At 41.7% G+C, this 576,716-nt stretch overlaps 1 protein-coding gene across 4 annotated transcripts; it reads left to right on the top strand.

Annotated features, from left to right (window-relative positions):
- Positions 1-126,886: 126,886 nt before the first annotated feature.
- Positions 126,887-487,166, top strand: LOC119650737 (nucleolysin TIAR-like). 4 transcript variants are annotated; one of them, XM_038053800.1, is made up of 10 exons: positions 126,887-127,749; positions 178,234-180,084; positions 346,241-346,331; positions 438,138-438,225; positions 445,130-445,205; positions 459,597-459,699; positions 470,519-470,711; positions 471,138-471,509; positions 471,887-472,043; positions 485,504-487,166. In XM_038053800.1, the coding sequence occupies exons 2-10, from the start codon at positions 179,983-179,985 to the stop codon at positions 485,546-485,548; spliced, it is 1,227 nt and encodes a 408-aa protein (XP_037909728.1). In that variant the 5' UTR covers positions 126,887-127,749; positions 178,234-179,982; the 3' UTR covers positions 485,549-487,166. The 4 variants fall into 4 exon arrangements, with proteins under 4 accessions (XP_037909728.1, XP_037909729.1, XP_037909727.1 ...); XM_038053801.1 differs by lacking the exons at positions 126,887-127,749; positions 178,234-180,084 and adding an exon at positions 281,158-281,190; XM_038053799.1 differs by lacking the exons at positions 126,887-127,749; positions 178,234-180,084; positions 346,241-346,331 and adding an exon at positions 375,304-376,525 and having other exon boundaries at positions 472,579-487,166.
- Positions 487,167-576,716: the final 89,550 nt, after the last annotated feature.

The following is a 576,716-nucleotide window of genomic DNA, read 5'->3' as shown; positions in this document are numbered from 1 at the left end:
GCAGTTAAATATTATATTGGCTAACGATGCTCAGGTTGATACTTATTGGAAAACAGGGTCCGGTTTGTTGTGGATCTGACTTTTTTTGTTGATCGATGCCAGGAGGGGAAGCAGCGAGCTTGCAAGGAAGCTACCTATACAGCGAATCAAGAGGACAGCTTTAAGCAACTCTTCGCAGAGGCGGATATAGACCCACAGAGTTGTAATGAGGACATTCAAAGGTCAGGCAGCTTCACAAATTACAAGTTCCAATCTCCTACTGAAAATTGTTCAGGGTTTGTTTCCTCAGGAGCGACCACAAGCTATTGCAGTCTGCAGACTCTTTGATATGTGGTTGTAATATCGCTAGTAACGGCGAAAGAAGTATTGGGGATTTGCGATCAGCTGGGAGGCAGCTAAGCATCCGGCATTGGATATCGGGCGGTATACCAATAAAGCGAGTATTGTTGCGTAAATCTGGTAAGCCTCCTGGTGAATCATGTTCCTACAGGCCCATGGAGACTATCCTGGAGCAAATAACCTATAACAGCTTGCTGATCGATAATTCGGTTTCCGTACTAGCAAGGCCAGTGAGTTACGTCGATGGCATAGTGGTGATTGTTGTTGCAAAATTACTCGCGGACGTGGAATTGTATTTATCCGAAGCAATCACTGCTGTAAAGAAGTGGCTGAAAGATGTAGGTCTTACAGTCGAGGAGGTTGAAACTGAGGCGGTGCTTATGACGAAACGACGTAGGGACACCACTGCTCGAATCAGAATAGGGAACCATATCACCAATTCAGAACGAGCAATCAAATCTCTTGGAGTGATGATAGATGTGAGGCTGAATTTCAAGCAGCATCTTCAACATGTTTGCACTCGGACATCCACTGTTAGCATGGACCTGGCAAGAATGATGCCAAACGTTGAGAGCCCGCGATATACCCGTAGGCTGCTTATAGCTGGAGTGGTGAGCTCTATACTGCTCTATACGCCATTTAGGGCAGCTGCATTGCATAGCACATGTGTACAGGACGGTGGAAATGGGTGGAAAAGGGTCAAGGGACACTCAAATTTATACCCAGCATCAAGGTGTGAACACAGAGAGCACATGGTTGGATAAACAATGATCTTACGCAGTTTATCACGGGACATGTTATGGAGCATGTTTTCTCCATGGTCCTAGATTTGCAGAAGAAAAGGAAGAGTCTAGTTCCCTCAATCGTTTCTCTTCATTTCTTAGTGTCATAGCATTGAAACCGGTTCCGATTCCACAGAAGGGTTCTGGCCCGTGTAAAGACGTCCCTGCTCCCTTCTTGGCTAGTTTGTCCGCTGCCTCGTTGCTTCCCAGCCCAGCATGGCCTGGAACCAAGAGTATTCAGACCTTGTTGGACGAGCCGAGTGTATTTTGTCCCTCAGGGCATTCCCATACCAATTTAGAGTTCACCTGGTTGTACCTAAGTGACTGGATCTCTGCTTAGCTATCGGTGAGAATGGCAATGTTCTGCCCCTATAGTTCCTTTGGAGATTAAAGGAAGCAAGGAATATGCTAGTGGAAGGAAGGAAGCAAGGAATATGCTAGTGTACCTGCCCATTGGCTCGAAGTACATTTGCCTTGGACCAATGACATCACCACCCACCCCTCTGCTGTGAGGGATCTGTCAGTGTACCAGTAATCAGTTGCAGATTCAAGCCGTATATCGCACCCACGCTCTCCCACTTGTCTTGCTCCTCGTGTTTCAAACTTCTTATCGAAATGAAACCTCGTTCTTATGTTTTCCCTTGGATCAGTAATTCGGAATACCGCCTAGAAAGAATATCAATCTTCCTTCGATTTAGGCAGCTCTCCGCCTCACTGAGACTCCCGGCCATCCTGAATATTGGCCTCCTTGCCTGCAACAGTATGAACAGATGGAGAGGGGTTAATCCCAGAAGGACCTGCAAGGATAGCTTTGGGCATGTCCCATGCCCCTCTGATACACGTGCAAGCCAGTCTTTGGATCGTGTGTAATTCCCTGGCTTGTGTGCTGAGTTCGGTTCTTTCCAGATTACCGCTCCATAGGTAATTATTGGCCATACTATTGCAGTATATATCCAAAGTAGTGTCTTCGGACTTCAACCCCTTTTTTTCCTGCTATGGACCTACAATTCATCAGAACCCTCGTGGCTTTCCGGCAAGTTTTTGTGACATGTGTCGTCCAGTGTAATTTTTGGTCTATCGTAATACCAAGATATTTGACCTCTGTTTCCCGTTTCACCTCCATATCGTGTAACTTTATGGCTCTCAGATGATCAACCTTACGCCTCCTAGTGAATGGTATTATAGTGGTTTTGGCTGGATTGATCCGTAGTCCCACCTTCCTGCACCAGGCACTAGTAACCCTTAGTCCTTCTATCATATAGGGTATCTTCATATTTGCCCCTACAGATTAAAACAATGTCGTTCGCGTAACCCTGGACTTGTATTCCCGTATTTGTTAGCACGTCCTGGAGTTCGTCCGCTACCATACTCCACATAAGCGGCAATAGTACCCCGCCCAGTGGACAACTTTGAGTAGTGTTCATGACAATATAATCTGTACCTGTCGGTACTTCTATTTGTCTGCTTTCTAGCATTTTCCCCATCCAGAATGTTTCCCACTCCCTTGCGTCTCAGGGCATCTTGCATCTCTGTGTGCGATGTCCACAAACGCACATATTGCTATTATACTTATTTTGTTTCTATGGCATCCCGTAATACATCTGTCAGCTGATACAGAGCAGTTTCAGTTGACCGTCCTGCCCGGTAAGCGTGTTGACAGTGGTGTAGCGGATTACGTTTTAGAACGTTAGTTCTAACATAGTTGTCTATGGCCTTCTCCACCGTTTCGAATACGAACGATGTTAGCCAAATTGCTCTGAAACATTTAGGATGAAAAGGATCCTTTTTACCCGCTTTCGGAACAAAGACAACTTTTCCCCGTCTCCATGCCCTTGGTATGTATTCTAGTGCTATGCTCCCCCTTACCATCCTCAGAAGAGATTCTAAGATGATTCCTAGGCCTCTCTGGATTAGTGCTGGGAAAATTCCATCTACTCCGGGTGATTTCAGTGGTTTAAAAGTTCCCACTGCCCACCTTAGCCTAGCTTCTGAGCATACCTCTTTTGCTAGTTTCCAGTTCTCCTTTCTTCTCCTTTTATTCATTGTTGGAGTGTCAGCCAGAATGTTGTCACCTGCTACCGTGGGATAGGAGTTCTGAGAAGCAGTTGTACCCTGTCCTCCTCATTCTCGGTAAATGTCCCATCTCCCTTCTTCAAACAGACAGAGGATATTGCCCCGTCTTTGATTACAGCCTTCTACAGCCAGGTTGCTTTTGTGATCCGTTCTATTCCTCCACAGAATTCCCTGAAGCGATTCCGTTTTGCTTCCCTGATGATTTTTTTTGTTGATGATGCTGGGAGCCCTGAGTCCGCATCCACTTGATAACGGACCAGACCACTTGGGAAGCAAGTTACTTCCTCTCTTGTGGTCGACGGACTCCTCCATAATTTACTTTATTTTTTATGTATTTGTTAGATCGATCTTAACATTTTTATAAAAATAGAATGGCGCGTGAAGGTTTAAGACTAGTCACTCACGCTAACTTAACCTAATATGATTACTTAAAAACTATTTTCTACAATTAGCACATTACATTTCCAGTGCTTATCTTTTATGTATTTTGACCAGGCAAGGAGTGTTAAAGAGAGAGAGAATTCGGGATTTAAGGGTGAAATTCACTATTTGACAGGGTCAAAAGAACATCGCCATTGGAGCTATGTTGATGCAGTCTTCTAGTGTTAGGATTTGCATGGATGGTTTTCTCTAAGTAATCTGACATTTGCTGGCCGATATACTTCGACGTTCCGGCCGCACTTTTCGGTTTTCCAATTTAAAGACAGTTTAGTGCAGTGTCTTAATATCCCGCGTTCGATCATCATATGATCCACGTTGGGATTACGTAGCATATGATTGGTCGTATCAGAGTTTTATATAGGGTCAGTTCAGTTATGGTGACCTAACGAAATGAAAATTGAAGTTTAGGAATTCATTGAGTTGGATTCCTAAGTACTTGATGGATTCTGATCTGCTCATTTTAGTATTCCCGACTTTGAGCTTTAATCGTCTGACATTCTTGTGGATGGATCTAGAACCAGAGTATCTACATTTTTTCTGAAAGATGCCTCCTTTATTTTTGTTCCCCACTTCTTGTAGTATTTTCAGAGAACTAGGATGTATTTCTCTATTGCTTTAGCTGCCTTTTGGGCTGAAAAATAAACTAATGTGTCATCGGCAAATTGAATCTGGTCAGTGCCGATTTCAGGGGACAAAACATCAATCCCAAAAATGTAATACAGGGTTGGCCAAAGACGGATCCTGGCGGCACTCCAGATTTTAGCGGCACAAGATCGGAAATTTCATTTCCGATGCTGACATAGCAATGTCTAAGCTGATAGCAATTGTAATGATCTGGATGGGGAACTGATTTTCAATTAACTTATCAATGAGTTCGTTTACTCACATGGCGTTGAAGGCCTTTTCTAGATCAAGAGAGCAGGCTACCGTGGGTTATTGACATTTAGTCAGGTACTCACGGTATCGTGGAGGTAGCTTAGAGCGTGCTGGGTAGAGCGTTTGAATCGGAATCCAAGCTGATCGAAGAATTGTGTTATCGAGATCGCAATGCTGGGCGAACTCGATTGTCCATGCTTTCTCAAATAGTTTGCCCAAGATAGATAGTAAGGGAATGGGCCTATAATGATCTGGTTCTCTGCTCTCGTTTTGATTATTTTCCAGGTGGATGGAAAATAACCTTTATTTATGCAGTTGTGGTAGACTGCAAGTAGGGACTTGATTGCAATCGTGGGAGTGTTTCTTAGGACGAAGTTTGGAATTTCGTCAGCCCGGCTGATTTTTTACCATTTAGGCTTTTCAGCAGGGAGGTGAGTTGTGGTAAACGTAGAAAATTTCGATAATCAGTGAGTTTGATTGACGGATTCGTCGAGAGAAAACTGGTGAGCTCGTAGCAATTTCTCAAGATGAATTGTTTGACTGGCATTGAACAGCCACAGTGAATGTGAACGTATCAGGTGTAGCATTATATTGTGTGGACATGAGTTTTACAGGAGCCGGCTTAAATAAGCTTCGTGTTTCTATATATAGCCGTATTAATGGCGTCTACCGCCAAAATGTTTCCTTCGTCGATTTCATTACCCAACAAGTTAAGTGTAGTTGCAAGTTTATTCAAGTTCAGCCTTCGTGCTAAATCTCACTTGAATTTATCCCAGTTCGTCTGGGCAAAAGATCTGACAATTGTCATTATTCGCTTTTGCAGTGTAGAGACTGAGAACCATCCGAGTTCCATTACATAGTGTTTTCACTAGTGATTTCCACTATATATCGGCTAAATTTGTTTCCCGGTGAAGCTCTCGAAAAACTAAGCACTGTGTCCTTAATGAAGAACTGGTACTTGTTGTGGCGTTCAGTCGTAGCTGTTTAAGAAGGGTGAAAATCTTTCCATGGTCTTCGACGGACTCCGCGAATATGAATGCCCTACCTACCATCGTGTTTTTAAGGGTCACTTTCAATCTCTTTTCTTCAATACTTCTCTTAGATACCATTCCAGATATAAGACAGTATATTGTTAATGACACTTTCAACATCTTTCAGGGAAGTTCGTAGGTGGCTCAGGTTGGTGTTCATTACACATGTTGGAAGTTCAAGTAGCATCTGTCTAGCCCAATTTCCTGCCGTAATGCTTGGTGGGACTTTTCACAATAAATAGCCACCGGACTCAGAAGCAGACAGCCCGGCCAGGAATCTTTGAATATCAGATATCTGGTCCTCCATAAAAGCCGATTTAAGCTGTTATATGGTTTCACTGAGTCTGATTCTTGCATGGGGAAACATGTGAAGGTTTTATTCCCTTCGTGATCGCCTTTTATCCCGAAAAAGCTTTCAAATTATCGCCGAATAGACTTCTTTGCATTCAGCTCTCTTCAAAGTATTTGGTGCTGCTGTGGAGGTGACTTGCAGTAAAATTCTGTTAAGCACTGTTGTTTTGATAGCACGTTGTAGGTTATACCAGGTGTCTTCTACAAGCTTCCTCATGAAATTCTGAAGAATAAGACCTAATCGATCTTCCAATTTTGCCTTTTACTCTTATGCTATCGAATAATTCTTATATTTCCAGCCTCAAATTTTGAAAATGGGTTGGTTTTTATGGGCGGGTCTTTGAAACTCGGTGCCTGCAAACTTTTTTTCGTATGTAGTGTAACAGTTTGCTCGACTTTCACGTCCAGAATGCTCGATGACCATCTTCTGGTGATGAGAATGTGGTCTATCTGGTTGAAGGCAGTGCCATCTGGGGGCGTCTATGTCCTTTTGTAAATTAGCTTGTGCGCGAAGCATGTCAACTTAATAATTAAAAAATTAATTAAATAATAATTAGATTTCAGTGAGGTATTGACGTTGTCATTTGATATATCATGGAAACTGTGCACTACAGTCGTTCTCCGATGCGTTTCCCCGTTCCCTACATTAGTGTTCCTTCCCGCACAATATTTTAACGTTATTCGGAGGCAATGAATTCAATAGTCTTTCCAGACTATCATAAAATTATTCTTTGACTTCATCATCTTTCTCTTCAGTTGGGGCGTGTATGTTAAAAAGTCAGATATAACAAAAACTTTTCTTTGATGCAAAACGCACACAATCAATCATCAATCAAGTCGATAACATTTGCTTTAAAGTTCCCATACATGATAAAAGTGAGCCAAACTCACGTTTCCCTGATAGCTTCCTGCATTTTAAGGTTCTGTTGAAAACCACCTTATTAAAATCCTGCCGTCTGTGTATCTCTCTGTCTGTTTGTCACACCCATTTCCGCAGAAGGGGTGCAAAATCTTTTTTCATCCAATATAGCCATGTGAAAGGTCTCGTTTCGCACTTTCCAAATCAAATATTGGCGGTAACATTGGTTGCAAACGGGGGAGTGCGGGGGTCCGGAAAGGGCCAATTATTTTAAGGACCGGTTCTCATAAACTACTCAACCCCAATTTCTGTATAAATCATGGTGGCCGGCGGCTATGGTATCTAGGCCTCCCTTCAAATAAAGTTGAAGCCCTCTTAAGGTCAAAGATCCTTCAAATACTAGGATGATCTTTAATGTAAGGCATCATACTAGGTAGTTTGGTGGAAATCCATCATGCATCATTATTAACAAGGTTACAGAAAGCCAAAATTCCCCTTGCATGTCAAATTACTACTCCTCACGAGATAAACTGGCGATGCTACCACATCGTATTGAACATCGGGTATATTCAACATATATACCATACCCTACCAGCTATATATAACTAGAACCATCGTGTAGCCAAATATTCTTGCATAAAAAACCAACAAAACCGTTCATACCTAAAGCGTCCAGCTTCCGGTTTTCCGACTTGTTGAAGATTGTGTCGATTATCCCACAACTATCCCAATTCGTTTCCTGGGCTGATAAAGCCCTGACCGTGTATTTGCTGGCCTTTGGGTTAAACGTTTAAGAGCAGCAGGTTCCAAGAGCATAGCCACTCAGTCGTTTGTACGGCCGATCCCGTGGTATCAATCCTGCCCGAGGCTATTCATTCTGTACCAGCACATGCTATTCGGTTTCTTGGTGGATGATAGGATATAAACCCATCGCTCCGAGCCCCCAACCTGACGAGGCCAACTGCGTTAGACCAACTGGACAAAGAAGTTATCTCAACTAAGCTGGGCGTCCACCATTACTTTTTCTCATTTTCGCTGATCACAGGTTCTTATTTAGGGTAGTATTAAATACGTTGCCACAAACCCTTATCCTTTACCAAAAACGAGCACACAATTTACATCACAGGGCAGAGTTATGCCTGTCACCGGGTCGTAGTTTATGGCGAATCCACACGGTCAATTCTCCAATTACTGTTAGTGATTTAACTCTGCTTCAAGTTGTCAAGCGTGGAAAATTTATTTGCATACACTACACATTATTGACAAACTCCTGCAAAATTTACTTTCCACATAATACAATATCAGTATTATGCTGAAGTGAATGCTCCACTCTATAAATGGAACCGCGATGTAACGAAATATTCTGACATAAGGAATATAACATTTTAGCTACTCATGTCCGCTGGCATTATCTGTCTTTGGTGAATAGAACTACGTAATAGCTTCTTGAAGCGGAACAAAATAATCTGGTCTTAATATTTCGCATTGGAGAAATTCGTTTAGACAATTTAGGAGCCGATGTAACGGCAATGCTTACGAAACTCGGCTAGAAATCTCTAATCCATTCAATTAGCAACGAAGGACTATTGATTTCATTGGAACGAAGCTCACTGAAAAAATTCCAGCTTCTCCTGAAGGACTTGCATATTTAATTGGTAAATGGGCGCATCGCCTCGTCCATGCAATCCATGCAATCCAACAAACAATTTGCTTCCCTGACGAACCTATTTGCCTTCGATATGAAACCTCTCCCCAATGATTTGTAAATTCAGCATTGTGTTTATGCTCAATCTACAACACATCCTTACATATTACCGTGTGTATCACAAGATTACAGATTTACATGCGATAAGTAAACATCTACTCAAAGCTGTTTGAACTGTGAATCAAAATCCCAGTGCAGAAAGGATAAGCTGTCGGTACGTAATATGAAAGGGGTAGAAATACTAGAGTGTAATGGAATGGGAGTTAGGGTTGTATCTCTATCTGTTCGGCAGAATGTTAAGGGAGACAGAGTGAATCCTTCGCTTTGCCTCCGCTTTGGGGTTCAATCGATTGGAAAAATATTGAACGAGGAAAATTCTATACAATATAACGGCGATGCATTGGCGATGATATCCTTTAAAGCTGTTTCGACATTTTATGTACTGAACTTTTTTTTATTAATTTTGACACCTATGATAAATTAACTTTTATATTTTCCAGAGTGGTGGAAAGTTTAACGGTGGGAAACTTTTCCGGTGAGTTGTTGGTTGGTTTGATATATGTTGATGCATGCATCCCTCCGTATATACTTTTATATGTTGGAAATGTGGTTTATGGTTTGCAGTAATTAAATTTATTTGACCGTGATATTTGATAATTGGGTTCAGTGTCAAAATGCGAATGTGGCGGCTAAAAACAGAGTTTATTAAATTATTACTCTTTGCTGAAGAGGAAAATACAAGAATATGTTATGTATGTTATCATTCGTTTAGGAGTGATTACCATTTGGGGTGATTAAGAAGCACTTTGATTTTATTTTTTTCATCCTTAAAGCTTGGGGAATGTTTCTATCAAATTATAACTTTCTACACTTTTTCGTTTAGAGAGTATTAGTTAAAAACGAAAACGATTTCCCAAAGTACATGGACCTTAGTAGTATTTTTTACAATAGAACTGATTGGTCCACACATTTCTCTCCACCTTTATATGCTTCCATCAGAATCAATTACAAGATACATACACTTTCTGAGTATACAAAAAGTTTATTACCAAATAAATGTATCCATCATATTGAACAAGTTAAAAAGACTCAGAGCTACCGTTAACAAAAACAACTCAAAATTTATCGAAAATGTCCAGTATTTGAATGTTAATTTTCAATAAAGCAACTTAAGGGCGTGCAGCTGTTTTTCGGTTGGCCTGGTAATTTCTCCAGATCTTCAATTCCTCGATGTCTCCAAAGTGGATTTCAATGTCAGTTTGTTCAAAAACATTTAGCCTAAATGTTTCCTGAAACCATTTTGAAAGAAAGTTTTATTCAGCTGGAAATTGGATACTCACCCCTATCCAAACGTGTCACTTTCGAGTATAATTTTCTCTACATCTTCGTGTCGAATTTCATTGATTCTTATTTGTGCCTGTTGATTTGGGGCAACCTACTTAGCAACAGCGCTGAGATTACGGAAAGAGGCAAATAAAATTAACTAGGAGATACCTCACTATACTAAATATGTATAAATATGATTGCCATTTACCGTTTGGTGGGGTATAGGGCGTCAGCCGCAGCTACGCGCCATCGTTCGTGGTTACCTGAACTACCCCTCAGCTCCCCACGCGACTTCCAAATACGCTCCTTTACTGTTCTGCGCCATGTGCCCTTGGGTCGGCCCACTCGTCGGCCAGGGAGAATGGATTCCAACACATGGCATAGCCAGCAATACAATTGTCGCCTCTTCTTCATGTGTATCCGCTGCCGTATTCCGATCACACTACGTTCGAATGGCAGGCCTGCGCGCCGACCAAATTCTCCATTTGTGATAGTATCTGAACAGCGTACTCCGATGATGATCAGGAAGACTTTCTGAGCAACAGTGAAGTTCACCCTCTATGTGCTATGCCCATATACCAACACAGAAAGAATACTAGCACAGAACAGTCCCAACTTGATTTTGGTGTTGAGGTAACTGCATTTCCAGATTTTAGACAAAGCAGCGAAAACGTTGTTAATGCACCGGGAAACATTCACTTTGGTCTTGTAAAATTTAGGTAAATCGAGGGATTGCTAAGTCCGCCATCCACTTAATGGCTGACCGGGCCAGTTGGAAACCAACATGCTTTCTCAGTTGTGGTTCACGGAATCATCATCCTTGGGCGAGCACACAACTTGCAATATATAGGAGAGCAAACACTAACTTGTCGCCGCTTCAGTCACATTGCTCCCAGGACAGAGGTGAAGCAGCGTCTGATGAGTTGCCTCTTCCCTGGACAAAACCGCAAGTCATATATTTTGCAACTTGGGTGCTTGGTCAAGGTTGAGGGTTCCGTGGACCACAACCGAGAAGGCATATTGCTTTTCAACTGGTCTCTTCTGCTTGGAGCTTGCCGCGTGTTACGGTGACTAGTCATTTCATCCCTATGAGGAAGAATCTCACCGGATACGGTTAAAAACCGTGGTAGAATGTTTTTCCTATCTCATCAGAATAAGAAGCCGACCATTAACATCTTTCACAGGAACATCCAAAAAAATTGCGCAATAGTAAATAGTCCCTTCGGAGGACCCTCGCAGGGTTATTGCGGAGCGTGTACACTTTTCTGAAACCCCTTCATTGCCCGTTTTCGATAGCCACAGGTTATAGCTGTCGGGTTAGTCCGTATCCGAGGCGCTATTGGGGTTAAAGTTTCAAAATTTGCTGGTTGTTAGCCCAGAAATTTTCTACCTTTATAGTCGCCTCTTATGACAACCAGGAAAGAGTTTAAGTGTATTTTTAAGCCCCAATGAAGGATAATCAGATTCAGCGACGCATTTAATAATGTTTTCATTATATTACCAAAATCTGAAGTGTCTCGAAACCAAACTGCCAGGCTTTTGATTATCTGCATTATCTGCAATGCATATTTGAAATTTGGATAAACTCTACAGTGTTCAGTCGAGTGCTCTTCAATGGTTAGACTATCCTCTGTTGCGATCGTGATTTTCAAGTGTCAGGTAAACTGAGGGACTGTGGTGTTTTAATTGCAGTAGATGTACAGTTGTTGCGTGGAAAGGCAATAAATTCATCCGGCTGCGCCAAAATTGTTATGTACTGCAACCAAATACCTTGAGACCTATTTCCCAAAGCGCAGTAGTTCAATTTATGGTTTGCTAGCTTCTCTAGCTTATATTTTTGTACGGGTAGTGTCCAGTCTCATATGAAGAACTCAATCTAGAAGATAATTCTTTATTAATTTTTTCTATTGTCGAGACGTACAAACTGCCTTCATCCAGATCGAGCAGACGGCGCGAGATCTTGGGCTGCACATTAATGAAGGCAAGACAAAATATATGGTGGCAACGTCAGCAAAGAATACGAATCAACCAACAACATCAAACCGCACTGGTCAAACACAACCACGAAGAAAAATAAGGATAGGAGAATACAACTTTGAGACCGTTGACAATTTCTCCCATCTAGGGTCGAAAATCACAACCGATAACAGCTACGATGATGAAATCCGCGCACGGTTGTTGTCAGCCAACAGAGCCTATTTCAGCTTACAAAGACTGTTCCGCTCGAAACGTCTCACCATAGGGTCAAAGCTCTTACTGTACAAGACTATGATCTTGCCAGTCCTCATGTATTCCTCGGAAACTTAGGTTCTTAGCAAGAAAAATTGCGAACTCTTGGCCGCGTCCGAGAGAAGAATCCTCCGAAGAATTTTTGGCCCCTACATGAGGATGGACGATTCCGTAGCCTACACAATGACGAAATCTATGAGCGATACCATGACCGTCCGGTTGGGGATAAAATCCGGCTCAATAGGTTACGGTGGGCGGGTCACTTAGTTCGTATGGATGAAGATGATCCCACCCGGAAAGTCTATAAGGGCAATATCTATGGTAGAAAAAGAAGACGAGGCAGACCCTGCCTAAGATGGAGCGATGGCGTAGGTCAGGACGCCAGACAGCTTTTAGCGATATCGAATTGGTGGACCTCGGCGCAAAACCGGGATGTCTGGAGTTCCTTATTAAGGCAGGCCTAGACCGGATACCGGTTGTTGCGTCGTTGATTATGATGATGATTGTCGTACGGAAGGTCGCGGTTCAAATCTCACTGGTGGCAGTGGGACTTGTATCGTGATTTGACGTCGGATATCAGTCGACTCAGCTGTGAATGAGTATTTGAGCCAAATCAGGGTAATAATCTCGGGCGAGCACAATGCTGACCACATTGCCTCCTACAGTGTACTGTAGTGTACCGTTATGGTCTTGAATGAAGTGCTCTAACACGCTTCAAGGCCCTGAACCAATATGGATTGTTGCCCCAACGATTATTTTTATTATTATAGAGCACAACCAAAGCCCGTGTTTATATGTACATATATATTTACAATCAGCAGTATTGGGCCAGAATCTAACTATCAAATGTCTTAGTACTTCTGGCTGATACGCTCAAGAAGTTCATCGGACGAAAGCTCAGGGCCAACTGGAGTCCTAACATAGATTCTTAGGATCAAGATTGGCTTGATGCCAACTGATGACCTACCTACTTAGTGCAGAAACTAAGCCAGGCACTTTTCCTATCCTGTACTCGAGTTTTATTTAATTTTGTGTTTACTAGAATCGGGAAAAATGTGTAAATGTCAACTGAGTACGAAAAGTTCAGACATCTGTCTTATGTAGCAATAAAAAATGCAATTAATCAGTATGCATGAAGTACATAAAAATGTGTACCATAAAAAAAAAGGATGACTGGAAGTACATGGTCAGGACTGGTGGGCGTGCGAATACCTGGAACGAAGCAGCATGGGAGATTTGTATGCTCTCTACGCTAGCTCGCTTCGGGACAGTACTTTTCTGTTGCTACGTACCAAAAGTGTCTGAAGCTTTTGACCCATATTCTGTAAGGAAGGAGTATGCAGATAATTTTAGGTTCCACTTACGAAAAACCTAGAGCTTGCATCATTCGTAAATAAATTAAAATACACATATACGTTTTTTCACAGTTCCTGACCGGCAACATTATGTCTGTCCAAATTCCATTCAATTTATTTACTCTCTAGGGGACGACACCTGGCACCAGCCATTAAACTACTTCAGTACTGCGAGAGAAAGACGCTTCCATATTTCCTCGGTTGCGATGTCAACACACAGAAACAGTTGTTGGAAAACAGCGCGGCCAGTTGATAAGGTGAGTGCCTTCCTGCATTTATCCTTACCAATAGGTGTGAAGTAAATAATGTCCAAAACAAGTCAATATTGATCATCACCAATAAGATCTAGGAAAAACCCTCTACAGAACAGAAAAAAAAATTGAGGACGACCCTGAAATAGTGAGATTGAGCTTCTGATATAACAACAGCATGGATCATCTGGAGGTGGGCAGTAATTCGGAAAAAAAAACTTGAGAAAGTGGTGAAAGACTTCAATAGAGTCGAAATTGGCGCATATGAATGCCCCAGTTAAGAAAGACACTTCATCAAGGGTCGTACATGGTGCGAGAGGACTGAACTAGGCATCAATCCAGCTAATTTCACCACATTACCATTCACTTGGAAGTAAAAAACTTACATATTTAGGAGGTCTATATCAGGGAAGAAATAGAGATGCTTTCCCAAAATATTGCGACCCCCCCCCCCCTCCAACAAAGAGAGCAAGGCTTAAAAGAGCTATTGAATATCAAGTACGCTGATAAATCCCTCAAAGCAGAGGGAGCGACCGAGGAGGTCATTAGTCCAAGGAAAACATGCTCCGAACCAATGAGCAAGCATACCCGCATATTTCAACTTAAAATATGCATCATGGATATGGATGCCTCCTTTAACCTCCAAAACAATTATGGGCGGGGCAGAATGTTGCATTTTTGACCGGCAGATAGATGACTGTAAAGTCCCTGCCTCATCTTTTTTGTGTATCGCTTCTTATTCTCCACCAACATTGGTTCATAGTTCCGCAGTTGCTTTCTGCGGTTTCACCTGTGTTGTGTTCATTGGTTTATAAATCTTTGGGCAATTTGCCCTTTAGACTCTTTAGAGGATTCAACATTCCCCTCCCCTCTATTCCCATTTTAGTTTATCATTTTTTGGGTTTTGATTAGCCATCATTTGTATTTGCGTGGTTTGAGTGACATTCGTTCGACATTTTTTTCGTCCTTGACATTGTTATACAGAACCCTATTCATTTTGACTATATTTACGCTTGTTGGTCGTTGTATTTGTCTTTTATGGATTCAAACAGCTCTATTATTTTTCCTCTGAGCAAGACGCAATACGATTCGTTTGTATTCAGACACTGCTCTGCTGCTTGCTTTTGATTTCCAGGGACATCCCTCAATTCCATCTTTCGCGATTTTGGTATTGGGCGAGCTTCTACTAAACGAATTCAGCGTGTAACATCTCCCCCTTAGGCATCTTTACAACACTGTGAACTAATGAATGCTCAACCTGTGGGGCATCCTTCCGTATCTCAGCAGTGGGTGTCCTTTAGAGTGATGTACTCGTATGAAAGGCTACCTCTTCATACAACTTATAGTATTAGATGCAATGGTCACCAAGTAATCTGCAACCGAAACGAAGTCGATCGTCGTCGATCGTAATCACCTCCAAATGCATACAAGTGCCGTCTGTCTATCACATCCAATTTTCTCAAAAATAGTTATCCTTAACGACACGAAGTTTAATAAAACGGTTACAGCTGGGAACCCCCATGCAATTAGCACTTTTCACAGCACGTCTAAGTTTTGACATTAATCTCAAAAGAAGGGGAAGTTTAGGAACTAGATAATGATAATTTATTTCGCGACCCATCCTTAGAAATTACTCAATGGAAAAATCGGAAAAAAATCACCTGCTCAGCACTGCACTAACTTATTAATCTAACAAGCCAAAAACTAGAAGCTCAGTGTTTGAATATTAAATTCAGACAAAAACATAAATTGGCCCCACTACAACTTTAGTGGTCGGATTTTCACAAAATTTTCCAGTACAATACTCCATCCCGAATGGCCCCAATATCTCGAATCAGCTTCATCTGCTTCACGGCAGAATTTGGATAATACATTCGAAATTTGAACATGGTAGTCCGTATTCAGCGCTGAATATGTGGAAGAAGAAATTGGGATCAATGCGGTACAGATTACAGGTCATCGGTCAGCCAAAGATTTTTTTGGCTGCTTGTTGCCTATGTCGATAATGAGTTGCTCCTTGCAACGCCTTAAATTAACTCGCCTGTCCTTCTGCTCCTCAGAGAGAATGTTGTTGGTCTCGAGGTTGAAATTGATCCTAATGGACGTTATGAATTTGTTGTTGGGGTTGGTAGCAAGTAATCGGTTTTGTGTGTGCGGGGTCCTGGGCCTTGTCGTGGCTGGGGACAAACTTCTAATCCCTGCCAGCCAGTTTGGTGTTAAGTTTTGAAGGGGAGCTCCCCACACATGCGAAAGGGGGCTGTATTTTTTTACACAGGATATGGTCATGTGGGGTATAATATCAAGAGCTCGAATAGTACTATTCGAAATTGGTCTTATTTCTGATATTGGGTAAGACATAGGGGAGATGGGACTCAAAATGTGTGGCCCAAAAAGTGAAACAGGCCTCGTTCTCTGAACCTACCACACTTAATCATCACAATGATGCATCTATGCAAAATTTAGGCCCCAAAATACATACGGTTCCGATATCTGCACAAATAAAGTGAATAATAGAAGAAGTACAAAATTTTATATCAGCATAGGCCATAATATAGGACATGATCCTGCAAAGTTGGAAGGCAATCCAACTATCATTAACAAAGTTATAAAAGTTTCGCATTTTAGGTAAATTTATTCCACCCTAAAATGTGTATGACGTCATCATCATATAAAGCGAACTTATATGAACGGTGGGGTCCATGGGGACACTTTAGTCTACTTTTTTGGCATTTTAGTTATTTGCATATCAATGTCAATTATTTTCTCTATGTAATAAAGCTTGCGGATAGTAACCAATATGTTAGACATGTGTGTATCTGATTACCAGCGGTTCTTAATTTACGTATGTGCTTCAGTGCACGGAAAAAAGTGGAAATGCGTGAAGATGCGTTAGATCAATTTATAAATGCGGAAATCAACAATGTTTCTTCATTTGGGATGAACACAGTATTTATGCCGTTGATAAGTATATACTATAATATGTAATATGATCGAATGTTTTGGATTCTTAGCAATGTACGAATGAAAAATCATGCGTAGATAATTTCTCACATAAGATGAACACAAAACCTTTATCCGCCCAGCTTCCTGTATCCCGACTTGATTAATTTTCTCACCGACACGAAATGAAATAGTTTTTTTTTTCTTTTTGAATATTTCTCAATCAAGTAAATTTCCGTACAATAGCAGCATAGAGTAAATCCAGATTCCACTTCAATACTCTTTTTCTTCCGTTACAGATATTGTCAGGATACTCTCTTGAGATTCGTTGAGTGTCCTGAAAATTCCGCTGGTGCCTCGCATACGTTCTATTCGAAGCAGATCTGGAGTAACTTTCGCCGTACCGTAGCAACCGACTGTATACGACAAAAAGTTTCTGCTGCCGAAAATTTTAACAGTGGTTGTCTCACTGGGTGTGGCGTAATTCCGGTAAACCCTCTGTATTTTATTCTTCACCCGTCTGTTGACATTGCCAGACCTGATTTGAGTCAAACTAGCAATGTCCTGCTGCAAAAAGTAACGTCGACGTTGTAGACGAATTTCCAATATGGATGACTTCAGTCACTCGAACTAATAATGTGAAAGCAAATCTTCTGACCATGTAATCTGAAAGCCGTAACTGCACCACAATATACAAGTTGCCGGAGCGACATAACGACAGTCGAGATGCAATTTGATCATTGATTTGAGATAGAATCTTCGGAGTTTCTGAAGATACACAGAGACTGGGAATACCTGGTCTATGGATATACTTCCAAGAATTCGATTCCATTCGATTCGATCTTAGATTCGATGAGGTCGTTGGAGCGGAGACTTTGTCCGGCTGAAGAAGAATGTTTCGGCAAGTACAGAACCGTTGGCCAGAGTGCGGCGTGACTAGCCGGGATTCTGTCGCTGCAAGTAATGAAGCAGCCCGGTCTGGTCTACCCGCAGCATATTCATGTGAGCATATTCCAGGAAATGCTCGACGAATCTTTGGTACAACAGGAAGGGGTAATATGTTGTACTTATCCTATCTCATAGTAGGAGGATGATAAAGAAGTTCATTCCCTCAGCCCACTTTATCTTGCTAAAGTGGTCGACACAGAATGTGCCGAAACAGCATTAGTAAGGGAAGCCACGCTCCTGGTCGTCGTTTCTACTAAACGTCGAACCGCACCACGATTAGCGGTTTCGAAAATGTGCTATCCATTACGGGGGCTCGGACCTTGACAGGTTTGCAATTGCGAAACTACAAAATTCCTGCACTACCCACATCTACCCCCTAAGACGCTGCCTACAGCTACTCAGAAACAAGCTACCCCTACCTCTCCGTTCATAACTGGGTTTGGTATAGACTACTGCGAACTTTATTATTAATATTAATTAAATGAAATTTAGAATTCTTAATTTAATTTTTAATAAGTTTTAACACTGGGAAAGCAAAGGCTAAGATGAAGAAAATACACGCCAATATAGATAAGTACGTACTGTATTAAATTTTTACTCAACATTAGAAGTGTCCTTCGTGTTCCTTACCAATTGCACTCAAATAACATTCTATTCCTACAAAAGAATAAAATTTTCCTCGCAAGAAGGAACAGATGATACCAATTTTTATATTCTAGAAATTAAATTTTTCATTGGATCCCCATAGCAATACGAGACAAGCAGGAAATGTATCTACAAGTGATAATCGTATTCTTCATGTAAACATTAAGTTGATATGCTCATGCAAAAGAAAACTCATTTTTATATTGTCTACGTCGCGAAAATTTCATCCTTTTTGGCGTTCTTTTTCAAATGTCGTCTCGTTATACGCGAAAGGACTTTTGTTATATTAGTCAACATCTGAGGCAAGTTGCCGTCTGCGTATACGAGTACTTTCGTCTTGTATGATAAATGCGACAGAAATTGGCACATGACGATGTTTTTCCATGAACTGTGAAAAGCACTCTCATCTGTATGTTTGCTGAAATAAAAATAAAGGAATTCGCAACTTCTTGGCTGCTCAAGTTGATGATATGTATCACACGCGTACGAGTATGAATGAAATTTTCCCGATTCTTGAATGAAACATGATGTGTACAATGGAATTCTGTGAGCAGTGAGATGTTGTGAAGAAAGGATTATTTACTGATGAATATATTTAAATAATGCAAACTTTAATTTCTTCCATATTTCAACTCGCGAGTCTGTGACATTGAAGTTCCCTTGTTCGAACTTTATAGACGTCAATCAGATGTACGTACATTTTCGTTTCGAAGTCCATTCTTTTATCTACCCGTCCTATCTAATCGTCGCCAATGACGAGAGCGCACATACTGAGAGTAAATGCCGAGTACGGTATGATGAAAGGAAAATTAGGCAGCTTTTCTATATTGTCGGCAGGAAAGGATCTCGTAATTAGTTTTTGGCTTTGCAAGAGTAGGTTGCTCATTGATTTTTCATAAAAAATGTTGAAGAATAAATTCTGAGCACTGCTAAGGCCTGCGTGTTCCCCGTCCAAGTTTGGCCTTTTCCTTCTTCTTCTTTCCGATCTCACTTTATCCATTGTTTCTGCTATTCAACCCTTTCACTAGAAATATCCTTCGGTAGTCCTGTCAAATATGAGAAAATATTTGAAACAGTTGTTCTATTAGTATATGACAAATTCACCGAATTCACCTGATTAAGAAACGGTTTCTCCGCATTTTGTATCAACTTAATAGAATGATCCTCCTCTACTGTCCTGAAGTTTTTAAATCCTGCCTATGTTGCCATTTACCCTTTAACGGGGCATAGAATGTCAGCTTCGGCTATGAACTAACGTCTTCGCTTCGCTAAAACGCAGGTTCACTGAAAACCATACACCCTCAGCGATTTTTTGGAACCGTGTGATCCTGGGGCAGCCCACTCGTTGGCCAAATTGGGATAGTGAATTCTACCAAAATATACGTGCATGACATTGTTCTATATTGGGACAGCAGAAGAAAAAGTTACAAACGTCATAAGGCAAACACGCGAAAAATGCAAGAGACTCCTTCTCAACGTAATGCAGATGAGAACGCTGGAGAACAGAGTAGTGACGGTGTTAATGGATCCTTTGTTGCCTAGCAAGCGGGTAGGAAGTCTTGAAACAGAGAGTGCTCAGATTCTCTGCTCCAGAAAAACTTACTAAGGTAGCTTAGTCTGAGGTCTGAGAAGGCCGGGCAGCTGCATATGAAATGCAGGGCCGTTTCCCTTTTCCTCATATTGGCTACATATAGCCGAGGCCGTCACCTTAATTTTTTTTCCATGTAGTAGTTTAAAGAACAGTGTCCCTGCAGGGGTTCCATAACCCGTCAGTAGAGGGAACAATAAAAACGCGCTCTAAAAGCCAGAGTTATTTCACAAAAATTTACAGTTCCCTGCAAGAATTCAAATTTCTTCATTCAGCTAAGTGAGTTTTGTAGCTGCACCTTTAAGGGCCGATTTGATGCCAAAAGCTGGCTTTCGTCCTACCGTTCTGAATCTTTGACAAGCCAATATTCGATTGCTCTGGCACGTACATCAGGTACGCCGACCATGTTTCAGCAGCAACTTCACACCAACTAGCTTGATATGTTATTTAGTGTTAGTAATGCTGTCCGACTGTCGGAACAGATTCTAATGCTATTTTTCCGACTGTTCTATAATCAAATTTTTCGGGAACACCCCTACCCCCAGGCCGTCTTCTATGACGTCGGTAGACTTAATTAAATCTATAATCCAGAAAGGCCCGTGGCCATTTGCCGACCATTCTTCTCTTCTTGACAGAGTATGTTTCCTGAAAGACAAATCTGAAAACGATATAAGCAGGCATCAGAACTAAATGTTTGGCAATCGATTTCCAGATAGATGCATGATCATCTCGCCTTTCCACGCGTTAATGCTATCAAGTCTATCCACCATGTTAGCTGCTTTATATTTCATCTTCAAGCGAATGGTGGCTTGATTTAGAATAGCTTCCAGTGCCACGGTCGGCGTAGTATTTGTGCTCCAATAATGTTTAACCAATCAGGCCTTCGAATTGACGCCGGTGACTTCATGATGTAAGCAAAATTCTGTCTCGGTCACCCAGGCGATGCATGCATACATATGGATTTTATCGGAAATACAATATATCCAATGAATCAGTAATTATGAAAATCTCCAGGTCCCAATTATCACAATTATCTTAGCGTTCACCGCAAGTCCCTGACAAAGGCACCAACTGCGGATTGCCTGCAGAGTTGCACTGAATCGGTTGCATACCCATATCCACACAGTTGTCGAAAACTTTAACCGCTGTGTTGTGTCCTTGAGGGCTCTTACTGAAGTGTTAATTACCATGAACCAAAAGAGAGGGGAGAGAACCCCTCCCTGTGAGCTGAACCCTGGAACCAAGTGATTAACACTCGAGTCGATTCCATGCTCTCCTGGCCCACAAATGAAACCGAGCCATAAGGCGTATCTTTTTGAGGCATCGCATTCTCAATTTTTCCTAAGAGCTGATTTAGCACAATCTCTTTGAATGTACTTTTCTGATGAGTAAGTTACCTGCAGTGAAATAGTCACCATGGGGTGTATGTTATAAAACTATCTACTACCTTAGAAAGGAAGTTAGACTGATATATCTGAAGAATTTTGGGTTCCTCTGGGTTAGCTTTTCCAATTTAAGAATAAATATCACCATCACATCACGCCACCTAATTGGAATTTAATCGCTTACCAAGGATGCACGATATATACTCCGAATATGTAGACCTAAGAGTACCGATCACGACGAGCAGGCTCCGCTTTTGTAAACGGGGCAAAGGAAAAACGAGAAGAAGATATAGACCTCGGGCATCCATTTCTTCTATTACTAGAACAGGAAACTTGAACCTATCGAATGAGTTAAATGCTGATTCTACTCGCTCAGGTGATATTATTCTGGGTGTCGGAGTCCAGTCTCCCGGTTGAGAATTGTATGTACCTGCCAGCGCTAGTGTAAGAATTTGGATGCCTTGGAAATGGCACCTTCCGATAACCAAAATAGTTTAAAGGCCCTTTGAACCCACAATTCAGTCGTTTTTGCCAACCGGTTCTTTCTCCTTCTTTGCTACATAACAGCATCAAGATAGAAGCGCTGAGGTGACTCTAGATGCCAAAGTTTTCCAGAAACTCACCGCAATTACTCTCTTCCTCTAGAATCCAGAGAATGCTATTTTTGAGCAATGGCAGCTCAAAGACCTCCTTTGGGGTTAGTTGCACATTACATCTTTGAGGTAGGTGTTTCCCCAGCAAAGTTTAATCCTAACATTTCATAAACCTACCAACTCGAAACCAAGCTCAATACCTTCCAATGACGCAGACGTTGCAGTTAAGAGGCGGCTCCTTTTTTGTTCACACCGCCCAATTTCATAACTAGGTGAATTGGTTTCGCCATACAAAACCTATCCATTGACTTCGATAGCCTTGGATGCAAATGAAGACTATGCCACACGAACCCCATATGCTGTCGTTTGGACTAAGGAGTTTTGAACGTCACAGGATCGCTGCCTTTACCCTTATCAGCAAATGCCCAAGACGATACTTTCCCCTCAATTTCAGCTCAAACCGGAGATGGTTTTCACGGAAGCCGTTTGCCCGGAGGTATTGTTTTGCCAACACACAGTGTACCCGAAAGCTGGTTTTTGCCCGAAGACAGATACTTGCCTCTGCAGGCGGATCCAACTGGTACCCGGGGCCAAGAAGGAGCCTACTTTGGTTCGTTCGTTAAGGAGTGAGTTCCAATTGGATTGATCAACAATTGAATGAGTGAGAAGCTTGAATCTAGACTCAGTAAATTACGAGTCTAGACTCAGATGAATTTTAACTGACCGACACCACCCAAGTATTCTGATTGACCACATTCGGATTAGCAGTTTTAGGAACTGTCTTTTTGTAACAAAAGAGGACGTCACATTGGTTCGCTTGTGTGTAACGACCCTCCAATTCTACAGCTATATATGATTTAGTTGCCGCTGGATTGTACGGAAGATACCCTGATTCATTCCCCCCGAAAATATTGTTAAACGGCCGCCAAAAGTCGAACGATGAAATCCTGGCACCGTTGTTTGCAGCCAACAGAGCCTATTTCTGCTTACAGAAACTATTCCGCATTGGTTACGGTGGGCGCTTCACTTGATCCGTATTGGTGAGGACGATGTGCCATATTTATGGTTAAAAAAACCTGGCGGACCCTGGGGGTGAAGTTCTGACCCCTATAGATGAAATAGCTGGTCTCCGGGCATCTGAATTCGGACTGCCCTTCAGACAGCAATGAAGTCACCTCCGCGTGAACGTAAAGTGAAGTAAAGCAGCTAGGCTCGATGCTTTCCTCGCAGAACTATCCATAGCTGTCCCTACTGTGTTTGTAAATCGGTTAGTTCCACATATATGGAAGTCCTGTCAATGTAGAAGGGGATGATTGTTACTATTCCGAAGAATGAGACCTGTTTCCATCCATGACCGTTAGCACTTTGAAATGTCATGTTCGCCTGCGAGATAATACTACATTAATTTGTAGCGAAGTAGCAAGGAAAAAATCTAGAACCGGGGAAAAACGTTACGTGCCTTTATTGAGGGTTGAAAGCTAATCTTCGAAAAGAAAGTAACCGAAATTTACAACAGAATTTTCATAGCAGTTTAGCTTCTCCCCCATTCTATCAAACACAAGATATACGTTATGAGAAGAACGTCAACTGCAGATTTCCAAACCCTTTATTGTTTTTCTTTAAACAGAAAAACCGAATGCCACGAACAAAAGGCTGTTAATTCACCTAAAACTACTGTTACTCCAAGGAAACTTTCCATTATTATGTACATATAATGTCATTTTGATAGTTTATCGAAATAAATTCTTACGGAACGTTCACGTTCCGTGTTCTCAAAGAATAAGTTGCATTTCAAAATTGAATTATATTTTTCAGAAACACTCGCCTTTCCTATAGTCTAGGGTCGTCTTAATTTACACCAGTGTAAGTTTTACAACTTCCTTCTAATTGATTTACTGGCAGTACACCTCATCACCCTCTTGTATCAGACGACCCAATGGTGAACGTGTCGATTGTTTGTCTTTTACTTCTGTTCAAACTACTCTTCTGGATGAGAAAGACAACTAAGTTCAATAGCAGCCAAGCCGATTCAGGATGTATCCGTGTTGTATCAATTTAAAGAGTAATAAGAAAACGACTAAGGGTATAAATAAAGGAAGAGGGAGCAATTCGTAAGTGGATAAAAAGTGTGCACATTCACAAACGGATATAAGAGAAGAATGCCGTAGCCAAAGGAACGACGACGTCTCCAATAGATAAAACATCGATTAAACTTCGATAAAGATAAAGGATCTGACGACTTAACTTCCTGGAAAATGTCCTCACTTGTTAAGTAAACGATTCGAAGATAAGAAATGAAAGGGACGGAAAAGTGTGTGGGGTACAGGAAAGTACAGTCAGAGCGAATTCTTTGCCAACGTGATTTCTAGCTCCGAAGCCAAGTTGTTTTAGTTATGATAATATGATAAGGGATGTTCAGGAATAAACCAACTACACTCGAACGAGCGAGTTTATCAATGGCATCATTTTCACTTAAATGATTATTCTTATTATTCTAGAAAAACTACGTTGAAAATGTTGCTCCTTTTTGTGTTCCCTTAATTCAAAATATTCCCATGATCCCTCTCGGTACTTTAAAAATCCACCGGAGACTGTAACTGTGTTATAACTGTGATTCGACTGGAACGGAGAGAAGGTTGTACAATATATATCTGGGGTCGATATTGGGTTATAAACTTCCTCTTTTTAAGACGCCTCTTTATTGAAAGCGTTACGCCTTGCATTATCCTGTTGAAGGTAGGACAATTCTCCATTTTTTTCTTTTGAATTTTTCACTCCTTTCCTTACTTTAACGACAGCGACTTATTCCACCAGGCTCATTTGTTCCCGAGATGTCTCGTTCAGTTCTTCTTTTATAGTGAATCTTTTTTTTATTCTGTATTTCTTTCTTGCACTTTTTCTTCCTTTTTTACGAATGACTTTAAGGAAACGAGTTTAATTTTATAGACGACAAGTTGTACAAACATACTAGAGTAGATACTTCAGAAATTGAATGGGGATCGGGAAGGATAGAAACAAGAGGCAGGACGACAATGAACGAATGTAACGAAAAAATAAGAATGGAAAAATCCATTATGGTACTTTACAGCAAATGGATATTGCAGACATGAAATTTATATGCTTTGAATACAAAGTGTTATTTTATGGAAACCAGAAAAAGTGGAGTCTAAAAATATTGTCATCTTTTTGACTGTGGTTCTGCTTGAAAGACAGCAGTAAGGGGTATCTAATCGATGCTTTTACCACATAAAGAAATTTTAGCACAGAACTGACCTTCTTAAACCAAAGGAGTCCTAGTGTGCAGCATAGTCAAAGGAACACGACACAGAACTATATTTGCTTTTACTAATTGGAGATAATTTTCATCTAGACTGGAAGTTTTGAGAAAAGTCAAGTCAAAGTCAAAAAGATTAATCACAAGCAAAGCTTGTGAATTAACATTAATTTGTCGAGCCTTTTTCAATCTGGCGTACTCTTGTCTTGTATAGAAAGAGTATTGATGAGGTCAACCTGCTTATATTTACGCCGGTATGCCACCGTAGGGGGCATAAGGTAACGCATATTAACTTTTCCCAGGAATTACCTAAGTTTTCTTGTCCTTCCACTGCATAGTCAGCGTCTACCACATTTTCTCCAGATCCGTAGTTACTCGATGTTCCCAGCTCATATACAACTGATCCGTACAACGAGTTCTTCTTTCGGACAATATGTAGGACGCAACCTTATTCGGGACCCTGAGAAGGTGACACTCTAATGCCTTTTTCTCCAGTTCCCAGTGCATCCTTTGTATCGTGGTATTGTGTTTGCCGCACTCTAATTTCCCCCAACATTGACTCCCCTCCACAAAATTATGTGGTCCAATAGCGTCATCGAGGGTGTCGTTCAACCTACTTCAATCATCCACGGAGCTTGGACAATGAGATACTTAATGCTTCGAATTCCCGGGTGTTCGTAATAGTCGTGGAACTCCAAAGGCATTTTCACGACCACTGGGCTCTGGAAGGAAGTCACATTTGCTCGGTGAACTCTTATATTCATCAGCAGACAGGCAATTAAATCACCATAGGTTCGTCTAGAAGTTGCGGCGAAATTTCCAAACGCTTGGCACAACACCAGTCAAGGGTTACGGGGAAAAATGGATATTCATTTTCAAAGACCTTGCTAGTTCTAAAAAAGTATTTTTGTGACACGATGTCATGGGAAATGCATTCCAAATGCCTTATTACAGGCATTCAAAGTTATAAGCAGAGGAGAGAAGTCGTCCAGTGCGAAGGCAACCACCCGCAATGTTAATTGGTCGGTTGAAACATGTTAGCAGAATAATGAACTACACAATTGACCATAGTTCAACCTGGAGTCAACCCTGCACCAGCTCAATCGGATGGTCCGAGCCCAAAACCACTGGAAATGCAAAACCAGCCTGCAGGTTAAACAACAACAATCTCAAAAGCCAAAATCAGGGAGAATAGTATCGCACGTCTCTTCGCCCGATGCCAAACTGGATTCAACTAATCTTAGCTTTTTCATCTTGACTTTACCACTGGCATCCCATATCTGACTGGTGGACATACATAAAATTATTTTTTCAGATACTCCATTCAAAATTCATTGAATCAATCAGTATTTCGACCAAAAAACCAAACTAATTGATTACAGAGTTGGTCGAATTTCTGGTTGCCAATAGGAAATCTAATATGTACCTCCATTTGCCTCCCATTTCACCTCCAAATGAAAGGGTGATTGTTGCGTGGTATGACGCTTTCAAGTTAATTTGGAGTCGGAATCATGATCATCAACGGTGCAACAGTCGGCATCCGGTCTAGGCCTGCCTAGTTTCCGACAAATACTTGAGGTCTTGTAGATTCACAGCTTTGGCTCGATGGTGAGACGCTTGGTGAGAAACAGTTTTGAAAGCTCTGCTAGCAGCCAACAACCGTGTGCGGATTTCATCGTCACAGTTGTTATCGGTTATGATTTTCGACCCTTGATAGGAGAAATTATCAACGGTTTTAAAGTTGTAGTCTCCTATTTTTATTATTCTCAAATGACCAGTGTCATTTAGTGTTGCTTCATTGGTTTTTTATACTGACTTTGCCATATATTTCTTCTTACCATCAATGGCCAACCCAAGATCTAGCGCCTCCTGCTCGATCTGGATGAAGTCAAGTTTGTACATCTTTAATGTTGATATGGTCAGCATAAGCCGGAATTTGGGTGGACTTGAAGGCGATGGTGTCGCAGGCCTTTTCATCAGCATCACAGATCATTTTTCTTAGGGCATCCCCTCGTCTTAAGCCATTGTTGACATTGTATGTTCTTGGAAGTGATCCCACTGCTTTTATCCGGCTTCGCATATTGGTCAGGGTAAGCCTAGTCAGGCTTATCAATTTCGTCGAGATACCGAATTCTCTCATGGCCCTGTTAAGTTTTACCCTAGCTATGTTATCATAGGCGGTCTTAAAGTCGATGAAAAGATGGTGGAACTGATGTCCATATTCCGACAGTTTTTCCATTGCTTGACACAGAGAAAAAAGCTGATTTGTTGCTGATTTGCCAGGAGTGAAGTCTCTTCGGCATGGGCTGGTGATGTTTTCAGCATAAGGGGCTATCTCAGCAATATCTTATATATGGTACTCAGCAACGTGATACCTCTACAATTGCTACACCGATTCCCCCTTTCTATGTATGGGATAGATAATGCCTCGTTACCAATCGCCAGGCATTGATTCACCTTGAGCATCAGTTGATTTACCGCTCAGTCTAATTGGTCGCCTCAATACCTAATCAATTCGGCTGTAATTCTATTGGCTCCTGGTGAATTTTAGTTTTTAAGCCGATAAATTGAATGGCCTGTTTCTTCCATATTTGACGGTAGCAGCATTTGTCCGTCATCTTCAGTTGGCGGCACCTCTAAGTCGTCGATATTTTGGTTCTTGAGGACTTCATCAAAATAATTGTCAATCTGTTGTTACCGTATCAATGATAAGATTCTTCAGGTCGTTGTGAAGATCATTTGTTGATGCTTCATCTCCTGAACCTCTGTTAGCAGTGGTTATTGCGGTATTAATTTCTCTCTTATAGATGCATCATATTTGGACAGGGTGCTGGGCAGCATTCGGTCTGTACGTTCCATGAGAAAATATACAAATCGTTAGTCCGTTTTCGTTGCCGAGTCCGTAGTTGTACGAGGCTTTGTAACCTCCGCAGGCTTGTCAGCTCTACCCAGCTCCCGAAGTGGAAGAAGAATCCCGTTTTCAGGGACAGGACGCTCGCCTTGATACTTGTTGGTCTGTAGTTTCTCGTTAAGAAAGAACTCCCAGCGATCACTACATCGAGGTGGAGATTGGGCTTGGTGGTAGAACTGCTGGTGTTTCGCCGATTTTTTACAGTGGGTATCAATCCACGTTTCGTCCCGGGACCTATACTGTGCTTTGACTGCCAAGCCGAAGTTCGAATGCACTGCGAAATACTTGACTATCTGTGCGTCTGCCTTCTTATGAGCTGTACTTGTGTTTGCTCCAGATGTAGTTCGGTCTTCACAGCGTTCCCCATAAGTGCATTATCAAGAGATCAACTGAAAATTATTTGTAGAACTATGTTCACGAGGTCACACAATGTGTCCGCAAACCCGCTTGTAATTACCAAGGCTAATCGTTGTGCACAAATGCTTAGGCAAACACCTTTGTAACCTCCAAGAGAGATTACAAGAAAGAGTGAACTACGTTCACATCCTATTTTGTATTCGGCCCAATAAAAATTTGAATCGTTCCACTTTAGCATGTGAAGGATGTACCTGATTATTAGCGAATCGATTTCATGCTGCTTAACCAGATCACAAATTCTCATATACGAAACATATTTGAACCTCGATGTTCATGAATGCGCCCAATGCGTATTACTTTCTGATGGTTCAAAATTTTTCCCCTAAGTTCATAAGGTCCCGTTTGCTTGCAGGTTTCACCTGATTTACTTGTCTTTCCAGTAGGCTGGTCAGCATTTTCGGTCCAGGTAGGTGTGTTTGAGAATACATCGATTGAAATGGCTTCGGCGTGAAAAGCGCAGAATGAGTATCAGCAAGCTGTCAATTGGGTTGCCAATGGCCGTATCAGCTTGCATGAAACGTTTTTCTTCCTTCTGATCTTTGGATTTCGATCCGAGAATCGAGCGCATTCCTATTTTATTCCAAAGACAGTGAAGTAAGAATGAACTCTCTTAGCTAACCCAAATCAATTCTAAAACCTAATGAATATTAGACGTTTTCAATCAAAAGTCTGCTTAATCAAAAAAGCAAATAATTACAATTTCAAGATTGCTACGAACAGCCGAGTTCACACGGGGTTTTGGCCTGCTGAGTCTACTGAGAAGACCTAAAAGGGGCACTGGTGGTCTTGGCCGGTCGTAGGTCAGTGGGAGAATCCGTCGAGTACTCCCCGCAACATCGAGCACGTATGCAGAATGGTGTACTTCACCTTCTTCTCCACGTATTTCCGTTCAATGTTGCTATTATGGGGGATAGCAACATCAATAATATACGCGGAGCGACCCGTCTTGTCAACTAACAGTACGTCAGGCTTGTTGTGTGCGGTATGGCGATCAGTCAGAACTTGCCGGTCCCAATTCATGCTGTAAGCAGAACTATCAAGTACTGCTTGCGGGTCATATCGGTAAACCGGACATGTTCCCGTGATCATCCCATGCTTATATGCAAGGTTTTGATGGATAACCTTACATACAGCATTATGCCTGGTGATGTATTGCACCGGTGCCATAACAGTACAGCCAGAAATGAGATGGCCCAATGTCTCTAACGCCGAACCACACATTCTGCACTGGTCGTTCTCCACCTGTTCTTTCATGATGAGCATTTTATAAGCTCGGGTGGCGACCACGCCATCCTGAATGGCACACATAAACCCCTCCGTCTCAGCAAAGAGCTCCCCAGCACACAGCCATCTGTTCTTGTATCTGCGGGGTCCTACACCGTGTCCTTCTTAGGGATAAGGTAGGTAATCCCCGCAGTGAAGAAAGGTGGAAATTCCTCCGGCCGACTCATGACCTCATTTATACTGCGTGCCAACCGACTGTGTACGCTGGTAAATTTCTTATACCAGAAATTCTGCACCCGATCCAGACCTGGGCCCCTTCAGTTCTTCGAGATGTTTATGGCTCGTCGAACTTCCTCTTCGGTAACATTCGCGAAATTCATGCCAGGTGTATTGGCATGGCGGGTGCCTTCGGCGGTGATCCACTCAGCATGCTCAGCATGCTGGGCAGGTAACCCCCAAAGTCCACCCCAATACTCTTTCGCTTCCGTCACCGAGAACTGTATTGTCTGGGCGCTCTGTTGGGATTCGTTGATAGATCTGAAAAAGCTCCGCTGGTTCCTCGCATATGTTGCATTCTGGACACGTCTGGAATAACTTTCGCCATACCGTCGTAACCGACTGCATATGACAGAAAGTTTCTGTTTTAGTGTGTCCAGAATTTCAACAACGGGTGTCTCACAGGGGATGGCATAGTTCCGGTCCTACGATTTATCACAATCTCGGCAGATGCCGGATTTTACCTAATACTAGCACTAAGTGCCAAGCATTTAGGCTCGTACGATCCTACCTACTTAAAAACTAAAGGGGAGCTGGTGGTGGTGGCCGGTGGTAGGTCAGTGGGAGAATCCGTCGAGTACTGCCCGCAACATCGAGCACGTATGCAGAATGGTGTACTTCTGCATGGTTTGAACCAGACTGTGCGAAAGTCCCAGGACATCAAGGGAGGCCGTCAGGGATTTAGGTACAATACCTGTAGCTGACAATATTATGGGAACTACGACCACCCGCTCGAGACGCCAAATTTCTTTGATTTCACGAGCCAATGGCTCATAGTTCACCTTCTTCGCCACGTATTTCCGTTCAATGTTGCTATTAGGGGGGATAGCAACATCAATAATATACGCGGAGCGACCCGTCTTGTCAACTAGCAGTACGTCAGGCTTGTTGTGTGCGGTATGGCGATCAGTCAGAACTTGCCGGTCCCAATACATGCTGTAAGCAGAACTATCAAGTACTGCTTGCGGCTCATATCGGTAAACCGGACATGTTCCCGTGATCAGCCCATGCTTATATGCAAGGTTTTGATGAATAACCTTACATACAGCATTATGCCTGGTGATGTATTGCACCGGTGCCATAACAGTACAGCCAGAAATGAGATGGTCCAACGTCTCTAACGCCGAACCACACATTCTGCACTGGTCGTTCTCCACCCGTTCTTTCATGATGAGCTTTTTATAAGCTCGGGTGGCGACCTTGCCGTCCTGAATGGCACACATGAACCCCTCCGTCTCAGCAAAGAGCTCCCCAGCACACAGCCATCTGTTCGACAGATGCAAATCGACAAATGGCTGCCAAAGACAATTCACATGTTTACCGTGCATTGCCTTCGACTTCCGTTCATCGATCCGCTCTTGATCCGACTTCACCCCACTCAGAGGATTGAGAGATCGATCCTTCAAGATAAGTGGAGTCAGTCCACAGTCTGCCTTACAGACAGCTGCTTGCAAGGGACTCGCCTGCTCTTTGCTGTAAAAATAAGCGCGCAGCGAGTCGACTTGGCGATGATGTTGTGCCGCCACGTCAACCACGCCTCTTCCTCCGATGTCACGAGGCAGGTTCATCCGCTCCACGGCAGACTTTGGATGATGCATTCGGAATTTGGACATAGTTGTCCGTATCCGCCGCTGGACGTTTTCCAGATCGGTCTTCGTCCACGGCAATATTCCGAATGCATAAGCCAGTGAAGGGATGGCGAATACATTCAACGCGCTTATTTTATTCTTCCCCGAGAGATGCGATTTCAGCACCAACTTTACACGTCGCAGGAATTCGGACAGCAGAGCTTCTTTCAGATCACCCACTCGAGCAAGGGTTCCTTGCAGAATTCCTAGGTGCTTGTAGAAGTCTGTCTCGGTCATAGCTTCGATGTGGAGGTCACCAATGCTATGTCCGGCATGTGGCTCGTGATGACCTTTGCGGATGGGTTGGATTCGACACTTGTCTAATCCAAACTCCATCGGAATATCACGGCTGAACATGTCTATTATTCGCAACAGACTTCTAAGATGGTCGTCAGTACCAGCATACAGCTTGATGTCATCTAAGTACATCAAGTGTGTCAGTTCGCACTTAGCACGTAGGCCATACTTTATTGCAAAACCATGCCCTCTAGCATCATTCAGTAGCCATGAAAGGGGGTTCAGTGCCATACAAAACCAAAGGGGGCTCAATGAATCCCCCTGGAAGATGCCCTTCGTATACGAATGGGCTTTGAGGTATTAGCACCCTCAGATGTACGGACTGATAAGGTGGTATGCCACCCATCCATGACTGTCGCCAAAAACTTTATTAGTTTCGGATCAATGCGATACAGATGTAGGATATCGATTAGCCAGGTATGCGGAACGCTGTCGAAAGCCTTGGCATAATCGACATAGCAACTGAAGAGGTTTCTCTGGCCTCTAGTTGCTTGTCCTACAACTACCGAGTCGATAATGAGCTGCTCTTTGCAACCCCTTGACCCAACTCGGCAGTCCTTCTGCTCCTCGGACAGAATGTTGTTGGTCTCGAGGTGCGCATTGATTCTTCCACTAATAATCGACGTGATGAATTTGTAGAGGGTTGGTAAGCAAGTGATCGGTCTTGTGCCTGCGGGGTCCTACACCGTGTCCTTCTTAGGGATAAGGTAGGTAATCCCCGCAGTGAGGAAAGGTGGAAATTCCTCCGGCCGACTCATGACCTCATTTATACTGCGTGCCAACCGACTGTGTACGCTGGTAAATTTCTTATACCAGAAATTCTGCACCCGATCCAGACCTGGGCCCCTTCAGTTCTTCGAGATGTTTATGGCTCGTCGAACTTCCTCTTCGGTAACATTCGCGAAATTCATGCCAGGTGTATTGGCATGGCGGGTGCCTTCGGCGGTGATCCACTCAGCATGCTCAGCATGCTGGGCAGGTAACCCCCAAAGTCCACCCCAATACTCTTTCGCTTCCGTCACCGTGAACTGTATTGTCTGGGCGCTCTGTTGGGATTCGTTGAGAGATCTGAAAAAGCTCCGCTGGTTCCTCGCATATGTTGCATTCTGGACACGTCTGGAATAACTTTCGCCATACCGTCGTAACCGACTGCATATGACAGAAAGTTTCTGTTTTAGTGTGTCCAGAATTTCAACAAAAGGTGTCTCACAGGGGATGGCATAGTTCCGGTAAACCCTCTGCACTTTATTTCTCACCCGTCGGCTGGCACTGCCAGTGCTGCTCTGAATCAGTCTAGCAATGTCCTGCCTTAGTGAGTCCCGCCGACGTTCCAGACGAATTTTCCATGGTGGATCTCTTTTGTCACTCAAACCAATAACGCGAAAGCGAATCTTCTGACCGTGCAATCTAATAGCCGCAACTGCACCACAATACACAAGTGATTGTAGTTGCAGCAGCGACATATCAGCACACAGTCGAGATGCAATCTCATCATTGATTTGAGATAGAATTCCCGGAGTTGCTGGAGATGCAGATGGGAATACCTGGTCTATGCAAAGGATCCATATCCGAGAATTCCATACACGCTCTTTGGAATTCGTCCCGAACCTCAGCGGAAACCTCAGCTGGACGGTGGAGAAGAGTGCTTCGGCGAGTACTGAACCTGTTGCCTGCAGTGCGGCGTGGTGTTGTTGATGCCGCCGCCTCTGCCCCCATCGACTCTCGGTCACCAGTTTCCCCGATGACTTGAAGTCGAACACGCTCCCTGATGCTGGCCGGGATTGTGTCGCTGCGAGTAATAAAGCGGTACTGGTCTGCGACTCGCTGCACAGTCACGTGCGCGAACTGCGGGAAACGCTCGACGAATCTCTGGTGCAATAAGGGGCGGTAAGATGTTGTACCCGCCCCCGCCGTTATTTCGTAGTAGGAGCGGATGATGAAGAGGTTCATTTCTTCAGTCCATTTCATGCGCTTCCTACGCGAACCTGCTGAAGTGGTCGCCACAGATTGTGGCGAAACAGCTTCAGCAGGTGGAGCTGTCCTCCTGGTCGTCGTGGCGCCTAGACGTCGAACCGCCCCACGACTAGCGGTTTCTACGCCGTGCTGTCCATTACGAGAGCCCGACCCAGTCACCAAGTCAGACGACTCCCGCCGGTTATCCGTACCGGACCTCAAATTTCTCCTTCTTCTCATTGTTGGTGGTGCATTTTATCCCTAGCTGCCAGGTGTTGAGATAGCTTCCTTAGTGAGTAATCTGCAAGACTGCAAAGTTCCTGCACTTTTCTCACCTACCCCCTGAGACGCTGCGGTGGCGTACAGCCATTCAGACTCAAGCTATCTATCCCTCCTCCTTTCACAACCGGGCTTGGGACCGGCTTCGACGGAGTTGTCCAACGATTATTATTATTATTATTATTACTCTGACTTGACTTAGGTACTCATTCATAGCTGAGTCGACTGGTATCCGACATCCAGTCACGATCACGAATCCTTCTGCTATAAGTGAGATGTATAAGTGAGTGAATCGCGACCTTCCGTTATGGGAGCCCAATGCGCGTCAGCGTTAAAACAGCCCGGATAAACCCCGACCCTGTAACAGCTGCATCTGTAGTAATTGCAAGGACAACTTCCAAGGAAATCATTGGAATAAAGATGGCTCTAGGACTCTGGCCGCACCGGAGGCAGATTCATGGTTTGCAGAAAGAAAACATGCAGATAATTTGATATTCCTTTTACGAAAAACCTAGAGCTTGCATCATTCTTTAACGCAATTTAAAATAAATGTGAATTTCGGACGTTCTTTCTGACTTGATGCTCTCGGGAAGCAATCGGGACTGGATACGTTCGGCTCGTTCAATAAGGTCTGGAACCCATCCAAGCAGAGTTCGGAAACAATGAAATAGCGACTGAACTGGCCAAGAAAGCAGCAAGGACACCGCTATACTGCCCAAAATCTTTCTGGTGAATCGGAAATGGATGAATAGGTACAGATGCGTGGAGCTGTACGGCGAAGGGGGGGAGGGCAAGCTACAATGAATGAAGCAGTCCAGGGTACTCCTGGGGGGATACGAGCCCAAGCGCTCGAAGATTGTATAAACTTTGTTAAGAAGAACCTCAGGATCATAGTAGGACTACTGATTGGTCATTGCAGGCTAAATTATTACATGGGGAAGTAAGGGATATCTACGGGCACTGTCTGCAGAGTCTGTGATTTGTACGATGAAGCCTCCAAACACCTTCTGGCAGTTATGCAAACTTGCTTAAAGGTCCAGCAAGAATATTTAATACCTGATGTAAGACTGAAGCACTTAGAAGTGAAAATTCTTGTTTGCGATAGAAAGATCAACATACTATCTTATATATAAAAATCAATTGCTGTTCGTTAGTCTCGCTAAAACTCGAGAACGGCTATTCAATATGTGCTAAAATGTATGTATATAATTTTTAAAAGTTACAGATACAAGGACAAATTTATCACTTATTGGGGACATACTAGTACCTGATGCAGATTATCAATTTTTACAAATTTATTTTATGGGCAATTCAGATGCGGAAGTTGATAATCGTTGTGCTCACAATCCAACAGTGAAGAAAATCATTGTCCATGAATTACAAATGTTTCTGCATCAGAATAACAATTTCGTAAACATGTTCAAAATAGCATTGGATCGGATGCCATCTGATAGCCATAATATTATCGTTCGAGCTGACAAATCAATTGAGGCAGTTCGAAGTCTGCCGGGTCAGCTAGTATTCAATATAATAATAATCGTTGGCGCAACAATCCATATTGGATCAGGACCTTGAAGTGTATTAGAGCACTTCATTCAAGACCGTAACGGTACACTACAGTAGTACACTGTAGAAGCCAATGTGGTCAGCATTGCGCTCGGGCGAGCCTGATTTGACTCAGTTTAATTCAGTTTAGTTTACTGGGGGGAGCCACCACTGCGAGCACTCAGGCCATTGTTAGGCCCATTGTACTATCCCCGTAAATCGCCTACTCAATGGCTTCCCACCTACGGCGTTCGCAGACTTTAGCGAATCTAAGCACATTTTCCAGAGACAGAGAGTGAGCAGATTCTTCATTGAAAAAGACTTTGCCAAGGTGTCTTCGTCTGAGACCTGAGAAGGCCGGGGTCTAGGCTCTTTCACAAGGATTTTCGCCTGCCGGCAAGAGTTCTCCTATCGGCTGCGTGAATCCTTGCACTTTCACCCTTCAGAGTAGACTTGACACTAGATGGTCGGATTCCAAGAACTGGTTCTGGCCCCACGATTGTGGACCCAGACCCTCGGCGAGCCAGTCTGTCAGCCTCCTCATTACCAGCGATGTTAGAGTACCCCGGCACCCACATCAGGAATGTTTCATTCAGTCGGCCAAGTTTCAGCAGCACCTGATGGCAACTCCACACCAAGTGACTTGATATGTCGTTGCTATTCAGTGCTGATAATGCCGGCCCTCTGTTTGAATAGATTCGATTGGTGCGACCCCTCCATTTTTGTCGCAAATATTTATCTGGAATATGGTCGTCATTCACAGCTGAGTCGACTGGTATCTGACCTCTAGTCACGATAGCAAATCCCTCTGCCACCAGTGAGATGTGAACCGTGGCCTTCTGCTACGACAGCCTAGTGCTCTAACCACTTGAGCCATCCGGACACTATATTCAATAAGTATACTATAACCGCGAAAGGGATACAATAGTTCTTCTAGGATGCAGCGCAACTTCTCTTCATGGTATGATTATTGTTATTATATATTTTTCAAATAAATAACCACCACTTAGGAAGTGTTATTTCCGGCAATAGATTCCAGCTCCGTCGAGGACCTTCTGAGGAGCTTACACTCGACCTCCTGTTAATCCCTTGGGCTATCCAAATTGCAAGTCTTGATTTGGCCATAATAGTTACGTTCGAAATAATTATCCTTGTATGAATCATTAATTGCTTAACATCAAATTTCAACCTTTCGTGATACCTTCCATTTACATAGAAAACAATAATATCGCCTACTGGGAGCATGGAACTTCCCACTTCGTTTCTAACGCAATGCCTACCCACATGCTGTTTTTGCAACATCTCGTCCATAAAACGAGATTTACGCCCTCTTGAAAATTGTTACAGGTGAATACATAAACTTTTTGAAGGCTCAAATCATGTTGCTTTCTTTTCAACACAGGGAAGACGTTACAATTTTGTTTTTATCTTGCCTCCCACCAAACAAGATGTAACCAAGCCAGATACGGGGATCAAATTACAAATCCGATCCCTTTCCTGCCAAAATTCCCCTGGAAATGAAACTTCCTAGTTAAAAATTAATCACTGGGGGCTCAATCTTACAAATGAGCTGTTAACGTGTGATGGATGTTATTTAAATTCTGGCAAGTTTTTGTGGAAAATTAACTTTCATAAGAGTTCAAAATGGGGTAGCAAAGAAAAAAGTTAGGGTTTAAACTGTGCGCATTTTGAATTCATTGAAATCTTTTGTTTTCATAACCCATTAAACTGAGATTAAAAAATATGATAAAAAAAATTGCGAATGAATAAGTTTATGTAAAGTATGTAATTTAGTCATAATTTTCAGATAAATTAAGTTAATCTTTGAATTTTCGCGATAAGTTGGAAATAATGCTTTCATTTGCGAAATGAAATGCAATTTTGAAATGCCTCCATTATTATTTAATTGAACTGTGGTGTCGAAAACTAGGATTGATTTTGATTCAAGCTTTTCCTTGTATGGGAAGTGCATTTAAAAGCGGGTTCAAAGTAGCGCCAAAATTTCCCTTCACGTTATTTATTAATTTAAATTGAGTGTGTGTCCATTCCTGCTGGAATTATGGAACATCTGTCATCATTATTCAATACGTGGCTAAACTACCAGATTAGATGCAGGAATTACTTCCCCCGGCTTTGAAATTTTATAATTTTAACACCCCCCACATTAGGAATCTCTACTGAAACTCGCCCTTTGAAGGTTTCCTTGTTGCAACGCAAAACCAAATACTTATACATATAAGTCAAGTTTAAATTTTGAGTGAATGGTCATAGAGGCACAAGGGAAGGTTCGCCGTCAAGAACTGGTGACAGTCGCTCCCAGATATTATATAGGGGTATCGTCATTATTATGTTTTCGAATTTTTATGTTGCGAAGAGAATTTTAGAATAGGTTCTGGCTCACTTTAAGTTCTTATTTTTTAACCCCTGCAAAAAACCGCAAATCTTTTACCCGTTACGTAATAGAGACCTTTTATTTGATAGCCGACCTGACTATAGTCGAGGAAATAATTGTTGCTCCACTTTTTCGTTTGTACGTTTCGTTTCCTTGAACTCCACGCAAAATCATGCCTTTCATTGCATGCGGAGGATTTAACAATCTGCATATGTCCACCGAATTTCACCTCAAAAGGTGAAATCGTTTCGAGGTAAATTCCCTCTGGTAGACAAACAGACAGACTGGTAGACCTGTGCTGTCTTATCCGTGTGGATAAGAAAGTGTTCAGCAGATACGTATGAACATGCGCATATATTCATTTAGAGACATGCTTACATCAACATGTTTATGCTCAGTTCGGTTAGATATGAAGGAAGCAGCCATGGCGCAAGAAATCGTCGATATCCCTGGATAGATTACATAGCCACCGTTGCATCTAATAATACAAGTAGTGTGTAAGAAGAACAAGCATCTCCCAAAAATACCTCATCGGCTCAACTGACAACGGGGATACCGCAAGCACTAGTGCTGGATACATTTGGCAGGAGCTCGGCGATCTTGCGATCTCCCCAATGTCAAGCGGGAATGAGGTGAATTCCTGGAAAGCCCATTAAATACAAAAGTGCACTGATACAACAAGAAACAGGAGCAGCAATACAAGGGAATAATCTTTCTTTAAGCATAAACATATGTTGATGTGACACAAAGAGGACAAAAACAACGCCACGAAGAAAACAAATGTCCCCTGAGTGACACAAATGAAACTTCCTGAAAAGCCCAAAGACGATAAATTCAAAAAGAGGAGTGGAGAGGTAGCCATATCTCACCCACGAAAAGGAAAGAGAAGCTTTCATAATCTGCAAGCCTTATTGCAACAACAGTGGGGCCGGGCCCTGGAATGAAACCAGGAAGAATCAATATGGTTATGGAAATAAAGCCGTTAAGAAGTGATGGATTTGATTACATCTAGGAAAAAATAACTGTCAATTTTCCTCCAGGTTGAAAAAAGGCCATCCGGTGGTCTGTGTTTCCACGGATGGGGAACTGGAAATCAGGACTGGTCCGCCAAAACGTTTCAAGGCATTCGTTAGTAATAATACTTTTGGGAGGCATGATCCCAATGGCGCGAAATGATGACACCTTTATTATAATTCTTATCAATACATGTCAATTTATCGGCGGAACGTAGAAGTCGTGCACCCATCAATCATCCAAAGGAATGCTGGTCTTCATCGAGAGAAATCAGCAGCAAACGGTAATGCTCTAAAGTACTTTGCGCGGAGGCAGTCTAAAACCCTTAGGAGCAGCGTACAGGATTATTATGAAAAAGAACATGCACCTGACCTGTCCTCATTTTCTTCTGGATATGGTCGCAGCCTGCCACGAGGCCGATTAAAGAGATGTGGAACTAGGTCATGCCAATTCACTGAGTAGACATTTAGAGTTTTAGAAAAATAATTGAATAGATTTGTCATTCGGGGAAAGAAGAACTTCTCTTCCAAAAATAAAAGTCGAATTAGTCAAAAGAGCTATGGATTTAAAGAAAAATAAAGCTGTAGATAAATTAATCAAGTATAAGAGCTTTTCACTAAAGGTCTATAATGGCGAGGTGTATAGTATGGAAGTGCCTTATTGACCTAGGGTATACACCTAATTCCTTTCTAGCATGTCCAGTGACTTTGACACTTTTGGCATGAGATGCACTCTTTGGCGTCCTTGTTCATGGACGACCACAAATACTTGCTGGCGGCTAACCGATTCGTTGTCCGAATGAACCGAGCGAAATACTTTCTTACGAAAAGCAGCCGGAATATATGTCATCCTGCTGGACCACAGCGGTTGCGGAAAAATCGACTGCGGTTGGGATGTAGATCTCGGATTTCGGAGCATCAGCAACTAAATTGTCCTTACAGGTCACATGTTGAATGTTCGAAGTGAAGGGGCTAATGTAAGCTAGATGTCGAAGTTGGCGAGAAGATGCTTTGTCGGGCTTTTCCCGTAAAGCAAACGTCAGAGGCTTATAATCCGTGAACAAGGTGAATGGCCTACCTTCAAGGAAATATCAGAAGTGGTTAATATTCAACAGTGAACTTCCTCAAAAATGTTAGAAAGGGTGTTATTGTTCGAACGGGTTGAAATTTTCCCTGACGATCGAAGAGAGGTTGTCGAGTCTATCAGGGATGTTGCATATCTACCAGCAGCTGATAGTGACACAGAAAGTCTGCGCCTCATATGAGGACACTAATGTCAGCGAAAATGAAGCACCACGAAATGGTCCCAAGCAAGTCTGTTTTTTGGAGCCGGGATAAAAATGCACGAGGTGGTACATTTCCTCGCTTGATCCGCTAACCTGAGGTAGTACCAGCACACGTCTGATTTTGATGCACACCGCGCGCGCGGCGCCCCGAACGCCCATTTCTCGACGCAACTTGAATGCAAAATCATCTACCACCGTTGCCAGTGTGGCGACATTATTCGTAAGCGCGGCCAATTACCTCCGAAGTTCTGTCACGTCGGGGGACTCGCGAGACATCTCCGCGATCACGGGGCACGCGTTCTCTCCGTGTATCTTATCCGCAGTCGCGGCCACCACCTCAAGAGGATCGCCGTCGGCATGCGCGAGAATAACCTGCTACCCTTCAGCAGTCGCTGAAGCTACGGGGACTTTAGAAGCTCCGCACCGACCTTGCCCGCTTCCAGCTCCAACATAATGGGTTTTGTGAATAATCTGGCTATAACTGCCTTCGCAAAACAACCTGAAGTTGTCGAAATATATGCCAATGGGAATATCAGCACAATAAAAACGTGGCTGATCTTAATTACTAATAGATAATTCGGGTTCGCGACTATATCATCGATTCAAAGTCGATTATCAACCAACTGATGGTGATGGTCAGTTTGAAGGGAAACGTGGATTATGTCAGCGAGAAAGCGGCAAATACCAGCGTATCGCTAGGACAGGTAACACCGAAAGTAGGAAACCCAAAGTACAACAGTAGATAACTTATGGCCGAGAAAGTTCGCTTTATACTATTGTGCACCTGAGAGAAAGTACTAGTGCTTCAAAGCGAACTGCAGACATCCCGGTTTTGCACCGAGGTCCACCAATTCGATATTCCTAAAAGCTGTCTGGCGTCCTGACCTGACCATCTCAGGCAGGGTCTGCCTCGTCTTCTGACACGCCCACCGAAACTTGTTGAGCCGGATTTTATCCACAACTTGACGGTCATGGTATCGCTCATAGATTTTGTCGTTATGTACGCTAGGGAATCGTGCATCCTCATGAAGGGGGCCAAAAATTCTAATTCTTCTTTTTTTTATAAGAACCCAAGTCTCCGAGGAATACATAAGGACTACCAAGATCATTGTCTTATACAATAAGAACTTTGACCCTATGCTGAGACGTTTCGAGCGAAACAGTTTTTGTAAGCTAAAGTAAGCTCTGCTTGCAACCAACAGTCGAGCCAGGATTTCATCGTCGCACCTGTTATCGGTTGTAATTTTCGACCCTAGATAGGAGAAACTTTCAACGGTCTTAAAGTTCTAGTCTCCTATCTTCATTGTTTTCGTTCGACCAGTGCGATTCGATGTTGTTCCTTCTTTTGGTTTGGCGCTGACGTTGCCACCATGTACTTCGTCTCGCCTTCATTAATATGCAGCCCAAGATCTCGCGCCGCCTGCTCGATCTAGATGAAGGTAGACTGTATATCTCGGGTTGTTCTTCACATGATGTCAAGTATCAATGTAGTTCGGTGGACTTCAAGATAATGATGCGTCTCGCATTTACATCGGCATCGCGAATCACTTTCCCCAGAGCTGGGTTAAAGAGGACGCATGATAGGGCATACCATTGTCTAAGACCGTTGTTGATGTTGAATGGTCTCCAAAGTGATTCTACTGCTTTTATCTGGCCTCGCACATTGATCAGGGTCAGCGTAGTCAGTCTTATCAATTTCGTCGGGATATCAAATTCTCTCATGGCCGCGTACAGTTTTACCCCGACTGTACTGTTATAGGCGGCTTTAAAGTCGATGAAAGGATGGTCCAACTGATGTTCCTATTCCAATAGTCTTTCCATCGCTCGCCACAGAGAGTAAATCTGATCTGTTACTGATTTTCTGGAGTGAAACCTGTTTGTTATGGACCAATGATGTTCTGAGCGTATGGACTATCCTAGCAGGATAGCGAAGAATATCTTCTGAATAGTACTTAGCAACGTGATACTTCTGTAATTACTGCACTGCGTAATATCTCACTTTTTAATGTATGGGACAGATAAGGCTACGTTACCAGTCGTCAGGCATTGATTCGCTGTTCCACACTTTGAGCAACAGTTAATGAACCGGTTGGTGTAATTGGTCACATATTTAACCAACTCGGTTGTAATTCCATCGGCTTCTGGGGACTTATGGTTTTTAAGCCGCGCGGACTGTTGCTTCCATACTTGATGGTAACAATATTTGTCCGTCGTCTTCAGTTGGCGAGACCTCCAACTCGCTGATATTTTTGTTGGTGAGCAGCTCATCAAAATACTCAACCCATTGCTTCAATATGCCCATTCTGTCGGAAATCAGATTTCCCTCTTTGTCTCGACGGGATAAGCATCGAGGTGTATAGGGCTTCATACTGCTGACCTGTTGGTAACACCAGCCGTTTCGACTCTTTTTGCGGCTGAGGCTAAGTGTGTTTATGGCCGTATTAATGATAACGTTCTTAAGGGGATTGTGCTTTATCTCCAAGATCTCTTTTGACTGTGGTTATAGGTGTTGCGGAGGGCTGTGTTGTGGATGGTTTCAGTGTCATCTCGGAACTGATTGTCAGAGGGAATTCTAGGGAGTGCTGTTATTCAAGCCCGAAACACCATAATGATCCGAATCTATATTGGCCCCCCTATATGTTCTGATATTCATCGAGGCTGAGAGGTGGCGGCATTCGATCAAGACGTGGTCAATTTGGTTGAAAGCGGTCCAGTCCGGAGAGGCCCACGTGTGTTTGTGGACCGCTTTCCGCGCAAACCAAGTACTTTCAACAATCATTTCGTGCGGATACTGCTAACTGACTAATCCGCAGTCCGTTATCATTGGTATCCCTATGTAAGCTATGGGAGCCGACATATCGCCTGAATACGGGCCCCATCCCTACTTGGCTATTTAAATCCCCAAGCATGATTTTTATATCATACCTGGGACAGCCCTCGAGGTTTCATTCTACTGCCCCGTAGAATGTATCCTTCTCGGACTCTGCAATCTCCTCTGTAGGGGCGTGAACATTAGTTAATGAGCCTTATATTTCTAAATTTCCCTCGCAAGCGTAGAGTGCATAGCCTTTCACCTATGTTTTCAAAGCCGATAACAGCAGGTTTCATTTTTTGGCTGACTAAGAAACCTACTCCGAGCACATGATTTACTGGATGGTCACTATAATATATGGTGTAGTGACTCTTCTCCAGGAAACCGGTCCCTGTCCAAGCCATCTCCTACAAGGCTGTTACATCAACCCTATATTAGGACAGGTTATTGGCTAACTGCTGAACAACATTCGGTCTCTACACGGAGCACCCGTTCTATGAACAATTGCGCAAATCATTATTCCGTTTACGTTGCCGAGATCGTCGTTGTGTTGTCAGTCCAGTCCCAGGGTCCTTTTGTGACTTCGTAACTTCGGTTTTCCGTGTAGGGTTATCGACCCTACCAAACCGCCAACCTGGAGGATCAGTTTGTACAATTTGTCCCATTTTTAGGCGTGGGAGACTTGCATCCTTCTCCGTCTGCAACTTGTCGTTAAGAAAGGTCTCCCAATGGTCACCAGTAACAGGGGGAGATAGAGTTTGGTAATAGAACCGTTGGTGGTGGTGCAGCAAGCGTTTCCCAGGTTTTATGCTCCATCGTGGGTACCAATCCACGTTTCGGCCTGGGACCAATACTACTCTTTGACCACCCATGGTAGCAGATAAACTCCTGTGTGGCTACGTGGCAAGAGCCATTCTATTCCCATGTTCAAATTTTTAATTGGATAGTTTCTCGCTTTAAATTCGAACTTTTTATCCCTGACTCACTAACAAATCTACCAACAAAGCAAAACACTAATATGCCAACCCAACTTAAAGCTCAAACTCCATACAAAACCCTGTATATTCAGCAAATTTCATCTGAATTGGTCTGGCCGACTGCGAGGACATTACGTATCACAGACAGACGGGCAGCAAGCCATATTGAATAGGTTTTACTCTTACACCAAACCTTAATATAAAAGAAATGAATCCCGAAAAAGCCTGTTGCATAAGGAACCTGGCCAAAATTAACCATAGTGTCCAGCGACTATCTTTGAAATTCATCTAATTGCTGCTGTTCCGAAATATGCGTGTAACAACTATATTAAAACTCTATTTCAATATTTCTACAACAATATTGCTTTCATTTAACTATGAAAATATTCATAATTCTCCCATTTATTCACACAAATTACGTATCACTTACAAGGCTGATGGATTTTCATGAAATCCTCCCGCTTTTAAATATTTTGAAATGCATATTTTACACATGAGCAGGAGCAAATTTTCTGGAAGTATCTCCATACACTACAGCATGAAAACCACTGATCCTCAGCAAATTACGGAGCAAATGACTGTCGCTCCCCGACAGCATCCATCACAGTACACATAATGCACTTTGAATGTCGTCATTACGAGGACCGTTAAAACAGTTGCACACCCTCTTCTGTACCAGCCAGCCGACACATCACTCTTTGATTAGCCCATCGCATATTTGTTTTACACATGAAATAGCAGAATTCTCGTCCTGTTTGTGTTCTTGCCGTCTAGCGTTGTTATAAAAAGCTGAACGACAACGAAGCCATTTTATCGTGCATAGCCCCCGACCCCTAGAACAGCGCCCGGGGATCAAGAGTTAATTAAAAACTAACAAACATTCGTGAACAGGACTAGAGGAAATGGCATGGAATGCTGGAATGCAGAGAGTCAAGTAGGGGTCACTCTGTTTTTCTTTCATTCCAGGTGTTGATGGGATTCTCTGGTAAATTCAAGCGTTTTCGTAATATCATATTTTATTTAGAACTCCCACGGTGCTTCTAAATGCCATTTTGCTGTACTCGTTGCGAGTAGAAGCACATAGGAATCGGGTTGAAAGTTTAAAGGTGAACCAAGTGCAAAATATTCTCAAGATTTAGGACCGAATAATGGTTTCCAGCAACATACAGGATGTATTGTATGCTCCTCATTCACACTAAGCGATTTCAGGTACTTTAAAAAATATCAGGCATTTGGGTTGAAGTCTGAACCGAGACATTAGGAACGCGTTTAACATCTCCTTGCAAAGGAATGGCTACCGGTAATGGAACGTCCGAAAGTCCACAAATAATCCATATCAAATTTTGGATGTGATCGAAGACTGTGGCCATTACCCATCAGTTGAATTAGGCGATAATATTAATAATCCCATTGTATCGGAGCCTTGAAGCGTGTTAGAGCGCTTCATTCAAGGCCGCAATTACAGGACTACCGTGCCCTGTGGGAGGCAATGTGGTCAGCATTGCGCTTCACCATTATTACCCTGATTTAATTCTAGTATTCATGCGCAGCTGAAACGACTAGTATACGATATTCAGTCACAATTGAAACCACCCCTGACGCCAGTGGGATGTGCCACCTTCCGCTGCGATAGTCTAGCGCTCTAACCACTAAACCATCGGGGATAACACACGTGTAATTTTTACGTTACTTCGAGGTTCCACCATAACCGAAGATTATATTTTATACTATTCGAAAATAAGGTGGAACGAAAAGCTAATTCCTCTGAACACAACTCCAAAGAAATGCATAAAGACTGCATCTTCCAATTTCCAACCGAACAGCGTGTAACCTACGTTATAATCTAAGTCCTTCCATCGGTTCCAGGAATTCTTTTTGTGTCTATACGCTATATATTAAATTATAATATGAATGGTGGCTTGTGATTTATCACATAATAGGTACAACTGTTTCTTATTCACCATCCACCGTCCACCCTCATTGAGCGTAAGATCTTGTTGTCATAAAACAGGATCGGGAGAATCAAAGTTTTACATACCTACATTGGGAACTTTGCTGTTTACATTTTTAATTTTTGAAATGGACAATGCGAGGTAGAATCTCCTCTCGGACCCCATCTTGTCGTGACGTAGCCTCTAGAAATTAACTACTAAACAGAACTGTCCGACACATACATAATGACTCTCCAAGTGGTGAAAAGTCAAAGACTTCGATTTCACCCACTGCTATGAAAATCAAGGCGCAAATGTTGAAAGCCTCACCAAATTATTGTCACCCCGCTGAGAAATCTGTGGAAGGCATACCCCAAAAACAATAATTCAACAACATCGACCCTTTTTTCTAAATCCACCAGAAAGCGGAAGAGCATCAAGGAGCCCATCGCGAAAGGGCTCCTCCATTTGGAGTGTACCGATGATGTTACCTTAAAGTAGCACCAGCAGGTAATCCTAGTTTTTTGTTCTGACGGTCGGCCCAAGTTCACCATTGTGAACGCGGAACTGTAGAGGACAAAAGATATTCAATCTTCGATACCCCAGTTTTGAAGTGGGTGGGGGAACATATTCGAATGCTTGTTGAACAAAACACGGACATTGATCTCGGATACTGGAAGGTAAAGTTCATGAAGCTATGAAGGACAAATACAGAAACGTGAAGGGTTTTGGCTTGCGGTTCGAACTAGACCAAAGGAGTTTGAAGCGGTTTAGGGACAGCCCCTGTCCAACTCTAGACATTTTCCAGGAAAGATTGAAATTCGATCATATCAGAAAACTGTAGAGGTCTTTTTAAAGTTTTGTTTGTAAAACAAAGCCTTATTAAAATCGGTTCAATGTCTGTCTGTCTGTCTGTCTGTTTGTCACAGGCACTTTTCTCAGAACAGGCTATATCGATTGACACGAAATTTGGTGAGCAGGTGGGCACTGCGGACCCCCAGACACGCAGTGAGTGATATCCTCCTATGTTACGATTTAGGGGGGGTCCCCATACATGTAAAAGGGGTGTGTAAAATTTTCTTTTCACCATATAGGCATGTGGGGTATCAAATGAAAGGTCTCGATTCGTACTTTTCGAACCGGTCTTCGTTTTGCGATTGGTTAAAAAGGCGGGGAGTGGGCGGGGTGCAAAGTGATGATTTCTTTAACGGAGCCATTCTCAGAGACTGCCCGACCGAAAAATCTGAAAAAAATCATGAAGCTCCCTCTATATGGTGCCCAGGCCTCAAAATACTCTCCATAACGATATCTGTTCAAATTAAGTTAATAATAGTATATTAACATATTTTTGGGAAAATTGAGTAAAACCCCTCTTAAATTTATCTCATAGTTATAAAAGTTGGTAGTAGTATAAAATATAATATGAAGCATATTATCCCCAAGTTTGATCAAAATCATACTATTAGTAACAAAGTTACAGTAGCTCAAAGTTGTCTTTACCGTGTAAATTTACAACCCGTAGTAACTAAACCGTAGTACTAAATCTAATATGCTAAATGCATATTCTTAATGGGCTACGTACAAATGGGATAGTTCTACACTCAAATATACTCACACAAGAAGCAAACAAAACCTTTCATACCTGAAGCGCCCAGCTTACGGTTTCCCGACTTGTTTTTATTTGCGGAGTGAAAAAGAATGAAGGTCTTTGATTCATAGAGAATAAAGCAGTGCATTTTTACATAATGGAATTCCGCGGAGAATATTGCATAAAGTGGCAGACCCCTGTTGAGGACAGCATTGGTGAAGGGGCTATAGGGCAGATCCTACTTGTCAGTAACTTCTACTACACCTCGATGCCAGTTTACGCGAACCAGATACCGCAAACTCCAGAGGAGGTTAAATCGAAATCAAAAGAATTTTTTTGGATGAAGAGACAAGATCCTTTATGGATGAGGACATGGGCACAACTGCACTACGAAACCAGACTATTCTCATCAGTCATAATGGAATCGAATCTTTGAGGGTAGAGTGTGAACGAACTTGGTTACTCACTGACTATGGCATACGTCTCTAACTATTTTCTATTAATTACTACGCATGTGTCAAAAAATATAAAGGTTAGGCATGTCAATCTGCTGTATTCTAAAGCCCCTTCCGTTCTCTTGAGAGCAATGCTCAAAAATCCGTGGTATGAGATCAGTTAAGGAGATCCAGCGTCCGAGTCCTGATATGGAAATTGCTAGAAGTAAACATGCTTAAAAAATTATGGTACTTGTAAAAAACAGTAAGAATGGTTCAACGTTCGTAACTCAAAGGCTGACTAAAAGTTCGGAACGTTATTCCTTTAGAATACGAGAAGACTCCTTAAATTTGATGAGTCGACCAAGTTTAATTAAGAAACGCGGAGCTCGCGAAAGCTCGAGAGTTGAGTTAGTACAGACGCTTCTGAAAGCACAACATCCGGGCGGACAGGCAACAGACATGGATGACATTCAGCGAGCAATGCGATAAGATAATGTAGACTGCCTAAAGCGACTCCTTGTGAATAGTTTTTCAATACGTATTGTTCTGGGTTACGTGTCCCTCTGGCGAAAGGTAAAGTAGAATTCATACTGAAGACTGGGAAAGATGACTATTCAAATTCAAAGAAAATCAAACAATTCGGCTTAATTGCTGAACTTTTAGAAGGACAGACTTAGTGCCACATTAGTGACAAGAAGCAAGGTCACACCCATCAAATGAAAAGAAACATGCTCATCAGCATGGAAAATCCTATTAGTGCACACTTCTGGCCAACAGTGTACTGGGGTAAGACCGGTGCTTCCGAATGGTACTTCAGTCCGGTTGTCAAATATACTCGTATAGCAGAAAAAAGTTGCAAAAAACTTGCCCCAGCTACAAAGATTCACTTGTCTCCACAGTGCGAATACAGTGAAGATACACTCATCCTTGCCCGGGAGACGCTGTTACCACTTCTACTCCCGGACCTATAATACAGAAGTAGATTAAGCTTGCACCGATGTAAAAAACTCCGCAATTTGGGGTACGAATAAATTGGAAACGAAAGATGAGACAGGGGCCGGAACACTTAAGTGAATCCAAAACGTTACATGTGAGCACCCCCAGACGATACCCCATAATGATATGTAGAAGAACATGTTAGGAAGAATTACAGTCCTGGCAGCCAGGCCCCCTCAAAGAGATAACATTAAGCCCCAGGCAACTAATAACGAAGCAACGTCGATGGAGGTACCAGGACACAGGGGTATTGAATTTAATGAAAGCGTAAACGTAAGAAGAAAAGTAAGATCCCAATCACTATTTGAAGGACCAGGACCTATATTTAGAATTAGTAAAACTGCGAAAAAGAAAAGGATCTGGAAAATGAAATAAATATTCCATTAAAGGATACCACCGACACACTTCAAGCACGGCGAACTTATACTACAGAGTAAATAGTGAATCGGAAAGAAACAAACTGAAATCAAAATTAGGACCTTGGCCGGTGCAATAACTAGCATTGCCTCTTACGATGTGCACGACTCGAGGAGGTCGGGACAGCCTTTCATATATGCTAATGCTAGACTATCCCGAAATTATGCAGTCAACTTGGGTGAATAAGCAGAAATGGAGCTTGGCCAGCTGCACCTACCCAAATATCACCAGAATTTAGCTAATAGGCAGGGACAACTTAAACGAACTTTGGTACAACTAACAATAAACCAAAAAAATCGCAGAATGCCACCAAACGTTATCTAGTCATTAATCCAAGTAATCTATCCGTTAATCCAAGTTATCTATCCATTAATGCAACCATCCAACTGGATAGTTAGGTAACTTAACCCCTGTGAGTTGAACCTCAACAATACACTTAAAGACTATCCTACTTGAAGAATGGAGCAATTACATGCAGTTCAGAAGGTGACATTGTAATCATGATGGGTGATTTGAATGCCAAAATGAGCGATGACAACACCTTGCTCAGATAAGTAAGGGGGAAGCACAGTCTTGGAGACCGTAACAAAAAAGATGACAGGTTTGTGGATTTCTGCTACTTCAACCGCCTCGTCATTGGTGACACATTGTTCGACCCAAGATACTGCCAACCTCAGTTGACCGAAACAATGCGAGCATTCAGATCGACCAGTTCGAGGTCATTACTAGATTTAGGAGTTGTCTCCTGGATATGCGTAACTAGAGAGGCGGTGACATCAGCTCGAAAAGGATCATCATCTGATGGTTGCTTACCTTCGGTGGAGAGCTGCGACCCCTCAAGTTCAACATCAACTACTTATATGATCCAGTTGTCGATCGACAGTTCAAGATCTATCGTATCGAACGGACGGCAGATACGCTGAGTAACCCGATTGAGAATACTGATGAGCTCTGGGCCGCCGTACAAAATGCTCATTTCTCGGATGCTACGCAGGTCGTCGGCCATAAGATAAGATCTAGTTGACTGCAGAATCGAGGAAGAAGATTAAGGAAGAGCATGCATGTGGTTGCAAATCTTTCGATGGTTTTAGGAGTAGCTACGCACTCTCAGATATTAGCTAAAATAATCCTGGAACCCACCAAAGAACAGCTTGAACGACGGAAAGCATATAAGTTTCTGCCTCGGCTCCTCCTGCGTTGACCACATTAACACCCTAAGGATCATTTGCGAACCGCACGCAGAATTTAGACTTTTACACTTTGAGAAAGCTTTCGATAATGAAAACAGGTAATATAATTGGCGTGCTCTACGCAGTAGGGGCATGCCGGATAAACTGAAAGCTATTATCAGAGAGCGCGGAATGTCACGTATTGCGCAAAAATAAAATCTCAGAGGATTTCGAGGTCTAAAGCGGAGTACACCAAGGTTGCATTTAGTCACTGATATCATTTCTTCCTTTTATCGATGACGTGGTTTATACCTTTTTCGGAGGAAGTGGAGCAGTTCAATGGATTATGATATCTATCCTGAAACACTTCAACTACACAGATGACATCTATTTGCTCTCCAATCGACTTCAGCGAGTATGGTCCTGTTACCAATTGGCTCTCGATTTTGAAAGAAGGGCAGGTAGAGCTGGACTGAAAATAAACACCAACAATGTCAAGGTTCTCAGTCTGATGGGGCATCTTACTCTCCCTACCTACATTAATGGGCAGAGCAGAGCATTGAACGATTAATTTATATTTCTTCTGCCGAAGCCGGGCCCGAGGTGGACGCTGCCCAACACATTAACCGCGTAAGGTCCACTTTCGCGGCCTTGTCTAAAATCTGGAAGTGCTCTTTCTGTGTTAATATTTTGAAGTAGCACATAGAAAGCAACTACCACTGTTACTCAAAAGCCTCCTTAACACCTGTTTGCAACGGATTATCGGAGTACGCTGCCCTGACAGTATTACAAACGGAGAAATTGGTCGGCCCGCAGGCTAGTTAACCGTACATCATATGATCGGAAGGCGAAAGTAGCAGTGGAGAGAGCACACAATAAGGAGGGGAAACGTCATGCGCAAAACGGTGGAGAAGGAGGGCGGGCGTCTCGGAAAGATGTGGGGGGAACTGAAGCACAGCACAGCATAGGCACCGCCGTGTAGCTGACATGCTTTATCCTACCGAGGGGTAAATGGTAATCATGTAAGACGAACATCGTTCGCCACGATGTGGATAAGGCATGGAGACTAAAGCCACCCACAGTGTGCTGGGTAAACGAAGTTGTACTAAAACCTGTGCTAATGGATCGTGCTTCAGAACGGTGGCCAAATATAGAGCAGAAGCAAAGCGGAAATAACTTATTTCAGCTCCCTTGTCTCCGCAGTACGGGTGCCGTAAAGATATACACACTCGTGTCCTGGAGACATTCTTACCACTGACACTTTTGGAGCTATAATTCAGAGATAGGTGGCGCTTACAGTGGTGCGGATGAAACGAAAGATAGGACAGGGGCGGGAACACATAAATTAATCCAAAACTCGACATTTGGATACCACCAGACTCACGAACTACTGTATTTCAAGGAGAAGGGTTGCAACAAGCAGAAATGCAAGAGAGAATTAAAGAAGGAGTTAGTAGTTACGGCCGCGCTGGCAGCCGAGCCACCTAAAAAATAAATTGGTATGAATGTCAGCAAAACATTTAGACTCTGGTAACTAAAGAAGATAGCTTGCAGAAAAGATCCCACTTTATAATTGAAGGACCAGAATTAGCAAATCGGAAGTTACGGATACGAAAAGGAACTGGAAAACGATACAACTTGGCCAACGTAGGCTACCAGCGGTGCGCTTCAAATACAACAAATTCATGCTACCGGGTAAACAGCAAATCGAAGCCGCATTAAATGGAATCAAAATTGGAACATTGATAGGTCTAATAACCGACTACTATCCTTTATGATTCTCAGGACTATACGAGAAGTACAATATGCAGACCAGAGGGTCGGGATATACTAGATCGACCAGCACTTTTATGTTCGTGATGTACACTTCGAAGAATATAAACCTGGAAAAAGGACCTTGGCCTGCTACACCTAGCCAAATATCCTATAAATTTTGCTAAAAATAGCGGCACTTAGCCTAAACGAACCTTGGCAGGACGTATAATAAGCCAGCAGACTTTTGAATGCCACTAAATTATACAAGTTATCTTTCCAGCAATCTAACCATCGAAATGAAAAAATTAGGTAATCAAGAAAGAAGGAGATAAACTAATTTGATTGGTAATGACTCATTGGGTCTGCAGAGTCATTAAAGAATTAAAACTTTTAGAAATCCTACTTTTGAGACCAATAGTAGAGTGGCAAAAAAGGCAGTCACTATGGCACTCGTTTAGAAAGTTCACTGGCCACAACCTCAAGAGTGTAAACTGAAGAACTGCGCTTTTTGTGAGACCAGTTCATTAAAACTAATAAAAGGAAAGTTTTAACAAACTCATGAGCAATTTCTCACCAGCAACCTTCATATCTATTACCAACTTGAGCAATGTCTGTGCCTAGACAAAGGACAACTGAACTGACTATTGACTGATGGACAGGATCTTACATTTTATTATTAATAGCTTCTTGAATTAAGTGGGTGGATGTATAGTACATTTTTAAAACTATATATAAAAGGAGTAGATTTCCTCAAATGTCGACGTACTATAAAGGGAACTTTATTCGTTTCTCAGAGATACATTTTAAAACAAGACTCTTACGGCGACAATCTATTTCTTCATCCACTTCGCCCCATTCTACTTAAAAGCATGCGAAAGAAAATCATGAAAACCTGAAGGAATTGAGTACAAAAAAGGAAAAAGGAAGAGAACCCTGACTGTTCGCCACTAAAAGCAATCTAAGTATGCTTCTCTGCGAGATTATGCTGAGGGAGTTTCCAGGTGAACTTCCCCAGATATTCATAAATTTTTGAATTTAATTGCGCTTATCCAGAGCGCGTTTTTGTGTTCTGTTACCTTCTCAAGGACTTAATTAAACTTAATTTCGCATTCGCATACTCAAGGGTTACTAATGAAACCATTTTCTAAGAATCTTTAGAGTTTTCTGCTAATTTACGTTACATTTTTTTCAGACTTTCCACTCACTAAAATGTAAAAATTACAACGAGTTTGCCATTGTAGCGCTCGCGAAGAATAGAAGAAGTTTTTTTGGAATGCAATTTATGGCTGTTCCGTAGTTTCTTCACGTGTTTATGCATACCCGGGGGAAACCTAAATTTAAAATAGTGGTGCAGGATATATCTGAATTTCACATGATGACCAAAAGGCGAAGGGCATGATAAGTGCCCTATTATGAATAATTCCGAGAACATTTGTGTGTGTAGTGAACATTACCCTAAATATGTACCAAATATAGCTTTTTCTACATTAAATATATACATATATATATATAACTGTCAACCACCAAGTACGGAAGACCTGGGCGTCGTATGGTTTGTATGAACCAACTGAATGAATTAATTGTCCGCCCCTATTACCGTGTCACGAATTTGGAACGCAATCCATCGGGGTACAGACGCCGACTCCATGACGAATTCATAACGCCGCACACCCCCGGACCTAAGTGATATTCCGGAGCAAAACGTAGTTAGTGAAAAATAATCGAGTTGTCCTTCCTACTAAGCAACAAATTTTCCACGAAGTTTCACTTGAACTCGGTGTGGAGTCTTTACAAAACCGGACTGAACAAAGGAGCAACCCGAATACTTCACTTGTAAGGCGCTTCATTCTCCAATTCATAATGAGACTTTAACCGCATTCCATGTCGCATTCACAGAATATGCTGAGATTCTTCCAGACGTTAGGCCAAAGATCCCAAAACTAAAGTTTACTTCGAAAACAACTAACATCATTGCTGCCGGTGAAAGAATTTTGGCTGATCGCTTGGCTTAACGAGATTACTGCGACAACGGTTCCTAGCCTGGTCTATGTTGTATTATAGCTACCACAGTTATTCGTCTCAACAATCAATATCTTGGAGCGAATAACAGAGGTATGCGCTGGAGGACTTTACCGTTCTGGGTGTTTCGACTCAACAAAAAAGTTGAGAAAGGGGATCGATCCTGTCACGCAAGCACTCCTTAAAAATCCATCGCCAAGAGTGCGCAGATGCGTTGTCAACATCATTGGAAACTACCATCTGTCCAATCGAAAGAATCCTCGAGGTGCTGAAGCAGAAACTTTCAGTCTGCTCCAATCCCATCCCTAGGTATGTATCAAAAGAACTTTCAGTAGAGGACATTCAATACCTTGTTCTTTCAAAACCAACGGGGATTCTATAAAAATCTCACAAACTCAGAACGTGAAAGTAACCTCGATCTGGGCCAGGCCGAAGACTTTTGGAGGAGCGTTTGGAGCGAACCCAGCCGTTGCAATTTAGAGGCAGCGTGGCTCCCACACCTTATGCGTTCATGCGAGCCCCTCCCGGAAATGACCATGCCTGACGTAGAAGCAACGCTTGAAAAGGCAGGTAACTGGAAGACACCAGGAGTTCAAGAGCACTCACAGAGTAATGGCAATTCATTTTAATCAGATGATTGCCGATCCTAAATTAGCATTTTTCACCAACGGGATAACTTCTCCCATCCCCAAGGAACAGGGTGTCTCTTGCCCTTCAAAATGTCGATCAATTACTTGTCTTTCTAGCATCTACAAGGTCTTCACTTCAGTTCTGTACGCAAACATCTCAAAACATCTAGATGTTCATAAATTGATAGCTGACGAGCAAAAAGGATGCGCAAATGGCTCCCGATGCTGTGAAGAACGGCTTATAATCGATACGGTCCTTGTAAAGCAGGCTGTCCACCAAAAACGAAATATCTCAACAGCCTACATCGATTATAAATCAGGCTTCGACTCCATATCACATTCGTGGTTGCTACAAGTGTTACGTTTGTACAAAATTAATCCGAATATCGTTCTTCTCCTAAGAACAGTGATGAAGAACTGAAACATGAGGCTATCGATATCCCCACACAAGCATCAGGAGAAATGCCAATCAGCCGTGGCATCTTCCATGGCGTCTCTGAAAGCCCACTGTCGTTTTGTTTGGATTTGTATCCGTTATTCCATCTTTTGCATGAAAACAAGTACGGGTCCAAAGTCAAACATGGCATCATGGCAATCAACACCTTCGCCATTCCCGTCCTTCTATATTCTTTCGGTGTGATACAGTGGAGTAATACGGATTTAGAATCTGTCAATGGACGAGTAAGTACAATAGAGATGCCGAAAAATTGAGGATCAATATCCCACGTCACCAGGGTGGAAGGGGGTTCTCAATTTGATAACATTGCACTATAATCAAGTGCATTCTCTTCGTGAATTTTTCTTCCAGAAACAATCCTCCAGTCGATTACATCAGGCTACCGTCATTGCAGAAATTATAAAAAATATTCTCCTTTGAACTTGAAAAGCAGACAAAGGGATCCAACGTCGAATGTTACTTCAATCCATTAGAAGGTCAACATGTGGAAAGAGAAAACCATTCACGGAGGTCATATAAAGAGTTTGTTGTTGACTAACGGAGTACAATTAGATAAGACCGAAGTATTCCTAGGATTCCAGGATGCTTCGCTCGTAACAAAAAATTACACGGTACATTCTTCACAACTCCTCAATCACCAACTCCAGTTGTAGGTTATGCAATTCTGTAGAGGAGACCATCCAGCACATAAGCTCTGCGTGATCAGTACCGAGTACACCAGTCGTCATAACCATCAAACGGGTTTTCCATTAAAACCTTGCGTTGAAGTATAACTTAGTGACAACCTACCATCCTTATTATAAGTATTCTCCGCAGAGAATCTTGGAAAATGATCGAGCCAAACTACTGCGGGATTGCCACCGATCACAATAGACCCGATGTATTTCTGCTAATTTCTGCAGCGAACGGGTCCTCGAAGTAGCCGACCTATTTCGGACTCCCGTCCTGTCAAAAGTAATATTTACACCAAAGCTGTGGTAACTGAGGAGGAACTTGTAGAGATAGGGTCATCTACAATAGACTGTTCCCTATCATAGATGGCCTATCGGAGTGACAATTTGGATTTCGACAAGTCCGTAGACGTGATTTTGAGGCTGGTTGGAGACGTGATGTCGTTTAATAAATTCTGTGTCGTGGTGGTGGTGGACAGCGAAAGTGCATTTAATTCAACCAGCTCAAACGGATGTCCCTAATTATCTGACTAAGGCCCTCGAAAGTTATGTTCTCGAAAAGACATTTTGGTACGATACGGTTGGTACGGTTGAGCGACCCAAGCAGTACACTGTCACAACAAGAGTACTACACGGCTCAGTGTTGCGTCCTGTCCTATAGAACGTGACGCGTAATGGGGTCCTTGTCACGATAATCAGTTTCGCAACAAAGAACCTGAGGACGTGGCTTAGCGGCGCTAAGGGTGTGCAGCATCATCTCAGCCGGGGCAACGTGTTTTATTGCGGGGACGACCCCGATGGACATTCTGGCAAATGAGACACGCTGTCTGTACGAGAAAAGGAGAATGAATCCACTCGAAAAGGATACAAAATACCGAAAGGCGACAAAGTAAGAGTCGCTGGAAAAGTGGAAGCAACGGTAGGATGACACGCAAAGGGGTCGCTGGATCCACAATTTGATTATCAAGTAGTGGATCCAACGACGACACGGCGAAATTACCTACCACCTGACCCAATTCCTGTCAGGGCATGGGGATTACAGAAAGTATCTGCACCAATTCAAGTTGGATTCTTCCATTTTGCTTTGAATGTGGTTACAAACTTGAGTACCCGAGGATGTCATGTTTTACTGCCCACGATTTTGCTCAGAGAGCAGAAGGCTAGAGGAATCTCCGAAATCAGCACAAGCCCGCAGAACATCGCCAGTGAAATGCTAAAGTTAGAGGGAAACTGGTGTACGGTGGACTCCGCAATCAAAAGGATTTAGGTGGAACTTGGAAAAGCGGAGCGCGCGGAGGGCGCGAAGAACAAAAGACGTGGTGATTCAAATCCCAGTGCTTCCCGTGAAGTAATGCGGCGCGGAAAAGGGGCGATAGTGGGAAAGTTGGGGTGGTTTAACCGAGTGAGAACCCCACACATTACTGCAAACTGGCGCGGCAATGACTTTCTACAATGTCCACCTCCACCCATAACAAAAGGAAGGACAGACAGACGGACGCACAGACAGAAATTAAACCTATTTTATTAAGGTTTTGTTTGACGCAAAGCCTTAAAAATTGGTCAATGCCTACACTGCTCTGCCCATTAGTGCAAATTGGAAGATTGCAATGACTAGTTAGGCCAAGAACCTTGGTTTTGCCGGTGTTTATCATCCGTTTCTGGTTAAATCCTTCTCTAAGTTTTAGACCGGAGCAGAGCAAGCAGACCTCATATAAATCAACGTACTGTTAAATTTCGTATGCTAATAAAAACCTTCCCTACCGCTGACAACTTGTTTGCAAACCCAAACTCTAAAATATTATACTTCCTTGACTAAATATATTTTGCGGAACTATCAGATTCATAATTTTTATTGACTGAATGAAAGCCATGGGCAATCTCAAAACTTTCAGCTTCCGTAATGATGATTTTCTACAAATAGAGATCAATCCGAAGGGTAATCACAATACGTCTTTCAGATCCTACTCCCTCCTTCCTATGTACCACCGTAAATCCTAAAACCTTACCAGCAAAAAATCTTTAAAATCTCGCAATTTCACCAATGATGGCGGTCCCGACGCAGACAAACGGAATAATTCAAATTATAAATTCATGGAGAGAATAAGACAATAGTCTGCCACAATCTCATCTAACTCCACCAACAACGGCTGAACTACTGTTCTCAAACTTTCATGGCCCCAAGGTTTGCAGACAAACCAAATATTTGAAAATTTATGTTACATTTGTCTGCAAGGGAGCCGCCCTGCAGTTCGCTTATTGGCTTCCAGTCGGAACACCTTACGAACACCCTGAATTCATTTCGTATCTTTTTTCTACATTAGATGGATATTACTGCAAGGATGACAATTTGGTAATGTGCACTCGAAAGGATGTGTAAGGATTGGAATGTGGTCGTGGCAGCAGCTGGTGTAAGTGGGTAGTGCGCTGTTTGAGGGAAAATTGGATGGAATCAAATATAAAATAACTAAATTGACTTTTCAATTCCGATATAGTTTCCGGAGTAGATATTGGATATTTGTAGATTATGAAAATGCCATAGCAAGCGAAAGAATGTGTCAAATACGGAATATTCTTTCATACTGGAATGATTAATGCGTGTAATATAGAATATAGTGAAAGCGGGTAAGAATCAACCAGGATTCCGCAAAATGCACTTGCTCTTCGCCATTCAGTGTTCCGAGACAAACTTGTCCTTTTCCTGATCACTATTCAGGGTTGAATTTCATATCTCTGCCTAGTGACCGAATTCCATGCACTTTTCCGCGGCTTTCGATGAACATGTGACATAGGAGCTCCACAAAATACTATAACGTTGGTCCTATGAGAGATTGATTTGGTTTTGCCGCTATGACCTATGTCCTTGTGAAGAAGATAGTAGATGCTACTCAATACCCCACATGTTATACTCATAATCAGCACAAAGAGAATTCGACTTTAGAAATTCACTTAATTTAACTGCCCAAAATAAAAGACCCTATTAGAAGATGTAATGGCGGCGAATGTCGTTTATGACACTTGTAAAGTATGTAATTAAGGCATAATTAGAATTTGTGAGATGGCCATGGCTACTACTCCTCATCCAACACATAGGGAACTGCACAAACGTTCTTAATTCGACTTGAAGAGACTGGATGAACAAGAGATTCAATACTGTTGTGTGTCTATCTGTCCGTTCGTATGTCTGTCTGTCTGCCACACACATTTTTCTCAAAAACGGTTCTACCAACTAAGAACAAAATTTGATGGGAATCCTGAATGCACACGACATACATGGGGGTGTAACATCATCATCAACGGCGCAACAACCGGTATCCGGTCTAGGCCTGCCTTAATAAGGAACTCCAGACATCCCGTCTGCCTCGTCTTCTTTTTCTACCATAGATATTGCCCTTATAGACTTTCCGGGCTGGATTATCCTCATCCATGCGGATTAAGTGACACGCCCATCGCAACCTGTTCAGCCGGATATTATCCACAACCAGACCAGACCATCGTTGTAGGAGGCCAAAAATTTTATCTGCATTTGCACATTGGCCATGGTCAGCCTACTCAGTCGTATCAATTTCGTTGGGATACGGAATTCTCTCATGGCCGTGCCGTCTTCTTTTTCTACCATAGATATTGTCCTTATAGACTTTCCGTGCTGGATCATCCTCATCCATACGAATTAAGTGACACCCCACCGTAACCTATTGAGCCGGTTTTTATCTACAACTTGGCGGTCATGGTATCACTCATAGATTTCGTCGTTATGTAGGCTACGGAATCGTCCATTGCTTTCTGCAGAGAGAAAATCTGATCTGTTGTTGATTTGCCTGGAGTGAAGCCTCTTTGGTATGGGCCAATGATGTTCTGGGCGTGTGGGGCTATCCTAGTAAGATAGAGGAGAATATCTTATAAATGGTACTCAACAACGTGATACCTCTATAGTTGCTGCACTGTGTGATATCCCCCTTTTTATATATGAGACAGATAATGCCTCATTAGCAATCGTCACGCATTGATTCGCTGTCCCATTCTTTGAGCATCAATTGATGAATCGCTTGGGGCAATTGGTCGCTTCTATATTTAAACAATTCGGCTGTAATTCCATCGGCTCCTGGCGACTTATGGCTTTTAACGCGATGAATTGCACGGAATATTTCTTCTATGCTGGTGGTGGCAGCAGTTGTCCCTCGTTTTAGTTGGCGGGACTTCCAAGTTGCCGGTATTTTCGTTGTTGGACAGTTCATCAAAATACTCAACCCGTCGCTCCAATATGCCCATTCTGTCGGAAATCAGATTTGTCTCTTTGTCTCGGAAGAATGAGCATCGACGTATATAACGCTTCATCCTGCTGACTTGTTGGTAAAACTTCTATGCCTGGTGTGGTTGCTCCCTGTACTTTCCTAGTTCACAGACTTGTTGGTTCTGCCAGGCTTCCATCTTTCGTCTATGAACTCGTTTTTTCGCTCGATGGAGTTCGTGATAAGTCTTTTCAGGTGCTCTAGACTATATCCCTTATTATTGGTATTGATAGCTCTATGATAGACTTAAGGGGGGTTTCCAGTTAATTTCTAAAAAATATGCTTATAATGAATATGGTAAATGATTTCTGCGTTCTATGAAAGAAGGCCTGATACCAGAAGATGCTCTTAAGGAAGTTCAGGAAGCCATCTTTATCGGAGCCAAGAAAGTGGGGAGCAGTGGAGATTAGCCCACATGAGGGCAATGTTTCCAAAAACGTAAACTTGAAAATATTGATTTTGAGAATTGTGGGATCCTAAGTCCGCATCAAATTGAGATTCTTATGCAAACCACCTGAGCAACAACATGCCTCACCCTCAAAAGGACGGTAATATTAGGAGCGAGCTGAAACTCGAAACAGTGATGGAAAATTGTAACGAAGCCATCATTGACGCATGTAAAGTCAGCTGTCCGACTAAGATAGTTAAGTCATCGAGGGATATACCCTGTTGGAACAGGAACCTAACCAGAGTGAGAACAGAGGTGCGAAAACTCTTCGGAGACTGGCTGAGGTACAAAAAAGCACTGACTACGTATAGCAGCGCGATCAGGAAAGCACAACGGAACGAAAACGGAAAGGATCCCTGTGAAGAGATCGAACAAACCATAGAAGTTACCAAGCTTTACGCTTTATCTTTTGCCTGTTTGAAAAACGAGGATGGGACATTTACCGAGAATGAGAAGGGTAGAGATATACTCATCTCAGAACACACGAACGAACGAAGGGGAAGGAAGGAAAGGAAGGAAGGAAAGGAAGTAGGGCCGTCGGAACTTTTAAACCACTGAAATCACCCGGAGTAGATGGCGTCTTCCTAGCACTAATCTAGATAGGCCTAGAAATCATATCTTCTAATGGTGGTATGCAGTATCATTGCCCTAGGATATATACCAATAGCATGAAGGCGGGCAAAAGTGGTCTTTATTCCGAAGGCGGGTAAAAAGGATCCTATTCACCCCAAATCTTTCAAACCAATTTACCTAACACCGTTCGTACTCAAAACAGTGGAGAAGGTCATAGACATCTATATTAGAACTAAAGTTTTAATGCGTATCAACACGCTTACTACGGAGGACGGTCAACAAAAACTTTAGAAACAAAAGAAATAGCACTGCGTGCGTTTTTGCACAGAATAGTGACATATAATGAAAAATGAATATTATACGACAATCGTCGCCGATCAGTGCAATGAGTAGATGCTGATGAGCCACCGATACATATGCCGAAACCAAGCCTCCATCCAAAGAAGATAATGGTGAGTGTTTGGTGGTCTAGAGCTGGAGTTATCCACTATTCTTTCTTGGCACCTGGAGAAACGATAAATGCACAGAAATACTGTGCCCAACTCGAGGAAATGCACCAAAAATTGAGTATTCAACGGCCGAGATTAGTCAACAGCGATGGTGTGATACTCCTTCACGACAATGCACGAGCTCATGTATTCAGAACAAAAGTTGAACGAATTGCAATATGAGACTCTGCCTCATCCACCATATTCACCGGACCTTTCGCCAACTGACTACCACTTTTTTAAGCATTTGGATCATTTTTTGGCGGAAAAACAATTTAGGAACGAAGAGGCTGTTAAAATTGCCTTCGACGAATTTATCAACACCCGACAGTTGGACTTCTACGAAACTGGCATGAATCTCGTTGGGAGAAGTATTTTGAATCAACTGGCACCTATTTTGATTAAATAAATAAATTTTTGTAAGCTTTACAGTCGTTTCAAATGTTAGTAGCAAAACGGCCATTTCATTTACAACAACCTAATAACTACTTTCATTTGATATGAAAAAAAAATGTTCACTCTCCATTCACATGTGTGGGGAGCCCCTAACATTAACAGAACATAAAATAGTGCCACTCGCCGCATGTATAGGGAACAACAGATAACACGCTCTTACCAATTTTCGTGACAATCGGTCTAGCCGTTTCCGAATAAATCGGGTGTGACAGACAGACAGCCAGACAGACTGACAGACAGACATCGAATTGAGTCTAATAAGGTTTTGTGCTTACACTCAAGTCGGGAAACCGGAAGCTGGGCGCCTCAGGTATGAAAGGTTTGGTTTGCTTCTTCTGTGAGTATATTTGAGTGTAGAACTATCCCGTTTGTACGTACCACGTTATGTATATGCATTTAGCATGTCCGACTACCCAATTTGAGCTACTGTCACTTTGTAACTAATAGTATAGTTTTGATCAAACTTGGGGATAATATGCTTCATACTATACTTTATATTACTACCAACTTTTATACCTCTGGGATAAACTTAAGGGGGGTTTTACTCAATTTCCCCAAAAATATGGTAATATATTATTATTGACTTAATTTGAACAGATATTCATATAGAGAGTATTTTGAGGCCTGGGCACTGTATAGAGGCAGCTTCATGATTTCTTTCAGATTTTCCGGTTAGGTAATTTCTGAGAATGTGTCCGTTAAAGAAATCATCACTTTCGGCCTCTCCCACTCCACGCCTTTTTAACAAATCTCAAAACTAATACCAGCCTCGGAAAACCTACTAATCGAGACCTTCCATTTGATACCCCACATGAGTATATTTGGTGGAAAAAAATTTTACACCCCCCTTTTACATGTATGGGTACCCCCCTAAATCTCAACGTAGAAGGATACCAATCACTGCATGTCTGGGGGTCTATAGGTCCCACCTACTCACCAAATTTCGTGTCAATCGGTACAGCCGTTTCTGAGAAAAGTGCCTGTGACAGACAGACAAACGAACTTCAATGCTTAGGCCCGTGGGGTAGCAGGGAGACAAATACAAAGGATATCGTTCTGGCCAAGAAAGGATATGTAAACACCTTTCAGAAAGGGGGGTCTACCTCAATCGTAGACCTAACTTTTGTCAGCCCTGCACAGGAATGTGGTATGTCTTGGTGCGTCAGCGGGCACTACACCCACAGCGATGGCCAGGAAATCTTTGGGCTATGGGTGGAGTCACCGGGCATAAGACCATCATGCCCGAAACCGAGAAGGATGTCAGGCTGGTCCGCTAAAGCTCTGGATGAGCAGACCTTCATAGAAGTGTGGTTAGACCAACCTAATAAAGCAGGCACCTCTACGGAACGGGCTGCCCACGTGGCCCAATGCATCGCCAAAGCGTGTGACGCATCCATGACGAGGAGGTGCTCGGCAGTAGAGGACCAAACTACTGGTGGAATTATGAACTGGCCAGCCTTCGATCAGCCAGAAGAGCGGTAGGCAGAATCGACAATGGCAAAAAGAACGCGCCTATAAGGAAGCCCACAAAACCCTCAAGCTCGCCATCCAAGCAAGAGGGAATGCTTTAAGGAGCTCTGTTCAGAAGCGGACGTGGGGGAGCACCTATAGAATCATGATGGGGCGATGCAGAGGCCGATCATCTCCGCAGATCACGTGCCCTTCACTTTTGGTAAAAATTATCCAGGGGTTATTCCCACAGCAAGAGGAGGACATAGACAGCTTCCAGCGACCTCTGAACGACACGGCAATACCGCCAGTCACCAGTGACGAGCTGCTGGAAATCTGCGCAAGAATAGGAGATAACAAAGCCCCGGGTCTGGACGGCATGTCGAATAAGGCCCTTAACCTTGCCGTGAAATCCAGACCGGACAGGGGGGACAGGACAGAGGTCCGAGGGGATAATTCCTGCATCATGGAAGCGACAGAAGTTGGTGCTACTGCCTAAGGCTGGCAAACGTCCAGGTGAGCCAACCTCCTACAGACCTATTTGTCTTTTGGACACTGTGGGGAAAATGCTAGAGCGAGTAATCTATAATAGATTACTCTCGGTTATTGCGAGCCCGGGATATCTCTCTGATCGGCAGTATGGGTTCCGTAAAGCCAGATCAACCATTGATGCCATCAAAATGGTTACTGGCTTAGCCGAAAATGCAATCCACGGAAAGAGCAGTACTAGCAAATATTGCATAGTAGTGACCCTGGATGTGAGAAATGCGTTCAATTCGGCCAATTAGAACCTAATACGGGAATCTCTGGCGAAGATTGTTATTCCCGCTTATCTTGCAGCTATTGTCAACCGCTATTTACAAAAACGGAGGCTTTGGTATGAAACCGATGACGGACCCCAGGAGTACGTTCTCCCTGCGCGCCCGCGCGCTCTGACCCTTGCAGAAAAAAGAACGGAAGCGGTCCTCATCACCAAGCACCGTAGAAGAAATTTTGCCCGTATTTAAATTGGGAATGATATCATCACCTCTAAGGCTGCCATCAAATGCTTGCGAGTGATAATAGACGGGAAGCTTAGCTATAAGCCACACATGCCGTATGTTTATGACAAAGCATCCACTGCGGGTGTGACCCTGGCGAGGATGATGCCGAACGTCAGAAGGCCACGGCAAGCTTCCAGGTTGCTTATAGCTAGGGTAGTGAGTTCGATCTTGCTCTATGCAGCTCAAGTTTGGGAAAGGCATTGCTGGTTAACGCTAACAAAGGGGGGGGGGGGGGGGGGTGTTGTTGTTCGTTCCGGCAAGAAATTGGGTTCTGAGATTTTCCTACCGTGACAGACGCGGCGCTGGTCTTCGTTGAGTCGTCGTGGGCTAAAATGCTGGTGATCATTCGATGTGGGGGATGTTGGGTGCCTCTGCTTTTGAGCAAATTACGCTTAAATATTACAAAGAGATGGGGCTCCGAGCGGAGTGGTTTCTAAAGAATTCGCGGATAGATGGCAACGAAACGAAGGAGCATTAGATAGAGATGGAAATAGCGAGGGGGAGAAACGTGACGGGGTTGGAAGTCGGCCAGACAATATGTTCAGGCTAAAACCCAAGAAAAGGAATAGGCGCCCAGAAAAGCAAAGAACCAGATTCAATCACTGGCAACAATTTGTCCCAAGATGTAAGGCGCCTCCACGAGTTTGCTTTCAGATGTGAAGCAAACGACCTACCGATGGATCGATTGATCCGACATTCGTTCATAGGGGAAGGGAAAGACGGAATATTGTAGATCATATGCCAAAAAGAAGCTGCAGACAGTCGGCTGCTTCCCAAATTTACAAAAAGAAATAAAGAGCAGAAATACAAACAAAAGACATGTCAACATCTGGAGTGCAGTCGTGGTACGAGGGTGGCTTCGGGTGTGTTATTCGAAGGTCTTTCTGTGGTATTGTCCTGGAAATGTGATTTTGCAGAACCAAACCTGCAGCCAAAATACTGAATAAGTCCACACTCGTTTAATTCCCCACAAAATCTGTTTCTTTTAAAATACCCTGGGGGACTCCCAACCCCCATGCTAACGTGGATTGGGGTGCTTTTTAATCTGACCAAAACGAATCAAATAATTAAATATCTTAGAACGAAACATTCAAATTCGGGGAGAAACTCTCGGAGAGTATCTTTTTGCAATTAAGTGTTGTGCGCTTCTTTCAGCATTCTCAACGCAATATTAATACGCCAATCTAGTCTCCCGAAATACAGTTAAGGGGCAGCAAAGGATTTCAGGCACTGATCTGTACCGAAAGCGAATCCGTCTTTTGCCTTGATCTATTTACGCTTCATTCTGCTAATTAGATACTTCATTTTGCTAATTAGATCACAATTTGGTGATAATTACGTACTTATATATAGTACGGGGGAGAGAAAATCCGGGCGCGGGGTAAAAAATAAGGTTCTTTGTTGCGTATCCGTAACTTTGTTATGTGCCTCTCTTCCGGGTTCGAGGGTAATCTTTTATCAGGTCCGGGAAATCTACTTGCAAGTATAACACACAATGCTAACTATCGGTGTCATCCTCGCCTCGGCCTTTGCCGTTGGATGCTAGATAATTGTATACTGCAAGAGCTGGTTAAATTTTAACGCCTCCGGATGCAGACCAGTTTAAAGGTGACACGCGATTCGCAATACCAACGACCGTCTAAGTGCTTCATGGCGCTTTTGATATTGAGTATTGTTTACGCTTTTTGTCCCGCGAATTTCTTTCCTTATTCGAACGCAACTCGAAAGTCGTGCTTCCTCTGGGTAGCCGTCCAGAAAACTAACGAGAGACGGGAATATCCACTCCCACAATGCAGGGGAATATTCTCTGCAACACATTCTTCGGATAACTCAGCAAACCTATCCGGCCCTATTTTTACCATGAGCTGGAAGACTTTATTAATTTCGACTTCCCAAATCGAAGTTTTGGTTCTGCATATCGTACTACAAATTTTCAGCAGCTGTTCTCAGATTCCTGTGCCACGATGATAGCCACGATTTCCTCTTTGCTGAAGAAAAGATCATTAAATGATTTTCAACAGGAGACTCGTCCACGTGATCCGCGGGAACATATAGCTCTTAACTGGTTATATAACAACCCTCAAGAAATCCACTAAAAATTGATGTTGCTCCCCGAGAAGAGTAATTTCAAGCATGCCTTTTACTTCGCTCATTATTATTTACCACCATCTCGATAAAATCATCTATTCTAAGAAAAGTTAGGTTCTTTTGGAGAGAATGTGCACCTCATTCTAACCTGTGATGTTTGTGTTATTAAGAGGTTTTCTGGAAGGTTGACTTTGGAAAAGCGGTCTGGAATACAAATCCTGAGGGAGTGTTAAGTTAATTTTTTCTGTTCCATATAATATCCATTTCAATTCCAGGTATATGGTGCTCTCAGCAGTATGGCTATTATGTAGATGTTTCACTCCTTCGTAGGCCATGAATTTGAGGCCATGCCACATTCATTGACAATGTGGCCTGTGTCACCATGCCTTCTGCTCCGAACAGAATTCATCCATGGTAAGGACTGTACACAAAAAATACGGACCCTTTTATATTTTCAATCAAACGGGGAAACGGGGAAGCGTGAAAGTTGGACAAAGTAGGCTTACTCAAAATCCTTTTTTTCTTATTAGTGTTGATATTCTGACTTAATCACGTTTAGAATTACGTCTACCCGCGAAAGTGTCATCAGTTTTAAAGGGTTACCCTAAAGTTGCTGCAATTATCTAGGGTCTTAAATTATAATAGATGTGGAAGATCTAATTATCTATTGTCTTCCTGCGTGATAGAACACTTCATTTTGCGGCCGTATCCTTGAAAGCAATGTGGTCTGTGCTGTGGTTACCCGGGATTATTATTGCAATCTGACTCAGGTACTCATTCACAACCGAGTCGATCGACACGCGACATCCAATCTATAGAAGAAATCCGTTCGCCACGAATGAAATTTGAACCATGATATGTTTAGTGTGAAAATTGGGAGCTTCAACAGTTACAACAACCAGACATTGTCAACTAAATATATAGCAGCTGGATTGATGGCCCCTCTCAATCACGTCTCACAGATTAGCTCGTCTAAAACACGCGTAATGTGTTTAATTTAAATTATCAAATGCTAAAAGAAAGGAAATTTCAACACAAAATATAAGAAGCCTTGAAGAAACGCCAAAATGCACAAAAAAAATTAAACAAGGCACCAAAAATTTAGCTTTCAATATTTTTTGATAATCCTAGTTTGCGGACTGTTGTCCGCACGTTAAAATGCCGTTTACATTTTTTTCTTTAAGATGATCACAGCGCCCTGTAGCGTGGCAGCAAAAAAAAACCTTTTTTTGGAGATGGGTGTGTAAGTTTCTCTGTATTTCAATAATGGACTATGTTATCGGGCTGAAAAAATTACCACGCATGCTCAAGTTATTAATAAATATATGATGAAAAATTCACATTTGTGCCTTTTTTCAGTTCTTCACAAAAAATTTCTAAAAAAAGCCTTCAGACGGGATGACCCCCTTAAGGGGACTATGGTGTCATTTATCAGACGCTATCTCCTCCGTGGGAGCAGCAGGTCCGACGTGGTGAGCAGATTTAGTTCGCTCCCTTTTATCAATCCGCATGTCATGTGTGCAAATTATATCCAGAGGAAAACCACCTAATATTCCTGGCCAAAGCCGGCCGAAGCTGAAATTAATTTTTGTTAGGAATTAAGGGAGATCTGAATCCGTCATCCACTTGATGGCGGACGGGACCAACTGGAAAGAAACTGCCTCCCGCTTTTCTGATGCGCGGGCTTTTCTTTTGAGGTTACACTTAAGCAAAAGTTTTTGACGTGACAACGTCTTATAAATCGATTAACACCAGCTGCACGCATGAAAAAGTGTCACGTTCCGTCTGTATCGATGTATGGCTTCAAGAACGATCTCCCGTTGTTCCAGGTTGGTGGTTGTTAGGAACTCGCAATACTGCTGTTTTGTCATCACATTGCTGCGTTTCTGGACAATCGAGAACCCTTGGCGGGGGACGATTTGGTTCACATCATCGACGTTCTCGGTACCATCTTCTCTCAACAACCGTTGGATAAACGCTGCTCTTAATTCTTTTTCTTGCAAATTACTGTTTTTATCGTTTTGCTAAATCGCCATCGTTTCAAGTTCCTTCCTGACGTTTTCATTGTTTAAATTGGTCACGCATAGGCTACGGTGTTCCATGATCGTGTCTTTGTAGTCTTCAATTATTTGCAAAAAATTATTTTGATCAACAATCTCTGGCATTTCGTTGCGAACTGTACGTAAAGTAGAATCAACTCTCCTTTATAATTGGCAGTTTCATCAATATTGTAGCGCCTGTATCGTATGACTCGTCTGAGCAGCCGTCTATCTCTATTCCTTTGGTGCTCTTCACATCCCCGCTTCAGGCGCAGCTTCAGAATCTTCATCGTCATCCATGTGCATGCCATCTTTTTCGTGAACGAAATCACTAGCGTTAACATACCACGAAGCAAACTCAGCCAAATACACATGTTCTAAAGATACAGTTCGTTCTCCATATCGCTGTATTATGTTTTTGGTCCAAACATTAGTGCTGCGTCCATCCACGCCTTCGCGGTCCATTTTTTGACGACGCTTGCGGCAGCATTGTCTTTCTGTCGGCCACACCGTTGTGATGTACACAATTTGACGACTTGTTTCACTCATTGGTTGCCGTAGTAGATACCATGCTGCTTTTTGCGCTGACATCTCAACTGCATTAAGCAGTTTGAATGGGCCTGTGTAGTCCTGATCGGGATGCTTTTGCATCAGCGTGGTAAGCTCACGACGTAGGTTACCTATTCCACGGGCTGATTTATTTACATACAATGCGCAGCTGTACTCATCTAAGATAAACTGAATGTCGATGTTAGAGTTGACTTCGCGGACAAAGTACGGATTGAACGTGCTTGTCATAAGTTCGTCGTAAAATTGTAATTTTTAATTAACTCCTTCTTCAAATTGTAATTTTTAATTAACTCCTTCTTCGTATTATACATAGTAATTTAATTCACAAAAGTATGCAATTTTTCATGAACGTTTCTTTATAACGTTATCACGTATAACTATCGTCTGTAAACTTTACAGATAACCAATTTTTTTCTAATACCGGTTACCTTTTGCTAACCCCGTCATCTTATTTACATAGCATGCTGCTCCCTAGCCCAGGTAAAGGAGGACAGTTCGAGGAAACGTATTTTGTACAATCCTCTGTAAAACAAAAATAAAACAAGTCGGGAAACCGGAAGCTTAACGCTTCAGGTATAAAAGGTTTTGTGTTTCCCTATGTGAGGAGCATACCGTATAGCATTGACCCGAGATATTGAAATCGTTCAGTTCTGGGCAGGTTACTGCCATTGCCAGAACTCAGCGATTTAAATATCTCGCGTCAACGCTATCAGCCAATGGAGAACTGTGTAATGAAATTGTTTCACGCATTAATGCAACCTGGATGAAGTGGCATTCCCCAACTGGTGTTCTTTGTGATCGACGTATCAGCGCACGTCCCAAATCTAAAATTTACTGCAATGTCGTCCGTCTGCCGCTCTCTATAGTTCTGAGTGTTGGCCGACTATAAAGGACAATGAACGGCGTCTTGCGGTAATGGGGACGAAGATGTTGCATTGCACTGGTGGTGTGACACGTTTTGATTACGTCTCAAATGAGAATATCCGCGATCGATATGGGTTTGCATCGATCGTGGAAAAACTGCAAGAGGGGCGTTTTCGATGGTGTGGTCACGTAATTCACGCTAACGAGAATTCAACAACCAGTATTGATCAGAACATCGAAAGCAATGGTAAGCAACCAAAAAGCCGGCCTAAACAATGGTGGCTTGAAACGCTGGATGGGGATTTAAAGATCTCGCGATTACATCCTGATCAGGCATTTGATAAAATAAAATGACGAAACCGATCACCACGAGCCGACCCCGCTTGCGAACTGAAGGCTGAAGAAAAAGAAAAAGATGTGAGGAGCGACGAGTGCACGACAGCTCCGTGTAATATAGCTAAAAATTCCATTGCCCTCTATTTTCTGGAAAGCGATTTAAATAAATCATTTGATGGAAAGCCCTGTGTTGATAATGGTCAACCTCATACGCTTCACGCCCTCAGGTTAATATTATTAGCGAATGAAAACAATTTAACCAACATCAAATATAAACAAGTCGGGAAAACGGAAGCTGGACGCTTCAGGTACGAAAGGTTTTGTGCATTTCTTAGTACGCAGCACGTAATATATGCATATACAATATTATGTGAGAATATCCACTTTCGGATGATATTGAATTTATAGCCTTTAATTTGCAAAGAAGCGACAACTTTGACGTATTATAACTTTGTTAGCAATAGTGCGATTTCCACCAAACATGGTAACATCACCCTATATTGTTGCGAAATTTGGCGGTCCTAGCATGAACTTAAGGGGGGTTTTGCAGCGAATTACTAAAAATTATAGTAATATACTAGTATTAACTTTATTTGTGCAGATATCAGTGTGGAAGGTATTTCGGAGCCCAGGCACCATATAGTGGCAGCCTCTTGATTTTTTTCAGATTTTTCGGTTGGGTAGTTTCTGAGAATGGCCCCCGTAAAGGAATGGTCACTTTCAACCCCCCGCACTCCCCACATTTCCAACAAATGTCAAAACTAAGACCGTTTTTGAAAAGTACTGACCGAGACCTTTAATTTGATACCCCACATGACTATATTTGATGAAAAAAAAATTACACCCCCCTTTTGCATGTATGGGGACCCCCCCCTTAAATTCGACGTAAGAGAATGTAACTCACCGTATGCGTGAGCGTTCACAGTTCCCACCTTTCTACCAAATTTGGTGTTAATCGCTATAACCGTTTCCGAGAAAAATGCGTGTGACGGACAGACAGACAGACAGCCCACATTGCAGGAAGCAGTAAATACCCAGTGTTCAGGAAGGCGTGCATAAATAAAGCCAAATGAAGTTTATGCAACTCAATCTGAATCACTGTCGAGCGGCCCAAGACCTACTTTCCCAAAGCGTATTCGAGAACAACGTCGACGTTGCGATTGTATCTGAACAATACGAAAATCTGCATAGCGAAGTATGGATAGCAGACAAAACCAGTAAGGCGGCGATATGGAGCTGAGGAAGCCAAGCTATAGTAGATGCGAAAAGACATTCAGAAGACGGGTTCACCCGTGCCAAGATTGGAGGGATATATATCTATAGCTGCTACGCAGCACCGAGCCTCACAATAGAGGAATTCACGTCATTGCTGGAGAAACTATCCTTCAATGCAAGTCGCTACAACCCCAAAGTAATAGCCGGCGACTTCAACGCATGGGCAGAAGAATGGGGTAACAGAGAAACCAACGCAAGAGGACGAATATTGCTGGAGACATTCTCGCGCTTGAACGTGGTACTTGCCAACTCTGGGGGAGCCAACACATTCCGAAGGGGAGAATTGCAATCGGTGGTAGACCTCACCTTCGTCAGTGATACCTTAATCAGAGACTTGGAGTGGCGTGTCAGCGAGGAGTACACACACAGCGATCATCAGGCTATCATCTTTCAAACCTCGCAAAGGAATAATTTGAAGCCATTAACACGAATAACAATGAGCTGGGTAACTAAGAAATTCGACGCAGAAATGTTCAAGGAGGTACTTCTGGAAGATACATTGCTATCGGGAAGCGCACAAAACAAAGTTTCACAGGTCGTGGAAAAATTGCAGCGGGCATGCGATGCCGCTATGCCTCGACGTAGCACTTTCCGAAGACGAAATCCTAATTTTTGGTGGAATTCCGAAATTGAGGAATGCCGGAAAAAGTGTCTCAAAGCTAGGAGACGCTCCCAGCGCAGAAGAAACCGACCTGAGTTCGAGGAGCTACACGTGCAATATAAAGATGCGAGGAAAAAATTGCAAGTAGCTATCGCAAGGAGCAAATCCGAACATTTCAAGCGGATGTGTACTGAAGCTGATTCTGACTCATGGGGTGGCGCATATAGGTCAGTGATGTCATCACTAAAAGGCGAGCGCTCCCCACCAATTACTTGCCCAGAGTTGTTGCAGAATATAGTGAACACTCTATTCCCAGTGGATCTGAATGGTACAAGTTTGCCTGCAGTACAGTTAAATCCCGACGAAGTTCCGATAGTGGAAAATGAGGAGGTTCTAGACGCAGCAAAAAGATTGATTGAAAAAAAGACTCCAGGACCGGATGGAATCCCTAACATTGCCCTGAAGGTAGCCGCCAGGACAGCACCAGGTATGTTTGCCCAAGTTTTCACGGCATGCCTTAGGGAAGGAGAATTCCCCGAGCAATGGAAGGTACAAAAGCTAATACTCATTCCGAAGGCAGGTAAACCATTGGGTGACCCCTCCTCATATAGGCCGATATGTCTGGTCAATACCATTGGCAAACTTTTTGAACGAGTAATATATAACAGACTGCTCGCTGTTGCGGAAAAGGAAGGAGGCCTTTCCGACAAACAACTCGGATTTCGTAAGGCAAAATCAACTGTCGACGCAATCAGCATGCTGACTGGCTTGGCTCAGGCTGCAATAGAAGAAGGAAAATGCTGTGCAGTAATAACCCTCGACGTAAAAAATGCGTTCAATAGTGCAAAATGGAATAAAATCATCGAGGCACTCGAAAAGATACAAGCCCCGAAGTACATTGTACGCATTGTGGTCGAGTTTCTCCTTGGGAGAAGACTTTACTGCGACTCGGACGATGGGCTAAAAATATTCCCGACAACTTGCGGAGTGCCACAGGGTTCTGTCCTGGGTCCCTTGCTGTGGCTAGTTTTGTACGATGGAGTGTTGACGCTACGCTTACCGGACAACGTGACAACTATTGGCTTCGCCGATGATATCGGAATAACGGTGGTCGCAAAGCACCAAGACGAGATCGAGATCTATGCAAATGAAGCGATATGGGAGATCAATTCCTGGTTGAGAAATTCTGGCCTTTCACTTGCCGAGCATAAAACAGAAGTAGTTCTCATTAGCAAGAGAAGAAAGAACACAACTGTGAAAATTAAAGTTGGCGGAAAAACAATTTACTCCCAACCATCGCTCAAATACTTGGGAGTAATTATTGACAGAAGACTCAACTTCAAAAGACACATTGAGTACGCCGCAACTAAAGCGTCTTCGATCGCTACAACGATCTCGAGGATACTACCGAACATTGGTTGGCCAAGACAAAGTCGACGTCTTCTGCTCTCCAGGGTAGTCAGCTCCGTGCTACTCTACGCAGCTCCAGTTTGGGCAACTGCTCTGAATAACAAAGTGAACTGCCGAAAATTGGGAATGGCATATCGATTAAGTGCACTCCGGGTATGCAGTGCATATCGGACAACATCAGGAGAAGCGGCATATGTACTAGCAGGGATGCTCCCCATAGACATCTTGGCGAAGGAAAGTCGGCGACTCTACGACAAAACGTATGCAGCTGGAGAGTTTAGCGCATTTCGACGGCAGCTGGCACGGTGGGAATCTATCGAACGGTGGCAACAGCGATGGGACGAGTCCCAAACAGGTCGTTGGACATACCGCATCATTCCGGATATTCGGAGATGGTTTGAACGAAACCATGGGGAATTAAGCCACGAGTTAACACAATTCTTGAGTGGACATGGAGGTTATCGTGCCTATTTACATCGATTTGGTCACGACGAATCACCATGCTGCCCAAGATGTGGTAACGTGGCTGAGAATGCGGAGCATGTCATATTTGATTGCCCCAGGTTCACCGCGCACCGAACAAGAATGGAAGCGGTCGCAGACAGGCGTTTAACACCCGAAAACATTGTGGAGTTTATGCTGGAGTCAACGGATGCCTGGAACCAGGTTGTAAGGGAACTGCAAGCTATTCACCAACAGCTTAGGCAGGAAGAACTACGACGAAAACAAGGAAGGGAGAGAACCATAATGAGCCGCAGTTAAAAGCTGATCCAGCCCCGCGATGCAATACTTGATAGGAGTTCCGTGGGGAGAGTGGAATGAGAAGGAGGTGGTTTTAGTGAGTAGAAGTCTCACATAACTGCGTGGCAGGAGCCAGCAGTAGGTTTTGAACCTTTCCACCTTCCAACGCCGAAAAAAAAAAAAAGAAAAAAAAAAAGACAGACAGACAGACAGACGGACAGACAGATAGACAGACAGACGGTAAACCGATTTTAATAAGGTTTTGTGTTTACACAAAACCTTAAAAAAGGCAGGACCCGCAAAGATTCTTGAGGCGTGGACGGCATCAGGACGTAAATAAATTAGTCGGAGCAAAACAAACACGTGTCTACACACTAAATATATGACACTATTACTGGAAAGACCTACGAAGTCATAAGAATCCTTCGGAAAAAACGCATTGATATTTCCCTCTACAAGAAACTCGATGGTCAGTGGTCGAAAGCTGCGACAGATTAGGCAAGCGCTTTCAAAATGGCCATAAGCTTTTCTATCTTGGCGGCTCACACGCCTGTTATGATATTGGCATTGTCATCTCAGAGGGTTTCCATGTTGCCATTAAAGAGCGAACGATTTGACGACTGGCCAATGAAATTCACCATTACATCACCTAATCGCACGATTGACTTCTTCACCGTATACACACCACACGACTTGATACTGAGAAAGATGTCTTCTGGAAACTTCTCGACGCAAACAACTGTAACGTACCTGTGGACATGCGGCGTAATTTAATGCATGCTCTAGACGAGCTAACCTGTGAGACGTGATTTAGAGGAGCCATCTTGACAATGTAACGTTGACGAAAAGGCTAGGGCCCCTACTTTTCACACTAAGAAAATCGTCGTTCAAATTTCATTATTCATTAAAGCATTTCTACCATAAATCTGATGTCGGGTGTAAATTCAAATAATAATCCCAGGTAACCACAGCCCAGACCACACTGTTTTTAGATCCATCCGATTTCAGTACCCAGATTATTGCAGCAACTTTAAGATAACTCTTTGAAAGGCTTACCTAGATGTAATTCCAACAAGAGCATGAACTCCGAAAAGATGCTAAGCCAAGTTTTCCTTCAACACGGTCAAGTCAGCTTATCAACACTAATAAGAATAATTGATTTTGAGTCACCCTACTTTGCACCTTGCTAAACATATTGTCCAACTTTCACACTTTCCTTCTCAGCGAACTTTTAAGTTATCTCTTTACTCCAGCATGAACTGTAGCCCGACGAGGGGAGAGGCGAAAGGTTAATTCTACCCAGGCATCGTGATTTTTCAAAGGTCCAGAACGATACTTTAAAACGATTTGGTTCGTTTGGCAATACAGAGGGGTCCGTATTTTATCTGTACAGTCCTTGTCATGGATGAATACTGTTCGAAGCAGAAGGCATGGTGACATGAACCACAGTGTCAACGAATGTGGTATGGCCTCAAATTCATGGTCTAAGAAGCAATGGAATATTTACATAATAGCCACACTGCTGAGAGCACCATATACCTGGAATTAAAATGGATATTATGTGGAACGGAAAAATAAAATTAACTTAACAGTTGATAAGGCGCTCATGATTTGCACTCCAGACCCCTTTCAAAGTCAACTCTGCAGAAGCCCTCTTAATAACACATGGATCACAGGTTAGACTGACACGCATATTCTCTCCAAAAAACCTAACTTTTCACAGAATAGATGCTTTTATCCAGAAGGTGGTAATACTGAACGAAGTAGCGACTCAACAAACCTCATGTTAACTGCTTAAGAAGTAAAAGGCATGCTTGGAAGGACCCTGCCCACAGATCAACATTAATTTGTAGTGGATTTCTTGAGGGTTGTGATAAGACCTGTCAAAAGCGATATGTGGCCGTGGATCCAGTGGACTAACCTTCTATTAAAAATCATTTAACGATTTCCCTTCAATAAAGAGGAAATCGTGGCTATCACCAAAGTTTTGGGAAATATGAAAAACCCACAGGAATAACGGAAGAGTTATTGGAAATTTGCTGTACCATATGCAGAACCGAAACTTCTTCCAGCTCGTGGCAAAGACAAGTTTGCTGAGTTATCCGAAGAATGTATTGCAGAGAACTTTCCCCTGCGTTGTGGTAATGGATATTCCCGTCTCGTTGATTTTCTCGACAGCTACTCAGAGGAGACACAGCTTTAGTGCGACACTGATGATGGACTCAAAGGGCATTACCTCCATAGGTATTTCACTATTGTGAAACGTCATATACAATGATGTACTTAACGTTCAAAGATAGAATTGGTTGTTGTGACAAAACATCATAGAAATTCGAGAAGCAAACAGCATAGACAAAACTCAACATAAGAAATCCATGAAAGAATTTAGGTTTTCGTTAGCATTGGGAATCACATATCACTTTTAAGCTGGTCTACATCCCGAGCAGTTGGAATTTAACCAGCTCTTGCAGTATACAGATTACCAAACATCTAGCGACAAAGGCCGGGACGTAAGTAAGTAGATTTCCCGAGTCTGACGAAAGGGAAGGAACAAAGAAGATTACCCTTGGACTTGGACACATAACAAAGTAACTAATGCTGAAGTGATAACTCAGAGTCCCCCATAATTTTCACCCGGGCCCGGATTTTCTCTTCCACCCCACTGTACCTAAGTAATTGTGATCTAATTAAATGAAGTACATAAAAGGATCAAGGCAAAAGACGGATCAGTGCCTGAAATCCTTTGCTGCATCTTAACTACATCGCGAGAAACTAGAGAGGCGTATTAACATTGCGTTGAAAATACTGAAATAATCAGATAAAACTTAATTGCAAAAAGATGGTCTCTGGGCTTATCCCGGAATTCCCTCAACATTCGATTCGACTCGATCAGATTAAAAGCACCCCAATCCATGTAAACATGGCGATTTTCTGGAGAACTAAAGGAGTGCGGAATTATTCAGTATTTTGGCTGCAGGTTTGGCTCTGTAAAATCGCACTTGGATGACAATACCACAGAGTTATTTTGTTTTGTATTTCTGTTCTTTACTTGCAAATTTGGGAACCAGGCGGCTGTCTGCACATTCCTCCTTTTTGTCATACGATCTGCAATATTTCCTCTTCCCCTTCCCCGGTGTCTATCGATTCGCGGTAGGTCGTATGCTGTACATTTCCAAACAAATTCTTTGAAGTGCTTTGCATCTTTGGGGAAATTTTTCGTAGAGATTGGATTTGGTTCTTTGCTTTTCTGGGCGCCTATTTCTTTTCGTAGGTTTCAGGCTGATCACATTGTTTGTTCGAGTTCCAGCCCCGTCACGTTTCTCCCCCCCGTAATTTCTATCTTTATCTAATGTTCGCCCCTTCGTTTCGCTGCCATCTATTCGTGAATTCCTTGGAAACCGATCCACCCGCAGCCCCATCTTTCGGCAATGTTTAACTGTAAATTACTCAAAAGCAGAGACACCCAATAGGGCCCACAGCGAATGATCATCAGCATCTTAGCCCACGTTTAAAGTTTTTTCTTTGCATTTTGTGTTTATTTTATCCCGGGTGTCCAGTTTATCGTAAAGATCTTTGTAATGGCCCGCTCAGCTAATATCGACCGCTTTCTTCGGGTGGCATTCGTGCGAATTTATCAATTAGTCTTATTGTCGCGCAACTTATGAGAGAGGTGTTTCTTTTGTTCATTTAGATATATTCATTCAATGTTCAGTCCAATCTTGGCAAGCGAATTCTCGTTAGCACGAATTGCGTGACCATACCATCGAAGACACCTCTCTCGCAATTTTTCCACGATGAGTGCCACCCCATAACGATCGCGAATATCCTCATTTCAGATGTAATCAAAACGTGTCACGCCACTAGTTCAACGCAACATCTTCGCCTTCGTTACCGCAAGATGCCGTTCATTGTCTTTTATAGTCGGCCAACACTCAGAACCATAGAGGGCGGCAGGACGGATGACATTGCGGTATATTTCCGATTTGAAACTTTCGTTGATACGTCGATCACAAAGAACACCAGTTGTGGAACGCCACTTCATCCAGGTTGCGTTAATACGTTGAGCAATTTCATAGCGCAGTTCTCCATTGGCTGATAGCGTTGACCCGAGGTATTTAAATCAGTCAGTTCTAGGCAGATCACTGCCACTGACAGCGATTGTGCCTGTTTCTTGGGGACGTCAAAAATTCAGTTTTGTTTAGGTTCAATCTGCGACCGTGTTGCATGAGGTGATCATTCCATTTTTGGTTGTTGCTCGAGATCATTTTTGCTATCAGATGCTAGGAAAACATCATCTACATAAACTAGCTGGACGTTGGCTGTCCCGTGTCACGGTGTCCATAACAAGAACACGGAAGAGTGCTGAGAGGGCGTTTCCTTTATGAACATCAACAGAAACACGAAGCGGATTTGATACACCCGCCATACTTCGAACTTCACTTTTCGGATCGTGATAAAGAAATTGAACCCAGCGCACGAGTTCATCTGGCACTAAGTGTTGTCGTAAAGCATACCTGATGAGTTCGTGTGGCACACGGTCAAACGCTTTCTCTAGATCCAGAAAGCCAATGTAAAGAGGGCGATGCTTCTCACGGTGTTTCTCCATAAGTAACCGCGTAGCGTGTATTGCGTCAGTAATTCCGCAGTTTTTGACAAATCTGGCTTGATTCACGGTTATTTCAACGATTTCGCGAACACGCGTATGAGAAAGTAATCGGATCGGACGGTAATTTCAACATTTTGCTGGACTACCTTTCTTTTTCCATATTGGAACAGTGGTAATTTCTTGCCAGTCAGATGGTGTTCTTTCTTTCTGAATAACCCGATTAAAGAATTCATTGAGCTACAGTGTTAGGTCCCAGCTCTTCACTTTCCAGAGCTCAGATGCGATGTCGTCAGGTACTGTGGCTTTCCCCCATTTCATTCGTTTTATTGCCTCCTTGATTTCAGTTGCGCTGACAGATAAGTCCTTGAGGGTTTTACGTGAGCATCTGTCTGGAAGACTTAATCTCTTGGTCTTTTTAGGACACGGATTGATTTTGTGACCACAATCAAAGCCCCGCTGAGACAAGCAACAATGGTACCAGTCTATACCAAGTGCATGGCTCAGTATTCATAATGGTGGATGCAAGACCTACCTAAATCTCTACCAAACTAAGGAGTACGGCACCCGTGTTGAAACGCAACATCACGCCGAGGCCCGAAGGTCTCTTCTCACTTGAGCATAACCACAACCCTCATGAAACTCCCACTAGGGGGCTTACCGCAAATAACCGAGCTGTACTCACATACAACGGGAGTTCACCCGAAGTATGAGAGTCCAGAAGCTATCCCGGTTCCCATGGTACCACTATACCCCTGGTAAGGTTTCGTAACCAATTTGCCGTGCAGACTCGGGTCTGATCGCCCTGATTAGGCCTTTGGAACATTCGCCTACTGCATCATGGCCGGCAAGCCAAAGTGAGTACAGCGTCTCCTGGTGCCACCACTATGAAGGTTCTCCTCGGCCACTTGGTTTTGGTTTGGCCGACAGGGTTGTCGCCCCGCCCTCCTCACCGCCTCCTCTGAGCACCAGTTGCGCTGACAGGTGAAACTGGTCCAAATGTCGGCAATGATTGTGGAAGTGGAGGATGAGCAAATTCTTCAGTTGAAATCTGCTCGAAGTATTCTCGCCACCTATCCGTTGCGGCTCGACGGTTGGTAAGCAAAGTACTGTTCTTGTCATTAACGCAACAGAAGTGTTCGATATCCTGTGTACGTTCGTTACGACTTTTAGCAAGTCGATACAGATCTCTCTCGCCATCCCGAGTGTTCAGTTTGTCGTAAAGATTTTTGTAATGGTTTGTTTGGGTGACAGCGACCGCTTTCTTTGTTTCCCGGTTGGCATTCTTATAAATTTGCCAATTAGCAGGCGTTTTATCGTCGAGAAATTTGTGGTAGAGGCGTTTCTTTTCACGGACCTTCAATTCAACATTATCATTCCAAAGCCAAGTATCTCGGTTGATACCGTTTACCTGGCTTGGTGACCCCGAGGGTTGCAGAGGCCGCTTTGTGGATTGCGTCTTTCGTTTGGTTCCACGATTCTTCCACAAATCGCCACCATTTGATGCGCCGCGAGCCAGTGCGTTCTTCACGCTGTTTTATTGGTGGCTTAATTCGCAGGACGGAAATCAGCGGCCGATGTTGAGGTGCGATGGTCTCATAGGGAACGACTTTGCAATCAGTGACGGTGGTAAAATGTCGACGTCTTATGAGAATATAATCGATTTGCGTTTTGCTGTTCCCACTATCAAATGTAGGAAAATGAGACAATCGTGTGATGAACCATGTATTCATAAGTATTTGGCACGTTGCCAACTTATGATGTTTCTATCCTTTAAGTAATGAAGATTTTCAAATCTATTCTGAATATTTAAATTTTAATTCACTAATGAAGGCGATACAAAACAGAACAAAGATCGGTATTGCAATTAATGTGAACGCCGCCGCGGTTGGAAACAGAAGAGACCGGCTTATTTCCATGCGGTCCTTACTGTCCCAACCAACGGCATTTTTCCACCGCTATTTCTCGACTCCCTTGGTGCGTTCTAAAATGTGTGAGTGGAGAGTTCCGCGCCATCTACCCGTCCGCATCCGCAACATTCGAAATAAATTTCGAATGCTGCAGATCTTGCCGCGCCACAAGTACAAGGTCATGGGTGTCCGCAAAATCGATTATACGCTCGCCACCCGTGACGGAGTTCACGTGACATCCAATCTATAGAAGAAATCCTTTTGCCAAGAATTAAATTTGAACCACGATCTGTTTAGTGTGAAAATTGGGAGCTTCAACAATTACAACAATTTTTTATGCATATTAAATGCAAAGGGAAAGAAAATTTCAACAGAAAATATTATTTTGAGAAATCAAAGGCTCCACCAGAAACTGTGACACGAATCCAACTAACATTGAAGATATTTTGGGATACATATATGTAGTATTTTTGGCGAAACGAATAGGAAGGTCTTGACGATATGAATCGAGACCTACAATATTTACAAGTCTAGAAATGAAACGGTAGAAGACAACAAAACGCACTTGGTTAAAATTTTTGTTTGTTAAGGGGGCCATCCCGTGTGTCGAATCCGAGGACTCGATTTTTTTTTTGCATCAATTGTAGTGCAGAATATATTGGGATAGTGATTTTTTGATATTCGGAGTAGTTCGGAGATCAGAGTGTTAAACAGGTAAAATGTCACCTGCCGGGTTTATGTCGATCGCCGCAATACAGCGTGTATTTATCGGTCCAAATGACGTTCGAATAACCTCGCTCAAGTCATAAAAATTGAAACCAAGGCTTTACTTGTGCCTCTTCAGGAAACCTAAGGTTTATGGACTAGGTATAGCAGATTAATGGTCAGCTAAGATTTTATGGTTAAAATTCACAGTCTACTTTTTCAATGCATTTTCCTCGAAACTGCATGTTGAAAATCAGCTGCCACCATCGCCCAAAATCTACTCAATAAAATTCTCTGAAATTAAGGACTTATTCAGTACATATTTCTACTTAATTTAGTTACTTTTTTTTATTCATCAAAGAAGTCTTGAAAACCACCAAAATTCACAAAAAAAAGTTTAACAGGGCACCAAAAATTTAGCTTTCAATATTTTTTGATAGTCCTAGTTTGCGGACTGTGGTTAAGTCCGCACGTTAAAACGCCGTTTACATTTTTTTCTTTAAGATGATCACAGAGTCCTGTAGCGTGACAGCTAAAAAACACTTTTTTTTTGGAGATGCGTATATAACTTTCTCTGTACTTCAATTGGGCTGAAAAAATTACCACGCATGCTCAAGATATTAGTAAATATATGATGAAAAATTAACATTTGGGTCTTTTTTCAGTTCTTCACAAAAAATTTCTAAAAAAAGCCTTCACACGGGATGACCCCCTTAAGGGGACTATTGTTTCGTTCATCCGACGCTATCTCCTCCGTGGCAGCAGCAGGTCCGAAGTGGTTAGCAGATTTAGGTCGCTCCCTTTTATCAATCCACATGTCATGTGTGCGAATTATATCCAGAGCCGGCCGGAGCTGAAATTAATTTTGGTTAGGAATTAAGGGAGATCTGAATCCGCCATCCACTTGATGGCGGACCGGACCAACTGGAAAGAAATTGCCTCCCACTTTCCTGGTGCGCGGGCTCTTCTTTTGAGGTTACACTTAAGCTTAAGTTTTTGTCGTGATAACGTTTTATAAATCGATTACCACCAGTTGCACGCATGAAAATGTGTCACGTTCGGTCTGAGCCTGAGCGTGCAAGCGAGAGCGTGGAACAAGTGATCGACAGGCAAGATCGGCCCAAGCGTCGGAATTCATCTCTCTTCTCGCGTGTCGTCAGAGCTAGCAGTTCGCCTCCACAACCATGTTATCTATGTATGGCCCCAAGAATGATCTCCTGTTGTTCTAGGTTGGTGGTTTTAGAAACTCGCAATACTGCTGTTTTGTCATCACATTGCTGCGTTTCTTGACAATCGAGAATCTTTGTCGTGGGACGATTTGGATAACATCATCGACGTTCTCGGCACCATCTTCTCTCAACAATCGTTGGACAAACGCTGCTCTTGATTCTTCTTCTTGCAAATTGCTGTTATTATCGTTTTGTAAAATCATCATCGTTTCAAATTCCTCCATGACGTTTTCAATGTTTAAATTCGTCACGCATAGGGTACGGTGTTCCATAATCGTGTCTTCGTAGTCTTCAATTATTTGCAAAAATTTATTTTGATCAACAATCTCTGGCATTTCGTTGCGAACTGTACGTAAAGTAGAATCAAATCTCGTTTATAATTGGCAGTTTCATCAATATTGTAGCGCCTGTATCGTATGATTCGTCCGACCAGCCGTCTATCTCTATTCTTTTGGTGCTCCCGACATCCTCGCTTCAGGCACAGCTTCAAAATCGTCATCGTCATCGTCATCCATGTGCATGCCAGCTTCTTCGTTAACGAAATCATTAGCGTTAGCATACCACAAAGCAAACTCATCCAAATACATTTGTTCTAAAGATGCTGGTCGTTCTTCGCGGTCCATTTGTTGAGGACACTTGCCAGCACTGTCTTTCTATCGGCCACACTGCTGTGATGAACACAATTTGCCGACTTATTTCACTCATTGGTTGCCGTAGTAGATACCATGCTGCTTTTTGCGCAGACATCTTCGGGCAAAGTATGGATTGAACGTGTTTGTCATAAATTCGTCGTAATATTCTAATTTTTAATCAACCCCTTCTTCGTATTATACATAGTAATAATCATCATCATCAACGTCGCAACAACCGGTATCCGGTCTAGGCCTGCCTTAATAAGGAACTCCAGGCAGCCCGGTTTTGCGCCGAGGTCCACCAATTCGATATCCCTAAAAGCTCTTTGGCGTCCTGACCTACGCCATCGCTCCATCTCAGGCAGGGTCTGCCACGTTTTCTTTTTCTACCATAGATATTGCCCTTATAGACTTTCCGGGCTGGATCATCCTCATCCACACGGATTAAGTGACCCGGCCACCGTGACCTATTGAACCAGATTTTATCCACAACCGCACGGTCATAGTTTTCGCCGTTATGTAGGCTACGGAATCGTCCATCCTCATGTAGGGGGCCAAAAATTCTTCGGAAGATTCTTCTCTCGAACAAGGCCAAGAGTTTGCAATAATAATTCAATTTAATTCATAAAAGTATGCAATTTTTCATGAATATTTCTTTATGACGTTATCACGTAAAACTATCGTCTGTAAACTTTACAGATAACCAATTTTTTTAATACTGGTAAACTTTTTGCTAACTCCGCCATCTTATTTACATAGCATGCTGATCCCAAGCCCAGGTAAAGGAGGACGGTTTGAGGAAACGTATTTTGTACTATCCTCTGTAAAACAAAATAAAATGCTGAGATCAGGCAAAGAGATAGATAAAGTATAGTTGAAGTTTTACCACTGTGCTGAATACCTGATCTTTCTTCGATCGAGAAAGTCGATCAAGAAAATGCATCCAATGTTGTTAAAAACAAAATGATCACGTTGAGTCATAAGCCTTGGAGCAATGTCAGGGCGTTCATTTCAGTCTACGTGGCAGGACGCGCAAAAATTCTTGAGGCATGGACGGCATGACAACGTAAGTAAATTAGTCCGAGCAAAACAAACACGTGTCTACACGTTAAATATTGGCACCATCACTGGAAAGGACTAGGAAGTCGAAAGAATCTTTCGGAAAAAACGCATTGATATTTCCCTCTACAAGAAAGCCGATGGTTGTCGAAAGCTGCGACAGATTACGCAAACGCTTTCAAAACGGCTATAAGCTTCTCTATCTTGACGGCCCGCACGCTTGTTATGGTATTGACATTGCCATCTCAGAGGGTTTCCATGTTGCCATTAAAGAGCAAACGATTTGACGACTGGCTGATGAAATTCACCATTACATCACCTAATCGCACGATTGAATTCTTCACCGTATTCGCACCACACGACTTGATACTGAGAAAGATGTCTTCTGGGGACTTCTCGACGCAAACAACTGTAACGTACCTGCTGATGACTATATCTTCATTGTAGGTTATGTTAATGGACATGCGGCGTCATTTAATGCGTGCTTCAGGCGAGCTAACCTGTGAGACGTGATTTCGAGGAGCCATCTTGGCAATGTAACGTTGGCGAAAAGGTTAAAGCTCCTACTTTTCACAGTAAGAAAATCGTCGTTCAAATTTCATTATTCATTAAAGTATTTCTACCATAAATCGGATGTCGGGTGTCAATCGACTTAGTTGGGAATGAGTACCTGAGCTAAATTCAAATAATAATCCCGGCTAGTCACAGCACAGACCACATTATTTTTAGATCCATCAACTTTAGGATAACTCTTTAAAAGGCTTACCTAGATGTAATTCTAACAAGAGCATGAACTCTGAAAAGATGCTAAGCCAAGTTTTCCTTCAACGCGGTCAAGTCAGCTTATCAACACTAATGAGGATAATTGATTTTGAGTCACCCTACTTTGCACCTTGCTAAACATATTGTCCAACTTTCACGCCTTCCTTCTCAGTGAACTTATATGTTTTCTCTTTAATCCATCATGAACTGTAGGCAAGCCCGACGAGAGGAGAGGTGGAAGGTTAATTCTACCCGGGCATGGTGATTTCCCAAAGGTTGATTAGGTTCGTTTGACAATGCAGTGAGGTCCGTATTTTTTCTGTACAGTACTTACCATCGATGAATGCTGGTCGGAGCAAAAGGCATGGTGACCCAGGCCATATTGTCAATGAATGACGCATGGCCTTAAGTTCATGGTCCACGAAGGAATGGAGCATTTACATAATAGCCATACTGCTATTAGCGCCATATACCTGGAATTGAAATGGGTATTATGTGGAACAGAAAAAAAAGTTAACTTAACACTTGACGAGTCAGGATTTGTATTCCAGACCGTTTTCAAAGTCAACCTTACGGAAGCCTTCTTAATAACGCACGGATCATAGGTTAGACTGACTGACTGACTTCCTCAAAAAAACCTAACTTTTCATAGGATAGATGATTTTATCCAGGAGTATGTAATACTGAACGAAGCAGCTCAAGTGACCTCATGTTAACTGCTTAAGAAGTAAAAGGCATGCTTGGAAGAACCCTGCCCACAGAGCAACATAAATTTGTAGTGGATTTCTTGGGGGTTGTGATAGGACCAGTCAAAAGCCATATGTGCCCGCGGATCCAGTGGACGAATCTTCTATTGAAAATCATTTAACGATTTCCCTTCAGTAAAGAGGAAATCGTGGCTATCACCAAATTTTGGGAAATATGAAAAATCCACAGGAATAAGAGAAGAGTTATTGGAAATTTGCAACACCATATGGAGAACCGAAACTTTGAGTCCGGAAAAAGAACTTAATAAGATCTTCCAGCTCGTGGCAAAGACAGGGCCGGAGAGGTTTGCTGAGTTTTCCGAAAAATGTATTGCAGAGAACTTTCCCCTGCGTTGTGGTAGTGGATATTCCCGTCTCTCATTGGTTTTCTCGACAGTCACCCAGAGGAAATACAGCTTTAGTACGACACTGATGATGGACTCACTCCATAGGTAGTTCACTATTGCGGAACGTCATGTACAATGATGTGCTTAGCGTTCAACAAATGATAATGCCAAAGTTAAAGTTGGTGGTTGTGACAAAACATCTTAAGGGGGTCATCCTGTGTCTCGGATCCGCGGAATCGAATTTTTTTTGGCATCAATTGTATGTAGTGTATATAGTGTAGAATAGAATAGAATTGTATATAGTGTAGAATATATGGCCAAAGTGATTCTTTTTTTGAGTCGTTAGGAAATTATAGTATTGAACACGTGATAAGTTGTAGTGACCGCGGCTTCACGACGGGAGTGGAATCTCATTCGCCTTATTCTGAATTAATTTGCTCCAATAATGCGTTTCATTATGTGCAATTACCCTAATGTTGGCCGCAGATTGCACCCGAATTCGCAGGGTTCTTGTGTTAGGAGAAAAATCGCTCAAGGCGGTTAACGGTTCGACAGTGTAGTTCGTTATTTGCGGTACAAGCAGCTAAACCCAAACCAAGTGAAATGTCGACGGTTCTAGTAATCTCCTAGAATATTTCACTATGCAAAGGAGTTTACGCTAATTAAGATGGACTACATTTGGGAACTTAAAATGACTTGTTCATCTTTACTTTGTTCCAATATCGTTGAAGTAGTAGGATCGGACCGAGGGAATGCGGCGACACCATCGAAAGTGTTGCATTCTGAATAATTAAGAAATTTATACATTGAATTCGTAATTATTTACAGCGAAACGAGTCAAGCAACTGCACGCCACGGTGGGCTCGGAGTGAACCATCGCGTGAGTTTTATTTTTGATTTTGATTTCTTTTAATTTTGTTTCTTATTTTTGACTTGATTTCGTTTCTTGTTTTTTTTTTTTATTCAATTTTTTTTTCTTTTAATATTTTTTCTTTTTCTTTTTTTATTTTTGGATTTGCTTTTTATTTCTTTTTATATATTCTCTTATTTTCCATTTTTTTTATTTGAGGACTTCCTCCCTCTCTCTTCCTCCTTAACCCCGCAGAACTTCATTAGGGACATCCGCTGAAATAATGGCCTGAGGATGTCAAGGTTGGGAGGGAACTTCAGGGGCCGCGCCTCAATCACGATCTGAGGCTGAAGAAACCATGATCGGGATTGCGATCCGTCGTGGATCTTCCCCCCCTTGATCGCGGCACTCGGGTCTGGAGACTTACGGCTCCACGCGCTTGGTCGAGCCGTTTTTTTTTATTTTTCAATTTTAGCTCGCGATCTGGCCGTCGCGAATTCCTTGTATTGTCTATTTTGAAGTGCGGACTCACGCATTGGAATAGACACGTTAATTTTGTAGTAATGAAGCGTGAGGTATCAAAGCGCTCAAAGGACCCCCGACATTGTCGAGCCTGGCTAGCACAGAGGCATGCAAGAACGCGTCGACCGAGCACTTTGATGGAGGTTCAATCTATGCGGGCGGACCTTCACGGTCAATTTCGCCAATTTTTTTAGGTTACTGGGATAGCTCTGCCCTCTAGGTCGTTGTCAGCCAATTAGGTGGATCGTATGATCTTCCTATTTCCATTAATTTCATTACAAAGTCACATGCCAGATTTATGTCGATCACCGTAATAAAGCCCGTATTTATCCGTCCGAATGACGTTCGACTGACTTCGCTAAAAGGGCAAGAATTGAAGCCAAGGCTGTACATGTTTTTCTTCAGGGAACCTAAGGTTTATGGACCAGGTATACCAAATTAATGGTCAGTTAAGGTTTTATGCTCAAAAATCGCATTCTATTTTTTAAATACGTTTTTCTCGAAACTACATCGCATCGGCTGCCACCATAGCCCAAAATCTATCCAACGAAATTCTGTGAAATTTTCACGACTTATTCAGAACATATTTATACGGTCCGCAAACTAGGATAATTGCGATTCACTCAGTAGTTTTTTTATTCATTGAAGAAGCCGTGAAAAAACACCAAAATTCACAAAAAAAAGTTTAACACGGCACCAAAAAATTTAGCTTTTCATATTTTTTGATAATCCTAGTTAGCGGACTGTAGTTGAGTCTATATGTTAAAATGCCGTTTACTTTTTTTCTTTAAGATAATCACAGCGCCCTCTGGCGCGGCAGCAGAAAAATACCCTTTTTGGAGATGGGTGTATAAATTGCTCTGTATTTCAATAATGAACTATGCTACCGGGCTGGAAAAAAACTGCGCACGCTCAAGATATTAGTAAATATATGGTGAAAAATTTGCATTTGTATCTTTATCTAGTTCTTCACAAGGAAATTCTAAAAAAAAAGCCAAAAAAAAGGCCTTCACACAGGATGACCCTCTTAAGGATGCCGAGTTGTGTTCAGGTGAAGATAGAAATTCGAGAAGCAAACAGCATAGACAACACTCAACATACGCAATGCCATGAAAGAATTTAGGTTTTCGTTAGCATTGGGAATCACATATCACTTTTAAGCTGGTCTGCATCCCGAGCAGTTGAAATTTAACCAGCTCTTGCAGTATACAGATTACCAAACATCCAGCGACAAAGGCCGGAACGAAGATGATACCATGGCTGGCGATGTATAGTATACTTGTGAGTAGATTTCCCGAGTCTGACGAAAGGGAAGGAACAAAGAAGATTACCCTTGGACTCGGAATAGAGACACATAACAAAGTAACTAATGCCAAAGGGATAATTCAGGGTCCCCCATAATTTTCACCCGCGTCCGGATTTTCTCTTCCACCCCACTGTACCCAAGTAATTGTGATCTAATTAGCAAAATGAAGTACATAAAAGGATTAAGGCAAAAGACGGATCAGTGCCTGAAATCCTTTGCTGCACCTTAACTACACTGCGAGAAGCTAGAGAGGCGTATTAACATTGCAAAAAGATTCAACATTCGATTCGACTCGATCAGATTAAAAGCACCCCAATCCATGTAAACATGGCGATTTTCTGGAGAACTAAAGGAGTGCGGAATTATTCAGTATTTTGGCCGCAGGTTTGGCTCTGTAAAATCGCACTTGGATGACAATACCACAGAGTTATTTTGTTTTGTATTTCTGTTCTTTACTTGCAAATTTGGGAACCAGACGGCTGTCTGCACATTCCTTCTTTTTGTCATACGATCTGCAATATTTCCTCTTTCCCTTCCCCTGTGTCTATCGATTCACGGTCGGTCGTATGCTGTACATTTCCAAACAAACTCTTTGAAGTGCTTTACATCTTGGGACAAATTCTTCCAAGTGATTGAATCTGGTTCTTTGCCTTTCTGGGCGCCTATTTCTTTTCGTGGGTTTCAGGCTGATCATATTGTTTGGTCCAGTTCCACCCCCGTCACGTTTCCACCCCTCGTAATTTCTATCTTTATCTAATGTTCGCTCCTTCGTTTCGCTGCCATCTATTCGTGAATTCCTTGGAAACCGATCCGCCCGGAGCCCCATCTTTCGGTAATGTTTACCTGGAAATTGCTCAAAAGCAGAGACACCCAACAGCGCCCACAGCGAATGATCATCAGCATCTTAGCCCACTACCACTCAACGAAAACCAGCGCCGCATCTGCCACGGTAGGAAAACCTCAGCTTCCAAGTTCCTGGTCGGAGCGAAGAGGTCCAATGGTTCAATACAGCATAGCAGATATTCGAGAAAATTAACCTGTTCGTTTGTAGGCCTGTTCACTCTTGCAATCGCAAGGAGGTGAGGGGAGGGTAAGGTGTTTAAACTGTTTTCTTTGCATTTTGTGTTAATTTTATCCCGGTGTCCAGTTTATCGTAAAGATCTTTGAATGGACCGCTCGGGTAACATCGATCGCTTCTTTCGGGTGGCATTCGTTTCTTTTGTTCATTTAGACATATTCATTCCAAGGCAAAATATCTCGGTTGATGAACCGTTTGCCAGGCTTGGTGACCCCGATGGTTGTATAGGTGGCTTTATAGTGGAGCGAGCAGCTTGCGTGTGGGACGCATACAAGTGCGATCGCTGTGGCCATGACATTGAAAAACAATTTTTGACTGCGAGCATCTCATCTCCATTTCGGGTCATCTATAAGCGTACCGTAAAGGGTTCTTTACACTTTTTATGTATAAATATATTTTTGCACTGGTACCACAGCCGCAATTTTCGAATCTCGTTGTCATGATTACTACAATTAATTTTTTGTTAGGACCGTCATCTACGTTTAGTTCAGTGGAAGCACCATCCATCTACCGGTAGGTTTAAATCTCACTGGTAGCAGTGGGATTTGTATTGTGATTTGGCGTCGGATACCTGAGTCAAACTAGGGTAATAATGTCGGGCGAGCGCAATGCTGACCACATTCCTATACTCCACTCTCTCCACACTCCTATAAGGTGTTGTAATCCTGTAGTGCACCGTTACGGTCTTGCATGAAGTGCTTTAACACACTGCAAGGCCCTGATTCAATTGGATTGTTGCGCCAACGATTATTATTATTTCCGGATTTCAACGGCAACCTCTTTCCCCAAAAATTTACAACTTAGAAAATTGAGGGCGGGAACCCTGCCCGTTCCAGCCGTAAACCAGCCACTAGGAACAACCACTCCACCCAAAATAATGTGATTGATTCAAGACAGCAACCTTGTTCAAGACATCCTCATAAGAACAAAGGTGGCAACATTGCTCCAACATTCTTTCGCAAACATCACCCAAATTTTTCGATATTCCACAGTCCAGAAACATCCATGTTAATTACACAATTCATAAGGAAATTACAAAACCTTTAAAACCTAATGACCAAAAATTTAAAAATTAATTCCACACATCCGACACCCAGGTAAAATCTCCGAGAATTTTGAGTTCCAAATGGGTTTCGCCAGGGTTGCATCCTGCCCCTGATATTATTTTTTGTCGTTATCGGTGACGTTCCTTAAGCTGTGGAGGAATTCAATGGATGATGACATTTTTCCTCAAACAGCTACACTCCGCTGATTTCATCCGTTTGCTCTCTTACCGACTTCAGCGAGTATGGTCTTTGGCCAAATGGATCTGGATTTGAAAGGACAGAAAAGTAGAGTTGGAATGAAGATAAACACCAACAAAACCAAGGTTTCATTCCAGGTAACCAAGAATGATGGCGCAGAGGTATGGTTGGCACGCTATACTACCCTAAGGAGTGAATGACAACCATATGTATAAAATCTTATATTCCAAGTGAATTAATTGCACTCCAAGGCGTGTGTGATATCTTAGTTTTCCTCTCTTGCCTCTGTGGCGCATGGAGTAATCTGAAAATTTTCAGATGCGTGCTATCAATTCAGATAGATATAAGCGTATATACATATGTATACTTCAGTTTATGGTAACAGGCTATGTTTATTTGCGTAGGATGAGTATCGCACTCATGTCTTGGAAGTGTACATATTTGAAAGTTTAGAAGTATTGCAATATTTAGATTTTTTTGTATACGAAAAGAAAAATAGGCCAAGATCCTTACCTAAGATGCACACAAAGCCTTTATACTGGAATACTATTAATTGGGGTTCAAGTTTCCAGTATTCCGACTTATTTGTTGATAATCTTGGTCCGCCCATTTTCGTTTTCTTCTTCTGCGCACTTAGACTATATGCTTCAACTTTCTGAACTTTTTGTTCTGCTTCTCGGAAATGCGTGCATACCATTTTAAGGCTTTGTTTTCGACCAAATTGCTGCAGAAATATACGTTTCGAATAGGGGCATCCAAAGTGGAAAGTATGGTGGAAATCCTGCTATTATTAAAAAGTTATAGTGCTCTTTTCGAGTCAAATTGCTATTTCCTAAACCACATACCATTACTGCGTCGAATTGGTTATTGGGTATATTCCCTAAAATCCTCACCCACTTCTTTCTCCTACTCTCTTAATGGACATTCCTTAATCTGCTTAAATTTCACTCAAGAACTCGGAGTCACTTTCGACAATAAGCTCCGCTTTGACACCCATTGCCTCGAAGTCACCAATCGAACAGCAAAATTGTCAGGCTTTATACTTCGCTCCTCCTCTGATTTTGAATCCATCCAACCCTCCTTAGCTCTCTTCAATTCCCTCGTAAGGAATACCCTCGAGTACTGCTGTGGTCACCCTCCCGTAACTGTGATTGTCTTGCCCTCGAAAATGCGCAACGTAAATTCACCCGGTCCCCTTTTCTTTAAGAAAAGCTTCTTTTGTGTGGACTACCCCTCCCGCCTCCGCCTTCTGAACCAGCGTAGATCCTATCTGGATCTATGCATATTTTTTAAACTTTCCTCGGGTCTGACACCACCTGCCGTCCTGCGTCTTATAACACACGTAGCGCAGACATTTTCAACGTGCCCCTCGCAGAGCTCGACGTCTACTTTCATTCCCCGATTCCTAGGCTTTGCCGAAATTACAACACAGAACAGCTTGGTCCTTTTAACTTCTCTACTTTAAGTAGTTTTAAACATAAGATAAGATTTTTGCTTTCTCCTCCTCCTGGGGACAATAAGTAGTTGGAGTTTACTCTGTTTGTTATCCGTTAAATTAAATAAATAAATAAATATATAAGCATATATATGCTACGAGCTATATATAATTGGAATCATGAGGCAGCCAAATATTCTTACATAACAAATCAAGAAAAAGCATTCCTACCTGAAGATGCGAGCTCCCAGTTTCCGACTTGTTTCTATTAGACGCCTACTGGTTCCTTCAGAGTTTGGTTAGACGTCTCTTAGTCGCCTAGGACACTGTTGGGCAGCACGTTTCGGCGTCTTATTGGAATCTTTTTTTTCCATCTGTAATCTTTTATAGTTTTCACTATATTCTTTATGTCTTGACGCACGTTGTGCTTGTCCTGGATAAACTCAGGCAGTTCAACTATTTTAGTTTAAAGCTTTGTGTGGATCTAATATTGAGTATGGCAATTCATTGAATATAAACCTAAAGTGAAAAAAATTGACCTTGCTATGGATTATTTCCAATATTTGCAAATCAATCAACGAAGTCCGCGACATAATTACAGAGTCGGTGATAGATAGCTCATACAGCCGCATACGGGGGTAATTAATAAAGCGGTTATGTACCAGCTTGGAGGAGAAAATGAGACAGTTCGGGGAGAACGCTCACATGGATAACGGGAAATCCTGCCAGTAAAAGTTCGGAAAAACGCCATCAGGAGTCGTTCGTCTTCACACCGCCTTTGTATTTCCGACAAAAGTACGAGAACACGATTTCTGATAGATACGGGTGCCGATATATGGGATTATCCGCGGTCAAAATTCTAAGGAACATGTAAAAAGACGTATTTCGAGGTTTCCGCTGTCAAAGGGATATCATTGTCTACAGCCGGAATCGCTAACCTCACAGTCAACAATCAAGGATTTGCCTTGTTTATTTATTGTAGTCGACGATTCTAAACCAATACTGGGAGCAGATTTCTTTCCAAATTACGCACTCCTTTCAGATTTCCAGCAACTCACGTTACCTACCAACGAAAGATGGCAGAATGTACAATTCCGACCATCAGGGCAATTACTGGAGGGATTCCTTATCATGATATTCTGCAGCAGTTTTCGGAAGTGACGCGCCGGACGGAGCTAAAAAAATTGCGTGTCACCGAACTAAGCATCATATAGGCATGACGCTAGGACTACCAGTTGCCTTAAAACTCAGACGTTTAGCGCCGGATAAACTGAATATCGCGCAACTTTCTAACGATTCATCGACGATGTTTTGAGAGGTTTAGATTGCTGTTATGATATATTAGTCGCTTCACCCTCACGTGAAGGACATACCAGTCATTTAACAAATCTTGAAACAATATGAAGTAGTGGTGAATCCAAGCAAATGTTTTTTTTTGTCAGGACGAGGTCAACTGGTTGGGATACCTGATCTTAATGGAGGGAACACGTCCCTTGCCAGTCAAAGTCAAAGCAATCCAGCCATATCCGTAACCAACCAACGTGAAGCAGCTCAGGGCATTCTCGGGTATGTTGAGTTTTTACGGAAGGTTTATACCCAGAGCAGCGCCACTCAGTTTGATTCTACACGGCAAAATTAAAGAAAATTTACCAATCAACTGGAGCTGCGAATCTACTGGAGCTTTTGAAGCTTCCAAAAGCGCACTGAAGCAGGTAACGCTGTTTTCACATCCAAAATCTGACGCCCCTTTCGCCATTTTCTGCGATGCTTCTGAGTTTGCGACTGCAGTAGTCCTCTAACAACGGATTAACTCTAGCTGGCAACCATTGGCATTCTTTTCGAAAAACCTTGGTCCAGCGGGACGTAAATGCGGAGCGCACGATTGGAAACTACTGCCTATGTACCTAGTGATAAAACACTTTCGTTATATGGTTGAGTCAAAAATGTGTGTGTTTACCACGTCTATTTCGTCATCTAGATTACATCGGCAGTTTACCACCGATACTCAGCATAGATCCGATCGCGACAACGTTGTCGCGCATTGAAGATTTGCAATCAATTATCGACTACGCAAAGCTTACAGCATCTCAGTCTGCAGACAAAGAGCTCAAAATGCTGCAACTGGGAAATACAGGGCTTCGACTAAAGTAATTCTTGCTTTCGCGGGTAGCTGCAAACTATGGTGTGATGTGCCTATGGGTACCATTCGAGCTTACTATTTTTCTATCCCACCTAGGAAAAAATGTCACCATTAAACTTGTAACACAGAGGTATGCTTGGCTATCTGTCAAAACCGATTGCAACAATTGGACGCGTGGCTGCAATAACTGTCAGCGATCACAAGTGACTCATTATATGACTGCCCCAGTCGGGACCATCATCATCTAGATTCGAGTATGTTCATGGATCTTATCGTTATGCCTTATTATAATGGGCAGCGCCACTGCCTGCGTGGCAGACCGTTTCTCACGTAGGCCGGAAGTAGCACAAATCCTCAATCAAGAAGCCATAGCAGTTGCCAGAGCGTTTATTGACACACGGATCTCCAGGTTCGGAATACTATTTCGGATCACCACAGATCTAAGAAAGCAGTTTGAATCGAGGTTGTTTCAAGAACTCAGCATACTTACCGGTGCAACCCGCAGCTTATGGCATTGCCAATTTTTTTTACTGTCCGCTCAATGCAGCAATACGATGTCACAATAGCCGCTGGGTGAAAGCATTACCTGTCGCGCTACAAGCCATTCGCACAGCTTGGAAGGAAGACCTCGACACAATTATAGCGGAAATGTCATGACGCCTCCCATATCGAGTGATCAGCAAAACGGATAAATTCTTTCAGGTTGAAGTTGTTGGACGTATCATCACAGTAGCCATGATCGACTCAAACCTGTTTAGGCGATGGCCGACAATATCTAAGAGAACCTGATCCTGGACAGTAAGCCTTCCTGACAATAGACATGCGAAATATCGTTCAAGCTCGCATTCAGCAACCTGAAATAGCAAACTCAACAAAATGTTGAAGACGGGTTTGATTTCTTGGTCGTTATTAGGCAGTTTTTCAATAGTTCAACCATAACAACACGGGCGTCACGACGCAGAACCACCAGATTAATCATTGCACTCAATCACTGACAGGAGAGGGCTATGGCGGTGTTAATCATCTCCAAGCACAAGTGAAGAAAGTGGGGAACTGCCGGAACTAACTTAATTATCTTTCTTTTCTACTGAAGTGATCTATCCCTACAAGTTATTTAATTGCTAGAGGGTTACTCGCTAGAAAATCAACCTGTTCACACCACTCACTTTGTGAACACCATAATAAGAAGCAGGTTGGATCAACCTCGCCTGTTAATCCCCAAAATCTGACTGCGAAATCCATGGGTTCTCATAAAGCGGAGCGGACCGCACCATGTGATTCGGAATCAGGATAATTTCACCAAGAATTTAACTACATACATCACCTCGTTGGACACAAAGTGCTGATAGTTTGACAAATCTGTCCTGTTAAGGGCTGTGCGGTTCTTTTCGAAAATCCTTAACAGTTTTACCTGCCGACATATACTAAAAATGTTGGAATTATGGAACACTTTGCATGCGGTGGTATATTGACTTTAAGCGGGGGATAGCGGGCCACAACTTTTTTTACAGACTCTAACCATGTGGGATATACAATGAAAAATTTCAAATAGGGCTTGCATATGCAAGTTTCAGGTTTGGATTTCTATGATGTCTAAGATGCTACACTTAATATTACTATCCCTCAGGGATCGTCAACGATCCTTCACGGGTCGCTTACGATACGGGGAGTGGCGTCCCCGAGGTGCCCGAGCAAGTAGTTCTGACCCCCTAGCTGGCATAATACCTGCGTCCTAGGTAGTAGCCGCGAGAAAGTTTCTTACTGAAGAGCGAACTGCTAATGACCGATAGACGCCGGGACACACTGGAAGTCCCCGGAGCCGTCGACAACTCCTTGTCGACGTCGATGCAGTGATGTGAGCCTAGCTCTGCCAAGGTGGTAGTTGTGGCGTGTAACAGGAGCCAGCCCCTTCGGGACCCTGGTGGGGTAGTGTGCATTGAATCGGTATTAGTAGACGGCGTTGCCCGAGCGAGCGCTGATCCGTCCGTGTGTTCCGGGACCAGCTAATCGTAGGTTAGGCCTCAGGGAACTGGGGTAGGAGCTTTGCCCCCGAGGGTATACCCATTCCTGACTATTGCAGCCCGCTTCCTTGCACACGATGCGCTGGTAAACAACTTAAATGGAGAATAAAAACGAACGAGACGAGGAGATAGTGGAAGTGGAGAGTGAGCTGGCTGCATTTATTTGCAGCACGAAAATGCGTCGTTCGCCCCAGCGCCCAACAAAGGACGCAACAAGGGCTGAAATACCCGACGAGACATCGGGACGTGCAGACGGAGAGAGGGACTCGCAAAGTGATCCGGCACCTGCAAAGCAGATAGGAACCCGGACCGTACCACACAGTACTATAATTGCGGAAAGAGGCGCAGTGGAAACTATCGAAACTAATCAAATGGTTTCGAATATAAGCCGAATGGGAGGACTGTCGACTACTCTGGCGCAAGCTGAAGAGGAAAGGCTTATCAAGAAATGCACGGCAGTTGTGGAGCACATGCGATTTGCGACGTTCCTCCAGAAAAACGTCGGTAAGGGGTGAAAAACGGGCTAATGGAAATGGAGGAGTTTCTGGATAGAATTTCATACTATAGGCGGCCATGGAAAGTAAGACAAAATCCGCAGGAAGCAGAAACAACTGCGCTTTCCTACGAGAACACCACGAGTACCAAACGGATCGCTGACAGTCCATTGCAGAGCAAACTTGATAAAAAACGAAAGGAGGAAGGGACATCTGAAGAAGACTTCACTCAGATACTCTCCACGGCTCAAAAGAAGAAGGCGAAGGGGAACAAAAGACCACAACACGTCGTGCTATCAGAAAAAACTCTGCCTAAAATTAAGGAGAACACAAAGGACGGAGCACCAAAAGAAAAGGAGACGAAGGAGGACTAGGCCGTCAGCTTTGCTTATTAAGCCGACGGAAGGCGAAACTTTTGCGGAAGTCCTCAGCGAAATCCGTTACACGATTAAACCCGACGATAACGGAGCAGAAGTTTCTTCCATTCGTAAAACGAAGGGTGGTGGAGTCTTAGTCGAACGAGTCCCGAAGACTATAAATAAAATCACGTTCTGTGAATTAGTCAAGGGGCTTCTGGGAGAAAAAGCCTTGGTTTCCAGCCTGGAACCCACGTGTTTTTGGAAATCCGAGACCTTGAGTCACAGAAAAGAACGAGGTAGAAGAGGCCATCAAACGCGAATGTCCGGAGGTAACCAATGTCCGGATTGGTATCACCTCTGTGAACTCCCGAGGCCAAAAACTCGCTGTGGTGGAAGTTGCCGAGCAATCCGCGAAGAAGTTTCTAAACATCAGGAAAATAAGAATTGGTTGTGTGTAGGATACGAATCCGGGCCGCCCCAACCAAATGTTACAGATGTTTGGATTTTGGGCACACATCAGCAAACTGTCGGGGCCTGACAGAAGGGCAATATGCCGTAAATGCAGTCAGGTAGGCCATAAAGCGAACACCTGCAATGAAAAGGAAAGCTGCATCCTATGCAGGGACCGTGGCGCGACTGATGAGCGTTGCGCACACTGCGGGATCGGGGCGGTGTCTTGTTTTCAGAGCAGAACTGGAAAGAGCTAGGACACGGCCAACATGATTCGCATCCTACGAATCAATATGCAACCGCTCACGAGTTGCAAGCGCAGTTCGAGACCAAAGCTGATTTAGTACTCATTAGTGAGCAGTACCAAAACAAGGGCCCAGTTTCATGGCACCCTGACATATCAGGCACCGCTGCCATCTGGGTTCGGGACACACCCTCCTTAGGGTTCTTGCCCAAGGCCGAGAAGACGGCCTTGTCTGCATTCGGTGTTCAGGGATAACGTCTTTTAGTGTCTATCTTACGCCGAATGAGAGGATGCCGGACTTTCCTCGGAGGCTTGATGCTTTGGAAGACGCTATCTTAGGCATGGATGGGCGGATCCTGGTCGAGGTTGACTTCAATGCTAGGGCACTTAAATGAAGCAAGCCTCACACAAATTCCAGAGGGAAACGAATTCTGGAAATAGTGGCGAGAACAGGACTGGTAGTTCTAAACACCGGATCCACCCAACGTTCCGGCGCCCGAGCTGCGAGAGATGCATTCCAGACGTAACCTTCGCGTTGGAATCACTGGTGTTGCTGGTGGACGGGTGGCGAGTTCTGGAAGACTTCTCGGCAAGTGATCACCAATACATTGCTTTCGAAGTGGTGGACACAAACTCTCGGTGTGCGCCACCGCGGCAATCTTTCTGTGCATGGAACGTCGCGAAAGTGAATAGCGGGAAGTTTGTCGAAACTCTAGGAACAGGTGGGGCTACGCTGGAGGGTATTCCTGGGGGCGTACTGTCGTAAATTCAGTTATGAACCTGATAACGACGGTCCTTCATCCCGAGGAAGGCATCGAGGCGCGCCAAACCTTCCATACATTGGTGGACAGTGGAAATCGCTGAGCTCCGGAAGGAGTGTCACAGGCTCCGCCGCTGAACACAACGTCTAAGCGACTGGGAGCCGGCATGTACCATAATGATGGAGTACAAATCAGCCAAAAGGAGACTCCGCAGCGCAATAAATAAGAGCATGGTCGATGAGGTGAATGGGGATCCGTGGGGACTCGGTTACAAACTGGTAACCCGAAAAGTCGGGGCTCTGCGGAAACCCTGTCCACTTAAGACCGAGCAGATGGACTGCATTGTAAGGGCACTCTCCCCTGCGCAACCCGCATGGGATGATGACGTCGGCGCGGAGAGCGCAGAGGACTGTCCACTTTTCTCTATAAAAGAGTTGGAACAGGCAATCCTCACTATGAAAAGCAAGAAGGCGCCAGGACCCGATGACATTCCTGCAGAGGTATACAAACTCGTATTCTAACACCGGCCAGACCTTCTGCTTGGCGCATTCAACGCTTGCCTGAAAGAGGGCATTTTCCCTGCTCGCTGGAAGGTGGCGAGGCTTGCGCGGATCCTTAAAGGGAAAGGCGACCCCGAATTGCCGTCTTCATACCGCCCACTGTGTATGCTTGACACTGCTGGGAAAGTGCTCGAAAAGCTCATCAGAAGTGGACTCGCTGAAGCGATACGCGCTGCCGGAGATTTATCTCCCCGGCAGTTTGGTTTTAGAGCAGGGAGATCCAGAATTGATGCTATCATGCAAGTCGTGGACGCTGTTCGACGAGCAGAGATACATAGCCGCCGAACTCGACGGGTAGTGCTCCTCGTAACATTTGACGTCAGAAACGCCTTTAATTCCGTAAGATGGAAATACATTCTAGGCACACTAGATAATACTTTCAACGTGCCAGCTATCTCTTACGGATATTGAGGGACTAACTGAGGAACCGCTCACTGCTCCATGAAACACTAGAGGGCCAACGGAGGATGGAGGTCACGTCGGGGGTAGCACAGGGATCCATCATAGGGCCGCACCTTTGGAACGCTACCTATGACAGTCTACTTAAACTCGACATGCCAGAAGAGTCGCGCCGGCTCGGCTATGCAGATGATGTCGCAGCGCTTGTTGCTGGACGCACTGTCGAACAGGCGCAAAGCAGACTCGGCTTATTGATGCGACGGGTAAGCAGATGGATGACTACTCATGATTTCAACCTTGCATTGGAAGAAACCGAAGTAGTCATCCTGACTAAAAAGAGAATTCCGACCCTGGGTCCCATATCGTTCGACTCGATTATCGGTCAAAATCAGCGGTAAAGTACCTTGGGTTGACTTTTGACTCAAAGATGAGCTTTTCTGAGCAAATCAAAGCAGCAGCGGAGGCTGCAGAGTTTCGGCGTTAAGTAGGCTAATGGCAAACATACGTCTAACAGGTGACGTCTCCTGATGAGTTCAACGCAGTTTGTCCTGCTCTACGGCGCGGAGGTATGGGCCGACTCTCTTAACAAGGAGGTAAACGCCTCGCGCAAGTACAGGGACAGGGAGCTTTACGGGTGGCGTCTGCGTACTGCACTGTCTCTGAACCGGCCGTGATCGTGATCGTGGGAGTGATCCCCGCAAGGGAGATGGGCCAAGGGAGGTGGTCGCTCGCGAAGAACGGCAACGCACTCTAGACGAGTGGCAGCTCTTGTGGCTAAATAAAACTAGAGGCAGATGGACTGAGAGGCTCATCGGCAACTTAGGTGCGTGGCTGAATCGGAAGCATGGTGAGACTGACTATTTCCTTACCCAATTTTTAAGTGGGCATGGAAGTTTTCAGTGTTACCTGCACATTGTGGATTGTGTGTTTTGCAATAGAGTTGTGGACGAGGCCCACAACACTTTTTTTTGTGGAAGGTGGGATGGGGTTCGTCAGCAGCTGTATTTAAACACAGGGGATCTCTCTCTAGACAACATTGTCAAAGAGATGCTGAGGAGTGCTGACAGGTGGCGCCGTGTTGCCCATTACGTTCGGGCCCTTCTCGTTGCTGAGAAGATAGAGCTCGACCGGTGGAGGAGCCGGATGGCAAGGGGGTTCCTTGAACTGACAGTTCCCTTCCTCCTCTCGCCTAACGTTGGTGAAAGGAATTCCGTGATTTGAAGGCTCCGCAAGGCGGGAGAGTTCGGGGACTAGCCCGAAGTAATGTGACAAACGGTTCCAGGTTAGCTCTCTGATAATGGGGAGGTGTTTAGTTGGTAGTCCGACAACGTACCGAACCGGGAGTCGAAGACTGTCTGCGTAAATGCATTCACCTACCCTACCCTACCCCAAAAAATATTACTATTTACTCCAAAATATAAGATTTCATTCAATTTGATTTTTAAATTGAAAAAGGGATGGAGGTTTACAAAGGCAGTACAAATATGAATAAAATCCCTTCAGTTAATTCAAATTTTTGCCATAGTTATATCAAAGGAATGGCCAAGGCAATTACTTAGCCTTCGGTTTATCTGAAGTGGAAAAATGTTCATTAAAGTGGGCGGGTTTGCCTATTTACCGACTAGAGAAGTCGATTGTGTAATAAACACACCCCGTGCATTTCATATTCAGATTAACAACTGCTCCGTGGGCCGAAATTCATTTCAATGTCATTAATTTTAAATATGCCCCCAAGGATTTAATTAACTGTGTATATTTCGACCTCTGTTCGGAAGCATTTGCCTGAAAAAAGATCAAACGGAAAAATTCAAAGTCATTGTTGGTTCGAATGAAAACAATTCCGCCATTCGGAAAGCGCTTCCCCGAATCCCGTCCTCGTGCCAAACAGGCGGCTGTGATGTTTCCTGCATTTTCTCCTTTTTTGTTAATTCACCAATCATAAAAGTGAGTTAATGAAAAAATGCTTTCTACGTATATCATCGATAGAGTGGTTGGCGGCGGCTGGCCCACGGTCTGCCAAAGTCTAAGCATGGTCGATCCCCAAATGGAATTCATATGATGGATACTTCTAGCTCAGTTGGCAGCGTGTTTCGTTTACCATGTTCAATTCCTTTCCGTTTCGATGAAGCCCCGTCCGCTCGAGTTGTCCGAAACAAAGAACTACGAATGAGGAAAAACCCGCTCCAGGACATGCTGCAAATTATTTTTTAAATATTCAAAGCGATCAAAAAATAAAGCAACCGTAACAGGATTCAGCAGAGACGGACTGAATAGGTGTGGGAATAGGCAAAGCTGCTCCTGGATTTGATCGGACGGAACGAGTTTTTGCCTCATGCTGCACGGGGTACAAGGACGTTGCGAAGTGTTGGTACGGGTTGGACGACTGGCTAATTCTATTTCGGGGCGAGATATTTTCCTGCTGAATAAATGAATAGTAAAAAGTGCGTGTTATTGGAGTAGGGTGTTCAGGGGAAATTGGGTTGGGAGTAAAGTATCCGTTGTCCCACTTTCTGCGTCCAAAGCAATTTTGTTCAGGCTCGACGTTCAAAGGATACTCCGCGCCGTTAAAAAACTGAAGAAAAACAATCAAAGAGCAACCACTTGGGTAATCTGTGTATGAATGTTCACTTCTGATACTACTAACTGGACCTGCTCCCAAACAAAGGACATATAATTTGGCTAACTGTTTGCTTCTTCCTTGCTGCCCTTCATTTTAACACTGGCCATACTCGCGAAAGGAGTTCCACTGAAATCGGAGCCGAAATTGTTTCCTGCACCTTCAAATGGTTCTTGACTCCTAAGCCTTTGGCCGCCCTTCTAGTAGCCGCGGTGTAAAATGACTGAGGACAACGAGTGTAGAGCAGCTTTCACCAGAATTTTAGAAAATAGCATTTGGGCTGAGGCCACGGGTCAGTACTTTTATTGAATCATGTTGCTACCGCTGTTGTTGTCCGCTGAATTGCCATTGAATTGTTGCTGTAGCGGTTTGGCCCCTTCGGCAACTTTCTCATTATTTATGTAGAATTTTTAAGGTTTTGTGTGAAACAAAACCTTATTAGAATGGTGACGGTGTCTGTCTGTCCGTCTGTCCGTCTGTCTGTCTGTCTGTCTGTCTGTCTGTCTGTCTGTCTGTCTGTCTGTCTGTCTGTCTGTCACACCCGATTTATTCGGAAACGGCTAGACCGATTGTCACGAAAATTGGTGAGAGTATGTAACCTGGTGATCCCTTTATATGCAGTAAGTGGCGCCATCTAGCGTTAAGTTTAAGGGGGGGTCTCCGTACATGTGAATGGAGGGTGCAAATTTTTTTTTCACAGAATGTAGCCAAGTAGGGTATCAAATGAAAGGTCTCAATTAGTACTTTTCGAATCTGGTTCAATATTTGATATTAGATGAAACATAGGGGAGTCAGGGTTGAAAATATGACCCACAAAAAGTGTAACAGGTCTCGTTCTCAGAACCTATCCAACCGAAAAATCTGGAAAAAATCACAGTGGTGCATCTCTACGAAATCTAGGCCTCAAAATATATCCGGTTCCGATATCTGCACAAATAAAGTTAATAATAGTATATTTCCACATTTTAGAAATTTACCCGGCACCCCCCCTTATGTTCATCTCAGAAATACAAAATTTGGCATGAGTGTAACGAAGAATATAATCCACAGTTTGGTCAAGTTTGAAGAAAATCCAACTATTATTAACAAAGTTATTGGGGGTGAAACTTTACAATTTTTTGTGAATTTCGTGCACTCTACAACCCGCATGACGTCATCATCACATATCAATTCGTCAATACCACAACGAAATGAATTTTTATGAATTGGGTCGCAGACAATTATTTTGTTTTAGTTTTTTAGTTATTTGTCAACCAGACATGTGTATATGTAGGTATATAATATATGCGTGCTAATGAACTTTGCGGCTAGTGCCTAATTCAGATAGATATAAGACGTAAATCGGAAATATGGGTACGATAAATTTAGATATGTGCATATATGTGTACAGCAGGTAATAGGCAGTTTGTTTGTTTAGGGTGAGCATGATATCTATAGCTCTAATATGTATGTATGTCTCGTAGTTTGGAAAAATATGAAGGATTATGTTGGATTTGTAGCTATATACGGACAGAGAAATGTGCGTCTCTTACATAACACAAAACCTTTATACCCGAAGCGCGAGCTTCCGGTATTCCGACTTGTTCATTGTTCGTATCCTGTTGCATCGGTTGATTGCTTCATTTCGAGTACAGTGAATCGACAGGCGAACTGGCAAAATCTTGTTCGGTTTCCAGGGCGTATTGATTTACATTTCGTCGAGGATGAAATTGAATTTGTAATTTTCAAATTGTAAAATTTATTGCAAAAGCGCTGCTCGCTTTTCAGGTTGAGGGAAGCGTGATGATGTTATTTTTTTCCCATTTCGGCATCGCTTTCGGGGGTCGAGTGAATGGACTCTAGTTGATAGAGTGCATACGGTCCGGTAATTGAGGATGGGAATCCAATTTTGACATTCAATTGGTTTGCATTCTAAACCCAATAGAAGGGATTAATGAATTTCAGAGTGATAGGTTTTTTATAATTCGAACTTACATTTGGGGCTGATATTATAGATAATGATTCATTAAGAAATAAACGAAATGCCAAGTTGGTCCAAACAGTGGTAAAGAAGCAAGGAGACCAGCAAAATTGCAGCACTGTTCTTATACATTTCTGGTCCAGAAACCGTGGGTACGACGCAACAACTAAACGATCTGGTAGTGTATGCAGAATCAAGTTACCTTAAACCTTAATAGGTTGTGATGCAAATCCTCCTGTTGGGGCAGTAACAAATCCAATATTAGAGAGAAGCTGTTTAATTTTATCATTTTAGTTGATCTGTTGACCACGAACGCAGGAAGATTATCCTGTTTCCCGTGGCGATCCCATGGTGCAACTGAAAACTGCAGAGACTCAGAAAATCAACCAGACGACTTCTTAACCTTTAAACGTGAAGGGGAACAACAAGGGGAATTGAGACACTGCGAGAGCGGTTGTTACCAATGAAGAACTGGGAGCTATTATACTATCCTTTGAATACTCCAAGCACCTGGCATCTATCCAGCGATGCTAAAGAAGGGTATAAACAACTTCTAAAAAATATTTTTCAAAGAAGTCTTACTGTAGCCTAAGTGCCTAAGTCCCTCTTGGCAGAAGGTCAAAGTAGTCTTCATATCTAAGCCTTGGAAATATGACTATTCAAATCCGAAGAATTTCAACTAAATAAGCTTAATACAATTCAAGCTGAAATGTCTGGAGAGACTGGTTGAGCGCACATTCCTGAGAAAGCGCTAAGGTTATACCCGCTAAACGGAAACCAAAATACTTACCAACTTGGGAAGTCCTGTATGCTAACATAGAGATTGCTGTGTGATGAAGTGGGTGTTGATCGTTACCTAACAGCAGAAACAATGAAAGGCTGTCCCCAAGTATGTGTGCTATCGCCACTTGTGTGGAGTATGCTGATCAAGTCACTACTATGCGAACTGCAAAGTTTTCCAATACACGCCCAAGCTTCTGCTGATGACGTGGCTATGCTTTCTGTTGATAGGGATCTCGAAAGGGTATTTAGAAACTAGATCGTGCCGTTGATTTGATTGACAGTTGGTGCTTCAGGCATGGACTCTTAGTAAATCCAAATATAACCACAATGGCATTATTTACAAAACAAACTTTAACCGAGTCGAACGGTCGTGTTACACGGACTTTTATTGCCAATATTCTGCAGTTTCAACTTTGTAATAACTGTTCCCCGGTCAATAATCCGCTGCCCATTGTGCTGTAGGTGCTGAGTTCGATTCCGCGCTACGTCCATTTCCAGTTTTTCCACTAATAACAAATTCTGTTACTGAATCTATTCTAAGTGCGCGTAGTTTCAATTCCATTTCATTCTGCTGGCAATAGACTATACATAGTTAAGCCCATGAGTGTGTTACGTAGGTACCTGTCGTGGAGACTTACTGCTATGGTCCTTTTCAGACACGGATTGATTTTGTGACCACAATCAGAGCTCCGCTGAGACAAGCAACAACGGTACCAGTCTATACCAAGTGCATGGCGTAGCATTCATACTGGTGGATGCAAGAATTACCTAAATCTCTACCGAACTAAGGAGTACGGCACCCGTGTTGAAATGCAACACCATGCCGAGGCCCGAAGGTCTCTTCTCGCTTGAGCACAACCACAACCACCATGAAACTCCCACTAGGGGGGCCAACCGCAAATAACCGAACTGTACTTACATTCAACGGGAGTTCACCCGAAGTATGAGAGTCCAGGGGCTTTCCCGGTTCCCATGGTACCAGTATACCCCTGGTAAGGTTTCGTGACCAATTTGCCACTTCAGATGAGTCCCCGTGCAGACTCGGGTCTGATCGCCCTAATTTGGAGTATTCGCCTATTGCATCACGGCCGGCAAACCAAAGTGAGTACAGCGTCTCACGGTGCCACCACTATGGAGGTTCTCCTCGGCCACTTGGTTTTGGTTTGGCCGACAGGGTTTCCCCCCCGTCTTCCTCACCGCCACCTCTGAGCACCAGACTATACATAGTGATCAAACGGTGTAACATTTTGCATCATTAGTTTCCCGTGGCTATGTATTCAACCTATTTTCAAATTTATTATGGTAACTTCCTCGCCGATTTATGGCACTCTGTATACTATTTGCAAGGAGCCGGAATCTATTCGCTCCAAATTTTTGGACTGCAATGGGTACTGTGGTACGACTTTCCACACCAGATGTTTAGGGATTCCCCTGCGTTCATAGACATTTGTGTAACATTCTCACCGAACGTTACTTATCTATACTTAGCGTAGCCTCGGCTTCAGAGACGCTGCTGACTGGCTCTGCTTATACCCTGTCGGCGACTACGGCCAACAATACTGGCGCCCCAGCGACTAATTCTTCGCCAGTATCCGCCACGTACTGTCCCAGTGCGTCTATAAAAGATCATACCAGCCCGACGACGTTCACAAGCCAACTCAAAAATCGTCTCCCATCCAAGGGACATGTTCCCTACTCAGCATCGGCTGCGCTACGCAGTTCTGACGATTATCCTCCTATCCACCGCACGTTTCCCCTCGTGCATCATCGATGAACTGCGGGCCTTTCCGATCTTATGTCGCCCAAGCGGCTCCCAGCTGAACTTCGCCTCGACACGGAAACAACTGTTCGTGTCAAGGCTAGCGTACACCATCACTTCCGACGAAATTCTGGCCTATATCAGCAGCAAAGTCAACTTAGCTTTGTCACCTCCTCACCTGTGTGAAGCTGACGAAGAATGGCTCTCCTGGCAGAGTGGTAGTTTCCTTCAATCTGATTTTTGGCTCAGGGGGGGAAGGGGGGGTTCTTCAACTTTTCGAAGAAGTAAAATATCTCGACAAGAAATTTCTTTGGAACAAGCATTTAGGGAAATGAGCTCTCAGAGCCTATTGACTGTGTAGGCGGACTTTTGCGCCTCAGGCCTCAGATAGCAATGTGGACATACGTTGCTATGTTTAAACCGATGTTCGGTTATTCTGTAGTGTGGAAGATTAAGGTGGAGCAAAAGAGTTTTCGCTGTAAATTAGCTCTAAATGCATTACTCAATTTGCAGCCCTTGGATGTATATTCAAAGCACGGCAATGAGAGCAGCTCATAGACTAATCCAATTTAATTTATAGGGAAACAATGGACATGGGGAGCACAGAGCATTGAAAGGGTTATAGAACCGGACCTAGTTTTCGCAATGCCTTCTGAATTTCGGATCCCATAGAACTGTTCTCGTGTCCGGATAGCTGAGTGGTTAGAGCGCAAGGCTGTCGTACGGAAGGTCGCGGTTCAAATCTCACTGGTGGCAGTGGAATTTGTATCGTGATTTAACGTCGGACACCAGTCGACTCAGCTGTGAATGAGTACCTGAGTCAAATCAGGGTAATAATCTCGGGAGAGCGCAATGCTGAACACATTGCCTCCTAGTGTACCGTTACGGTCTTGAATGAAGTGCTCTAACACACTTCAAGGCCCTGATCCAACATGGATTGTTGCGCCAACGATTATTATTATTATTATAGAACTGTTTGGTAGAATATACGTAATTATCTTGAAACGTCGGAAAGACTGGGATGAATCAGAAGAATGCGTGTCAAGAAACACTGACGTCTTCTTCACCGATGACTAAAAAACTTCGTAATCTGTAGCGATAATCAAGCTCCATTGAGGGCGTTGATCAGTCCTTTGAACGCTTCAAAAATCGTTCAGGAATGTGGAAATCGATTGAACTCTCTGGGGACCCGGTCATTACGGTGTATAGGAAAATGAAATCTCGGATGTTTTACAAAAAGAGGTTCATACCGGATCAGAACCAGAAGTTGAAATATCAGTGGCATTGGCCAATGCTACTATCTAAAACTGGGAACAAGCTTCCCATAATTACAGGTTGTAGAGCCTTAATGCGGCTTAACATGCCAAACTTTTCCTGTCGAATCAAACAAACATACTGGATACTATCGAAAAGCAGGACGACTCTGGCTTGCCATAATTCTCTAGTTGGGTAGATGTTCAGGAATTCTCCAAGATATACGTATGTAAATGCGTGTCCATTCGGAACATTTGGATGCATCAGACATCAGATTTTTGGTGATGGGGAATCCTGCTATGTTTAAACTAATCTGGGATATTCCGTTAGACAGGGGAATTGAGTACAATAGACCGCTAGGGACTCGTGACGTTCTGGTAGTTTATAATATAATCTCTTTAATCTAAATAATGATCGACAAATGACTGCCAAAGGTAAATAACGTGTTTGTTGTGCATTGCTTTTGACTTCAATTCATCGATTCGTTCTTGGTCTGATTTCACCCCACTCAAAAGAATGATAGATTGATTCTTAAAATTAAGCAGTATTTTCAAGTCGCTGCATCAAGTTTCTTGGCTTTAATTCTTACACAACCAGAATTTTGCATATCTGCCGTGAATATATTTGCTATGGTGGCCTTTGTGATACCCTAAGTTCTGTCGCTTGTTGATGTTCCTACATATTCATATAAACTTCTTTTTGTTTGTCCACACCATGCGTAGTGCTCTGGTTCTAAAAAAATAATTTCGGTTCGTTTACGCAGCAGCGAATGAATCCAAAATACTCAGCAGCGTCGACCCCTTTATGGTCTCGAGTGCCAATAAAGGCAATGAAAGCTTCCGTATGGAATTGGCGATCGAAGTGATGCGTTGAATTAGCGGCATAACACGCTGCGGGGCTGCGTTCACAATGGAAAAGTTAAGAAAGAAGAACTCCTAAATATCCAACTCGAGGGGAAATCATCAAGAATCCAACAGAAATAGCAACAGCTCGACTGCCTGAATGGTGATCTCAGGTCCTCTCGACTCTTTTTGGATGAAGAATACCAGTGAAGAAAGCAGCGAGCCCGATCTAGATGAGCAAACTACATTTAGTACATTTCAAAGGTAGTCTGGGGGTTGAACAGTGGATGCAGTTCAAATCTCCATTTCGCCTGCTTTTCATCGATTTCAAAAAGGCTTTCAACGGCGTCAGGAGCGAGTGTATTCGGTGTACGCATGAGGGCATTCCAGAAAATAATTACTGTTATCAAAACAACTTTTGATGGGGCGATTTAACTTCTTGTCGCCATGATGACCAGGAGCATGGCTCCGTCTGCTGCAGCTATTCCGCTACAATCTGTTGCGACCACTTTAGCTGGTTCGCGTAGGTAGCGGATGAAATGGACTGAGGAAATGAACTACTTCTACTACGAAATAACGGCGGTGGGTACAATATCTTACCGCCCCTTGTTACACTAGTACACCAATTCGTGCACGTAACTGTGCAGCGAGTCGCAGACCAGTACCGCTTCATTACCCAAAGCGATATAATCCCGGGGATCACAGGAAGCGTGTTTGATTTGAGGTTTCCGTGGAAGTTGGTAACCAAGAGCCGATGGGGCGGACGCGGCGGCGCCAATAACACCGCGTCGCATTGCAGGCAATAATTTCAGTATTCGACGAAGCACTTTTCCTCACCGTCCGGCGGCAGTCTTCACCAAGGTTCGGGACAAATTCCTAGAAGCCTGTATCGTATTCACGGAACTGGATCCTTTGCATAAATCAGGTATTTCCAGGCTGTATGCATGTCATGAAACTCCGAGAATTATATCTCAAATTGTATATCGGTTGTGTGCTGATATGTCACCGCTGCAACTACAATCACTTGTGTATTGTGGTGCAGCTGGAAATGTTAGATTGCACAGTCAGAAGATTCGATTTGGCGACTCAAAAAAACCGCAGAATGCACGCACCCCGGCCAGCCCTTTCCAGTTGCCCAGTAATATCGAGAAGGCATGCACGTAAGTCGAACTGGAGTTCCTAACTAACGAATTTTACTAACACATTTTAATATTTCTAAATTTAATTAGCTTCTTCTCATGACGAACGATTTAATCATTCTGCTTAAGTATGCCGCCACATTGCTGACTGTCAGCGTTGAGGCCAGCACTAACCAAACTAACTAACTAACGATTCGAATACTTCCGGCAATGATATCGGTATTGTTGCGGGTCAAGTCAAATAAAGATGCGGGATTCTGATTGCTCCGCAAATTCCATTATGAGGCTAAAATGTAATTTTTATAAGCTTAAGCTCACTGTTACTGTTTAAGTTTACAGAGGAAAAATGTCAATTGTCTTAACAACGGCGCACTATATGATATTTTGTAACTATAAAAACTGCCCTAAGAGAATTAGATAAGGTGCAAACAATTCACGTTAATGATGTAACTCAACCGCTCAACACCGGTTCAGCTTGCATTTCTCAGACCACCATCCGCTCCACAACGGTACAGCTAGATCCTAGCATCCGGATGGACAATATTTCACTTTAGCCGGAAAGCTCCTTAAATTGAATGTAGAATTATGTAACTCACTATATGCTTGGGCGTTCACAGTTCCACCTTTGCACCAAATTTGGTGCGAATCGCTTCAACTTTTTCCGAGAAAAATGCATGTGGCAGGCAGATACAGCCGGTGGCTAGTGGCTTTGTATGGACAAAAGTAAGCTGTATATTCGTATGCAACTGCTACTTCCCACCAAGCTTCAGACAGTGTGAATTTCAAGAATTGTTAGACGATCTTGTTCACAACGCAAGGGGATGAGGTCCAAAGGTGATAACCGTTGAATTTGATGCGTGTGCCATCGAGTGGGGCACCAAAGAGACTAACGCATGGGGCGATGCTTATAAGAAACATTCGCCCAGTTAGATGTAGTTCTGGCCAACGAAGGTGGTGTAAACACTTATCGGAAAGGGGAATCGGATTCAATTGCAGATCTGACTTTTATCAGCCCTGCGCTGGCATGTGATATGTCCTGACAAATTAGCGAGGACGGAACCACAGGGCAGGAGATCCGCAACCCGGAAGTCGAAATCCAAAAGAACACCATGAATGAACAAAAATTCATGGAGGTGTGGTTAGACCTGCCTAGCAAAGTAGGCACCCCCACGGGTAGAGCTCTATATGTTAAACAAAGCATATCTAAAGCATGTGACGCGTCGATGCCTAGGAGATGCCATTCCCCACTAGAAGACCCAATTTTTGGTGGAATAGTGAACTTGTCAGCCTTCGATCGATTTGCCGCCGGACAGCTCAGAGGTAGCTCAGAGGTAGAATCGATCAAAAGGGGAAAAGGAGCATACCGATAGGCAAGCCCGCAAGAACCTCAAGTTCGCCGTCCAGCGGAGTAAGAGGGAAGAGCTTTATTTGGTAGCGTCAATAAACGGATAGGACGATTCAGAGGCCGTTCGTCTCCGCAGATCACGTGGTGATGACCCTGGATGACCCTCTGGCGACGATTGGCATTCGCACCTATCTCGATAGCTACTTGCAAGAGCAGACGCTCTGGTATAGTACCGATGATGAACCCAATGAGTGCGTTGTCTCCGCGTGTGTCTCATAGGGCTCTGCACTGGGCCTACTATTGTGGAAAATCGTGTATAATGGTGTATTTAACCTTCCGGTTCCGGAGGAGGCCACGGTGGTGGGTTAAGCTGATGATATAGCACTGGTTCGCAAAATATCTCGAAGATGTTGAATTGTACTCATGCGAGCAATCAGTATTGCTAAGGCTTGGTAAGAGAGTGCTAGACTGGCACTCGCGGAGGAAAAGACGGAAGCTATCCTCATCACTAAGCGCCGCAAGAAAAATTACGCCTGCATTCGAATCGGGAATCATATCGTCACTTTCAAGCCAGCCATCAAATACTTGGGAGTGATGATACACGCAAAACTCAATTTTAAGCAGCATATTGCATCCACCACGAGTATGACTCTGGCAAGTTTGATGCCGAACGAAGGAGGACCGCAGCATACTTGCAGGCTGCTTATAGCCAGGGTGGTGAGTTCTATCGTTCTATATGCGGTCCCAGTTTGGTGAAAAGTGCTGCACGTTTTAGGCAATGCACATAAACTGAGTGTGGTCTACAGAAGAGCAGCTCTAAGGGTGTGTTTTGCCTTCAGGACCGTCTCATATGATGGATCGTTCGTCATTTCGGAAATAATGATGATTACCATCCTGGCAACCGAGATGATGAGCATATATAACACCAGGATCATATCTCTTTTCTCGCAGGCGAGAAAAGCCGAAAGGGAGAGATCCATAAACAGTTGGCAACAACGCTAGGATCAGTCAGAGATGAATTATAATTTCACCCAGTTTCTCACCGGCCAAGAAGGATAGCATAAATACCTGCACAGGTTTAAATTGGACCATTCCAGAGCACCCTGCGCATGTATTCTTCCAATGCCATAGTTTCGTGGAAGAAAGTAGGAACCTAGAGGAAACTCTAGATGGAGTGCTATCATCAGAAAATTTTGTCCGGAGAATGGTAGCTTGCCTGGAGAATTGGGATGCGATCAATTCACAGCAATCCAGAATAAACTGCAAAAAACAGAAAAAGGCGCGGGTATGAACCCCGCGGGTAGACGGAAGTAGATCTAGCTTAATTAAGCTAACTCCGCCCCGTGATGTAATACCTAAAGGTAGTTCGACGGGGTACGGAGGAGTCGGGGATGGTTTTAGCGGATAAAAATCCCACACTTGCGTGTACAGACCAGTCTTTTGAAGATTTCTACCTCCTTAAAAAACCGCAACAACTGCAGGTAAATTCATATATGGTAGTTAAAATCATTTTTTAGATAAACTTAATTTTTGTAACCAAACGAGACGTCGCCAGTTAATGTTCGTAAGAGTGCACGTGATTCTAAAAGGTATATTAAGAAAATCACATTATCTGCCACCATAAATTGTTCAATTTTTTTGTTTGATGGTCGTGGGATCCTTAGACCACATCCACTTGACGGCGAATCGACTTAATGCAACCATTTCTTATGGTCCCCGGACCCCATTTTGCAGCATTTTCCTGCATCAATTATTATCAAGAATGCTGACTCACAATGCTAGCAATTAAAAACCCGATTGCAACTCGCAGTATAATTACTGCAAGCAACTGGCTTTATATTGATTTCGCCGGTTGCACTCAATTCAACTTCAATAAACATTTCCTCTACCATAAAAATCCTCCGCTAAGAAATCTGAAAGTAACATTCTAATCCGGTAGACATTCTAAGCTGCGAAGCTTATCTTGCAGATTACTAAAAAGCTGTAAAAACCCTTGGATTTAACGTAGAACTAAGGAAAGTGCTACCAAATTTGCATTTCAAAATTTCTATCCGTCTGCCTGGAAATAGAAGAGCGGCCATCGCTCCTTTCTCCCTCAATTATCCTACGTATACGTAGTATATATATCAGTCTCGTCTATCATTTGTATATATGTACAACACCCTGCAGAAGACATACTTACATATGTACGTATACTTTGTGGAAATTTTGCACAACTCTTTTACTACGTAAATGTCCATTTGTATTTAAGAAAATGTTCCACCGGATGATGTTACACCTGAGCCATTACACAAACACATCCTTGAGAGGGTGGTTTCACCGAGGAAAAGAAAATGTGGGAGAAGAATAAAACTTTTTGAAATTATGGTGGTAGTCTCTTAGGAGAAATGTTGATAGTGTGTTATGTTAACTTAATGATATGGGTGTTTGAACCCTGTCAGGTGAAGGCGTTAAACCAAAAACGGTGAAGAATGTAATGAGTTGTATGTGCACATGGGTAAGGGTAGTTTACTCCAGGAAAGTCAATAATTTTAATTGTATATGACGATATTATGAATGAGTTGAATGGACTTTTGCTGCAAAAATTTAATATTTTAAGGGATCGGATGTCAGGAGTGTTCCGGAAGAATTTCAAACAGAAATTCTGCTCCATAAGTTTAGTCGTAACAACTTTGATGCGAGGTTGTTGCAATACAAACACTCATTGAGGGGATTGAATGTCGCTATCTTTTTTGGAGCGTTTTCTCAATGGCTGCAATGGCACTATCTTTACAAGATAAATCGGAATTTATTGTGTTTCCCACCACACAACAGTAAATTCTATCCGAATGTAAGTTGAGATAGGTATCTACATTTCCAGATTTTAGAAAGAGCAGGTAATAAAAGTCCAGCGATGCACTGACATCTAGCTCCGTGTCACTGCTGATTCTTCAAACTTTGGTCAGCGACAACTATGCTCCTTTTAGTTTGTTACACAATCGGCAAAAAGAGCGGGGAAAGCTGGAGAAACCCGTAAACCTTTCAGCATTGGCACTACCGTCTCCAAGACTGTATTTTCCCAACACATATTAGAGCATGTGTTATCGGATGGTACTTAGCACATTCATCATGATCTTCTGCTGCACTATGAAGACGCTGCTTATCCTGGACCGGAATCTCGCAGGTCATATTCTCACTGATACCGGTTCCCAGGACGTGAGAACGCACCTTCGGAGGCCGTAAGTATAATCTGACACCCGATTCACCGTCGATGGAAGGTCGGCCCGTTTCCGCGACTGAGCAGCATAACGAATTTCGAGAAATTAAGAGCTCCTAAATTTATATTCTTTGTGTGAACTGAACACACTGTACAGAGAGTTCCAATTTCAAGAGGGCACCGACTTCCTGCCTTCATAGTAAATACAATTACTTCCTAAAAGCCAAGCTGCTGCACGGCTATTCAGACTGTAGTGAATTTTTCCTCATCTTCTTCCAAGCGAGCGTTTTTCCAAACGTCATCTATGGGAAGTTGTCATATGCCATCTCAGCATCACTAAGAAATCAGAAATACACAATTCATTAATATATATATCCGTCAGTTAATACATGGCAGTTTCGATTGACTGTCCTGCTCGGTAAGTGGGTTGACATGGATGTAGGGGATTATACGTTAGAGAGTTAGTTGTAGTTTTCTATGACTTTCTCCAGGATTTTAAGTACAAACAATGTCGCGCAAAGTTTAAAAGACTGGATGGACCGTATACTTTTTGTCCGCTTTTGGGAACCACTTTTGCTCCCCTCCATGGTATACATTGCAAGGCTAATAACCTTTATCACCCTTGGCGGAGACACTATAACGATTTCCAGGCCTCTCTGGAATAGTGCTGGCAAAGTGTTCTCCGGGTGATGTGAGTGGTTTAAAGGTTCCTGCTTCTTCTTCTAACTTCCGAGTATTTCTCTTTTAGTAATTTCCAGTTTTCCTTCATCGTCTTTCTGGTCATTATCGGCATGTCAGCCAGAATGTTGGTACCTTCCGTGGGGTGAAGACGATGGAAAGTGAATTCTAAGAAGCAATTATACTCTGTCTACCTCATTCTCGGTAAATGTCCTATCCTAATTCTTCAGTCAGAAGAGGATATTGTCCTATCTTTGGCTGTCGGTGTGTTTAGCTTGGCTACTTCTGTGGTTTGCTCAGGCTTTTCATAGAATTCCTTGAAGCAATTTCGTTTTGTTTCTCCGACAGCGTTACAATACATCGTCAGTGCGTTTTCCAACTTCGGCCAGCCCCAGTTTATTTCGGAAGGGGTTTCCGACCTCTGTACTCGTTCTGACTAGAAATCTGTCGGGGTACATCCCTAGACGACAGACTGTCTTAGTCGGATAATTGGCCTGAATGACACATTTTAAAGACGACTCTGTTGAGGTCTTACTCTACTCTTTGATATCACCACCACTTATAGGTGAGTCCTACTCAGGTGCCTTATAAAGGAGTTCCAATCTGCTCTACTGGGATTCGTTATTATTCCTTCGATTTTAGCATTGCCCTGAATGTCAAGTAAGATTATTCTGTGGTCCAATATATTGTTCATATTGTCCAGAATAAATTGCAGAACGTATTAACCTCTTCGATTGATTTCGCTGCTTCCCCAAAATCATGATGGGAATTGGCGTTGCAGTCAAGCTGAAAAGGTAGTACCCTCCTCTTTCGTCGTCTGCCAAGAAGTAGTCACGATTGCCTCCCGTGTTCTTCCCCGCCTTCCAACAATAGTTGAACTGCCGCGAGGTTTCCAGTCTGAAATTATAAAAGACATATATATTTTAGATTGTCTTTAAGAATGGTGCAAGCTCTTAGTTTCTCCTTAGAGGAATTCCAAATTACCTGCATATATCCTCCTTGCAGACGAATCTGCCCTCAGTATTCACGAATTCTTGAGCCAGTACTATTTGCATGTTATCTTTTCAGATCGTGCTTGCAGTTACTACAGACCCTACTTTTGCACGATGGAGTTATACCTGGGCTCACTTAAAGGGGTGTGTACTGAAATTTAGTTCATATTACTCTCAGATCAGTATTTCTGGTCCGAACCACTATTATGTATTTTCACTGATAATTTCTTCTTTTTATTCTGGGGGCCCTGAAGATTTTTCATCTCCATCGCTGCGGCCTTGAGAAGGTAAATTGTCATTACGGTGTGATATATCATCTGCATCATCTGGTGGTCAAAGGGTAGTATAGGTCCCGGGGCGAAACGTGGATTGGTACCCACGATGGAGCATAAAACCTGGGAAATGCCTGCTGAGCCAACACCAACAGCTCTACTACCAAACCCTATCTCCACCTCCACGTGGTGACCGCTGGGAGCTCTTTCTTGACGAAAAGCTGCAGACGGAGAAGGATGAAGGCGAGTCTCCCGCGCTTAAAAACGGGACAAATTGTACCAACTGGTCCTCCAGGTTGGGGGTTGGGTAGGGCTGACAACCCTACACGGAAAACAACCTGTTACGAAGCCACAACAGGAGCCTCGGATAGGACGGATGTTAAAACGACGGACCCGGCAACGACAAAGGAACAACGATTTCCCTGTACAGAGATGAAGCTGATAAGCAGCTAGCCGATACCCTGTCCCAATATAGGGCTGATGTAACAGCGTTGCAATAGATGCGATGGACAGGGACCGGTTTCCTGGAGAAGAGCCACTACACCATATATTATAGCGGCCATCCAGTAAACCATGTGCTCGGAGTAGGTTTCTTAGTCAGCCAAAAAATGAAACCTGCTGTTATCGGCTTTGGAAGTATAAGCGAACGGCTATGCACTCTGCGCTTGCGAGGCAAGTTTAGAAATATAAGCCTCATAAACGTTCACGCCCCTACAGAGGAGACTGCAGAGTCGGAGAAGGATACCTTCTACGAGGCAGTAGAAAGAGCCCTCGAAGCCTGTCCCAGATATGATATCAAAATCATACTTGGGGATTTTAATAGCCAAGTAGGGAAGGAGCCCGTATTCAGGCGATATGTTGGCTCCCATAGCTTACACGAAAAAACAAATGATAACGGACTGCGGACTATTCAATTAGCAGGGTCACACGAAATGGTTGTTGGAAGTACCTGGTTTGCGCGGAAAGCGGTCCACAAACATACGTGGGCCTCTCCAGACGGGACCACTTTCAACCAAATTGACCACGTGTTGATCGAACGCCGCCACCTCTCAGCCTTGATGAATGTCAGAACATATAGGGGGGCCAATATAGACTCGGATCACTATCTCGTTGGCATGGTGCTCCGAGCTCGAATAACAATACCACATAGAATCCCCTCTGACAATCAGGTGAGAGTGAACACTGAAGCCATCCACAACACAACCCGCCGCGACACCTATAAGAGGGAAATGGATGCCGCAATAACCGCAGTCAATAGAGGACCTGGAGATGAAGCATCAACTAATGATCTTCACAACCACCTGAAGAACGTTATCATGGATACGGCCACAAATATACTTGGCCCCAGCCGCAAAAGGAGTCGGAACGGCTGGTTTGACGATGAATGTAAGCTAGCAACGGAACGGAAGAATGCCGCATACCGAGTAATGTTGCATTCTCAAAGAACGCGGGCACGCGCAGAGACTTATCACGAACTCCGTCGAGCGGAGAAGCGACTTCACAGACGGAAAAAGGAAACCTGGGAGAACCAACAAGTCTGTGAACTAGAAAAGTACAGGGAGCAACCGCACCAGGCGCGGAAGTTTTACCAACAAGTCAGCAGGATGAAGCCTTATACACCTCGATGCTCATCCTGCCGAGACAAAGAGGGAAATCTGATTTCCGACAGAATGGGCATATTAGAGCGATGGGTTGAGTACTTTGATGAGCTACTGAACAACCAGAACATCGGCGAGTTGGAGGTCCCGCCAACTGAAGACGACGGACAAATACTGCCACCACCAAGTTTAGGAGAAACAGTCCGTGCAATTCATCGGCTAAAAAATCATAAGTCGCCAGGAGTCGATGGAATTACAGCCGAATTGGTTAAATATGGAGGCGACCAGTTACACCAAGTGGTTCATCAACTTGTGCTCAAGGTATGGGACAGCGAATCAATGCCTGACGATTGGCAGCGAGTCATAATCTGTCTCATACATAAAAAGGGAGATATCACACAGTGCAGCAATTATAGAGGTATCACGTTGCTGAGTACCATCTATAAGATATTCTCCACTATCTTGCTAGGCCGGATAGCCCCATACGCCCAGAACATCATTGGCCCATACCAAAGAGGCTTCACTCCAGGCAAATCAGCAACAGATCAGATTTTCTCTCTGCGGCAGGCGATGGAAAAACTGTTGGAATATAGACAACAGTTGCACCATCTATTCATCGACTTTAAAGCCGCCTATGATAGCATAGCCAGGGTAAAACTGTACACGGCCATGGGAGAATTCGGTATCCCGACGAAATTAATAAGACTGACTAGGCTGACCCTGACCAATGTGCGAGGCCAGATAAAAGCAGCAGGATCACTCTCAAGACCATTCGACATCAACAACGGTCTACGACAAGGGGATGCGCTATCATGCGTCCTCTTTAACCTGGCCCTCGAGAAGGTGATCCGTGATGCTGAGGTGAATGCAAGAGGTACGATCCTCTTCAAGTCCACCCAACTACTGGCCTATGCTGACGATATCGACATCATGGGAAGAACCACCCGAGACGTTCAAACTGCCTTCATCCAGATCGAGCAGGCGGCGCGAGATCTTGGGCTGCACATCAATGAAGGCAAGACAAAATACATGGTGGCAACGTCAGCACCGAAGACGAATCAACCAACAAAATCAAACCGCACTGGTCAAACACAAGCACGAACAAGAATAAGGATAGGAGAATACAACTTTGAGACCGTTGACAATTTCTCCTATCTAGGGTCGAAAATCACAATCGATAACAACTACGATGATGAAATCCGCGCACGGTTGTTGTCAGCCAACAGAGCCTACTTCAGCTTACAAAGACTGTTCCGCTCGAAACGTCTCACCATAGGGTCAAAGCTCTTACTGTACAAGACTATGATCTTGCCAGTCCTCATGTATTCCTCGGAAACTTGGGTTCTTAGCAAGAAAAATTGCGAACTCTTGGCCGCGTTCGAAAGAAGAATCCTCCGAAGAATTTTTGGCCCCCTACATGAGGATGGACGATTCCGTAGCCTACACAATGACGAAATCTATGAGCGATACCATGACCGTCCGGTTGTGGATAAAATCCGGCTCAATAGGTTACGGTGGGCGGATCACTTAATCCGTATGGATGAAGATGATCCCACCCGGAAAGTCTATAAGGGCAATATCTATGGTAGGAAAAGAAGACGAGGCAGACCCTGTCTAAGATGGAGCGATGGCGTGGGCCAGGACGCCAGACAGCTTTTAGGGATATGGAATTGGTGGACCTCGGCGCAAAACCGGGATGTCTGGAGTTCCTTATTAAGGCAGGCCTAGACCGGATACCGGTTGTTGCGCCGTTGATGATGATGATGATATCATCTGCAGCACATGTCGACAGTTTTGCCCCTTTCCAGCCTGGCAATTTGAGGACTACGGCCCACTATGTCCTCCGTCGCGAAGTCTAGCCGTATAAGACCTGGCCGAGGTCCGTACTACATCCCTTGTACAACTGCATGACCATAAGATCTTCGATGATTTCCTGTGCCTACTTGCATTTGCTCTGATAATAATTTCGGCCAATGTAAATCACGGGAGGAGTTATACCAGCAAATTTGGCATGGTGGTGACCCTGGACGTGTGGAATGTATTTAATTTGCCCAATTGGAAACTTATACGAAAGTGCCTGGCGACAATTGGTGTTCCCACCTATCTCGCAGCTATTGTCGATAGGTACCTGCGAGAACGGACGTTTTGATTTGAAACCGATAATGGACCCAACACTGCCAGTGCTGTTAGGGTCTGGCTGTATGCGCTGGATGGGCACTCGAAGGTAAAAACGGAAACGGTCCTCATCACAAAGCGCCGGAAGCGAAATTACGCCCAAATTAGAATCGACAATCTTGTCATTACTTCCAAGCCGACTACTTGGGGGTGATGATAGATACGAATTTAAGTTTTAAACAATGCGTGCAATATGCTTGTGACAAGGGATGCACTGCAAGTGCGGCTCCGGCAAGGGCACTGCCGAAAGTGGGAGGGTTTGTAGGCTACTTATTCCCAGGGTGTTGAGCTCGATCTTGCTCTATGCCATCACTATTTGGGGAAAGACATTTCGCATATCGTGTAATGCTCACAAAATGACCACGGTCCATAGAGGGACAACCCTAGGGGTGTGTTTGGAACCGTGTCAGATGAGGTTGCATTCGTCATTTCCGGGAAATCCCTACCATCATGAAGTAGCTGGGGAGACAACATAGGGGGATTAACTATAATCTCGCACAGTTTCTGGCGGGGCATTGGGGATATCGCCAGTACCGCTACAGGTTCAAATTGGACAATTCGCCAAACTGCGAGGGAGTCCCCGAGGGTCTAGGGCACACACTCTTCCACTGTTCGAGATTAAGGGATAAGAGGAGAAGCTTAGACGAAACTTCAGGTGAAGTAGTGATATCGGGAAATGAAGTGAGGAAAATGCCAAAATCGCAGGAGGATTGGGATGCGATCAACTCCATTATCGCATCAATCCAGAGCAAATTTTGAAAAGCGAAAGAGATGAGGAAGGCGCGATTGCGAGCGTCGTGAATAGACGGTCGGAAAAATAGCTAAACTGAGCTAACTCCGCCCCGTAATGTAATACCTTATGGTCGATCCACGGGGCGGGGGGAACCGGAGGTGGTTTTAGTAGGAAAAAACCAGACGCATCCGTTATTAAAATCGGTTTATTGCCTATCTGGCCGTCTGACTGTCTGTCAAACGCATTTCCCTCAGAAACTGTTAAAACCGACTGATACCGAATTCGGTGGAAAGGTGGGAACTGTGACCGCTCCCGAATACAGAGGGCTACCTCGTTCTACGTCGAATTTAAGGTGGGGTAGGTCTCCATACATGCAAAAGGGGGGTGTATATTTCTGTTCACCAAATATATTCATTTGGGGTATCAAACGAAAGGTCTCGATTAGTTCTGTTCAGGTTAATATCACCATCCGCAGCCATGCAATCCCAAATCATTAGACGGATTCCGCCGAGTTTAATGGTTACGCAGTCGATGGAATTACAGCCCAATTGGTTAAATATGGAGGCGACCAGTTAAACCAAGTGGTTCGTCAACTTGTGCTCAAGGTATGGGACAGCGAATCAATGCCTGATGATTGGCAACGAGGCATTATCTGTCTCATACATAAAAGGGGAGATATCACACAGTGCAGCAATTATAGAGGTATCATCGACTTTAAAGCCGCCTATGATAGCATAGCCAGGGTAAAACTGTACACGGCCATGAGAGAATTCGGTATCCCGACGAAATTAATAAGACTGACTAGGCTGACCCTGACCAATGTGCGAGGCCAGATAAAAGCAGCAGGATCACTCTCAAGACCATTCGACATCAACAACGGTCTACGACAAGGGGATGTCCCATCATGCGTCCTCTTCAGCCTGGCCCTTGAGAAAGTGATCCGTGATGCCGAGGTAAAAGCAAGAGGAACGATCCTCTTTAAGTCCACCCAACTAATGGCCTATGCTGACGATATCGACATCATGGGCAGAACGACCCGAGACGTACAAACTGCCTTCATCCAGATCGACCAGGCGGCGATTATCGCGAGATCTTGGGCTGCACATCAATGAAGGCAAAACAAAATATATGGTGGCAACGTCAGCACCGAAAAGGAACCAGCTAACAGCATCAAACAGCACTGGTCAAACAGGAAGAATAAGGATAGGAGAATACAACTTTGAGACCGTTGATAATTTCACAACCGATAACAGCTACGATGATGAAATTCGCGCACGGTTGTTGTCAGTCAACAGAGCCTATTTCAGCTTACAAAACTATTCCGCTCGAAACGTTTCACCATAGGATCAAAGCTCTTACTGTACAAGACAATGATCTTGCCAGTCCTCATGTATTCCTCGGAAACTTGGGTTCTTAGCAAGAAAAATTGCAAACTCTTGGCCGGGTTCGAGAGAAGAACCCTCCGAAGAATTTTTGGCCCCCTACATGAGTATGGACAATTCCGTAGCCTTCACAATGACGAAATCTATGAGCAATACTATGACCGTCTGGTTGTGGATAAAATCCGGCTCAATATGTTACGGAGGGCGGGTCACTTAATCCGTATGGATGAGGATGGTCCAGCCCGGAAAGTCTACAAGGGCAATATCTATGGTAGAAAAAAAAGACGAGGCAGACCCTAAGATGGAGCGATGGCGGAGGCCAAGACCCCAGACAGCTTTTCGGGATATCGAATTGGTGGACTTCGGCGCAAAACCGGGATGTCTAGAGTTCCTTATTAAGACAGGCTTAGACCGGATACCGGTTGTTGGGCCGTTGATGATGATGATGACTACGCCGTCCGAATGATATTCTTTGGCTTTACGTACGTCACACCTGGTGTTCCAAATACCTGAATATACAAAAAAATGGCATACATTACAAGCCTTCATAAGATTTCAGTTTGAAGGCAAGCACAACAATGATCCTTGTAATTGTATTAAAGACTTTATTAATAAAACTTACCTCAAAGTTTAATTTATTGGACCAGAGTACATTGGACCAATCTTCCCCCGTGAAATGTTGCTTTCTCAGAATTCAATTAAGTCGTTTTCTTTTATTGTCTTCTGGAAACTACGGTTTCTTCCTGGCTTTGCAACCTTTTATATGTCTCCTTTTACATGTCTCTTTTCTTCCAGTTTGAGGAGGATTTTTACAGGATTTTCAATATCAATCTTGTTTCTTTTCGCCATTTTTAAACATCTCTTTTCTCAATTTAACCGTGAAACTACAAATGTCTGATCTTCACGCTAAGCTATCCAAATGAAGACTAACCAAATACTAACAAAAAAGTATGGGGAAAAATAAACATTTCGTTATTTATTCCCCAGATGTTTTGTGATCGGCGAAATATGCCGCCCATTCTTTGAAATTGCGTGTTATGACACCGGTATCACTTTTAGAAAGAACATTTACCCATTGTTCAAATTGCCGTGCTCGTGTTCGGTGACTTTACTTGGCGTGCCTAATATTTTATCTTCAATGGTTTTAAAAGATGGATTAAAACCATTCAAAATATTATATTACTACCTCCCAACGTGTTAGTTCAGAGCGGTCGGCTCCATAGGGTTCACTTAAGAACTGGTCGGTGAATGCAATTCCTGAGGGGATTTTAGTTCTGGCTTCTCCTTTTCTTCGCGACGCCAAGATTTGCGGCAGTGTCGCACTCATTGGCAATATGTCATTTCTTCCATAACTGTCACAAGAAGCGGAAAAATCACCATGGTTTCTAATGGTTTCGTGAAGTAATCACACCTGAGCAGATCGTAGCTATCCTTCTACATTATCAACAAAATTTTGTTCTAGCCCGGAGCGCCCTCGGGGCCCGTGGAGGAACCAACTCCTTCCCCTTCCCGACTTATGAAGGCAGCATGGTTATGTGGTTGACACCCATATTATAGACAAGCCTTCGTGGGACTTTATTTATGATGGTCAGTTTTACATTTGCGACAACCCCACTTAACTTAAAAGCATTAGATAGTTGAAGCCAGAACCGAGTAACTACGGCTTCTTAAACCAGAGATGTGCACTCCCCTTTGACTAATTTAATCATTGTAAATATCACCGCCTTCAATATCAGGCAAAATAAAGAAATGGCCTAGAAGGATTGAAGACTTTTCTCCTTTTTTAAAGAAAGGAATGAATCGTACAAATATCTAAATAAAAACTTTCGTTCGCTTTTTAAAGAAAGTCTAGGCGGTAATCATATAAAGTTGTGCTTCCTTTGACAATCATGTGTGGATGAAGCCAGTAAAAGTTCGCTGCTTTCTTGGCCGCCAATGTATCTAGATGTAAATGCCTCTGATCCGCTACCAGTGGGGTTCGATGTTCTGAAAGCCGCTTTTATACTTAAAAAATAGAAAACCCAGTCCTGCAAAAGCCGAATCAAAAGGTAACTACTTTTCCGAATTGGCAATATTTCAATAAAGAGTGAATTCCCAAACCGCTAGCTCTTTTTCAACAATTTTGAAGGGAATCTCGCTGAAGTAGCCTTGGTGACATTTCTTCCCACTAAGGACAATTCCATCCCCGCATATTCCCAGCGAAAAGGATTTGTTGACATCTTGACAATTCGGCAAACTTTTGAATAAAACTTTCTCCCCAGAATAAAAACACTTTCATTATTCTCGACCATATGAATGCATTTTGGGTTAGCGCCGTGAATAGAGGTCTTCCTGAATAGTGAAAGGAATCTGTTTATATTTTCTTCGCATCGTCATGGAGAAGGGGAAATAAACTGTAGCACGACTAAGCAATATTTTCCATGCTTTCCGTGCACTGTTGCGGCGTAACGATGGAAAATGGAAAACAAAACACTGAGATTCTCCCCAGGAAAGCCCTGAATAGTTGTTGCCCACCCAAGTCGCATCCACAATGCGGGATGATGGGAAGAGTCCCCGTGCCGGGTAGGATGACGAGTGCACAACACAATACTGACGTCAGTATATCACGAAACATGTTGTGTAAATAAAAGCCAGTGGTGTTGTTTCGTAAACAACGACAAGGGGCACGATTTTTCCAATATAGTGTAGCAAATTTTCACGAGGAAAAGTCCTCGAGAAAATAGGGAGTCCATTATACTTCCAAAATTCAGTCTGTTTCTGCTAAACGCCCAGCATTCATATCTGCCTAATTAATTCGCGGGTTAAAGGCCAATAAAGCAGACAAATTCCAGAATCAAAAGTCTCGGTTACTGGAGAGTTTTCTGGATTTTCCGAAATTAAGATTTACTGGTTCAAGTCGCCATTTTCCTTTCTGATGCAGGCGAATAATATTCGAGTGCAGTGCCAGAAATCAATGATAAATTTCCGTTCATTTGCTTTTGCACGCGAGAAGCCCAAGCACAAGTTGTACAAGGAAAATCGAATTTTCCGAGTTAGTTGAACAGAAGCGCCTCCCAGTTTTCCCGGTGCAGCTCCGCCCCTGTTACAGAGCGCTAATGTCCCATTGGTGTGTACTCGTGTCGACAGGGGAGCTCCGAAGGAAAGAATCACTACCTCTTGCCGCCCGCGACCGGGCGCCTTGCGAAGGATTTACCGGGTGGCCTTTGGGGACTCCCCGGCTAGAAGAGGCTTTGTGCTGGGAGTCTAGATGAGACTCTTTAAGCTGTAGGAGCATAGGTAGATGACATTTTCCTTCCATTCTACGTCACCTTCGGGAGAGGGTTCTGCATACGATTTCTTTGTCCCGTGCTTGGGAAGCGTTTTGGGGACGCAACGGAACACGTAGGGACTGTAGTGGCTGACTATGGATAATCTTCTATAGATAGCTGGGCCGGGTATTTTTAGCTGGGTAGGAAGGTCGTTTCGTTTGGTGCGGAATGGCATTGCTGCTGTACTACGAGTGTGTGTCTATGCAGCTCGGAGAATTGTGTGTACGTTGGGGCTGCACGCTCCCGTACGCTATTGCCTTGCACGCTATACGCTAAACGGTTCGTTCTACGCTTTCCGTCAAAAACGACGACTTGAAGCGACCGTTAAAAGCAATCATTGCTTCAGTGCGAAATCGGCTTTGGTGTATACGAGATTGCACACTATCAGTTCCATTAGGTGATTTTCCATGCGTTTTGCTGTGCTCTGAGTGACGTGGTGCGCGCGGAAAATCCAGGCAGGGGTGCCGCGGTCGTGAACGGGTTAATTAGGCCCCTTGATCTTTGTTGCTGTCGTAGGAAACGTCGGGGGGCACGCTACTGCGTAAAGCCGTGTTTGTAGGGTGGTTCCGGTGTGCGTCCGGAACCGGATCCGAGCCATACGGGGTGTGAGTTCGCGGCACATAGAACTTCCGCAGTGGCACTTGCGTTGCAATTGTTAAAAATCCCGAATTTTAAATAAATAGTCAACAACCCTTTTGCACCCTTCAGGATGCCAGTGCTGCGGCGTTGTGTGAGGCGCTAGGTGTAGGTGTTGCGCTGCAGTAAACAACCCCGCGTGCAACAATCGCAACCGTTGGACACAAGCTGTTGAGCCGCACTCTGGGTGCTGTTTTGTGGAGGCACCAACAACCTGCGGAGAAGTGCATGCTTTCGGATAATTGATGTGATTGTGCTATGACCAGGGCGGAATAGATCCGGATCCGGTTTCGTAACTATCCCTCATCGTGCGGAATTTTCAAATTTGCTGCATAATTTGTATGGATTACACTTGATGGTGAACAAACTAACTGCATCGCTAATGTCGTTATCCTTATAAATGGCAATATTGCATGTACGCCAGGATGTATTGATTGCACTCAGTTGATGTGAATTCCGCACGCAACATTGCAGTTAGTTGAGGGATGTAAGTATTCTAGGTAAATTTTGTGGCGAATGTGTATTTTGATTTGCTTCGAATCAAACTGTCATCTACGGAAATGATGAATTGGCTTCCCTACGGTAATTTGAATGGAATTTCCGTTAAGGATTGCTTCTGCGTACGCTCATGCGCGCACGTTTGCAAATAGAGGTTATGTTTGTTTTAAAGTTTCCATTTCAAAGATGGCTGAACATTTTTTCTCTACATTTTGCGTAGTTTTCTCGAGCTTATAGTTGCTACTGCGATGTTCTTTAATAACGAGAGATTGGGCACACCCTCCATACCCGGCTGAACATTTTTTTAGCTCAAAAATTATAAGGTTTTATCCTAGATTCAGTTAAGTGAAAAAGTAAACCAAACTGCTTATAGGGTGCATAAGTCTGAATCTTCATAATTTCCGACAATACTCCAACTTTGTTTAAATTTTCAAAATTAATTAGGGGCTTAAGAGTACGCTCAAAGTAATTTATTATCGGCCTTTCGTAACAGGCGACTAAAAGGGGCAGATCCTTGTGAACTAGCAACCCGAAAATTTCGAATCTATTCTACCGAAGCATCGACAGGATAGGAACTGACCTCTCAAACCAAGAGCTTATGGTGTGCTTGCGGAATCTGACAACAGTAGCCCACAGGATGCATTATTTCTTCAACTTAAGTAAGAATTTCGGCGATATGAGCTGGCACTATGCTTTTGTACTCTGGAAAGTTTAGTGACAGCCGATGCAATTTATAGATAAAGTTAAGCTTTCGCGTCCGTGGAATCAATTTGCCGTAGGATCTTGTCTGTAAGATCCTGGTCCAAATTAAATAAGCGTTGATGAATTTATGCTCCACCTTACAATCAAGCATAATAGCCGTCTTTGCAACCTAGCTTTTTCCGATACCGGTTTATCTCAAAATTGGGTGTCGATTTCCATGTAAGTCAATCGTACAATCGATACGTAGTTAAGATTCCAAAATTCTACTTCCAGAGAGCAGATTTTCTAAGCCTAAATAAGTTCCTTTTCTTAGCTGATTAGACCGCACCAGACTGTCTCAGCGTTTCATGACTTTATGGGAAGTTCCCCCATGTTTTTCTCCTCCTGGTGTCATAAGTTGTTTAGATATCCCATTTCGCTCATAGTATAAATCCAAATTCGACCCGAGCGACCTGCATTTAAGCCCTTCCAATTCTGCAAATGAGCTTCTCTGGAATCATTCCTTATCAGGTCTTACATCTACCACGCCTTTCTATAACTAATCAATAAATTCGATACTCTTTCACCCTATGTCTCATCTTTCTCGTTTTGAATCCCACTATTGGGGGATTTTTCATCGGATATTGATATTAATGACTGTTGTGGTCCGGACGGTAAGTACTGATTGCTGATGTTCAACAAAAGTTTATCTGATGATGAAAGGATGCACATATCATCCCTCTACACCAAAAAGGCGACCTTTCATTGGCTGAAAACTACAGGCCCATATCACTCTTTTGGTTTATGTCTAATATTCCCGTCTTGCTTCTAACATCTTAATGGCGTTAATGGCGTATACTAAAGTTTTCACTGAGCACATAAATGAGAGGAAAGGCGTCCGCACAATTTACCCCCACTTCTTCAAAAGTTTTGAATTCGTTAGTCATATCGTGCTCCTGTATCACATGTTATCTCCCGGCTCAGGTTTTATTAAAGTGGCAGAGTACATAAGGTCTCAACAGTTACGTCCCAGCTTGTTTCAAGGTTTTTGTGTTACATTGTTGCAAAGTGAAAAGGTTCAAAACCCAATGCTAGACTCTTACCTACTAAAACCACCTCCTTCCCTTTCCACTCTACTCCATAGGACTGCTATAAAGTATTGTGTCACGAAGCCGGATCAGTTCTTTTATGCTGCTCATTGCCTTCTTCAGCTTTTCTTGTTTTCTTCGGAATTCTTCCTGCCGAAGCTACTTTTAAAACTTACTTCCAAGCCTCCGTTGACTCCAGCAGGAGCTTCACAATATTTTTGCGTTTTAAGCGTCTGTCTGCGATCGCCTTGTTCCGTGTGCACTAAACTCAGGACAATCAAATACAACATGACCACGTTGTCACATCTTTGGCTGCATGGTGACTTGTCTTGACCAAATCTATGTCCGTAAATACGATAATCTCCATGTCCACTTATGAACTGCGTTTGCTCGTAGTTGAATTTTCCTCGACTTCGACAACCCATCTTTTAATGTGAGGAATGACGCGGTGTGTCTGGCGATTAGTTTATGACTCACTCCACCTCTTTTGCCGCCGCGATAAATTTCGACCTAATCAGCTGCCGTCGAAATACGCTAGATACCCCAATTGGATTCGTTTTGTCGTGGAGACGCAGCGTCGATCTTTATTTGCCAAGATGTTTATGGGGAAATCATTGCTTATACATATGCTGCTTCTCGTGATGTGGGCTGCATTAACCGGGGGCACTTAATCGATACACCATTCCCAGTTTCCTACGGTTCTATTTACTTTTCAGCTCCACTTGCCTAAACTGAAGGTGGGCAGAGTAGTACGAAACTTACTACTCTTGAAATAAAAAGCCGTCGAGTTTGAATTGACCCATCAATATTCGGTAGTATTCTCGAGATGGTTACAGCAATGAAAGACGCTTTAGTTGGTGCACACTCAATGTGCTTTTTCGAATTTAAGACTTCCGTCAATGGTTATTTTAGTATTTAAGCGATGGTTGGGAGTTAGGGATTTCGATCTCGTCTAGGCGTTTTGCAACTATTGTTTTCGCGATATCATCCGCGAAGCCAATGGTTGTCACGCGGTTAGGAAGGTGTAGCGTCAATACTCGATCAAGGGGAGACCTAGGACAAAACCCATCGTCCGAGGAGCAGTATAGTCTTTTCCCCAAGCGAAATTCGACAACAATGCATTCAATGTGTTTACCATGTAGATTGACAAGTGCCTCGATGATTTTCCTCCATTTTGCAAAACAAAACCTTATTAAAATCCGTTTACTGTCTGTCTGTCTGTCGCACGCATTTCCTTAGGAGATGATAATAGTGATTGACACTAAATTTGGTGAAAAGGTAGGAACTGTGAACGGTCACGCATACAGTGAGTTGCATCATTCTAGGTCGAATTTAAGGGAGAGTCCTTATACATGCAAAAGGGGGGTGTAAATGTTATTTTCACCAAAATGTAGTCACGTTTAATATCAAATGAAAGATCTGGGTTAGTACTTTCCTACGCTGGTCTTAGTTTTGAGATTTGTCGAATAGGTGGGGAGTGCGGAGGCTCCAAAGTGATTATTTCTTTAACGGGCGCATCCTCAGAAACTACCCGACTGGAAAATCTGAAAAAAAATCGAGCAGCTGCAATTATATGGTACCTAGGCTCCGAAGTACCTCCGTACCGATATCTGTTCAAATAAAGTTAATACTAGTATATTACTATAATTTCTAGTAATTGGTGGCAAAACCCCTTTAAGTTCATACTGAATGAAGGCAATATAGATTATAAGTATGTTCCCAACAAGTTTGGTGGAAATCACACTATTGCTAACAAAATTATAATAGTTCAAAGTTGTCGGTTTTTTGCAAATTCAAGGCTTTGAATCCCAATATCACAGGAAAGTGGATATCTGACAAAGTATATGCATATGACAAATGCATACTCAAATGAGCTTATAAAAAATATACATGTATAAAATATACATGACATGACCTTCATACCTGAAGCATCCAGCTTTCGGTTTCCCGACTTGTTTACATTTGGATTTACCACTGCCATCTTATATTAGTCACAATGTTGATTGTGTCAACAGATGATTTCGACTGACGAAATACAAATTGCTTGTTAGAAAGACCGCATTCCTTTTGTGCAGTGGCGAGCAGCATATTTTATGTTATTCATTCAAGTAGTCTTTTAACGGCATTGACCGTTCATATCGATCGATTTGAGGGGGATTATCCAGTGGCTTACGTGGCATCGGAATAAGTGTCAGCTTTTATAGCTTCCATTGCTCGGGCAATTTTTCATCTTTAAGGCATGCACCAAAAAAACTGATCAAGCATAGCTGGCGCTTTCTTGGCTGCCGCTTTTTGGGCGATAATCGGGATTCTATCCGACCCTGGGGTTTCATTTTCAATGAATTTCCTTGTAGAATCCAGAAGTTCCTCTTCTACCAATGCTGGAATTCCGTCCAATTTTACATGTAATACAGGAAGACTTGTATAGTTCACATCTTCTGGGAAGAGAGTGGTCACTGTTTTGCAGCAACTTAGGACAAGTAGCTTCGGTATACATTCGCTTAAAATTATCGGATTAACTATTCACGATGACTTGCAATTTTTTTTGCGTTTTCGTATTTCACGTGAATCCAGTTTCATTTCTTCTGCGCTGGGAATGTCTTCCGGCTTTAAGGCAGTTGCTGCATTTTTTTTCATGACCTGTGAAACTTTTTCTTGTGCGCTTCCCAATAACATTGTCTCTTCCAGAATCACCTTTTTGAATATTTCTGCATCGACTTTCTTGGTTGCCAAGCGCATCATTGTTCTCTTTGACGCCTTCATGTAATTCCTATGCGAGGTTTGGAAAAATATAGCTTGAGGATTCCTGTCTGTGTAGTCCTCAATGACATGCTGCTGCAAGTCTAATTTTCCCCCTGACGCGTGTTGACTTCCCCAGAGTTCGTAAGTACGACATTCAAGTGTGTCGCATTGTTTTCTCTGCTTCCACACTCTTCTACCCATGTGTTGAAGTCACCGGTTTGTGGTCGTAGCGGATCGCATTGAAGGACAGTTTATTCAGCAATGACGTGAATGACGCTGGCTGGTTGTAGCGCAAATTGAGACGACATCCAGGTCATTGCACTCGATCACCACCGATTTTTTTCTTATTTACACCGCTTTAAGCTCTAGCAACAGGTCGCCTTTTTGTGTTCACCTTATACATGTCACACTTCCACTCAGATTAGTCAGAGAGGTATATGATTAGACCTGTCTGTCAGTCTATCTGTCTGTAACATCCATTTTTCTCAAAAAGGGTTATGCCTCTTGACACGAAATTTGGTGGGAAGGTTGGAACTGTAAACGTCCACAGATGCTGTGAATAACATCGCTTTATATTGATTGCGAGGATTTCGATTAGTACTTTCCCAAGCCATTTCGACATTAGTCATAAAGGGGGGAATTCTCTTCTCTGAAACTACCAAACCGAAAAATCTGAATCTGTACCCAGGCCAAAAATGCTGTCCGTAGCGGTATCTGCTTAAATAAAGTTAATACTGGTTTGTTATTATGTTTTTTGTTGAGCGAAAAACTCCATGAAGTTCAGAAAACTATATATTTGTTGATTTGTAGATTTCTGTAAATTTGACCGGCTCGTCATCGTGGCATGCCGTTCGAGTCTAGAGCTGGGCTTGGGGTTCGATTTATCGGCAACAAACATCTAGCCAGATCAAACATATTCCTATCGGCAGTAAATTGAGAAGTTGCCTCCCAAATGTTCATAACAAAACGAACGCTGACATCGACCTTGAAAGCAACCATCGTCTGATTGCTTACCGTCGCTGCGGTGGAAAACACTTTCTTCCTGCGCCGATAAATACTGCTCTGACATCAACTTCTTGTGTGGATGAGTTTGTCGGCTACAACTAAAAGGACGTCATAAACACTGCCTGACTGCGAAAAAGTGCAGGTGGATTGATAAACATAAGGAGCTGAAAGCTCTGTTGATTGGTGCGTGAAGTGGTTAAGCGTCACTCGTTGGAGCTATCCATGGTCATATGAATAATGTTAAGGGTGGTCTTTTCATCTTCGAGTCTCATTCATAAAATTATCGGTGAAGTTTCATTACTTCTCGTTGATTTAGCAACCACCGTAACATTTGGATGCAAACTGCTCTGTCGAAATTATCTTTGCCACCAGCGCACTCAAATGGAGTAAAGCCGCCTTAAGGTCTCCCGGCCAGAACTGTTCCTGAAAGAGTCCGTACTTTCACTCATTTGCAAATCTTAGGAATACGATATTTTTCCGAATGAGCGAAAATAGGGGAGTATCGTCGGAATTTTGGATTATCGTTTGGGGGCATTTTGGGGCTTCCTGCAGTCGCAAAAATAATACTCTAAATAATCTTGCAACGTATGATGCAACACTACAAAAGTTTTATCTACCGAGAGCAGGTTGGTTTCGGACTACTTTAACAATTTTCAAATCATCGTTATATAGTATACGAAGTTAACATTCTCACTGTACATTGCCAGGAACCGACAAAGATGGCCGCTACGTACCTAGTTCGGTGCTAGCATTCAAAAACATTTGTTCCGTAGTTAATTATACCCAATCGTGGAACTTGTCCATTCGAAATCTCTCTGTTCATCAAACATATTATCAGGAGGCTTTCCAAATGATGTTTTGTATCTTTTTTTTCTTTTGCCTTTGTCCCGTTCGTAAGTGAGCTTTCAAATCGTTATCCAGGGTATCAAGCCACCGTTGTTTCGGCCGGCCTTTTGGCCGTTTCCCATCGATTGATTAGACCAATTTTGACAATTAAAATTTCATTAGCGCGAATTACGTGACCACACCATCGAAAACGCCTCTAAGAACACTGAAACCCCATATCGATCGCGAATATCTTTACTTTGGATGCGATCAAGCCATGCTACGCCACTAATCCAGCGTAACATCTTCGTCTTCATTATCGGGAGACGCCGTTCATAGCTTTCATAGTTGGCCAATTCTCAGAACCATTGAGGGATTTGAGACCTTCGTTGATACGTCTATCACAAAGAATACTAGTTACCCGCTAGTACGTGATGACTGTTCTCTATTGGCTGATAGCATTGATCCGGGTGTTTCAGCATTCTCCTAAACGGCCTCTTCCAGTGAACTACCCTGCTTGGCGTTGGCCAAGCTCGCGCACTAGCTCCTGGATGTTTAACTAGAGGACCGTGGTTGTTCTCGTTCCGGGTTGCCGAAACCTAACTTCGGAACGATGGGGTAATCAAACACCACTGAAACAGAAAACACTAAAGGGGTTAGAAATAATACTTACTTGATTTGCTTGGCTTAAGTAAATGAGAACACTCGCGACTCCACTTCAACATACCTTTATTTTCTAATCACAATATTCTATTTCTCTCTTATTAATAATTTTTACTTAATTAATCTCAAAAGCGATTTAAAGTAATTCCCGCGCGTAAAGTGTTCTCGGATAGAACCCTTTAGCTCTGTTCAGAGGCTTGTTCACAACTCAAAAGTAAAAGTAACGTTATTCTTAAAATCACCTATGATTGACCCTTCCGTGTTTACACATTGCTTTGAAAGTGTTCTTGTACACAACACAATAACACTTGTTTGTTATTATAAATTTGGTGGTCGGCGACAAATCGACACCTGCTGTTGCGCTGCGAACTGCTGACACGGAAGAAAGTCATGTCGAGGCCAAATATACCATTTGGTATGTAACATGCTGATGCAAAGGCGGAAAAGAATCTCGTGATGTCCAAACAGGCCATTTGCATAGCATGTGATGTAACGACGGAAGAGGTTAAATGCGCAGGCAGACTGGGTTTCATGGGGCTAGCTCCAAAGATGCGGCTGCTGGAGAAAATCCGGTGAAATCGCTTGAACACCGGGGTATTTAAATCGCTCAGTCCTGTTTTAAGGGGATCGGTTGTCAAAAATTCTGTTTTATTTATATTAAACCTGAAACCGTGCTGCATGAGGTGATCATTCCATTTTTAGATAAGCTGCTCGAGACCAGCTTTGCAATTTGACGCTGGGAAAATATGATCTTCATAAGTGTGTAGGGCGCCAGGCGCAAGTTGTCCCGTGTAAGAGTCTCCATAACAAGAACAAAGACTTCCGTGGTGAAGGCCGACAGAGAGATGAATCGGTTTTGATATGTTCGCTACACTTCGTACTATACTTTTCTGGTCATTGTGGAGCAATTTGATCCGGCGCACGATTTCTTTTGGTGCTAGATGTTGCCGGAGAGCATACCAGTTGAGCTCGTATGGTACTCGGTTAAACGCCTTCCCTATATCTAAAAATGCAATGTGTGCATGGCTAACCGTGCAGAGTGTACTACGTCAGTAGTGTCGCATTTCTTGACAAAGCGGCTTGATTCACGGTTATTTCAATGGTGTTACAACGATTAAAGTCAGATCATTAAGAGGAAAAGACCAGTGATCGAGTGTTTGGTTAAAAATTTACGAGTTCTCAGTATTGAATTTGTCGGAGCCGTTGCGATGGGAAAACCAATGACGACTCCTCGATATTTCGGATGGAATTTGGCCCTTCTCCATCCTTCAATGTAGTAAGTTTAGTTCACTAAAGAGTCTTGGGAGAGATACTCGTGCTAAGTATCGTGAGTTTCAAGAGAAACTGTCAGCCTCAGTTTGATATTAGATCGAACTTGGATTTGGTTCAACCCTCGTACTCCCCTGACGTTGCACTTCCAGATTTTCACCTGTTCTGTTGAAAGGAAAGGGGTTGTTCAAAGAACACACTTGAAAGGAACCGATTACGGATTTCTTCTCGTCCACATCATTTGTACGGTAAAACATTTCACCGGAACGGTGGCAGTATTTAAGAGAATATGGAGAAAATTTTGCATCGGATTAAAAATTGAAATATACATTATTTTTCAAAGTTTGGCTTTTTTTAAATAAACCGAAAAGACATTCCGATCAGAAGGTAATGTTGTCAGCTAAGCACTACCCAGGTTGGCTTCTCCCGTTCACATCCGCGACTACTTTAGGACCAAATTTTCCTACCTCCGTCACCTCTCTTGTATGTGAAGCTGACGAAGGATGGCTCTCCCGGTCGCGTAATAGCTTTCTTGTTTTTAAACGATTTTAACAAAATATGAGAGGTCTATGAACCAAGCTTTTGTGTTTCAATTTTTCATCTACTTTTATTCAACCTCGATGGATGAAACAGTTGGGATTCTGAGCTCCTCGGAGGCTACTCGCTCTTTTGGATGTGACAAAATGCTCGCTCTTTCGATGTGAGGAGATGGCGCAGCTTTGGGCAGGGTAATTGGCGAAGCCGTCCTAATCGTTGTACAGTCTCCCTTCCGTTCCAAACCCACCTGTTCCTCATAATCTTCTCTACCTAACGCATGTCCATTTGCTGTTGTTTGCTCTCTTTAGTCTCTCTTACCTGAACGAGGAATTCTTCTTCAATTTTCAGGTCTCCTAACCGTAGCTTTCCGTTCCTTCTTCTTCATTGTTTGTGGTGGATTTAATATTTCTATGCTCGCTGGCCTAACGTCCTTGGTTCTCCACCGCCACCCAGTAACCGCTTCCATCCTTCTCCACCTGTGCATTGCTTTTCCTAAGTTCAACTTTCGGAGGGCCAAATTTAAAGGTTTCAATTCAGCCTCAGCGACCATCAACTGGGATCTCATCCTCATGCCTTTAAATTGTGAAGAAATCCTCTATTCTTTTCGTACCATTCTCACTAATCTTTATCTTCTTACGTCGCACCCTTTCCCATGTCCCTGCACTCTTATCCTGAAACCCTGCATAAAAAATATAGCTTCAGTAAAGTCACCAATAACTAAGTCTTGGAAGGAATAGCTTGTGTCGATTCACACAATTAATTTCCTTCCATCTCATCTTCCTAATTTGTGAAAGGACGTTCGCATTGTCCCTTTATACAAACGGGTGATCTCACACTTGCCTAGAATTAACATCATATTTCCTCTCCTCCTGTTCTAAAAGCCTTGTCGGCTTGCTTTACCCCGATGATTTTTTATCTTATTTAGGTTCTCCTTTATATCTATCCTAGCTCGCTAGTATTCTAAAAATAAGTTAACACTAAACGTTAGCAAGTGACATTTGGCCGCCACCCTTTATAATATCGGAGCTTTACGCGAGACATTGGCGTAATTTTGGATGATAAGCTCTCGTTCGGCAGCGCTTACATTGAGCGTCCCCTGCCTAATGCGCTTTCATTGTCAAATTCCCAAGATGAAGCCAATAAAGGTAAATAATCGGACCGAAATTCATCCTACAGGAATTGTTCCGGAGCCGAAGCAGGTGGAGCTTCTTGATAGGAGCGACCTCAAATGAACCGGTTGAAAGTTTGAACGCCCTAACTGAAAGGAACTTCTGAAAATGCTTAATAATTGGATATGCTGACACAGCTAATAATGAGGTTTCCACTTGGAGCGCAATCAAAACCTCGTCGCTTTTCTGAGTATGCAAAAACTGTGAATAAGTGCTCGAAGAAGTTGACAGTTGGAAGCTCTAGAGACTGACCTCACGTTAGAGACCTTTAGCTGTCAAAACGGATTATGATTAGTTTCTGGGATGTGCACACGCTCCTCGAAGGCGTTATCGAGGGTCACCAGAATGTTCGTTTCTCCAACTCGAGTGAGAGATTCAACGATATAGGACAGTACTCGTCTCAACTTTGCGGCAATGTGCTTTTGTATTCTGGAAAGCAAGGTGTTGGTAGATACGAATTCAGTGTCAGGTTGCTTCTGACGGGTACCGCCAGATGCGCTCTGTTGATCTGTTAGCCGGTTTCTAATAGGATTGTGACTGCAAGATTTCAGTCTAGGTTAAAAGGCATCACAATTGTACAGTGGTATATGCATGAAAGGAGACTGCCAAGAAGGATGCTTCTACGAGCAATTACATGCAGTTCAGAAGAGGCCGATACCGAGCGAAATCCTGGTAAGTCTGGTTTCCGTTGCGAAAAAAGAGAAGTTTTTTTGTTGCGCTGGTCAGGGAAGCGGAAGATGCCGAAGAACGTAATGATTTCAGAAGTGTACACCGCATCACCGAAGAGCTTGCATTTGGTCGCAAACCTTCCGAGGTGCCGTAAAGGACATTAACGACTTCTCATCCATTATCACGGCGCAAAATGTCACATGCTGCAGCTAGGTTAAATTTCATGGGAATGTGAGTGAGCGGAGTCCGCCAGAGTTGACACTTGACACTGATATTAATTCCTCTCGATATGGGTGAAGTTCTTCATGCTATTTTGTCTCGAGGATGGGGAGGATTGCAATGGGCCATGACATCTTTTTTCAAGAACCTTGAAACGCTGATTCTTTCCGAATAAAATTGCAGAAAAGCCAAGCTTCCCAATCTGCTGGGTAGTCGCACTTTTTCTATCTGCATTTCAGGTTAGACTGGTTAGACGAGTGGGTCGGTCCAGGGAGCGATCGGACCGAACAGTGGAGCAGGAGTGCAAGTATCTCGGGAAGCCTTGGGTCGACCTGAAGTGTATTTCAACAGATCGTGAACGGTGGCGCGTAAGCAAAGTTAACGCGATATGCCTCATATAATGGTGAATCACAGCCATATAAAAATTCAGTTTTGGGGTTGCGGTCAAGTTTGAATTTTCTTGGATAAAATACGTAGTTGGTTCGTAAAATACAAATTTGGTGGGGGTAAATGCAAATCTGATTGTCAAAACTACGAATTTGAATGAGTGCTAAAATCTTCTCTCTAACGATGGGCTGCCACACTTTGTATGCGGTTTTGCAAAATTTAATTTTCTTAGTGTACTAGTTTAAAGGATGAGGATAAAACGCTGGATCTCTTCAGTTCCAAATTTATTTTTTTAATTACTGTGATTGTACCAGTTTTTGAGGTTCCTCCTCCAAAGTACGCCAATTTTCGTTGATGCTCTTTTGATTAATAATAATAATAATCGTTGGCGCAACAATCCAATTGGATCAGGGCCTTGAAGTTTGTTAGAGCACTTCATTCAAAACCGTAACGGTACATCACAGCACATGCCTGACACTATTACCCTGATGTGGCTCAGGTATTCATTTACAGCAGAGTGGACTCTTATCCGACGTCAAATCACGATACAGATTCCACTGCCACTAGTGAGATTTGAACCGCGACCTTCCGTAGGACAGCCTTGTGCTCTAACCACTCAGCTATCTGGACACTGATTATTGCGTCCTTAAGGTGTTAGATGTAGTCCCTAATCAGAAAAAATATAATACTTTCAATGCTGAGTATTGGTTTTTCCTATGCAGGTATAGTGTCAGTTGTGGAAAATTGCGTCCTCCACGGAAACATCGAAAAACCAAGATTGATATCGAAGATTTTAGCGACGATTTTGAAGGTTCTAATATTTCAACCTGCTAATATCTCAGTAGTAAATCATGTTTTACTAAAGAGATAGGTTTTGCTGCCTTATTTTCTACGAGGGCTTTTCAAGCTGAATAATTCCACTCATGCGGATTAGGTGGTTCGCATACTGTAGCCTATTGATCCGGATTCTATTCAGGACTAGCTTATGCATTTTATCTTTATATAGGCTATGGAATCGTTGGTTCTTTTGTAGGGGACCAAAATATCTTCTCTCTTCACAATTTTCCTTCACTGGGCTCTTAGGCCAGGTCTCCGAGGAAAGCATGAGGACTGGGAAGATTATTGTCTTGGACATTAGAGCCTTCATCGTATGTTGAGACGTTTCGGACGGAAGAATTTTTGTAAGCTGGAATAGGCCTTGTCCGTCGTTGTAAAACCTCTTCCAATCCAGTCGGAGGCTCTTTTTGTGGCTTCGCAGAGTGTAGTTTTCCGGGTGGGGTAGTCAGCCCTGCTCAACTTCCAATCTGGAGGATCAGTTGGTACAACTTGTGTGACTCCCCTTCGTCCTTCTCCCCCTGCAGATTTTCGTTAAGAAATAACTCCCAGTGACCACCATGTGGAGGTGGAGACAGGGCATAGCAGATCTATGGGTGTTGGTTCAATAGACGTTTTCCAGATTATGTGCTCTATCGTGTAGACCCGGGGATCTGTGACCATGCGAGCTATAGTTCTGTTTGGAAAATTTTTTTGACAGAAAATGTCAGGTATTGCCATAAATTTATGGATGCTGGAAGTTCCATCGAATTTAAGTCGGGGACTTTTTGTAGCTTGTCCTGAAGATGATTCATGTGTCAAATGAAATTTAGTCTAGTCTAGTCTGTAGTCATTTTCCAGCCAGTGTCATACTATATGTGCTCTATCTTTTCTCTCATCTGAATAACAAAATAGATGTGTATTAAACCTAATTGCGCTCAAATAATTCTTATTGACCCACCAGTATAAAAAACAATTCTGAAATGCAGTTAATTTGATAAAAGCTTTTTCAGACATTATTATGGTAATTCGTTTTATCTATTCTCAGAAGCAATATACCCCTATCAATAAAGGGCAATACAGCACAATTATTTTTTCAAAGTACGCAACCTTTCCATACACTTATGTAGTTCACAATATGACCAGTACTTAGATTATTCGAAAGCTGTGATGGTCATAATTACAACCAACTATTGATTAGAAAGTAAGCACTACCCGTGTTACGATTCTACATAACATGTCGAGAAAATAACAAATTATGCTTAATAATGTAGATTCATAGTTGAATAGATAGTCAGGACATTCAATTAATATTAGCGGAGAAGAGTATATGGTGAGTTTTGTGGGTGTATTGTACTTTTCTTGAATTTTTGAATATTTTTGTTTCCCCCAAACTTAACCTTGGAGCGAGTCAAATGTTTTTCGTGAACTTTTAAGTCTCTTGTTCACTTCTTAGCATGGGCACCTGATGACATAATTTTCTTGACGTATCTAAACTGCGGAATCCCATGCATTCAATACATGACTTTGCGCGTAGCTTAAGAGGAGTCTCCATACCAGAAAAAGTGGCTATATTTTTTATTTCTTGGAATACATCCAGGTGGAGTTTATTGAGAAGGTCACTCTGGGTCAAGAAAAGTCTATTTTTATCGTGAATAGGCTTATGGATTCCAGATTGCCTTTTGGACTTTTAGAAAGTTTTCATCTCATCATCGTATTTTTCAAGAGATTGTGCTTCAGCTCCATTAGCAGCGCACTTAAACTGTTGAAGTGATCTAGCTATAGCAGCGAGACTTTGTTTTGTTAACATACATCTAGAGAGGTATTTAATTGCAGGCCCAAAGAGCTCATTTGCGATGCATTTCATCATCGAAAGTTCTTGAGGAATTCAGTCACTAAATTAAAAGGTTACGTAAATAACAGATTCTGGTCCATATACTGAAGAAAATACATTTTCTGATGAGGCCGTGGCCAGCTCAGGAAATACATATCATAAATATTTTGACCCTAAGGGATCTTTAACGAGTCGCTGACGATACGGGGGGCATCACCCAGGAGTAAGTAGTTCTAATCCCCTAAGTGAGAGCAGACCTGCGTCCTACGTAGTAGAGTTGAGAAATTTCCCAGCAAAAAGCGAAACTCGCGGTACTCGTCGGGACATGTGGGAGTCACCGAGAGCCACGTCGATGTGGTGACCCTGGCTCCGCCAAGGTTTTAATTGTGGCGTGTATCAGGAGCAGTTGCTTCGGGACCCTGATCGGGTAGTGTGGATTAGACCGATATTACTAGACCGTATCGCCCCGAGCGGGCACTGATCCATCCGTTAATTCTGGGATCAGTTAAGCGTTGGTCAGGCGTCAGGGAACTGAGGTAGGGGCTTTTTCCCCAAGGGTACACCTATCCTTGACTATTGCGGTCGGCTCTGTTGGACACACCCCGGTACAATTTCTATTGAGTACACAAATTACAAAATAGATAGATAGGAAAGTAGTAGGAAAGGAGGGAGAATTGACTGAGTTTGGGTGCAGTTTGCAAATGCGTCGCCCACCACAGCGTTGAGCGGTTTAGGCAGCAAGGATTGAAACACATGACAAGATGCCGGAATGCGCACGCTCGAAGAAAAGGAAGTTTCGAAAAACGATGCAGCTGGCAGTGCGGAGAGGACATCTCGAGAATTTGGCAGTGCTCTTGTTCTGGTAAAAAAGCCCAGTGGAAATCGTTCAAATTGAGCAGTGTATTCGAACGTGAGGCTGGCGGAAGCACAGTCGTCTACCCTTACTGAAGCCAAAGAGACTTATCAGGAAATGTGTGTGCAGTATTCAACGTTCCTTCAAAAAACATCGGCAAAGGCATGGTAAACGGGCTGATGGCACTAGAAGAGTTTCTGGACGTCATTTCCTTCTGCAGGTGGATATGGACAACAACGGGGGATTTTAAAAAGCAGGTAAAAACAGGCGAACACCGTAAGAGCTAAACGGACCGGAGATAGTTCGACGCAAAGCACACAGAGGAAAAAGCGGAATGAGGAAGACAAGTCTGTAGGAGAAATAATTCAAGTAGCCTCCAGGAACAAAAGTAAACAATACGACACGCCTTTACGAAATCTTCCGCTCAAAGTCAAGGAGGATACGAATGATGGATTACCACATGAAAAGACAAGGAAACAAATGGGGGCTAGACCGCTGGATCAGCTCAATATATCGCTGGAAAGCAAAACATTTGCGGAAGTTCTCAGGGAGATTCGCTATAAGGTCAAACTTGAAGACAGCGGGGTAGAACGTGAAGACGTATGGTGATAGTCCTTGTTGAATTTGGCCCGAAAAGTACTTTCTGCCAGGCGGTGGAAGGGCTACTAGAGGAGAACTCTTTGGTTTCTATAAGTTTGAGATCTTGACTGCCTAGCAACGAAGATCGGAGTGGAGGAGGACATCAGACATGAATGTCAAGAATGCATTCAGGCGAATTGATCTTGACAGAGGGGAATGATTTGTCGCATCCGTAGGTGCACGCGCATATTGCTGCAACATGAGCTCCCGGAGTTTAACTAAGTTCAAGGTGAGCGTAGCCGCATGGGGACCGTTTTGTGGATGGACAGCGGATCGACGGCCGGTGGGATTTGGGAGAAAGGTTATGGATGGCACCTTGAACAGTCGTGAAAGCAAGACTTTGGGGAACGATCTCCGAATTTCGCTGAGCCAAGAATGCTAAGCATCGGGGGAAGATGAATAGTTCTTTTTGAAAAATCGACATTCGAAATTAATTTTCTAGAATTTCAACGGAAAACTTATCGAAAGCAACAAAATCAGGAATAAATGATTACTTGTTCAATGGAAAGGAAATTTTAGAATATTTGAAAATTTATTCGGTATTTGTGTCATACAATGTTTACTCAAATTGATTTCCACTTAAAAAAATCTGAGCATAAAATGTTTAATAATGTTTAATAGTATTTCTAAAATCAGATACCCATTGTTCAAATCGCAGGCATTTTGAATTAATAGAGAATTAAATTATGCAATTGGTACTTTAGTGGTCTATTTTATCCACAGCAGAAACAAAGTAACCACAAGTACACGCCACGCCGAGCTCAGAGTGAAACAATGTGCAAGTTTTATTTTCATTTGTTTTATACATTTTTTAATTTTTATCTACTTTTTTTTATTCTTTTATATATTTTTATTTTTCGTTTCCATTTTACTTTTATATATTATTTGTTGATTGCATGAATATAACATGAATTGGAAATATTTTTTTCTTTTGATTTGAGGACTTCCTCTCTCTCTCTTTCTCCTTGACTCCGCAAGACTTTTTTAGGGACATCCTCTAAATAATAGCCTGAGGAAATCAAGGAAGGGAAAGGATTTCAGGGGCCGCGCTTCAATAACTATCTGAGGCAGAAGATACCATGATCGGGATTGTTATCCGTCGTGGATTTTCTCTCTCGATCGTGGCAATCGGGTGGCGTGGTGAAGCCGTTTTTTTGTTTTATTTTCCAGGTTTAGCTCGCGTTCCGTTTTTTTTTCGTTAAGCCGTCGCGAATTCCTTTATTTGTTGTCTATTTTTAGCTCCTGTGCGGACGCACGCATCGATGTACGAGTAGACACGTTAATTTTGTACTAATGACACGTGAGTGATTGAAGCGCTCAAAGGGCCCCCACATTCCCGAGCCGAGCCGTGTCAACGGAGCACTTTGATGGAGTTTCAGTCTTTGCGGGCGGACCTCTGCGGTCAATTTTGCCAACTTTTTAGATTAAGATAGGTCTCCCCCTCTAGGTCGTCTCCGGCCATTCAGGATGATCGTCTGATCATCCTGTTTCCCCTAGGTTCATTACAGTTTTGGAACACTTCTCAGTAAGGGAGCACCAATACACCTTATTCGAAGTGGTATTTCGTTCTTGCGCTGGCACTGTCATAAATTCAGCGGTTCGTGATAATGGCAGCCTGTGGAGTTTCCATGCTCCGGAGGGCACTTAGCCGTGGCAGGGCCCCTATGTATTAGTGAAAGGCGTAAAAAGCATCACAATATTTGCCGTTTTTTACATGTTTAAACGTCCGGCAAAAGGTCTGCACCAGAACGACCCAGTACAGATTAGCTAAAAAAAATAAAAGAGATTAGCTAAGACTCTGCAGCATGATAAGCAAAATCAATCTCGCTGCTGGCAGGACCTGATCGATAAGGTGAGTGGAGATCTGTTGGAAATCAGTTATAAATTTTGATAATTTGTCACTGGAAAAATCGGAGCTCTGCGGAAACCCTGCTCATTGGATGTCGAATAGATAGACCGCCTTGTACGGTCATTGTTTCCTAGACATTCCTTATGGGCTGAATGGCTGGGAGAGTGCTTGATAATAATCTCTCCTCGTAACAGATGATATCAGAAATGCTTTTGATTCGGTCAAACGACATGCTAGGCAAATTAGAAAGTGCATTCCACGTGTCGGGCTATCTTTTGTGGTTGTTGATTTATAATCTGTGACCTCGCTCCATGCTCTTTGAAATGCCTGAGGGTCTGAGGAGAATGGGGATCATATGGACGATAGCACAGGGATCTTCCCTAGGGCCGGACTCTTGGAACGGTTGCTATGGTAGTCTACTAAGTCTTAACGTGTAGAAAAGTCACGCTCGGTCGGTTATGCGGATGATGTTGTCGGCTGCATGGCTGAACAGGCAAAAAGTCCATTTTTCCCGCTTTGGGCATAAAGATCACTGGCCCTTTAGGATGGTCCTAAGTTATTTCTCAGGCCCTCCTGTTACACCAGGGTATATCCCCTGATCCGGTGACTATTTTAGCCGGAGATTTACCCTGATATTCGTTTATTTCGGCTCCGTAGAGGTCTTCTTGTTCTTGTTTGCAGTTCCGGTTTACGATATCATCGTCAACCTGTGGATAAACCATATTATCGGTCAAACGTTTTATATAGGATTCCCAATATGTTTGATCTTTTACTTGATCTTCTACTGATCTCATGATTAACGTTGGCAAGTCGAAGAGAAGGGGTAATTCCTTCTTTTTGCAGAACTTTACCAGTCTAACACATGTTGCATTTCTAAGAGATTAAATATTGTCTGCTATTTGTGATTTAGTCTAAAATTGATAGACAAGTACCTTTCTCCAAACTGTAAAAAAACTGTAAAGCACCAGGGGAAGGGGTAAGTTGTTCCCGAAATATATATTTACATTGAAAATTAAAAACATGTCGCCTGCCAGGAGGTAGTCTGATACCATGACTGCCACCTGAGTTCTCTTTCCGGCTTGAAACTAAGACCCGAGGTCTCCAGCTAAGAAAAACCATGTATTTATATTTCCAGAAAAACCATATATTATAATTTGCACTTCAGGATGACGCAAGCTCTTGTATTTTTGCATGAAGAATTCCAATTTTTTTGCATATTTCTTCCTTCCAGACCGCGAATTTGCCCCTGATACCCCCGGGGTTCTTGAAGGAGTATTATTCCATGTTCCAATGTTGTCTTTGGAAATTATTCTTGCAATGACTACCGATGTAGCTTTTGCATTGTAGAGATTTACCTCAATTATCTTAGTGCTAACCATTCATCATCATTCATGGCACAACCGGTATTCAATCTAGACTTGCCTTAGTAAGGAACTCCAGGCATCCCGGTTTGGCGCCGAGGTTCACCAATTTGATATCCTTAAAAGCTGTCTGGTATCCTGGCCTGTGCCATCGCTCCATCCATGCAGGGTCATCCATGTCCTCTTTTTCTATTGTATTGATATTGTCTTTATTGACTTTCCGGGCTGGATCATCCTTGCCCATACGGGTACCCTTTACACCGCAACCTATTGAACCAAATTTTATCCACAACTAGACGGTTGTGATATCGCTCATAAATTTTATCCTTACAGAGGCCAGTCTTTGGCTCCATTAATGCCTGAAGCTCTTCTCCAATCCGGCAGTTTTATCCTTCTCCTCTGACATGGGACTTTCCTGCGTATCACTGTCCGTCTTTAGTCTTAGAAGATCCACGTTTAAATTGACGAGCTTCTTCTCATCAGTGGGCAGCAGGTCCACCTCCTTGTGCGCTCTTGCCCTTTCGACCTCTGTGGCCTCTGAGATATATAGGTATATTGGTAGGCTTTCCACCCGTTGTGTTCTCCAAAGCATTTTTCCTCGGTTTCGATTTTCTGCGCCGCTCTGCATGTACACATATATGTTGCCAAATCTGATGTAGCTGATGAAACATTAACGGCGTTTAATTGCGCCAAGGATTCGATACTCTACGCCGATCGTGAGGAATTTGTTTCGAATTTGGGCTTCCTTGGCACCTTCCCCTGTGTGGATTGATCTCTGCTGCTGTGCTCTTCCTTGGTTCTTCCCAAGGTCTTTTTTGTTTCCAGGCCCTCCTTCGGATAGCCAATACACTGGTAGCACCGTCATCGCCGAGGCTTCTCTCCTTCTCATTTGAATCCTACGAGTTCAACAGATAGAAGAGGCCCCCGTATCATAGCCCTCCATAGTACGGTGTGGTTTACCATACTCACTGAGGCAACCACGTATTATTGGGGCTCCTTTCGAATACACTCAGTTACCTGTCACTAAAAACCATCCCAGGGACATGGTTTGTATAACACCCTAGATTGGATAGGGGTTTTTCGACTGCTCAATCTAGATTTGTAGTGTTTCGTTAAAAGTTGGGTCTCCTCGTAAAGGTCGTGGAGAAATTATAGGGCGTTCACCACAGTCGACACGGCATGAGAGTCCCCGGCCCTGTTGAGAAATTGGTAAGGGCTCTTAACTCATGGATGGTGTCAGGACGTAAGTAAATTAGTCTGAATAAAAGAAAACGTGTCTGCACGCTAAATACTGACACCCTAACTAGAAAGACGGAAAGAAAGCCGACAATCATGCAGCAAAAGCTGCAACATAAACGCGAATGCGGTAAAAATGGCTATAAACTTCTCCATTTTGATGGCCCCCACACTGAATATGGTGTTGTCATTGCCATCTCAGAGGGTTTCCGTGATGCCAAAAAGAGGTCGGGTGATTTGATGATCGGCTGATGAAGGTCACCATTAAAACCGCTGTGTCGCACTATTCATTTCTTCACCGCATACGCACCACAGAAAGATCGACCTGATGCCGAGAAAGATGTCTTCTGGCGACTTCTTAATGCAAAGACCCTTATGTGACTGGTGATGGCTATATAATCGTTGCCGGTGACCTTAATGGTCATATGGGTGAAAAAGCAGTCGGCAAAAGGTGTTGTGGGAGGAAAGCGTTTGGAGCGCGCAATGAGGGCAGCGAGCGTATGGTTAATTTTGCGGATACTCATGACAATTGATTAAACGATTGCCTTATTTTCCTAAATCATATTGTGGAAACAGTACAACGCAAATCGACTATATTCTCATAAGGCGCTGACATTTTACCGCCATCACTGATTGCAAACCCGTTCCCTATGAGACCATTCCACCTTAACATCGGCGTTGATTGCCGCCTTGCGAATCTAGCCACCGATAAAACAGCGAGCAAAACTCGCTGGTCCGCCGTGTATTAAATGGTAGTGATTTCGTGAGAAAAAGGAAGAAATCACATCAATAATTACGGATGTGGAAGAATCGTGGTATGAAGTTGCGTAAAGTGGCCTATGCATCTCTGGGGTCAGTAAGCCAGGATATCAACCGAGATACCAGGTATAGCGGTAGGTAGGAATAGCGATGTTCAAATGAAAGTCCGTGAAGAGAAACGTCTCCACCACAAGTCTCTCGATAATGAATCGCCCGCCTGCTGGCAAATTTACAAGAATGCCAATTGGGAAACAAAGGAACCGATCGGTGTTACCCGAACCGTCCATTGCAAAGATCTTTACGATAAACTGGATACTCATGATGACGAAAGAGATCTGTACCAACTTGCAAAGAGCCGACATCAACGCGCAGAGAATATCGAACACTTTTGTTGCGTTAATGACAAGTCGGTACTTTGCTTACTGACCGACGGGCCGCGATGGAAAGATGCCGAGAATATTCCAAGCAGATTTTAACGGAGGAGTTTGCTGATTTTCCACTTCTACAAGCACTGCTGACTGAAGTCGAGGAAGGAACAAAACTAATGAAATCGGGGAAAACAGGAGCTGGGATCCACTGTTGTGGCTCACTGAGTTTTTCAATCGGGTTATTGAGGAGGGTAAACACCATCTGACTGAAAAGAAAGTACAATGGTTCCAATATGAAACGGAATAGTAGTTCAACAGACTGTTAAAATTTCTGTCCGATCCGGCTGTTGTCCCATATCATGAAGATTTTTGAGCGCATTCTTCACAGCCGTATAGCCGGGTTTGTCAAGAATTGCGGAACCACTGACGCAATGCACGTTGCGCGGTTACTCATAGGAAAATACCGTGAGAAGCATCGTCTTCTTTACATTGTATTTCCGGATCTAGAGAAAGCGTTTGACTGTGTGCCACACGAACCCATCTGTTATGCTCTATGACAACACCTTGTACCAGAAGAACTTGTTCGCTGAGTTCAATTGATCTGCCACAATTCTAAAAGTAAAGTTTAAATTGTGGCGGAAATATAGAGACCGATTCGTGTTTCTGACTGTGTTCATCAAGTAAGCGCTCTTTCACCACTCCTCTTTGTGGTGTTGGACATTGGTTCATGGGACATCAAAAATCCAGCTTCTATGGTCCTACCTCTATGGTTCTGAGTGACGACTATAACAGACATTGAACGGCGCGATGCGATGATGGAGACGAAGATGGGATTAGTGACGTAATATGCCTCGATTACATCCGAAATAATTATTTTCGCGATCGATATGGTGTTGCATCGATAGTGGATCACGAGAGAGGTGTTTTCGATGGTATAGTCGGGCAATTCGCTCTAACTAGAATCCTTTTGCCAAGATTGGTCTGCCGAAACAACGGTCGCTTGATACAGATCAGCTTCTGACAGAACAAAACGGTGCAACCGATCACGCCCGGAAAAAGAAGAATACATCAACCGTATAGAGAGAGAGATAGTTTCGCTCCCAAAGAGCTATATTCCGCATCAGTCTATCCTGCAGTCCACTGCTTGACCCTGACATTTATATTGGGCGTTGGAATGGGTTCTCTGAGAGTGCTCTTTCCAGGCTCCAAATTGATTTAATAAATTTTTCCGTTGCCCTAGTCGTCGTTACATTTCTGATCGGATGTGAACCAGTGAACCTGTGAACAGGTTGACAGTCTGTTGTGCAGTCTGCTAGCTAGTGGACCAGTTGGGTCGTCTTTGTTACAAATTGGGACTTTCAATGAACCTGCGATATTTTCCTGATGGAGGTTGCTTCTTTCCAATGCGTAACAAAAATTTGCGACGCTACCGTGCGGAGATGAAATTTGTTTTAAAACGAGAAACTAAATGACCGGTGGACCAGTGATATTAGAACGTTGAGGTGAGACTGAGACTTTATTAAAGGATAAGAGGGAGACTGGACCACCAAGAGCTGGAAAACCCATAGTCTCTAAAGTAGCCTTGGACTTTGCTTACAAAGTTGTTATGAACCAGGGAGGTTGGCAAAAAGCACCATAGATGGTCAATTCACGGCACGTGGGTCCAAACATATGTCATACTCCCTTCTATACCAACAAGTTATATTCCAGTGGCAGTCGTTCTGGTGACATGGCACTTTCCTGGAGTTTGCCGCAGGGTCCAACTAATTTAGAACTTTTCCGTTCCAATATGTTTCCTCAAGGTCAAACCTACAAAATAATGTAAATTTTGGTCCTAGCAGACTGTAAAATGTGGGAGATCATGTTCGTGAAAAGTAAAATGGCTTTGTTTGTTGGGTTTAATTTTTGCGTTAGGCACAGTACTTTGAAAAATTCTGGCTTCAATTTTAGACCCGAAATCAAGCCGTTGTACTTGACAATGTCTGTAAAGTAGAATTCCATTTTTTTGGAGCATTCGTAGGCAATGGCTTGTACAGTGTTGAGCACCTTCTCGATATTTCCAAAAATATCCGTTCTTTAAATGAGCTGTTCATTTTTTAACTGAATAAACGACATAATTACGCCACAGTTCTGCGTTTTTCCTTCATATCTTCTTACTAGGTCCTCCTGCAATTGTATAGCGATTTGGTACATTTTCTTTTTCACTAACTCCGCTAGTTAATATAACAATTTCCTTCTGAAATATATTTATATTTTTATGTCGTTATTGCCACGGAGCATGTCGAATTCTGGCAATTTGACCTTTATTTCAACACCTAACACCTATTCAATAAGCTCCGTCATAAATAATAATAAAACAATTCAGTTGGCAGTTTTAGTCACGCTCTTTTCAGATTGGTGTATTGTGACGTGATTGAACGGATATCGTATCTAGAAGTACCTACGTTAGTTTATGATATCTGGAACGTAAGGCTTCACTTTGCGACAGGTGAAGGTGCTCCCCTTATGATAGCAAGAGATAATAAGTACTTAATGCGGGTCGTGTATAAGTCATAAACCTGGGAAGTTTAACATGCAGGAAGTAGTTTCGCGTTGCCATGAGGATACCTATTTATCGATTTCGCAATAAATTACAGCCTGAATTCACGCGCTCTCCGGAATCGCCTCAGCTGGGTTCTGGAGAAATATTACATTATATTTAATATTTTATATGGACCCAACAATCAATAATCTGTTATGACCAATACTTAACATTTCAACACGATATCAATTAAAGTTCATCGTCATGTTCAAAGTATGTATATAATGTAAATAGTTTCAATTGACTTCGACGTGGTGTATAGACGTCAACTAAGCGTACGCGACGGATAGTGAAATCAACTACAAATAGTAGCGCTGATTAAACATTGGTTTGAAACAAAATTAATTTGATGTTCATGTTGAGATACTCGCTTTCCCAATATCTAGTTTGGTAATATCATTAGCAGGAACAACGCCACTCGGAAGACAAGCTGTTGGATACCCTGACGGTTTAATTATTTACGGAGATGTTGGCGTTCCTTTTCAGAAGTCCACGACTCCACCAAAGAGTGAGCAGATGTCGTCAGTACAGTCAAGTTGTTTGAGGAGTACAGGTACCTTTGTGAATTTCTTCACGCATATCGGACAAGCCAGCATGAAGGACAACACCGAGAAAAAAGAAAGCACTATTGTGCTCCCTTTGCTGGTTGTAGTATACCTATTAACTATAGTACGTCAAACAAGCCTATAACCATCAGAAATTTCAATATATTTCCTAGTTTCAACTTGGCATCTGGTATTAAGTATTCTCCTAGGTGCCTGGATCTACTTTGCACAAGTGCCGCACACTATCCCCGTGAATGGAGGTTTCGACACACTCCGCAAATTACCTGCAGGCAGTGTCCGTAGATATTCCTAGCTTCCCCAACTGATAGTTTGGTTAACAGTGGTCGATGAGTATTTCCATACATTGCTACAACCAGGCGCGGTAGTGTCTTTCTAAGATTTTCACCTCCAGCTATAAATAAGTCGGGAAACCGGAAGCTTCAGGTATGAAAGGTTTTGTTTGCTGCTTCTGTGAGTCTATTTGAGTGTAGAACTATCCCATTTGTACGTAGCATTTAGCATGTCAGAATTAGTACTTCGGGTTGTAAATTTACACGCTAAAGACAACTTTGAGCTACTGTAACTTTGTTACTAATAGTATGATTTTGATCAAACTTGGAGATAATATGCTTCATATTACGTTTTATACTACTACCTAGCTCTATAACTCTGGGATAAACCTAAGGGGGGTTTTACTCAATTTTCCAAAAATTATTGTAATATACTATTATTCACTTAATTTGAACAGATATCGATATGGAGAGTATTTTGAAGCCTCGGCATCATATAGAGGCAGCTCCATGATTTTTTTCAGATTTTTTGGTTGGGTAGTTTCTGAGAATGGGTCCGTTAAAGAAATCATCCCTTCCAACCCCTCCCACTCTCCGCTTTTCTAACAAATCTCAAAACTAAGACCGGCTTCGAAAAGTACTAATCGATACCTTCCATTTGAATACCCCACATGACTACATTCGGTGAAAAAAAATTATACACCCCCCTTTTACATGTATGGCGATCTCCGTAAATTCAACCTAGAAGGACATCACTCACTGCATGTCTGGGGGTCCACAGTTCCCACCTTCTCACCAAATTTCGTGTCAATCGAGATAGCCGTTTCTGAGAAAAGTGCTTGTGACAGACAGACATGGAACCGATTTTAATAAGATTTTGTTTTGCAAACAAAGCCTTAAAAAAAGACTGATAGATTGCCTACATCTACAATGCGCTTGTACCGAAAAGTGATGGTGGTCTCTCAGATAGGTAGCTCGGGTTCCGTGATGAAACTTGCGACGGAAGCAGTGGAAACAAATATATAACATAAATCGATGGGAGGAATGCCTTCGATTCTATGGGATGGAAAAAAATAGCTGCGGCCTGCGGCAAATTAAGCGCTCCCAAATATTTGGTTCGCATAGTTATAGAATTTTTCCGGAAAAGGCTACTGTGTTATGATTTGGATGATCGATCGTATCGAATAATCTATGGGATTTCACTAGGATCGTGTGGACAATAATATTCTCCGGAATTTTGAAGTTACAGCTTGCCACCGTTATTGGCTTCGCAGATGACATCGGAGTGACTATTGCGACACAAGATATGAGGAGATCGGTAGTCGCATAAACGTCGCACCCACATGGAAAATGTTCCGTGGATTCCGCTTCCGAATTACAGGATGGACACGTATCATCTTGGATAAATCCTATTCTGAACATATGCCGAGCTAGTGAATTATAACCAGTCAGAATGCCCACAAAACTTCTGCAAGTCTTCTTGCTTTTCGACAGAATAAACTTTACACTTGTTCTGACAGGAAAAGCTTGGTCTGTCTGCCTGCCATTATGGGGAGCTTGTTCCCAGTTTTGATAGCATCATCGATCAATGCCATCGACACCACAATTGCTAGTTCTGCTCCGGGGATGGGGAAAGTTCCGAGCGTCCGAGATTTCATTTCCCTATCCGGTTACCCAGGGTAAATCTACTGTATTGAATTCAGAAACAAAATTCAATCGGTTTCTAGATTCCTGAACGATTTTTGAAGTGATCAAACCCCTCAATGCAGTTTGACTGTCGCTACAGATGCTTCAACCACTCGTCAAACATCCAGGTTGCCGCCCTTGGGATCACATACACTTCAGCCTGTGTACTGTTCCAAAGGAAAAGCCCACTTCTCGTTTTTATTCGGGAGGTAGACTCTTGCTCCAGAACCATTTTCTGTTTTTGAGCCATCGGCGTAGAAGACGTGAGTATATCCTGACCCAAATTCTTCTGGTTTGTCCCGATTTTCTCTTCGTTTCAAGATAACATCCTATCTTCTATCAAACAGATGTATTGGGATCTGAGAATCGGAAGGCATTGCGAAAACTAAAGTCAATTCTCCCAATGATTCTTCCAATGCTCTGTGCCTCCCAAGTCCATTGTTTCCCCATAGATCTAATCGAATTAGTCTATGAGCTGTTCTCATTTCAGTGCTCTCAATAAACAAATCCAAGGGCTGCAAATTGAGTAATGCATTCAGAGCTGCGGCGAATGTGGTACTCATGGCACAGGTGATACTCAGACATACAGTTCTCTGCAGTGTGGCTTGTTTACAGCGAAAACTCTTTGGTTTCACTTTAACCCACCACACTACGGATGCATAACCGAATATCGGCCTAGTGATAGCGAGATACGAGTATATCCACATTACTACCTGAGACCTAAGTCCCCATGTCGAGATAAAGGTCCGCCTGCACAGCCCGTAAGCTGTGAGAGATAGTTTTATGCAGGGTGCGGCAGCATAACTTCCTTTTTTCAAAACTCAATAAAAACTATTGTATGCATCGGAAAATATTTATTTATTATTTATAATGTAGGTACATGTCTAAAGTTTTTATTTACATTGTTTTGAAGATCAAATCTGTTAGGAGACGTCCCCCATTCTCCATACATTGCGTAAACCGATTTCTGGCGTTTGTCAAGACTCTTGTTAGTATAGCAGGTGCTATGTTGGCAATTTCTTCTTGGATGTTGGTCTTCAAATCTTGTAGGCTTCTTGGACGGTTAACATAAACACGGGATTTCAAAAAACCCCATAGAAAAAAATCACAAGGGGACAGATCGGGAGAGCGTGCCGGCCATTCCAAATCGCCTCTAATTGAGATAAGGCGCTCTGGAAAGTGTTCCCTCAAAACAGCCATGGATGCTCTTGAAGTGTGTGCTGTTGTACCGTTTTGTTAGAGCCAAGTGTCCCCGAAATCCAAATTTTCTAGCCGTGGGAAAAAAAAATTCTGTAGCATGTTTACATACCGGTCCGAATTCACTGTAACTGTAACCTCATTTTCTTCAAAAAACCAGGGACCAATAATTCCAGCTGAGGAAATTGCACACCACACTGTGACTTTGGGTGAATGCAAAGGCTTTTGATGCAATTCTCGAGGGTTGGTGTCACCCCAGTAGCGCATGTTTTGTTTGTTAACCGACCCACACAAATGAAAATGGGCTTCATCGCTAAAAAAAAAACAATAGCACCCTCGGGAACGACATCAAGAAGAAGCTCACACGCGTTCATCCGAGAATTGAAGTCACGTTCTGAAAGTTCCTGCACTAATGCCATCTTATAGGGATGAAAATGAAGATCATCACGAAGAATTCTTCTCACAGAACGATCGGATAGTCCAAGGGCAGATGCGTGTTTGCGCGCAGAACGCCGTGGCGATCGCAACATTGACGCTCTCACTGCTTCAATGTTCCCAGGTGATCTAACGAGGGACTCCAGTTCTTTCTTTTGTCGCACTTGCAGTTTGTCTGAATGTAGTGACCCGTGTAACAATTGATTTGCGGTCTGAGACGGGAGCCAACGGGGCTAAATTAAAGCGATGCCGAAATGCACGCTGTGTTGCAATAACCGAACTTCCGCTTGAAAAGTAAACCTCAACGGCAAAGGCACGCTCCTCACTATTCCAACGAATGATGGCGACTGAACCGGGTCGGGACAAAACTTTACAGTATCCCCTCTTGAACGAGACCACTAGCGCTCCGCTATGACATCAACTAACTGAGTGGCGCGCATGTGGTTTCATCTGGATTTATTGAAAGTCCTTGCCTGAGACACCAACAGTCAATCAAACCAATGGCGCGTTGTGTATTTCTGCATTTCTACATACCATTCCGAGATCTCGACCAACAGCCAGCACAGCCACGACATCCGCATAAGCTTGAGCGTGAATTACATTCCGTCTTTGTATTGCAGGCTGTTTGCTTGCAATAATTAGACTAAATTCTAAGTAACGGTGATCTCAGAGTGATCTTTCATTGATGAAGGTCCTAGTCCCCTTGGCTGGTCCAATACCACAGATTCTGTTAAAACGAACCCATGGGTATTGAACTAGAAATATACAAGGGCAGTTCTGCAACTTTGCAAACTGTGTCGCCAGTGGGTAGAAAGACGCTTTGGTATCGTGCAGGTTGATTTGACTAACTCTTATATTTATAGCCATAAGTGCAGTCTAATATGTAACCCGCCGCTATCTGGAAAATCTGCTCCATTCAGTGTGGATCTCATCAGGGTAACCAGCTTGTCCTCACCTTCCGCCGAAAGCTCCGCTTTCTTGCGTTCGATTTTTCTGGATATCGCTACACTTGGTGGTGTAGTAAAGTCCATGTCCTCATTCGGAAGAAACTTCACCTTCTTTCGCAGTGCCTTTCGTTGCCATCGGCTAGAAGCCCTCCCAGGTTCACGGAGTTTGCGCTGCATGGATCTGTATTCACATACCGACGTTAGTCCAGTTGCGTCCACATTGCCAGCTTCCTTTTCTTCTGTTTTTTCGGGTACAGGTGGAGGAGCAGGTTCTGACAGGCAAGCCTGTAGTTCCCTTTCCTTTGCGGCTAAAGTTTGCTTTCACCGAGCCTTCCTTCTCCATATTTTGGAAGAGTTAGCAACAGTGGGACCGACAGGCTGACCGTAGTCAGATTTCCAGTTCTTCTCATTAAGGGAGTTGCTGTTCTATCCTTTTTGGCTGACCGCGCCGTTGACACGGGTGTAGGTTTAGGTGAGACCTCCTAAATCCGTGCCTCGGCCGCGATTTGCGGGTGGATTCGAAGTCTGTGACTTCTTACCATTCAGAGACTTACAATCCTTTGCGGATACGGACGGTATCGTTCGGGCCTGACGAGTCCCCAGATGCGATATGACTGCAGAAGTTATGGAGCGTGTAATTTACTACTGTCCGAGATTGTCGTGGACTACATGCTAGCCTCGAATACAATTTAGATGGCGGTCGGAAAACTAATGAAAGCGGTTCACAATCTGCTGAGGAAGGAGGAGCTTCCGAAGAAAATGATTAATAACAGCACGAGCCGCAGCTTTGATCACTTTTTCGACAGTGCATATCCCATTCGATTTCAACATGTGATTCATCATGCTTCCTGTAGTGAATTGCTCCCCCATTTTAGTTTCTAATGCGACTCTTTTAGTTTCGAACCTCGGTCATTGAAATAACACGCGTCCTGCGTTCTCTGCAATGTTTGAGCACATTGGACAATATGGCCAATATGCCCAAATCGATAGAGCTTTGCTAGATAACCTTCGTGTCCGCTCAAAACTTTCGTTGGGTCGAAACCTACTACTACTATCAATCTTCGAATAGTAGTGTTTTCTTTCTCGCGCCCAAAATGGGTCGCTTCGGGGAGATCCTTCCGGGGTCCACACTAAAGTAGCGCAACTAACCACGGCTGGAAATCTATCCACCTGAGTGGTTCCCTTACCTGCTGATAGCAGGTTGATAGCCACCAGGCTGACGGAGCAGCCGCGCCGTCAACTAAGCAAAGATAGGGAGATCTCGAAAAATCGACGTGACATATTTTTAATTTAAACTTTTGGTTGAGTTAATTAAAAGTACAATAATTAGAAAAGAAATTAATATAGAATAATAATAATCAATAGCATGTTCGTTACAACACTATCACGCAGGCCGCTTCGTCGGCTATTGTTCCACAAGCGGAACGTGTTTGGAGTGGAGTGTTGCGGTGTTATATGCCACCCTCCTCATATAATTTGAAATTTAGTCTCTGGTCGATTATTACGCCTAAATACTTGAGCACAGGCTGGGAATGTACTATCTTTGTCCCAACTGTGATCATCATAGACGTACCCGTCCTTTGCTTAGTGTTAAATACTACTTTCGTCTTATGTTCTGCGAGTTATAGACACATTTTCCAGCCAGAACTTAATGCCGTAAATTATTTCATTGGCTTAAATCTCGACTTCTTCGAGAAGGCGTGCAGCAACTGTCAGCGCGAATGTCGTCCGCAACGCCGATGGGGACCATATTGGAAGGGAGGTCTAACGTCAGCATTCAGTTATACATAATTATCCACAAGAGTGGTCATAGGACGGACTCTTGTCATCTGAATTGCAGCTCCTTCGTCTGTTTGTCTGTCACATCTATTATCTTAGAAACGGTTACTCCTATTAATGCTAAATTTGCTAGAAAGGTGAGACCTGTGATGTGAAAGCCATTGCATGCATTTAGTAACATAGTTCCACGTTGAATTTTAGGGGAGGGGGGGGGATCCCTGTATATGGAAAAGAGGGTGTAAAATTGTAGTGTAGCCGCGTGTGGTATCAAATGAAATGATTAGTACTTTCGGAAGTCTAAAATAAGTCAACTACTTCAAGGACCCATTCTCTGAAACTACCTTACCCTTACACACGGTATCTAGGTCTCAAAGTACTCCCTAGTATCACCCTGAAGTGAATGGTTTGATACACTAAATACATAAATATTACGAGCTAAATACAAATGGCACATAATCAATACACAAAATCGTTCACACCTAAAACGCTTAACTTCCGGCTTCCTGACTTGCTCTACTATTATCTAGTTCAGAATCGAGATTTCTCCTTGAGCTTTTGACAGTACTTAGCATGGCCAATCTAAACTGAATCTGTGAAGGTACTTCTATTCCCTTAATGTGGCGTCAGATCACAACTACGTTCGTCGTTATTTTGCATAGTTGACATTCTTCTGTTTGGGAAAATTCTATGTGTCCACCGACGATTCTTCACGTGGTTCTACGCTAGTTACCACGCAGCTAACGAGCTCGTTTACTCAGTTTGTATAGGTATGTCTATTTGATAGTATTCTGATAATATTGATCACAGCTGTCGAAGCATTTTTGGACGCTTTCAAGCGATTGACGACAAGAAGAGGGCTATGTTCAATGAGCATGAAACTACCTTTGTGGGGGCGAGAGTCCTAAGGTCGTTACTGTCGGTCCCGGTTCTATTTCTTGAAGTGTAGTATCCTTGAGTTTCACTCCAATATCGCTTAACAATTCCGAATCATTTCCAGCCCATATCATCATCTATTGCATCAGATATCGCGGCTCCTTCTTCATCCCAGCTCCAGATTACCTATGCAATACTTCCGCAGCGACGGCAAATCTTTGCCCCTCGTCCTTTGCTAGTAGTATTTCCATTCTAACCGCAAGAAACTTGACATAAGTTTCATCAAAGGATAGGTTTAGACGTATTTTTGTACTGGAAATTCCTACGATATGGTAGGATATTAACCATATGGAACATTTTCTCAATATCAGAGAAAGAATCTGGAAAAATTCATTTAGCAACTTAACCCCAGTGTGTACTAGCTCCTTCAACCTGGAACCACTCGATGTTTTTGCCATGCTTAAACCATTTGTCGGCATGCTTTCCATCTGTATTTCTGGATATACGAAAAGTAATAAACGTTCCTGTAATCTGTAGTTCTATGTGATCCAGGTGGATGCGCTCCTGCATCGGTCGACCCTCTCTAGTTGTTTTTCTAACCGTCGCAGACGTATTAATGCCGTTTTTTTAGAATTACAATACCTAGTGGCATTATTGCTGTGTCATTCTTGAATGGCAATGCGATGGAGCGCCTTCCGCCTAACTTGCGCTGAACTGTGTTCTCCTAAATTGCCTTGAAATTCGGTGTGGTACAGTACCAAACTCTGCCGGTGATATATGAGAGAGGACAAAAATACAACTCCCCAAATATGTGCAGGTCAGGTGCTCTGTTGTCCCCAGCTACAAATTTCCAGTACTTCTTTCATCGACACTGTATTATCGCCGCATTATTACCTCTTGGTATTAATGAGTCGCATTTCGTAGCGATGTACTTCGTGATACGGAAGGCTTTTTTCGGGGGTGTACCTGGTATAGTGTCCCGGTCCAAATACACAATTATAAATATTTGCTCGCTCGCAAACAACCTGCCGTTCTTGTTCTTCAAGGCCCAGACGGTTGCCTGGTGATCATCGTGGGGGTGGTATTTACTGACATTGCAGGATATATGGCAAGTTACTACAGGATCTTGTAAATTCAAATTCACAACCGAGCCCAATTCTCCTTTTCGATATATATTAACTTGGCCATCGTTAGCTAGTGTGATGTTTGACTGCGAGAATGCAACGCCCTCTTGCATTCGTCAGTGAACTTCGCCATTTCATGGTACATGCCTTGAAGTCAACGGCAATGACTTTTGATCTGTCTTTCTGCGTCCGAGACCAACCTATCTAACATGTCCACCGCTTTTGGGGCATTTTTGGACTCAGGTCTTTTGCCGCTTCTGGCGTTGTGCTTGCTATCCAGGATCTATGTACTTTAACAGAACGCGTGTTCGTTACGTATTCAGTGTATTTATACTCTTCTAACATCGGTCTGCCTCCATATGCTTTTCAGAGGCTTAGAACGGATGCCTCTTGTAAGTCTTACAGCTTGAACTGCTGCGTTAAGGTAGTGCAGTCTTTAAAGTTTTTTTTAAATTACTTTTTGAAAATAATATCTGGAATGTGACCTCCGTTCTGGGATTTGAGATATCTCCATAAAAAAAATCACAGGGTACTAAGTCTGGCGGGCGTGGTGGCCATTCAAGATCACCCCTCAAAGAGATGTTCGCGCAAGAGAGAGCCATTGATGTTCGTGCCGTGTGAGTTGTTACGCCACACATTCCTCAGATTCTTTTCTTCAGTTTAGGAAGAAAAAATTCTTCATTCATCTGGATATAACTTTGAGGAGCAACTCTAATTGACTTGTCGTTTTCTTCAAAAAACGAGGGCCCAATAATATCAACTCTCGATAAATCACACCAAACAGTCACACGTTCTGTATGCAGAGGCTGGTCGTGAAGTTCTGGGCGGTTCGTACCACTCCAGTATCGCATGTTTTGTTTATTGACGCATCCTGACAAATGAAAATGTCCTTCATCGCTAAAGGGCACAAGCGCGTCGTGAGCCAGGTTTTCGATAAAGGCTTCACAAGTCTTTTTTCGTGAATCTAAATCGTGAGTATTAAGTTTAGGTTTTTCTGAAGAATTCATCTTATTCTGAGATCAGAAATCCTAAGAGCAACTGAATATTTGCGTGCTGATCGCTTCGGGGCTTTCAAAATCGTTTTCCGTTCCTTCTCGCCGTTTTTGAGGGTCCTGACTTTTTTTTTTACACACACATGCATAAACTGGCAATGAACAATAGATTCCTGATCAGGAACAGGACCTGCAGGCGCGTTTTTATTTTTTTTCTCTCAATACGCTACGCTGCAATAATCGAACGATTTTTAGAAAAGTCGCCACGACAAACGCATGCTCTCTTCTCTCGTCCATTGCATGGTTGTTACTAAGCTAACCACACAAAAAACGTTAGGCTGCGCCTTTTTGAATGCTAAGGCATCCACTTTCGTAAGATTAATGGCCGCTGTGTGGTGCGCAATTCCAGTAAGGGAGTTCTCGCCCCGCATCCTGTACTCTATAACGATTTCTTGGTTTTGAACATGTTCGACAGCACTCTCATTAGGAGCTTCTCAGCTTGACTGCGGATGCCTTGCGCTTTGCTTGGACCTATTGAGTTCCCACTTTTGATTCTGCTGGTTAAGACATTATACATTATTGTACTTTCTTCTTTCTTTTAATCATTTTGTAGCTCAACCTTAGTCCAACCGTGGCGTACTTGCAGATGGATCATCAGCTCCTTTGATGGCGTTAGCGTCTAGCCTTATCTTCTTATCTTCCTTCTTGGCCTCAGCTCTTTTGTTTCTCCGCCCATACTCGAGTATATGGTAAGGTGCCTTTTGCACGTTACCGTTGGGGGAGTAGTTTTAGGGGTTTGCTTCGATTTTCGATCCTGAGAAGCTTTCTCTGAGACCTTGCACTTCAATGTGGTTGGTGTTATTACGGTTCGTGATGCCTATCATTAACCCTTAGGTGCATCCTTTTGCGCTGTTGATATGGATGTGGTCTGATGGGCGGTCTGGCAATTCCTCATAACTTCTGCCTGTTTGTCACATGTTTTTTCCAAAAGTGATGACGGATGTTCATATGAAACTTGGTCGACAGTCTGGAATAGGGAACCCACATCCATTCAGTGATTGACATTGTTCAATGTTGAGTTTAAGGAGTCCCAATATTTTCTTTAGGGGTATTCACCGAATATAGTTTTGTGGTAAGGTTGGGTAAGGATTAATACTTTTCAAAGCAAATTTTGGTTTTCACATCGGTTACAAAGCTTGGCGGTGAAAGAGCTAGAAAATGGTTACTTAACTTATGGGGCTATTCTCAGAATATGATTTCTGTATGACATTTAAGCTTCAAAATATCCGCCACTCCATCCACTATTCATATACAATTGATAACAGTGCAGTAGTAAATTATTGTATATGTTGGAGCATTATACTGGAAAGTTTTGTGGAAGTCATATTATTGTTAACAAGGTTGCAGGTCAGAGTTGTCTGTTTTTCATAAATTTGGTGCACTTGAAACATCGTATTTGTATGGAGAAAATATCACATCCGCATTTAAGTGGATAACCTGTGTGCTTTGTGTAAGCGGAACTATCAAGAACCCAAATTCACAAAACCTTTCATATTTGAAGCGTGGAGCTTCCGTTTTCTGACTTGTTGACTTGCAATGACAGAATGGAGTATGGCTGGGAAGGATTTTCGGTATCCTGTCTAAAGCAGACGGTGAGGGAAAGCAGGGGTTATCCAGACTAGTGTGTATTAGAAGCCCGTATGTAGGACTCAAGTGCTTTCAAATTGTTGTTGTAAAATGAGGGGAGCAGTACGCTCAAATCCATATTACGTGTCACGTGATTTCTTTTCGACTCTCTAAATCATATAAATTAGTGTTAAGAAAAAGAAATGAAAGACTACCAAAAGAAGGTAATTAATGGAGTTCAAAGGCAGCAATTTGAAGAACAAAGCAGACGACTGGCATAAGTTTCACATACTTCTAAAGGTTGACTTAGCCTGTAGAGGCTCCATTTTCAAGGTGTGGATTAATTAAATCATTATTTCTGAACATAAGTTACAGACATTAATTACATAGTAGAAATAGTGGGTCTTGTACCTTACGCCTTTGCTTTGTTTCAAAACAAAAGAGTCGACCTTGTAACATACATATAGTAAATATGAGGACGGTTGTATGCTGTAGAGTGAGGGGCTGAGAACTGTAATTAACGATACTCGCAGCATGGAATTGTGTTAGACTTCCTTGTCAGAATGTGAGTTCTATGTCTACTATGAGTACATACTACATCAAGATATTGTTAATTACGACTTTTGTTTATTCGATTTCTGTAGTAAATTAGTTGCAAATTCCCTCAATATTTTCTTGAAAAAGTTTGTAAATATATGTCAATAGATTTCAACAAAATTTTACTATGGAAAGGTCGAAAAAGTAGTGCATTAATTATGAGGTTGGAATGTCGTCCTAAAACCTGTAATTAATTTTGACATTATTTGAACGAGTACGGGGTGTTTTTTAAATAATATGTGCCAAGCGACTAAAATTTTTTCATAAGTAATATATTCAAAATATAGAGGGTTGTTAGTTTGTTGTGAATGAAAAGGAGATAGTCAAGTTGACTGTACTGAGCAAGTGGATCCTTTGATCTTCCAGGAATGTGGAAATCGGTTGAATTCTACTTTTAACTTCAATACGGTGGAAATACTCTGAGTACCTGGTCATTGTGACGTACATAGAAGGAAATGGATTCTCGAATGCCTTAAAAAGGAGCGTTTAATTTCCTTCATGCCGAGATGGGAACCAACAGTTGGAGTGGTATTGGCTAATCATCATCATCAACGGCGCAACAACCGATGTTCGGTCTAGCTCTGCCTTAGTAAGGAACTCCAGACACCCCGGTTTTGCGCCGAGCTCCACCAATTCAATATCCTTACAAGCTATGTAGCGACTTACGCCATCGTTTCATCATAGGCAGGATTTGCCTCGCCTTCTTTTTCTACCATAGATATTGCCCTTAGAGGCTTTCCGGACTGGATCATCCTCATCCATGAGCATTAAGTGACCCGCCCACCCCAACCTTTTGAGCCGGATTTTATCCACAACCTGATGGTCGTGGTACCGCTCTTACATTACGTCATTATGTAGGAATCGTCCATCCTTATATAGGGGCCAAAAATTCTTCGGAGAATTCTTCTCCTGAATGCGGCCAAGAGTTTGCATTTTTTTGCTAAGAATCCAGGTCTCCGTAGAATACATGACGACTGGCAAGATCTTTGCCTTGTACAGTATGAATTTTGACCCTATGGTAACACGTTTTGAAAGGACTAGTTTTTGTAAGCTGAAATAGGCTCTGTTGACTGCCAACAACCGTGCGCGGATTTCATTGTTACAGCTTTTATCGGTTGTGATTTTCGACCCCATATGGAAGAAATTGTCAACGGTCTCAAAGTTGTAGTCGGCAATCTTTATTGCTTTCGTTTGATCAGTCCGATTCGATGTTGTTCGTGCTTTACTTTTTGCCATATACGTATACTTCGTCTTGCCTTCATTAATGTGTAGCCCGAGATCTCGCGCCGCCTGCCCGATCTGGCTGAAAGTAGGCTGTACATATCGGGTTGTTCTTCCCTTAATGTCAATATCGTCAGCGTATGCCAGTTGTTGGGTGAACTTGAGGAGAATGGTGCCTCTGGCATTTACATCTGCATCGCGAATCATTTTCTCCAGAGCCAGGTAGAAGAGGACGCATAATAACGCACCTCTTGTCTTAGACCGTCCTTGATTATTGTTTAGGATAAGTTAGGGATCCTAAGTCCACAACCACTTGCTGTTGGACCGGACCAAATGGAGAGCAACTTACCCTCACGTCTTTTTGGCCCACGAATCCCTCGTTTAGGATATGACACCCAGGCATTAAAAAAATATAGGACAAATGGTGTCGTCCAGGGCAGAGGCAACTCGTCAGACCCTGCCTCACCTTTGCTCTGGGAGCAACGTGATCGTGAGTAGCATCAGATTGAAAACGCTCCTTTATATATTTGGAAAAACACGCGAACTATATCTAATTGAAACCGCCAATAGTTTGAGCCTAAACTAGGCTAAAGCTAAATTATTGTTTAGGATAAGTGAGTGATCCTAAGTCCACAACCACTTGCTGTTGGACCAGACCAAATGGAGAGCAACTTACTCTCACGTCTTCATATTGAATAGTCTCGAGAGTGTTTCTGTTACTTTTAGAAAAGAAAATTTGATCTGTTGTTGATTTGCCTGGAGTGAAGCCTCTTTGGTATGGGCCAATGGTGTTCTGAGCGTATGGGGCAGCAAGCATAGCGGAGAATATCTTATAGATGGTACTCAGCAACATGGTACCTCTATAATTACTGCACTGCGTGATATCTCCCTTTTTATAAATGGGTCAGGCATTGATTCGCTGCCGCACACCTTGAGTATCAGTTGGTGAACCACTTGGTGTAGTTAGTCGCCTCCATATTTAACCGATTTGTTTGTAATTCCATCAGCTCCTGGCGGTTTATGATTTTCAAGCCGAAGAATTGCACGGACTGTTTCTTCTATACTTTGTGGTGGCAGAATTTGTCCATCGTCTTCAGTTGGCGGGACCTCCAACTCGTCGATATTTTGGTTGTTGTTGACTAATGCTGCTTTTAAAAACTGGGAACAAGCTTTCCATAAGGACAAGTGGCGGAGTCTAAATGTAGCTAGACATCCCAAACTGTTCCAGTCAGAATCAAACAAACATATGTAATGACAAAATGTAATTCGGTGATGGTCGAAGATAGTGGCCGGAGATGAGATGACTAACGGGGAGAGTTATTCCAAGAATATAATAAAATTTTGTCGAAATTGACCATGAAGGTCCGCCTGCAAATATTGAAATTTGATCACAGAAAGCACAGAAAAATGGGGGAGTCCTTTGAATACTTAGTTTCCTCATCTGCCATTTTACAAATACTTCATGTTTTTTTACTGATGCGTGGATGCGGTATCAGAACATCAAAGAAACACGGGATATCGCGCAAACCTAATCAAAGATTAACATGCAAGCTAAACTTGGAAATTGAAACAGAAAAGATAACGCCTCGACCGCGTTCGTGAAGCCATTAAACCCCATGCCCGAGTGTTTCGATCGAGATGGAAGATCCGCGGTGGATCTCATCTTCAGCGATGCTTCTCCTGCGTTAAATATATACTAAGGCGTGGCCTGTGAGGTTCCTTTCCTGCCTTGACCTCCTTAGGCCATTATATTGGAGAAAGTCCGGTAGTTAGTATGAGGTCTGCGGGTTTAGAGAGGAAGAGGGTAAAGGAAAGTTTTCAAATCAAAGATATTTCGTTAGAAATCATAGTTCATGCTTATGCAGATACACATATATAAAAAAAGTCATATAAATGCGAAGAAATATTGAAGAAAAAGAAATAAGTAGAACTAAAAGATTTAAATGGTAACTAAAAATAATATTGAAATAAATTTTCCTACATCCTGTACCGCTAATCAGGAACTAATGAAGTTTTTGGCGACAGCCATAGAAGGGTGGCATCCCAACCCTTTCATGGCCACCGAATGATGTTAGAGGGCATGGTTTCGTAATAAATTATGGTCTATGTGCTAAGTACGAGGTGAAAAACTTGATGTACGCAGATTACACCAAATTCTATCCTGGTACTGATGACCACTTCAGACGTTGTGAACAATAGATATGTTTAATTTTGATATTCGGATGGAATTTGAATGTGACAAATGTCGAGTTCAAGCTGTCCGCAAAGGTCACTACGAGCTGCGAGCTGGACATAGTATTGGTGACCTACACATCGAGGCTATGACCGAGACAGACCTCTACAAGTACCGAATTGGTTATTTGAAGGATGCTCTGGTCTCGGAACGTTGTTGGAATATTGCCGTGTACGAAACCTGATCTGGAAGACGAGCTTATAAAACACACATAATGAAAGAGCATTTGGAGAACGGTCAGTGCAGAATGTGTGGTTCGGCGTTAGTGACGATGGACCATCTAATTTCTAGCTCCACTGTAATGGAACGAACAAGTATGTAAGGTGATCCATCAAAACCTTACATACAAGCATGGCCTGATCACGGGAACATGTCCAGTTCCCCATACCCCGCACAGCAAGCTTGACGTGTTGTTAGTTGGCAATACGGGTCGCTCCGCTTATATTATTGATGTTGCTATTCCTTATAACAAGTGGAACATAAATATGTGGAGAAGAAGCTGAACTCGGGAAAGCAAAGACATTTGGCATCAACAACATGCCGCACTGTAGAGAAAAGTTTCAATACTCGTTGGAGCACTCTTCTTCCCCGTCCGGCTCGAGACAAATCTCAAAAAGGGGACCTCCACTGTGTATTGTGGTGCAGTTGGGGCGCTTTCAAAAGATTTGCTTGCGCGTTAGGCTGACTCAGACCAGCACTGGAAGTCAGCAGACAGATGGAAAATAAAGCGCAGAATGTTTGCAGGAACTATGCCATCCACAGTGTGACACCCATACTTGAAATCCTAGGCAGGAACTTTATGTCCTATGTTGTTTGCGATGACACCGTCAAAGTTACTCCACACGCGTTCAGAATGGGGAACAGGCGGAGCTTTTACAGATCATTCAACGAATCCCAGAGCATCCAAACAGTGCAGTTTTCGGTAACAGAAGCAAAAAAAAAGGAATATTTTCTGGGAGTAAACCTTCCAGCATGCTGAGTGGATTACCCCTGAAGGCACTTGTTATGTCACTATGGTGGGTATGAATTTTGCGGAAGTTAACAAAGACGAGATTGGGCGAGCCATAAACACCTCGAAATACTAGAGGGTGAATCGATTGCATAATTTCTAATGCGAAAAGTTCACCAATGTACATGGCCGGTTGATACATAACATAACTCAGGTCATTATTTGGCCTGAGGGATTACAACCATTCTTCACTGCATGGATTACCTATCTAACCAATAAGAGGAACACTGTGCAGGACCTCGTAGGCACAAACTCGATTACTTATTTACGAACCCTCTGCATGGTCATAATGTCCATTATTAGTGAAAGGGTCACTTTGGACCTTGACACGAACAACATTCTGGCCGTGGAGTGGAAGCGCTGACGCCTTGGATGAAAGGATTGCAAAGAGTTGTAGGACAGGCAACTAGAGGCCAAAGAAGTCTCTTTAGTTGCTATATAGATTCCGTCAAGGTTTCTAATAGCATTCCGCTGTCCATGTCCTGCATCTGTACTGCATGGATCCCAAACAAATAAAGTTTTTTCGCGTTAGTCATGGCAGGGTGGCGTACCATGAAATTACCAACACCACAAAACATATCCGCATCCGGAGAAGCATTTTCCTGGGGATTTATTGAGTTCTCTTTAGTTTTATCTGGCACTGAACCTCCCTTCATGGTAACTGAATGATACTAGAAGTCATGGTTTCGCAATAAAGTATGGCCTACCTGCTAAGTGCGAGCTGTATTTAAATGTCATCAAGCTGTATCCGGATGTCCGTAGAGCTGAGTGATTAGAGCATAAGGCTATCGTACGGAAGCCTGCTGGCAGTGGGATTTGTATCATTATTTGACGTCGGATACCGGCCGACTCAGCTGTGAATGAGTACCTGAGTCAAATCAGGGTAATATTCTCGGGCGAACGCAATGCTGACCTCATTGCCTCCTACAGTATACTGCAGTGTACCGTTTCGGTCTTGAATGAAGTGCTCTAACAGACTTCAAGGCCCTGATCCAATATGGATTGTTGCGCCAACGATTATTATTATTATAAGCTGTCTTCTGGTACTGGTGACCACCATAGAAGGTTATTGCGAATGATAGACATATTTAGCTATGATATTCGAATGAAAATTTTATTAGACAAGTGTCGAATCCAAGCCATCCGTAAAGGTTATCACGAGCCGCATGCGGACATAGCATTGGTGACTTCCATACCCAAGCTATGACCGAAACATACTTCTACAAGTACGTAGGAATTCTACAGTTAACCCATGTACGAGTTAGTAATTTGAAGGATGTTCTGTTGTCCGAATTCCTGCGACGTGTGTTGTAATCGCATCTCTCGGAGAAGAATAAAATAAGCGCATTGAATGTATTCGCTATTCCTTCACTGGCGTACGCATTCGGAATATTGTCCTGGACGTAGACTGATCTGGCGAAAGTCTAAGAGCGGTACGGACTACGATGTCCAAGTTCCGTATGCATCACCCGAATTCTAGAGTGGAGCGGATGAACCTGACTCGTGACATCGTGATTGACATTGTGGCACAATATTATCTTCTAGTCGACTCGCTACTCGCTTTTTTTTGCAGCTGGCGAACACCTTGCATGCGGCAGTTGTAAGGCAGATTGCGAGTTGACTCCACTTTGCTTGAAGGATCGATGTTGGAGTCCTCGAGGTGGGGTGAGTTCTGACCAAGAGGGTGTCGATGAAAGGAACTTCAGTCAATGCGTGGTAATTGAATTGGCTCTGGCCACCATTTGTCGAACAAATGGCTGTGTGCTAGCGAGTTCTTTGCTGAGGCGGACATAGTGATTTATGTAAGCTTGCATACAAGGATGGGCTGATCACGGAAACATAACCGGTTTACCAATTTAAATGGCAAGCATTAGTCGGTAGTTCAGTTCACAACATGTATTGGGACCGGCAAGTTTTATCTGATCGTCATGAAAAACAATCATATATCCTAAAGAACGCTGGAGACTCAAATATGTGTGCAGACATTATAACAGTCAAGCAGATAGGCAGCATAACCCTGCTATTTGCATATGTTATGTTGTACTTCCCAGCTGCAGACGTGCAGCCAGTCTGCCTTTTTGCAACTCAAATTGGTTCGATGAATACGAGTGTGAATATATCAGCTTCAGAGGCAACCGGCATCCAACAAGATTTGCAGATTTATAACAAGTCGGGTTTTGTGTATTTCTTTTATAAAGAGATTTGGGTGTGCATTTGTCCCATTAGTATGTAGCACGTAATATATGCATATATTATGTGAAAATATCCACTTTCAAGTGATATTGACATTTATAGTCTTGAATTTGCACAGAAGCAACAGCTTTGACCTAGTACAACTTTGTGTGCGATTTTCACCAAATTTTGCAGGATCATGCTCTATGCTGTAGTCTACATTGTGGTTGTTCATGATTCTAGGGTGAACTTAAGGGGGGTTTTCCTCTCAATAACTAGAAGTTATAGTGATGTACTATTATAAACTTTATTTGAACAGGTATCGGTATGGAGGGTATTTCGATTATTTTCAGATATTTCGATTGGGTAGTTTCTGAGAATGATGATCACTTTCAATCCCCCGCAATCCCTACCTTTCCAATAAATGTCAAAACTAAGACCGGCTTCGAAAAGTACTAACCAATGCCTTTAATTTGATACCCCACATGAATATATTTGATGAAAAAAAATACACCCCCTTTTGCATGTATGTGTACGGGGACCCCCCTTAAATTAAAAGGATGTAACTCACTACATGCGTGAGCATTCACAGTTTCCACATTTCCACCAAATTGGGTAGAAAAATGCGTGTGACGGGCAGACGGACGGTAAACCGATTTTAATAAGGTTTTTTTTAAAAATCCAGGTTCCGTCACAGAGCCCGTGGGAACCGAACGGAAATTAGGAAGATGCACGATTTTACCGATAGTATTAAAAGAGAACTGTTGGCAATCTTCGTGCAATTCAATGGATTCGATCTTCTACTCGCTTTACGCTGAACACCTAGGACCGATCAACGTTGCAGACCCACCGCAGGAGTTTCGATTTGATTCCCCCTCCTAGCCGGCACCTAACCTTTCTGAGAAATTCATTTAGATTATCTCGAGTGATTTCAATTTCGCGAAAATGATTCGCCCTCGGTGTATGACCACATGATCTCTTGACACTTTTTGAGTTTCTTAATGCCGTCCTATGGCGGCAATAGTTCTCGACAAACTCCTGGAGGTCAACTGTTTACGAGTCAATTTTCCTCAATCTTGCATTTCAGATTCTATGTCGGCGGTGCCAATAATAATAATGCAATAATAACATCAAATTTTCATAAGCCGTGTGCCTCAAATCATTGCAACAACACATTGCCTGAGTGTAATTTTGCGGTGTTTCCAACGATTAATTATTTGAAATAATAAAAAACTTGCTGTTTCTTTTTCGCTGGTGTATATATTTATTCTTGCAAATACCGATATTTCGGGAGCCACTTGTTCCCTTCATCAGTGCTAACAAGTCGGAATGAGGACTTATGAACGTCCACACTGTGAGGAGTTTGGACGCCTATGTGCGCACTAAACATCAGAAGTTTGGTGCTAATGTGTTCTAGCTGAAGATGATAACATTGTGGCGCGGCAGGATTCGCGGCATTCGAAGTTCATTTCGAATACCAGCGGACAGATGACGCCGCCGGCGCTCTCCACTCAGTTCAGACCTCGCTACAAGAGTGAAGAACAGAGTAGGTGACGAGAAACGTCAGATGAAAAAATAATAATAATAAGAAAAAAGATTGAGTTTTGTGCAGAAAGAAAATAGTTGCGGACGGAAATCAGTATAATTTCTAATATCTCGGAGTTATAATAGGAGTACTTTTTTGAAATTGTGTATTGAACTTTGTTAAATACGAGAACTTTGTTAAATACGAAAAAGATGTCAGAAACTTATTTCGAATGCCGCGAATCCGGAGTGTCGAGTATAATGGACCATCACGTTCTGAGGGCTTTGCGCCTATACCTTTACCCCACCTCGAAAACATACACACAGAATGGTTTGTCAGAGCTCATCTTGGCATTCAGATCACCCTTCACGACCACAACGTCACGCTTAGGACGAACTACATACCTCTACCGAACCTCTACCGAACTACATATGTGCAGGAGCTCCACTAAATCGGAAATATCCATTGGTGTGCAATATTGCATAATTGTAATGTTCCGTAATCCGCGATCAAGCGAGCATGCCTTGCGGGAGTTACTAGATGCAGTCTGATACGGAATTTGCGTGTGTTACCACTTCCTACAGTATAAAGAGTACACAGTGCCGCTAGAGGGAGAGACATACTCTCCAGGGTCTCACCATCTGACTTCTCTTAGGCCCAGAATGTCCATGTGATATCGCTGGAATTGCCATTTTCGATAGCTAGAGATCGTAGCAGCGAGGTCAGTCCTATTCCAAAGCCTGGCTGTCGTTTCAGTATTTATTCGATTCCAAAATTTCCGTTTCGCGCATTTGGTCGCCTTTTACGTCCGGCAGGGAAAACTTAATTTTTAAACCCGAACTCTTCACTTTATGGAAGTCTTCATCAGTGTATAGTACTGTACGATACGTTCTACATTTTGGAATCTCGCAGTAAGTACCCTGTCTGAAACCAGCTCATAGATAATACTCAGTACTATTGCCAAGACGCATACGCGTATTCCAAAAACACATTAGATTCTTTGTGCAATAACTAAAGGTCGTAACCGATGAGTTGGTTCTTTCCCTAACGTAACGTTCCGTTAGAAAGAAAAGAAGTCCCAATTTTTAGGTTGCTAGCCCACAAATTACAACACGAATTAAGATACGTTAAGTTAATAGTGAGTCGTCTGAGTGTGTGCCATGCAGACCATAGTGACTCACCCCTCCCTATTTTTGAAACTACAATAAGTATTATAGTAACTTTTACTTAAAGAGATTTCTTGTAAAAGTGTATTGCTCAATTAATAATTGGGTACTTCATACCTTTTGCTGCTGAAACAATGAAATTTTGGCCAAATGGCAACCAGTTCTACCCCGCGAACTTTCGAGATTTATCAGTTAAATCAATTCCATGAAAGTGCTGGAGGTTTTTGTCTGACTGAAATTGAAATGGTTGGTATTCATACTCTGCGCATTAATTTGTTGAGACCTCCATCTAGGAGCAGGTAACTTCTAACTTATTCATTGCCTTTATTGCGGTCTCTGCAGTCTACGTAGGAAAACAAATCATTTAGAATATTTTAGTAGGCATCGATCCCCTTACGTACAAAAATTGATTTCATTTTAAATCTCTCACATGCCGTTCACCCTGACGTCCATTTACTATTCATCAGCTTTTATCATCGTGTTGTTCAACTGCCCAATTTCAATTTCATATCGCACGTACGTCGTTGCACGCCTCCCACCGCTCAGCGAATTCTCACAACAAAAGGTCGGATGTTGTTTATCAAATATGTACTTCCGACTTATCCTTGTTTGATTCAAGTCATGAATTAATTATGGGCTCTGGAAAAGAGAAAATCAGCTGGGAATTGTATGCTACGCCAGGGCCGTGATGAAGATTTCGAGGCCAAAATACACGACAGCGGCAACGGCGGTATGGCGAGGGCATACCAAGGTTGAAATGGAAACGGAAGCAGAATTCACTTTCAAATTTTTCCGGTGAAAATTCAATGCGAAAAGCTCGACAAAGAGGCCCTTTCTTCGCTTCAATAAATTATTCAATTTCATTAGACCTTCAAAGAGCACCACTAATGCCAGTTGATTTACAAACAGAAAATCTCAGCGCAGTGCACGAGTATGTATCCTTGCGCTGCGCCCTTTCCTGCTGTTCGGGTAGTGGAGCTTCCTGGATATGAACGTGCGGATGTTCGTTTCGCGGCTTGATTATTAGTGAATGATTTCGGGCTTGCAGGAGGGGGTATTGTATCTTGGATTGTTTAGTTTTCTAGTCAGAGAGTTTCACCACCGCTCAACAGATGATTATGTGTAAACTATGTAGTGTTGTAAATAATTAATGTGTTTAGGGAGTGCCAGATCTTCTCCAACAGCAATGCCGTGAGAGAAATAGGATATATTGAACAGAATCTGATAGTATCCTCGTACATTGATCGCATTGGCTGTGTGGAAAATGGTACGAAGTAATTGCCAAGTCCAAAGTTGCCCATTGTATTTGATAAATCAGATGTTCCTAAAATTGAAATAAATATAAGATCCTTAGTTCACTTCGCTAATGCAGAGCAATTCTGGTGAAGACCGGACTAGGCTGGTGAAGTCACTCTACATGAATGTCTAGTTCTAATGGGAATTATGCCTTGTCAGCTTTGACGTCACCTTCGATGAGGACAACACAAAAAACATGAAAGAAATTTAGCACAACATAGTGCGCTTCGGGTGAATCCAAAGCAAAGACGTTTTGCAACGTAAACATTACCAGCGGGTGGGTCATCACTTACCGCTGCGTGTGTTTCGACCAAGTTCATAGCCCAGAGGAATGTTCCAAAACATTGAAGCAGGCACCAAAGTGCTTTAAGTCTCGTTAAGACCGTAGCAAGGAGAACCGTTTAAAAGTGAGCATTACTTTTCCGTCCAAACCACTCGGCAGCCAAACTTGCCGTCGAGCAAATCCTGCCCCATCAATATTTCCCTCCACCAACCCGTGGTTTTCACTACCCTTCGCATGGACATATTTCTGGTATCAATTGAAGAAAGCCAACAAAAGCCATATACTATGAAGGAAGTCACAGGGCAGGAAATCCGTATGTCGAAAACCAAAATCAAAAAGACCGCCAAGATGGTCAACAAAAGCAATGGATGAACAAACATTCATAGAGGTGTGGTTAGACTAGGCTAGCGAAGCGGGCATCTCCTCGGAAAGAGCTCTCCATGATTCACAATACATTGTTAAAGCTGGTGGCATATCAATGCTTTGGAGATCCTCATTCGCCAGTAGAAGACTCAATTACTGATGGAATTGTAAAACTGGTCAGTCTTTGATCTTCCGAGCCAGCCGAACGGGTCGCTGGATGGGTGGGGGGGGGGGGGGGCGTCTATTCCGGCAGTCACTAGAGACGAACTGCTGGCGATCTGCAATAGAATAGGTGGGAGTAAAGCTTCTGGTCTGGACTTTATAGCGAGATAAGACCCTCATGCCCTGAAATGTAAGCCCGATATGTTCGCTGAGCGTGTATGTTTGGGGGGATCTTTCCTGCTTTATGGAGGCGGCTGAAGTTGACACTACTGCCGAAGGCTGGTAAACTTCCAGTTGGGCTAACCTCCTGCAGACCCATATGTGTTGTGGTCACTATGGGGAAATGTTGAAGCGGGTAATTTTCAGTAGATTACTCCCGATCGTCCAGAACCAAGGAGACTTTTCAGATCGGCAGATTGATCGTTGATGTCATTAAAAGTGGCTTGGTCGCAAATGCAATTCACGGAAGGGGCTGTACCAGAAAATATTGCGTAGTGGTGAGCCTGAACGTGAGGAATACTTTAATTTGGTCAATTGAAATCTTATATAAAAGTCACTGGCGACGGTTCGTGTTCCCATTTATCTCGCTGCTATTGGCGACAGCGACAACGATCTGGTATGACATCGATGCCAGACCCAAGGAGTAGGTTGTCTCCGCGATTGGACCGCAGGGCTCTATGCTGGGACCACTCCTGTGGAATATCATATACAATAATGTACTTATCCCTTAGGTTTAGAAGAAAGCCACAGTGGTGGGTTACGCCAACAACATAGCACTGGCTATGATCACAAAGCATCTATACTGAGTCATACTGAAGCAAAGCAATCAGTGCTGTTAAGGCATGGTTAGACAGCGCTGGGCTGGCACTTGTAGAGAAAAGACGGTATGGATCTTGCAAGGATGATGTCGAACGTAGGAAGGTCGCGGCATAATCGCAGACTGCTCATAGTCAGAGTGGTGAGTTCCATTTTGCTGCACGCAGTCCCAGTTTCGGAAAGAGCGCTGGTGTATTCTGCCTTCACGGCCGTCTCAGTTGATGACATGTTGGCCGACCAGATGATGAACTTACATAATGCCAGGTACATTTCCCCTTTATCGTAGGTAAAAAAGCCGAAAGGGAGGGATCGGATGATTGGACTTACAGGTTGATACTTTCCATCAAGGCTGGAAAGAAAGCATGGGCAGATCAATAATAATTTCACCCAGTTTCTCACAGGGAATAGAAGATACCGTATATGCCTGTGTAAGTTTAAATTGGACACCTGAGAATAAAATGCAGACAGATCAAGAGGTAGACATTGAATCAATTTTAATAACGTTTTGTATTACAAACGAAACTTTATAAAAAGCCGCTTTGAGTGCGAGGGCTAGAATATTATTTCTGTGCTTGCTGCAACGGCGAAAATATTTACTAAAGTCATCATCATAGCGACTATTAAGGAAAACCTCGAAAGCCTGGTCGACAGAGAGCAGATTCGTTTTCCTTCTGGATAACTGGGGAGTAGTATCAGCAGCTTGTATCACCACTACGACTGTTTTTGACTTATTTCAAGGAGACGGCGTGAATAGAGAGTGTACCCGGAATTTAACTGTTAAATTATTCTGGACTTGGACGGTGAGACAAGCGAAGCAGACTGAAATTTCCGCTCAACAGAATTAAAGTTCTTAGCCTGATCGGTAACCAAAATTGAACCAAAACACTAAGAAAGATTCTACTGGTGGAGACATTGAACTTGATAAAGTGCGGCACAATAACAACACTAAATTCGCCTCGGCTGTTCTGTCCAAAATCTGAAAATGCAACTTCTTCAACACCTCTTTGTTCTAGCGTATGGAAGTAATACATGTAAAGTGGCCATCATAGTTACTTGTAACTACAAGTTTCCATCAGCTCATTTTTTGCTTTAAGATCATAACAATTGAAGAACTACGCTGACGCATGGGCCAGATACCTGTGGACGTATTGACCAAGAAAGCGAAAGTAACTCATTAAGGAAGGATGTCAGTTGGGTCGTCCTGGAATTACCTTGCATAGGATTTTAGAAGTTAAGAACAACAATGTTACAACACTTCATTTTATTTTATTAAAAACAATGGAACTGCAATGCTTCAACAAAGGGTGAATTTCATAAAAACTTTTTATAGAATCCTTTCACTATATCCAACGACACAACTGGTGCTCCTTATTTTTGTTAATTTAATGACATCTTGTCCCTTTCGGAATTCACTTTTCTCTCAATAGCATCTGACATTTCTCGTCACCTACTCTGCTCTTCACTCTTGTAGCGAGGTCTGAACTGAGTGGAGAGCGCCGGTGACATCATCTGTCCGCTGGTATTCACAACATTCGAAATAAATTTCGAATGCCACGAATCCTGCCGCGCCACAGGATAGTTAACGATGAGTACAAGCTTTTCGGACAATTATGAGGTTAACATTATATCCCAGAAGTCGGAAAATTTTAAACGAAAGCAAAAGGTCTTGATGGAAATTAACCCTGATGCCCAAAATTTTAACAAAACTTGCTTGAAATCCTGGAAACTCGAGCCAGTTGCGTATCGCTTACGTGAACTTAGTTAAAGTCGTTCTCTCAAAGACGTTGTTTGAATAGCATATATGGTGCCTAAATAGTGTTGACTAGATGAAACTTAGATAGGTAAATTATGTCTTGACCTTGGCTCTGGATAGACTTGCTTCCTTAATGATGTTGATTGGATAGCCTAGTTGGGAACAAGATTGGAAAGGTATTTTCACTTTATCATGGCTTTGGCTAGTGTCACTTTTATAGGATCGTTGTCTAATCACTAACAATTCGAATTAGATTATTTGCTCACCCGTAACTGCAACTAGTTGAAATCCCATGGATCATGGACGCTTGTGCTCGACTTTGTGATGAAGTATGTAAATATGAAACCTGAAGGCTTTGTTCACAACTTGCCGCGATCTAAGGAATGGCTTAAAATGCTCTGTAAGACGCACGTTAACTCAGTATTAATAATATAACCGGAACTAGCTAGGTTTTCATAGCCACGCCGAAGATGTAGGCTAGGCCATACCATAAAACAATTTTGAATAACTTTGCAAATTACCGTTTTTCACTAACATTTATATCAAGGGGTGATGTTTGTATTAGCTTCCGTGCTTTAGTATAGTGTCTTTTATAATTCTTCTTCTGGTTCAAATTACTTTAGAGTCAAGGTCCAGTTTCTTAGAATTTTCACTTTGAAGCAAATCGGGCTAGGCTTCTGACGAAAATGCCTCATTTGCAAAACAAAAAGCCTTGAATGAACTTTCAGAATTCCATATTTAAAAAAATATATGAAGATAATTATTACTTTCCCAATGACTTATATCAAACAAAAAAACACCTCAAGTAACCTTTATTTTCCTTTCAATCATTTCAGTGTCATCATTTGCACATGTAAATCTACCAGGAGCAAATGAGCAACACTACAATTCAGGAGAAAGGACATGTTATGAGAACGGACAAAAACGATTTAACATTGAATGCAACATTAACTGGGTGTCCTGTTGACACATCAAAGCGTCCTTCCTTCCAGTTCATATCAACTCAACTCATCCAATCGACTGAACTCGGCATAATTCTAGGAAAGTATTAAAAAAGTTCTACTAACAGCAGGGAACCCAAAGGAGATTTCAGACCAAGCAGAACAAGCTACTATCTTTTGTGAGCAGGATCGTCCCATCATCATCACTCTTATCGTCCTTATCACCGGCCGGCTGTGTCCTGCTTTTTCCAGTCATACTTACCTCATAGTCATCATAAAATTCATGGACCTGGTGAATTGAACGTAGGAGTCGTTAGGACGAAGGACTGATGCGGTGCAGCTGAAACTATCTTCACCTCTCTGATGATGCGATTTCTGCAACGCCCTCGCTCAGAGTCATGTTGATCCTTTTTTCCATGGAAAAATGAATAACAAAAAAGTAAAAAGTGAAACTGTTCTGCTCGTTTGTGGACTTTGTGTCTATTTATAGAGAGACCACATCCAGTGTATGCTGGCCGGAGGCTAAACGAGATACAGCTCTCTTTAAATTAAAGTGCGCTGAGCTGAAAAATTGGTTTCCATCGACCAACGACGAGGACTTCTATAAAATTCTACAATTTTCTGTGATACACAGCTAGTATCCACAATACCCTGTATTGTAGTTTGTTATATTACAATTTAGCAGCGGGTATATACGCAAGGATACAGCAGGCGTAGAGAATAGGATAAGCAGGGAAGCTGGGACAACCTGCTAGGGTTCATATACATGCTGTCGTCGACGTCAGAACCGTCTCTTCTGCAGTGTCCCGGTGCAGCACACTACCGCTGAATAGTGCAGTTGAGTGAAACTAATTGCTAACCAGCCGGGTCAGCTATTTGTCTGCAATAGCGGCGGCTGAACGTTATTTTTTATACAGTATTTTTGATTAAGCCGGGGAAATACTGGGCGTCATCGTCTGTTGGAATTTCGGCACCCTACTCCCAATTCGAAACTTGAAGTTAAAACTTTCGTTCTTGTGTCGCTTTAAAAAAATCTTTTCGAGGTGTTTGTTCCTTGGGACGTTTGAAAGTTCGAGATATTCGGAGCTTATAGCTGAAAATTCAGTTGGACTTCCAAGTTTATTTTGAAATTTTTACATTGTATAATGCTTAGGCCAAATTGCATTTTGTAGTAACATTTTGAATTAATTGGGAGGACATATTCGTACGAGAGTTTCGCTTGGCGCAAAAATAACATCTCAAACGATACCCGAGGCGAGCCCCGTGGGGCTGCGCTTAGTCGGGTTAGTGCCTTGTTCGTTGTGGGCACCCAAATCGCCGGGTGCTTCGTCGTTGATTTCGAAACGGCCCACGTCTAATATACGCTCGACCGTGGCTCCTTATATTATACCACGTTCTGCTCCTGACGCCGTCACTAACAGTGGCTGCCATCAGTGTCAACAAGTGAAGCTACAGCAGCAACAACAAATTCAGCCTCTTTCGCATCACAACGTTTGTACATCGCACGTAAATCCGTTAACTTTAAGGACCCAATCAACAAGTCATCAATCATCCATCTGCAGTAGGCAACCGCCGCCAAAGCTCGAGTTGTCCACCCCCAGTGTAGCAACCACCACAAGCCTTGCACCCGCGGCCGCCACATCTATGTTGCTTGTACCATTCGCCGTTCCGGGATTCATTCCCGTTCAAACACCCGCAGCCACCACCACCAATGGGATTATTTCCGCTATCAACCCGAATCCAAAGGTATGTAATAGATTTTTTACGGCTTAGCTATATTCGTTTTTATCATGGTAGAGAGACTGGTTACAGTTTGTGGTTAGAAAAGGAAGCACAAAGTGAAGAATGCCTACGAAGGTCCAATTTCGCTCAACTGATGAAGCTAATCTACCGACAAAATTACCTTTTCACTCTATTATGTATTTTTTCTGAGCTTTTCACATAATTCATTACACATTTCGGCGGCAATGAGAAGGTGAAAATTTAAGCTAGAATTTCATCCCCACTAAAGATGCATCTGCATCTCTAATTTTGAACCATGCTTAGAATATGGCTAATATAATGTCCAAATTTGATTAAATTCCAGTTATTTTTTCATACCAAAAAAAATTTAAAAGTAAACTTGAAAATAGTCCTTCTAATGTGGTTTTCCCCTTAACAAAATATGCATTTTTAACCAAATGGGTCCCCCATTTGGTCAAAGTTAATAGTTCGATTTTTCACTAAAACAAGTCGGGAAACTGGAAGCTAGACGCTTCAGGTGTGAAAGGTTTTGTCTATTTCTTATGTAAGTATATTTGAGTGCAGAACTATTCCATTTGTACGTAGCCCGTGATGTATATGTATATTTAGCATATCAAATTACCCATTAAATGTGATGTGATATTGATATTTGTTATTTTGGGGTGTAGCGAAGTTACACGAAAAACATAACTTTGAGCTACTGTGACTTTATTAGTAATTGTACCATTTTGATCAAACCTGGGGATATCACATTTTTAAGGTTTTCTTTGTAAAACAAAACCTTATTAAAATCGGTTCAATGTCTGTCTGTCCGTCTGTCTGTATGTCTGTCTGTCAGTCTGTCACAGGCAATTTTCTCAGAAACGGCTATACCGATTGACACGAAATTTGGTGAAAAGGTGGGACCTGTGGACCCCCAGACATGCAGGGAGGGATATTCTCCTACGTTGAGATTTAGGGGGGGGGGGGTCCCCATACATGTAAAAGGGGGGTGTACAATTTTTTCCACCAAATATAGTCACGTGGGGTATCAAATGAAAGGTCTCGATTAGTACTTTTCGAAGCCGATCTTAGTTTTGAGATTTGTTAAAAAGGCGGGGAGTGGGAGGGGTGCAAAGTGATGATTTCTGTAACGCAGCCATTCTCAGAAACTACCCAACCGAAAAATCTGGATAAAATCATGAGACTGCCTCTATATGGTGCCTAGGCCTCAAAATACTGTCCATATCGATATCTGTTCAAATTAAGTTAATAATAGTATATTACCATATTTTTGGGAAAATTGAGTAAAACCCCTCTGAAGTTTATCCCAGAGTTATAAAAGTTGGTAGTAGTATAAAATATAATATGGAGCATATTATCTCCAAGTTTGATTAAAATCATACTATTAGTAACAAAGTTACAATAGTTCAAAATTGTCTTTACCGTGTAAACTTACAACCCGAAGTACTAAATCTGATATGCTAAATGCATATTCTTAACGGGCTACGTACAAATGGTATAGTTCTACACTCAAATATACTCACAGGAGAAGCAAACAAAACCTTCCATACCTGAAGCGCCCAGCTTCCGGTTTCCCGATTTGTTATAACTCTAAGATAAACTTAAGGGGAGTTTCTGGTCAATTTCTCCGATAACATAGTAATATACTGTTATTAACTTAATTTGAATATATATCAATATGGAGAGTATTTTGAGGTTTGGACACCGTAGAGAAGCATCTTAATGATCTTTTTTTTCAAATTTTCGGTTTGGGTTCGTTAAAAAAATCACTAGTTTCGTCCTTTCACCCTGCGTTTCCAAAAAATGTTAAAGTTGGGGTACTAATCGAGACCTTTTATTTCATACCCAATATGACTATATTCGGTGGAAAAAATTTTACAAGATCATAATATGGCCTGCGCTACTGTATGGTTGTGAAGCCTAGACTCCAATGAAGGCATTAGAAGACTTCATCCACACATTCGAATGTAAAGACGGATCTGACTGGCGAATTAGATACAACGGTGAGTTGCACCAGCTATATGACGACCCAGCAGCATCGGACGTGGTGAAGCTACGAAAAATGCAGTGGGCCGCTCACGTAAAATGGATGGACGACAAGCAAATACCTAACGGCGTATTCATAGGCACATTCGAAAGACGCGGCGTAGTAGGTAAGCTACGCAAACGGTGGGAGGACTTAGTGAGCGAGATCAGTAAAAAGCTGCAGAAATTTTCCAAATAGAGGGCGCGAAGGCAGGATCGAGATGGCTGGAGGAAGTCTAACCTGGAGGCCAAGGGCCGATTTGGCCTGTCGCGCCATTGAAGAAAAATGAGTGTGCTAGTTCGCATTTCGCGCAAAGTGCATGTATAAATGCGCAGCCATGCCCTCTAGCATCATTCAGTGACCATTAAAAAGGTTCAACCAAACAAAAGGAAGGCCCTTGCAAAAAGTCTCTTTATATGTGGATGGGCTCTGATAAGATTTCATGGTATGGATCTTTTGTGATATATATTTAGGAAATCGGCAAGCAACATTTTCGCAACCATCAACTGGCCAGAATTTCAAAAATGACAGATAGACTGAACAAATTTCTCTGATCTCTAGGTGCACGCTTTACAACATCCGAGTTCACAATGAGTTGCCTTTTGCAATCTCTCCATTTAACTCTGCAGCTCTTGTGGTCCTCGGATAGAATGTTGTTAGCCTAGACGGCACTGATCCTTCCACTAATAATGGATGTTGTGAATTTGTAGCAGGTTCGAAGCAAGCAATCGTCCTTATGACTTCAGGTTCTTGTACCATTTCGATTTGGAGAAAAAGCAAGTGATCTCCGCGGGGGTAGAATTTATGCTAGGTGTCATTGATCAATTTGTATATTCAGCAAGCGTGGTTTGTACCGACGGTGGCGCTGAACTGGATGTTGTCCGATGCATTAACAGCTCCAAGTCCGCTTGCGCTGCCTGCCAAAATCTGGAAATGGCGTTATCTCAACACTAAGATCAAGTTAAGACTGATTCGTGCTAATGATTTTTCTGCGTTTCTATATGAGAGTACCACATGGGGAGCCTTCGTGAACACCTGTCTGCCTCGTATCATCGGATAACGTTGGCCGGATGCTATTAATGATGAATAACTCGGTCGGCGCGCAAACTTGTCACACAATAAGCGATATGGCGACGCCAAACAGTGAAGTTTACTCTCCAAAGATGGCTGACGAGTGAGCCGTCCAAAGGGCACACTCGTCAGCCAGGTACTAATTCATAGCTGAGTTGGATAGTATCCGACTTGTAGAAACCCGTCTGCATCAAGTTGAGGTTTGAACCGCCACCTTCCATTGTGACAGCTTTAGGCTCTTACCACTAAACCATACCCACACGATCTGTTTATAGCCCGTTAAAAGTGATGTCCCGAATAGCGTCATGGCGGATGCTGACAACGGAAAAGTAAGCCTCGATATTCTTTTGCTTTCGTTACCTGAAAACTGGTTGCGGACGTTGTAACATAGCGTCACAATTGGCTGTTTACGACAGAAACATTTCCTTTGCGTATGGTCAGAATTTGGGCTATGAGTGTTTCACCCGGGGTGTATTGTTTCGGAAAGCGTCTGCAATTTATGTTAATCTATTTGGTGGCATTTATGGTACCGAATTGAACGAGTCTTGCAATGTCCTGCTCTAATCCGTTGTGCCGGCATTTCAAACGAACCTTCCATGGTGGATCTCTTTGGTCACTCAAAGCAATAACAACAAAACGGATCTTCTATCCCTGACAGTCGTAACTGTACCGCAATATAAAAGTTACTATCACATCATGTGAAGATATCAGATAAGATTCTCGGAGTTGCTGTAAATACTTAGAGTCTGGGAATGCCTGGTCTATACAATGAATCTACTCCACGAAATTTGTTGCATGACCTTTGAAATTACGGGGTGAGAGTGCTTCGATAATTACTGAACTTATTGCGTCCAGTTGGGCGAAATGTCTGATAACGGCCGGGATTGCGAGTGATGAAGTGGTACTGGTTTGAAACCTATTGCACAATTACGTTTGTATATTGTGGGAAACGCTTCATAAATCTGCTTCGCCGTTTTGATTTCGTAATAGAAACAGTATGGCAGTAACCTGCTCAGAACTGAGCAAATTAAATATCCTCAGTGCATAACAAAAGCCAAAAATTCCATTGCCCTCTATTTTCAAGAAAGCGATTTAAATAAACCATTTGATGGAAAGCCCTGTATTGATAATAGTCTACTTGATACGTTTCACACTCTGAGTTTAATACAATATGATTAGCAAATGCGAAGGATTTAACCTACAAAAGACATAATAAGTCGGAATACTGGAAGCTCGCGCTTCGGATATAAAGGTTTTGTGTTCATCTTATGTAAGAAACTTCAACCCACATTTTTCTATCCGTATATAGCTATTATAGCTTCATATTTTTGCAAACTACAAAACATACGTACATATTACAGCCATAGATATTATCCTCACCTTGAACAAACAAACTGCCTATTTCCGGAATACTGTACATATATATGCACATATATAAATTGATCGTACCCATATTTCCGATTTACTTCGTGCACAAAAGCATACATATGTACATATATAGTACGCATGTTAAATTGTGACCCCATTCGTAAGAACTCATTTCATTGTGGTATTGAGCAATTAATATGTTGAAGAGTGCACGAAATTCACAGAAAATGGTTTTACCCTCTATAACTTTGTTAATAATAATTGGATTTTCTTCAAACTTGACCAAATTGTGCACTATATTATTCCTTACAATTTTGTACTTCTGGGAGGGGGTTGCCGGGTAAATTTCTGAAATGTGGAAATATGCTATTATTTACTTTATATGTACATACATCGGAACCGGATGTATTTTGAGGCTTAGATTTCGTAGAGATGCACCACTGTGATTTTTTTCAGGTTTTTTGGTTGGATAGGTTCTGAGAACGAGATCTGTTACACTTTTTGAGGGTCATATTTTGAGCCTCTACTCCTCTACGTTTCACCTGATATCAAATATGGAACCAGTTTCAAAAAGTACTAATTGAGCCCTTTCGTTTAAAAAAATTTTGCACCCTACATTCGCAGCCCCCGGAGGCCCCCTTTAAACTTAACACAAAATGGCGCCACTTACTGCATGTAAGGGGAACAACAGATCACATACTCTTACCAATTTTCGTGACAATCGGTCTAGCCGTTCCCGAATAAATCGGGTGTGACAGATAGACAGACAGACATCGACTCGATTCTAATAAGGTTTTCTTTCATACAAAACCCTAAAAGTGCTGGGGAGAAGTAGATTCTTTATGAATCGAATTTAAATATTATATTCGAATGCCAATTATTTTCGTTAATTATGACGTCAGCATCTTATTTGTATGGCTTAGAATGCGGTAAATTCGCACGAAATGGATAAGTTTGAACTGCTATAACTTTGACACTAATAGTCGGATTTCCACAAAAGTTGAGATATGCATGCACGAGACTGTGCCGGTGCAAAATTTAGTACTTCTAGGGTGAACTTAGGAATTGGATTCTTCATAAATGCGACTCTAATATCTGACGTGAAAGTCAATTATTCTCGTTAATTATGATGTCAGTATCTTATTTGCATGGCTTTTGAAGCAGTAAATTCGTGCGAAATTATTAAGTTTGAGCTGCTACAACTTTGGCGTTAATAGCCAGATTCCCATCAAAATTTGGCATGTGTATGCGAAATTTGGTAGTCCAAGGATAAATTTAAAGGGGTTTTTTTAGTAATTTTCTAAAAGTTAGTAATACACTATTAGCAAGTTTATTTGAGCACATATCGGAATGGGACATATTTTGAGACCCAGATTTCATCTAAGCGCACTTTTCTAATTTTTTTTTTCGGATTTTTGGGTTGGGTAGTTTCCGAAAATGAGTCCTGTCTCACTTTAAGTGCGTACATTTTGACTCCTTACTCGCGCACTTTGCACTTTACGACAAAACTAACATCAATTTGGGAAAGTACTAACCGAGACCTTTCATTTGATGCCCTACACGACTATATCCGGGGAAAAACATTTTAATTCCCCTTTACATGTATGGGGAGCCCACCCTTAAATTCCACCTAAATTTCATAGTTCTAGACTAGACTTCATAGTTCCCATCTGTCCACTAAATTTCGTTCGAATCGGTTCATCCGTTTTGGAGAAAAGTGCGTGTGGCAGGCAGATAGACAGACACACACACAGACAGACAGTGAATCGATTTTAATAAGGTTTTGTTTTACACAAAACCTTGAAAAGAATTGTTCCGATGTTCTGCCGTGCAAGATATTCTTGGACTCTTTAGCGCATTTTCATTAAATTTTGTGATTACATAAATGCTTGACTAGGACTTGAGCAATTATATTTTTTGATATTCATTCTTTGAGTATCCTGTAGGGAGTTACCTCCTCAGTTTTGGCATGTTGAATGATAACTGCATCATTTTTCACAAAATCCCCCATTTTCCGCCGTATCCATTTTACAGTTTTAATAGATAAATAAGTTACCACCACTTATGATCCTACAAAGCTGCTCAATGCGTTCTTTCATACACAAACTGTTCATTTACCCTTCATCATGCTGTCTTTGGCCTCTCGGCACATGGAAAGGTGTAGATATCGTGGCACACACGTGGAATCCGACTATTAAAAGTCCCCAACAGCTATGTCGGTACGTCGCGAATCAGATTTTATGGCTTATGCTGGAGTAACTTCTAAGTAAGTGTCACATAAATTTATTGACTGCTTTTTATTCTTAGATTACTACACACCCGCATACAATACAACAACTACAAGCCACAGCACAAAAGCCCAACAATCGAGGAGAGAGAAATTTGCCTTTTGAAAAATTCCTGAATGTGAAAAGGAATGACTTCGAGCATTTAACTTGTTGGTCCTTAAAATGTGTATTAATGGTTTGTATGGCGTGAAAGTGTTTATTAGTGATATTTGGTGGAAAACGTTGAATCTGGGCAGAGTTAGTTACAGGAGAAGCAGAGAATGGATGATAGCATTGTCTTTAATGAGAATTTGGGTTATTGTCACTTTAAGAATTTAGCGCCTGAAGGTAAGAAGGGGGAAAGAACGTTGGATGTTACTTTTCACAATTGGTCTCTAAAATTAGGCTCAAATCGTCTTGGTATCCTTGTGAGACAACTTACCAATATTAGGAGTCGAGGTTTTGACTTCCTCATATTTTCTTAAAGGTTGGAGACCAAATGTTCATCCGATGTACGCAATATATTGAAAAATATTTTGGCGAAAATATGACATTCAATAACAAGAAGCCAAAAAAATTCAGGAAGCTGCAAAAGATATATTAAACTGTCGGGGACCACGCCTTTATGTCGAAATGGCTCTTGTTCATTTCTGTGCTTATAATGGCGAGTCCGCTAATATCCTTCATTTTTTTCGATTTCTGCTTTGGTTACATCCAAGTTTTAGTTTGACTTTTTGATATATATAATGCTCATCTACAATAGAGACGAGAAATTAAAGTAATCCATCTTCATACGGAGAAAGTAGATAAGGAAAGTCGAGTCGATTATTCAAAGAGAAATTTATTCATTACTTAGAAGTAGGCAATCCAGACTTCATGCACTTTTTGTTTGCTTTAATTTTACCCTATTTCCTTTTTATCCTGTCTAGCCTAGTGCCCTCTAGTGCATAACTGGTCCAAAGTATATTACAAATCAAAAAAGCTGTTGAATTCTCTTTAAGTGTGTATTTGATGCACAAAGATTGCATGTGATATTTTTGTGGCACTATATTTCATATAATATAGATGTATTTTAAAATCTATGACAATTTATTTTCCGAATTTTCCAAGAAATACGCGAATAGACCTGTTTTGCACCGAAACTTTGTGATCTTGATAACGGTATCTAAATTTCAGCAAATTGTAATATTGTGAAATCCGTTAGTGCCTATTTGAGCATCTTGCGGCTAATATCTGTTCTTGTGGTAATGCGTTAAAAAAACTCACTTATTACGGATATATTGATTCAAGCCCAAAATGGCAAATAAAGCCGGAACATCGCAGAAATTTTGAAAATTAACAAGTCATTTGTTCAAAGTGCACTAAAAACGCAGAAAGTAACTCAAATGAATCAAAAATCTACCAAAAGGGCGACGAGCTAACAAAACCACCCCCAAGAAGCTCGTCACCCCTCATCCGTTTTTTTCGTATCGGGCCTATGGAAAAGCTAAAGGAAGTGTGTCTTCGAAATAAAATTTAGCTAATAGACAAGGCAACGAGTACCCGAGAGAATCAGTCTGATGTGATTAAAAAGAAAAAGCCCTTGTTTTCTTTCAAGAATATAAAATAAAATTCATACCGTAAAGATAGCCCCTCCCCCCCATACATTTCTTGACGGATGGTCACTGCGATTTGTCAACGGAGTTAGAGAGGCGGGGTCTTCTCCTTCCTCCACACACTTTTGTCATCCTCTCGTCCTATGGGGTTTGAATTGAAAATTCAGAATGAATCATGATAGTATCTAAAAACAACACTTAATAGAGGCATCACTATTTAAGAGGGTAACCTCCGCCTTCTTCCCATAAACGCTTAATCACCCAAAGTTTGTTGCAAAGCTGGTCTAATGCCCCTAGATAAAACTTTTATTAAGAACCAAAGTAGAAATATTGTTTTTTGTTTTGTCTTATGTAATGTTAGGCTTGGTTGGTTGAAAAAGTAAACCATTTACCGATTTAATACCGAAAGTGTAACAGCTATTTGTTTGAACTTTATTTTTCCAAATTATTGGACCACTTTGGTCCCATCCTGTACGTTTTGATGAAAAGTGCGTGAGACAGACCGGCGAACTGTAAACTGATTTGAATAAGGTTTTGGTTTATACAGAGCCTTAATTAATTTTTGTGTGCATGTGTTTATTTGCCATGAGGACCAACTACTGTAAGCGAAGCGGAGTCATATGATTGAACAGGAGTCGTTTTTAAGGCTTTATGTGAAACAAAACCCTAAAAATTTAGATAGAGAGTGGAAAGCTTCAAAAGCTTCCCTTGACTCCTGCCAGATGGCGATGTGAGACTCTTGCCCACTAAAACCAACTCCCCCTTCCACTCATCAGTATGACTCCACTATGGCATCACGTCGCAGGAATGGATTAGATTCTTTTCGATTTCAGTTCATATCGCTTTCGATTTTAACACATACTGCATGATGTTTTCGGGTGTTAAGTGCTCCCCAGTTGTAGGTTCCAATACAGTCTTTTAAAATTCGGACATTTAGAACAGTCATATCCAACTCAATCGAGATATAATCAATAATTTCCGTGTCCGCTCAAAAGCTGTCCAAACCAGCGCCTGTTTTCTGACTCGTCCTACTTTTCCTGCCATTTCATGATGCATGATCACTTTTTTCATGATCACTTTTTGTGATGATGGGCAGAAGATACCCTGGTCAGCTATGTTCGATCGTAAAGACGTTGTCTTTCTCTCGCCAATGTCAATCAGAATCATTCTTGATATCACGCAGGCTGCATCATCGGATATTGTTCTGTAAGCATAACATGTTCAAAGTGAACTTATGCCACATGCAGTTAAAATTTTTCTCTTATTTGCTTTGTTTTCCAGTTCATCTGCCAATATTTTAATTGCGTATATAGGGTCGAGCTAACCTTAGGCCACCTATATATGGTAAGATACTAGCCACCAGCGCTCCGATGCTATATGCCTTGGTTGTTGCATACTACGCATATGATTTGGAGCTTAGCCTCTGGTCGATCAATACTTGAACGTGGGCTGGGAGCGTACTGTTGGTCTTCCTACTTTGATCTCCATAGATGTGCACTTTCTTCTCTTGTTGATAGGTACTATTTCCGTCTTATGTTCTACGAGTGATAGACCTGCGTTCTCTAAGCAGGGCTTGATCTTATAGGGCCCATACACTGTCAAACAAATTGCGCAACGGAGCGATGCGCAACGTTGCGTTGTCCAATTTTAATTCACATACACTTAGTGGAATTTTGTTCAAACGTTAGTTACAAGTTGGAAACGGAACGAGTAACATGCCATTAAAATGGTATTGCATATCTCTGTATTGTTCTCCCGATAACAATGGTGGTAGAATGGTGGGAGTGGTCCCCTTTGTAGCCCCCCTTCCACATTGGCACGATAATTACTCTACCTTATTTATGATTCGAAAATAGCCCTTTTCGGGGTGTCATAACTTTGACAGAAGTGGAAAAGAGGGACATTTTTTTTCTTCTATATATCCTCTTTACACTCTTACTTTCCGGTGGTATGGTTAGCAAACTCAACTTTACCATGATGATAACAAAATACCCCCCATTAGACGGAGGGTATTTGAGAGAGAGGACATGCTTTATCACTGCGGGGATAGGGCTCAAAATTAAACACTATCGTTTAAAGAGATTCGTTGTCCTTTAACGGGGTTAGAAGAAGAAAACCTTTTTTCCTCTACCTATCCTCCCCATTCTGTCCTCCTCATGGAATAGGTTTGAAAATTCCAGTTGGCCGTGCTGATGTGAATCCTCCGAAGAATTTTTGGCCCCCTCATGAGGATGGACGATTCCGTAGCCTACATAACGACGAAATCTATGAGCGATACCATGACCGTCCGGTTGTGGATAAAATCCGGCTAAATAGGGTACGGTGGCCGGGTCACGTAGGGGTGAGGATGATCCAGCCCGGAAAGTCTATAAGGGCAATATCTATGGTAGGAAAAGAAGACGAGGCAGACCCTGCCTAAGATGGAGCGATGGCTTAGGTCAGAACGCCAAACAACTTTTAGGGATATCGAATTGGTGGACCTCGACGCAAAATCGGAATGTCTGGAGTTCCTTATTAAGGCAGGCCTTGACGGGATACCGGCTGTTGCGCCGTTGATGATGATGATGCTGATGTGAAAGGAACCCCCCCTTGAATGGCCATAACCTTTTAAGGGGCACATTGAGTTTTGACCGGGTTTGAACTGGAGGCACCATCCCCTTCCTCCTTCATAAACTTTCCACCCCCTCTTGGGACGAGTTTCAAAATGGTGTTTTCTCGAAAATTATATTTCAGTCATCACCTGGAAAATATTGTACAAAGGAGCACAATATGCCCACACACCCCACAGCGCGTTGCGCAAACGTCTCCGTTCCGCAAAACATTTCAAGTATGTTTGAAATTCGTCAAACATTTACGCAACGCATCAAACGCATCCATACATTAGCAAATTATTGCGCAACCGCCTGCGTTGCACAATTTGTTTGATAGTGTATGGGCCCTATTATAAACTGCGCATGAAGCTCGACTTCTTCGACAAGGCGTGCAGCAACTGCTACTCCAATGTCGTCTGCGCAATGGGGGCCTGCCAAATGGAGAGATCTAGCGTCAGTGCACGGCTATACATAAGTGGAAGAGTTGGCCAAAGATGGACTCTTGTAAAACTCCACATATCGTTTGATATGATTTTAGTTCTTCATCTGATTTACAGCACAAAAGCCTATTGATTAAGGAGTTGACAACAATACCCTCAGGTATTTCGCTTCGCCTTACTTGATTAGGGACTCAAGTATTTTGCAACATCTTGCGAAGGTGTTCTTCGAACCAAATGTTATTACTGCACAGCATTTATTCTCCTCAAATGTGGCTTTGGCTAATAGTAGCCACCAGGTCAATTGCATCGGTTGTGGACCTCCCCTTATAAAATCCAAGCTAAGCTAATTTTCAGAGAAACGGCCTTCCTTATAGATTCTTTGTTCGAATAGTTTATCAACATTTCGAGAAGGCATATGGATCTGTAGGACGGACGCTAGCCTAGAGATTTCTTTGGTATTAGTTTATGCTTCTATCATTGTGTGATTCTATATGACATGCATCGGCAAAAAACTTGGTTCTCTTTTGACTGCTGCTTGTTTTATTGAGGATGCTATCGAAGCAAGGTCCATTATTCTCCACCATTTTCTTCGCGGCTACTAGGACCCCTTCTCAGTTAACGTAGAAACTTCGGCCGTGTAACGTTAGCGGTACTCATATTTTACGGGATATAATTCGTCACTACTTCATGAAGCAGGTAAGGGCAAGAAATTGGTGAAAAGCGTTTGCCTTTGTCTTTCGACATGATTGCTTTAAAGGCGCGACCCCAGACGTCCGTGTCAGTTTCGTTACATAGTCGTTCAGTGTTCCTTTTTATTCCGCGCCTCGTTATTTTTTCATGTAGCTGCTCGTGTCCATATTGGTTTCTGTTTCGCTGATTGCCTTGAGACAGGCCTTGCGGTATTCCCCGATTTTAGAGGAGTTCCATGAAAAGTTCGGTACCCGTTTCTGGGATACAATTCACTCTGATATGAATGCGTTATGTGCTCGCTGTAACTTTTCATCAATCTATAAAGCTTTGTTACCTACGTCCCTTTGAGCACTGCATTTTGCTGTAAAACTTTTTTAAAAGTCTCCTGGTCAAACTTCGCCCATCTTTCAGTAGTTTGCCGGGACCAATTTAAACAAATGTGACATCTCTCACCGGCGCTATCGACTATCAGAAAGGATTGACGCATCCAGCATTTGTAATTCCAAGATTCAGACAGGAAATATCAACGAGTGATACACGTTGCCTCACCCAGTGATTTAAATTCTGTCTTCTGACTTGTTTCTCCTGGTTTGAATTCTACCAGTAAGTCTCTCAGTCTTATGCTTTACGGTGTTGTATCTATCAAAGAGCAGGAGCTTCTCCTAAATGACAACGCTGTTGGGGTTGACAGCAATGCTGAAGTTCATTCTGATTTCCCTCTTTCATCATTTACAACTCACGAACTTCAAGATATGCGGCTCTAATAGCGTGATTGCAGATTGACACGTGATCTCATGGTCCATATTATGTCGAGCATTAGAATATTTGATAAGATTTTTTATCATCATTGCAAGCTTCGCAACCCGTCGGGCTTACTACTCAAGTCATTTCGCAGAAGAGCATTGGACAGGTCCGTGATCGTCATCAACCTTTGCTGTCGGGGATCGTACTAGTCAGCCTTCCTAAGTGGATCACTATCACCTTCTCGCTGGCATCCTTATTGAGTTAATCTGCTACCCTGCACCCCATGTTGTTTGTGTAAGTAATAGCCAGTTGGGTAAGATGTATTTAATTTTTCGACGAACAGAAAATTAAATTTCTTTACTATAATTTGCTGTTTTTAATTTATTTTCGCTTTGGGTGGGGTTCATACTCAGGACCCAAATGTATACACGAGAATGGGTACTATGGGTGCCTAGACTGAAATTGTTTATATAAAGGAGCTATGACTTAAATTGGGGTCGAACCCGGGTTCTAGTGAGTCATGAGCACACACGCTTGCACCGCGGCATACAAACCACTATCCTTCAACTCAAGCAACTTTACACGACCACTGATCGCTTTCAGTCTGTTCACAAATCCGCGCTATAAAATCACCGATTGATTCGCGCAGAGCCTCAAATTTCACCTTGCACAGTAAACTATTGATCACTGCCTGTCTGTCTGTGTGTCACACCCGACTTCCTCTGAAACGGCTGAACTCATTATCACTAAATCTGGTGAGAAAGTTAGGTCTAAAAGTCTCTGTTGAGTTTAAGGGGCGCTCCCCATACATGTGAAGCGGGAGTGCAAAATTGTTTTTATGAGAATATGGTTACTTGGGCTATCAGAACTCTAGGTTCCTTTCAGAACCTTAGAAAAGTTTTCATATCAAATGAGAGGGAGCTGGGATCCAAAACGTAGATAGCGTAAAGTGTAAGAGGTCTTGTTCTTAAAACCCATCTAACTGGAAAATCTAAAAATAATAAAGATGCCTCTATATAGAGTCTAGGCGCCAACAACATCCATTATCCACATTTTAGAAATTTAGCAAAAAGGCCACCTCAAATTCATTTTAGATGTATGAAACTTAGCACCAGCATAAAGATGATATAAGGGTAATTGTAAGTTTAGAGGAAATTCTATAGTTATTACTTAGTGTCTGCCTGTCGTGTTTGTTTTTCTTTTGTTTTTCAAGAGGCGCCAAAAGAATTCCGGACAGTGGATAATTACGTGGTCTGGGTCCTCTGGGATTCCACCTCAGTGCGAACAATCGAGCAAGATGTCGAGTTGTACCTGTGAAGGTACTGGTAGGTTTGATGAAATTTACAATGCCACAAACCGGGACTGCATACAGCATCGAAGTCATACATTCATACAGTTGCTATCATCGTTTACAGAGTAGTGGACGCTTTCTCGCAACCATACTATATTTGCTACTTATAACTGAACAGTGTATTTAATAGACGGTTTGGACGTGATAGTATGATCCCCAATTTCAATACGGCGCTTGGCCGTCTGTATAAACCTTCAATTAGTCAAGCTGAATGTTCAGCATTACCGCTGGGATTATTTGCTGGTGCTACCTTTTCAGTCATTTTTATTCTCGGCCATGTCAGCAACCAATTTGGAGGTGGGTCTGATCTTAAGTAACCCATATTGTTAATCTGAAAGGCCTCCTTGAGTCTCAAAAACAGGGGAGGCGAAATCTATTATCTTTAACATTTAGTGTCAAGAAAATATATTGGGCTATAGAAGCATGACTGACCTGAATATATGCCAGCAGAATCGTTAGGACATCCAGACAACTTTACGAGCGCATCTGAGGATGCATGGAGTCTTGAGCCCTCATTCACTTGATGATGGACTGGACCACTTGGGAAGCAACTTACTTCCTTTCTGGTCTGGTGTTTATAGAATCTCAGTATCATTACACATGTTGAATTTGCTTAATTTTATATAAACATTAAAATATCGTACTCAGCCATGCCGAACTTATTCGAAGACTCTTTTCTCTTTACTTCAATTGTCGAAATTTTTTTTGCTTTGAAGTCATTGTGAACCAACGCATTACATAGCGTTTACAATTGAGCGCATTCACTACACAAATTGTTCGTTGCTTCGTGATTGGTCAGAGGCAACAATGCACTTAACGTCGAGTACCGGATTACTGCGGAATTTCAGGTTCTCCCCGTATGCCAGCTTTCGCGGACCATTTTCTGCGTTCGGCTGCCTGGAAGCCAAGCAGGACGAATGGCAGGATTTGCAATGAATTATTCCAGACTCCAACCTCATTTGCCATCGTTTATCGCATTGTACTGCGGGTGGTACGCGGTTATGCGGTTACGTTTGAAGCCAAAGAGTTTGTGTAACTCCGAGAAAAGGAAAGATGCCAATTGGATCGGTGGATCGGTGATTATTACTGCGGGTATATCGAAGCTTGAAATCTACTTTCGACAGAGAGCCCCGGCGCAAGACTGCGCAAGGGTACGGCTGACGGGTTATTCTGTAAACTCATGCGGTAATATCTAAAACCGCGCAAGTTTCGCGTAGAGTCAATTAAATCCGCAAGGATTGTGTGAAAGCGCTTGGTAGACCGAGGGAACATATGCTTCGTAGTCTTTTATTTCGAGCATACGGTGGACTGTGTGGCCTAAGAATTAATGTCCTCAATTCGTTGTCCAGATGCCAAGGTGTGAACGGCATGAAATCAGCCAGAATATACGGTCTTGGTCCCTTATCTAAAGTCTCATAGAAACTACTGGACGCTGACCCGAAGATTTTTGAAGTTGATTGTGAGGCTTTAAAGAATAACGTATCCTTCTACAACCCCACGATTGCCGGAAATTCGACGGCGCTGGGGATCTTAACCGATGGAAAGATTCGGCACATACGTTATTCCTTCCAGGAATGTGTTTGATGTTGGACGTGTACTGACTTCTGGTTCTCTGGAGCAAAGATGAGTGCTGAACATCATCGGGAGCGGCGTTGAGGTATTTTTGAAGAAATGTGTGAATACGTGGCTCAGTAACTTTTTCAAAAATAATGAAAAGAGCGTTAAGCGTGCAGGTTAAGGGGTCTCCCTTATGCTCTAAGGGAGGTTGTGGGGTCAGCGAGGGTTTGAATGACACAGGGAGTTTGCACCTATGACGAAAGTGCTCATAACCTAGCGGAAGCGCCAAGAAAACGCTCATCGAATTCCTAGAGCCATATTTCTCTGCGTGTATCCATACGTGTGGATTAATGACGAATTTGCTTCCGTGAGCTGTAAGGTTTGCGGGGGAGAACAGAGCCTTCAAAAATTAGGGACTGACGCCCTCTCTAGGGGTCGTGAACTGTCAGGCAATGTGGTTCTGTTTAGAGGGGAAACGAGAGATATGCTGGTACTTTTTCTGGTTTTTGTGGCAAATCTGCGGTGGGGCACGCGTGCCGCGTTACGTTTTGAGGGTCTCGGGGACCTACTACCCAATCGTCTTTTTCGGAAGATGAATCTAGACCGTGAGAGACCCTCAATCCGCGCATGCCAGTATAGCTTGTGTTGTCTTTGCGCGTGATCACCAAACGTTTGCTGCCAGTGAATTAGCTTGTCTGTGGCGCTCACTCACAGGCGCTTAATGAGCTGCGCACTCAGCCTTTTATTGGCGCAATCCTCGAGCACGTCGGAGACAAGTCCAATTATTTCCTCATTTAGCCCGACGTGCCCTTGTTCAAATTGTGTGGGGTTCATTGTGACGCCGGCTCGAGCCTGCTTCCGTTTTGTCCGTGGACCATGCTTTCCCATCACATGTCCGACAAATGTACTATTAGAGCCCACTTTCAGATTAAGGTCAACCGTGACGAATGCAATCTCATCTTTGGAAAGCCTCTCCTGGATGGTATTCAATTATTATTAGAAAGCCTCCTTCTGCTTCGTATCGGAAGTCATCGTTTGTGGGTGAGTCGCTACTATTGAGAAGTATCTTGCCCTACTTTAAAATATCGTAGTCAATTTTCAATCTGATACCGGTTCTTAGGATAAAAAGGAGCATTAATTTAATAATAGATTATCTTACCTCACTCAATCCACAATCGCTGAAATTGTGCCTGAAGTGCAAGTGAGCAAGTTAGCATCATTGGTATATCGTCGACCATTCACACCGGCCATTCACACCCTTTTTTCTTACATTAGGTGGGATGGGATTGGTATACAACTTTATTTAAACACAGGGAGCTATCTCCAGGTAACATTGTCGTGTTGTGTATTACATTCGAGTTCTTCCCTTTGCAAAGAAGATAGTGCTCCACGGGTAGAGGTGTCGCATGGCAGGGGGTTCCTTGAACTAACAATTCCCTTCTCCCTTTCCCCTCCAGTTAGTGAAAGAAATTCTCTGTTTTGATGGCTCCCCAAGGAAGGAGAGCGTGGGGTCTAGCTCGAGGTAATGTGACAAATGGTTCCAAGCTAGCTCTCTGACTTTGAGGATGTGTTTAGATAGTTAGTCTAACATTCTGTGCGTAAGCGTATTCATCTATCCTACCAAAATAGAATCAGCTTCGTGACTCTGGTTATAGATTCTTCCTAGCTCAATATTACATTTCTGTTGTTGTGACAAATTATTCTCCTGCAACAACTAAGGTGTTCTTGCCTTTTTTGGGGGTATATGCTCTGCAAACAACCGAGTCTGAAATTTCCGTCAATTTTTCTGTATATTAGGCAAATCACAAATCGTGATTGAGGTCTTTTTTTGAAGAAAGGTGATAACTTCAAACTCTACTTTGCGAGGGTGCAGAACATTGACTTACTGTTTCAAATCCAAACTAAATATTCTTCACATGAGGGCCTGAGTTTTGAGAAGTCGAATAGGTGCTTGTTTTTACCTTCATTGTATTACTTTCAGGAAGGTAAGAATCGAAAATGCAATATTGAAATTTGATTTTAGGCGTTGTATGCATTTCGAAAATTTTATTAGAAAATTGGAAGTAGTATAGATATTGGCAGCAGCTCCAAAAGGAAACAAGCATTCAGATTTAGCATTCACTATTTGAGTCACGGTAATATCCCATATTCTGTAAGTCACACCTTTGTATTCTTCTCAATCGTCCCCATCCTATCAACCATTTCAAAAGTTCCAACTTCAAACGGAATTCCTTTCACTTTGCATAAATCCAAATCCTGTCCTATAAAATCCATATGAAAAATTATTTGACATTTCCGGCTCATCAGATTCCCACAAACGACGAATTCAAATCAACTTTTTCTCTCAAATTTCGCATAATGAAAAGGACCCGGAGCACTTATCGAACTCAAATGTTCACATAATGTGGAAAAAAATTGAATGGAAATCTTTGGTGAAACCGGGGACGGAGGGATAGCAAGCAAGAGCGTTCGGAGAAAAACCGGCAGACAACACCAGGGAAATCAAGGAGCTGGCTACATACAATATGCCGAGGTTGTCTATAGTCCTCCGCTTTCACGAGTCCCTTTCATAAAAAGAAATAAATATATCGACCCGCCACAAACATACAATCGCATTTATCGTCTGCAAATTAAGTTAAGCAAATCAACCATATTTCTTTCTAAGGTGGCTAGGAAGGCGCAGTGTTGGCGCTGGATAAAATTCCTTGGTTTTTTCCATACTCGCAAGTTTTTAGGTCGTTTTCAATTCGGTACGGGGGTTTTCCCGAGCGACTTTATCCGTACCCCTCGAAAGGTTTTTCAGCTTCGCTTTTTTCGACAGAAAATATCTTAACAGAAGAGTATTCAATATTCCACTCTTGTACTCTAGAGTAGTAAAGTGCGATCAGGAGGGAGTGTTAACGTCTTGGTTTTATCTGGGCAATTTGCGGGAAGTTTGAATTTGAAAGGGTTTCACGTTAAAGCGTTTCCGCCGCGTTGGTGCGGTTCAATCTGCTCAAAATCAGAATCTGCTAATGCTGCTTTTATAGACGTTTCACTATCATAACTAAATCATTTTCATTTGTAATTTAAGGGAAAAATTGTCTTCTGAAACTGAGAAAATCTGTTCAACCGCCGGTAACTCTGAAGTCCTTACCAGGGGTGTCTTCGAATCCAGTGAGCCAGATGATGTATACTAGTATAAACACTGCTATCGAGCGTATGGTTTGCATCATGTAGGGTGTGAAAATAGAAGGTTTGGAGTGATGATGACTATGAAGAGTTCGGTAGAACGAAAGAGCAGGGCAACTAGGACCAACAGAAAAAATGAAAGGAAAATAAAATTTATAATGTATGGTGAATGCTTAAAAGGCTTTTGCAGGGAATTCCTCTCTATTTTTTGCTCCTGCTTCAGCTTTTTTTCGAGATGCTTTTACTTGACACACAGCCACGACTCAGTATTGCTAAATTTATGTGACACTTACTTAGGAGTTATTCCTCCATAAACCATTAAACCATGCTTCGCTTCCACAGTGGGTGCAATATTGAAAACAAGCCCGGCTTCTGTTAAAAAACGATTCACTGAATATGCAATCCATATTGATGTTTCCAATGGAATGCAAAGGACTTGAAAGGAAGAATAGGATAAAGGTAGCCTAAATGCATGAAGCTTTCATTTCAATTCATTTTCAACGATCGAATATTTAGTGTATGAGGCTAGAATCTATTTTGGTGAGAGTCAAAACTGATATTTTGAAAGCGAAGAGTTGCAAAAGGAAAATGTTTAAATGGAAATGTCAAAGTGAATTGATTGGGTGGGGAATGAAGCCGACTCCCTCGTTTAATAGAGACAAATTAAAAATAATACCCGTCGTGTATGTTTCTCCCTATTTTTAAAAACGAAAGCTTTCTGGACTGAAAGGTATTTAAATCAGGATTGCCTAATCAGCTAGTACTCTGCGGAAGGATTTTATTATAGAACATCTGTAGGACTTTTGTGGAAATTCTTTCAGTCTGTATCTATTCAAAACGTACAACGTAAACCCGAATTAATTCGCAAAGACAAAAAAAGAAGCTGGATAGATGCCCTCAAATATAGATGTACAATCGCTTCCCAATACTTCTAACTTTTAGTCTCTATTCTGTTGTAGAAATGCACGAGTTGAAACGGAAAAGGGGCAAAAGGTCTGCCAGTAAGTATACGAGTAGTTCCACTGAAGTATCATGTCAAAATGCTTACTTAGGCGCGGTAATGTGGGGGAGTATCCCAAAGGATACACACATTCCCTTGTGTCATTGGAACGCTCCCCCTGTACATCCTATTACTCCAACGAGCTTCAAGTTTCTCGTCGAAATGAAACCTCGTATCTGTAATTCAGGAAACCTGCCTTCTATTTAGGCTTCTGAAGGTCGCCATCCTTGCTTGCCTCTGTATGTGAAGATGGTGAGGAGCCAATCGTGGAAGTAACTCTATGGCTGCCGTTGGGCATGCCTCCAATGCGTCACTGATACTCACGCAAGCCAGCTTTTGTAGTTTGTGATTATTTCTGAAGGATAATCATTAGTATTGTGTGTGTGTGTGTGTTTGAGGTGGGGGCAGACCCTAGTGGTCCATTGTACTCGACTCCCCGTCTAACGGAATATCCCGGATTCGTTTATGAATCATAAAATTTCCGTTAGTGGATGTGATGCTATCCGCTGCAGTTGTAGCACATCAGCACCAAAAATCTGGATCGTGGATTCCGCTTTCTTATTACAAGTTGGTATCACCTTGGAGAATTCCTACTTTAAATAGAGCTAGTGAATTATTTGTATGGCCAGTCAGAATACCTACAATACTTCTGCAAGTCCTCCTGTTTTTGCCAGGATAAACTTTCCCGTATTTTTGTTTGGTCCTGATAGGAAAAGTTTGGTGTGTTTAGCAGCATCAAGGCTCAGCCACCTTTGAAGTGATCAAAGAATTGCTTGACTATCGCTACAGATTGTGATGCGCCTCCCTTTAGGATCGCATAAACTCAGAATGAAAGACCGTTGTATATTGTCCCAAAGGAAAATCCACTTTCCGTTTTATTGGTTGGTAAGCATGTTGGTTTTCATTTAGTGGGTGCAAACTTAGCGCTTACTCGCGAATGCGATACTCAATCAGTCCCCCAGACAGTTCAGCCAAGATGATGTTAAGCTAATTTGCCTCAAGTTCTTTGGATTTGACTAGTTTTCTTTCTCAGTCGAACGTTTCTCTCGTTTCGAACGTTTTACGAGCCTCTTATATTTACGCTGTGAGTTCCGGAAATGTAACCCGTCTTCATCTTTATTGCTTTTGCGCGATTTAAAAGTCGTCTGGTTGATTTCCTGAGTTTTTTCAGTTCACGGTTTCACCATGGAACTGTTTTTTGGTTATCTGAATGTAATTACGCAGTGTTTCTAGCGATTAATTATATGAAATAATGAAACTTGTTTTTCCTATTCGCTAGTATTGATTTTTATTTTGCAAATACCGATATTTCGGAAACCACTTGTTCCCTTCATCAGTGCTAACAAGTCTCAGGACATCGGCAACAATATTGGCTTCAATATGAGGCATCATACTGGAAAGTTTGGTGGAAATCTTACTCTTATTTACACAGTTATAGTTCGTTGAATTTGCTCTTTAGTGTCAAGTTTCTGCTCTTTAAAAATAACATGTAAGTATCACCCCGAATTGAATATCAGGTATATTCAACGTATATACACTACGAGCTATATATAATTGGAAACATCGTATACCCAACTATTTTTACCCAAAATAGCAACAAAACCGTTCATACCTAAAGTGCCGTAGGTATGAACGGTTGTATTGTCTCATATGTGTTTAGATGTGCGTTCTTCAACCCCCTTTCTCCTAGAACAATTCATGTACATGATACCAAAGAGGTGAAAATCTTTTCTTTTCGCTTGAACCTAATTATGCTAATATAAAGGTACTGTTTAGTACCTCTTTGTAACATTTCTTAATATCATATTTTTTCCACTTCGGACAACACTGGTTGTAGGGTAGTAGGTATTCGAAAGTCAGTTCTAATATAGTTATCTGTGGCGTTCTTTCCTCTCGTCGCTTCCAAAATAAAGACCGCCATACTCGCCTCCAAACCTGTAGTATATATCCCATGGTTATGCTGCCCCTTAGCACCCTTAGGAAAGATCCCAAGATAATTTCTAGGCTTCTCTGAAGTAGTCCTGGGAAAATGTCATTCACTCCAGGTGATTGCAGTGCACCTCATCAAGTTCCCATTTTTGCTAAATTCCTTTCTTCCTTCTTCTGTCTGCCACTGGGATGTCAAGCAGAATGTTGTTGTCTTCGGCCGTATGGTAGGACCTTGAGAAGTGAGTTCTGGGAAGCGGTTGTACTCTGTCCTCTTCTTTCTCGGTAAATGTGTAATCGTCCTTCTTCTGATATACAAAAGATATTGTCTTATCTTTGAGTTGTCTGTTATCTGTATCTGTTTCTTTTCGATTCCTTTATCCCGTTGCTATATGTCCGCAGCAGAGTTTTGTACCTCAGCCAGTCCCCGGTTTATTTCGCCCCGTTTAAAGGGTTTCTATTCTCTTTTTCTTCTGGCTAGCTCCTTGTTCCATTACGTTAGATATTTTGATTACGTGATTGTCTTAACCCGATAGCTGGCTTCATACTCGTCATTAACGAGTTTGATTAGTCTGTGGTTCGACTTAGTCGCCTCATCCGCAACCGGTCCATTCATCAGAGTATTCTCTAGAGTTATGTCTAGATTTACTGCCTGGTGTTGGTCACGCATGCTGGCGTATTTCCGATATTGTATATTTCTAACCTATTACTAAGGATAAGTTCAAGAAGGTACTCCCCTCTTCAGGTATAACTGGGCTATATTATAGTTGGCCATTGAGGCTCTTCCGGGGTTAAGTTGTCCAGCTTCTCCTCCTCGGTCCACATGAAAGTGAGCCCACCATTCCATCCTTGTACATTTGCATGGCGACAAGATCTTCGATGATTTCCTACTCCTGTTTGTATTTGCTCTAAAAATAACTCCGGCAGTATAGTCAGTCGGTTGCCGTTCACCGCACTAGCACAACTATCCGCCGACCTCTTGAGGACTGATCTTTGCTGCTCTTCTCTGACTGATGTCGACTTCGATTTTTATATAGTGGAGCCACTGCCGTCGCTATTAAACTTGTCTTGTTGTTGTTGATTTTTTTTCCGTTTTATCGACGTTGCTTTGCCCGTTTGGTTACCACCTTGGGAAATTATTCCCTCCACGTCTTTCCCGGCAGATTCGTGCTGTTTTCCCTTGGGTTCCTTTTATCAATTGTTTTTTCCTTCTCTGGCGGGGTAAAGGCGATGCTTTTTGTACAACTAGGGACTGAGCTAGCAACATGTTTTTTCCTCAGCTTATCTTTAACTGTCTTCAAAAAGGTTCGCTGGTGTGTAATAAGGCCCCATTATGCTATTTTTATATCTATGGAAAAATTTCGCTAGACGATGGTAGCAGCCTTCATTTTCCGTAGATACACCGCGCACTTCTTGAGTAACCTTTCTTCCTCTACTCTTGTCTTTGGAATGAGGTGAGATGACTACTTTTTTAGTAGGTGAACATCGCAAATTTGCGCTTCTTGCAAAAGGATTCCTAGTCACGTACCCCATTTTAGGTACCCGAAGCAGTGAGCGTTGTGTGTTTACGCTCTTTCTAATAATGTCAACTATTTCCGATTGTGCCGTTGTTACTGTTGCTCTTATTATGTTGTCACTGTAGTTAGGGTTCCAGCTGCAAACCACTCTCTCCACTACAAAGTGCAGTCACCTCAAATAGTCCCTGTGATTGCCTGTGCCAGCAGGGAGGTCACGTTTATGTTTGCACAACTCATTAGAAGAGTTAGTGTTCACTGCCAGGGGAAGGCACGAACTTAATGGTGTCATAACTTTGCTCCTCTGCCAAGATTATTATCGAGATAGTGGCAGCTGTAACATTATTCTGAAAGCTGTTTCCAGGAGATGTCACTCTCGTGTAGTAAGATAACAGCAAACCATAGATGTTATTTGATGTGCAGCCTACTCTGAATCGTTTACCAAATTATAAATCCCTGCTATCGCCGCTCACGTTAGTGCACGAAAAGGTTGATTGGTGGTTATCCGGGGCTAATGACTGGGAAGTGTGAGTCGGCTTAGTTTGGAAATAACAAGGCTCGTTGTCATCCAACAACTTTACCCTATCTATTCGAGTCCGGTTGGCTCCGGGCCTTGAAACAATAGAGGCTACTAGAAGTAAAGGAAAAAAGGGATTCCCTCACCCACATGCTATCTGGTTTTCCTTAACCACAACCGGAATCGGCCTAGGCCCGCTTTAATAAGAAGCTCCAGACACCCTAGTTTCGCGCCGAGGTCCACCAATTCGATATCCCTAAAAGCTGTCTAGCATCCTGACCTATGCCATCACTCCATCTCAGGCAGGGTCTGTCTTGTCTTCTGTTTCTACTATAGATATTGCCCTTATAGACTTTCGGGCTGCATAATCTTCATCCATACGGATTAAGTGACCCGCCCACCGCAACCTGTTGTGCCGGATTTTATCCACAACTTGACAGTCCTGGTATCGCTCATAGATTTCGTTGTTATGTAGGTTACGGAATCATCCATCCTCATGTAGGGGCCAAAAATTCTTCGGAGGATTCTTCTTTCGAACGGGGCCAAGAGTTCGCAATTTTGCTTAGAGTCCAGGTTTACGAGGAATACATGAGGACTGGCAAGACCATTGACTTGTTGGTAAAACTTGCGCACCTGGTGCGGTGGCTCCCTTCACTTTTCGAGTTCACAGACCTGTTGATTCTCCCTGGCTTCCTTTTTCCGTCTGTGAAGTCGCTTCTCCGGACGACGGAGTTCTTGGTAAGTCTCTGCACGTGCCCGCGTTGCTTGACAGTACAACATTACCCGGTATGCGAGATTCTTCCATTCCGTTGCTAGCTTACATTCATCGTGAAACCTGCCATTCCGACTTTTCTTGCGGCTGGGGCCAAGTATGTTTGTGGGTTCTTGAGGTAGTTGTGAAGATTTGTTGATGGTTCGTCTCCAGGACGTCTGTTAGCTACGGTTATTGCTGCATCCATTTGCCCCTTATGAGAGTTACGGAGGGCTGTGTTGTGGATGACTTCAGTATTTACTTTGACTTGATTGTCAGCGGTGATTCTGGGTTTTGTTGTGATTCGAGACTGGAGCACCATGCCAGCGAGATAGTGATCCGAGTCTATATTGGCCCCCTATATGTTCTAACATTTATCATGGCTGAGAGGTGCCGTTGTGCAATCAGTCAACGTCTGTTTGTGGACCGCTTTCCGCGCAAACCAGGTAGTTTTAACAACCATTTCGTACGATACTGTTAATTGAATAATCCGCAGTCCGTTGTTATTGGAATCCCTATGTAAGCTATGGGAGCCAAAGTATCCCCTGAAAAAGGGCTCCGTCCCTACTTGGCTGTTAAAATTTCCAAGTATGATTTTCATATCATACTTGCGACAGGCTTCGAGGATCCGGTCGACTGCCTTGTGGAAGTTGTCCTTCTCCGACTCTGCAAGCTCCTCTGTAGGGGCGTGAACGTTTATGAGCCCTTATATTTCCAAATTTGCTCGTAAGCGCAGAATGCATGGCCTTTCGCTTATATTTTCAAAACCGATAAGAGCAGGTTTTCTTTTTTGGCTGACTAAGAAACCTACTCCGAGCACATGGTTTATTGGATGGCCGCTATAATATATAGTATAGTGGTTCTTCTGCGGGAAACCGGCTCCTGTCCAACGCATCTCCTGCAACGCTGGTACATCAGATCTACATTGGGGCAGGGAATCGGCTAGTTGCTTCATCTCTGTACAGGGATTGCATGTTTGAGAGAAAATGAGAAAATCGTTATTCCGTTGTCTGGTTCGTCGTTGTATAGTCAATCCAGTCCGAGGCTCTTTTTGTTTTGTAACGCTTTTTTTCCATGTAGGCTTGTCAGCGCTACCCAACTCCCAACCTAGAGAGCTAGTTGGTGCAATTTGTCCCGTTTTTAGGCGCGGGAGACTCGCCTTCATCCTTTTCCGTCTGCAGTTTCCATTAAGAAAGAACTCCCAGCGATCACCACGTGAAGGTGGAGATAGGGTTTGGTAGTAGAGCTGTTGGTGTTGGTTCAGCAGGCGTTTCCCAGATTTTTTTGCTCCATCGTGGGTGCCAATCCACGTTTCGCTCTGGGACCTATACTACCCTTTCACCGTCCTATATTGCACTAACTGAACCGTAAACCTTTTTCAAACAGTAAAGTCATGGGCGTAGTTGCTGCTTTCATACTTTGTTCTTAGTTTATAATGCACACACCAAGTACTTGACGGTATTATAATGGTGCCCCCATGTTTTCCCTAAAGTTGATTTTGCTGTTTGGCATCTAATGTATTTTTAAGAGTTTTTGAAGAAGAAGGTAGAATAGAAATAGATGCCCCACCATGCATACCTGAAAGCAATGCACATTTAATTTTCTAACGTAATTACTATTCACTTCTAATTTTTACGGTAATATCTGCTTCCACATTTGTGACGCAAAATATTATCGAAAATCCCCTTTATAGATATCCCTATGGGATAATAAAACACAAATCATAGCGAGGATGTATTTATTTATTAGCTTTTATGTTATTTTCATGCAACGAAACCAAAGGTCAAATATTATCCTTCATCCGTATCAAATATACCCCTAAACATCGGAAAGAAAGTCATAAAGAAGAAAAATATCATCCCTTTGTCGATTATTTCCCGCCTTGCCATCGTCATCGGGATGAAAACTTCTGTAAAATGGTTCTTTGGTTTTCAGTTGTGGTCAGTCAATCTGGCTGTCGAACGAGCAGTAGTCAACGATGAGAAATTTATTCGTCTTTTGGATGGTTGCATTTTGTTCTGTCCTTTCTTGCAGGATGATCAGGTTAAAAATTTGAATCCCTTAGTCGGATATTTTCCTTTTCGTATTGCCTCGGTTTAGTGATGACCCAGGCTGTGCAGTGCCTTCAGCATTGTGAAATACACACAAATATACACTTCTTTCCCAAGGATCTGTATAATCCTCATATAAATGTTAACTATATTGCCCGGTGGAGAATTCTTCCCTTGGGGCTTTCAAAAAAAAAAATCAGGATACGGTCCTGCTAGATAGTGGTACCGAGAATATGTAACATCATTACAGGTTATGGATTGCAAAACTATATTTGCTGACGAAGGATGTTAACGGTGGATCGTACTCAAAATGCTGTAAGTTATTGAGCATTACGGTTTTAGTTGTTTTGTCGAAAAAAGGGAAGTGTATCTTCGAGGTAGGCATGAAAGCGCTTCTTATGTATAGCGCACAGTCGGGGTAAAAACTGAACTGAAAGCACTGTGAAATCTCATATAGGATAATTTGGAACTTCTGCTTTACACAGGTCACTATTATTTAATGCAAAATGAAAGCCTAATTGAAACTTCTTAAGAAATTACACCCGTAAATAGAAAATTTTCGTGATTTTTAAAGCTTTAACCTGATACCGTGCTTTAATTTACTTCACCTACTGTGAAACTACAGATGTATCCCTATTCCTAGTATATATCACATATAAAATGAGGGACACTCTCATAAAGAGGTTCCTTTTAAGATTGTGCATTCGTTCCATTTAAATGTTAAATCTTGCTTGAAATGGCCCTTGGCTGTAACGATAGCACTTCGTTGGAAACGATTCATGCAGAAAATTCTCATGATGCCTTAGTCCTGTTTGCCTCTGTTAAGAACTGAGGACTGTAAGGACTCGGAGTGTTTGTCTCATCATATATCGAAATTATTGCTGTCTGCCTTCTTGACAGCGCTCACCATCCGCCCCCTCTTGCCGTGCTACTACGTTTGTCTCGAGATCCCTTTTTGTACTTTTCACTCCTGATTGAGTATCATAGTTGTCTGTTTTATAAAGGAAATTTTGATCTTCCTATGGCATTCCTTCCGACACACATTCCTGTTTGTTATGCTGTGTTGTCCTGTTTTCGCTTTCCACTTCGTATACGTACATACACACGTTTATGGCTTTGGTTTAAACTTTTGTGCAGAGATAAGCTGAACACGACATTGACTATGTGATAAATAGCAATTGGAAGTCATTTTCGAGATGACTGGTTTCGGTAAACGCTAGGAACATGTTATGTCGAATGCCAGTGAGCATTTAATACGGAAGATTTTAACCATTTTCTGAAGTTTCAGTAAAATTTCGGTGCACTGGACCTGGGCAGTTCATTATCCTTTAGGCGAGTTTAGTCGATCGCACGAAAAAGACGGCGACTGATTAACGAGTTTCATTTCCTGATTTGGAACTCGTCCCTCCCATCTAGAGTCATTAATTATTCTGAGTTGTACATGTAAATTGTGCAAATTATCCCTTTGGTGACACACTGACATTATTTCCAGGGACAATGAAGCTGCTTTAATGATTTCGGCTAAAATACACAATTCCGTTTAACGTGCCCCTGGCGAGTAGATGTATTATTTTCGACAAAGCTAATCCGGATTTCTTCCGTCGAAAAGAGCTAATTTCATAATTCGAGCGAAATAATGACTGTTAACAATTTTCTGTGAAATTGCCTTGGTTGTGGATTGCACGTCAAAAGAACACTCCCTTTACGTAAGTAGTGGGAGTGTTTATCGCATGATAAGGAAGAAAGTAGGCAGTCGGTGATTTCGGGGCTAGAGTTAGCCGCATATTCGGTATTATTGTAACTATTTGGTTGCATGTTAAACGATCCAATCCTAGTTTTCTGGGTTATGAGTGAAACCACTAGGAACGGTTGCTAAATTTATTTTAAACAAAATACAAATAACCTGAGCAATTGTATTCAGGACAATGAAATTAAGCGAGTAAATAGAGGAGAGTTGATTTTGGTAACGAGGGTAGGAAGTGCTTAACTTTCTCTTGACGGTTTACAGCGGAGAAAGTGAAATGCGGTACAGTCCTTTTCTTTCAATCAGGAACTCAAACAGACAAATCTTGAAGGAATAATGACATAACACATTTTTTCCCTAATAATAGTATAGGAAGTTTGTCGAATGCTTCTTAACTATTTTACAATACGTAGTTCTTGAGTAGCCCAATCAGCATAGTCATAAACTAATAGGTAGATTCTGGCTTAGCGATTCCGTTCTGTCAACTTATTCCTAAGAGATATATATATATATATAACATTTAAATTCTATCGAAAATTTGCTTTCTTCTTAATTTTTTGTTCAAAGGTGTAGTGATACCCATATTCAATGGTCCTCAAACTATGGACGTTCTTTTTATCGTCATAATGCTGTGAATAATTAAATGAATAGGGAAAGCAAATGGGAAAATCAATGAAAATACCGAGGATGGTGAGATCAGCTGTGCGTCCGTGTGTTGACCTGAAACATTACTTCGTATGGGTTTGTGGCTGGCAGGAGAGTTGCGGGTAGCTGAAGTGATTGATCACCTAACCAGGAAAGTGAACAACTTGTTTCCGGTTGTTCAGATCGACGACCTAAAAGACCGAAAATACAAGGAGTTATTCCGAAAGTTAATTGGGAACGTTGATAGGAAATCCTAAGATATGATAGAAATTTAGAAGCGGTTGATGAAAATGCTACTTTGGGATCAAATATTCCCTTTTAAAGCTTTCTCTAAAAACTTTATTAAAATTATCTGTCCTCCAATCTGTCTATCTTTCTGTCTGTCACATTCACATTTTTTAGAAACGGTTCTTTCCATTGATATGAAATCTGCTATCAAGGCAAAAACTGCGAACACATATGCATGCAGTCAATGACATTGTTCTACGTTGAACTTATGGGGATCCTCATACAAGGAAAAGGGGAAGGCGCATTTTTTTACCGAGTGGAACTTCATAGGGTATCAAATGAAAAGGTCACCATTAATACTTTCCGAATAAGATCTTAGTTTTGACTCCAATAGGAAAAGGGAGAGTGAGGGTGTCAGAAATGGATCACTTAAATTAAGCGGTCATTGAACAATGAAAACAAGTGGGAAACCGGAAGCTTGGCCCTTCAGATATAATAGGTTTTATCAATTTTTTGTTGAAGAATATTTGGGTGCACGATAATTCCATTTATATATAGTTCGTAGTGTTGAATATAATGTGGTACTGACATTTTATCTCTTAGGGAATAGTAATTTGAAACCAAAGAAGTTAACTTTGATCTCCTATTCCTTCCCCTTAGCCCGTATACCTAGGTGGTCGTTTGTGTCCGGCAGAAAATCAAATGCAGCTCTAATTTTTGGAATCGCGTCAAGAGGTCGCCACTAGCCCTTTGTTAAAAAAAGTTGTCGGCCGTGTCAATGTAACCACAGTGGCAGACAAGTCAAAGTTCGTTTGGATGAAAAACACTCCCGTTTACGGGGACCGTGTGTTGAAGGTGTGAGTCATTTTTTTCAAATTTCATTTTAAAACGTTTATTGTAAGCGGGAATGCACTAGGGAAACTCCCGGCACACAATCACATAATAAAATACGAAATTATTTTAGCATATTGCGTCCTCGGGAGAAAGTGAATTATTTTGGGGGCAAGGACAATGAAGGCGAAATTGATGATGTAGAAGAAGATGACGTCTGCAGTTTCGAAGCAAGCGTTTCCGATATCGAAACTAAAAAAGTGTACGACGACGAGTCAGACGAAGATCTAAACGAGCAACAAAATGCTTCTACAAGTAAACGAAAATACGCCTTTGGCATACACAAAATAAGTGGTATTTCCAGGCTTCGGAAGTAAGAGGACGCCGACCAATGGTAACAGAAATTTCGCCTCAAATTGTTGGTGATGCTGTCACCTTGCGTGCATCACTTTGAGCGCGTTGTTTACGCATGACATTTTGACGGTATTTTTTGTTAAGGATGCTGACAGTCTTGAGTCCGCATCCACTTGGTAACGGGCCGGACCACTTGGGAAGCAAGTTATTTCTTGTTTTGTAGCCCACGGATTCCTCTTTTTTGGGTTGAACACCCAAGTTTTCAAAAAAAGAAAAAGTTGACTGACAGTTTCGTCCAGGGCAGAGGCAACTGATCAGACGTTGCCTCACCTCTGCCCTGGAAGAAGCGTGACCTTCTGAACTTATGACGGATTTCACTTAAATATAATTCGTACCCATTACGGGTACGTGATTATATATAAATGGAGCGATTACCATCTGTCGTTACTTTCGGTCATGCTGCTCTCAGGGCAGAGGTGAGGCAGCGTCTGATGAGTTGCCTCTGCCCTGGACGAAACTATCAGTCAACTTTTTCTTATCGCTAAGGTCATTTTAAAAAACACGAATGCTGAAATTGGTAGATACTTGGCTGCCCAACCGAATGCTAATGAGTCCGCGTCTTTACGAATTGTGACGATGAATGAATTGAAAGCATCTGAAGGACTTCTGTTTTATTTAGGCAGTGGCGTAGCGTGGACTAATATAGACGTGGGCGAAGTCATCTCAGCGAGGCCCCTTTTCTTTCGTTCCTAATATCTACTCAATAAATCTATCTTACTAAACATGCTTTGACCCGACGTACCTACTTATGATAGTGGGAAGATATAAATGCGCGTTGGGAGAATATTGAAAAGCATATAGATTTGAAGAGGTTTTATCTCGCAAAAGTAACTTTCTTCGGCTTTTCGTTTTACAGATGCTAGAGGACGTCGTAAAGATTTGTAACTAACATTTGCAGCTAAATTTGCTTCGATTGAGAGTACAGTTAAACCAGACAGTCGGTCAGTGTTTCTTAAGTAAATTTTAGTAATTTTTAATTAAGAAAAACTTATTTCTGCGGAAGCTGTACTTACAGACATAGTCAACATGATTCTAACAATTTTTTTTTCAATTGTATCTAGATATAGTGTAGAATGTATGGACAAAGTGATTTTTTGATATTCGGAATCGTTCGGAAATTATAATGTTAAACATGTAATAAGTCACATGACAGATTTATGTCGATCGCCGTAATAAAACGCGTATTTATCGGTCCGAATGACTTTGCTAAAAGGACAAGAATTGAAGCCAAGGACATACATGTGTTTCTTCAAGAAATCTAAAGTTTATGGTATAGCAGATTAATGGTCAGTTAAGGTTTGATGGCTAAAAATCGCATTCTACTTTTTAAATGCGTTTTTCTCGAAACTACATATTGAAAATCGGCTGCCACCATAGCTCAAAATCTATCCAACGAAATTCTTTGAAATTTTCAGGACTTATTCAGAACATATTGCTATGGTATGCAAACTAGGGTAATTGCTATTCATTTGGTCCTTTTTTTATTCATTGAAGAAGCCTCGAAAAACACCAAAATTTACAAAAAAAAGTTTAATATGGCACCAAAAATTTAGCGTTTTATATTTTTTAATAATCCTAGTTTGCGGACTGTAGTTAGGTCTGTACATTAAAATTCTTTAAGGTGATCGCAGTGCCATCTAGCGTGGCAGCAGAGAAACGCCTTATTTCGGAGATAGGTGTATAAATGCTCTGTATTTCAATAACGAACTAGGCTATCGGGCTGGGAAAGTTATTACGCATGTTCAAGATAGTAGTAAATATATGGTGAAAAATTCGTATTTGTATCCAGTTGTGCACAAAAAATTTCTGAAAAAGGCGAAAAAACGGCCTTCACACGGGATCACCCCTTAAGTATTGAATGATCTGATTGGTGTCTCTAATGGAATTTGGTAGATTAGGTACTAAAAAGTAAAGCTCATAAGATTCTATGTCTTTGCTTTCTCCATCTTGAAGTACTATACCTAAAGCATTACAGTGCTTCAAAAGCTCGTTATTTGGCAAAGATTTGAAATTATTTATGTCGTACAAGAATCCAAAATTGTTGTAATATTCGGTGACTCCAGTAAATGTTGTGTTAGTATCTTGTATCACGCAGTCAACCATTGCAATAAAAAAATCATTTCTGAATCTGTTTTCGGTGGATACAGTAGGCTCATCTATGGATTCATATTTAAACATTACTTTTTTCTTGTGAACCTTTTTCTCCTTAAAAGTCGTTGGAATCTCACAACTGCTCTTTTCTATGACTAATGACTAACATTTGTTTGGCTCGACTAATGTCTCTTGTGCAATCCAGCATTATTGCATAATACTTAGCTTGATTAATTTTCCATAAACCTTATTAGCAATAGTTTGTGACATCAATGAAATAAGTTCGCTTTATAGTGATTGTTTAGCTGTTTTCATTGATACGGCTCAAGTGGTTACGGAGAGCCAATCATATTTAGATAATAATTTGAATAAATCAACAAAATTGACGCTATTTCCAATGTGTTTTGGATCAAGAGATTCTATTTGGCCTCCAAAAGCCAAGTTATGGGAGGCTAAGTAATTAGCGCAATGCTGACCACATTGCCTCCTACAGTGTACTATAGTGTACCGTTACGGTCCTAGATGAAGTGCTCTAACACACTTCAAGGTCCTGATCCAATATGGATTGTTGCGCCAACGATTATTATTATTATTTCAAGTAATTAATTATATCAACTAATCTTTCAAATACAATATATTATACCAATGTTTCTGACTTTCTTGAATCAATCTCTCATTTTCTTCATCAATAGTCTTTCCATGCTTAATACCTTTTTCAAATGATAGCAATTGGGCCATGCTTTTTAAGGTGTTGTGTAAAACAAAACCTTATTAAAATCGGTTTACTATCTTTCTGTCTGTCCGTCCATCTGTGTGTCTGTCTGTTACACGCATTTTTTTCGGAGGTGGTTACAGTGATTGACACCAAATTTGGTGGGAAAGTGGGAACTGTGAACGTTCACGCATACAGTGAATCACATGCTTTTACGTCGAATTTAAGGGGGTCCTCATACATGCAAAAGGGGGGTGTAATTTTTTTTTCACTATGCATATTTATGAGGGGTATGGAATAAAAGGTCTCGTTTAATACTTTCCGAAGCCGGTCTTAGTTTTGACATTTGCCACAATGGTGGGGAGTGCGGGGGGTCGAAAGTGATCATCTCTGTAACGGACCCGTTCTGAGAAACTACCAAATTGCAAAATCTGAAAAAATCAAGAAGCTACCATTATATGGCACCTAGGTTCCGGTATACCTTCTATATCGATATCCCTTCAAATAAAGTTAGTAACAGTATGTTACTATAAGTTTTAGTAATTGGCTTCAAAACCAACCGTTAAGTTCATTCTAGTACCAGGAGTGCAGTAATGTAGGCTATAAAATAGTGCATTATCCTACCAAGTTTGGTGGAAATCGCATTATTACCAACAAAGTTAGAATAGGTCGAATTGACGTTCCTTTACAAATTCAAGACTATGAATGTCAATATCATCTGAAAGTGAATACTCTCACATAATATATGCATATATTACGTGCTACGCATTAATGGCGTAAAAGCACACTCAAATGTCTTTATATAAGAAATACACAAAACCTTTCATACGCGAAGCGTCTAGCTTCCGGTTTCCTGAGTTATTTCTTGATCATTTCAAGGTAAATTTTTTTCATGAAAGCAACACTCCTCCCTTTCAAAAGTCATGTTTCAATCATTTGATATCATTATTCGTCTAGAAATTAAAATTCAAATAAAGAGACAATTTTCAGTGAGTTACTTCGTTGAATAACATCAAAAGTAAAAAAAATATAAACTCGCTTTCGACTCTTTAAATTAGAAGTCCTGAACACTTTCTTGAATTTTCTCAAATATTGTTTGCAGCATTCCAAAAACTTTTATAACGATCAAGATATTAAAGACCTACTTTGACGGGTTAAAGGTACTAAAACAACGTTTACAGGCTAAGGGTTAATGATAGTAAGACTTCCACCAAATTTCGCAGTATGATTCTTCATATTAAAACCTACATAAAAACATTACGGATCTGGGATGAACTGAGGAGGGGATTCGTAGTAAATTTTCAATAAATAATAATATACTATTGCTAACTTTATTTGAGCAGATATCGTTACGTTGTGTATTTAGGGATACCAAGCCCGTGAACCACCTTAACTTTTTTCCGATTTTTAGGTTTGGTAGTTTCTGAGAACAGCACCTTGAAATAATTGACCCTTTGGGTCCCCCGCATTCCCCCCTTTGCAGCCAATTTCAAAACTAATGTCTTTTGGAAAGTTGTAATCGAGACTCTAGTATCTGCGGCCTGGCAACATCTGCAAATAACATTCGCCTTTTCCCAGTACAATCTGATAAGGGAGTGCATTTTGTAGTGAGCAATATTTCCTCCTTTCCTCCTGCTTAAACACCCCTTAGCCTTCCCAATACACTCCTTTCAATTTTCTAATTAGAATCCCGATATTTATTTATTACAATCTGTGCAGACACCAGATTTTACCTAATACTAGCACCAAGTGCCAAGCAACTAGACCCGGACGATCCTACTTACTCAAAAAGCACAGAGGAGCTGGTGATGGTGACCGGTGGTAGGGTAATAGGAGAATCCGTCGTGACCTGCCCGCAACATCGCGCACGTATGCAGAATGATGTACTTCTGCATGGTTTGAACCAGACAGTGAGAGTCCCAGGACACAGTTACAATTCCCGAAGCTGACAATATTATGCGAACTACAATCACTTTCTCGAGACGCCAAATTTCTTAATTTCCCGAACCAGTAGGTCATACGAGGGGGGACCCAAAAAAAACGGGAATTTCGTCATAACTTCTTTATTTCTCAATATTTTTACACCAAATTTTTATCACCTTCAAAGTATTCGCCGTTGACTACAACGCACTTCTCCAAACGATTCTTTCATTGTTCAAAATATTTTTTAAATTGATTAATCGGGATGTCCTTTAAGCCTTCCAGCGATTTTTGATTCATCTCCTCCAGGGTGGCAAAATGCTTTGCTTTCATATTCCTTTTGAGTCTGGGGAACAAAAAAAGTCACAGGGGGCTAGATCTGGTAAGTATGGCGGGTGGCGAGCTTTTTTGGTTCGAGGAGACCCAGCTGTCTTCTACTGGCTTGGTTGCTGCTTTGTTTCGGGGTTGTATCCATAGCACCACGATTCATCACCAGTAATCACCTTGGAAAAAAAAATCAGGGTCCTCTTCGAGCTGATTTTGAAGCTCAAAACATGCCTGAAGGCGATGCTCCCTTTGCTCGTCTGTGAGAAAGCGCGGGACGAATCTGGCTGCAACCCTTCTCATTTGCAAATCTTCGGATAAAATTCTCTGAATTGAACTCCATGGCATTCCCGACATCTCACAGAGTTGATCAATGGCTCGGCGACGGTCGTCACAAACGAGGGCATTGATTTTGTCGCCGTTTTCATCAGTTCTTGACGTCCTAACTGAAGTCTTCAATAGACATTTCTCCAATTTTAAAACGTGAAAATCAACCGTAAACACTGGTTTTACTTAGGGCAGCATCCCCATAAGCAGTCTTAAGCATTACAATGGTTTCCGCGACTGACTTTCCGAACAGGAAACAAAATTTCACAGCCGCGCGTTGTTCTCGACAATCTGCCATTACGTTTTCGCCGAAATGTGAAAAGTTGTTTTACTAAAAACAAGTCGGGAAACCGGAAGCTAGACGCTTCAGGTATGAAAGGTTTTATTTATTTCTTTTATGAAGAGAATTGGGTATGCATTTGTCCCATTAGCATGTAGTACGTAAAATATGCATCTATTATGTGAAAATAGCCACTTTCAAGTGATATTGACATTCATAGTCTCGAATTTGCAGAGAAGCGACAGGTTTGACTTAGTATTACTTTGTTAGTAATAGTGCGATTTTCACCAAATTTGGCAGGATCATGCTCTATGCTGTAGCCTACATTGTTGCAAAATCTTGTGATTCTAGGGTGAACTTAAGGGGGGTTTTCCTGTCAATTACTAAAAATTATAGTAATGTACTATTATTAACTTTATTTGAACAGGCATCGGTATAGAGGGTATTTCGGAGCCTAGGCACCATATAGTGACAGCCCCTTGATTTTTTTCAAATTTTTTGGGTTGGGTAGTTTCTGAGAATGGGTTCGTTAAAAAAATGACCACTTTCAACCCCCCGCACCACGCACCTTTTCAACAAATGTCAAAACTTAGACCGGCTTCGAAAAGTACTAATCGTGACCTTTAATTTGATACCCCACATGACTATATTTGATGAAAAAAAAATTTACACCCTCCCTTTGCATGTATGGGGACCCCTCCTTAAATTCGACGTAAAAGGATGTAACTCACTATATGCGTGAGCGTTCACAGTTCCCACCTTTCTACCAAATTTGGTGCCAATCGCTACAACCGTCTCCGAGAAAAATGGGTGTGACGGACAGACAGACAGACAGACAGTAAACCGATTTTAATAAGGTTTTTTTTTACAAAGAAAACCTTAAAAATCAAACAAGCAAACCGATGCACTCACAACGATACAACTTCGCACACTGACGTAGGAGGCGTAACATTAACGGACATGTGGTCAAATAATAGGTTCCCCCACTCTCCCTTCCCACCACAGCGTATTTCCCGGAACTTTTGGGTCCCCCTCGTACTTCACCTTCTTCTCCACGTATTTCTGTTCAATGTTACTATTATCGTCTATAGCAACATCAATAATATACGCGGAGCGACCCGTCTTGTCAACTAACAGCACGTCAGGCTTGTAGTGTGGAGTATGGCGATCAGTTAGAATTTGCCGCTCCTAATATAGTACATGCTGTAAGAACTATCAAGTACTTTTTGCCGCTCATATCGGTAAACCGGACGGAGATGTTCCTGTAATCAGGTAATACTTGTATGCAAGGTTTCGATGAATCAGTTTGCATGCAGCATTATGTCATATATTGTTTTAGACTAAGACAATGCAGGCCAAATGAGATGAACCAACCTCTCTAATGCATATTCTATACTGGTCATTCTCCACCTGCTCTTTCGTTATGAACTTTTTATTAGCTCGACTTGGCCCCCAGTCGTACTCAATGACATGCTCAGTTCATACCCGTCTGTTTGACAAATGCAGATCGACAAATGGATGAGAGGGAGAATTCACGTTTTTACCGTGCATTGCTTTCGACTTTTATTCACCGATCCGCACTTGGTCTGACTAAATCTAACTCAGAGGTTTCCAAGATCTATTCTTAATTAGAGTCAGCGGCGTGCAAGGTACCTAGCTAGCTCTTTGCTGTAAAAATAAGCGAGTCGATTTGGCGATGATCTTGTGTCACAGTGTCAATCAAATCCCTGCCTCCGATGTTACGAGGGCGGTTTATCCGCTCCACGGCAGAATTTGGATGACGCATTCGGAATTTGAACATAGTGGTCCGTATCCGCCGCTAACACTTTCTGGATCGGTCTTTGTTCACGGCAATATTTCGAATGCATAAGCCGCTTGTTTAATTCTTCCTTCACACATCGCATGGTTTCCTTACAGAATTCCAGTTGTATAAGTCTGTCTCGGTCATAAATTGGTTGTAGAGGTCACCAATGCTATGTCTTGCTTGCGTTTCATAATCACCTTTCCGGATGGCTTGAACTTGACACTTGTCTAATTGAAATTCCATCCGAATATCACGGCATTATTGATGCCTACCTTAAGTGTGTTAGCTCGCACTTATCACGTGGGCCATGAAAGTGGGTTTAGTGCTATACAAAAGGAAAGGGGAAGCAACGAATCGGGTACAGATGTAGGATATCGATAATTTAGGCGTGCAAGGCGCTGTCAAAACCCTTGGACTGAAGACGCGTGAAACTCCTGGACGTAAATTCTGACCGCCGCAGTTGCAATACATAAGCGATTGTAGTTGTTTTAGCGACACTTCGGAATATAGTCGAGATAAAACCTCATCATTGATTTGGTACAGAATTCTCGGAGTTGTTGGAGATACGTAGAGCTTGAGAATGTCTGGTCTCCGTAAAGGATATAATTCCGAAAATTCTATACACGCTCTTTGGAATTTCTCCCGAACCTCAGCCAGACGGTCAAGAAGAGTACTCCGGCGACTAGTGAAACGATTCTCTGCAGTACGGCGTAGTATTCTTGATGCCGCCGCCTCTGCCCCCATCGGCTTTTGGCCAGTAGATGCCTCGATGACCTCCTGCCGAACAAGGCCGGGATTATGTCGCTGTGAGTTATTAAGCGGTACTGGTCTGCAACTCGCTATAGTCACGTCGTATATTGCGGGAAAAGCCAACCGAATCTCTGATGCAAAAAGGGGTATAAGATCGCCGGTTATTGGTGCCCCACCTAAAGTTCCTCTTTCTCCTCATTTTATTTGCATGTTATACTTAGCTGCCGCTTGGTGATAGCTTCCTCAGTGGGTAATCTGACTACAAAGTTCCTGTACTCTCCTCACTTACCCCTTGAGATGCTGCGGTGGTCTGTAGCCATTCAGACCGAAGCTATTTATCCCTCCTCCTCTTCCAATCGGGCTTGGTACAGGCTACAACGGGATTATTATTATTACCGATTCGATTTCATGGAGATAACCCCTACTGCGACAATGTCTTAAAGTCGTAGTAAGATAGTAAGGCCGAAAAGCGTATATTATATAAGCATATCAGGATGCAATCGGAACTTTTCCTGTGCCATCAGAAATTGTGTCGTATGATGTTTCATTTTGCAACATGACCACCTTTTCAGCGGAAATCCCCCACTACTTTATTTACCATGCGTTGTAGAGACATATATATGTATATATACATATATAAGAATAAAGGATAATAGTTGATAGATAGACAAATAGTATTGAAAACAATATTCAGTAGCCAATCTAATGAAATAAATTCCTCTTAACATGGCAACTTTCACCTAAATTGCAGATTAAATTTGCTGAGCTTAAACTATAAGGATTCAACTTAACCGTGCAGGTATAGTAGAGCTACCGAATACACTGTGATATTAAGCCAAGGACAAGAGCATTGCCTGAAGCCGGCGTCTAGTTGGCTTCTACACAAAGGCAACTCTTTGTGCTTGGCCAAAATTATGTAAAGTTCGTGGCAAAAGCGTTCATAATCTGATTAAGGACGTCTGTAATTTGCCCCGAGACCATATGAAGTCATTTAGCATATGAACTGAAATGAATTGTGTGTTTATTTGTCTGAACTTAGAGGATCTTTTGACCTGGATTTCAGTGGCAGAGGCTTTTCCACTTTGTGTCGGGTGCTCTTGTTTCCTTGTTGTGGTTGAAACAAAAATTACTTGGAAGAGGAAGCAAGCCAGTAATTAGAGTGGCAAGGGAAACAACGCGAGGGTAATTCATGGTACAATAGAAAGCATTATTTATTAACGTCATCGTCCTGGAGGGTTTTCAACAATGAGGGGATTCGCTTTATGTACTTTGTGGCGTTTACGCTGAATTTATCCTGTCTGAAATTAGCTTCCGTTGTTTGAATGTCATGGCTTGAAATAATTTAAATGCCATACTCGTAAAACATCAGCAGCAATTCCTACCCCGTCGTATTTCATGCGTTATATTTTTCCACATTTTGGCCAGCACTTTACCATAAATTTCAAAAATCTACTGGTGCGAATATCGTAAATCAAATAGATGAGATAAATTTCAAGGAGCTTGAAAACTATGTTTGCAGAATACCTGAAAAGAATTTGGTGATTCCGTCTGCCTATCGCGAAATAGTCAGCTCACTTCACCAACCGACTTCACACTTTGTAAATTTGAGTGATTTGCTAGCCTTTCACTGCGTCTCGAGCTTGTTCTGGTGCGGTATCACCACATCTCCCATTTATCCACGAAGCAATTATCCGCAAATTCTGGCAGTTAATATGTCTCCAATGAACACATGCGGCATGATCATGTCGTGATTAGTTTGTCTAATGTTGATGAGGATCCGAGGCTTATTTATAAATGGCAAGTGCCGTCCTGGGTTCATGTGAAATGTTGATCTTGGATGATGACCAGGTTAAGATATTAGCGGGCAATTTAATTTATATTTTAAAGGCGACATTAATTATCATAGAAATCTGTCGAAATATATGCTCACGATGTTGCTTTCCATTTCTTCCTGGGAATTTAATGGGCCTATTTGGCAAGGAGTTAGGTAATCCTTTTTTATCTGTTTTGGGTTGTATTGAAGTGCAAATGGCCTGTGATAATGATGTAGTGCTGAACTTATTGTGATTAATTGGCAAACAAAGTGATAATGAGAGAACATACAGTTCATTTTCATACATACTCATACAGGGAATATATATTTTTTGGATTCAAATACTTCTGTTTTCAGGAAATTGGCATTGAGGAGGTCAGTGACTTTTAGCTACTGACTTGACACCAAAGATATTTGTAGATAAACGCGCGTTTTTTCTTGTTTATTAATAACAAATAATCAAAGTAATATGTAGATTGAAAAATGAAGGCGAAACAGTCTTATAATTTAACAAAAATAAATTGGAAAAGCTAAAACTGCACGCTTCAGATATGCAAGGTTTTGTGTTTCCCTATGCGAGAAATTTTGAGTGTATGGCAATGGCAGTTGCACAATAAATTAAAATCTAATTACGCGTTATTTTTCAATAACGAATTACACAAATAATTTCGCTGATAGTTAACTCAAACAAACATTGTCTATTAGCGCATGTTGACGTATACATATACTATGATATATAAGGGATGTCCATCTTATTACTCACTACTCGCGAAACTTAAGAGGTCATCCCGTGGGAAGGCTGTTTTTTTTGCCTTTTTTTGAAAAATTATTTATATATATATTTATTGATATCTCTAGTATATGTGATAAATTTGTCGGCTGGGTATGGGAGCTAGTTTTCGAAATACATGTCAATTTATGCACCCATCTCCAAAAAAATGTGTTTTTCTGCTGCCACGCTGGAGGGCGCTGTGTTCATCTGAGGAAAAAAAACTAAACGGTTTTTTAATGTGGACAATATTCTACGGTCCGCAAACTAGGATAATTAGAAAATATTAAAAGGTAAATCTTTAGTGGGCTTTTAATTTAATTTTAATTTTTTGGATTTTGGTGTTTTTTTACGGCTTTTTTTATGAATAAGAAAAAAACGACCCGTCCGATTGCAATTATCCTAGTTTGCGGGCCGTAGAAATATGTACTAAAGAAGTCGTGAAAATTTCAAAGAATTTGGTTGGATAGATTTTGAGGTATGGTAGCAGCCGATTTTCAAGATGCAGTTTCGAGAAAAATGAATTGACGTTTAAATGTAATTATCAACAGTAAAATTTTAACTCACCATTAATCTGCTATACCTGCTCCATAGAGAGCACCCTCCGTTTCTTCAAAAAAGTCTTGTAAGGCCGACTGTTGCTCTCTGGTTTCAATTCTGGCTCTTTTAGCGAGGTCAGTCGATCGTCGTTCGGACCGCCAAATTCGCGCTTCATTACGGCAGTCGACATAAACTTGACATATGTGACCAACTTGACATCCCATTGCCACTAGGATTTTGAGAATGCCGTTGAATCCTTCATTGAAAATAATTACAGCCAGAAAAGTGGCTATTTCTACGACCTTGGCCCCAGAATGAAGGTGCTTAGGAGCGAAAGTCCAGATCAATGCATTTAACGACTCATTATTATTCTGGGTGCTCCTAAACATCTGTTCGAAGGATCATCTCGTGACAAATCTTCGTAGATTGGTTTGATGACTGTTTGAACTTCTTCAGTCAAAGGTGCCTTCTCGTGGTGGAAACTATCCAGTTCTCCTTTAGCTTCCGCTTTGCGCCATTTGCACCAACTGTCCTCGTCTGCTGGACAATTTTGATGCTGAGGATTTTCGTCTGTAGAACATTTATGGCAGAAAGTTGCCCAAATTTCTTGCTTCATTGCTTCTATTGAATTTGCGTGTCGACGAATAGCTAGCCCAAAAAATGTAGTGAGGTCGTTAATAACCTTATCAGTAAGTTTTGCAGCCCCTTTTCCACCAATGCCTTTGTGATTCTTCTTTGCATTTCTAAGCCGCGTTCCCATTCTTTTGTCGACATGTCCTACGCATTCCTTTTTTACTACCACGTATATTTTATTATTTGCAGGAATTTGCAGAAATACCGGAAAAAACTCCAGCAAAATCCAATATACAATATACAACTCTTGTCGCAATTGGAACATCGATATTCATGTTTGCTAAAAGTTTCTTTGCTGATGTTGATGCGAAGTTCTTTTTCTTCTTTGATAAGTATCGATTCGCATGAAATACTCGTTTTTTAATGCGAGCATGACGTTGAACGTTAAAGCGATCTCCTTTCGTATGATCCATTTAAAAAAATCACTGAAAACACAAACTGCACAATACTTACAACAAAATATAACTGCGTATAGCTTGAAAGCTTTTCAGTGCTCATTCTAGACTGGATTATCCTTTTTATTCCAAACAGCAAATAAGTTTAGACAATTGATTGGTTTTCCATCTTTTTATATTTATACCTGTGTTCGAATTTATAAGGCTCAGGTAAAAAACTAACAGGTAAAAAAGGATTCGATGCTCTTTCTCATCGAGTACTCAGCCGCGGCTGCAAACTCCGGTAATTTCTGAACGACTCAGAATATCGGAAAATCCCTTTGCGCACATATTTCTGCTAGCAAAGAAATGACATATACCGCCGCCTGGAATATGGTCCTCATTTTCCCCAGTTTCACAAACAGATTGTGAGAACACCCCTGCGTCCGGTCCGTTTTCCATGACTGACCTGTCGGTAGAGCTTATTAGGTCTGTAATCTGAAGAAACTCGTGGCCATTTATCGACCATTCTTCTCTTTCGGTGGTTACGACAGAATACATCTTTTCAGAGAAGAATTTGGAAACAATGTGATTGGCCGGTATGAAAGCTACCGGATGCTTGTCAAGGAATTTCCAGATCGACGCATGACTGTGTGCCCATGCCCCAATGGTATCGAGCCTATACGCATCGTTGGCTGATTTCCGTTTGATCTCCAAATGAATTTAGGATAGCTTTGAGTGCTGCAATTGGTGTAGTACTCATTGTTGTAATGAAAGTTACGTAATTGAGCCTCTGAAACTGCGTTAGCAGCTTCCTGCTGTTGGTAGAGTTCAGTTTCGGCCACCAAACGATGCATACAACAAAATGAGTTTTATTGTGGTGAAAATCCCCACCTATCACCGTACTAGTACTACTTATTATTATTATTATTGTTCCTGGATACGTTAGCTTGGAGTCGAGATGTACTTCTAAATACTCGTCCGTTTGTATCAACTGGATTTTTGCCCCTGTTAGGGTCGATAGCGTATAGTTGCTCCACCTGACGTTCCTAGTGAACATAACTAGTCCAGTCACATACTGTGTCCACGAACTTGCCGGTAATCATCATTATCAACGGTGCAACAACCAGTATCCGGTCTAGGCCTGCCTTCATAAGGAACTCCAGATATCCCGGTTTTGCGCTGATGTCCACCAATTCGATATCCCTAAAAGCTGTCCAGCGTTCTAACCTACGCAGTCGCTTCACCGCAGGCAGAGTGCCTCGACTTCTTTCTCTATCATGGATGTTGCCCCTTATAGACTTTCCCTGGCTGGATCAGCCTCATTCATACGGATTAAGTGACCCGCCTACCGTAAGCTATTCAACCGTATTTTATCCACAGCCTGACGGTCACGGTATCGCTCGTAGATTTCGTCGGCCAAAAATTCTTCGGAGGATTCTTCCCTTGAATGCGGCAAAAGTTCGCAATTTTTCTTGCTAAGAATCCAAGTTTCCGTGGAATACATGAGGACTGGCAAGATCATAGTCTTGTACAGTAAGAGCTTTGGCCCTATGGTGAGACGTTTGGAGCGGAACAGTCTTTGTAAGCTGAAATAGGCTCTGTTGGCTGACAACAACCGTGTGCGGATTTCTTCATCGTAGCTGTTATCGGTTGTGATTTTCGACCCTAGATAGGAGAAATAGTCAACGGTCTCAAAGTTGTATTCTCCTACCCTTATTCTTCTTCGTGTTTGACCAGTGCGGTATGATGTTGTTGGTTGGTTGATTTTTGTTCCTGACGGTGCCATCATATACTTTGTCTTGCCTTCATTGATGTGCAGCCTAAAATCTCGCGCCGCCTGCTGGATCTGGATGAAGGCAGTTTGCACGTCTCGGGTTGTTCTGCCCATGATGTCGATATCGTCAGCATAGGCCAGTAGTTGGGTGAACTTAAAGGGGATTGTACCCCTCGCATTTGCCTCAGCATCACGTATCACTTTTTCGTGGGCCAGGTAAAAGAGGACGCATGATAGGGCATTCCCTTGTCTTAGACCGTTTTTCATGACGAATGGTCTTGAGAGTAATCCTGTTGGTCCATTGGTCAGGGTCAGTTTAGTCAGTCTTATCAATTTCGTCGGGATGCCGAATTCATGGCCTGTATAATTTTACCTTATGGAGTCCGGTGTTCGTGGATTTGCCTTTCTGGTAGGCGTGTTGTTTATAGTGAAGTGGACCTTTAGGAATATTCGTATCCCCTAAGGACTGATCTACTAGTCTTTCCAATCCTTTTAACAGAAAAGACTGCGGGCTGATCAGCCGGAAGCTTTTTCCGTCAGTATAGGTGGTTTTCCCTGATTTGGGAATAAATATCACCTTCACATCACGTTATTTAATTGTATATATGTAGTATTCCGAATATGTAGACCCGGGGCGACCCTTTATTATTAGTGCAGGAGTGATTTTCAACAAGAGAGTAGAGTACGTGATCTCCAGAGATGACAGGTCTCTGAATCGTACCATCACTGTTCTATAGGCGCTCCTCCACAGGTTTACTTCCATCTCAGAGCTGGGCTCTTTAAAACATTCCCTTTTGCTTCGCTGGATGGCATACTCGAGGTTTTTGCGTGCTTCCTTTTATGTATGGTTTTTTTTCAACCTGATTGATCCTACCTACTGCCCTCTGAGCTGTTCTTCTGGCTCGGTGGCAGGCTGCGCGAAGACCGCTCAGTTCATTATTCCAACAGTAGTTGGAGAAATGTGCATTTCTAGGGCATGCTCGCGTCATATATCGTAGAGATACATTTTGTGACATGGAGTAGCATTAGTAGGTTGGTGAAGTCACACTTTCATTAAGGTTTGTTAATCGAATGCTTTTGTGGACCAGCTTGCTGTCCCTCTTGGCTTTAGGCGTATTATTTGCCTATCGTGTGGCTGTTTTCCTTATTCGAAGATAGTTGCCCAATGATCGTTGTGAGAGTAGTCCTCGCTAACATGCCACAGTGCAGGGCCCACAAAGATGAGGTTTTCGATTGAAGTGGATCCTCTTTTCCCAAAGGTACTTACATTACCTTCGTTGGCCAGGACAATATTAAACTGCCCAAAACCCTCCAATAAACTTTGGCCCTTTGCGCTATTCTCTCTGCTACCCTATTCCGGGGCCAACGCATTAAAATCTCCGACAATCACCTTCGACTTCGTCCCCTTGAATCGTGAACAACGCTGTTCAACATGTCTTTTAATTCAGACAACGTGAGACACATACATGCCATTTATTTTTCCTCCTCAAAGCCACTGACCAACTGACTCATGGTGCATTGTATATCTTGCCTACCGCAAGTCCATATCGCCGCTCCACTAGTCGACTCTGTGACCCATACTGCCCGTGACCGTTCCTGTAAGTTCACTTACGATGGCAACTTCCATATGAGACTCGTGGGCGGTCTGCTCAAGTAAACTCTGAGCGACCTTGCAATGATTAAGGTTTATTTGAATGACTCTTACGTTTTCATTGCAGTTAACGCTCTCCTATCCCGTCTCTTCTTTTCTTTGCACAATGAGCATTTGGGGTTTATATTGCATTTCTTAGCAATATTGCCTTTCTCCCCGCACCTTCTCCATCGATCGAACCGTTACCGTATATTATGATAACAATGTTATCTGATTACTTTTTGGAAAATTGGGTGGAAACCCCGCTTAGTTTTATCCTAAAGTCATAAAAATTAGCGGTAATATAAACTATAGTATGAAGCATGGTACCTCCAAGTTGGATCTAAATTGTACCTTTACTGATAAGGTTACAGTTGCTCAAAATTGTCTCTTCCGTAGAAATTCACTGCAATCCAAAATACTAAATATCAATATCACATTAAGGAGAGTAGTTTGACACACTAAATATACAAATAAATTACTGGCTATATACAAATGGAAACTGAATTATCTTCTGCTAAGGCATCCGATACTTCATTTCCCTCTGGATCATAGTGACCAGCTACCCAAATTCACAGTTTGATTAATATCTGCCGTGATATCCACGAATTTGCATACAAACAACCAAGAATATGGAATGGAATCATTTCAGCTACTTTAGGTTTTTCAGCTGCAGGAAATGCCTGACTATTTTCATCATCATCAGCTACGGCGCAACAACCGGTATCCGGTCTAGGGCCTGCCTTAATAAGGAACTCCAGACATCCCGGTTTTGCGCCGAGGTCCAATATCCAATTCGATATCCCTAAAAGCCTGACTATTTTACAAATTTGAAATCAAGCCTTATTCTTTCCCTCATTTTTCGAGTCAATCCCAAAAGAGCCTTTAAAGATGCTATTGGGCAAGTGTATATCTAGCAGCATTTTTGGTGTACATCCTCATTTTTTCTGAGCTATGGACATGCAAATCATAAGTGCCCTTGTGTCTTTCCGACATTTGTCTTCGACAAGCGTCTTTAAGGGTAGTTTTCGGTCTAATGTGATTCCCAAATATTTGATCTCAGTCAGCCTGTCAGTTGATCACGCTTTTGTTTCCTAGTGAATGGTACTATGTTGGCCTTGGCTGGATTGATGCGATTGAGCCCCGCCTTCCTGCACCAGTTGCCAGTGATTCGTAGTTCACGTTTTGATTCCGTCACATACAGCATCCTCATATTTGCGTCTACAGATTAAAAACATATCATCAGCGTAACCCTGGACATGTATTCTAGTGCTTGTTAGCTCGCCTAGGAGTTCATCAACTAGCATGCTCCACATTAATGGTGATAACACCCCACTTTGTGGACAACCTTGAGTAGCGTTAATTACATTAGAATTCGTAACTGTCGATACTTCTTTTTGCCTGCTTTCTGACTTTCCGCGCGTCCATAATGCCAGGGTATACCTCACTCACTTGCGGATTAGAACATCTTGTATCTCTGTGTATGATGTATTATCGAAAGCTCTTTTCATGTCCAGAAACGCACACGGTGCTATTCCCTTTGTTTCCATGGCACCCCGTACTACATCCGTCAGTTGAGAGAGGGCAGTTTCGGTTGACCGTCCTACTCGGTAAGCATGCTGATATGCATGTAGTGGCTTAGAAGATTAGCATTAAAATGCTAGTTTCACTGTAGTTGTCTATAACCTTTTTCACCGTTTTAAATACGAACTATGTCAGGTAAATTGGGCTGAAAGGTTTAGAGCGGAAAGAAGCCTTTCTACTCGCTTTCGGAATAACGACTGTTGCTCCTCTTTATGTCCTTTGTATATATGCTGCCCTTTATCACTCTTAGGAGAGATCCGAAGATCTCTCTGGAGTAGTGGTGGGAAATTGCCATCTACTCCGGATGATTTCAGTGGTTTAAAGATTCCCACTGCCCAACTTACGCTGCTCTGCTTACTATGCTTCCCAGCATACCTCTTTCACTACTTTCCAGTTCTCCTTTTTTCCCGTTTTGCTCGTTGTTGTCGTCTGCTCTCCTGCAATTCCTTATTATTCTTCTTCTTCCGTATTGCCCTCAATGTCGAATCTGATTATTCCGTGATCCGATATATAGGGCTCATTCGATACTCTCCAATTATTGACCGAGACACTCATCAGAGTATTCCATTGAGTTATGTCTTGTACTTCTTGTTTGGTGCAGATACCGAATGTTGGTGTGTTCCCTACTTTATATATTTTTAACTTATTACTGAAGAGGAGTTCCAAGAGGTACTCACCTCTTTGATTAATGTTGCTGCTTCCCATATTTTCAGAATCTTGCTACGAGCTCTTCTAGAAACTCTGAAAGACATATGTTTCTTAAGTTCCTTTTGAGAATAATGCAAGCTTTTGGTTTTTCACAAGAGGAATCGCAAATAACCTGCATACTTCTGCCTTGCAAGTCGCTAATTTGCCCTGGGTGCACCCAGGGTTATTCAGCCAGAAATATTCCAATGCTTGGAACTTGCCCTTGTAACTACTACAGATACATGTTTTGCATGGTCAAGGTTTACATGGGCTTTTTTAGTGCTGGCCATCGGCCCTGTTTGCCGATCAAGCTCTTTCCAATGTTGGAGTACTGTTCTCATCCTCCTTCTTTGCGATTTGAGCCCTTGAAAGTCAGTGTCAAGGTCGTTCAGTTTCTCTTCTTCTGTGGGCAGCAGGTTCACTTCCCTGCTGGGTCCTGCCCTTTCATCCTCTATGGCCTCCGCGATTTGTACGGGGAGCTCAGTAGGCTTACCACCCGATGTGTCCTCCGAAGTATCCTTCCTTTGTTTCTCCTCGTGCACGTGCAGATATGCTAAAAATATTTGTAATTGATGAGGCGGTTATGACATTTAATGGTCTCCAGGGATCGGCCCTCTAGCCCGATCGTGAGGAGTTTGCCTTTGCCCTTCCCCTTGCTTCTAAAAACTATCCAGCTGGGAGGAGATCTATGTTTTGAGTGATGGAAAGGCATAGAAGTTTCCTCGTCTCAATCGCTGCGGCTTTGGGAAAGTAAAAGTCACCATGTATGGCCCTAGTATATTATCCCTTGTACACGTTGATAGTTCCGTTCCCTTCCATTTTGGCAATTTAGGGATTATAGCTCCAAGCCAGTCCTCCGTCGCATAGTCTACCAGTATAAAGTAGTAGGTGTTTGCCGGTAAACACTAGCTCTTTCTTCCATTACTTACACATCTCCATGACAATGAGATCCTTAATTATTTTCTGCTTTTCACGAGTGAGTGTTTGCTCTTGAAATACTTTCGGCAGTACGGCCAGTCCAACACTTTTTACCGCATTAGTATAGCTCTCGTCTCCTGGCTCCTGCCTTCATTCCTTATGACCCGAGATTTTCCCTTTCTTGGGCTTTGATGTAGGTTTCTTGGGAGTATTTCCCTCTTGCGGCTTGATTTGATGATTGATGTCTATCCTGAGCCTTCTTAAGGGCCTCCTCGGATTTCAGGACTTTCTTCAGGTAGCGCATCCCTTCTCTCCGACGTTTGATATCCTGACCTATGACGTACTCTTGCTCGTAACTGCCTTGTGGGAGGTGACCTTTGTTGGTTGCTGTCTTTGCAGTAGACTAATGTTGACCTTGGTTCCACTGCTTGACCTACCAACTTCCCTCTTCTTGGGTATAGTTACCTGGCTGTCAGTGTTGCGGAGATTTGTCTCCCCCTAATGGACCCGTTTGTGTACGGTACGGGGTCCCACTTGTGTTTTTATTTTTTGTACTCAATTGAATTCCATGAGTATTGGGATTAAGAGGTCCGCCTGTGGGAAAGTGTGGTCAGGTTTACTCTTTGAAGCGACCAGGTATCAAGTGAGGCTCCGTTCAAATGTAGTCAATTATGCCCGCCTGCAAACAATCCAACGGTCACGGTTCGCATAATACCCTGGATTGGGGGAGGTGTTTTTTGAATTCCCAGTCTAGATCCTTAGCGTTTTGTTAATAGGGTGTCGCTATCACTACGTACATGATGTGGACCTCATCACCCACTATCGGTCTCAGTAAATGAGAAGTTAGGCTTCTGAGGAGCTCCATGTCGTCCCCATAGAGAGCTAGATTGGCCCCCGGAAGGCTACTTCCGCATTAGTCTATCCTTTATTCCACTGCTGCATTAAATATGCAACGTGAATATTGGACAACGAAACCCTGCAGCCCTAGTAAAATCCTGGGCATAGTGCTCAACAACGGGTACGTGTTGCAAGCATTCTTCACCGATGGATGAATGATTGTTTCTGGAGCAGGGGCACAAGGGTTTTCTCGGATAAACAGAGCGTAGACGAGTTGTGTCGCCTTTCAGGAATTGTAAAGTATTTAAGGCGGATATACTGGCAATACTGGAAGTCTGTTGAAGGCTAAGGCATGATATGAGAGCCAAGCGTAACATACTCGCTCCGACCAATAGGCAGGTGGCTTATCAGACTTTGTACTCAGAGGCGACATTCTCCAGTTTAGTAGGGCCGAGCAGAAACGCGCTTGTCAGTCTGGGTGACACACTCAATGTCACTCGCGGGTCATAGAAAAATATAGGCGAATGAGCGGGCTGGTTCTGCTCTTGACTTAACGGCTTAACGCTAAACAACTTAACGATAAATCCCCAGGCACTAACTTTGCGATTGCCCAGTTCTAGCTTGATTAAATTTTTCGGGGACCTCAAAAAGATCTTTGCACGGTGGGAGAACGCCTATCCTTCATACATACCACGGGTTGGTTCTGGAGAGGTCAGCCGAATGGATTCTACTTCCTTGCATTTTGCAACAGCAGTAGGTGTCCCACAGCGTTAACTGGGCCCCTCGTGGCGACCACTGATACCTACCTATCGGCCTACCCTGATCGGCTCGGCAGTATTTCCGACTTCTGACGACTTATTACTCGTAAGCTGGTAAATTGCATGAACCGTTTCTTCTATGCTTGGAGGCGACAGGATCTGGTCATTGCGCAATTCATCAAAATACTCAATCCTTCATTCCAAAATGTCTACAAGGTCGGAAATGAATTTCTCGGCAAAATGAGAATCTAGGATGGCCTCATCATGCTGACTTGTTTGTAAAGTTTGTTCACCTGGTCCTGTTGCTCCTCTGTACTTTTTGTATCGATAATGAACAGATTAAAACAATTTTGATACACTTTGACAGAAGTTGAAAATGAGTTTTACGTAGTGTTCACATCGATGGAAAATGATCAGTGCTTGAGACATAATTGATCAATTGAAAACATAAACATGTCTGCAATTTAGAACATAATCGTTGCTCGGCGACATTCATTAACTAAATAGACTTGATGGAAGCGTCTAGTTCTCAATCGAAATGAATTTGCATCTATTAAGGGTTAAATTGAAACAGAAAAGGAAACACAGAAGTTAGGCTCAAATTGCATTTCTAAAACGCGTCAAGCTATCTGAAAAAATATCTGAAATAACAGTTGAAATTCAAATTTGGCTCCATAACATATTTTCTCCCCTCGATTTTCTCATTTTTCCTTTCAGCCAACTTACTGAAAAGGAGACTCTTCCTTCCGGCAGAAGCACAAGCATGCACTTCTGGCAAGTGTCAATAGTTCTCTGCACACTTTCATCCCCATTTTGTAAAGTGGCTATTGTTGACTGTGAATTACACTTATTCCGGACTTCAACAGCTTTTGTTCTTCGTACCGGGTGCAGACACTATCTCATTCTTTCTTTTTGCTTTTTCACTTGAATTCACGAGTCATATCCTATTTGTTGTTCTGAGTTCCGTCGGAATGTAGAGATGGACAGGTACCTAGTTTCGTACCTCTCTTGACCAATGCATCAGAGCTAAGCTTCGAAAGTTGTCTATTGTTCTAGGGAAACTACATATACCGTTGTAAAATATTTCATAAGTACCTATTTTCATCGATGCAGGGAATAAAATTTGCCGTATTCAATGTTCCTTTGTAAATTACAATGCCAGGTTCAAATGGCTAATTTGGAGCCGAAAGACTGGAGACCATTACCGGGTGATTTCCCAAATGAACATTCGTTGTTTTACTAAGGATTACGCAAGCCTGTCATACCTAATACGGCATCATTAGGCTTTTATCTAAATTGCTGTTGTTAACGTGCATTTTCGCTCAATAATTACTTTATTTCATACAAAGCCACAATTTCATTTCATTTTCGAAGGACATCCATTCGATTCTCTTCCTTTGGAAACTTTTCATATAAATGGAGAAAGCTGTCTAGGAGGAAAGCTTCTGGTCCTGGAGTGCAGCATCTATGGTGCAAACCAGCTTTCATCTTCGAGCGGCGGCCGCTAGATGGAACCTCGAATTTTTCAGGAAAGTTGAGACTATACGATTACTTCAGATGCTCTAGTGATAGATATTTCTTTAGTCCTCCGTCCCCACATTGGGCGCCGAAACATGAAAACTGAACTTCAAGAGTTTTTTCTCAACTTCAGTGCTATGTTCATCATGATTTTAGGAGAATTCGACATTGGAAACGGAACTAGAACTAGATTTATTTGGGATAGAATTCAAGCGTGGTGACAGAAGATGCCGAGGTGTTTACTTCATAACGCCAGCAGCAGAGGATTTCGCGAAGAAATAATTAGATACAAAATCCGTCTCGGCTTCAAGTTCCCGTCCCAACGGTTAATGTGAATGGAATTCAAACACTGTTCACTTTTTATTGCTATTCTCAACGTTGGCTATTGAAATTCCTCTTCTAGAGGTGATAGGTGCGTGCCAAAATACACTGCATGCTGTTGCATTTTCCAGTAGGACAGGATGTACGACAACGCGATGGTTTGGATAAGCTTCCACTCTACCAGATATGTTGCGAAACATTCGTTAGCAGGTAACTTCATCAGGTTGAAAGTGGCGGTTGATTGCCACATTAGAGGTGAAGGTCTTAAGCATCCAAAAAGTCGGCAGGTGTCTTTTATATGATGTACATAAGATAAAAATATCTAATATATAATTGAAAATATTTCTAACCTGGTATAATGCAAAACTTTATCTTCTCACTCTACTGTCGATACTGGGGAATATACAGCAGATTCGGGCTCAGAACTTCTTTGATTTTGATCGAACTTTTGTTCAGTTAAAATTAACGGTCCTTTTTTTGTTTGATTGCAATTTAATTTATTAATGCAAACGTCGAATGTCGGAAATTCAGTGATATGACTTGGGGCATCGTCCAACGCTGCCTCACCTCTACCCTGCGAGCAACGTGACCGAAGTTGCTGCAAGGTTTCAGTTTAATGTTTTTTATTTTCTGAAGTGACTTATAATCTAAACATATTATTCCTTACTTCTAGCTTAGATGTAGCCTATGTATTATTATTATTCTCTCAATGGGAAGTCACATCGCACCCTTAAAGAACTATTGTGCCCCTTTTCTGGTTATAGTGTACCTATATATATCATATATACCCTGGCGTACCAGGTTTATCCTCACCTGAGTTGCAAACGCAGAGCTGCATGCGACCAGGCGCGTGTCATGGGTTGCGGATAATGATATGACCCACCGGGTCGGCTACGAATATCGCAAGTTAATCTTGTAAATAAGTAGCCGCGGACAAGCAGAACGTTTCCCTTTGTGTTCGTCCTCCCTTACCGATTCTTCCCGTTCAGGGGGAGTAAACCTCCTTAACAAATCCGTAATCCGGGGTGAAGGGATCGACGCGCCTATCGGATGAATTGCAGTGACGTTACACTGTATTTCAGCGGCTTCCCTCCAAATACCTTCCCTACCTTTGGAGGTAACCATGGGGCATTGCAACATTGGGGCTCTGTTGCAGGGCTGACTGGTTCCCCATTACTCGTGGGAATAAAATTGGGGACTTTGGTTTAAATTCTTTAAATGGGACCCCAGGGACACGAAGACAGTACCCAACACGGTTAAGGGTCGTTCAACAACATCAGAGCGGCTCTTCGCCCTTGGATGTTTTGGCGGTTATGCCGTCAACCACCAGGGACGGGAGACCTAGGCGTCGTATGGTTTGGACGAACCAACTCAACGAATTTATCGTCCGCGCCTATTACCGTGTCACGGATTTGGAACGGAATCCATCAGGGTACAGACATCGACTACATGACGCGTTCATAACCCGATTTTCGGAGCTAAGTCATGTTCCGGAACAGAACGTCGTCAACCAGTACCGAGTGATCGTGAATAACAACCGAGTTGCCTTACCAACTAGGCAACAAATCTTCCAAGAGGTTTCACTTGAGCTCGGGCTGGAGTCATCAAATTACCGGACTAGTCAAAGGAGTAACACAAGTACTCCACCTGTAAGACACTCCATGAATCCAGTAGTCAGGAGAAGCTTAGTAACTGGGGATGTCGACCCAATTTATAATGAGGCTTTGACCGCATTCCAGGTCGCATTCACAGAGTATGCTGAGATTCTCCCAGACGCTAGGCCAAGGATCCCAAAACTGAAGTTTACTTCGGCAACTACTAACATCATTGCTGCCGTTGACAGAATTTTGGCTGATCGTTTGGCTAGCGAGATTACTGCTACAGAGGTTCACAGCCTGATCTACGTTGCAGCTGCCACGGTTATACGTCTCCATAACCAACATCTTAGAGCGAATAACAGAGGTATGCGCAGAAGGACTTTACCGTTCTGGGTGTTTCGACTCAACAAAAGAGTCGAAAAGTTGAGAAAGGAGATTGGTCGTGTAACGCAAGCACTCCTTGGAAATCCATCACCAAGAGTGCACAGATGCGTTGCGAACATCATTGGAAACTACCATCTGTCCAATGATATGCCAATCGAAGAAATCCTCGAGGTGCTGAAGCAGAAACTTGCGGTATGCTCCAATCGCATCCGTAGGTATCAGAAAAGCTTTCAGCGAAGGACAGACAACACCTTGTTCTTCCAGAACCAACGAGGATTCTACAAAAATCTCATCAACTCAGGTAGGGAAAGTAACCTCAATCTGGATCAGGCAGAAGACTTCTGGAGAAGTGTTTGGAGCGAATCCAGTCGTTGCAATTTAGAAGCAGCGTGGCTCCCACACCTTATGCGTTCATGCGAGGCCCTCCCCGAAATGACCATGCCTGACGTAACTGAAGTCGACGTTAAAGCAGTCCTTGACAAGGCAGGTAACTGGAAGGCGCCAGGAGTTGACAAAGTTCACAACTTCTGGCTGAAGCGGTTCAAGAGCACTCACAGGATATTGGCAAATCAATTTAATCAGATGATTGCCGATCCTGATTTAGTTCCACCATTTTTCACCAAGGGGATAACTTTCCTCATCCCCAAGGAACAGGGTGTCTCTTGCCCTTCAAAATGTCGACCAATTACTTGTCTTCCTACCATCTACAAGGTCTTCACTTCAGTTCTGTGCGCGAACATCTCAAAACATCTTGATGTTCATAAATTGATAGCTGAGGAGCAAAAAGGATGCGCAAAAGGCTCCCGAGGCTGCAAAGAACAGCTTATAATCGATACGGTAGCTGTAAAGCAGGCTGTCCACCAAAAACGAAACATCTCGACAGCCTACATCGATTATAAATCAGCCTTTGACTCCATATCACATTCGTGGTTACTACAAGTGTTACGCTTGTATAAAATCAACCCGAATGTTGTTCTTCTACTGAGAACAGTAATGAAGAATTGGAGCACGAAGCTATCGGTATCTTCGCAAACATCAGGAGAGATACCAATCAGGCGTGGCATTTTCCAAGGCGACTCTCTAAGCCCACTGTGGTTTTGTTTGGCTTTGAATCCGCTATCCCATCTTTTGCATGAAAGCAAATACGGGTTCCAAGTCAAGCATGGCATATTGTCGAAATGTACATTAAGCCATTTAATGTACATTGACGACATCAAATTGTATGCCAAAGACGAGAACCAACTTCGCTCCTTGCTGGACATCACCATCCAGTTCAGCAGGGATATCGGCATGCAGTTGGGTTTGGAGAAATGTCGCATAAAAACAATTGTTCGGGGAAAACACACCGACAACGAAGGATACAGCCAAAATAACATCCGAATTGAGGGCATGGATTCGGACGACGTCTACAAATACCTCGGCATATTGCAAGCAACAACACCTGCTGTAGCAATAATTAAATCTAAGTTGCTGGGGGAATTTGAGCGGCGTCTGGATCTTGTCCTTAAAACTGAGCTGTACGGGAAAAATAAAATCATGGCAATCAACACCTTTGCCATTCCCGTCCTTCTATACACTTTCGGTGTGATACAGTGGAGTAATACTGATTTAGAATCTGTCAATAGACGGGTAAGGGTAGTTCTTGCAAACAACAACATGCACAATAGAGCTGCCGAAAAACTGAGGATCACTATCCCACGTCATCAGGGAGGAAGGGGGGTACTTGATTTAAAAACGTTGCACTACAATCAAGTGCATTCTCTTCGTGAGTTTTTCTATGAGAAACAATCCTCTAGCCAAATACATCAGGCTACCGTCATGGCAGATAATAAATTATCTCCTTTGAACTTGAGAAGCAGAGAATGGGATCCCATGTCGAATGTTACTTCAGTCCAACAGAAGATCGACATGTGGAAAGAGAAACCCATTCACGGAGGTCATATAAAAAATTTGTTGTTGTCAGGCATTGACATCGAAGCCTCCAACAAATGGTTGACAAATGGTGCTTCGCTCCCAACAAAAAATTATAAACGGTACATTCTTCACGACTCCTCAATCACCAACTCCAGTTGTAGGTTATGCAACTGTGAAGAGGAGACCATCCAGCACATAACATCTGCGTGCAGGATGTTGAGCGGTACCGAGTACACCAATCGTCATAACTCCGTCTGCAAGATTCTCCATCAAAACCTTGCGTTGAAGTATAACTTAGTGGCAACCTACCATCCTTACTATAAGTATACTCCGCAGAGAATCTTGGAAAATGATCGGGTCAAACTACTGTGGGATCACACTATTGCCACCGACCACAGCATAAATCATAACAGACCCGATCTAGTTCTGCTTCTGAAGGAAGAACGAGCGTGCTTTATAATCGATGTAGCCGTACCGTTGGACCGGAACACTGTTGAAAAACAGCACGAAAAAATCCGGAACTACGGCCCCTTGGCAGACGATATGAAGCAGACTTGGAGACTACAAAAGATCCAAGTAGTCCCAGTAATAATTTCAGCGACGGGATTAGTCCCGCAGAACTTACATAAAGCGCTGAAAACGCTCGATCTTAGGGCTGGACTATACATGGAGATGCAAAAAGCAGTTATCCTTGCAACCTGTGCTATAGTCCGAAGAGTCCTGTCCGGTAACAATCTGACCTAATGGGTTTCAGTCTTGATCCGCACTGTCTTCAATATAAGATCCATGTCTCTGTAGTGTAGGACCTCCGCGTCATTGGCTGAAGTGTTTGCGACAATCGGGATGTAGCAATACATTTTCGCATGGTCGCACACACTTTGCGTTAAAACGCATCATCGCTGTGATGCGGGCCTTTGGATGTTGCCTTCAGTCCATCCTTAGGTTGGTCGCCCCTCGGTCCGGTTGGGCGGGAAGAGGGTCCGTGGGCTTTTTGAACTATATAGTATCCCAAAGAAGCCTATAACCGTTAGGAGTTTTAGTATATTCCCTTCTTCCAAAATATTTCATCTGGTATTAAGAATTCTTCCAGGTGCCTCGAATTAATTTGCAAAAGCGCCGGACACTATCCTAGAACGTGTATAGAGGTTTCACCACCCAGAACCTGTAGACAGTGTCCGTATATATCTCTAGCTTTGATATATCTCTAGTTGGTGACAGTTTAATTGACAGTGGCCAGTGAGAGTTCCCACTATAATTCGGAGGTTCTTCTTGGTGAGGTTGAAGCACTCCTTTATGCGCTTGGGTTCGTATCCTCCAAAAAGCTTCCTGGACTGCTCCATTTCTGGTGGATTCGCCGAGTATAATTTCCTCAACCGTCCTTTTTTTAGTTTTATAACCATGAACCCCTTTCCAATTGCACAGAAGGATTCTGGCCCCTCTACAAGGGTCCCTGCCTCCTCCTTGATTAGTTCGTCTGTTTCCTCATTGCTTTTCAACCCAACGTGGGCTGGAATCTAGAGGATCCAGACCTTATTGTGCGAACCGAACGTATTCAGCCTCTCAAGGCATTCCCATACCAGTGTGGACTTCATTTGGTTGGACCTAAGTGCATTGATCGCTGCTTGGCTGTCAGTCAGAATAGCAATTTTCTGCCCCCTGTAGTTCCATTGAAGAATCAATGAGGCTCATCTGTCTATGGCGTATATTCCCGGTTGAAATATGTTAGTGTGTTTCGGTGCATCGGTTTCAAGTACATGCTTCTTGGATCAATGACACCCCCCCCCCCCCCCTGCTTCCCCTGGGAGTAATCCGTCCATATACCAAATAATCAGTTGCTGGTTTAAGCCGTATATCACAGCCACGGTCTCCGTGTTAGCCTTGTTGCTCTAACCTGTTTCAAACTTCTTGTCGAAGTGAAACCTCGTTGTCATATTATCCCTTGGTATCAATAACTCGGAGTACCGTCTAGAAAGAATATCAGTCGATTTCGGCAGCTCCCGCCTTACTGATAATGGTAGCCATCCTAAAAATGTCCCTCCTCGCCTCCATATATATGTGCAGATGGAGAGGGGTTAGTCTCGCAAGGACTGCCAAGGATGCCGTCGGGCATGTCCTCATTGCTCCACGCAAATCTTTGGAGTTTGTGTAGCTCCCTATCTTTGGTGCTGAGATCAGCTCTGTTGCCCCATAAATAATCATTGGCCTTACTAGTGCAGTGTATATCTAAAGTAGTATCTTCTAGGTGCAATCCCATTTTTTTCCTCCTATGGACGTACAAGCCATCAGAGCTCTTGTAGCTTTCCGGCATGTGGCGTCCGGAGTAATTTTTGGTATAGCGTAATTCGTAAATATTTGACCTCTGTTTCTCGTTTCACCTCCATGTCATGTAACCTTATGGCTCTCAGGTGATCAAGCTTACGTTTCCTAGTGAAAGGTACTATGGCTGGCTTTGGCTGGATTGATACGCAGTCGCAGCTTCCTGCACCAGGCACTAGTAACCCTTAATCAAATTTCGATTGTATCACATAAGGTATCCTTATATTTACCCTTACAGATTAAAAGAATGTCGCCTGCGTGTCCAAGATTACGGAGATCCTTCTAATATTTGTTAGTTCATCTAGGACTACGTCCACCACCGAACTCCACTTAAGCGGCGATAGTACCTCGCCCTGTGGAAAACCTTGAGTAGTATTCATGACAATAGAATTTGTACCTATCGGTACTTCTACTTGCCTACTCTCTAGCATTTTGCCTATCGAGAAAGTCAGGGTGTTTCCTACTCCCTGGCCACTCAAGGCATCTTGTATCTCTGTCTGTGATGTGTTATCGATATCCAAAAAGGCACACAGTGCTATTTCTTTTGTTTCTTTGGCATCCGTCGACTGATAAAGGGGAATTTCGGTTCACCGTCCCGCCTGGTAAGCGTCCTGACACTGATATAGGAGATTACGTTCAAGAATGTGAGTTCTAATATATTATATATGTCTTTGGCCTTCTCTACCGTTTTGAGTATGAGCGATGCTAGGCGAATTGGTCTGAAAGATTTACGGTGAAAGGGATTCTTTTCATTTTCGGAATAAAGACCACTTTTGCCCGCCTCCATGCCTTTGGTATATATACCAGGACTAGGCCTCTCTGGATTAGCGCTGGAAAGATACCATCTACTCCGGGTGCTTTCAATGGTTTGAACGTTCTTACTGCCCACCTTAACCTAGCTTCTGAACGAACCTCTTTTCCTAGTTTGAAGTTCTCCTTTCTTCTCCTTTTATTCATTGTTGGGGTTTTAGCCAGAATGTTGTCGCCTGCGCCCTGGGGTTGGACCTCGGGAAATGAGTTTCGAGAAGCAGGTGTATTCTGTCCTCCTCATTCTCGGTAAATGTCCCACCCTACTTCTTCAAATAAAGAGAAGATATTGCCCCGTCTTTGGCTACAGGCTTTGCAAGACCTGGTTAATTCTGTGGTTTGTTCGATCCATTTTGCTTCCCTTATCACGGTGCTATACGCAGTCAGTGCATTTTTGTATCTCTGCCAGTCCCCGGTTTATTGAGTTTCAAAATAAGATAAAAAATAAAAAGTAAAATTTTTCGAAAAAAAAACATTTATTCCTTTTATACTCGAAATGCGAAGACGAGACAGACTCTGCTTAAGATGGAGCGATGGCGTAGGTCAGGACGCCAAACAGCTTTTAGGGATATCGAATTGGCGCAAAACCGGGATGTCTGGAGTTCCTTATTAAGGCAGGCCTAGACCGGATACCGGTTGTTGCGCTGTTGATGATGATGATGATGATGATGATGATGATGATACTCGAAATGCACACAAATAGATTCTGAGTTATAATATTTAAAAAATGCGAAAAATGGAATTTTTAATATCTCCAAAAAGTTCTAGTTCCCATAATAACCATTCACTTATAGATTAAAATGCAATTTGGTTTTTGATTTCAGATAAACCAACATGCCAGAATCGTGGGATCCGTTTGTCAACTTTTTTTTACATGCCAGTTGGCAGTTCTGCATTTTATCAATTCCGTACAAAAAAATGCAAAAGAACCTTGAAAAACGGGGGTCACACGGGATGACCCGCTTAAGCGTTTAGTTTTTCGGGGGTAGATCTAGATCTCATGAAACCTGACTTCCTTCGAAGAGTGATAACTTGTGTTTTAATCGAATTAATTTTTATACCCCAGGTAGTGCAATGCAGAATTTGATAAATAATTCACAATTGCATAAGCTGCCTTACCGGAGCGAAGGTTAGCCGAGAAGATAAGTGTATCGTCGGCAAACTATAACAATCTGCCGCATTCTCGGTTCGGATCGTCAGTCGTGAAAAAGTTATAAATTGTTGGTCCTGAAATGGATTCTTGTGGTACTCCGGATGTGACCGGTGGGAGATCGGAATATTTACTTATTTAACTTATTACAAGTCTGCTCATCAGGATGGGGTATTCGATATCTATTAATTTGAACATGAGTCTGTTGTAGGTTTGCAGTTGCCCCTAGTTGGAGCTGATTTTTATTGGAATTAGAAAGACTCGGGAAGTACTTGCGTTTTCCGAACGTCGTTACAAATAGTTTCAATGTTCTTAGTAAGAACGTAGTTTCTGGCTTTATTTCCGCCCTCGACCTATTTCAATGCATATTTGGTTCGGGTTTCATATGGGCTAGCTTCCATGTGAATTCCTTGTTATGGACTTGTTCAACTACTTGTCGGCTTAGTGCGCTTAGATAATTACCCGGAAAATTGATACCTTATAATAGGTATTAATTTTGTTGCCATTTTTAAGGTTTTGTGTAAAACAAAACCTTATTAAAATCGATTCAATGTCTGCCTGTCACACACTTCTTCAAAACGGCTAAACAGATCCGTACGAAATTTGGTGGACAAATGGGAACTATGAAATCCCACGCATACAGCGAGTGGCATAAATTTAGGTGGAGTTTACAGGGGGCTCTCCATACATGCAAAGGGGGGATTCAAAAATTTTTTTCATTCCATATAGTCGTGTAGGGCATCAAATGAAAGGTCTCAATTTGTACTTTCTGAAGCTGATATTAGTTTTGGCTTGAATTGCAAAGTACGTGAGTAAGGAGTCAAAATGTACGCATTGACCGTGAGACAGGACTCATTTTCGGAATCTGCCTAACCTAAAAATCCGAAAAAAATCAGGGTGGTGCGCCTAGATGAAATCTAGGCCTCAAAATATGTCCCATTCCGATATCTGCTCAAATAAACTTACTAATAGTATATTACTACTTTTTAGAAATTTACTGAAAAAATACTCTTAAATTCATCCTAGGACTTCCGAACCACGCATAGAGGACAATATTTCGTATATATGTGCTAAATTTCATGGAAATTTGGCCATTAACGCCAAAGTTATAGCAGTTCAAACTTTACAATTTCGCGCGAATTAACTGCTTCCAAAACCATGCAAATAAAATGCTGAGGTCATAATTAACGGGAATAATTGACATTCGCGTGAAATGTTAAAGTCGCATTTATGAAGAATCGACTTATCTACAGCCCTTTTTAAGATTTTATGTAAAACACTTATGTGAAATCTAATCTTCGAGAGATGTCCCATTCCGGTATCTGCTTAAAAAATTTACTAATAGTGCATTATCAACTTTTATAAATTGACTAAAAAACTCCCCTTAAGTTCATCCTAGGTGCACCGACATAGAGGACAGTCTCGTGGATACACATGCCAGGTTTCATGAAAATCCAACTATTAGTGTTAAAGTTATAGAAGTTCAAACTTATCAATTTCGTATTAATTAACAGCATCCTAAGCCATACAAATAAGATGCTGACGTCATAATTAACGAGAATAATTGAAATTCAAGTGAAATATTAAAATTCCATTCAAGAAGAATCTAATCTCCCTAGCCCTTTTTAAGGTTTTGTGTTTAAAATCGGTTTATCGTCTGTCTGCCTGTCTGTCTGTCCGTCACACGCATTTTTCTCGGAAACGATTATAGTGATTGACACCAAATTCGGTAGAAAGGTGGGAACTGTGAACGCTCACGCATACAGTGAGTTACATCCTCTTACGTCGAATTTAAGGGGGGGTCCCCATACATGCAAAAGGGGGGTGTAATTTTTTTTTTCATCAAATATAGTCATGTGGGGTATCAAATTAAAGGTCTCGGTTAGTACTTTTCGAAAACGGACTTAGTTTTGACATTTGTTGGAAAGGTGGGGAGTGTGGGGGGTTGAAAGTGACCATTCCTTTACGGGGGCCATTCTCAGAAACTATCCAACCGAAAAATCTGAAAAAAATCAAAAGGCTGCCGCTATATGGTGCCTGGGCTCCGAAATACCTTCCACACTGATATCTGCACAAATAAAGTTAATAATAGTATATTACTATAATTTTTAGTAATTCGCTGCAAAACTCCCCTTAAGTTCATGCTAGGACGACGAAATAGGGTGTAACATAGAGCATGATGTTACCAAGTTTGGTGGAAATCGCACTATTGCTAACAAAGTTATAATACGTCAAAGTTGTCGCTTCTTTGCAAATTCAAGGCTATAAATGTCAATATCATCCGAAAGTGGATATTCTCACATAATATTGTATATGCATATATTACGTGTTACATACTAAGAAATGCACAAAACCTTTCGTAACTGAAGCGTCCAGCTTCCGGTTTCCCGACTTGTTTATATTTGATGTTGGTTAAATTTGCTAATAATATTAAACTCAGAGTGTAAAGCGTATGAGGTTGACTATTATCAATACAGTACTTTCCATCACATGATTTATTTAAATTACTTTCTAAAAAATAGAGGCCAATGGAATTTTTAACTATGTGACACGGAACTGTCAGGCTTATCGCTCCTCACATGTTCTTTTTCTTCAGCCTTCAGTTCACAAGCAGGGTCAGGTCGTCGTGATCGGTTTCGTCATTTTATTTTATCAAATACCTGATCAGGATGTAATCGCGAGACCTTCAAATCCCCATCCAGTGTATCAAGCCACCATTGTTTTGGCCGGCTTTTTGGTTACTTACCATTGACTTCGATGTTCTGACCAATACTGGTTGTTGAATTCTCGTTAGCGTGAATTACGTGACCACACTATCGAAAACGCCGATCTTGCAGTTTTTCCACGATCGGAGCAAGCCCATATCGATCGCGGATATTCTCATTTCAGACTTGATCAAAACGTGTCACGCCACCAGTGCAATGCAACATCTTCGTCCCCATTACCGCAAAACGCCGTTCATTGTCCTTTATAGTCGGCCAACACTCAGAACTATAGAGAGCGGCAGACGGACGACATTGCAGTAAATTTTTGATTTGGGACGTGCGCTGATTATGATCACAAAGAACACCAGTTGTGGAATGCCACTTCATCCAGGTTGCGTTAATGTGTGAAACAATTTCATTGGCTGATAGCATTGACTCGAAATATTTAAATCAATGGGTTCTGGCAATGGCAGTAACCTGCCCCTCGAGATATTTAAATCGCTCAGTTCTGGCAATGGCAGTAACCTGCCCAGAACTGAGCGATTTCAATATCTTGGGTCAATGCTATAAGCCAATGGAGAACTATGTTACGCTCCTCACATAGGGAAACACAAAACCTTTTATATGTTATCTGTATTGTGATTGAGGTTCCTGCGCGAAACCTGTCTGACTATCAAATGTTACGTGATTGTGTTTGATACTCTGAGGAGAAGGAAAAGAGGGTTCGAAGGTGACTAGGAACACCTCCGATTGCGACTTCATAGGAAGCGTCGAATTCTTGCTGTAAAACATGCAATTGAGAGTGTTGCCTTCCTTTTCTTTGGATGAGCTCCAGGCACATTCCGTTATTCTCTTGGCGTTGCTGTTGTTCTTGTTGGTGCTTCTTTTTTTGATTGTACTAATGTTGTTATAGTTGATGTTGTTCATGGTGACGCCGCTGCCGCTAACGTTGTTGTTATTGCCGCCGAAAATATTTTGTAGTTGAGCGCCTATTCAGAACAAGATTTTCTTCTCAATGTTTTTTCGTCATGGATATTCCATTGAGATTGGTCGAGTTTGAAGCATATCCATTTATTTAGTGTGAAAATTGCATGCGGAGATTTCGCCTCAATTACCTTAATTCTCAACACTTTACGGACATCCTTAAATGTATCGAAATGACGTTTTAGGTTTTCGAATGGTTGCTTAGTATCATGCAAAGCATTTCTATTATATTAATAGCCAGAACCATCTTTTATACTAAGTACAACTACTACCAAACTCCGGTTTTACAAATGGGGCCGCTGCGTTAGACAATGAACCTCCGATTTGTAAAATAGTGAAAGGCAAGTTGCTGCGAAAGCGACTGTTTGATTTTACTTTTTGCTTGCTCAACACCTACATATTTTCTTTGTCTGTGAATTGGTGAACTTGAGTACATTCCCTCGTAAGCAAGTCTGACAGGATGAGTAAAACGAATTTCCGTGTCATTTAAAAGTCATAGAAGATTTCAAATTGGGCGTTTTTAAAGGTTTTCGTAAGAAAGTAGAAGTAATCGTATATCCATACCGCGTGAAACGGAGGACTGACAGCACCTTATTTTTCCAGTTTCCTTATCACAGAGGATTCTCAGAAAAACGCTCAATAACTGAGTTGCTAGAATAATCTCCATTTGGACCAGGTAACAAAAGTGCAATTTAGAAGCAACGTGGCTACCACGTCTTATTCGCTCAAATAAGGCCCTCCCTGAAATAACCATTGCAAATATTTATGAAAACTATGTTGAAGTAGCGATTAGAAAGTTAAGCAACTCGAGTTGGTTCTGATTAAAGTGGTTTAAGAGCGCTCAAAGGATGTTGGCAAAAAATTAAGGGGGACATCTTGATGTTCATAAATTAATATTGTAGGAACGAAAAGGATGCACTAGCTACGAAGCAGTTTGTTGACTAAACATATGACGGTATTCAACAATTATAAATTTGTCCTTGGCTCTTCATCACATTCGTGGTTACTACAGGTGCTACTTTTGTATAAAGTTTGCCAGAAGGTGGTACTTTTCCTAAGAACAATGATGAAGAACTGAAACATCTTACATATGGAAGCATCTTATGAATAAAAGCAAATACGGGTTCCTATTCAGACTTGACATACTGTCGAAATGCACATTAATATATGTCGACGAAGTCAAATTGTGTACCAAAGATGAAAATCAACTTTGCTTTTTGGTTAATATCACAATTCAGTTCATTAGGAATATAGGTGTGGAGTTGGGTTTGGGGGAATATCGTATAAAAACATACACCTTCAATGAAGGATGAAACCACAATGATACCCAAATTAAGGGTATGCATGCGGACAATGTATTCAAATCACCATTATTAATGGCGTAATAACAGGTAGCCAGCTTTGATCCGAGGTCCAACAATTCGATATTCCTTAAGGCTGTCGCGTCCTGCTCTACTCCATCACTCCATCTCAGACAGCGTCTGGCGTGTCTTCCTTTTCTATTATAGATATTGCCCTTATGGGCTTTCCGGGCTACAACATTTTTTCCGTGGCGGATTATCTGTCCACCGCAATCTATTGAATCGGATTTTATCGTGATATCGCCCATAAATTTCGTCGTTATGGAGCCTACTGAATCGACCGTTATGAAGCCTACTGAATCGACCATCTTCTTTTCTCAAACGCGGTTAAGGATTCACAGCATAGTAAGGTCTTTGAACCTATGGTGAGACGTTTTGAACGGAACCGTTTTTGTAAGCTGGAATAGGCCCTGTTAGCTGCCAACAAACGTACGCGGATTTCATCGTGGTAATTGTTGGCGGTTGTGATTTACGATCCTAGAGTGGAGAAATTATCAACGGTCTTAAAGTGGTAGTCTCCTATCTTCATTGTTCTCATTTGACCAATGTCATTTGATGCCGTTGCTTCTTTGGGTTTTGATGTTGATATTGTCACTATATATTTCGTATTGCCTTCATCAATGTGCCGCCCAATATTTTGTCGCGCTACCCGCCGAATCTCGACAAAGGTAGATTGTACATCTTAGGTTGTTCTTCCCATAATGCAGTATTGTCAGCATACGCCGGTAGTTGAGTGGTCCTGAAGAGGCTGGTGCGTCACACAATCAGGATAGTGGGTCAGTTTTCCCAGGACGAGGCTAAAGTGGATACTTGGTAGGTCATCCCCTTGTTGTAGACCGATGTTGATGCCTATATTCTATTTCCCCACAGAAAAACTCTCACCCATTGCGAATCTGCCTAAAGTGAAGTCTCTTTGGTATGGGTCCATGATATTCTGGGTTCTTGGGGTTATGTATGTTTCTATATTTAACTAGTTCCGCTGCAACTCTATCTTCTCGTTGCGACTCATAATTTTTAGGCTTGCTGGTAACTGCATTTGTCCATCGTCTTCAATTGGCGGGAGCTTCAACTCGCCGATACTTTGGTTATTGAGCAGTTCATCAAAGTACTCAACCGCTCGCTTTAATATGTCCATACGGTTAGATATCAGACTTCCCTCTCTACTTCAGCAAGCTGAGCACCGAGTTGTATATACCTTCATCCTGACTTGCTGGTAACACTTTCGGCGATCGATTAGTACGTGGTCAATTTGGTTGGAAGTGGTCTTCGTTTTCGCTTGTTTCTGGACCGCTTTCCGCGCAAATCAGGTACTTCCAACAAGCGTTTTGTACGACACTGCTAATTGAATAATCGTCAATTTGTTATCATTGGTATTTTTATGTAAGTTATGGGAGCTAACATATCGCCTAAAAATTTTTGTCAATTTCGTTGCCTTTTGTGTCTTTGTAGCAATTGTTTTCCATAGAGGGTTGTGAACTCTATCCAACTTAGAAGACCAGTCGGTATAATTTGTCTTGTTCTTAAATGCGGGAAAGTCGACCTCATACTTCTCCATCTAGAGATCTTCATTGAAAAGGAACTCCCAGCGATTACCGTGTGGTGTGACGAGGTGATGAGGTTTAGAGCCGTGATTCAGCAAGCGTTTCCCAAGCTTTATGCTCCATGGTAAGTACCAGTCCACATTTCTCTCTGGGGCCTATACTTTGAGCGTCAACGTATACAAATACCGTATCATATTGCAAGTAACAACATCTACAACACTGATTTAGAGTTTATCAGCACGCGCCCCGCCCCGCCATTGATTGGATCTCATCAGGCTTGATACCGCACAGTAACTGGAGATGAATATACCCCCTATCTTCGCTATTATGATGCCACTGTGTATGGCGACGTCGATTTCGTTTTCAGGTACCGTCTGAGAGAATAGGTCGTGAGCTGCTGGGCAAGGGTTCACGCTGCAAAAATTTCATTTGCATAATGTTTTAGTTTTAGAGATATCTGCTCTCATAGTCGACAGACAACTCAACCAATCCGGACTTTGCTGGCAGTGATAGCTCCTTTCGTCACTTCAACAGATAGACTTATTGATACGACTTCCTTACCCGTAAAATATCCGTCTTCTGTATTGACTATATTCCTAGCTGGGACCATAAAGCTTGGTCAATTTCTACCCTTGTAGTAATTTCGTCTAAGTCCTTACATTTAGTGACTACGCGATTTTAATTTGATTTCTGCCGTTTCCCTCAGTAACGATTTAATTTTCTTCTGCAGGTTTTCTGACTTTTAAGTCTCGGAAACCCAGTTGCCCTACAGTATCTGTGATTTCGCGGTATGTTGATCATTTTGTCTTATTTCTCCTGCACCGAGCTAGTGAAAAATTCATTTGCGTGGATGTAGCATTTTTTCTGACTCCTATCCTTTTCTTTCGTTGTCTTCCGCATAAATTACGTGTCCCGACCATATACATGCCCATGCTTTGTGCGAATAAATACACCTAGAGGGTCATCTCAGGCAACAACAACATTTTAATATATAGAACGAATGCTGCACTTAGGAATTTTGTTGTTGCTGATGTGAAGAAAATGTTGAGCTATTACCCGAGGAAAATACTACTTTTGGAGAAGAAGAATACGACTTGCGAATTTGGCGGCGTATTTTCGTGGGTAAATTTTTGTGAGATTTATGTGCTCGCCTGTAGATTTTATGGTATTGCATTTCTGACGATTTTGGTCTGGCTTTCTATTATATTCAACAATTCCTTTGTGAGAGAAGTCGCAGTGCTGATTACGTAATGATGGAGTTTTGTGGAGTCGAACAGAATAGGCAGTGAAGCGGTATTTTTACTATCTTCAGCATTGGAAGCTGATGCTTCATGCCGTGAACAGTACAATATTTCAAGTGTCTAAAAATTACCAATTAAATGTGACTAATTATTTGAAAACGGAATAAATGTATAATACAATGCATACGAACCCACAAGGCGACATTGAGTCCTCTTGGAAAGTGTCTCTTCAAATGCGGATGGTCTCTGTGCGCGCTAATGAGATGGTATGCCACCTTTGCATGACTCTTGCCAAAGGCTTTACTTGTTTTGGATCAATACAGATGTAGCATGTCGATTAGCCAGGTGTATTACACTGTAAATGCCTAGGACTAGTTGATACAGCAATGAAACATTCCTGCTCTTTGCAACAGCTTGGTCTAACCTGGCAGTAGTTCTGTTCTCCGGAGAGAATGCCCCTAATTTTAAGGTGCTCGTTGACCCTTTCACCAATAATGGACGATATGATGAATGTCTCGTGTCTGTGGGGTGGGATGTGTGGTGTATTATTTAAGTAAATTGTAGGTAATCCTCGCAGTGAGGAAGGATGGAATTCCTGCCGCCGAGTAATGACCTAATTTGTGTTAGATAACAACCAACCGCGCGATATGGATTTTCGGAACTATGAAGGGCATTCAGTACACTATGAAATTACCATGGGGGAGTCAGAGCCCTATGGATCGCGGTTCTTAAAAATCTGAGGCCGGGAAAACGTTGATTGAGGATGTGGTTCATCCTGAATGTTTATTCGCGATCTTAACCCCGGGTCTCGAATTTTTTTATTGCCGCTTTCATCTTCGCCTCCGTTTCGGCTTTCACTTCACGTCATATTCCTTTTTGTATCTCTGGTTCCGGTGCGGTCTCAAGTATCGGATTGAAAGACACACGAAAACTTTGGTAATGATCCGAGAGGGACTAAAGTGTCACCCCTCTTAGTTGACTTCGGCCAATTTGAACGGTCTTTCAACCATTCCACATCTTTAATTATCATGGACGTCCCCCCATTAGCATTATATCCATTGCGGGATTAATAACTTCCTTCTCACTTTGATATGTAGTTTGTAAAAAGGTGCAAACCATTACTTGAACATAATTTGCGAATTTTACATTATCTTCCTTGTCCTCTCTTTTATGACTTTTTTGTCATTTGTGCACTTTGTTCAGTTTTTCAAATAATTTGAATTCATTCATCCCAGTAAAAATGTGTCTCTTTGCAACGACAAAAATTCACGAAATTCCATTAAAATATTCCACATATTTATCCTAGAAGACACATAGCCAATGCCATATGAACTTTTCGCCAAATATCCACTCTTTCAGGAGACCTTCACGAAGCTATCGTAACGTTGTTCATGCGGGCCGGGGGTTCTCGGGGGTTGAATTTCTATGTGAAATTTAGTAACTTTGCTCGCAAGTTATGTTGCGTTGCTGGTTTTCCGAATAGCCAGCCGCCAGACGAGATGATGATAATAAATATCGGAATATCCATGGTCCATAGTAGCCTCGTGGCAAGAATTCCTTTTACCGGAATGCCGAAAATTCCAAAGATCTTCTCTCTAGGGCACTCCATAATTTCGTTCTTTCCTATATTTCGTGGCAGTTTTTCACAGTCTCAATTTTCATCGCTAACTTCTTGGAAATATTTCGGGTTTGTACGACAGCAAGTACGCGTATAATTTTCTCATGAACGTCGACGGGCAAGGGCAATTCAGTTTCAGCGGTGTGACATTGCGAATGTATTTGGCAAAGGAAGTGCATACCAATCCTGGACTTTGAGGAAATTATTACTGTCCTTTGATTTTGAACATTTTAGGTCACGAGAAAACGTGAGCAATCATAATTTGATATTAAAACAGGAAAATGTCTTAATTTTAAATACGAGGAGGTAATCTCGGCTATTGAAAATTATACACCTTGGATTGAGTTTAGTTATTGTTAGTAAAATTTCCATATTTCATGACATCCTTCGAAAAAAATCGAACGGCTTCAACCCGTACCTTTGTCGCTTAATCCACGTGAGTATTAATTATGCAGTTGTGGGCCATCGTGTGTAATTGTGGGGCAATTTTTGTTACCCGTAATGCTTTTCGTTCACAACAGGGTCCCTGTTTTGAAATTCAATCCTATTTCTTTATAAAGGAGATATGATAGTTTTTTAAATGAAGAACTGAATTGGAACATTTGTGCGTATATGGATATTTCGGGAGCCAGCTGCTTATTGCATATTACAGAAATTGTAATTACAGGGATTGTAATAAGCACTGTGGGAGGAAGCAACAACAAATACCACATTTATTTAGAAAACCCTCATGAGTGCATTCCATCTTCAGAGGCATGACCAATAATGAAACACTAAAAGCTTCATGTAAAAATAATTTCCAACTGATGCTGATTCGCCTAAATCCACTTTACTGGTAGAAAGAATACCCAGAATGAACACGAAAATGATTTGTCTTACAATGTGGCATACTTTCGTTTCCTATTGATATGTCCAGAATGCGACGTTTTCCTTTTTGCTCTTTCACTATTTAGTGTGGATGTGGCAATACCGTAAATCCCTTTAATACATCTTCTTCTTCTGGCTTTGTCCCGTCCAGAAGCAGGGTCGGCTCGTCGTGATCAGTTGCGCCAATTTGCTCTGTCAAACGCTTTACCTAGATCACCATTCAGCGTATCAAGCCACCGTTCTTTCGGCCGCCTTTTGGTCGTTTGCCGTCAACTTCATTGCTCAGACCAATTCTCGTTGGCGCAAATTACGCGCCCACTTCGGAAGTGATCATGGCGTGTTATGCCAATGTTCCAACGCAGCGTTTTCGTTTCCATTACAGCGTGGTCGCGTTCATTGCCTTTTATAGCCGTACATTTTCAATTTGAGACCTTCGTTGATACGTCAGTCACGAAGAACGTCAGTTGTTGAAGCCACACCTTGTACAGATGCGTGAGGCAGTGATAGTAGTACCTGATTTATTGGCATCGGTCGACAAACGGTGTGTTTTATTAGGATTTAATCTAAGACCAGGAAATCATTCCACTTTAGAACAAGTTGGTCAAAATGAGACGCTAGGAAAGCATCATCTGTATAAAGCAGTGTACCGTGTGATGGACGTTGGATATCTGGTGTCCCAGGGTCGATAACAAGAAGAAAGAGGAGAGGACGCTTCTTTGATGAACACTAACAGAGACACGAAGTGGTTTTAATATACCCGCCACACTTCACCTTCCGGATCGTGATAGGTCACATGCTCTGCTGCCACAGAGCCACATGGCTTCCTCTGACACACTGTCAAACGCTCTCTTCAGATCCAAAAATGCAATGCAAAGTGGCCGATTCTTCTCAAGGTGTTTCTCCATGAGTAACGGCGCATCGTATATTGTGCATCGGTTGTTCCGCAGTTTTTGGCAAACCCGGTTAGATTTATGGTTATTTAACGGATGCCGCGAATATGATTACGAAGATTTTGTGAAAAAATCTTCATGTTCTACCTTCCTCAATAACCCGATTGAAGAACTCACTAAGCCACAGCGTTGAGTCCCAGCTATTCACTTTCAAATGTCGTCAGATCCCTCTTCGTTCCCCGATTTCATTCGTGTTATTGCTTCCTTGACTTCAGTCTCGCGGACATGAAGCTCCTGGGGGTTTTGCCGTATAGGCATAATCCCCCGGTCCTCTTCGTATATGGGTTGATTTGGAAACCATAATCAGAGCCCTGCCATGACTGGCACAGTGCTACTGATTTATACTGAGTGCAGGCTCAGTGTAGATACCAGTGGATGCAAGGCCTAGCTAACACCTCTGTCGCAACTATAGAGTGTGGTACCCGAGTTGTACAGCACATATCCCCGCTTGAGCTCTAAAGAGATATAGGCATAACTACAACTACCATGAAATTTCCACAAGTGGGCCAACCGCTTGAGCTCTAAAGAGATATAGGCATAACTACAACTACCATGAAATTTCCACAAGTGGGCCAACCGCAAATAATCGGGCCGAGAGCAAATCTTCCAGGAATATTCCTGCAGCATATGCTTTCAGAGGGCTATCCCGGTTTCCATGGTACCAGATAACCTCTGGTGAGGCTTCGTGGGAAGAGCCACTTCACTGATCGCGAGTACGTGGGGACGGCACTCGGCAACGGGTTGACTGGAGTTATCTTGGAGTGGAGAATCGCAACGAAACCTTTCCACCAGTCAAATATCGCTCACAAGACAACATTAGCACAAAACACACAAGACTGGTGGCCGTTGTGGCCATTCGCGCATCATACTGCAGGTGAAGCAGCGTCGAGGAACTCCTTCTTTCGTCAGAAGGCAGCACGCGCAATAAAGTGTTTCACTGCTTGCAAGGCACTGGCTGAAATCATAGATACCATCCACCATGTTAACGACCATATGGTCTACATTACGGATGTTACAGTACGTTGGCCAGACACAGGACATGGGAGCTCTGAGTCTGCCCCACACAAAACACGACCCTGAATGAAGGCAAAGTTTCGCGAGAAAAGAAACTCATTCAAGCTACCATGCCCGTCAGGAGGAAGCCCATCTCAAACCCGAAATCCACGTTGGAAGTTCATCTAGCAGACACATTTTTGACGTACACGTACCTGACCCAATTTTTCCCACATTCGTTCCATCTAAGCTGCCACGTGGATGTTACACTCTCATGTAATAATCTTTTGACTGCAAGTGGTCCAAGGCCCTCCACCTGATCCACACTTACTAAATCCGTTGGCAACAAAGTCTGCTCCCCCCCCCCCTGATCCTATGCGTTGTGGCACGCCAGATTACCTCAAAATCAAGAGGAGGGACATCCAACAAGATCTGCATGGCGTCGTTCAAAACCGTGCGACATATTACGCTAACAACGCCATTTGTTGATGGGCGTAGAACAGTTTCCTGCCCTGCGCCGTCTTCGCAAAGTGGTACAAAATTGGGAGACCCATATGCAAAACATCCAAGCAAGGGTCCCACATATATCGAACTAGCAGCGCCCCTGGTTAGACCCCATTCACACCTCATCACATGCCTCATACACATACAATTTAGTTAACCTTGGTTGAGCTCACGCAGGTGCAGGCCCAAGGATATAGGCTCCGCGATCGTGACTCCCAAGTATGTCACTTTCTGCCGGTATTTCAAACATACTCCATTCGAGTTCACCAAGGGCGGACGACGTAGGAAGCCTTCCAGCATCATCACGACGGTTTTATCGGTTTAGACCGCGACACCGATGCGCAGGTACTTAGTACCCCACTGCTTGAGCTCAGGCCGACTGTTCCCCTCAAGAAGAATGAGGACGTCATCCGCGTGGGCAACACATTCAGCTACGGTGGAAAGCTCGCCCAATAAGTTTCGCAGACAGGTGGCATGGTCCAAATGCCGACAGTTGTTTTGGAGGTGGAGGATGAATCTATCCGTTGTAGCTCGTCTTTCAGTAAGGAAAACCCTGTTCTTCTCATCAACGCAACAGAAGTGTCATATATCCTCTACGCGTTGGTGTTGGCTTTTGACAAGTTGATACAGATTTCTTTCGCCGTCCCGAGTGTTCAGTTTATCGTAAAAATGTTTTTTAATGGATCGCTCATGTAAGAGCGATCGCCTTCTTTGCTTCCTAATCGGTATTCTTGTAAATTTGTCCATAGGCCAGCCCTTTATTATGGAGCAGCTTGTGGTAGAGGTGTTCCTTTTCACAGGCCTTTGTTTGGGCATCGTCATTCTAAAGCCAAGTATCTTAGTTAATAAGATGCGTACGTGACTTGATGATTTACGAAATTACATGCCGCCAATTTTTATTTATTTTTAATATCGATGAATACCAGAATTTGCGACCTGGATAGTGAGATCGAGAGACTGAGACGGAAACTGAATCGACAGGAAGGAACGAAAAGTAACTTCACGTTGAACTCCTAGGAATATTAGCCATAAGTAGCACGTTTCAGGTGGGCTGAAAAGTGGCGCGATTTTACTTTAAAAGCGAAGCGCCAGCCTGCCCAACTTTTTATTTAAAAAAAGACAACTTTATGTCGTCGGATACGGCTTATCATTTTTTTCTTTACAAAAAGAATAAAAATTGAATAATAATTGAATAATAATAAAAATACATATAAAATCTGCGGCTCGACTGCAGGCTTCGGCGGAATGGGCGCAATCTGAAGTCGTAATTTTGATTGAATTGAATTTTATCAGTCAGCATTCCAAGGGAAAATCGTCCGGATCTGGAATTTCGGGAGAATATTATCCCGAAATTCCCTTTAAATGCTGACTTATGAAATGATGAAATCCGCGCATGGTTGTTGGCAGCTAACAGAGCCTATTTCAGTTTACAAAAACTGTTCCGCTCGAAACCTCTCACCATAGGGTCAAAGCTCTTACTATACAAGACAATGATCTTGCCAGTCCTCATGTATTCCTCGGAGACTTGGGTTCTAGCAAGAGAAATTGCGAACTCTTGGTCGCGTTCGAGAGAAGAATCCTCCGAAGAATTTTTGGCCCCCTACATGAGGATGGACGATTCCATAGCCTACATAATAACGAAATCTATGAGCGATACCATAACCGTCCGGTTGTGGACAAAATCCGGCTCAATAGGTTCCGGTGGGCGGGTCACTTAATCTGTATGGATAAGAATGATCCAGCCCGGAAAGTCTATAAGGGCAATATCTATGGTAGAAAAAGAAGACGAGGCAGACCCTGTCTAAATGGAGCGACGGCGTAGGTCAGGACGCCAGACAGCTTTTAGGGATATCGAATTGGTGGAACTCGGCGCAAAACCGGGATGTCTGGACTTCCTTATTTTGGCCCCCTACATGAGGATGGATGATTGCGTAGCCTACATAACGACGAAATCTATGAGCGATATCATGACCGTCAGCTTATGGATAAAATCCGGCTCAGTAGATTACGGTGGGCGGGTCACTTAATCCGTATGGATGAGGATGATCTCACCCAAAAAGTCTGTAAAGGCAATATCTATGGTAGGAAAAGAAGAAGACGAGAAGACCCTGCCTGAGATGGTGTGATGGCGTAGGCCAGGACGCCAGACAGCTTTTAGGGATATCGAATTGGTGGACCTCTTCGCAAAACCAGGATCTCTGAACATCCTTATTAAGGCAGGCCTAGACCAGATATTGGTTGCTGCGCCGTTGATGATGACAATGAATGCTGGCTGGCCCACGCGATGTCGATGTTGTTGATGGTTTCTGTTGGCGTTACTTTGTGTTGATGGCTGATGGCTCACAGATTAAAAAGCTTGTGTTCTTTATGGTTTATAGTGATTTTTTTGAGCTTTCATAGACAGGGGTTGAGTCAACATGCGGCCGAGCAACGCGCTAAAGTAGAGGTAAAGTACTTCTCACCAAGTGTGATAATTATCAAACTTTCCAATGGCACACAGCGGTTGCGATACACACAACCTACACATTTTAGAGCAAGACAAAATATTTCAAACCGTGATAACGTGGAGCAAGACCAGCGCAATAGCACTGATTGTTTAATTTGCTTGCACTTTCCACTCACCAATTTTCTTTTCTCATTATTATATTTTACGTTTAAATTAAAAAAATGTGATGATTTTTCGAGATCTTCTCTATCTTTTCTTAGTTAACGGTAGACTTATTTCTGCCCGGTTGCTCTGTCAGCTTCGTGGCTATCAACCTGCTGTTAACAAGTAGGCGAGCCACTCATCCGGGTGAGTTTCCAGTCGTGGTGAGCTGCGTCATGTTGGTGTGGAGCTCGGACGTATCTTCACTGAGCGACTCCATACTACAGCGCCTTCACAAAACTATACCATGGAGAAGATGAAGGGATTAGGAAGTGATTTTATTGGAAACCTACTCTAGGGCTAGGGTTTCTGAAAGTTTTCATTTCTGGTTAAAAACCTATCGGGGAATTGTATTTTTGTGTGGGAATTACTTCCAATCTTTCGCCAAATTATGCGCAGACCGTAGCGATTTATTGTACCCGATGCCCTCGGTCGACGGAATCTCCCAGACTCGTTTATGTTTTGTAGGTAGATGTAGAATTCCTACTCTTAACACTTGTCCAGTTAGTTAATTGTAGCCAGTCAGAATACCAACAATCCTTCTGCAAATATTTTTGCTTTTCGACATAATAAGCTGAGCAGTATGTTTGTTTGGTTATAAAAGTCTAGCAGCATTTAGTCTTTACCACTGGTCCTTATAGGAAGCTTGTTCTCAGTTTTTCCATGGGGTAAAAGAAACTCTCTTTTGCTAAGGCTTCCAATAATTAATTTCCCTCTACACCACAGTGACCACATATTCATCGCTTTGAATGTAGAAATAGAGTTCTAACGATTCCTACGGAACTATTTTTGTGGTGCCCTATGCTTAACTTCTGCAGCTTCACTATCGCGTCAGATAGCGATGCGCCATCCAATTCAGGTTTAAATGCGGTTCTCTCAAATGAAACACTTTCGTTTTGTCCGAAAGGTAGACTCTTGGTCCATGTATTCTACCGTACAGATGTTTTGCAGAAATTGGGCTTAGCTTCCGCTATTCTCTCATGTGAATGGAAGAATTATTGCACCGAAACAAAGTAGTGCTTTCGGGGAATGAGTAACTGTATCTAGCAAAGTGTCATAGTCGCACCACCAAAACAAAACCGTTATTTTTCGAATATAACCATGAAAACAGCCAGCCTTTGTGAAAGAAAGTGCTATAAAAGTGTTAAACTTGCGGTATTCAGTTTTGTGGTTTTTAAAAGTAAATACATCAGTATGCCTATAGGTAAGACAATACGGAGTGTAAAAGGCGTGACAATCGTCAAACACAATACTGAGATTGACTGTATTGACTTGGGCCTTCAGGCCTTCAAAGTGACTAAAGAGAATGGATTGGTATTTACTGGCTAGACCATGCAAAGGTAGTATATATATATTTTAATATATTGTGCCTTAATTTATTTTCAAATGCCACATTAGGCATTTGTCTTCCAGTGGAACAATAAACCCAACTACACATCCTGCTCAGCATGTATAATATCCCTCGCCGACTATATATGCGCCCCTCCCAATCGGTAAACCTTAATTTATCTGGACATCTGTATCATCATCTTCATCAACGGCGCAACAACCGGTATCCTGTCTAGGCCTGCCTTAATAAGGAACTCAAGACATCCCGGTTTTGCGCCGTGGTGGACCTCGATTTCGATATCCTTAAAAGCTGTCTGGTGTCCTGACCTACGCTATCGCTCCATCTTAGGCAGGGGCTGGCTCGTCTTCTTTTTCTACCATAGATATAACATCTGTATCGTTTGCTAAAACTCCAGTTCCACAAGCGGCAGATCTCCTCAAAAACTGATTCTAGGAAATCATTTCAAGAATCTGGAAAGGAAATTTCCCCCGATTTGATTCAATATATTTCCAATCCGATGCTTCCTTGTTTTACAGCCGTAATTGCATGCATTAAAATTAAAATCGAAGTTCAAATTTCGTTGGCTTTAGCTGGAATGCGTTTATTTCTCTTTACTTTCCTTGCGTGATCTGTAATAAGTTTGCATAAACGTTTTGGTCCTTTCGTGTAATCGTCGTATCGATGTCGTCTCTTACAGAACAATGTTTCACAGTGTACCAGCAATATTGATAGTCACATTAAGCGATGTATATGGGCATGACACAAAATATAACAATAACAGAAATGAAAATCTTTAATTTTGCTTGCATCTGAGTACGTTCCATTTGTAACCTTTTGTCATATTTTTCGGTACCATAATTTTTCCTCTTCTGTACCTCTTATCTGTACATATTTGTCCTAAAGAAATTTCTTATTCAAAAAAAAACCCCAACTGTTTCGTTTCTCTCTCTAGACAGCGGAGATCATTTCCCCCTTCGGATACGGCTGAACTTATTGTCACGACATTTGGTGAAAACGTGCGGTCTGTAACTCGCCCATATACCCGGTGGCGCCATTTTCTAGTGAGTTATAGGTGGACTCTCCATACATTCGACAGGCAGGTGTCAAATCTTTTTCCACGCTTGATTGGAACTTTTCGAAACTGACCGAGCTTAAAAATAATTGATACTGAGTGAAACATAGGCGTGAGGGGTCAAAATATGAGCCCTTGAATGTGATACAGATTTCATTCTCAGAACCTATCCAACCGCCTCCAATTATCTCCATCCAAAGACCACGTCCTCCAGTTAGAAAATCGTAAAATTGATCTGCAATCTTCGCCCGCTGAGTCCTCCCAACGTTTCCACGGCCCTACTTTTTAGCACTCGTTGCGGAACCCTTCCTTCGTGCATTCGTTTGATATGACCAGGACATTGCAATTTCCGTATTTTAGCTATATGTCGATGTTGATGATTCATGATTGTATCTGGTTCGCCAGGTATCTCCTTCGTTTACGGCTCCGAGAAAGGAGGGGGAGAGGACTTTTCTCTCTAAGATATCGATGTATTTTTCCGACATTTGTGTCAATGTTACATAAGGATCTCCCAGAAGAATTTTTCGACATCTTAAAATCATATGTATCAGACCGCTATATTTAAAGTGAAATACGAAGAAACCTACCCTGAACTGAAAAAAATTGCACCTGGTGTACCGCAAGGCAGTGTTTTGAGCCCAGCACTGTTTCCCCTGTATACCAATGTTATACCTTGCTGTGAAGAAGCCGAAATGACACTGCCATCCCTACCACGGGCAAAACTACGAACGAAGCAAAAATAAAGCTACAAACAGTTACTGACAACATTGTAGAATGAACCAATGGAAAATAAAATTGAACCAAAGTAAATCAACGTATTATACATTAACTTCTCAAAAAAAAAGAGAATCCAGTTAAAGTCATCATAAACGGACAAGATGTGTCACACGCGAGTAACGTGAAATATTTAGATAACATCGCTGCTAAGCTCAGCCGGAAAAGACACATCCTAAGAAAGGTGGACGAGTTAAATGGTAGATGTAGACAGATGTACTGGCGGTTGGTGATGAATTCCCAATTAACCATCGACAACAAGCTGCTAATTTATAAGTAGATCCTACGGACGTACGGCATCCAGCTCTGGGGCGTTGCAGGCAATCAAAATCATTCGTAAAGAGGATCTGCATTGGGACCTGAAAGTACAGTTAGTGAATTCATTAAAGACCAAGGAATTAAACGTAGACACCGGTTACGATCACATGAGAATAACGAAGTCCAAAAATTGATTGATATCGCTATATAATGAGCCGACTGAAAAGATTAAAGTCGAACGAGTCGCTAACATTGAATATGCCTAAAGGTATAAGCTACTGAGGAACAGCGAGCCCTTCAGTGAAGCCGACCAAAGTGTTGAGGTTGACCAGATAGCCTTCTCCTAATGAAAATGAAACCTAAGTATGCAAAGAAAGCTGCTTGATAGGGAAATCTCAGCCGTAGCTTGGCGACAAGTGGTTTTAGTGGGTAAAAATCCCACACTCTCAGGGATCGTGAACCCTGAAGTTAGTCTTTGAAGATTTCCATTTCAAAAATGTCCACGTCGAGCACCCATACAGCAACAAGGGCCTAAATAATATCTTGTAGATGCCTAGTTTATTGCGTCTATGTACTTTTCTTGATCTCATTATGGGGACCACATAAAATACTTTATAGGCAGTAGTAAGCCGTCTTTGGATTTCATGAATAGGGCTCCTACGTAGATGAATTGGTCCACCTATTCGAAATTATGCTCCCCAATTGCAATATTCTGCATACTAGCAGCCGCCTTCTGAGTTTGGGTCATGTATTTCGTTTTGGATTCGTTAACCCCGAGCTCCACTTCACTCGCTGCTGACTTGAACTGTTCGAACACTTCCTTCGTATGAAGCATCGATCGGGCAAGAGTATCCATGTCGCCTTGGTACGTCACCTGTTGCGTGAATTCTACCAGTTTTTTAAGGTTTTATGTAAAACAAAACCTTATTAAAATCGGTTTACTGTCACAGATAGCTGAGTGGTTAGAGCACAAGGCTGTCGTACAGAAGGTCGCGGTTCCAATCTCGCTCGCGGCAGTGGGATTTGTATCGTGATTTGACATAGGATACCAGTCGACTCAGCTGTGAATGAGTACCTGAGTCAAATCAGGGTAATAATCTCGCCAAGCGCAGTGCTGACCACATTGCCTCCTACAGGGTACTGTAACCTGTAGTGTACCGTTACGGTCTTGATTGAAGTGCTCTAACACACTTCAAGGCCCTGATCCAATATGGATTGTTGTGCCAACGATTATTATTATTACTGTCACATGCATTTTTCTCGGAGACGATTATAGCGATTGGCAATAAATTTGGTAGAAAGGTGGGAATTGTGAAGGTTCACTGGTACAGTGAGTTACATCCTTTTACGTAAGGGGGTCCCCATATATGCAAAAGGGAGGGTGTATTTTTTTTTTTCAACACATATAGCCAAATGAAAGGAAATGAAAGATCTCGATTAGTATTTTCCGAAGCCGATCTTAACTTTGACATTTGTTGGAAAGGTGGGGAGTGCGGGGGGTCGAAACTACCCAACCGAAAAATTTGAAAAAATCAAGAGGCTGCACTATATGGTGCCTAGGCTCCGAAATATCCTCCATACCGATGTATGTTCAAATAATGATAGTATAATATTATAATTTTGAGTAATTGGCTGCAGAACCCGCTTAGAACCCCGAAAGTGGATATTCTCACATAACATATGCATATGTTACCTGCTACGCACTAATGGGACAAATGTACACTCAAATGGCTTTGTAAAAGAAATATAAAAAACCCCTGACTTGTTTTATGCTACCTCTGTTATCAACCGCGGCAACGTTCCTGAAGACGTATTCGAACAAAATGTTAAAGAAGCTGGGGCGAGACCATGCCCTTGCTTAAGTCTTGACACTATAGGTAGCTTAGTGTCAGTTCACTTTGGATTTTTACCAGGTCCTTGGTGTTAGTCACTATGGTTTTCACTAGCTGAACCAAGTTCGTTGGCGCAGAGCATTACGGTTTGCATTATCGTACGGCTGGCAGAAGTCAACAAACAGTTGGTGCACATCGATGCCATACTCCCATCGTTTTTCAGCAGCTGCTTAACTGCGAATATCTGGTACGTTGTCGATCGTCCGAATCTGAAGTCATTTTGGTATCCCCCGATGATGTTGTCTGTATACTCGCTCAGTCATCGTTCGATTGTATGTGCACCGCAATGTGATCCCTCTGTAGTTTCCGCAACGCAGATGATCACCCTTTTTGTACACTGGACAAATTACACTTTTCCTCTAGTGGTCTTGTATTTGTTCGATTGCCCAGATTCTGTTGATTAGTTTGTAGATTCCATTTGTTTGGGCCATCAAAGGGGTGTGACGTCGTTGGATTCTAAAGGTATTAGAAATATTGAACCCATCTGGATTTTATTTTAGTCGCATCGCTGATGATATCGCCTTTCTGATCTCTACAGGGGGTGGTTCGCGGTTTAAAACCCGTTTCACTTTCCTAATGCTACGCGTACGTTGTTCTTCTTCAAACTGTCAAGTGTAAAAATGTTGTTGTTGTTGAACTTTCGTTGTTCTCGTCTGCAGATCTTCTAATCGTATCGCTTTAGTTCGTGATACTTGTCTTCTCGGGTTTGGGTTCATCTTTTGATTAGTAGTCAGTAAGTATCGTTTTTGTTTTAGTCGCTTCCAGGAAGGCATCATTGAACCATTCGTTACGGTTCCTCCGTTCTGCATGCCACAGGGGTTTTTAGCTGCACCCCGGAAACCATCCCTAATAGCTTGCTGCATTTCGTCATTACTTTCTGCTGGACCATCATGAGGTAGTGCATCAAAATGTTCTTTGATTATGGACTTGTAAGCCACCTTAAACTTGTCCACATTGATTTTGGAGGACAAGTTGTTTTTGGCTATTCAACAGCGTTATTTCCCTCTAACCATTCGACCGAGTCACAGTTAGCACCTCGTAGCGTCCTCTTGTCCAGGCAGCTTTTTCGACAAGTACGTAGTCGATTTGATTGAAGTCTGCAAGTGCGGTGATGCCCGATTTTATCTGTTCTTATGGGGTAAGCAAGTAGAGCTCACGACTAAATTTTCCTGTTGGCGAAGTCGATGAAATTCCGCCCATTATCGTTTCTTTCATTATGGAGGCTCTGCCCTCCTGTTATGCCTCTATGGAACAATTTGTTCCCAATTTAATCGTTGAATTCACCCAATAATACTTTGATATTATTGGAGGGCAACGTGTGAAAAATTCTGTCCACTCGGGTGTAAAATTCGTCTTTAATGACATCATATTTGTCCTCCGTTTTTGGATGCCCGTTAATATACCGCATATTGAGAAACTTCATCTTGAAGCGGATTAAGCAGATTCTTTTATTCATCGGTTTGAAATCTGTTACCAGTTGTCCTAATATGTTGTTTATGATAAAGGGGTCACTGAATTCTCTGATTCCTCGTTCTGTGCCGCTGGTAAATATTGTCTAAGGTCCGCAATCATTCACTTCGCTCCCGAGCCATTTCGTTTCTTGGAACGCGAGGATGCTACTGTTATTACGGGATATTTCCTGGGGGAAACTCAGCAGTGCATCCGTCCGAAAAAAGGGGTCGCTCAAGGGACAAAAGAGTAGTCCATTTTACGTTGCTGAAGTCTTGCCGTTTGATTCGTCAAATCCGAGGCTGTATCCTGGGTTTCGTGACCCGTTGATATTTTGCGGGAAAGCGATGTTAGGACTTCGCCCAATACCCTACCAGGAAGGCCGATTTGGAAAGTTTTTTCCGTTTTAAAGCGCGTAAAGCTCGCCTTCACTCTCCTCTGCCTCTTGCCACCAATTTGTCATCGCGAAGAGGTCGGGGTACGATTCGATGTCAGTGCTGTCGATGCTGAAAGACAGGAGACGTTTCATAGGATTTGTGCTAGTCGTGTACCAGATCACGGTGTCGCCTTCTAATTTATTTGACCACCGCTCAAATATAGTTAATAATAGAATATTACGTCTTAGGAATCCACCGAAAAGCCCGCTTAGGGTCATCATAGAAGAATGTCGGTATATAAGACATAATTTGCAAAAGTTTGAAGGCAATCCAATTTTTACAAAGTTATATAAGGTCAAAGTTTTACATTCCACGTGAATTTATTGCACTCTAATACATGTATGACGTTATTAGCATATAAAGTGTACTCATATGAATGGCGGAGTTGGAGTGTGGAGACATATCAAGGAATATTTTGAATATTTTTTAACTGTATACCAGTGGAAAAACGTGCATAGAAATTTTCTCACACAAGATGAATACAAAACCTTTATATCCGAAGCGCCCCACTTCTGGTATTCCGACTGTTGTAACTGCCTCCATGATCCTGTTCTTCTCTAAGAGCTGTTTACATAAACTAAACATCTCAATAAGCGCCTCTTGAAATGTTGCATTTTCCAACCATCATAAAGTTGAACTCCTTTTTGAAGAAGAGAAAATGTCTAGTCGAAGTAAGATTAAGGAAACGAGCCAACAATTCCACAATAACGGACAGCAACGAAAAATCCATGAATGCAAAAACAAAAGGAAAATGAAATTTTTTCCCTAACAAATGCACGTAGAATTTCGGTGTCACGGTCTCGTTTAATATTTCAGGCGACAGTTTAATTAGCGCCAATTACTCAATGTCTTCGCCTAATTTGTTAAGCTTCTCGACTTATTGTCCTTTTTGCTCTATGCTTCAGGCCTGCATAGCTTCGCTCGTTTGCAATATCCTCTGAATGGAAGTTATTCGGCTTGTTGAACGTGAACGTATATGTACGCATGAAACGGAAATGTTTTAGAGACTGGACATTGTGATGTTTTTTCCGCCCACTGAAATCTGCTAAGCAACGAAAGATTTTGCTGACAGATGTGACATTTGTGATTGTCGAAACGATGCACACCTGGAAAAATATGAAGTAAATTGAAATGGTGGAGTTAGCAGATTCGGACATTATATGTAATTGTTACATATAATATCATCCCTGTATATTCCTCATCATCAACGGCGCAACAACCGGTATCCCGTCTAGGCCTGCCTTAATAGAGAACTCCAGATATCCTGGTTTTGCCCCGAGGTCCGCCAATACGATATCCCTAAAAGCTGTCTGCTGTCCTAACCTACGTCATTGCTTCATCTTAGGCGGAGTCTGCCTCGTCTTCTTTTGCTACCATAGGTATTGCTCTTATTGACCTTTTGGGCTGGATCATCCTTATCCATATGGATTAAGTGACCCGCCCACCTCCACCTATTGAGCCGGATTTGATCAACAACCCGATGGTCATGAGACGTTTCGAGCGGAACAGTTTTAATAAGCTGAAACAAGCTTTATTGGCAGCTAACAACTGTGCACGGATTTCATCATCGTAGCTGTTATCGGTTGTGATTTTCGACCCTAGATAGGAGAATTTATCAACGGTCTGAAAGTTGTAGTCTTCTATCTTTATCGTTTTCGTTTGACCAGTGCGATTCGATGTTGTTCCTTCTTTGTTTTTTGGCGCTGACGTTGCTACCATATACTTCGTCTTGCCTTCATTGATGTACAGCCCAAGATCTCGCGCCGCCTGCTCGATCTGGATGAAGGCAGTTTGTACGTCTCGGGTCGTTTTTCCCATGATGTCGATATCGTCAGCATCGGTCAGTAGTTGGGTGATCGTGCCTCTCGCATTTACCTCAGTATCACGGATCATTTTTTCGAGGGCCAGGTTAAAAAGGACGCATGATAGGGCATCCCCTTCTCTTAGACCGTTCCTGATGTCGAATGGTTTCGAGAGTGATCCTGCTGCTTTCATCTCGCACATTGTCAGGGTCAGCCAAGTCAGTCTTATCATTTTCGTCAGGATACCGAATTTTCTCATGGCCGTGTACAGTTTCACCTTGGCTGCGCTGTCATAGGCATCGTAAAGTCGACGAAAAGATGGTGCAACTGATGACCATATTCCAACAGTTTTTCCATCGCTTGCCGCAGAGGGATCTGTTGCTGATTTGCCTGGAGTGAAGCCTCTTTGGTATGGGCCAATGATGTTCTTTGCGTATGGGGCTATCCGGTCTAGCAAGATAGCGGAGAATATCTTATAGATGGTACTCAGCAGCGTGCTACCTCTACAATTGCTGCACTGCATGATATCTCCTTTTTTATGTATGAGATATTGCCCCGTTGTCAGTTGTCAGGCATTGATTCGCTGTCTCATATTTTGGGCATTAGTTGATGAGCCGTTGGTTTAATGTATTATATCATATATAATATTTCCAAAATGGGGATATTGGGTATTGGGTCTTTCCTGCTGGAGAGCTACTTTGACAGGTTTATATCCCATTGGTAATGGGAATACGCATCGAATGTGTTCTAAAATGTGTCTGCCTGCTAGACTTCACAACCAGAATATCCACTTCGAATTGTTTGTTTGAAGTATCATATAGATCTGTCGTTCAAAATTCGGCCGAAACTAGGTAGGACATTGCGTAGCTGATTGAATCGAGTCTTGGCGGTGTTTACAGATGACTTACGCGCCATCGTTAACGGTTCACTGAAATACACTTCTACTCTTTCCAGGACTTTACAAGAGACTCGCACCTCCTCCTCTACTGCCCAACTAGCAGTATCGCACGAAATGGTTGTTGGAAGCATCTGATTTGCGCGGAAAGCGCCCATAGATTGGCCTTTCCTCACGGGACCACTTTTAAGCAAATAAAGAAGTTCCATATAGACTTGGACTACTATTTCGTTGGCGCGGTGCTCTGAGTTCGAATAACAATATCACCTCAACTCCAAGTATATGGCGGCAACGTCAGCACCGAAAAACGAAAAGCAACAACGTCAAATCGTACTATTCAAATGAGAACAATAAAGATAGATGACTACAGCTTTGAGACGGTTTATAATCTCTCCTATCTAGGGTCGAAATCACAGCCGATAACAGCTACGATGATGAAATCTGCGCACGATTGTTGACAACCAACAAAGCCAACATCTCATCATAGGGTCAAAGTTCTTACTGTACAGACAATAATCTTGCTAGTCCTCTCGCAATGACTTGGGTTTTTGGTAAGAAAACGTCTCGTTCGAGAGACGAATCCTTCGAAGAATTTGTGATCCCCTACATGAGGATGGACGATTTCGTAGCCTATATAATCACGGAATTCATGAGTGGCACCATGGTTACCATGTCTGTTTGTAGATAAAACTCGGCTTAATAGGTTGCGGTACGTGGTTCACTTAATCCGTAAGGATGAGGATGATCCAAACCAGAAAATTTAAAAGGGCGGGTCGTATCTGGCTACCAAGGATGATCTTCAACCTTCCCACCAGCTTCTCTGGTCATTTTCTTGCTCTTCTTTTACATATTTCGTCTACTTACATCTACCGGCATATTACCGATGGATGCCCTTGTCGCATCGAAGTACTTTCTTGTATTTTCAGCTGTCTATTGTAGATTTTTCGAATGTTTGAGTAGAGAATCCGGTGTATTTCTTATTGAGCACTCATCTCTTGGACTATCCAAATATAAAAACACCTGATCGTTGAACTTTTCAGTGTGTTCCATCTGATTCTTATTTAAGATTGGAACCACTTAGCTCGAATTATTTTGTTTAAACTAAATGAAAGCATCGCATAGGGGAGCGTAAAACTAACTTTTGTCCTCGCTTATTACAGCTATAACTCCCATTATCAACTACCGATAGGTTCACCTTGCCGGGAATTGGTGATATAATGGAACTTTAAAGATACGCACTAAATCTTGATATCAGTATCCAGCATAGTTTATTAAAGTTCGTATTAGTAAACGTCCCCACATGCTATCTTCTCTCAGGCGCCCCGTCATGAATTTCCCATATTTATGCACAAAGCCTTAATTGCTTCCTTTATTAAAATGTGAAATTGCTCTCAATATTGTCACTCAAAGCAACTGAACTGTACTGAAATGTACTCAACTGTGCTGAACGGAGCCTAAACAGAGCCTCACGTCCGTAAGCAAGTACACAGAATCTGCTTGTTAGGGGAGAGATAGTGACTTAAGGGTGAATCAGATGAGTTATTGCTATTGGATTGCATACTGACGACTACGACAATATCACGATGATATGATATGCAATAGTTTAGAATAGGACGATTGCATAACATTTCCGATTTATCTCCCCATTATTGGAATTCAAAAGGACCAATATCCCGGTCTAGATAATGAGAACAAGTAGAGCGATTTCCTCGACGTTTCTGCAGGCCGACATTGCAGCCACCGTAGAACTAGCGACAGGCCAGGGTATCATCAATCTATTTCTATCGATCTACGTATCTCGAAGCGATGGGGTTGAAATGGAGAATAGCATAGACAAAGCAAAATATCAATATTGGAAGTATTGAAGTTAAATTGTGTTCAAATACGCATCCGATGTAAAGGGAAGATCGTATGATGATGAAATTGATTAAATATAAGGAGGGATTGATGTGTTTGTACTATGATGTGCTGTTTGCTCTTGCCTGGTGTCCTATTACAACAATGCCAATCAGTTATTGTTGCTCGCAGCGGGCAGAATTGGATATATGATAACAATGGTGGGTTTGCATCGCACTAAGGCATGGAGAGTTGTATTAGCAAGCGAAGTAGGATTATTAATATTTCTGTTTGTTGCGGACTCTGGTTCTACTAGCCTTCAGCATGGTGATATTTATGAAATGAAAACTCACAAGTTACCGCTTTACCACAGTTCCTAACTTACCTGTTTCCCAGCTTTCCCCGTCCCAGAACCAATTTTTGCTAATGCTACACTTCCTACTTTATACCCCACAGGCGGGAACTTTCATAAGGGTAGCGTTGGAAGGATAATAAATAAATTCATTCTAGAAGAGTTTACATTTAGTTGAAATACATTTCCGCCTTTCAGGTAGGCGTTTGCAACAGGAATGAAGTGTACGTACGTATCAGGACAAGTACTCTGCACGTGTAAAATATTTTCGCTATTTTCCACCAAGTTTGTTGCGTTGTTTCGCTGTTTTAAAATCAAATATGAAAGAAAGTTGGTAAAGAGTGCGGTTGGGCAAATTGAATGCCTCCTTTTTCACCATAACTTTTAAATTTAGTATCTCCTGGAAGTATACCCGCAGAACGAAAGTAGAAACACACTGCGAAGTGTATATATTAACTTGAAAGAGAACGTCCAAAAAGCGAAAATGGAGCATAGCTTTTTTACATCTGCACCAAAAAATGCAAAAAAATAGTCCTAAAGTGAAGCTAAATCCAGTTCATATTTATTCAGGGTGAAAATACTGAAATATTTCTCAACAAATTTAATCCCTTTAAGATATATTTTCATAATTTTATTTGAAAGATTTTTCGTGTTACTACTCTACGCTAACAATTATGACTTGGTATTTCTTTGGATGTAGGGTCCTAAGTGGAAAACGGACGAATGCTCTGCGGAATTAGATGAGATCTTTCGTGGATGAGAACATGGGAACTGCGGTACTTCCAAGTACGGCTTTTCTCAGAGAAATCAAACACGAGGGGATCGAGTCTCTGGCTGTACGGTGTGGGGAAACCCCGTCACACGCGGATTGCCGCATACGCCTCTAACTGTTTTCCATAACACAACAGACTAAGTTTATGTCGAAAAACATAGAGATTGGCCAAATCAACCTGCAGAAGCTCCCTCCTACCTATTGGCAGCGAGAATAACAAAGCTACAGGATTTCCCCTACATCTTTCTGGTGCAAGAGCCGTGGGTTCGATTTAACAAAATCTGTGGCATTGGATCAGTAAAGGGGGCTAGGATCTTCTACAACGAAAGATCCATAAGACCGAGACCTTGCGTCCTGATGTCAAGACGGTTAGAGGCACTTATGCTGAGACAATACTGTTCCCAGGACTTAGCTACAATATCAAATAAATGGCGAGAGGAAAAACATCTTAGTTGCCTCCGCTTATTTATCCTATGAATTTTTGTATCCTCCACCGACGCAAGAGCTTAGCGATCTGGTGGCGTATGCAGAATCAAGTGGTCTTGAGCTCTTAGTAGGTTGCGATGCGAATGCTCAACATATTTGTTGGGACAGTAGCAAATGCAATCCAAGAGGGTAGAAGCTGTTTGATTTCATCACTTCAACTGATCTTATGACTGCAAACGTAGGGCGCGCCGCTACGTTCGTGGGACCGAGAAGAAGCGAAGTAATTGACCTAAAAATCTGTACCTCAAAATTGTTAGAGTTGACACACTGGCGAGTGATAGACGAGGTCTCACTGTCAGATCACCGATATCTAGAATTCAATCTGACTATTGCGGGCGAACAGTCTGCAGTACAAAGACGGAACCCAGGGAAAACGGATTGGACAAAGTTCAATGAACTTCTTGGCAATAAAGTACAGTTCCCTTTGGCGCTGGAAGATGAATTGAAAACTCTGAACTGCACACTTTTAGAGTGCTATGAAGAGGCTTGTCCCATTTCCGGAGGCCAAAGCGGTAAAACGGTTCCTTGGTGGAACCGAGAACTGCAAAACTCAGGAAATCAACCAGGCGCTTCTAAACCGTGCTTGCAAAAGTAACAAGAACGCAGACTTTTTAAATTTCAGGAACTCACAGTGTAAATATAAGAGGCTCGTTAGGTGTTTGAAACGAGACTCCTTTAGAGCGTACTGTGAGGAACTGGAAGGCTGTGCAGAGTCCTCAAAATGGATGAGTCGGCCACGAGCTCCAGAGTGGATTCAGTACAGATCCTCCTGGAAGTACACCACCCGGGAGAACGGGTGAGAGAAGTGGTAGGGGGGGGGGGAGTTGACGGTTCTTGCAACCCCTTCAACACGCAAGTGTTGCAAGGGGAACTGGAAACTGCGAAAGTGGTTGTTACCCATGAAAAGGTGAGAGCTGCCATACTGTCCTTTGAACATTTCAAAGCACCTGGCATGGATGGCATTTATCCGGCAAAGCTAAAGGAGGGTATGGAGCATTTAGAGCGACCTATAAGAAATATTTTTCGACGATGTCTTGTTCTGGGCTATGTGCCTTCCTCTTGACAACAGGTTAAGGTAGGCTTCATATGGAAACCTGGGAAAGATGACTATTCTAATCCAAAGAAGAGTCTGCTCTTCATTCTCTGGTCACAAAGATAGAGGATGCAACTTTGAATGGTAAGTACGCGATGGGGGTGTTCGTGGACATTGGAGGGGCTTTCGACTGTGCGCCTTTTCAAAAACTTTGTGATACTGCCAGAGCGCATGGTGTTGATGATGCTTTAATTAAGTGGATCCATGCTATGCTAACGCAGATATTGCTGTGCGCTGAGGTGGGTGTCGATCGCTACCTGACTGCAGAAACAGCGAAGGGCTGCCCCTAAGGAGGTGTGCTTTCACCACTTCTGTGGAGTATGCTGATCGACTCCCTACTATGCGAACTGCAAAATTTGCCAATACACGCCGAAGCTTATGCTGATGACAGAGTTGCACAGAGCTTTGGAAGAGTTACTAGGAGGACTGAACCCAGTTCTTACAATGCCTTCCGATTCTCATGTCCACATACATCTGTTTGGTAGAAGATATGAAGTTATTCTGAAGCGTAGAGAGGACTGGGAAAACGCAGAAGAATGCGTGGCGAGATATACGGAAGTCTTCTACACCGATGGCTCAAAAACAGAAGAGGGTTCTGGAGCCCGAATCTACCTCCCGAATAAAAACGAGAAGTGGGCTTTTCCTTTAGGACAATATGCAAGCTAAAGTTTATGCGATCCTAAGGGCGGCAAACTGGATGATTGACAAGCGGTTGAAGGGCAGGCGTATCGCAATCTGCTGTGACAGCCAAGTTGCATTCAGGGCATTGAGTAGTCCCTTGATCACCTCGAAAATCGTTCAAGAATTCAGAAACCGTTTGAACTCTATCTCTAGATAGAACTACTCTGGGTATCTGGTCACTGTGGCGTAGAGGGGAATGAAATCTCGGATGCTTTAGCGAAAGAGGGGTCAATCTCCCCTATGCCGGGACCGGAGCCAGCAACTGGAGTATCAGTAGCATTGGCTAAGTCTGTTTTCAAAAACTGGGAACAAGCTTGCCATAATGATAGGTGGAAGAACTAAGTGCTGCTCGACACATCAAACTTTTCCTGCCAGAAGCGAACATGCGTACCGCAAAGTTTATCCTGTCGAAAAGCAGGAGGACTTTCAGGTGTATTGTGGGCATTCTGACAGGCCATAATTCACTAGCTGGGCATATGTTCAGAATATGAATTACTCAAAATGATACGTGTCCCTCCTGTAATGAGGTATGAAAGGTTTTGTTGATTTTTTATGTAAGAATATTTGTTTCCACGATGGTTCCACTTATATAAAGTTCATAGTATATATACGTTGAATATACTCGATATTCAATTCGACATTTTATCTCTTAGCGAATTGTTATTTGACGCGAATGGAGCAACTTTGACCCATCAAACTTTTCAGTATATAATAATAATCGTTGGCGCAACAATCCATATTGGATCAGGGCCTTGAAGTGTGTTAGAGCACTTCATTCAAGACCGTAACGGTACACTAGGAGGCAATGTGGTCAGCATTGCGCTCGCCCGAGATTATTACCCTGATTTGACTCAGGTACTCATTCACAGCTGAGTCGACTGGTATCCGACGTCAAATCACGATGCAAATTCCACTGCCACCAGTGAGATTTGAACCGCGACCTTCCGTATGACAGCCTAGTGCTCTAACCACTGAGCTATCCGGACTTTCAGTATATAGGTAGCGTCATATCTATCTATCTTATTGCAATATTTAAGGAATCTAGGAATTTTCAAAATATGAAAATATACCATTATTAACTTTATTTGAGGAGATATCGTAACTGATAGTATTATGAGGCCTAGATACCAAGTGCACGGACCACCATAATTTTTTCAGAATTTTTGGTTTTTAGGAACACGTCTTCGAAGAAATTGTCCCTTTTCGGGCCCTCGCACTCCTCAATTCGAAATATACTAATCGAGACCTCTCATTTGACACCCCACTTGACTATATTCGTTGAAAAAAATATTGCAGCCGCGCCTTTTATGTTACGTGTATGGGGCCCGACGGTAAGTTCAACATGTAGCAACGTAATTTACCGCATGCGTTCATAATTTGCTCTGAGTCTGAAACTAAGTAATCTTAGAAGGCTGCATGGTCTTCACAAACCATACAGGCGTTTGGAACCACCATGCAGCAGCTACTGGGTGCACCTCTTTTGGTATTTTTTTGATGCCCCAGACGTCGCAGTAGGTGCTGCTCTTCACTAGAAGATGAAATAAAGCTGGCGGTCGTTGGGTTTTCGACACTAGCATTTCGGTACCTAACTTTTATAAGCCATTTTTCTTCGGACATTCAACACGTGTCCGGTAAGGACAACTCAGTGTCTGAGATCAACTTCCCAGCTTCAGTCGAATTTTCGACCCAGAAGTATGACAGGTGTCTTAACAGTCTGATGTCGGATACCAAATACTACATATATTCTGCTCATTTTCCTCTATTTGCTGCAAAATTTCTTAGAAGGGAACTAGGCATATATTCGGGCAGCTTTTCGCATGATATGTTAGTATTTCACTCAGTGCACAATCTTACGCACCCCGGCATCCTGACACAACGAATGGACTAGTCAGTAACAAATATTTGTGGTCATGTAAAAAGACGTCACTTTGGCCAAAAATTGCATCGCATGGTAGAAGTGTAAGGCCACTCGGGGTATTATATACATATTAACTTTTTAGGTCCTTTGCGAAACACGCACAGCTACAAGTTTTGCCTCATGATCACTCTCTGCACTCAGCTGATGTCCGACCGGACCAACTGGGAAGAAATTTTCTCTCATTTTTTGGGCCACAGAGCCCTCCTTTTAAGGTAAATTTTCAAATTTTCAATACGACTGACCCAAATCTAGTTTGGGTCTGAATATAAAGCAGTGTTCACTTGGGTTATCACTCATGTCGTATTTGTATAAAGGAACGATTATCGCCTGTAGTCGCTTTCGGTCACGCTGCTCCCAGGACAGAAGTAAATCATGCACGAAACAAGCACAAGAGTGAACACAAACCTCCACGACGGTTGGGCCTTGAACATAAAACAACAAGATCCAGAGGCGGATTGTTCATAAACTCAATCAATGATCTGTATGTTTAATGATCTTCTAAATCACCGGTTCCAAATTCTCTGGAAGCGGTAAGAGTGGACACTGGTATGCGTTTTTCAAAGCCTTAATCGGTCTATGTCATCGACTTTAAAGCCGCCTACGATAGCATAACCAGGGTAAAACTGTACACGGCCGTGAGAGAATTCGGTATCCCGACGAAATTAATAAGACTGACTAGGCTGACCCTGACCAATGTGCGAGGCAACATAAAAGCAGCAGGATCACTCTCAAAACCATTCGACATCAACAACGGTCTACGACAAGGGGATGCGTCATGCGTCCTCTTTAACCTGGCCCTCGAGAAAGTGACCCGTGATGCTGAGGTAAATGCAAGAGGTACGATCCTCTTTAAGTCCCCCCAAATACTGGCCTATGCTGACGATATCGACATGATGGGAAGAACCACCCGAGACGTACAAACTGCCTTCATCCAGATCGAGCAGGATTGGTGCGAGATCTTGGGCTGCACATCAATGAAGGCAAGACAAAATATATGGTGATAAAGTCAGCACCGAAGACGAATCAACCAACAACATCAAACCGCACTGATCAAACAGGAAGAATAAGGATAGGAGAATACAAATTTGTGACCGTTGACAATTTCTCCTATCTAGGGTCGAAAATCACAACCGATAACAGCTACGATGATGAAATCCGCGCACGGTTGTTGGCAGTCAACAGAGCCTATTTCAGCTTTCAAAGACTGTTCCGCTCGAAACGTCTCACCATAGGGTCGAAGCTCTTACTGTACAAGACTATGATCTTGCTTTTACGGATATCGAATTGGTGGACCTCGGCGCAAAACCGGGATGTCTGGAGTTCCTCCTTAAGGTAGGCCTAGACCGGATACCGGTTGTTGCCCCGTTGATGATGATGAATCGGTCTTTGTCTTGTGTACTTTACGTGTATTGACGTTGATAGAGGAGTCTTCTTCATCCAATTTGAGTGCCACCGATTTTACCTTTCACCAAACGCCTAGCTTCCTTGTGTCCAATCTGTCAGAATGTTACATATCTGATAATACAGCAACGCTTATGTCCTCATTTTCAAGATACTTCACGTTTTTCGCTGTGCATCTCTCTCTCATCGAGGTGAATTCTTTCCTAGTTAATGTTCATTCATTTTCGTATACCTTAACCAGTTTCATTCACACCACCAGTTTGCCTTTCTTCCATTCCCTCTTGTAGAAGCAGAGGAGATAATTCTGATAGCAAAAATTTGGCGGTTCAAGTTTTCTGAAGTCGTTCCGCTCCTTTTTTTTGTAGAAAGTTTATGCAATAATCTACCGGACTGCCTGGCTGTAGTCGGGTTGGTAACTTCTCTCATTAGGGGAATTGTTTTATTCTGCTTCCTGGCTTACGGTAACGTACGTATTAAGGGAGAAACTTGAACCATGTTAGATTCCAAAATCTGTGCCTCGGTTACAACTGATTGCTCTAAATTGTCGTTCGAAAATGAAAAAAAAAATACTAATTTAAAATTGTTTATTCGATTAATTATTTTTTTTTATTTTATCGAACTACTATTCATTACTATTCAAAAAAGAAATCAACGTTAATAATTTTATAGACTAATTTTCACCATCAACGGGGTAATAACCGGTATCCGGATTAAGCCTGATATAATAAGGAACTCGAGACCTCTCGCTTTTGCGTCGAGGTTCACCAATTCGATATCCCCAAAAACTCTCTGTTGTCCTAACCAACGCCATGGCACCATTTCGGACAGGGTGTGCCATACCTTATTTTGCTACCATAAATACCAAAATACACTTTTCTTCTGGATTTCGTCGGTTGTGATTCTCGACCCTATATAGGAGAAATTTTCAACAGTCTCAAAGTTGTAGTCTCGTATATTTATTCTTCCTGTTTGATCAGTGCGGTTTGATGTTGTCGGTTGGTTGGTTTTCGGTGCTGACGTTGCCACCATATACTTTGTCTTGCCTTCATTGATGTGCAGCCTAAGATCTCGCGCTGATAGTCGCCTGCTCGATCTGGATGAAGGCAGTTTGTACGTCTCAGGTCGTTCTTACCATGATGTCGATATCGTCAGGAAAGACCAGTAGTTGGGGGGACTTAAAGTCACTTTCTCGAAGGCCAGGTTAAAGAGGATGCATGATAGGGCATCCTCTTGTCTTAGCCCGTCGCTGACGTTGAATGGTTCCGAGAGTGATCCTGCTGCTTTTATCTCGCACTTTTTCAGGGTCAGGCAAGTCAGTTTTATTAATTTCGGCGGGATACCGAATTTTCTCATTGCCGTGTATAGTTTTACCCTGGCTGTGCTGTCATAGGCGGCCTTAAAGTCGATGAAAAGATGGTGCAACTGATGTCCATATTCCAACAGTTTTTCCATCGCTTCCCGTAGGGAGAAAATCTGGTATGTTGCTGATTTGAATGGAGTGAAGCCTCTTTGGTATCATCATCATCAACGGCGCAACAACCGGTATCCGGTCTAGGCCTGCCTTACTAAAGAACTCTAGGCATCACCGTTTTGCGTCCACCAATTCGATATCCCTAAAAGCTGTCTGACGTCCTGACCTACGCCGTCGCTCCATCTTAGGCAGGGTCTGCTTCGTCTTCTTTTTCTACCATAGATATTGCCCTGATAGACTTTGCGGGCTGGATCATTCTTATCCATACAGATTAAGTGACCCGCCCACCGTAACCTATTGAGCCGGATTTTGTCCACAACAGGACGGTTATGGTATCGCTCATAGATTTCGTTGTTATGTAGGCTACGGAATCGACCATCCTCATGTAGGGGGCCGAAAATTCTTCGGGGGATTCCTCTCTCGAAGGCGGCCAAGAGTTCAGAATTCTTCTTGCTAAGGACCCAAGTCTCCGAGAAATACATGAGGACTGGCGAGATCATTGTCTTCTACAGTAAGAGCTTTGACACTATGGTGAGACGTATCGAGCGGGACAGTTTGATATGGGCCAATTATATTCTGTGCGTATGGGGCTCGTCCCCACGTTCTCGAGGAGGGCGATCAGACCCGAATCTGCAAGGGACTCATCTGAAGTGGCTCTGTCACGAAGCCTCACCGGCGGTTATCTGGTACCATATGAATATGCTCCAGAAGAATTCTTGGAGGATGTGTTCTCGGCCCGGTTATTTGCGGTTGGCCCCCTAGTGGGAGTTTCATGGTGGTTGTGGTTATGCTTATATCGCGGGCAGAGCTCCTCGGAGCTCGAGCGTGGAGTTGCGCTGTACAACTCGGGTGCCGTACTCCTTAGTTGCGGCAGAGGTGTTAGATAGGCCTCGCATCCACTGGTATGAATGCCTGCACTCAGTATAAATCAGGACCGCTGTGCTTGCATGGCGGGGCTCTGATTCTGTCTTTCTTTTTCTTCAGCCTTTGTCCCGTTTACAAGCGGGGTCGGCTCGTCGTGATCGGCATTGCCATTTAGCTCTATCGAATGCCTGATCTGGGTGGAATCTCGAGGCTTTCAAATCCCCATCCAGCGTCTCAAGCCACCGTTGCTTAGGTCTTCCTTTTGGTCGTTTACCATCGACTTCGATGTTCAGACCAATCTTGGCAAGTGAATTCTCGTTTGCACGAATTGCGTGACCATACCATCGAAGACGCCTCTCTCGCAACTTTTCCACGATCGGTGCAACCCCATAACGATCGCGGATATCCTCATTTCGGATGTGATCTAAACGTGTGACGCCACTAGTCCAACGTAGCATCTTCGTCTCCATTACCGCAAGACGCCGTTCATTGTCTTTTATGGTCGGCCAACACTCAGAACGATAGAGAGCGACTGGACGGGCGACATTGCAGTAAATTTTAGATTTGAGACGTTCGTTGATACGTCGATCACAAAGGAACACCAGTTGTGGAACGCCACTTCATCCAGGTTGCGTTAATGCGTGAAACAATTTCATAACGCAGTTCTCCATTGGTTGATAGCGTTGACCCGAGGTATTTAAATCGCTTAGTTCTGGGCAGATCACTGCCGCTGACAGTGATTGTGCCTGTTTCATGGGGATCGGTCGTCAAAAATTCAGTTTTGTTTAAATTCAATCTGAGACCGTGTTGCATGAGGCGATCATTCCATTTTTAAACAAGTTGCTCGAGATCATTTTTGCTATCAGATGCTAGGAAAACATCATCTGCATAAAGCAGTGTGTAGGGCGCTGGACTTTGGATATCCCGTGTGACGGTGTCCATAACAAGGACAAAGAGGAGTGGTGAGAGGGCACTTCCTTGATGAACACCAACAGAGACACGAAGCGATTTTGATACTCCCGCCATACTTCGAACTTTACTTTTCGGATCGTGGTAGAGCAATTGAACCCAGCGCACGAGTTCTTCTGGCACGAAGTGTTGTCGAAAAGCATACCAGATGAGTTCGTGTGGTACACGGTCAAACGCTTTCTCTAGATCCAGAAAGGCAATGTAAAGAGGGCGATGCTTCTCACGGTGTTTCTCCATGAGTAACCGCGCAGCATGTATTGCGTCAGTAGTTCCGCAGTTCTTGACAAATCCGGCTTGATTCACGGTTATTTCAACGATTTCGCGAATACGGTTGTCAAGAATGCGTTCAAAAATCTTCATGGTATGGGAAAGTAACCATGAAGATTTTTTTGAAAGCATTCTTGACAACCGTATTCGCGAAATCGTAGAAATGCATGTAGTCAGTTTGGTTGAAAGTGGTCCCGTCTGGATAGGCCCACTTATGTTTGTGGACTGCTTTCCGAACCAACCAGGTACTTCCAACAACAATTTCTGGCGATGCTGCTAACTGAATAATTCACAGACCGTTGTCATTGGTGTCCCTGTATAAATTATGGGAGCCAACGTATCGCCTGAATACGGGTTCCGTTCCTACTTGACTGTTAAAATCTTCCAGTATGATTTTGATATCATTCTTGGGACAGGCTTCGAGTGCCGCTCAACTACCTCGTAGAAGGTATCCTTTTCCAACTCTGCGGTCTCCACTGTAGGGGCGTGAACGTTTATAAGACTTATATTCCTAAGTTTGGTTCGCAAACGAAAGGCCAAAAAGTGGCAGCGCAAAACTGGTTAATTATTTAAAGGACTCATTCTCACAGACTACTCAACCGAAATTCTGAATCTGAAAAAAACGAAAAATATGGTCCATGCAATTGGTATCTAGACCTCAAAATACTCTCACTTCCGATATCTGCTCAAACTTTAGGTCCGTAAGAATGCAATAATATAGGCTTTAATATGAAGCATCATGCTGGAAAGTTTGGTGGAAATCCTACTGCTATTTACAAAATTATAATAGCTTAAAGTTATCTGTTTCTCGTCAAATCTCTACACTCTAAGAAAATAAAATGTTAGTGCCATGTCGAATTGAATATCGGATATATTCAACGTATATACACCACAGCTATATATAATGGGAGCCACCGTGTATTTAAATATTCTTACATAAAACAAGACCTTTCATTCCTGAAGGGCTGAGCTGTCGACTTGTTTGAGATTTTTCTAAGCTTTCAGCTTTTTCTTCATAAATGCTCTCAATCCAGTGATATTTTGTGCTCCCCTTTTTGGCGTGGAAATTTGGAATGATTTAGCCAAAAGTAAATTATTTTTAATTCGGTTTTTGACTAAACCGCAGTAATTTTACATTTTCTCGGCTTGATTTACTTCCCTTGGCATCAGAAGTAACTTCGGCTTTTATTGCGATGCTAGAGGCTTTTATTGTAACTAAATAATGTTGTAAAGCTTAGCACGTGTCCAAACAATTACTATGTATAAAAACTAATTTTTCTATATAGAAAATGGTAGGCGAAAAATAAGTCGGGAAACAAGAAGCTGAACGCTTCAAGTGTGAAAGGTTTTGTGTATTTCTTTTAAAAAACCATTTGTATGTACATTTGTCCCATTAGTACCTAGCACATAATATATGTATATATTATATGAGAATATCCACTTTCGGGTGATACTGACATTCAAAGTCTTGAATTTGCAACCACTTTCATATATTATAACTATGTTGGTAATAGTGTGGTTTCCACCAAACTTGGTAGGATCATGCTCTATGTTATAGTCTATATTGCTGCATTTCGTGATTGGAGTGTGCACTTAGGGGTGTTTCGCAGCCAATTACTAAAAAGTATTGTAATATACAATACTACTATTAACTTTATTTGAGCAGATATAGTCATGGTGGCTATCTCGGAGCCTAGGCACCATATAGTGACAGGCTTGTGATTTTTATCAGATTTTTCTGTTGGATAGTTTCTGTGAATGGGCCCGTTAAAGAAATGATCACTTTCCATCCCCCCCTTTTCTGGCAAATGTCGAAACTAAAAAGGCTTCAGAAAGTACTAACCGAAACCTCCCATTTGATACCCCACATGACGATATTTGGTGGACAAAAGTTACACCCCCTTGCGCCTGTTTTAAATTCGACGTAGAAGAATATAGCCGACTGACTGTATGTGTGAGCGTTAGTTCCCACCTTTCCACCAAACTTGGTGTTAATCGCTACAACCGTCTCTGAGGAAACTGCGCGTGACAGACAGACAGACAGATAGTAAACCGGTTTTAATAAGGTTTTGTTTTACGCAAAGCCTTAAAATGGGAAAAGAACAGGTTTTGGCTTTGTGCCAAATTGACCCAATGCGGTACAAGTGTTCTCTTTTGAGAGAAGAAGGGGGGGGGGGGGGGAGAGAGAGAGAAAAGGAGGTCTAATTCCAAACCGAATGGGTTACTTCCACTTCATGGAGAATATGAAGCTGCTAATTTCAACACTCGCCCTATAATGAGAGTATCTTTATACTTCCAAACAAAATTAACTCATTCTACACTACACTGTATATACCTTTATAATTTCTATATGCATTTGACACTATTGGGACAGTAACGACTACCTACAGCTATATGGCCTACAACCCCCTACTACTATCGGCTTTAACTTCATCAAATATTCCTTTAAAAGCCCTTTATTCTGAAAAACGCGTGTAAGCACAACATTTCTGCTGCAATCCACGTTTTTATTAATAACCATCTTCTGAATGATGTTTTTGCATTCTTTCAGTTTTTTTCTGTCGCCTATTCCAAGAAAAGCTGAAACTACGGAACATATTCTGTGCGTTCGCCGCAATGCACAAGACCTAATGCGTACATACATCAAGGTAAACGTTACTTTTCTTCAGTGAACATGGTCGAATTAGCCTCAAAAGGCAATTTAACTGCCGTTTTACTCGTAAGGAAGATAGATTTATCAGGACAAAGGGGATAGCACAAAAAATCCCTTTGGGTCACTATGCATACAACGGCTAACAATATCTGTTGCCCTACTTACCATTACCATCACCAAACTGGCAAGTGGAAAAAAAGTAAAACGGAATTCATCAGAAATACTCACGGGAAGCACACCAGTGCACAGAAACGTATCGAATCATCCCTTTTAAATTACCGCAGTTTATTTGCCTGTACACATTGAATGTATAATCCACCAAATCCTTTTCCCAACGGCAATGTTTTGCTATTTTATCTTAATGACGGAACAGGAAAAATATTGAAGATAAATATTCCTAATTAATTTTCTGTATGCTAATGTTGGGGGTTAATAAGTCAGGGGATGTTTTCGAAATTAATATAAATTCCCTATTCATAATAGGAACACTGTTTCCTACTTAGTTGAGTACTGTATTCTGAAAATACTACAGTTTTGAAACGTTGGGAGGTGAATTTTAGGGATAAATGGGACTCTTTATGGGAAAAGTCTGCTCGTGTGAACGTTAAACGTAATTTGTAATGTTTAAAGGATGGCGCTAGTTATCTCTGAACATTGCGTTTGTGACTAGAAAGATACCCGTTCACCTTGATATGTAAGTTGCATAACTTTATGATAAATGCATTAGGGAGTTTTCTTAGTTAATTCTACCGGATTTTAATACGTTTGAAAAGATTTTGCGATCTATTTAGTGGAGTCGGATTTTAATTGATAAATTTTACCTTCTTGTGGAAGTGGAGTCAGCCAATCTGGTATTTCATGTGAATCTCAATAAAGGACATATTTGTGCAACTACAAACAATCTCAAATAACGCCACGTATGCATCTCAGATTCCACTAATGTCTTCCCCCCTCCCTTCAAGCTGGTCAATGCAGAACTATTAAATAGAATTAAGCCATTCCATACATTGTAATCTAAAGCGACCAAGAGCTAATTCGATACTAATTATAGCTTAGGGGTCTTTGTCGTCGATTAATAGCTCTGACATCAATACCTTCTGAAATGTATAACTAGATAATTATGCCGGGAAAATGCTCGTTTCGGAATCGCAATACTATGGGAAAAGTCAAAACAGGCTGAACATACTGAATTTCACTTGGAGCCGGCGGTCGGTAATTTAATCATATCAGCCAATTTGACTCAAGGTTTCCCAGTATGTATGTTAATTGTACTGATTTTCTAGATGACGTGTATTAACCTCAGGTTCAAAATGTAATATTAGCATGAATGATTAATTCTGCCCTAGGAGGTAGCTTTTCCGAGACTTTCCACATGGAGTTGCGGAAAATTTGAATATTAATTGGTGCTCCTGTGAACATGTTGCCTGAATTGAATTGTAGTTATGCTTTTAAAAACTTGAATCCCAGCATAATTGCGTCCTCATTATTTATTGCTGGAAGCCTGGCTTCGATCCCACGAAATTATTTCGATTGCCTAGTCCAATAATTTTATTGTACTTCGAATTCCACTGAATTCTGTACTCTAATTCTCCACCTGCAAAATGCTAGGCTGTCTTTGGAAGAGGCGTCCGTCTGTTGATAGAGGCAAGGGCGGTTGAAATTTGAAACAATTTGGCGATACTTCAATTACGAAAGGTTGCGATATTTTTATTGTGTCACCGAAAACTCAACTGGGCACTATTTCAGCATTATAACGCCATTAGTCTTTTCCACGCTTTTCGGGGCTTCCATGATGCTTTAGAGTGCGTATGTACCCACGATGGAGCATAAAACCTGGGAAACGCCTGCTGAACTAACACCGAACGCTCCACTACCAAACCTTATCTCCACCTCCACGTGGTGATCGCTGGGAGTTCTTTCTTTATGAAAAACTGCAGACGGAGAAGGATAAAGGCGAGTCTTCCGTGTCTAAAAACGGGACAAAATGTACCAACTGGTTCTCCAGGTTGGGGGTTGGGTAGGGCTGACAACCCTACACGGAAAACCGATGGATGCATCTTACAACGACGAACCCGGCAACGACGGATTAACGCTTAGACTTATCACGGACTCCGTGGAGCGGAGAAGCGACTTCACAGACGGGAAAAGGAAGCTTGGGAGAACCAACAAGTCTGTGAACTAGAAAAGTACAGGGAGCAACCGCATCAGGCGCGGAGGTTTTACTAACAAATCCGCAGGATGAAGACTTATACGCCACGATGCTCATCCTGCCGAGACGAAGATAGAAATCTGATTTCCGATAGAATAGGCATAATGGAGCGATGGGTTGAGTACTTTGATAAACTAATGAACAACCAGAACGTCGGCGAGTTGGAGGTCCGGCCAACTGAAGACGACGAACAAATACTGCCACCACCAAGAATAGGACAAATAGTCCGTGCATTTCATCGGCTTAAAAATCATAAGTCACCAGGAGCCGATGGAATTACAGCCGAATTGGTTAAATATGGAGGCGACCAGTTACACCAAGTGGTTCATCAACTTGTGCTCAAGGTCTGGGACAGCGGATCAACGCCTGACGATTGGCAACGAGGCATTATCTATCTCATGCATAAAAAGGGAGATATCACACACTGTAGCAATTATAGAGGTATCACGTGGCTGAGTACCATCGATAAGATATTCTCCTCTATCTTGCTAGGCCGGATAGCCTCATACGCCCAGAACATCATTGGCCCATACTTAAGAGGCTTCACTCCAGGCATCATCACTCCAGCAATCAGCAACAAATCAGATTTTCTCTCTACGGCAAGCGATGTAAAATCTGTTGGAATATGGACATCAGTTGCACCGCCTCTTCATCGGCTTTAAATCCGCCTATGATAGCATAGCCAGGGTAAAACTGTACACGGCCATGAGAGTTCGGTATCCCGACGTAATTGATAAAACCGACTAGGCTGACCCTGACCAATGTGCGAGGCCAGATAAAAGCAGCAGGATCACTCTCAAGACCATTCGACATAAACAACGGTCTACGACAAGGGGATGCCCTATCATGCGTCTTCTTTAACCTGGCCCTCGAGAAAGTGACAATATCGACATCATGGGAAGAACGACCCGAGATGTACAAACTGCCTTCATTCAGATTGAGCAGGCGGCGCGAGATCTTGAGCTGCATATCAATGAAGTCAAGACAAAATATATGGTGGCAACATTAGCACTGAAAACCAACCAACCAACAACATCAAACCACACTGGTCAAACGGGAATAATAAAAATACGAGACTACAACTTTGAGGCCGTTGACAATTTCTCCTATCTAGGGTCGAAAATCACAACCGATAATAGCTACGATGATGAAATCCGCGCACAGTTGTCGGCCAACAGAGCCTATTTCAGCTTACAAAAACTGTTCCGCTCGAAATGTCTCACCATATGGTCAAAGCTCTTACTGTACAAGACAATGATCTTGCCAGTCCTCATGTATTCCTCGGAGACTTGGGTTCTTGGGAAGAAAAATTGCGAACTCTTGACCGCGTTTGAGAGAAGAATCCTCCTAAGAACTTTTGGCCCCCTACATTAGGATGAGGATGAGGTTACGGTGGGCGGGTCACTTAATCCGTATGGATAAGGATGATCCAACCCGGAAAGTCTACAAGGGTAATATTTATGGTAGAAAAAGAAGACGAGGCATACCCTGCCTAAGATGGAGCGATGGCGTAGGTTAGGACGCCAGACAGCTTTTAGGGATATTGAATTGGTGGACCTCGACGCAAAATCGGGATGTCTGGAGTTCCTTATTAAGGCAGGCCTATACCGGATACCGGTTGTTGTGCCGTTGATGATGAAGTACCTGGCTAAGCTATTTGGATGTGCAGCAAGTTTATCCAGTATGCCCATTTCAGCTGATTAATTTCGCCGTTTATTTGTAAGATCCCCAAGACACGGTGATATCAACCGTAGTTTTCAATGTACTACGCTGCGGAAGTAATCGTTTTCAATATTTTAGACTGTATTCACTAAAGGATTTGAATGGTTTTTGTGCCAGCAGATCGCCAAAGTTGTACACCATAAGATCAGATTGGCTTTACCGCTGCTTTGTATATCAGCACTTTGAATTCCAAGGGCAACTTGGCAAATTTGTTGAGTAGTCAGTGGAGGTTTTTGAATATTAAGTTAACTTTAGTTTTTTGGCTTCAATATGTTTCTTCTAAGTAAGCCATCTGTCTAGGTGTATTCCTAGGTATTTTACCTCCATAGATTGAGGAATGGATACCGTTAACTGGGGCATACATCGGTTTCTTCAATATGAAAGTGATATGACTACACTATGTTTCATTTACTTTGATTTTCCAGCTGGGCAACCTGAACTTCTTTCATTTGATTCCCGAGATTTCGGGATGCAATACTAGGTTTGAAATGTGTGCAGAATACTGCCGTATAGTTAGCGAAGGTGGTAGGCGCACAAAAGAGGGCAAATCTGTATTATATTCCAAGCAAAGCAGCGGAGTGAGGATATTACCTTCCGGTACCCCCACTTTGATGTTACATTCTTGTGAAGTGGAAGTTTTTTGTTTAATAACAAATCTCCTGTCAGTCAGATACGACTCGAGAATTTTATGGGCATTCATTGGTACCTTTGCCTAATTTTGTAGTTGAGACCTTCATGCTAGACTTTACCAGATGCGTGTGCGTACGGCCAAGCAGTACTTTCTACCTTCCAAAGCATCTCGAAGACTAGTCGATGAATTTGTTGAACAGTTCCATGTGTCTCTCCAAACGTTGTTCCAGCTTGGATAATAGGATTTTCTCAAATGGCTTCGATAGTGTCGGAAGCAGGCTTATCGGTATATATCACGTGATAAGCGTAAGATCGTTACCTTCCTTTGGGACAATCGTAATTTGCAAAAATTCCCAGCATTTCGGAAAATAAACAAGGTGTAAAGCACCATTAGATATGTGTGCGAGTTGAACGATTACATATCTTAGTAGCTCGTGGATAATTTTGCCCGTAATAAGGACGAAACCAGGAGCTTTTTTGGCGTGAATGTGGTTTTGCGATAATCTTGAGACTTTGGAAACTTTAAAAGGAATCGGATAGTGGGCATCTTTGGGAATAGAGAGTGGTAACTCTTCCTCCGTCAACTGTGGGTTTGGTTGAAAAACGACTCTCAAATATTGAGGTTCTCGGTATCATTCCTCGGCCAGCGGCCGTCTGACAATGGGATTGGTGATTCTCGCAGGATTGGTCTAGTGAGCTTCTTCGGCGCTCTCCAGAGGGAATAATTCGTGGTAGGAAAAGGTGTTCGATTTTCAAGGAAGCTTCTTAGGTCCTTATGTTTCTTTTTTTTTAAATGCTTCTCGCAGCTCTTTTCTAGCTGCTGACAGATTCTTTTTAGAATTTGGCGGTCTAGACTGTTGCCATTCATGCCCAGGTGTCGTTTTTTCTTCTTCTTTTTTTTTATAATTTGTGGCTGTATCTAAGAAATTGGAATCTCTACTTTCTAGCCTATTACTCCCCGATTTCGAAAGTGATGTCAAAGTTAATCAGTTGCAATGACAGGTACATAATAGGTTTTAAGAACTACTGGTGTGATGCACGAAGACGAAAACGCTGTAATTAAAAGCCAAGTTTGAAATATGGATAGGAACGAGCACTAAAAATACTAGAGTAGAGCTGGATTTTGATTTTATGGTATGTAGAGTCCTCATGATAGCTTTGAAAATCACCCATCCCGAAATATTCTCCACGCATTCTTTTGTAATTTTCAAAATTGCTTTCATTTCCTTGTATGCAGCGTATTTACTTTTCTCCTACTTAAATTCCGTTTACACCTACATTACCCCTTTTTCAACTTATTGTTTCCCATCCCAACATCCACTCATTCTAAAATATTACCTTGGAAATAGTATCTTTCATTTTTAATTCAGAAAGTTTTTCACCTTCAAACTTCTCACAAAACCCTAAAATTCCTTTAAATATTTCAAGGTTAATATACAAATTTTCTACTCTTTCAAACAAGTCGGGTTACCGCTAGCTCGCCGCTTCTGGTAAAGAGTTTTGTGTATATCTTATGTGAGGAACTTCCTATGCATGGTTTTCTATTCGTGCATAACAAAAAATGCAAAATATTCCTTCATTAATTGCTAAAATCTAGATATTCATATGTACATACATATCAAAGACATCAAAATTTTGCTAATCCTAAATAAATAAACGTTGCCTATTCAAATAGATCTGACGCATCCTCACGTATTTCCACTTTACCCCGTGCACAAAGTCATACCAATATGTACTTACAATAAATACCACTGGTACGAACGTGCAGTCAAGTCTATTGGACACTGTCCGTAAACTTAATTAGCACATACATGTTCATATAAATGTCTGTCTTGAATAATTGAAACTGATATACAAATGATTAAAACAAGCTAAATAATCAAAATTAAAATGTTCCCATGGACCCGGCCTACACTTCACTTTATATGATGATGACGTCATATACCTCTTAGAGTGCAATAAATTTTCATGAAATGCAGAAGTTTCAACACCAATACCTTTGTTAATAATATTTGGATTTCATTCAACCTTTCCAAAGTTATGTCTTGCATTATCCCTTATATCGATGCAAAGTTTTGTACTTCTAGGATGAAAATAAGGGGTGTTTTTGGGTAAATTTCTACAATATAGTAATATACTATTATTAACTTTATTTGAACAGATATCGGGATAGAATTTATTTTGAGGCCTAGATTTCGTATAGCCCCCTTTTGCATGTATGGGGAGCCCTCCTTAAACGGAAGACTGAAATAGCGTCACTTGCTGTATGTGAGATTTACAGACCACACCTTCTTACTAAATTTCGTGACAATTGGTTCAGTCGTTTCCGAGTAAATCGGGTGTGACAGACAGGTAGACAGACCTTGAATCGAAATTAATAAGGTTTTGTTTCACACAAAACCTTAAAAAATCCATCAAACATCATCTACTATAAAAATCGAATCCGATGTCACAGTTGCAGGTACTGCGTTTACTACCGACTACGACTACGAGATGCGATTAGGTTGAAAGAGCCGCCAGCAAGTACCCTTTTTGAGCAGAAAGAACAAAGTTTCTAATTCGTCACTGAATACATTCTATGCGTAAATTCGGAAAATGCACTCTGGTTCGACGTAACCAAAATAAATTTGTTTGGATCAGACTTGAAACACTATGTGCGCTTTCTTTGAGGGGAAACGTTCGACCAAAAGTCCACTATTAAGACAGTAAAGCATAGAGGCACACTAGTCATTATGGGGAGTTGCTTCTCAGCTGCTGGTGTTCCTATTCTTTGCTTCCTGAAAAAGAAAACGTTTGCTGGAGACTACGAATACTCCCTGAGCATGAAAATGGGTACGTAATGCTTTGCTTCCTGAAAAAGAAAACGTTTGCTGGAGACTACGAATACTCCCTGAGCATGAAAATGGGTACGTAATGTCGATGGAAAATGCGAATAAAGTGAGAGTTCATCTAGGATAACGATTCAGAGTAGACCGCAAAAATGGTGAAAGCTTGAACGGGCAACCAGGTTTCTGATCGCAGCCTTATGGATCACTTGCAGGATTCTTTGGAAAAGTCTGTCGGAACTCATGCGTATAAAAATAAGGGTGAATTATAGGAAAGATGGGGGGCAAAAATGAAAAGGTTTTTATTTATTTTTTACTTATGACTATCTTCTTCTTTTTCTTCAGCCTTTGTCCCGTTCACAAGCGGGGTCGGCTTGTCGTGATCGGTTTCGCCATTTAGCTCTATCGAATGTCTGATCCACCGTTGTTTCGGCCTGCCTATTGGTCGTTTACCATCGACTTCGATGTTCAGAGCAATCTTATGACTATTTATGTTTTTCCTTAGTTTTTACTTTCTCAATTCATGGTTCTTTTGATTAGTTACATATTTAACCTTCCTTTATTTATAATTGGGATTCTTTTTAATTATTCTTTTCTAAGATTTATTATTTCCTTTTTTTGCCGCTGCTCGAATTATTAAATAATAGAAACATGAACATGAATCAGATCTCTTTCATACAAAGACTAGCTCTTCTCCTTCCCCCTTCTAAACCTCGATACTCATAGTATTTGAGGATACTTTCCAGTGCAATTGCCAAGACAGGGTGGGAACCTCACGGTCATCTGAAAAGAAGAAGCATCAATTGAAGATCCGATCCGCCATGGATTTTCCGCTCAATCGCGGCACTTGGGTTCATAGTTTAAGAGCTGTAGCCATTCCGGTACGTGTGATGTCCTATGCTTGTCTTGTTTTTCAGGTTCCCGTATGAACCCACGCATCGGCTAAAAGACGTTGGGTTTTGGGGTAGCTCTGCCCTCTTCTTCGTATCTACCCCCTAGGATGGTCTTCCGATCATCATTTTTAATGTTTTGGAATTTCATTCAACACTTTTTCATAATTTACCAAAAAAGTTTTAATCATGGGGTCTTTTGACAAGATTGAAAGATTTAAATATGCATATATGGTATGTAAATAATTATGAAAAATATAAACTCATTAACATGAAAATTAGACCTGCTTGTAAAACTACAACGTTCAATTACTATAACAAGTCGGGAAACCGGAAGCTAGACGCTTCAGGTATGAAAGGTTTTGTGTATTTCTTTTATAAAGAAATTTGAGTGTGCATTTGTCCCATTAGCACGTAGCACGTAAAATATGCATATATTATGTGAACGTAGCCACTTTTAAGTGATATTGACATTCATAGTCATGAATTTGCAGAGGAGCGACAGTTTTGATGTACTATAACTTTGGTAGTATTAGTGCGATTTTCACCAAATTTGGCAGGATCATGCTCTATACTGTAGCCTACATTGCTGTAAAATTTTGTGATTCTAGGGTGAACTTAAGAGGGGTTTCCTGTCAATTACTAAAAATTATAGTAATATACTATTATTAACTTAATTTGAACATCGGTATCGGCATGGAGGGTATTTCGGAGCCTAGGCACCATATAGTGGCAGCCCTCTGATTTTTTTCAGATTTTTCGGTTGGGCTTGTTCCTGAGAATGGGTTCGTTAAAAAAATGACCACTTTCAACCCCCCGCACTCCCCACCTTTTCAACAAAAGTCAAAACTAAGACCGGCTTCGAAAAGTACTAATTGAGACCTTTAATTTGATACCCCACAGACTATATTTGATGAAAAAAAAATGTACACCCCTCTTTTGCATGTATGGGGACCCCCCTTAAATTCATCGTAAAAGGCTGTAACTCACTATATGCGTGAGCGTGCACAGTTCCCACCTTTCTACCAAATGGTCTCAATCGCTATAACCGTCTCCGAGAAAAATGCGTGTGACGGACAGACAGACAGACAGTGAACCGATTTTAATAAGGTTTTTTGTTTGCACAAAACCTTAAAAAGGGAGGAGTTGGGAAGGAAAGACGCTCACCAATCGACGCCACAGAAGTGAAACCAGCTCGATGCGTAATGCCCTCTAATAAATAATATGTCGTGGTAACGATGGACGTCAAAAATGCATACAATTTTGCTGGTTGGAAATGGATAGAAAGTTCATTGTTTAAAACGGATGGCCTTAATTACTCGTACAAAGACACTTCGGTAGATTCGGATCGGAAACCCAAACAGTGTTACGATGTAACATCATATACAATGGGGTCTTTGTTCTTCCTGGCTACGATAATCGTTTTCGCAGATAATCTGGCTTTAGTTGCCAACAACCTGAAGTTGTTGGAGCGTAGCGACCGTTCAGCGTGACTTTTCGCAACAGGGGACAGAAATCGTCTTGATTCCGAACCGTGGCAAAAGGAATACGATTATTATTTAGGTTGGTGGCTACATCATCACTTCAAGGCCGATTATCAAATATCTGTGCGTAATGACAAGGCATCGATAGCAGGTGAAGCACGCGCAATTACTACAAACGAACCATTCGCCAAAGGCTTCCAATTTAATTCCAAAATTATATTAATTTTGGATAACTTTGTAGAACGAAAGATCCTCCAATCTGATAGTTATGCTTAACTTTACCATTCGTGACCAATGTAACGTCGCGAGAGAAGTGTCATGGTTGGTGCAGTCCTGCTATCTGTGCTGCTAACAACTAACTAATATTGGACTGAATCTCCAAGTCGATGGGAATCGATCGAAATAATGATGGTTTGACAAGCTGATCTAAACAGTTCTCAAATTCGTATAACACCTTGGCATCTCAGGGAGTAACTGGGGCCAATTTTACTCGAATTAAGTGCATTTACTGTCAGGATGAGAAGTTGATGCCCCACTGAGGACTCTTCATTCAGCTGGGGGGTTTAAAGTTCGTTCAAAGTGCTCCCTGCTTGTCATAGATTGCGACCAGAAGTGATAGTGGAAACAGCTGGCAAGACAGTTGTCAACGTCAGCACTAAAAATGAAGGAAACAACAACTTAAAATAGCACCGGTTGGGAACAACAGTAGGAGAACGCAACTTTAAAATCGTTGAAAACGTCTCTGATTTTGTGTTGAATGTCACAACCGATAATAGATACAAGAGGGTGGATTATTCCCCAGTTTGTATAATGACAAAATTTACAGGCGATACGAAATTTATGATCGCCAAGTTATGGATAAAATTTAATTCAATTAGCTGCGGTGCGTGCACCTAATCCTTGTTGGTCAGGATGATTCAGTTCAGAAAGACTATAAGGGAAATATATGTATATATGTGGTTGAAAAAGATAGACATGCTGCCGCCCTGTTGTCCTCTGTGTGTTGGCCGACTATAAAAGACTATGAACGACACTTTACGGTAATAGCGACGAGTATGTTATATTGGATTAGGGCGTAACAAGCCATGAATGAATCCGAAATGAGGATATGAGGTTACACCGATTGTGGTAAAATTGTGAGAGAGGTTTCTTCAATGATCACGTAATTCGCAGTAACAAGAATTCACTTGTCAAGATTGCTCTGAGCATCGAAGTTGATGGGAAATGGCCGAAAAGCTGTCCGAAACAACGGTGGCGCGATGCCACGCGACTACATCGACATTAGGCCTTTGACGATTAAAATGACACAACCGATCAAGACGAGTCGACCCCGTTTCTGAACGAGACAAAGGCTGAATAAAAAGAAGAACAACAATCCAATAAATGCCCAACCAATGGTTGCGCAGACCAACTTGACGTTTTTTTCGTTGTTGGCTTTGGTAGTGCAGCTCTCCTGTGCTGGGGCGACCTCAATGGTTCACAAGTAAATGACTAGTAGTCGCTGTAAGTGTGGCCTTTGTTATTTTGCGACGACGTATTACGCGCCAACACTGGGCAGACATTAGTCAGATTAACAATTAGACCAGCCACCCTTTTCGATAGGTGTTTACATACCAGTGACTAGTCGGGCAAATACTTCTAATAAACTACATCCTCTTGCATTAGCCTCTCCATTCCGCCACTCAACGGCCCACGCATTGAAGTTACTGGCAAACACTTTTCAAGCTTGTCCGCTTGTGGCGAGAGCATGGTTATCTATAAGTCTGTGTCTACATGTGATACTTGGTCGGATGTCGATTCATTCATATTATCTCCATTTTGATCGCATCTGCCCCAGTGGAATTTGTCACCCGTACGCCACTGTTAAGATTTCTGTTAGGTTCGTTATGATGACAATTTTTATCTCAGATTCGTTGGTGGCCTGCGCAAACAAATTCTGGGTGCCCCTGCGATGATTGAAGTTTGGATTTCTGTTGAACTTCTTGGTAATATACCCTGCTGCATTGGTCTGGTCGATTGATGTCGCTGATACATCCGTTCGCGAAGTGTCTAAACAAGAGACACTTCAAGTATCTTTTTGGTGAGATCCATTCCTCCAATTGGGGGACAACCCATCTGGCTCGAACTTTTCCGCCGGTTGCAATTCCTGCATTGCCTCCACAGGTAGTCGCATTGTGGCCGAATAATACCCGTTACAGGCATTTCTTTAACTCACAATGGATCCTTTTCCAAATTTCGCCAACTTAAGTTATTATTTGAATACAGTGTAGATTCATTCTCTAGATTTGCCCTCATTGAAACCCTTGCACTGTATATTGATTTCAGGTTTTTGGGAACGTACCGCGACTTGGTCACGAAAACCGTCAGTTTTCTCATGCTACATTTTTTCAACACTAATATGAGATCGCGTTTCTGGGTCTTTCGGATCGTTCTGGGCTTTCGTTAAGTTTCTTAGGCCGGAATCAGCGTTTCCCCTCTTCTAGTATCTTTGCCTTTATAGAGATGACAATTGCCTTTTGGTGAATCGCATGTTTGCTTCCTCTCCTCACCCTAAGGCGCCCTGTGAGCTGGAGCTTAAGAATACGCTCCAAGCTTTCCCTGCTTGCCGACTAACAACCTGCAAATTTTAAAATTGTATTGTTACCGAAACGTCAACAAAGACTCGGATAGGGGTTGACCTTAAGGCAAGAATCTTCGATTATCGAAAGCGGACTATGATTGCTTTCTGGAATGTCCGCTTGCTCCTTGATAACGGTAGCGAAGGTCCTCAAAATGCTCACTTACCCAAACTTGAGCGGGAATTCTAGTGTTATAAGTCTAAACAACGTAAAATGGTGGGACTATGTAGAGTACTCCTTTCCCTTTTGCCACTTGCAGCAATGTGTTTTTGTACTCCGGAAAGTCAGGTGGTAGCAGACGGTGTTCGGTTCCTTCTGACGACTACTACAAGGAACGCTCTCTTTACGTGGGAATCGATTTCTTACAGACTTCTAACTGTAAGATTCCATCATCACAACTGGACAATATTATACAGCAACGGAGACTTCCGATATAGTGGAGAAGGTTGCTTTCTACGAGCAACTACTTACAGTTTAGGGGAGGCCTCTTAATGGTGACATTGTGACTGTGATGGATGATCTAAATGCCGAGGTGGAATCAGACAACACCTTGCTCGGACCTGCGACAGCGAAGCCCGCTCTTGGCGACCGCAACGGTAATGATGGGAAATTAATGCATTTCTGCAATTTTCACCGCGTTGCCATTTGCGCCACATTGTTCGAGCACAGAGCCTACCGTAGGGTCGGTTCAGCTGTCCGGCGCTCTACGAACATTCAGATCGTGCACTTCGCGACATTAGTAGATTTAGTAGTTGTCTCCTGGATGTCCATAATAGGAAAGGCGCTGAAATCAACCTCGATAGAGATCACTACCTGATGGTCGCTCACATTTGCTTCTGTGTTTCGTCGGCTACTTTTTTTCAGAGTTATGGAGCTGCGCCTCTAAGTTCAACATCCACCGCTTGTATGATCCGACCGTCTCTCGACAGTGGGGCAGCAGGAATACTGAATAATCAACCAAAGAATATCGATGAGCTTTGGCCCACCATCAAAAATGCTCTTTTCTCGAGTGCTACGGGGTTCACGTCTCGAAGTGGCGTCATAAGGTCTGTCGGACTGTGGAAGCGTGTGAAATGGATCGCTGAACGGAAGCGGTTGAAGGATCCACTGCCCGCTGCGAGTGATGGCGGGCGTGATGCCCTCGAACTTCGATACCGAGCGAAATCCCGAGAAGTTGAGCATAGTGTACGCAGTGATTAGAGAGAGTTTGGGCTAGCCACGCAAGCGGAAGCTGTCTCAGATCGGAATGATTACACAAATGTATACGGAGGAGCTTGTATGTGGTCGCAAATCGTTCGATGGTTCTGTGAAGGATGTTAACGGTCAACTTCTCATCCACGATGATGATTTTTAACCGTATCACATCTGGTGAGGTTCCTTTTCTTGACAGTTTACCCGCAGAGTTAATTATCGCTGCACCTGAAGTCATTGCAAATCTGCTACTCCCACCCGTTGGGAAATGTTGGGAATTCAAGCCCTTTCCAGAGGGTGGAAGAAGAGGATCAAGATCGCAAAAAAGGGGACCCGTTTTGAGTATGGCAATTGGAGGGATATATGCGTACTCCATGCCGTTGCAAAGTTAATGACTAAAATAATCCTAGGACGCATCAAAGAACATTTCGAAAACTTGATCTGGTTTCCGCTCAAGATCATATTGGAAAAGTTTAAATCTTCGCTTCACCTGCTCTTTATTGATTTCGAGAAAACTTTCGATAGCGTGGAGAGTCAGTTCATCTGTAGCGCTCTTCGCAGGAGAAGCATTCCGAAGAAACTAACAGCTATTATTAGAACGAAATAAGATGGCAGAAAATGTCATATGCTTCATCGAGGTAAAATTTCGAACGATTTGTAGGTCCAAAGCAGAGCCCGCCAGGGTTGCATCCTTTTATCAATATTATTTCTTCTTGATATCGGTGATGTTCTTCATGCTGCTTTATCCGGAGAGTGTAGAGGAATTCAATGGACTGTGGCATCATTTCTCAAACACTTCGACTACGCTGATATTTGTTTGTTCTCTCAAATGGTTCTGGATTTGGAAAGAGAGGCAAATGGAATTGGACTAAAGATAAACAACAACAAAACCAAAGTTTTCGCTCTGATCATCGCACTCTGCCTATTTCCGTTAAAGCCCAGAGCATTGAAGGTTTTTATCAATTTGTATAGATAGGAAACATAGTCTTTGCCAACGGCGGCATCGAACTGGATGTTGCCCGACGCATTAACAGGAAATGCCGTTATCTCAATATCAAGTTCAAGTTGAGACGGTTCTGTTCTAGTGTCCTTTCTGTTTTGTTATACGGGAGAGTACATGGAAGGTGAATTCTACTGTTACTCAAAAGCTCCAAGCTTTCGTCAATACCTATTTGCGTCGTATTATCGGAGTGCGCTGTCTGAGACTATCTCAGATGGATAATTTGGTGGGCGCGCAGGCTTACCATCCGTCACACATTAAGGAGCGACCACCAAATTGCATTGCGAACGATGGTGCATAGGTATGGTTGCCGCGCTATACTCCATGAAGAGGTAAATGACAACCATGTATAAAGGAAAGGTCTCGACTAGTACTTTGCAACGTAGGTTTCAGAGCTCAAATGTAATATAGAAGAGTGAGGGTTCCGAATGAGTTCAAATACTTAAAGTGGGACAAGATTAATTTTTGGAAACTACCCAACAGGAAATGAAATCTAGGTCTCGAATAAATTTCATGTCATTTTTTTCAAATTAAGATAGTAATAGTTTGTTAGTCTATTTCAGAAATTTTCTCTTTTTCTTGAGAGCCTCGAATAATTTGGATAAACTGAAAAGTAGACTGGTGGATATGAAATCATTTTCTTTGGATTTTTACAAGGCTTGGGCGTCATTGAAAAGTGACTTAGCCGGAACATCCTACAAGCGGATTGTATCACATTGGGGCGTTTGGAATTTGTTTGTGGTGTCCCACAGTGAGTTTTTCAATAGTTTCGTTGGATCCAGATTTACAAGATATTCTTGACATCATCCATTTCGTGTGGTAGAACTTACCTAAATGCTTTTGTTGTTATTGCCTGCAACCATTTCTACTTAGTGGGTGGAGATCGGAATTTTTATCATTCATGTCGGAACTTTATATTGCTATTCTGTAGACGTTCGATTTGGTTCGAAGTTACTCTCAGCTTTAGTATTAAGTGACTCTCAAAGCAGAATTGAGGAGTCACCTAAATTACCGATTCTGTTAGGCAAAAGACGCAGTAAAATGTAGATTTGTATCTGGATAATCACCGCTTGGTTGTTGACAAACACATGGGGTGTTGGGATAAATACGGAAATACATTTGGGGATTCGTTAAATAATGGAAATATATCACCCCATCAAACCAGCAGACACAAATGGGGTGGCAGTTTTCTGTTTGCATCCTAGGGGTATGTAGCATTCCTTACAGCTAACATAATTTAAACGACATCCACCGCTCTTTATGAGTACCAACTAAATGTCCCATTGCGCTTAGAAATTTGAAACAAGACACTGGGTGTACTCAAAAATGAAAATTATGCATCTTACAACAAACACTTTTAATCCCACTTGAATTTGATAGAGTGAAGTGTTAATATTTTCATTCCATCGTACGCAACTGCCATTTTTCATGAGAAACCACTGATCGCACCATTCCAATTATTATATGCGGTAGCGTCAACAAAATCTATTATTATCTCCCCACAAGACCGGACTAAAGCCTCTTAATTGACTGTGAAAATCTTCCTGTGTAGATCTGGACCACGGCTGCTGGATACAACGAGCAGCCTTCTTCATCTTTTTGTTTGAAACTTGATGGTTAGATGACAACAAGCCATCTTCACTTAACAAGTAATTAATTACATATCCTTGGCAATGGTGATAACCATCCGAGGCTGTCATTATTAATATGTGGGACTCGTGTTGTTTTCCGCACAATATCATCTGGTGATTCGTTCACCTCAAGTACGCACATTGCTGTGAAAGATTAATAAAAGTGAGGTGCAGCCATTATATATGCTTGGCTCTGAGCACTGATACCTACATCGTAGAATAATGTCGGAATACCCAGGAGTGATTCTCAAGTGTTTCCTGCATGAACATTGCGAGGAATTGTGTACGACAATATGCTCCTAAGAAGTGGCTATTTATAGCTAGAAGGTACTACAAATCAGTCATTTTATCGGCAATAAATTCGCCGAACAAAAGGTGAATATATCGACGTTAAGAAGACTCTTGCGGATTTCGTTACGATCTGAAAATAGTTGGGTACTTGTGGGCATTTGTGATGTGGCAAGTTGAGAGCTGCATGCATGAACAATTTTGAAAAGTGCAATATTGTTGCTAAAAATATCGAAGAACTAGTTGAATTTCTCAATTATGTCTTGAATAATTAGCCATGGTTTCGTTTACACGCATCTGATATTTCCGTTGAAATCGCTGATGAAGTTTTCAAAATGTGACGTTTTCTTCATCATTAACTCTATAATTATCTGGTTTGCGCGAAGTCGACTATCTAATTGAAATCTGTTTACATCTCTAAAAATAATGCATAAATCAACCACAGCTGTGAGTCACAGGGACCGCATATTCTATTTTTTTCGAAAAAAGATCCTAAAATTGAGAACTTCATGTTTGAATTGCTGTCATTTTGTGTGGAAAATTCTCTTTCTTTGAAACTTTTATGCAGATTAGAACTAATATCCGTTTTATATTCCTATAGATAGGAGTGTAAGTATGTGACTCTGAAGCTCGAATTTGACAGGAATATTGTAATATAATTTTGAGCCCAGATGTGATCGACAATATTGAATGTAGGGCCGCTTGGAATTCAGTGTGACTCTCGTCGATATATGCAGGCAAGCCGCTACGCTAACCAGTTCTGAACTATGAGCAAAGTGTTAGTTTTCAGAGTACTAGCGCAAGGTCACTCTTTTAAGTATCCGAATGTCCTTTGGACGTTGTCAGGCCATTGCCATTTCCGAAGTTTGATCAATTTGGAGATTTCAAGGTTGTCAAATATTTGATGCAACTTATGTGTGTCAGATTCGCTATTAGTCGTCCTCTCATTTAGCTCCTATTATTATCCTAAGGACCCTCTTCTCGAAGCCAGTGATCAGTTTTTCGAAAGTTTGTTTTAGGGTCCATGTTTTGCATCCGTGACATAACGCAAGGCTTGTTTGCTTTGTCTTAATATGTATGAAGCTGGCTTTTAAAATCATAGAACCGAGGCGAAGGCTCTGTTTGCGAGATAAATGCGGCGTTTTATTTTATCAGATTCATTTCGGCCATTCGTTAGTTATTCATCTAACTATTTAAACTTGTCTACATTTTTAGCGTTTTATGTAAAACAAAACCTTATTAAAATCGGATTACAATCTGTTTCTCTTTCTGTCCGTCAGACGCATTTTTCTTGGGGACGATTGTATCGCTTGACACTAAATTTGGTGGAAAGGTGGGAACTGTGACCGCTCACGCTTACAGTGAGTTACATCCATTTACGTCGAATTTAAGGAGGGTCCCTAAACATGCAAAAGGTGCGTGTACATTTTTTTTCACGCAATATAGCCATGTGGGGTATCAAATGAAAGGTCTCGATCAGTACTTTCCGAAGCCGATCTTAGTTTTGACATTTGTTGGAAAGGTGGGGAGTGGGGGGGTGGTCGAAAGTGATCATCTTTTTAATGGACCCATTCTCAGAAACTACCTAACCGAAAAATCTGAAAAAAATCAAGAGGTTGCCACTATATGGTGCCTAGGCTCCGAAGTTCCCTGCATACCGATATCCTTTCAAATAAAGTTAATAATAGTAATGCATTGGCTGGCGCGCTATACTCCACGGTATAGCACGTCAGCCATACCTACGCACCATCGTTCTAGAGTGCTCTTCACCTCCCACAACGATTTCCCGAGACGCTCGCAATCCTCCTCTATTGTTCTGCGCTAAATGCTCTTGAGGGACATTCGTCAGCCATCTTGAGACAGTGAATTCCACTGCATGGGGTAACCCGCAATGCAATTGTCGCCCCTGCTTATTGCGTGTCTATCCATTGCCACTTCCGTATTCCGATTGAAATGTGTACAAGTGTTAGGCCTGTGTGTCGACCAAGTTCCTCGTTTGAAATAGTGTGAAGCCAATGTACTCCGATTATACGATGCAGACGAGTATTGATGAAAGTTTGGTGTGTTTGAGTAACAGTGAATTTCACTTTCCATTTGATACTCCCATATAGCAACATATATAGAACATTAGAACAGAACAGTCGCAACTTGATCTGAGATGATGAGATAACTGCATTTTTAGATTTAAGACAGGGCAGCTGTTAATACGTGGGGCTACCTCTAGTTTGGTGCTACCGTCGGCAGAGACCACGCTTCCTTCGATGCTCTGCGCATTAATGTAGATAGAGAGAGTGCGGTGTTCCGTCCGACCGAGTATCTTGGTTTTGTTGGTGTTTGTCTTAAGTGCAACTCTACTTGCCGTTCTTTGATATGTTCCAGCGCACGCAGATACCTCTCCAATTGTTACACTCAAAATACTCAATTTTTTTAAATCTTAACAATCATTCTATTCTTCCACTCTCTGGGGATGGTATGGGATTTTCAAGATCTCCGCACGAGTGGAAGTAGCAGATCTGCAATGGTTGCGGATGTAGCGATAAATAACTCTACCATCGAATCTAGCGGCTTTACTCCGTTTGAGTGCATTGATGGCCGAAATGATTGGAGGGACAGTCTGTAGTTACTAGCCATTTCATCCATAAGGGAAGAAACCTCACCGGCTGTGATACGATTAGGGTCCACGGTGAAGTCTTCTTTCTTTCTCTACAGTTGTTCATCATTGTGGATGAGAAATCGACCGTTGACGTCCTTCGTAGGACCATCGAAATATTTGCGAACACATGTAAACTCTTTCGTGATGTTGTATACATTTCTGAAATCATTGCGATCTGCGACACCTTCCGCTTCCCTGGCTAGTCCAATAGCATATTCTCTTTTATACCGGCGTACACTACGCTGAACTTCTCAGGATTTCGCTGAGCATCGGAGTTCGAGGGCATCACATTCGCCGTCACTCGCGGTGGTCAGGTATCGAGGTTTATAAAAATCTTCTTTGCTGATGTGAAAGATCGCGTGATATTGTTTATATCGTCCGCATATGCGACGATTAGGCAGGACTTATAGAGCAACGTGCCTTTTGTATCCACAGTCAACTTTCGTAAAACCTCTTCAGTGTCAGATTGAACAGTTCGTCTCCTTACGTTAATTCGACGTTTATCTCAAATGTGACTCTGATCTGCGCTGTTGTTTGGGACATCATTGTAGTAGGGCTTACCCGTCTTGTTGGAAATGGAGCATTATTTGCTGGTCAATACTATCATATGGTTACTTCAAATCCAGGGATATTTGATGAACATGGTTCTTGTTGAATTCCCAGCTTTTTTCTAGCACCTGCCGCCTAACCCGAAAAGCTCTTTGGCATTCACCACTGATTTTCTCGAGTACATCGATCGTCGAAATCTTGTCTTCAGAATTTTTGCGAATATTGTAGAGGAAGTACTAAATGGTGGAATGCTGCTGTAATTGTCACATGTCAACTTGTTTTGTGGATATTGCATATCACGCTATCTGGTCACTATTACCGCATCTATTCCTGGATGGAGATTGAGAGAGTCAAATTATGGATAGCTTTAATGGTCCATGTACCGCTTAATTTAATGAGTTCAGCAGCAGTGTCATCTATGATCGGCGCCTTGTTCATCTTTCGACATTTGTGGCTGACCCTATTTCTTCTAATATTGGCGGTTCAGCTCTGGTGTTTGGGTTGTGTGAGAGGAGTTCTTTAAAATGGCGATTCGCTTTTCTCCATTGTTGGTTTTACAAAGGGTAGTTTTTGATTGGGATCAATTCCTCATGTTCTTCACTATTTTTTAGGCTTGTTTTGTGTTGTTGCTCGCAATATCGGCGTCAATTTTCATCAATTCTTCTTCAAAATATTTTCGTTCGATATTTTATTAGCTCGTTGGAGATTTTTGAAATTTTCTCCCTTTGTCCGTTCTATATTATATCTGTATGGTTCGTTTTCCTTGACAACGACTTCTTCGCATTCATCGTCAAACCAGTAATTTCTCCGGCACCGGGACTTATATCCTACTGCTTCTTCTGCTATTTTTTCTTAGCGCATTTTACGTCATTCATTCAAGATTCTGGATAATGGAACCTAATCATTTTTCCAGTTTTTCGCTATTGTATCATTTTTAAGTCATATAACCTTAAATTTTCGAAGTAAGTCGTTTGTGTCGTTGTCGTTTGTCGTTTTGTGGATGCGCTTGTATGGGAAGCTTTTCGATTTTATAAGTAAATTTCCGCTCAAGTCAATGAGCTGTTCGCTGCTGTTATTTAGTACATCATGGAGACTGTTCTCCTCGGTCATTTCTCGATATGTCTCCTCGTTCCCAACCTTGGCGTTGAAATCTCCGAGCAATATGTTGACATAATTCGGATATGATGAGCCATGTAGTCTTTCCAGGCTATCGTAAAAGTGCTTTTTAACTTCGCCATTTTTTGTCATTTGGGTCGTATATTTTGAAAAGCCATATATTAAAAACGTTTCGCTGAGAACTTCCCAGTTTTGAATATTGTGCTACCTCATGTCAGTTATCTTGCAACAATTCCAATTCATTTCCGGGATTGCTAGAACCCTGACCATGTACTTACTCGCCTATTAAAGTTGATCGCTGACATCATTCCAGAATACAAAACGTCGTTATTTGCTTGTTTGCGCAGTCTCTTCCTTGATATAGATTCTCTCCAAAGCTGGTCAACCTGTTCCTGTATATGATGAAGGGCCAATTTCGTAAAGCCACTTGGCGAAGAGATGTGGTTAGGTGGGGCCAAGTATGGTGAAGTTATCCCAACTAAGCTGAGCGTCCACCTCTGTTTTTTCTCACTTTCTCCGATCACTGGTTTTTTACTGAGGATTGTACTGAATGTTGAATGTTGTCTCAAACCTCCCTGGGCTTGGACCAGCATGGTATTTACGTAAGATGGCGGGGTTCATGTGAACTATAACATTTTCCTAGATTTAGGCGACTGATGAAGATCTAATGCTTTTCGATATTTCTATTTAATTGGCCGGCTCTACCCTCGTGATCTACCACTGTTGTTTGAATGTTTATTTTGTGCGTACTCAACTTCAGATGGACGACTGATATCACCTAAACTCCTCCTCCGTCAGACTGAAAGCCTTGGCTTTCTTGCAGTGCAAGTATACTTGCTTTTCTCAAAGTCAATAACTCGCACAGAGAGCAAATAGATGTTATGATTATGTCGTGTTTGAACAGAGATGTCAGAGTTCACTGAAGTCCTCCAAGTTCGACTGAAATGGAAGAATGGGGAATATCACTGATGATAAGAAGATAAAGCATCAGCGACAGAAGAAAAATTGTAAACTTCATATTCATCAGAAATGATATTTTTCACCATTACATGCCGCTTTCATAAAAGCTCCGAAAATTCCCTACATCTATGTCGTTCGACTCCGTCGAAAGTCAACTCTGTTAAAAGCCTCGGAAATGAGGAACGATAGATTGGTGGTGATTTGAACTCCCCACGCTGCTCCAAAATAATCCTTATAGTGTTGATTGAACCAGTTTGCTCTCTGTCAAGCAAACTATCAAAATATCCCCGGTTGCGTTAACTTTGATTACAATGTTTACGATGGCAGAGAGCGTGCAAATGCCCCTCCAATTGTCCTTCTTCAGAATTTTAACGATCATCTCTTTTTTTCACTCTGTGGGGAAGAACTCGCATACTCAGGATTTTTTAGTCGGTGGGAAAAACAGATCTGCAGCGTGATTCAGCTACACCAAATATAATTGAAAACCGCAGTGACATGGTAGTTCCACATCTGAGCTACTCTTTGTCATGGATGAGGAGCCTACCGTAGACGCCCTTCACAGCACGTGATGCAGTATGCAGTAGCAAAATCTTAATTACTTGCGGCAGCTTCTGTTTCCTCAGTAGCGTAAATTGTGCCATGATTTATCTTTCTCTATTCCCAGAGATTTATCGCAGCATCGCAGCCTAAGCTCATTATGTTTGCCCATACTCTCAGCAACAATAAGAGTCTTCAGTTCCCAACGCTTTTCTATCCTTTTCCTTATTCCGGTAGTCAGGCAAATCGTATGGCGTCCTTTCGGTAAAAGGCTCTTTCTTCCCTACAAGTTGCCGTTGGTACATGAAACTGTACTATTGGGGTGTTCCTCACCCAGGACCAGTATCTCGTAGTTAGTGCTATGTCTGATATCGTTTCCCAGGACATGCGGGTACGATTAACGGAAGCGGTAAGCATTAATCCGATACCAGATTCACGCTCACTCTGGATGGCTCGGAAACCTGTGCCATCACAATGCCGTAAGAGGGAGAGGAATGCCTCCTAGAGTTTCATCATCTTATCCAGTTTAAATCTAGAATGTCCAGTTTATCGTAACGATCTTTGTAATAGACCGCTCGGGTAACAGCGATCGCTTCCTTTGTTTTCCGGTTGGCATACTTGTTAATTTGGCAATTGGTCATGTATTTTCTCGATGAGGAACTTATAGTAGGGACGTTTTTCGTTACGGATCTTCATTTTGACACCGTCACTTCAAAACCAATTGTCTTCATTCCTGGATTTCTTACCAGGTCTTGTGATTCTGAATTTTTCATATGCCGCTTTCGAAATCGTGTTTTTAGCTTGATTTCACAATTCTGCGGCATTCGTAATGATGCACAACCGCGTATAGGACGTCAGGTTTTCTGTTTTCTCACGAATTCGTCATCATTTGATTCGCGGTCAGCCAGTGCATTCCTCGCGTTGGTATATCAGTGACTTAATTCGCAGGACACCAATCAACAACTAATTTTGAGGAGCGATGGTTTCATAGGGAGCAGCTTTGTAGTCAGTGGCGTTGTGAAAATGTCGGCCTCTTTGTAGGATATAGTCGAATCGCACTTTGCTGTTCTTACTATAAAATATAGGAAAATGAGACAATGGTCTTATAAACCATATATTGGCACAACAATCAACTGCTGTCGTCTGTTTCGTCATCCCCATGAGCATTAACATCGCCCGCAATAACGGTATTGTCATCGGCAGGCACGTTACAGGTCTTTGTTCCAATAGTTGCCGAAAGGTTTCTTTCTCGGCATCAGGTCGGCCTGTTTGTGTTTAGTAGGTAGTAAAGAAATGGATCGTGCGATCAGCTTATATTATGGGGAGCTTCATCACGGATACCGCCAGAGATGGCAATGCCAATTCCTTATTGAGTGTGTGAGTTGTCAAAGTGAATAATTTTGTAACCAGTTCTGCCGCGTTCGCGTTCTATGTCGCAGTTTTTGTCGCCATACCATGGAGTTTTCTCTAAAGCGCAAATATGAATATGCCTCTTCTGAAGAGCTCCATCTTTTCAGGAAGGTGTAGCAGATACGTACTCGTTTTGCTGCGACTAATTTACCTACCTTTTAACGCCAAGCATGCATCAGGAAACCTTGTTCATTTTTGGGCAGGACTGGGGCTCATCCTGCCTCTTAGGATGAAGTCAATCCGCCACCAAGTGAGATGAGGATTGAACATAGTGGAGTGGCTCCGTCTATACTTTATTTATACCTTTCCCTGATGTCAACAATTAATTTTTGTTTTATTGAAGTTAGAACAGAGTACGTCGCTTTCCCCTACAATTTGTGACGCAATAATATTTCTACACTGACGGGATATTGGGTTATAGGTAAGGAATATCAGATTCGCTATACTTCGTCTTCAATAATATGTCGAATTCGTACTTCTTTATCACGAGAGGGTTTAGATTGGATGCTATTATAAAAGAACAATGTCCTCCGGCTTATCCGGCTCGATCTTAGAATGAAGATTGGCTCTCCTTTAGGTACAGAGGAAGTGTATTGGTCTTTCAGGCATTACCTAATGCGTGAGCTCAGGTGTAACTAGGGACGATGTTTCAAATAAAACACAGAAATATCATTGGGATCATGAATCAATTTCGCTCATCTTTTTCTACATTGATGAATGAATGATGCAATTAGCGAACATTCTTGATAACACGTAGTGTAAATGTTTTTAATTTTTAGATGATGCCACAAACTGAATTCTATAACGGTACAAATACTGGAAATTCCTTTCCTATGCAATATTCTCCATTCCCGATCCCAATTCCTCTCACAGATTTACGAATGAAACAAGGAAGAGGTAGCATTCCTTTAAGTGCTTCTCATAAAGAGCTTTCCATAAAAAATTCTCGTCTATTCATTTTTAATTTCATAAAAAAAGTAACAGAAAACTTCTTTCTGAAAAAAGATATTCTATGCAGAAGCGAAATGGAATTTCAATTGAATTTTTTTCCACTTGTCCGAACGGAGCAGTTTTGAAGCCAATTACAGTCGCAGGTATCTCGTACAAGGTATCTAAGGCCGGTAGGAATGCGCTTGGAAAAATATTTTTTCTCCCATACAAAGGAATCTTTAATTAATACCATAGGTCTGTAGGTGAACGAAAATATCTTAGGTTGAGAAAGCAACAATATCTATTGGCAGAGAGAGTCATGTATTGATACAGTCCTGAATATACTAAAGCATTTGCGAATTGTAAATAAAACCATCTGCTTTCAAAGGATATTCTGGGGTCTGGGGTAGAATTTGAGTATGCGAGGCGCTTTAGAAGACATTGTTTTGTTATACACATAAGGTACAATGTACTATACAACTAATGATGTAACAAAGGGACTATGAAATTTGTTGAGAATGGTATAGATTCAGGAAAGAACATACAGTATCAGCTGCAAGAGCGCTTTTCTATGTTTCACCGGGAAAAGAAGATTTGTCGTTTTGAAACAGAAGGAAACCATCCTTTTTAATTCCTTTTTGAATATATTCAGTCATCTTCTATTTTCTTCACTAAATTGCACTTATTGCAACTAGCTGGGGGCGAAATATGAAATAAATAAAATTTGTTGATACTTTTGATTATCGAAAATGCATAATTTATATCATCATCATCAACGGTGCAACAACCGGTATCCGGTCTAGGCCTGCCTTAATGAGGAACTCCAGACATCCCGGTTCTGCACCTAGGTCCACCAATTCGATATCCCTAAAAGCTGTCTGGCGTCCTGACCTACGCCATCGCTCCATCTCAGCCAGGGTCTGCCTCGTCTTCTTTTTCTACCATAGATATTGCCCTTATAGACTTTCCGGGTGGGATCATCCTCAACCATTCGGATTAAGTAACCCGCCCACGGTTACCTATTGAGCCGGATTTTTGGAGTTTTGGAGTTTTTGTAAGCTGAAATAGGTTTTGTTGGCTGACAACAACCGTGCGCGGATGTTATCGGTTGTGATTTTCAACCCTAGATAGGAGAAATTATCAACGATCTCAAATTTCATATTTCATTTCATAATTTACAGGACCCACTAAATTCATTATCATTACTTTTCCACTGTTAAAAGCATAGTCGTGTTGAATCAATTGTACCATAGTAAAGTAGCGGCAATGTTCATCAGATTCACATTCCTGTCAGAAATATACATATACCTTATATAACAGCCAAGAGTTTCTGCTAACACTTTGACCACTCAGATACAGTGGTAAGGATACTCTTCAAGTAAGCTTGAGACAGTTGAAATCGGTATATAACTGATCCCGTGGACAAAAATCTGCTGGTTTAGATTAAATTATTTTAGTGATAGAGGCAGATATCTTGCGCCTACTTATTATACATATATGCACGATTCATGCTTGGTGCACGCTTTTGTTAAAATAAGCTAGTGTTGTGAGAAGGTGATGGTAATTCTCGAATTCATGAAAAACTACCTACAATGAAACAAAAAGCTCTCAATCGTTTAGTCTAATTTCCTTTCACACTGAACGTATGAAATAAGGCCTTATTAAAATCGGTTCAATGGCTTTCTGGCCGTTTACCTGTCTGTCTGTCGGCCACATTTGATTTACTTGGAAAAGACTAAACCGATTGTTATGAAATTTAGTGAGAACATGTGGTCTGTGTGTCCCTTTACATGGAGCCAGGGGCGCCATTTGTTGTTGAATTTTAGGGGGGCTCCCCATATATGCGAAAGGAGGATGTAATTTTTTTTCACAGGATATGGTCATGTGGGGTATCAAATGAAAGGGCCCAATTAGTAGTGGCAGAAATTGCCCCAAAAATGAAGCAGGTCTCGTTCTCAGAACCTACCCAAACGCAAAATCTGGAAAAAATCACAGTGATGCAACTATATGAAATCTAGGCCTCAAAATACATCTCATTCCGATATCTGCACAAATAAAGTTAATAGTAGTAGTGCTTTGGAAATTTACCGGAAAGCCCAGGAGTACCAAATAATAAAAGTAAAAGGGATATCAGTATAGACGATAATATAGGACATAATTTTGGAAAGTTTGAATGCAATCTGACCATTATTAACAAAGTTATTGAAGGTCAAAGTTTCGAATTTGGGGTAAATTTATAGTACCATAAGCCGTGTATAACGTCATCAGAATATAAAGTGAATTTACATGAACGGCAGGGTCCATGGAGACGTTTTAGTTTTTTTGGCTTTTTTTTAAATATATGTATATGTATATGCGCATTAAATTTATTTAGATACGCACATATAGTATATATGCATACATCATCATGCGGTAATCGACAGTGTTTGTTTATTTAGGGTGAAAACAGTATTTATGTCGTTGATTTGTATCTAGTATCATGTCGTTGGCAAAATATGACGGAGTAGTTTGTATATTTCGTATTTTGAATCATGCATAGAGAGTTTTTCACATAAGATGAATAAAAAGCCTTTATACCCGAAGCACCCGGCTTCCGGTATCCCGTTTATAACTTGAGATTTAAAAATTAACTGAGTTAGAGTGAGAAGTCAGAAGTCAGAGCTCCGACACTCAGTTGCGATACAAATTCCTATGCCAGCAGTGAGTTTGAACCGTGATCTTCCGCTACAACAGCCCAGCGCTCTAAACACTTGAGCCATGCTGACAGAGATGACTAAACAATGTTCGTGTATGAGGACCACCCCTCGAACTCAACTCTCCACCAAATTTAGAATCAAGTTCATGTGACCGTCCGACCGTAAACTGATTTTAATAAGGTTTTACAGGAAAATAAAGGCAATTAATTAAATTAAATATTAAATCCTACAGGTTCCAATTGCAATCGGCATAAGATGCACATATATTCATTATGCTTAGTCTCAAGTTCAGTATCCTTTATAATTGTATAAAAAAAAGGAGTCAAATCAAATCAAATTCATACGCATTTTCTTGGGTACCGCGATCTTTTTACGACCTGAGGAGGTCTCGAATTCGGAGTAAATTGAATTTAAGCCGCTTAAATGTGGATAACGGGGCACAAAATCTTCAGTGTACTACGTCTCAATGGTGGGTGTCATTCCCAGGATATTTTTACCTATTCGCAAAAATTTCGGCACTGTCATGTATAGTCATCTCAATTTCGACGTAAAATACTCGACAATCACGCCGTAGCTAAGATATTTTCTAACCATGCCGGAATATTTATGGACAAGTTTCGGATATTTGGTTTCTTCCTGCTTTTGTTTTGATTTATAACTGTAAATAAGATGGTAGTCACCTCTTGGTTTGAAAATTCCAAACCCGTATCGGCACCTGGCGTCTCGTCGCGTTCACGTACCGGGTTGCTGTCAGTCCAGCTGGCTGGTTGAATCGTTTTTCCATCGATCATCGCCCCTATATTCGGAACTCATATTCTGGCAACATATCAAAAACCCTTTCAACCAAAAACAACAGTTCGCTTTCACATTATAAACTTTCTCCTGCGTAGATTATAGTAAAAAATATGCATGGCCATTCCAAGCCTTCAAATTACTTTTAAAATAGGAACTAAATAGTATTTAAAATGCCTTGTGATTGCATTAATCCAAAAACAGCTGTCTAAAAAAGAACCCAGCGATCACTTCTCATTGATAACCTTGGAAAACTTTTAAGGACTGAATTAAAGACGCCTGATACGATTTGCAAACCATCTTGAAAAATGGGTCCTCCTAGTCGCCCACCAGAAACTTAAGACCAACTGCAACGGTACTTTAATTGAGCAATTGTCTAAAGTTTTCAACAATGCCTTCGGCTGTTTCGCCGAAGTATTGTACTTAAATTCGCAATTGCCCCATATGATCAGCTAGGCAGAAATGCATTCACATTTACATTGAAAACTTAAGTGTTATAATTGAGTATTGTTTGGCTTGGTTTTGGGGGAATAAATGTGAGGGGAATTTCAAAAAGGAAATGAAATGATAATTTTCAAATAACTATATAAGATACGTTAATGTATCTGTGTAATGCGATGTCGGGATGGGATAGATATAGATAGATAGGAGGGAAGAATAATGCTCTATATAAGTAAATGAATTTTCCTATCATCTCGACGACTGAAAAGCATATAATGTTCACGTCCACAATAAATGATAATTATAATCGTTGGCGCAAAAATTTAATTGGACCAGGCCCTTGAAATGTGTTCATCCAAGGCCTTAACGGTACACTACAGGATTACAGTATCCTGTAGGAGGCAGTGTCGTCAACATTGCGCTCGCCCGAGATTATAACTCTCATTTGACTCAGGTACATTCATAGCTGAGTTGACTGGTATCGGACTTCAAATCACGATCCAAAGTGAGATTTGAATCATGACCTTCTTTACGACAGCCTTATGCTCTAACCACTTAGCTATCCGGACACTATATCTATAAGAAAATCAATATTAATTTGTGTAAGCATGGTCTGATGGTTGAAGTTAAACTTTGGCAAATGTGCGGATAGCTGAGTGGTTACAGCATAAGGCTGTCATATGAAAGGTCGCGGTTCAAATCTTGCTGGCGGCAGTGGGATTTGTATCGTGATTTGATGTCGCATACCAGTCGACTCAGCTGTGAATGAGTCAAATCAGGGTAATAATCTCGGGCGAGCATAATGCTGACCACATTGCCTCCTAAAGTGTTCTGTAGAGTACCGTTGCGGTCTTGAATGAAGTGCTCTAACACACTTCAAGGTCCTGATCCAATATGAATTGTTGTGCCAACGATTATTATTATTATTAAATGTGCGTTTACCTCATCTTTACTGGACCAATAAAGACTACTGTATACCATCTATACCACCAGATGCTGCCCCAAAATTCCCCCTCCCCACTTAATTGAATATAATAATAATAATAATAATCGTTGGCGCAACAATCCATATTGGATCAGGGCCTTGTAGTGTGTTAGAGCACTTCATTCAAGACCGTAACGGTACACTACAGGATTACAGTACCCTGTAGGTGTCAATGTGGTCAGCATTGCGCTCGCCCGAGATTATTACCCTGATTTGACTCATTCACAGCTGAGTCGACTGGTCAATTATGCAATGAGGAGGTGGTGGTGATCAGGAAAACACTGCTCTCACCCTTGTGGCAGTTTCTGTACTCTGGAACGCCTAGCGGTAGGAAACGTAAATTCAGTTCGAACTTTTGATAACTATTGTAACACGCGCTATGGTTACCTAGGCTATGGACTGACAAATTCCAGTCCAAGTCAAGAAGCGTACCACGGAGTTTTATGAATCAGCGGAGATATTCGATAAAAGGGTAAACGCTTTCTATTAATAAGTCAGACGCTTTCTAAAGGCCAAGATAATCTCTGATAACACCTTGCCCAGATATATTCTTGGTAATTGTAATAACAAAAGTGAAACTTCGCAGCGCCGCAAATGAACTTCACAAACCTATTTGGTTACGAAAATGTGGAAGCGGATCAATGAACCCAAGAAGCTGAGAGCCTTGTTGAACCTAAGGAACAACCACACGGAACGCCTAATTTATGTAGCTTGAAAACAGAAAATAGGTGTATCCACAGTATAAAATACTATGGAGCGAAAGGACTATCGTCTCACGGATGTTGGCATTGAGATCAAACCAAAAATTAAGAACTTAGTTCAATTATGCAACTAATTAAAGTCAAACTCTAATCAACAAAATGTATGATAGAAGCTTGAAGTAAGCTGGCAAAGAAACCTTACTAATATCGATTCCAATGTCTATCTGCCTCGCTGTCCATCTGTCACACGAGCTTTCCTCCTTAACGGCTAGAGAAAGTCAATCAGAATATATGGTTGGTAATCGCCACACATGCATGCATATGAGTAGGATCATTTTGTGTTGGGTGATACTCGAAAGCGGGGAGCACCGAGCATCGAGCATGGTCATGCGGGGTTTCGTATGAAAGTACTTTCGGAAGATTATTTTTGATCTTTGGGGTGAGGACTCAAAATGTTTGCCCCAAAAAATTAAACAGGTCCCGTTCTCAGAATCTATCCAACCGAAAAATCTGGAAAAAAAATTCAGTGATATAACCGATAAAAATAGACAGAATTCTTAAAAACTTGAAGGCAATGAAGAAAGTGAAATTTCAAAGGCATTAGAAAAACTAATTGAAACTTAAAACTTTTGACGCTCTCATGCTATTACCACATGTCCTTGATTAACTGCTCTGCGCAAAAGCCTCAAATCACTTCCATAAAATATTATGTTCACCATGGAGACTGAACAAATGGGAGAAATACCATTCCTGGGCATCATAATAATTAGAAACGGGGAAGACTTCGAGTTTGATACATTCAGGAAACCCATAACCACCACCCAACGAGTCAATCCTAGAAGCTCTTTCCGTTCATCCCAGCATAAATTCGCGGTTTTCCACAGCATCATACATAGAATGCTAAATATCCCCCTAACCAGATCGAGATATATCAAAGAACTGGCTTATATGAAAGACACCACGAAAAAGAATGGATACGGGACCGACGCTATAATAAGGAAGAAACAGGCTGTCAATACTAGGAAACAATTGACGTTATTGCTAGGCATCAATGACAAGACAACAGTAAGATCGAGCATTACATACACCTCCTTGTGGCCTAGGATCAGTAATGCGCTTAAAGAATTTAAAATATTGGTTGTCCCAACAAGCCCAACTTAAAATTCGACTTAGGACCCGAATTCCAAGGAGGAAGAGAGCGCGATCTATAAAATCAAATGCCCGGAATGCACCAGTATATATATAAGGCAGACTAAGCAGTTGGTAAAAATACGATTTGAGGAACATACCAAAGAAACTAGCGGCAGAAAACCCACTACGGCATGCCAAGTCTGCAGTCACAAAACACATAAAATTTCCTGGGACAACATGGATATTATACAAGAAATACATAAAGTCCACAAACCAGACACCGCAGGAAGTCTGGAAATATTTAAACAGAGTTACGCCAGGTTGTTGAACACCGATGAGCAACTGTTCATATAGCTTATTCCAGGTAATTAGGGTAACTAAATAAAGGGGTATCACAATTTCAGAAAAACCAATTAAATACTAGTTATCACGTTAATTGGTTTAATAGGCTTGGTTAGCACTGAAGAAGGACACATATTGTGTTCGAAACAGGTTCCTGCGATCCTTAAATAAAATCTATGGTTAAACTGGAAACTATTCCTTTCAATAAATTTACTTGAAAAGAACTATAGGAAACAAAGGAACTACTTTTATAAAAAAAAACACACGCGAAGCTAAATTTAAAAATAAACGACTCAAGTGTGTGCGTAGCTGGAAAATTCGAGACTTAGTGTGGAAGACAGCAACCGACGAAATGCTATCTTTTTCATTGTTTCCGCTAGTCTTATAGGGATACGGCTTTTAATACCACTACCCTATCTTGCAAACTTTCGGCCATAATAATTGAGAATGCTTCTATGTCTAGCGTTACTTCAACCAGGAGTTAAAGCGAAAAGGGAGGAGGAAACCTCGGTTTCGTTGATGTTTATTTTCAATCTGACTTTACTTGACTATCTTTTAAAGTCCAGAGTCATTAGACCAAGATCCATGATCCGGTGAGAGAGCAAGTAGCTGTCATCATACATTGAGTCCTCCACGTTCTCCGGGCGAGGCCGCATGAAGAACGTCACCGGTAATAAGAAGAATCGGTGGTGGCAAGATGCATCCTTCGCGGACTCCACTGTGGATCTTAAATTCCTCTGGAAATTTAGCTCACCACAACACATAAGATTTAAGCTATCGCTTTCTTCGCAATTTCCCTCCGGCATAGAGATCTCCAGGTACACTCTCTGTTCGCAATAACTTTCTCTGCAGACTGTTCCAAAATGGCTCGCAGAGTGTTGATGTGGTCAGTGCAGGAGAACTCGGAGTGGAAACCAGCCTGTTCTCTGTCTATCAGGATTTCGATATGTTTTTGATGCGTTCTAGGATTATTCTAGCTATTATTTTTTTGGACACGGGCCGTCGCCGCCGACCTGCGTAGCACTCGGAAAAAGAGTACTTTCGATGGCTGCCAATTCTCATCGATATTTTCTGACAAATTACGCAGTGTATTTGCCGTCGGATCTGCAAAGTAGCTTTCTTACTGTCGGACGACAATTGGATCATGTGACCGGTCATTGTTTAACTTGGGGGCCGTAGTTTTTCACCCTTGTGAGAAACGACGGATGCAACACGCAGCGACCCTTAGATGGTCATTGTTTCGAGGTTCTCTCTCGTAAATTCAGGAGGTAACTGTTAAATCTACTGCTGATCACAGAACAGTCAACCTGATTACCCGTATGACGTCAATAATTTGAAGCTCTGACCATACGGCACCAATAATGAGACATTGGAAACTACGGAAATCCACCTCTCCAACCTCATACCATTATCGATACGGTCGTCAAGGCCTCCGTCATATTTGCAAGCAGGTATAAGGCCGCAAACCCTAAAAAGCTCTGGAGATTCAAATATGCAGAAAGATTCAATTATTCAACAAAATATTTAACAGTACCTTGAAATTTCAATTCATGTGAATGGTTTTCGAGATTAGATTGCTAATTTAATCTTAATCTTGTATTTGGTCTCAAAAGTATGCTAATCGAGGGTTCAAATTCATTTCATGACGCAAGCAACAGTAGCGGTCGACATTGCAATACTCGTGTTAACTTAGTGGTTACAAGAAAAAACCGTCGTGTTTGCGCTTATTTCTTCATCCGTAGGAAAGTGCTCTAGATTCTAACGAAGTATCAGCTAGATCCGGTGGAACGCGGCTTCCCTGAACCACTTTGCTGTAGTGCGCAATCAGTTCAGTCACAGCCGCAGGCGCACTCCGGGCTGTTATCGAATTAGTTTTTCCACTTCAATGTCAATAAACTCAACACAATTCAAATAAACAAGGTTTTGTGTACTTTTATATTTGAATAGGTAACCACTTTAGTTCTACGTAGTCCGTACATATATTCAGCATGGCAGTAATAGTACGAATTGGACTAAAGTTAAGGGGGGTTGCTAGTCAATTTCGCGAAAACATAGTAGTATACTATTATTAACTTAATTTGAGTAGATATCGGTGCGGAGAACATTTTTCCGCCTGGACACCATATACATGCAGCTTCATGCATTTTTTCGACTTTAGTGCTCGACAGTTTCTGAGAATGGGTCCGTGAAAGAAATGATAATTTTATAACCCCTGCATCCCCCGTCTTTAGAATCTATGTCAAAGACTTTCAAGGTCTTTCATTTGATACCCTCCTTATCTTCAACGTTGAAGGATGTTATAACAATAATCGGTGTCACATCAATCCAAGGGGAAAGAGCACTTCATTCAAGACCGTAACGGTACACTACAGTACACTGTAGGAGGCAATGTGGTCAGTATTGTGCTCGCCCGAAATTATTACCCTGATTGGGCTCAGGTACTCATTCACAGCTGAGTCGACTGGCATTCGATATCCAGTTGCGATACGAATCCCTCTGCCGCCAGTGAGATTTGAACCGCAACATTTCACTACGATATCCCAGCGCTATAACCACTTGAGCCGGAGACAAGAATCTAACTCATGTGCTTATATGTGGTCATTCACAAACTTTCCATCAAATTTCAAGCATCATTTTGAACAGTTAGTTATGTACGAATAGAAGAACAGGCATAAACGTTACCCTCATAAGATAAATACAAAACCTTTCTACCCAAATCGTACGGTGTCCGGAGCCAAGTCAGTGCTGTGGTGCCCCGCTTTGATGCCTCAAACTCCCAAAGCTATAATTACTGTGGTAATAATAAATGGGGGAGCGTCCAGCCGGCTCAGATCATTAGAGCCAGTCCGCAGCATTCACGAAGGAAAGCAGCTCTTCCACCCTGTAGCAAGAGATCTCTCTGAGTTCCTCAAAGAATGGTTTGCCTAGTGTCCGTAGCCTGGCTCTACAGCTGGGTAGTCGCAAAGGAAGTGACTGAGGCTTTCAGGCTGTTGAGTACAAAGCTTAGGGCTCAGATCATCCTCCAACCATCGACAGCCTTGCAATATCGCTAATACTTTCGCTTGGAATACACTGGCGAATCCTGGGAGACCGTACAACACGGGTACACTATGTGCATCCGAAAAACTCTCGAAATTACTAGACAAACTATCGTTGATCTGTCAGTGAAGTATATTATATCATAGCCTTGCAGCACAGGGCCCGTTTTCCACTCTACCCTGGTCGGAAAGTCTACAACGAAGTTTCTCGTGAAGTTCAGCTTGCGTGTAGGGTAGTCCGAGGGAAATGCCCAAGGTAGTGGGGTTGTCCAGCGGGTGGTGACGGAGTATAGTATATTAAGAGCATCTACCGGGCGCGACACAATAGTCCGCTTTCACTTCGCTCCTTTCTAATATCCATAAAATTTCATCCATCATCTTCGGCCGGAACAATCTAGAGATGCCGACTCCCTGATGCGTACTTCTACACGCTGCTCTGGGCAACTAACTACCTCCCAAATTAGACTGGACTGCCCTATTTTTTAGTAAAGATATTATCCAAAACGTAAGATACACCTCGAATCCAATGCTGCTAAAGTCTTGATTGATGGCGTTGGGCTGGTGCTCTAGGGTTCCACCAGAAAATTCCTTGCAGGAGCCTTAAGTCTTTCAGCTTTCGATATTCCAACTGAACCCGAATGCGCTTTTACTGAAATCGAACTTCTGATTAATGAAAAAAGGAGACTATTTTAAGGAGAACAGCAGAAGAGAGAATATACGTCTGTTAATTTGAATTTGCCAGCTGCAACAATAATCGTTAATAAAAACGCTCGTTGTGGCAGACAAGTTTAGACGTAATATTCAGTGAGTTGGATGTTTTATAAATATTTTTGCGTCCACAAACCCCACTCTAAACATTGGAAGATTGTATTGAAAGATTTTGCAACTTCTCATCTTCAAAATATTCAGGCTTTCTAAGAGTGGAAAATATGATAGCCGTCAGAGATCTTGGGTGGAGGCGTCAGTAATTTGGTTAAATTGTGAGCCTATGCTTGCAGATCTGCATTAATCCACTCAATGTTATTTAGCACGGAAGTGCTTGTTGTCAAACACGGCTATATGGTGTCCATTCAAAAAATGCCTTCATTAAGGATAAAAGCACACTTCTATAAATTCTATGTACACCTCTAGAAAATTGTACTTTAGTGAATACCGGATGAAAAAAAGATACATTTTAATTATGCAAAAATAAAAGAACTACATAAACCCTACCAAAAAACTACATAAAGAATACGCTCCTGTTCCGGTATATTATTATTTGTGCCTCGTGCAGCCTCAGGTATATCAATTTCGAATGTTTTAGAGTAAAAGGGAGAAAATAAAAGGTAACAGCATTCCCGGATTTCGTATACACGGAAGAAAACCTTAAAGAGACCGAGGAGCACAAGAGAAAGCGCGTTGCCAGCCTTTCCGTATAAATTTCATAAAAGCAATATCATTGGCTGTAGGCAGTACATGGCACACTGCCAAAAGAGGTTGTTCGTTAAAATTTCCCTCGGAACGAACTTTAGTTTTCATCCGTTCAGAATGTTCTTCCATATGCCCTGGAAAAATATTTTTTCTCATTTTTTGTTTTAATATTTTTCATGTTTTTGTTATTTTTCGTCTTCGCTCTTATTCGTTTATTCAGAGCTCGCCCGTGCCCTGTCTCATTCTACTCCTAGATTACATACATTCGATTCTTGTTGTTTGGAATCACTATACAGGTTGTAGCCCGTTAAAACTCCTTGGGTTCGAGGATTCGTTTCATGCGAAGGATAGAGGATTCGTCCCTCTCTCTCGCTACCCGCTTGATGGTTGTAGCAGCATCGCGTCGCATTGCCCAAGAGACACGACCTCCGTATAAGTGCAACTCCCTAACCCTTGGTCGTGCTCACATCTAGCAAACTCATTTCATTCCAAGGTAGAGGAAACGTCCTTGTTTCAGGTCTTTATGTTATTTGTTCGCCCGGTGTCTGCATGTACACATGCAGGGCTCAAACAAAAAGATTTCATAATGAGATCTAATGATGACAAGCATAAGGAGATATTAAATAATAATTTGGAGTAGGGTGGTCCATGCAGGGGAGAAAAGAATAAAAGTTACACTTACAGACTGTGACAGGAAATTTTTTCCGGCCATAGGAGGATGGTTTGCCGAACACACCCTAAGGTTGTCAAACTACTCCTCACCACTAGGACTCTCTATCGATTTCATTGCGATAATTATTTCTTGAATAGGACTCATCGGAATATGTATGTCGATTCGATCCTATCCTGCCTGACATGTTTTTCTCGAGTTCTCTTCTGGTACCATACAGTAGATGAGACATTTTTGTAATGGTTTTCTATTCGCCCTATGGTCTTGTAATCTGTACGTTTTCCTTGTAATATTGCCTTCATCTGTGATCCTACTTCCCCGCTGGCATCTTGTCATGATTTACCTCATCCGTAGATGATAAAAACGCTAAGGGGGATTACATAATTTAGAGGTTTAGCCACGGCACTTACTAGGATCATCAGTACGTCTGCAAGCGCGGAGATGAGAAGGTGGTGGTGTTGCCTTTAAAGCTGATAATATCACAATATTGCAGTGGGCTTTTATTACTCTCATATTTTCACTTCTGACTGACTTCGGGTGGTTGTCCTCTCCAGTCTGAGGGATGTTTTTCATTTAATAAGTGTTCCCTTAAACTTCACCGGTAAGGGATAGAAAGGGATATGAAAATCCTGAATCATCTGGCGAAATCGCATTTTAGCGAATGTGTCACGTTTAGACCATTCATTTTTGACAATCTCCGCACCATGGTTCAGTTTTGTTTGGACCCGCAAATTAGGGACATGTTACATCAACCTGTTTTATGATACAATTTTCCATGTTGACGGATTTTCTGGATGAAATTGAATTATCGTAAAATTTAAGTATTGTTTCTGTCTTTGCTCTGCTAAGGAAGGGCAGGTCTCATATGGGGGGATACATGTATCCCACTTTAGTTTTCCGGAATATTCACCCCAAAATATGTCTGTAACTCAGATGCTCGAAGAAATGTAATAAGTGTAAGCATTATGTTGCCGCATATGGTCGGTACGATGTTGAAATATTTGAATTCCGGAAAAATGGTTGTAGATACATATGTTTTCACACACAAACAACAGATCGGTTAGAGCGAAGCGTATCGCTATTAGGTTAATATTTGAGTATCGTCTATCCTGGTACAAGCGCTCAGGCCTTTTTAATTGGATGGAAAGCTCAGTGATTATTGCAGACAATCTGTTTTTTACATTCAGACTTACATTTTTTTGGAAATTAGACGAATTTCGGCAAATTTATTCTACTGATTAAAGTCGTGAGATATTAATGTACATTTGCACTATCAAAAAAAAAAAAAAAAAAAATAAATAAAAATCATAGAGTCCTGTTTTCCAAATGACTGCCAATGGGCGTTGAAAGACCTTGATTAAAACTAACAAAAATAGCGTTCTGAAAATCTTTAGTTCTTTCATAAAATTTTTCAAATACTGCTTCTCCGTCACTGTGGAAACAGGTCCTTGCAAACTAGTCTGTTAGCCTTCTAACTGCTAGTGATATTGCACCCACAACGATAACGTTTCAGTGAGGTAAACTTCAGTTGTAACAAATGGACAGAAGGTGAACTATTTGCTGCCAATGAAATGTCTTATAACTCTGCCTGGAATATGGTTATTTTTCCAAGAGGTCAGCACAGTTCCATAAACGGATTTCCCGAGAACAACCCTGTGCCCGATCTGTATTCCATAGTTGTCTTGTAGATGAAAATTGCCAGGTCTGTAATCTCGAAGTGTTGGACCATCAATGGCACCAGACCTCTATGCGACGGCAGCTTTCCAAATGAATGATGAGTATATTTAGGATAGCTTCTAGCTTAGCACTTATTGTTCCTGTAATATTTAGGCAATTAAGCCTTTGAATCTGCGCGAGCAGCTTCCTACTGTTAGCAAAGCCCAGCCTCGGCCACCAGACGATGCATGGATACATCAAAACGCTTTAATTATGGATGTGTACATCCAATGAACCCATTATCGGAGCATCAACTGTGAATTACATGTCGAGTTAAGCAGTCAAGAACTGTCTACACAAACTTTCCGGCAATGATTACGGCTAGATCGTCTGAAAATGCTTGCATAGAGACCTTTATATCTCCCAAGAGCCATAGCAAGGTGCAGGAACTATAACAGAGAAGAGAGAACCCCTTTCTGTGAGCAGGCTTTCTCAATTGACTTCTGTCGGATCAATATGTAGATCTTTATCAACTCCAGCACATGAAGTACCCAATTGATTAGCAACGAATCATTTCCATGCTGTATTGTGCGTCGCAATTTGCCGAAAATGCGGCATAATAGGAGACATATTCAATGTTCATTCGTATTCTTTTTCGGCATCGTCTTCACAATTTTAGTCTACAATGAAGTGGCTACTACCTTTAAACCAATCTACTAGTGTTTCCAGTACTTTTACTGGAAAGGAAGTTAGACTGATCGGTCGGAGGCTTTTTGCGCCCTTTTTCCTGGTTTAGGAATAAAAATCACTTTCACATTGCGCTAGTTAATTGGAATATTATCATTTGGTAGGCATGCCCGCATATATTTTAAATATGCTCAGGGCATTCATTCCTTCATTATTAACGCAATGCCATTCGGATCCGCAACTTGTATCCATGGAACAAATTAAATGCTCATTTTACTCGCTCTAATGATACTACTTCTTTTGCTAGAATCCCGTCTCTCGGTTGCCTCAAGGGAGCTTGGCCTCTTCCCAAAAGCATCTCCATGATGATCGTTTAGCCGACCTTATACTTTTCTTTGGAGCTTTTTGAACCCCCTTGTATTGATTGCAGCTAGCGGCTGAATCTGACTCTAAAATTCGGATGAGGAGCGCCCTTACCTTTCTCCTTTGTTTTGCCAAATCTAAGTTCCGCAATGATGTTTCATCCCTGAAAAACTCTCTTCGAAAACTTCTCGATGCTAGTTCTCATCATCTGGGTTGTGTCCTCAATTTCAACACTGTATTTGATTCGTCTCCCGGCTAGTTGGAGGTGGATCCATGCTCATTATGTCCCTGTGATCCGAGATCGAGACATCGTTTGGTACTCTCCACTCTCCGGTAAGAGTCGCAATGTGAAAGGATGCCACCGTCAGATCGGTGACCTCTCGCCAGACCACTTTGAAGAAAGTGATTTCATTACCTAAATTGAAAGTCAGCAGGTCGTTTCCTACCAGATACATACTCTAATAGTCTAGATCCTTTACCGGTGATATTGGAAATTCATCTTGTTATTACTCCCATGCCTTTACTTTTTCCAATGCTCCACCGGGAACTTCGTCTACGTCATAGGGAAAATAAGCATACACGAAAAAATCTCCTTATATTTCTGCAGACTTTTAATGGTTAGTTTGGCCATTGTGATTTCGCAATTGCACAGTTCGTTAATCTAGTTAGCCTGGAAACTGGCAACTACCATGTAGGACGGTCCATTAAGCCGCTAACTTTTATACCAACAACCTGTGTTTCTTGTATTAGATATATATAATAAATGTCTTGCAGCCATTGATCCTTCGCCTTGGGCTCTCACTTCAGACAAATTTAGCATAGCCTTCAATGGCTTTGCGAATCTAAGGATGTGGAGATGGTATACATTTTCCGTTGAAAGATTCCTTAACGGAGCTTTTTCGCCTTAGTAGGTTATGTGCACTTCCAGTGGGTGATATGATGCATTTTCTTGACTTTTTCCAATAGTTTAAGCTTTAATTTTTTTCCAATAGTTTAAGCTTTAATGCTTACTAAAAAACTGTTAGCAGCATCGATTGGTGCATATTGTGACTTTTTTTAAGAATTCAATTCAATGTCTGTCTAGCTGCCTGTCTGTCTGTCACACTCGATTTACTCGAAAATGGTTCTATCAAATGTCACGAAATTTGGTAAGGAGGTTTGGTCTGTGAAACTCAGTACATATAGCCAGTGGCGCCATTTTGTGTTGAGTTTGCGGGGAGAGAGCTCCCCATACATGTGAAAGGAGGGTGTGCAATTTTTTCACCTAATGTGGTCAGCTGGGATATGAATCAATGTGTGTCCTCTCAGAATCTATCCAGCCAAAAAATCTGAGAAAAAATCACAGTGGTGCGTCTCTATGAAATCTAGGCCTCAAAATACATCCAGTTCTAATATCGTACAAAAAAGTTAATAATAGAATATTTCCATATTCTAGAAATTTACCCAGCAACTGAAGTTCATCCTAGAAATACAAGTACAAGTACAGACATTGTTGTAAGGGATAACATAAGGCACAATTTGGTTAAGTTTAAAGAAAGTCAAACCATTATTAACAAAGTTATGGAAGGGGAACTTGCCCTTTTTAAGGTTTTGTGTGAAACAAAACCTTATTAGAATGGTGACGGTGTCTGTCTGTCCGTCTGTCCGTCTGTCTGTCTGTCTGTCTGTCTGTCTGTCTGTCTGTCTGTCTGTCTGTCTGTCTGTCTGTCACACCCGATTTATTCGGAAACGGCTAGACCGATTGTCACGAAAATTGGTGAGAGTATGTAATCTGGTGATCCCTTTACATGCAGTAAGTGGCGCCATCTTGTGTTAAGCTTAAGAGGGGGCTCCCCATACATGTGAATGGAGGGTGCAAATTTTTTTTTCACAGAATGTAGCCATGTGGGGTATCAAATGAAAGGTCTCAATTAGTACTTTTTGAAACTGGTGCAATATTTGATATTGGGTGAAACATGGAGGAGTGAGCGCTCAAAATATGACCCCCAAAAAGTGTAACAGGTCTCGTTCTCAGAACCTCTCCAACTGAAAAATCTGGAAAAAATCACAGTGGTGCATCTCTACGAAATCTAGGCCTCAAAATATATCCGGTTCCGATATCTGCACAAATAAAGTTAATAATAGTATATTTCCACATTTTAGAAATTTACCCGGCACCCCCCCTTATGTTCATCCCAGAAATACAAAATTTGGCATGAGTGTAACGAAGAATATAATGCATAGTTTGGTCAAGTTTGAAGAAAATCCAACTATTATTAACAAAGTTATTGGGGGTGAAACTTTACAATTTTTTGTGAATTTCGTGCACTCTACAACCCGCATGACGTCATCATGACATATCAATTCGTCAATACCACAACGAAATGAATTCTTATGAATTGGGTCGCAGACAATTATTTTGTTTTAGTTTTTTAGTTATTTGTCAACCAGACATGTGTGTATGTAGGTATATAATATTGCGTGCTAATGAACTTTGCGGGTAGTGCCTAATTCAGATAGATATAAGACGTAAATCGGAATTATGGGTACGATAAATTTAGATACGTGCATATATGTGTACAGCAGGTAATAGGCAGTTTGTTTGTTTAGGGTGAGCGTGATATCTATGGCTCTAATATGTACGTATGTCTCGTAGTTTGGAAAAATATGAAGGATTATGTTGGATTTGTAGCTATATACGGACAGAGAAATGTGCGTCTCTTACATAAGATGAACACAAAACCTTTATACCCGAAGCGCGAGCTTCCGGTATTCCGAGTTGTTTTGTAAATTTCGTCATCAATTCGTCAACACGCATGCGTTTGTGGATGAAGCGCAAGCTTCCGGTATCCCGACTTGTTTAGGAATAGTTTGCGGTGGACTTGATAACGTTTCGTTTCGTTTGTAGTTCGTATTATTTAGTTAACGAATTTGTCAAAATGCGAACTTTTAAAAAATGGTGGCGATTTTAACAAAATGTTTACCTTTTCAAAGTATTCAACGTCTAACATCGTTTAAAAAATAGTTTTTAAACGCATTGAAAATCCAAAATTTTTCAACTTCTAGCTATTATTATAATAAATAAGTGGTAAACATTTGTAGTTGATTGGGCTAGTAGTTGAGTAGTAGTCATGTCCACCGTAAAGGCATTTTTACAAAAACGCCATTCTTTCATAAACATTTTAAAACAAGTCGGAATACCGAAAGTTCGCGCTTCGGATATAAAGGTTTTGTGTTCATTTTATGTGAGAAACTTCTACGCATATTTTTCCGTCCGTATATAGCTACAAATCCAACATATTCTTTCATATTTTTTCATGGGTACATATTACAGACATAGATATTATTCTCACCCTAAACAAACAAACTGCCTATTACCGAATACTGTACATATCCATCCATATATACATTGATGGTACTTATATTTCCGGTTTACTCCATGCACAAAAGTATACGTATGTACATATATAGTATGTATATTGAATACCACTGGTTTAATGTACTAATTTGTCTATCTGGATATACTTATATACTCACACATATCTGTCTGTAGCAATTAATATTGATATACAAATAACCAAAAAACTTAAAATAGAATGTTTCTTTCTGACTTCCCATTCATGTGAATTAATTTTGTTGTGGTATTGACCAATTGATATGGGATGATGACGTCATACATTGTAGAATGCATGAAATTCACAACAAATTGAAAAGTTTTACCCTCTAGAACTTTGTTAATAATAGTTGGATTTTCTTCAAACTTGTGCCTTATGTCGTCCTTTATTCAAATGCACTTTCTTAGTTCTAGCATGAACTTAAGGGGGGTTCTGGCCAAATTTCTAAAATAATCTAATATACTATTATTAACTTTATTTATGCAGACATCGGAACCGGAGTCATATTTTGAGCCCTCACTCCCTTACTTTTCACCTTACATTAAATGTGGGGCCATTTCGAAAAGTACTAATTGAGCCCATTCATTTGATACCCCACATGTCTAAATTCTGTTGAAAAACATTTGACCCTCCCTTAAATTAACATAAAATGGTACCACTTACTATATGTAAAGGGAATTTTCGTGACAATGGATCCAGCCGTTTCCGAATAAACCGGGTGCGAAGGACAGACAGACATCGAATCGGTTTTAATAACATTTTGTCTCACACAAAAACCTTAAAAAATGATTTATTTATTTACATCAAATTGTCGATACCTGGGTCATACAGCATTATTTCTGTAGACTCCAAAACAATGATTGGATGCTAGCTTGAAACCGACATAAGTTCGAAAATCGAAAATTCACTACTTATATATATAAGGGATCTTCTATCACTGCGGTTTCAAAAAAATGGATTGTTTTTTTCTGATATTTTGAAAGCAAATGATGTTGAGAATACGGCATAAAAAGGAATGGGCAAAAATCACCTCCCTTCTTGAGTATTTCAGAGGTGGAAGCCAAAATTTGAGCGGGTAGAAGCGTACGATTGCTTTGCTCATCAGGTGGCGTCAGGCTGACTAGGCTTGCACAGTTGATGAAACCGATATACGAGAATCTGTCTTCTGGTAGTTTATTAGAAAGATACTTGGGTTCACACTCAAAACAGCAACAAAAATGTCAAAAGCTGCATTTGAAATTTAGCCCAAAAACATTGGCAATCGGGTAAACGGTTGGTTAAAACTTAGCAGTAATGATCTTCAATCATGTATTTTTGCCAATTTTGAAAGTTATGGACATATCGACTGCTCCGAGCGTCGGGTTATCAACGCTGCAAAATAGGAATTCAACAGAGAGAAGGAATTGCGACCAATCGAGAAAATTTTCTTAATGAGGAAGGAGAACTCTACGGTCTGACATTGCAGATTAAATTGTGAACCTCGTGAATAATATTTTTACCATACTTTATCTTTAATCGCGTTTACTTCAAAGTTGACTCTTTTAACAGAGTTATTCAGTTAACAGCTCGTTATGACTTCCCGAGCCAGGTTTGAAAATATTGATTTGCTAAATTTAGCCTCTAAAGGGTTTAGAAAAAAGTACAAATTATTATAATAATAATCGTTGGTGCAACAATCCATATTGGATCAGGACCGAGAAGTGTGTTAGACCCCTTCATTCAAGACCTTAAGGGTACACTACAGTACACTGCAGGAGACAACGTGGTCAGCATTGCGCTCGCCCGAGATTATTACCCTGATTTGACACAGGTACTCATTCACAGCTGAGTCGACTGGTATCCGAATCCAGTCACGATAACAAATTTCTCTGCCACCAGTGAGATTTAAACCCCGACCTTCCTCTAACCATCTGAGCAACCCCTTTTTATAAAGTGACGCATATTTTTGCCAAATGTTAAACTAATAAAAATCCCGTCCGGGGAAACATAGTCAACGGAACACTTATTAAAACTATGTATATTTTTTTTTTAATTCGAATAGATAAAATGACCGTTCAGGTACCTCAAAATTGCGCATGACATTTCGACTGGAACTATGGCAAGGTTGTTTCCAGAGCGTTGTAAAAACGATGGGTATTTTACAAAAATATTTTTGATTGGTATTTTTCGAAAAAAAATTTGAAAAATCAAAACATTTAAAAATTAAATAAAAAAAATTATTTTTAGTGGTTGCTTTGCAATTAATTCCCGAAAATAGGCTTGAAATTCCCAAAAATAGGCTTGATGGTAGAAGACCGTCTTGTTTCAAGTTTCAAAAAGTCGTGCAGTTGCGTATACAAAACTGTCTTCACCATACAAAATAACACCACGCTATTGTTTCCTGCGAAAAAAGGCAATTTTCACTAAATAAATTTTCAATTCCCCAATGTTTTCATACTGCATGAAATAACTTCCAGGAAGGGTGTTTATCGGAGTTTCCTCAGCCATTTTAATAATTCATACGCTTGGCTGAATTAGTCCAAATTCTTTGATAATTATTCTAATTACTCTGCATAATTGTTGTTCATCTAACACGAGTTGGTGTGCTCGTGAATGCGTGAATACTTCGTATTTTTTGGGCAACCTGAATTCCGCGGAAATTCCTGTTTTGGATATCATCAAGTTCCAGACGGTCTCCTTTTTAGCAAACGTGGAAAGTGGCCAATCTGATGAACTCAACTGTTAAGGAATTGTAATTCAGACGGGGTGCAAGTAGAAAGTTTTCTTTTCTAGGGAAAAGCTGAAGAAAATAGGGAATTATGGATTGTAAGAAATTCACCGATGATGATGGTTCTTGAGTGGGTGTGTTGGTCCGCAATGTAAGGAGCACCATGAAGTCCAAAATTATGTTCAGGTTTTGTTATTTTTCCTTATTGTTTCCAATTGCCCGATACTTCTCCCAAGAATAGCATCGGTTTGAAAATAGTAGTGTGTCCGTACTCCAGTTTACCTTCAATTTCAGAACGAAAAGAAAGGGATCCTGCATGGTATAAACCTTTGAGTCCAGCAGCTGCATAATATACTGCCACTTCATCAAAGTCAACTTTCGCTTTTCCCTCGTTTTTCGCTAATGTAAAGTCATGTTCGAATAGTTCACATTAACAAACAATTTTCGTTATTTACATGCAAACTAATAACCACTGTGCATACTCGTATTAGTGGAGAATTATTACGCGGAGAGTAACCCCAATCCATTTAAGAGTTTGACGCTAACCCCGCGCTTTTCTGGTCATGGGGGTAACGTTCAGAAATTTAACCCTAGTTCGGAGATTATAGCACGAATTCTTTGAAACCATAGAACCATTTCCAGTATTCAACATAAATTGGATTGGTAAAACTAAGAGATGTAGTGACTATAATCCCTGCTTGCACGTTAAAATTTTCTTGTGTTTCCGGGACCAAGGGCAAGAGCTCTTAATAACGCATATAGAATTTAGTTTGTACGAACATGGGCCCACATATTCTTTGGAAAGGTTCCCAAACACAAACATTCCACCACAATTCAAGGAACCTTTCAATCAGCATTTACTTTTAACTTGCGGATACTGTTAAGCAAAAACAAAGGGTTAAAAATGTTCCCTTTAACTTCATCATAATTCATGCGAAAACCTTATTCCGTTGCTCCAGTCTAATTAACTGTACATCGCATATTTTTCTTCATTTTCACTACGCTTTCCTCGGTAGAGTCCTTTTGCGCCAACCATGCATGCTCCATTTAAGCAAAGTGAATGTGAATATAAAGTGAAAATGGAGTTTTTGTGTCACGCAGAGTGGAAGCAGCGCCACACATTCTTTGGCATTGCACCATCAGCATCACATCAACAACACAAACACACAAAAGCCAATTTTTATGTTTCAATTGTTGGTGAAAGTTGCTTTTATCAGCGCGAAGTTATTTCCTCACGCTCGTTGACTCGTTTCTAGTTAAGTGTTTCGTAAAAGCTGATTATGACATTATGACATACACATGGAGAGAAAGAGCAGCAGCAGAACGACAAGGAATTGTGGCCAACGGTTAAAGGCTTTGAACATTAAGGGGAGGGTTGCCAATGGACTTTCGTGTTCATTGTGGGATAAATGATTTCAACAGACGGACAAAGTCAATAGTCAGCATTTAAGTTGCTAAGTAGTGTTCAGGTTCGGCTGGGATGAATGGTATTTTCACAATAATTCGAACTTCCGCTTAAGCTACGAAATACGGGTATGAAGGGCCCAGTCTGCCACTATTGGTTTCCATCCATATTCTTACTGTGGAAGGTTAGTTTCAACCCCTGCCTTTCATTTGCATGTACTCCATTGAACATTTTTTTCAGAAGTTAGTTCTCGTGCGGTTTCCGATAAAATGAGGGTAGTTCTTGTGAGCTAGTTTTGGGAATGTTTTGAACTCTTTCTGGAACTTTTGGTACTATATCCTACAAGTTTCAAAAATTCAGTATCGCTGCAAGTCCAGCTGGCAGGCAGTGGATATTCTGGGGATCTTCCATACCGCTACCGAGGAGCAGATTCGGAAGGATGTTTCAACACGCAACTGAGGTGTGCAGCGCTATAATCGCAAGACTGCATTTGTCTTACAGCAAAGGTCTGAATCATTAGTAAATTTAAGAGTTGAGGACCCCCAATGTCGTAGCAACAAGCCTCTCAATGTCATAGTAACAAACCTTTGACAAGAGGAAAGAGGGAAGTTGGATCACCAAAAGTTGAAGAAACACAGGAACGAAATTTCCAAATTAACTTTGTGCTGGCTATACGGAGAAGCAATAATTCTACGGGAAACTATGCCTTGAAGCGAACGCAATTCAGTTCAACACTATCAAGATCTTATTATAAAGCAGGAAAGTTCATGAAAATCATTTCAAAGAACCTGTTCATGACCCATATTCAAAATAATAGCAACCCATTTCCACAGCATCCTTGCTGAAGAAATGAGTGTGTAGAATTCCCATTGAAATTTTACTGACTCAGTCACTAAAAGGGAACTATAAGAGATCTGCGAAAATTTTCCAGTGTTCGAGCTCAATGTTCTTCGCAACAAAGAAAACTCGAACGCGGCTGCATAAAGTTGTTGATGAAACCCGTCTTCCACATGGGAGAATTATCAATTATCACAATCATATCAACTTAGAAGTTAGGTAAGGAAATAGACAATCAATTGCGGCAAGTGATGCAGTCCATCTGTCTCTTGTTCCATTTTGCCAAGAGAGTTGCCACTCCGTAAGTGTGCGGTGCTGTTCTTCTCTGGCAACCACCTCCCTTAGAGCTTCACCTTTCGACCATAGATGGTTTTGCGTTCCTTGACAAGGAGGACTAAGGGGATCACCCCTGCGACTACCATAACAGCTGGTTCAGAGAGAGTGCAATAGCAGACACCACCCGTAAAGCATAATACACTTCTTGCAAAGACCATCAGTTAATACCTTCGCGCCGTAGAGCAGAATGGTATGCGTTCCTCCCATTAGACAACCCCTACAAGGCTTATCAATGGAGAAACATCCATCGAGGTTCGCAGAATATTATGTAACCCAAACGAAATAGAGAATTCAGTCTTCTTCATTTGGAACCTGAGAACAAAGTGAATATCAATGAGGAAGGACTAGCACAGCGTTTAGCCGACTGCCTTCGTTTTCCATGAAAGATTCATCTCAGCCATCATATCATCTTGACGAAAAAGAAATAATATTAAATATTCCAATTAGTGATGAAGAAATTGTCCTTTCACATGAAGGTTGGGAAAGCCACTCCACTGAAGCTAAAACGGCCCGTAAGTCTAGGGACAGGGAAGGAAATTATCTACAAGACACTAAGTCCCAAAGGCAAACACAAGAAACGACCAGCTCTTGAGATATATTACCAACAGGACCCACGTTGGGCGCCGGTAGGCTAATTTCCTTTTAATTCTTTTCCTTGAGTGTAGACCTACTTTTTAATGTTGTTGAGCGTAGGCTCATTTCTATATTTTTCTTTGTATTTAATTTTTCTATTTCTTTTGAAATTGTGTGTCTGTCTGTCAGTCACAGCCGACTTACTAGGAAACGGCTGTACCGGTTGTCACGAAATTTGGTGAAAACATGTTGTCTGTGTGTCACTTTACATGCGGCGCCATCTTATCTTGGGTTTGAAGGGGGGCTTCCCATACATGTGAAAGCGGGGTGTAAAATTTCTTTTCACGGAAAGGATCCGCTAGTACTTTCTGCTTCTGAAATTAGATGAATTATAATAGAATTAGGGTTCAAAATATGTGTTCTAACAACTGAAACAGGTCTTCTCAGAACCTTAAGTTCATCCTAGAAATACAAAAGTGTAGCTGATAATGTAGGACATAATTCTGGAAAGTTTGAATGCAATCCAACTATTATTAACAAAGTTATTGGAAGGAAAATTATTGCATTTCATGCAATGCAATAAACTTAGCATTCTAGGACATGTATGAAGTCATCTTCATATGTATAAAGTGAACTTATATGAAAGACGGGGTCCATAGAGACACTTTGGCTTTTCTTTTTTAGGTTTCTTTAGTTATTTGAATATTAGTATCAGTTACTAGAGACAGGCATGTGCGTGGATACGTATATGCTATTGAAATTTTCAGTTAGTGTTGGATAAGATGGACATGTGTGTATATATGCTTTCGTACACAGAGTAAAGCGGAAATGCATGAAGATGCGTTAGATCAATTTTGCGCGCAATATTTATGTCTTTAAAATGTATCTATATCTGCATATTTTATCTGCCAATAGATGATGAAATATTTTGCACTCGTGTTTGTATGTATGACTGGAAAAAGGTACATAGACGGTTGCTCACATAAGATGAACAGAAAACCTTTACACCTGAAGCGCCGAGTTTCCGGTATTCTGACTTGTTACATATCAAATTTGCATTTTCAATCCGTATCTCTATTGTCTCAGATGTGCGTTGGCTATTGGAGGATGCCAGTGAGGATACCAAGACCGCGGAATGATTTATTTTATGTGCCTAGCATATTTGTCCATTTTACAAAATTGAAGATATTTCTAACATCAAGTATTCTGAGGCGCACCATTTGTGGAGATTGGTGGCTGTGTGCCTCAGCTCGATGAACCGCATTCATGGCTTCCATAACCGTGGGGGAAGTCGTCGACAACAGGGAACGCTCCAGCCAGTCTACCTTGATGAGATTGTTGTGCACTTTCCCAGCCATATAAAACGTCACGCTCACAGCCTCGCTTTCCATTCCTGATGAACCCCACCTTCGGCACCTTCCAACTTCAAAGAAAAACCTTTGCCTTCCGAGAATTTGATAACCGCGGCGAGTAATAAATCTGACCGTTGGCGAAGTGGCAGTTTATATATTTCCACCGTGACACCATCCGGACCTAGTGCCTTCTGATTTTCCATGGATAGAACTGTCTTTACGAGCTTTTTCATGGTGCAAATCGGGCATTTCCCGACGCTTTCCACGCTGTTCCCTTCAACTAGGATGGGTTACCGTATATCACGCCTCGACGGATCTCCTTTTAGCTAATTGACTACGCTTTGTCAGAAGCCATGAAGAGATGCCATGAAGCCGGTTCCTTGTTCCGATATTGCGTCTGATTAACACTAGATCAATTTTTACTTCCCTAGAGGATTGCGCTAGTAACTCGTGCGAAGGTGCACTTCGGGGCGTGTTAATTTTTAGGTTTTAGCCTAGCCGTTTCTTGTTTCACCCTGAAGACTGGACTCCGCCTCGAACAAGCAGAGTGTGCAACGCTCTCACCAAACGCTCTTCGCTTGAAGATCTATCTGACCGCATCTACGGCATGTATTAGAGCGGATGGTAAAGTCTTTCTTGATTTTCTGTTCTTTTCTATTAGTGATTTTCCATTCGTAGCCTGCTTCGTTTTTGAAAGACGATTCTCTGATGGCGTGCTGTTTCCTTTTGTCCTTCTTTGCTTCCTTTTTTAGGTCTTGGGGACTGCTCTAATCACTAAGCCAGCCGGACAAATGTGCTTCAACCCTCCCAGGAGATTCCGACAGGCTTGTATCCTTTCTCCATTTTTTAGCGCTAGGACGATTCGCGGTTGTACTGGCATAGTGTGTTTCATTTTTTTTTATGTAAGATCTGTCCTATCCTTTCTGCTCAACATGTCCTTGGATACCCAGTAGGTTTCGTACACCAACGGAGTTGTTTATTTGTTATTGTCATTGCGTCATTGGCAGAAACGACCGTGTCTAGATAGACAAATTGTTCAACCATTTCGATGTTCGACTCATTAATGCGTATACATAAGTCAGACTGAGAACCTTGACTTTGCTAATGCTTATCTTCATTCCGAATCTACTTGCCTCTTTTGCCATATCCAAAGAGAAGTGAAAAACGAGCCGAGGTGATGTACATAGTGAACTGAACCTCTCCAAGTCCTCCGACCAAGGTAACATGAAAAAACGTCACCGCTAATGAGAAGAAGAAGGTGCAGCCATGGACTTCAATATCCTCTGTGAATTGATACCAAAACAGAACGTTGTTGTTTGCTTCGGTCATATGTATTAGTTTCATTCTGGAATGTCGCTTCTACGTAGACAATTCCAGATAGATTTCCTGCTCATGCTGTCAAAAGGATGCTTGGACTCAATGGAAAGTAGATGGAGCGGTGATCTAAACTTCACACAATATACCACAACGATCCGGAAAATATTGGTGCGATCAGTTCAGGCACTTTCGGAACTGAAACCTGACTGCTCGCTGGCGATCAAGTCCTTGAGGTGTTCTTTGATGGGTTTCAATTGTCACACTCAAAACGAGTGTCTTTCTCTGAAATCTTAACCACCTTATGCTCCTTTTATTCATTGAGAATGATCTCAAGTTTCTAGGATTTACAAATGAGTGGAAGTAGGAGCTCTGCACGGAAGGTTTCCGCAGGGGGTGGTCAAGGCCACGGCTTTACTATGTGCGTTGCTGACAGAGATAATGTCGCTCTTGCGTTGCATTGGCTTGCCATATCACCGGTAACACTAACTTAGAATGAATTCGTAACTCTCCCTCGTTATAACTGTATGTTTCTATCGACTATCGGTTGAATGGAATTGCTTGGAAGTAGATGGAAAGCTAGTTTAGTTGAAATGATAAATATCCTTGAAGATTTTGAATTCACGCTTGCTCCTGATGGAATTGAAATGTCTGGAATGTCTGCATTGCATGATTTGACAGCAATAATTTGCTTGAACTATATTGAAGAAGATTACGTTGAATGGTGTGTTTAGCCAAAATTAGCAGTCCTTCTTAAGAAAGCCCGCTACAGCGAATCCTTCATGGTAATGATAATACGTGGAATATGATTCTTATATGCATAAAAAGTTGGATCAAAGTAGTTAATTAAAATAAATTCAAAACTATCACAACCCACAAAATCGATTTCTCTGAATACGCTCAATTTACATCCTGGAGGAAGTATCAGAAATCGAAACTCCCATTTATTTACAATGTTGCTGACAATGATAACCCTTGCATTAACCTTACAATTAGTTGTTATAAACTTGAGGGAGCCACTCAGGCGCTAGAAAAATGCATTCACGTTCAATACTGCATTGCATTTGAACAGACCCCCAACAACCCATTAGAACACTGCTAGCCAGCGAATTGCAAGGAATGACGGGAGCGAATGCCTGCAATGGTTGAAGCAATGACATGTCAGACTCCTGTCAAAAAACAAAACAGTCAGATGATGTGAACTGTGTTGTAAATGATTTATTGGGTAGTTCTCTAACTTAAGCAGAGCGCCGCCTCGTTGTTTCGTAAAGTGGTCATGTCAAGCCACTACCACTCTGCCGTCCCTGCCATTTGAATTTAATTTGCTGTTTTTGCTTTTCTCATTGAATTTGACGAAATGAAATAAGGGAGAAAGAGTGGATAAGAGGCGGAAATAAATAGGGTACTCAACATTTTTTCTATAGAAATGTGTTATAAAAAAGGAAAGCAGGAGGGACACTCAAGTGCTTAACCTAATTTTAGATTTCAGAGTGAAGACGTTTCTACGAGAGGGATAACTTGATAATTTTTTCCATTTAATTAGATTCGAAATACTAGAGTTGAAAATCTTGGAATTTTCAAATGCTTTCTATTTATGTGCCTCAGGTATATTTGTTCGTGAGTTGAAATGGGGTTTCAAATTCAGAATGAGAGATGCGCACCTGCTTCTAGAAGTCCATTTGTTCCTCTGACTGGGTTGCTGTTTTCCAGAAATTTCCTTCGAAACCCTAACAGCAACTGCAACTATGGAACTAGGCAGCCTGCTTGAATGTAGAGCAACTCCTTTCCGAATCGCCCAATGGCTTTTTTAAGCAAGCTCATCTACCAGCAATGGCACATCGAAAATAGATGCCCAGTATGCAGTATGTTCCCTTTCTGGCACTATAACCTGTCTTGTTGAAAGAAATATCTTAAAGTGCTGCGAAAATTTTTCATTTATTTATATATATTTTACAATTTGGAAGTTTTTTTTCAACTTTCTGTTTGCCCGAATTTGAACTAAAAAATTGCCGGCCTTTGAAGTTCTGTGGGACGTTTGTGAGAAGTTGGCGGAATTTGCAGGTGACGGGTATGAATACATCTATTGAGATTTGTACATCTCCAGTTCGTGATCGAAAATGGCTATAGGAAAGATGCGTCGGAAACAAAACCAACACAGATGATCAGAGAAGTAGAAAAATAACCTCTTTTAAGAATGTGCAAGCTGCTCTCGTCCATCGGTATCTCTCAACCGCAGTGTCGTTATGACCATTAACTTAGATACCGTGGCATCTAATGCCACAAGCGATTTGCGTTTGGAGGTGTTTTAATAAAGCATGACCCTAACAAGAACACCAATAACAAAGGAGAAGAAGAATGAGATTGCGCATTTAATTTGGGAGGCTACTGCAGCAGGTTGTCCACGACAAGGGGAAGGATTCATTCAGAAGAAGCTGCACGATTGTAAGATTTCCCCTAAGGCAAAAGACGACAAAATATAGATTTAAGGAAAGTCCAATATATGCTTTAAAAGGTGGAGATTCTTGTAGAAATAATTCGATCAAGAATCGTATGGAACAGAGAACTCATTCAAAGGACGCAGCCTTCATGCAGCTTGGAGCAAAATTGTCCTCTTTCATAGAGGACGAGCTCAAGGCTTATCGCATCTCATGGTAATAGCCATTAAGCTTTTTTATCATATAATTGATCATAGGAAAATCAAGAAGTTCTCAACGAAGAGCCAAAATCTATTATGCCAATAGTGGCACATACCACACAGTCAGCTTATGAGCAATCAAAACAGTGTGGAAGAATGTAGGGATCGTCTAGCGAATCAGTGGGCATTTAAAGGAGAAAGTTACGCTGGCAATTTTGGGCAAGATCTGAAAGTTTGAATGATGGGAACCAGATGTCGCCATGACGACATAAAGACAGTCGAGACATTATTCATTATCTTCGGCCTTAATAAGGAATTCCAAACATCTCTGCATCTTGACCTACGTTATCGCTTCAATTGAGGAAAGGTTTTCCATCTATCCTTCTTCTACCATACATATACCGATTAAGTAACTCGCCAACTACAGCCTATTTAGCTGGATTTCATCCACGGCAAACCCGTTGTGGTATTGCTAATAGATTTCATTGTGTTACAAGCTCAAAGATCGCCCATCCTAGTGTGCAGTGCCAAACATTTTTCCAAAGATTCTTCTCTCGAACGTGGCTAAGAGTTCGTAGGTTGCCAAAAGCCCAAGTCTCCGAAAAATACACGAAAACTGAAAAGATGATTATTTTGTACAGTAAGAGCGTTGACCTTATGGTGAGATGCTTTGAGCGGAATAGTTTTCGTAAGCCCAAATAGACTCTGTTGGCTACCAACAAAGGTGTGTGGATTTCGCCGTATCTTTTATCGGTTGCGATTTTCTATAAAATTTTCAATAGTTCTAAAGCTTCCTTTCCTTCCTTTATTGTTTTGAGTTGAACTTGCTATTTGATATTGTTATTATTTTCGTTTTTGATTCTGATGTTAGTCTTGTCTTCACAAATGTGCAGATCTCACACCGTCTGGTTACCCCGGATGATGACAGTTTTTATACCACAAATTGGTCATCAGTATAGCCCAGAAACTTCGGTTCCAAAGCTAAGTTAGAAAAGTGTAAGAGACCGTTCTTGATAATGAAAGGTGTAGAGAGTTATTCTGCTGCTCTTATCTGGCCTCGCACGCTGAAAATATCCTCCTAGTCAGTGCTGTTAATATAGTCATGGTGCTTATATTCTGATAGTTTTTTCATACATTTCCAGACGAAGAAAATCTGGATGTTTTGGACGTTTTGGACTAGCAAGAGAGAGGAGAAACACATAGATGGTACTCGGCTCCTCCCACAATTGCTACAATGAGTCATATCGTCCTTTGTATATTTGAGGCGGTTATCACTGTTCCAAACCTTAAGAGAGTTAATGAATCCGTTGGTGTAACTCTTGGCTGCCATATTTAGCCAATTCGACTCTAATTCCTTTGGCTCCTGGTGACTTATGATTCTTAAGTCGATGAATTGCATGGCCCGTTTCTTCTGTGCTTGGTGCGATATTTCATCACCATCATCGTCCGTCATGTTCAGTTAGTGGGACCTTCGATTCATCCATACTCTGGTTGTTGAGTGGTTCATCAAAGTATTCAACCATATGGTCAGAAGTCTGCTTGTACTTTTTGTCTCGACATGATGAGGATCTGAGGACCGACTTGTTGACCGTCAGGAAAGTCCGAATTGAACAGGCTGCTTTTCGTTTTACATAATAGATCTCATTATATATGCGTGTGGAATGCCTTGTCTTTGTGCACTTCGCAAAGGCAAGATGTGGATAGAAATCAATGTTATCAATAAGTTTCGTTTGGTTGTCGATTTCACTGGATGGCATAGGCCGCAATTCAATTTTTGTCTTTTCTGAATGTGTGAAATGCCCGCCGCAATTGCCTCTTTCTAGTCGATAATGGTATCTACCTTGCATAAAAATAGATATAACGATGACACATAGGAGTCCTTTTTGACATATTTTTATTTCCACATTTTGAACAAAACACAAAGGTCAGCATAATACGTACACTCAAATGACATTGAGTATCTTGCCACCGCCAGAACAGAAATAAAAAAAATAATGACATCTTTGATACTCCCTATATGAATGCAGGATACACCAGATGCAAGCTGATTAACGGGGTTAAAAGCTGCATCGTTCGCCAATAATCTTAATCGCGTTATTGTGATCAGTACAGAATTAGCTAGAGACGTTTTTGACTTCTTCGAAGACAGTTCCAAGCCCGTTTGCGAAAAGGGGGAGAATTGGCCAAGTGGACCTGGACCTGCTAAATCTAATGGGCTAGTATCTACCCTAAACCCATTGTACCTTATAACTTCCACTTACTGCCCCTTACGTTTTAGAATTCAACTGCCTTGTGGGCCAGCAAACTAAAAATTTCGAATCTATATATGTATATATCTATACTTTGGGTGTGGTGTCGAGAGTCTCTATAATGCTCACTTCCTCCAATTTGTGCAAAAGTTCCAGAGCCATTAATTGGACATTTTTGGGTTAAACGTGGTGGAATGGTCAAACTGTGGGAAGCACTTCTCACCTCCTTACGCCACTGAATTATCATATGTTGAAAATATTAATAATAATAATAATTGGCGCAACAATCCATATTGGATCAAGGTCTTGAAGTGTGTTAGGGTACTTCATTCAAGACCGTGTAGGAGGCAACATGGTCAGCATTGCGCTCGCCCGAGATTATTATCCTGATTTGACTCAGGTACTCATTCACAGCTGGGTCGACTGATATCAGACGTCAAATCACGATACAAATCCCGTTGCCACCAGTGAGATTTGGACTGCGACCTTCCGTAGGACAGCCTTGTACTCTAACCACTCACCTATCTGGACACTTTCTGGAAATTCTAAGCTAATTTGCGAGTATGCTAATGGCCATGCCAACAAGGTATCCCCTCATTTTCTGGCACCCGCCTCCGGATCTGATACTGACCAGATTGAGAAACATTTCAACAGGACCAACGGAAATCAAAAGAAGGCTTTGGGAGGCGACCATGATATATTTTCTGAATGCCAAGGTGGGCTTTAACAATAACTCTTTCCGAACGTCTGAAAACGCAACCAAGTTTAAGTGCTCATATCGAGAACAGGTTTATAAATTTCTGCACCGTTCACTGCTTCGTTATCGCACATTATTCAAGCACAGAGCTTGGAACAAATTTAGCCTTGATCGGCGGCTTACGAACTTACAGCAAATTTAGGAGTATGCACGTGCGAGAAGAGACCGAGAACCTTAGCCCTGAAATTATCAGCTTTAGAATATAAAATAATAAAGATTCCAGTGGGCCGATTAAGGACGATATTGATCAGCTCCTTCTTTATGAAAAAAACTACCGGCTTTCGGTTTCAATCAGGGTAGAGGCAATTTATCTGACGCTGCGTCTGCCTCTGCCCTAGAAGCAGCATGGCCGAATTGGCTGCTGGGTGTTGTTTGCACATTTATGTATAAGCTATGATACACCGTGGATATGAATTATATTCGAGTCAAAAGCCGCTTAGCCCGAAGCTGGTCTAAATTTCATTTTAAGGATATCTTCCTGTATGACAAGATATGAAGTCAATGGACCTTGAATAGCAGTCAAAGGACCTTAGATAAAGCTGAGGTATGTATCCAAGGATGCGTCGGAGATGAGCAGGCTAACTTCTGCTCTGGATTCTTCGGCGCTGGACTTTTCCATCTTTTCGTAAACATCTTGACTTCCATGATAACATTTGTAGGCCCTGGATTTGCGACGGTAAACACAGTCGAACTGAAGGTAAACTCCGACAGTACCAAAGTTTTTTGTTCGACCCGTCCTTGTAATCTGTCTCCATATAATACATTGATGAGCAGTGCATTAAATGTGTTGATCAATTTTTGTATCTAGTAAGCGCTCGCTCTCCCGATGGCTGAATCGAACTGAATATCTTTCGAAGTGTTGACAGCACAAGATCCACCTTCGTCATTTGGACTGAAATTTGGAAATGTAGCTGTAGCCTCAAGTTAAGACCGTTTAGTGCTAATGCTTTGTCTGGTTTCTTACATGGGAGTACACTTGGAAAGAATTCTACCTTTCGATTACGGTATGTTCGTCAATAATAGCCAGACTCCATTTTAAGTAACGGTAGTTTAGCAGCGAAACTTCGTCTACCAACCGCCAGTCTCTAATCAACTATAACATTTTAGAAGCACAAATTGATTGGTCATTTGCTTCATTCCTTCTTGGTTGGACGAACTTTGGAGCAGACTCCACCCTCGCAGCTATGTGACCTACTGAAGCTATGTGACTGAAGTGCTTCTCTCCTCTAGGATTGTATTTGCTACTGCCGTAACAAATATGTTCAACCTTCGCACCGCAATCTATTTAGAGTTCAAGAAGACTTGACCCCGTCGGTGAAGGACCCAGAAACTTATAGGGTATGAGGCAACTATGGTGCTTCTTTCTTACCAGGTGCTAGGCACAGAAGTTTTTACTGCATGGTGGCTTTTCAGTATTACGGTTTTAAGGATCCCTTGTTGCAAAAAATCCTGTCCCCCTGTACTTATCCGATAATACAAATATTGAAAAACTGTACTTATGTCCCTTGTACGAAAAAATGATTACGGTCGTCCTGCAGCTTTGTCAGCCTCGTTGTTCGTACCTATGTTAAACAATCTACATTCAGTAGGATTCTTCCCATCTCTCGTCGAAAGTTCCGCTTTCTTGCTTTTTATTCCCATTTTTAGAAGCTTTTGCTTTTTTCATTCTCATTTTTAAGAAGCAGTACAGTTCGCAGTACCTTCCGCTGCCGAGGTTGTGAACTTCGCTAGGGGTCTAGTCTGCAAGAATCCGTTTCCAGAGCCAGTAAACCAGTTTTTCTTTCTTCTTGGTCGACAAAAGAGGAGGTTTAAACGGCAGCTAAAGTTTTCTTCTGCCTAGCCTTCCTCTTCCAAACTGTCCTAGCCTTTGGTTTTCTATTTAGTTAGTAAACGGTAGACACTAAATGGAGGATTTTCACTGAAGTGGAGAGCATTGCTACCACAAATTTGTCTTTGGGGGAACATGAATCATGTGCAGGTCATCAAATTTTCGGTCGCGACTTGACTAAAAGTTTGGGGCCCCTTATCACTTGGTGGGTGATCCGTTGTTTCCACATTCATTTATTGGACAGTCGAATGTAGTAGTGGGCTACTTTAAGCTATTTCACCACGATATCGTGGTGTGCGAAGGGAGGAGAACATAGTTATTCGCGCGTAGTTTGAATTCAACAGATTTCACTATATCCGTTAAATTATTGAGTAACTAGCTCTGCTATTCGCTGCCTTAGAATTTCTGTCTATGCAGGCAGGTTTTTATTCTGTCTTAGGCGATTGGAATTAGTAACAGGCAATGCTGAACTTCTCTACCATACCGTTTTCGGGGGCATGATCACAAATAGAGCAAGCTGAAAGCCTCAATGACAGCCCTTTAGGTATGAAAGGTTTTGTGTATCTCTAATGTAAGAATATTTGAGTGAAGCATAGTTCTGTTTCTATGTAGCTCGTAATGTTTATGCGTCTATTCTTCGCATTAGTGTACTTCTGACATTCATGGCTCTTGATTGCAATAAATTTACACAAACGAGAGAAACTGTAACTGTTATACTACATACATGGTGCACCAAACTTAGCATATTACTGTACATATGTTTCTAGGGTGAACTTAAGGAAGGGTTTTCAGTCAACTTCAAAACATATTGTAACGTATAATTTAATACATATTAACTTTATTTATTTATTTTATTTATCCTATATTACGTTTAATACTTCAACCTTTCTTTTCTTCTCTCCTTCCTCCTTTCTTTCAATATTTTCATATATTATTATTCCGCGTTATCATAATCTCAGTGGATGCCGGATTTTACCTAATACTAGCATTAAGTGCCAAGCGTTAAGGTTCGAACGATCCAACCTACTGAAAAGGTAAAGGGGCGCTGGTGATGGTGGCCGATGATAGATTAGTGAGAGAATCGATCGAGAACACCCCGCAACATCGAACACGTATGCTGAATGGTGTACTACTGCATGGTTTGAACCAGGAAGTCAAGGGAAGCCGTGAGGGATTTACGTGGAATATCTGTAGCTGACAATTTTATGGAAACTACAACCACTCGCTTGAGATGCCAAATTTCTTTGATCTTCTCCACGCATTTGCGTTCAATTTTGGTATTATAGGGAATAGCAACCTTAATAATATGCGCAAACCGACTGGTCTTTTCAACTAAGCAATGTCAGGCTTGTTGTATGGAATGTGGCGATCAGTTAGAACTTGCCGATTCCAATACATGCGTAAGCAAGACTATGAAGCACTGCCTGCGGCTCATATTGGTAAAGCGGACATGTACCCATGATCACCATACATACAGTATTGTGCTTGTTGATGTATTGCACGGGTGCACAGTACAGCCAGAAATTAGAAAGTCCAACGTCTCTAACACCGAACCGCGCATTCAGTACTAGCCGTTCTCGATCTGCTTTTTCATTATGAGCTTTTTATGAGCTAGGGTGGTGACCACGCCGTTCTGAACGGCATACATAAATCGCTCTATCTCAGCAATGAGCTCTCCAGCACACATCCATCTGTTCGACCAATGCAAATCGACAAATGGCTGCCAAACGCAATTCACGTGTTTACTGTGTATTGCCTTCGACTTTATCGATCCGCTCTTGGTCCGATTTCACCCCGCTCAGAGCATTGAAAGATTGATTTTTAAAGTGGATTCAGCACACAGTCTGCCTTACAGACGTTTGCATGGAAGGGACTCGCCTGCTTTCTGCTGTAAAAATAAGCGCGTAGCGAGCCGACTTGGCGATCATGCTGTGCCGGCACGTCAAGCACGCCCTTGCCTCCGTTATCACAACATCCGCTCCACGGCGGAGTTTGCATGTTGCATTCGAAATTTGGATTTTCTAGATCAATCTTTGTTCCCGGAAATATTCCAAACGCATACGCCAGTGAAAGGATAGCGAATACGTTCAGTGAAATTATTTTATTCTTTCTCGAGGTGCGATTTCAGCACAGTTTTACGTGCAGTTTTATTTGTAGAAGCCTGAACACTTGGATGTGGGGGATAACGGCATCGTTATGACCTTTGCGGATGGCTTGAATTCTCTTGTCTAATCCGAATTCCATTCGAATATCACGGCTGAACAACAAACTTTTAAGGTTGCCGTCAGTACCAGCACACAGTTTATTGTCATCTAAGTTTATCAAGTGTGCCAGCTTGCACTTAGCACCTAGGCCAAATTTGATTGTAAAACCATACTTTTTAGTATAATTCAGAAGTCATAAAAGGTGTTTAAGTGCCATGCAAAACTATAGAGGACTCAACGAATCCCTCTGGAAGATGCCTCCGTATATAGATAGCCTCCGAGGTATTGGCACACTCAGCTATCGCCAAAACCTTTATTATTGGGATCAATGGGACGCAGACGTTGAACATCGTTTGGCAAGGTATACGAGACACTATTGAAAACCTTCGCAATCGATATAGTAGCTAAATAAATTTCTATGACCTCTAGTTGGCTGTCCTCCAACAACCGAGTCGATAATGAGTTGCTCCTTGTAACCCCTTGACTTAACTCGGCAGCCCTTCTGCTGCTTGGAAAATATGTTGTTGGTCTCGAAGTACGCATTAACCATTCAACTATAATGGATGCGCATCGTGTCTTTCTAGGGAGAAGCTAGGTAATTCTCGCAGTGGTCGACTAATGACCTGATTTGTGCTATGTGCCAACCGACTGTGTATGCTGGTAAATTTTTATACCAAATATTTTCCATCCGCATTAGTCCACAGCCGAGATGCAATCTCATCATTGATTTGAGATAGAATTCTCGGAGTTGCTGCAGATGCATAGAACCTGAGAATAGCTGGTCAATGCAAAGGATCTATTTTCGAGAATATATAGAATATACAGAATTTACACGCACTTTGGAACTCGTCGGTAACCTCAGGTGAACGGAGGAGAGGAGTGCTTCGGCGAGTATTGAAAGTGTTGCCTGCCTGCCTGTGGTGTTGCTGACGCTGCGGTCGCTGCCCTCATCGATTCTTGGTTGACACTTTCCGTGATGACCTTAAGTCGAACACGCTCCCTGATAATGAGCGGGATTATGATGCTGGATAATAAAATAATAAAGCGGTGCTGGTTCTGGGACTTGTTGCACAGTCGTGTCGAGGAATTGCGAGAAACCATTGACGAATCTTTGTTGAAACAAGGCGCGGTAAGGTGTTGTACCTATTCTCGCCGTTATGTCGTAGTAGGAGGGGATGATAAAGACGTTCATCTCCTCAGTTCACTTCACCCGCTGCCTATGCGATCTTGCTGAAGTAGTCGCCACAGATTGTAACCCGATCGGTTCAACACAATTTTAGTTATGCTTTCCACCAGTTGAAAAAACTTGGTTTCATAAACACATCAACATGTCGTGTGCTCCTCAATCTGCTGTAACTTGGTAGATATTTTGAATTTGGGTCTAAAGTTTCTACAGTTAAAAAAAAAAGTGGCTTTTGGAAACAGTCGTTAAGGAAAACTCCCTTAAACAGTTATCCATGTGGAGGAGATTTTGAGGCGTGGGCCCCGTATAGCCTCATGATTTTTTTCAGATTTTAATGTTCAGTGGTTTCTGAGAATGGATCCGTGAAAAAATGATCAATTATCACCAGCGCATTAGCCCCCTTTTATTTCAAATGTAAAAATTGATGCACGATTTGGAAAGTACTAGTCATGGCCTTCGCTTTAATACCCGACGTGACTATATTTGGTGATGCACCCGCACCCCCGTCCGCTACTAAACTTAGAATGATGTTACTCGCTGCATGCCAGGAGGTTCACAGCTCCCACCCTCCTTTCGAATTTTGAATCAATAGAAGTAACCGTTTCTGAGAAAAAATGCTGCGACAGATGGTTAGGCAGACAGACAGACGAGCGGACAGAAAACCGACTTTAATAAGGTTTTCTTTTACATAAAACTTGAATTACGCGACCAGTTTTCGGAAAAGCCGGTCGCTAATAGATGAAAAACTTTGGTTAAATTGAAGAAGAACTTTCTAATAGGCGAGCGACCAAGTAGAACCAGCTTTCGATGTTCCATCCATGAATGCACATGTGTAAACTTCGATGTCCCTTCCGGGGGAACACAAGGTGCACTCCCCGTTGATGTGGTCGAAATCCTTTAACAAATCAATGGAAAGCAGATGGCGCGGAGATGTAAACTCCACGCACTGTTCCCAAGGGCGTTTATCTGATCAACACGGGGTTAGGATGGGACAGAAACGAACCTTTTTTAACGGTTATACTTTCAAGGTGTTCCATCACACATATCTGGGTTGCTTTTCTCGTTATGATTATAAAAGAAAAACGAGCAGGTTTGAAATTCGGAAATAGTCTGTTATGAGTCCGACGTCTTTAGAGAGATCTTTAGAGTCTAATTTTCCCTAACGAATTCTAATGGAGCTTCTTACGCAAATACCTTGAGTCGACTTTATCACTTCATAAATATAATCCACTGATGAATTCTATTTAAGCGTTCACGGATAATTTTAATTTGAATAAAACACCATTCATTCAGTTCCGCTCCCGAATGGCTCCTGCAAACCTCTCACTAAATACCTACTCAGTCATCCATAGTTTAGAAAATGCTCTAAATCCCTTAATACCTGGGAGCGATATATATGTACGTGGCTTGAGTAAGTAGTTTAGTTTCGCCGTACGACCAAGTTTCTCCCTCAATCCCGATAGTTATTATGAATACGTACAACTGCAAATACGACATTACCCAGATTACCTGCTTGCTACCTGTCACGGAGGAATAAACGAACTGAAAACTATTTTTCCTTTGACAATGAAAACGCTATTAATACTCGCCGCAAAACCACAATATCTGAGGTACGAGTAGGGAGCAGTATGCTAAAGGGAAAATAAATAGGGCGACATACTTTGATGGTGGTCGTAGTAAACCTTAATGTTTCAATTAAAATTCCCCTGTTGGATATATGAGCGAAAATATAATAACAAAATTCCTGCCTTCTCGGCATCACTGTACATAGTCGGGCGAGTGCTATATGAATGCACAGTTTCCACTCGGCACAGTACCCCGACGGAGTAGTACTCTATAGTTCCTACCTGCCTGCTACCTTTAATATCAATCCTGTCTAATATTTTCCTTGTGTCTCGTGTATTTTAACCGTAGAATACGTAATTTCGCTTCCTTTTGAAACTCTTACGCACGAGATAAAGTATTTGTAATATGCTAATGAATATTTAAGAGGCAGTATTTACATTGTTCACTACGCCGAGAATTTCGAATATGCGATAAAAAGTAATAAGAGAGGGGGCAGGCCCGGGGGACGGTTGCCTTCAACCCTGTGTAAATCTATGTAAGCCTACCGAAGCTCGGGGTGGCTGAGTATTGCCACCTGCAAGGATTTCCTCCAGGATATAGAGGACTTCTCTGCGTAACAAGCAAATTGTTTTCTAATTTGGAAGTCAGCGGCTTATGGTATTGCGGGAGATTTACGGGAAAGTGTGCATTGGTTGTGGGGACCGCTTTCGGGGGATATGACCTCTTTGCACGGGAGATCATTTATGCCACGGTCGCAGTTAAATATAGTGTTGAACTCATACAACTTTAACCTTCTCAAGAAATTAGTTGACCCTTTCTTAGAAGTTGCAGATTTTTTTTTTGAGCTCTTCTTCCGTCTCCGATACTGACAACACCATTCAGGCCTAAGGACTTCAATACCCATCTGTACTCTCAGTTACATATAGGCGCCCCAACTATACAATTGGGCTTCTCGTTACAGATTTATATCTGCAAATTTCACTCGTATTACTCATAAGCTAATATTTACGTGCAAATGGTAATGTTAATGTTAAATGTCGTCTATTTTTCGTGTAATTGGCCGCTTGGGCGACCGAGCACAAACATTCAGGCTCCTTTGTTTGATTTTGGGTATATTATTTGGCAAAAGAGGAAAATTGACGAGAATTTTTCTGTTTTATTTTTTTGCAGGATGTTAAGGCTACTGCTCCGGTAGCAGCGGTGACACAACCAACAATAGGATCCATTCCAGCTATTCAGCAGCCTAAAATTGATACAAGCAGTAAGTGTTCTTTTCCTGTGTTATTATATTTGTTCTAGTTGTTATAGAGTACCTAAGATAGGGGTATTACGTTTTATTGATATTTGATTATTGCGCACTGATACTGGTCAAATGAAACGGCCACGACGGCAATTTTTCGGGATATTTGGCAAATTATATGTAAATTATTTTGTACAGCTGCTTTTGGAGTGGGCATACCACTTAATCGTGAATTCAAATTCAACAAATAATCCAATCCGAAGAATAGATACGCTCAGAATATATTATGTATATTAAATATTCTAATCACCGAATGTCAGTTACTGCCTTAAGGTATCTGCTCGGTCGTTAATCTCCCAGTTTCTATTTGGAAATTTTCTTTTTGTGCTTCTGAAAGTGGAAGATAAAGGAGATGTTCCAAATGGCGCCCAATGTAGGCTCATCGCTAATAGTGACTTCTATCTTTACAATAGGTCTAGATTCATAGTCGCGCAGTTTTTCGAGATTTTGCCAAAAGTGCCTGTATATGACAGTAATTCCTTTCTAAGATATTTTGAAAACAAGGTGGGATGGTTCATTGCTAGCAACAACTGCGAGTCTTTCGCCACTTGACCTTCATTAACAGGTCCTTATTCGATATTAAAAGATTGCTCTTTTTTAGAGGGCAGATCTGTTTTAGTGGGGAAAGCCATATGTTACGGTGTACGGTGTCCGGTGTCTTGAACTTGAAATTATTATAATTTGCGGCAGTTTCTGCTTGACCAGTACAATACTGGATTCATTTCCCACTGCACTACTCGAAATTTGTGGATTACAAAAGCGTATGGTCTGGAGTCTGGGGATCGAGGTTATACGAATCAACAAATTGATTTAGAGGTAATAGACAGAAAGCTTTTTACCGCGTGTCACACGCACTTATCTGCTATGCTATACGGCAGTATCTAGTATCAGAAGAAGTCATGCACTGGTTGCTCTATCACGATCGGGAGGGCAACGTGCAAATTGCGGCTGGTGTATCAAAATCCTTCGTGTCTCTGACCCTGTTCATCCAGAAAGCACCCTCTCACCACTCTTTGTTGTTATTACGGAGGTTGTAACACGGGATATCCAGTGTCTGGCGCCCTATACACTGATTTATGCAGATGATGTTTTCCTAGCGTCTAATACCAAAAATTATCTCGAGAAACTTGCTCAAAAATGGAATGATCCCCTCATGCAACATGCTCTTAGATTGAATCTGAATAAAACTGAATTTTTGATAACCGATCCTAATAAACGGGTCCACTCCTGACGTTCTTTGTGATCGACTTAGCAATGAAAGTCTCAAATCCAAATTTGCGCAGCGTCGTCCATCCTGTCGCCCTCTATGGTTCTGAGTGTCGGCCGATAATAAAAGACAATGATCTTGCGGATGGAGACGAAGGTTTTGTGTTGGACTAGTGGCGTGACGTGCCTTGATCACATGCGAAATGAGGACATCTGCGATCCCCCCATTGTTGCACCAATCGTGGAAAAATTGCGAGAGATGCCAGAAGATCACCCGAAACAACGGTGGCTTGATATGCTTGATCTGTGGCTTCATTCAGATCAGGCTTTTGACCCACCCTCCAAGACAAGCCTCCGTCACTCCGTCACTTATAAGAAGCCTCTTTTGTTTTACGTTAAGTTGGCCACAGAAAGTCTTCTTCTTGTCTGCGTAACACAATAGTATTGAAAATTACTTATTTTAGTCGAGAACCTCGTGTACTAGTATATATTATATTCACTGAACGCAATGATTTCAAGACTGTATACTGAGAATTCCAAATCTGACTATGCCATGCAATGGAACTCACGGTCCAAATATGGCTGACGAGGGAGTTGCCTCAGTAGGGCAGGATTGCGGGCGTCTCAGGATATCATGGGTGAAGTTAAAGCGGATTTTAGCTATATATCATACGAGGTAGGATGGTTAGTTGGCAAATATGATTTTCTTCCTGATTTAACTCTCCTTTATTTATTATTCCCATACATGTGAAAGTGGGGTTAATTTTTTTTCATCAAATTTAGTCATGTGGGGCATCAAATGAAAGGGCTCGATTAGTACTTCTCGAAAATAATCATGTTTCTGATATAGGATTGAATACAGTGAGGTCTCAAAATGAGTGCCCCAAAAAGTAAAACAGCTCTCGTCCAGTTATTTGCATAAATAAAGTTAATAATAGTATATTTTCATATTCTAGGAATTTACTCAGCAACCTCCTTAAGTTCATCCTAGAAGTACAGAATTTGGCCAAATCCAAGTTATAGATGGTTAAATTTTTCCAATTCACGCATTTTACAACGTGTATGACGTCATCATTACATATCAATTCATCAATTATATAACAAAGTGAGCTCATATGAATGGGGGGACTCAATGAAGCGTTTTGTTTTATTTTTTTAGTCTTTTGCATATGAATATCAATTACTCCCGACAGACATATGTGTGTATGTTGGTATATGTACGTTGAAGTTTGCGGGTAGTGTCTAATTCACATAGACATATTTTCACATTAAACCAGCGGTATTCAGTATACGTACTTTGTATGAACATATGCATGGTTTTATCTTTGTGCATAAAAAATAATAAAATCGGAAATCTGGGTACGGTAAATTTATCTACGTGCATGATATATACAGTATTCGGTGATAGGCAGTTTTTTTTAGTGTGAGGACAATATCTATGTCTGTAATATGTATGCATGTCTTGTAGTTTAGAAAAATATGAAGGAATGCATATACGGATGGAAAAATATGCGTAAAAGTTTGTTACATAAGATGAACTCAAAACCGTTATACCCGAAACGCGAGCTTCCGGTATTCTGACTTGTTGTCCGTCGTCAGGGTTGCACCTGAGTACATTAAACCGCGCGGACGTAAAAAGCTTGCAACTGGTCAGTCTAACTTCCTTTCTACCAAAAGAACTGGTTTGGATTGGATTGTAAGGGATATATACATCCAAAGGCCGCCACTTATCTGTAGGCAATTATGCTCACATAATAATTTTATCCGTTTGGGCGAAAACCCAATTGGATCAGCGCCTTAAAGTGCGTAAGAGTACTTCATCCAAGGTCGCAACGGTACTACCACACTGTTGGAGGCAATGTGGTCAACATTGCGTTCGCCTCAGATTATTATCCTAATTCGCAGCTGAATCGACTGGTATCCGACATCGAGTCGTGACAACAAATCCCTATGTCACCAATGGATTTCAACAGTGATCTTCTGCTACAACAGTTCTTAAGCGGCGAAGTCTATGACACTGCTGTACAATTCCGAAGCTCTGCGATTTCCGCCATCCACCAATACGTAGCTCAAGCCCGGAAGACCGGCAGCGTGTTACATGGCTATGGCACAGTATTCTTTACCAACGGATCAAAGATGTCTGTAGAGTCGGCGCAGGAATTTTCTTGAAGGCGGTCTCCCAGTGCCCATCAGTGTATTCCAAGCTGAAGTACTGACAATACTGAAAGGCTGTCGATTGTTGGCCGTAAGCGTAACGTAGCCTTTCTGGCCGCAGCAAAGCGGCCATTAAGGCCTCTTACTTAGTGACGGCATCCTTCAGGCTGGATGAGCAATGCAAAAATGCACAGTTTGGGTGTAACGCTCACGGTCACCCTCTTTTGGTTTGTCGGTACCTGGTTTTGGCAGTCTTTCGGCGGATCTTGTATGTGTCTCGCTGGCGACTATCAAGGACGGAATCTATTTGCACTACTTAACAGTCGTGGACCTCAGATGGCGAAGACTTATCACCTGTGGAAAGTCAAGGACTATTTGGATCGCTTATAATAGAATTGGATCGCTTATAATAGAATTCGATCGCTAGAAGTCCTGTGGCAGACGCGCGCAAATGCATACAAGAGTACGGTGGTCCGCACGGGGCAGTGACCTATAGGGGACCATGCAGCAATATCTTACAATTCACATTGCCGAAGCTGCGGAGAAGAGGGAGAAACCCTCAAGCACTTCTTCTGCGATTGCCGAGCTCCAGCTAGAGTCAGACTGCGGACACTAACCATTGTTTGAGGAGCTCAGAGAGATGTCTGACAGAAGATCTGGAGATCTGAGCCGACTGGACTCTGCCCTCGTGTTTTCATAACAGCGGTCATGCTCTTAGATGTTTGCGGTATTGAAACGGCCCCCCACAGCGCTAATTAGGCTACTTGGAGCCACTAATTACCTTACACCATTCGAATCTGTTCGGAACATCTAGTAGTGTCATCAGCACTAAGTAACAAAATCACATTGAGTCAGTTAATGTGATACTTAATACACTGGCCGAAATATTCCTGATGTTAATATAATATAATAACTTTTTTTCCCAAAATACAGTCTTTTGTGTCCACATGTGATATCAAAAGCAGGTCTTAATTAGTACTTACCAAATCTGGCATCAATACAGGAGTACAGACACTGGAAAGTGATCATTCCCTTCTCGGACTCATTCTCAGAACTACCCAACCCAAAAATCTTAGAAAAATCACAAGGCGGCCACTGCACAGAGCCTAGGCCCCAAAATATCATTCATACACAAAACCATTCATACGTGAAACACCGACCTTCTGGTTTTTGACTTGTTTCTTGATGCATTCTCTATTATAATCTAGAATGCTTTAAATTCAGGAAAATCTAAACAACTATCTTTCATTTGAGTTATCAACATTTTCTCCTGCCTTTGCCAACATTCCTAAATTCATCGTTTCCATTCCACGCCTGTCACTCTCTGAAACAAATAAATCAATACATGATAATTCTTCGTAAATATTTCACCCTCAATATTTCGACCCTTCCCTTCCCAAGCACTAAATAGCTAAATCAAATAAAAATCGCAAGTAATGAAAGAGAAATCCACGGTTGGAATAAATCAGTGTTGCGAAAACTAAAAATGAAAATAAAACACAACGCTCAGATTGAAAAATCAACAGGAGGTCTATGAAGTTGCTTAATGAACCCTTCCAATGGAAAATGTATGTAAGTCCGTAAACCTAGCATACTTAGCTCGAGGATTCTACGTCTGTATACAATGCAGGCAAGAAGTATTTACTCGTCTTTTGGTTCTTTCGAAATGGGGGTAAGTTTGATATTCAGGGTTACACTTTGGAAAATCTTGGGGAAATACAATATATTGTTTCGGATTAATAATAACTTTTATTTAAGTTGAGTTTGTTTTTGAAGCTGGGTTTTGGTGTTTGGGAGGGAGTCTAATTTTCATAAAGTGAAAGATTCGGACTTATCTGCTACGTAGCTGTAATCCAGTGTTCTTTCCTGATTTTGGTAACTCTGCGTCAAGGTTGCAGGGAATGTACCTCGATCTCTATTCTAGAATTGGTGAATTGTTTGGATTTTTCCTCTTTCAACGGGTTCCCACTCGCATACAATCACTTTCTATAAGTTCTGTCTCGAAACAACTTTCTCACGGTGATTTTTCCTAGGAATGTCGCGTCACGCGAGTACATCTTGCGGATGTTTACCTAAACCCATGGTTTTCCAATTTTTCAAATATTTTCCTATCGAAGAAAAAGCTTTTGCTTACTTTAGCTTACTCTGGAATGGTTTGTATCGATACAGTAGGTATTGACTTTGCTTACCATTATCGTTCCCCCGGTGCGGTACAGCATGACAAAGGGAGCAAGGGAAAACTTTTCCCGAACGTTTTTCTTTTCACTCCCGCATTCACTTTTGCATTTAGGTTCAGAATTTTATTGGAAAAAGTAGAACGTAAATATAATGGCCTAGCACTCGATGGTGAAAGTTTTCCACGAGCTATGTAAATGATAATCAAAAAGTGGAATAAGTTTTTCAACGACGATGAAACATTGAGGGGGCTGGGGTTGGGAGGAACAAAACCGTTGATGGGAGTAGTCTGAACGCCAAGAGCGCAGCTGGAGTAGTGAAGCATTTACGATTCAAAAACATGCGAAACTTGCAAACAAAACGTATTTGTACACATTCGAATGAATTTAGGGGGCAATCCCGTGATTTTTAAAGGGAGCAACTTCTCGAGTCTGCCATTCCCTTGCATACTTGATATCCTTTTAATGTAGCAACGTTTCAAGCAGGAATGTATAGTTTTTCATGTAACGCGAGCTTTCGTGTTTATTACTCCATTTGAAATTACTGTCTAACATAAAAGCCCATAGGACAGAAAGAGCTCGTTTCGTAAGAGCTTATAACTAGTGATTTCACAGGCGGGAATCCCCAGCTGGTTTCCCAGCTTAGAATATGTTGTGAACGATGAAGCCTTCTACTACGACACATTATTGACTATTTAATGAACAGAAAATAATGTGTTCCCGTAAGGCCACAGGAGGGTTGGAAACTAACTGCGTAACGTTTTTCCTCGTCAGTGGATGATATGAATCTGTACAAGCACCGACATACGAAGTAGGCAACAAAGATACAAAGATAAGTAAAATGCTTTTAATATATTCAAGTTGATGCCTAAGGACCATGATAAACGGGTGTTGACTGTAGGTTACAGTACTAAACCGTCGACTCAGAGCGCTTGCATTCCAGCAAAGACCATTTGTGAGCGGATTGACAGCAATTTAATCATACTTGCAACTAGTTTTTTGAATAATTTCATTCTTTTTCTGTAGGAAATCAATTAATATAACTCAGATAGGGCTCCTTTGAACCATTATGACCACGGAATTGTTAAACATATCGGTAGCAGGGGGATGTTTGAAAAGATTGGAAAAAGTTTGGTTGACTGAGAAAAGGATGTAATCTTTTCCCATCCGAGACCATTCTTCCCTGCTCCCTGGATATTTTGGACATTAACAAAATTGCGTGTCATGCGGTTGACAATAAGAACTGACGGATATCACTTCCATCTAATTCTATGCCATCGGCGCTTTTCGCAACTGCAGTCACAAACCAATCAACATTGTTTTCTCTGGCACACGGAGGGTAAGCACTCTGTCATACATGGTAGCTCATAGCAATGGCCCCAATACGGAATCTTGAGGAGCATCTCCTGTTATAATATATTCTTTCGCCCAATCGTCCGTCTTGTATCAGAGAAGCCTCTTCGAGAGCAATATTAACTGAGGTAAGCACCCAGGAACACACCGAGCGGTGGCGTTCCTTCTATCATGGGGATTGAATGTAGCTCCTGCGTAAGTTATTTCGGATACACTACCTGTCTACGCTATCTAAAAAACCTTTTCGAAAATGTTGTATAATCTTCCGAAAGGTGTAAATGTGGTCAATATAGGAGGATCCAGAGCAAAAACCAGCCTGCTCTCTGTCGGTTAAGCTTTCGAGGCGCTTTTCAATGCACAACAACAAAAGTAGCCATATTTCCCATAGAGAGTACCACCAGCGCGACCGCATGTACTCTATTTCAGAGCGACCTGGAGAAAAGAAGAAAGCGGAAAGAGGAGAAAGCATTCAACAGAAAACTGTCTGTCTAAAGTGAGGGTGGAGACGAAAGGTGAAACAACAAATGAAAACTCGAGGCGGCGAAGGAGGACTAGGCCACCAGCTTGGTTCATTAAATTGACGGTGGGCAGAACCTTTGGGGAAGTCCTCAGGGAAATTCACTATAATGTCCAGTCTAAAAATAGTGAAGTTAAGTCAAGGGGCTACTGGTAAGAACTCATTGGTTAACTGTTTTGGAAACTGGAGATCTTTCTGCCTTACAGGAAATGGGGGAAATCATCAAGCGTGCATGCCCATGGGCAACCATTCACCGCAGAGTCATCCTCTTTCCGAATTCTCGAGGCAAGCAACTTACAGTGTTGAAAAATCAGAATTGATTGGCCATGTATTTAGGATTCGAATAAGAGTGCCCCACCCGCTCTCTAAATATTACAGGCGATTCGTATCCTACAAATCAATATATACCAGAGAGAACCCTCTCCCTGCCGGCGCAGTTACTTATTAGGTACTGCCGTCATCTGGGTTCTACACGAAGCTTGTTCTAACTCTGTCTTTAGTAGGGAAGGACGATCCTGATTGGTGACTTGAATACCATGGCCTCTAAATAAAGCATCCTGACTGCGAGGGAACTGGAGAGAGAACTGGGCTCGTAATTTTAAACACTGGATCTATGCCAACGACGTGACCTTTTCATTGAAATCACTAGTTGCGTTAGCGTAGTGCTGACAAGTTCTGGAATTGAAATAATGAGACAATTTTTTCTATTCGCTACTGATTTTAGTTTAGTTTGCATATGCCGATGATTCCTGAATAGCTTATCGCCTTCTCCAGTGTTATACGGCAACCTACTTTATCACTGGAAATACTGCAGATATAAATTCAGTACAGATGCAGTACAGGATGAATACCAACACTAACATGAAAGACGACTGGGATTCGAACCCAGTATAACGAGATCGAATGGTTGGCGCTCAACCATCTCGACCATCACGCCTGTGTATTTTTGTGCTTCGATATTAGACCTTGCCTTATTCTTGCTTAGTTTCCGGATAGCTGAGTGGTTAGAGCACAAGGCTGTCGTACGGAAGGTCGCGGTTCAAATCTCACTGGTGGCAGTGGGATTTGTATCGTGATTTGACGTCGGATATCAGTTGACTCAGCTGTGATGAACTATACTTACTCGTCCTTTCCTCGCGCATAGTTTAAGTTAACATTGAAGCGCAGCTTTTCAACGATCATTTTCCTCAAGTAGTGTCAGGATGGTCCAAGTGGTTAGAGCTCTGGGCTGTTGTAGCGGAAGGTCGCGGTTTAAATCTCACTGGTGAAAGAGGGATTTACACCGTACCGTTACAGCCATGAATGACATACTCTCATACATTTCAAGGCCCTGCTCCAATATGGATTGCTGCACCAACGATTAATATTATTATTACTCTTAGGTATATAATGATTGATTTTGAAACGAGCTCGTGATAATCAACTTGAATTTACAGTGATAGTATTGTTTTTGGTGCGATTGGTTATAAGGACTGCCTTCGCCTTTTCTTTCTGTTCAATTCATCGATTCGTCACCATGATTCCATTAAGTTCCGCCCCTTCGGGGTACTACTGTCACACTAATGCGCTTTTGCTGGCCTGGCCATAATCTGGAAATGCAGTTATCTCAACACCAAGATCACGTTGAGGCTGCTATGTGTACTTTGTGTGTTCTTTCTGTGCTGCTACATGGGAGTAGCACATGGAAACTGAACTCCACTGCTCCCCAAAACGCTTCAAGCTTCCGCCAGTACGTGTTTACTACGTGCCATGGGAGCATGCTGGTCTGATTTCATTACAAACGAAGAACTTGTTCAGCACACAGGCCTGTCATCCATTCGCGCTGTGGCCGGAAGATGTGTGTGTATAGGTCACACATTAAGGAGGGATGGCAATTGGATTGCTGGCCATGCCAGGCAGTGGGATCTACTCTCTCAGGATGGCTGACGAGGCGGCCCAAGGGCGCTCGGCGCAGATCAGTGAGGAAACAATCTTACGGGAGCTGAAAAGTTTTCCCCGGAAGGGAGCTTTTACAGTACAACTAGTCTGCCACGTAAAGTATTTAATCTATTTTTTTGCTCCGTTGCATTTGGTTGGGTGCAAGTTGTAGCTCTTGCCAGATTTAGCAATCATCACACGACGGCCGTCTAGTGGTTATCTCGAAAAGTCCATCATGGACCTTCTGTTGCTTATATATTTGTTCAGGTAGCCTGGCTAATCGACTTTTACTTTAGTTTTGCATTTGCTAGTCTGGCGGTGCAAATTACTTCCAGACTTTTAATTACCCTTCTTTTCTACCCAAGTGATCTACTCCCTAAAAGTTAGCTAATTACTACAGGGTTAAGTAGAGCAGTCACTCGTTAGAAGAGTATATATATATATAAGCACAGCTTCCATTCATTTTTCGCTATCAAGCATCAACCTCACCTTGTAATCCCCAAACTAGAATTGGCAAAAATCCATGCATTCTAGCATGGGAGATTTATTCGTTCTCTAAGCTGGTTTGCTTCTGGATAGTAGTTTTCTACTGATACGCACCAAAAGTGTGTTAAGCTTTTGGTAGTGGGAGGTGTAAGTCGACTTGATTCAGGCATGAACAAGGCTTGCTACTGGCCTTTTTGGAATTAAAAGTGATCAGGAAATTTACCTTGTCTATCTGAACCCATCCAGACCAAAAATAACAAATCGGAAAATCGGAAGGCTTCAGATATAATATAAAAGGCTTTGTTGATCTTTCATGTCATAACATTCGGGTACACGATGTTTCCATTTATACATAGAATAGTCATACATAGTCAATTCGATAGTGTACTGACATTTTATATCATTGGGAGTAACAATTTGACGCAAAAGAGGCAACTTTGACCTACTGTAACTTAGTTTACAATGGTAGGATTTCTTCCAAGTTTTCCAGTAGGCTGCTCCATATTAAAGCCTATATTAATTCACGGTAGGGCTGACAACCCTACACGGAAAACAACTTGTTACGAAGCCACAACAGGAGCCTCGGACAGGACGGATTTTAAAACGACGGACCCGGCAGCGAACACGGAATAACGATTTACGCATTTTCTCATGGAACGTGCGGTCCCTGTACAGAGATGAAGCTGATGAGCAGCTAGCCGATACCCTGTCCCAATATAGGGCTGATATAACAGCGTTGCAAGAGATGCGATGGACAGGGACTGGTTTCCTGGAGAAGAGCCACTACACCATACATTATAGCCGTCATCCAATAAACCATGTGTTCGGAGTAGGTTTCTTAGTCGGCCAAAAAATGAAACCTGCTGTTATCGGCTTTGAAAACATAAGGGAACGGCTATGCACTCTGCGCTTGCGAGGAAAGTTCAGAAATATAAGCCTCATAAACGTTCACGCCCCTACAGAGGAGACTGCAGAGTCGGAGAAGGATACCATAGCTTACACGAAAAAAACTAATGATAACGGACTGCGGACTATTCAATTAGCAGGGTCACACGAAATAGTTGTTGGAAGTAACTGGTTTGCGCGGAAAGCGGTCCACAAACATACGTGGGCCTCTCCAGACGGGACCACTTTCAACCAAATTGACCACGTGTTGATCGAACGCCGCCACCTCTCAGCCTTGATGAATGTCAGAACATATAGGGGGGCCAATATAGACTCGAATCACTATCTCGTTGGTATGGTGCTCCGAGGTCGAATAACAATACCACCTAGAATCTCCTCTGACAATCGCAATAACCGCAATCAAAAGAGGACTTGGAGATGAAGCATCAACAAATGATCTTCACAATCACCTGAAGAACGTTATCATGGATACGGCCACAAACATACTTGGCCCCAGCCGCAAAAGGAGTCGGAACGGCTGGTTTGTCGATGAATGTAAGCTAGCAACGGAACGAAAGAATGCCGCATACCGAGTAATGTTGCATTCTCAAAGAACGCGGGCACCCGTAGAGACTTATCACGAACTCCGTCGAGCGGAGAAGCGACTTCACAGACGGAAAAAGGAAGCCTGGGAGAACCAACAAGTCTGTGAACTCGAAAAGTACAGGGAGCAACCGCACTAGGCGCGGAAGTTTTACCAACAAGTCAGCAGGATGAAGCCTTATACACCTCGATGCTCATCCTGCCAAGACAAAGAGGGAAATCTAATTTCCGACAGAATGGGAATATTAGAGCGCTGGGTTGAGTACTTTGATGAGCTACTGAACAACCAGAACATCGGCGAGTCGGAGGTCCCGCCAACTGAAGACGACGGACAAATACTGCCACCACCAAGTTTAGGAGAAACAGTCCGTGCAATTCATCGGCTAAAAAATCATAAGTCGCCAGGAGCCGATGGAATTACGGCCGAATTGGTTAAATATAGAGGCGACCAGTTACACCAAGTGGTTCATCAACTTGTGCTCAAGGTATGGGACAGCGAATCAATGCCTGACGATTGGCAACGAGGCATTATCTGTCTCATACATAAAAAGGGAGATATCACACAGTGCAGCAATTATAGAGGTATCATGTTCCTGAGTACCATCTATAAGATATTCTCCACTATCTTGCTAGGCCGGATAGCCCCATACGGCCAGAACATCATTGGCCCATACCAAAGAGGCTTCACTCCAGGCAAATCAACAACAGATCAGATTTTCTCTCTGCGGCAAGCGATGGAAAAACTGTTGGAATATGGACAACAGTTGCACCATCTGTTCATCGACTTTAAAGCCGCCTATGATAGCATAGCCAGGGTACAACTGTACACGGCCATGAGAGAATTCGGTATCCCGACGAAATTAATAAGACTGACTAGGCTGACCCTGACCGATGTGCGAGGCCAGATAAAAGCAGCAGGATCACTCTCAAAACCATTCGACATCAACAACGGTCTACGACAAGGGGATGCGCTATCATGCGTCCTCTTTAACCTGGCCCTGGAGAAAGTGATCCGTGATGCTGAGGTAAATGCAAGAGGTACGATTCTCTTCAAGTCCACTCAACTACTGGCCTATGCTGACGATATCGACATCATGAGAAGAACCACCCGAGATGTACAAACTGCCTTCATCCAGATCGAGCAGGCGGCGCGAAATCTTGGGCTGCACATCAATGAAGGCAAGACAAAATATATGGTGGCAACGTCAGCACCGAAGACGAATCAACCAACAACATCAAACCGCACTGGTCAAACACAAACACGAAAAAGAATTAGGATAGGAGAATACAACTTTGAGACCGTTGACAATTTCTCCTATCTAGGGTCGAAAATCACAACCGATAACAACTACGATGATGAACCTATTTCAGCTTACAAAGACTGTTCCGCTCGAAACGTCTCACCATAGGATCAAAGCTCTTACTGTACAAGACTATGATCTTGCCAGTCCTCATGTATTCCTCGGAAACTTGGGTTCTTAGCAAGAAAAATTGCGAACTCTTGGCCGCGTTCGAGAGAAGAATCCTCCGAAGAATTTTTGGCCCCCTACATGAGGATGGACGATTCCGTAGCCTACACAATGACGAAATCTGTGAGCGATACCATGACCGTCCGGTTGTGGATAAAATCCGGCTCAATAGGTTACGGTGGGCGGGTCACTTAATCCGTATGGATGAAGATGATGCCACCCGGAAAGTCTATAAGGGCAATATCTATGGTAGAAAAAGAAGACGAGGCAGACCCTGCCTAAGATGGAGCGATGGCGTGGGTCAGGACGCCAGACAACTTTTAGAGATATCGAATTGGTGGACCTCGGCGCAAAACCGGGATGTCTGGAGTTCCTTATTAAGACAGGCCTAGACCGGATACCGGTTATTGTTCCGTTGATGATGATGATGATTAATTCACGGGTCTAGGGTGAACTTAAGGGAGGTTCTCAGTTAATTTTAAAAATATGTTAATATAATATTGTTAACTTTATTTTAGTAGATATAGGTCTGGAGGGTATTTCAGAGCGTAGATGTCACATATAGGCATCATTATAGTTTTATTTTCAGATATTCCTAGTTGGTGGCCCCCCCTACTGCCCCTTTTCGCAATCGGCTTCAAAGCGAAGACTCGTTTTGGAAAGTACTGATCGAGACCTTTCATTCAATACTTTACATGGCTATATTCGTTGAAAAAAAAATTGACACTCGTCTTCTGCATATAGATGGGTGTCCTCTTAAATTCCACATGCAATAAAAATATAATAAATGGCTGGAAACAAATGATGTAAATATTATAAAGGAGAACACGTGCCCAAATTGAATAAAGTTACTGTAACTCAAATGGTGGTATTCACGTTAAATATAATCTCAATTGAAATGATACTTTCTTGCTTTGTCCTGCTTAGAAAGGGGCCACGTAATTATAATGTATCAAAACTTGCAGAATATTGGAGGAAATAAGCTGGAGGATAAACCTTTTTCTTTTATATAGAGTAGCAACGTAATATCTAAGACCTTTATACTCACTTTCACGTTCCTTCCGCTTTTCAGAGCCGTTGTCGTTTTCAGATTGACTATGCACGAAAACATGATAAGAACGGAAGCAGAGTCTCTGATGTACATTTTTTCCTAAAATTGTTACTTTCCTCGGAAGCTTTTTGTGTGAAAAGGTAAACTCACAAAAACATTCCTAAAAGTGTCATATTTTTACGTTCTTTTCGAAAATGCGTTCAACGTCCATAACAATAACTTGAGCAATTTTTATAATATCAAGGGAAAAAGAAACATATTAATTAAATTTACAACAAGTTACCGTCACGTGTCAACTTCAGTCTTGAGAAAATGAAGATGTACATAGTCCAAAAAAACATAATTCTTCAGGGCCATGACCGAAAATCCTAAAGTTTTGAAAACTGTCAGTGGCAGCTCAAGCCAAAGGAATACATACAATTACTCTATACGGGATGAAATCGCATCCCAGGGAAAAAGGTACAAAATATATATCCCCATAAGAAAGCAATGACAGCAACAAAAATACACAAAATGCTCTTTAAATTGAATCGCCAAATACACCTGGGTAAGAAAAAAGAAGAGCAAATAGGACAAGGCAGAAGGACGACTCTCACGGCGGAGGCTGCGATAGAACCAATAGATACCTTCGCCCTACCACCAGTCTCAGTCGTTTCGGGGTGATTTTTAAAGAAATTGAACCATCGATCTCCTTTGTCGTGATTCCTGTATTGACACAAGCATTTTCTTATGTAATTTTCAAGCAGAACGACAAGCTGAAAAAAAGCGAACTGACAACTCAAACGGGAGAGAAATAACTTAAAAAACACAAGTCCGCAAGAAAACAACAAGCGAATGAAAACAATGTTCCCAAAAGTTTTCGGTGTATTTGTCTTTTTCCCAAAATTTTTTTTCCTTCCTATGGGATTGTTTAATGTGAAATTTCCTGATGGGATCCGTTGAATCCCCATCGATGTTGGCTTGGGTTTTTCGCATGAAGGAGTAAAATGAAATCGGAAAAATAGCGAACAACTTCGCTTCCAAACAGTTTACTTTTATTCAACTTTTCCTCAAAGTTTACTGATATTTTCCTGACCGCTAATTAATTTATCCATTGAAAAAGGGGTTGGCTAAGTTGTTTGCAATATCTTCATTTTTGCTCGTGTACATATCATATATTTTTGATACTTTTGCGTACTTTCTTTTTTATCCCATTTACTGTTAATATTCACTAGAGACGAAGTTTTCGTTTGAAAGGAATTTATAAATGCTCGAGGGTAATCGAACGCATGAATAACAAATTTATGTTAAGCACGAGAAAATCGACCCAAGACCTTGTACTAACATAATGCAACCTGGGAGGCTGCTAAGGTGTATTATTGTAATAACAAATTTGGAAGGATTCTCTGGACAGAAAATCGCAGTTCTACTGGAGAGAATATTTTTTGCAACTGATCCATTTGTTATTTGAGTGCGGCAAAAGTAAACGAAAAAGGATTCTCAATAAAATTCTGTATATATGCTGTCCTTAGTAGTCGCTTGAACCCTGGCAGGACGCCTCGCATGCGAGACAAACAAACGAAAAACAATTTAATCTGATTTTGGTGGGGGACTAAAAATAGCCTAGCACTTACAATCCTGCTGACCAATGGTAGCTTGTACAGCAGCGATGCCTGCTGAATCATTCCGGCTTTTCTCGCACCTTAACTATAATCCAGCCAGTCTAACCTGGAAGCTCAGGGCATTTACTGATTTCCGTTAATGGATGTGATGCTACCCGTTAAAGGTGGAGCACATCAGCACCAAAACGCTTAATGTCTGATGCATTCATAGGCGAGACACTCACATAGAAAATTTCCCGAAACTCTCGCTTCCTCATTACAAGTAATCTAGTAAATTATGGCCAGTCAGAATATCCACAATACCCCTACAAGTCTTCGGCAGAAGAAACATTACAGTATGTTTGTTTGGTTCTGACAGTAAAAGTTTGGTGCGTCAAGCGGCAGTAAGGCTCTGCCACCTGTCATTGTGTGAAGCTTGTACCCAGGTATTGATAGTAACATTAGCCAATGCTACTGACACCCCAAGTGCTGCTTCCGATCTGGCCAAGGTAGAAAATGGGCCCTCCTTTGCTAAGGCATCCGAGATTTCATTTCCCTCTACATGACAATAATCACGTACGCAGAGAAGTTCCACCGTATTGAATCTAGAAATAAAGTTCAAATAGTTTTTGCATTCCTGAATAAATAAAATGCCGCTTAACCATCGCTACAGATTACAATATGTTTTTACCTGAATGGTAGACTCCTGTTCCATTGCTCTTCTCTGTTCTTAGGTCATCGATGTAGGAAACTTCCACATATCCCGTCACGCATTCTTCTGCGATTTCCCAGTTTTCCCTACGTTTTATGATAACTTCATATATTGTACCAAACAGGGGAGAGAATCGGAAGGCATTATTGAATAGTTAAGGGGGTCATCCCGTGTGTCGGGTTGGAGAAATCGATTTTTTTTTTTTTTGCATGAATTGTATCTATATATAGTGGAGAATATGTAGGCAAAGGGATTTTCCGATATTCCAAGTCCTTCAGAAATTACAGGGTTAAACAGGTAAGGAGTTTGCAGCCGCGGCTAGAGTACTCGATGAGAAAGAGCATCGAATCTTTTTTTATCTGTTAGTTTTTTATCTGAGCCTTATAAATTCGAACACAGGTATAAATATAAAAGCATGGAAAACCAATCAATTGTCTAAACTTATTTGCTGTTTGGAATAAAAAGGATAATTCAGTCTAGAGTGAGTACTGAAAGGCGTTCAAGTTATACTCAGTTATATTTTGTTGTAAGTATTGTGCTGTTTGTGTGTTCAGTGATTTTTTTAAATGGATCGTACGAAGGGAGATCACTTTAACGTTCAACGTCATGCTCGCAGTAAAAAACGAGTATTTCATCGGAATCAATACTTATCAGAGAAGAAAAAGGACTTCGCATCAACATCACCAAGGAAACATTTAGCAAGCATGAACATGGATGTTCCAATTGCGACAAGTTTTGTATTTTGTATATTGGATTTTGCTGGAGTTTTCTGCGGTATTTCTGCAAATAATAAAATATACGTAGTAGTAAAAAAGAAATGCGTAGGACATGTCGAGAACAGAATGGGAACGCGACTTAGAAATGCAAAGAAGAATCACAAAGGCATTGGTGGAAAAGGGGCTGGAAAACTTACTGATAAGGTTATTAACGACCTCACTACATTTTTTGGGCTAGCTATTCGGCGACACGCAAATTCGATAGAAGGAATGAAGCAAGAAATTTGGGAAACTTTCTTTCAAAAATGTTCTACAGACGAAAATCCTCAGCATCAAAATTGTCCAGCAGGCGAGGACGGTTGGTGCAAATGGCGCAAAGCTAAAGGAGAACTGGATAGTTTCCACCACGGGAAGGCACCTTTGACTGAAGAAGTTCAAACAGTCATCAAACCAATCTACGAAGATTTCTCACGAGATGATCTCTTGAACAGATGTTTAGGAGCAGAGACCCAGAATAACAATGAGTCGTTAAATGCATTGATTTGGACTTTCGCTCCTAAACACCCTCATTCTGGGGCCAATGATGTAGAAATAGTCACTTTTCTGGCAATAATTATTTTCAATGAAGGATTCAATGGCATTCTCAAAATCCTAGTGACAATGGGATGTCAAGTTGGTCACATATGTCAGGTTTATGTCGACCGCCTAAATGAAGCGCGAATTTGGCGGTCCGAACGACGATCGACTGACCTCTCTAAAAGAGCCAGAATTGAAACCAGAGAGCAACAATCGGCCTTACAAGACTTTTTTGAAGAAACGGAGGGTGCTGTCTATGGATCAGGTATAGCAGATTAATGCTGAGTTAAAATTTTACTGTTGATAATGACATTTACATTTTCAAATGCGTTTTTCTCGAAACTGCATCTTGAAAATCGGCTGCCACCATAGCTCAAAATCTATCCAACCAAATTCTTTGAAATTTTCACGACTTCTTTAATACATATTTCTACGGTCCGCAAACTAGGATAATTGCAATCCGTCGGGTAGTTTTTTTTTTATTCACAAAAAAAGAGGTAAAAAAACACCAAAATCCAAAAAATTAAGTTTAAAAGCCCACCAAAAATTTACCTTTTAATATTTTCTAATTATCCTAGTTTGCGGACCGTAGAATATTGTCCACATTAAAATGCCGTTTAGTTTTTTTCCTTCAGATGAACACAGCGCCCTCCAGCGTGGCAGCAGAAAAACACCTTTTTTTGGAGATGGGTGCATAAATTGACACGTATTTCAAAAATTAGCTACGATATCAAGCTCAAAAATTTATCACAGATACTAAAGATATCAATAAACATATGGTGAAAAAATCACGTTTCTATCTTCATCCAGTCCTCCAAAATAATTTTTCAAAGAAAGGCAAAAAAAACGGCCTTCACACGGGATGACCCCCTTAATAGTTTTTAGATATATGAAATACCCACATACCGGATTTTCACACTCCGTGCAACCCCATTATTATGGTGTTGTGTTCCCTGAGTCATTTCATGAACATCGGTGAACAACCCCTGCTATTGTTATCGCCTGCTCCGTGCTGATGAGGGATAAACAGTGCGAGAACTACCGATTTGGCACTGAAGTGACGGAAACTTGTGTGCAATATATCCTCAGTAAATGACAACTATTACCACGTGCAAAATAAAACAACCATAACTGGGGAAGGCGCTCAATAGCTACTGTTCTTCCGACATCTCTATTGAGAAGAAAGCTCGCCGCTGTTTATTTTACTTACCACAAACTTCACCAAAATCAAACTGCCTCATACCCGTGGTGAGCGTTAAATGACGGTAACGACGCTACTAGCGCGAACACTTTATTCTCGCCCACTACTGAAAGGACTAAAACACTTTCTGACATTACCCTATTGCAACAGAAGCCGAAGGAGTACCTCGGCACGAATTAGATCTACGAAGTTCACTATGTAAAAGCTAATCATTCTTATGGATTCGATTTAGCGTCCTCTCTGGTTCACTGTGCCTGGGTATGCCAGATTTGATTCCATAAATTAGTGTTGAGCCAGTACCGTTCACGCCTCTAGCTTTTCTCTTTTCCACTTGTTTCATTAAAAGTGTAGAAGGGGGTACTTATCTGGGCGCAAATCCATTGTGGAAGAGTGCATTGAAAGCATTACCATTTACCTTATTTTTCCTATGAGCCGAAGACCATCATAGCTCTTCAATCCAAATAAAAATGATGCTTTACACTTTTTTGATCTTAATTGACTTTCAGTCTCTCCTAGAAAAAGTGGAGCATCGTGGGATGACTGAGTACTTTCAGACCCTTTTGGCCCAATGCAAATATCAAGCTGAATCATTTTGCGGATTTATCCTTCTGGCATTCATGAACCTTACTTTCCAGTGTCCGCGATCGACGTCCAAGTTCGTTCACCTGGGATACCAGGATTAGCTCCTGCCATCCTTCGAGCGCCGACGATTTATCTGGCATACTCGGTTTTGCCCGGCTCGGTGTCCACAATGGTGATATGGCGCCGATCGCCTATTAATAGCTAGAATTGCCAGCAAATCAATTTTTTCATCACAGAAATAACGCGGTACCACACTTTGGTCTCTGGTATGTTCACACTGCAAAAAGTGAACCAAAATTGTTTACAAGTGGGATTAAGCGGCGTTTTTAAGGTTTTGTGTATGCGATATCGGTCCGTTCGCCTCGAAATCTGAGTAGTTTATGAATGCCAAACTAAATGACCAAGGACATGGATGTTAGGGTTATTGATTTCAACATTAACTTTGCAGACACCTGCGCTCGTAGACATGAGCTTGAATTATTCTTCGGTACACATAATCCACAAGCAATGCTCCTGTGTAAAACCAGGCTACATTAAGGTCATAAATCCTTATTTTCCAATTCTAAACTTTTCCGTACCAACAGAAATCATCCTAATCATTAACCACACAAATTGCAGGCACTGCAATAGTCTGCTCTGATAGATTCCTAGCTACGCAACTCCAATGTCCTTAACCTTACTCAAATCACTCGAGGTGACTATGGCTTCAATAGAACCCACATTCAGTTTCATATAAATCGTTTTCCTCCACTGTCCTAACCCGATCTTTCCACCTTTGTACCCTTTTGCGCTAGGCAGTTACGCCTTGACTTTTGTATAAACAACAATAGTCGTTGTTGGATGACATCAAGTACTGCTGCACGAAACATCTCCCATTTTACCCCAGAGCTCCTTACCAACAACGCAAGGAACTACCGCTGTCATCTTCACCACATCTCAGTGATCATGATGAGATTATTCTCGATGCTCTTTTCGCATTGATAGCTTTAAATGTTCTGTTCTATCTATGCCTTTGGTGTAACGCTTAATCGACAGTCCATATTCACGCAACCGTTCGAAAATTATTTATAGATTCATACGCTCCTTGCCGTGCTGGTCGTGGAGAAAACTCTAATCCTCCAAAGGTATGAAATATTTTATTTAAAGATTGAGGAATTCTAAGTCCGCATCGACTTCATGCCTTCCCGGACCTAATGGGACGTAACTTACTCTCTTTTTTTTTTGGTCCACAGACCCCTCGTTTAGGGCTTAGCACCCAAAACTTCACAAAAAAAGCGAAGACAGCTTTGCAGGCGTTGCCTCACCTCTGCTCTGGGAGCAGCGTAGCAATATAGACTATTGTAAGAAGCATGACATCCTCAAGTTTGGTCAGGTATTTAAACGAAATTTGGTGGACTTAAGTGATATTCTTTTTGTTCTCCAGACTTTGCCCTGCTCACAAGCGGGGTCAATCGAAAGGCCCCCCATCTAACGTATCAAGCGACCGTTGTTTCGGCCTTTTGATCGCTTACCATCGGTGTTTAGACCAAACTTAGTAAGTGAATTCTCGTTGGCGCGAATTACGTGACCATGCTATCGGAGACGCTTCTCTCAATTTTTCATTCGGATGTGAGCAAGGGGTGTCACGTCACGCAACATCTTCGTCTCCATTACTGTAAGACGCCATTTATTGTCTTTTTTAGTCGGCCAATACTAAAAACCATAGAGGGAGACAGGGCGGACGTCATTGTAGTAAATTTTAGATTTGATACGTCGTTCGTTGATATGTCGATTACAAAGAACATCAGTTGTGGAACGTCACTTCATTCAGGTTCCGCTAATGCGTGAAGCAATTTGACATTGCGGTTCTCCACTGCCTGATATCATTCACTTGAGATATATAAATCGCTAAGTTCTGGGCAGGTCATTGCCATTGACAGTGATTGTGCCTGTTTCATAGGGATCGGTGGTCAAAAATGCAGTTTTATTCAGATTCAATCTGAGACTGTGTTGTATGAGGCCATCATTCCATTTTTGAACAAGTTGCATGTGATCAATTTTGCTATTGAACGCTGGAAAAACATCATATGCATAAAGCAGTGTATAGGGCGCTAGACGTTGGATGTCCCGTGTGGCAGTGTAGTTAATTAGCATGAAGTTTAAAGGGGGCGGGGGAGGGGGTGCTCCTCATACATAGAAAGTTGGGATGTAAAAATGTTCTTCTCTTCAACTACCCGTGTTTGATATCAAATGAAAATTTTGAAGTGGCACTTTCAATGAGTTTTAGTCTCAACTAAAACTAAACCACACTCAAGAAGAAAACTGGTCCTCGAAATATCAGTGTATGGGGAATATAAATTCTTATTCGGCATTACATTTTTTCTTTGTTTTTTTTTTCGCTGAAAACAAGCCAAGAATCTTTACAAACATTTTCAATTCATGCTGGGTTTTCTGTCAAATATATTCTATAATAGCTTTTTTTGTATAAAAGGCTGAAAATGGAATGGAATGGAAGTTTGGCGATAACCTCCCTTTATCCAGGAGAAGCAAAATTATATTTGCAAATAGCCACTGATCAGAAATCAAATAAAAAAGTTACAAAGAAAGGAAATTTCCTTTTGAATTCAGTTTTTGAATTTACCTTCCCATTCTTGCTTTCTTTAGTTTATCTTTCCGGATACATGTATCAAATTCAGTCTCCAAAGGTTCCTTTAGATGTTCATTGTCAATTTATTCTTTACTCCTTAATCAGAAAATGAAGAAAATAAATAAATAAAATAAGCTATTCTTTTTGGAACTTTTTTCAAAATATTCATACTTTCACAAAATCTGCTGAACTATCGTTAGGCTGATTCTCTTCTCTAGCCGCTTCTCCCTTTCGCAGCAAAATAACCTTATTTAATTCAGCATATTCGAGTAGATGCAGTAGCCGACCCCGCTTGCGAACGGGTCAGAGACTGAGGAAAAAGAAGATTAGATGCAATGATGTCACAACATTTTGACTTTTGATACGCCTTTCATTAGAATGTCCCGCGCAGAAAAAGAAACAAAATACTATTTTAATATCGCCTTTTAATTGATTTTTATATTCATTCATACGACTCAAGAGGGGCTTCCATCTTCAAATTAGAAAATAGTGGAAAATAAGATGAGTCTAATTGAAGTTCGTACCCACTATATTTTATCTAATCCATACTCACATTTCATTTGCATAAATATTTTTGACATCCTGCATAATTTAAATTTAAAGTTGCGCAAAATAAATCAACCCTAAAATATTCGCTGCAAATCCTAGAAATAGCTGCATTAGATTCATCCTTCTAGCAGTAATTCATCCCCATTCATCACGAACTTCTCAGCACTTTAGAAATGCATGGAATTGTATTTTAGTTTTTTTGTTACCTCCATTTGTCCCACTGTTATTATTGCAAACATACAGGGTGCGTCACCAACATAAATTTGATGATATTACTTACCTCATGAAGGCAGCAATAATATTAGCTCAACCGCCAAACTTGGCGTGATTTTCAATGCATCTAAGAGATCACTTGGCGGAAAATCATTGCATGATATACCACTGGGGATGATGTTCGAGATCAGCTGCAAACCAACATTATGATCCATTGTCGAAAACATATATAGGTTTGCTAAAATGTACGGGCAAGTCAAGGTACATACATCAAACAGAGCCTTCCCAATGAAACTAGTCGACATTTAAGGTTACAACTGTGACATCTGCAAAGACGTACTCTCCATTCTTAGCCATCCGGACGATAAAAGGAGCACTAGATATCGAGAAAATTATCATTTCAGAAAAAGTAGAAATAACAAAACGAAATTTCTATGTTCACAAACTTTTCACTGGGACAGATGATTCGAAGAGTTAATATCTATACCAGCAGGACCAAATCTAGTTCGGTGTCAAGCAGGTTTGCAACATTTTCAAAACATCAAGCAGTTTATCATTCGATATCACTTAAACATAATGAAATACAACACTTATTGAATATCTCATTAGCTTTAGCTTTAGCATTAGATCGGTTGCCCCATTTATAAAGAGATGATGAGGCACCACCAGGTGGATCCTAGCAACAACAACAACTACCCCTCTTGCGAAAACATCAGTATGTATCGCTTAACATCGCTGCGCTGCGTCCAACAACGCATTAAGTTACATGAATTCTGCATCAAGTCAGGCACACGTCGCTATTGTTTACCTTCCGAATTAAAACAAAAATGGTTCAACCTAGTTTGCTTACTTAAATTCTAAAACTATAGTCGCATTGAAAACAGTATCTCTGTCACGATCGAAATTGAGTAGCCCGGTATTGCTTATTGAAACAACGAAAAAGGTCGAAGGACGTAACGATCAATTGTCAATCGAATTATTACAATCTAGCACGAGTGTCACCAACCATGTGTCAACCTGTGATAATCGTGCTGACGTGACATCAATCGTCCTAGCCTCAGGTCATTCATGAAGAAAATGTTAACGTCTAGACAGTTGCCCCATCAACGCCAGATCAAGAAAGCAATATTACCAATGAATATCGTTCGAGGACATCAGTTATAAATGAACCACTGCCTGAACCAGAATTTTTGCTACTCAAAATAATGACTTTTAGTCATTTACAATACATAAAATCAACGACGAAAGCGATTACCCCCATTAAGCTGCCATCAGCTGAAGGAAGCCGAAACAAGATGTCCCACAGTAGTCCAATGACACGCATTCTGGTCCGAACCGTAGCTACTTTTACGCAAATCTATAATAGAACCTTGTACGAGACCTCGAAAAGTGGTCCAGGAGGCGGCCGTTCTAGTCAGTAGTCGAAATCTTTGGGCACTTCTGCCACATTTCCCGCATAGTTGCTGGCAGCTGCTTCAGCTTCCGTACTGCATGAGCAGACGCAGCAACTCGTCGGTATTATACTTCGGCCTAACGTTGAGTACAATGTCAATAGGTTCTCCCCACATACCGACTGCGCGAGGCTTGCAATGAGTTCCTCGCAATTGGCTGTCCGGAAGCCAAGAAAGACCCGTGGTAGAACCCAGAACGGCCGTCTTAGGCCATCATATTGGCTTGCAGCGTCCTGCATCATTTTTCATCCCGTTGGATAGTGGCGTTTAAGGTCCAGGAGTTTGCCTAACTCTGAGAAAAGGGTGAACTCAAACTGCATTCCATGGTGCGTAATTATGATTGCCAGAAGGTCTCGGCACAAAAAGGCGCAGAAATATCTTTCAGAAGTATCATCTCAGGCGATTGTGAGCTTATCGACGGTTGTCAAGATTAATTGTGTGAACACGCGTGGCGCACTGAGCCAACACTCATATCTGTAAAAACATTACTTTATTTGTTATATATTTATTTCAATAAGAATTAAATATCAACTTTATTTATTAAATATTGTGCGAATCCCCACCGCCGAGACAGGAAGTAGCTGGAGTCACGGTGTCTGCCATCATTCCACTGCGTTCAAACACGAGTGCTTTCGTAGTCGAAATTGTTTGTCCCACCGTAGGGCGATTCAGAATAATATTTTTGTTTAAGAATTGAAGGAGCCCCATGTACGCCGTCCACTTGATTGTGGTCCGGTTTAGTTGGGAAGCAACATACTTCCACGTTTGTGGTTCACAGATAGCGAACTGAGGACTATTTCAAAACTTCCTGTCTCATCAAAAACTGAAGCAAAGATATATCGCACAGTCGACACATTTCCCTCTAATCTGCGACCTGTGCAAGACGGTCCAGAAAAACTGATTTATAAGACGTGCGCTACTTTTTTTGTAACTTGGTGCATATGTGATATGATATACGGGTAGTATTCAATTCAGACGAGTATACTTTTGCATATTTTCGAACTATTAGTTTGTGGGATAGAACATTTTAAGCGAGGCAACAATCGTGGAAAAACGGCCCCATTTGAAGAAAAAGAAAGTGCTGTTTCATCAAGACAATGCACCGTGTCGCAAATCGAAAAATTGCATGAATTGGGCTTCAAAATGCTTCCGTATCCACTGTGTGCTCCACATTCGGCCTGCAACGAATTTTTCCTGTTCTCAGACTCCAAAAGAATGCTCGCTGGGAAAAAATTTAGAGACCCTCTTCAGCGGTCTGGCGATTGCGCTGGTCACTTCAACACCTCCACCCTACTGTCCTTGAACCACTTCCTTGCTTTTCTGTTCGTGTGTTTTGGGTCGTTGTCTTCCTTAAAGACGCACATTATTAGCATTTCGTCACTGGTGTAAGGCTGGTGGTGGTGGGCTGGTGTTTTCGCCACCATACAAAACAATCTTGGACTCATGTGATTCTAAAATGTTTCTTTATTTCTCGGTCTCCCAACTTAAGCGGGTTTTGGCGAACTGTAAACGTGCCATTACTTGCCTTTTACTGAGCAGAGGGATTATTGTCCTTTCTTAATCACCGGCGAACAATTTGAAACATAGCCGCCTCACTAACAAAGGGAACTTTGCTTGCTTCCTATCTCGGGTCTCAGACTTACTTTCGAATTTGGGTGCATTTGCAATCCTGTTCGCTGAACACTGCAAAGGACATTGGATTTCCTAGTACTTTTTTTCGCTTAATCATGTTTCTTCATGCAGTCGTTTCCACGTCCCACCCTTGTATTAATAACAACATTTTTTGATTCAAAGCTAATCAAAATCAATGAAACATACTTACTTTTTCATTAAGAATATATTTTATGGACGAAATATAAATTTAAACAGCAACACAACTCTATTATTTTCTTCGCCCGGAAAATCAAACGTGACCATTTAAAATGCTATTTCCTAGAAACCGTTTGATTGATTGCTTACACTTTTCAGCTGTGTAGTAGACACTCAATATAAATCTCGTACAATTGGAAACAAAAATAAATACTTGGTAGTAAAAATATTACAATTAAAATAAACGTCAAGCCGACACTGCTATTTTTTCGCAACTGTGTGTAAAAGTAGGGGGGGATTGGACAATATACCTTGAAGGTTCTCTCATAAGAGAAACACAAAATGTTTGATACCCTAAGCGGCCATCTTTTTATTTCTCAACTTGTTTGTCTTTCAGCTTTTTAACAGCCGAAAAATTATTGTAAATGTCGCAGTTGTCGACAAAGATAGTGAACATTGAAGATGATGGCAAGCGACCAAAAGGCAAACGGTGACTTGATGGGGATTTGAGAACCTCGCAACTGCATCCAGATCAGCCCCCTGATGATGCAACCAATCACGACAAACCGAGCCTGCTTGGGACTAAGGCTAGAAAACATAATCGGTTTATTACTCTTTGAGTTAAAATTTCTGTATATGTGAAAAACCTGATTTTGAGAAAAACGCGTTAAGAAAAAAATATTTCAAAAGAGACCTTTCGGATACGACAATATTTCTTATTTTTAATTGAAGCCAAGTAATTATGAATGAGCTATTTCTATAATGCTGCAAAATCTAGTAAAAAGATGAAACGACAACCTTCTGAGCGTTCAAACCTGAACCTGTAACCAGCAATCGCTCGATTCTACCTTCATTAAATCTAAAGCAACACCAATTCTGCTTCGAAATTTATCCTACGTATTCTGGGATAACTACGGTCAGATCGTTATCTAAAACGAAAAAAGAATTTCGATTCTGATAACCCCCTAATATGGGTTCCCTTTAAATTTGCTCCTGATCGCTGAATCAAATTAATAAATCTCCTTAAAAATTTAAGGGGGCTTTCCTATGTGAGGCCCGATATTTCAACCTCTTTTTAGATTTTTTGTTTGACAATAACGAAAACTGTAATCCTTCAATATTAATATATAATATTAATAAATAATATTGATTATCGGTTTACTGTCTGTCCATCACACGCAATTTTTCTCGGAGGCTGTACCAGCGATTGACACCAAATTGGATGGAACGGTGGAAACTGTGAACGCTCACGCATACAGTGAGCTTGAGTGGGGTCCCCATATATGCAAAAGGGGAGTGTAATTTTTTTTTCACCAAATATAGCCATAGTACCAAATGAAAGGTCTCGGTTTTTACTTTCCGAGGCTGGTTTTATTTTGGAAATTTGTTGGAAAGTGATCATTTATTTAACGGGGCCATTCTCAAAAATTGCCCAACCAAAAAATCTGCAAAAACGTCAAGAGGCTACTATGTGGTGCCTAGGCTCCGAAATACCTTCTATGCCGATATCCCTTCAAATAAAGTTAATAATAGTATTTTACTATAGTTTTCAGTAATTGAGTGCAAAAATCCCCTTAAGTTCATCCTAGAACCACGAAATGCAACAATATAGACTATGAAATGTAGCATGTTCCTACCAAGTTTGGTGGAAATCGCATTATTACTAACAAAGCTATAGTAGATCAAAGGTGTCACTTCTTTGGAAATTTAATATTTTGAATGTCAATATTACCCAAAAGTTAATATTCTCACATAATATATGCGTATAGTACGTATTACGTACCAATGGGACAAATTCATACTCAAATGTCTTTATAAAAGAAATACACAAAATCTTTCATACCTAAAGCGTCCAGCTTCCAGTTTCTCGACTTGTTGCATATTGTTATTGGTATTTTGTTATTTTTTTATTTTACTGGCATCCTGATTTCCTAAATTTTCTAATTTATTGTTCCTGGGGCCAAAGTGTATTTCTCCAAAAGAATGTGGGTAGCTGGTGGGAAGCACATATCACACTTTAGGCGAGGCTTGGACCAGAACTATAAATGTCTGGAATAATGTGTAAAAGTTTCATCTCAATAGGTTCAACATTTTTGTTTCGTGGTCCCATCAATATGCCGCGTGTCTTCTATTTGCTGCAATTTGGTAAATATTTGAAATCTCAGTCCAAAATTTCTACAGTATAGTCCCAAAATATTCTGCTTTTAAAATATGTATAAACAAAAAATAGATTTTTGGAAACCATGACATTTGAAAGACCCTTGGAAAGACTTCAATAAAATACTTTGATTTGTGTCGTTTATACAGTTCCACGCATATTACAGAAACTGATTATCTCATGTATCGGCCGCAGAATGAACTTCACCAAGAAAATTATGCAACAGAGAATCACTTCGTTAAAATGTTGAGGCCTATTTTGTCTCGAGGTTGCATAACGAATTCATTAGATTTCGCTTAGCGATAGTTTCTTCTTTTAGAAATTTTTGAATAGTATGACCAAGAATTTTTCCTAATGAAGTCTAACACTAAAATTATATAAAACATCCCTAGAAGGTTTTCATTATATATTTACGATTTGTATATGATGAACCTCGCATATTTACGAAACTCTGAGTGCGGCATCATAACAGCAATTCCTCTCATTGCGTTCAGAAATGTGTTGTGTATAAGGATAACGACGGGTCGACCAGAAAAGCTCAAATCCATTCATAGAATGAACTCGTGGAGCCAATGAATAAAATTATCCCTTCCATCCCTCCATTCCTTCAGGAGAAATCCACCACAGCGGAGAAGCTCATACAGCCTGAATGCAGGACAGAAATAACAGCACGGTGTCCCCTTAAAGCCGGCAAATATTTCAGAATGAATTGCAAAGTGGAGAAGAGCGCGAAAATTCCCGAAAAGTAAAGGACATGCCAAACAAAACTCCGAGCAGGATAACACCGCATGGGGAAAGTTGGGGTCGATTGTTGGGCTGAAAACATGCGCTGCATCGTCATATGTATGAACATGTGAGAAAGTATGGAAAGTGTTTTCCACTTCCTACTATCGAATCCTTTCAAAAATCACTTAACCCCCTACATAGAACATGAAAGCTGCGAAATCGTTTCAGTTAAGATTTTGTCTTCTCAATGGTAGCATATTTGTTGTCGTATTGTTAAGAAAAAAAGTTGTATAGAAACAAAAACAAGAGAAAAATAAGTACATAGTGCAAAAAGGAGAATATAGTCCAAACGTACCTACTGCTCCAATTTTATTTATTTTTATCTTTGAAAAACGAAGAAACAGTGGAAAAACAGTATTTTTATTGAAATTCGTCAGTTTTGTTTGCCAACTGCAACTGTGCATATAATAAAGAAATATACGTTATAACTTGGTGAACTCGATTTTGTGATAGTTAGTTTTCTGAAGTAGCTGAGCGGAACGGCGTCCTTTTATCTAAGTTAAAACATCTGCAGCTCACTTAGAAAAATACGAACTACCTGAAATTTCATCCAATTTTGTGACTAAAATAAAATATGCAATACAAAATAGGAAAGAGTAAAACACACAAATTGTTGTATTAAAAGTTGTTAGAAATCGAACGAGTAATTAATTAAAATCAAAATCTGAATAGTGCCCAGCAGAGTATATAATTTTTGAGGTGGAATTTCCGTGGTTTGCATTGTTCCGAATTAATTGAAGAGGAAGCAGTTGTGAGTGGAAAACATATCCGAAATCAAGGAAATTGAATTGAAAAATTTGTTATTCAGATGTTCTCGATGAAAATTAGATAATCCTAACTTCCTTGTACAGAATTTATTTGTGAAACGTTTGTTACGGTATTTGACAAAGTAAATCATATTCGGAAAACAGAATAGAATTAATCGGGAATACCGTACAGTGCTCCTCGTTGGGAAAATATCAATTTGTTGAGTTATTTTCGACGGAAATTATCAAAGTAGGGAAAGTCGCGTATTCAAGTGTTGGTTGCGGATTATCTTGACTTCGTCGATCGACCCTTAAATCGTGTTTCAACAATATCTTTTCGAATCGTCATTTCACAATGTTGGCTATGCCGACTTTAATGATGCCCGCACCAACAATGGCCTTAAGTAGTCAGCCATTAACTGTGGGGGCACCGCATAAACCATACGAAACAAAATTGTTGGCAATACATCAGTCGCATTTGCAGCAATCACATTCGCAGCAGCAACAGCAACAACAACAGCAGCAATCACAATCGCATCACTTACAACAGCAACAACAACAAACTCACAGTCAACAATATCAGATTCAATCACAACAACAAAGTCCTCAACAGTTGTGCTCGACCCCGAAGCAAGGTATGGCATTTTTTAGAGATAATTATTTTTTCAAGGTGGGTGGGTGCACGAGGGTTTTAAAAAGCCCGTGAGGCATAAGAATTTGGGTTGCTTTGAAATCAGTGTTCACCGGTGGCACATCGATGGGTTCCAATTTCGATCTTTTATCCCACTTGGCTGGGATAGTTCTGTATTCGACTGTAGGGGTTTCTCTGGCACAAGTTCTCTCAAGCGACGTAGCCTTTCGACCCTGAAAAATAGAAGCAAACTTTTGAAAATTGAAATCCTTCGAAACATTTCTTATGAATTTAAAGTACTGAAGCTGACAGCTGAAGATAAATGAACTTAGATCCTTATATAAAGGGTGCTAACGATTGGAAGTAGTTAAAATTTGAAATGCGTCCCAGTTTCAACTAGTCTTGCATTCGGAGTAGGAGACCTTTTGCGTAGACGTTTCAGAAAGGCTAAAATGCACATCCCTATCAAGCCTGAATTCGCCAGAAAATCATTTTATTTCGCATATATAAAACCATGGCTAGTTCGCATCCACCGGAACTCAAATCAGAAATGAACTCCAACTACATAGGTCTAAACTAAACACCTTATAGGCATGGACCGCAACACCATCCTGATGAAGGGATAGCCATTTTCAAGAGTGTCTTCCGCAAAACCCCATAATAATGTAACATTCTTTGCAAACGACCGTTTTGCCGTCCATATTCAGCCATGGAACTCTGATAGTGTGATAATAATAAATTTGCCTTGTGGTTTGGATGGTTTTCCTGAAGAGCCTCTCGACCACTTCTTTAACATCTCATTTTTGTGTCGTCGCAATGTCCTTCCTTTGAAAGCAGGATGGATATCTTTTTCGCATTGAATTCAATAGATCTTTAGAGTCCTTGCTTTCAGATTTCACTATCTGTCTGTCCGTTGGTTATGTCTCTTATCGAGTGCCATGCAATATACATACATATCCGAGAAAGAGAGAAAATTTCCTAGATCATTTTGCAATGAATGGCTCGAGGACATTATCCTTCGTTCTGCTCTTTTCTGTTGATACAATGTGCCTGTAGTTTTCATAACGACGCGTTTTCTGGCTTTAACTTCGGATGCGAGTCGATTTATGCCAAATATGGATATATAAATCTGGATAAGGCACAAGAATTATGCTGTAATAATTTATGGGATTGGCTGCGGGGCGTCGAACGGAGTGGAAGAGCAGACGACAAGGAAGAAAAAACGGTGGAAAATTTATACATACTTAACCACACTACTGTAAAGAGTCGTATCCGCACAGATTTTTATCACGGAACGAAGATGCGCTTATGTACGCGTTTTTGCCTCTTATTTACTCAATCTGGTACTGCTTGTTGTCTGCTCAAAAGTTATGTACACAAAAACGTTTTAATACACTTCTTCTGCCATTTCTGCTTAATTTAATCGCGGGGCTTTATGCATATCACCGCCCCTCGACTTCGCCGCTTTGTCGCACCCTGGGGGGAAGTCAACCTCTAAATTAAAACATGAGCGAGAATACTTCCGTGTAGGACTGAATTTCGGGTCAATGGTTTTTCGGGATATCGATAAGTTGTTCAAGTGAGAATTTTTCCCGATCCTGGGTATAGGCCGCTGTCAGTCCGTGACCTGGGGTAATGATTATTTAATACGATAATCGATAAAACGCGATACTTTTCCATCCACATTTTTCATGTCTTTTAAAGTTTAAATTTTGTAGTTTGGTGGAGAGGGATTTCCCTGGGAATTTTCCCCTATGCTCAGTTTTTCGGAAAATGCAATGATATCTATAAATGTGCGTTACCCAATGCCATTGAGCGAAATCTTTTATTTATCCGACTTCGAGATATTTCGAATTGGATTCCCTGTAAAGACTTGGACTAAATAATTACAAGAAATCAGCACTCAAGTCGCCAACCTATTTCTATCCCATTCCAATTACACCAGTTAAGTCCCTAAATGCAAATTAAACATTGCTAGAATGCCGAGCAGGATTTCTAGATTCTCCCACTGGAACATTTATGTCAGGTTGCTCTGAAATTTTGCTGTCTATATTGATATGATCGAAGCATTGAATTAGGTCAGCAACCAATAGCAATGATGGCATTAGTTCCAGATCAGTGAACTGCTTCCGAGGAGAATAATTTCAATTTCTGAATTTTGAACGTCACTTCTAGTTATTCGTGATGTTGAGGAGCGTGTGAGCTAGTGCAGACTGAAATTCCCACAGCCGAACTTCGAAAGCTATAGCTTCTCACATGTGAAATATTTTTATGTAATTTTTCTGGGCAAGTGTGGATGATTACTAAAATGGGAAGGAAGATGGAAAGAATAGTTGACCTACTCTGTAATAATCTATAAAAACTGTACACATACATATATTCTTATGTTTAATTTCGTTAAAAAACTTGCAGTAAACGTTAAAATGGATGGTGCAGAAAAAAGTGGAAAGTGATTGAAACAAATGTAAATTGATTCAATGTTTGGATATTAACCGCAAAACGAGAAAATTCATTTAGAAACTTTTCAAGTTGGAAACACAAAATTTATATAAAATTTTCTTTTTACGCTAAAATGTTCACTTGAAAAAAAACAGTCCAAGGCATTTGTCAAGTGAGCCATGTTGGTTTGTCATAGACGTTTGTGCTCATCTTTGTGCTATTCCGCTATTGAAGGTCTATTACTTGCAAGGCTTTAAGTATGACGATAATGAAACTGAACCAAAGACTTGTAGAAAATCAAACAAGGCTATGTCAACCTCCTACGTCAACCCCACAAATGTGTGAACAAAAGGCATATGAGAGGCCGCTGATAAGTCTGTGGCCCTAAATACCTTAGGCATGAATGAAAAATATGGATTTATATTTTCTATTTTTCAATGTAATTCCTTTCAAATGGCGAATATAATTCTTGGGGCGTTTGAAAAATATTTTTATTCCAAATGGTTTTGTACAACCGCCTCGGTGTCACTCTCGCACGAAAATCTTCATCCTAGCAACTTATTTTTTATATTTGAGAGAATGAAAAAGTCACTATGGGTGAGTGGTAAATTTCTGTAAATCCCGTTGCTCCTGAGGCACTTTACGTAACCCGAGCAGTGCGAACGTGCGCGCTATCTTGTAGAAATATAACCCCGCGCTAACGCTTGCTACGTCTTTTCTGCGCAACTCTCTCACGAGCTTGATCTAATAAATTGGCATAGTACTGGCCGTCCCCTGAAGTCCTGAGGGCAACTAACCAATTGATAAACATACCTGGCTATCTCCAAAAATGATAGCGATAATTTCCGATGTCGACTTTTCAACTCTGAATTCCTTGGGTGGCGTTTCTCCCGATCGATATTAAAGAATCCAGATTTCATCAACACTCACAATGCAACTTTCGTCCAAGTCATTCTGAAACAACCCCAACAAATTTTAATCGTCGCTGCCTGTCGAGCGGAGTGAGCGTCCTTAGTACCCAGGCAGCCCTATTTATTTAACACCTAAATGTTCATTTAAAATCTCTCCACTTGATTTTTTGTGATTTTGTAGTTGTTCTGCTACTATTTTTTCGACTATTCAATCATAGCGCGGTGAACCAAACTAACCCCAGCTAGCGTTGACATACTGGTTTTGTTTGTTCTACGCACAACAGCTACTGAAGCAAGTTGAAAGGGGGCATTAATTCTATTAACAATGAACTACGCAGTTAGTGTTATCTATACCGAGATGATGAGTCATCGTTAAGTACCTTACGCGTCCCTCGTATAGCTTTGTTAGCTTCCAGATTACATGAAGTGCAAAGCTTTTATCAGCTATTTTTTTCTGAAAGAGAGTTTGTCGTTCTAGATGCAGCTCGTGAAGATATATTTCGAAAATGAATACCCAAAAGAATTTATTTTACTCTTACTCCTATTACTACCTGCTTTTAAACTGGGTCTCCCTTGTGCCTTCCTTTAGATAACCGTGGCGACCAGCTTCAATTTTTTATGATAATCATGCGGCTTTTACATTTACAGCAGAAGTACAAGAACAGAGCAAAACACTAATATCCATGACCGCAGCTGCAATCAAACCCGGGACACATCTTTCCTTGGCATGATCATGGTCATTCATTTATAAGGTGTAAACACCAAATAATGATAGGTTATCAACACCATGCTCGATTTTGTGAGTGTTAGCTTCTTCCTTTCGTTGCACCTAGTTCGAGTCCTGGTTAGTCATGGATGTTGGTGTTCGTCTTTGTGCTGTCCCGCTGCCATAACAGCACACTTGCATAAAATTAAGTGTGAGATTGAGTCTCGTTAAAAATCAAAACAGAAATAAAATAACAATACGAAAAGGGACACTGTGGATGCAATATATCATACTCCACAAAATCGCGGACTGAAAACATATAACGCTTTTCCTTTTTTTTCAATCTACTCAAGATCGGTGTTTCGATAGAGTACTTCTATCTTTTTGCATCGTCTTCTGAAATTTCCTGTTTGTGCTTGTTCATTATACATTCAAGAGCCAGTCGATAACTAACGAAACAAAATAGAGGTACATTAACGATATATTTGATCAAAAGAGCATTTTAGCTATTTTTCAGCGCATTTATAGGTTTCTCAGGTCGTTCCCTTAGCTTATTTAACCGCTTGGCATAAAATTCTGTTGGCTTGTTTCCAAGCCATATTCGTACGTGATGTAGCTTCACTTCTCCTTTTTCTAATTAAAACCCCTTAAGGAAGTTCAGACTTTCAGCTAAACGGGTAAGATCGGAATCATATAGAGAGGATGCGCTTTGCCCAGTTTTGTTACTGCGTTCTTGTGTTGTCTGTACCGTACATGATCGTGTAGAATCGTGAAGGGGTGTCACATGTTTTTGGAAGGTCCACGTTAATTAATCTAACTTACTCGTTCACGTACTTTACAAAAATCACATCGTTTTGGTGCGGATTGGGATAGGTTTGATAACCCAGAGAAAATGCTATATTTTCATGAAAAGCGAGCCCAAAACGGACGGCAAAAAAGACATGAATGATTCTATATGTTAGTTAAGTTAGGGTACGGTCTGCAAGGTTTTCACGAAGCTTTATGACTTTCAAATTTAATGTATGGATAGGCAGTTTCGAAGAAAGATAGAGAGGAGAGACCTTCAATCAAAAGAGTTTATCGCCAGGCGAACGTCGTACAATTCATGTAAATTTAATGTGGCTTCGAATTCAAGCCATTCACAAAGTTTATCACGAGCCGTATGCCGGATATATGTAGCACTAGTGACATACTCATCTAAGCAATAACATAAATATCCTGAGATTTTGCGGGAAATCCATGACCGGATTAATAATTTGAAAAAAAATCTACTGCCCGAGTTTCTGCGAAAAGTGAAGCTTGTGCTGAAATCCCATTTCTTGTTGAAGAACCAAATAAGCGCATTGAATGTGTTCACTACCCCTTCACTGGCATATGCATTCGTAATATTGTTGTGGACGAGAAACGATTTGGAAAATGTCAAACATGCCCAAGTTTCGAACCCAATCCTCAAATTCTGCCATCGAGCGGGTAATACTGCCGTCCTTTGCAATAGCAACCATTCTTTTAGTAAAGAAATTATGCGTCATGAAAGGATATAGTCAGCTGCAGGATATAGTCGTGAAAGGATATACTTATACCTCCCAGGACATGTAAGGGATTCCGCGGGGAATGTGGGACACAAAGCAATTAGAACGAATTGATAATAACGTTAAGAAAATAATAATAAAACAAGAGTATTAATGGAAAAAAATAAATCTGCAGTTCGGAATAAGAATGAGTCGCTAACATTTCAAATTCACTCATAACCTGACTTGGCCTACGTCTCTGTTTGTCTGTCATTCCGCTTTGACCTAAAAAGTGAACCCCGCCTCCTTTTCTTCATTCAAATTTCTGTTTCAGATCCCAAAGGAAATCCGGACTTAGGGTAAGTCCCCATTGCCACTCCTTCTCGTCACGTTGGTATTTTCTCCCTGATAGTTGCCTATCCCCGTAGAGCGCGAAGGAGAGAAATTAATCCAAACAAGTGCGTAATTCTGCGGCGGTACCACAAGCTCCTGGAAAATTTTGAAAAGTAATACGTGGTGTTTCTGATCCCTGATTTGAAAAAAAGTTCACACTCATCGAATCCTTTCGGAATTCCTAAAATGCTCCAAAATAAGGAACTTCTTGATATTCAAGAGAAATAATTCATCACCCTTTTTTATTTGAACTCAAAATCGTGAAGCCTTCATTCCCAAGCTTCTAAATCTCCGTTGTTGGGAAAAATATGTTCAAATAACTTAGCTGTGTTCGATCCGCTCTTTTTTGTAAATTTCGCTTAGATCTGGTGTTAATGGCCGAATCAGAAGTGTCATTGGGGTCTCCGTAAATTGTCCATCAGATCCTCATTATAATTGTCGTTCCTTTACTTTTAAAACAAAAACTTACGTCTGCACTAGCAGCAACTACCAACTAAAATTTGTTGGACTGGCTGGTTGCTGACGAACTTTATAACAGAATAATTTCACAATAATTTCAATTTAGCTGTTAGTAGAAATAAGGTCGACTATAAAATGTAAATCTATGAGCGATATTATGACCGTCCGGTTGTGGATAAAATCCGGCTCAACAGGTTACGGTGGGCGGGTCACTTTATCCGTATGGATGAGGATGATCCTACCCGGAAAGTCTATAAGGGCAATATCTATGGTAGAAAAAGAAGACGAGGTAGACCCTGCCTAAAATGGAGCGATGGCGTAGGTCAGGACGCCGGACAGCTTTTGGGGATATCGAATTGGTGGACCTCGGCGCAAAACCCGGATGCCTGGAGTTCCTTATTAAGACAGGCCTAGACCGGATACTGGTTGTTGCGCCGTTGATGATGATGATGATAAAATGTAATTAAATTTTGGTTACGAATTTTTAGGAAGAGTAAGAGGAGAGCATTTTGACCATAAGTGTGAACAGAAAATGTTGCTAATAACAATTTTACTAAATGAAGATACAAAAGTGAAAGATAGAGGCTACGAAATTGAGGTTATGTGGGATCAAATAATCCACCTGCAGGCTTATCAATTTTCAATCAAATTATTTTCGGGTTGGACTGTACGCATTTATTAGGATGAACTAATTTCGCTGAAACTTGAAGCCGAGGAAAATGTGCAAGATTGATAGGGAACCACTGTTTGAAGAGCACGGGCTCGATGAGACCAGCTTCTATTGCTTCTGTTTGAAAAGTTTCGAATTTACGATTTCCTCGTCAATCGCAATGGGAATACTGCTCTATTAACCTAAACTAGACCTTCTGAATTTAAAATTAATTGCTGCCAATTTTGTACTCCTAGATTTTTTTTATTTAGAAGTTGGAACATCTCTCTGTCCATTTAAAAAAATGGAGCCATAAACATCCCCTCCCCTTCTTTGACGTTCTTTTTCTTATGGAGCAAATGAGGCAGATAAATGTCCTTGGAATTATTGCATGTTTTTGTGATAAAAAAGACAAATAAGGGGTTTCCTCCATTCTTTTCGAATTTTTCCCCTGTCATAATTGTTAAGCGAATGGGTGTAAATAGCTCTTTTGAATAGTCACTGTCGCCTTCCAGGACCCATTAATAATAATAATAATATATGTAACTGACCCAAATATTTATGTTCTTACGTAGCCTTAAGGTGGTGAATTAAATAATATTTGGAATCAATCAATATTCTACTTACAGATACAGTCTTTATTTATCAGTTTTACAGGCAAAATATGAAGCTTGAAAATTTTATGGAGATGAATTTGTATGAAACTATTTTTTGAATAAAATTTATATAATGTAAAAGGAAGCTATTGCCGACTGAGTGCTTACGCCCACATGGAGGCAAGAACAAAGAATGTCGACGTTTTTATGGCATCCATATTAAATGAGTGAACTTTTATCTAAAAATGCTTTTATTTCAACACATTTCATTACGTCCTTTTCGACCGGGAGATTCTTTAGTGTCACGTCCAATATCTGAGCCTCAAGAAAGACGATCAGTGGATTGTCATTTTATCAGTGATGAAGATGAATGTGTAGAAAGGGTGAAAGATTTTATATCGGTGACAGGTTATAGGAAAATGCAGGTCCCTCAAATGATACTGTCGCGACTGTTGCCTATTTAAAGCTTCACTGCGTTGAATACACGAAAACACTTATAAAAAACGCAACAGGGTGCATTTGTTCATTTGACAGTTAATTCCAACCCTTAGCAGCCAAACCATATTCAGAGCATAAAAGTGCTACCATGTAGTCCATGGTTCCCTATATGTACCACCTTCATAAGTACACTCGAGACCCTTTCGCGGAGAAAAGTTAAACATCCCTCTTCAACATGCTGACATCTTTTCATCTAACATCTGGCCTTACATATGCGACTTGGACATTAGCTAGGAAAGTAACTGTACCCTTGCTTTTTCCAGTCTAGAGATTTCCAACTTTCTAGAGAGTCTTCCCCTTCTTGTTTAGTTTTTGTGCTCTACAGTAGCGGGATAGGCTCGATTTATTTCACACATTTTCTTGAACAATTGCTTGATCTGAGTTGATTCGAGAGGCTCTTAAACCACCATCTAGCGTATCAAGTCGACATTGTTTCGGCCAGCATATTGATCGTTTCGTAGTGAGTTCTCGTCAACGTGACTACCTGTCTATATCATCGAAGATGCCTCTGTCGCATATTTTTAGTTTCGGTGTGATCATCGCGTGTTACGCCAATGCTCTAAGGTAACATTTTGGTCCCTATTAACCCAAGGCGCCGTTCATTCCCTTCGATAGTTAATCAACACGACACTACTGTAAATTTTGGGTTTGAAACGTACGTTAAGGCGTGGACCATAAAGAATGCTCATTTTAGAATGTCACTTCATCTAAGTCGCGCTGATGCGAGAAGCAGTTTGACAACACAGTTCACTATTGGCTAATAACTATGATCTGAGTTACATAAATTGATCAGTTCTGGGCGAGTGTTCCACTTTTGGACAAGCTAATTGAGATTGGCTTTGCTGTGAAAGACTAGGAAAATATCAGCTACTGACAGAAGTGTGTCTGGCCCTGGTGGTTGGATGTCTGCTTTAACAGTGTCAATGACAAGAACAAAGGGGACTGATGAGAGGCAGCTTCCTGGATGAACACCGACAGAGACATGAAGGAAGATTTGAAATACCTGCCGCACTCCGGAGTTTACTCTTCGAGGTGTGGTGGACCAATTTAACCTAGGGCACGAGTACCTCTGCAGGCTGCGCTCTATACCAGATGAATTTGTATGAAATACGTTCAAAAGCCTTTTTTGATTCGGGAATACTATGTAGGAAGGGCGATGCATCCCACGGTGGTTTTCCATGAGTATATTGCGTCGGTAGTTCCCCAGTTTTTAGCGAACCCGGTCTGATTAACGGTGATCTGAACGACGTCGCGAATATTGTTGTTAAGAAGGAGCTCAAAATGTTTCATAATATGGGAGAAGGTAATTTTCTTGTGTTCTACGCGTTTATTCGGGGTTCCTAATGGTGGGTAAACGCATTTAATTGGCCAGTGCGCCCACAACGTTGTGTTAAGGGTGCCATGATTCAGAAAACCGGAATCAATGAGCGAAGTTGAGCTGTAATGGTCTAGTAGAGAATGGCTTAGCATTCAGTGAGAATAAAGTGGGTTTGCATTTTTCTGTTCCCCCTATAAAATCTAATAAGGCGAAATTTTTTGAAACCAAGTATCGGCAATGCTTTTATTGCGTGTTACTTCAATATAAATTCAGGATTTGTTCTTGAAAGTCTCCTCAAAATATTGACGCAACTGAATGCAAGCTTTTTCTTGCCTTGAAAGTTTTTAGTGAAATATTTAGGTCAATTCCGCCATTTTTTAAAGAAAAACAATTGTCTTACTTTATTAAGCCTTGTCTCCCGCATCTATAGAGTTTTATATTTATGTATATATTTCATTTTAGAAAAATTAATTCAGCAACATTTACGTCAACCACTACTCAGGCTTGCCTCTGGGTATGCGAACGACACCAATGTAGAGTAGAATAAAAAATCAAGAATCAATGCCAGGAAAGTTGACATCAAATATTGATTAAATCACGGAACAATGAAGTTAGGCCATCAGTCATCGGTCAATCTATAATTTCTGTATGGAGACGGCTATGAATTCATTAATTTCAGAATATTTTATTGGACAATCACATTTAGCGATATGTCCTACAAATAATTCAATCAAGATTGACGGGAGCCCCGTACGTTCCTGATAGCTACTTGTAGTAATTGGTAAATGCTGAGTTATATTTAGAGGTAATGTCGAAGCTGTTTATCGAAATTGGTTATTGTTAGCGTGGTACGTGCTAGAAAGGGATGTAATTAATTAAGCTAATATAGACAGCTGGAAATAGTAAGTTTGCGGGGATATAATTCTTTCATTAGCTAAGCATTGGAGCTCTGTTCGCAACCTAACTTTATGAAAAACCTTTCCAGTTTGGTTATCACTCAGAAATGGTATGTGCCATAGAAGACAATGCTATACAACAAGTTCCGTAGTTTCACGGAATTTATGTTTTTGACTATTTTATTATGAATATATTGGATACAATGGCAACTATTTTTTGAAAGAAAAATGCTTAGTAGAGCGCTAGGCACTCGATATTTATGTTTTGGGTACGGGGCCATGTCTTTCTCCGCTTTTGTGTTTTATTTGAAAAATGAAAAGTTTGAAATGAGCCCTTTTTCGTAAGAAAATTTTTGCGTGTTATATACCAAAACAAAACCTACAAATAAAATTTAGGCCAAAAGCAGTGCTTTTCGTGTTGGTTCAGAAGGCATCTCCCAGAGTGTTGCGTTCCGTACCAATTCTCCCTTTCGCCCTGGACCTATACTACCATTTGAACGTCCGCGAACCTCTTGCTTGCTTATAATGGGATTATTGTATTGCATTAACTTCTTCCAGGATTCTACTGTTATGCATGTTGTTTTGCTCAGCTTGTTTGTATAATAAACACCAAAAAGAAAAGATTAAATTTTCGAGGAAGGGGACAACTGGTCTTCAAAATATAGGTACATGGGAAATGAAAATTCTTATTCGGCATTTCGGGAAAATTTAGACTCCAAGCGATTAATAAACAAATGGGATGCTGCGGGGCTTTCTATGCCATTTGTCTCCTTGGAGAAGCACCAACAACCAATTTTTACACTGTATCGGGAAAGTCCTTTCTCCCAATGAACTGTTAAAAGTGGAAATAAACCAATCCAGCCAGTTCTAACCGCTAACTTGATAGGCCTGTCAGCTAATCCATTCAATCATGATGATTTGTTGTCTCCTATCTCTATGAAGGCAATAAAGGGCTTACTCTTGATCACATCTGAAACATTTTCGAGCATTTGCTGAGGAAACAAAATACACCGACACATATACGTACCAAGGTACTGCAAACAGCGTATTATGGTTCCAAATGATCATTAAGTTAGCGAGAAATATTGTTGTATGCAAATAACAATTTGCTTTTGGTTGCAACCAACCAACAGCGACGTGGCAATATCCGAGAATCGTCGTTAAATTGGGTACACATTTGTTTAAACGCACCACTTAAAGGTGCAATGCTAGTGAATTCTTGACGGAAAAGGCTAATTTATTTCATCTATATATGACTAATGGGGAATTTTAAAGCAATACTGTTTATAATATTCTCATTTTGTCAAATTGATAACTTTTGGTTAGATCAGTTTTTTGCAAAAGGTCCCCCATTTTGAATATGCGTAATGGAAAGGGCTTAACGGAGACAAAAAACCGATTTAATGTTTTTGTAACTAGAGACACTTTACTGGAGAAGCAAAATATGTCTGAAGTTGTGGTGCGAAATTATTAGAAAACTAGTCGGGAAATCGGAAGCTTGACGCTACATGTATAAAAGGTTTTGTGTTTCCCTATGTGTGGAGCATAACGTAGTTTTTCATTGGTTGATAGCATTAACCCGAGATATTTAAATCGCTCAGTTCTGGCCAGGTTACTGCTATTGCCGGAAATGAGCGATTTAAATATCTCGAGGGGCAGGTTACTGCCATTACCAGAAATGAGCGATTTAAATATCCCGAGGGGCAGGTTACTGTCATTGCCAGAACTCAGCGATTTAAATATATCGAGTCAATCCTATCAGCCAATGCGTAATGAAATTGCTTCACGCATTAACGCAACCTGGATGAAGTGGCATTCCACAACTGGTGTTGTTTGTGATCGACGTGTGCCGCTCTTTATAGTTCTGAGCGTTGGCCGACTATGAAAGATACGTTTTGATCACGTCTGAAATGAGAATATCCGTCATCGATATGGGTTTGCACCGATCATGGGAAGACTGCAAGAGAGGCGTTTTCGATGGTGTGGTCACGTAATTCAGGCACACGAGAATTCACTTACCAATATTGGTCTAAACATCGAAGTCAATGGTAAGCAAACAAAAAGCCGGCTGAAACAACGGTGGCTTGATACACTAAATGGGGATTTGAAGGCCTCGCGATTACATCATGATCATGCATTTGAAAGAATAAAACGATGAAACCGATCACGACGAGCCGACCCCGCTTGTGAACGGGACAAAGGCTGAAGAAAAAGAAAAAGATGTGAGGAGCGACGAGTGCACGACAGCTCCGTATCACATAGCTAAAAATTCCATTCTCCTCTATTTTTTAGAAACCGATTTAAATAAATCATTTGATGGAAACCTCTGTACTGATAATAGTCAACCTCACACGCTTCACACTCTGAGTTTAATATTATTAGCAAATGCCAAGAATGTAACCTACATCAAATATAAAAAAAAGGTTGGCGAGAATTAGATTCTTCTTGAATTCAATTTTAATATTTCATTCGAATGTCAATTATTCTCTTTAATTATGACGTCAGCATCTTATTTGTATGGCTTAGGATGCTGTTGATTCGCACGAAATTGATAAGTTTGCACTGCTATAACTTTGACACTAATAGTTAGATATTCATGAAACTTGGCGTGTGTATGCAAGAGGCTGTCAAAGTACACCTAGGATGAACTTAAGGGGGCTTTTTTAGTCAATTTCTAAATGTTGATCATATACTAAAAGTAAATTTATTTGAGCAGATACGGGAATGGAACATCTCTCAGAGATTAGATTTCACAAAAGTGTTTTACATAAAACCTTAAAAAGGGCTGCAGATAAGCAGATTCTTCATAAATGCGACTGTAATATTTCACGTGAAAGTAATTATTGCCGTTAATTATGACGTCAGCATCTTATTGGCATGGCTTTGGTAGCAGTTAATTCGCCCGGAAAGTTTGAACTGCTATAACTTTGGCGTTAAAGGTTAGATTTCCATTAAATCTAGCATGTATATACGAAATATTGTCCTCTATGCTGGTACAAAATTCGGAAGTCCCAGGATGAATTTAAGGGGGGTTTTCCAGTAAATTTCTAAAAGCTAGTAATATACTATTAGTAAGTTTATTTGAGCAGATATCGAAATGGTATATATTTTGAGGCTTAGATTTCATCTAAGCGCATCTCCCTGATTTTTTTTCGGATTTTTAGTGTGGGTAGTTTCCGAAAATGAATCCTGTCTCACTTTAAGTGCGTACATTGTGACTCCTTACTCACACACTTTGCAATTCACGCAAAAACTAATGTCAATTTCAGAAAGTACAACTTTAACCTTTCATTTGATACCCTACACGACTACATCGAGTGAAAAAATTATTTGAATCCCTCCTTTGCATGTATGGGGTGCCCCTCTTTAAACTCCACCTAAATTTGTATCACTCACTGTATGCGTGGGATTTCATAGTTCCCATCTGCCCACCAAATTTCGTTCGGATCGGTTTAGCCGTTTTGGAGAAAAGTGCGTGGCAGACAGACAGACATTGAATCGATTTTAATAAGGTTTTGTTTTACACAAACCTTCCTGATCACCTGTGTGTGTCATATCATCGAAGTACGCTGGTGTGATACCATTTCAAACGAAAAACTTGGTCGGCGAATAGGCCTTTCACTCGTACGCACTGCGATCGGAAGGCTGAAGTGGCAATGGATAGGTCGCCCATTAAGGAGGGGCGACAATTGAATTGCGGGTTACGCAATGCCCCGCAATTCAGTGGAATCCCCTCTCCCAAGATGGCCGACGTGTGGGTCGCCTCGAAGGCACTTGGCGCAGAACAGTACAGAATGAGTGCAAGTGTCTCGGGAAATCTTGAGGGGAGCTGAAGGGCATTTCAGGTAACCGCAAACGATGACGCGTAGACAACACCTGCAGCGCTTTACCCCACCAAGGGCTGAATGAGAACGATATATATATGCAATCGGTCCCATTTTTTTCAACGGATAAACCTGTAAATTATTGGATTGGTAAAGTTCAACCAAGGAACATGGGAATCATTCCGAATTCAGTACCAGAAACGTAGGTGAGAGAAATTTCTTTAACTTTTGCAGAGTCAAAAATATCTTCGCCCGTGATCAAGATGTTATCCCTAAAGTAAGTAATTACAAATTGTTTTAAAGAACACAGACGACTACGGTTTCATCTAGGGGAGTGGCCACTTACCTGATGCTACGATGTCGATGGTCCTCAGCTATTGGGCTATGTTCAGATTGACGAAGATGCTCTAACAGCTGATATTCTTGATGAGCATCAAATTCTGTGAGAGTTTCGCAAAGAATCCAAGGACATGGCGATAATGATGTAGTAGTGAAATAAAATATATTACATGTACGTACGTATATGTTACATATATATATATGAAGTACGCATATGCGGTTGTGAATTTTAATTCCTAGAGTGGAAATCCCTATAACTCGAATAATTTTTTCTGACAAATGAGGATTCGACTTAGAGAGGTTTTGCTGTATGTGGATTTCCTGTAATAGTCAGCCTTCGGCCCTGCAAGAGCTTCACCACGGGTTTCGGTCTGAGGAAGTCAACTTGTTTAACATCTCATCACCGAACTGTGCGTCAATCCTGGTGCACTTCCCTGCATAGTTCCCTTTGATAATATTTAGGTTATTTGCTGGATTAGGGGAACGCACCTTCAAGATCAAATTCCACATATTGTCCAAAGGTAAATCGTTGAGCCGACTTGTTAACGATTTGTATGGATAAAGTAGCCGAGTTAGTGGAAGATAGTCCATTATATATGTACATATATAAAAATTTACCTTCCACGTTCCTTGAAAAAATAGTTCTTTCCAAAGGTGAGTTTACCCCTGTGTAAATCGTACACAAGAACAGGAGATGGAACAGATGTTCAAGTTGCCTCTATAGAATCTCGCGGCGGCCCAGCATCTTCCAAATGGGAAGCCAGAGAAACCCTGTTTCTACTCGATAAGAATTGCGGCAGTTTGTTACGGACTACAGAATACAGAATACATACGTATGCATCCTTAATCAGAATAAACTTGAAACTGCACTAGAAACTCAAAAATGCTGGGATATCATTTGACAATCGACTTAATTATGTAACGGAATGCAGTTAAAGCAATTTATTACATTGGATGAACCTAAGCTGCTGCATTCGAAATGATTAGATAAATTCAGACTGAATTTCAATCCTCTAAATGTTCTTCAGCTACTATCGGCTTCGCTTTGTAATTCATTTATTGCCATCTATCAAGATTGCAATTAATTGCGCTCCTTGCCTTCGCTATTTCCATTTGGAAGTGAATTTGTCAAGCTGGATCTCTCGAATCCAATCCCGGAAACTTCCTAGGATTTGTAAATTAATTGCCAATTTTATCTTCTATAACCCTTGATTAGGAACTCCGAATTCGAAGTTTCGTTTATTCCCTTCCTATAAATAAAATGTGGAATCTATGCGCTAAAAATGTGTTGCAGAGTATTTACAGTGAGCTCAGTTGTACATATGTATGCCGGGGGTATTACTTTTGATACGACAAAGTTATTGAAGTAGATGAACTGTGTGCAAAACTTTACAATCCCAATTTCCTATACTAATTGCAGCAATAAATTTCAAGGAGTTTACCATTCTCCGGCCGGCAACCTTATAAATTTATTTTTGGATTTTACGATTTTTAGTCGGTGTTTGTTCGATTCACTTTTTCCCTCGGAAACAAACAAAATAAACCAACTTTCCAGTGCAATATAGCATACATAAGGGTCTCACGAAAAAAGTGGAAAAAGTACTGAAAAGTCAAATAAATTTAATTTTTCCTCATGCTCATAATGGCGGCGACGATACGTTGCGAGAGCCACATAAAACTAAATTTTGCTGTGGATTATAAAGTGTATTTGCCAGGGAAAAATGGAGGGTATTTATTATGTACTGCTTCTTTCTATAATGCTACTGCAACATAAATTTTCCATTCTTTTCGGTATGGATTTGGGCATTATACGCTTTGTACGGATACTTTTTGGGAGCAAAGAGGGCACCAAATGGGGATCTATTAGATCATACTACGTAATAGATTCAGGAGCGTATAACTACGTGCATGGCCTGCGTCGAGCAAGTGACAGTTTTATAATGTAATTTTAAATGGGCCAGGAAGTGGATTAATAATTTAAAAGCTCAGTTGATAGCTGGCGAAATATATTCCCTTTATTTAAAAAATATAGTATCTCCGAATGCTTTGGATGCATTCGTTGATTTATTACTAGCAAAATCTTGAATTAGTAAAATATGCAGGTTTTAGTGAATTACTTACAGTTGGTTATCTTTTTCCATATTTTTAATTTGGTGTTATGACTATGCTATTTTAATCAATAACAATGGTATAGCTGGTGTTGGGTTATAAAGTTAAATATTCTAAGGATTGCATAAGTTTGCATCATTCGACCTTCGAACTTGATCAGCCATATTATTCGGAATATTAGGTCCTTTCTCAAAACGGAATGGAATATTTAAATCGACCGTTCCTGTGTTTAGCTTCAAATCTGGCACAGTTTGCCTTAACAGAAACTATAATCTGATACCTGCCATTGCCAAGCATAGTATCTAAGGTAAACAATTGTTTTGCTATTTTTCTGCTCCAATCATTGGAATATGGATCCAATCACAAACCATCAGGAGAGTGTAGATAATGTCGCTTACCACCAATCGTTGCTTTCCCGTGCTGTTCTTCCTTCTTGCTTTGTTTGTCGAACTTATTTGTTATCTTGAAGTATAGTAAACGGGATAAAAGAAAACGAAACCCGATGCAAAATGAAAGCGGGATACTTAGACTTTCGAACATTTCAACTAGGACTTTTTGGAGATTCTATATATGCCCCATTATTATCTTTTATATATGTGGCTAACAATTTAAACAGAGATTAATTGACTGAACTTTGGAAGTGGGAAAAATTACAAATTCTAAATTCGTCTTTGTTTAAAGTTCACCAGGTTGTGAGTGATACATGTGATACTTTTCACTCGTGAATTTTTGGTACTAACAGGAACGATGGTGGGAACGTGAAGTCGGAGTAAGAGTGGGGGGGGGGGGTGTGGCTTCCTGCGTTCATCCAGCATTGTCACACCTACGCAGAGTGCTACTTTGCTCTCCCTGTCCAGCAGACGGTCATTTTTGCTAAAGGGGATGCGGATTCGCTGGAGCAGGTTCGAACGGAGTATTACTTCCTTATTTCCGCCCAGTTAATTCATATTATATTTCATCACACTAAAACAATTTTGTTAGAAAAGTTATGTTACAAAATAGTATCACAAGCATCATCCTTGTTATATGCCCAACAAACATAATACTCTCGACATCTTATAACACTACATATTACTTGTCGCTTCTTTCCTTTCTTCAAAAAGAAGCAAAAAGCAAAATTCTCATAGGATGCTATTTTCACATGCAAAAAACAGAAAATCATGTTTTCTTGCGAACGATCAGCCGCCTTAATTTGTGTAATAAAAGCTATCGTCAGACGCGAACTTGAAATCTGTTTTCGGTGCCAAAACCAGCTAAGAGAGCAAGAAAAGAAAGCCCTGATAGATTCGCAAGCGATAGTGGACATTAGCATACGAGAACCTCGCCGCTAGAGCGGTAATATGTATCGAATGACACATTTCAAAACCACTCGGTGATGTGCTGTAATATCACGGACAGAACAAAATGTACTTATCATTAGAGTAATATCTTCATTACTTCCCTACTGAGAGGTGATGTGATGTTGTGATATTTGGTGATGTTTCAACTGCGCTCCGCGATAATAATGTGATATTACACATTAAAGTGATATTAATTTTGTGATATTATGTACTTCGCCCACCAATTTCTAATCGCAATCCACAAATACTCGACAAATAAAGGATTTTGGTGTGTCTGGCAGTTTTCAAACTCCAGGTGCTTCGTGAGCTTCCGTTAGTTTGAGATAGGATTATTCCTATTGCAGTGGTTATCAATAATTGATTCAATGCTCTATTTGGAACATTTTTGTAGAAATTGAGAGGATAGAGGTAGACGCGTCGACATCAGAAAGCTCTTTCTTTTTTGGTTCAGCCAAAAATCTACATACACTTTAACTTTGGGAGGAAATGGGCGACTACTAAGCAATAGGGTGCATTATTTGTTTAGAATAATATTTTGAATTTTATCATGGAGGGCTGAAATTTCGTTCTTGTGCTGTTTTTATTTGGCGTTTGTTTTATGCTGGATGAGTTGATTTATTGGATAATGCTGCTGAAGATCCGTTCACGCGTATTTTAAAACACAGTTCGTTGTTAGTTTGCCTGATTGTTTGGTTGTTGTAGGCCGATTTTTTTGAGGAAAGTCATTGATGCACTGACCTTCGTGGCGAAGCTTTAGTCAAGTATGTGACCTGACTACTGGTAAATCTTCAGAAGCTTATTGACAGCAGTGTCCACTTTTTAATGCATAAAAACGTTTTAGAATTTAATGTCAACAGGGTGTTTTGCCTGAAATCTCTATCAATGATTACTTTTACTGTTAGCCTATATATCAGTATTTCGAGTGCTAATCGCACTCTTTTTTTAATACCTATCTGAGGCGGTTATTAATTCATTTGCTGTATGCACTTATATTCAAGGTTTGCGATAGCAAATCAGTGCTTGATAACTGACAGCGAAATATGATATTATCTGCCCATCACATAAAAAAGGGATACAACGCAGTGTACCGATTATAGATGTGTAACGTTGCTGAGTACTATGAACAAGACCTTCTCCGCTATCTCGCTATCTACAAGATATTTTCCGCTATGTTACTGTTTAAATATAGACATATAGACACCTATTGCATCATACCCAGGGTAAGACTGCACGCGGCTTAGAGACAATTCGGTGTCCCGAAAAAAATAATAAAATTGACTAGGCTGTCCCTGAGCAACGTGCGAGGCCAGATAAAAGCAGCAGGATTACTCAACAGTGATCAGTGACGCAGCTTCTCTCCTTATAATAAATTTATTAACCTATCTGCTTCATGGCTAATACCGAAAACAGAACCAACGTAGTCGTCCCTTGCTGTAGGTATTGGCTTTATATATTTTCCAAGGAGGGTTTTTCTTGGTTGTTGAGGCTGATTTTATCTATGACTGTATATATTATCAAAAGATTTCAACGTATTTTTAAAGCTTGCGTTGCTGTACTGGTGTTCACTCTCAAGCAGGGTGCCAACGATTTTTCGAAGTATCTCAGCTAAGAGTTAGTAATTGCAATTTTGCTTGTCACAACTTTCCAAAGATAAAATTAGGGGTGACGGTCTCTTACAGCCAGAGCTTTGATCCTATAAAAGAATTTTCATAAACTAGAGTGGTATCTTTTTGGCTGGCAAAAGCTGTGTGCGAATTTTTGTGTTCCCAGTATAACCTCCCTGTAACTTTTGATCCCAGAAAGGAGAAGAAGAAGATTTCGTTTCTTGCTATTGCTTTCGTTGGTGTTCAGTTGGTGATGTTACTCTGACTTCCCAATCTAAACGAAGGCTTCCTAGGCAATTTCGCTCCTATTCATGATATTAATATCTATAACATGAGCAAGCAATGGGGTAGAGCTAATGAAGGTAATGAGGGCGGTACGTGTTTTGCTTACTCCTGGCTCTCCAATCTCCTGTCCCAGTGCTAGGTTAAGGACAAGTTGCATAGTAAACTACCTTGTCGCAGTATCCTAGAGATATTGAAAGCTTCTAGAATGATCTGGCTTGGTGCCTCACTCAATCTAATTAATTTGTATTTGTCAGCAAATAGTCTCGTCGTGACTCTGGAAAGGCGTGTGATTATTTGAATGATATCTGTCCGTTCCTAGAATTGGGGAATAAGGTTATGTGATGATAGTGTTAGCTGGTTTCACACAGCTATACTATTTGTGGATTGTATTTACTAAGGAATTATTTAAACTTCTGTATTCAAGTTCGATTGACTAAAGATTTAATTTTTATGATGAAGGCACTAAATAGCAACAACATATCAGGCCAGTTGGTGTGGAGTTGCCACCGGTTGATGCTGAAACTTAGGAGGCTAAACGAAACATTCCTAATATGTGTGCCAGAATTCTCAAATAACACTTGTAATGAGGAAGTTGACAGACTAGCCCGCTAATGGTCTAGAACGACTATGGAGCGACCAGAACTAGCTTTTGTCATGCGACCACACAGCCGAGTGGCGAAACTTGAACTCTTCCGGCAGGCGAAAATCCTTGTGAACGAACCCATGCGGCTAGAGCAACATTTTTGATGTTCTTTGAGAAGTGGGACATGAAAACGAAAGTAGGGCTTTTAACGGGGCACTGCTCTTCAAACTACCATATAGAAAATATGGGTGTAGTTGTTTCGGCTATTTCAGCCAACGTGAGGAGGAGGAAGAGGTAGTCCTGCAGTTCATATGCAGCTCCTGCAGCCTTTTCAGATTTCAGACGACGACACCTCGGTAAGGTTTCCTTCAACGAAAAATCCTGCCTAACATTTGATTGTGATTCGTGCTACATTTTGGTTAACGCCGTTTATAAATTTATCCTTCTCGTTTCCAAAATTGACCCCAATAGCCAGTGTGTATACCAAAGCAAAGTTACTTAGAACTTATAATAGGGGTTATATTCACATATGTAAAAGCTTCCTATGCAATATACCTAGCAGTGAAAGATTTAGAGACGATCCTACCCTTGAGCAGCCTAGCCTTAGTCTCTGAATTTTAATTGGTATGAAGAGAATCGTGTCGCGGAAGGTGGTCACGTTACACCTTTAAATATTCCTGCACCTAATTATTAGCATTTGCGAAAATTTGCTGCCAATGTCGCTGGTGTCCTTTTTTTGGGGAAAGCATCTCGCATCAAAGTCATAACTATTGGAAACATCACAATTGCATTTCCATCAAAACAACTCAGGTATAACTATAATCAGATTGATGTTTTGCAGATTTTTTAAAATTTCACGATTGTATATATTCCATTATGGTTTGCACGGTCCGCCACATACATCTACGTGTGAAGGAGATTGAAAGTCTCATCCAAAAATCCCATCAAATTCCACACTTTTCATTCATTCGTTTCACTCTCCCAAAAAAATGTTTAATTTCAATGACATTGTTGAAAATGTTTCTGGCTATTGCAACAAAGAATTTCTGTCGTTTGTCTACTCTATTCAATACAAATTACAAGAGAGAATATTCTGTAGTCATGTTGTGTGCCATCATCATTGTATTATTGTTATTAGAGCATTTGCGAAACGGGAAGACGAGTGATTCTCGTGTACATTCAACGGTTGTATTGGGACGATGCGGAATACCAAATTTTCTGTGTCACTATATAAAACAAACTGTCAGCGAATTACACAAAAAAATGTCACACGAATAGAATAAGCATTTGAACAAAAATTTGTCTTTTATGCGGCTCAGTGACGAACGACAGAGACGTCGACGGCAATGGCGGTAGTTGTGATGGGTTTGCTGGTATGGCTGGCGGAGCCAAGCATTAAAAATACCGACCATTCCCAAGCACTAGCAATTCTGTCGTCGTTCCTGTCTGTTGATGACATATCACGCATTCATATCACACAAAATTCCATCCTATAAGGATAAACGAGTGTTAAAAAAATCAATTTATGGCGTAACAATCAAGTGGATTGTATTCGAAATGCAGTGGCTTGAGTTGGATGATGTGATGATGGATGCAAGCTAAGTGACGGTGAATTCCTAAATTGGAGTCTTTTCCATTCTTTTTGGAATGTTGAGAAATGAGAGTCGTTGGAAATGGAATAGATATTGGCGTATATTACACATCTACAGGTTAAACCTGATTGACGCCACTCAGAGCTGCACATTTCACGGAGGTAGGGTAATGTGCAACACTTTTTTCGTTGTTCAGGGAAAATATCCATAAAACTAAATTTTTGAATATAAAATGAAGGTATCAGATAAAGGGAGGAAAATACAAAATTTCTCCATCATTATTTTTTTTAATTTAAATTTTTTGGCATTAATTTTCCGAAAGTTCGTTTTTGGTTTTTTTCGAAAAATGTGGGACGTTGTGCAATACCGGTGAGCATCAAATAATACATGCAATGATATCTGCATAAATGGCTGTAAATATTAAATGTGGAGTTCTTAAGGGGGTCATCCCGTGTGTCGGATCCGCAGAATCGAATTTTTTTTCCATCAATTGTATCTAGATAAAGTGTAGAATATATGGGTAAAGTGATTTTTTGATATTCAGAGTCGTTCGGAAATTACAATGTTACACACGTGATAAGTCACATGCCAGATTTATGTCGATCGCCGTAATAAAGCGCGTATTTATCGGTCCGAATGACGTTCGAATGACTTCGCTAAAATAACAAGAATTGAAGCCGATTGATTTAGAACATATTTCTACGGTCCGCAAAAAAAAGTAGTTTTTTTTTATTTATTGAACAAGCCGTAAAGAAACGTCAAAATTCAAAAAGAAAAGTTTAACAAAGCACCAAAAATTTACTTTTTAATATTTTTTAAGAATTCTAATTTGCGGACTGTAGTTAAGTCTTAACGTTAAAATGCCGTTTACCTTTTTTCTCTAAGATGATCGCAGCGCCCTCAAACGTGGCAGCAGAAAAACACGTTTTTTTTTGGAGATGGGTGTATAAATTGCTCTGTATTTCAATAACGAACTATGTGATCGGGCCAGAAAAATTACTATACACGCTCAAGATATTAATAAATCTATGGTGAAAAATTCGTATTCTCTTCTTCACAAAAAATTAGATTCTCACTGCCAATGTCTGCCGCAAAAAAAAAAAATCACCAGCTGTAAATATGTCAGAATTTACAGGGAAAATGTCCGGTGTTGCGAAGCCTCTTCGGATATTCAAGACCGTACAGCTCTGAATCAAGGCCTTGTCAATCACTCCAGCTACATGGGGTATCTCGAACTTTTGCCCTACATTACTGAGATACCATTCATGGATTTTTTCCCCGCGCATGACATTTTAACGGGACCAAAAAAGAGGCATTCACGGGTTGCATGCGTTGGCTATAATGAGGCGGCAGTGTCAAGGCAGTAATGTCCTTGTCAACGCACATATCGATGCATCATTCGAAACATGTGGCACGTGATTGTTCATGATCAACAGTAGCGGATAGTCTTTCTAGGTCGAAGTGAACTTGATGAAATGCTCTAGGAAAATGACAAAATTTGCTACTGTCATCCAGCCACTTTCATTTGCATACCTAATATATTCTGTTCTTGCGCGGAAACAACAAAGGTAGAATAGTATTACCAGCAGCTAAGCGCTGCCGATGGCAACGGTTACGTTGGTCCCACGTTCACTTGCAGTAGAAGAATCAAGTTTGGTCCCTTTCTGTGTGACCACTTTTACAGGTTGGGCCGGTACAGTTGAGAAGCCCTTTTGTCGATATTCTAGATTCGGTGCTCCGTAAATTGCGTCTTCTCCAAAATAGCTTTCAAATTAGCGAAAAATAGCCCACCGATGCTCTGCAAAATCCTTTTAATTGCTGATTGATTGTGGTTTCCGCATCGATATGGTGCGATGGCAGTCCATAAAGCTGTAATACCAATTTGTGGTCGGTCAACCAGCTTCCGTCCACCGGTCCGGCATCGCACATGCACGCTTTCTTCCATATTCGTAAGCCAAGCTAGCATGGATGGCTTGACCATAATTCATTTTAGCACATATCACAATGTACGACACCAATTCATTTTCCTCAGCCGATTTAAATATGTAAATCGGAAGAAATGGCCAATTAAACATGGACGGATCATACAGGAACGAAGAAACAAGTCGGGAAACCGGAAGTTGAACGCTTCAGGTATGGACGGTTTTGGGTGTTTCTCTTTTAAAAACATTTGAATGTGCATTTGTTCCATTAGTATGTAGGGAGTAATATATGCATATATTATGTGAGAATATCCATTTTCGGGTGATATTTACATTCAAAGTCTTAGATTTGCGAAGAAGTGACAACTTTGACCCATTATAACATTGTTAGTAATAGTGCGATTTCCATCAAATTAAAGTCATAGTCAATTTTTCGTGGTGCTAGGATGAACTTAAGGAGAGTTGTGCAGCCAATTACTGAAAATTATAATTATGTACTATTATTAACTTTAGTGTGTTAAGTTTAGGCACCATATAGTGGCAGCCTTTTGATTTTTTTTTCAGATTTTTGAGTTAGATAGTACCTTAGAATGGGTCTGTTAAAGAAATGATCCCTATTGAAACCCGCACCTTTCCCACAAATGTCAAAATAAAGGCCAGCTTCGGAAAGTACTAATCGAGACCTTTAATTTACACCTGCCCTTAAATGCCCTTAAATTTGACGTAGAAGGATGTAACTCTCTGTATGCGCGAGCTCTACAGTTCCTACGTTTTCAGAAAATTTGGTGTCAAGCGCTATAATCGTCTCCGTATGTGTGTGACAGACAGAAGTAAACCGATTTTAATAAGGTTTTGTTTACACTAAACCGTAAAAAGACGATTTTAGTTTATAATTAGAAAAATCACCGGCCTTCTACCAAGAATGATAGTTTAGTTTAGTTTAGATTTAAAAAAATTAAGTGGTTTGTCATCTGTAATGCTGGTAAAACTGCGCTCACCATGATGGAATTTGCGCGTTAAACTTCTTTAAATGCCGTGATAAAATGGAGAGAACCAACTCGAACCTTTCGCTAGCCGAAAAGAGTGAAATCGGATGATCGCCTTTCAGCAATTTAATTACTGCCCAAATTGCTTCAAAGCTAACCGGAACAGCAATAGCTGATATTTTCGTGGCATAGTTCCTAGAAACGTTCGAAAAGGAATTAAGATATATAGACATATTGTTTTATAAAATAATGATAAAATATCGAAGATCCCACAAAAAGTGTTGCACATCTGCCCAATGGCACTACTTGGACGGATTGGTGTCACGCTAACACCGTGTGAGATAATTACAAACTCTCTTTGGATTTTCAGAGGTATTCGGTAAATAAATAATATAAACACATTTACCTATTAGATAAGTGAAAAGAACTCATGAAGTAACGAAAATCGTGACAATAAAATCATTTAGCTTGGAAAATTTCACTTGTTTCTCGCACAGCGAAACAGCCTGCGTCTTATCCCGTGTATTTTCTATTAAAAACAAACTACTGCCAACACAAACAGATGGAAGCATTCCGTTCTGTAAAATTTCGATGCTCATACCAGATATCAACAATGTTGCACATCACCGCGTGTTGCACATCACCCCAGTTATCTTGATTTTATATCCTGGAGAAGGCGGATACCATTATTAGTTTGATCAGTACTTAATTGTAGCATTTGCATGTCGCGCTATTGATAGATGCTTTGATGGGGGTGAGGTTTTCGTACAATTCCATTTGACGCCGAGCTTCAGCTATCATTATTGAAATACTTTGTACATTCAGAATTTTAGTTTCTAAGAAAAATTTGGCAGGTGCAATGTACCATCACATACCATTATTGTAAGCTTAGCAGTCGAGTTTAAATGCGTTCCTACCCAGGACAGTAAGTTTATGCTGCGTTGTATTGTACATTTGTAAGGTCTCAATCTATGAACTCGCTCCTGGTTTCGCAGTCAAGATGCTATGTTTGAGAATCCGATAGACCAGAAAAGAGAAGAAATATATCTCTTGTCTTTTGTTCTGGGACAGGCTTACCGGTAAAACACCACTGTTACTTCTAGAATACTAATCTGGAACTGTTTGATGCATCATATGGACTACGTTCCTTCAGCTTAAGAGTTGGACCCTCAACTCCTCTGTGATCTTTTCTGCCGTTTTTAGAATGCCTTGACTATAACATTTCATCCCGTTCCCTATGCCCGTGCTTTGGACCACTGACGTAGAGAATGTGGTAATTATCGTCAATGACCTCTTCCTACTTTGGAATAAATATAGTCAGCCGAATGTGCTTTCGTGATTTTGTGAACATAAGATCGAAAATACCCGTGTAGAGTAGTTGGATTACATTAAAAGCTATTTCGCATGCCCCTGATAAGTTGTGTGGCCCATCTCGGTCTCCTAGGATTACTTCCATGTGCTAAGAATGTGAACCCGTTGTTCGCGAGTAACCATTTTTGTACATTCCTTACATTTCTTAAGGTATATAGACCTCCACTTCACAGCGTGCAGAATAATTAGAATAACTTTTAGTATCACTAACGCCCCTGCTGCCAAAACAATCCAGTGGGCGGACAATAAGCTAGTAATCATTGAAGTATCGTTACTAGTTTGCAGTATATTTGACTTGGGGCATTTTCCATCTGCTGACTAATCATGAACAATTTCACTACAGTTTTGCTCAGAATGCTCGTCTTCAAGTCTATCATGATATCGGAGTATTTCATCGGCGGCTCCAACTCGATCGTAATCTCCCATTCTAATATTGTTTGATTGGTCAGAACGCTCACTGCGTTTCTCTTCAAAATTAGGGAAAATCGGTGCGGAGCAATTCATCCATTTTCTGATAGCATCACTGCTCCCAGTGTACCCTGAGTTTGTTCGTCCGGACGTAAAGTGAACGCGAAGTGAACACGATCACTTTATTCGGTTAGATAAATCGCATCAGCAAGCTTTAACGCTTGTTCGCTGTGCCCAAAATACTGACAAGATCATTCGTCAATAATAAAATATCCCTCTTCGTGGTTAAGCTCGGCTCAGATACGATTGCTGAGGCTTTTTTGATTTTAGCTGCTTTTATAGAATGTTGTTAGCCATGTGGTTAGGGTCTTTAGGTGACCAGCTTATAGCGATGACCCCATGGTTTCCTGGTCCATATGGTTCATGTTCCAACTAAGTTATCTGTATTAGGCGATGCCGGCTTTACGGCTTTTTACCAGGGCAGAAGCAAATCGTCAGAGGCTGCCTCACCTCCGCCATGGGAGCAGCGTGCTCCTTTATATAATTCGCAGAATACAACATGACTACGAATTATATTGAGCGCAAATCCGCCCATACTATTGACCAAAGCTTGGCCAGAGCCGAAAATATTTTTTTAAGACTTGCAGGGTCCTAAGTTATCTTTTTGTTGATTTCTTCCTCTGTGTGCGAGGAGCAAATTTCGAAATGTGGTAGTTACGTTCCGAACGCATGTCCGCCTTTGTTCTTGCTATGGATACTGCCCCACAGGACATCCAGCGTCCAGCGCCTTACACACTGCTCTATGCAGATGACGTTTTTGTAACGCCTCGCAACAAAGCTGTGAGGTTACACAGCTGGCATTCTTAATTATCGAAGAATCAATGAACACAGATCCACAATTTGCCGCAGTGCCGTTTGTGCTGCCGCAGCTATCTTGTAGTAACAGAGACGGGGATGTTGCGTTGGATGAATAGCAGAACGCGTTATGATCACATCTGAGAGGCATCTTACATGAACACAATCATGTAATTCGTATTAATGATAATTCGGAAGCTTATATCTCCCGGAACATCGAGGTCCGTGCGAAACCAAACGACAATGGCTTGATATGCTAAATGAGGACTTCTCATAACAGAAAGCCTGCGACCGGAAAAAGTATCGTATTCAATTTAGACGAGTCAGCCAGGCTACTGAACGCAATAAAGGCTAACGCGTAAAATTTGCACGTCAGGAAAGTGTGCTTGAACTGTGCCGCACGAAAGAGCTTTCGCGTTAAAGTCCCCTCTAACTACTGAGTCCGCATATCGATACTCCCTTTGGGGGGTAACATATTAGTTCAGTTTTCTCGTGCCATTTGTCCTATCGGTGCGTGAGTAGTTAGACTCATATACATACTCGTTTGTAGGAATAGATCTCGTAGCTAGACTTTTCACACTCTGGATTTGTTCTCTTAAGGCTTAGTGTCGCTACTTTTTGCGTATATCACGTTGCTTGCAAGGAATACAGCATTCTTGTAATGCGCATCTTGGTTTTATGTCCGCGTCTTCTACATTATAGCTTCTGGCTTTCCCTTTCGACCCCCAACCATGTGCACTTGAAGCACATTAGAGTCGGCCTTCTGTGCATTTTGCAGATTAGCCAGGGAAATTCTTCTAATCTTAAAGTAATTTTGAATTCTTTTCTCAGTTGCCTGAAAGTTTTTTCCGAAAGGTGCAGCATATAGTACCAGTAACAAAGTAACCCCTTTGTACAAACTAGCACTCGTCTTGTTGGTTTTTCAAATGGAAGCTCTCGAATGATATCCTCCTGCACCTTCATTCAGTACTCTGGTTTCTGTTGTCTACTTCCTCAAAAGTAATCGGTTCGTTCTTGTGTTCATCGCTATTCTTCTGGCGATAGTGGGCTTATTTCTAAGGTAAAGGTTCAGTTGGGTTGAGCGGCAAATTTTGCTTTCCAGGCAACGGTAATTTGACGGTACATACAAATTCTCGTTGTCGTTGTATGTAACATCTCCAAACAAAGTGAACTTCCTTTAATATAAAGGCGATACCTTCACCATCAGATAGGATATCCTTGGATAATTTCTGGATCCTTTTATTTTTTTTCTCTTCTGGAATATTGCGTGTAAATGCATTTTCTTTCTTATCCTCATAAGTTCTACTTAATATGGCTTATGGGAAACCGACTACCGAATTTGGATGGTTGAAGCCTTGACCATTGCGGCTCATCATGATATCAGAGTGTCAGTGTTATAACACAAGGCTCTCGTATGGAAGATCCTGGTTCAAATTTTACTGGAGGTACCTGGTACCTAAGTCAAATCAGGGTAATAATCTCGGGCGAGCGCAATGCTGGTCACATCGCCTCCCATAGGGTACTATAATCCTGCAGTGTACCGTTGCGGTCTCGAATGAAATGTTCTAAAACACTTCAAGGCTCTGATACAATTGGATTGTTGTGCGAACGATTATTATTATTATTATGAAAGTTTTGATAAGACTTTTACATATGTGGCACCTAATATCTGCGCGAATCTGGCCATATAGAAGTTTTTTTTAAAGGTGGAAATCTTCAAAAGGCCAACCCCGTGGACAACGTTCTAAAATTTTCACCCACCAAACTTCCTCTCGCCCAGCTAAGACTGAGATTTTCTCATCCAACAGCTTTCTTTGAAGACCATGTGGTCAACCCCTATGGTTGGCTCGCTGAGGAATTGGCTATTCCTCAGTAGCTTATATAATCAGACATCCTTTATGTTTGCAAGTCTCACTATATTGGATATATCAGTCAATTTTCGACGTTCGTTATTGCTTAATTGCTTGCCCCTTCGTCGACGGTCACCTGGGAATTCCTCCTCAACAGCCAGTACATCTGTCTGTATCTGGTATTTAGCTCGTCCTTCTCTCTTAGGATGTGTATTTTCCAGCTGAGCTTAGCATCAAGTGTCATACCTAGATATTTAATCTCATTCGCTTGTGGTATATCTTGTCCGTTTATGATGATTTTAGCTGGACTTTCTTTTTTGTTTGTGAAGCTAATGCCCATTGAATTGCTTTCGTTTAATTTTATTTTCCACTTCTTGGCGCATTCTACAATATTGTCAATAGCTGTTTGTAGCTTTATTTTTGCTTCCTCTGTGGTTTTATGCCCGTTAAGATAGCGGTGTCGTCCGCATTTAGCAATTTTGTCTTCATCACAGCAAGGTGTACCATTGGCTCAGAGTACGTTCCTTCGTATTTCACTCTGAATAGGCGCTCGGCTACATATAATCTAAGGATCTCGAAAAATTCTACGGAAGGACCCTATGCAATTTATACAACTAATCGTGGTGCCATACCTTATCAAAGACCTGGGCGATATCGGGAAAAATGGCTGAGCACATTAATTGCATTTTCTGTCTATATTATCGAGAAACGTATTTTAATCTGAAAGCTCCATTAATTATTTGTAATAATTTGATTAGACCCTTTTCTGGCAATTCTCTTTGTATTCTCACTATAATAATAATTTAATTTATGTCCTCAGCTTATTTAGTTTTACACGGCTTATTGGGTAATGGTCCACTTTTCTGACTGGAGTTGAGCATTTAGACGCTTGTGCATCTACAGGCTGGAAGGTACGTTCTAGGTGCTTCTCGCATTACCTGTGCGGACGAACCCATTTTCTGTTTTCCTGTTTATTAGCTGGGAATTGTTGTCTAGGTTTTTTTATGTCTTTCACAGTATGTGTCTTTTTATGCTGCCAGATTTGTGATATATCTGTTGAAGTACTCGTGTTTTAAGGTTCTGTGTATAGCAAAATCTTGTTAAAATCGGTTTACTGTTTGTCTGTCCGTCTGTCTGTCTTGTCTGTCACACGCAAATTTCTCGGAGACGATTGTGGCGATTCACACCAAATTTGCTGGAAAGATGGGAATTGTGAACGTTCACGCATACAGTTACATAATTCTTCGTCGAATTTAAGGTGGTCCCCATACATGCTCCGAAATAACCTTTATAACGATATTTGTTCCAATAGTATATTGCTATAATTTTTAGTAATTGGTTGAAAAACTCCCCTTTAATTCATCCTAGCGCCACGAATTTGCAACAACGTATGGTATAACATAGAGCATGATCTTACTAAGTTTGGTATAAATCGCACTATTATTAACAAAATATTATATAATATATTATAGTTGTCGTTTCTTTGCAAATTCAAGGCTGAATATTCTGGATATTCTCACATAATATATACATATATTACGTGTTACGTACAAATGGGACAAATGCACACTCAAATGTCTCTATAAAAGAAATACACAAAACCTTTCCTTCCTGCTTCCGGTTTCCCGACTTGAATATTAAGGCTTTAGCTTATTTGTTGGGAAGTTTATGCTCTACTTTTCCCTGCAATTAGTTCGTTGACCTCAGCAGGGCAATCAATACATTTCTTATTCAGTCCATGATGAGTAGGGGTGCTTTCCTAAGCCGCTTCTTGAATCTTCATCGTTAGCAGATCGATTTCCTCCCCGATTTGATAAGCAGTGTTGATATGATCATTTATGCGAATCTTTACTTCGAAGAACTTCTTGGCGATGCGCTTTCCCAAAAATCAAAATGAAATGAAAATGAAATTGTTTACGAGAATCTTCTTTTATCGATGCTTGGATATCAGAACCTTTCCTCTGCATTGCTTTCATTGGGCTTGTTGTCTAAAAGTTTCATGGAAAGACAGCAGATTTGAGTTCTTTGTCATTCCCTGTTTGAGTTTTAGCATAATTTGGTAGGTTTATCAAAATATCCTGAACGCGCCAGACTGCGTCAATTTTAAATATTTGCCGTTTCTTGGAGGAGTATTGAAGTCTTCGAATTTGGTAAAATATGATGCACTACTCGCTACTGCTTAAAGCGCCGGATTTCGATTTGTTTCCTTTGATTCACAGTCCGCTGTTCAACTCAATTTAAAGACTCTACTGATTTATTGATAAACTCGTCGGTCGAATCAAACAAATCTATAAGGTCGTTTCACGTTTCCTAAGGGAATCATGGATTTTCCTCCGTTGATCGTGAAATCCGCATATTGAGTAGTTCGGCTCCATGGATGGTTGATTCCTTTGTTTGATCCACTTTTTCCCTCTCTCCCTGGTATAAAATGTAAGCCTTGCTAGGGCAGAATCTCAGCTTCACGAAGTGATCAAAAGAGAGATATAGCCAAACTGCTTTTAGAGGACCTGAACAGTTGACCTGCAATATGATGTAAGTTGTTCGATTGGAAGCAACGTTTCGAAACCAGCTCTCAGATTGTCTCCGCTTCCAGTCTGAGCAAATTAAATTTCTGGTATGGTGTCAATGGAGTCTCGTGTGAATCAATATGAGTAAATTAACTGTTGGATAGTCCACAACAAACTTGGTCGGTTATCAGAACATCGGAGAGTTCTTAAAGTCTTAAAGTGTGAAAAAAACCTCGAAATGAGCAACTTTTGAAATTCGTGCATACAATTCTAAGCTCAAAATATAAGCCTGTCTGCTGTGCTACTTCTGACCAAGGTTAATAAGTTTGTGATAGATCCTGGCTGTGCTACTTCTTGAACGCAATAAAAATATTTGAGGAAACATTACAGAATTAAAGGCACGAAAGCTTCCGATCACTAACTCATTCCTGTGTCATTCCCCTGTCTACGTTTACTAGCGAATAATGTGAAACTATTCCACTAACACATCAGTCAGACAATCACAATAGTTTGCTATAAAATTGCGTCCTTCAAGTGTAAATGAAAGAACTTGTACTAATTTAGTACCCACATAAATTTTATTGCTACCGTTTCTTCGATTTAATGCCATGAAAATAAAATTTTCGTATGAATCATGTTCCTATTGGGTTGGGGGCAAATTAAAAGAAAACTTATGGCAGATTTGCGTTTCATTTGATATTTTCCGTTAAACGTTCACTTATTTTTTTAATTGTCCTTAAATGTGAAACGAAACCTGTGCATTTCATTTGAAAGCAGGATTTATAGTGTGAACGAATTATAATTCTGCTACAAATTGTCTGCATCCTGGAGGAATGTTAATTATATGTTGTGCACATTTAGCTTGGTGTATGGTTTGATGTTTGATAAGACGTTCGTTTTGCGGTAGTTTTGAAATTGTTTTCCCCTTAAGAACATGAAAGAACGTGTGATCATCAAACTATTTAATAGCAAAAAAAATTTAGAAATTAACTTTCCCATTCAAAGTTTAGTGTAATTTAGAATGGAGTGTGGACTGTGAATCTGTTTCTTTTGGAGAAGTTGGGGATTAGATCATTAGATCATTGTTTGGTATTGCGTCCAGCCTGGCTGCTTTACTTCCCTTCACACACAAGCAACGATAAGCTTGCCTTTTCTTAGAACTAGAATATCCTTCTGTCGTTCCGCCAGGGTTTCTGAAATCTGTATTATTTCTGCGGCTTGGTATAAAGGCATTACAAGTTGCGACCACCTTGCTGAGAATTTGCCCCCACTTTTTGCCGTACCTATTGGCGTCGAACTTTCCCTGAATATCTCAGTGACCACTTCTGCGTCAAACACCTTCGAACTCCACTGCTTCGGTTGACATGACCTTATAATTCGCGGATACTCCGTTCTCCTGATCTTTCTTACACTATACGTTAATGGCTGCTATTTGCGAACTAAATGATTTGCTACTTAAGTACGCTTATCAAGGCAATGGTTATGAAGGTAATATCGATCACTGAGTCTGTCCTTCTTTTGCAGAAGGGGTAAGAATTTCCGATGTTAGCAAGCGCAATGTTTAGCCACAAAAAGGCTTTCGGCGATCGTAATTTTGCTTTCACGCTCTGTAGATCTTCAATTTAACACTTGTTTATTTAATATTCACTCATTCTTCATTCGCGCTTGCAGCAACCAAGATATCAACGACTTAATTTTAACTTTGGCACTACAATTTGCATCATACAACATGTGATCAGGGGTCCATCAAATTTCCATCTGAAACAAGGAAACTCATACGATCTAGACTTCCCCAGCTCCGTTTGTAATTCAAAGTAGCTGCACAAATTTCCTTCTCCTCATCTTCATCGCCGTAATCTCGTCACGTGGGTCAACTGCATCCCCGTCACCTCGTTTCCTAGGAATTTATCTGTCAAATTCTTGTAATCCTTTTGTCTTGTATATTCCGGAGCTCTCCGGAAAATCTCCCTTCTCAGTTGCCAGGTCATCCTTGCTCTCGGTAACAACCATGTCCAGATGGGGCTTCTTTCGTTCTACTTGTTCCGTTGTGTTCGGTTCCCCCTGCTGCCGACTCTTTGAACTGACTGGGCTTTTTTGGTATTGAATGTTTTCTACCAATATCCTGCGTCAGTCCTGCTCATCTCTTCATGCTCTCTACAGCGTTCCTTTTAGGGTTTATTTGGGCGACTCGTTTTTTTCCTCCTAGCAGCAATAGGCACCTGTCGTGATGGAGTTACCTCTGGAGTTTCTAAAAGCCCTATCTTGGGTGTGCTGTTCAACTCAATTCGCCTGTTTGCAAGAATCATGAAGATTTTGGATTACCACCCTTTGGATTGAATGGATTTTGGATTACTGCCCACAAATACAAATCGAAAGAGTGCGATGACCCATAAGACTGAGAACCTTGATTTCGTCGACCTGCATGCTTATCCGCATTGAAACCATTTGACCATGGTCTATAGTTTGGTAAAAGAAAAAGTAGATGTTATCAGCGTAGCCAAGGTGCTTGAGGAAAAGTGACATGATCCGCTGCACCCTTCATGTCCTCCAAGTCAAGGCATCGTAAGAACGTTACCGCTCGTAAACTCAGCTTTCCTGTTCAAATGCTTCTCAGATTCTATTTTGATGCAACATGTGACATTTTGCGCCATAACATCCCCGGAATACGTCAAATGTTCACTCATTGGAAGAAATCTCGGATTCTCAGGAGCTGCAAGAAACAGATCCTTCACTCGTTGTTTACCATCAATTTTGATTCTGCTTAGAGCAGCAGTCCGTATATATTCTCGGGTTGGCAATTCTATCCATAAGAGGTAGAGTTTCACGGTATGTGATTCGGTTCAGGACCCCGCTGAAGTGCTTCCTCTACCTCTTGAAATAATCATCACAGTGGCCTGCAGTTATCTTCCTTTACACGACCATTGAAAGACTTTCGAACTTCTTCAAGCTTTATCACCGAACGGTGTGCCACTGATGAGGCACCAAATATTGTAGAAATCCATTAATTTTGTCATTATTGTTTTTATAATCACCAATATCATGCCTCTTTATCACATGGTCGAACAAGATGTGGTTAGAACAAATTTGGCATTTAGATCAACTATTGCGATTACAATGTTATAACCGCTGATAAAAAGCATTTTTTGTCTGTATATCACTATTTCAGAAAAATTGGTTGGCACCTATCGCAGCCCAATATTGGTGGTCCATGACCTGGATCGAAATCTCGCTGTGAAGGTCCAGCCGAAAACTGTATCCCATGTCTTGAGGGCACCCTTTGCAGTAGCTTTCAACAACAGTCTCATGCTGGATTTCCATCTGTTACCACTAGGGTTTGTCAAGTACAGAAGCACAGTGCCGCAGGAAGGATGCGAGCGCTCCTTAGAGTTCCACCACCTCAGTTCGTTTAATCAAAAATCATTCTGGGAGCCCTATTACTAGAAACATCCACACATTCCAAACTACTACAAACATTAGCTTAACAACGCCTACGCGTCATCGTTCACGGTTTACTCAAATGGGTTGGAACTTCTTCTAGGACTTCCTGAGAACCCTACTCTCCTCTCCTACTGTTCCGCGCCAAGCGTTCCAAGGGCAACCCACCCAAGAATTTACGAACTTGGTCTAGGTATTGAGATAACTGCATTTCCAGATTTAAGACAGGGTAGCGAAGGCGGATTTGAAGTGTTAATGTGTCTAGCGACAACAAATTCGCTGCCATCGCGGCAAGAAAGGGCGCTTCCTAGATATGCAAATTGAGCAATATTTTTGATGGTCTGCCCATTAATGCAGATAGGGAAAGTGCGATGACCCGTCAGACTGAGAATCTTGGCTTTTTTGGTACTTTCAATATTTCATGATTCGATGAAGAAGCAAATGAATATCATTACGGAGTTCAGGTGTTGTAGGAAAGATGTCATAGTCTATCGAAGTCCTCCATGTCTTCCAGACAAGACAGCATTAGGAATGTCGCTGATAATAGCAAGAAATAATATCGGTTGGAAGATGCAATCCTGGCGAACTTCACTTAGGACGTGACATTTTGCGTCATAACACATACATATATATCGCTCTGATGATAGCTGCCAGTTCTTACGAAATGCCTCTTTTGCGTAGAGCACTCTAGATACACGCATTGTTGATGAAGAAGCGGAGATCTGAATTCTAGGCACTGCCCCAAAATGATCCGCAAGGTGTTGATGTGATCAGTGCAGGAGGAACCAGAGCAGAAACTGATCAAGCTTTCTTCTAGTATTTTTGCCACGACAAAGAGCACGTGAGTGTGTCTCCAGTTGTCAACACTCGAAACCGCCGCCTATTTTCGGGACTTTAGCCACTCTCTGCGAAAGGTTTCGTATTCCCAAGATTTCTGTATGAGTTGAAGTACCAGCCCATATCCAAATACGGTCGATTTCATCCAAAAGAGGTGGAACTTTACCGGATGTGATACGGTTGCGAACCATGGTGAAGGGCTTTATTCAACCCTTCAGGTGTGAATGCGGAGTCTAGCGTTATCGTACCCCGCAGATCCATCGAAATATTTGCAAATACATGCCAATTCTGTCGTGATGCGGTATATAGTTCTGATATCATTCCTATTTGAGGTTGCTTCTGCTTCCCTGATCAGTGTAATAATAGTTCCCTCTTGTAAGGGCGTATACTAAACTTGCAATCACTTGTAGGGACCAAAAGAGTCCTCAATCCTTTATGTTCATTGATCTGCTTCCACGATTCCGTCAATTAGATCTTATGCTGCTTTTCGTGGCTTGCCCGCCGATCTGATTTTTAACAGAAATCCAATCCTCATCAATATCCTCAACTGGGGGAACCGGGATTATTCCCGGTGTATGCCGTCTGATCAGCAATGAAGCCCTCTAATTGTCGAACTATGTGGACACGCTGGATCACATAAGGGACCAATGTTGAAGTTGGGAGGTTGCAGCTCGCAGCCCTGAGAGAAACGGCAGACGCAAGACGTGGTCATAGACATGCGACTATTATATACCCCTTTTGTTTTGCACGAGTTTATTGCTAATCGCAATGTAATTATTGCTAATCTAATTGTTCCTACGGTCCCAGTCAGTTGAGAGTTATCCTTAGGCAAGCTATCTGCTCGAGCACCAGTGTAGTCACCGCCTCTGCATAAATCTATAAATACATTATTATCGCTATGGTCGCCAAGACAGTGCCTCCTCACCATATGTGTGGGCAAAGTGTTGTCGCAGCCCTCCTTCGCATTCAGATCACCTTTAGGAAATCATTCCTAAACTAGAAGGTGTTTTCCTCCCCTAGATCTGAAATCTCCGTTGTGAAGCAATGCCCAATGGTGGTGCTGGATCGGAGTCTTGCAGACAGGATCTTATCAGAGCCCGACTCGTAGGTCATTAGAGCGCACTTATCGACACCAGATTCATATCTACTAACATTGAGCTTCCCAAATCACAAAAACAAAATGCTGGACTACTTTTCAAAGTCCCACCATTTCACTTCATTTAGGCTCAGAGTGTGAATTGTAGCTCCTGCGGATCCACCGTTAAGTTCAGCGCATTTGCGTAACATGAAGTGATCATTACAGAGTTGTTCAAATATGTGCAAGACTTCTAGCTCTTCAACTCTGATGCTGGCCTATTTAAACTCGACAGTTTGTTGAAGGATATTTGTTGTATTTGTCACATAGAAAATTAAATTTCTTTGGGAGAACTACTGTGTTCTCTTTTGCACTCATGTATCTGTAGGACAGTGAAATTGCGCTTAAAAACTGATGATTATAATTACCTCCAGAGTTTTCGTATCAAGGGTCTGAGCTGAATGAATGAACCTAAATGCCAGAGCCATTCAGTTAAACTCGAGATTCAAAACAGACTATACTACAGGAATTAGACTACAGATCGAGTATTAATATTACAATGCAACTTTATAGTTCCGGGCAAAACGCAGCTTTCAGATGCAAAATATATCTGTAATTTGAGGAGTAGCATATTCCTGCCTTCCATATATGGTATGTACATATAAGTTGATAGTGACGAGACCGACTCCTGGACACACTAGGAATCTGATGCTTTTAGAAGATATTCAATATGCAAAGGTACGTAATTTGTGTACGTGGACGTACACCTTGTGAACAGATATATTTCGGACGAGGGATTCTGAGAAACGGGTGCAAATAAATGAACAAATGGACCAGGTTTGTACACAAAACACTTCATTTCGTATTTCTGTGAATTGCTACCTAACCAGCTCCACTTGCCAACGGTCTGTCTCTAGTCAAGGCGTTTTCGGTCCTAATGTACCTTTGCGTCAATTCCTGAGTACCATTTAGTATTTGGACAGAAAATGAAAATGGATATTGCGTGATAAGCTGCCCCATCTAGCATTTCATCTTATCAGATAGAAGTGAGTAAGATTCGGTTTATGTTGGCCACGCTTCCCTTTCATTTCATCAGTGGGAAATTCTCGTTCGCTTTTCAGTCTGCTGGGGGATGTTCCAGTCCAAATTGTATATCATTACAAAAATGTAGTTGAGGGTAAAGCGTTGGATGGTTTGTGGCATTCTTCAATGTTTTCAAGTTGAGAAAACTGTTTCTGTCTTATCCACATTCATCCTGGAGATGAGAAATTTCAGTTTCCATCCGAGAATCGGAGTCGTCGTTTCCGTTGCTTTGTTTTCCCTTTGGGTCGGAACTTAGTTAAGAATTAAATTACCGGAGATATCGTGAATATTAGATTAGACGAGAGAGATACGACAATGGAGCCAGCACGATGAGAAAGCCGTGCCAGGGGATGAACAAACGAATAAACAAATGACAACAACAAGGACCATAGTAATCGTAATTGGTATCTTTCCATTTCTATATGCTGACTTTCGAGCACAGCACCACTTTAGCAGCATGTACCAATTATACAGTCGCCTGTCAGGATGAAGGACAAAGCGATATTCTGTTAGTTTTATTTAAAATTTTTTGTAGTCTTTACAGGCTTGCTCGTAGGAAAATGGCACTTATTTGTATTCAATCCTCGTAGAACCTTTTTAAAGCGGGGAAGAATGTAAAATTATTGCGCAATTTAGCGTTCAACTTCTAAATAATTAAAAATTGTTTCCTGCGGAACAAACTTTGTTTACGGCGGATAGGTTTTCGGCACAGCCATTGAACCCCGCTCGAAGCTTTGACCTTGCCCAATTCAGGTTTCTCTTGCTTACGTTAGATTAGCTTAGCCATACATCCTTCTTAAAATTGGAAAGGGATCTCGTTGAAGTATTATATAAGGAACGCTGTTGGCATTGAAGTGTATTCATTGCGACAATTCGATTTGTATTACTTCTTACCACCAACCCTCTAGCCTATTCCCTGCTTTTGCCAAACGGAACAGTCCATCTACTTTTAAAGTAAACTGTCCGTTCTGCGTAAGTCCCTCTCGTGTTACAACATAATAGCATTACGACGCGTTCTCATCTTCCGGGACATACTTTAAAAAGGCTGAAGAGAAGAGCGATGGTCTCACCACTATTGGGGGCATGTTTTGCATTAAGTTATTTGCTCGGCGATGTCGTCTTTTTATTTATTCACTTCCGTTTAGATGCTTTAAGTTAATCCCAATTGAACCGACGACGACGTTAAGTACACTCTAGAAAGCCATTCACCTTGATTCGATTTCTTCGGTTTCTATTCCATCTCCCATCCCTAGCTCCGGGCTACCGTCTTCGATACGCTACAGTACGTTACGAGGCGTACATACATTTCGAAATTCTTTTTCTCATCCCTTCGAAGTTCATCAGTTTCAGCGTCCGTTACTTTACCTTAGCTTTGATGGGGCTCAGAGAGCTTTCTGGTACCAGCTTCTTGGTAGGATCATCTTCAAAAAGATAAAACCAATTCGTTTCGGTCTGTTCGTGGTGTAGCCAAATAATTGAATAGGACTACTGAGTAAACACTTAATTTCAAGAATGGAAAAAAGGACTGACGGGAAATTAATTTGATTTCAAATATAATTTCGTCGTCGTTCCTGAAAAGGGTGCAGTGAAAATGGCGACATTGACGATAACGAGAGAGCTGGTTGATTTCATTCATTTATTTTTTATGGAGACTTTCTTTATTTCTGCCAGTGAGTTGTAGGTGGGCTTAAGGAGAGCTTACTTAATTACTTCCTCTTTTGAAGTCAGATTTTGCCATTAAGGGATGTTTACGAGAGTTAAGGTTTTTTAGGCAAGCAAAAATCGATTAATGTGGGTTGTGTGCTTTTATTATTTAATGTACCTCCTTCTTAGGAAATCTCGAATTCGTCTCATAGAATGTAGATCAAAAGCTGTAGTCTGTTGCTAGGTTGGGGGATATTTAGTTGAAAAGCGACGAATTTCTTTGTTGACACCTACGAATAGTTCCACCAAAATACGACGTTAACTGACCTGCTTGGAAAGAGGGTCAGATCTTTGATGCTCTGCTTAGATTTTCCAGGCGGTTGTCACGGTGCAACTTTATAATGCTGAAGGTTTATGTGGATTGTTTCTAGCATTTCTCGGCCTCTGTCTTTCTTTCGACTTCTTAAGAAATTACTCTATATTTTTTTAGCCATCGCCAATTGTTACAAATGGCACTCAACGTGAGTCGACAACCTTGGTAAAGTTTCAGTACAGGACGTTGGTCAAAAAACTTAAAGGGTATGATGATCATCGTGACGGAGTACTGATGCGTAGAAATCGAGAGAAGGTAGTTGTGGGCTTCTAGCCGTTCATGATACCTATCAGCATGGCGGATCCCTAATATCATTTGGTGATAAGTATTCAATAGCCTTCCTAGTACTCAAAGCTCTTACAGTACAAGAGTACAACGCAATGATCTTGCCAGTCCTCATGTATTCCTCGGAGACTTGGTTCTTAGCAAGAAAAATTGCGAACTCTAGACCGCGTTCGAGAGAAAAATCCTCCGAAGAATTTTTGGCCGCCTACATGAGGATGGACGATTCCGTAGGCTACATAACGACGAAATATATGAGCGATATCATGACCGTTACGGTGGGCGGGTCACTTAATCCGTATGGGTGAGGATGAGCCAGCCTAGAAAGTGTATAAGGAAAATATTAATGGTAAAAAAAAACGAGGCGGACCCTGCCTGAGATGGAGCGATGGCGTAGGTCAGGACGCCAGATAGCAATTTAGGGATATCAAATTGGTGTACCTCGGCGCATAGCCGGGATGTATGGAGTTCCTTATTGAGGCAGGCCTAAACCGGATGCCGGTTGTTGCGCCGTTGATGATGTTGATGATGAATGGATTCAAATGGAATAAAGCCGCTGGACTCCAAGACCTCCCACAGAGTTATTTATCGCTGCATCTACAGTTACTGTGGATCTGCTGCTTGCATTCGTACCGAAATCTTGGGAGACCTTTCCAGGGAGTGGAAGAAAGGGTCGATCGTTAAGATTCCAAAGTGGGGCACCCATTTTGAGTGTGACAGTTGGAGGGGTATTTCTGTGCTTCCTGCAACCGCATTGATAATAGCTAAAGTAATCCTGTAACGCATCAAAAAACATCTCGAAGGCTTGACCGACATAGAGCAGGCTGGTTTCCCTTCCGGATCCTAATAATGCTGCATCGAGCTAAAATCTCGGAAGATTTTGAAGTCGAAAGCGCAGTCCGCCAGGGTTGTATCTTGTCACCGATATTATCTTTTTTTTGCTATCGGTGACGTTGTTGAGGACGTGGAGGAACTCAATATAGTTGGACTGAAGATAAATACCAACAAAACCAAGGTCCTCAGTCTGATGGGTCATCGCAAACTCCCTGCCTGCATTTCATGCTACGCCATGCAGTGGAATCCACTTTTCCAAAATGGTCGATGAGTGGGTCACCCGAAGGTCACTTTGCGCAGAACAGTAGAGGAGAGAGCCTCTCTGAAAGTCGTGGTGGCATCTGAAAGGTATTTCTAGAAACCGCGAACAATGGCACATAGGTGTGGTCGCCAGGCCCATCCCACCAAGGAGTGAATGGCAACCGTATAGATAGCACTATAGAAAAGTTGACGTAGATCAAGAAAAGCTGAAATTACGAAGTCGTAAAGACTCTTAGGAATGAATTCCGGTAAACACCAAGGGCAAGGAAGAATGTGGTGATCACGTCAGCAAGAAATTAAAAGAAGGGGAGTTTTATGAAAAGACAAAGGTTTCTTTTTGTGCTTCATAAAAAGAGTGGCAAGGTCTTCAATTACTGTATCTCTTATTGTTAGGATCGAATTGAAAATATTAGGGAAACCATTACAAAGATGAATTTTTCCGCATTAGCTAATAAAAAGGCAATTGCAGTAGGGATATCATTAGCGGGCTAAAGATAGTTGTGTTACACATTCTGAGCCAGAATGAAGAAACGGTAATGAAGTTATGAAAAAATGTCCGACCAGGGGAAAAACGATCAAACTGAATAAAAAACAATTTGCCTGACCGAACCACATTTAAGCTTAGCCAGTTTCAGTAACATAATAAATGGAGCAACAGTAGGCAAGCTACTTTCCCAAGTGTAGACAAAGAAAGGACAGCTGTGTGATATATGCGCAAATTTCGGGGAATAGTGCACTATGAGATCTCTCATGGATTCGCGGTTCACGGTGGAAACCACAAAATCAGGAAAATGGTATCCGGGAAGACGCTAAGTACGTATTCTTTCATTATCAGGATTTAAGGGTGAATGTAGAGATCTAGACGGTAATAGTGTTAGAAAATGTAGTGTGACAAATGCCCCCATTCTGGCAGGGCTTGTTACATGGGGATTTTTGATCCAAGGATTTTTGAAAACGAGCGCGTGGATAATAAGCCGGTGTCAGTATGATCTTTGGATAGTGAGAAATATGCAAATTCCGGTCCTAACAATACATAACCTTTTTTATGCGTAGTTGTTCTTAATATATCATGACAAATGTGTGGGATTAAATTTTATTGCTTTTAGTTTCATCTTCTACCCAATAAAGCTTTTTCTGCCATGTCCTCTTCATGTGCGCTTCAAGTTCAGATTAATTTCAAAACTATGTTCATTGTGAATTATAAATTTCTGAACCATAAGATCATTGGCAAAAAGAGTCGATAAAACCGCTTTCAAATAAATTTATTCTACACCCACAATATACAATCGGGCACTGCTGCTAGATTTTAGGTGGTAAATCTATAACAGAACGCACGGATATATCTACGTACATATCGTAACCTAAATCGATTTTATCTTATATCCGATCTCAAACTGGCTCAATGCCATGAAACCCACGAGAAGCCAATACCACCCACTTGAAATTATCCATTTGTCAGAATATCATGGTTTAAGGAGAAGCATTAATCCGGTTATTTGTTTCCGTCTACAAATTGATCATAGATTTCATCAATTTCCTCTTGGACTTTCAAATTGGCCACTGTCTTTTTCTACAAAAGACACTACGAATCCTAAATCATATTTCCTTCCATAATTCGCTACGACTTTTGTGGAATTCGTTGCCGTTCTCAAAACAAAACACATAAACATGGAGCAGAGTATGGTATATACTCGTAGTATGTAATGCAAAAGTCGTAGTTGGACTTCTGCTCCGGATGAAATTGAATGAAACATCTTGGTATCATCTGGGTGAAATTGAGTAGCCATCAGCAAATTAAGTTTCAATCAATTAGGTATCCAGTTGAAGCGGAACTTGCATGCCTCAGTGGTTGTTGGTTAGAGCAGTCCTAGATACAAATATCTGCTTGCAATGGGATAAGACTTTAGCTTCCGAATGGACAACGAATGTTGTTGCTATTGTCCTTTCAGCTTTCCCAGTGGTAGAGAATCTAAAGTGCGGAAGAAAGAAATCTGTGTCTGTTTGTATCTGAAAGTTTCTCGTATTACTAGTCACCACTAAGTTAAGCTATTCCGAATGGATAATTGTAGGTTTGCATCGTACTAATAGCCAAGAAATCTCGCTACAATATCAATTAAGTTACTGGATGCCTGTGTAATCCAACCAAAATGATATTGAATTGCAATTAATAAAAGCATAGCGAGTGAATCACGGATTTGGGTATTTCGATCGGATTATAGGACCAGGAACAGATACAGATTGCCGAATAATAGCACCAAGAACTAAGAGTATTTACCTTGGGCCTGGGGACTTCATGTTCAGTGACTCAGATGGAATATTGAACACTTTCGGCTGATTAGAATCAGTGCCTATTTCATGAAATAGATACTATGACAACAGGATACTAAGGCATTATACTCCTACGTAGACATTTGAACAGTGATTGAAATGTTCCGAAACGAATTCTCAAACTGGGTTTGCCTTTGTTTTGCTTCCATTGCCATTAAAAAAAACCGTGGCTGCATGTAGAACAATAATAGATTCTTCTATTTTATTACCTTTATGAAAATCGATGTTGAATTTCAGAAAGAAATTAAGTATTTGTTTTTAGCGCTTTTCATCATTTTTCCTTAATATCTCACAAAAACTGTTTCGCATTTTTTTCAACGTGTACAATGTGTGCCATGGGGTTATGACACGGTCATATTGCAATGCAGAAAAGCCTTAATGAGAAGATCAATCCAATCCAATTAAATCATTCAATATTTTCACATCGTTACGACGCATTGTTCAAATTAAACAGGGGCGTGTCTTTTTGACTGTCCCTTTTAAGGTTTTCTGTAAAACATAACTTCAATCAAATCGTTTCATGGACAGGTGGATAGACTGTTCGTCTACATACCTGTCACACGCAATTTATTCAGAAATCAATGCACTCACTGACATGAACCGTACGGGGATATTCGAACTATGAAACCCCAAACATGCAATAAATGGTATCATTTTATGTTGAGATTAATGAGTACTCGCCATATATGCAAAAGGGGCGTGTATGATTTTTTTTCCAAGCAAAATTACAGTATCTGTCCATTGAATTACGAAAGGGGACTCTCTTATAAAATTAACTACATCTGTTATGTCTTATTGTGGAGAAAAACCTAAATATGTAGATATCTTGGTTTATATTTCGACTTAGGCCAGGACATTGGAATTAAATTAGAACATGTATTTGCCTGTCAGTTTCTATCAAAACTTTCATTGTAGCCATTAATCTGGCACTGGAACAGGTTATACTATATGAAAGTTGTCTGGGTATACCAAATGCACACTCTTCAAGCTCGGCCAAAAAAAAAAAAGGGGGGGGGGGTATGGATTCGTTTGACACACTGCCTCCATTTCAGAAATGGAGGACGCAAGTCACCAAATGGGCTGCAGAGCCTCGATGATGACGACGATATGTCATCTTTTAGCGATGAGCTAGAGGACTTGTTTTGAGGTGCCAAATTATGATTACCAAAGAAATGATGAATGCTTTTCTGATGCTTTCAAAATATCAAAAATCTACCAACAGTTATGATTTGCATTTGCCTGGTCCAATGAAATGTTTTTGATAGTAAAATACGCTCTGGGCAATATGTTGCGAAGTACATCGTAATTTGTTATATTATGTTCTAATGCTCTGACAAACTACTCCGCTGAACTATCTGAAATAAGTTATGATGATGCCCCTACAAGGTATTTATTTAAAGTAAGTTTGTAATAATTTATTACTATATTTCCCTCATCAGAAAGTTTCCACAGGGGCCTCCTACTGCTTCGAGTGGAGTTCTGTGTTTTTTCTGTTAAGCTACCACTTCTAATCAACTTCAGATTTTAACATGTAGTCCGAAGTTTCGCAGCATCTGCTTCATTTTGTTCGCTGTCCTGTGACGAACTGACGGGAGATTCTCTTACTTGTAGAAAGCATTTTAATTTTCTCCAATTTAACAACACTTAATGCCGAAGAACTTGTGTGCTGGTTTCAATTGCTCTACCACGATCCGAAAAGTAAAGTTGTGGCGGGTTTGATATACCCGTCACCGCTTCATGTCTCTGTTGGTGTTCATCAAGGAAGCGTCATGTCACCACTCCTCTTTGTTCTTGTTATGGACACTGTTACACTGGACATCCAACATCCAGCGCCCTATACACTGCTTTATGCAGATGATGTTTTCCTGGCGTCTAATAGCAAACATGATCTCGAGCAACTTGCCCAAAAATGGAATGATCGCCTCATGCAACACGGACTTAGATTGAATCGGAATAAAACTAAATTTTTGACAACCGATCCCCATGAAACAGGCGCAATCACTGTCAATGGGAGTAACCTGCCCAGAACTGAGCGATTTAAATATCTCGGATCAACACCATACGACAATGGAGAACTGCACTATGAAATTGCGTTACGCATTAACGCAGCCTAGATGAAGTGGTGTTCCACAACTGGTGTTCTTTGTGATTGACGTATCAACGAACGTCTCAAATCTAAAATTTACCGCAATGTCGTCCATCCTGTCGCCCTCTATTGTTTTTAGTGTTGGCCAATTATAAAACATAATGAACGACGTCTTGCGATAATGGAGACGAAGATGTTGCGTTGGACTAGTGGCGTAACATGTTTTAATCACATCCGTAATGAGGATATCCGCGATCGATATGGGGTTACACCGATAGGAATTTGTTACTTACTCAAATACCCGGAATTGCTCGAATTTCCAGGGAAAATTCAGTTAACCTGGAAAATAATTTCTGGCAAATTAAATACATTTTGTATTTTCTGGTAACACAGCCGACTGAACCGAGAACTTTTGATTATTGCGTGGACCAACTTCTGATTATTGTGTGAACCATCAATTAGCGGAAATAGTAAAGAAGATTATGAGGCATGACATAGGCATTTATACAGTGTGAGTCAATGGATTGGCTTTTGCTCTATTTAAAAACAAATGCTAAATAGATGTTGGATATTGTCTTCTATTTGTAGTTAAGTCCAAAATTGATGGACCAGCAGCTTACTCCAAACTACAATTTGATTTTATTGTGTATATATATATTTCGGGTGCAACTTACTCCCTTCATCAGTACAAAGCTACTCTAGTACTGATAAAGGGAGTAAGTTGCCCCCGAAATATATATATATACACAATAAAACCAAATTGTAGTTTGGAGTAAAATGCGAAATGCCAAAGAGTGAAACCTACTAAAAAGAAATAGAACAGCGACACCGTACAATGCAGATCTCGCTTTGAAAGTATCGGGACAGATTGGACCTTTGTCTGATTGAATATTTGTTTTGACATCGCATCGAAAACCCTGAACAGTGAGCACGACCCAAAATTATATTTATTGTCTTTTTGATCCACAAGGAGTTTCTACCTGCTAGGGACTATTACCGAAAAGTTCTATGCAGGAGTTCTCAGCGGTGTGAAAGATTAGGTCCGCTGAACGCATCCAGAGACCGTCGACCATAGTATTTTTAGTGAGGGCAGCGCACGTCGGTCCTCACCCACAAGGTTTTGGTCAAAAACAATTATGCAATTATTATGTGTCCCCACCCTCCGGCCAGCTCTGGCGTGGCTTCTTCCTACTTTTTTAATTCTCACTGATAAAAAGGGACATGAGAAGCAGCGCTACGACTCAGACAGTTCTGACATGGGTCCTGAATAGCGTTCCGGTTCCCAAGTTATTGAGAACTATGAGGTTTGGAAAACCTATCGGCCGCGCTATATTCACACATGAGGGTCGTACTTTCGCGATGGACTTTAAGATGTCTATCAGAGAGCACAAGACTTTAAATTTCAGTGGTGGCAGTGGGATTTGTGTCGTGATTTGACGTCGGATAATAGTCGACTCAACTGTGAATGAGTACCTGAGTCAAATCAGGGTAATAAGCTCGGGCGAGCGCAATGCTGACCACATTGCCTCCTACAGGGTAACGTAATCTTGTAGTGTGCCATTACGGTCTTGAATGAAGTGCTCTAATACACTTCAAGGCCCTGATCCAATATGGATTGTTGCACCAACGATTATTATTATTATCAACACTAGCATACAACGTGCTAAATTGCAACTCTGTTTCTATCGCTAGAGAATTATTTTTTATTCTGCATACATTTTTGGGAACAACGAAATAAATAAAATAAATTCGGTGCAGTAGAATGGAACAAATTGTCCCTGAAATGCTGCGGCTATGCAGAGTAAAAAGTAAATACCAAGTGATGGAAATGATATTTACAGTTATATTTACTTTCGATAGAAGCACAGAAAGTACACCCTAGTCATGAAACTCATCAGCGTCACGTAAAATCATAGATAACTCAATGAACCCCTTTTGGAACTTCGTCTCCATGTACGGTTGACTACTGAGGAGTTGCAATCTTCAGGGTAAATGGCGTTAGCATACCACAATTAGAAACTATACTTCGATGTGGACGTGGGACATCGAACGATCGCTCTTTTCGCTTCTGTCACTGAACGCCGATGTTTTGTTGGAATTCATTGAGTTATCTGAACGTTGAATTCTGATTTGAATCAGCCTAGCAATGTCCTCCGCAATGAGTCGTGCGACTCCCTGATTTTATGGTGGTGCATTTTATGCCACTGACAGTGCTGATAGTTATCTCAGTGAGTAATCTGCAAGATCACAAATTCTCGCTCTTTTTGCACCTATTCTTTTAGATGCTGCGGATATCAGAGGTAATCGGGTCATATTTTGCACAAACGTTAATATTAAGAACATAGCATAACATCTTCGACGAATGCAATCACTAAGCTTGTACGGGAACGAATTTTTGGTCCCAATAGAAGCTGAAAAAAGGTTTGCCAATATAACAATCTTTATTAACAATTAGAATTCATTTAGGCATTTCCCAAAAGATAAAACCATAAAACTACATTTATTCAAAACTTATATTCATGGTAACAGTTTTCTTATCATGATGTGTTGCACTACCGGGACTTTATACTCCTGCGATAGAGCTTGCCGTTCATATTTCACCTTGGCGTTTCGTTGTCTAGGTCTGAGAACTGCATCCTTAAATTTAAAAGGCTTAGACGTGATTTCTTATCTGCGTTACTTCGCACCTTCAACGCTTTCTGTGACTTCCTTTGATTTTCCTGATTGTTATGCTCTGTCAGGATTCAATCTTCGTGAATTCGTTCTACTTTACCACCTTGCTTGCCCCATGTTATTTCCGGAAAATTCCCTCACAAGAAGAACCAGTCTTTTACCTAACTTTGGTTTGTATTATTTTGCAGCCGTGCGACCTCGTGGCATTCCAAAAATTCAAAGGACTTCTCCTGGAACACATTGAAAAATTCAGATGAGAAATTATACACCAATCGCCTTTTTGGATTTCGGAAAAAGCATTAGGATAAACATTTTACACGGATTTTGGATTGTTTTTTAAGACTTGGTAGAAAACGAAGTCCTATCCAACCGGTTAATTGTTTGTCTATACACCCACATTTTTCCGTGGTGAGCCAAATCAATTCAACGTTCAGTTTAAAAGGAGGCCCCCATGCACCCAATAGAGGGTTGCAACATTTTTTTCCACCATTTATAGCATAGGGGGAAATGAAAGGTTACAATTAGTACCATATTTCCCGAAGCATGTGTCTGTTTTGACATGAGTTATAAATAGGGGAAAATCGGTCGTTGCTTGTGAGGAGCCATTCTCAAAAACTACTTACCCGAAAAGTCAGAAAAAATGTGGAGGCGGTGGTGATCAAATATAGGTAATGATAGTAGGTTGTTACATTTTTTTGGAAATGTCTTCAGGTTTATCGTCGAATTGTTGATTGTGATTATATAGGATGTAGGCTACGATATGAAACATCTTATTGACAAATTTGGTGCAAGACTTACTATTGTGAACAAAGTTGCAGGTTACATTGCGGTTACATTGCACCTGAAATTACAGCGCTGTAAGAGATAAAACCTCAGTATCAGATTGAAAGGGAAAGTCGGACATGCTCAATCCATATACTTTTTGAGCTATGTACAAACGGAGCCGTCGTGCATCCAAATATGCCTATACGAAAAAATCACAAAACCTTTCATACCTGAGGCAACAAGCTTCGGGTTCCCCACTTGTTAGAAGGAAAACTATGTTTGGATAAATACGGATTTTTCGTTTCTTCAAATAATACACCTTATTTTTCAGATACATTAGTGTCATCACCTTCAGAGGGATTGATTCATTCAGCTTTAGCACAGAACAGTAGTTGCTTTTGCAAATCAAAAGAGTTCCGAAATCGTTCCTGTTCAGCGACTAAATATAAGACATATAGGGTGATATGAGTAGGTTTCCTGGAATTAATTTCGGTCGGACACCTATCGCTTATCATGGATGTTGTCAGTAACTTAATGGTAAAAGCTGTATATCTTGTAAATTTTCTCCGATTCCCCCATAATTGTCGTACCCCAATCAACAGCAGCATACAATGGACTCGCGTGTAGATGACCTAGCGGCTGGTATCCATCAGGATAAACCGAGAGCTCAGAAGTATAGATAGTTATTAATGTTTAAAACATCTTAATCTTTGATTCTTCACTTGATAAGTTTCTTTAGGAATGGATGGCTTAAGTGCTCTTTAAGGAAGGGGGTTAAATATCCAATAATTTTCAGGGCGAATATGCACTCAGGCTTATCAATAGTCGAAATTTATCTAGATAACAGAAATAAGCACGAGCCATAAACTGGTATTCACTCTGTTAATATTCCCGAAGTATTTTCTGATGGATCACCGTGAGGACCCATAAAACTGTCTCAAATAAAACAATGCCGTGCTTTCTCCAAATTCCACTCATATTTCCCCCATTTGAAAAATTAACAAAACTCCTCACGCAATACAACAATGAAATGGACCGCAAAGGCATGAACTGCTGTTGCTCACTATTTGCGCCAGCTATTTCGAGGTCATTTTCGCTACACTTTCAACATTGTCGCGGTGCGTAAGTTCTCGTGTAAATTTTACGAGATATTACCGCGAAAAATGTTTTATTATTCAACTCATAAATATTTCGGTTGTTAAAAGTAGTGGAAACAGGACAACAAACAAAAAAATGCTCTTTTGGGGACATGCTTCCATAGCCGCGTGCGTAATCACCCCCAACCCAGTAAAGTACAATGGCCGGGCGATTGGTGGCAACGGGCCTGGTAATGGGTGGGAGGGTCAGAAAGGATAATAAAAAATGAGAAATTACCCTGAGCCTTAATGGTCGCGCGAGAAAATCTCGGAATAAATAAAAGTTTTAATAGACAATTATATTCCCGGGACGGAATTAGGGGCGTGTAGCATGCACACAGAAAAGTTATAATTTCGAAATATGATTCCTGAACGCAATGTCAAGTTGTTCGGGTCACAGTCTCTGTGCTGGGAAAATACTTTGTAATTGTTTTCAAAGACTGAAAATGTTTCCCTGAATTTTCAAGGCTCATTGTGAATTTATTGAAGTACCACGAGGTCAAGCTTAATAAATTTGTCAACGACGATTATCTACGTAGAAAAGTTTTCAAGAATCTCCGAGGAATTTGCAAGAATCATTTTCCGACGTTTGGACACATTCCTCAAACAGCGAGTAATTATTGAAAATGGAAAATGTGCCTCATCAAAAGACTCTTATTTCAAATATGCTAAGTTATTCATCCTTTTTGCGTGGCAAGGTTTTGTTGCGAAAACTTTATGTATTCATAACAATACTGAGAAATTTTCCCCGTACTTGTTGAATTCTAACCCTACAAGGTCCTGTTGGCCCTGTTGGGCTCTTTGCCAATATTACAATGCTTAGAACTGGTTTAACAATTACCTGGAGAATCCCAAAAATAACCGACTAGCTGAGTACCTTGATCAGTGAAATACTGTAGTTGCGCGAAAAGGTTCAGTAGTGGAAATATTATATTCCGTACTGTGGCCTTACATACTTAGTGCTTATTATGGCTGATTTAAAGGCTTAATTGCATATCACTTAATTTCTCAAATGGGAATAGAATTGGGAGATTCACGCTAAAGTAATTGCCCATGGACTACGTTCGTCCGGATTGCTTAAATTTCCCCACATATACAAACAGTTAAGAGGACGAAGCCGTGTAAATTCCAAGTGCCTAGGGTTAAGAATATTACTCCATGTAATAGGATTTTTCACCCTCATATCAATATTCATCAACTGCGAACTGCGGGCAAGTGGTGATAACAAAAAGCCCCGGGTCCAAGGAACATCCACTGAATAGGGTCAAAGAGAAAGTTTACTCGTCTTAAGTGGCACATGCGCTTCTCATAATCTTCTGTTTATGCTAATATCGTCCTGCCCGCTTTCGAATACATAAATTACAATGTTCTGCCTAAAAGTTACGCAAATATGCTAATGAAAACCGTAGACCTTTCATGCTATCTTTGCCTACTTCGTCGCTTGTTTTTGCTCTTTCGGTGTACTTCTAGTGATAATGTTGATGATAGCTAAGATGATCAGTTTACGCGTTTTTGTAATTGAGTACAATGGAGATTAAGTACCTTCGCTACTAGAAGTCAGAATGGATGGGAGTCGTCTCCATTGCACTGCTATGCTATGAATCCATTAGTGTTAATTGAAGTGGAAAAAGCAATGTGAAAATGAATAAATTGTTTTTATTCCCATGTTTTTGAAGTTTCAAATTATTTGCGCATGAATGTAGATTGTGAGCCAACTCCGCATTATGGTAAGTTTTTCATTGATTTTTAGAACTAGTATATTAAGTGACAGAAGCAAAATGTTTCCACATTACTATTTTACTGCATGCCGTATCGACCAACTAAGATTTTCTCAGTCCTTTGCAGCTGGTTCCAAATGAGAGGATAATCAAGCTCTCTAATAGCAGATTGAGCTGATATCCACTTGTAAAACTGTTTCCTGACAACTTTCACTACATGTCTATCATTTTCTTTGTCGGCTTTCTTGCGCCAAGCTGCTGACGGAATTCATTCGATTATCTGTAGGATTTTTCCTTTTCAAACTTATAATCTTTTATCACTTCCATTATCTTCTCTTTAAGGTCTTGTGTAATTGAAATTAATGTCTATATGTCTGTCTGTTTTTTTTTGACGGTGTGTAAATCTTGAATAGACATTAGCTTAGACATGGCAGTGTGTGTTATTTTTACTCCTTAAAACCACCTCGATACGCCACCTGCCCTGTGGAATCACCATAAAATATCACATCCCAGAACGGAGTTACCTCAATCTTGCTTGCTCTCCTTTCCTCTATGGTGTATAGGTATTCGTAACCACATTTTCACGCTAGTCTCTTCAGCTTTTGATACTTTAATCTGGATAGATCCGATCATGGAGTTGATAACGTCCCAATCCCTCCAACATACTAGTACTCTCTGCACAAGATTTCATGATACCAGCACCTTTCCTAGAGTTTGCTCTAGGTTCCTCCTATTTTACCACAATCTCCAACTAATCCATGACCGTATCATGTTACTGCGGAGAATGTTGATACATGCAGAGTGCCCCTCCCTTGCTCGGGAAAACCCATGAATGATTTTCATCAAAAAGTTAGGACACGTGACCTGTGGAGATAAGCGGCAATCCAGTAGGGAAATCCCCGCGAATTTACCTCCGCCGCAGAACAACGGGGGGTTGCTGTAGGTGTAGCCCTTGCTGATGCGCAAGTACATACAAATGGAGCCATATCCCTCTTTCCGAAGGATTTTACATCACCATTACTGGCCGGAACTATTTCCAATTGCGAAGAAACTTCTAATAGATATCATTCTTTTATATTTGCTTCTCCGCTACCCCCTTCGTTGGGCCCAAGTGGTGAGGTTACCAAAATTTTGTTTGTGTTTTAGGTAAAGTAGTGCTTCGGTTGAGCGCCACCTTTTTCAAATCTGAATCACTTGTAGCATTTGATGCCACCATATTCAAGGTGTTCACCTCCCAGGCACTGCGGTTGAGGGACATCGATGGTTGCTTACGCACTAAAAATGAGCAATCACACACCAGCTGGTACGTCCCTTTAACCTTTATTCTCAGTTTGGACTGGTAACTTAGGACGGTTGTTTCAAATGCGGGCAGAAGCGTTTGTTTTGTGCACGGACACTATGTTGCGTATGAGACGGAAAGCTAACATATTGTTATCGGATCGGGGATTCTACGGAATTTCAAGTTGAATTTTTTACAACATTTCATTTAGTTTTTACTTGCGGCCGTTCACGTCGGCGGTCTGGTCCAAAAGAAGGAACGTTTGCGCGCCGGTCTCGTACCAAGCCGCCAGCGGCGGCAATGATCGTACAGTGCTTCGGTAGAGGCGAATTTACCACTGCAATGCGGTCGTGGTTCACGCCTCCGATGTGTTGCCACACTCCTATCGACCAACTGGGATGGCGCCAGGTGGAAGGGCCGGTTTGTCTGTCATGCATACTTTTTTACAAACGGTTATATTTGTTAGTACGAAATTTTGTGGGGTGCGCACACCCACGCATGAGTAACATCGCTCTACATTAAATCTAAGAGAGTCTCAATACATGGAAAAGGGAGTTTAAAATGTTTTTTCACTAAATGTTGGCATCCGAGGTATCAAATGAAAGTATTTTTCTACGCCGTGCTTTTGGCGTTAGTTGCAAACTGGAAGAAATGCTGGAGCTAGGAACTGTTCAGTTATTTCACGGAACCATTCTCAGAAACACAAAAAATTATAGTGTTCAGCCTTTAGGGTGAATTAATGACATGTGAAACCTTTAATATCGTTCAGCTTCTTCACGTTATCTACTTCCTTGAAGAGCTTAGCATTAGCCCACGTCAGAAAGTGTCCTTGTTCCACAATTTGCTTGGGTACTGCAACAACAACGGTGCTGTTGTTCTGTTCTCAGTGTTACCTTTTTGTTATTTCTACCGAAGGACATGAAAATCCCGGAATTTAACATGTAAACATTCATAAATCTTTTCTGACTGAAATTAACTTGGGTAGCATAACGAATCCTCGCTGTGAAAGCTTCTGCAGCAACGGTGTATATTGAGTTCCGCTCAGAAATGAAACCACTGTATGTCGCAATAAAGGGACAGTCACCGATCTGTTCAAATACTTGTCCAACAATGAGATCTGTCCGCTATATGGATGTCACCTTAAACGTTCTGCAACTGCCACAGTGCAAGCTCAACGGGAAATAACCAAGCCGGAAGCGTATCATCCAAAAATTAACTCCCCTTCCAGAGTGTATGCTTCCGTTGAGTCAGCCCTGCGTCAATAGCCCTAGATAACCTCCAGTATGTCTTCATGACCAGGTACATTTTAGATCAGTACGAAACAGACTTAGGTTTGATCGCCTTCGTCGAGTTCGAGGCGACATGAAATCAACTCATTGCGGAGATCCACATTTAAACCTTTTCATGAGTAAACTGGTGACGGCACGTTGGTCGAGGGGATAGAACGTCAGCCTCCTAATCTCGCTGTTCTGGGTTCGAATTATAGTCGTTATGGTTATCTCTGTTCGTCTTGTGTTTGTCTCATTACTTGCACAGCGTTAAGTGTGATGATAGTGAAACTGACGCACAATCTGACTGTCTGGATGCCCTATACTCCACCAAGGAGTAAAGAGGAAGCACTAAATGAGTTGACTACCACTTGGCATATAATAAAAAGACATAAGGCATCACAGGACCGCACTAACATCAAAACATATGAAATTCATGACTGTCCATCATTATTCCTAACGCCTATCATGCTATAGCTGCCATATCGCGAGAAATTTCATCTTTCATTTTGCGAGAAAGCAGCTACCGTTCACTGCATGAACACTTATGTCGTTTGAATTACGGTGTCAGGGAATGCACTAACACTGAGGACATGCAACTGGGCGAGAAAAAAATCTCCTTCAAGCTACCATTTCAAATCCATCTACATCTACTACATCAGGTATGTTCCTGACCAGAGGAGCGGGTCAGGAAAATACTTGACGCACTCATATGTGATCCGAACTTTACCATTTTTATTCCACTTAATCGGCCAATGCATGCATATGTACATGTCTGTACATCCTCATCAATAGATTAATTACGTCAGGTGTGGTCTGAGCATGATTAGCGTCTTCGGTCAAACCTATTACCAATCGAAAGGCATCAATCGAAGAACTGATACTTGATTAGCTGCGAGTACAAAGACACGCTGTCGGTGATGGTAATTCCCAAATATATGGTTGTTTTCGCATATTTCAGGCGTCTACAAGGTGGCCCAAAATAAATCACCCTATTGGAAGATGTAATATGTAATAACAAATCGCCGCCATAAATTCGCTGACGCGCTTGACGGTCACCTCGCAGAGTTATTTATCGTAGTCCGCCAAATTTGCATCTTGGCACCGATGTTCCCTTGTCCGGAGGAGGTGGAGAAGTTCAATCGACTATGACGTCTTTCTCAAAAACCTCGATTGCGCTGATGATATGTGTTTGCTCTCTCAAGGGGTCATGGATCTTGGCCAATTGGCATTTGGAATGGCAGATAGATATCTTCAGTCCAAATAAACGGCAACAAAACCAGAACCTCAGTCTGGTGGGTGACCGTACACTCCCTGTTTGCATTAATGGGCACAGCTTCGAAAGCGTCGTTAAGTTGGCACTGGTTTCTGCCAACAGTGGTATCGGATCATATGTTGAAATGCAGTTATCTCAACACCTTCATAAAATTGGGACTGTTCTGTGCCAATGTTCTTTCTGTGCTGCTATATGGGGGTACACATGGACCCCTACTGTAAGATCCAATCCTTCATCAGCATTTGTCTGTGTCATCAGAGTATATTGGCCGGATATTATTACAAACGGAGAACTAGGTCTGCGTGCAGGCCTGGCACTCGTATGCAATCGGAAAGCAGAAGTGGCAGTGGTCAGAGGTGCGTCAATTGCATTGCTTGCTACGCCATGCAGTGGAATCTACTCTCCCAAGATGGAGGACACGTGGATCACCTCAAAGGTAACATACTTGACGCAGTATAGTAGGGAGAGAATGTAGAGAACTCAGAAAGTTGTGGGGTGCTGAAAGTCATTTCAGATAACCACTAACGATAAAATAGTGCGATAGTGCGTAAGTGTGGTTGACGGGTTATACCCCAACAAGGGGTAAATGAGAACCATATATGTAAGTATATTTGTAAGGCAAACATAATTAGAAAACGAAATAATTGTGTATATTCTTTTATGAAACATTTCGTCTGTGATTTTGGTACGCCCACTGCGCGATGGTTGCTACGTTTGGTCACTCGACTTGAATAGACCGATACAAGGGCTTGTACAGTTAAAGATGCGGAACTGCTCATTTTGGCCAGAATATCTTTTCTGTGTCTCAAGATTGCGGAGCGGACGACGTGTGTCATAATTAGACCTTTCACGATCGTATGTTCCTTTAAAATGGCAGAGAGTCTATCAGTTATTGCCAGTTCCATGCTAAACTCGTTTAACACATGCCCGTAACATCGTGAGTCTTAACAATTTAGTGACCACTTTTTTGGTAAAACTCAGCTCATGAGTGACAAGCCCCATTTCATTCCTGTATCATTTATGACGAGGGCTTACTTCCGGTCAAAATCACTGCACGGTCTGCATTATTGAAGTCAAACATTTCCTGGTGACTGATGAAAATGTCAAAACAAGTCGGGAAACCGGAAGCTAGACGCTTCAGGTATGAAAGCTATTATGTATTTCTTTTATAAAGAGATTTGGGTGTGTATTTCTTAGTATGTAGGACGTAATATATGCATATGTGAAAATGTGAAAATATCCACTTTCAAGTGATATTGACATTCATAGTCTTGAATTTGCACAGAAGCGACAGCTTTGACGTAGTATAACTTTGTTAGTAATAGTGAGATTTTCACCAAATTTGGCAGGATCATGTTCTATGCTGTAGCCTACATTTCGTGATTCTAGGGTGAGATTAAGGGGGGTTTTCCTGTCAATTACTAAAAATTATAGTAATGTACAATTATTAACTTTATTTGAACAGGTATTGATATGGAGGGTATTTTGGGGCCTAAGCACCATATAGTGGCAGCCCTCTGTTTTTTTTCAGATTTTTCGGTTGAGTAATTTCTGAGAATGGGTTTGTTAAAAAGATGATCACTTTCAACCCCCCACTCCCCACCTTTCAAGCAAATGTCAAAACTAAGGCCGGCTTCGAAAAGTACTAAACACCCGTCTCCGAGAAAACTGCGTGTGTCGGATATGCAGACAGATAGACAGTCAACCGATTTTACTAAGGTTTTTTACACAAAACCTTAAAAAGGGACCAAAGAATAATTAATAATTTTGGCCGTCACTTAACTAATATTATGTCCGCATAGCTGAGTGGTTAGAGCGCAAGGCTGTCGTACGGAAGGTCGCGGTTCAAATCTCACTGGTGGCAGTGGAATTTGTATCGTAATTTGACGTCGGATACCAGTCGACTCAGCTATGAATGAGTACCTGAGTCAAATCAGGGTAATAATCTCGGGCGAGCGCAATGCTGACGACATTGCCTCCTAGTGTACCGTTACGGTCTTGAATGAAGTGCTCTAACACACTTCAAGGCCCTGATCCAACATGGATTGTTGGGCTAACGATTATTATTTTCCGAGTTATCACAATCTCGGCAGATGCCGGATTTTACCTAATACTAGCACTAAGTGCCAAGCATTTAGGCTCGGACGATCCTACCTACTTAAAAACTAAAGGGGCATTGGTGGTGGTGGCCGGTGGTAGGTCAGTGGGAGAATCCGTCGAGTACACCCCGCAACATCGAGCACGTATGCAGAATGGTGTACTTCTGCATGGTTTGAACCAGACTGTGCGAAAGTCCCAGGACATCAAGGGAAGCCGTGAGGGATTTAGGTACAATACCTGTAGCTGATAATATTATGGGAACTACAACCATCCGCTCGAGACGCCAAATTTCTTTGATTTCTCGAGCCAATGGCTCATAGTTCACCTTCTTCTCCACGTATTTCCGTTCAATGTTGCTATTATGGGGTATAGCAACATCAATAATATACGCGGAGCGACCCGTCTTGTCATTTCAAAAGCCTTGGCATAATCGATATAGCAACTGAAGAGGTTTCTTTGGCCTCTAGTTGATTGTCCTACAACCACCGAGTCGATAATGAGTTGCTCTTTGCAATCCTTTGACCCAACTCGCCTTGCGTGCCAACCGACTGTGTACGCTGGTAAATTTCTTATACCAGAAATTCTGCACCCGATCCAGACCTGGGCCCCACTAGTTCTTCAAAATGTTTATGGCTCGATGAACTTCCTCTTCGGTAACATCCGCAAAATTCACGCCAGGTGTATTGGCATGGCGGGTGCCTTCGGCGGTGATCCACTCAGCATGCTGGTTGGATAACCCCCAAAGTCCACCCCAATACTCTTTCGCTTCCGTCACCGAGAACTGTATTGTCTGGGCGCTCTGTTGGGATTCGTTGAGAGATCTGAAAAAGCGCCGCTGTTTCCTCGCGTATGTTCCATTCTGGACACGTCTGGAATAACTTTCGCCATGCCGTCGTAACCGACTGCATATGACAGAAAGTTTCTGTTTTAGTGTGTCCAGAATTTCAACAACGGCATTGTCAGTGCTGATCTGAATCAGTCTAGCAATGTTATTATTATTATTATTATTACTTAACTAATATCGTCTTCAATACATTATATACAAAAATCTAAATATGAATAAAAATATTTGGAAAAACGCATCTCATTTTCATTCCTTCGAAAGATCTAGTCGAAGAACATTAGGTCACTTATGTCAGAGCACCTGTCTATGACTAACAGTGCAATCCAATAGATATCTTAGATCTTAGAAAAGGAAGGCAACTTCACTGCTCCGAATCTACTCTTCCAGAGTGGGTCGCTCCGTAAACACAAGGGCAGAACGGTAGAAGAAGGGTGTGCTACTTTTCAGGAAGACTTGCAGCGCATTTCGGAAAACCGGTTATGAGATGTTGGATTTCCAGATAGCTGAGTGGTTAAAACACAAGGCTGTCATACGGGAGGTTGCGGTTCAAATCTGATGGGTGGCAGTGGAATTTGTGATTTGACGTCGGATACCAGTCGATTCAGCTGTGAATGAGTACCTGAGTCAAATCAGGGTAATAATCTCGGGCGAGTGCAATGCTGACCGCATTGTCTCCTACAATATCCTGCAGTGTACCCTTACTGTCTTGAATGAAGTGCTCTAACACACTTCAAGGCCCTGATCCAATATCGATTGTTGCGCCAACGATTATAATTATTATTGGATTTTTAGAGGTGATCTGTGAGAAGGACTTATGAGAATTTGATATATGAATTTCGTCATAGATTCTAAATAATCCCCTTCAGAGCGGGTAGATCCTTAGTTGCCTTTTTAGGTTTGCTGTAAGTGACTGTGTAGCAGTTTGCAATTGTGTCCGATTTTGTGCAAATACATAAGCACCACTGCAAAATCTGTTAGTTCTAAAACTGCATACCTACTCAACTGGGAACTTAAACTAATGATGCCAAACTCTTTATTCGCACTCTTTTGGAGGAAAAGCAAATAAATCACATATTCATGTGGATCAGCATAGTGTCCCTGTTTCTGGGCAAGTTACATCTCAGAAGAAATATCCCTAAATCAATGCTAAAATTAGTGGTCTTTAATACACTCTGAACACGTTCGAATATCCTTACGTATATCGTTGGTACTAGCAACAATAACAACAATAACAAATCATAAACCAGAGGGAAGCCAGTCGTAGAAGAAACTAGTTATATGGGAAAGTCTCATTTTGCTAACATGATGCATTATATTTCTTTTAATCACACACTCCACACTTGGTTGTATTTTCCCGCACACGCGTTATATCCTGTAAGTTAGGCACGTTTCAGTTTATATCCCTCGAGCATTTTATTTCCGCTAAAGCTCATGTAATTTACTGAACTCATAGGCGACAATGTGCCTTTTTGCTAGGACTCCCATGATGGCCATTTGAAATTGTGTTTCTCGAATAACTTCTGCGATGACTACAGCAACGACAGCGACGATGACGACGGCGATATGATGATATTCTCCAAATGCGAAAGAGAATGTATGTCAAGCCCGCCAATGGGATAGCCCCCCACCCAAAGTCGTTGAATGTACTCAGTCTCTTTGAAATCTGGAGCTGGTCTGTGGATATAAAAACGACAGAAAAAAGGTTTAACAATATACTCCTCACTAAAAATTATGGTTGCTGGCGACAAGTGTATACACACATACCCTTGGTAGAACACACTTACCAGACCTACTAACCTAGGTCATAAAATCTAGACAAAGATAGAAAAGAAAATTGTAGTTGTGGCGTAAGCAAAGTGAGAAACGTCGGCTTTGGGGTTGCTTTTTCTTTCAGCGATGGACTGCAATGGTACAGGATTTAATGAGTTTTCTAGAAATTGATTTGAATGAATCTGGAAGTATTGAGAAAACTATCCAGCTCCCGCCGTTCAAAAACTATACTGAAGATGCAGTTTATGCAGTTCCAACCCTCAGGTTTTTTTGTCGCTATGCGAAGCTTTCCTCAAATTAAATCTACTTATGCAATAATTCCACATATTCCACAAAATTTCATAGCAGGGTGTGAAGTCTCGTGTTGCAAACCACTATTCTCGGTATCTGATTTTCTGATCTACAATAGTAACTATGATATATTGTACATCTTATGTGTGGTAGGTACTAAAATAGTGAAGTCATGAATATATTCTAGGAATAATCTAGCATTTGTTTCGTTTCCCTGCCCAAATGTTCTGCTATATCGATTTCGTCGACTACTATATGTATGAAAAAGGAAAAGTCAATACAGTTGCTTCCATTTTTTATCTATTTTCAGAACATTTTCACATTTTTGTTGGCGACTTGAGTTCGGAAATTGAAACACAACAGCTGAAAGATGCTTTTGCACCATTTGGAGAAATATCGTAAGTAGAAAATTTGCATACAATGTTTTGTTCTTAATTCCCAGTAAAAGTTACCTTGTTGAAAAAAATCAGGATGTTTCCTTTTTTGAACTAAAAGGGTATTTCGCAAATATCACATTGATGAAGTACGTTATTTTCCAAATTGAATATTAGGCGCATTCAAAACGGAAATGCAATGAGGCTCTCACGGCCATAGATTCTTCAATATATTGTCCACTGTCCTGGAGGCTGACTCCTCTCCTTAAAAATGAGACCGATTCGAAGTTGTTGAAAACTCTTGACGCAGGAGCATACCTTGCGAAAAATGCTGATCCAATCTCCAGCCAAGTGTGAAATCCAGGCCATCATCTGCTACCTCGTTGTGGTGGATTGACATTTTTAATAAAATTAAAGTAGAACTATTTATTATGATGCAGTTGCGAAGAGTACAAGTTTGTAAAAGTGGTGTCGCCGTACTTCCTTGAAAATCAGAGGCTGGCGAGCTTGTGGAAGATCGAGAATGCGGTTCATAACGATCGTAGATTGCCGTTGAATGAACTTTCTGCGATGACTTGGCAAATCTCCAGGTCTTTATTACAAAAAACAATCACAGAATCCTACAGATATAGGAAACAGGATAGGTCTCAAAACAGATGACAGGGCAAAACTAGTTGAATGATTATAGACCTTCAAAGAGGCGTTGAAGCGTTACAAACGCGAAAGGGATGGTTTTCTCTGCCCCTTTTCTATTGGAAATCAAAAGTCTGTTGCGCACTACACATTTTAAAACAAAAGACAACCTCAATATTAGCATCGCACCTTTTCACCCTCTGCCGAAATATTCAAAACTATAATTTCAACCAAAAAATCGTCTCATCCGTGTTTTGGGTGTTTATGCCTAGAGGGCATAGTTTGGAATAAATATCTGACTCAAGGGACGCCACTCGACGCCGCAAGATACTCTGATACCCCATGAGAGTTAAAAAGGATGATTCAGGAAAAAAGCAAGTATCAGAGGCATAGAGAGGGAAGGAGGGGGAATGGAAAAACAGAATTCATTCCAAAAGAGAGTATAAAGGATCCTTTTCACGTTAAATTGTTTAGATCAGTTTGTCTGACATCCTTTGTGCTGAAAACAGTCGAGAAGGTACTACATTACCATAACTAAGAAGCGCATTGGACTGCATGGCATGGGAGTTAAAAATGAAACAGATGTCAAATGTTGGGGGGATTACATCACACCAAAAACCATTCGACGCCATGGTTCAAGGGGTAGAGCGTCAATCCCTTAATCTCTCTGCTATGGTTTCGAATTTCAGCCGCCATGGGAGCCTGCATTTGTCTTGCTGTTGTGAGCTTATCACATGCACATCGTTAAGTGTAATGATTGCGAAACTGAAGCATAGTCTGACTGTGCACGGTTGATAGCGCTTTGTCAAACGCCCGCTACCTGTTGACTTTGCTTCATCACATTTTCACTTGTTCCACTGAACTTACGATGTTTTTCTCTTAAATTGATCCGAGTTTTACAAAAACAAGAATGTGTTGCTACCAGGCCATTGACATTATGGAGTAGACAAAGGAGGAGACTAAACATTAGATTAAAATTAAGTTAATATTGAGCAGATATAATCAGTGTAGTCGAGGTGTTTGAAAAAGAAATGTTTGGCCAAATGATGTCCTTCACGTTTCCCGCGCAAGGCAGCATGGAGAACGTAAACCATAACGAAGAGAAATAATATCAGCGATACCATGCTGCCCCGGCGGATTCTGCTTTTCATTTCAAATGCATCTGAAACTTTTTTCGATGCAGCATAGGACGCATGTCACACTGCCACAGCTACTAGCTTCTCCGGAATGCCGCTCCTGCATACAGCATTCCAGATATAGTCCCGATTCACAACATCTATGAAGTGCATATGCTGCTCCACAATGGTGTGATCAACACAGGGTCCAGACCAGAAGCTAACCTGTTCTCCGTCAATCAAGCCTTCGCGGTGTTCTTTGATATGTACAAGTTTATCTTAGCTTTTATCGTTGTGCCAGCAGGAAGGGCGAAAATACCTTTCCAATTGTCTACTCCATCAAGGAGTGAACAGAAAATTCTAGCAGATGATTAGCAGATCCATTGCAGGGAGGAAATAGGGGTGCTCCCCAAAAATACTACGTTGAGTATATACACCTCGTTACGGCATCTTATGAAGCGGTCATCTGGGCAGACAGAAAAAACCTTGGCACAACAAGCAAGGAGTTACACGAATTTAAAAGACTAGCTTGTGTGTATTTTAGTGCAACAATGAGCTCCTTCTGGGATTAACATCTCGTCATGTTCAGAGATACAGCTACAGGAGGGTAATCTGCAGACGTCTATTAAGGCACCTAGGTCCAATTTGGTGAACCGTAAACTGAAATGGAAATGCCTTTATAACAAATAAATTAAATACCTCTGGTTCGCATAATAAGGACTGAATCTGCGTGCCCCGCACCATATGGGGTTAGAAGAAGCTCAGGAGCAAAAAGGCTCTTCAATGTACTAGAATCCTTCTGTTGAAAAGGAATGATTAAAATAGCTTTATTAAGCGAACTTACCAGAAATGCCGTTAAGTGTCGATAGGGAAATATGAACAAAAGGGTTAGCAGGATTGTTTAAACCACACAAAGAAGAGACTTAGCATCATAGTGTGCACCCACGTTTCATGAGACGCTAGACGACTACCTGAGGAAGCTAAAAATATCTGCGGATGCTGTGGGGAAAGCTTCGAAATATGAATACGTAGGTGGCAAGCATTTAGGCTCGGACGATCGTAGCTACTTAAAAACTAAAGGGGCACTGGTGGTGGTGGCCGGTGGTAGGTCAGTGGGAGAATTCGCACTCCCCACAACATCGAGCACGTATGCAGAATGGTGTACTTCTGCATGGTTTGAACCAGACTGTGCGAAAGTCCCAGGACATCAAGGGAAGCCGTAAGGGATTTAGGTACAATACCTGTAGCTGATAATATTATGGGAACTACAACCACCCGCTCGAGACGCCAAATTTCTTTGATTTCCCGAGCCAATGGCTCATAGTTCACCTTCTTCTCCACGTATTTCCGTTCAATGTTGCTATTATGGGGGATAGCAACATCAATAATATAGCGACCCGTCTTGTCAACTAACAGTACGTCAGGCTTGTTATGTGCAGTATGGCGATTAGTCAGAACTTGCCGGTCCCAATACATGCTGCAAGCAGAACTATCTAGTACGGCTTGCGGCTCATATCAGTAAACCGGACATGTTCCCGCGATCAGCTCATGCTTGTATGCAAGGTTTTGATGGATAACCAGCATTACGCCTGGTGATGTATTGCACCGGTGCCATAACAGTACAGTCAGAAATGAGATGGTCCAACGTATCTATCGCCGAACCACACATTCAGCACTGGCGTTCTCCACCCGTTCTTTCATGATGAGCTTTTTATAAGCTCGGTTGGCGACCATGCCGTCCTGAATGGCACACATGAACCCCTCCGTCTCAGGAAAGAGGTCCCCAGCACACAGCCATCTGTTCAGCAGATGCAATTCACGTGTTTACCGTGCATTGCCTTCGACTTCCATTCATCGATCCGCTCTTGGTCCGACTTCACCCCACTCAGAGGATTGAAAGATCGATCCTTCAAGTTAAGTGGAGTCAGTCCACAGTCTTGTTACAGACAGCCGCATGCAAGGGACTCGCCTGCTCTTTACTGTAAAAATAAGCACGCAGCGAGTCGACTTGGCGATGATGTTGTGCCGCCACGTCAACCACGCCCCTACCTCCGATGTCACGAGGCAGGTTCATCCGCTCGACGGCAGACTTTGGATGATGCATTCGGAATTTGGATACAGTTGTACGTATCCACCGTTGGACGTTTTCCAGAGCGGTCTTCGTCCACGGCAATATTCCGAATGCATAAGCCAGTGAAGGGACAGCGAATACATTCAACGCACTTATTTTATTCTACCCCGAGACTTGCGATTTCAGCACCAGCTTTACTCGTCGCGGGAATTCGGACAGCAGTGCATCTTTCAGATCACAAACTCGAGCATGGGTTCCTTGTACAATTCCTAGGTACTTGTAAAAGTCTGTCTCGGTCATAGCTTCGATGTGGAGGTCACCAATGCTACGTCCGGCATGCGGCTCGTGATGACTTTTGTGGATGGCTTGGATTCGACGCTTGTCCAATCCTATCGAAAGCCTTGGCATAATCGATGTGGCAACTATAGAGGTTTCTTTAGCTTCTAGTTGCTTGTCCTACAACTACCAAGTTGATAATGAGTTGCTCTTTACAACCCCTTGACCCAACTCGGCAGCCCTTCTGCTCCTCGGACAAAATGTTGTTGGTATCGAGATGCGCATTGACCCTTCCACTAATAATAGACGTTATGAATTTGTAGAGGGTTGATAAGCAAGTAATCGGTCTTGTGTCTGCGGGCTCCTGCACCGTGTCCTTCTTAGGGATAAGATAGGTAATCCCCGAAGTGAGGAAAGGTGGAAATTCCTCCGGTCGACTCATGACGCTGGTAAATTTCTTATACCAGAAATTCTGCACCCGATCCAGACCTGGTCACCTCCAGTTCTTCGAGCTGTTTATGGATCGTCGAACTTCCTCTTCGGTAACATCCGTAAAATTCATGCCAGGCGTTTTGGCATGGCCGGTGCCTTCGGCGGTGGTATACTCAACATGCTCAGGATGCTGGGCAGCTAATCTCAAAGCCCACCCCAGTTTTCTTTCGCTTCCGCTAACGAAAACTGCACCGTCTGGATGCTCTGTTAGGATTCGTTGAGAGATCTGAAAAAGCTCCGCTGTTTCCTCGCGTATGTTGCATTCTGGACACATTTGAAGCAACTTTCGCCATACCGTCGTAAGCGACTGTATATGGCAGAAAGTTTCTGCTTTAGTGTGTCCAGAATTTCAACTAGGGGTGTGTCACTGGGGATGGCATAGTTTGTGTAAACTCTCTCGACTTTATTTCTCACCCGTCTGCTGGCATTGTCAGTGCCGATCTGAATCAGTCTAGCAATGTCCTGCCGTAATGGGTCCCGCCAACGTTCCAGACGAATTTTACATGGCGGATCTCTTTGGTCACTCAAACCAATAACACGAAAGCGAATCTTCTGACCGTACATAAATGATTGTATTTGCAGTAGTGACATACCAGCACGCAGCCGAGATGCAATCTCATCATTGATTTGAGATAGAATTCTCGGAGTTGCTGGAGATGCATAGAACCTGGAATTAACTGGTTTATGCAAAGGATCCATTTCCGAGAATACACGAGAATCTATACACTCTCTTTGGAATTCAACCCGAACCTCATACGAGACGTGAACCGGAAGGTGACGAAGAGTGCTCCGGTGAGACTGAAACTGCTGTCTGCAATGCGACGTGGTGTTGTTGATGTCTCGTGTCTGCCCCCATTGACAGCACCTTGTGTCGCTTTCCGCGATGACTTCAAGTCGAATCCGCTCCCTGATGAATGGCGGAATTGTGTTGCTGCGAGTAATAAAGCAGTACTGGTCTGCGACTTGCTGTACAGTCATTTGCGCGAATTGCGGGAAACGCTTGATGATTCTCTGGTCGACAAGGAGCGGAAAACATTATACATACTCCCGCCGTAGCAGAGATTGTGGCGAAACCGCTCCAGCAGGCGGAGTAATGCTCCTGGTCACTGCCAGATGCGGTGCAAAGTTCCTTCATTTCCCTCACCTACCCCTTGAGACGCTACGGTGGTGTACAGGCTGAAGCCATCCATCCCCGGGATCGGACCAGCTACGCCGGAATTTTGATTATCCAGATTATTCAGAAACTAATGTATTTGATTTCTTAAGGAATCGGAGGGTTTTCTATATTGTGACCGGTAACTAAAGCGGATCCAATGTGATTCCGCAAAAGTAAAGTGATTGGGTTGCATGATAATGCACAACCATTGAAACTCCAAAACTCAACTCCTTGCCGTAGTGCTCATGCTTTTTCACAAAATCAATAAACTCCAAAGCATGTGAACGATAGGTGAGGCAACTGTTGCGAGTGCTGACAGCATTGTCTATCCATGTAAAATTAAAAATTCCATTTCTCATGCAAATCCTGAAACTGACTCGACCCAGGCAACTTGCACTCCACCCATTCCTGCAAAATAATTGCTCAGAGTTTTAAGTCGCTAAACATACAATCGCGAACTCTATTAATTAAGTACATACATAGATATTTGAGAAAGTTAGGAGCAATCCTGGAAAGTTTCCTTCTTGAATGTTGGTATAAAATTACGTATGTACGCCTATTTTTCTAATGTTGTTCTTGAAGCAGTTCGCAGACATTTTGCAATTATGATATAGTGACTCCTCGACGTTCAAGGAGAAAGTTGTATTTGGGTCAATTGTGTGTGGGTAAACATTCAAGTGAATTTTTCAGTGTGACGTTGAAAGATCCACCCAAAGTGTCTTGCCAGTGACGAAGACTTAAAGACTGATGTAATTAACGTTAATGGCTTCGTAGCCTGACTCCCATGCGCCAAGCTTCACATGAGTAAAATTTTGACTGGGCTTTTGTAGAAGGAAGACCTTTTTAATTAGTGCTGCATTTGACTTGACATTTTGTAAATGTTCATTTTATTGGGGATGTGTACATGCAGAGTGCTCCAACACATGTGGTATATATCCTTCGGATGAATATTACTAGGAAGGAACTGTATGTCGACCACGACAGTTGATAGGAGCGCATCTTCAATCTGATGGGTTCCGACTGAATATACTATTACATGTTTTGGTTAAAATTTTTAGCCTTTGCTTGAAAAATGTGACCCACTGTTGGCACATGTTAACATTACCAGTAATTCATATCAATTGATTAAATTAACTTTATGTTACCCGCATCTATTTAATTATAAATTTATTTTAATGTTTTCAGAGACTGCCGTGTAGTTCGTGATCCACAAACGCTAAAATCAAAGGGATATGGATTTGTTTCATTCGTTAAAAAGACAGTAAGTTGTTTTACTTCTTTGCGTATATTAAATTGAAAATAGACAGCAACTTTTCAAAAACAAAGTTGAGCTTTCGTTTTCTGAAAGTCAAACCGAAGCATGTACATATATTATTTTTATGGACATAAGGAAAGCTGGACTAGACCCAGGATCTCCTCTGCAAATTTTCTATAAAACTATTAATAAATATGAATGAGTCCAAGATTAAACCATAGGTTTTTGAACCACATAGGCAGCCCGTAGTACACTGCATTGTCACACCTTTGATATAGGCTGTAGATTAGTGCTGACGAGAATTTACCTAAATTTCCTAAACACTTAACCTGCATAATCAGGAGTGGTTGGAGTGGCTATTCGGAGGGATGTGGAGAATTGGCCCGGAAGTAAATGGCACCTCTGTTTAAAACTTTTCAAAACAATCTTTCATGGAATCTTAATGCACACTTACCAGTATTCGTGCTTTACCTCCTAAGAAACGTTCTGGTTTTTCCGTCTGCCACAATGCTATATAGACGGGGGTGATGTCAAATAAAAATACACTCTCATTGCTATCTTTTTCTGTTTGGAGCAGAGGCACTCCGATGTATGTATGTCGGCAACGCGAGCCGAATGATCACTTTACTGATTAGCGCCTAACTTTTGCAGATAGACTGCATCTTTAAAAGGATTAACCCCAGTGTTCACGTACCCTAAGGGTGTGGGATTTTTCCCACTAAAACTACCTCTCGCTAAACCACGACTGGGGTTCCCCTGACCCTATAATCAACCCCTGCACCTTGCTTGGCTCCGAATAATTTCTTTATGGCAGATACGCCTTGCCTTTATGACAGTGACGCCTTTTCAATCATTTCGTCAGACTTGCGATATCTGTCAATCGTTGAATTCGTTAATTCTCATAAGTACGTAACCGCTGGCTATTGTGCTAGTTAGTTAGTTAGTTTAGTTAAATGGGGGGAGCCGCAGCTCCGAGCACTCAGGCCATTATTAGGCCCATTGTACTATCCCCGTAAGTTGCCTATTCAATGGCTTCCCGCCTACGGTGTTCGCAGGCTTTAGCGAATCTGAGAACATTCTCAAGAGGCAGAGAGTGTGCAGATTCTTCATTGAAGAAAACCTTGCCAAGGTGTCTTCGTCTGAGATCTGAGCATGCCGGGCAGCTGCATAAAAAGTGCAGGGCAGTTTCCTCCTCCTCCTCACATTGGCTGCACACAGCCGAAGCCACTACCCCAATCTTTTCCATATGGTAGTTTAAGGAGCAGTGTCCCGTCAAAAGCCCTACTAGGGTTTTCATGTCCCACTTCTTAAGGGACAACAAAAATGCTGCTCTAGTGGCCCTAGGCTCCTTCACAAGGATTTTCGCTTGCCGGCAAGAGTCCAAATTTCTCCACTCGGTTGCGTGAATCCTTGCAATTTCACCTTTCAGAGTAGACTTGACAGTAGATGGTCGGATTCCAAGAGCTGGTTCTGGGCCCACCATTGTGGATCCAGACCCTCGGCGAGCCAGTCTATCAGCCCCCTCATTACCGGCGATGTTAGAGTGCCCCGGCACCCACATTAGGAATGTTTCGTTCAGTCGGCCAAGTTTCAGCAGCACCTGATGACAACTCCACACCAACTGGCTTGATATGTTGTTGCCATCTAGTGCTGATAATGCCGCCCGACTGTCGGAACAGATTCGAATGGTGCGACCCCTCCATTTTTGTCGCAGACATTCTTCTGCTGCCAATGAAATGGCATATATCTCCGCCTGGAATATGGTCGTCATTTTTCCGAGGGGTCGGGCCAGTTCTATAATCGGATTCTCCGAGAACACGCCTGCACCCGATCCATCCTCCGTGACTGACCTGTCGGTGAAGATTATTAGGTCTGTAATCTGAAAAGACTCATGGCCACTTATCGACCATTCTTCTCTTTCGGTGATTACGACAGTGTATGTCTTTTCAAAGACGAATCTGGAAACCATATGATCGATCGGCATCAGGGCTACCGGATGTTTTTCAAGGAATTTCCATATAAACGCATGCCCGTTGGATTGGCCGCCTTTCCACGCCCCAATGGTATCGAGCCTATATGCGTCGTTGGCTGCTTTCCGTTTCACCTCCAAGTGGATGCGGGGTAAATTTAGGATGGTTTCAAGTGCCGCAGTCGGCGTAGTACTCATTGCTCCAGTAATACTTAGGCAACCAAGTCTCTGAATCTGCGTTAGCAGCTTCCTGCTGTTAGCAAAGTTCAGTCTTGGCCACCAGACGATGCATGCATACATCAAAATGGGTTTTATTATGGATGTATACATCCAATATATCCGTTTAGGTGAAAGTCCCCAGGTCTTACCTATCGCATTCCTACAGCACCAGAGCAATCTGCAGGATTTCTGGTATTGTTCCTGGATATGATGCTTCCACGTTAACTTGGAGTCGAAATGTACTCCTAAGTACTTGACTGTTTGTGCCAGCTGGATTTCCGCCCTTGCTAAGGTGGGTAGCGTATAGCTGCCCCACCTGACGTTCTTAGTGAACATAGCTAGTCCAGTCTTTCTAGCGTTCACCGTGAGTCCATTGCGGAGGCACCAGCTGTGGATTACATGCAGAGTTGCACCCAAGCGGTCACATACTGTGTCCGCAAACTTGCCGGCAATTATTACGGCTAGGTTGTCCGCAAATGCTTGCGCGAAGACTTTTTTGTCCTCCAGGAGCCACAGCAGGGTATCCATCACCAAGAGCCATAACAGTGGAGAGAGAACCCCTCCCTGTGGGCAGCCCCTGAGACATCCTGCTTCAATAGACTTCTGGCCGACCGATATGTGGATTTTTCTCCACTCTAGCATGTGAAGGATCCAACTGATTAGCAGCGGTTCGATTCCATGCTGTCTTGCCGCATCACAAATTGCCGCAAATGAGGCATAATTGAAGGCACCTTCGATGTCCATGAATGCGCCTAAAGCGTATTCTTTATCGCACATCGCCTTTTCAATTTTTACCGTAAGTTCATGGAGTGCTGTCTCCGTGGATTTGCCTTTCTGGTAGGTGTGTTGCCTATGGTGAAGTGGCCATTTAGGAATGTGTGTATCCCTAATGAACCGATCTACTAATCTTTCTAGTCCTTTTAGCAGAAAGGACGTTATGCTGATCGGTCGAAAGCTTTTTGCGTCTGTGTAGGTGGGTTTTCCTGGTTTGGGAATGAACAACACCTTCACATCCCGCCATCTAATTGGAATATAAGCGTGTGCTAGGCATGCCCGATATATATTCCGAATGTGTCGACCCAGGGCATCTATTCCTTCTATTACTAGCGCAGGAATGATGCCATCCGGACCTGCAGACTTATATCTGTGGAACGAGTTAAATGCCCATTTCACTCGCTCCAGTGATGCTACTTTGCATGCCAGATTCCAATCTCTCGGTTGAGGGCTGTATGCACCTGTTGGCCCCGAGATTAGATTTTGGATGCTGCCTGGGAAGTGTACTTCAAGCAAATGATTTGCCGTTTCTTCATCGCTTTCTGTGTACTTCCCATTCTGTAAACGTAAGTAACCCAGTTTCTGGCTACGTTCTTTGACCAGAATCCGCTTCAGCTTTGAGGTTGCCTCAAGAGAGTTAGTCTCTTCGCAAAAGCGTCTCAAAGATGATCGTTTGGCCGATCTTATGCTCTTCTTTAGAGCCTTCTGTGCCTCTTTATAGCGATTCCAGCTAGTGCTTGATTCGCCCTTCAGAGCACGATTAAGGAGCATCCTTGTCGTTCTCCTCTGTTTTGCCAAATCCGAGTTCCACCATGGTGTTTTACCCTTCTTTGGCATCCTGAGTGGACAGCTTTCTTCAAAAGCTTCTCTCATGCTAGTTGTGATCATCTGGGTTGTCTTCTCAATTCCAGCAATGGATTTGATGCGCCTCCCAGGGATCGTGACTCGGGCGTTCAATTCTGTTTGATACATTACCCAATCTGCCTTCCTCGGATTCCGAAATGGGGTGGGTGGAGGTAGATCCATGCCCATAACGAAATCAATGCGTCTGTGATCCGAGAGTGTGACATCGTTTGATACTCTCCACTCTCCGATCAGAGCTGCGATGTCAGGAGATGCCACGGTGATGTCGATGACCTCTCGCCTGACCACGTTGAAGAAAGTGGGCTCATTACCCACATTTAGGATCTGCAAATCGGTTCCTACTAGATACTCCAGTAGTCTCGATCCTCTTGCATTGATGTTCGAACTTGCCCAGCATATGTGGTGAGCGTTGACATCACATCCTGCTATTACCCCCATGCCTCTACTTTTGGCATATTGGATAGCTCTGATGAATGTTCCACTGGGAACGTCTTCTGCGTCGTAGGGGAAGTATGCAGAGCACCATAGTATCTCTTTATCTCCCTGTTGACTTTTTATGGTTAGCTTAGCCGATGTGGTGTCTCCATCACATAGATCGTTAACCAGGTTAGCCTGGAAGTCTTTGGAGACTACCATGCAGGTGCGTGGTCGATCGCTTCCATTGGCATACAATAGGTCAGCATGTTGGAAGTTTAGGCCCCTGACTGCCCCACCAACAACCCACGGTTCTTGTATGAGGTATATAAATGTCTTGCAGCTATTGATCCGACGACTGATAAGTGCAGTCGCCGCTTTACAATGCTGCAAATTTACTTGGGAGATGTGGCACCTCATTTATGTTTCAGATGTAGATGCCGGGGGCTGCATGTCCCCTTCAATGGTTTTAGGAGCCGACACTTGTAACGTGACGGTCCCCAGCCCATAGTAGAGCCGGCAACCCGATTTTTCCCGAACTTTCTTAACATCAGGTTCGGGAACGCCGATAGTGAGAAAAGTTCCCGGCCTATCGGTTCTCTCTCCTGTTTTGCTGCCTAGCAGCAACCAGGTGGAAGTGTTAAGGTTGTTCTGTACACCAAGTTGTTCCAGAACCCCAACACCATTTCGCTCTTCTTCTGGAAGCCAGAGAAAGCACTTTTTGATCGATGGCAGCTCAGAGACCCTTTTCAAGGTTAGTCGCGCACCCTCCCACACATCGTTAAGGGAGGAGCAGTACTGCCTGAGCCACTCGTTCGTGTCTTCGTCGGCAAAGTTCAGCCGTAACATTTTACGGTATACACCTACCGACTCAAAGCAAAGCTTAATGCCTTGCGCGGACGCAGTCCTTACAGCTAGGAGGAGTTTCCTTCTAAGCTGTTCGCACTGCTCAGTATCGTAGCCGGATGGATTAGAGTCGTCATATAGGACCCATCCATCGGCTTCGATAGCCTTGGCTCCAAATGAAGGCCTAGCCGTTGCCGCCGAGCCCTCTTTGCCGCCTTTTGTGTCGAAGAGTTAGGATCGTCCGAGGACCGCTGGCGCTTCGGTTTCCCCTTAGCCGCAGGTGCCCCGAACGCTCCTTTCCCCTCAACCTTGGCACAGCTCTTTGGGTGTGCGTTGCCCGGAGGCGGTTTGCCCGAAGGCGGTTTGCCCGAAGGCGGTTTGCCCGGAGGCAGTTTGCCCGAAGGCAGTTTGCCCGGAGGCTGTTTGCCCGAAGGCGGTTTGCCCGAAGGCAGTTTGCTGTCCGTGGACAGGTGCTTACCCATGGGCAAGACTTTAGCCTCAGCAGGTGGCGCCGATTGGAGTCTGGGGTCAGGAGTACTGACAGAAGGGGCCTGCATCGGCTCATCCGTTAAGGACTGGGTCCCAATTGAATTGGTTCCCACTTGAATAAGTGGGGAATCTGAGTCTAGACTCAGGTTCTCCATCGATGAGCTCAGGGTTGCCCCTTCACTCGGGGTTGGATCGTCACGATCGAAGTTTAATTGTGTTTGCTTAGTAGGTTTGTGTTTTTGTTTTTTTTTGTTTTTTCATAGTTGGCTGCCATGGCCTCAATTTTTCCGGGGAAAGTAAGTCGATATCAGCAGAGCCCCTTTTTGCCGAGACAAGGCTAGTTGAAACTGGGGGTCGCCTGGTACCCAGAGTTCACCGTTTACGGCCACATCTTAACCCCTGTGACCATTCAGCCCTCGGCACGGTAGTCACACCTTGGCTTGGGGTTTTGATTACCGCTTGGCTTCAGGTGTCACCTCCCGTTTCCTGGAGGATCTTCCTTACTGAGCTCCCTCACCACGTCAAGGTAGGTAATCGTCGAGGGAGGGCTATTGTGCTAAGTACCTGTATTCGCTGGTGCCCATGCAGATCCCTATTTTCAATATTCTAAAAAGCAACTACTATGCTTCTTTGTTTTGGAAACTTTTCTGAAGAAATGATATTGGTTAAAATTGCTTTTAAATGATAAATAAGGTTCACTGGTTAGACCTTATAGTATCCTATAAAGATACTTGAACTCCACCAAAGACAGTCCTAAGTTCGTTTCAGAAACGAGGAGGGACACAGCAGTGTGAGTGGCTTTGTAAAGCCAAAATGTCCCATAAAATTGATGGGGACCTATTGGTAGTATTTTCTATTACTCTGTTGTATCTTTATCTGAGACTGAGATAGTGACTTCCTGTTAGGCGGGGATTAATAATCACTGAAAGTACTCGTATTCCTTGCTTTTCTTAAAAGATGACTAAAAGGGATACAAGTGTGTGAGGTACTAAAGATTTTGAAACTTTTTACTTTGGAAACGTAATCTAAGCCTCGGATAAAGGTGGACTCAGCGGTAGTGAGTTTGCGCGTTCATATCAGAACACGAGTTGGCTTACGTACGCTCCTCGGCAACGGTATCGAAGGTCCCCAGATTGAACGTTGTCTCCAACTTGAATGAGAATTCCAATGGTGGGCTTCACGAGAGTATTTCTCTCCCTCTTACCGCGTTGCACTATTGTGCTTCGAACAGCCTGGCCTGGTGGTTTCTTTGTAGGCAGGGTAGCTGAATGCGTTTGCGCAGAGAGTGTTAGACTCTCACAACAATGCAGCACCGAACTACCAACTACAAATAAACACCTTCCTGTCACCAGAGCACTAGCTCAGAAACGTTTAATGCAGTACTTTGGGTCCATCGCGTTCCTCCGGGTAAGGAAACTTTTAAGTCAAAAAATATCTTACAGCAGCGGCAGGGGGGAGAAGGAATGGAGTTGCTACTTTACAGAACTCTCCCACCAACGAAGATTCAAAGGCGAAGGAGACTTTCTATGATAAATTGAATGCAGTCGAGAAGCGGCTTCCTACAGGTGAATGTATGGATTTTCAACTTCCGCCGCCTTATCATTGTTAAGTTTCAAAGCACGAGCAATCAAATCGACTACATTGCGATCTATAGTAAATTTAGGAGTTGTTTCTGGACGCGCATGATAAGAGAGACGCTGATATCGGTTTCGAAAGAGATTATCATCTAATCGTGACTTATATTTACGTGTTGTGTCCGCTGCTTCTCGCAGATTTGGAGAGTAATGACCACATAAGTTCAACATCGATCGCTTTTATAATCCTATATAATACTTAGGCACTACTTAGGTCGTCGGCAACGTTCCCAAAATTTGGATGAGGATGTAAAGGATTGAAGGCTTTATTGATCGGTTTAAATGGTGGCGAGCATGGCATCGGTTCAATTGTTGGCGATACCGTGCGAAATGCTCGGAAGTTTACCGCAGGGTGTTATTATTGCGTTGGTCAGGTAGCGACGATTTCAAAGGCGTATACTGCATCATGACACGACTTTGGGGTGGCCGCAAATCTTTTGACGTACTTTAGGCGGTGTCATTCGTGATGATGACCGGCCAAAGAAGTCTAAGGAGGCATTCCGGAAAATTGATTAGCCATAATAATAGTGACTTATGATTACACAAAACATCACGTGCTCAACCCAGGTAAAAACCCAAAGGAATTTCATGTGCGCCAAGGTAGTATCTTGTATTCGATGTTATTTTCTCTTATTATGGGTAACGCTGTTACCTTTTTCCGGGGTCTGGGAGTTTCAATGGATCATGACATGTTTTTTCATACACTGCGATCACGCAGTGGGGAGTACGGGGTTGTAGACCTTGGCGAAATGCCTCTCTCGAGGGCGTTAGTCAATTTTCAATCTTGGGAACCCTCATTTCTGGCGACGGTTTTATTGAACTTGATGTAGCGTTAGATCTGCCTTTGCTATTCTATTTAGTCCAAAATATGCAAATGACTTTATTTCATTTCCAAAATCAAATTGATATTGTTCTGTGCTAATGTTTTTCCTGTGTTGCTATGCACATGGAAAGTGACTTGTACTGCTACTTGAAAGTTCCAAGCCTTCGTCAATCATTGTCAGCGACCTGTCAAACGCGGGTCTGATACAATTCCAAACAAAAATATTATCAGCGTATAGGCTAATTACCCGTAAATGCGTTAATGACAACGCCAAAGTAATAGTGTTACCGGCTACACCATGCATCCACTATCTTCAGCTGGTCGACGAGTGAGTTGCCCCAGGAACACATGGCGCAAAACAGTCCTAAAGGGAACTAAAATAAATTTCACTATATCGTCAACAATGCACGTAGGCATGGATGACGTGGTATCCCTCATTCAGAGGTAACTATATATGTATTATCATCCTTAAACACGTTTTCCAATATTTAATAGGACTTCTCGTTACACTTAAGTAAACAAAAACCTAGTTCATATCGTCAATATAATATATGCTTCAAGGAGTTGAGCCCAGCCAACTGCAAACCCTGTAGATTCTTTTAATTGAAAAAATGTCTGACATGAAAATAGGTGATTGGAGTACGAACGGTATCAAGGCGAGGAAATTACAGACCAAGTACTTTCTGCTTCAAAACAAAACTGACGTACTATTAATTGCGGAGTCCCATTTGAATCAAAAAGCAAATTAAACATCCGTGGTTGCTGCTTTTACGAAAATAAGGATTCATGCGGTAAATCTCGTATTGGTGCGAAAATACTCAGAAAATCTAGGATCAAACTCACCCTTTGAAGAATTAGTGCAAAGTCAATTTTCAAGTAATGTCCAGCATTCTGACTGAATTGATTGGTGAAATAGCAATATCTGCAGTATATTGTCGAGTAGTATCACGAAGAATTTAAACCGTGAAAAGCCAATTACTTTTCGGTGACAATAGAATCAACGTCTTAGGTACAATAAAGGCTGTGGCACGTTAGCGACCATCTGATACCATACCATACCATGACTAAATGGCTCAAATTTCGAAAGTATATTATCACCGAGTTAACAATCAAAACAGTACTCAGGACTGAAACCCGTCCAGCCTTTCAATGAGGCTTTGGCTCGCACAGCAAAGTATTCCGCCCTCAGCCAAAAACTAAGACAAGAACAGGCTAAATCACTCGAAGATCAAATAGTTTCTTCTTTCCAAGCGCTAGGTCAGGGGAGAAAGGAAACAAACGAAGATTCGAATTGTAGCAACAATAGTTAGCAATACCTACAAAAAAGCTAAAAGAAGATCTTCAAAATAATCCAGATTCAAATCTTCGAACAAATTTTATTCACTTGACGGCTTGTATCGCATCTGACTACTGAGGAAATGCTCACAACAATGTAAATATAACGTGTAACTGGACGAGATATTCTGAAACAGGTCTTTTCAGAATAACGTCTCGCCCAGTTACACGATATATTTACCATTATGTATGGTTATGATTGAGAAACAGTAGTTACCTCACGTCCAGCTCAAACAAATACATGAGTAACTGCACGCATAGCAGATAAATGTGCTACTTCGCCCTTATTACTGCTTCTAGGCCAGAAAATAATATTCCTGTCCTTTAAAAGGTATTTGAAAAAATACTGTTGACAGGTCTCCTTGGGAAAATGTACCACACTCAAGAATCTTTCAGTTCCCAAAATTAATTTTGAGTAAAATTACCACTATCTCCTAAGCGGGGAATAGTGCATCAACCTTACCTGTGCACCATACTGGTTGGTCCACTGAAGTGTTTTCCAGCTCTTTCCCAAGGAGCCTACACTTCTCTCACGTCAGTTGCTGTCATTTCCTAAATATGACTTACCAAGTGTCACTTATGCCTTATGTATAATTCACACGCCCATTGGTATTGATTGATCGACGCCTCAAGAGTTCTGCCAATAGTCGGCTTAACTAAGCAGCTTGGTTTTGGTGGTATTTATCTTCAGTTCAATTCTACTTACATCCTTGCCCAAAGCCAGTTCTATTTAATTAAGGTCCTAGCCTCTAACACCCTTCCTGTGCGAACGGCACTAATTCTAAATAATCGATTAGAGAATATTTATTTATTTATTTTTTAATTAACAGGACAAGGAAGGATTGGGTCAGAGAAATATGTGTTTATGCCCTTATGTATAAAGTTGTCGGCCACATCTGGGAAAGACGTCATAAGGTAGATTGATATCGGTGTCTGCTAAGATGAGTCGAATTAGTGCTGTGGTACGCCGCTTTGATATCACCAATTCCTATGAGTTTGACTGTAGAATCTAGTTGGCTCAGATTTTCAAAGCCAACCCATAACTTTACGAAGGAGTTAGTGCCACCCTACAACCTAGGAGTCTCTTTATAATCACCAAAGGCATAAGTCATGGAAACAGAATCTAGCAAAAATAAGAACGATTCCGGTACCATCTAAGTTCTTCCTAAATGAGTGGAGCATGGAATTTAGAATAGGATACCCGAATTTAGTGCGATAATTGAAAATGTCTTTGTGGAGCTGGCCTTTAGCTTTCTCGTCGAATTCAGCTTTTTTTGACCTTGGCTCGTCTTCGAAACGTCACTTGGATGATTGTTAATTTGTCTCCATGTCAAACTCCGAGACGTCTCAACATCTCCAGTAATTATGCGTTTGATGAATCTCAGGTCGTTATTCAATTCATCATTTCAATATTGTTTTTGCACGAAACTTAGGTCGTTTGGGACGAGCTGGGGTACGACAACGTCAAGATCACTAGCAATCTATATTAAATTTATATGACGATTTATATTTCGAGCACCATCTCTTTCACATTTTTTGGGTTTTCGTTGTTGCTTGGCGTGGATGGACATCTGGAACGAGATAAATCCTCTCATAGTTCTCAAAAGTACATGAAGACTGGCAAGGCCATTATTTTGTTCGGAATATGTGTTGACTGTCAACAACCGTGCGTGGATTTCCCCATCATAAGTATTATCAATTATGGTTTTCGACTCGAGGCAGGAGAAATGATTAGCGTTTTCCAAGCTGGATGCAGTCTCTTACATTTATTCCGTTAGACTGGCCAGTGTTATTGGATGTGGTTATTGTTATTGCTTTTCATGCTGGCACCATGTAACCAATGTCATCAACGGCATTCCAGATGAAACTAGCAATTTTGGAAATAATAAGTTAACGACTTTTCAAATTCACGTTTTTCCAAATCAAATTCAATATTTTCCAAATGCAATTAACCTTTTCCCAAATCAAATTAATGATTTTCTAAATGAAATTAACATTTTTTCAAATTAAAGATCGAATTATTTCATAATCTAAAAAAAACTGATTAGATCCTGCAAATTTGATTTTGAAAAATGTTACTTTTATTTTGATAATCGTGAATTCGATTTGGAAAAACCTTAATTTGGAATGTAAATGGGAAAGTCATTAATTTGATTTTGAAAATTGTTAATTTCATCTGGAAGGTCATAAAATTAAGGTGATAATGCCATAGTAGCTCTTCGCAATATACCAATATCGTCACCATAGGACAGCAGTTGGGTGAATTAGCTAAGGATAGAACCTCTTGCATATATAGCATTTCCACCCCAAACTAACAGGTTTCCAGATGAAACAACTTATTTTCCAAGTGAAAATTACGACTTTCCGCGCAAATTCACGTCTTTCCAAATCAAATTCACAACTTTCCAAATGAAATTAACATTTTTCTCAATCAGTAGCAAGCAAATTTACTCGATCAAATAATCGCTAAATCACTTAATTTCATATCTATATGTAGTTCTTTTTCGGTTTCGTAATAATTTGATCCTGTAAATTTGATTTTAATTTCCTTTCGAAAGTCGTGAATTGGGAAGATGTGAATTCCATGTGAAAAGCCGTTAATTTGATTTGAAAACTTTTTGTTTTCATCTGGTATGTCGCTAATCTGTTGGAATGCTATCCACCAGCATCACTGATCACTTTTTCTTAGCCATGTTGAAGACGATGCATGATTGGGCCTTCCTTCCTGGTCTTGGATCTCTGTTAATGGGAAAGGAGACCAAGAATTAGCAGCTTTTATCTGACTGACTTCGCACATTGTTCTGAGCTATGTGGAGTGAAATTTCTTCGGTACGGACCGACGGTGTTCTACGTATATGGGACTATCAAGCTTAACTGGATCATGGGGAAAAAATCTCTAAATTTGCTGCACTAGGGGATGCCGTTTTCTATGTACGGCACATATAATGCCTCCTATTTGTTGTTTTTGATATTTTGGCTGTTCAGTAACTCATCAAAATACTCAATATAGCTCCAAAATGCCCAAATGGTTGCAAATTACATTTTATCTCCGTAGGTAGGTATCAGCGGGACGTACATTGGTTCGAGCTGCGTAGTGATGCACATGATGCGGTTGCTCCAGAGATTTCCCTAGTTCACAGACTTATTAGTTCTTTCAGCGTCCCTTTTCCAGTTATAGAGGTCGTCTTTCTACTTGATGTAGTTTGCGATATGTCTGTGAACGGGGTTGCTAGCTTAAAACCATTGTCAAACATCATCCGGTATGTTTTTGTCACTAAGTCCATCCAATATAATAATAGCTTCCGTAATGCAGTTAGGATGGTCATTTGTCGATGTTTTATCTCCAGGGCATCGGATAAGTTGGGCTATTGCGGGAACCATTTCCCCTTGTGAGGATTACAGAAGACTTTGTTATGTATGGATTTAGTATTTGCTTTTACTCGATTGTCAAAAAGGAGTTGAGATCTTGCTGTTATTTCAGTCCGGAACACTATGGCAATAAAATAGTGATCCGAATGTATATTGCTCCCTATAGGTTCTGAATTTCATCAAGAATGAGAGGTGGCAGCGTTCGATTAGCACGTAGTTAATTAAAAGTGGTTCCGTTTCGAGAGACCCATGTTTCTTTGCGTTTCTATTAACTTCTCCTATGCTTTAAGAGTTCGCTCCACTGCCTTCGCGGAAGCGCGGAGTCATTATGTTTATGTCAATAATAGCAGGTTCCTTTTTTTGGGTGACTAAGAAACCTACTCCTAGTATATATTTTACAGGATCGCCGCTACACTAAATGGTGTAGTACCTCTCCTCCAGGAAACTGGTTTTCACTAACGTATCTTTTGTAACGTCGTGACGTCAGCCTTACATTGGGACAAGGTACTATAATAATAATCGTTGGCGCAACAATCCATATTGGATCAGGGTCTTAGAGCACTTTATTCAAGACCTTAACGATACACTACAATACGCTGTAGGAAGCAATGTGATCAGCATTACGCCCGCCCGAGATTATTACCCTGATTTAACTCAGGTACGCATTCACAGCTAAGTCGACTGGTATCCAACGTCAAATCATGATACAAATCCCACTGCCACCAGTGAGATTTGAATTGCGACCTTCCGTACGACAGCCTTGTGCTCTAACCACTGAGCTATCCTGGAGCCTATACTATCCTTTAAACTTCATTTTGAGAATGACAACGAACTCTTTAATTTTCTTAGTCAACAAAACTACAATTAAATAGTTTTTGAATTAAGTAGTTCTATCTAGGATACCACAAAATTGCCATAGACATTGGTATTTTGCAAATATCTCATGAATTCTAGCATGATTTCTTATTTACATGTGGGTTCTTAGAAGCGTCAAATCAACCACCAATCTGATTGAAATATGGCCACTTTTCATTCAGTCATTCAATGGGGATGGACATGGGCAGTACAGCAAACTAATTATTGGTATAGTCGGGGGAAATTCAAGCTGTTATTGTAATTTCATTGGGGAAAACCGGCCATCCTTTCAGTACATTAGTTTTTATCACTCAATGCAACCTTCAATACCTTCCCAACCTTCGGAAATAATCCGGCCAATTTCGCGTCTCTAAAATGTTTCCATAATCAATTTTTATTAAAATGCTGTAGAATTTCGCTTCAATCACATTAATTGAAGTTAGAGTCGAATGAAAATGAACTGGCTTACCCAGCAAACCAAGTTTCCTCAAAGTGATATCATCCTATAAAATGCATTCGACAGACCCCTTAATTTCTGCCCACCCCCCGTTTATCGAAATAAAAGTGGAGGATCTAATTCCGTTTAATGTGTATGTCACCATTAGTCGCTGACATTCTATAGCCTTTATGTGGTAAAACATGTCGAATGGCAATTTCGCTGAGTACCGCAGAGAGCATATTGCATAGCTACAATCATGGAGCACCCGCACCATGCAGTTTTTAACCATTAAAGTTCGATTCGATTACGCCAACAGCATTTTGATATGAAATACAGCATAAATTGAAAATGAATTGAATTCTTTCAGGAAGCAGAAAGTGCCATAACTGCAATGAATGGTCAGTGGCTCGGATCACGTTCAATCCGAACAAACTGGGCAACGCGTAAACCACCAGCTGCCAAAACAGACCGTAAGTATTGATTTGTTCGTTATTCGTTATTGGACTATAAGAAATTTACTATCACTCCCACATCTAATGTCCACTGTATACCCTCACTGACAGACCAACACATACACATAAAAACAATATAGGAATTGGGAAAATTGAGGAATAAAATTTGACCAGGAAGGAGCGTTCTGTTCCATTGCACTAAATCTTAAGAGAATTTGTAACGAACTTACAACACTTACCGAATGACTGTAGCTTGTAAGATGAGTTAGTTAATATCGAGCCTTTCCACCCTTACGAGGGCAGTAAATCCAGTGAACGGTAAACAAGTTAAAAGACAAATCAGTGTTAGATACAATATTTAGATATTTCGTTAAAGCGTTAACTTTTAAGACGTCAAATAATAAAGACTTCAGCTCTGTTGCATTCTATGTTGGTTTTTCCGTTATCAGTCATAGTTACAAAGCCCTGTTATTATTTTAGTTATCGTTTCCACCTGATCGGAAAAAGGAAAAAATGAAAATCATATTATTCTACATTTCTTTAGTCGTACCAGGTATTCACTACAAGCCATGCTTGCATAATTCTTTTTTGCATACAAAATGGGCTTCTGTGATGTGTAAGTCGAAGATGAATCTTGTTTTCTTTTCCATTAGTTTTCCGCAATTTCTTCTTCATCACCTCTTGATTCGCTTATTTTTCTACGGAATGCATGGTGAATGTGCCCATCTTTTTTTCGATCCTTATCTTTACGCAAATACGTTTGAACTCTTAATCATAAATATTATAGATTTTTTGCTTTATTTGAGCATAAACGAATGACCGCCCCTTTTCACCCTATGCCGTCCTCTTTGGCTTAAATTCAGAAGAAACTTATAGTTAAAAATATCCTCAAAAATATTCCAGTTAATTTAATAAATTAAATATATGTCGATATATGCATGGCTCTATTTTCTCTGCATTTTTTTATTCTATTCATTTTCTCAGCATGGCAATAACAACCCAGACGTTTTTATCATGCTTCTTTTCGGCGTTTAATGAATAAACTAAGAATTCAGTGCAATTTTTAATTGGAGTTCTATATTTGTTCTTTACTGCATTTTTCATAATAATTGAAACTCGTTGGGGTGGGGCTGCGTAAGCCTCGAGGTACCAGCTAGTGCTAACTATTCTCGAAATCGATTATACGAGGTACGAAGATCGTTTCAAAAGTTAGGGCGATAATCTATGGTGTTCATTAGCTGTACACCGATATGCAATAAAAGGCAAATAAAAAGGTTAGATCAAGAGCGCAGTGGCAACAAATTTCCAAGTTTTGCTGGAACTTTCACAATAGATGAACACAATGCAAACTACATCATAGCGGTTACCAATATGTTTCTGCAAATTGGGACCAAAATAAATAAAGGACATTTCATCAGCAGCAGCCGTTTTTTTCACGCGGGTTAAACATTTTACAAAAAAGCCGTCAATTTAGAAACTGGAAAGGTGCACCTAAAACGAACTGCTACCGCATGTTTCTTCTCCGTAAACTCTTTATGCTATGACAATAATTATTTGTCAAAAGCGTAATGGAGTGGGGTATATCTGGAAAGTATGTACTACATAACAAAATTTTCATCGGCTTTGTTGGGGAATATGCAAAAGAAACACCTGCAACAATCGGAAACTCCTAGAACCCGTCGCAATGAGGCGTTGGGTGCACAATATCTGGAGTGGTTCGTTCTAGAGGTCGTACCTGGGTTATAGTCGCCTACCTAATGTTTGGTTATTATGATGGCGTGTTCCTTCCAGCCATGAGGAGGATCCCTTCACTTGGTGAACAAATAGGTTACCCAGGAATTCAAATCACACCTGGTGATTTCAGCGAAATTTCGCGTTTCTAGAAGCAATCTTTGGTTGTAAATTCCGCATAAAATTTCCTGTTTTTATTGAGACATTCGATGACAAATGTCAACTTGCTCAGCAAGACTTGTCAGAACGTGGAATAGTCCTAACTTCCACAGTACACGCATGTTGAAGAAAGGGAGTGAATTAAGTGTCCACCTAATGTCGTATGTAAATTCGTTTAAAAAAGGACAAAAGGAAACAAGTTGGAAACCGGAATCTCGGGCTCAAATTACGAAAGGTTTTGTGAATTTTCTATTATATGTAAGAATATTTGGGTGATCGATGGTTACATTTGTATTAAATTTGTAGATCCGTTGAAGGTGATATTGTCATTCTATGCAAATATAATCAAAAAGTCCCGGAATTATAAATAAAATAAGCCGAGGAACCGGAACCTGGATGCTACAGGTATGAGTAGAGAAACAAAGCATTTTACTGGACTTTTGTTGTATTAGTGCCCAGCACGTAATGTATATGCATATATTATGCCAGAATATTTACTTTCACATGTTACTGACATTCAAAGTCTTAGAATTTGGACTAAATAGTGGAATTTTCACCGAACTTAGTGAGATCATGTTTTATATAATAGTAGCACAATTTTATGATTCTGGAATGAATTTACGAGGGAGGGTTGCAGTCAAATACTGAAAATTAAAGTAATATGCATACTATTATTAACTTTATTTGAACATATATATAGAAATGGTCACTTCAAAGCTTGGACCACATTGAAAAGCCTTAATCGAGACATCTCACTTGATACCCCATACGACTATATTCGCTGAACAAAGTTAACATCCCTCCTCCCCTTTTGTGTGTATGGAGACCCTCCCTTAAATTCCACGTACAGTCCCCATCTCATATATATGCGTGGGCGTTTTACACAAAACCTTAATAAAAGCTGTCAAATTTATTTGATTCCCTTCAAAATAACATCCCTCTGAAGCAACACAATTCTCTGTGGGGAGTAAAATTTTTTATATAGAACGTGGTCATGTGAGGTACCAAATGAAAGGGTTCAATTAGTGCTTTTGGAAAATAAGCTTATGTCGGATAGTAGTTGAAACCCGGGGGAGTGAGGACTCAAGATGTGTAATACTTCCCAAAAAGTGAATTGGGACTCGTTCTCAGAATCTATCCAACCAATAATTCATAGTAACGCATCTCTACAAAATCTAGGCCCCAAAATGCATCCCATTACGACATCTGCTAAAAGAATGTTAATAATTGCATATTGATGTATTTTAGTAGTTAATCCAAAAACCCTCCTTAGTTTATTCTAGCAGTACAAAATTCACCATTAGTATTAGCCACAATTCTGGAAAGTTTGAAAAACTCCATCTATTACTAATAAAATTATACAGGGTCTCCGTTTTGCATTTCCCGTAAATTTATTGCACTGTAATACGTGTATGCTGTCATAATTAGTTTACGAGAAACAGTCCGTGCAAGTGGTTCATCAACTTGTGCCCAAGGTATGGGACAGCGAATCAATGCCAGACGATTGGCAACGAGGCATTATCTGTCTCATACATAAAAAGGGAGATATCACACAGTGCAGCAATTATAGAGGTATCACGTTGCTGAGTACCATCTACAAGATATTCTTCGCTATCTTGCTAGGATAGCTCCATACGCCCAGAACATCATTGGCCCATACCAAAGAGGCTTCACTTGAGGCAAATCAGCAACAGATCGGATTTTCTCTGTGCGGCAAGCGATGGAAAAACTGTCAACCGCGCAACAACCGGTATCCGGTCTAGGCCTGCCTTAATAAGGAACTCCAGACATCCCGGCTTTGCGCCGAGGTCCACCAATTCAATATCCCTAAAAGCTGTCTGGCCTCCTGACCTACGCCATCGGTCTATCTTAGGCAGGGTCTGCCTCGTCTTCTTTTTTTACCATAGATATTGCCCTTATAGACTTTCTGGGCGAGATCATCCTCATCCATGCGGATTAAGTGACCCGCGCACTGTAACCTATTGAGCCGGATTTTATCCGCAACCGGACGGTGATAGTATCGCTCATAGATTTCGTCATTGTGGTGAGACGTTTCGAGCGGAACAGTTTTTGTAAGCTGAATTAGACTCTGTTGGCTGACAACAACCGTGCGCGGATTTCATCATCGTAGCTGTTATCGGTTGTGATTTTCGACCCTAGATAGGAGAAATTTTCAACGGTCTCAAAGTTGTATTCTCCTATCCTTGTTCTTCCCGTTTGACCAGTGCGGTTTGATGTTGTTGATTGGTTGGTTTTCGGTGCTGACGTTGCCATCATATATACTCTTCCAAAATCCCTGAGAAAAATGTCAACACCTTGCTAACTTACTTTGGCCACTTTGTAACTAAAGAGTAGCACAGCCTCGTGAAACGCGGGACCACTGCTACCAATTCCAATTTCTTTTTCAAAGAAGGTCGTCATGCATATTAAAACCAAAGCATTCAAGTCTGATATGCCAGACTCATTGAACTATACGCGGTAATAATAGCGAGCAACACTAAAGTTGTCGAACCCCCTGAATACTCGCCTTTTCCAATTTGGGCACTAATTCAGCCAATATAAGGTGGGGCTTTTGATTCAACCGAAAAGGGATGGAAACTATTCCTCTGAATCTTGCGGCTTTGTGCGTTTGTGCTCTGGAAACCGAAGTGATAGCAGACGCGAATTCGGTGCTCCACTGCTGTCCAGGCTGAGGAGCATCACGTTTGCACAGTGCTATGCACCGATATAGGTTTCCGTTATGGTGGACATGATACCTTCTATAAGGTGCTGGTTTTCTAAAGGTAGTAAAATTGCAATCTCTGATCTGAATTATAAGCTGAGCTCTGCTAAAAAGTGGCTCGTGCAAATGAAGGGGCACGGGCTCGTCGATCGTATCAATAGCGCTGGAAGGTTTGTAGATCCTCTTGGCCGTGATTATGTCCATAATCTCAAGAATTCTTTTCTGTTTATAAGCCGCTTTTATGATTTTATGCATTTGGATTGGTTTACTCTATGTCTAGCTTTCCGGCTCTCTATCACACGCGAAACGTTTAGAAACAATTACGTCAAAATATAATCATTTGGAGCATCAAATGAAAAGTCTTGAAACGAACTTTGTCATAGATTCGAATTAGCTCTCTAGGGAGAGGACTACGGGTTCATCAAAATACCTTCCATCGATATGTTTTAGTAGGACAAAATTGACTGTTTATTGATTATTTGAGATGGCCGAGAACATAATAGTCTGATACAATAAATGGGGCGTTGCTTACAAATATTTGTCACATCCGTTTCGAAAAAGCGAATAACCAGGAAAACGTCCGGCTTATGAAATGCTTTCGACGATCTATTAAGCTTTTAGAAATTTATTATATAAGGTTCGAGTTCATTCTAAAGTGTAATATTCTGATCCTCTTTCTTCAGAAGGTTTACTGTGTTCAAAGTTTATTACGTTTTCAAACTTGTCTTCTTGGTCTGGCTCTGATTCGCCCTGTATCTAACCTTCACATTAAATTCCCCACCATACCCTGGCGGAACTACTATTTTAGTATTATGTCACGAGGCAAGATCAGTTACGAACTGCAACACGTGTTTCTTTTTTATCACCTCTCTTCGAAGAGCCTCTCTCTTCAATATGTTGTGGATCTCCTTCTTTAAAATGTTCACTGTCTTCCAAGTTGTTTCTGAGGATAGCATGTGGACCACGATATTATTGGGTGACAACAGTTGCCTGACGCCAATTTCCATCTCGGGCAATTAAAAGGAACATACTCCACATCTATTGCAGTTGTCTGGCGTGCCGTCGCACCCGAAGCGAAAAAGGTATCTGTGATACCCTCCATGTCCATTTAAAAATTGGTTTAGCTTACTTCTTCCTGCCTTCATTCAACATCTAGGATAATTATGTAAGTCCAGCGTCCTTAAGGTTGACCGTCTCATCTATTTTGATACTCGAGAATCGCCGATTGTATATATTGCATAATAGAGGTGAAGCACCTTCTTTGTGAAAATATCGATAGGGCCTATGCTTGCCATCACACATGCTGTTTCATCGGATGATGTTCGTAACGCACGTAATTGGTACAGGGCTGCAATTATTTTCCTGTTTGTTATTGGTTTCAATGCCAAAGCTCGGGCAGGAGCTGCACTCACAACAATTCTTCAGACAAGGAGCCAACCAATCTGCCTTAACCCACCTATATTCAGCACGTTTTCGCGAACAATATACTAGCCCCGAATAATTATGTTGCTAGATTCCCAGGATGTGGCTTGAATTGAAGTTTCTGGTCACTCATGACTCCTATTTAAGCGCTGGTGATGAATATATTGTTTGTTCACCAATTGTAATCTTAATAGATATTTCCTTTCTGATTTCTGGTTCGCTGATAAGAACTACCTCCATTTTATGCTATGTGAGACCAGCATCCTTAAGCCAGGAATTACCCCACTTATGAAAATCTCTTTCTACTCATTACCTTATATCATAGCACCATAGTCGTTCTGATGCGAAATCAAATAAGATCAACCCTTTGAGGAGCTGTAGTTTCCAATTCCTGTCATACATTATTATCGACAGAAAACGGTGGAGGATCGCTCCTTGTGAAATCCCCCAACTTGTCCGTTGCAGTTTAGGTCCATCGTCCTAATCGTAGTGCAAAAGCCGTTTTAGAAAGAGCTCCTTATATCGAGAGTAATTCTTCTTTTTCTTAGACCGTTCACAAGCAGGGTCACCAAAGGCCTGATCTGGATGTAGTCGTAAGGCCTTCAAATCACCACCCAGAGTATCAAACCACCATTGTTTTGGCCAGTCTTTTGGTCGCTTACTATTGGCTTCGATGTTCAGACCAATGTTGGCGTTAGCGTGAATTACGTGACCATAACATCGAAGATGCCTCTCTCCCAATATTTCCACGATCGGTGTAACTCCACATCGATCGCCGATATCCTCATTTTGGATGTGATCAAAACGTGTCACGCCACAAGTCCAACGCAATATCTTTCTTTATAATCGCAAGACACCGTTCATTGTCTCTCTTTCGCTCTTTCGCTCATTCGTTTATAACAAACAATGCAAATTATTAAATGAATCCAGGTTGCGCTAATGCAGTTCTCCATTGGTTGATAACATTGACCTGAGATGTTTAAATCGGTTAGTTCTGTATAGGGCCATTGACGGTGATAGTGTCATTTTCAAAGGGAACAGCCGTCAAAAATTCTACTTTATTCAGATTCTATTTGAGACCGGGGTGTAGGGGCGATCATTTCGTTTTTAGACAAGTTACTCGAGATTGTTTTTGCTATGAGACGCCGCGAAAATATCATCTGCATAAAGCAGTGTATAGGACGCTGGACGTAATATGTCCCGTGTGACGGTGTCTTTAACAAGAACAAAGACAAAGGTGAGAGGGCATTTCCTTGATGATCACCAACAGAGACACAAGGCGGTTTTGATACACCCGCCACACTTCGAAGTTTACTTTTCGGATCGTGGTACAGCAATTGAACCCAGCGAACGAAATTCTCTTGTACTGAGTGTTGTCGTAGAGCATACCAGGTTAGTTCATGTGGTACACGGTCAAACGCTTTCCTAGATCCATGGAATATAAAGAGGGCGATATTTCTCACGGTGTTTCTCCATGGGTAACCGCAGCGTGTATTGTGTCGATAGTTCCGCAGGTCAGGACAAACTCAGCTTGATTTACGATTATTTGAACGATTTCAGTAATACGGTTGTCAAGAATACGTTCACAAATCTTCATGGAACGGGACAGCAACCTGATCAAACGGGACAGCAACCGAATCGAACGGTAATTTGAACATTTTGCTGGACTACTTTATTTTTCTATATTGGAACTGTGGTCATTTCTTGCCAGTCAGATGGTATTCTACCTTCCTAAATAACCCGAGTGAAGTATTCACCGAGCGACAGAGTTGAAATCCAGCTCTTCGCTTTCCAGAGCTCAGCTGCGATGTCCTCAGGTCCTGTTGCTTACCCCAATTTCATGATTTTTATTGTTTTCTTGATTTCAATGGCACTGACAGTTACGTCTCTAGAGGTTTATCGTAAGCCCATCTCTAATGGACTTAATCCCATGGTCTTCTTGAGACACGGATTGACTTTGTGACCACAATCAGAGCCCCGCTGAGACACGCAGAACGCTACTAGTCTACGCTGAGTGCGCAGCTCACTTTATTCATACTGGTGGATGCAAAACCTACCTAAATCTACCTACGAAAGTTTGGATTGCGGTATCCGTGCTGAACTGTAACACTACGTTTGAGGCCCAGAGATCTCTTGTTCGCTTGAAGGCTACCAAAGCCACCATGAAGCTCCTACACGAGGGCCAACCGCAAAAAAATTGAGTTGTATTCACATACTCCACGATTTCTCCTGAAACATGAGAATCCAGGGGCCATCGCGGTTCCTGACCGGAACCACTTCAGATGAGTCCCCGTACAGATTAGCGTCTAATCGCCCTAATTAGGCTATGAGGCGTTCGCCTATTGCAAACCAGAGTGAGTACAGCATTTTCCGGTGCCACAACGAGGATGTTCTCTACAGCCACTTGGTTTTAGTTTGGCAGACAACTTGAGCTCCAGTGGCACTGACAGGTGGAATGAGTTCCCCAGGCTATTTTATTATGATTCGCAAGACGGCAGGTGGGATGGTCTAATAGGGAACAGATTTGCAGTCAGTGACGGTGGTAAAATATCGGCGTCTTATGCGAATATAGTGGATTTGCATTTTACTGTTCCCACTGTAAAATGTAAGAAGATGAGACAATCCCTTAATGAACCATGTATTCATAATTACAAAGCCATGGATGTCCACAAAATAGACTATATGTTCGCCACCCTCATTACGCGCTCCTTTTCCCCCATGGCACCTATTATCGTCTGTGTTTTCACCCAGATGACCATTAAGGTCGCCCGCAATGAAGACGTAGCCATCGGCGGGCACAACAGGTCGACCTCTTTGTGGTGCATGCGCTGTGAAGAAGTGGATAGTGTGGTCAGCGGATATAATGGTGAGCTTCATCAGCCGTCTTCTTTAATGGCGTCGCGGAAACTCTCTTAGATGGCAATACCAACCCCATATCGAGTGTGTGGGCTAACAAAATAGAGAAATTTATTGCCATTTTCGCCGTGTTCGCGTTCTATGTCGCAACTTTTTGTACCAGACGTAGAGCGCAGACATCAATGCTTTGGGCTCTTGCGAGTTCCTCCGTTTTCCCTGTGAGGGTGCCAATATTTAGCGTGGAGATATATATTTGATTTGTTCGCACTTACTGACGTCCTGATGCTGTTTAGGCGCCCAGAGCCCCTGCCTATTTCTCGACAGGACCGGGGCTCGTCCTGCCACGTCGACTGAAGTAAACGCCTTAGCATATGTCCGAAGTTTATGAGTCAACCCGATCATCTTGTTTTTAACGACATTGGATGCGTTTGCTTGGTCGGACTATCGCGGGACCTGTCACCAAGGGAGATTTGGTAGGATTTAGCATAGTAGAACTATACTTTATTTATCTTTGTCCTGTCCTGTCTCTTAGCAATTTATTTTTGTTTTACTGAGGATAGTACAAAATACGTTGCTCAAACTGACCTCCTTTACCTGGGCCTGGGACCAGCATGCTATGTAAATAGCATAGCGGAGTTCTATATCGAGAGTAATTACAGTGCCAATAATCATTGGCTTCCATTGCTGCCTAAACAATTTTCATTTTCGCTCGTATTGACAGTAGATTTCAAACTGGCTATCCAAGAGACCATCCTTCTTTTCTGTGATCTGCGTAAGCCACTCTGTTTGTCTCTCGCACAAACTTTTTTTTGCCCTGGACGAAACAGTAAGGCGTCTTCATCTTCTTTTTTATATGTTTGGGTGCTAAACCCAAATGGGTCCGTGGACAAGAAAAGTGTAAGTAGGCTTCTCTCTATTTCGTCAAGTCATCAAGTAGATGCGGACTCAAGATCCTCCAATCCCTAAACAAAGCAAAGCATAGTTAGTCTATTTCGTGTGAATTTACTATACCTTTAAAGCGTCAGTATCACATTAAAGCTGCTAGTCATGTGTCATGTAATTCAATATTCTCAAATAAGAGAGACGCAAAATCTTTTATAGCTAAATCGTCGAGTTTCCGATTTCCGACTTGCTTTGGTTACTATATTTCCTGATTGGAATTTATATGCCCTTCTATAGGAATAAATATAACTTTTATTGAAACCAAGCTGTATAGGGTACTCATGACGACCGTCAACTACCAGATTCAAATCGAGGTACTTTTGCACCTGAAGATGCATATCTATAATGTTAGTAGTCAGATGTCAGCATCCGCTGATAGTGACTTGTTGTATGGATATTGTAACATTGTATATAAAGGGGAGAAAATAAACACATTTACAGAAAATTCAAGTTACGCATTTGTAATTTTGAATGCACTTATGCTTTGCTTGAGTTGCACGCTATTTGCAAGTATCTATTTTGTAATTTAGCATTTTCTTGCAAGATCCCACCTTTTTTCAGCTTCTGCAAGTATATGAACATGAATCCAATTTGAAACCATTATTTTCGTTAGTTTTATTTTATCAAAACGAAAACTTATTGGGAAATATTATGTATAGAAAATTTTACAGTAATAAACTTTGATATATACATTCATTCATTATCTTTTTTAATTATGTGCGTTACAAGAGCTAAGGGATTCTACCCTACATATTTTTGTCAAAGAACCTTCATTTTTGTTGAGTTATTCCATACTTAAATATCATCTTTTAGCTGAACTCAGTGATACTTAATATAGTTAAATTTCGAAATCTTCTTTTAACATAATATTATATTGTACTTATTGAAGCCGTGTGCAAACATAACAATTCTCGCCTTGAATATAAGAATATCAAACTAGAAGGCATGAAAACTGTAATCGAGGAAGAAGACGAAAATATGTGTCTTTATTTTCTTCTATTTCAGAGAATGCCAAGCCATTGACTTTCGACGAAGTTTACAATCAGAGCAGCCCGTCAAATTGTACAGTTTATTGTGGCGGCGTTAATGGGGCCCTGACTGGTGCCTTAACCGAAGAAGTTCTACAGAAAACGTTCTCTCCTTTCGGAACGATTCAGGAGATTCGAGTTTTCAAGGACAAGGGATACGCATTCGTTCGGTAAATAAGAAATGAAATGTGATTTTGTGTTTGTTTTGTCTGTCGTCGGTGTCAGAAATATACTCATAATGCGGAGGACGTGGGAGTTACTTCTGAAACTTTATCGCCTTAGAAGTTCCATAAGATCCAGACGAATTTTTCTGGAGGAGTTTTTGAAAACTAAAATATTAGAGCTGTCTTTTAAAATGTGTGCGGTTTCGTCCGGATGAATGATCTTCCTTTGTAGACCAGCGAATTCCAATAGATGAAACTCAAATTAAATATGATACATGTGTAGAATCCTTTTTAAACACACGAGAACAGCAAAGTAGCACAACATATTGGCTCCTATTATATAACTTGAAAAGGCTGAATAGCCTGGACGAATAACGAGCGTATTTTTCATGTCGGTTATTTTTCTCTGCTTGCTTTTGTCCATTTGTGTAGGTTTTCAACAAAGGAAGCGGCAACTCATGCTATTGTTGGAATCCACAATACCGAAATCAACGGTCAGCCGGTTAAGTGCTCGTGGGGTAAGGAAAGTGGCGATCCGAATAATGCACAATCGATTGCTAGCCAGGCATTAAATCAGGCTGCATTTCCTTTTGGTGCGGCAGCTGCTGCCGCCGCCGCTGCCTATGGTCAACAATTGGCTGGCTGCTGGTACTCCCCGGCTCCGACATATCCTACAGCAGCAGCTGCTGCTGCAGCCGCCGCGGCCGCTACACCTACAGCTGCCTCGGTACAAAATCAGTACTTGCAAGGAATTCAAGGATATCCTTACGGTCAATATGCAGGCTATCAGCAAGGATATATGGGGTAAGTATATGTGAACATTTCTCGTACTGGATCGCTGGCCATTTGCGAGCTTTTCTGTTAGAAGCAATGAAAAAAGGGAATTGAAAATTTGAGAACACATTTCATGCATTCATGGTTCTGACAGATATTCGTTATTTGAAGGAGTACATATAGCACTTAACATATATCACGGGCAAAAAGCTTTGGCTGCGACCTCGAATTTTATTAGTAATGGACACAGTTTGAAAACTGGCCAGCTTATGTCTGACGTTGCATAAAGAATATTCCATCATCGGATTAGCTAGTTCTAATATTCCTTTTTTCCCGCAAATTTCTTACGATAGTTCCCATTCGCATTTACAAAGAAAATTAATCATTTCTGTTTTATGTTTCCACAGAATGGGAGTGCAAATACCAGCAACTTGGCAAGGAGTAGCAACACAAGCTCAAATATCTCCCGCTCAGCAGCTTGCAACAGGCGTGGCTGGGGCTACCCTTCCACAGGCTACCGGGGTTGTGGCTTATCCAATTCAACAATTCCAAGTTAGCCCACAGGTACATTAAATAAATCCCATCACCTTTACGGAAGACAATGTAGTAGAAAAATTCTTTGCACGTTATTTTTTGACACTTGTTCATTTTCATTTTTTCATTTACTCTGTTCTTCCGAAAAATCCTTCAAATCTTCTACCTTTCGTCTAATTACTGAGCATGCATTTCAATTTTTCTGTATTGAAATTTTATTGAGTACTTCCTCATGACTTTCTTACATTCTGCAGTACCAGCTACCGATATTTTTACCGTTTTTATTCTCTCTCTCAATTTATCCTTATTCAATATGTAATGATGTAGATTACGTAGTAGACAGCGATGACAGGATATGCTTTGATATTTCTTCTCATGTTTTCCTTAAATACTTACCTCACTCCGACTAGAGTTGCCAAATTTTCATTTAGTAACTTTTATACGTGCTTTTGAGCGCATTGATAGAAATGAGTGCTACAAATTTTTTACTAAATTTTTTCAATTTATTCTAATCTTTACTAATATGCATATTATTATTTTTAAGGTTTACCCTTTACTTTTGCAGGCACAGTAAAAATACATAAAATGAGCTGTTTAGTGTTGAAAATATTTATATGAATAAATCAAGAGAAAAAACTTATCATCTAAGCAAAATAACATGAATAAACTAAAATAGTGGAGAATGAAACGTTCTAAACAACATTTTATGTTGAAATATTGCTAACAAATTAAAATTAAATCAATCGTTGTCTAAAAGAATCGTATAAAAGATGCAATTACAAAAGAAGCGTGAAAAGTCTAGATTTGTATTGAAGAAAAAACAAGAATTAAGAAATGGACACAATGTTAGTGTACATCCTTTGTGAAATTGAACCGATTCCTCCGAAATTTCTTTAGACACTGTTGCTTCCTTTTTACCTGGTTTTTCATTTTTATTGCAACAATGTGTTTTCCACTTATTTTTTGTATGATCTTCCTTTCAACACTGTCAGCTTTATTTTATCGTTCGATGCTAATTAAATTTAAAGCAAAACCGTAATGGGGACATGAGGGGCGTTATGGAAAGTCAATTCCCCTTATTTACTATTCTAGGGAAGATATAAAAAAGCGTATAAATGCGAAACCCTACGACGGTTTGTTGTTGCAGAGGTCTCAAAGTCAAGAGAATATTTGGATTCTCGCATACAAACACTGCTCAAAATTTACGTCATCGAGTTAGACCGTTCGCCGCTTCGTTTATTCTATCTGGAACGGCGACGGCGATGGTGATTTCTATTAGTACCTTGCTGAGTGGGTTGGAACAGGGTTGGGTATGTTTGAAACCTGCTACTGATAGCATCAATTGGAAGTGGAACCTTCTTTTTAATATTATTTTCTTTGTACAAGTCTTATCTCTTTAGATATTTGTTACCGCAAAAATTGCTCTTGAAATATATGAAGAATAGGAACACATAAAATCTGTTCTCCATAACCGAAGTTGGTCAGCATAACACTTTAAATGAAATGGGTATCCTTCCTTCCTTCCTATCTAACTATTGGGTTTCTAAACAATGTCTCTCTATTATCCGTAGAGATACTATCTTCCATTTTTCATCGCCATCCAATCCAATCATTATCAACGATACAACAAAAGGTGTCCGGTCGAAGTATGTCTTACTAAGGAGTTGCTAACATCCCTATCAGCTGTTTGGCTTACATCATCGTTGGATCATTCTCACCAACCATACTGATTGGGTGACCTGACCGCAGCCTGATTATTCAGAACAAATCGTCCATCCTCCTGTAATGATCCAACAATTCTTCGGGGGTTCCCCTGTCTAACCCTGGGTAATTCTTCTTGCTAAGGACCCAAGTCTCCGAGGAAATCATGGGGACCGACAAGATAATTGTCTTGCATAGCAAAAGCTTAGATTCTATGGTGAGATGCTTCTGCAGAACAGCTTCCTTAAAACGGAAGCATGGTCTGTTAGCTGCCAATAACTCTGCGCGCATTTTGTCGTCGTATTGGTTGTAAATTGTTTGTTTTTCCTATTATGTCAATATCATCGACATAGGCCGGTAATTGGGTTGACTTGTGGATGATAATGCCCTAGCATTTACTTGTACATCAGCGTCACAGATCACTTTTTCCAAAACCAGGGAAAAAAGGATGCATGATAGGGTATCACCTTGCCTTGTATCGTTGTTGGGGAGAGAGTTCGGGTTTGGGGACGAAAGGGCTGCCAGGCGCTAATGTCTCTAACAGGACCCATATTTCGCCGTTATGAAAGTTTTTTGAAAAATGGTTGGGAAACATTGAACGCACTGACCTTTGTCAATTATGGCGGAGGATTCATTACCGACTCCCAAAGAATTAAGTTCGGAATTGGATGTAAAAATCTTCCATGGCTCAAACCCAGTCTCTCCAATAGTTCTTTTAATAAATAATAGAACTTCGCCTTTGACAGTGAGGTCTTTTTTTTCAGGAAAATCTTTCCACTTGTCTTGGATTTTGCTTCGGTATCTTGTCAGGGGAGGTTCCATTCTCTGGAACCGTCAGTTCTGTAGCCACAAAGAAGGAAAATCAGATGGCAGTAATGCTACATAACTAAAAGGAAAACATCGTTCTGTAGCTGTTGCACATTCACCGAAGTTATACTTTCCTCAGGAACGTGCCACATACTTGCAGTTTTTATTCTAAGGGCAAGCATGACCATGAGAGACGGATCAACTTTTTGCTCTTTGGATTGACAGTCTAGAACGCGGCCTAGACATTTTATTTAAGGTTGGACTAAATCTATCCAAGGGGTTCTAACCAGGAGTTGAATAGCTCTCATAAGCCGTGAACAATATCTATACTAGCAATAAAAGTGATGAAATGGTATAAATGCTATGCAAAAAAAAGATTTGGTCCTTTCACATTATCTTTGAATCGGTCAAGGGCCATTGATCGAACTAGGTGTTCAAAGGAGCGATGTATTGTGAATACTGTTGTTGTGGTAGAACTTCCCATGTGTGTTTCCAAGCATGTTTTGAATAGTTTGATAACATGCGCTACGTGCTCAAATGGAGAGCATGTACTTGGAGGGATATATATCAGACTTTGCTAACGATGTTGATGAATGGTCCCCTCGATTTTTTCATTTTGGATTTTCATAATGTATCCACTTTTCGTCACCAGCAACAATATGATGCAAAAAAAACTTTCCGGAGTTTGTACTGCGAGCGGCAGTCCACATATAAGCCTTTTGACCTAAATTCATACGGTAACCAATCTTCTTGCTTTACAATCATGAATGCAACGGCTTAAAAGTGGCTTGGCGAGTAATTTCAAATAACACTGCAAATTGTTCTTGAGTTTTTTTCGTGTCTTCCTCAAGTAATGGCATGTTATTTATCATTACCTAGATTACATCCACCTCTGACTAAAGGGAAAAATATCATGCCAATCTTTCAATGTAAAGAATCTTGAGGTGCTCTGGGATACGAAGGGAAATCAGAAACTGAAAACAGAATGGCTTAGTACAGTAATAAGCTGTTGCAATAGAATGTTACGCTTAAAGTTTTACTCATGGCTGAAGGATTTGCCTGCCCAACTGTGAAGGACTAAATGTGTAATAGTTCCAAGTGACCACATTGCCGCTACGGTTAAGAAATGAAGTGATCAAATACACTTTAAGGTCTAGGTTATGCTTAGGGTACACTATATCGGTAAGCGCTGTCACACTGGGATGCTCGACAGCTAATCCGCGCGACTATAGCATTATATTGGAATTACTGCGAAGAGAACCTTGGAAGTCTTGGAAATCTAGGCTCCATATCGTGGGAAGATTCCCCCCACGATATTTCTATAGGGGGCCTAAAAGGAAGCGGCGATATCCGGCAAAATTATGGGCTGATTTTTTCACTGATGGATCGAAATTGGCCTACGAATTTGGAACGGCACACACAATATATCCTAATCTTACAGACTTCCAGGACCTACAATAGTATGCTAGGTATTCAAGGAGGAGATAGTGGCAATATAGGAAACTTATCGGTGGCTGAGTTGTGATTTGAATCTCAAGCGGACCATGCCTATTTCAATCCATATTGAAACGACTGTGAGAACCATATAGTCGACAGTCACTTACTCCAAGGTGATAAACACCATCCAAAATCATCGTCGAGCTACAATAAAATTAAGATATTACTTCACAGCATAAAGTTAACTCACTCTGGATACATCTGCATTCTTCCTCTCTTTCTTTTCCTTCAAGGTTTTTGGATACAGAAATATAGATAGGGATAAACGGGCGTACAAACAAGTAAAGCTGCGATCTTGGAGAATACAGTCTGCGGTCACTGGCGACTCGTCGCGGAGTGCCTGAAACTACTTGCCTTGCCAAGATTGAAAGCGTTGTATATTGGAGCCAACCTTCAAATAAGCGGCCACCAAGCCAATCGGTTTTGTATCCAAGCGGGATAAGTATGGTCCCTCTCGCTTAAGATTTAAGTGATAATGACTCTGATTCAGTCGTCATAGTTCGTCTTGTTATCACCTGAAGGTCCATCGGTTTCCATTTTTAAATTGGCTGAATAATGAGATATTGTGTGCACTCTTTCTGACACTTTCGTCTGTCAAACGCTTTTGTCTCCTTAGAAATGTAATTATTTTTTCGCTACTGGAAAGAGTGTGGGTAAAAGTAGGAGATTTTATCATCAATTCGGGTTAAGTACTCCTGAACAAAAAGGCGAAACTTTCTTACACTGATTGCACAATTTCGGTTTTCGAACGGTGGTCGAACTGCTGGATTTTCTGATATTTCAGAAGACAATGTTAATAGAAGTGATCCACCCTGCTAGATATCTATTATCTATAGGCATTCCCAATGGTAGTAGCCTAAGGTTACGTCGGTGTTCACCTCAACGACAAACATCACCTCGTTATTATCTCAACATTTTTCTCCACGAATGTTTTGCTCCTGACGAGGACTAATCTCTTGCCCTTTAGACCAAATTGTTGGGTCCCAATCTTATCAACCGTCTTGGATTGAAGCAAAAGTCGGTCTTGGACTGTTAATATCCAAATGATTAATTAAATTAACATTCAAATAAATATCATTCACAGAAAGAAGGGCCTATTTATTCAATTTTTTGGTATATACATAGCTTATGAGGGTGGCGGTTCATACATATTTTTCATGTCTCCTGAGTTCTGTGAATATCCGCTCATCATTATTTATTTTTCACCTCTCATGATGTGACAGAAATATTATTAGCCTACATCACAATTAGTTTCTATCATTTACAAAGCAATTGTTAGCCGCTATATTTAGCTTTGTTCTAGCTTTCAAAATTCCTGCAGAGTGGTTTACCAACAATAATAGCCCATTGACATTATATCTGCTGAGACTCCGTTTACTATATAAACGTCAGCATAGTCGTCATTTCTAACCAACCGTTCCCCAACTGCTTATCATATGTATACATTCATACAGGTTCCGAATTCTATTGATCCTTTGAAATATTCAATGAATTTTCTTGGAAACTGGAGGCAGCAAGTCATTAATCGAGTTAATGGAATTAACTTTAACTAAAGTTTAACTGCAAAACTCCTTTAAAAAGTTGATCTTTAGATTTGGAACATCACACCTTTAGGACAGTTGTAAAAATGAAGGTCTGGCAGTTTTCATGTGGACCAAGAAAACGGAATAAGGCAGATGAGGAGGCACACATTTTCACCACAACTCCTGTAACGTCTCGTCGTTTCAAGAAAGAATAAAATGACAGAAAATTAATCAAAATTACGCGGGGGAAGGTTTACAAAATACCAAGCTTTCAGAGTGAGGTTCGTGCTTCATAAACCTTATAAAAAGGCACAAAGGTTGTATACATTCTATGGTATTGCGTAATCGACCTATCCTTTATAAGATACAAAATTCAGGTTTAGAGGACAGGATATTCGTTCGGGTTTCTTCTTCTTTATTAGCTTTGTCTTGTTCAGTAGTAGGGTCTCATTTCGATGGATTGTGACATTTCCTAGCGCCATAGGCCTGATCTGAGTAGCATTGAGATTCTGGTAATCTCCTATTGATGATGTTGAGACCGAACAATCATGCCTCCCCCAAAATTTTTCCACACCACATCGATCGAAAATACCGTCATTTCAGATGTGGTCATGGTCTGCTAAACCAATGATACAATGCAGTATCTCTGTCTCCATTACCGCTAGGCGCCGTTCATTATCTTTTATAGTTGGCCAGCACTCAAAACTATAGAGGACGGCGGAGGGGACGACACTCTTGTCAATTTTGAATTTGAGACGTTCGTTGATGTGTCGACCACTGCGAAAGGCAGTTGTGCTGCTCCACTAAGTGCAAGTGGCTCTGATGCGTGAAGCAATTTCATAACGCAGTTCACCATAGGCTGATAGTACTAATCCAAGATTCTTAAATCGTTCAATACTCGCCAGGTCATTGCCGTTGACAGTGATGGTGTCTGTTTCATTGACAGTAGTCGAAAATTCTGTATTTTTTCAGATTTTCTTAGAGGCCGTGTTGTATAATACAATGGCACTGCGTATTGCTACAGAGTACACGAGTCACCATTTTTGCTTCCATAAATCAAACAAGTCGGGAAACTGGAAGCTCGATACTTTAGATATGAATGGTTTTGTTGGTCTTTCATGTAATAATATTCGGGTACACGATGGTTCCACTCATATATAGTTCGTAGTGTATATACGTTGAACGTACTTACATGTTATCCTTCAATGAGTACCAATTTGACAAAAAAGAGGCAACTTTGACCTACTGTAACTTTGTTAATTTTCCAGTAGCTCGCTCCATATTGATGCCTATGGCATATTAATGCATTAATATATTTTACGAGTCTAGGTTGCAGTTAAGAGGGGTGCGCAGTAAATTTTAAAAATACATCAGTATACTATTATTAACTTTATTTTATTAGATATTGGTATGGAGGGTATTTCGAAATCCGGATGTCATATTGAGGCATCATTATGGACGTTTTGGAAACTGCTTCAAAACTAGGGCTTGCTTGTAAAGTACTAATCGAAATCGAATCATGCATGGACCTTCCCAGCAAATTTGAAGTCAATTTTCTGAGAAAAGTACGTGTGATAGATGGACAGGCAGATAGATGATAGTAAACTGATTTTAATAAGGTTTTGTCTTTTGTTATGTGTCCGGATACCTGAATGGTTAGAGCTGTCGTAGGGAAGGGCGGGTTTAAATCTCACTGGTCGCAGTGGGATTTGTATCGTGATTTGATGTTGGATACCAGACAAATCCGATTAGGTTGTTATTATTGTTTGTTTTCAAGATAGCAATGCATTTTTAAAGAAGGCTTATACTTTTGGGAATAAGGAAGTAACAATTGCAGAAGTGTAATCAAAAAGTAGTTAGAAAACGTTACTATTGGGGGTTCCTTTGGAAAAATAAAAAGAGTTGATGTTTTTTGAAGTACCGCAGTATCGTAGCAAAAACAACATTTTTTGGTCAAAATTGGGAGAGAAATATTCTTGTTAGCATTTTCATTTAGAAGTTGTTGTTCTAATGTTGCGGTTTTCTTAAGCTGAAAGTGGCTGATGTTCGCTTTGTAATGAGGATTTATAGTTCGGAGTTTGTTAAGTGCTTAGTTTCCGGTCATTTTTCAAGTAATCTCCTCTAGTTTCGTTGTCTTCAGCCTATATAAAACCTGGCAGCAAAGTATTTATGCTCTACTGAGCGATATGTGCAACGCTAGCATTGGAGCAATTACGGAGAGCTCGAGGATCCCTGCAAACAAACTCGTGGAAAATCAAGGCAGAGTGATTTCAGGGTGTCAGAGTCTATGACGGAAGTTTTATCTTTCAAGGATGATTTATTGTCAAAAATTCAACAACTGAAACACGTCTTTCGTTACCTATTACTGTTTTTAGTAAACTGTTTACTCGATACCTTGTTTCTCCCGATTTTGAGAAATCTAGAGTGACAGCACTTTCGATATTCAATTGTTTGTTGCTAGTCGTAAAATGTTTCCTAGCTAAACTGCAAATTTAAATTTTAATTAATTGAATAATTGTCAGCGCACATTACTCTAGACTTGAATGATCCCTCAATTACAGAATCGAAAAGAATTAATAACGAACCAAAGCCAAATCAGTCTAGATTGCTTCAATTCGAGCCAGGCCGGGTATAGTGATCATCACTTTTGACATTTATATGATTTTTGACATTCAACCATGCCAGGCTAAGGAGATACTTTTTGTAAAGAATATTCTATATTACCAAAACTCTTGTAAGGGCTTTGTTTTTGCCCTTTGTTGTGAGAACCAAATGTTCCATTACCTAATCAAGGAGTTCCTATCTTCAATTTTCGGATGTTCCGGTAATGTATGCTTGCTACAGAAGTCTGTGTTGGGTATGGTTTACCAACGGTGCATAGACTCCATAGTCGGCCTTTGGGATACTTTGCTTCAGCTTCTTTCGAGTCTTCACGAAAAGCCTTTTCCCTTTTTAAGGTTCTGTTTTCATAGGAAAATATACGCCCGTCTGTCCGTCTGCCAACCCCATTTCCTCAGAAATGGTTACTTCTACTGATACAAAAATTGGTGGAAAGGTGAGAACTAAGAATTCCCTTGTAGTGTAACAGTAACATCGTTCTGCTTTCAGTTTAAGTTGTTCACCGAATGTAGTCATGTAAGATACCAAATGAGCACTTTTAGAAGTTTCGGCATTGAATAAAAAGGGGAGAAGCACGGGGGTCAGTTATTTCAAGAACCGGCTCCCAGAAACTACCATACTTAAAAATCTGAGAAAATCAAATCTATAAAATTCTGCAGTGGGATATATTTTAATTGAAGGAAGCATCGTATTTCAAAGTTGGTTGGAAGCCCGACTATTATTAACAAAGTTGTAATAGGTCAAATTTGTCCCTTTTGTGTCAAATCTACTCCTCACGAGATAAAATTTGAGTATCACATCTAATTGAATATTGGGTATATTCGGCGTATATTTATATCCTTGCATAAAAAATTAGCAAAACCATTATACCTGAGACGCCTAGCTTTCGACTTTTTTACTATTCTGTGATAAGTGTTTTAGAGGATACCGACTTGTCCTTCACAAATTCATTTCTTCATTTTAGTTGCTTTTCGTTTGATATATGTATTTCTTGGAAAAATTGTTGTGTCTTTAGCATATCAGTAAGATTAATTCATGTGTCTTTAATCTTGTTTTCTGCGTTTTCCGGTTCATCTATTTTAAAACTGAATAATAGTAATCGGACCTCTGATGTAGAAAATGAGCGATGAATCACCAACTCAATCGAAAGTAGTGTATTAGATACTTAAAGTTAAGCGAAAGTGTTTACTACTTTGCTACTATGCATTTAAAAGTCAACGAAAATCTAAAGTACATTGAAGTTGTCTCTCGTCTATCCGCCACTGAAAATATTTTTTACAAAATTCGATCGTCTTTTCTACGAACTACTGTGATGATGCAGTGTAGCTCTTCGAAAGAATTACTATGTGTATCTTTGAATCGAGAGATAACTACCTATTCCGGTTTTCGATGGTTCAAGTTGATCATTTGTTGTCAGTAGCCCTCAGTATTGACGTTTCAAGTTTCCAGCTCAGCGTGGATGACAAATTTTTGAGCCTAGCATACGTGTTCCTTCATAGCAATCTGATGGAGACGACTACCCTCGATCTGTTCACTAAAGGAATTCATTTCGCACCCCCAATCAATATTCGGTTAAAAAGTGATCCTTTTGAACCTGGAGACCAACCGATCGTAGAGGGTAGTTTTTCTATTTTGCTGCACTTCATTCAGTTTATGAAGCATCTATTTTTAGGGTTTTGTGGAAAACAAAATTTTATTAAAATCTCTTCACTGGTTCACTGTCTGTTTATCTATTGTCACTAGATTTGGTAGAAAGACTGGAGAAGTTTGAACCTTCGCGGGTACATCATCCTATGTTGAATTCAAGGAAGTTCTCGATTAGCATTTTTTGAAGCTAGGCTTAGTTTGAGAAGGGGGGTTAGAAAGAAGTCACTTCAATGAGGGGGCCATTCGTAGAATGTACCAAATCGAGAAATTAGGAAAAAGTCAGAGTGATGGCTCCAAATAACATAACTCTCGCAACACTCCCCATTCTGATATCAGCTCAAATCAAGTTAATTCAACTCTTTTAAAAATTTTCCTGGGAGCCCGCCTTAAGTTTCCCCAAGAATTACAAAACTTCGCGATAATATAGGTCATTATATGGAAGAGAATACGGTAAAGATTGGTGAAAATCCTACTATAAGTAAGTTGTAGTAAATTAAAATTGTGTGTTTTGTGTAAATTTACTGCACCTTAGTGCAATTCCGTTATTTATCGTCTTTTTAGGAGCTTGAAAATTTTCTGATGCAATGTTGGTACTTTTCTCATTTGAAGTAATCTCAAAAACATCAGCATTAAATTCAGTGAACGGCAGCCTCATTTTTAAATGTATGTAGATACATTTCTTTGAGAACTTGAGTTGATGCATGAGAAGTGTGGAATTCGTGCCATCTTATTGAATAAAACATTTTAAGATCGATGTTCCTTCAAAATTTCATCCAAATGGAAGTGTTTGTTCTCGATCATTACTACCTGGTTGCTTTGAGAAAAAAACATGAGTGTTGAATCTTCAGAAGGTTAACATTTGAGCATTGTTTATTTATTAATTGAGTCCAAGAGTTCCGAGAGGGTCTAACTTTAAGAAGACAAGTGGAAAGCAGAAACTTGGCGCTTTAGTTATGAAAGATTTTGTGTATTTCTTATATGTTTGAGTGGGGATTGTCCCCGTCTGCACCTAAAACCTTAAGGAGACATATAGGGCAACCGTTTTAAAGACTGTCTTAGCAGAAAGTGTTTGGAGTGGAGTTTCAATTTCTTTTCAATAAAGGGTACGTAGTAACGATTTATTATACATAATTACTGTTTGCCCACAGGATTTCCATTTTAATATGGGGCCTATTGTACACTCCCTAAATGTGTGTCAGGGAAAAGCAAAAAGGACGCTGCCTTACGATAGAACATTCGCCAGTTTTCAAAAATTTCTCAACTCCAAGAGCTGGAACCTTCAGTAATCGGGCTATATCATGCATTGCAAACGGGATGTACTCAGCCATTTGGAAGAATGCTCTTCACTATTGTCGCTCTGCCTCTTTACAGCTGTGTCTAATAACATGAAAAGGTTTCACTAACAGTTTCAAATCATTTGAATTACGTTCTGAAATGAGTTTGCTTTATCACAATACCAGGGAGAAATCTGGCATGTGTTCCTTAGATCTTTCGCTAAAGGGTGTCCTCATTGTTTAGTTATCCGCATCATATAAATGTACTTCGCTGTCGTACTTTCATGAAAATGGATAACTTTCTTTGTGGGTATTCATATAGATAGTAGAGGTAAGCCTCTTAACACTTGTCTCTTACTGAAGGACTTATAAAAATAATATCGAAGATGTAGTCCCTGATACATTGACAAATGAATCTCTAGTTGTGTTTTTAGGATATATCGTGTCGCTATTGCTAATATAAAAAATATCAAAATAAATCCATTCCTTTGTACTACCCTTATTATATGATGCTATCTTTCATTAAGCCGAGGTTTGAGTGCGATCTGCCAGGTATCGTTCGATCAATTATTGCGAAACCCATTTCTGTAACTTAACCACAAATACATGGCGTACGTTAGAATACTTCTCCAGCTGGCTGACTGTGAGGCTAATTTTTCCGGAAGCTCGGAATTTCTACATGGAATTGTGCAAAACAGCAAAGCGCAGTAAACTTTGCTGTAAATTTTTGTCAGTTAAACATACAGTATTTACTGTTTGAACTTGTAAAACAAGGACGTCACATAGTATGCTCCGAATTTCATTAATTGATGGGTGAAACGGTTGGCCAATTACCACCAACTAGTTATCTGCAGACATTTTTTTCAACAAATTTCCCGGAAAGAACTGGTTGGCGCTAAAATGGCTTATTTTATTTGAATTCATTTGGTCCATCATTTGAATTTTGCTTCTGCTATGGCGCAACAATCCGAAATCTGTCCTTGGCCTATCGAATTTTTCGTATCCACGCTTTTCAATCGAACGACCGAGTTCTCAAAATTCGGAAATCGAGCGGCGTGTCCTGTGCGTTGTCCATTGAATTCTCTTATCTATTTGGGGATTTCCCATCTGGTCGTTCACCTTCCAATTTACCGTTAAGTGTTTGTCTGGGAACCTTTTTAACGTCCGTACGCTCTGCATGACTTGCCCACTGGAGCTTTCAAATCTTGATATGGAAGGCGGCTTCTGGTTAGTCGTACGTGGTTCATTAAATCTATCATCATTCATTCTTAAATCTCTTCAATGTTTCTCATAAAGTACACCCCGAGAATTTATCAACTGAAGGAGTCTAATAACGTCTAGCCTCTCTGATTATTTACTCCGCTCTCCTGGATGGAGGTTCTTCAGCTCCATTGAAATTTAGTGCTTTATGATTGATTTATCTCCACTTTCGTAGCGGCTATACTTATTACATGGTGGCATAATTCGCAAAGCTAATGCCCCTTAAAAATGGTGCCCGGTATGACCTTTTTGTATGAAATATGTCTCAATCACCCACTATTTTAAAAGTCCCAAAAAATGTCCACTTCTAGTTGAACCTCACACTATAGCTGCAACATGCAAAATTTGAAGAAAATAATTCTAACGCCACTTGTCAAAAGTGTATATAAATATAAAAGCAGTTTCTACATTTTCAAATATCATTTCATCTCTTAATAATTTTCATTTGTTTTTATTCGCTTATTTCCTAGATTTGTGCGTTTGTATTAATTTTTTATTTTTCTAAACCGTCTACGCTTATTTACTAGCTACCGACAATTAATTAATAGAAACACTGTTTGCAAATGTAACACAATACAGCATTAGGAAGCCACCCTACACCACAATACCGCATAAAGCATAAAATGATTAGCGCAATTATAGATACTTCCTAAACGAGTCAAGATATCAGAACCAAAGATACGCAATTTTAACCACATATCTTCTTTGCTTTAGAGAAAGTAAAAAACAAGTATATAATCATGTACATTCCCGAAATATCATTGAATTTCTTATTGCACAGAAATATGAGCACCATCTAATCAGACACAATTTTTACTTTTACTAAAAGCCCATCTAGTACCGCGCTTCGAACCATCTTGAAGTTTTCCTGGGAAATTGGAGATGGAATATACTTAGGGCATGATTTAATCCGCAGGATAAGAAGTAGAGCACTCACACACTGTACTATATTTATTGTTGCTCTGTTCGACTTTATGGTTACCAATATATTTCTGCTTTCACTTGTTGGGCAACTTTTCTTGCTTTTCTTTTATTTTCTCTAGAACTGACCTGCCTCGAATCATGCCCCGAGTATATTTATTGTCATTTCTGATAGAAGCTTTGCGAAACAGATTATTTTTCTTTTTTTGATTGTTTTTCTCTTGAAACCATATATTTGCAGCTACAAGAGGATGAGTGGTTAGCGGCTGCCAATTTGCTAGTCTAAAAAGGATTGTTCAAGCATTTCGTGTAGCTAAAAATGTGCAATGTTACCATAAACTCCATAATTTAAGTGAAAGTTATAAAGTAATGAAAACTATGCGACAAGATGACAAAAGGAAGTAGTAGACATATATCAAGTGGAAAAGTGGGTACAGAATATTTTGTGATGATTTATATTACGAATGCAAAGCTATTGAAATACTAATCTTTTGTTACTGTTTCTAAGCCCAAGTAGTCTTACGAAAACGTGTCTAAAATAATATAAAATATATGAAATAGGCATATTAGTAGATAACTTATAATTAGATTTATGGATACGAGTATTGTTTGTGTAATTGCCCGATTTAACACATTTAAAAATGATGAAAGTAAGGGAAGGCCCCGTTGTAATTTTATATCTGTTTTAATGGTGTATCGGAAACCTGGAATTTTGAAGTTTCTTTTCCTAGGGCGGAGGAAATTGTTGACGAACTTTTGGTTGAATGCCATTCTAAATCAAAAATAGCAAAAGGTGTTGTTCTTATTTGTTCGTGGAGTACATACACATACTACATTTAAGGTAAAGTATGAACCTATTTGCGTGGTTTCACGAAAACATAATTATACTTAGTGAAAACAATGCATTGCAACTGGTCAAAATAAATGGTCTCAAAATACGATAATCAACAAGATATTATAAAGTAATAAATATATAGAAACATATTGTCGTAATGAAACAATAGGAAAATAAAGTGTTATACAAAATATTAAGAGTACTAAAAGCAATGCACAATTATTCTTAACAAAGAAGCAAACTCATTTGTTCATTTTCGGTCATCCACAAGTTACAGTTGTGTTAAACATGGTTCCAGACTTTATATTATTGAAGAGAAATTTGGTTATCACTTATTATACTATTGAAAACTTTCCATGTTTTATTAAGTTTATTGAAAGCGCACATATGTATTATACTATAAATATTATAAATAAAAGCAAATAAAACAGTTAGCCAAGTAAGGATCTACATTTATATATAAATATATGAATCAACGCAAGAAAGTAAATTTATAAAAGTAGTCAATTTTTGCGGAGATTAGGACACGATATGAAACACATGAAAGCAGTAAACCAAATAAACCTACAACAATAAAATATATACCAAAAAAACAAAAAAAAAATACAAAATTACAAAATGGTGTATATACAACAAAATAAACAAAAAATCTGAGCAGTAGCAATCTATTAAAATATATATTCGACTATGACGAATGGAAACAAGAGGATCGCGTGCAAAGCCCAAATATAGTTTCGGCGTATAATATAATTATAAATATAGTGAAATGAAAAATGAAACAAAAAAATTAATCGTGAAAGTAACATAAACAAGCAAAGCCAGTAAGTAAACCTGAAACGGTAACTGTAGTAGCAGTTTTTCTAGGTTATAAAAAGTGGAGAAAAAATAATCCGATTGAATATATAAATATATAAAAATGGAGCAAATAAATATAAAATAAAGAAAATTGATCAAAAATGCGGAAATTAAGGAAACGATAAATACTGTGAGAATATAAAACAAAAAATTTGAAAAAGATGAAAACAAAGTATATATATGAAATAAATGAATGACATTTTATAAAAAAATATGGAGATTTGTTTGATTTTATAAAGCAACGTAGTCGGAGCAGAGGAGTATAAACCCGAATGATAAACGAGGTAAATTATAGTAAAAGTTTTCAGGTGGCGAGAGATTTATTCAAACTTCACAGTAGCCAATCGCAGATGAGGAAACTGAGACAATTCATTTCGCCTATTTACTATTCTTTTCTAAGAACATTGTTACCGGTAAAAAAAATGTTTTCTTTAATGTTCCAAACCTTTAATTTGGAAAAACTAGATTGGTCGTTTCATGATATTTTTTTTTTACTAGAACACAAAATGTCCCACTATCCGAAGAATTTCTCCATGCACAGGTAAATCATGACAGAGAGAGTATGTATGAATATATAGTATATAAATATGACATTTCTGCTAATTTAATGACTTCATTCCAAACTGAAAACATTAACTGACTCTGAAAACGTATTTATTGGCAAAATTACATATGGAGTCAGATGAAAAAACCAAAACATTATTAAAAAGTTATTTAGTTATCATATCATTATCAACGTGGAACGCGGCACTTTTCTTAGCCGTCCGCGTTTTTTGGGAACCGGCCGCTCTTTGAAAGGTTTCTCTTTTAAGGTTTTGTGTAAAAAAGAACTTTATTAAAATCGGTTAACTGTCAGTCTGTCTGCTTGCCCGTCCGTTTCTCTGTCTTTCACACCACTTGTCTTACCCCCCTAAAGCGAAATTTAGTAGAAAGATGAAAAGCGTGCATCCACTCGCAAGAAGCAAGTTACATATTTCCGCGTTGTACGTGGAGTTCAAAGGGGGAGGGGGTCACTATTCATGCACAAGAGCAGCAGCGTTCAGCAGTGCAGGTACTGAGGTTATCATCCTTCGCCCATAAAATATTGGTTGAGATTTTAATTGATTTCCTCCTGCTTTCTCTCCACCACTCCACTTCACGTTTGTAGAGAATAACCTGTGTGTCTATGGAACCTTTTCTGTCATCTACTTATAGATTTCTCCCTTTTGACTTTTTTCGCCCGTGATAAAAAGAAGATGGATTTGATGTTATATTTACTCTGCCGAGATGTCAACCGGTATCATTTCCTAGATGACAAACGGCTTATCATCTAAGATGGCGCTGAAGGTAGAACACAATCTTCGGACTGCCTTTTGTAGACTGCGCTTGTTTGATACTTTTTCGCAAGTATACTCTACGTGCTGCCCAAAATTGAGCTTTGCATTTGTCGTCACTCCCAACTAACTAACGGCGCGAATTTCATCTTTTCCTTCGCCAGTAACAGTCCAGTGCGGTCTAACCAAGCATTAAAGGCATTGTTTGATTACATGAGCATAATTCATCATTTTCGAGATACTTTGCGACTACAAACAGTGCTGTGTCATCGGCGTAACCCATCTCGTAGTCGGAATCATTGTACATGATGTTCCACAGTAGTGGGCCTAGTATGAAGCGTTGTAGGACGCGCAAAGACAACATACCCGCTGGGTCCGATGTCGAAAAAAGCAGCGAGATAGGTGTGGTCGCACGCACTTTATATAGCAATGCATTTCTACAGTTACGGGTTACCAGCGTGCAATATTTGCTACTATGTACTACGCTTACTATGAATTGTATCTTCGGTCAAGTAAATAGTCAAATTGATGGCATTGGTGGTTAATCTCGCTTTACGAAACCCATACTACATACCTGAAAAGTCTCCTTCCTATGGGTCTATAGGGACGTGGTTTACCGGGAGCCTTAGGAAACGGTATGAGCACCTGCTAGCTCCATGATTCAAGAAATCTCCCCTCGGACATGCACGCTTCGAACAACTCAGTGAACATGTTTGGTCTGGATTTTACGGTGAGCTTCAGAGCCTTATTCGGTGTGTCTTCCAGACCCGCAATTTTACTATCGCCTATTCTACTGGAGATGTCCCCCAGCTCGTTTCTGGTGGCTGTCATATTGAAAGGACGCTGCAAGCTGTGAGTGCCCCACTTTGGGGGAACAACTCCCCCATCATTTTTAAAAAGTGAGTGTGAGTGAGTGAGGGAGGCACGTGATCTGCAGAGATGAATGGCTTCTAAATCATACCGTCACGACTCTGTAGGCACCCCCTCTATAGTGTCTTCCATGCAGGTATGCTCTTTTTGACGGCGATTAATTCCTTCTACCGCCCTCTGAGTCATTTGTGTGGCTGATTGAATTCTTGTCAGTTTACTATTTCAACAGCAGTTCGGTTTTCTATCGGGGAATGATGATCTTCTAAGCATCGACGCGTCGCGTGCTTCGGCGATCGTGGAAGTGTTTGCCTTATTAGCGTGGTCCAACCGCATTCCCGTGAATTTTTACTTCTCCATGCTTTCCAGATTATCCTGGCGTTCTTTCGATTTTGGCTTTAGATGTGCTGGTTCCTTGCCCTGTAATTCCCTCAATAGTTCGAAAGCAAGTGCCTGGTGGTTGCTGTACGCGAAGTCTTCGTTAACTTTCCAGTAAATATCACGTACCAACCCAAGGCTGAAAAGACTCAAATCTCCAATTGAACCCACCCTTTTTGATACTCGTTTACATTATCTTCGTTGATCAATAGTATATCTAACTGATATAAATTGTTCTAATTAACTGTGCCCCCCAGCATTAGCATCTATGCTCCCCTACTTGTAGGCCCACGTATTAAACTCACTGGCAGTCACTTTTGTACTTCATTTCCTTGCTCCGAAAGCATGATTTCGAATTCAGACAATGTGTGGTTTGGCAGGGCATAGAAGCTGTACTCGAATACGCCTATTTTTGCCAATACAAAACTATTAGCCGCAACTCAGGGCATATTGTATGGCTTAACGGCTTCTCGCCCATTTCACCACACCGCCAGTGGAGTTTGTAATCCATACACTACCGCCAAGTTTCGGTAAGGTTCACGTATGATGCGAATCTCTACCTCAGATTCATACGTGGTCTGCGCAAGCAAATCCTGTGCGACCCTGGGATGATAGAAGTTTATTTCAATTAATGTTATCTTCTCTTTGTGGATAACGTCTTCCTGAATTCCGGTTATCCCGCCTCTAATTTATCTCGCATAATCGGTTGCGGCATTTTAATTATGTCAAAGACCTGATCTGGATGCAACACGAAACTTTCAAATCAACATTCAGCGTATCAAGTCACCATTGTTTCCTTCGACCTTTTGGTCATTTCCCATCGACTTCGCTGTTCAGACCCGTCTTGGCAAGTGAATTCTCGCTAGCGTTAGCGCCTTGCTATCGACGACACCTTCCTCGCAATTTTCTACAATTGGATGTGAGAATAACGTGTTATGCCACTTGTCCAATAGAACATATTCGCCTCCATTGTAGTTGATAAAATATAATAATTGGCGAAGCTCTTATTGCTCTCTGGACGCTCTATAGTTATGTGAAATCTGTGCTCATTAAAACTACCTCATTGTCCTCATTTACCTCCGAAATCGTCAGTATGGTATTAAGTCCGATGGCAGAGATCATTCACTAACTGCAGCATACATTATTATTCATCACCTTCCTTCCAAGCTCCTCCTTCCCCAGATCATTGTGGACAGCATTCATGAGTTTTACAAGCGCTTGCGAAATTATCCTTCAAACCGTAAATGTTTCATATTAAACAAGTAACGCAGTAGCGACATGCCAGTACACAGTGGAGATACTATCAGATAATTAATTTGAGATAGAATTCTTGGAATTGTTGGAGAGCATAGAGCTGGAGAACCTGATCGATGCTAACGATTTATTTCGTAAAGTTGTGACCATGCTCTTAGGATTCATTCTCAAATCCAATGAAGACTTCAGTATAACGATGACTAAGTGTGTTTTAGCAATTATTAAAACTATTAATCCGATCGTTTCTGCCTCAACCGCCTTTTGGCCTCCAATTTTTGAGATTTCCTGAATTTATACACGCTCCTTGAATGCAGGCGCAATAGTGTCTTCCTTCCGTGTTGGTGCAACAAGGCCATGAGAGAATTCAGTATCCCGACGAAATTAATAAGACTAACTAAGCTGACTCTGACCAATGTACGAGGCCAGATAAAAGCAGCAGGATCACTCTCAAGACCAATCGACATCAACAAAGGTCTACGACAAGGGGATGCTCTATCATGTGTCCCCTTTAACCTGGCCCTCGAGAAAGTGATCCGTGATGCTGAGGTAAATTCAAGAGGTACGATCCTCTTCAAGTCTACCCAACTACTGGCCTATGCTGACGATATCGACATCATGGTAAGGACCACCCGAGACATACAAACTACCTTCATCCAGATCGAGCAGGCGGCGATTTGTGCGAGATCTTAGGCTGCACTTCAATGAAGGCAAGACAAAGTATATGGTGGCAACGTCAGCACCGAAAGCCAACCAATCAACAACATCAAACCGCACTGGTCAAACGGGAAGAATAAGGATAGGAGAATACAACTTTGAGACTGTTGATAACTTCTCCTATCTAGGGTCGAAAATCACAACCGATAACAGCCACGATGATGAAATCCGCGCACGGTTGTTGTCAGCCAACAGAGCCTATTTCAGCTTGCAAAAACTGTTTAGCTCTTACTGTACAAGACAATGATCTTGCCAGCTCTCATGTGTTCCTCGGAGACTTGGGGTCTTAGCAAGAAGAATTGCGAACTCTTGGCCGCGTTCGAGAGAAGAATCCTCCGAAGAATTTTTGGCCCCCTACATGAGGATGGACGATTCCGATTCCGGTTATGGTGGGCGGGTCACTTAATCCGTATGGATGGGATGATCCCACCCAAAAAGTCTGTAAGGGCAATATCTATGGTAGGAAAAGAAGAAGACGAGAAGACTCTGCCTAAGATGGAGCGGTGGCGTAGGTCAGGACGCCAGAGAACTTTTAGGGATATCGAATTGGTGGACCTCGGCGCAAAACCGGGATGTCTGGAGTTCCTTATTGAGGCAGGCCTAGACCGGATGCCGGTTGTAGCGCCGTTGGTGATGATGATATATCTGCAAATCTAGCATATCCCTTTAAATTTTTCCAAACTACAGGACATGCGTACGCATTACAGCCATAGATATTATCCTCACCCTAAATAAACAAATTGCCAATTGAGCGTACCCATATTTCCATTTACTTGGTGCACAAAAGCACACATATATACGGCTAGTTTAATGTACAAATATATCTATCTGAATTAGACACTACCCGCAAACTTCATTAGCACGCATATACTATATACCTACATACACACATGTCTGTTTGGAGTAATTGATATTCATATGCAAATGACTAAAAAACTAAAACAAAATAATTCTTTCCGTTCCCATTCATAGGAACTCACTTCGTTTTGGTACTGACGAATTGATATGTGATGATGACGTCATACACGTTGTAGAATGCATGAAATTCACAAAAAATGGCAAAGTTTCACCCCCTATAACTTTCTTAATAATAGTTGAATTTTCTTCAAATGTGACCAAATTGTGTATTATGTTATCCCTTACACCCATGTCGAATTGTACTTCTGGGGTGGACATAAGGGGGGGTTCCGGGTAAATTTCTAAAAAGTGTAAATATACTATTATTAACTTTATTTGTGCAAATATCGAAAGCAGATGTATTTTGAGGCCTATCTTTCGTAGAGATGCACCACTGTGATTTTTTCAGATTTTTCGGTTGGTTAGGTTCTAAGGACGAGACCTGTTACACTTTTTGATGACCATATTATGAGTCCTCACTCTCCTATGTTTCATCCGATATCAAATATGGAACCAGTTTCGAAAAGTACTAATTGAGGCCTTTCATTTGATACCCCACATGGACACATTCGCGCGGAAAGTGGTGACCATAAGTCAACGGGGGCAGAAGCGGCGGCATTAAGAACACAATGCCGCACTGCAGACAGTTTGAGTACTCGCCGAAGCACTCTTCTCCACCGTCCAGCTGAAGTCTACACTGTGTTTCGGGACGAATTTCAAAGAGCATTTATAGAATTTTCGGCGATTGATCCTTTGCAATGACCAAGTATTCCCTGGACCTATGCATCTCCATCAACTTCAAGAATTTTATCTCAAATCAATGTGGGGGCTGTGTGCTAATATGCCACTATTGCAATCACAATCGCTTATTTATTGTGGTGACGTTACGGAAGTCAAATTGCACGGTCAGAAGATTCGATTTCGCGTTATTGGTTTGAGTGACCGAAGAGATCCACTAAGTGAAACTCGTCTGGAACGTCGGTGTGACTCACTAAGGCAGAACATTACTAGATTCATTCAAATCGGCACAGGGAATGCCACCAGACGGTTGAGGAAAAAACTGCATAGGGCTTACAAGAACCATGCCACCCTCAGTGAAACATCTGAAGTTGAACTTTTGGACACACTAAAGCTGAAACTTTCGTGTGTAGTTGGTTGTGACATTCTACCTAAATTCACCCCAGACGTGCCCAAAATGCAACGTACGCGAGGAACCAGCGGATTTTCTTCAGATCACTCAACGAATCCCAACAGAGCGTCCAGACAGTACAATTTTTGGCGACGGAAGAGAAAGAATTTTGGGGTGGAATTTGGGGATTACCCATACCAATACGTCGGCCATAAATTTTGTGGATGTTTCCGAAGAGGAGGTTCGACGAGCAATAAGCAGCTCGAAGTCTGGACCGGGTAGAGAATTTCTGGTATAAAAAATTTACCAGTATACACAGTCGGTTGAAACATAAGTGATTAGTAGGCCGGAGTAATTTCTACCCTTCCTAACTGCGGGAATTACTTAACTTACCACTAAAAAGGAAACGGTGTAGGACTCCGTAGACACAAAACCGATCACTGACTTATCAACCCTCTACAAACTCATAACGTCCATTATTATTGGAAAGGTTAACGCGCACCTCAAGAGCAACTACATTCTGTGAGAGGAGTAGCAGGGCTGCTAAGTCGGTTCAAGGGGTGCCAAAGAGCAACTCACTATCGGTAATTAAAAGACTAGCAACTAGAGGCCAAAGAAACCTCATTAGCTGCCATATCGATTATACCAAGGCTTTTGACACCTGTATCTGTATTGCGTTGATCTCAAACTAATAGAGTTTTTGGCGACAGTCATGGAAGGGTGGCATACCACTTTATCACTGCGTTCATCTGAGGGTGTCAATACCTCATCCGTATACGGAGAGGCATCTTCCAGAGAGATTCGTTGAGAACCCTCTGGTTTTACAAGGCCCCGATCCCTCTTTCATGGCTACTGAATGATGCTAGGGAGCATGATTTTGTAATAAAATAAGGCCTATGTACAAAGTGTGAGTAAACACACTTGGTGTACTTAGGTGGCATCAAGTTGTATTCTGGTACTGAGGACCACCTTAGAAGTTTGCTGCGAATAGTAGACATGTTCATCCGTGACCACCATATCCAAGCTATGACTGAGACATACTTCTAGAAGTACCTAGAAATACTTCCAGGAACCTATGCTTGAGTTGGTGATCTGAAGGAAGCTCTGTTTTCCGAATTGCTGCGACGTATAAAGCAGGGGCTGAAATCGCATCTCTCGGGGAAAAATAAAATAACCGCATTGAACATATTCGCTATGCCTTCACTAACTTATGCATTCGGAATTTTACCGTGGACGACGACCTACCTGGAAAACGTCCAGCGAAGGATATGAACAACTATGTCCAAATTTCAAATGCATTATCCAAACTCTGCCATGGAGCAGATAAACGTGGCGACACAACATCATCGTCAATTGGACTCGTTTCGCGCTTATTTTTACAGCAAACAGCAGGTGAGTCTCTTGCATGCGGCTGTTGGTAAGGCAGACTATAGGCTGACTCCACTTAACTTGAAGCATCGATCTTTAAATCCTCTGAGTGGGGTGAAGTCGAATCAAGAGCGGATCGATGACTGGAAGTCGAAGACCATGTACGGTAAACACGTGAATTGTCTTTGGCAAACATTTGTCTATTTGCATTTTTCGAACAGATGACTGTGTGCTGGAGAGCTCTGTCCTGAGACGGAGGGATTCATTCAGGACGGCGTGGTCCACACCCGAGCTTATTAAAAGCTCATCATGAAAGAACTGGTGGAGAACGACCAGTGCAGAATGTGTGGTTCGGCGTTATAGACGTTGAACCATTTCAATTCTGGCTGAACTGTAGTGACACCGATGCAATACACCACTAGGCATAATGCTGTATGTATCATCCATCGAAACCTTCCGTACAAACATGGGTTGATAGCGGGAACATTCACGGATATGAGCCGCAGGCAGTGCTTGATAGCGCTGCTTCCATCCATGCCAATTAGATTGTGAAGAGCGGTTTCTGTGGAATTGCCTTTAAGGTAGGCATGCTGGGAATTACAGAAAGGCGGTTTCCTATAATCGTCCTTAGGCAGATGTTCAGGGGGCCCTGTAGGCTCTTCAGCACGGAAGAGGTGAGGCTAATTAATCGAAAATCCTTCGCGGACTCATGGCCGGACCTGCTTGCTTTTGGTATCAAACGACTCGTGCGTATTTCCAAGACTGTGGTGCCTATCTCAAAGTGATACAGCTCCGGTAAATTTCAACAAGTCACGGCACAACTCTTTACTGCTGCTTCTGTAGCATGACTGGCATTATGCCATCTGGACCCGGAGATTCATAAATGGAGAAGCTATTTATAACCCATCCGATCTTATCCTCGGTAATTACTGATTTGATAGTCTCGTACTTCTGAGATGGCTGCAGACCCTATGAGCAAGGCCTTGACTCACAGTTCTCCACGCTGCGTCTGAGCCAGCAGCTTCACTAGGAAATTTCGTCCAGGAGCCTTCCGACTTTTTAAGAAGGGATGGGCTCGTATGTTCGTTAGGCAGAATTCTACTGAGTCTTGGGGATTCGCTGGTGCTTTCAATGTTCTGACACTTCTTCAGGCAGTCCTTGTATTCCTACCATTATTTATGCCTGTATCAAATCTTGAAGATCTCCCTGGTCAGCTTCCTGAGACTGGACAGATCTTCATTTCACTACACTGACAGTGTTTTCTTGCTGTATTGAGCAGGGCAAGATACTTTAAAGGCGGTAACGAATGAATTTTCCAGAGCCCCTACCTTTGACTTCAGATCGTTTGTCATGCCAATCTTGCCAATTTTGCACTAGAAGGCTTGTTGTTGATAACTTGAGTAAAATTTCCGTAGTCGATCCTCCCGAGATCTCTGAAAGGTTTGGAGACCTTTTGCGGCGAGATCTAGATGAAAAGTAGCCAACTATGACCTGAGAAGGATCTGTGGTGCGACACTCTTCAGTTCTCCTCCATAAGAATCCCATTGTCGGTTATTAGGGGTTAGACAAGGACCTCGATTAGACAAGGACCTCCCCCCAACCGGCAAGTTGTCTAAGCTGGGAAAATGCAAGGTTGGCGTATTTCCTCTGTGACACACCGATAAATTTGTGTTAATAATAAAATCACCTCTTTTGTTGATTTTCGAGCTGCCCCAAAGCGTATGCCTTGCATTCGCATCGCAGCCTATCAAGTTTGCCTTCTTTATTCCGATGGTGGTCGTCAATTGTTGAAGTTATGCTGACGTAGCTAATCGGTCGTAAGCCATGCAACCCGAAGAAATGTACGCATTCTCTGCCATGCCTATTCCAGTTGGACTACGACTAGGTCGCTGGAACTTAGGCCTGGACACAGAAAACCGTGCAGACTCTTCCTTTCGAGGATATATGCTCTAGATCTGTCCTGATCAGCGTCTCCTGTGCTGTGGGATAAATTGTAATACAATATTTGCTTAGGAACCCCCCTAACACAGAAAATCCCTGGAGATTTTGTCTTCGCAGGCTATAATGTGGAAACCACAGACTACCTGAGAGGAATCAAAGCATTGGATGGAACCCGTGTATTCGCCTTTGGGGTCCAGGAGATGCTCGATGACCATCTCCGACAGCCTGGCCTCAACGTTCGTCCGCAGCTCTAACGCTAGTGCTTCTCGCCACTTCGCTGAAGGGTTTCGCAGTTGGCGGCCCTTCAGCTGGTTGTTGTTACTTACCTTTCTATAAAGGTTTCTTAGCGTCCGAGCTCTTGCAAACTCTGCTCTACTTGTGTTTTTGTTGGACCTCGTCTTGAGATCGCTTCGCCTCTTGCTCGTCTGCCAGGTGTTTGCTGTTATTTTCCTCAACATCCGCCTTGTATTTACCGAAGTAAATTTGTGGTACAAATATACATGAAATATATGTATTTTGTTGGTTTCAGTTTGATTGACCAGTATGTAACATGTAAAGCTAGTACTGACTGAAGTCAGGAGAACTTTGTGTTTATTCATTCTTTGCAAAACTGGATGGCACATTTTCTGCCAATGAGCCCTACTCAATTCATATTAAATTCATACTGTTTTTAGGGAGACCAATAATATAATAAATAAAGTAGAACTTATCCGTTTTAGCGCCTCCATTTAACTAAATGTTGATTATACAAACGAGTATATGTACATTTCATTGAACATTCCGAAGCAATGATGATGACAAATGATTTATGTATTGGATTCCTTTGCCATAGGTTTATTCTTTTAGGAAAACTACAAAAAATGAAATGTTCAGCTTCCCTTAAGATATTCACTCATATCTCCCTCAATGCACTCAGGACACTTTGTGAAATTGATATTGAATCAGCTTTAGCATCAAAACAAAATTCCTTGTATAAATATTTGATGCTGTAAGTGGAGTGAACTTGCAAGGACGAACACAGAAGCCAGGAAAGCGATGAGGAGTTGAAGCTATTCCCATTGACATATGAAGAGTTTGCAACCGCTTTCTTTCCCCAATTGCAACTTAAACTTCGAGTGAGTGATATAAAGTTTGAGGTGGGTGCACATATCAAATCCTTATTCTGTTCGTCCTTGTGTATCGAAGGTCAGCCAACTGATTCTGAAGGCCTACACTATCGTAGGGAAGTTCCTTCACAAAAATGTTAGCTTCTCGCTATGAAATGGTCAATCTTCTAGATAAAGCAGGTGTAACTTATTGCATTTCACTAAACATTGGGCAGTCTTTTCGTAGAAAAGTATATCTAAAGAGTATAGGTTCACGGGAAGCAAATTTGCGCATCCGATTTCAGGAAGAAAATGGAGGGGAACATGCATTTCTGGCCACTAGCGCTCGTGAAGTGCTGTACACTTTTGATGCTAGGCACATAAAAAAGTAGATATCCCTGTCATAAAATTTTCAGCAACACGTTATAACCAGACTTCTGCAGCTTCTTCACCGGTCGCTCCTTGTGCAAGTTCTTCAGTGCTTTCAATGTTGGATAAGTCCTCGACATAAAAAAATATATTCGCTCTGCATGCTATTCAACAACATCAGCAGCACGGGCGCAATTTGCATATTTGTCCATAAACGGTATACATGCAGGCTGAGTGTGCGGTGTCCTTTTTTCGAGACAAAAAAGTCAAGAAAAACAAAACACCATGAATATTCATCACAACCTCATCGTCCTTTCGACGGCAGCAAAACAACCACTGTACCGACTTCTGGACAAGTTCTTAAGTCCTCTTTCCATTTTTCGCTATGTTTAGCGCGGGCCACCCCATTAGGCGCTCGTCGTTCTCTAGCGGACAACCTCAGCTCGAGAGGCCTGAGGTGAGAAATTTGAATTATGGTGGCAGCAAAGTGTCAGCTTATGCACATACTTATAGCCACCACACTTCAAGAGGGCTTAGTGAAGTAGTAACGCTTTTCGTCCCTCTTCCGTCATCCCCGTCAGCCCCCTCCCCCCACTCTGAATTCGATTTATGTGACCATTATTTCAGCTATGAAGGCGAAAGTTTTCAGTTGTTGACCTTCTTGTTTCGGTCAATGCTTACTCCATTTTCCGGCGAAGGGACAAAAAGTTTTTGTTTTTACGATAGAAATCTGATGAACGACGCCTTAATGAAGTTGCTCGTAAGTTTGATTCGCTCAGCGTTTGCTTTTTCTTCATCTCGATAGGAACTATGACTTAACCATGAACAATCGCGGCAAATTTCGCCAAAGGATGGGTTTGGTAGAAATATTGGGAATATGATTGTGATATGTACCATAGTTTCGTTTTAAGAACATTACGGTTATTCTCTTAGCAAAATAACCAGATTTCCATATTTCCACTTTTCAAAAAAATCAAATATTTCCAAATTTCAAAGATTTAAATCGTATTAATTGAACTTTTCTATCAGTTTCTCTTTCTTTCCTCCTTTTCTCGATAAATCTTCAAACTGACAAACATCCAGATGCTGAGAATGTACAAATGTAAATACAAAATTTATGCAGGTATAAAATTTTAAGTAAAGAAAGTAAGTAAAAAAAATCGTATTTCTGGTTCTAATAAAACGCGAATAAAAATTTTACAAGCTTCGTCTTTTCACTGCGACCTGTACTCTTCCACTGGTTCCGCTGACCACGTTCAACTCAATCTCTAAGCCATGACAGTCTTCAACTATTGAAACCTTGTTCAACGGTGAAGAGCTTTAATCCTGCCTAAACTTCCTAAAACCTGCTAAACTGCAGAAATCCACTTCATCTACGACATCCACCGGAAAAACCGCCCTCGCAATGTAGGCTTAAATTTCGCATTCTCAACAATCCTCCGTAACTCGTGGCAAATTTTCGGAACCTCTTACCTTAGGCAAGCCTCCTTACTATTACCAACCACTGCGGACCGTTAATATTCAAAAATTGTAGTAAATAATTGAATAAGGGCGTCAGCCTTGGCGGGTCTATAACAGGATGAGGGTGATTTCGTGTTTGATGAATTAACTTTTATGTCGTTTTGAATATCAAATTAATCACATTTTGTTCTGTCTTTGGTGTTGGCCTTCCACCGGACGCGTAGCTTTGTGGGGGTACGCATTTATGGGTACATCAACGGACATTCTGGCTAGCCACGATTCTAGCTTGCATGTGTGCGTATCTGCGACTGGCAATAAATTTTATAAATTTGCTTGGATTTGCAATATAAATTAAATTGCATGTTTTACGTGCGTTATACAACGTCATGTAATTAAATGAAATCATGGGGCAGAATTGACTTTTTAAAATATAACTAGGTTCCACGTAATTGAGCTAATTGGAGGGATTCGTCTGGACGCGGCAGGGATTTGCACACTTCAGCAGAATAAATGTCCACATCAGTGGAAAAATGTAAGGTTTAGATAAAGCGTTTAAAATATGGGGTAAATAACTTTTCGTGTGGGGGCTGTAATGCATTTCGATGTTGACCTTTCGCAACGTTTAAAATGGAGCCACAAATGTTTTGATGAAGCTGTGGCTACCAATTGGAGAATTTTGTATCCATCACTGCTAACCATATCAACATCATAATGCCCTAAAAGCCCCAGTTATAATACATAAAGACAGCATTGATTTTCTAACGAAACTTTGTATCTAATGCGTTGCCAAAGGAAACCGCAAAGTTGTCTGAAAAAATAAAGGGACAAGTCACTGCAGTTTGAATGGTTGCCTAAACCGTCTCAAGGAACAGGCGGGGCTTTCTTCTATGATTACGATTCTGTTAATGGATAGCTGCGTAGTAGTAGACAAAGTTGCCGTACGGAAGGTCGCGGTTCGAATCTCACTGGTGCCCGGGGGATTGGTATCATGATTTGATACGGGACACCAGTTGACTCAGCTGTAAATGAGTACCCGAGCACACTTGTCTAATCCAAACTCCATCCGAATATCACCGCTGAAAATGTCTATTATTCGCCACAGAATTCTAAGATGGTCGCCAGTCCGAGCGTACAGCTTGATGTCATCTAAGTACATCAAGTGTGTCAGTTCGCACTTAGCACCTAGGCCATACTTTATTGCAAAAGATAATGCGAATGGGCTCTGAGGGATTAGCACCCTCACATTTACGAACTGATAAGGTGGTATGCCACCCTTCCATGACTGTCGCCAAAAACTTTATTAGTTTCGGATTAATGCGATTCAGATGTAGGATACCGATTAGCCAGCTATGCGGAACATTATCAAAAGCCTTGGTATAATCGATATAGCAACTAAAGAGGTTTCTTTAGCCTTTAGTTGCTTGTCCTACAACTACCGAGTCGATAATGAGTTGCTCTTTGCAACCCCTTGACCCAACTCGGCAGCCCTTCTGCTCCTGGACAGAATGTTGTTGGTCTCGCGTGCGCATTAATCCTGCCACTAATAGTGGACTTGATGAATTTGTAGAGGGTAATCGGTCTTGTGTCTGCGGGATCCTGCATCGTGTTTTCTTAGGGATAAGGTAGGTAATCCCCGCAGTGAGGAAGGGTGGAAATTCCTCCGGCCGACTCATGACCTCATTTATACTGCGTGCCAACCGACTGTGTACGCTGGTAAATTTCTTATACCAGAAATTCTGCACCCGATCCAGACCTGGGCCCCTCCAGTTCTTCGAACTGTTTATGGCTCGTCGAACTTCCTCTTCGGTAACATCCGCAAAATTCATGCCAGGCGTATTGGTATGGCGGGTGCCTTCGGCGGTGATCCACTTAGTATGCATGCATGCTGGGCGGATAACCCCAAAGTCCACCCCAATATTCTTTCGCTTCCGTCACCGAAAGCTGCCCTGTCTGAACGCTCTGTTGGGATGCGTTGAGAAATCTGAAAAAGCTCCGCTGGTTCCTCGCGTATGTTGGAATGTCTGGAATGACTTTCGTCATACCGTCGTAACCGAATGCATATGACAAAAAGTTTCTGTTTTAGTGTGTCCAGAATTTCAACAACGGGTGTCTCACTGGGGATGCGATAGTTTCTGTAAACCCTCTGCACTTTATTCTTCACCCGTCTGCTGGCATTGCCAGTGCTGATCTGAACCAGTCTAGTAATGTCCTGCCTTAGTGAGTCCCACCGACGTTCCAGACGAATTTTCCATGGTGGATCTCTTTGGTCACTCAAACCAATAACACGAAAGCGAATCTTCTGACCGTGCAATCTGATAGCTACAACCACAATACACAAGTGATTGTAGTTACAGCAGCGACATATCAGCACAAAGCTGAGATGCAATCTCATCAGTGATTTGAGATAGAATTCCCGGAGTTGCTGGAGATGTATAGAACCTTGGAATACCTGGTCTATGTAACGGACCTATATCCGAGAATTCTATACATGCTCTTTAGAATTCGTCCAGAACCTCAGTGGAAACCTCAGCGCGACGGTGAAGAAGGGTACTTCGGCGAGTACTTAAACTGTTGCCTGCAGTGCGGCCTGGTGTTGTTGATGTCGCCGCCTCCGCCTCCATCGACTCTCGGTCACCAGTTTGTCCGATGACCTCAAGTCGAATACGCTCCCTGGTGGTGGCCGGGATTGTGTCGCTTCGAGTAATAAAACGGTACTGGTCTGCGACTCGCTCAACAGTCACGTGCGTGAATTGCGTGAAACGCTCGACGAATCTCTGGTGCAACAAGGGGCGGTAAGATGTTGTACCCGCCCCACCGTTATTTCGTAGTAGGAGCGGATAATGAAGAGGTTCATCTTTTTAGCCCATTTCATCCGCTGCCTACGCGAACCTGCTGAAGTGGTCATCACAGATTGTGGAGCAGGCGGAGCTGTGCTCCTGGTCGTCGTGGCGCCTAGACGTCGAACCGCCACACGACTAGCAGTTTCGACACCGTGCTGTCCATTACGGAAGCCCTACCTAGTCACCAAGTCAGACGACTCCCGCTGGTTATCCGTACCGGACCTTAAATTTCTACTCCTCTTCATATATGGATTTGCATTTTATACCTAACTGCCAGGTGTGGCGATAGCTTCCTCAGTGAGTACTCTGCAAGACTGCAAAGTTCCTGCACTTTCCTCACCTACCTCCTGAAACTCTGCGGTGGCGTACGGCCATTCAGACAGAAGCTACCCATCCTTCCTCCTTTCCCAACAGGGCTTGGGACCGGCTTCGGCCGAGTTATTATTACTATTAATGGAAGCTGCACTGCGTCCTTAAAGAACTGTTGCGTTGCGCGTTGCGGAACTTGCAGGTAGTGTCCGCAGATATCCTTAGCTTCTCCAGCTGATAGTTTAGTCGGCAGTGAGCAGTGAGCATTTCCGTTATAATCCGGTGGTTCTTCTTGGTGAGATTTAAACAGTCTTTTGTGCGCTTGGGTTCGTATCGCCCACACTGGACTGCTCCATTCGTGGTAGGCTTGCCCAGTTTAGTTCACTCAGCTGTTTCTCTTCATTTTTAAATGTCATAGCCAGGGACCTGTTTCCGGTTCCACAGAAAGGTTCTAGCTCGTGTAGCGACCAGTTCATCCGCTGCCCTATTGCCGTCTAACCCAACATGACCTGGAACCCAGAGTATCCATACCTTATTGTGCGAGCCTAGCATATTCAGTCTCTCAAGGCGTTCGTATACCAATTTAGAGGACCGAAATGTGTCTTTATCGCCTCTTGGCTGTCAGTCAGAATAGCAACGTTCTTCCCCAATAATTCCTTTGGAGGTCAAAGGAGACACATCTGCCTATAGTGTATATTTCCGCCTGGAATATTCTAGTGTGCTTAGCCACTGGCTCCAAGTACATTTTCATTGGACCAATGACCCCGATACCTGCTTCTCTTACTGTGAAGGATCCGTCAGTGTACCAAGTAATCAGTTGCTGGTTTAAGCCGTATATTATAGCTACGATCTCCCAGTTTGCCCTCTTACTCCAACGCATTTTAAACTTCTTATCGAACTGAAACCTCGTTATTATGTTTGTATTAATAATTTGGAATATCGCCCACAAAGAATATCAATTTCGTTCAATTTCGGTAGCTCACCGTATCACTGATACTCCTGGCTATCCTGAAGATCGCCCTCCTTGCCTTCATTTGTGTGTACAGATGAAGAGCGGTTAATCCCAGAAGGACTTCCAGGGATACCGTTGGGCATGTACTCATTGCTCGACCTGAGACACACGCAAGCCAGTCTTTAGAGTTTGTTTAACTCCCTGGCTTGTGTCCTGAGTTCAGTTCCTTCTGCCCAGATTGCCGCTCCATAGGTAGGCATTGGCCTTACTATTGCAGTGTATATCCAAAGTAGTATCTTCGCGGTCCAACCTTATTTTTTTCCTGCCATGTACCAGGTTGTTCAATAAGTTTTGCGGTTCGATAAGAAAAACAGAATTTTATGGTTTGAAATACACTTTATTATTCAGTATTCGTCGTGAACATCAATACACTTGTTCTAACGAGATTCTAATTTATGGATTCCATCTCTGGAGTGAGAGTCTGGAAGGGCTGAAAAATACGCTTCCACAGTGGTTATGACCTCACCATTTGATGAAAAACGCTTTCCACGTATGAATTTTCTAGGTTTGGAAACAGTTGGAAGTCGCTAGGGACCAAATCTGGTGAATACGGTGGATTCTCCAACAATTCGAACTTGAATTCATGGATTTTAGCCATTGTCAAAATGCTCTTGTAACATAGTTGATCTAACAGGTTACAATAATATTCAGAGTTAATTGTTTTACCAGTTTGCAAGTACAAACAAACAAACAAAATTCCTTTCGCATCCCAAAAAACTCATGCTAACACCTTGTTGGCCGATTTTTGGACACGAACTCGTTTCGGAGCCGAAGAACCAGTTTCACTCCACTCTTTGCCGCTTGTTTTGATTCAGAATCATGGGGATAGACTTGGCTTCCTCATCCATAATGAAGAATCGTTCCACAAAATCGACTCCATCCTTTCGAAAACGCTCTAAATGTTGCTGACAAAGTCGCATTTGAATGTGTTTTTATTCCATTCTTAGCAAATGCGGCACAGATTGTGCATACAGCTTTCTGAAACACAATACTTCAGTTAAAATATTGCTTACACTGCCGAATGAGATGCCTAGGGCTGTGATATCCGGGATTTTTTCTACAATTGCTGCAGTGTTGTTGCTGTTTTTGGACATCCTTGACATGGATCGTTTTCAAGGCTTGTACGACCACGTTTAATTTCAGCAATCCAACTTTCTAATGCGCTAATCGAAGGCGCAGAGTCCTTATACACTTTCAACACCCGTTCATAAACTTGCTTTGCTTTTAAACCTCCCAGATTTTTTTTCATTGTAAAAAAATACTGGGGTCAATCGATACTTAATGAATGATAAACAAAGAACGAATTGACAGATTGGAATGAAATTTCGCATACGTTCGTATAAAGAGTGTACCAACGTAACAAAAATTTGGCTAGCAGCAACGCCCTTTTTTATCGAACCGCAAAACTTATTGAACAACCTAGTACCTGCGAGTCATCACAGCCCTTGTAGCTTTCCGACTTAGACCTGAGTCAGCTGACTATATCATTAAAGAATCTAGGATATTATATAGAAGGGATGATTGGAGCAACTGCTGCTTGCTACTTGGACGTTTCTGCACCTACTGCGTCCTTATATTTTCTCTATACTACGTATGATTATTGTGAGTTGGTATAGCATGCGGTCAAATGATTTATTTCGAATGTTGCAAATGCGGACACGTAGATGGCGCGGAACTCTCTACTCGTTTTAGAACTCGCCACGAGAGTGAAGGATTAGCGGTGAGAGAGTGCCGTTGGTTGGGACAGAAAAGACCGCATGGAAATAAGCCGGTCTCTTCTGTCTTAACCACGAAGGAGGTTGGAAGTGGCCCGCGATTATAAAGTGATTTTGCATTGTGAATTGTACCAATTTATATATTCAATTTATATTTCATTATTTCGATCAGAGTGATTTTGCATTTCAAAATTTCGCCACCATACTACAAAAGATGTGCAATTTAACTCTATATTGGTGACAACGAGAACGCGCAGCAAAGCGCCGCCACCGCAATCACGCTCGCCGGCTCCAACTATTACGCCGCCGCCGCCACAACCATCGCCATCGTAGCAGCCGCGAACACCAGCACCGTCACCCTCGCCGTCCCAGCACCGCCAGCGCCGCCGCCGTAGTCGACGCCACAGCAGTTTCCACTACCACCGAAAAAGCCGCCGCTACACCCCCGACGCCATCAGCGCAGCCCCGCACGTCAACAATTGCAGCACCTTTGTGAATTAGTGAATAAGTGAAATTCATTATTGTTTTTGTAACTTTAATTGTAAGGACCATTGCAACGTCCAAATCAAGGAAAAGTGCCTAGGGTGCTGAGTTTGTCGAATTATATTGCTCTAAGTTTTATTTCAACTGTGCTGTGAACTATTGAAAAAGTTAATTAGAGAACCGAATCCTAAAATACTTAGAATTTTAAAAAAAAAATAGTTAATAGTAGTATTAAATTATATGCACATTTTCAATTTGAAAAAAAAAGAAAATTATAATTAAAATAATCGCTGCAAGAGACGGCATCGAAGCATTTATATTCACCGCGGGTTCGCCATTTTCTTGGCGAGTTCCTCCTTTATTTACGGTCTGCGCTTGAGAGTGTCCGCTTCGGGTTGTGTTATCTACTCTATTCGTGCGGTCATTTGTGGGTGCGGCCTGCCGTGTCGGAGCAAATTCACCGCGTTTTCATTACAAACTCACAGCGTTTTCATTGCAAACTCTTACTTTTTGTTACTCGAGATGTCGTTCGACAACAAAGACGCGGCAGGCCCATCGGACCCGCAAGTGACCGCCCTCGCCGTACGCGTTCCTCCGTTTTGGCGACGGAACCCGGAGCTGTGGTTCATACATTTGGAAGCGCAGTTAGCGCGCGAGATAGCGGCTTTAACAGCCAGCGTGGCCGAGATGCGGGCGACGTTGGACGCTCAGCGTTCGAATACCAGATCGCGAGCTCGCTCACGGTCTGCCACACGAAAATGGCGTTCGGGTAGCAGGTCGTCAAGACAGCCTGCGGACAAAGGTATTTGCTGGTACCATCGTAACTTCGGAGATAAAGCGACAAGATGTACGCTACCTTGTAAATTCACGCCTACCGCAAAAAACTTGGTCCGCGGGGGGTCTTGGCGACGGCCACCCAGAGCGCAGCGCCACGTCGCCTAACTATTTTCGACCCCCTCAGCAGGCGCACCTACCTCGTCAACACTGGTGCGGAGGTTTCGGTTCTTCCCGTACCCCGGCATCATCGACTTTATCCACAGCCGCTCAAACTGGCGGCAGCAAATTCCTCCCGCATCAACACATACGGGTACAGGCAAGTGGACGTGAGTCTTAGCTTGCGTAGGACATTTTCGTGCCGTTTCATCCTGGCGGATGTCAGCTTTTCCATATTAGGCGCGGACTTCGTGTCACTATGGGTTGCTGGTGGACTTGCAAAATAAGTCCCTTATAGACCCCTCGACCAACCTTAATTCGTCGGGCCAAATGGTATCTCACGCTGACAATAACCTTTCCGTTCTTTTGGAAGACATAACCGACTCTCGTGTTCGGACACTCCTCCAAAAGTTCAACCAGATTACTACCGAGTGTAGTCTCTCCAAACCAGTAAAGCACAATGTGCAGCACCACATTAACACTACTGGTTCCCCGATCTTCTCGAAGGTGCGTCCTTTACCACCCCAGAAACTGGCTATTGCGCGAAAAGAATTTGAAAAACTTGTTCAACAGGGTATCTGCAGGCCCTCAAACAGCTGTTGGTCTTCCCCATTGCATTTGGTCCCTAAGCCAAATGGCGAATGGCGCCCCTGTGGGGATTACAGAAGGCTAAATGCACAGACTTTTCCTGACCGATGTCCAATTCCACTCATCCACGACTTTGCGCATCACTTCGCGAATTGCCGCATCTTTTCGACCTTGGACTTAGCCAAGGCTTATCACCAAACCCCAGTAGCTCCTGAAAACATTCCAAAGACGGCAATATGCACACCCTTTGGACTCTTCGAGTCCACCCGAATGACTTTCGGATTGTGCAATGCGGCGCAAACCTTTCAAATGTTCATTCACTCAGTCCTGCGAAACCTCGATTTCTGTTTCGTGTATTTGGATGATGTTTTGGTCGCTTCTTCCACTGAGTCTGAGCACTTAGCCCATCTCGAGTGCATTTTTCAACGTCTCCGTGAGGTCGGTTTAGTCCTAAACGTTGAGAAATGCAAATTCCTTCAAAAACAGGCGAGATTGCTCGGCCGCTCCATTTCCCCTGAAGGAATACAGCCCGACCCAGACAAGGTGCAAGCAATTACAAGCTTCCCGCGTCCGAAGACAGTGAGGGAATTGAGGAGGTTCTTGGGCATGCTAAACTTCTACCGTCGTTTCCTGCCCAAGGACGCCCATCACCAGTTCGTTTTGAACGCGTACTTGTCTGGCCCCAATACAAAAGACACACGGGAGATTGTGTGGTCTGAAGAAGCTGTCCGCGCGTTCGATAAATCCCGACAGCAACTGGCTGATGCTACAGTCTTGGCATTTCCTCTGCACCCCTAGCCGTTTTTGTTGATGCCTCTGACATCGCAGTAGGTGCTGCCCTTGACCAAAAGGTGAATCAAGTTTGGCAGCCGTTGAGCTTCTTCTCGAAACAGTTGAATCCCGCTCAATGGAACTACGGTACCTATGATCGCAGCTGCTCGCCGCGTACTTGAGCATCCAATACTTCCGTTTCTCCCTAGAAGGCAGGCCGTTCACAGTGTTCACGGACCATAAGCCTCTCACATATGCTTTGAAACAAAAGCCCGACAAAGCGTCCCCTCGTCAGCTTCGACACCTGAGCTTTATAAGCCAGTTTACGTCAGACATGCAGCACGTGTCCGGCAAGGACAACATAGTTGCTGACGCTTTGTCTCGTGTCTCCGAGGTTAACATCCCCGCCTCACTCGATTTCTCGGCTATTGCCAAGGCGCAGGAGGATGACGCAGCACTTCAGAGCCGCAAATCCAACCCCAAATACAAATTTCGGGAGTTCCCCATTTTCGGCTCAAACCTTTCTCTCTGCTGCGAAGACTCGGAAAAGGGACCTCGGCCATACATTCCAGCCACATTTCGCAAGGAAGTGTTCCACGCAGCTCACGACTTGGCGCATCCAGGCATCAGGACAACAAATCGGTTAGTCACCGGAAAATACTTCTGGCCCTCCATGAACAAGGATATGAATTCCTGGGCCAGAGAGTGCATCGCACGCCAGAAGTGTAAAGTCTCCAGGTATGTAAGGAAAGAAGTGGGCTCATTCCCCCGCACTACCAAGCGTTTCCACACGATACACCTCGACATAGTAGGGCCTTTGCGAGACTTTCACGGTTACAAGTATTGCCTCGCAATCATCGACAGGTTCGCGCGGTGGCCTGAGGCAATACCTCTGAAAGACATTACGGCGTAATCTTGTGCCAAAGCCCTCTGCCGAGAGTGGATACCTCGCTTTGGCGTCCCTGCAGTGGTCATCACTGACCAGGAATGCAATTTGAATCCACCCTTTTCTCAGAGTTAGGCAAACTTCTGGTTTTTAAATGCCTGCGGACTACTGCATACCACCCGCAATCCAATGGGATGCTAGAACATTGGCACCGGACGCTGAAAGCCGCCATTATGGCACGCGACGATCCGTCCTGGACTCAAGTCTTGCCTCTCGTCCTACTCGGCCTAGGTACAACCCGCCGCAAGGAATTTGCTGCCAGCCCCGCGGAGCTAGTATACGGGGAGAACCCAAGACTCCCAAGCGATCCGGACTTCGACAAGAGATCGGGTCTCACAGAGTCGCGGTTAGTGCGTCTGCTGAGCGACAATCTCCGACGCATCAAAGCGCCACCACCCACTCGACACTCGTCCACACCTGCCTGTTCGCCCAAAGAACTGGACGTGCAATCACGTTCTGGTCAAGACGGATGCCGTCCGGAAGCCGCTGCAGCCTCCATATGAGGGCCCGTACCGCGTTCTCGTTCTCGCGTTCATTTCTTCCAGCCTGAGATCGGTGGACACAAAAAGGCGGTCTCTTTGTCCAGGCTGAAACCCGTGTGCGCCCCGAAGCAGCGTCGTGTCCGCTTTGTGGATTAACGGGGAACGAAGTTCCGGGATCGATCGCCGAAACCCCCTAGCTTTCATCTGGGGGCGGAGTGATGTGTCGCGGCAGGATCCGCAGCATTGGAAATTTATTTCGAATGTTGCAAATGCGGACACGTAGATGGCGCGGAACTCTCCACTCGTTTTAGAACTCGCCACGAGAGTGGTGGATTAGCGGTGAGAGAGTGCCGTTGGTTGGGACAGAAAAGACCGCATGGAAATAAGCCGGTCTCTTCTGTCTTAACCACGAAGGAGGTTGGAATTGGCCCGCGATTATAAAGTGATTTTGCATTGTGAATTGTACCAATTTACATATTTAATTTATACTTCATTATTTTAAATTAAAGTGATTTTGCATTTCAAAATTTCGCCACGATACTACAAAAGCTGTGCAATTTAACTGCCGGTCGAGTTCAATCTTCTTCATAGTAAGAAGAGCCTGAACATAATGCGCAATACGATTCCAGCTGCCAGCGCTCTTCAGCATCTCTCTGACAATGTTGTCTGGAGAGCTGCCCTGTGTCTGCATAAAGCTGCTGGCGGAGGCCGTGCCCATCTCTCGCAACAGAAAAAGGTGTGTTCAGCGTCATCCGCCACTCTATTGCAGAACACACAATCAGGAGATCGCCTTCCCAACCCTGTGCAGGTAAGATTGAAAACCTCCATGCCCACTTAGAAGTTGGGTAAAGAAGTAATCAATCTCACCGTGCTTTCTGTCCAACCATGGGTCTAATTTGTCGATGAACCGCGCAGTCCACTTGCCCCTTGGCTCATTTTGCCAAGAAAGTTGCCACTCGCTAAGGGTGCGTTGGCGTTCTTCACGGGCAACCACTTCTCTTAAGTTTTCGCCCTTACGGCGATAGATAGCTTTGCGCTCCTTGGCAAGGAGGGCAACGGGGATCACTCCCGCAATCACCATCACAGCCGGTTCGGAGACGGTGCGATAAGCAGACGCCACTCGCAAAGCTCCCCGCCTCTGCACTTGAGCGAGGCGTTTACGATGCACCTTCTATAGTCAACTCGCCGATCGATATGGGACGCAGGGTCGGGATTCTCCTTCTGGTCAGGATGACTACTTCGGTTTTATCCAGCGCAAGGTTGAAACCGTGAGCAGTCCATCCGCTTACCTGTCGCATCAAGATGCCCAGTCTGCTTTGCGCCTGTTCAACAGTGCGTCCGGCAACAAGTGCCGCAACGTCGTCTGCATAACCGACCAGGCGCGACTCTTCGGGCATATCGAGTCTCAGCAGACTATCGTAGGAAGCGTTCCAGAGGTCCGGCCCTAGGATGGATCCCTGCGCTACTTCCGACGTGATTTCCATCCTCCTCTGGCCCTCTAGCGTCTCATAGAGCAGGGAGCAGTCTTTCAGATAATCTCTCAATATCCGCAAGCGATAGCTTGGCACGTGAAAAGAGTTCTCCAGTGTGCCTAGCATATCTGTCCATCTTACGGAATTGAAGGCATTTCTGACATCAAGCGTTATGAGGAACACTATCCGTCGAGATCGGCGGCTGTGTGCCCCAGCTCGATTAAACGCATCTACGACCTCCATAACAGCATCCACTGTAGATTTCCCTGTTCTAAACCCGAACTGCCTTGCGGATAAGTCCCCGGGAGCACGGATCGCTTCAGCGAGTCTACCCCTGATGAGCTTCTCGAGCACTTTTCCGACCATGTCAAGCATACACAGCGGTCGGTATGCAGACGGGAGCTCCGGGGCTCCTTTACCCTTACTGATCAACGCGGGTCTGGCCACTTTCCAGCGACAAGGAAAAATGCCCTCCTTCAAGCACGCTTGGTCACTTCCAGCAGCAATTCTGGCATTTGGCGGAACACCAGTTTGTAAACTTCCGCCGGGATGCCATCAGGACCTGGCGCCTTCCTGTTTTTCATAGTGGGAACCGCTTCTTCGAGTTCTCCCATTGTGAAAAGGGGGCAATCCACGACGCTTTCCGCGCTATTTACATCAACCCGTACCCCCCCCCAGACACCCTGACTGGGGAACAATGCCCGCACAATGTGGTCCATCTGGTCGGTGCTCAATATGCAGGGTTTCCGCAGAGCCCCGATTTTCCGAGTGACAAGCTTATAGCCAAGTCCCCACGGGTCATCAATCACCTCATTAACAAGATTTTGCCAGACGCGAGCTTTGCTTTTATTTATAGCGCTGCGGAGTCTCCTTTTTGCTAATCTATATTGTGCCTTTATGGCACATGCCTCCTTGTTGGCGTACAAACGTTGTGCCAAACGGCGGAGCTTATGACGCTCCTTCCGTAGGTCGGCAATTTCTGCCGTCCACCAGTACATAGAAGGCTTGTCGCGCCTGGGGCCTGCCCGGGGCATGGAAGCCTCACACGCCGTCGTTATCAGATTCATCAGTGAATTTACGACGGTGTCAGCTGCGACACCACCATCCCCCGGAGTGCCCCCCAGCGCGGCCCTACCTGCTCCATGAGCTTCGACGAATTTTCCGATGTTCACCCTCGCGACATTCCACACGCGGGGGGAACGTCGTGTTGGTGCTCGCCGGCAAGTAGCGTCAAACACTTCGAGCGCAATGTACTGATGATCACTTGCCGAGAAGTCTTCTAGGACTCGCCACCCGTCCACCGATGATGCCAGAGATAGCGACGCAAAAGTGATGTCAGGAATGCTTCTTTCACAACCTGGGCGCCGAAACGTTGGCGTGCATCCGGTGTTTAAAATTACGAGCCCGGTTATCGCCGCCATTTCCAGAATCCGTTCCCCTCTGGAGTCTGATTGAGGAATGCCCCACTCAAGAGCCCTGGCATTAAATTCACCGCCAACCAGGATTCATCCCTCCGTGCTCGAAACGGCGCCCTCCAGAGTATCAAGCCGGCGCTGAAAGTCTGGAATCGATTCATTCGGCGTCAGATAAACGCTAAAAAACGTTATCCCTATATACCGGATCCAGACAAATCCGTCCCCCAGGCCATCGGCAGGAACACGAAGTCGATCGTCGTCCCGAACCCAGATGGCAGCGGTGCTCGATAAGTCGAGATACCATGAGGACGGGTCCTTGTTTCGGTATTGCTCGCTAATCAGCACTAGATCAGCATTTACTTCCGCAACGAACTGTGCTAGCAACTGGTGAGCGGTTGCACTCCGGTGTATGTTAATTTGCAAAATGCGGATCATTGCGTTCGCACCCTAGCCCTCTCCAATTCCGCCCTGAAGGTCGGACACCGTCCCGAGCCCGCAGTGTGTGCAACGCTTTCGCCAGACGCGCCACGATCCCTGCAGAGACCACAACTCTCGCTTTCCTTGCAAGTCTGCGCTTGATGACCCGCTTGGCCGCATCTCCGGCATGTTGTCCTCCTGTCCGGACCGTTGCAAGATGCTGACGTGTGTTCATAGTCCAGACACTTGTAGCACTTGGTGAGGACTATTCGCATTCGTACCCTGCATACTACCCATCCGATTTTGGTTCTCCCGCTGTTAAGGAGTTTCCTGGCATATTGCTCGGGGACTTCCACCACGGCGAGCTTTTGGCATCGAGCATTTACAGAGGTAATACCTACCCGGGCATTGGTCACCTCTGGACATTCGCGCTTTAGCGCCTCCTCTACTTCGGCCTTTTCTAGGAGGCAGTCAAGATCTCGTATTTCTAGAGAGCACATGGGTTGTAGGCTAGAAACAAGAGCCTTCTCCCCAATAGCCCCTTGACCGCTTCGCAGAACGTGCTCTTGTTGATCGTCTTTGGGTCCAGTTCGACGAGAACTCCACCACTCCTCCTTTTCCGTATCGAAGACACCTCTGCTCCGTTCTCCTCGGGTTTCATCCTGTAGTGGATTTCACTAAGGACTTCCGCAAATGTCTTGCCTTCCTTCGGCTTAATGAGCAGAGCCGACGGTCTAGTCCTTCTTCGTTTCCTCGTTTTTTCCGCTACTGGCTTTGGGTTGGCAGCCTCCTTGACGTGTCTCTGGCGACGGAGTTTCTTTTTATCCTTTTTCGCCTTCTTTTTTTGGGCCTTGGAGACTACTTCGATAAAGTCTCCTTCAGGCACGTCGTCCTCTTTTCGCTTTTTGCTCAGTTCACTTTGCAGAGGGCTATCTGCGGTCCGTTTGACGCAAGCATCATTCTCAGCGGGGAGTGCGACTGTTTCTGCTCTACAATCATCTTTCGCTGCTCTTCACGTACGTCTATAAAAGGAAACGCGGTCCAGTAGTTCCTCCAGTTCCATCAGCCCGTTTTTGACGCCTTTGCTGACGTTCCTCTGAAGGAACGTTGCCGACCGCATACGTTTCACCACTGCTGCGCACTTTTTGATGAGGCTTTCCTCTTCGGCTCTAGCGAGGATGGTCGAATGCACTTCCACTCGATTTGTGTCCAAATCCATCTGCTCAGGACTAGCGTTTCTCACTGAGCTTACTTCAAGAACAGGGGCACTGCAAGGTAATGGAGTTGCCATCTCCGCACGGTCAGTCGCGCCACTTGATGGGGCTTCCTCTTTATTTGAGACACCGGGGCGTCTCATCGGGTATGTCAGCCCTCGTTGCCTCTTTCGCTGATCGCTGCGGTGAACGACGCATTTTTGTGCTCCGCCCAAACGCACCCAGCTCTTCCTCCTTGTTTGTTGTTTCGTCGTTTTTTTTAAAAATTTTCTGAATATTCTCCATGAAAAAGTAACCAGCGCATCGTGTGCAAAGGAGCGGCCCGCAATAGTCAAGAACGGCATACCCTCGGGGACACAGCCCCTACCCCAGTTCTCTGAGGCCTGACCTACGCTTAGCTGATCCCGGAATTCACGGACGGATCAGCGCTCGCTCGGGGCAACGCGGTCTACTAACACCGGTTCAATGCACACTTCCCGACCAGGGTCCCGAAAGGGCTTGTTCCTGATACACGTCGCAACTACCACCTTGGCAGAGCTACGCTCACATCACCCCGTCGACGCCGACAGAGAGTTGTCGACGGCTCCGGAGACTCCCAGTGTGTCCCGACGTGTACCGGTCATTCGCGGTTCGCTCTTCACCGAGAAGCTTTCTCGACGCTACTACCTAGGACGCAGGTATGCTGCCAGCTAGGGGGAAGAACTACTTATTCGGGCACCTCGGGGACGCCATACCCCTTATCGTAAGCGACCCGTTAAAAGTCGCTAACGACTCCTGAGACTCCCCTTAAGTTCATCCTAGGTGTACTATTTTACACCGGCATAGAGGACAGTGTCGTGCATACACATGCCAAGTTCCATGAAAATCCAACTATTAGTGTTAAAGTTATAGAAGTTCAAACTTATCAATTTCATGCTAATTGGCTGCATCCTAAGACATACAAATAAGATGCTAACGTCTTAATTAACGAGAATAATTGAAATTCGAGTGAAATATTAAAATTCCATTCAAGAAGAATCTAATTCTAATAGATGGCAATGGAATTTTTAGCTATATTACACGGAGCTCTCGTGCACTCGTCGCTTCTGACATCTTTTTCTTCAGCCTTCAGTTCACAAGCGGGGTCGGCTCGTGGTGATCGGTTTCGTCATTTTATTTTAGCAAATGCCTGATCAGGATGTAATCTCGAGACCGTTAAATTCCCATCCAGCGTATCAAGCCACCATTGTTTTGGCCGGCTTTTTGGTTGCTTACCATTGCTTTCGATGTTCTGACCAATACTGGTTGTTGAATTCTCGTTAACGTGAATTACGTGACCACACCATCGAAAACGCCTCTCTTGCAGTTTTTCCACCATCGGTGCAAAACCATATCGATCGCGGATATTCTCATTTTAGACGTAATCAAAGCGTGTCACATCACCAGTGCAATGCAACATCTTCGTCCCCATTACCGCAAGACGCCGTTCATTGTCCTTTATAGTCGGCCAACACTCAGGGCTATAGAAAGCTGCAGACGGACGACATTGCAGTAAATTTTAGATTTGGGACGTGCGCTGATACGTCGATCACAAACAACACCAGTTGGGAAATGCCACTTCATCCAGGTTGCATTAATGCGTGAAACAATTTCATTACACAGTCCTACATTGGGTGGTAGCATTGACTCGGGATATTTAAATCGATGAGTTCTGTCAATGGCAGTAACCTGCCCAGAACTGACCGATTCCAATATCTCGGGTCAATGCTATAAGCCAATGGGGAAGTACGTTATGCTCCTCACATAGGGAAACACAAAACCTTTTATACCTGAAGCGTCAAGCTTCCGGTTTCCAGACTTGTTTTGAATAGATCAGAACCAAAGATTCTCTGTGAAGAACTCGACCAGAGAGTTAACATGAAACTCAGCCAGCGAATTAATAAAGAACTTGTACTAAGTGCAAGGAAAATTAATTATTCCAATAGAATTCTGAGCTCATGTTTATCCACATCTCTAATAAAAAAAACTGCATGGAGCTGTTACTCGTGGCAGGAGCTTCTTTGGTGACAGGCAAAGCAGATGCAAATGTACTTAGCTGATAAACCCTGGCTGAGAGATCAAATGGAATTCTAAATGCATTTCCGAGTTCCAAGAATCACATCCATCTAATCCGCAAATCAAGCTATGAGCTCTCTGTCACCTCGTGGCTTATCCAACTCACTTGCGTATAAGATTACATTAATTTCAGCGAAGTCATGTCTTTAGATAATTCCTTCTCCTGAAATCCTAGCTCTACTGTTGTTCCGCTGCAACAAGCTTCATTCAAAATTCCATTTGATTATTAAACATTAAACGTGTAAATAGCATCATCTTGGTTGTCAATAATTCAGCGCAACACGACAACAACAGCACCTAGTGCGAAGTGGGTGGCAACTAATGTACGAGGATGCAACAGAATGAATTCGAGTTCAATTAGACCGAGCACTGCTCAGCAGGGAGGGTCCTTTTTGCTTGAACTTATGCACCGTGGCTGCTCCTGCTGCTGGAGGAGCCGTCGAATGAGATGAAGAATGCTCTTAGAATGCATTACAACGCCGCTTCCTTGCACAAAGACCTGATTAAAAATGGATAAAGTTTTGATGTTAAGATTTTGACTAATTAAATAGTTGTGCACCTGGAGCTCAAGCCAGATGTTTCGCGACAGTGTCCTTGCTGGTGAGACGTTGGAAATGTAGAGACATACGGAGAATACTCTGCTGATGCGAGGAGTAAAATAATATATAAAATAACTGTTACTAATTCATATTAGTTTTTGTTTAAGCAGATTACGGAAAACTGAAAGTCGCCCGCTTAGATCCGTCTTTTCATCAACTCCTTGGTGTGAATTTTCATTTGTTTCCCTCAAGTTAAGGAACAGTGCCACGACTAGTGTTCAGAAATAAAGGAAAAATAATAGTTTGAGGAATATTATTTTCCAAAGGAGCAACATGTAAGCGTTTTGACTGCTTGTTTACAGAATTATGATAGCTTATGATGGTAATTATATGATGCTTCAACAAGAGAGTTAATCTAGGTTACGTTATAAAGCTTCATAGAAGCTAAAATTACTACTTCTAAATTATCTGTATATCCAATAATATAGGCATAAGAATATTGTCAGGGAACGTCGCACTGGTCCTACAAAATCTGTTGTGCTCCTTTACTGGTTATAGACAGAAACTTTATTATGTTCCCTACTTCCTGGCATTTGGTATTAAGGATTGTTCCAGGCGCCTCTACCTACTTTGCACAAGTGCGGAATACTGTTCTAGAACACGTCTGGTTTCATCACTAACAGAGTCCACAGAAAGTGTTTGTAGATATCTCCAGCTTCCTTAGATGATAGTTTAGCCTATATAGATATAGTTGTCATTCCCCTTGAGATACTTTCACTTCTCTTCCACTGTTCTTGGCTGCATGTTTCTGGGCCAACCTACTCTTTAGCCGTCGTGGAATAGTGGATTTTACAGCAATGGAACTGTGACCTTTCCTAATATCTGCCCTAATTACTACTAATTATTACCACTTTCGCATATTTCATTGGTGCTCGAACAAATCATTCGTTTAAAATTTTATCGGGCCGAGGTACTTGCATAACACAACGCGAACAAAATTTATGAAGGCTTAGAGTTTTCGAGTAACAGTGATGGTCTCCATGTGTGAACCTATAGAACTGCACTAACAGAACATTTGTACAGAATGGCTCCACCTGGCGCTGTTGGTAAAGGCGCTTGTTTTCTAGATTTTAAACAAAACGACAAGACGGATTTAGCGAGAGACAGAGTCGAACGAGACCGATTGACCAATGCACCTAATGTTCTTCTCATTAAATCAAATAAATGAAGTGCAATGCCAGTTCCGACTGATAACTTTAGTTTTCACAGTATCTATCTTCACCCCGACTCAATTTGCCTGCTTTGACTCGTGGGGAGATTCAAAAGATATTTTCAGCGCAAGAGAGATAGAGGATTTGAAGTGCAGCTCCTTAAGCTGTTCTACGATATTTACCAAGGCAGCATGAAGAATGTCAGCGAAAAAGAGAAAAAAAGAATCGGTAGCAAGATGAAAGCGTAACTCTGTGGGCTTCATTTTTAAGGTTTTGTGTGAAACAAAAGCTTATTAGAATCGATTCGATGTCTGTCTGTCCGTCTGTCTGTCACACCCGATTTATTTGGAAACGGCTAAATCGATTGACACGTAAACTGGAGAGAGTGTGTGGTCTGTTGTTCTCTTTACATACAGTAAGTGGCGCCCTTTTGTGTTAAGTTTAAGGGAGGCTCCCCATACATGTGAATGGAGGGTGCAACATTTTTTTTTACAGAATGTGGCCATGTGGGAAAGGGCTCAATTCGTACTTTTCGAAACTGGTCCCACATTTGGTATCAGCGTGAACGTAGAGAGTGAGGGCTCAAAATGTGACTTTCAAAAAGTGTAACAGGCCTCATTCTCAGAATCTATCCAACTTAAAAATCTGAAAAAAATCACAGTGGTGTATCTAACCGATATCTAGGCTTCAAAATATATCCCGTTCCGATATCTGTACAAATAAAGCTAATAATAGTATATTTTCATTTTTTAGAAATTTACCCGGAAACCCCCCTTAAGATCATGCTAGAACTATAAAATTTGGCACTTGCATATGGGTAAGGGAAACATAGAGCATAACTTTGGGAAGTTTGAAAAAAATCCAACTATTATTAACAAAGTAGAAGTAGAAGGTGAAACTTTTACTAAAACGTGTATGACGTCATCATAACATATCAATTGATCAAAACCGAATCTAACTGAGCTCACGCGAATGGGAGGTCGCATGGAAACATTTCGTTTTAGTTTTGTAATCATTTATATATCAATGTCAATTACTCCAGACGGATATATGTATATATTTACATAAATACATAAATAGGGGTAGTGCCTAATTTAGATAGATGTATTTGTACATTAAACCACCGATATTCAAAATACGTGTGTGTGTGTGGTGGGGAGAAGCTACAGCTTCTGAGCACTCAGGCCGTGTTGGCCCATTGTACTCGCTTCAAAATACGTACTTTATATGTATATATCAATGCTTTTGTGCACGAAGTTAATTAGAAATATGTGTATGATTAATTTATATACATGCATATAGAATACAGTATTTGGTAATAGGCAATGTTTGTTTGTTTAGGGTGACCATAATATCTACGTCTGTAATAGGTACGTATTCATTGTAGTTTGAAAAAAATGTGAAGGAATATTTTGGGTTTTTAGCCATATACGAATGGAAAAATGAAAAGAAAGTTTCCCACAAAAGATAAACACAAAACCTTTATACTTGAAGCGCCAGCTTCCTGTGTTCCAACTTGTTCAAGGTTTTGTTTAAAAAAAAACCTTATTAAAAGCGGTTTACCGTTTGTCTGTCAGCCTGGCTGTTCATCTGTCTGTCCATCATACGCATTTTACTTGGAGACGACTATAGCGATGCACACCAAAAGGTGGGAACTGTGAACGCTCACGCATACAGTGAGAATCAAAATTCTATACTGAATTAAAGGGGGAGTCCTCATACATGCAAAAGAGGGGTGTATACTTTTTTTCATCAAATGTAGTCATGTGGGGTATCAAACTAAAGGTTAGTGCTTCCGAAGGGGGTCTTAGTTATGACATATGACATATACATATAGGTGGGGAGTGCAAGATGTCGAAACTGATCATTTCTTCTTCTTAGAAACTATCCAACCGAAAAATCTTAAAAAACCAGGAGGCTGCCACTATATGGTGCCTAGGCTCCGAAATACCGCCCATGTCGATATCTGTTCGAATAAAGTTAAGAGCATATTGCTATATTTTTTGTAATTGAAAGTTCATTCTAGCGCCACGAAATTTTGCAGGTTATAATATAGAGCATGATTCTACCAAGTTTAGTGGAAATCGCCCTATTATTAACAAAGTTGTCGCTTCTTTGCAAATTCAAGACTGAATGTGAACATTCTCACATCATTTTTGCATATATTAGGTGCTACATACTAATGGGACAAATGCACACTCAAATGATATATTGTTATAAAAGAAATACACAAAACCGCCAATACCTGAGGCATCCAGCTCCCGATTTCACAATTTGTTTTCAAAACGTTATTTCAATTCAGCATGCGACATTTTGCGCATTTGAATGTTGTTCTGACAATAGGTGTGAGCTTAATCCCACAGCCTTCTTAAGGCACGAATTGACCTTGTGATCACAATCAGAACACCGCTGAGACAAGCACAACGTACGAGTGTATCCTGAGTGCTTGGTTTACCATTAATACTGGTGGATGCAAGACCTGCCCAATCTCAACAGGACTATGGAGTACGACACCCGTGTCTAAACGAAAAAACATATTTTAGGCCCGCAGGTATCTTGTCCGCTTGGACGTAACCACAACACTCATGAAACTCTCACTAGGAGGCCAAGCACTATAAACTAGCTGAAAAGACATGAATCAGCAAATTCTCCTGAGACATGCAAATTCAGGGGCTATTCCAAAGCCACTTCACAATAGTCTCCGTACCGTCTCCGCACCGATGGCTCTTATTAAGCCTTGGGCCATTCACTTACTGCGCTACGGCCAGCAAGTCTAAGTAGGTGCAGCATTTCCCGGTGCCACTACATGGAGGTTCTCCTCGGCCACTTGGTTTTGGTCTGACCGCTACCTGAGGACCGAGCATTACGGAAACACTCCCTGTTTTACGTTATCGAAATTCTTATCGAAATCAGTGAAGAGTGGGTAGAACACTTATGCAGTCCACAAATGGTAATGGTGTCGGGATAGCTGAGTGATTAGAGCACAACGGAAGGTCGTGGTTCAAATCTCAATGGGGCAGTGGAATTTATATAGTGATTTGACGTCCGATACCAGTCGACTCAGTTGTAAATGAGTACCTGAGTCAAATCAGGTTAATAACCTCGCTTCCCTGGCAACCGTTCTTTATTGACCCAAGCTGGTTCTCTGAAGTTCGCATAAATTCCAGTCTAACTGCTTCACCAGAATTCTGTTCTGTTTCTAAGCCATCGGTGTAGCAAACCTCGCTAGGTACTTTCCTGGCTGGTTCCATATTTACTTATTTTCCGGATAACTTCATATCTTCAACCAAACAAATGTATGGCGGCCCAACCATCGAAAAACAACGCGACAATTAGATTCAATTCTCCCAATACATTTAATCGAATCAGTCCATGAACTGCTATCATTGCTCAGTTCTCTCAATAAATAAATTCAAGGGCCGCAAATTGAGTAATGCATTCAAAGCTGCGCCAGATATCACGTCTATGGCACCAATAATACGCAAACATATAGTTTTTTTTGCAGTGAAGTCACCTTACGGTGAAAACCACTTCGTTTCATCTTTGGTCACCACAAAGGAGATGGTTAAAATTAGAGAAGAAGACAGAGTCTCGGGACCGAGTTGCGGATCCAGCCTACACAGCAATATTTAAGGATATTTCTGACAAGGAACTTGTAAAGTGTTGAAGAGGGCTGAATTGAGGTAAAGTCAGAGAAGGAACGTAGAATAAAACCAGACATTTAAAAAAATATCAGACGATGACGGCTTTACGGTTTCTTACCAGGGCAGAGGAAAATCGTCAGACGCTGCCTCACCTCTTCTCTGGAAGCAGCTGGACCGAAGCGGCTCGCAGATGGTAAGTGCTCCTTTATATAATTCATAGAGCACGACATGACTACGAATTATATGGTGGTGGCGGTCCGGCATTAAGTTGATGCCGACTTAGAACCCCACAATAAATAAAAAAAAAATAAAACCAGACATTTTGGAAGCTCGATTAATGATGTCAATGAAATGAAAACTAAAACGAATTTTGTCATCGAAGGTTACACTCAGGCTTTGAACAGAAGTGAGTCGTGAAAGGGATTTTCCACCAGCAGACTAGGAAAAAGATATGGGGGAGGGTTTAAATGAACAGCACATCCAGTAACATTTGCTGATATTCTGTGTCAGATTGGTAACCGAGCACCGACGGACGAAAGTATCAACGCTGAACGGCAAGAAAGCGCAATCAAACGGAGACGAAACAGAGGCAAATAATTTAAAGTCGTCAGCGTATAGCAAACATGCACAAGTGAGGATGAAGAGCAGGTACTTTATAGAAAACAGGAATAGTAGAGGGCCAAGTATGGAACCTTGGCAAACACCAGACTAAGGAGAGAAGGAACGGGATGAATGTCCATGAAAAGAAACTCTGCAGGAACGGTGTGAGAAGTAGGAGGAACGCCAAGAGGTGAGCGAAGGGGGCAGGGAGAAGACGAGGAAAGAGAGTTTGGAGAGGAGGACATTGTGGTCAACGGTATCAAAGGCTTTGGCGAAATCGGTGTAAATAGCATGTGCCTCTTATCGTGAATTAAGGCATTTAGCAACGAAGTATATAGATTTTTCACGAAACCTCCCTTTTTCACAATGAGGTGATCGAAGTGCGCGGTCAGCCAGTCGTAAATATATTTCCCAAGAATTTTGGAGCAAGACAAGAGAAGATAGATGAGCAGTAGTTCACAGCTAGTGAAGGATCTCTGCTTTAGAAAATAGGGGTGGACCTTGGACCTGACCTCTTGACCGTCAACTTCATTCGCACCAAAGAAAAGTTACCTTTTATCAGAAATCCACATTCAGTCAGTCGAAATCAAACTGGCCTTAAGGCAGGCTCTGCTTTAGAAAACTGTTCCGAGGAATCTCCAATATCGTTGACGAGGAACGTTTGCTTATGAATGAAAACCGCTATCAAAATTGCTTATAAAAGAGTGATTTTTTTAAATGAAGAGGCTACCATGTACAGAAAACAAATAATGGAACTAGTCATTGACTAAGTTGGCTAAGTTCCAGTAGTAATTAGTAGCAACTTCCTACCAACTGGCTTGATTTAATGTTGCTGTTTAGTGCTGATAATGCTACTCGACTATCGAAACAGATTCAAATGGTGCGATCCCATCATTTATGTGGCAAACATTTTACTGCTACCGACAAAATAGCATACACCTTTGCGTGAAATACTTTCCCAAGAAGTCGCCCAGCTTCATAATCGGATTTGCCGAGAATACCACCGCGATCGATCCGTCTTCCTTGACCGACCTGTCGGTGAATGTTATTAAGTCCGCAATCCGAGGAAAGTGGAGGCCATTGGCATTCTTTTCTTGTGGTCGTTATGACGGAGTATGTCTTTTTGCCAAATGGGGAAACTATGCATTCGGCAGGTATCAGAGTCACCCGATGTTTGTCAAGGAATTCGGGCACTGCGCTCGGCATAGTACTCGCTACTCCAGTAATAATTAGGCGAATGAAGCTTTGAATTTGCCCCAGCAGCTTCCTGCCAAACTTCATTTCCGGCAATCGGATGATGCATAGTTACATCAAAATGGGCTTTTTTTATGAATATATACATCCAATGAATCCGGATCTGGATATTGTCTCTAGGCCTTACTTAAGGGACAAGAGCAATCTGTAGGATTTCAAATATTGTGCGTTCAAATTGTGCTTCCATGTTAGTTTAGAGGCGAGATGTACTTCTAAATACTAATTGTGCCAACTTGAATTTCGCCCTAAAAACGATGGGTGGCCCTTGAGACTTTCGTTCGACCAAACCCCTGCATTTGAAATATCTAATTGATTAGCAGCGGATCGATTCCATACTATCTTGCCACATTATAAATCCTCGCAAATGAGGCACAATTAAAGGTACTAAATTACTTTAGCGCTGCCTCCATTGCTTTCTGGTAGGCCTCTGTGTACTTACCTTATAATTCTTCGTGCCTTCCATCGAAGCAAGAATTATCTGGTAGCGTATGCAGATTCAAGTGGCCTTAAATTGTTAATAGGTTTTGATGCAGCGCCCAATATATTCTTCAAGGGGGCAGCAAACGATCTTACAGGAGAGAAGCTCATTACAACGAGTGTGAGGTATGAAGTTAATTGATTAACCTACCAGTCTGCACTTCAACGGTATTAGAGGTGAATAGAGATTGGCGGCGGCCAGAGAAAGTCACTGATAATCTTTTTTGATTAGACTGGGGACTCTGTTGGCGACAAAAGCTGAATTTGAAAAAACAACTTTTCTTCAGCCTTTGTCCCGCTCAGAAGCGGAGTCGGCGCATGTTGATCGATTGCACGATTACGCTCGGTCAAAATGTTGATCTAGATGCAGTCGCGGGGCTCTCAAATAACCGTCCAGCGTATTAAGCCATCGTTGTTGCGACTTCCCTTTTGGTCATTTCCCAGTTCGAGTTCTTCCCAGCATTTTCTAAAGAAGCTTCGCTTCGGACTTTTTACAAACCATTTTTATTTTCTCGCCTTTTGGTCTCCTTAATCCTGCTTTTAATAAAAATGAAGACCGGGAAAACTTTAGGAGTTTTGAACGAGAAAATAAAAATGGTTTCTAAAAATCGGAGCACTGCGAGACCGCTCGTTGCAATTGTAAAAGCAAGATCAGCTATATTATCTTTCAAGCATTTCAAAGCGCATGATATGGGCGGTACTTACCGCATTACTTAGAGCTACTTCTAAGAAATAATTTTCTAGCATGTTGGAATAGTGTTAAATATGGAAAGCACCGTTGATTTGATCAGCATTTGGTGTCATAAGCATGAACATTTTGCTACCGCAAGGCCCATTCTCTTGAGCTACGGAGTCGGTTTCGAGCAGACTTCTGACTGTACGATTCCCGGCCAAGTTAAGGAGTATTCCAATTGTACAGTGCTATGCGCCAATAGAGACTTCCGATATAGTGGAGAAGAATGTTTTCTATGAGCTATTACACGCAGTTCAGGTGGGATCAGGCAACTTCTTGTCCAAAATGTGATGGGGAAGCACGGCCTTGGGAGTTTCGTAAACTTCTACAATTTCAGTTGCCTCGTCATTGGTGACACATTGTTCATGCAAAAGTTTGCCATAAGGTCATTTGGGTTTCCTTTGATCGACACCGTTCGAGCAACCGGATTGACCACTTAGCGATTTGTAGTAGATTTAGGAGTTGCCTCCTCCTGTAGCAGCAGAAGAGCTGATCATGGTCTGGTCCCTCACCAAGCCTTAGATGGTCGCTTACGTTTATTGGCGTGTTCAACTTCGACCGCTTGTATGATTCAGCTGTTGCTCGAAAATGTGAGAGCTATCTTGCTGATCGGATGGTGTATATAGTGAGTTATCCGCCTGGAAATATCGATGAGCATTGGGTCGCCATTACAATGCTCTTTTCTCTGGTGCTACACAGGTCGCGTGACACGCCCCAATCCAATATCACATTGCGGGAATGTTTCAAGCAGATTTCAACAATGTTATCGGTACACTCTGCGCTTGTGAAACAAACGTCAAATGATATGAAGGAGGAACATTCCTTGAAGCCCGATGTGACCTTAAAGTCATACATGGACATTTCTACAGGCAATTATGGACGCCTGTATTAAGGTAGTACGCTGGGTTCCTAAATATAATAGGATCCGAATTATTCAATTAGCAGTGTCACATCAAATGGTTGTTGGGATTACTTGGTTTGGATAAAAAAGTTTCACAAACAAAAGCGGATCTCACTAGATGAGGTCACTTTCAACCAAATTACCTAGCTGCTATTGGAACGTTGACATGTTGCTCACAGGACAAATAGCACCACCACCTCAAATTCCTTCTGACACTCAAGTGGGAGCTAAAACTGAAACGAACTATAACGAAGTCTTGAGTCATATTTTTAAAGGAGTAATGCATGCAGAAATAACCCCAGTTTTTAAATGCCTTGGGTATAAATATATTTGGCCCCAATCCCAAAGTCAAATCGACTAGTTCGGTGATGATTATAAGGTAGCAACGGATCGGAAGAATGCTACATCTGTACCGAACAATGTAACAAACCCAATCTTGTTGCTGGTTTTAGCACAGTTTTTCAAATTTTCGTGTTCCATTGTGGAAACCAACCCATACTGTCGCCCTAGGATCTTTACAACCCTTTGACCCCTATTAGCTTTTACTTCTGCTGAATTTCTATTGGAAAAATTGGTTGGATCTTACACTTCCGTGACAATATAAAATGTAAAATAAATTATCTTGTTTTGAACATCAGTTGACATTTGTTTTCAAAGTAATTTTAATTTACTTAAATCGTGTATTTTTCCATAAAAAAAATTTACTCTTTCTCAGCGATATGCCAAGCAGCTGTAAATAGTGCGGTACAGCATCTCTAATTCCCTTTGGTTTTCATAGCGAGTTGATCTCTTTCTATAGTAAGGTCAACAGCATGTGAAGTGGATTCAACCAAAGCATTCGCCTTCAAGGAAACAGTCTCGAGATTTAGTTTTTCGATTACCAATTGCCTGGGATTTGAGAACGCGGAATCATGGAGAGAGGTGAGGTGGAAATCTTCAAAAGGCTTACCTCAGGGTTCGCGATAGCATAGAGTGTGGGATTTTTAATCATTCAAACCACCTCTCGCCAAGCTACGACTGAGATTTCATCATCCAGCAGCTTTCTTCGCATTTTTAGGTTTCGCTTTTATAGGAAGAAGACCCTGTGATCCACCTCATCACTTAGGTTGGCTCCTCTGAGCAACTGGGTGTCCTTCAGTTGCCTATATCTCTAGGTATCCTCTTTGTTAGCAAGTCTTTTCAGTCGTCCCATTACGTCAGCGATATCAGCCAATTTTCGGAGTTCGTTAATTTTCATATGATCGTAACCAACTGTACTTTCAGGTCTCTATGCAGATCTTCATTACGAATGAACCAGGGAGCGTCCACTATGTTTCTAAGCAGTTTATTTTAGAACGTTTGTATGACCTTCAGGTTTGCTTCTTTGGCACAGCCCCAGACCTGGATGGCGTACCATATTGGTGTTAGGATCTACCTATAAATAAGCAGCTCCAGCAGGATTCCTCCCCCATAGCCTGCACATCTCTCTGTATCTGGCATTTAGCTCGTCCTTCCTTCTTAGGTACTGTTTTTTCTAGCTAAGCTTAGCATTCAGTGTTGTACCTAAATATTTCACCTCACTTGCTTATGTCACATCTTGTCCGTTTATAATGACTTCCGCTGGATTCTCTTGTCTGTTTGTGAAGTTAATGTACGTTGATTTGGTTTCGCATATTTTTATTTGCCATTTTTTGGTCTATTATACAATGTTGTCAATATCTGTTCGTAACTTTATTTTTGCTTCTTCCATAGTTTTTTTTTCGTGGTACAAAATAGCAGTGTCATCTGCCAATGTCGCTATTTTGGCTTCTCCATAGCAATGTGTGTATACAAGAGAAACAGTGTCGTGCCCAATACACTGCCCTTATCACACCTTATAGAGAAAAATGGCTGAGCACAACTCCCTCTCCTCCAATGCATTTTCTATTGGATTCGTCATCCTGTACACCTGTAGGATTGTGGAATACTTTTCGCGGAAACCGAATTGGTGAGATAATATTAGATTTCGTTCCTCAATGATTCGCTTCAGTCTCTTAAGAAGAAGCCTTTCAAATAGCTTAGCTGTAGGGGAGTAGCGAGTTTGGCCGATATGAGTCGACTCTACTTGGCTCCTTCCCTGGTTTAAGGACCATTAAAACTTCGGCCACTTTCCATTGCCGTGGGACGTATTTTAATCTGATAGCTGCATTAATTATATGTAATAATTTGTCTAGACCCTAGCTTATTGTCAGAAAGTTTAGGGAATTGAAATAATAAAAACTTGTTGTTTCTTTTTCGTTGGTGTGGATATTTATTCTTGCAAATAACGTTTCTTGTTAGCACTGATGAAGGGAACAAGTGGTTCCCGAAATATCGGTATTTGCAAGAATAAATATCCACACCAACGAAAAAGAAACAAGTTTTTATTATTTCAATTAATTAATCGTTGGAAACACCGCATAATTTCACTCAGAAGTTTAGGGATTTTTCCCTTCCGTCGTGCGGTTTCTTTGCCACGGTTTGCAAACTCTACGTTTCTCTGCAGTTAGTTCGCTAGCCTCTATAGGGAAGTCAGCATATTTTTTATTCAGTCCATGATGACCAGGAGTGCTTTTCTAAGTCGCCTGTTCTATCTTTCTTGAATGTGATTTTTGAATACTGCCCACTTTGTTTGTCTATTAGTGAGCCTGGAAGGATAGTCCTTTATCCTTCTTTTTCCGCTGATCAAATTTATAATAGGCGAGCGATGAGATATTATGTTTTTATTAATGACAACATGGATGTATTCGTCTGATATCCCCTTAGTTGCGAGGAAATCGATGACATCGAGTGTTTTTGCTATGCCAGTCGGTCAGTCGGCGCTGGAATTGAAATTGCACTTTTGTGCTCTTCCTGCTTCAAATAATGCTCTGCCTCTGGATGTTATTAACCTAGATCCCCAGAATCCATTTTTTGCGTTAAAGCCACCTCCTAAAATGAAGGAGCTTCCGATGAACTGTCGAGCGAAATCTTCTTTTTTAACACCCAATGGGGGCGGAGCGTACATAGAAGGGATCTTCACAACCTTGTTAAATAGTTGTACACCAATAGTCACGAGCTGCATATTTTCATCTTCAATTTTCTGTTCTTCGTGGTGTCTGATATCCTCTTTAATGATGATTGTAGTTCTCCTTCGGTCTTGTCGACTAGGTGTGGTGCATGATATGAGCAAAACCCACGGATTTTAGCGTTCGTAGGGCCCGTGATGTGGTTTTGTGAGATAAGGCTCACTATTTCACTATTAAGAAAGATTTCCAACTCTTGTAGGTGCTGTTGCAGTCCACTTGCGTTCCACGTTATGATTTTAAGGACATCTGTGCTGTTTGAGTTTGTCAAAAATTTGTTTGTTTACCATTTCTATTTTCTATTTAAAATGTCAAGTCTATCCAAAATAGTTTTTCAGTATTTGACTACCATCGTAATTTTTGCGATTAGTGCACTTTGCCTTTTATTTTCTCTGATCTACGAGTAGGCGTCGTTTTTCTGGAGCAGCTAGCTGTGGCGGCGGCGGTCCCTTACATCTTAGCTTCTGTAGTTCTTTCGCTGCTTCACAACCTCTGGGGGGAAGCTCTGTTTGGACATTTAGAAGATTCATGGTCACCAGCACATTTCACATAGCTTGGATTTTGATTACAATACCTTTGTGTGTGATTGAAACCTTGGCATCTTTTGCACTGGAGTATTAGGTCGCTGACTTTTCTCAGTGCTTCTATTTTGATTTTATTTTGGCATTCACTATTGTTTTTATTTTTGGCTTCGTACGTGTAGCCTTGGGTTTTCTCATGATCAGCTTTTTCGAGAAGGCTCTGTAGTCATCTGCGTTTCCAGTATGTACTTTCCAAACATTGTTGTTTAAAGCATTATTGAGTATTGAGTACTCCTTTATCATGGCTGCCGATAGGAGGCTTTTAACTTGATAGTGCTTATCGATTCCGCTAATATTAATCGTGGAATTTGTATCGTGATTTGACGTCGGATACCAGTCGACTCAGCTGTGAATGAGTACCTGAGTCAAATCAGGGTAATAATCTCGGTCGAGCGCAATACTGACCACATTGCCTCCTACACGCTATTCTGTAGTGTACCGTTACGGTCTTAAATGAAGTGCTCCAACACACTTCAAGGCCCATATCCAATATGAATTGTTGCGCCAACGATTATTATTATTATTATGCCATTTTGACGCCATAAACTCCTACGGCTATAAATGCTGTTATGGGGGCAGGGAGGCAGAGCCCAGCCGGTTCTGATCTTTAAAACCAGCCCCGTAGAATTCACGAACGAAAGCAGCTGCCCACCCTGCAGCTAGAAATCTCCCTTAGGTCCCCAAAGAGTGGTTCACCCAGTGTTCCTAGCCTGACTCTAGCTAGAGCCGGGCAGTCGCAGAGAAAGTACATGAGGGTTTCCCTTCCCTCACCGCAGCTTCGGCAGTGCGAATTGTAGGATATGCCAAGCCTGGCAGTATGGCCCCTGTGGACCAGTGCCCTGTGCAGACCGCCGTAAACTAGAATGCATTTGAATGCGTGATCGAGCTATGTTATAAGCGGGCCAAATCCTCCTTGACTTGGCACTGCTGGTAAGCCTTCCCCATCTGAGGCCTGCGGCTGCTAAATAATGCGAGTAGACTCCGCTCCTGACAGCCGTCGGCGAAACACCGACTGTATTCACCGACCTGGGAGACCATACGACTCAGATACACTGTGTGTATTCGAGAAAACCTCCGCGCCGACTCCACAGACCACCGTTCATCCATCGGTAAAGAATACTGAGTAGGCATGCTGGGAATTAGAGAAAGACTCTCCATAATAATAAAAATAATAATCGTTGGCCCAACAATCCAATTGGATCAGGACCTTGAATTGTGTTGTAGCACTCCATTCAAGACCGTAACGGTACACTAAAGGATAACGGTGCCCTGTAGGAGGCAATGTGGTTAGCATAGCACTCTCCCGAGATTTGACTCAGGTACTCATTCATAGCTGAGTCGGCTGGTATCTGACGTCAAATCACGATACAAATCTCACTAGGTGAACCGCGATTTTCCGTACGACAGCTTTGTGCTCTAAACACTTAGCTTTCACGATTCTGTTACATTTCTCCATAATCGTTCTTAAGTGGATGTCTAGGACGCGCTCCAGGGTCTTCAGCACGGCTGATTGGTCGAAAGTAGAAAACTACACGTTCGCGTCTCCAGCACTGTGGCAGTTATCCCAAATCATGCCTGTAGCAGATTTTGAAGATTTCCCTGGTCAGCTTCCTGAAGCTGGGGAAATCTTCATCCCATTACGGTGGCAATGTTTTCTTGCTGTACGTAGTAGGGCACGAGGCTTTAAGGCGGTATCGAATGCCTTTTCCAGAGCCCCGAAAAGGAAGGCCGCTGTTACACATTGATAGGTTTGAAGTAATAATAAAGACAAAGAATAACTCACCTTTCTCGCTGATTTCCGGCTACCGCAAAGGGTATGCCTTGCATTGGCGTCGCAGCCTATCAACAGGTTGGCCTTCTTTGTTGCTATGGTCTTCGTCAGATGTTTTAGTTCTCCTAGTGGAGCCGATTGGTCGTGACCCATGTAAGGCGAGAAAATATACACGTTCTCTGCCCTCGCTTGCTCCAGTTTAACCACGACGTCGCTGGAACTCTGGTCCGGACACAGAAAAATGAGGGGCTCTTCCTTGCGAGGACACATGCTCTAGGACTGTCCTGATCAGCGTCTCCTGTGCTGTGGAATAAATTAAAATATTTGCTTTGAAGCCCTTTGATGGTTCGATCGTCTCCGACCCAAAGCTGTGCATTAGTGCGATGTCGATGTTTTCCTTTAGGAGTGCCTCCAGGCACTCTCCGTCTATCCGGAGTAGGAAAGATTGGCTGTTTGTTTGGGGTTCCTCCTTCTTGATAACAACCCAGTCGTCCATGGGTATCCTAGGGTTTTGAAGACGCAGGTATTCATGCAGATCTTCGGCAGCCGACAAAGTCACTAGAGAATTGGTCCTTGTAAGCTATAACGTGGCACCCACGGACCACCTGCGAGGAGTTTTGCCTTCTTTATCCAGGAGATGCTCAATGACTCAGTCCACATCTTCAGCATTAATTTGCCACTAGCGGAATTGCCATCCGCCAGCGCCACACGGAAGTGGCTCTTTGGCACTTCGGTGAAGGGTTTCGCAGTTTGTGGCACGTGGACTAACTGTTGGTGCGTACTTTTCTTCAGATGTTGCTTAGCGTCTGAGCTCTTGCCCACTCTGCTCCGTTTGTGATCTTGCTCGACCTCGTCTTGAGATCGATTGCATTTCAGAGCGATGGACTTCGCCTTCTGTTCATCTGCCAGGCGTTTGCTGTTGTATTCCTCAACATCCGCTTGGTGTTAAGCGAAGTCTTTTTCATCCCACTTGCCGATAGTACCGGTCTCCTTATTCTTAGCAATCTTGCTGAGAATATGCATGGCCTTCTCGTACTGGTTCTTGAGTGGACTTTCGCTTCTTAGTCGGTTTCCTGCGACTAAGGTTCTTGTTGGTTTTCACTTTTGAGGGATCACCCGACGTCGAGGGTTTCAGCTTAGGAGTACTATTCGAGGCTGGAAACGTCTAGTCCGTGTGCCACCTCGCTTTCGAAAGTCCCTGCGGTTGGTTTCAGCACGGCGTTGCTACGGCTGGCACCGAGTGTATTGGTCTCGACGGCTGCTGCCTCCTAGCTGGATGTCCGCAGCCTGGCATCACCCCCTCTTCTTCTATCGTTGGTTTTCTTATTTTTAAAATTGGGTCCATGTCTTGGTATCTCTTAATGAAAAACAGGGATGGGTATCAAATGGAAGGCCTCGATTAGTACTTTCCAAAATATATATTAGTTTTGCCATTGGTTGGAAAGGGAGGATGCGAAATGGGTCAGTTACTTCAAGGACGCGTTCTCAGAAACTACCCAACCCAATACCTGTTTAAATAAAATTGATACTAGAATCTATCTAATTCTAAGATGAGACGAAGGGAACACGTGGCTCCAAAAACATTGGTATCTGCAAGGCCATTAAATAGCACTAGCGAATAGGAAAAGAACAACTCTTAATTATTTCATAATTATTACTAGAATACTACCGCATTATAAGTATATTTTATATTTAGTAACTGGCTGACAAGTTTCTTAAGTTAATTCTACAATCATCAAGCAGTATTGAAGACCATACTATAGAGCATAATACTACCACGTTTGGTGGAAATCGCACTATTACTCACAGAGTTATAATGGGTCAAAGATGTGACCTTTGTGCAAATGTTTTCATTCTTCATCTAACACTTTGAACGTCAGTGAATTGTCTGACAAACTAAATGTATAAACATTACGGGCTAAGTACGAATGGGGAAAGTATCTACCGAAATATGCTTATGTAAGCAAGCCACAAAACCTTTTATACCTGAAGCGTTTAGTATCCGGTTTCCCGACTGGTGTAAGACACTGGGTGTGTAAAACAAAACCTTCCTAAATCGGTTTACTGTCTATTTGTCGGTCCATTTGCCTTTCTTTCTGTCTGTCCTACCCCGCAATATGTATTCATGTAGTGTTTGCAATAGTTGTTACCAAATAAATCAGATACTACAGAAATCATTATTTTTTTAATCCAGCAAAGGACAATGATTAACTAGCTTTAATATAAATGTAAGGACAACAAAAGGTCAAACAAAATATGTAAAACCTATCGAGGAGCTAACGATCTGGGGAAACTCGAAAAAGTTCTGAGAAAAGTTGTTCCTGTATTATCCCAATTTCCAAATGAGAAAATTAGCCCTACAGCACTTTCCCCTAGTGAAAGACACCAACTGGGAAGCGTTGCAGTATAATGTCGTCGACCATTTCATAAAGACAGGAAACGAACTCCAGAATAAGCAGACTACCTTACAACAAAAGCATCTCAACATCCTCCTTTCATCTTTCATTCTTTGCATCTACAACACATAATACAACTCTTCTTATCCGCTATGCCCTGAATCATTCGCCGAGGAGCTTGCTGCTGTACTTCCAGCAGAAGAAACCTGTAAATTTTCATTTTGTGCTTTCCGTGATATCAGCTATAAAGGAACTTAAGTTTGCAGGAAGTATAAATAATATATGCTCCAGGCAGGTGTATACAGGGCCGAAACAGGTGGATGGAGAGTAGATAGCAGGCAAGAAGTAAGCAGGTATTACATCGGAATGAATATGGTATGCAAGGGATATCTACTATCTGGCTACGACCTATCCATTGCGGCTGTCGGTGGAGTCGGCCTCAGTCTTCTTATAAGACACGGTTCTCGCAACAGGTAGCCACTATTACCATTATCCGCGGTGGAAGTAGGAAAGAACCTAGCATATTACCACCGCTGCTCTTGTACAAACAAACAAATAAACAAACACAATGAGTACATTATAAGATGCTCCTTGGTATAAAATGGCTTGGCTTTGGTTCAATACTTGTGTGTGCTTACACCTATTTATGTGTGGACGGAGTCAGTGCTTCGTTACATTTATTTGAGGTAAGGGAGCCGAGACATTTTTGATTAGCATATATCCATTTGAAATGTGTGGATACTGAAGTCAAGTCGGGAAGTGTTATACCCATTCATTACATAAGAAGCTTCGGGCACACTGCAGCTACCTACGATAGTAACATTCTGTCATCCTATGATACTGATATATGATTGCCGAGATTTCTGTACTCGTACTGGTTTTCTTCGCATTAAATCATGACAATTCTGAAATCCCAGTTTTGCTAAACCTTGAAACTTCCTTAATCGAAACGCCATTGTATTACATAGTACCCCAAGAAAACTCGGTTGTTTAACTGTTACATTTCTATATTCAAACATTAGTTGGCATTCATACTTGGGTTGTAACCCAAAGTGGTTTTGATAATTTTTAAAAATCGGTTTACTGTCTGTCTATCTGTCCGTCACACGCATTTTTCTCGGAAACGCTTGTACCGATTTACACCAAATTTGGTGAAAAGATGGGAACTATGAATGCTCACACATATAGTGAGTTACATAATTCTACATGGAATTTAAGGGGGGTTCCTACACATGCAAAACGGGGGTGTACATTTTTCTTCATAAAATATGGACACGGGGGTATCAAGTAAAAGGTCTCGATTAGTACTTTTCGAAGCTGGTCTTAGTTTTAGAATTTGTGAGAAAGATGGGGAGTGCGGGGGGTCAAAACTGATCATTTCTTGAATAGACCCATTCCCAGAAACTTCCCAATACAAAAATTTGAAAAAAATCAATCATACCGATATCTGTTCAAATAAAATTAATAATACTATATTATTATAATTTTTAGTAATTGGCTGCGAAACCGCCCTTAAGTTCATTCTAACAACACGAAATCCTACCACGTTTGGTGAAAATCGCACCATTACTAACAAAGTTGTAGTAGGCCAAATTCATCGCATCTTTACAAATAAGACTTTGAATGTCATTATCACATGAATGTGGATATTCTCACATTATATATGCGTATGTTACTGGGAACTAATGGGACAAATGTCCACTCAAATATCTTTATAAAAGAAATAGACAAAACCTTTCATACTTGAAGTGTCCAGCTTGCGGTTTCTCGACTTGTTCCATCTAGACTGACTATAAGGGTAGACTTCGCGTATTTGTTTTCTAACGTGAAAATTACTGAAAATCACTTCAATTTTGAACCTCCTACCGAACTTCCGAGATCCGCTCAGAAAAAGGCTCGTTTTGATTGGTTTTGTCATTTTGCCATGTCAACAGCCTGATCTGGAGGAAACCTTTAAGCTTTCAAATCACCCTTCATTGTATCAAGCCATCGTTGTTTCGACGGGCCATTTGCCATGGACCTCGATGTTTAGACCAGTGTTCGCAAATGAGTCCCCATTAAATTATATGTTCATACCATCATAGACGCTTCTCTCATATTTTTTTTATAATATCGTCATTTCGAATCCGATCATGGCGTGTTAAGCCACTATTACAACACAAAAATTTCGTCTCTATTACCCCGAGGCACTGTTCGTTGTCTTCTATAGTATATCAATAGAAAGACTAAAACCATAAACACCGATGGCGAGGACTTAAGTTGATTTTCAGGGGGCCTTTCACGCTCCTCCTCTATCAGCAAAATTGTGGATAGGAGAACATGACATGCTCTGATTCCCAGGTGTTCAGCCACATTCAAGGAAAAAGGGAGAATCATCCAACCTCAACCGGTGCGGATATTTCCTGCAGGGATATGCCCTGATAGGGAATAGTAGCTTCAGGTCAGCGGTATCGTCGCTGAATCCACTCTTCAATACGAGCAATCAGAGTCCAACCGTTGCAGTCACTTTTCCAACTATTGCCTCCTTGCAGCCTTTCAGTATTCTGTATTATTTTTGGGTCGATTCGTTCCTCTTGGTAGGTGCTGCACACTCTTAGCGCCATCAAGTGTGTTTATTCTACCCTAAGTGATGTTTACCCGCCTCAGATCACACGCTAGTGCTTCCTCCTAGATCGGTGGCGCGTGTAATACTGTAGTGCGATCACTCCGGCCGCAAGTAATCTACGACTGTATTTTGGTTTTACAACGTAAGGCATCATCCGCGCTAACGGTTAGCGTCACGAATACTAATTGTATTCGCTTTCCTATGGTTGGTAATGAAGACCGTTTCCGTCTTTTGTTCCGCAAGGTAAAGCTGAACCATTTCCAGTCACTTTTTTATGGGGCTAATGGTTTCGTTAGCGTATTCTTCTTCGCAACGACACCAAGATCATCTGCGAATCGATTGCCGTGGCTTCCTTTGGTACGGAAAGGACAAAGACCACATCATGCTACAAAGAAGCCCAGTGGTACTCGTGCCGTGATGGTGTACTGTTTAGTTACCTCATTCGTATCATACTAAAGTGTTCTTTCCGAGAGGTAGCTTCCGAGGAACTTAGTCAACCAACTAGAATAGATGCCTCTATTTTCGCATCCACTCCCAGCTGATTGAATAAAACTCATTTTTGACTTCCAATGTTACCACGGCACAGCATTTATTAGACGACATCACGTTTCGAGTCAGCTTCAAAACCACACCTATGATGTCGATTGTTGATTGAACTGGACGAAAACCAAATTGTCGCTTGAACAGGCCACCTGTCTCGATAACGAAATAGTTCAGGATGTTGAGTGCCCCAGTTGCTTATTGGGCTTCGGTAGCAAAACGGTTTTACCTCTTTCACCGATCGGGAAAACCCTTCTGTTTATACTGTTTACGCTTCCCTTCATGCAGTGGTAAGAGTGCCATTGTTATGGCGAGTACAATGGGCCAACACGGCCTGAGTGCTCAGAAGCTGTAGCTTCTCCCCCACCATACACACGCCATTGTTATGTTGAGCAGAAGGTGCGGGCAAATCAGTTTTGGTATTCGCCCTCTCACCCTTGTAGTTTGTTCCCCAGGGGTTTTGAACTGCCTCCGCGCAAAGTTTCTTAAAGTATTATCCCCGGCTGTCGTTTCTCGTCAAGGTCTAGTCTTTCTCTCTCTGTGGTCTTCAAATGGCATCACTATGAATGCATCCCCTTCAAACATTTTCACAACACAGCCCTGATTTCCAGCTCCTTGGGCATGCACATCACGTTTGCCCCTTTTTTTATCTGGAGGAAAATCGCCCGGCGGTCAATAAGAAACCAGAACATTCTCCTCGCCAATGTAATGAATCACCACGCGTTCAAATCACCCGCTATGATTTTGTGGTTTCGACTTTAAGCATGGAACCAGCATACCTAGTATTTCCTCGAATTGTGCTATTATCACGCCTGGTGAAAATTACAACTAAATATGTAGATTCTAGCTATTCTTGCCCTGATATAACTGACCGACTTGCCAGTTGTTTATGGTAACTTCGATTCCCTGGTCATAGAGGTCTGTGAGAGTAGGTCGTGCGCTGCCTCTCAGCGGTTGAAGTTGATTTGTATCAACCTCATTTCTTCATTACATCCAAGCCTCTCCCAAACAATGGTCGTCTGCTGCTGGTTGCAATGGGGCCACAGTCGTCTCCTTTTTACCCTTGCAAAGCATACTTACATGGTCAGCCCTGCACCGCCTCCACATTTTCTGCACCTCTTTGATGTGTCACAGTGACCAGTGTATTTCGCCACGTCGACCAAAATCAAGACATATGAAGCAGCACTTGAAGGGCACCTGCCCTCTGAGTAGGCAAATTTCCCAACCTACTTTGACTTTACCACCCACTAGCAGATTATGTGCTGTTTATACGTTTATGAATCCTCTGATTCCGGTTGGTCCGAGCTGTTTTTCTGAGACTTCACGGATGTCCTCCTTGGTCGTGACTTGATCAATATGCCTTTACGTTCTTGCAAGGACTTCTTCACTTTACCGAGGAAATTTTCAGCCATCTTACCCGAATATCTCTTCAACTCCAGCATTAAATTTCCTTTTTTTGAACGTTTGCAATTTTTTTAATTAGGTCCCCGAGAATCATAGTTAGTCAAGATCATAGTCTTGTATAGTAAGAGCTTTGACCCTATCGTGAGACGTGTCGAGCGAAATAGTTGTTGTAAGCTAAAATAGGCTCGGTTGGCTGCCAACAACCGGGTGGGGATTTCCTTGTCATAGCTGTTATCAAGTTGTCAACGGTCTCATCTTTATTGTTTTCGTTTGATCAGTGCGATTTGATACTGCAGTATAAGTATAAGTACAAAACCATTTAATTCAAAAAAATGTTGTTACGAAGTAAAGTAAGTAAAGCTGAAAATGATGAAAGAAAAATTGGCAGAAATTCCCACGAATCAGGTCATGCCCACAGAAGTAATCATTTATTTGAATCACTAAGTAATAAAAATATAACTTTACTGAACTGATTGTGAGTTGAAAGCCTCAGCTTAAATAAAATTAAAAGTGATGTTGAGATGTTGGCTGTACTCTAAAATGGAGTTTTTTTTAAATATATTCATTCACTTATTAGGTTAAGAACTTTGACAAGATATGATTACAATATCTGCTATTTTACAGAAATATACTTTTGTTTGGGAAATATTTGAAAAAAACTTTTAAAAGGTAAAGAAAATTAGGAAATCAATTTTTCTACAAGGGCCAGCGCTGATTGATTCGAAAATAAAAACTTAGAAAACTATTTTATGAAATTTTTCTCACAGCTAACTTTTAAAGCTTTGTTCACCACTTTGTGAAATGCACGTAAGGAGAAGAAAAATAATTGTGTAGTGAACTCTTTACCGAGTACCGCTCGACTGACGGCATCCCGTTTTTCCAACGGCTTCGTAGCCCCTCGTTCTCTTCCCGGCCGTTGGCTACCATCGCTCGCCACAAGTCAAACTATGAACCATAGCTCATGTCAACGATCCCAGTGTAGATCCATTCTTGCTTTAGCGAAAGTGGGAAACTTTCAAGGTTTGAATTGGGAGGTCGGTAGTTAGCCGAAATTCAAGTGAAAGATTTGCCTTTGAAGATATTTTCCTTTTTATTGGCTAAGAGTATTTGGTAATGTATACAAATACGTATTTCGCCAGTGGCTTCTTTTCCAGAAAATGTGTAGTTTAATGGGGTGTAAAAACAACAGATGCCATCGGTGGTGCTAGTTTGGGAACATTTGAAGATTTATTGGCTAAGCTTTAAATTGATTTAAGGTTGCTAAAAGTAACCAAAAAGGTAACCATGGTGCTCAACCCTAGCGCCAGCGTCTGACTAAATGTATACCGGGTCAATACTTGACTGGAAATATTTTCTAGCACAATGGTTCTTCCTTCCTAGAACTAGAAACATGAGGAACATGACGATGAAGCTTCAAATGTCCACAAAGCTTCTCAAGGCTGCGTTTTGAAAAATAAACCCACATAAATAAAGCAATAAATAAGAGAACAGCGACTTCCAACCAAGCCGTCTACAACCAAGTCAACATGACTCGTTTAGACGTTTTCCTCACCAAATCCTTCATAAATTTTCTTTATCAATCCTTGAACTACGACAATAGCCTAGTCCGAGAATCCATCCATCCATTAATCTTCACACATTAGTCCTCTCGATCTCCCATTTCGAACCCATGTCCTCCTCTCCGACATCCAGGCCAGCTTTTGACTTTTTTCACTTCTAATTTCGACACTTCAAGGGATGATGAATTATTACCGAAAATAGGGAAAAACCAGAAGAAATATCTAAATACTTGCTTGTTGTGTATATGCCGCAATATTTGGCAAAACATTAAGATCGCTGGGTCTTCACAGGAGCAATTTTTCCTAAAGAAAGTATAACATCTGGTAACACCACTATGTTTCAATAACATTGAAGTCCAGTTTTGATACGTAGATATAAAACGTACTAATATACAAGTCCTAAAAAAAAAATTCGGCAATTCGTAATTTTTCAAATTTTTGATTTGGGTAATTGGTACTCCTCTCTTTTCCATCAGACGCCAATAATATCAATTTTGAAAACTACTAGACGTACCTACCTAGTAGAAAATTTTACATCCCCTTCTTCATTCATGAAGAACGCCTCTTAAATTTAACGAAGAATGATATTACTCACTTCTTGTATGACGATTCACAATTTCCACTTTTATACCAAATTTGATATCAATAGGAGTAGCCGTTTATGAGAAAATGCATGTGAAACACAGACAGATAACGGGGAAAAGCATACAGGGTTGCTATGAAGAAACTGCGGAGTGGAACATCACATCCTACCTCAGCCCGCCTTCTCTGTATGAGGATTTCTACGACAGATTATTAGAGGTCCTAATCGTTTGGTTCCCTCTCTTTCTTTCATTCTCTGTGCCGACTTTAATTTTCCCACGCTCTCTTGGCCCATTACTCCTGGCGTTTCCTCCCTCCCTGATAACTTCACCCACCCTTCCCTTCCTCTATCCACTTTCATGTACATTTGTGTCGCCCTCCAGTCTAACCTTTTCAGAAACCAGTTAAATCGCATTTTTGACCTTGCCCTTTCTAACCTTCCTTTCCCAATACCCTCATGCTCCTCTGACGCCCATCATTCTGCTCTCGAGTTCGATGCTCAGATATCCCGACTCCACTCTCCTGTCCCGCGTAAGCCTACCGAGTTCGACTTTCGTAAGGCGAATTTCGAAGGTCTGAGCTCAGCCCGGCGGCAATCAACTGGGCTCCCTCCTCTCTCCACTAACGTATGACCAAGCACTCAACACTTTCTATACCATTTTATCTGATCTTCTTCCTTGTTATGTCCCCTCCTCTCCTAAGTGCTTACGCTCTTACCCTGTCTGGTCCACCACTGAAGTCCGCAAAAATACACTGCAAGGAAGAAGTTCCTATCTTCAACAACTAATGCTGAATTATTTTTTTTAAATGTCTGCGTTCCTAGGCCAAATCCTTAATATATAAGTCCAGAAACGAACATTTGACCAGTGTTGAAAACTCACTAAAGCGCGGAAACTTTAAACCTTTCTGGTCCCACATTCGCTACTCCCGCTGCCCTACCGAGCTATCCTCTCCGTTGAATAATTTCCTTGCCTCCTGTGCTAACTCGCCCCACTATCTGGTGATTTACTATGCCGCTATTTTTTCTCAGTCTATGTTCCCTCTCCTTCCTCCAAATCTCTCCTGCTAGTGGATGTAGCCTGCCCCGCATCGCCTACTATTTTCCTTCTTACCGCTCTCCTTGTCGATTACCTCATTGGTAAACTTGATGCCAATATTGGACCTGGCTACGATAGTCTTCCAAACTTCTTTATGCTCAAAACTGGTAAGTCCATCTCCTTTCCCCTATCTCTTTTCACCAAAAACGTTGAAGAGAATCCTTTACCCGGCTTGTGGAAACAGGGTCTAATCATCCCCATACACAAATGTGGCGATCGTACGCTTGCGAGAATTACCGTCCCATTTCCCTCTTCTCCTCCTGTTCCAAAATCTTGGAAGGATATGGTAGCGAGTTTGGCCACCGCATATTGAAAGAGCAACACGGCTTTGTTAAACGTAGGTCCATTGCCTCCAACCTGCTTGACTTTACCAACTTTGTCGCCAAATGTCTAAATTCACGGCAAGAAGTACACACCATTTACTCTGATTTCACTAATGCCTTCGACACTGTAAATCATAGGATATTTCTATCTAACTCACGTCTCTAAGCGTTCGCATACTACTTGTTTTATGGCTTGTCTCCTACCTTTCCAACCGATCCTGCCGCGTCTTTTTTGAAGGCTACATTTCCTACACCTTCTCCCCCTCCTCATTCCTTATCCTGCTTAAATTCGGAGTCACTTTCGACAATAAGCTCCGCTTTGACACCCATTGCCTCGAAGTCACAAAATCGAGCAGTAAAATAGGTCTACTACTATACTTCTTTTTTATACTTCGCTCCTCCTCCGATTTTAACTCCATCCAACTCTCCTTAGCTGTCTTCAATTCCCTCGTGAGGAATACCCTCGAGTAGTGTTCCGTGATCTGCTCACTTTCCCGTAACTTTGATTGTCTTGCCCTTCAAAATGTGCAACGCTAATTTACCCGTTCCTTCTTCTCTAAGAAAAGTTTGCCTCGTGTGGACTGCTACTCCCGCCTCCGCTTTCAGAAGTCTAGATCCTATCTAGATTTATGCACATTTTTAAGGTTTTGTGTAAAACAAAACTTTGTTAAAATTGGTTTACTGTCTGCCTGTCTGCCCGTCTGTCTGTCCGTCCCTGTTTGTCTGTCTGTCCGTACGTCACACGCATTTTCCTCGGAAACGGATATAGCGATTGACACCAAATTGGTGGAAAGGTGTGAACTGTGAACGCCTACGCATACAGTGAGTTACATCCTTTTACATCGAATTTGAGGGGGGGGGGTCACCATACATGAATATACATGCTACGTGCTAATGAGGCAAATGCATACTCAAATGCCTTTATATAAGAAATACACATAGCCTTTCATACCTGGTGGAGAAGAAAGAAGGAGAAAGTCGGGGTGGTTTTAGTGGTTGAAATTCCCACACATTGCTACCGGCCCGACGCGGCAGACAGAGGGACAGACGGAAAGAAAGGCAAATGGGCCGACAGATAGAGAGTAAACCAATTTAATAAAGTTTCGTTTTACACACCCAGTGTTTTACACCAAACCTTAAACAATTCGGGAAACCAGAAGCTGCAGGTATGATTGCTGTGTATTGCTTATATTTTTCATTTCCAAAATCATTTTTATTTAAGCCAAATGTTGAACATTAATAATATAGATCGAGAAAAATGAATGAAAAAACAATCTTATAATCTAACAAGGAAAAATGGGATGAACATTATAGCCACTGTGGACGCTCGAAGTTGTTTTTAATAAATAACAAACTATAATTAATATAAGAAAATAAATTACATTGAAAAATAATATGTAAGTTATTGGGAAATGGTCAAAAAACCCGACAAGGTTAGCTTTGTCTTATTGATGAACAAACAAATGAAAAGAAACTCCCTAACCTAATTCTGCCCTTTACATCTTAAAAGCCTACTTCTGAAATTTGAATTTATTCTTAAGGCTAGTACAAAAATATATACAATTCATTTATCTTAAAGCTAATAAAATGAATGATATATGTATTTAAAGATATTCTTATATCTCACAATTTTTTTTTCTTTTTTGATGAGCGAAATGAACACAATATAATACAATCCATAACGACCGGAGATGAAAGTAACACCCGTGTAATATTTATATTATTTACATAGTCCCACCAAGAAACAAATGGCAGAACTGAGCACGGCCACCGCTAGCCGGCATCTCGCAGCCACCAGTACCAGTATTTCTCTTTTTCTTCCCGCTTAATATCAATTGCTCTCGCTCTGGAGTATCTTCAGTCGAATCCTGGAGACACCACAGTTAAGTTCGCCCCCCGAACTCTATCCGTTTGTCCGTGGCCCATCTATGTATATGATACATAACCGGATCTCCGGCAGAATCAAGAATTAGACCATTCCTGTCAAGATACACGAACGCTTCGGGAGGAATGAAGCCTGTCGTGAGAGTTTTCTCGAAATACCTATCATTTGGGTAGAACGGCTGTGAAACCCAAGGGTTCTCGTCATGCGAAACAGATGGCACTATATGATTCCGAATCAATCTGATGATAACTATGTCGATTCTCAGCACAACAGCAGCTGCATACATCACCTCATTAGTTACATAATGCTCGTAGTTTGACGAAGTAGTCCTTTTAAGCACTATGCAAGCACGCGGGTATTTCCTTTCAAAGATCCTTATTTTCTCCATTTGGCTAGCACTCAAATTAAACCAGATTAAACCAAATTAATCCGTAGGGGAGCACCGGTCTAACCAAAGTAATAAATAATCTTAACCTTCCGGCTAAGATGTGGAGCATTTAAGAGGTCTTCGAAGAGACATGAATGCCTTGCGAGCGCTTTCTCGCGCAACTTTAACGTGCTCGTTAAATTGGAGACGCTCGTCAAGACGCACACTCAGGTATCTAACGCACTTCTTATGAGGAATGCGCTCAGAACTATCTTCGTCCGCGACAATGTGGATAATCTTTCCAATTCCTTTTCAAATTCCTGCTGGCGTACGCCAAGGAAATTTCGAACAGAATCGTTTCACACTTTTGCGCATTGATTTTCATCCGAAGAAGAAGTTAACATCATTGAGCATCTTCTGAACTTGCACTTCAATTACCTTCTTGTGTGTCGTGTAGGCTATCAGATCGTGAGCAAAAGCAACCAACGACCTTTTAGGAGATTTATTAAAATCGAAAGAATTGAGAATTCGCCGGCAAATACAGCAAAAAGTGCATACGTAGTCACTGTCCCTTGCTGTAATCCATTCAGAACATGAAATTCTCTGCTAGTGAGATTTCCATCCGTAATAACAAAGCACTTGCCGTACTGTATTGCTTATACAATATAAGCATTTTTGAGTGAATATCTACTCCATTTATACCTAGTGCGCAATGTGTATGCATTTAGTTTGTCAGACCATTCACTTTAGTATGATACTGACATTCAAAGCCTTAGAATGCAATAGGTTCGCACAAAAAAGCCAACTTTGATCTGTTGGTAATAATTCGATTTCTGCCAAATAGTGTATTGTGCTCAATAGTATATCCTTTATTACTGCAGACGTTCCAGGATTCCAGGAAAAACTTGAGGACGGTTTTCTAGGCAATTTCTTAAAAATACGATTATAATGAATACGGTATTAACTCGATTTGAACAGGCATTGGTATGGAGAGTATTTTGAGACATAGATACCATGTGCATGGACCACCATATCCTTTTTAAATATTTGGGTTTGGTTAGTTTCTGAGAATGGGTCCCTCTAGTAACTGAACCTTTTCGAACCCCAGTACATCTCCCTTTTGCAACCAATGTCAAAATTGATATCTGTTTCGGAAAGTACTAACCGAGACCTATTACAAATTCATTGATATACGAGTATAGTCATTTGCATTATATCATTAAATTGCAAACCGTGGTAAGACATAACACCCAGCGTATGTTTTTAATGCACGTAATGCTAGGTTCCTTAGATAGAAAAGGGTCTCTATATTATTTGATATTTGAGAAACATTCTGGAACATTTCTGCAATGAATGTATACATTCAGGACGCAGTTTAGTTTAGTACATGCCATTTACTCGAAGTGAAAAAATATAAGCGTTGCGCCGTTTTTACTAGCTTGGACATTTCCGTACGCTGATAGACATTTTCATGGGTTCGTTTATTGTAAATCTTCTTTTTCTTCAGCTTTTGTCCCATTTCCAAGCGGTGTCGGCTCATCGTAATCGGTTTCGCTATTGTCAGATCTAGATGCAATCGTGAGGCTTTTAATCTGGATCCAGGATATCAAGCCACCGTTGTTTCGCCCGCCAGGTGGTCGCTTACCATCAACTACGATGTTCCGAACAATCTTGGTAAGTAATCTTGTCGTCGGCGCGAATTACGTGACCAGATCACCGAAGAAACAGGCGTCTCTAGCAGTTTTTTCCACGATCGGTGCAACCGTCGTTCGCAGATATTCTCATTTCGAATTTGACCAAAACGCGTGACGCCACTAGTCCAAGGCAATATCTTTGTCTCCATTACCGCAAGTCGCCGTTCATTCATTTAAAACCATAGAGAGCGACAGTACGGACAACATTGTAGTAAATTTTACATTTGAGACGTTCGTTGATACGACGATCACAAAGAACACCAGTTGTGGAATGCCACTTCATGCAGGTTACGTTAATGCGTGAAGCAATATTTTAAATTGGTGGTCAAAGGGTAGGAGTAGGGGGTAGGGGCTAGGGTATATATCCCAAGGCGAAACGAGGATTGGTACCCACGATGGAGCACAAAACCTGGGAAACGTCTACTGAACTAACACCAACAGTTCTACTACCAAACCCTATCTCCACTTCCACGCGGTGACCGCTGGGAGCTCTTTCTTAACGAAAAATTGCAGACGGGGAAGGATGAAGATGGGTCTTCCGCGCCTAAAAACGGGACTAATTATACCAACTGGTTGCCCAGATTGGGGGTTGGGTAGGGCTAACAAGCCTACACGGAATACCGATGTTATGAAGCCACAACAGGAGCCTTAGACTGGACGTTGGCAATGACAAAGGAATAACGATTTACCCATTTTCTCATGGAACGTGCGCTCCCTGTACAGAGATGGAGCTGCCAAGCAGCTAGCCGATTCTCTGTCCCAATATAGGACTGATGTAAAAGCGTCACAGGAGATGCTTTGGACAGGGACCGGTTTCCTGGAGAAGTGTCGCCACACCATATACTGTAGTAGCCATACAGTAAACCATGTGCTCGGAGTAGGTTTCTTAGTCAGCCGAAAAATGAAACCTGTTGTTATCATCGGTTTTGAAAACATAAGCGAACGGCTATGCATTCTGCGTTTGCGAGGCAAGTTTAGAAATATAAGCTTCATTAACGTTCACGCCCTTAAAGAGGAGACTGCAGAGTCGGAGAAGGATACCTTCCTCTCCAGAGGGGACCACTTTAGACCAAATTGACCACGTGTTGATCGAACGCCGCCACCTCTCAGCCTTGATGAATGTCAGAATATATAGGGGGGGGTCAGAATATATAGATTCGGATCACTATCTCGTTGGCATGGTGCTCCGAGCTCGAATAACAACACCACCCAGAATCCCCTCTGACAATCAGGTGAGAGTGAACACTGAAGCCATCCACAACACAACCCTCCGCGACATCTATAAGAGGGAAATGGATGCCGTAATAACTGCAGTCAACAGAGGACTTGGGGATGAAACATCAACAAATGATCTTCACAATCACCTGAAGAACGTTATCATGGATACGGCCACAAACATACTTGACCCCAGCAGCAAAAAGAGCCTGCATGGCTGACTTGACGATGAATGTAAGCCAGCAACGGTACGGAAGAATGCTGCATATCGCGTAATGCTGCATTCTCAAAGGAGACTTATCACGAACTCCGTCGAGCGGAGAAGCGACTTCACAGACGGAAAAAGGAAGCCTGGGAGAACCAACAGGTCTGTGAACTCGAAAAGTACAGGGAGTAACCGTACCGAGCGCGGAAGTTTTACCAACAAGTCAGCAGGATGAAGCCTTATACACCTCGATGCTCATTCTGCCGAGACAGAATGGGCGATGGGTTGAGTACTTTGATGAGCTACTGAACAACCAGAACATCGACGAGTTGGAGATTCCGCCAACTGAAGACGACGGACAAATACTGGAACCACCAAGTATAGAAGAAACAATGCGTGCAATTCATCGGCTTAAAAATCATAAATCGCCAGGAGCCGATGGAATTACAGCCAAGTTGGTTAAATATGGGGGCGACAAATTACACCAAGTGGTTCATCAACTTGTGCTCAAGGTATGGGACAGCGAATCAATGCCTGACGATTGGCAATGGATCATTATCTGTCTCATACATAAAAACTATAACACAATTTGCCGAGCCACATATTAGAATAATATTTACTAATGCCGATGTACGGTTTATTTCAACAACTGAGGTCGTCATATCCCGTAGATAATTTTTCGAACTATGACTCAAATGTAAAACTATGGGTTTGATTCTATTATATTTATCCAAATTATTTTCACTGGAAATTCAATTCAATGGATTCAGCAAAGGAACTGATGCAAAAGTTGAAGTTCATTCCTTCAAAATAAAACAAAACAAGTCGGAATACCGGAAGTTCGCGCTTCGGATATAAAGGTTTTGTGTTCATCTTATATAAGAAATTTCAACGCACATGTTTCTATCCGTATATAGCTACAAATTCAACATAATCCTTCATATTTTTCCAAACTACGAGACAAACGTACATATTACAGCCATAGATATTACGCTCACCCTAAACAAACAAACGGTACATATATATGCACGTACGAGTATATAAATTGATTGTACCCATATTTTCGATTTACTTGTTATATCTACTTGAATTAAGCACTACCCGCAAAGTTCATTAGCACGCATATACTATATACCTACATACGCACATGTCTGGTTGGAGTAATTGATATTCATATATAGATGACTAAAAAGCTAAAACAAAATAATCCTTTTCCACCCAATTCATACGAACTTACTTCGTTGTGGTATTGACGAATTGATATGTGATGATGACGTCATGCAGGTTATAGAGTACACGAAATTCACAAAAAATTGTGAAGTTTCACCCCCTATAACTTTGTTAATAATAGTTGGATTTTCTTCAAACTTGACCAAATTGTGCATTATGTTCTTCATTATACGCATGCTAAATTTTGTACTTCTGGGATGAACATAAGGGGGGTGCCGGGTAAATTTCTAAAATATGGAAATATACTATTATTAACTTTATTTGTGCAGATATCAAAACGGGATATATTTTGAGGCCTAGATTTCGTAGGGATGCACCACTGTGATTTTTTTCTGATTTTTCGGTTGGATAAGTTCTGAGAGCGAGACCTGTTACACTTTTTGTGGGTCATATTTTGAGCCCTCACTCCTCTATGTTTCACCCAATATCAAATATTGAACCAGGTTCGAAAAGTACTAATTGAGACCTTTCATTTGATACTCCACATGGCTACATTCTGTAAAAAAAAAATTTACTCCCTCCATTCACATGTATGGGAAGGCCCCCTTAAACTTAATACAAGATGGCGCCACTTACTGCATGTAAAGGGAACACCAGATTACATACTCTCACCACTTTTCGTGACAATCGGTCTAGCCGTTTCCGAATAAATCGGGTGTGACAGACAGACAGACAGACGGACAGACGGACAGACGGACAGACAGACACCGTCTCGATTCTAATAAGGTTTGTTTCACACAAAACCTTAAAAACGTAAATGGATGAATCCAATGCAAGCAAGGCTTTGAACAGCTTCTGTACATTTTCGTGTACATATTGCGGATTACACGTCCCTTGATCTAGTACTACATAAATAAATAAACAAGTCGGGAAACCGGAAGCTGGACGCTTCAGGTACGAAAGGTTTTGTGTATTTCTTAGTACGTAGCACGTAATATAAGCATATGTCCACTTTCGGGTGATATTGACATTGATAGCCTTCAATTTTCAAAGAAGCAACAACTTCGATGTGTTATAAATTTGTTAGTAATAGTGCAATTTCCATCAAACTTCGTATGATCATGCTCTATATTATAGCCTACATCACTGCAGAATTTCATACCGCTAGGATGAATTTAAGGGGGGTTTCCAGCCGATTACAAAAAATTATAGTAATATACTATTATTAACTTTCTTTGAACAGATATCGGTATGAAAGGTATTTCGGAGCCAAGATTTTTGGGTTTGGTAGTTGCTGAGAATGGCCCCCTTAAAGAAATGATCACTTTCAACCCCCCGCACTCCCCACATTTTCAAGAAGTGTCAAAACTAAGACCGGCTTCGAAAAGTACTAATCGAGACCTTTAATTTGATACCCCACATGACTATATTTGATGAAAAAAAATTTTACACCCCCCTTTTGCATGTATGGGGACCCCCCCTTAAATTCAACGTAAAAGGATGTAACTCACTGTATGTATGAGCGTTCACAGTTCCCACCTTTCTACCAAATTTAGTGTCAATCGCTATAACCGTCTCCGAGAAAAATGCGTGTGACGGACAGACAGACAGACAGACAGACAGACAGACGGACAGACAGACAGACAGACAGACAGACGGTAAACCGATTTTAATAAGGTTTTGTGTTTACACAAAACCTTAAAAAGAAAAGTGTCCGAACATCTTCAAAATAGTGTCATTTGCGAAGTCCGACAAATGAGATACTGCCCATTTCAACAGAAAAGTAGGAAATTGTTGTGTTTACCACTTTTGATTTTGAAAAGGTAAACTGCGAAATAAAACAATTGATTCTCACACACAAGTTGGAAGTTGGTTCCTTACAATGGCTGAGAGGAATGCTGTCCAATGCGTTAAATGGGGTCTCTATGTGGTGAAAATTCAAAATTAATTAATTTTCAGACCTCGCGAAATCCGATTTTTATTTCTCTACATCAGACATGTGAACTAGACCACATGATGTTTTTTGTATATCAGTTAGAGAATCACAATTGAGCTAGTCGGAAACCGGAAGTGCGACAAGTTATGATAGGTTTTGTGTACGGCATATATAAGAACACAATTCCACTTGTACTTAATTTGTACGGCTTAGTGTATATGAATTTGATTGGGCAGAAGATTCAGTTTAATGTGATACTGTCAGTCTATGCTGTATTTTGATTTACAAGAAATTAGTTAATATTGGTATGATTCTCTTCAAAATTTCAAACATTAAAATTCGATAGTATATTAACATGTACACCATTACTAGCTTTCTTAGAGCAGGGATCGGTGTAAGATGTATCCGAAGGTCTAGATTTTACATCTTTCCATGTTTTTCAGATTTTTCGGATCGGTATTTCAAATTTCTCCTTTTTAGCCTTTCACTCCCCTACTTTGCTACCGATGCCAAATCTGAGACCTGCCTCATAAAATACTAATCGGAACCTTTGATTTGATACCCCACATGACTATATTCATGGCAAATAAATTTTCCGCCCTGTCTTCGTTTTTGTGAGAATTCCGCTTAAACTCCACGCAAAATAGTCCCTTGCACTGGGAATGGGGTTTCATTTTCTATATACTTTCAGTAAATTTCACCACAAAAAGTGTGGCTGTTTCCGAGAAAAGTATACAGAAAGTATTTTTTTTTCAATAAAACTTTAAAATGTTATGTTATGTGGAAAATTACGGATAGACTCACTTGTCACTTATAATTCTTCATCAATGCTCTCCCGCTTAATTTAGAATTTATTATTATTTTCTTAAGGGGGCAGTCGAACCGCGTCCTTAAAGAACTATCATATAATCATAGTGTCTCAAGCAAGTCATAACCGTTAAGAATTTCAGTGTATTTCCTACTTTCAAATCTTTCAACTTCGCACCTTGTATTAAGTGTTCTGCCAGATGCCTCGACCTATTTAGCACAAAGAACGTTTCATCTCCGCACGGACTCTGCAGGCATTGTCCGTAGATATCCCTTGTTTCCCTAGGTGATAGTTTAGCCGTTCTTTTTGGTGAGGTTTATGCAATCCTTTGTGCGCTTGGATTCGTATCCCCCAATAAGCACCTTGGACTGCTCCATTCCTGGTAGGCCCGCCCAGTATAGTTTCCTCAAGCGTTCCTCTTCATTTTTTAATGTCATTGTTATGAGCCCGTTTCCGATTCCACAGAAGGGTTCTGGCCCGTGTAAAGGCGTCCCTGTTCCGTTCTTGGTCAGTTCGCCCGTTGCCTCATTGCCTTCCAACCAAACATGGCCTGGAACCCAGAGTATCCAAAGCGAGCATATTCAGTCTCTCAAGGCATTTCCATACCAATTTAGAGCACCTAAGTGTCTTTATCGCCTCTTGGCTGTCAGTCACAATAGCAATGTTTGAAGTTAAAAGAGACATCTGTTTATAGTGTATTTTTCCTCTGAATTATGCTAGTACACTTATCCATTGGTTGCAAGTACGGTTTCTTTGGACGAATAACCGCGGCTCCCGCTTCTTTGCTGTGAGGGAGCCGTCAGCGTACCAAGTAATCAGTTGCTGAATTAAGTAGTATATTAGAGCCAGGAGCTCCCAGTATGCCCTGTTACTCCACCGTATTTCAAACTACTTATCGAAGTGAAACCTCGTAGTAATGTTATCAGTTTAATTAATTATTAATAATTCGGATAATAAAAAGGAATATCAATTTCCTTCGATTTCGGCAGCTCACCGCCTCACTGATGCTCCTGGCCATCCTGAAAATCACCCTCCATGCCCTCATTTGTATGTACAGATGGAGAGCAATTAACCCCAGAAGGACCTCCAGAGACACTGTTAGGCATACCCTCATTGCCCCACTGATACACATGCAAGCCTGTCTTTTTAGTTTGTATAACTTCCTGGCTTGTGTGTTCAGTTCAGTACGTTCTGCCCAGATTACCGCCCCATAGGTAATCAGTGGCCTTACTATTGCAGTGTGTATCTTCGGGCTGCAACTTCAACTCTAGATGCCGGTTAAATTGCATGCTCCCTTCCATCAAAGTAGCTTGACGATAATATTTCAGAAGTGGGTAATTTGGTCAGGGTGGCATATAATACTATACAGGGTGTTCCGGTTATGATGGAACAAATTTTAATGGTGGATAGTACCACTTGGGTGACGAAAATTGGTCCTGGGAATGGGTACTCTATCTTTTACCATTACATGAGTATAGCGTTTTTCGTGAATAATGTCAAAAACACAAGGCTGTCGTACGGAAGGTCGCGGTTCAAATCTCGCTGGCGGCAGTGGGATTTGCATCGTGATTTGACGTCGGATACCAGTCAGCTCAGCTGAGAATGAGTACCTGAGTCAAATCAGGGTAATAATCTCGGGCGAGCGTAATGCTACCACATTGCCTCCTACAGTACACTGTATTGTACCGTTACGGTCTTGAATGATGTGCTCTAACACACTTCAAGGCCCTAATCCAATATGGATTGTTATGCCAACGATTATTATTGTTATTAATGTTCCCAAAAAATCACAATTTCCCACTCCCTCAATAATTTAATCCCAGAGTTGATACCATTTTCGGAGACTGCATAGCGTTTCTTATAAAATTATATGTTTTCAATTCCCAGGGTCATCATCGCTTCGAAGATATAATTGTTTGCATTTTAATGAAATTTCCAAATGGATTTTTTATCTAGATGTCAATGTTCATTATTGCAACAGTATTTTAAACTTACAAAGACACAAAGTTGAAGAAAGTTGCTTCAAATGACATGTTAAAATGATTGGTTGAATTACGGAGAATTTAGGAATATTACGCATTAAATGGGAGAAATGGTTAGAATTACGTAGGTGGGAAGAAGCATTCTGGTCGACGCTTGAATTGTTAACAGCCCTGATACAGAGGCGTCACCTTTTGTACTGTATCCACAGTATGACAGATAACATAAGTGGTATCCAACTATATTGCCATCGGGTTAGAAGCAAATAATCTAAACTTTCTAAGGAAAGAGGTGGCGCCTAAAACGAAAATTAAATCCCAATTTGGTGGTTCCCCAGCATGGAATGGCAGATTTATACAGGGTGCGGCAGTATAACTTCCTTTTTTAAAATGCGCGCCACTCAGTTAGTTGATGTCATAGCGGAGCGCTGGTGGTCTCTTTCAAGAGGGGATACTGTAAAGTTTTGTCCCGACACGGTTCAGTCGCCATCATGCGTTGGAATAGTGAAGAGCGTGCCTTTGCCGTTGAGGTTTACTTTTCAAGCGGATGTTCGGTTATTGCAACACAGTGTGCATTTCGGAATCGCTTTAATTTAGCCCCGTTGGCTCCCGTCCCAGACCGCAAATCAATTGTTACATCGGTCACTACATTCAGGCAAACTGCAAGTGCGACAAAAAGAAGAACTGGAGTCCCTCGGCCCGTTAGATCACCTGAGAACATTGAAGCAGTGAGAGGGTCAATGTTGCGATCGCCCGGCGTTCTGCGCGCAAACACGCATCTGCCCTTGGACTATCCGATCGTTCTGTGAGAAGAATTCTTCGTGATGATATTCACTTTCATCCCTATAAGATGGCGATAGTGCAGGGATTTTCAGTACGTGACTTCAATTCTCGGATGAACGCGTGTGAGCTTCTTCTTGATGTCGTTCCCGAGGGTGCTATTGTTTTTTTTAGCGATGAAGCCCATTTTCATTTGTGTGGGTCGGTTAATAAACAAAACATGCGCTACTGGGCTGACACCAACTCTCGAGAATTGCATCAAAAGCCTTTGCATTCACCCAAAATCACAGTGTGGTGTGCAATTTCCTCAGCTGGAATTATTGGTCCTTGGTTTTTTGAGGAAAATGAGGTTACAGTGACAATGAATTCGGACCGGTATGTAAACATGCTACAGAATTTTTTTTCCCACGGCTAGAAAATTTGGAGTTGGGGGACACTTGGTTCCAACAAGACGGTGCAACAGCACACACTTCAAGAGCATCGATGGCTGTTTTGAGGGAACACTTTCCAGAGCGCTTTATCTCAATTAGAGGCGATTTGGAATGGCCGGCACGCTCTCCTGATCTGTCCCCTTGTGATTTTTTTCTATGGGGTTTTTTGAAATCCCGTGTTTATGTGAACCGTCCAAGAGCCCTACAAGATTTGAAGACCAACATCCAAGAAGAAATTGCCAACATAACACCTGCTATGCTAACAAGAGTCATGACAAACGCCAGAAATCGGTTTACACAATGTATGGAGAATGGGGGACGTCCCCTAACAGATTTGATCTTCGAAACAATGTAAATAAAAACTTTAGACATGTACCTACATTATAATAAATAAATAAATATTTTCCGATGCATACAATAGTTTTTATTGAGTTTTGAAAAAAGGAAGTTATGCTGCCGCATCCTGTATAATGAGAAACCAATCCCGAAGAGCAAATATTGGTCGTGAAGTCGAAAGCAAATGGTCACGATAGATAGACTTAGCTCAAAAGCAAAGAGCTAAAGGAGAAGAAAGCAAACCAATGCAATTACCATCTTTCATCGCAAACGAAAATAATGAAAATGCCAATGATCGTCCCAGCAGGATCTGAGGAACACAAAATATGAGTCCCATGTTTGAGCTGTAAGGAAGCAGCGTGAGGAAAGCTTTAGCAGCCACGGAAAAAATTTCGCTTATCGCGGAATGTACCCAGAAACATGAAACACATCTTCCTCTACGGCGGGGATCCCTTAATTTTTTTACCACTGTGTGGTAGCGCGTCGATCCCAAAAAAACGTCAGTTATGTCAAGTTGCGCTAATGCGTGATATTTGATAACGCAGTTTACTATTGGCCGATAGCATCGATCCGTGATATTTACATCGCTCAATTCTGGGCAGGTCACTGTCACTGACAGTGAAGGCGCTGAATGTTCCGTGTGACAGACACAATAAGAACAAAAAGAGGTGGGAGGATGCTTCGTTGCTCAACACAGAGGAGGACACGAAATGGTTTTGATGTACCCGCGACACTTCGAACTTTACATTACTGATGGACTAAGTTAACCTAGCGCACGAGTTTTTCTGGCACTAGGTGTTAATGTGGAGCATACCAGATAAGTTTTTGTGGCACACAGTGAAACGCTTTCTCTAGATCCTGGAATATAATATAAACAGGACGATATTTCTCACGGTATTTCTGCATGAGCAACCACGCAGCGTGTATTGCGTCAGTAGTTCCGCAGTTTTTGACAAACCCGTGTTGATTCAAGATTATTTGGATAATTGCACGAATACAGTCGTCAAAGTTGTGTTAAAAAATCTTCATGGACTGCTTTTTTTCCAAATTGGAACGGTCGTGCTTTCTCGTCAGTCAAATGATGTTCTACCCTTCTGAACAACCCGATAGAAGAACTTACTGAACCATAGTGTTCTGTATCACGGCTTTTCGTTTTCCAGAGCTCAGATGCGATGTTATTAGGTTCCCTTCAGCGCAGGTGAAGTTGCTCTAAATGGCGTCGGTGCTTGTGGAAGCATGGGATGAACAAATTCCTCCATTCAGATTGGTTCGGAACATTTGTGCCATATAATGTCCTTGTCTGGACAGTCGGAAAGTTTCTTCTTTCGTTCTTTCATGATGTCATAAGCTGTTTTGAAACCATGATTATCTATGACAGCTTCGAACAAGGTGTGGTCAAACCTCATTTTGGCAGTCAGATCACTTATCGCGATTACGATGTTATCTTCAAGAAGCCTTTCCTGAACTGGAAACTATTTACTAAGATTCTAGCGTGTTATACTCCATCAATTGGGTTCAGGGCGGTCTTTGGGGGGTTCAGCTATGACATTACTGGCTAAACTTATTTTCAAAAATACTTATCAATTGTCCCGCCTGATAAGCTTCATTGCCAGTTGATTAGGAACCACTGGTTTTCGTTCTCTAAACGTGGATATAATACATCCCAACTGGGCGCTGCTTCTGCTTGCTGCCTGTTGACTAACATGTACGAAAATCGGCGAAAATGTTTGTTGTTTGCGTGAACGTGTGTGCTTCAGATTTGCGAAATCGCAAGCCGGTGGAAGTATCTTCGCATTGCCAACGTCCGCCTTACTTTTCCGTTCCATGTATCTTTTGCTTTCGTCGGTATTCCTTTTACACCAGCTTACCTGTAGTGAAAGGAAATTGAACTGAACCAAATCTTATAAATAATAATGTGAAAACGGATATTTCCCAGGGTATTAAGTGTAGAATGGCAAAATACGAACGTACTTGCTTGGGCTTTGAAATTTTAGCAGCGTCTAAGCAGAGAAGACAGTACGCCAAGCGTTCCGCAGCAAAGAGAGGAAATACGTAGAGAAATGTAATAATACTAACACGTATGATAATATGTGTACTGATTTGAATTCAGGTGTTTATACCCATGTCTATTGTTTTGATGAAAATTCATGCACAATAGGGCTCGCATTCCGTCTACCCTCCTGGAAAAGATTACTTTCCACTCAGGCAAATAACAACACCCAACCTCTACGCGCAAATGATGAAACAAAAAGGGATTTTTATTGATGGCGTATTTTCAGAATTACCATCTCCGCAGGAGGAACCACCCTTGTTTGCTCCAACATCAATGGATTATTCTCCCTATTGCCTAAGACTGGGGTTGGAAGAGGAGCAGAGCTGGGAAGGATTCATTTTATGTCTATCTTCCCGCTCGAACTACATTCAGTTAAAAAAACAACTTCCCGATGCAAGGGTCCTTGTCTAATAAATTTTTAAAGAATGTGTGCTTGCTTATCAATTGGAGGAGTAGGCATGCCAAGGCAAAACAAGGACGGTCCTGTGTACCTGTTGAAATTCGCCAAGATTTGTTGGTGCCTTGCGAAGAGGCCGGAACAATATGCTTTTGAATGTTTTAAGGTAAGCTCCGGTGTATATCAGTTTTGAGGTTTCAATCATTGCTAGCTCAGGCATTAAGTATTTTAACGTTCTATTCTTTCTTACTCGTGAATATTCTATTATGTTTCGAGTACACCTGGCACTGAATGTGTTTCATCTTGAGTACGAATTTTAAACGTGAAAGCTCAAGGAAGCATTATATTTTTTCCGGCTTTCATACACAATTCCAACGCAAGGAATTTGCTTCTAATAGGATTTGTTTTCAATAAAGGGCTTGTGATTAGAATCGGAACGATGCGGGAATTTACTAGGTATATGGGGATAAGTCTCAGGGATTTTCCTTTCTATAAGCATGTGGGACAAGGTTAATTTTACGATCATGGTAACTATCCAGGCATGTATAAGGACATTCAATGATACTCCTAATTGTGGGAAAGAAATGTAATAAGTAAAGGGTAAGTAAAAAAGAGCCGAAAAGGTGATCAAATTGAAGCAGTCAGGAATAACAATCCATGGATATGAAACTTGCGGAAGGCTAGAACAACGACTAAAGTGAAAAGCGGTTGGAACGTCGAGGAATCGAACACCAGTATCGAACCAGTCTTATTTGAATTACCACTGCTAAGCTCCACAGTTCGGGTATGGGAAAATTAACAGGGGCTCAAATTTCAGGCAATGACTTTATAAATTCGGGTGTGCATCCAACTGTCACTACATATGGCAAGGTATTTCTCCAAGTAGCAGTAAAAAATGTTAATTCGACGAAAGGGCTAAATGATCTGCAACACGTACATTCTAATTGACTGCAGGAGCCATTTCTCTTTCTCTGTACTACACAACTTCAGTACAGTCGATTTCCTGCACTCCATGCCGACCCCGCTATATCAATATTTAACGTTCTGTAAATGCATATTTCATGTGATCATGTTATTTTCCATAAAACCCTCAACAATCTCTGATACCCTTCTTTTTCTTCTTCAGTCTTTGTCTTTTTCAGAAGCAAGATGGGTTCACTTGCCCCATTTTGCTTGGTCAAAGATCTGATTTGAATGAAGTTAACAGACCTTCAAATCATCATCATCATCAACGGCGCAACAACCGGGAACCAGACATCCCGGTTTTGCGCCGAGGTCCACCAATTCGATATCCCTAAAAGCTGTCTGGCGTCCTGGCCTACGTCACCGCTCCATCTTGACAGGGTCTGCCTCGTCTTCTTTTTCTACCATAGATATTGCCCTTATAGACTTTTCGCGCTGGATCATCCTGTGACCCGCCCACCGTAACCTATTGAACCGGATTTTATCCACAACCGGACGGTCATGGTATCGCTCATAGATTTCGTCGTTATGTAGACTACGGAATCTTCTTCGGAGGATTCTTCTCTCAAACGCGCCCAGGAGTGCGCAATTCCTTTTGCTAAGAACCTAAGTCTCCGAGGAATACATGAGGACTGGCAAGATCATTGTCTTGTACAGTAAGAGCTTTGATCCTATGGTGAGACGTTTCGAGCGGAACAGTTTTTATAAGTCGAAATAGGCTCTGTTGGCTGACAACAACCGTGCGCGGATTTCCTGATCGTAGCTGTTAACGGTTATGATTTGTGACCCTAGATAGGAGAAATTATCAACGGTCTCAAACTTGTATTCTCCTATCCTTATTCTTCCCGTTTGACCAGGGCGGTTTGATGTTGTTGTTTGGTTGGTTTTCGGTACTGACATTGGCACCATATATTTTGTCTCGCCTTAATTGATGTGCAGCCCATGATATCGCGCCAATCGCCGCCTGCTCGATCTGGATGAAGGCAGTTTGTACGTCTCTGGTGGTTCTTCCCATGATGTCGATATCGTCAGCATAGGCCAGTAGTTGGGTGGACCTAAAGAGAATCGTACGTCTTGCATTTACCTCAGCATTACGGATCACTTTCTCGAGGGCCAGGTTAAAGAGGACGCATGATAGGGCATCCTCTTGTCGCAGACCCTTGTTGATGTCGAATGGTCTTGAGAGTGATCCTGCTGCTTTTATTTGCCCTCGCACTTCAAATTACCATCCAGAATATCACGCCGTCGTTGTTTCGGCCGGCCCATTGGTTGTTTCCCAGCAACTTCAATGTTCAGATCAATCTTGGCAAGTGAGCAGTGGTTAGCGGGCATTACATGACTATACCATCGAAGCAACTCCATCGCTATTTTCCCACGATTGGTGTAACCCTATATCGATCGCGGATATCTTTTGTCTAGCAAATTTTAGGAAACTTAGACGATATACTTTCGATAATTATTTGGCTTGGATTGTAGCACATGCTTGGCCGCATGAGTCCTGAAAACTGCAACCTCGATCTGCCTTCCGCCTACTGTAGCCCATGTGAGATCTTAAATTTCTATATGAGATCCTCCTCAAAAGCGTCCATTGGTATAGTCAATGAGTGTCTTGAATTAAAGTTGCACCAATTATGATACGATTAATCCTTAGATTGCTTAGATTTTGAAGTTTTGTTCCTACACCTCAGTGATAATATCGGACATGTATTGCAGTCGTCCTGAATGAGTCCCTGAAATGCAGTTGAGATCTAATTTCGAGGTGTCGACCGATTCTTCGACTCCGGCAAGCTTGGGGTGTGAGACGAAGTTCAATGAATTGCAATATTTAATTTCACAGATTGGTTATATATTTATGAATAGCAATTGGGGGGGACTTAATTAAAATTGAGTTTACGTTATTCATTATATCCAAAAGATCAGTTTTATTGTGCAGCCCTCTTATTGCTACTATGAATTGTAGCAGTAGTAGTGGCGATAGCATGAAAACCATATTTCTTCATTAGCTAGAAACTATGGCCATGAAGGCACGAATATGAGGCGACCCTCAAACCTACCGTTCTTAAATGAGGCTTTCAATCTCTTCTTTCAGCGCCTTCAAAGGGGCAGGTACATTTAATTTGTACCCAATACTTCCGCTTTTTAGGCCCAGTGGAATCACTTGAATATTGCCTATACTGACATTAGTAGCTATTTCAATTTTGGCATTTATCTGTGCATATCGACGAACGATATAGTCGTTTATTGTTTCTGCTGATGCCTTCGCTGTTGATGGATTCTTCTCCGAATTAGATGCTCTTAAAGCCACTGCTGTTGATATTACTCTTCGTAAAATTTTCTATTTGAATGGGCTGTCTTATTAGCATTGGCTCTTTGCTACCTATGTTCTGTCATTGCAGCATTCGGCATCACTAGCTCTCGGTAACTGGGCTTCCTAGAGGCCGAATGAACCTCTTCCTTTCTGGGGATTTTCGTTTGTTCATCCTTTTGGCGGACAGTCGTCAGTAGGGTCTGCAAAGATAGAGGGAAAATTGAGAAATACTTTAAAAGAACATTTTCTAGTTCTGAAGAGCGAAAGCTTTAAGCTGACTATCTCTGGTCGACAGCTCAGATCGGAATAACACAGAGAGTATATCTCAGATCCCTACTTCACCCAACAGCTTTCTGTTGACAATACTGGAAGTACCAAACAAGACGAAGACAGTCCGTTGTAAAGCGAACTGGGGAAAAAAGCGGAAAGAGAAAGACGGCTTTGAAGGAGCTTCATTCAAGAAGTTTCCAGAGCTCAATAAAAGGAGGATCAAATATCAATCAGGCGTTGAATCGACCAGGGCGACTCTCTAAGCCCGCTGTGATTTTGTTTGGCTTTGAATCTGTTATTCCATCTTTGGGCTATTGTCGAAGTGTACATTGAGCCATTTAATGTATAGTGACGACAGGAAATTGCCAAAGATGAAAATCAACTTTGCTCCTAACTGAGCATCACCACCCAGTTCAATAGGGATATAGGCATGAAGTTGGGTTTGGAGAAATGTCGTATGGAAACAATTGAGAGTACCGATTCGAACGACGCACACTGTAAGAACATTTCAATTTAGCGGACTTTAATTCTGGTGACAATTTATGTCTAAGATACTACTCAACAAAACACATCTTTTAATTGTAGGCAAGTAAGAAAAAAAGTTAAAAAATGTTGAAAATATTAGATAAACTGGGTCATTAAAATCACTTCTTTCGTTGATTTTGATATCACGATTACGAAGTGAATATCACCACGATAGTGTTGTTAATTTAATTCGTTGTTGTTTTTGGGTGTCATAGGTAAGTACAAATAAATTTGGTTAAACTCGTGGCAAACAAGAAAGATTAATCAACCTATTCATTGATGGCGTTAACTTTACTTCTTTTTGTTTTAAAGCTCCTAATCCAGTGGAGCCAAAATTAAGTTAGTTTTTCATTAGGCGTTATTCGATAAAATGTATACAATAACAATAAAGCTTAGTGTGTCAAGTATCAGATGCAACTTAGATTTCTTGCGCCTTTTTGCGACACCCGTACATTTTATTTTTTAAGGTTTTGTGTGGAACAAAACCAGTGCGTTCCTCACGCTGTTTTATCGGTGGCTTAATTCGCAGGACGACGATGAACGGTCGATGTTGAGGGCGAAATCTGTGACGGTGGAGAAAAATATCGGCGTCTTATGAGAATATAGTCGATTTGCATTTTACTGTTCCCACTATAAAATGTAGGAAGATCGGACAATCGTTTGATGAACCATGCATTCATAAGTACAAGGTCATGGGTGCCCGCAAAATCGATTATACGGTCGCCACCCTCATTGCGCGCTCCAAACCCCTTTCCTCTATGGCAGCTGTTACCATCTGCCTTTTCATCCATATGACCACTAAGGTTGCCTGCAATGATAATATAGTCATCAGAAGGAACATTATAAGTCTTTTCATCGAGAAGTTGCAGTAGGTATCTCTCTGCATCAGGTCGACCTGTCTGTAGTACGCATCCGGCGAAGAAGTGAATAGTGCGATCAGCTGCTATAATGCTTAGCTCCATCAGCCGATCACCATATCGTTCGATTTCTTTAATGGCATCACGGAAATCCTCTGAGATGACAATGACAACACCGTATTGAGTGTGTGGGCTACCAAAATAGAGAAGTTTAGAGTCACTTTTACCGCGTTCGCGTTCTATATCGCAGCTTTTGGCGCCAGTCCATCGGGTTTCTTGCAGAGGGCAGATATCAGTGCGCCTTTTCCGAGAGGCCTTTGGGAATTTCTCGGCCTTTCCAGTTAGGGTGCCGACATTTAGCGTGCAGACATGTATTTGTTTTGCTCAGACTAACTTACTTACGCCCTGACGCCGACCATGCGTCAAGAACCCTTGTCCATTTCTTGACGCCCTAGCATTTTTCCGAGGTCTGTAACTCGATCCGATTATTTTGTTTATAAACAACATTAGATGCATTTTCTTGGTCGACTTGTTGTGGAACCTGTAATCAAGAGAGATCAGGTAGGATTTAGCTTAGTGGAATAACTCCAACTATCCTTTATTTATTTCTTTCCCTGGTCTCAGCATTTTATAATATTTTCGTTTTACTGAGGATAGTACAAAGTACGTTTCCTCAAACCCTCTTCCTTTACCTGGGTTTGAGAAATGTAAATGACGATTTTTGAAAATTGAACAAGCCGTATTCAATATACGTACTTTATATGCATATATAGTTTCATATATACATATATACTTTCATGCACGAAGTATTGAAAATAGGTGCACGATCAATTTATATGCGTGTGTATAGAATACAGTATTCGGTTTGTTTAGCGTGAGCATAATATCTAATCCTGTACGCATTTCTTGTAATTTGAAAAGGATATGAAGGAATGAAGGAATATTTTGGGTTTTTAGCCATATACGAATGTGCGTAGAAAGTTTCTCATATAAGATGAACATAAAGCCTTTATATCCGAAGCGTCAGCTTGTTTCATGAATGATAAGACTTAGGGTTTATTGAGAATTTAAGAAAAGTAGACTAAATGTATTCTTTATCTTGAAAAGTTTTTAAGAAATAATATGACTCGGTTATCCTCCCATGAAGCACTTGGCATGATAATAAATGCTAATTTACCTATCTATCAGTGCAATTTATCCATCTAATAATGCAATATAATTCGTCAAAAGTCATTATCAACATACGGTCAAATGAAACAAGCCAAAAACAGGGACGAAATTGTAACAAAACTGAAAGTAATCGCCAGTCATTAATCCATCATACTATCAAACGTATCTGTTACATTCAAACCGTACCAAAATATTAATAGTTACATATGTAGTAACTAACAAGCTGGAAGAAATGTTCTTCCCGCTCGAGAATGCGGTACGGGCCTTCATATGCAGGCTGAAACGGCTTCCGGACGGCATCCGTCCTGACCAAGACGTGCGTGCACGTGTCCAATTCTTTGAGCGCATAGACAAGTGCGGACGAGTGTCGAGTGGAAGGTGTGACTTTGATGCGTCGGAGATTGTCCCTCAGCAGACGCACTAACCCCGACTCTGTGAGACCCGATCTCTTGTCGAAGACCGGATTACTTGTGAGTCTTGGGTTCTCCCCGTATATCAGCTCCGCGGGATTGACAGCAAATTCCTCTCAGCGGGTTGTACGTAGGCCGAGTAGGACGAGAGGCAAGACTTGACTCCAGGACGGATCGTCGCGTGCCATAATGGCGGCATTCAGCGTGCCAACCTTCTAGCATCCCATTGGATTGCGGATGGTATGTAGTAGTCCGCAGGCGTTTAAATCCCAGGAGTTTGCCTAACTCCGAGAAAAGGGTGGATTCAAATTGCATTCCCTGGTTAGTGATGACCACTGCAGGGATACCAAAGCGAGAGAACCACTCTCGACAGAGGGCTTCGGCACAAGATTGCGCCGTAATGTCTTTCAGAGGTATTGCCTCAGGCCACCGCGTAAACTAAAATCATCGGCAGATTGTGAGGCAATACTTGTAACCATGCGAGTCTCGCGAAGGTCCTACTATGTCGAGGTGTATCGAGTGGAAACGCTTGGTGGTGCGGTTGAATGAACCCACTTCTTTCCTTACATGCCTGGTGAGTTTACACTTCTGGCATGCGATGCACTCTCTGGCCCAAGAGTTGATATCCTTATTCATGGAGGGCCAGAAGTAGTTCTCGGTGACTAGCCGATTTATTGTCCTGATGCCTGGATGCGCTAAGTCGTGAACCGCGTGGAACAATTCCTTGTGAAAAGTGGCTGGAATGTAGGGCGGGGGTCCCTTTTCCGAGCCTTCGCAGCAGAGAGAGAGAGGTTCGAGCCGAAGATGGGCAACTCCCGAAATTTGCATTTGTAGTTGAAGCGGAAGTATTTGTACGCGGCGAGCAGTTCTCGATAGTATGTACTGAATTTCCGTTGAGCGGGTTTCAACTGCTTAGAGAAGAAGCTCAACGGCTGCCAGACGTGATTCAATTTTTGGTGAAGAGCAACGCTTACTGCGATGTCAGAGGCATCAACAAACACAGCTAGGGGTGCATCTTGCTGAGGAGATGCCAAGAGTGGAGTGTCAGCCAGCTGTTGACGGGATTTGTCAAACGCACGGCGATCCTCTTCAGACCACACGATCTATCGGGTGTCCTTTGTTTAGGGGCCAGACAAGTACGCGTTCAAAACGGACTGGTGCTGGGTGGCCTTGGGCAGGAAACGACGATATAAGTTTAGCAGGAACCTCCTCAACTCCTTCATTGTCTTCGGATGCGGGAAACTTGCAATCACTTGTATCTTGTCTGGGTAGGGCTGTATTCCTTCAGGGAAAATGGAGTGGCCGAGGAATCTCACCTGTGTTTGAAGGGACTTGCATTCCTCAATGTTTAAGACTAACCCGGCCTTAAGGAGACATTGAAAAATGCACTCGAGATGGGCTAAGTGCTCGGACTCAGTGGAAGAAGTGAGTAAAACATCATCCAAGTATACGAAAAAGAGATCGAGGTTTCGCTGGGCTGAGTGAATGGACCTTTGAAAGGTTTGCACCGCATTGCACAATCCGAAAGTCATCCTAGTGAACTCGAAGAGTCCATAGGGTGTGCATATTGCCGTCTTTAGACTGTCTTCTGGAGCTACTGGGATTTGGTGATTGGTCTTGGTTAAACCCAAGGTGTAAAAGATGCGGCAGTTTGCGAGATGATGCGCAAAGTCGTGGATGAGAGAAATCGGATATCGGTCAGGAACAGTCTGTGTCTGTCTGTAATCCCCCTCATGGCCGCCATTCGCCGTTTGGCTTAGGGCTCCTTTGGCTCCTTTGATGTTGAAAAGCAGAAAATGGAACCGCATGGTCGATATATCGACAGAGACCCATTCATGGGGGTCTTATTAAAAACTTGTTGTTGCCCGGCATTGACATCAAAGCCTTCAAAAAATGGTTGACTAACGGTGTATTATTCTATGAGACTGAAGCATTCCTCACTTCAATTCAGGATGCTTTGCTCCCAACAAAAAATTTCAAACCGTACATCCTTCATGACTCCTCAACCACCAAATCCAGTTGAAGGTAATGTAGCTCCCAAGAGAAGACCATTCGGTATATCACATCCACATCGAGTACACCAGTCGTTATAGCTTCGTCTCTAAGTGTAATTTAGTAGCAAACTATCATACTTAATATAAATGCGTATATTCGGAAGAGCATCTTAGAAACCGGTCTAGTTATACTACTGTGTGACCCTAAGAGTTGAGGTTTAACAATATACTAAAAGCCTTCCCTGCTTGTCGTACGAGGCGACAAATACGAGTAGAAATTTGTGGGCTAACAACTTGAAAATTTTGAAACTCTATTGCTACCGAAACCTCACCAATGCATCGAATAGAAATTGACCTTACGGCTACCACCTTTGGCTATCGAAAACGGACTATGATTGGTTTTTGGAATTTGCACAAGCTCCTTGACGATAGTAGAGGTGCAAAAAACACTTCACGACGGTTCTTAACTGTATCATATTTGGTGAAGTTTCTCCTCTTGTGGATCCTACCCATGCTACAGTGACTACAGAATAGAAACGGAGTAAATTCGCTGAGCGTGACGGTTTCCAAGCAGAGTTATTTATCGCTGGACTTGCAATTACTGCAGATTTAATATTTCCACTTGTATGGAAATCTTGGGAATCGGAGGGTGCAAGAAGAGGATGATCGTAAAGATTTCAAAGAAGGGCACTTGTTTTGACTGTGGCCGGGGGTTTTTGCGCGCTCCCTATAGTCGTAAGATAATGGCTAAATTAATCCTGGAACGTATGAAAGAACATCTCAAAAACTTGATCGATAGAGAGCAAGAAGGTTTTCGTTTCGAATACTCCTGGATTGAACACAGCAACACCCTACGGATTATTTTGGAACGTGTGCGGATCTGCTCTTGATCGATTTGCCACAGTGTTAATCACAATAGACCCGATCTATAATAGTTCTGCTTCTCAAGGAAGAGCGAGCGTACTTGATGATCGATGTACTCGTAACGTTGGACTATATTAACACAAACCTTATCTGGATAACCTATTAAACCCACAATATCATGATGCCGGGGATAAATTATTTTAGTCCTCTGATCAGTATCCTCACCAAATCTGTCGAAGGCTCTACCGAAATCGTGGGCTTAAGTACTCATTAACGATCGTTAGCAGCTGTTACATATACATATTTACCTCTCATAAGTTCATTGGGTACGAATGAGGTAGATAATTAATTCCGCACATAAATAGAATTTGATCTAGGGTCTCAACAGAAAAGATAAACATCGAGTGGTTGTCTTATCTTAAAGTTTGGGATACACGCCTAGTTTAAAATTCCTGAAGAGCTTTTACTCACTTCCACATTTGCGCGTACATCCGAAGTAGGATGGATGGTACAGGCCATCAAAATTCAGCATTATCATGTTCTAAATACGTCGTCTCCTACAGAATTTATTACCGAGAATCAAGTCATTTTCTTTTCAACTGATTGGCTTGTTAAGTGCTCGTACATTCTTATCACGTATGCACTGGCAACATTTGCCCTTGTAATGATAAACTTAAATTTAATGGTCAAGAAGAGTTTATTTGGTAAAATTCCTACAGCTTACACCCTATAACAAGAAAATGGAGGGGGGGGCACGGCCATCCAACGGAAGGCTAAAAGACGAAAAGACGAAGAATGACGAGCTTATCTTAGCCTTGATTGAATTTTACAAATTTGAGTCACGTGCCCGGCATTCATGTTGATTGTAGTCTACTATATTTTAGTACGAAGGCATATATGATGCAACTTTTAGGCAACACGCTAAGGGATACTGTGGAAAGTTGCCGAGAAGTTCCCCGAATATAAGAAGAAACTTTCGCCTGCTAGTAATGAAGCAATACCACAAAATTGAAAAGTAATGAATGTAAAGTTGCTGTTCCTTGTTTCTATTAAAAGTTTGGGAAGAAAGGCAGGATTAAATTACGAAATATATTTGTTAACCGGCAGCACTTAGATATGGAATATTATGTTAAATGTTAGTAATCGTGCGGGCTTTTAACGTGATCCAACCCCAGCACTCGAACTTTAAGAATTATAAGTGAATTATAACTAACCTTAAAATGATGGCCTTTTCTTAATGGTTTGGTCTTTCGCCACCCTTTAATTTTACAATCAGTACAGGAGAATCCAAAATTATTTGCACTGAACGACTATACGGTTCCCATCGGAAATATCATATATTAAGCAGATGATCCCCCACAATTACGAATCAAAACTCCAATGAATCTCAGAAACAAATCTCAGAAACAAAGCCTTGAATTTTCATAGAAGCGCCACCAAACTTTATAAGATCATGCCCTATATTATAACCTGCATTGCTGCAATTTCGTGATTCTAGGATGAACTTAGCAGTCAATTGCTAAACATTCTAGCAATATATTATTAACTGTATTTGAAGGGGTATCGGTATGGAGGATACTTCGGAGCCTAAGCACCGTACAGCAGCAGCCATTTGATTTTTCCTGAGAATGGGTGCGCGAAAGAAATGATAATTTTCGACCTCCCGCACTCCCCACCTTTCCAACAAATGCCAAAACTAACATTCGATTCGGAAAGTACTAACCGAGACCTTTCATTTGATACCCCATATGCCTATATTTGGTGAAAAAAAATGTACGCTGCCCCGTAACTCATTGTATACGTGAGCGTTCTCAGTTCTCACCTTTCCACCAAACTTGGTGCCAATCAATATAACCGTTTCCGAGAAAAACGCGTGTGACCGACAGATCTCCCATCAGGTGTGTTCCTTTGTGCGGATAAGGGAATGCTCGGCGGATGCGTAGGAATATGCACTTGCCCGCATTTGGAGGTGCACGCGCATTGTATACCCATGCAGGTGAAACAAACACCCACCCGTGGACAAAAATGGCTACGAGAGGGACACGCAAAACAAGAAACCGATATGAAGGAAGACAGGAGAGAAAAATTGACGGTGCATGGAATCGGAACTCCACTATCGGCGGCTTTTTGAAGTGGGCAAGCAGGCTTCGATATCTCTTGACTGCAGGGCTTCGGTAGGGGATCACTTGGTCACCGTTGCATCTAATACTACAAGGCTGGAGAGAGAGGCATTTAAAAGGAATACCTCACTCCCGAGAACGCTTGTGCCTCACAAACTGGTCATTCATTAGCCTCTAGGGGGTGACTACATCTCCAAAATCAATATTAATGAAGGGAGGAAATCAGGGAAGCTCCCGGAAGGCTAATAAATACGGAAGTGCCCAGAATACGAAAGAATCATCGTTGGCCCTACTCGGAGGAATTCCGCCAATACTCTATGGCGGAATTCATAAAGGACAAACACAGTGTGCACCACGCAAAAACATGGTCCGAGCTGTTCGGATACTGTACAATAGCGCCAAAGAAAAAAATGCCTCGAAGAAATGAAGCGTCACCCAGGCAATACAAATCACACCCCCTCAAAACCCGAAAGGCGGTAAGCTTGGGAATAGGAGTAGAAAGAAGGCGAATGATTCTTTGGGAACCTCGCAGGACGCGAAAAGGCAAAAATTCCTTTCACCGGCAAAGGGGTGGCAAACAAAGTTACCGAAATCGTGGAAACTGCGGCGTCGGCTCCTATCGACCCATGGGAAGTAAAGCATCAAAATGGAACCAAGGAAGCATGCATTAAGGTTGGTGGAAAGAAAAAGGAGCTAATGGACCTTGGAGAAAACGTCAGCCAGATCAGACGCTCCCAAAAAGGAGATTTGGTGCTGGAGGTTGGCTCCGGGAAAAACGGTTGAAAATTTCCTCGACAAAGTAGAGAAGTCTTTAGGAAAAGAGGTACAAATGCGGGCCACAAAGCTGGAGATTGTAATACAATGTAAGGACATTGATGAAATCATGTCTAGAGAGGATATCCACGATGCCTTAGAAAAGCAGTCCGGACCATTTGGTTTGCAAAATTCCGCAATTAGAGGGCTGAGTTAGGCATACGGAGGCACGGAAACGGCAACTATAAACTTACCAGCTGAAGCAGCGTTCAAATTCCTGGTGGCTGGTAAAGTAAAAATAAATGGCGGCGAAATGCACCGGTGACTGTGACAGGTCAAAAAGATGCAGAAAATGTGGGGGAGAAAGTCATATGTTCAGGGAATGCGTGACTGAGCCTGAATGTATGTTTTGCAAGGAGAAAAAGGACATCGACTTTCGGCACGTTGCATGCAGCAGCAGATGCCCAGAGTTTAGGAGAGCCTTGAATACAGTAAAGAATTGACCACTGCGAGGCAGCGCAAGAACTTCTCACGTAGACCATCTATAAGAAGGAAAGCGAAACTGCCATAATCAGCGAGCCTTATGGCAATTATAAGAGGGCTGCCTGGTACAGATGTATCAGATACATACAGATGTATCTGGTAAGGCGCCAATATGGGCGTGCGGAAATCAAGTCATTCAAGGAGGATGGAGTTTTCAGAAGTTGGATTTGTCAGAGCAAAAATAGCAGGCATCTATATCTATAGTTGCTATGCTCCACCAAGCGCGACGATAATAGAATTCGAAGAAATGTTAGGTATGCCTGTCTCGGATGCAAGATTTCAGCGCATGGGCGTGGATTGGAGCAGTGTTCGAAAACCAGGGGTCGTATCCTCCTCAAGGCTTTCGCGGAAATAGACTTGGTGCTTGCAAATACTTGAAATATTTCCACTTTTCGTGGCAAAGGGTCGGGTTCAATAGTCGATCTGACAAATTTGAGTAACACATTAGCTAGGAGAATGGCATGGTTGGTCAGTGAACACTACATATTCATAGTGAAAACCAGGCAATTTTCCTCCAGATACGGCGATGGAGGAAGCACTAGCGTGTGAGAGTTATCGAAGGAAGGTAAGCATGACTTACCGCTTAGTAGCGCTAAGAGTGTGCAGTGCCTTCAGAACAATATCAGGCGATGTAACTTGTGTTATTGCGGGAATGATCCCGATAAACATTCTGGCAAGTGAAACACGCTGCTTGTACGTGAAGAGGAAAATGAATCCACCTGCAAACAATGCAGAATACCGAAAGGCGGCAAGGCGAGACTCGCCGGGAAAGTCGCAGCAGGATGACTAGCGGAAAACCCGCTGGACTCACAATTTGATTCCCCGTATCAAGGATTGATTGATGATTCTCCCTTTTGTCCTGAATGTGATTGCAAATCTGTGGACCCGGAGCATGTCATATTTTACTGTCCATGATTTTGCTCAGAGAGGTGAAACCTAGAGGACTCTCCGAAAATCAGCATAAGTTCGCAAGATATCGTCGGGGAATTGCTGAAGACGGAGGGAAACTGGTGTACAGCGAACTCCGCAATTAAAAGAATTCAGGCGGTGCTTGGAGAAGCGGAGCGCGCACGGAGTGCGCAAAGAGCGGAAGGCGTGGTGGCTCAAAGCCCAGTGGTTCTTGCAAAGTAATACTTTGCGGAGGTTCGTTTGGGAAGGAAGAAGGAGAAAGTGGGGGGTGGTTTTGCACACACTGCTCCAACCTGGCGCGTGTCTTTGTAAGATTTCCACTTCCATCCATGAAAAACAAGTCGGGAAATCGGAAGCTGGGGGGTTCAGGTATGAAAGGTTTTGTTTGCTTCTTGTCTGGGTATATTTTAGTGCAGAACTATCCCATTTGTACGTAGCCCGTTAAGAATATGCATTTAGCATATCAGATTTAGTACTTCGGGTTGTAAATTTACACGGTAAGGCAACTTTGAGCTACTGTAACTTTGTTACTAATAGTATGATTTTGATCAAACTTGGAAATAATATGCTTCATATTATATTTTATACTACTACCAACTCATATAACTCTGAGGTAAACTTAATTATGATAATATACTAGTATTAACTTAATTTGAACACATGTCGGTATGGAGAGTATTTTGAGGCCTGTCCACCGTATAGAGGCAGCTTCATGATTTTTTCAGATTTTTTGGTTGTGTGGTTTCTGAGAATGGGTCCATTAAAGAAATCATCACTTTGCACCCCTCCCACTCCCTGCCTTTTTAACAAATCTCAAAACTAAGACCGGCTTCGAAAAGTACTACGTACGAGAATTCGGCATCCCGACAAAATTAATAAGACTGACTAGGCTGACCCTGACCAATGTGCGAGGGCAGATAAAAGCAGCAGGATCACTCTCAAGACCATTCGACATCAACAACGGTCTACGACAAGGACAATGCTCATAATAATTTCTCCTATCTAGGGTCGAAAATCACAACCGATAACAGCTACGATGATGAAATCCGCGCACGGTTGTTGTCAGCCAACAGAGCCTATTTCAACTTACAAAAACTGTTCCTCTCGAAACATCACACCATAGGGTCAAAGCTCTTATTTTACAAGACAATGATCTTGCCAGTCTTCATGTATTCCTCAGAAACTTGCGTTCTTAGTAAGAAAAGGCCGCCTCTGCCTCCATTGACTCTCGGTCGCCAGTTTCCCCGATGACCTCAAGTCAAACACGCTCCCTGATGGTGGCCGGGATTGTGTCGCTGCGAGTTATAAAGCGGTACTAGTCTGCGACTCGCTGCACAGTCACTTGCACGAATTGTGGGAAACGCTCGACGAATCTCTCGTGTAACAAGGGGCGGAAAGATGTTGTAGCCACCCCCGCCGTTATTTCATAGTAGGAGCGGATGAGGAAGAGGTTCATTTCTTCAGTCCATTTCATCCGCTGCCTACGCGAACCTGCTGAAGTGGTCACCACAGATTGTGGCGAAACAGCTGCAGAAGGCGCAGCTGTGCTCCTGGTCGTCGTGGCGCCTAGACATCGAACCGCCCCACGACTAGCGGGTTTGATGCAGTGCTGTCCGTTACGGGAGCCCGATCCAGTCACCACCGCCGGTTATCCGTACCGGACCTCAAACTGCAAGGTGTGGTGATAGCTTTCTCAGTAAGTAATCTGTAAGACTGCAAAGTTCCTGTACTTTCCTCACCTACTCCCTGAGACGGTGCGGTGGCGTACAGCCATTCAGACTGAAGCTATCCATTCCTCCTCCTTTCACAACTGGGCTTGCGACCGGCTACGGCGGTGTTTATTATTTATTTATTTTGAGTTTTTATTAAGGTTTCCAGTTTTTATTTCTATTTTTATATATTTTTATTCGCCCCTGCATGAAGTTTATGTTTTTTAATTTTGAGGCAGATTTATACGCAATGAAAACGACTTAATCACTCTTTGATTTGAGGACATTCTCCCCCTTACTTTCTGTTGCAACCAGCAAATCTTACGCTAAAAAGGGATATCCTCCAATATGATGGCAAGAGGATGGCAAGGCAGATAGTATACCGCAAAGGCCACGCACATCTGAGGCAGGCCAAGCATCGACTGAGGACGCTATCCGCCGTGGATCTCCACTTTCGATCGTGCCACTCGTGTCCGTAGCTTTACGGTTCCACGCACCCGGTCGAGCATTTTTTAGGTTTTGTGTAAAACGTACACGCACTTTTTTTCAAGACGACTGAACCGATCCGAACGAAATTTGGTAAGCACATGGGGACTATAAAATCCCACGCATACAGTGAGTGAATTTACGTGCATGTAAAGGGTGTGGTAAATATTTTTTCGTTGAATATAGTCACCTGGGTTATCAAATGAAACGCCTCAATTAGTACTTTCCGTATCTGATATTAGTTGCGCGAGAAATGAATCAAAACGTACACACTTAAAATGAGAAACTCAATTTCGGAAATTACCAAATACAAAAAAAATCGGGAAAGCGCGCTTAGGTGAAAGTTTCGAAAGATGTCCCATTCCGAGATCGGCTCAAATAAATTTACTAATAGTATGTTACCTACTTCTAGAAATTGACTGAAAACCCCCTTTAAGTTCACCCTATGAGACAAAATTGCACCGGCAGAGGGGAGAGTATCGTGCATATGCATGCCAAGTTTTATGAAAATTCGACCATTAGTGTCAAAGTTATAGCAGTTCATACTTATCAATTTCGTGCGAATTTACCGGATCCTAAGCCATGCCAATAAGATGCTGATGTCATAAATAATGAGAATAATTGACATTCGAGTGATATATGAAAATCTACTTCTTCCCAGTCCTTTTTTGTGTCAGCGCTAGGTTAAGTGCTTCAAATTTGCTAATAAGATTAAACTCCGAGTGTGAAACGTATGAAGTTGACTATTATCAATACAGTGCTTTCCATCAAATTACTTCTTTAAATGATTTTCTAGAAAATAGAGCGCAATGGAATTTTTATTTATGTACACACAGAACTGTCATGCCCTCATCGCACCTCACATAGGGAAACATAAAATCGTTTATAACTGAAGCGTGAAGCTGCCGGTTTCCCGACTTGTTTTTAAGGTTTTTAAAACCTTATTAAAATCAGTTCAGTCTATCTGCCTGTCTGTCTGTCACACACATTTTTCTTGGAGACGGTTGCAGCGATTGGCACCAAATTTGGTAGAAAGGTGGGAACCCTCACGCATACAATGAGTTACATCTTTTTACGTTGGTTTTAAGGGTGGGGTCCCCATACATGCAAAAGGGGGGTGCACATTTTTTTCCCACAAATATAGTCATATTGGGTATCTAATTAAAGGTCTCGGTTAGTACTTTTCGAAGCCGGTCTTAGTTTTGACATTTGTGGGAAAGGTGGGGAGTGCGGGGGGTTCAAATTGACCATTTTTTTAACAGAGCCATTCTCAGAAACTACTTAACCGAAATATCTGAAAAAGTCAAGAGGCTGCCACGGTATGGTGCCTACGCTCGAAAATACCCCCCATACCGATACTTGATCGAATAAAGTTAATAATAGTACATTACTGTAATTTTTAGTAATTGGCAAGAAAACTCCTCTTTAGTTCCTTCTAGAATCACGAAATTTTGCAGCGATGTAGGCTACAGCATGATCCATGAATTTGTTGAAAATCACACTGTTAGTAACAAAGTTATAATAGGTCAAAGCTGTCGCTTCTGTGAAAATTCAAGACTATGAATGCCAATATCACTTGAAAGTGGATATTCTCACATAATATATGCATTTATTACGTGCTACATACTAATGGGACAAATGCACACTCAAATCTCTTTATCAAAGAAATACACAAAACCTTCCATACCTGAAGCGTTTAGCTTAAAATCGGTTTACTGTTTGTCTCTCTGTCTGTCTGGATGTCTGTCTTTTTTTTTGAGGAGGAGGAAATCGTCAAAAGATATTATTCTGGATACACTAGTGTGTGGGATTTTTACCCATGAAAACCACCTCGATTCCCTCCTTGCCTCGCGCGACCTCCATAAGATTAAGGGGCGGAGTCAACTCACTCCAGTGTGGGTTCATTTCTTTTATACGCAGCGTATATTACCGCACTTTTTTCGTTTCCTCTGCCTTTCGCAGTTTGTTCTGGGTAGATGCGATCATGGAGTTGACGGCATCCCAATCATTTTGACGTGCTACGTGGCCCTTCTAATGTTCGGCATCATCCTTACCAGGGCTATTTTGGCAGTTGAAAATTTGTCGAAAACATATTCTGCGTGTTGCATATAACTGAGATTCCGGTCTATCACCCCACTCCCAAGTATTTGATGGTTGGCTGATGATGGCTTCCTCCGGAAGGGGAAGATTAAATACTCGTACATCGTTGTACATCATGTTCCACAGTAACAGACCCAATACGGGACCCTGCGGGACATCCGCAGAAACAACGTACTCCTGGGGTCATTCATCGGTGTCATACTAGAGCCTACTTTCAGCTAAATAACTGTCGATGATAGCAGCGAAATAGGCGGGAATACTGATATTCGCCAGGGATTTCCGTATTAGATTCCAATTGACCGAATTGAAAACATTTTTTACGCCTAGGGTTACTACCACGCAATATTTGCTAGTACTACCCTTTCCGTGGTTCGCATCTTAAGCTAAGTCAGTAACCATTTTGATGGCATCCATACTGCAAATCTAAAATGCCGCCTTGGCTCTCAACAAGTGGGAGTAATCTATTATAGATTACCTATTCTAATATGTTCCCCACAGTGTTCAAAAACATATGGGTCTGTATGAGGATAGTTTACCTGGAGGTTTACCAGGCTTAAGCAGAAGTATCAACTTCTGTCGCTTCCATGCCGTTGGAACTTCAAAATGTACTAACTTTAGTTCTTTGGTCGTAAAAATTCAACACTGATATTATAACATCAGAATAAGGAATAGACAGTGCCTCTTTGCCCCTTCCTTCTCTCATCACAATCCATCTATAACCCCTAGAAACATAACTGGGATTGACTAACTATGTAATGTATTTACCAATACAACTCAATTATCTAGGATGTATTTCGCTATTGGCACGAATGCGAGCTCCGAGCTTACGCAAAGGATGAACGCGAGCCCCTTAATCTAGATCAAACTGCTTTCATTTCAAGCGGAAAAATGATAGATCGTCGCACAGGTTTATGCTTTCATGTCATTCACTTATGTGTCATGGGCAACGTACACCAAGTTCCTCAATTATTATATTTCACAATTAAAAGGCTTTGCTCATCCACAAATTTCAGCTTTTCGCTAAATGACACATTAATCAGAATTAGCGTCTAGGATTGCATATTAATTTTCATTTCTTTATGCCTTAAAAACAATATTTTCCACACTACTCTGGTGAAGAAAAAACCCGAAGTGAAAGAGGCTCAACCCGAAATTCGCAGATAATGCCCATATGGGAATATGTAGTGTTGAGTGTATCGATTTGCAAAGCGCTTTCGACTTTCATTAGTATAATTGCCCAGACACAAAAACAGGACGAAAGTTATGCTACGCCACCGCAGCGATGAGGAATATTCCCAACGCTCTCTAGAGGGTTCATTTGATGATTATACTCTGGATGGCGAGATGAGAAATTGAACCATTTGCGTTGTAACATGATGATTTAGTATGTGCTGATAGTGACTTTCTGCATCGTAGCCTAGCACAGATATTTGCCGAAAATACTCTCGAAATTGACAGTGGAGAATTTAAATTTGAAAACTACTCAAAGTTCGATGTGCATGAAACTTAACACCACTCTTTGTGGTCCGGATTAATCCAAGATTAAATAAAGGCGGCATGCTGTATGGGTATTCCACGATCCGAGGGTTTTTCATCTGCAGTATCTCAGTAGCGAGCTTCAAGTCTAATTTAAATCTAATGACTTTTCAGTATTTTCCAACTGTTGTAGCAACCCATCAATATTGATTTCAATGAAAATGTCGCACTTGAAAAATGAACTTATGAGAACCGTTGTGCTCCATTATTTGGATAATCGGGAAAATGGCGGTGAAAGTTTAATG

The sequence above is a fragment of the Hermetia illucens genome, chromosome 3 (assembly GCF_905115235.1).
Source record: "Hermetia illucens chromosome 3, iHerIll2.2.curated.20191125, whole genome shotgun sequence".
Taxonomy (NCBI): Eukaryota; Metazoa; Arthropoda; class Insecta; order Diptera; family Stratiomyidae; genus Hermetia; species Hermetia illucens.
Note: the sequence above shows the minus strand (reverse complement) of the source record. Positions and strands in the feature narration are given on the sequence as shown.

Excerpts from the sequence above, each read along its gene's own strand:
- LOC119650737 (XM_038053798.1), top strand. The coding sequence starts at position 376,246 with ATGTTGGCTATGCCGACTTTAATGATGCCCGCACCAACAATGGCCTTA. Across the intron at positions 445,206-459,596 it reads TTTCATTCGTTAAAAAGACA|GAAGCAGAAAGTGCCATAAC; the intron begins GTAAGTTGTTTT and ends GAATTCTTTCAG. Across the intron at positions 470,712-471,137 it reads AAGGGATACGCATTCGTTCG|GTTTTCAACAAAGGAAGCGG; the intron begins GTAAATAAGAAA and ends CCATTTGTGTAG.